Source organism: Eubalaena glacialis, chromosome 3, assembly GCF_028564815.1.
Source record: "Eubalaena glacialis isolate mEubGla1 chromosome 3, mEubGla1.1.hap2.+ XY, whole genome shotgun sequence".
Classification (NCBI taxonomy): domain Eukaryota; kingdom Metazoa; phylum Chordata; class Mammalia; order Artiodactyla; family Balaenidae; genus Eubalaena; species Eubalaena glacialis.
In genome coordinates this window covers 24,919,600-25,472,553 of record NC_083718.1, presented here as the reverse complement: position 1 = coordinate 25,472,553, position 552,954 = coordinate 24,919,600, and the positions used below count along the sequence as shown (strand labels likewise).

The window sequence follows — 552,954 nt, the reverse complement described above, 5'->3', positions numbered from 1 at the left end:
ATTGTGGAATTTCTTTTATTTGTTGTTAGTATCTTTGAAGTAAGTCCCAGCATCACACACTCTTCAGACGTGTGGAATATATCCACAATAGTATATTCTAAATAAAAGAATTATAATGGGAGGTAGAGGTAGGATTCTAGCAGGCCACGTTTTTTTTTAATCAGGAAAGTTTATTCTTTTCTGTTACCCTTTCCCGTATGTTTCTTGTCAAAGGCTGTCTTTTAGAAATGTAATATCCTTTTTTCCATAATTTTTGTTCCTTTATTGACAGCAACCTCTGAACGTGACATTTGTTTGCAAAAGGTACTGGGCTAAGTTGTGGTGGAGAAGGAGTTAAAAGAGGTTTTGGGGGACTTCCTTGGTGGTGCAGTGGTTAAGAATCCGCCTGCCAGTGCAGGAGACATGGGAAGATCCCACATGCCATGGAGCAACTAAGCCCGTGCACCACAACTGCTGAGCCTGCGCTCTAGAGCCCGCCAGCAACAACTACTGAGCCCACGTGCCACAACTACTGAAGCCCGCATGCCTAGAGCCCGTGCTCTGCAACAAGAGAAGCCACCGCAATGAGAAGCTCGTGCAGTGCAACTAAGAGTAGCTCCTGCTTGCCACAACTAGAGAAAGCCCACAAGCAGCAACAAAGACCCAACACAGCCAAAAATAAATAAATAAATTTATAAATTTATTTTTTTTTAAAATGGTTTTCGGTTGTTTGTCTTAATTATTTTAGACTTCTTCAAACAGAAACTACTCTGCATTCAGATGTGCTAATTCATGTCCTTGCTTTGCTCCCCATTCTACACTTCCTTTCCTTGGCACCATTTTATGCCCAATTCATGGGTGCTGTACTTCTTGGTAGTCTGAAGACCTGAGTTCTCAACTCAGATGTGCTGCTAATGAACTGTGTGACATTAGGAAAATCAAGTGACCTCTCTGGGCTTCGGTTATCAGATTTAGAGAGCAAGAATGGCTGGATTAGAGGTTCAATGGATTCGTTAGACAAATATTTGTTAACTTTGCTCTAAGAGCCCTGCCAGTTGTAAAATTCAAAAATCTGTCTCATCATACTTATTATCCAGATTAATTGACTTTCTAAAATGATCTTTCAGATTTTATTCTTTCTTTGCATAATTATGACAGAATGCTGGTATGGTTTCTGTATGATTGTCTATAATCTGGACCAACACTACCTGTCCTATTTTATTGCCTTATGTAGTTTCTGAGAATCTTTTCTTCACTTTCCTCCAAACGTGTTTCTCCCTTTCAGTATCTTCCACTGAAAATGGTGCAGCTCAAGTCTCTTTTCTCTCACAAATCTTCTCAAATTCAGATCATATTAATCACTAAGAACTGGCACAGAATATATGCTGTGCATATTATTTTATGTCTGTTTCCCCTTTTGCCTCAGATTCCCTCCATCCAACCAGCACCCCCATCTCCCAGCTACACTGAGAGCAGACTGTATCTTATACTTTTTTTTAATGCTTCCCTCATAACTGCTAGTTTTTTATTTCAATTGCTTTGTAAATCAAATTTCCACTTTAAAGCTCTCATTAATTCCTTTTTCCTCTTTTCAGTCATTTGAGCATATGCCAAATTTTTTTACTTTCCAGAGATGTTAATAACTGTTAAAATGAAAAAAAAAATCTGTGTTTGGTAATCAGATGAGTTTGGAGGAAAGGGGACTAAATAAAATTAAACATTTCTTTTATGTAATACTTCACTGTCTTTAATATGCTTGGCACTTCTCAAAGTTACTTGACCATGGCATGAATCCATTTATGCTTGTGGAACATTTTGCCTCATTAGTATTCCACAGGATGGACTGGTAAACATGGCTTCAAAGCCTTCCATTACTGGAGGAAATACTGCGTAGTGGAAAGAACATGGTTATTTGGAACCAAACAAACTAGGGTTTTAATCCATTTCACTACTTTCTAGCAACATGATTTTAATGGAATTACTTCAGTTTCTCAGCCTGTTTTCTCATCTAAAAAGAAAGGCTAATGTTACTTATTTTCCTTGCAGAGCTGTTGCAGAGATTAAAGGGAAGTAAGTGCCCAGTTCAGAACTTCATTCCCAAGATATCAGAACTTCATTCCCAAGATAGCCTCATCCACCAGAGGGCAGACAGCAGAAGCAAGAAGAACTACAGTTCTGCAGCCTGTGGAAGGAAAACCACATTCACAGAAAGATAGACAAAATGAAAAGGCAGAGGACTTAGTACCAGATGAAGGAACAAGATAAAACCCCAGAAAAACAATTAAATGAAGTGGAGATAGGCAACCTTCCAGAAAAAGAATTCAGAATAATGATAGTGAAGATGATCCAGGACCTCAGAAAAAGAATGGAGGTAAAGATTGAGGAGATGCAAGAAATGTTTAACACAGACCTAGAAGAATTAAAGAAAAAACACCTAGAAAAATTGAAGAACAAACAAACAGAGATGAGCAATACAATAACTGAAATGAAAAATATACTAGAAGTAATCAATAGCAGAATAACTGAGGCAGAAGAACGGATAAGTGACCTGGAAGACAGAACGGTGGAATTCACTGCTGCGGAACAGAAAAAAGAAAAAAGAATGAAAAGAAATGAAGACAGCCTACGAGACCTCTGGGACAACATTAAACGCAACAACATTTGCATTATAGGGGTCCCAGAAGGAGAAGAGAGAGAGAAAGGACCAGAGAAAATATTTGAAGAGATTATAGTCAAAAACTTCCCTAACATGGGAAAGGAAATAGCCACTCAAGTCCAGGAAGCGCAGCTAGTCCCATACAGGATAAACCCAAGGAGAAACACACCGAGACACATAGTAATCAAATTGGCAAAAAATTAAAGACGAAGAAAAATTATTGAAAGCAGCAAGGGAAAAATGACAAATAACATACCAGGGAACTCCCATAAGGTTAACAGCTGATTTCTCAGCAGAAACTCTACATACCAGAAAGGAGTGGTATGATATTTTAAAAGTGATGATAGGGAAGAACCTACAACCAAGATTACTCTACCCAGCAAGGATCTCATTCAGATTTGACGGAGAAATCAAAAGCTTTACAGACAAGCAAAAGCTAAGAGAATTCAGCACCACCAAACCAGCTCTACAAAAAATGCTAAAGGAACTTCTCTAAGTGGGAAACACAAGAGAAGAAAAGGACGTACAAAAATAAACCCATAACAATTAAGAAAATGGTCATAGGAACATACATATCGATAATTACCTTAAACATGAATGGATTAAATGCTCCAGCCAAAAGACACAGGCTTACTGAATGGATACAAAAACAAGACCCATATATATGTTGTCTACAACAGACTGACTTCAGAACTAGGGACACATACAGACTGAAAGTGAGGGGACGGAAAAAGATATTCCATGCAAATGGAAATCAAAAGAAAGCTGGAGTAGCAATACTCATATCAGATAAAATAGACTTTGAAATAAAGAACGTTACAAGAGACAAGGAAGGACACTACATAATGATCAAGGGATCAATCCAAGAAGAAGATATAACCATTATAAGTATTTATGCACCCAACATAGGAGCACCTCAATACCTAAGGCAAATGCTAATAACCATAAAAGGGGAAATCGACAGTAACAAAATAATAGTAGGGGACTTTAACACCCCACTTACACCAATGGACAGATCATCCAGACAGAAAATTAATAAGGAAACACAAGCTTAAAATGACACAACAGACCAGATAGATTTAATTGATATTTATAGGATACTCCATCCAAAAACAGCAGATTAACTTTATTCTCAAGTGCACACAGAACATTCTCCAGGATAGATCACATCCTGGGTCACAAATTAAGCCTCAGTAAATTTAAGAAAATTGAAATCATATCCAGCATCTTTTCTGACCACAATGCTATGAGATTAAAAATCAATTACAGGGAAAAAAACATAAAAAATACAAACACATGGAGACTAAACAGTATGCTACTAAATAACCAAGAGATCACTGAAGAAATCAAAGAGGAAATCAAAAATACCTAGAGACAAATTACAATGAAAACACGATGACCCAAAACCTATAGGATGCAGCAAAAACAGCTCTAAGAGGGAAGTTTATAGCTATACAAGCCTACCTCAAGAAATAAGAAGAATCTCAAATAAACAATCTAACCTTAAACCTAAAGGAACTAGAGAAAGAAGAACACACAAACCCAAAGTTAGCAGAAGGAAAGAAATCATAAGGATCAGAACAGAAATAAATGAAATAGAAACAAAGAAAACAATAGCAAAACTCAATAAAACTAAAAGCTGGTTCTTTGAGAAGATAAACCAAATTGATAAATCATTAGCCAGACTCATCAAGAAAAAGAGGGAGAGGACTCAAATCAATAAAATTAGAAATGAAAAAGGAGAAGTTACAACAGACACTGCAGAAATACAAAGCATCCTAAGAGACTACTACAAGCAACTCTATGCCAATAAAATGGACAACCTGGAAGAAACGGACAAATTCTTAGAAAAGTATAATCTTCCAAGACTGAACCAGGAAGAAATAGAAAATATGAACAGACCAATCCCAAGTAATGAAATTGAAACTGTGATTAAAAATCTTCCAACAAACAAAAGTCCAGGACCAGATGGCTTCACAGGTGAATTCTATCAAACATTTAGAGAAGAGCTAACACCCATCCTTCTCAAACTCTTCCAAAAAACTGCAGAGGAAGGAACACTCCCAAACTCATTCTATGAGGCCACCATCACCCTGATACCAAAACTAGACAAAGATACTACAAAAAAAGAAAAGTACAGACCAATATCACTGATGAATATAGATGCAAAAATCCTCAACAAAGTACTAGCAAACAGAATCCAACAACACATTAAAAGGATCACACACCATGATCAAGTGGGATTTATCCCAGGGATGCAAGGATTCTTCAGTATACGCAAATCAATCAGTGTGATACACCATATTAACAAACTGAAGAATAAAAACCATATGATCATCTCAATAGATGCAGAAAGAGCTTTTGACTAAATTCAACACCCATTTATGATAAAAACTCTCCAGAAAGTGGGCACAGAGGGAAACTACCTCAACCTAATAAAGGCCATATATGACAAACCCACAGCAAACATCATTCTCAATGGTGAAAAACTGAAAGCATTTCCTCTAAGATCAGGAACAAGACAAGGATGTCCTCTCTCACCGCTATTATTCAACATAGTTTTGGAAGTCCTAGCCTCGGCAATCAGAGAAGAAAAAGAAATAAAAGGAATAGAAACTGGAAAAGAAGAAGTAAAACTGTCACTGTTTGCAGATGACATGACACTATACATAGAGCATCCTAAAGTTGCTACCAGAAAACTACTAGAGCTAATCAATGAATATGGTAAAGTTGCAGGATACAAGATTAATGCACAGAAATCTCTTGCATTCCTATACACTAATGATGAAAAATCTGAAAGAGAAATTAAGGAAACACTCCCATTTACCATTGCAACGAAAAGAATAAAATACCTAAGAATAAACCTACCTAGGGAGACAAAAGACCTGTATGCAGAAAAGTATAAGACACTGATGAAAGAAATCAAAGACGGCACAAACAGATGGAGAGATATGTTCTTTAATTGGGAGAATCAATATTGTGAATATGACTATACTACACAAAGCAATCTACAGATTCAGTGCAATCCCTATCACATTACCAGTGGCATTTTTTACAGAACTAGGACAAAAAATCTGAAAATTTATATGGAGACACAAAAGACCCCGAATAGCCAAAGCAGTCTTGAAGGAAAAAAACGGAGCTGGAGGAATCAGACTCCTTGACTTCAGACTATACTACAAAGCTACAGTAATCAAGGCAATGTGGTACTGGCACAAAAACAGAAATAGAGATCAATGGAACAGGATAGAAAGTCCAGAGATAAACCCACATACCTATGGTCAACTAGTCTATGGCAAAGGAGGCAAGGAAATACAGTGGAGAAAAGACTGTCTCTTCAATAAGTGGTGCTGGGAAAACTGGACAGCTACATGTAAAAGAATGAAATTAGAACACTCCCTAACACAATACACAAAAATAAACTCAAAATGGATTAGAGACCTAAATGTAAGACCAGACACTATAAAACTCTTAGAGGAAAACATAGGAAAAACACTCTTTGACATAAATCACAGCAAGATCTTTTTGGACCCACTTCCTAGAGTAATGGAAATAAAACCAAAAATAAACAAATGGGACGTAATGAAACTTCAAAGCTTTGCAAAGCAAAGGAAACTACAAACAAGACGAAAAGACAACCCTCAGAATGGGAGAAAATATTTGCAAATGAATCAAAGGACAAAGGATTAATCTCCAAAATAAACAGCTCATGCAGCTCAACATTAAAAAAACAAACAATGCAATCAAAAAATGGGCAGATGACCTAAATAGACGTTTCTCCAAAGAAGACATACAGATGGCCAAGAAGCACATGAAAAGCTGCTCAACATCACTAATTTTTAGAGAAACTAATCAAAACTACAATGTGGTATCATCTCACACCAGTTAGAATGGGCATCACCAGAAAATCTACAAACAATAAATGCTGGAGAGGGTGTGGAGAAAAGGGAACCCTCTTGCACTGTTGGTAGGAATGTAAACTGATACAGCCACTATGGAGAACAATATGGAGGTTCCTTAAAAAACTAAAAATAGAATTACCATATGACCCAGCAATCCCACTACTTGGCATACACCCAGAGAAAACTGTAATTCAAAAAGGCACATGCACCCCAATGTTCATTGCAGCACTATTTACAATAGCCAGTCACGGAAGCAACCTAAATGCCCATCAACAGACAAACAGATAAAGAAGATGTGGTACATATATACAATGGAATATTACTCAGCCATTAAAAGGAATGAAATTGGGTCATTTGTAGAGACGTGGATGGATCTAGAGACTGTCATACAGAGTGAAGTAAGTCAGAAAGAGAAAAACAAATATCTTATATTAACGCATATATGTGGAACCTAGAAAAACGGTACAGATGAACCAGTTTGCAGGGCAGAAATTGAGACACAGATGTAGAGAACAAACGTATGGACACCAAGGGGGGAAAGCGGAGGGGGGCGGGGGTGGTGGTGGTGGGATGAATTGGGGGATTGGGATTGACATGTATACACAAATATGTATAAAATTGATAACTAATAAGAACCTGCTGTATAAAAAATAAATAAAATAAAATTCAAAAAACAAAAAAGAACTTCATTCCCTTTCTCCCTGTATGATCAGTCATTTGTTATTTTGGTAAAAGGCGTAGAAAATGATAACGACTAGTGTGGACCCTCATGCTTCCATTTAGAATGTTTTATTCAAGAGACGGTATTTCAGCACCAATCCAGCATCCTGAGAGCAACAGACAGCCATCTAATTTCGGAGAATTTAGAACCTCACTGGGGACTTCCCCAATGCAGGGGGCGCGGGTTTGATGCCTGGTTGGAGAACTAAATCCCACATGCTGTGCAGTGTGGCCAAACAAATATATAAATAAATGGGAAAAAAAGAAAACAAAAAGAAATGAGTGGCTTGAAAATCTTTAAAAAAAAAAAAAGAACCTCATTGAAGTGTTCTGAATTAGATCTTGTTTGTTTTGCAAAGTAATGGGGGAAAACCTTGATATTTTAGCAATAACAACAAAACGGAGCTTCTCTGTCTCAAATAGAAGCGGTGCCTCTGTCAACAGCTACGTTTTCGTCAATTTTGTGGAGATGATTTTTTATAGCAAGCAGTACCCCAACCTTGATTTCTCCAGTTGACAATAAACTTGGTGAGTGAAGAGTCATTTTTCATGTTCCCTACTACATTTCCAGTGATGGCATAGTGGCCAGCATATAAATAAGTGCTAAAATAATTTTTTAGTGAATGAGTATATATTTATTGATTTCACCATTCAAAAAGCAAAATATAGAATATTAGATTAAAAGGGACCCTAGAGATATTCTAGGTTAAACATCTCGTTCTATAGAGGGGGAAACAGATTGTCAAATGATTTGCCACAAATATTTTGGGACGGATTATACTTGTTTTGTTTAAAAAATAGACATTGAATCAAATCTAAAGTTTTTAAAGAAAAGCAATACAAATATTTTTCTGCCATTAAAACATAGTCTTTTATGCAGTTGAAAAATTGTTTTTCATGAATCGTACCCCAAAAATGCCACAGATTTTATTTCTTTCTCTGAACACTGGTAATATTTGTCATAGACATGGTACCACATTTTAATTTCTTCTTAAAAATTGTTCCCCTTTCTACCTCTCCCTTTCTTTCACATCTTCTTCTTTTCAAGTTACTTTAAAAATCTGTATGTTTTAACTAAAAATATCACGGTTATGGTTTCTCTGTTCCTTAACCCCAAAGAACACTGTCAATGATGGATCTTGAAATTCTGCTATGGGTAGCTACAGGTTATGTACTCACATATCATTGCATTTTTCATTTTTCAACCTTTAATTCCTCAAGACTCATGCTTGCCTTAGAGCATTGTTATGCCAAATTCCAGGGGGCACATAATAGTTTTTATGCTTCTTTTAGTCAATGGTGTTGCAAGTATTGTTCAGAAGTCACAAATCTCTCGCTTGAAGCATCCTGCCTCTAAGGAAACCTGGTGGGTAAGAAAAGTTGGCTCTGCAGCATTGGAAAGTGATGGAAATGAGAACAGTCAAGTCTGATATTCCATTGAGGGAATAGGTCACCCATTTTAACAATGCTTCCTGCCTAGTTTATTAGGTGGATTCTCAGTCTTATTTTTTCTTGTGAATTTAGTTTAATCCCATTGAGCTTGGCCGTCCTATATGAACTGTGATGTTTACATGGTGCTTCGTAAGTTTTCAAAGCATTTTAATTTGCTAGTCGAAACAATATCTCTACATGGTTTATATTATAGACTATCGGGATTTTTTTTCCTTTTGCCTTTTCTATCTTTACTCCTTCTTGGGTCCTCTGAATGGCATTTTAATAAATTTCAGGTAGACTTGTTAGATTTGATTGAAGAAAAGCATAGGAGACATGGTATCAATTTTTCACCATGAAATGCCTGAAAATTGAAACAAGATGTCAACTAGGATGCCCTAAGTCGAGAGCCAACAGTGGAATGCCCAGAATAAAGTTCAGCATGCCCTAGAGCAGCGGTCCCCAACCTTTTTTGGCACCAGGGACTGGTTTCGTGGAAGAAATTTTTCCACGGGGGGAAGGGTGGGATTGTTCAGGCAGTAATGCGAACGATGGGGAGTGGTAGATGAAGCTTCGCTCGCTCGCACCCCCCCTCACCTCCTGCTGTGTGGCCCGGTTCCTAACAGGCCTCGGACCGACCCAGGGTTTGGGGACCCCTGCCCTAGAGCATTCTTCTCTTGAAAATAAGTTTGAATGTCAAAGACCTTTAGGGTTTAGAAGTGAATTATTTATTAGCAGACCACATAATTCTTGTTTAGTGAAGAAAACAATACAGAACTTCAGTGAAACCGAAATTACATCCTTAAGATTCCAAACTGTATTTTTCAGAATAGTTTTATTTTGTTTCAGTTCCCTGTCATTCATTCATCTGTTAGTTCAGCCATCAAATATCTATTGAATGCTTTTGATGGGCTAGTCATTACTTAGGGCACTGGGGATACAAAGCTTGGCAAGACTAATATCTGTGTCTCTCAGCAATGCAATCAGGACAGCATAATTAAATAACAAATTACTTTTTGTTTGAAATATTTTTATAAAAATTCTTTAAAATCGAAGAGAGTTACAACTCTTTCTTAAGCATCTTATTGATAATTATAATGAACCCTCAGTTCAGTGTACTAGTTTGTCATAGGAATATTCTAGTTTCACATTCTGGTTTAGGTCAAGCCATTTATTCACTAGAATTCGTTGGATCACAAACTTATTTCCCATCAGTTGGACAAAAGGCACTTTTAAAGAAGGCTTGTCACTTTTATGTTTGGAGCGTTTTTGAACAACAGCTCTATAATCCCTCAGATTTCTTTTGTTCTTCTGATTCTGCATTCTCTTATTTTAAAGGGTCTAAATTTAAAGTTAGATAACTACCCTTTATTACCTTTGTCACAGATTACAGACATGAAAGTTTAGTACAGTTGGCAAATTTCAGATATTAACTATAATACAGTGTTTTGGTTAAAAGAGTGAATGACAAAACACACCCTTGTTACCCATGTTCCCCTAGCACTTATATTTTTGTATCTTAAGAAGGTTCTTACATTCTTTGGGTGATTGACACAGCAATCAATTATGTAATCTTTTAATCCTATCTCAGACAAACATATGTTGTCTCATCAATGGAGCAGCTTTTGGAAAACTAGTCACTTGGTAAACCTTTAGTAAATAAGGCTGAGGAGCTATCTCGTCAGCAGGGTAGACAGTGGAAACCAGAAGGGGGGACGGAGGGTAGCGAGGGACACACCAGAACCATTGTGTAAGAATTATTGTCTTATTGAGTTACAGTGTTCAGAGATTAGAAAAGGAGATCAAGAGTCTTTCAATTTGAAGATCATAAAGATTTCAAAGAGTAAAACGCAGTCCTACTAATACTATAAGACTTAGATGGAGTTGTGTTGCAGAAACATAAAAGGACAAAGTGATGTGTAAAAACCAACTTTGGCATATCTGAGAATAATTCCAGCTGATTTGGAAACCATTTGTAATGTAGATGAAATCTCAATAAACCATTCCATGACAGGTGGAGTCCTTAAAAACCAAGTGCTTTTTAAATTTTTATTTAATTAAAATCATTTCTTTCCTTTGCTAGTTTTGCTAGCACGTTTCAAACCTGCGTAATGTCAACCTCCTAGAGAAGAGGAGATCTGAGACAGTAGCTCCCAACTTTGTGTCAACCCTCAACTCTCCCCAGATCATCAGGGGCTCACGGGCCAGTATCAGCCTGAGTGAGCCGCATCCCATTCTGGACGAGCCTCAACATGAATGCACTGGGATCAACCCCTCCAGCATGTGGTTTAAAGCAGCAGTCTCCTGAGAATTTCTTTGAATATACGAAGCACTTCGGGAAGCAGCTTGTTGAAACATAAAAAGCACTAAATTCAGAGGGAGAAGATGTAAATGTGAATCCTGATCTCTGATGTGACCCTTTGCTATCTGTGCATCCACGGACAAAGACCTTAAACTATCCCAGCCTCAGTTTCCTCATCTGTTGTGAGGATTATGTGTAAAAATATGTAGCAAACTTTTAACTTCTACCAAATATTTGCTATTGCCAACACCTTGTTGGACATCAGATGACTTATTTAAGCTGTAACAATAAGAACAATATGTGACAGTATAGAACAGATTTCTCTGTCTTTTCGGATAAGTTGTTCTACAAAAATATCAGGCTACATTCCATCATTGTATTAAGATTTTTTCAAGTTGCTGGTCCTTGATTTTTTTAATGTTAATTTGCCTAATATATAATTTCATATATTATCAAATAATAATTTCATAGATTATCGGACTCAGAGGACCCTTAGAAGTTACCAAATCCAGCTTGTTTCAATAAGATTTTTGCTCAAAGTTGTGTGTAGTTTTGGCAAACCTAGATAGGCAACCCCCAGGTTGTCTCTCATTTGTCTCTGATCAAAGTCCCTGTCTCTCATTTTTTTCAACTAGAAGAAAATAAATTATCCTTTATGGCACAACTGCAAGCAATGTAAATAAAATCTATTCTCCTGCCCATGTTAAAACATCAACATGGGTAACTAGACAGGAAACAAAACACAGTTGAGATATGAAAGAGAAACAACATTTCCAGCTTAATGAACCAGAAAAAAAAATCTTACACCAAATTGCTGCTATTATCTGATGTGTTGGCAGCAAATTAATAGAAAGGGTACTCCAGACAAAGGAAGTTAATGAATGATGTTGCTCTCTGCACATAGTTGAGAAGCTTGCTGCTTTGAAATAAGAAAGGGTTCAAGGATCCATTGCAGTACCTATTACCCTGTATTCTGATTACTCTTTATAAGTTATCTTTCTGACTACACTGTGAGCTTTGTTAGGGCAGGGACAATGTCTTTGTCATCTTTTTTCCACAACACTCAGCAAGGTACCTAGCATCTAGTAGGTATTGACTTTTTTTTTTTTTTGAATAAATGAGTGAATACACTTTTTCTTCTATTGGTGGAGTTAGGAAAAGAAGACAAAAAAAAAGATAAAGAGGTATCTGTTAATAAAAACAAACATGGGAATCTCCCTTTAATATCAATTAAAAATAGATTCTGTGAGAGATGGGTTTTAATTTACAGCTCATATTGATCCATCTCCTAACCGGCAATCCAGACACTGTATTCAAGCAGAGGCAGATCCTCTGCTGGACCCTCTTCAAAGCAGCTCACAGTTCTCCCTGAGGAACTCCTTGGGTATGGTTTGTGCTGAGGAGCTTGACAGTTTCTGTTTGAAGACTTGTTTCAATTAGAGAAGTCCTCCTGTCTATTGCCATTTCAAATCTTTAGTGCCCTGAGATGTTTCAGACCACAAAAAAGTGACGGAAATCTAAAGCTTGCAGTAATTCTATAAATGTTGGTGTTTAAGCCTTTTTTTTTTTTTTTTTTTGCAGTTGATTGTCTTTCCTAAAAGAGTGAGCAATGAAAATGGAAAATGCTAAACCCTTCCACCTGTTGACAGTTGGGCCATCATCCTCATGTCACTGCCTTTTGACTCTCCTGATCCCCACTCCCCAGCCTAGGTTTTTTTCACATGGACACCCTGATCGCTTCCTGTTTTTTTCTGGATCCACCTGTCTCGACATGATAGAGTCCCTCATGTACGCTGTGAAATTTTCCTCTGGTCTCCCTACAACATGGTTTTTATCAATACTTTCATTCTCCTCCAAAGCTTGTTCTTTCCTTGTGTCACTTTTCTGAATTACGTGGTTCTTTTTTTTAAAATGTAGTTCCTATCATTTTCTCAGTTCTTATGCCATCTGATTCCTTACTCACTTTTAGCCTTCTGAAAAGTTTTCTTACCTCTTGGACCTTTATGTATTTCCTGGCATTTATACAGTCAACCACTGTGCTTGTTTTTTTTTTTTTTTATTAATTAATTAATTTATTTTTGGCTGTGTTGGGTCTTCGTTTCTGAGCGAGGGCTTTCTCTAGTTGTGGCAAGCGGGGGCCACTCTTCATCGCGGTGCGCGGGCCTCTCACTATCGCGGCCTCTCTTGTTGTGGGGCACAGGCTCCAGACGCGCAGGCTCAGTAATTGTGGCTCACGGGCCCAGTTGCTCCGCGGCGTGTGGGATCTTCCCAGACCAGGGCTCGAACCCGTGTCCCCTGCATTGGCAGGCAGACTCTCAACCACTGCGCCACCAGGGAAGCCCTCTGTGCTTGTTTTTGAAGTTGAAAAGAAGGGGGACGAGAGAGATGGCACCTGGCTGGCAGTCCCTGCACACCCTCTCAGGGTGACAGCACCATGAGCCTGGTTCTAGTCTTGGCCTTGGAGGTACAGAAACGTGGCCATGCCAGGACTCCTAGAGAGCTCCTCTGTCTCAAGGAGACTGACTTGTAGGAATCACACTCATAAGAAGTTCATATATAAACCCAAATTCTAATGTATTCATTTACAATACATTACAATACTATAGTGGATATTTTCTTGCTTTAACTAAGGTCCCTGTAACTCATATCCAGAGCACCCTCTTTTCTGATAGTGAGGTACCTGGGAAACAGAATAATCAAAAGATTACTTGGTGAACACGAAATCAAAGTTTAGAAGGGAGCATTGTTTTGAGTCAGATCTCATCCAGGCCTGGGAAGCCTGATGACTCATAATTGCCTCACAACAGAGGAGAGTCCGTGTTGGATAAACATGCCCAACTCCATGTCCCTGACTTCCTTTCCCACACTAGGTTCACCATCGCCAGTCTGAGTACAAGGTCAATCCAGACAAAGCCCAGTACAACAGATCAGGATTTTGCTGATGAAACAATCAGGCTGGTCTCCCTGAGATTGTTTCTAGGTCACTATGAGAAGTATATTGGGTGTTTCCACACCTCTCAACCAAACATTTATTCATACAATCTCTTAATTCATTCTCACTGTTGGTCAAGTCTATCCATGATACGTGTGGATTTCATTTGTTTGATTTTCAGAGGGCAATGTTATTTTCCTTATTTTCTTTATTTTTTTTTGATTGAAATATAGTTGATTCACAATATTATATTAGTTTCAGGCATACAGCATAGTGATTCAATATTTTTATAGATTATACTCTCTTTAAAGTTATTACAAAGTAATGGCTATATTTCCTTGTGCTGTACAATATATCCTTGTTGCTTATCTATTTTATACATAGTAGTGTGTATCTCTTAATCCCATACCCCTGTCTTGCCCTTCCCCTCCTTGCCTCTTCCCACTGGTATCCACTAATTTTCCATATCTGTGAGTCTTTTTTTGTTTTGTTATGTACATTCATTTGTTTTAATTTTCTATAGTCCAAATATAAGTGATCTGTGTGTGAAAACATACAGTATTTGTCTTTCTCTGTCTGACTTATTTCATAAGCATAATACTTTCTAGGTCCATCCATGTTGTTGCAAATGGCAGAATTTCATTTTTCTTTATGGTTGAGTAGTATTCCATTGTATATATATAACACATCCTCTTTATCCATTGATGGACATCTGGGTTGCTTCCATACCTTCGTTATTGTAAATAATGCTATTATGAACATTGGGGTGCATGTATCTTTTCAAATTAATGTTTTTTGTTTTCTTCAGATATATACCCAGCAGTGGAATTGCTGGATCATATGGTAGTTCTATTTTTAGTTTTTTTTTTTTTTAATATTTATTTATTTGGCTGCACTAGGTCTTAGTTGCTGCACGTGGGATCTTTGTTGCTGCGTGCAGGATCTTCGTTGAGGCATGCAGGATCTTTTTTTATTTGCGGCATGCAGGATCTTTAGTTGCGGCATGCAAGCTCTTAGCTGTGGTATGCATGTGGGATCTACTTCCCTGACTAGGGATCGAACCTGGGCTCCCTGCGTTGGGAGTGTGGAGTCTTAGCCACTAGACCACCAGGGAAGTCCCTATTTTTAGTTTGTTGAGGAACCTCCATACTGTTTTCCACAGTGGCTGCACCAATTTACATTCCCACCAACAGTGAACAAGGGTTCCCTTTTCTCCACACCCTCTCCAGCATTTGTTATTTGTAGACTTTTTGATGACAGCCATTCTGGTACATATGAGGTAATATCTCACTGTGATTTTGATTTGCATTTCTCTAATAATTAGTGATGCTGAGCATGTTTTCATGTGCCTGTTGGCCATCTGTATGTCTTCTTTGGAAAAATGTTTACTCAGGTCTTCTGCCCAGTTTTTAATCGGGTTGTTTGTTTATTATTTCCCTTATTCTAATTTCTTGGGCAATACCTTGTTCTCACCTCCATGAATTACTATGTACCAATTTCACTCTTGTATAATTCTAACAGAACATTTACAATAGCTATTGTTTTCCTCATATAACATATATACCGTGAAATTGTGGCAAGGAATAGGAGAGAGAAAGCACAAGGAAGAGAGTACACTCTGCAGAGTTGTTTGCATAGGCCAGTACCTCATTCCTTGAACACTGGGAAGACAGTGTGGTATTGGGAAAGAGCAGTCGACCTGGGTTGGAATCCTGTCCCTACCACCCATTACCTATGAGACCGTGAGTGATTTACTTGATCTGTCTAAGCCATTGCTACTCCAAGTGTGATCTTCAGACTGTCTGGACAAATCTTCAAGGAGATAAGGAACTAGTGCCAGAATATAGAATCATTTATGTCACTAAGCACACTGACTTTTTCTTTCAAAGAAAAACTTTCTCAATGAAGGAAGCTGTGCATTGATTTACAGTCTGACCCAGGCTACTTAGCAATAAAATTGGAAAATAATACCAACTTCATAGGGCTATTATTATAGGAATAAAATTAATGGTGATGCATGTAAAGTGCCTGGAATGCTAGGTGTACAATAAATAGTGGTTTGTTTTGTTATTTGTTGTTGTTATTGTTGCACAATTTGTCACTAACAGCAAACTTTTCCAGCAAGTATAACCCAGCAACAGGCTCACAGAGGAAAGAGAAGCAAGAAAGTGAGGGTTTTATATCCTGCCATTCACCTCAGTACTCTGAAGACTCCAAGCCTTACCTCTCTAAGCATCTATTTTCTCATCTGTAAATTGGGGTAATAGTAGTGCCTACTTCATAGAGTTGTTATGAGAACTAAATTACATGTGCTATGTAACACCGAGAACAGTGCCAAACACATAATAGGTATTCAACAAATATTAGTTTTCTTCCTTCATTTTCACCAGCTTAAAGGATACTTTCAAGAATACTGGCATAATATATAGGGAAACAGCAACCATACGCAAAAGTTTTCTAAAGGTAACAGCAGCTCCAGAACTCTAAAATAATTAAAGATGGGAGTAATGACATAGAAGGACCCTGCTGGTAAAAATGAAAATAAGAATACCATATTACCATATTTTCTTTAAATTAATTCTGAAAAAGCAGGAAAATTTGAACTCTGGCTCAATCCAGTCATCTTAGAAGTAGTGAGACTAATGTCTCCTAAGGAGCTCTCCCCTGAACCATGGGCTTTCCTTCCTGACTGAGCTGAATGCTCTTATTTTTACATGTTCCCCAAAGTGACGGATCCTTCTCAGCTCCTCAAAGGTCTCTCACCTCCCCTATGCCTTCTTGCTATTGAGTATGTGGTCAGTGGAACTTCTGATGTCTTTACCATATTGCATACAAATGGAAAAAATCAAATTACTACTCTATTATATAATATAACTATCAATTATATACCAACAATTGTGGGTCTGTTAATATAAATGTATAAAAGGTACATTTTATAACAGTTAAATGTATAGGGAATCTAAGCAGTTCAGCTTCAGAATTTATTGCTTAAGTAGTATTTCTTTATCTCACGCCATAAGAAGAGGTGGCATTTGTGTTTTATTTTTTAAGTGGCTAGGTTTCAGTTATTGGAAGCCAAATGAATGAATAAGCTGTTGACATAACTCAACGCGAAAGGTTCTTTGCATTAAGAGGAGAGTATGTCTCACTTCCTTTATCCAAACACCTCTTGCTTTTGCTTAATTTTATTATTTGTGATCTTTTAGGAGAAAGACAAAATTGATGTTTGAATATAACTAAGATGGACTCTTGAATGGTTTAAAAATAACCACTGAAGAGATTCAGATTTGCTACCCTTTGTGATTATGCATAATCCTTTAAAAATAATATTTCCAATCCAGAAACAGATCCAAGTTACAGGGATTTGCAAAGGTTACCAACATTTTGTTGCTCATAGGGCTCTGTCACATCCCAGTTGAGTAGCTTTGGGCAAGTTACTTAACCATGCCATGCCTCAGTTTCCTCACTTGCAAAATACAAAAAGACAATAGTTTTAACTTCTAGGGTTATTGCGAAAATTAAATGATTTAACATGCATAAAACACTTTAGGACAGAACTTGGCACCTAGCAAGCAGTAATACTCAAGAAGTATTAGTTATTCTTACGATCACTTTAAGAAGATTAAATAGATACCCCTAGTTTCTTCAAATCCACATTCTCCTTGTTTACTACCAATAAACATATAGTTAGTAATAAACCAAGAGCCTGACCTAATCATCCTCCTGTCACAAAATGTGTGCAATCTGTATTGTATGCAAAGTATTGTCATACAGTTGTCATCATACAAAGGTACTAAGACATCCTCAGCGTTTGTGCCCATTCAGTCTTCATATCAGTCACCCATGGCCTAGTCATTTGTTTTGGGAACAGTTGGCTGGACTCTTTTTTTTGGCTGCTCCACACAGCATGTGGGATCTTAGTTCCCCAACCAGGGATCGAACTCTGGCCCTGGGCAGTGAGAGCACGGAGTCCTAACCACTGGACCACCAGAGAATTCCCAAATTGGCTGGACTCTTGGTCTTTTTTATTTGTTGAATTCTGTCCTCCCTAAAAGATATGCTGAAATCCTAACCCCAGTACCTCAGAATGTGACCTTATTCGGAAATAGGGTCATTGCAGATATAATTAGTTATGTTTTCATTCTGGAGTAGGGTGGGTTCTTTAATCCAGTATGACTGGTGTCTTTATAAGAAGAGAAGAAACACAGAGACACAGAGACAAGATGCCCTTATGAAGATGGAGACAGAGATTGGAGTGATGCTGCCACAAGCCAAGGAACACCTGAGGCTACCAGAAGCTGGAAAAGACAAGGAAGGATCTTCCACTTGAGGCTTTGGAAGAAGTAGGGCCTGCTGACACCTTGATTTTGAACTCCTATCCTCCAGAGCTGTGATAATTACCCAGTTTGTGGTAATTTGTTACAGTAGCCCTAGGAAACGAATACAGGCTCCTAGACCAGAAGCTGGCACTGAGAGGCAAGTCTCAGGTCAACCACAGAGAAGCACTGCTCCTTGGCTACAAGGACCCAAGTTGTCTACAAAACTAGTTTCTCTATGAAGGATCCTCCATGTGGTGACTTTGGGGCCTGGTAAACCAGGTGCTTGCAAAGTTAGGTTAGCCCTTTGAGACTAGAAAGGACAGAGTGAGGTCCATGGGCCTCATCAGAGGGGATTTCCCTGATCAAACCACCTAAAGTGCACCTTTTCCTCCCTCACTCTTTATCCTCTTACCCTGCTTTTCTTCATAGCACCAGCTAACATATTTCGTCCTCATTTGTTTACTTACTCTCTAGGTTCCCAAGTACCACCTTCAGCACTAAAATGGAAACTCCATGAGAACAAGGACCACAGGTGATATTTTTCAGATTTTCTTTTCTGTCCCCTGTATTTTGCAAGTTGTTTTTGCCTTTTTGATAAGGCAAAGGGTATTAAAAACTACAAGCTTTCTCTAAAGTTTGTTCACTGCTTGTCTCCAGCATATACTAGATACTCAGTGAATAGTCATTGAATGAATGATTGAATAGGTGATGTTATGTTTCTTTTATTCTTTATGTTTAATTCACCTCCCCATCCACCCCCAACGGTATTCAGCAACTTCTTTCTGGAAATTATTGCCTTTCTCAGCCATGCTGAAGAAGACCTGGGAAAAGGACTTGACCATGCCTTGGCCATACTTTCGAAGGGGGACATCCCCACCACCATTCTCCAAGGGTTCTGTATAGCCAGCTTTTTTCACATTCCTGGAATCTCGGTTAAATACTGGGTTTGCTCTACTGTACTAAATGTTTCCTTATCATCATATGCTCAAACCTCAAGCCTCCTTTGGAGAGAGGCATGAGAGGACATTGGCAGACTACAATATATTTAAATGCGTTAATGGGGCATTGCTAGCTATTGTTTTATTCATTAAGTTCTGGAAGGTCATCAAAGATTGTAAATTTGGATCTAGATGCTGATTGTTTATTTTAAGAAAACCTATAGAATATCCTCAGTAATAAAAAACAAAGAAACCTAAAACTCAGGGTAAGTGTAACACATGGGACACGGCTAAGTCCCTAAGGAGGCCCAAAAGGACAGCCATTCAGTTTTTTTTGTTTTAATATTTATTTATTTATTTATTTGGTTGAACCGGGTCTTACTTGCGGCAGGTAGGCTCCTTAGTTGCGGCTCGCTGGCTCCTTAGTTGCGGCGTGCAAACTCTTAGTTGCAGCATGCATGTGGGGTCTAGTTCCCTGACCAGGGATTGAACCCGGGCCCCGTGCATTGGGAGAGTGGAGTCCCAACCACTGCACCACCAGGGAAGTCCCTGACCATTCAGTTTTATCATAAATCCTGAAGTCCTCCACTTTTGCCATCCATAGAACAACCGTTCCTGAATACAGGGGCACTGGCACATAAATGAACAAATGACTTCAATTTGTCCTCAGCTGGCCAGATCCACCTCGCCAATCAAGCCAACCCGATAGTAACAAAAGGAGCTTGTCCTGAATTTCCCTGAGAGCCAACAGCGCTAAGAACTGTTAAACCAGGAGAATAAAATCCCCAAGTGTTGGCATCTACTCGCCAACCACATTGCCCAGCAGCTTAGAGCCAAGGACAGTAACAGGCAATGCTTGTCAGCTGTTCCAGGGAAAGGCTCCAAAATGATCTCATTCACCTTTGCTTAAGTTCAACCCACATTGCTGAAGAAGATCCATCACCTTTCTAGCGGCATAAGATAGATCTCCAGACTGGCAAGCACCACTGCACCACGGTTGTTACACTGTCACACCATTACTACTTCAGCTCTCACAGGACTAACAAGAAAATCCATGTAACTGGGAGATGAGGAACAGAGATTAGGATAATACAAGATTCTGATTGTCTTATCTAATGTGCAGGATTTCGAAATTGGGCTTCTACATACGGAAACTATGTGTGTCTAGAGCCTTAAAATTCATGCAAATTCCTCTAAAATGATCACTGATGAGATCATCTGTAAAAATGTGGAATCTGGGTTAGATGACCCCTAAAGACCCTTCCAGCTCTAACCTCTGTGAGTCTCACAATCTCTGTGCTCTAACATTTTTTTTTTTTTTTTGCTTATTAAGTATTTAGAAAAATAATAACTGAGAAAGTCAAAATTAGCAAATATTATGTGATGAAATGCATATACATAATTTTATTTCATTAGAAGCAGAAGAAACTCTTTACACTCTAAACTCCAAAGTTGTCATTCTGCTCAGTACCACTAAGCTCTTCATTGAGGTTGCCAATCACCTATACAGAACAGGAATAATTTAATTTTAATCCAAATCCATTTTATTTTGTATAAAGGAGATTTTTTTTCAAGATTTGCTCCAGTCCTTTAAAAGGATAATCCCCTATATTTATATAGCACTGTTAACTTTCAAAGCCTATTCTATCATCTGTCTAGAGTGTGAGCTCCATGAGAGCACTGCTGTCCAGCACACAGTAGGTGTCCAATAAGTATCAGTTGAAATGAATGAATGTGATACTCACAACAACTCCGTGGGTGTTCAGGGATCTTATCACTAAGTGCATATCTGACAGACGTGGGTACTGAGGCACAGCAGCCAGGTCAGGAAACTCGCCAAAGTCACCAGGGGCCAAATGTTAACCTTGAGTGGATCCTGATTTGTTTTAAAAAAAGCTATAAAAGATGGTCATGAAGCAAATGGAGGATTTTTAATATAGAATAGATATTAGATAGCATTATGAGACTATTACTTTTCTTAGATGATAATGGTGTTGTGATTGTTTAGGATAATGTCCTTATTCTCAGGAGATACATATTGCAATAGCAATATGTTGAGGCACTATCGCGATATCTAAAATTAACTTTCTATTGGTTCAGCAAGAAAAAAAAGATAAAGCAAATATTGCAAAATGTTAATATTTACTAAACCTACGTGGAGAGCAAATGGATGTTCTCGGAACTACTCTTTCAAAATTTTCATGAAAAGTTGGGAGGGAAAGGCAATGAAAGAAACCTCGGTGCGGAGGTGGTGGGGGGGGGGACTTCCCTGGTGGCCCAGTGGCTAAGGCTCTGAGCTCCCAATGCAGGGGGCCCGGGTTCAATCCCTGGTCAGGGAACTAGATCCCACTTGCCCCAACTAAGAGTTCGCATGCTGCAACTAAATATCCCACGTGCCGCAACGAAGACCCAGCGCAGCCAAATAAATAAATAAATATTAAGGAAAAAAAAAAAAAAAAAAGAAACCACAGGGGGAAATGGTATACGTGACAACACGAAAACTTTAATCCTCTCTAATTATGGCTTATTTGGGTATTAGGACTGTACTGGACTATTTTCTTTTCATATTTTTCTAAGTTTTCCATATGAGCAGATATTATATTTATAATAAAATATATTAAAATTTAAGTCATGTAGCAACTAGGAGATGAATCTCCGATACCTTTCTAGAAGCACAGTGGGGCAGATTGTATCTTCCAAAGATGGCTCTACCTATACATTTATCCCATCCTACATGCTTGTCTTACAATGAGCCTGACACTTCTCCCAAAGAGAGGTGGTATCTCTGTTCCTTCCTTAGGAACCTGAACAGGGACCTGTGACTGCCTCAAGCACTGGAGTTTGGCAGAATGCCACTAAATATGTGACTTTGAAGCCTAGGCCACACGAAAGATACAATCTCCATCTCTTTCTCCTTGTCTCTTGGGATACTTGCCCTTAGAACTCAGCCATCATGTGTGAGGAAATCCAGCCCACATAGAGGGAGGGGTCCAGTGCGGATACCCTGGCTGACAGCTCCAGCCAGCCCCCAGCTGTGAGCAAGCATCAACCGCTGTCATACAGTACAAGTGGATGATCCTTCAGACGATTCCAGCCTGCAGCCTTAGAGTTTTCCAGTTGATGCCCCAGATATTGTGGATCAGAAACCATTCTATACCTGGTCTGAATTTCTGACCACAGAAAGAGTGAGAAATAATACATTATATAATGCATGATTATTGTGCTTCAAGGCACCATGTTTTGGGGTAACTTTTTGCAGTCATAGTAAAAGTGAAATCCTCTGACGTGGAAAGTGTGTTTGCTATTGATTTAGAAAACTGAGTGTCACTGGGGGAGAAGAATTGAAATGCATTGTAAGTTATCATTAATCTCCCCAGCCATCAGTTAATTAGAGATAGTCTCTCTTCAGAAAGAAGCATTTAAATTTTGAAAATGAACGTTACTGCAGAGAAGCTCCAGAGAGCATCTTTAGAACTTGGACTACTGAGATTGTCCCTTTTGCCTACAATGCGTCACATATCAGATTATATGTTTCACGAATGTGCTCTTTGAAAAAAACCAAACTGCATTAAAAAGCCCAGTTTTTAATAGTCTTAGTCTTTCTTCCATCAGAACACAAGTTAAACTTTCACGAAGAATCTATAATTGTTTGTTTTTCCTGTCACATTTCACACAGTTTGCCATGTCATTACTTAAGGAAACAATCATATTGCAATACTTCCTCTTTTCAAAGAAATTGTAAACATATCAGCAAAAAGGGAACCATACTTTTATCTGAAATACATATATTTAGAGAGTGAACAACAGGGCCACCCTAAAATTTCTCAGTGACCCAGATGCATTTTACTGTACTCAAGCAAGATGTTAGGATTGCTGTTTTGTAAAAGACATATATCTCCATATTTATGTCTATCTGCCTAACTAGATAGATTTTTTATGGTGAGCTGCTGCTTTCTACAGTGTTATTTGTCATATATGGAAAAGTAAAAACAAGTTGGTGCAGTAGCATAGAATATTACCCATGTTTTACATATATGTAAAAGCCCCAGAGAACAATTTCTTTCCATTCAGAGTGATCAGGCTATACAAGATCTGCTTGGCCATGCAGGACAAATTCTTTTCTTCATTTCTGTCCACTAATGCAGGTCAGTTCTCAATAGTTCAAGAAAGCGATCTAGCCTCCAAAGAACAGTACAAGTAGCTGCAAAAGCAAAGGATCTATGGCAATCTTTTGCACTCAAATGTTTTTATTTCACTTATCATTTTTAAAATGTTCATTGTGATGGTGAGCCTCCTGACTTGAGTCACTTATTAAAACTCATAGAAAAAAAAAAAAAGAAAACTCATAAGAGGGTAAATTTAATAACCAAGAAAAATTATCTATTTCAAAACCATGGGATAAAACTCTTACAAAGTATATACTTAACTCAGAATTGCCATCTTTAGCAGTATCATCCAAAAAGAAAGTATATACATGTCATTCTTCTAATTAGGAATAACACTTCATTAGAAGTCATATATGTGTTAAAATTCTCCTCCAACTGCACCAGCCTGTAATCTGTTTATTCCATTCATGTGGCAATCTTGTTTTATGTGCATGTAGGTACTGAATAACAGTCTTCTAAATGAATGAATGCAAATATTCTACCTTCGTATAGTGCGTGCCGTTAAATCCTAAGCCCCTTTATTCCATTCTCTATCACTTCCATTACATAAAATGTGGCGCCATTGCTGTATAAGCCGCTTGTGCTCAAGTGAGTTGCTTCAACAGCTTTCTCCAAATTCACAGGCAGGTTCTGCTTCTCTTTTCTGGACCCTCGGGGAATCTTTCCAGGATGCCTCCCATCTACCCTACTAAGTTGACTTATTCTCTCTTGCTAACTCTGCTTATGGTCTCTTTGCTTCACACTCAACATTCACCCATCAGCCTGATCCCTCTGAAAGTTGAAAGATGTTTCAGACTCTTTTCCTGGGTGCTCTCCCTGGACTCCTCATCCTGCAGCCTGCCTCACTTTTCCACCCAGCTCCAGCCTAGCAGGGAAGTTCAGACAGCTTGGACTTGGTGGTAAAGGTGATCTGACTACAGTGAACACTGACTCCAAGGATGACCAGCCTGGTCAGCCAAGTGTCTTCTTCACCACTCCCCTCACCACTCAATTAAAGAAAAAGATCTTCTCAGGAAGGCAAAGAATAAAGTAGCACCTCAGTGGCACATGAGCTTAGTTTAGTGTCTAGCACTGTATTTTGCACAAATACTCGTGGTCATGGCAGATTTTGGTAGTGACAATCCTTGCTGCCTGTACCTTTATAATCTTAGACAAATCTAAACTTCTCTTTAGGGAAACCCACACACAGCTTCCTTCTCCAGTTATTTCATAGGGCAGTCAAGGTGGGGCAAGAAGCCACAAAGCCCTGTCTAACAAATTAAAGCAATATTTATATTATAGCCTTGGTCTTTCATAATGGAAGGGAGGCTGCTGACTAATGGTGCTCAAGTCAGACTTCCTGCCACCAGCTGGGTGTCCACATATGGTGAATGCAGGTGAACGGCTTGGGCTTTGCACCCATCATCACTGGGCCCTGGTTGCCCAGGAAGATGACTGGTGAGTCTGTATAATTGCTTCACATCTGTGTTCAGTGAATGGCACCATCAAGCCTCAAGTTACCCAAGCTAGAAACCTGGTTGTCATCCTGAACTCTTGCTCTGTCTCACAACACACAACCAATTCATTTTACCAAATCCTGAAGATTTCACTTCCTAACTACCCTTCAAATCCACCCCCTTTCTGTGTTAATGTCTCTGGCTACTGACTTAATTCATGTCCTCATCATTCATCATCAGAGCTGTTGAAATTAGAAACAACTGGTCTCCTTGTGTTTGGCCTCGGCATCTCTAATCCAATGTCTTCTGGCAGGGTGATCTTTCTAAATTACTAATGTGATCAGGTTTCACAGCCCTCTCCACCAAGCTTAAAACATTTCAGTGACACCCCATTGCTTTAGGCTGAAGTTCAAACACCTTAGCATGGCAGACCATCCCCTGCCTCACCACAGGCCCTTCATTCTGGCTATGTCCCTCTAATTTCAGTTTCCTGATCATATCACACTCTTTCCCCGTTCAGTGCTTTTCCGTGCCCTTCCTTCAGCCCGAAATGGTTATCCTTCACTAGTTACCTCCCCTCCCACTGCTTCGGCATTCATCTATTCACGAACTGTTTACTGAGGCTTACTACGCGCCGGATACTAATTTAGGTGCTGAGCATCAGTGAATAATACAGACAAAACTTCCTGACCTACAGAATTTGTACTCTAGTGGTGGTGATGGTAGTGGCGGGAGGGGACAGACAAGGAGCAAAATAAATAAGTAAATTATATAACAGACTAGGAGGGGTAAGTGCTACGGAGAAAAATTAAGCAGGGAAGAAGGATGTGGGTGGGGTGCCAGAGCAGGTGTGGAGGTTATTGCAATTTCAAATGGAATGGTCAGGGAAGGCCTCACTGAGAAGGGACATTTGAGCAAAGACTTAAGGAAGTGAAGGAGCCAGCCAGGTGAGTATTCGGGGGAAAAGTATTAAGGGAAAAGTGAAGAGCCAGGGCAAAGATCCTGAGGCAGGGGCAGCCCTCAAACATGGGAGGAACTGGAAGGAGACCAGTGTGGTCTGGGGAGAGTGAGCAAGGGGGAGAGGAGTGAAGGTCAAAGTGAGAAAGGTAAGGGGAGACCTTGTAAACCATGGCAAAGTTTTATTCTGAGTGAGATGAGGAGCTTATTGGAGGGTCTGAACAGGGAAGTTACATATTAGAAGGATCCCTCTGGTTGCTGAGTTGAGAACAGGCTGTAGGCAGACAAGGGTGGAAGCAGGAGACCTGTTAGGAGATTGCTGCAGAAATCCAAGCAAGAACCGCTGGTGGCTTGGCCCGAGGTGGGGGCAGTGGAGGCCGTGAGACATGGTTGAATTCTGGATGTAGCTTAAAGGTAGGTCTGATGGAATTTGCCGATGGATTGGATGTGGGATATGAGAAAAAGAAAGGTGACAAGGATGTCATCAAAGCTTTTAGTCTGAGCAACTCTAAGGATGGAGTTGGCATTAACTGAGATAGGGCATACTTGGAGGAACAGGTTTGGGGGGAATATCAGGAGTTCTGATTTGGGTTTGAAAAGTCTGAGATACTTTAAAATTCAACTTGAGTGTTTTCTCCTGAAAGCCTTCTCAGTTCTCTCCCCTCACCTAGAATATGCACATTTCTAACTCTGTTTCTATTGCTCTCATAGCCCTTAGTGCACAAAGCAGCCCTTTTAACACAAATGTTTTCGATTAAGCATGTATTGACTCAGACTAAAAAACAAACCAATAAGTTCTGTTCTGGCAGTGAAGCAGTAATTGAAATGGAACTTGCCCTTCTGGCATAAACAACTAGAAAACTGGACAAAACCTATGAAACGACTGTATTCAGATATTGGGACAATAGGCAGCGAAGAATGTGCCCCCGGAGATAAGAGAAACAAATAAGGTGAGCCCTACGATGGCTCCAGCTTTCTGCCTGAAGGCAATTTTTAAACTGCTGTGCAGGGGTTAGGAACCCAGTTAAAACCCATGAGATCCTACTGAATTAAAGAGACAAAACTGGCGTTGTGTATATGGGGTGGAGGTGCAGGGGGGTGCCAAGGGAATTTGCGAGGCAGAGGATTAAAGAGGAAGACACTATACAAAGGAAGTGCTTCACAAACATCATATGACGTCACTGATATGCGGGATCTAAAAAAAATGATACAAATGAACTTATTTATAAAACAGAAACAGACTCACAGACAAAGAAAACAAACTTATGGTGACCAAAGGGGAAAGGTGAGGGGGGGGTAGGGGGGAGGGATAAATTGGGAATTTGGGATTGACATATACACACTACTACCTACTGTAGAGCACAGGGAACTCTGCTCCATATTCTGTAATAACCTAAATGAGAAAAGAATTTGAAAAAGAACAGACATATGTATATGTATAACTGAATCACTTTGCTGTACACCTGAAACTAACACAACATTATAAATCAACTACAGTCCAATATAAAATAAAAATTAAAAATTAAAAAAAAAAAGAAAGTGCTTCAGAAATCCACATGAGGATTCCCTTGAGACTCTGTGTGAATGCTAACCTGAGCACATGTTGGATGAAACCCCCAAGGCCTAGCAAAGAGCAACTGATGGGAATCTATAAGCTAAACAATTCCCAAAGCTGACACAGGGCTGGGAGACCTGAGTTCTTACTGTGCAGAGTGGAGAGCACTTGTTGAACCGTTGGGGTACAGAGTAAGGACCTCAGAAGTGTCGTGTCTTAGTAGAAGAGCTAAACTGGCCTATAGTAAAGGCCTCAAAATGAGGCTGTAATAATTCAAAAAGGTCAGCCTGATTTGCAAGTAACTCAACTGCCCAACAAAACAGACTTTAACTCTCTTTAAAGGAAGACAAGAAAAATCCCATCGCTCAACAACGTTTACAATGTCAGGAATTTAAAATAGCAACAAAACCATGAAATATTTATGAATATATCCTATGTGTGTTGGAACTGGCTCGCACGACAGGTGATTCTGTCATCTCTTCTGAACTCTACATTGGGTGACACCACGTTGAGAGCTTGAAGCTGGACATGGTGTGAGTATTTACACCACAAAAATTGGCAAACGGGACAAATTAGGACTTTATGACCTCCCACCTTGCCCCAAGATTTGGCTCACCAGCACATGGCTGTATAAACTTAACAAAATATGGGATGACCTCTAAGGCAAAACACTGCTGAGGGAAGTTAAAGGAGACCTAAATAAACAAAAAGATATCATTTGTCCTTGGATTAGAAGACTCAACATTAACATGTCAATTTGTCTAAATTACAGAGTCAATGGAATCCTAGTTAAAATCCCAACAGACAGGCTGATACTAAAATTTATGAGGAAAGGCAAAGTCTTAGAATTAACCAAAAGTTGAAAAAGACGTAAGTTGGAAGACTTATATTCCATGATTGTAATATTTACTATAAAGTTAAATTCATTAAGACAGTGTGGTATTGGTATATGATAAGATATACAGATCAATGAAACAGAATAGAGACTAGAAATTCACCTAGATATATATAGCTAATTGATTTCTTGGAGTTAGACATTCTATGACTACTTTACTGAGACTTCATAATGGTTGTTTTGGGCATTTGTTAATACTTCTGGAAAAAAAACTCTAAGCAAAAGTTATCATGAATATGTTTCATGGCATAGAGACTTGGACTTTAGTCACCCATTTGTCCTGTGCTGGAATAGACTCAGAACTGTTTTCTAAAGTGATTTATAAGTCCTTATCCCTAGTATATAACATGATGCCTGTCACATAGTAAGTGCTTAATAAATACTTATTGAGCTTAGTTCCTGAATGGTGGAAGGAGACCAGAGGAAACCAAATCTCTCCTCCAACTAGTGGGGAAGATATATTGTACTCAGTTTCTTGTGACCTCTTCAACACATCAAGCAGTTGTCAATAAATATATATGTTATAATCCAAAAAAAAACCAAAACTGTTTTCTAAAGTAAAATGTGCTTTACCTATGAACAGTCCTTTGGCCCTTCTTTGTACATTAGGCTTTTATTCAGTCAAGTGACCTACCTCTAATTAAAGTATGTTCTTTTTTTTTTTTTTTTGGCTGTGCCATGTGGCATGTAGAACTTCCCTGCCCAGGGATCGAACCCATGCACCCTGCACTGGAGGCGCAGAGTCCTAACCACTGGACCACCAGGGAGGTCCATAATTAAAGTATGCTCTTAATCAGCAACATAAGATGACTCTCATTCATTCAGACAATATTTATTGAACGACTACTATATGCCAGGCTCTTCAGATATGATTTGGGAGTATAACCTCCAAGACTACGTATCAAAAGTTTGGTTGCAAGAATAGTATCTATGAGGGATAGTCGGAAAAATACATAGTCAATTCATTTCCCTACTTCATCTAAAATCATTCTTTCATTTAAGCTAGACTTTCAAATTGATATACGCCTTTGCCCTTTCACAGAGACCCATGCACTAGCATTGTGCTTTATGGCCTAAAGCAAGTAGTGTTATAAAACATAATCATAGGTTAGTTAGGGTCATTGGATTCCATGGAGCATAGACCCACTGAAATTTCCTCAAAACTATATTAAAATAATATGGCTCTTTGGCTGACCCTGAGTTATTATGAGGTCAGGCTGTGGGCTAAAGTTCCCATCTTTATTTTCTTGGGCATGATGGCAATAAATCCTGAATACCTGAGTTTATCCACGTGAACATTTGTTATCTGCAACTCAGAAACCCTATATAACACATGTAGTTTTATAATAAAAATATTCCACAAAGCAAGCACCTACTATTCTGCCTGGATTAGATATTGTCATCAGCTCTGGGTCCCAGGATCTCTTCTTCCTAATAATCTCATCCAGTTCTAGGGCTCAACCATTTCTCCTTAGCTCTGAAATCCAACTCATATCAAACTACATGCTTGATATCTCCACTTGGTTACCTAATGGGCATATTAAAATGTAACGTGATCTGAAATGGAACTCTTGGTTCCCCTCGCTTAATTCACTCCTCAGGCCTTCTTATCTCTGTAAGTGACATCAGCATCCAATTCTTCCCCAAAGCCAGGTGTGTTCTTCATCCTCACATTCCCGCACACTCCACATCTGATTGACAGGTGAGTCCTGTCAGCTCTACATCTCCCATCTGCCACTTCTCTCCATCTCCAACACTCGACTTCCACCCACCACCATGTTTCATTTGAGCCGCTGCTAGAGCTTCTTCACTGGTCTTCTTGATTCAGGGGCAGAAGCCCCTGCCCTTCTCTACTCTGCTTTCTACACAGAGAGATGTTCTCAAAGGAGAAATCTCATCATACCAACTCCCACTTAAAACCAACCAGTGACTTCCCACTGCTCTTCAAATAAAACCCCTTTTCCTACCCTTTCTCTGTGTTGCAGCCAGAGAAATCTTTCCACCACAGACGGATCGTGTCTCTTTACCCCTCTCCCATGAGCGGAATACCCTCCAATGCTTCTTTTGCTTTAGGATGAAGACCAGATTCCCTAAAAAGCCGAGTCAGCCCCCTCTGGCCCTCTCCGTTCCTGCAGCCACGGTGCCACCAGACTTTGGTTTCTCTGCTTCAATCTCAGCGGCCCTGTTTTCATCCCAGATCCCCTTCTGCTGTAGGGCCTTTGTGTGAGAAGGCTCTGCTCGTCCCACTTTACACTTTCACTCAACTTCTCTTCCTCAGGGAAGACTTCCCCACCTCCTGACTGGGTTGGATCCTCTCACACAGACTTTCCTTCACAAGGTTTGTCTCGATCGTTACCCTACAAGCTACATGCGTGATTACTGGGTTAATACCTGTCTCTCCTGCGGGAGGGCCCAGTTTCTCTCTCCTGCCTGTCCTTCATCACTATCACTTGTCTGCCCAGGAAGCAGAAGGCAAGACACCTTAGACTCTAGGGCTTGGAGTGAGAGGGGAGAGAGATGAGGATGAAAGCAGGGCTGGGGAAGCAGAGCCTGAGTCAGGCTCATGATTTATTGAGGGGCTGTTTTCAGGAAAAACCTGTAAGGGAGAGAGAGAGGCAAAATAGGTAAGGGGAGGGCAAGCTTCAAGCAGGTAAGTTCTAAGTCAGCCGAAGGCTGTGGTCTCAGGCAAAGGCTAACAGAGGGGGACTCTGGAACATAACCTGCCCTGAGGCACGGGGGCAGCTTTTGTACCCCCATATCAGTCAGTCAGTGGCCGGAGCTGCCCCCTCCTCTTGGGGAAAAGGGTTCGTAACTTCCCAGCAGGCAGCTCTTGCCAGCCAAGGGCGTTTCTCCTGAGAAGCGGAGGAAAAGGAGCAGCTGTGACATGTTAGCCGCCAGCACTCAGTGGTTGGCATGGGGATCTGGGCAGGCATCACCGCATCCACTAGAGTGGCAGTTCAGATTTCTTCTTTATAAAATGTGTATGGAAGAATTCAGACGACAAAAGAAAAGTTAAGGAGTAAGTGGAGGTAGAGGGGAGTTCTACTGGAAATCTTTTCTGTCTCTTGTGTTTTGTTTTTTAGACTCAGCCTATCAGAAGCACTGCCCTAGAGTCAGACTTGAGAGTTAATGAAACAAAGAAGGGATCCTTCCTAGTTGTGACAAGATTACAGTCACGATCACCCCCAGTGTCACAGGTGTCAGGATGGTGGCGGTGGTGCCCACTGTCCAGTGTGGGCAGTGTCAGCGGTGCAAGCAGCAGTGGACTGGGGCTTTCTGTTCCTGTCTTCTCCAGGTCTGACTTTCCAGTCCTAGCGCCTCTCTGAGCTACCCAGTATCTTTTCAGGGTATTTGCCACTCTAACCTGCTAGAATTGGTTTCTGCTGCTTACAACCAAGATCCCTGAAGCACACCTTCTCTGGGCCGTGCTGCACAGCCCCCAACTCCCCCATCCTCATGACTACGGAGAGAATGGGCCTGATGCCAGCGGCCTGGCCCCTGACTCCTGTCACCAGGCCATGGCCACAGGGTGGGGGGGGGGGTTTCACAGCCTGCTGGAGCTCTGAGGGCAGGTAGGGGGCAAGGGAAGGTAGGGCTCTGCCTTTGGATCAGAGCATTTATGGACTCAGAACATGAGGAGACTTTGTGGAGCAAAGACGTTGTCTTGGTCGGACAGAGCAGGCTTCCAACACTACCCAGGGCCACCTGGGTGGAGACGGACACTGCCAACACATACCCTCTGAAGAGGGGGTGTGACTCCTAAGCCCTTCCCCATCCAGCTGCTCCGGACAAGCATGCCAAGAGCTTAGTGTCATCACCCGTGGCCCCAGCTCCCTATAAAGCAGGAGCCATCTCCCGGAGGACTCAGACTTTCACTCCACTTCAGAATTCTGTCCCCAGCACTGCCAAGTACCCACCACCTCTGCCATAGTCCCAGTTTATCTTGACCCGGCCCAGACTCTCACTGCTGAGAGTGAATGATTTCTCCAGCAGAGGACGGGGCCACCCCGTGCCTATCTTTCTCCAAATCTGGCAGGAGTAGGGGGTAGATATCCTTTTTAGAAAGGGACGTTTGTCTCAGTTGTCTGCTTGATGACATCCCACCTTGTGGCACCACTTCTGGCATTTGTGCTTGGGGTCATCTGAGGATCATTGCACATTCCCCAGTCCCAAATGTCCCTGGAATATGTGATCTCTGGGCTTCTTCTCCAACCTTCTGTGCTTATATACCCTTGGCTGGCTCATGCCTAATGGTAAGAGATACTGTCAGCAAGATAGTGCACTTAATTCTCTGGCTATCCTCATCGACTAGTGTCAACCTGTTTAGCCTCCAAGGACTCTGATGGCCAACATTTCAGGCACTCCCAGCCACCTCCTCTTTTGGCAGCTCCCATCCAAGCCTTTGCACTATTGCCCACCATCTGTAGTCGGCCAAATGGAAGTTATGAACCAGATGATAATGCGTCACAGTTCCTTGGTGGTAAGCAACAAAAACCAGCTTCAGCAAGTCAGACAAAAGGAGATGTTTGTTGAAACACTCTCGGGTAGCTCACAGAGTAGACAGGAGGCTGGACATCCAGTCTTGAAACGGGACAGGAACCAAAGGAAACCAGTCAACTGCTTTACCTGAGAGTTACCGAGGCGATAGGTGTGCTCCAAGTGTTCATTGCTGCTGATGCCTGTTTCTGTTCAAGAGTCACAGTCTCATGGGAATTCCCTGGCGGTCCAGTGGTTAGGACTCCGAGCTCTCACTGCCGAGGGCCCGGGTTCGATCCCTGGTTGGGGAACTGGGATCCCGCAAGCCGTGCAGGGCAGCCCTCCCCCACAAAATAGTTACAGTTTCAGGAGAGAGTCTGAGCAGCCTGGACCGCATCATGTGCCCACCCTTCGGCTGTGCGGGAAAGTCCCTTGATTTACTTTCCCACCAAGAGTGCACACAGGAGAGAGGCTTAACTCCACACACAAAAACTGGGGTGATATTTCCAATAACGGGGAAGTGAACGCTGGGCAATTAAAAAAACAAATGGCTGCCACACGTACCTCTGTTGCTGTATGTTCTACCAGCCACGTGACTAATCAACGCACCTCACCACTGCGGAGACCACATGGGGGAAACTCTCCCCGCCTCCTCCACCCAGCCTGCTTCATAATCAGATGGCTTCCGCCTCAGCAACTTTCACATCGGGCTCCGTGGACCTGAGTGCAGGACGGGCTGCCCAGAAGTGCCTCCAGGGTGCCCTCTGGGCGCCGAGGGCAGTGTAACTTCCTGGAGGACAAGAACGCAGTAAAGGTTACCGAATGAATTCAACCAGCCTGAGCCCCAGGTAATGACACCCAAGTGGGTGGCGATGACTCTCCTCATAGTGTATACGCAGCATCATTCTCTCTGACACCTGGAGAAAGTGCATGGGGACTTCACATACCTTGGAGGTCATCAGTCCAGTGGCCTTCTGACTTTAATGGTCTCTTGCTACTCCCTTTCCCTGCTCTCTGCTCCATTCACAGCCACCCTCTGTCGTTAGCCTTCCCACCCCGCCACCAATGATCCACCTTAAGGACCATCCACCCAGGACAGAGCAATGCTGAGCCTTCCAGAAAGGCTCAGAGGGAGGTGCCACCGTGGTTAGAGCATCCTACCAGGTGGCAGGGGAAATCCCGGCCCTGTTCTACTCCTGTGGTGGGGAGTATATGTCTGTATTCACTGAGCAAACCGAACTGTTCCCTTCTTCAATGTAAGAAGTCCACAGGCCCATTCAAATTCATTCCACAAATATTTATTCAGCATTTACTACATGCCAGGTACCATGCTAGGCGCTGGTGACACAATGTTGAGTTTTAGGCTTGTGGGGAAGGAGACACTAATCAACTGAATGTGCACATAGGAATTAAACTCTGATGTTTGCCGTGAGGAAAAAGCACACAATGTTTAGATTAGATTGCAGAGGGACCTGTTACCTGAAGAAGTGATGTCTGAGCTGCCATCTGAAGGGTGAATGGAATTAGGTAGATAGAGGGGGTTCATAAGGAAGACGGTGCTTGGCAGAAGGGACGGAGAAGCACAGTCCTGCAGGCAAGAGAGAGCTTGTCTAGTCTGGAGAACTGAAGGAAGATCTGTGTGCGGATGTGAGAGAGTCAGGAGGAGCGGGCACCAGATGAGGCAGCTGCCAGGCCACGCGGGGCCCTGGGTTGCAGTAGGGAGCTTGGTCTTTCTCCATTTAAGCAACCTGCTTAAATGGTTTAAGCAGGCTGCTATGGTTTGAGGGAAGTGCACTGATGGAAAGAAGGAGAATATTTAGGGAGGAAGCTAGGCAAAAGGGTGTTTTGACTCAGGAGAGAAAGAAGCAGAAGTGGAGAGAAGTGGATGGCATTTTGGCCGTGGAATCACGAGGACTTGATCGTGGATTGGGGGTAGAGAGGGTTCCCAGGATTCTGGCTTGCACACTTCTCTCTACAGCATTTACAACAAATTACCTAAACTGTATCTTTATCAAAGTCAGGGACCCTGTCTTATGCCTCCCACATCTGGATGCACAAAAAATACTTGGAGAATGAGTCAGCGTCTCTCTTCCTCGACCGGCAGTTCTGCAGTTTCTAAGTCTCCCGGAAGGTGGCACCACACGAAAACTAGCCGGTCACTGTTTCCGTGGCCTGAGCGTCGTTTCCTGCAGCCCGCGGATTTTGACTCCTTTTGGGAGTTTCCCACATTCCCAATTCCCAGAAAAGAGAGCTTTCCCCAGCCTTTCTGAGCTGCCTCAGTGGAGGGTGTGACTTAGCCGGGGAGCTTTTCATGTGGGGACCAAGGCCTGAATTTGCTCAGTGATTCTGTGGCCAGAGCGTCTTTATTTTCGGCTGCGGTGGTTTTGCACAGGCTTCTCTTGTCAGCATCCCCGCCTATCACAGAGCACTCACGCCAGGCTGATAGGGCCAAGGGGACCTTTCTTCTCCTTCCTGTTGCTCCAGGCTGGGCATCAAACACCTAAGCAAGCCCTTCTCAGTTATGTCCGGGGGAGGCGGGAAAAGCCCAGGCAGGGACCGTCTCACCCAGAGTCAGGTGGGTTTGATCCAGGAAGGGAGGCTAGAACGCGCGCGGCCAGAGGGGAAGAGCAGTTCTGAAAGGCCAGTGGGAACAGGTTCAAATTACCCCAATGACGTAAAAGGACTGATTGATCAAGTGAACATAACTCTCTGGGTTAGGAATGAGAAAGACAGGGGTTGAGTGGCAGGGGAGGAAGGGTGTGAAAAGTATAAAGAACAAAGACCCAGTGAGGGACACAGTAAGTTGAAAGTCAATTTAGGGGGGCACATTGCCAGGGGGAACACAAGTCAGAATCCAAAACCATCTCTCCCTGGGCCGGGGCTGGTTCCTGTACAGTAAAGGGTAAAGGTCTGCAGCCACATGCGACAGCACATTCAGGACTTCGTCTCCCATTGCTCAGGTTCTGAGGCACGGACAGAACAAGGTGTGAATGAAGGCTTTTACTCTGCAGGGTAAGTTGCCAGCATGCATCGCCGCCCCATTAGCACTCCCCTCTGCCAGATGCTCACCAGCCGACCCCTTTCAACCCCTTCTCTTCTGTGCCCACACTTTCTGCTTCTTGTCCTTACCCTTCTTTTTTTTAGACTTGTGAATGTAACCCTACTGCTGATTTTGACTTTCAGTTTATTTATTTATTTTCGGCTGCATTGGGTCTTTGTTGCTGCTCCCGGGCTTTCTCTAGTTGCGGCGAGTGGGGGCTGCTCTTTGTTGCGGTGCGCAGGCTTCTCATTGAGGTGCCTTCTCTTGTTGTGGAGCACGGGCTCTAGGCACACGGGCTTCAGTAGTTGTGGCTGGCAGTCTCTAGAGCACAGGCTCAGTAGTTGTGGCGCACAGGCTTAGTTGCTCCGCGGCATGTGGGATCTTCCCAGACCAGGGCTCAAACCCGTGTCCCCTGCATTGGCAGGCGGATTCTTAACCACTGCGCCACCAGGGAAGTCCCACCTTACCCTTCTGACTTCGTGATCTTTAGAGGGTAGAAAGAACTAGTGGTTCCCAATTTCAGGAAGCTTAGTCTCTCCTGACCTCATGCATATCTCCTTCATCCTCTGACTCATTTCCTGAAGTGTCATATTTCCTTTCATAGCTTTATTAATATTATTATATTTTAGTGTATATTATATATTTTATTATTATTATCAATATTTTTTATCTTAATGCTTTAGTGGTTGAGTTTAACAAATATGGGATGAGGAGCTACTTGGTAAATGGCCCAACCATCACTTAATTCAAACATACATACTCTGGGAGGACAACACATTTATCTGTCATCTGTCATTTGCTCTTTAATTTTGAATATTGGTGCTCATGAGTCGCCCCTAACTCACCTTATATAATAGTTCCATACTTTGGTAACCATGCCCAGGATTGCCCGATAGATTCTCCTCTGAGTCTACTGGTAAAAGTGCCCCAGGCTTGTCTCTGGTCATTCATATGTCATGTGCTTCAGCCACGTTGAATAGTCTGCTGTTCTCTGGTGCCTCATTCTATACCACATACCTGCATCTTTGCTTGTTGCCTCCACTGCCTGAGATACTCCTTGACCTGTTTTCATCTGGCCAATTCTTAGCCATTAATTAGGACTCAGGTTAGTTGTCATCTCCTCCAGGAAGCCTCCCTTGACCACTCGGACAGGCACTTAGTATGTCCGAAGCTCTGTACTAGATTCTGGAGATCCAAAGATAAATAAATCAGAGTCCAGAACCTAAAAGTGCTCACAGTCTAGGAGAGAGGGCAGTGTGGTGAGTGCTATGGGAAACATGGAAAGAGCACCCAGCCCAGGGAGGGTGGGAGGTTCCCAGAGAATGTAACATTTCAACAGAGTCAGGCAAGAGAGGAAGCTGGAGAGGGGAAGGATGTTCCAGATCAAGAATTCCTGGTGAGAGGCATTGTAACTGTAACACATCTGGGCAATGGCTAGTCATTCAAAATGAGCTCAGAAGACAAAGCCAGGAAGAGACAAGAAATTAGGCTTGAATCAGAGCATCATATGACCAGATCATAAGGGGCCACACTACAGAATATGTCATTCTAAGGACTTTGGGCTTTATCGTGAAGACATTGTGGAGCCCTGGAGGATTTGAAACAGAAGAAGATGGGCTCAAATCTGCACTTTAAAGAGATAACTGGCTGGAGTGAGAAGAATAAATCAGAGGGAACAAGGCAGGAGGCAGGGACTCTTCGTGGGCATTCAGATGTGAGATGAACTGAGATGGTAGTGTTGGGTCCAGGTGGGGAGAAGTGGGAAGATTCAGGAGATACTAGGGAGCTAGAATTGCTGAAACTGACAAGAAAGCCATCCAGGTCTCCAGCTTTGGCACTTGGAGGGATGGTGGTGGGGTTTGCCAAGGTAGGGAACACCACGGGGCATCAGGTTTGGGGGAAAAGATTTGTTTGGGGGCAAACTGAGTTCAAGGTTCTCTAAGATATTCAGACTGAGATGTCCAGTAGGCAGCTGGCTGTATAAGTCTAGAGTTGATAGAAGTCATTTGAATCTCACACCCGTTAAGATGGCTAATATCAAAACACCAGAAAATAACAAGTGTTGGTGAGGATGTAGAGAAATTGGGACCCTTATGCACTGTTGGTGGAAATGTAAAATGGTGCAGCTACTGTGGAAAACAGTATAGCAGTCCCTCAAAAAATTAAAAATAGAACTAGCATACGATCCAGTGATTCCACTTCTGGATATATATATCCCAAAGAGTTGAAAGCAGGGTCTCAAAGAGATGTTTGTACACCCATGTTCACAGCAGCATTATTCACAATAGCCAAGAGGTAGAAGCAACTCAAGTGTTCACTGATGGATGAATGGATGAACACAATGTAGTATATACATACAATGGAACATTATTCGGCTTTAAAAAGGGAGGAAATTCAGACACATGGTATATCATGGATAGACCTTGAGGACGTTTTGCAAGGTGAAATAAGGCAGTCACAAAAGGACAGATACTGTATGATTACACTGACATGGGTACCTAGAGTATTCAAACTCATAGAGACAGAAAGTAGAATGGTGGCTGTCAGTAGTTGGGGGAGTGAGGAATGGGAAGTTATTGTTTAATGACTGCCTCATTTGAGTTTTGCAAGATGAGACAGAGTTCTGGAGATGGGCAATGGTGATGGTTGTACAACAATGTGAAAGTACTTAATGCCACTGAGCCGTACGCTTAAAAATGGTTATGATAAAAAAGAATCCCGAAAATGGTTATGATGGTACGTTTATGTTATTTGTATTTTACCACAATTTTTTTTTTTTTTTTTAGAATGAGACTTTATTTATTTATTTATTTATTTTTGGCTGTGTTGGGTCTTCGTTTCTGTGCGAGGGCTTTCTCTAGTTGTGGCAAGCGGGGGCCACTCTTCATTGCGGTGTGCGGGCCTCTCACTATCGCGGCCTCTCTTGTTGCGGAGCACAGGCTCCAGTCACGCAGGCTCAGTAGTTGTGGCTCACGGGCCCAGTTGCTCCGCGGCATGTGGGATCTTCCCAGACGAGGGCTCGAACCTGTGTCCCCTGCATTGGCAGGCAGATTCTCAACCACTGCGCCACCAGGGAAGCCCACCACAATTTTTTAAAAAGCCATTTGAGCCGCAGACAACAATTTGGGAATCTTTAGACTGTATAGATGGCAACTGAAGCCATGATCTCACCTAGAGTAGGATAGAGAGGGAAACTATCAGTTGCAGGATTGGCGGAGAAAAAGGAAGACACCAAGGGGCCTGAGAAATAGCAGCCAGAAGCATCGGAGGGAAAATAGGAGGATACGTGCGGTAGGACGAGAGCAGGTCTCAGGGGCAGAAGCTGTAGAGACGCCAAGAACGAGAAGGACTAAAAAGAACCCTGTATTTAGCAACAAAGAGAGCGTTCGTGACCTAGGTGAAGGCAGCTTCAGGGGAGAAGTGGTAGAATCCAGATTATGGTGCGGTGGGGTGTATGTAGGCTGAGGAAGTAGAGAAAAGGGCTGCATCCTGGAAGCTTGGCTGCAAAAGGAGGGGGAGAGGAGCTGGTAGTGGAGACAGATCCGGGGCTGTCAGAAGTTGATGACAAGATCATTGGCTTTGCAACTTGCTCCAATTTCATGCTCACTCAGCATCCTTCTGCACATGTCCGGATTCCAGGACCCACACGAACATCTGGCCCACTAGACAGAGTCACTCTGACTTGAGAAATTGTTATTCTACTTGCTACGTCTTCTCAAGAATCTGGTTAGCTGAAGGAAGCTAACTGGACGCCAAACAGCTCTGACAAGATCAAGTTTTCGGAAGTGCACAGCCCAGGATATTGGACTGCTTGAAGGCCCCCATGAGCCCCTACTGCATTTCCCCTCTCTGTCTTTCTTAAGTTGTCCTCTCTGTCTGAAACGCCATCCCTCTGACACACACACCTTGGTTTTATTCCCATGCATCCTCCTTCGAGACTCAGCTTAGGCTTCACTCCAGAAAGCCTTCCCAGACCCCTCCCTCCCGCCCCAGGCTGGGTGACAGTCCCCTCCTCAGTGCACACTCCACAGGGATCCTGTGCTCGGGAACGAGTACTTGTCATATTGTCTGGTGGTTATTTGCTTGTTTCCCCCAGTGAGCTGTGAACAACCAGAGAGCTTCTTGTTTTTGTAGCCCCTGTTCCCAGCACATTGTAGGTGCTCGATAAATGTTTACAGAATTGATGAATGAATGGCAAAGAAAGATTAGGTTGAAATTGCCTGGTGAATAACAGGACAGGAAATTCATGCGTAGAAGGCGTTTTTGTTTGGCACACACCAGGTATGATGGGTATGCGAAAAGATCTGGACTCTATCCTTTAAGAGCATAGGCATGGGGAGCTCTTTTATCGTATCTTTCCTGTTTGAAAGAGGAATGGTAGTTATATTTGGCCTCTGTGTTCTCAAAATTATTTGTTCATACTTGAGGCTGGCACATCGTGCACAATAAATCTTTGTTGAATAGATCAATGAGCCTTTATTACAGAACTTATAATACGATTTCCTAGTTTTTATTTATGTATGATTTTCTCCTCTAGATTGTGAGCTCCTGGAAGTCAGGGACTGTGTCTCACTCCTCTTAACAGAATCTAGCACAGAGCTTTGCCCATAGTAAGTATCAAAAATGTTTATTGGCTGAAAGAATAAATTTCTGAGATGAGAGCGAGAAGTGCGCAGGCGCGGGCACACGGACGCGCGCACACACACACACACACACACACACACACAGAGTATGCTCTTTTTTTTTTTCTCCCCAGTATTATTTTTTCCATAGGAAACCAGGTGAAAAATTCATTTCTTGTTATTGGTTTTTAATGAGACTGAATGCTTCTGCAGGCTTCCTTGGCAGTTTGCTCTGGCAGCAGCCGACACGCTTCCATTGCACTGATAGAGGTTCTGAAGGCTCCGGGAAGAAGCACAACCGGCGTGTGTGTAGAAGTCGGGAGAGGGCAGGGGGGTGCACCTGGTCCTGACGAAGCCTGTGACTGTGACGGCACCTAGCATTTCTCGGGGAGGTGGGGGCCGGGAGGGGGACCCAGTGATAGAGACAGGGACATGCTGTCACCATGCAGCTGTGCACCTGGACAGGGGGTGCAGGAAGGTTAGCTGAGGCTGCCCAGCTGAGCTGCATGCTTAACATTATTAAATTCTCTAATGAGTATATTCAATTTACCAATAGGTGCACAAAAGGGAGGTACCCAGTGAGTTTCTAGCCTAAGTTTCCCCTCCTCTGGCCCTCTTGTACAGCCAAAAGAACTCCCCTGCCCCCCTCCATCGTTGTCCTGCCTGTAAGAGAAATGGGTTTGTCCAAGCAAGGATGAGATTCACAGGCGGGGTTAAGGGAGGAGGATGAGTATTTTAATATATCTTTTCCCTTTACTGACGGAATGAGGTTATCAAAGAACAAAAGCAGGGACTTCCCTGGTGGTGCAGTGGTTAAGAATCCGCCTGCCAATACAGAGGACATGGGTTCAAGCCCTGGTCCAGGAAGATCCCACACACCGCGGAGAAACTAAGCCCATGCACCACAGCTACTGAGATTGTGCTCTAGAGCCCGCGAGCCACAACTACTGAGGCCTCGTGCCTAGAGCCCGTGCTCTGCAACAAGAGAAGCCACCGCAATGAGAAGCCCGCGCGCTGCAGCAAAGAGTAGCCGCTGCTGGCCGCAACTAGAGAAAGCCCGCGGGCAGCAACGAAGACCCAAACAACACAGCCTAAAATAAATAAATAAATAAATGTATTTATTTAAAAAAGAACAAAAGCAGGTCCTCAGTGCCACAGGTGATTTCATTTTGGAGGTTCTAAATGTGCCATGGGGGCTGCTCTGGCGGCTGTGAAACTGGCTGGATCAGAGCAAAGATGACAGCCCCTCCTGCCTGCTCCTGGGCCAGCTCAGCGCCATGTGGCTTTGTCCTCTTTGGAGACGAACTCTACAGTCTAGATACATCCATTCTGTCCCCACCCTGGAACAAGCACTAGAGACTCATGAACCTTACTTACTTCAGCACTCGTTCTTACTGCTTACTGGCTTTGACAGGTGACACCAAGCAGCAGTCCAGGGTCAGCCCGGGAGGGAAATGCCCTTGGTGATGATTCTCTCTTCTAGGGCTTCTGGGTTTGGCTCCAGCTGTAGAAGCAGAGATGGGAAAGCCTTACACTTTAATGATCTATAGCCTGATTTCTCTTGGACTAGCCTGATTTCTTTCCTGCTCTCTTCAGGCGGTGGTTGTCCAAATCATGTTCTGTTTATTCCCAAGGAAAAGAGCTGGCTTCCTCTTCAGCTCTTTTTCTGCTCTACATTATTTGTAAATTCCAACTCTCCAGCCTCCAGCTAGGCAAATTTACAAGTTATTATTAGTAGCTATGTGGAAACCTCATAGCCAAAATGTTTTCTGATAAAAGAACGGGGATGTTCTTTGTTAAAAAATATTTCAGAAATACTTCGCCCCTTTCTTCCTGTTCTAACTGTCTCCTCTGTACCCACACCCTCTCCCAGCTCATGGCCACATGCAGTCATTTTACAGCTTTAAAACACTGCCTTCTCACGTGACACAAAACAGTACAGGTTTTAGTTAAAGTATTATTTAGACTTTTATGTAACGTTTATATTTATCAGAGAAAAAGAAAACCCCTGAAATCAATTGCTTTGTGCCCTCTTGCCCGAGGTTCTGTCGGTGGCTGGGTTGCTATCTCAGTTCCTGAGCTGCCAGCAAGGCCACACCGTTTCCTTTGAGCACAACGAGATCTCAGTGTTACAGGCCGGTGTTTCTCCCACCTAACAACCATGGCTTGCCAACCATTCTTGCTGGACCTGGAAGTGAACCACTGATCCCAAAGATTAAAAAACAAAATAAGGAGATGTAGTGTCCCTGGGGACCTCTCTGCTTGACTCTACCGTGGATTACTAGCCCTGTCCTGTGCTTTGTTCCGGTTCCCAGGGAGAGGAGGTGGGCAGACCCACTAAAGCCACCGAGGGCAGGGGAGTCTGGACCAAGATGACATGGTGCTTGACACTTGAAGGAGCTGAGGGTGCAGGATGAAACTGCTGATTCCAGAGCTACAGGTTTTAGCTAACTTGGTCGCAGCCTCGTTTGCCATCGGTTAACCAACAGACTGCATCCCTGTGTGTTCCTGCAGTGTCTTCATTTATACTCGTGGCTCTCCAGCTTATGTGGGCATCAGAATCAACAAGTTCCACAAGAGAACTTGTTAAACCACAGATTTCTGGACCTTATTCCCAGGGTTTCTGATTCAGTAGGATTGGTGTGGAGCCCAAGAATTTGCATTTCTAAGCAGTTCTGGGGCAATGCTGCTTTTTGGGGACAACACTTAGAGAACCATTGATTTAGACTGGTGGTTTTATCTCTGTGCTGGGGTGAAATCAAGGTCAGGAGAGGAAGAGATGTGGTGGTTTTGCACAGCTCAGTGCTTCTGGGTGTGTTTATAACAGCAGCACACCATTTCTACTGTTCTGTGCTCCAAACGTCGGGGAGGGATGCTGTTTGGGGAGGCGCACATCAATGTGGATCTCAACCAGGAAGGATTTTCTCTGGTCTTAATGCTGACCCCTGCCCACTTCCCAGACTGGAAGTCAACTTGCAGTTTGCGTTTTTAGGTTGCTGTAAATTTATTAATGATGTTTCTCAAAATTCCACACCATAAGGGGTGTTTGAAGCCATGTTCCAGGGTATCCTAATTCTACCTACCCCTCCTGCTTGCTGTTCCCATGGCATTTCAACCCTCACAAACTGGCCGAGTATCTGGTTGTTATCTGTCTAGGCCACCCACGGAGGATGCTGCTCTGGGGTTTCTGCAACCAGCCTTGATGCACTGTGGACCAGCTAGCTGCATCCCAGGAGTTCTTGAGGTTCTGTCTGTCTTCTGATGTGATTTCGAGTTGAGTTATTGGTGGCACTAATGGAACTGCTCAGGAAGTGGAAAAATCCCTGATATGTGTGTGCTGTGTGTTTGGAGAAAGAGAGGAGGGGGGAGGCGGGGAGGGGGGGAGGGGCAGTCTTTGTTTTCATGGTTCAGTAAATTTCCCCAAACAATCTCCACTTCCAACATTTAGCACTGAAGGAAAATCCCCAAATAGATTTAAAAAATCTAAAATCTTGACCAGCAAGAGCAGAGGGCAAAGGGTTGATAATATATTACTGTTTTCTTTATAGCAATTAAAACTTGATTTTTGCTGTGGGGCTTTATTTTTAGAGCAGTGGATAGTCTCTGCGTACGACTGTGGTTTAATTTTTTATCCTTCTCTGTGTAAGACAGTAATTCATTATGCACATACTGTATTGTGCAAGCCCTTCTGTTATTACTAAATTTTCATATATAGGAAAGTTTAACCAACATCTATCCTAAAATTATAGTTCTCTCTTACCTTGCACACTTTGGGAGTGTTTTAGAAATCTTGCTGTTCTCTCTGATGCTGACACAATCTCTTCTCAGGTAGGCAAATTAGAGACTTCATTACCTTCTCCTTAGCAGGAATCTTAGATCTGGAGCCATGTTTTATGAACTATGTCATTTGGTGACTTATCTGGAGAGACAGAGAGATACATTATAACTATTTACCAGTGGTCCTTGGACTAGGTTACATTTATGTTTTAATGCACCTCACCATTAGATGGTAGTATAGTAATAGGCATAATAATTTGGGGGCAGAGGGATAGTCTCTTCACCTGTTTAAACACGCTTGGTCTGGCTTGGTGTAGGAGAACTATCGGGTCCTTGTCAGCCCAACAGGGTAGATTTGGGCCTGGGACCTCTGTCCTAAGTAAGAATCCATGGAAAGTCAGACTGGTAACAGAACTTACTTTTGGTTGCAGGAAGCCCTGTTACCTTCAGATCAGGGATAATTATCATTGAAGCCTAAGAATGCTTGGATGGGGCTGGAGGTGTTGTTCTGAGACTCCTTAGCACAGCTTCTGGCTTCACTACTTTTCTAAATGTGGATGTTAAAATATATAACTATCATTACTCTCTGATAGAGCTGTCGTTTATCCACCATCGAATCAAATGCATTTCTTTACATTAGAATGTAATTTCCACTTCCTCATGTCTATATGCTCCTAAGTTGATATTTTCAAAAGGAGCAAGGCTAGTGTTTGGCAACTTTTCTCCCCCGTAACTTGTGACCTGTGGCAGAAAGAAACGGCTCTTCTCAGGTTCTGTCCCTCCTCGGTTTCCAGAGTCCGCTGCCCTTTGACACTGGTGTCCTCCGATCTTCCGCAGTGAGTCATAAGGTGTCAGTAGCCGGGATTCTGTGCCCAAGAGGACAAAAGAAAACCAGGTCAAGGGGACTTGCATGGAAATTTAAACATTTTTAAGAATGGCGAGTTAGGCTTAATTTCTAACATAATTGAAAGACTCTCTAATGGTATTAGAATGTTAATGGGGCTATCCATGGCCGGTAGAGAAAGAAAAAAATCCAATTAGACCTAGTTTCAGTGAAGGTAATGAGTCCAAGAAGAAAACAAACCTGGAGAAATAGAGAAAACAGAGTGGATTTGATTTGTAAAGGTTTTCTTAGCTTCGGAATCAAGGTGGTAGAGAGATTTTCAAATGGGCTTCAGGGGTTGTAGATTCTCAGAGGCAGTTCACCTGTGTGGGGTTCTGTTTCCTCACCCCCAGCACCTTAATGCTCCTTTAGGAACCTGGCACTGACAGTCACTCATTCATTGGGTCATTACCACAGGCTGTTTCACTGTTGAGTTACAGGCTTTCCTCTGATCGCCTACCGTCTCCAGGGAACATCGTAATTATCACAGCCAGGAGCTGGCCCTCCACACCCTGAGCCTGGATGATCACCAACCCTGCCCCCTCCTCCAAGTCTGGCTCATCCTCACACCATGGGGAAAGATGTCAAGCCAGATGACTGCATGCCTGCTGGGGGCAGACAGCCAAGGTCCTCCTGGCCTTGCCAGCTCCCAAAAAGGCTTCCACATCCCTGACGGCTGCTGAAGCCCCTCTGTTTCCTCCTCGTGTGAGTGGCCTTCGCTGTCCTCAATTCTGCTGCCTTCGAAGGCCAGAAGGTTAAGCACAGCTCGGGGGCCATGGCGGCCACACTGTTTGTGGGGCTGGAGTGCACCTTCCCTGCTCCTGGGCCCTGGGAAAGGCCTGCAAGAGCTGAGACTTCTCCAGGCCTGAAAATGGGGCAGCCCTGCCTGGTGGGCCACTCTCCAGCTGCCCCAGACTGCGTGCCCACTCTGAGGAACATAGACCCGCCTCTCTCTCCCATCTGTTCGTAAATTACTTTTCCTAGAAAACAGGTGCCTCCTCAGGCCCTGAGAACGCTGTTGTCCTTCCCTTTGGCACATCTTTGCTGGCCACTCCCAGGGATATTCCTACATGAAGTGAAGGCTTCACTCTCTTGCCCTCTTCTTTCTCATGGCTCAACTGGGAGCCATATCTTCCAGCCATGTCATGTGAGGGCTTCAGATATAAAAAAATACATAACGATAAGATTTATTGCATTTATAATTGCATGCAGTGGTGTGCTGGTAAATGTTTAGAAGCTACCTTAAGATGGGGAGAGGGGAGAAAGCTCTAACGTGTAGCATCTGCTCATTTCCATGGTGTAAATACTCTCACCATGGCCGATTTTGAGCTACTCTTACGATATCACAGAACATGGTGGTTGGGTTTCCAAAGGTGCTTTCAGAGCGGATATGAGTAGACTCTTGCACACCACTGATGGCATGCATTACCAGAACTTCCCGTCTGATCCTGTCCAAATCCTGACACTACTTCTGTGAGGTAAGGAGGGCAGATATTATTATTCCCAGTTTATAGATGACAACTCTTATGTGTCCCACACAGGTGGTTGGTTGAACAGTATATTCATTTGAGGCATGTGTGTTGTGACAGACCATATGCAGATTTTCAAAAGAAATATCTCAACACGGTTTTTTACAACCCTTAAGAAACCCCATCCATGAAGGAATATAGAAGGATCAAGAAAATGGAGAGAGGGGAATTTGTGAGGAAAGTTATGATTGGACTGCCCTCTGTAAGAGGGGTGGAGCTGGGGCGTGTTGCCTCCTTCATATCCAATTACAAGAGGAAAACCAGTCTGAGACCTACTTTGGGGAACTCCTGGGGAGGCTACAGCAGCCGTGGTTGTGGGAATAAATAGAGAGAGAGAAAACAGGGCTTCGTTTAAGAAAGAACTGCCCAAGAAACACAGACAAATAAATACAAAATAAATAAATAAATAAAAGATTTTTTAAAAAAAAGAAAGAACTGCCCTACCACAGACAGTAGGAACCAAGCAACATGGGCCTCACGATGGAGAGAGCAGGCCAGGAGACATTCTAAATTTGATCCGCGAGTTGGCCTGAGAAGGTGAGGGGGTGAGAGGATTATCAGATGGAGAGAGAATCTGTGTGGGAGGAGCAGCCGGCAGAAGGAGGAGGGCATCACGGTGCCTACATGAGACTGAAACAAAAATCAGACCCAGGAAAGAGAAGTCCCCTTCACCACCTGCCAGGGCCTCAGAGAGCCTGCTAAGAATTGTACTGTCCCCTGACCTCTGCCCCTACCAACAGGCTGGGCGGGGGAAGTGCTGTGAGGTCCCACCTTGGAATGAATATTACAATGTGATTATTCTGGATACTTGGCCCAGACACCTAATTTCTGAAATGAGACTGTGTTTTGTGATTTAAACATCTGTCCATAGAGTGATCCAATACCTCAAAGTGAGCAGAAAAATTCTGGAGCCCACGGGGTTTCATCTAACGGCAGGAAACAGTTCACGGAATACATTTTGAAGGAGCAGTGGGCGACAAAAAGTTGCTTTTGGATCACATCCCCTGAGTGGTGCTGGTCAGGTGTGGATTTGGTGGTTAGCGGTGAGCGGCAGGCCTCTGGGATCACTAATCTGCAGGGTTCTTTGGGGTGGGCCCTGTGATCACAGAGCCATCTGGGAGGAGTACGGGCCAGCCAAAGCCAACTCCATGGGAAGGGCTACTTGAAGAACTCTGAATCGTGGTAAAGGCCGAATTAAGAAATGCATCTGTTAATAAGATGATACATTTGCAGGCAGAGTTATTTCCTGAGTCAAAATTCCATGGGGCAGAGTCCCACTCCCATTTGTGGTCTCCCAGCCCCTTCCATGACTCACAAAGGGTGGGAATTTCATCCCCCCCACCCCCGCCCCTCCCGGTCTTCTTGAGAGGCCAATACTAAAATCTACCACATTAACCAAACTTGATCCTGTGCTGTTTCAGAGAGTCATAGCTGTGAGATATAGCTGTGCTTACAGGTGGATACTAGTTCCGGTTTGGAGAATTTCACCCCAGGGACACATGTCCAGGTCCTTAGGGAAAGATGTTAGTGGAAAGCTGAATTAACATGCAACATCCTTATACATTCTGCCAAGTATGCAGCTCCAGAAATCGTTGATTCTGTGCCTTGTCAGCAGCACAGTCCAGGAGCCAGAAGTTTTGCTCTCCAGGCTGCGCGATGTTTGCACTGCATATGTGTGTGTGTGTGTGTGTGTGTGTGTTTGTGTCTGTTCTGTGAGCTGCCACTGCGGCTGCCACCGCGGACTGCAGCTGGTGTTGATGGCGCAGAAGCGCTGAGTCACTGGCTGTTTAGTTGCCCTTACATCACGTTCCATTGTCCTTTCTTCCTTTCTAGGCTTTTAAGGGCTCTTTCAGTGGTTTGGTTTTGTTTTGTTTTTGCCTCCGGCCTATCCCTGTTAGGAAAAAGGGGTGTAAAAACCGAGAGGAGGCTGGGGCTTCTGAACAAAGCCATCCAGAGGGACAGCCAGTCCCTGCAGGCTGCAGAGAACACACAGCACCCAGATCTCCCTTGGAGGCACCCAGCAGGCAGGGGAGGCGGCCAGGGTGCTGGGCTGGGCCCCAGTGGGGCCAGGGTGCTGCTGTGCTGGTTTGTATTGGAGCTGATGAATTTAATAATCTCTTTATACATTCTGCATCCAACGTTCTTCATGCCCTGTTTTAGCACAAGTGTGACAGGTGGTGCTAATTATCTATGTGACATAAATTCTTGAAGAGCTGGCCTCTGGAGAGTGCTATAGAAATTTGTTTAAATGACCATTTTGACCCAACAAGCTTGTCACTTTATTAACATTTTTTTGGTTATAAAACTACCTATTTATCCTGGAAAAAATTGGGAGAAAACCCAGAAAAGTGTAATGAATGAAATAAAAATTATTCATAATCCATCACCCAGGAATGATCACATTTTGATGCACAATTTTCCAATATTTTTTCTATATATCAATTGATATGCACACACATTTTACATAATTGGGCCCACACTGCACATTTTATTTGAACTGAAAAATATTCTGTGAATATACTCTTATGTTCTTTAAACCATACTCTGGAAGAAGTACAAACTAGTGTAGTCTGATAAAAGAGATATGGCTATATCTTTATTTTGTTTACTGTCTTTCATTTTTATTTCTACAATTTTTCTCTTTCCAAGATAGCCTCATCCAGAGGTCCCATCCTTTTCTCCCACTTCTGCAAGGTCTTTAAAGCATTTTCTCAGATAACCATCTCACACCATCTCTTCTTCTTTTGCCTTCTGAGAACCCTTAACAGGCATCTATCTGGGTCAGAGGTTCTCAAACTTGAGGGCACATCAAAATCACCTGGAAGGCTCAAAAGAGAGCACTGGGCTTTGTCCCCAGAGTTTCAGATTAGTAGGGATGGCTTGGGGGGGGGTGCAAATTCGCAAAGACTGTGGCCTGTGTTGGTTCACTACTGAGCCGGATGATATAGGGGAAAGGGTAGACAATTTGATTACTCCAAGCCCTCCCCCACCATTCCTTGGCTCCTTGTCCTTTTCCCTTAGAGCACTCCTCCTGTTTCCAAAGCCTTGCTTTTAACCTGTGCTGTCTCCTCGTGGTGTCACCCATGCCTACAGAGGACAGAACTACTATCTTAATGGAGGATTGGAACCAAAGGCTTTGGAGAGGCCCCTCAGTACCTGAAAGGGGAAGACAGGGTGGTTTGTCCTTCACTCTCACCACATCACATTCTCCTAAACAGCTGGCTCAACAGGAAATGCACAGATGCCCAGGCTATTTGTTAAAGGAAATGACACATTATCCTCTTCCCAACATCTGGTAATTCCTAAAAGACAGTCAGGCCCTGATAATACTGTTGGCTCACTAGATGCCTAAGTCTTCTTTCCCGAGGGAAGGCGGGGCTGGGGGCAACCAAGGAGGACAGAGTCTATTTTCAGTGTCAGCCCAAGGGGACACCTTGAGGAGGGGGAGGAGGGTCAGCAGCAGGCCATGCTCTTCCCTGAGCTGGGAATGCAGGCTTCCCTCCTGCCCAGCCCTGAGCAACCGTCTCTTCCTGAAGTTTCAAATCTTGCATGGAGAGCTGAAAAGATTTAAACATGCCATGCCGGGCTGGCATGGCTGGACACAGGGCAGATGGACTGATTACACGGGCAGAGGAGATTGGCAGGACACTGGTTATTGAGGCTGCAGCAAAGGGGAGCAGAGCCGTGTCCAGTTCAGAGGCTGTGACAGTGCACAATGGTGGCTCAGAAGGACTCAGAAGCCTCGGCTAGGAAATGCACAAATTTTTTCAGCCCTAAGGCACCCTCTGGAAGCAAAATGCAACATGCAGAAGGAATAGGAGAGGTGTGAGTGGGCTGCCTAGTTTCCCCAGGTAATTGATTTCACACAGGTGAAAAAGAGGCACAAAGCTTTGAACTCAGTCCGAGGGGTGGTAGTCTCCAGCCTGACCCCTATTCAGCATCTAGACCAACGGAGCAACCTCAAGTCGAGGTCTGAGAGAAGCAAGTCTTGTTCTCATTAAAGTAGCACAAGACTGGGGAGGGGGTGGAGAGAGGTGGGGAGGGCACTTCTACCTCCGGATCTGAGGGCATTTGTTGTGCCAGGCCTTTGTTTTGTTCCAGCCGGGGCACTCTGGTGAAAGCATCCTGGGAATTCGGCCTGCAAACAGAAAGGGCATTTCCTTGTGTGGGTTTCCTGTTTAGGTCTGCGTAGAAACCCAAAGGATCGCTTGGCCTCATAAATCCTCTAGACATTACTGATGTAGATGCTCTGGCCAGCTGCCATGGGAAAATTGCACAAAAATAGACGAAGGGAGGAAAGCACATTCACTCTCAGGATTCTGGGTGGGTTTCAGACTTCATGTTTTTGGATCTGTAAATAGAGGGGGTTGGGTTAGAGGAGAGGATCATTAAGGTCCCTTCCAGCTTTGACGTTCTCAGATTCCGTTTCCCTCTCAAGGGTCACCTGGAGCTCGCGCTGTCCAGCTCGGTGACGGGGGTCTGACGATCAGCTCACCAAACAGAAGCAGGATGAAAGTCTCAGGCCCAAATCAGGAAGTTGTCCTAGAATATCTTTAGGCTCCTTCACAGAAAAAAGGTACTTTTGAACTCTGGTAATTCCCAGACTTTCCTAAACATTTAGTTTATTCCAAAAATGATAGACACCAGGATCAGGAATATTGAGGGAGTCTTGTGGCTGGGTTTCGGCACAAAGCAAGTACACAGAGCCGACCCCAAGGTGGTAAATAAGGTAAATAAGGTGTATGTTATGAGACAACACCCATTTCAGGATTCTTTTTTACTTCCTGTTCGCCTCAACTCCCGCAAATGTCAAATGGACATGCAAACTTGTTGTTTTAATGGAAGAAGCTATGTTTTCATACTTAACCTGTGGCTGAATCCACAGACTCCAAGTGACATTCTCCACTTGGAGTCTGTCCAGACATTAGGTTAGTTGGGGAAGTGATGGGGTAAGAACAGGATTTCTCACCGAAGTTTCTTTTGTCAACCGTGCTTTGTTCTGGTGAGGACATTGTCCTTGTCTTAAACTATATTCTTGTGGTCTTCTGTTTTCGCATTTGTCCTTGTTTGCATCATTAAGAAAAAAAATTTGTGATATGGAACTGTCCTTTTTAGGGGGGAGGTACTAAAATGATATTGGGCAACATGAAGTTAATCTCCTTAGTCTGGCAATGCAGTGTTGTAGTACGTTAATTGGATTTTCTACTTGAATGTGGATAAACTCATTTATGCAGCAACATTTCCCATGATAAAATTGCTCCTTTAGAATTCAGTGTTGCTCTGTTCTCAGTTCTCTCAGGTATGAATTTGATGTTTGTCTATAAACCTCATTCCCTAGAACAAGTTCTTACAGGTAAATAAATCGGCAAAGAAATTTTACTTCCAAGGTCCCATTCTGTTACTTCTTTTCCAAAGTTTGCTCTTATATATCTGAAATACATTCTCCATTTCCCTGACTGAACTGGTTCTTCAGTAATGAAGTGGGAGGGAGGTAAAACGACATGAAGATCTAAGCTTTCTGGGTCAGTACTCCTTAGAACCCTGGTCCTGAGAAATGTGTTTTCAAAGGGGAGTTCTATGGCCAAATATGTTTGGGAAATGCTGCTCTCTTTAAGAATCACACTGCACCCTAATGTGTTACAAGCTCTGAAAATTCATGCAATAAAGAAACCTGTTCAACTTTAACTCAGCATTTCCCAAACTTACCTGATTGAGAACATTTCTTTTTACATTATTTCTACAGCTGTTAACAAATGGAGGCATAGTGTTCTATGGAACACATTTTGAGAAATGCTTCTTTCAACCAAAAGACAGAGTTCACTATCCTACCTTTAGCAGCTGGAGATATGTGTATCTATCTATCTATCTATCTATCTATCTATCTATCTATCTATCTATCGATCAGTGTGTAATGGAAATGTTTCTGCTCTTTTCTGAATTTTAGCAAGCGATAGACTAGGATGATCGTAACTATGAAAACATTTTCATAGAAAAAATATTAGAAAGACACACCAAAACTTCAATTGTGGCTTCAATTGTGGCTATTGGTGGCTGGTAGAATGACAGGTAATTTTTTTCCTTCTTTCACATTCTCCCACAATGAACACGAATTATTTCTATATTTGGGGTGAAAAACAAAATATACTTCATTTTTTAAAAAGAATCAATATACAAAGTTCTTTTTTTGTCATTTTTTAAAAATGCATCTTTATTGGAGTATAATTGCTTCACAATGCTGTTAGTTTCTGTTGTACAACATAGTGAATCAGCCATATGCATACATATATCCCCATATCCCTTCCCTCTTGAGCCTACCTCCCACCCTCCCTATCCCACCCCTCTAGGTCATCGTAAAGCACTGAGCTGATCTCTCTGTGCTATGCAGCTGCTTCCCACTAGCTATCTATTTTACATTTGGTAGTGTATATATGTCGATTCTTCTCTCACTTCGCCCCACCTTCCCCCTCCCCTGCCCGTGTCCTCAAGTCCATTCTCTATGTTTGCATCTTTATTTCTGCCTTGCCACTAGGTTCATCAGTACCATTTTTTTTTTAGATTCCATATATATGCGTTAGTATATGGTATTTGTTTTTCTCTTTCTGACTTACTTCACTCTGTATGACAGACTCTAGGTCCATCCACCTCACTACAAATAACTCAATTTCGTTTCTTTTTATGGCTGAGTAATATTCCATTGTACATATGTGCCACATTTTCTTTATCCATTCATCTGTCAATGGACACTTAAGTTGCTTCCATGTCCTGGCTATTGTAAATAGTGCTGCAATGAACATTAGGGTACGTGACTCTCTTTATTTATTTATTTATCTATCTATTTTTGGCTGCATTGGGTCTTCATTGCTGCGCGCGGGCTTTCTCTAGTTGCAGCGAGCAGGGGCTACTCTTCGTTGCAGTGCGCAGGCTTCTCATTGCGGTGGCTTCTCTTGTTGTGGAGCATGGGCTCTAGGCATGCGGGCTTCAGTAGTTGTGGCACGCGGGCTCAGTAGTTGCGGCACACGGGCTTAGTTGCTCCATGGCATGTGGGATCTTCCCTTACCAGTGCTCGAACCTGTGTCCCCTGCATTGGCAGGCGGATTCTTAACCACTGCACCACCAGGGAAGCCTGATGTCTCTTTTTGAATTATGGTTTTCTCAGGGTATATGCCCAGTAGTGGGATTGCTGGGTCATATGGTAGTTCTATTTTTAGTTTTTTAAGGAACCTCCATAGTGGCTGTATCAATTTACATTCCCACCAACAGTGCAAGAGGGTTCCCTTTTCTCCACACCCTCTCCAACATTTATTTGTAGATTTTTTGTTGATGGCCATTCTGACTGGTGTGAGGTGATACCTCATTGTGGTTTTGATTTGCATTTCTCTAATAATTAGTGATGTTGAGCATCCTTTCATGTGTTTGTTGGCAGTCTGTATATCTTCTTTGGAGAAATGTCTATTTAGGTCTTCTGCCCATTTTTGGATTGGGTAGTTTGTGTTTTTGATATTGAACTGCATGAGCTGCTTGTATATTTTGGAGATTAATCCTTTGTCCGTTGTTTCATTTGCAAATATTTTCTCCCATTCTGAGGGTTGTCTTTTCGTCTTGTTTATGGTTTCCTTTGCTGTACAAAAGCTTTTAAGTTTCATTAGGTCCCATTTTTTTAATTTTTGTTTTTAATTCCATTACTCTAGGAGGTGGGTCAAAAAAGATCTTGCTGTGATTTATGTCAAAGAGTGTTCTTCCTATGTTTTCCTCTAAGAGTTGTATAGTGTCTGGTCTTACATTTAGGTCTTTAATCCATTTTGAGTTTATTTTTGTGTATGGTGTTAAGGTGGGTTCTAATTTCATTCTTTTACATGTAGCTGTCCAGTTTTCCCAGCACCACTTATTGAAGAGGCTGTCTTTTCTCCATTGTATGTTCTTGCCTCCTTTGTCGTAAATTAGGTGACCATATGTGCGTGGGTTTATCTCTGGGCTTTCTATCCTGTTCCATTGATCTATATTTCTGTTTTTGTGCCAGTACCATATTGTCTTGATTACTGTGGCTTTGTAGTATAGTTTGAAGTGGGGAGCCTGATTCCTCTGGCTCCATTTTTCTTTCTCAAGATTGCTTTGACTATTCAGGGTATTTGTGTTTACATAGGAATTGTAAAATTTTTTGTTCTAATTCTGTGAAGAATGCCATTGGTAGTTTGATAGGGATTGCATTGAATCTGTAGATTGCTTTGGGTAGTATAGTCATTTTCACAATATTGATTCTTCCAATCCAAGAACATGGTATAGTTTTCCATCTGTTTATGTCATCTTTGATTTCTTTCATCAGTGTTTTATAGTTTTCTGTGTACAATTCTTTTGCCTCCTTAGGTAGGTTTATTCCTAGGTATTTTATTCTTTTTGTTATGATGGTAAATGGGATTGTTTCCTTAATTTCTCTTTCTGATTTTTCATTGTTATTGTATAGGAATGCAAGAGGTTTCTGTGCATTAATTATGTATCCTGCAACCTTACCAAATTCATTGATTAGTTCTAGTAGTTTTCTGGTGGCATCTTTAGGGTTTTCTATGTAGAGTATCATGTCATCTGCAAACAGTGACAGTTTTACTTCTTCTTTTCCAATTTCTATTCCTTTTATTTCTTTTTCTTCTCTGATTGCTGTGGCTAGGACTTCCAAAACTATGTTGAATAAGAGTGGTGAGAGTGGACATCCTTGTCTTATTCCTGATCTTAGTGGAAATGCTTTTAATTTTTCACCATTGAGTAGGATGTTTGCTGTGGGTTTGTCATATATGGCCTTTATTATGTTGAGGTAGGTTCCCTCTATGCCTATTTTCTGGAGAGTTTTTATCACAAATTGGTGTTGAATTTTGTCAAAAGCTTTTTCTGCACCTATTGAGATGATCATATGGTTTTTATTCCTTAATTTGTTAATATGGTGTATCACATTGATTTGCATATATTGAAGAATCCTTGCATCTCTGGGATAAATCCCACTTGATCATGGTGTATGATCCTTTTAATGTGTTGTTGGATTCTGTTTGCTAGTATTTTGCTCAGGATTTTTGCATCTGTGTTCATCAGTGTTATTGGTCTATAATTTTCTTTTTTTGTGATATCTTTTTCTGATTTTGGTATCAGTGTGATGGTGGCTTCGTAGAACTAATTTGGGAGTGTCCCTCCCTCTGCAATTTTTTGGAAGAGTTTGAGAAGGATCAGTGTTAGCGCTTCTCTAAATGTTTGATAGAATTCGCCTATGAAGCCATCTGCTCCTGGGCTTTTGTTTGTTGGAAGATTTTTAATTAGTTCAATTTCATTACTTGTGATAGGTCTGTTTATATTTTCTAATTCTTCCTGGTTCAGTTTTGGAAAATTGTACCTTTCTAAGAATTTGTCCATTTCTTCATGGTTGTCCATTTTATTGTCATAGAGTTATTTGTAGTAGTCTCTTATAATCCTTTGTATTTCTGTGGTGTCAGTTGTGATTTCTCCTTTTTCATTTCTAATTTTATTGATTTGCGTCCTCTCCCTTTTTTTCTTGATGAGTCTGGCTAAGGGTTTATCAATTTTGTTTATCTTCTCAAAGAACCAGCTTTTAGTTTTATTGATCTTTGCTACTGTTTTCTTCGTTTCTATTTCATTTATTTCTGCTCTAATCTTTATGATTTCTTTCCTTCTGCTAACTTTGGGTTTTGTTTGTTCTTCTTTCTCTAGTTGCTTTAGGTGTAGGGTTAGATTGTTTATTTGAGACTTTTCTTGTTTCTTGAGGTGAGATTGAATTGCTATAAACTTCGCTCTTAGAGCTGCTTTTGCTGTGTCCCATAGGTTTTGAGTTTTGTTTTCGTTGTCATTTGTCTCTAGGTATTTTTTTATTTCTTCTTTGATTTATTCAGTGATCTCTTGGTTATTTAGTAGTGCACTGTTTAGCCTCCATGTATTTGTGGTTTTTACAGTTTTTTTCCTGTAATTGATTTCCAATCTTATAGCACTGTGGTCAGAAAAGATGCTTGATATGATTTCAATTTTCTTAAATTTTCCAAGGCTTGATTTATGACCCAACATGTGATCTGTCCTGGAGAATGTTCCGTGTGCACTTGAGAAGAAAGTGTCTTCTGCAACTTTCGGGTGGAATGTTGTATAAATATCAATTAAATCTATCTGGTCTATTGTGTCATTTAAAGCTTGTGTTTCCTTATTTATTTTCTGTTTGGATGATCTGTCCATTGGTGTAAGTGAGGTGTTAAAGTCCCCTACTATTATTGTGTTACTGTCGATTTCTCCTTTCATGGTTGTTAGCATTTGCCTTTTGTATTGAGGTGCTCCTATGTTGGGTGCATAAACATTTATAATTGTCATATCTTCTTCTCGGATTGATCCCTTGATCATTACATAGTGTCCTTCCTTATCTCTTGTAACAGTCTTTATTTTAAAGTCTATTTTACCTGATACAAGTATTGCTACTCCAGCTTTTTTTTGATTTCCATTTGCATGGAATATCTTTTTCCATCCCTTCACTTTCAGTCTGTAAGTGTCCCTAGGTCTGAAGTGGTCTCTTGTAGACAACATATACATGGAATCTCCATAACGTCTTGTTTTTGTGTCTATTCAGCCAATCTGTGTCTTTTGGTTGGGGCATTTAATCCATTTACATTCAAGGTTATTATCAATATGTATGTTCCTATTACCATTTTCTTAATTGTTTTGGGTTTGTTTGTTTGGGTATTTTTCTTCTCTTGTGTTTCCCGCCTAGAGAAGTTTCTGTAGCATTTGTTGTAAAGTTGTTTTGGTGGCGCTGAATTCTCTTAGCTTTTGCTTGTCTGAAAAGCTTTTGATTTCTCCGTCGAATCTGAATGAGATCCTTGCTGGGTAGTGTAATCTTGGTTGTAGGTTTTTCTCTTTCATCACTTTAAGTCTATCCTGCCACTCCCTTCTGGCCTGCAGAGTTTCTGCTGAAAAATCAGGTGATAACCTTATGGGGATTCCTTTGTATTATTTTTTGCTTTTCCATTGCTGCTTTCAATATTTTTTCTTTGAATTTAATTTTTGTTAGTTTGATTAATATGTGTCTTGGTATGTTTCTCCTAGGGTTTATCCTGTATGGGACACTCTGTGCTTCCTGGGCTTGGGAGACTATTTCCTTTCCCATGTTAGGGAAGTTTTTCATTATAATCTCTTCAAATATTTTCTCAGACACTTTCTTTTTCTCTTCTTTTTTTGGGACCCTTATAATTCGAATGTTGGTGCATTTAGTGTTGTCCCAGAGGGCTCTGAAATTGTCTTCAATTCTTTTCATTCTCTTTTCTTTATTCTGCTCCTCGACAGATATTTCCACTATTCTGTCTTCCAGCTCACTTATTTGTTCTTCTGCCTCAGTTATTCTCTTATTGATTCCTTCTAGTGTATTTTTCATTTCAGTTATTGTATTGTTCATCTCTGTTTGTTCTTTAGTTCTTCTAGATCTTTGTTAAATATTTCTTGTATTTTCTCAATCCATGCCTCCATTCTATTTCCAAGATTCTGGATCATCTTTACTATCATTACTCTGAATTCTTTTTCAGGTAGATTGCCTATCTCCTCTTCATGTATTTGGTCTTGTAGGTTTTTACCTTGCTCCTTCATCTGTGAGATATTTTTTTGCCATCTCTTTTTTTGTTGTTGTTTTAATGGGTGGGATTGTATTCCTGTCTTACTGGTTGTTTGGCCTGAGGTTTCCAACACTGGACTTTGTAAGCTGTTGGGTAGAGCTGGGTCTTGGTGCCGAGATGAGGACCTCCAGGAGACCTCACTCCAATGAATATTCCTGGTTCGCTTCGGTGTTCCTCCCACCTCCTTGGGCATTGAGGTCTCCCACCAGTATCCGGCAGGTACCCTAGTTGCGGGGAGACGTGAACTCCATGTCTTCCCATGCTGCCACCTTGACTTCACCTTTGTCATTTGTTCTTAAGTGACCACATCCACCTCCCTCAGAGAAGACATCAGATGATCCTCCCTCTTCTAGTCGTTTCTCCTAGTTTGCTTTGGGCTCTATGGCACTTGTCTTCTAAGGTTCCCTGTACCTGTCCTTGGAATACAAACAGCTACTTCTGACTTAAGAGGAAGCAAAGCAATTCACACATGATTGGAAGGTCAACCTGAGAGAAGGAAATGGCCCAATCAAGCCCGCCATGCTCAGTTGTTGTTGGATCACATGTCCACGTAGGAAAGATTGGCATACCAGTCAGAATTCATGGTTGCAACCAATGAAAATCTCTTCTAGTTGACTTGAGCGGAAGATGAATTTATTGAAAGAATATTGTGTGGCTCACAGAATCAGTGGGAAGGCTGGAGAATCAGGCAATGAAAATGAATAAAAGTCAAGGGAGGCAAGGCACAGCCGAGATCGTGCCACAGGGATAGTGTGCTTAAAATGCTGCCACTGAGGCTATCACTACTGGACACTTGTCACAGTGCTGCTGGGCTCTGCCACTAGCATTCATTGCCACACTGCTGGACACTCAAACCCACTACTGTCACTGCCAAAGGCTTCTGCTTCCCCACAGGCTGCATGTCCCAGATGGGGCCTTCGATCTGCAGAGCCCAGGCGATGTTCTAGTTTCCTCATTGCTGGGGTGAAGATAGAAACTCTCTGCCCTCTTTGCCTTCTAAAGTAGGAAGTGGAGTCCTGTCTTTCCTCTACTTTGGGGTTTTCCCCAAATGGGAAGGATATTAAAGGCCTGGTAGCCAGAATGACAAATAGGAATAGCATTTAGGTATTCTGTCAGAGGGCTGCTAGGATGTTGGAGAGGCAGAGGCAAATCGAGGCCAGTCACGTTCAGAAGAGAACTTACCTTCCCCCAACTGCAGAATGCACACTTTCCTTTCAGCCTGGGTTCCTAAGATGGGAAAGCTTCCACTAGATTTCTTGATCAGTTGGTAGAAAATCTGCCCCTCAGAATAACTGACCTCTCTTAGTAAAAATCACACTAAATAATAAAACAAGAATGACCATTTTTCAGAGGAACCCAGAGGCAAATGTAAAATGCCCATGTGACTGTGAGGGCTAGAGTTTGTTGCTTACTCTGTCTGTCAGCCACATGGATGTATGGCACTGACCAAGACAAATGAAGGAATAAAAGGCATTAGAAGGAATTTTTTTCTCTGAAGAACTTACAGTATACGGAAGCTGATTAAATAGATTGACATTACCTCAGAGAAAGGCCCTGTTATGTACAGGGAACAGGAAAGGAGTGGAAAGTGTAAACACAGGTCTTTTATTGACTTCCTTCCTTCTTTCTGTTTGCAAATATCCAAATGTTGGGGTTAAGTCCAGAGACCAAGAGATGAGGTCCAAGGACAGAATTGCTGCTGCTCTGACTGCTGTGAAATTCTTTTTTTTTTTTTTTTAATTAATTTATTTATTTTATTTATTTTTGGCTGTGTTGGGTCTTCGTTTCTGTGCGAGGGCTTTCTCTAGTTTTGGCAAGCGGGGGCCACTCTTCATCGTGGTGCGCGGGCCTCTCACTATCGCGGCCTCTCTTGTTGTGGGGCACAGGCTCCAGACGCGCAGGCTCAGTACTTGTGGCTCACGGGCCTAGTTGCTCTGTGGCATGTGGAATCTTCCCAGACCAGGGCTCGAACCCATGTCCCCTGCATTGGCAGGCAGATTCTCAACTACTGCGCCACCACGGAAGCCCCTGCTGTGAAATTCTTAGATGCCGGACACAGACCCCAAGCTGGACTGTGTAGAAGAAAACTGGTGGGATTGACCACTTCAGAGTTTGGAGTCTTAGGAGTGGAACTAGAAATCAGTGATTAAAAAATGAGAAAAACCCTTTGTTTTGGAACTGATATGGATATGCTTCCATATTATTATAGCTGGTCAGCTTGTGCCAGAACGAGGGTGACATCTTTAAACCTCAAAGCTTGTGTAGGACATCCAGGTAAACTTTCATTTAGATTAAACTCAAAAAATGCCACAGCCACTTACTTTGATGTGACTGAAATTCATCAAGCGTCTCTGTGGTGGAAATAATTAACTTACATCTATAATATTAACAGATCACTAGTGTTAAAATCTTATTAGTAGCAAATGCGTTGTTTCATTAAAGCCTTTTCTAATCAGCAGAGCAACAAGGTTAAAATGCAGCCATCTTGGGTCTTAATATTAAGATCCTTGAAAATGGAGTTCTCAAGTGGGGGGAAACATGGTTTCTTAAAGTATTTCTCACATGGAGGTCGCCAGGATTTGGGGAGAACTTGAGATTTTTTTAAATTTATGTTTTCATAGAATATAACTTTAGTTCCTTAATTCAGTTGTTTCTCCAACCAAGGTCTGTGAGAATTTTTTTCCTTTATGAGATTTCAGAGTAATAATGAAATTTGAGGAATGTTGATATAGTGGAAAGGACATGGGCTTTGAAATCAGACACATCCATGTTCAAATTCTGTCTCTACTTAGACAAGTTACTTGGCGTCTCTGAGCCTCACTTTTCTCATCTGTAAAATGGTGACAATAGCTACCCATAATCTTGTTGTAAAGAGTACATATAAATTATTTAACACATAGTAGGGGCTCCACAAAAATTATCTCCCATCTTTTTGTCCATTTTTCTTCTCCTGCAAAGAAAGAAGAGAGTGGTTATTCTGACTTTTTTAAAGGAAAGTAAAGAGAACCTCAACTGAGATAAATTTAACTGGTTTGTATTGGAGACCCAGGGATTCAGACAGTGATGGTGTGGTAGGCTGAATAATGTCCCCCTCCCCGACCTCAAGAAAAAAGATAGCCATGTCCCAGTCCCTGTAACCTGTGAATATTGCCTTATATGGCAAAAATGGACTTTACAGATCTTGAGATAGGGAGATTATCCTGATTATCCAAGTGGGTCCTAAATGCAATCATGAGCATCCTCATTAAAGGGAGGAAGAGGAAGATTTGACAGCAGTCAGAAAAGAAGGCAACGTGACCAGGGAAGCAGAGATTGGAGTGATGCTGCCACGAGTCAATGAATGCCAGCAGCCACCAGAACCTGGAAGAAGAGGCAAGGAATGGATTCTCCCCTAGAGCTTCAGGAGGGAGCACTGCCCTGTCAACACCTTGATTTCAGCCCAGCGAGACTGATTAAGACTTCCAGTCTTCAGAACTGCGAGAGAATAGATTTCTGTTGTTTTGAGCCACCAAGTTGGTGGTAATTTGTTACAGCAGCAATAAGAAACTAATACAGATGGTTGGTATGACCCTGTAGATTGAATACTATGGAGACGGGATGGAAATGGATTGTGCTCCCCAGCAGAAATGTAAAAGCTCCCAAGCAAACATTCCAATTCTTCTCCTAGTCCTTGACTTCAAGGCCAACAGTTATGTAGAAGAGAAAATTCTTTTTAAAATGTAGCATTTTCCACACTGAGCATTGAGACCTTAGTGGGCTGTGAACAGCATATTTTTAAAAAGTAAACTAGGATAAAATGAAAAGCCTGACAGCTAATGTTCTTGGCTCTGCAAACCACGTGCACTCCCACCTTCCCACGCACAGCCATCACACAAGGTCTTTCTTGCAGTCTCTTTCCTTCTCCTGCTGCTTGCGGTCAGGCACCCTCATATGTGTTCTCACTGTACCTCGTGCTTCCTTTGTTAATGTCCTCAACACCATGCAACACATACTGCTCATTCGTTCAGCAAGTCTGCTGCAAGTCCTACTGTGTGTCAGGCACTGTGCTGGGTGTTGGTCCTATCTGAGTGCTTGTCTGTCTCCCCACTGGACAGCCATTTCTCTGAGGAATAGTGTTTTAACTGTGTCTCCAGCACCTCATGCAGTGCCTGGCACACTAGAAGATAGTCAATATGGTTACACACTGTGACTCTAGATTTTAGAATTATTCTTTTAAACAAATTCAAATGGTGCTTGGGGGAAGGTCACCTAGTATGGTCTTTCTAGGCCTGGGAAAGATATTGCTCCGTGGGCATAGGCCTGATGGGCATAGGCTTTCTAGAAGCATGACCATAGAAATCCTCCAATTGAGCTTTCACCTTTTCGTAGCCCCTCAGTAGGATTGGACACATTTTCTCTCCTCTCCAAGTCACCCCTTGCCACAGTATCCTGACCCTTTCTAGAGGGGGAATCACATGACTGGTAAAGATGTGGAAGGAGTGCTTTGTGCACCTTGGAGGTGGTCCTAATTGCAGGACCAGGTGGAGAAGCTAGCCAAAAATAGATCTCGGTCATTCAGGAATTTTTAAAAGAAGAAGATGCCTAACCTTCCCAACTTAGACTCTTTTGCTAATTTATTGTAATATCATCATGTCCTTAAGACATCAAACATGAGCGCCAAATCATATTCATCAATGTCTTAGGCAACAACCACACATGTAAAATATAGATGATGATATCATGGTTGACTCAATATAATTACACTCTTGTGTGTAAACTTTCTTTCTAGGCATTCAAAGCACACAATAGACATTATCTGGTTGTTTTTCCCAACACTTTTGCCAGCTAGGTAGGGAGCAGGTATCTTACTCTCCTCGTCGCACAAATATGTCGATAGCTTTCCTGGGAATTATTTGTCCAAAACCCCATTGGTAATAAGAGCAACTGGAAAGAAAATGACTGGAGGCTTAATTTAAAAAACAGAACTTCCCGTTGAGGCAACTTCAGGTCACAATGCTGGGATATTTCTAATTTCAAGCATTCTTGAAGCAAGGGAGCATAAAGCATTAGTTATTTCTCTTTATTGTGGTTGTATAGGAGGGAATGGAGTAGCAGATAATTTAATTAAATCAATTCAACTGTTGGTATTTTGTGTTCAGCGTCTACAGGGAACTTCAGTATTTGTTTTCTTTCCATGATGGCAGTGTTATCACCAAGCATAGCTCAATAAAGTAGGACTAGCAACAAAATCTGGAACATAAATGTGATTCTATAGTAATTTTTTGCTATTAGAGGCAATTCTACTATAGTGATGAAAACATTTAGAGTTATAAAGGTCTGAGCTGGAGTACCAGCTCTGACATTAACTCGCTGAGTGATTTTGAGTAAGTCTCTTAATATATCTGACTCTCTCTCTCTCTTTTTATTTTTTTTTGTCTGCAAAATGGTCACAAAAATATTTACTTTAACCAATGGCTATGAGAATAAGAAAAGATCATATATGTAAAGTGCTTTATAAACACTAAAATGCTGTAGAAAAACAAGCTATTATGAAGCTAATGGACCACTAAAATTATGATGCCTAGGGCAGGTTATATTTTCTTCCAATGGGGTCTCTTTCCAATGGGTCAGTGGTGCAAGGAGCATGCCTTTAAATCTGTAAATTATTATCTTCCTGGAAAATCAGGAGAAAAGAAAATGAAGAGTGGAAAGGAGGCCTGGGGCTATAGGTATATCAAAATTTAAAGAATGTGTCAAATATGAACTGTAGTCTATGTGGTGGAATTCAAGTATCTATACACTGTAGGGGGCAGGAAGCTTGAAAATAAAGCTTTCCTATGCCTCTTGGAATGTGGACCCTTTGTTCAGGATCTACGAGGTAAAGCACTCCATAGGAAGTATTTGTTTAATTAATTGTAGCCAGAACTCAGCTGGGGGTAGGCCAGATTCCATCGTTTAATGCTATGGCGTGTGATGTTATTGCTTCTTCAACCAAGATACATGCACACTTTAAGCCAAGTGCAAACCCACAAGATTTGAACTCCTAACCTTTAAAATACAAGGCAGCTACTTTGGCCACCAGGCATCCCCGTTCTTGTTTACCAGGACTGGGAGTTCTCATCAGACAGAGCCCCATTTATTCCATGACCCTAACAGAATAACATTGAGAAACTCAAAGGAATATCCATTTTAAAATAGTGTCTGTGGCACCAAAAGGATTCTGAAGCTCTGAATCAGCCCCTTACCTCACGGCAAAATTTACAGGCTTGCAGAGTTAAATGAAAATCAGATTGGAATGTACGGGCTTCTGTTTTTCTGTAATGACACGTTGTGAGAAGGAAGGCAATTTTCTTGGACATTCCTCTAAAACCAGTGCACTTGCAGTGGTTGTTTTTGGTTTACAAAACCATCCAAAACAGACCCAGGGCCCGCGCTGTCCTCTCTGGGTGCAGGACTCTGGGCCACCTAAGCCACTTGTCCAGGGATTGTAATCAAAATCATTAATCGTGCCTCCCGTTGGACGTGTGTTAGCCTCTCCTCAAAGCACTCAGAAAGTGGACTTTAGTAACTCATTCTTTCTCCAAAGTCATTTAGTGATAATGTAAGAAAATCGATTCTCTAAAATACAATCTTAGACTTTGGCTCCACCCATGAGTTGAAAGAATTTTGTGAGGAAAGAAAGAAAAAAAGGAAAGAAATGTGCCTGTTTCTCATATCTGGTGATGAAAAATCCATATACTATAACCTGAAAAGGAAAAATAAACATAGTCCATGAAACTCTGTGGCAAAAAGGAATGAAAAGGTTCTTTAAAAAAACAAAAACAAAAAACGGAACTGTGTTCTCTGCAGGTTTAGCGGCAACCTTTGCCAAAATCTGCTTTCTGCAAACTTTCCTCTAGACCTGGCTCCCACCAACAGGCTTGGCTGCAGGAGAAAAGCTTGGATGACTGTGGTTTGGAATGTGTGAATGTTAAAATCAGACATTGTTCCCTTTCTTTATAACAACAACAAGCCTTTGGTTTTGGCTATATTCATGCTGTTTTCCGGTGCTGCCTTGTTTCTTTTCTTGCTACAGGTTAGAACTATTGACGTGCTCTTGATATTTTCAGTTCATTCTCTTTTTGACCACCACTTTCCCCTTTCTTGCAATGCCCTTGAGACGCTAGTAGACTCTATTTGCTTGCTGAAATAAAGAAATGACCGAATGAGTGTGAAATGATTCGTGGAAGCCACACAGCAAGTTGGAAGAAGATTCTGAATTAGAACTTAGAATTTCCTTGTCCTCTCAGGTCTGTAAACCTGGTCCACTGGGCTGAGTTTTTCTAAGACATTGAGGCCCACTGATGAATGCTGATCCACAGATGTAAAGTGAGGCTTCAAACTGGTAGTCAGCACTATGTAGAGTGACTAGATATGAAATACTTTAATACAATAATTATCACCTGCTTGGGCAAAGTTATAACTTAACATTGTTTTACCATGGATTATTCTAATTTACAACACATTATAATTCAGATAGAACAAGGCCAATATTCAACCTAATCCCATCTATGAAAAGATTTGCTTAACAAACAACAAATATAAAATATATTATAGGGACTATGTCTCATGTCATATATCATATGTCACATACTTAAGAATAAGACACAGGAGGGGCTTCCTTGGTAGTCCAGTGGTTAAGACTCCATGCTTCCACTGCAGGGGGTGCGGATTCGATCTCTGGTCAGGGGACTAAGATCCCCTATGCCACACGGCACAGCCAAAAAAAAAGACACAGGAAATAACAGAATCGATGATTAATGTATTGTGGGGAACTATGTTTTCAGGAAGCACCACTATACAATAATCATTGATCCTGTTATTTCTTGTGTCTTGTTCTTAACTACGTGACATATGATATATGAATGAGACATAGTAGTCATCTCATAGAAGAGACATAGGTAGTCTGTGTAACCTACCATATTACATAGCAGCTGTTGCAACCGAAAAAGCTGTTCCCAGGAAAAGGGCACATGCTGAAGTCATTTTCACTGGATCTTGGAAGTAAGCAGATCTCTTTATGTTTTGGTATTATGTAGAACCAGAATGTGCATAGCTAGAACTAGAGAACATGTTGAAGAATCTACGTAAAGGAGCAATGGTGGACTGAGAGACAGAGAATGCTCTGTAATCATGTAAAATGCTTCCTGATGCCAGGAAGATTTATTGATAGAGGAGGGCATGGGATGTGGGACAGTGTGGGACACAGAAAGGAATCTATAGATGAGCAAGAACCAGGGACAATGGAAGGATCTGGAAGGACCAGAGCATAGATATTTGCCTTGGCCATACCTGTCTAAAATGAAAACCAGAGCCACATCATATATTAGCTTATTGCATGCATACATTTGTCTAAGTTACCTGTTTATAGTTGTTTTGTAATGTTGGTGCTTTTTATGCTTTCTGCTGATTTCATAAAATCAGATTAAAACCATCTCTTCTTGTATTAATAAAGATTGATATTAAGCATTTTAGTTGAAGATGGCAGATTAAATGTATACATTAGCCTTCATTCCTTTCTAAACTGTTCTAAAGTATAAATAAAGGAATTGGGATGGGGAGAGGCATAAACCATAATGAAAGAGAGAATAAGACAAGAGAAAACAAAGACGAAATTTGGGGTACTGGAAAGCACCTGGTCAAGTGATAGCTACTTGGGAAATCTGAGAATGCCAAATTTTATAGCAGTGTTTGGGAAGCTGAAAAGCAACCCGGTTTACACTGAAGAACCCCACCACTGAAGTGGTGACTGGAGGTTCTTCTTTTTTTTTTTTTTTAAATTAATTTATTTTTGGCTGTGTTGGGTTTTCATTTCTGTGAGAGGGCTTTCTCTAGTTGAGGCAAGCGGGGGCCACTCTTCATCGCGGTGCGCGGGCCTCTCACTATCGCGGCCTCTCTTGTTGCGGAGCACAGGCTCCAGACCCGCAGGCTCAGTAGCTGTGGCTCACGGGCCTAGTTGCTCTGCGGCATGTGGGATCTTCCTAGACCAGGGCTCGAACCCGTGTTCCCTGCATTGGCAGGCAGATTCTCAACCACTGCACCACCAGGGAAGCCCTGGAGGTGCTTCTTGAAGTGAGGTTGAAGGTGAGCTACAATCAGCGGATTGGATAAAAGACTATTTAGAAAAGCAGTTAGATCAATGCATGGATATATAAAATGTGATATATCCATACAATGGAATATTATTCATCAAAGAAAGAGATGAAGTTCTGATTCAGTACACAACATGGGTGAATTTTGAAACATTATGCTAAGTGAAAGAAGCCAGATACAAAGGACCACATACTGTATGACTCTATTTATATGAAATGCCTACAATAGGCAAATCTATAGAAATAGAAAGTAGATTAATGTTTGTCTAGAGCTAGTGGAAGGTAAAATTGGAGAGTTTCTGCTAATGGAAATGAACTTTCTTTTGGAGGTAATAAAACATTCTAAGATTGTTTGTGGTGATGGACGCACAACTCAGTGAATATACTAAAAATCATTGAATTGTGCACTTTAAATGGGTGAAATTATATGGTATGTGAATTATATTTCAATAAAGCTGTTTTTAAAAAAAAAACAGACAATTAGATGTCCATATTATCTCTCCCACCCAGGAATATGTTTTCTGCACCAGAGAACACCAGACATAGTTCAGGATGGGGCTACCATATTAAAACTAGAGATATTAGGTGATATTTTACTCACTGATGTTGGTACATGTATTACCTCTTCCCTTAATCAGCTCCTGGTCTACTGGCAGCCAGGCTTAGGCCTTCCATCTAAGTAGAAAATTGGAAGTCTTCTCTGAAGAATCTGTCCAGCCCTTGAGAAAAGATCTAATGATACTGACATGGATGGGGCAGGGGGCGTCCTCTAATGAGGACTTTAGCCAGATCACTCTACAGTGATACCTGTAGCTAATAAGCCCCACTCATGTGTATGAAGATTTCAATCTGTTTCTTAGCATGCTTTTCTTAAATATAAGTGAACATCCAGAGGTCACCAGACATTTGAGGAAAGCTTCTAATATGAAAGATAGAAAACAAACAGGAAAAGCAACTTGGATGAAACAGAGATGATGAGAGGAAAAGAGTATTTCAAAAGAAAAGCTATAATTAATATGCTCAGAGTGCTAAGGGAAGATATTAAATACATGAAATAAGAACAGTATACTATTTAAAAAATAAAGAAGAAAGAAAGATTCAGGCAAGTTTCCCAGAACATAAGGGTATGAATTTCAAATAGGAAAGGCCCACTGAATATCTAACTCATTGAATGAAAATATCTTCACACCAAAGCCTGTCAACATGAAATTTCAGAAGACTGAAGACAAGGAAAATATTCTACAAGAGGAAAAAAACAGATACTATATAAAGAATCAGGAATCAGAATAGCATCCCACTTCTCAACAGTCTCACTGGAAGCCAGAATACAAGGGAACAATGTCTTCAAAATTCTGAAAGAAAATAATCTAAAATCTAGACTTTTATACCTAGACAAAATCTCAGGCACGTGTGAAGGTAGGTTAAAAATATTTTCAGACATGTAAGCACTCCCAAATTTTTCTTCACTAAAAAGGGGAGTAAACCAAAAAGAGGGAGACATGGGATCTGTGAAACAGAAGATCCAACCTGGAGGGAGTTCAGGGAATCCTCAGGAAGATGGTAAAGGGAGATCCCAAGAGGACAGTTTAGAGAGTAACCAATCCAGATTGAAGGGGATCAGAAGTTTCCAGGAAAGACTTCTTCAAGAAGATGAAATTAATAGAGTACTTAATGTGAGTAACTCTATTGAGAAGATATTTGCACAACTGGGGAAGAATTTGGAGATGACTCAGTCATAAGTATACTAAAAAGTAAACACATTTTAAAAACAAACAAGACTATGGAAAATAAAATGTTTGGGAAAGAAAAAAGTCAACATAGTATACCACATTGCTTAGCTGTTAATCATACCATATAGTCAAAATAGTATAAACACTGAATATCAAAATAAAATTAGGTTTCAACTGTATCGTAGAATGGGAGTTGAGGAGAGAGTGGATATGAGATACAGGGGGAGGACTGTGATGTTGAGAGAGCACTAAATCCTCACCTTCCAATGTGGGAAGTTAACAGATAATGTTGGAACTGAAAAATCAAAAAGTTGCAATATAAGCCTAGGTTTTAGAAATATGGAAATAATTGCTAGAAGAATCAGTTGAAAGGGTTGCCACTAAGGCATAGGAAACGAGGGTGGATTCAAGAAAATGCTGATTTTAATACTTACAGATTTCTTGATTTTTTTTCAAAATTATGTGCAAGCATCACTTGGATAAAAAGAAAAAAATTTTAAAATTAAAACTCAACAATAAGAACATGAACAACTGGATTAAAAAATGGGCCAAAAGGGCTTCCCTGGTGGCGCAGTGGTTAAGAGTCTGCCTGCCAATGCAGGGGACATGGGTTCGCGCCCTGGTCTGGGAAGATCCCACATGCCGCGGAGCAACTGGGCCCGTGAGCCACAACTACTGAGCCTGCGCGTCTGGAGCCTGTGCTCAGCAACGGGAGAGGCCGCGACAGTGAGAGGCCCGCGCACCGCGATGAAGAGTGGCCCCCGCTTGCCGCAACTGGGGAAAGCCCTCGCACAGAAAGGAAGACCCAACACAGCCAAAAAAAAAAAAAAAAAAAAAAAAAGGGCCAATGACCTTAACAGGCACTTTACCAAAGAAGATATGCAGATGTCAGATAAGCACATGAAAAAATGCTGCACATCAAATGCAAATTTGATGTGGAGCATCAAATTTAAAACATCGATGTTTTAAATTTAAAACAAATGGGAAATACAAATTTAAAATATCGATGACATACCACTACACATCTATTGAATGTCCAAGTCAGGAACACTGATAGCACCAAATGCTGGTGAGGATGTGGAGCAACAGGAACTCTCATTCATTGCTGGTAAGAATATGGAATGGTATGGCCACTTTGGAAGACAGTTTGGCAATTTCTTACAAAACTAAACATATTCTTACTAAAAAACCCAGCAATTACATTCCTTGGTGTTGATAACTTACATGCACACAAAAACCTGCACACAGATGTTTATAGCAGCTTTATTCATAATTGCTAAAACTTGGTTACAACCAAGATGTCCTTCAGTAGGTGAATGGATACATAAACAGTGGTACATCCAGACAATGGAATACTATTCAGCACTGAAAAGAAATCCTGTATGATTTCAATTATATGACAGTTCTGGAAAAGGCAAAACTATGGAGACAGGAAAAAGATCAGTGGTGGGCAGGGGTTGAGGGAAGGAAGGATGAATAGGCAGAACATAGGGGATTTTTAGTGCAGTGAACTATTTATTCTGTGTGATATTATAATTGGTGGGTGCATGTCATTATGCATTTATACATTTGTCAAAACCCAAAGAATGTACAACACCAAGAGTAAACCCTAATGTAATCTATGGACTTTGGGTGATTATGATGTGTCAGTTTAGGTTCATCAGTTGTAACAAATGTTCCACTCTGGCGGGGGATGTTGATAATGGTGTGTGTGTGGGCACAGGGGGTTTATGGAAAATCTCTGTACCTTCTGTTCGATTTTGCTATGAACCTGAAACTGCTCTGAAAAATAAAGCCCACTGAAAAATAAATAAATAAAAGAGAAAATAGAGATGGGTACAACCCCTGCCCTAATGAAATATAGTTGCTAGCATGTATTACATTTGAAAAGAAGAAAAAAAAAATCATAAGTACTTTTAAGACATTTTTTAAAAAGTTGATTCTAGAACTTGGTGTACTGGATGTGGAAAGACCAAACAGGCAGAATGGTGCCTGAACACAGCCTGTTCCTGCCTGGGTGCACCATACAGGGTCCTCATAGAGCAGGGCCCTTAATCCCCATATCAAATGAGAGTAGGGATGGCTTTGAGAGCATTAAAACTACGCAGAATAAAATAAAACCTTTGTACCAGATAGGTCTTAAAAGAAGTTAAGTACAAACACATTGTTTTACAAATGAAAATACGGTAGCTCAGGGAAATTAAGGGTAGAGTAAATTCGGTGGTGGAATGTGTTTTCAATGCATCATCTCACAGATACCCTAAGATGTATGGGATATTAGTGTCCCTGCTTTACAGATGAAGCAAATGAGAGGCTGAGAATTTTGATCAAGTTCCTACAGCAAGTTAAATGGCAGAAATCAAGTCTAATTCCAGAACATGTGGTCTAACCTCTATGCTAGACTCCCTTCTTCAGCACTTGTCTTCATAAAAATAAATCTGCTTGGTGGTGGATTACTTGTCATTTGTTTTGCATTTTAATCATACTCAGGGAAGTTCATTCATTTCCTTGGTTTGTTTTCTATGTTTTCTTTCCAGGATAAATTATTCCAACTTTATATTGCTATAGGAGTACTATCATCAAAGGAATTGTGAATTTTTTTCAGTCACAGCATTCTAAGAGCTTCAGTGGTGGCAGTCCAGTGGATAGGACCCTGTGCTTCCACTGCAGGGGGCATGGCTTCAATCCCTGGTCAGGGAACTAAGATTCCACATTCTGCATACTGCATGGCACAGCCAAAAAAAAAAGAAAAATTAGGAAAGCTTCAATGGCAACAGCCACTCCAATCACCTCTTTGTACATGTCCAAAAGGTATAACCTTAAAAGGTTTATCTGAAAATATGATCTTGTTTTCATTCATTTATTTATTACTTCTTTCAGCAAATATGCATTGAGTACTTTCTATGGGCTAGGCCTTGGGTATGTGATGAGCATAATAGACACGGTCCTTACATTCATGGAGCTTACAGTCTATTGGGGAAAGATAGACATGAAATAGACAAACAGCTCAATACTCAGAATTATGTATGTTAAGAATCTTAAACAACTTGTGGGGGGACTTCCCTGGTGGCACAGTGGTTAAGAATCCACCTGCCAATGCAGGGGACACTTCTTCGAGCCCTGGTCTGGGAAGAGCCCACATGCCGCAGAGCAACTAAGCCCACAAGCCACAACTACTGAGCCTGCGTTCTAGAGCTGGTGAGCCACAACTGCTGAGCCTGCATGCCACAACTACTGAAGCCTGCGCGCCTAGAGCCCGTGCTCTGCGACAAGAGAAGCCACTGCAATGAGAAGTCCACGCACCACAGCAAAGAGTAGCCCCCGCTCGCCACAACTAGAGAAAGCCCGTGCGCAGCAACGAAGACCCAACAGAGCCAAAATTAAATAAATAAATAAAAATTTATTTAAAAAAAACAACAACAACTTGTGGGACCAAAGTGTGGCAGTTGAGGAGGAGAGTGGTAGGAGATAAGGTTGGAGAATTAAACTGAAATCTGATCATGTAGGCCCTGTAGGCCATGTAAGGTTGTTTTATTTTCTATTAAATGCAATGGAAAACCAGTACAGGCTTTAAGGCATTTTAAACCATCTCTCTGCCCATTCTGGAGAGCACAGGAGGAAAGGGCAAGAGAAGAAGATGGCATAGTGCTTAAGAGTTCAGCTGCAGTAGTCCATTTGCAATGGTGAGAGCTTGGAGATGGAGAGATACAGACAGATTTGAGAAATATTTCGAAAGTGGTTTAAGTAGTATTTGGTAATGGGTTGGCTGTTATGAGCAAAGGGGAGGGAGCTTGCAGAGATGACTCCTAGGTTTGTGGTTTTAGCAGATGAACAGCTGGTAGTTTCATTTATTTAGATAAGGGAGATGGGAGGAGGAAGGTCAATAATTCAGTTTTGGGATAAGTTAAGTTGGAGTCGCCTCTGAGATATCTGAGTAGGCAGTTGGATATCAAGCCTGGAGCTCAGAAAAAAGGTCTGGGCTGGAGATAAAAATATGGGAGTTAACAGCATTTTGGTGATTTTTGAAGCTATGGGACTGGATGAGATCCCCCAGGGGGAAAATGTAGAGAGAAATGAGCAAAAAGCTCCAGAAGGAGTGCTGAGTGTCTCTAATAATATAGGAAGAGCTGGCAGTGAGACTTACATTAGCCCAAGCTTAGGAGAGAGGAGCGGACAGCACGGCCACCAGAAAAGCCGAGGAGAGAGTGTTTAAATAATGGTACAAGCAACTATGCTGAAGGCTGCTGAGAGGTCAAGTTGAGGTCTGGAAAGTATCTATTGGATTTGGCATTATCACAGTACTGTGTGGAAGCTGAGTCCTATCCGCCCAAAAAACCTATTATGGGCATTTCCTTCTAATTCTGTGTTTAGCGATGACACACTGATAGTCTGAAGTCAGCCGTGGTGGGAGTATTGACAACATGGAAGTTGACAAACTGTACATTTTTTTTTCCTGGAAAGCTAGTTGTTAAACATGTACCAGCATGACACTGGCAATGTGACTCCATTTATAGTAAAATGAAGGGGAAAACAGGCTTCTCTGCTCTCTCTGGTCCCATCAGAAAGTTTTCAGAACATTTTTCATGGAAATGAATTCTCTTCAAAGAAACAAGCTGAATGTCTGAACTTCCTTTGAAGTGGGCTTTTACCTTTGCCACAGGACTTTCTAAAGTCTCAGCCTTTTAGTCACTAACCTTCACAAATATGACGCAGACCAACAGGAAAAAAAATTCGGTGTGGTCATATGAAGAATTTCTTCCAACTCTGAGATGCTATTATCCTGAGTTGGCTGCAAGAAATTCCAGGAAGCATAGCAGTAAACCACATTTCATTTACTCCTGGGTTTATTTACTTGGTAAAAATAATCATTAGAAGATTCCAGAATTCAGGGGTTAAGAGATGACATTTTCCCCATCTTTCTTTTTCATTAAAAACAATTGCTTGTTATTCTATGAAAATGTAGATAAGAAAATTAACTGGAAGTTGGAAAGTGTGGTATTTTCAGTAACATGACAACTGAATTAGATCATTAGATAACCAAGTTAATTATTAGATAATCAGGTGTTAAGATAAAAGCATTTAAAGAACCATGCTTTTGACATTGTTTTAGTTATGACATGTAGCCACAGGCTAAATACTGTCCTCATCTAAGAGGGAACTAAAGATTGAACTGAATGCATTACAGAGTCTTTAGTTCACTGAAGAAGTCGGCACGCAAACCTAGTCCAAGCAGCTCTGAAAGTTTGTTCTTTGACACATCTTTACTCCAAACACATAGCAATGATAAATGAAATTTATCAAGCTTAAAAACTAAATAAACACTTCTGCGGCCCAGAATTGGGACAGAAATACAAAGCTCATGCTGAGCGGAAGCCACAAACTTACTGGGCTCTAGGTCTGGAAGCAGGCAATGTTAGCTGGAGTTTGGCTCCTCCAGGGTAAATTAAAATAAAAAAGTTCCATGCTGAGATGGGAGACTGAAGCCAGGTTCACTGCTTGAAGCCAGAGGCAGAGGCAGGCTCCTCCTATTCATGAAAGGAGGTTGAAAAAGAAGTTACTCCTGCCTGGGGCTACAGCTTTTAGCAAACTGTGGACTTAGAGGAAAGAGAGGACACAGATATAACCTTGTGACCAGGAAAGGGAGCAGTCCATTTCCTGGTTTGGTGCCTGGGTCTGTGCTGTCCTCAGTCACTGTGGGCTGGATCTCTGAAGCTCTGTTAGTAGATCTGGGTCTGAATTGGGGTCCACAGAGCCAAGTGCAGAATGAGGGCAATCACAAAACCACTAGACAGGAAGGAGAAAGTACACTGGGAGTTGAGGGAAGATGAGAAAGAGAGACAGAGGGAATGCAAGCCTAGTCTCAAAATGAACTCTTCAACCAAAACCCAATGCTAAGAAAGATAGCCAAAAGAACATGAATTTATTACTGTTGAAACTAATGTTATGGAACCATCTGAGAAAAGATTTAAATATGTTTAGAATGCTCAAAGAGATATGTGAAGGAATAACTCATTAAAAAAAAAGAGCAAGACATTGTGAGGAAAATGCCAGCATAAATGAAATCAGAATGGATGGATACTAAAAAGAACAACTAGAAATCTTGGAAATGAAAAATAGCATCATCAAAATAAAAATTCAGCAGATGAGATAAGCTCTAGACTGTAAATAGTTAAAGAGAATATGAATGAATTGAAGATGATGCTGAGGATTTCACCCAGGAAACAGGACAGAAAGACAAGAGACAAAAAAAATGTGAGAGAGCAGTTAAAAGACAGAGAGGACCAATTGATTGGCTTCAACATAATGTCTACAAGGAGTTCTAGAAAATGAGGATGAAAGGAATGGTGAGGAACCACTATTTGAAGAGGTAATAGCTAAGAATTTTCCACAGTTAAAGAAAGATCTGTGATCTCAGATTGACGAGCCATATAAAGTGCCAAGCAGGATAAACATAAATCCACACGTCTTAGTGAAACTGTGTAACATCAAAGATAAATATAGAACTTAAAAGCTGTTAGAGAGAAAAGACATATCACCTTAATAGAAATGAGAATTTGATTGATAGCTGACTTTTCATGTGTAGAAACCGATGCCAGAAGACAATGAAATAATATCTTTATAGTCCTGAGGGAAAATAGCTGAGAATATAAAAATCTTATATCTCTTTAAACTATTATTTAACAGTGAGGGTCAAAGACATTTTCAAAAAGACAGTGATTAAAATATTTCCACTGAGAGACCCTCATGAAAATAACTAGCAAGAATGTATTTCAACAGGGACTTCCCTGGTGGTCCAATGGCTAAGACTCCGTGCTCCCAATGAAGGGGACCTGGGTTCGATCCCTGGTCAGGGAACTAGATCCCACATACCGCAACTAAGAAGTTGGCATGCTGCAACAAAGATCCCCCACGTGGCACGGAGATCCCTTGTGCGGGCAACTAAGACCTGATGCAGCCAAATAAATAAATAAATAAATATTAAGAAACAAATGCATTTCAGCAAAAACAAAAGAGAACAGAGATTGATAATGATAAACAGAGAAATTGATAAATTCATAAATTTAATTTAATTTTCTTACAAAACTCACCATTTTTTGCCTTTATTTAAAGGATGAACTCTAGACAAAACTCTGAACAAAAGTGAAAAAACTAGAGGGGGTAAAGGATGGGAAAAGAGGATGAAAATTATTCAAGGGGAAGTTAATATAGGCTAAGATCAGTTTCATGTCAGGGAAAAGGATAAAAATACTGAATAACTTTAGATGTTCTCAGAAAATGGAATAGTTAAGTACGTATGTTAGTTTAAGGATGCCTACTAGAATAAATAAAATACCATGTCTGGCTCCTAAGCCAGCAGAAGAGGAAAAAGGGAATGCAGAAAATGTTTTCAATGCAAGAGAAGGCAGGAAAAGTGGGGAAAAAACAGCAAAAGATGGTAAAAATACAATGAAAAGAAAGAGAGTTAAAAATAAGTTCAAATATTATCATTAACCTCAGCAAACATAAATGTGTTTAAAACTGATTTAAAACAAAGATATTATCAGAATGCATAAAATACCAAAATCAGTTATATACTATACACAACAGACATATCTAAAACAGAATCGTTTGGAAAAATAAAAAAAATATAAGAATAGGAAATGATTCGCAGCAAAAAAATATTAACAAAAAGAAAGTTGGTATAGAAATCTTAATACCAGAAGCAATAGAATTTAAAAACACAGAAATTAATAAGGATAAAGAGGTACACTACATAATAACATGATATATGTGATATGTAACAGTCACAAACCTGTAGGTACCTCAAAATACATAAAGAAAAACCGACCATATTATAGAGAAATTTACCAGTCCAGTATCATGGTAAAGAATTTTAACACACATTTTTTTTTTTTAATTAATTAATTTTTATTTATTTATTTTTGGCTGTGTTGGGTCCTCGTTTCTGTGCGAGGGCTTTCTCTAGTTGTGGCGAGCGGGGGCCACTCTTCATCGTGGTGCGCAGGCCTCTCACTGTCGTGGCCTCTCTTGTTGCGGAGCACAGGCTCCAGACACGCAGGCTCAGTAGTTGTGGCTCACGGGCTTTGTTGCTCCACGGCATGTGGGATCTTCCCAGACCAGGGCGCGAACCCATGTCCCATGCATTGGCAGGCAGACTCTCAACCACTGCGCCACCAGGGAAGCCCTTAACACACCTTTGATAGATCAAACAGAATTTAAAAAATTAGCAACTCCTCAGAATATTTGAACACCAAATTTAAAAGTTTGATCTAATACATAAATCTAATGCATGTAATACTCTGAACAAAGCAAATAAAGAATATATACAGTATATTCTTTTTCAGTATCTATGGAACTTTTACAAAAGAAATGTATCACCTACTAGGTTAAAAATTAGTCTCAACAAATTAAAAAACAATCAATAGCAAACATAGTCTGACTATAATTCAATTAAATTGGAAATCAACACTAAAAATATTTAAATTTCTGCATGCTTCAAAACTTAAAAATTTACAAGCCAATAACTCAAGATTAAAAAGGAAATCACAATGAAAATTTAAAAAAATGAATCAGGCAGTATCTAGAGATAAACGTATATCCTATTTTTTATTAAGAAAAAGATTGAAAATAAACAAGGTAAGCATTCAAAATAGAAACTGGAAAAATGATAGAGTAATAAACTTAAAGAGTAGAGAAGGAAGGTACATTAGTTTCTTAGGGTTGTCATAACAAAGTACCACAGACTGGGTGGCTTAAAACAACAGAAATTTATTGGCTCACAGTTCTGGAGGCCAGAAGTCTGAAATCAAGATGTAGGCAGGGCCATGCTCCCTCTGAAGGGGAGGAATTATCCAGGCGTCTCTCCTAGCTTTTGGCACCTCAGGTGTTCTTTGGCATATAGATGCATCACTCTAATCCTATCTTCACATGGCATTCCTTCTGTGCATCTTCACATCGTCTTCCCTCTGCACCTGTGTCTGTGGCCAAATTCTCCTCCTCTTATAAGGACACCAGTCATGTTGAATTAGGGACCCATCCTACTGCAGTATGACCTCATGATAATTTAACTAATTTCATGTGCAATGGCCCTACTTCCAAATAAGGTCACATGGTGAGGTACCAGGGGTTAGGACTTCAACATCTTTTGGAGGAAGGGGGACACAATTTGATCCATAACAGAAAACATGAATAAAAGTAAGAGCAGAAAGGCTGAATAGAAAGCAAAGTCATAACAGAGTAAATAAATACAACCAAAAGTTAGTTCTTAGAAAAAAAATCTAATATGGATACACAGTCTTTAACAAGACTGAAAACAAGGCACAAATAAACAATACTAAGGAAAACAAGGCACAAATAAACAATACTAAGAATCATAAAGAGGGTACAACCATGCATGCAGAACAGAATCACAAAATCACAAATCACTGCACTATAAAAAAGAAAATAATATGAATAACTTTAGGCCAACCAATTTGAAAACTTAGATGACATAGGTAATTTTCTTTAAAATATACGTTAGTAATTCATTGCAGAAGTTGAAGGACCCATTTGACATGTGAGTTCTTATAGCAGTCTTTCACTTAAAATTGATCCTGACTAGATGTTAACTCTACCTTCTGGAGTTCATGTTTTAGAAAAAGAAAATAAAGCAAAAGGAAAAAAGAACATGCAGTTGAATTTGTCAAACAAAAGCTAATTCCATTCTCTTAATTATGGTACCTAACAATTAACTTTATCTGGTTAATTTCATACAGTAATGACGGTCATCTATAGCAATAGAAAAAGTGACATCATTCTGGATTTAAGGGCTCTTGAACAAATATAGGCATGGATTTCAGCCATATACATACAAAATTCACATTTATTTTATTTAAAAAATTTTAAAAAATATTTATCTAATTTTTGGCTGCATCGGGTCTTAGCTGCGGCACACGGGATCTTTCGTTGTGGCACGTGGGCTCTTCATTGCAGTTGGGCTCTTCATTGTAGTGCGTGGGCTTCTCTCTAGTTGTGGTGCACAGACTCATTAGTTATGGCATGCGGGCTCAGTAGTTGTGGCGTGCGGGCTTAGTTGCCCCGCGGCATGTGGGATCTTAGTTCCCTGACCAGGGATCAAGCTGGTGTCCCCTGCATTGCAAGATGGATTCTTAACCACTGGACCACCAGGGAAGTCCACACATTTATTTTTAAAGCAAATTCTATAAATCTTGGAGAGAGTAGCATTTCAATCTATTTTAAAAACTTGGATGGGTAGATGATTACATAATATCTCTATTTATAATAGCTATGTCTCTTCCCTGGGCTTATACTGGATCTTATTTTCAGGTTTTTAGTTGAAGAGTAAGGGACTGAGAAATGTGCCCTTAGCCAGTAGGGAGCTGTGGGGTTAGAAGAACAATTTCCAGGAACTTTAAATTTTAACCATCAAATAAATATTTCAGTATATTTGTACACACAGAGCATATATTTTTCCCTACTCTAATCTTTCTGTGTGGATATAAAAATATATGCACATGAAAATGATAATGGAACTACTGACAGATGCTTTGGTACAGCTGCAAAATGAAAATACTTCTCTCCATATATTCATAATCACTCTAGAGATAGAGATCTATAAACCTGCTGAGCTGGTATTTCACTTATGCACTATTTTCTGTCTGCTTCTTAAGAAGGGACTCCACATTCCACATATGACCCACATTTCATTTTAACTACCATGTTCTTGGCTTTGCTCTTTTCATGTCAGCTTTATCCTTTAGCAGCCTGTTCAATAGTGATTTCTCAGCTTCAGACTCTGACTTGCTTTTCTTCCCCCTCAGAAATGTCCTGTAATTTTGTTTCTTGCTTCCCAAAGTGTGGCTCTCACTCATATTTTCCATGAATAAAACCTTTTCCCAGAGGGGACCAAATTAATGGAGTCGTCCTCTAGCTCCACTTAAAAACCATATTTAAATACAAATACTATTGCTTCCATTTGTTTGGCTTTACTTCTCATATTTAATCTGAACTATTAAGACATAACCAAGTGAAACCACAAGAGACTCTGAATAGGCAAAGCAATCCTGGGAAAGAACAAGGCTGGAGGCATCACATGTCTTAATTTCAAACTATACTACAAAGCTGTAGTAATCAAAACAGTATGGTACTGGCATAAAAATAGATACATAGACCAATGGAACAGAATTGAGATCCCAGAAATAAATCCTTCACATATGGTCAACTAATATTTGAAAAGGGAGCCAAGAATACTCAGAGGGGAAAGAATGGTCTCTTCAATAAATGGCATTGAAAAACTGGATAACCACATGGAAAAGAATGAAATTGGACCCCTATCTTAAACCACTCACAAAAATTAACTCAAAATGGATTAAAGACTTAAACATAAGACCCAAAACTGTAAAACTCTTAGAAGAAAACATAGGGGAAAATCTCCTTCATATTGGTCTTGGAAATTATTTTTTGAATATGACACCAAAAGCACAAGCAACAAAAGCAAAAATTAATAAGTGGGACTACATCAAACTAAAAAGCTTCTGCAAAGCAAAAGAAACAAGCAAAAAAATGAAAAGGCAACCTATGGAATGGGAGAAGATTGTTGCAAATCATATATTTGATAAGCAGTTAATACCAATATATGTAAAGAACTCATACAACTCAATAGCAAAAATGTCAAACAGTCAGATTAAAACATGGGCAGAGATACCAAATAGACATTTCCCCAAAGAAGACATATAAGTGGCCAACAGGTACATGAAAAGGTATTCAACATCACAATTGTCAATGCAAATCAAAACCATGAGATACTGTCTTACATCTATTAGAATGGCTATCATCAAAACGACAAGGGACCCACATATTGGCGAGGCTGTGGAGAAAAGGGAACACAGTTGGTGGGAATATAAATTTATATAGTCACTACAGAAAACAGTATGGAGGTTCTTCAAAAATTACAAATAGAACTACCATATGATCCAGCAATCCCACTTCTGGATATATATACACAGGAAATGAAAACAGGATCTTGAAGAGATATCTGCACTCCCATGCTTATTGCAGCATTATTCAGAATAGCCAAGATATGGAAACAACCTAAGTGTCCATGAACAGATGAATGGATAAAGAAGATGTGAGATATATATATATATATATATATATTATTCCAATGGAATGTTATCCAGCCACGAGAAAGAAGAAAATCCTGCCATTTGCAACAACATGGATGGACCTTGAGGGCATTATGCTAAGTGAAATAAGTCAGACAGAGAAAGACAAACACTGTATCTCACTTATGTGTGGAATCTAAAACAGCTGAACTCCTGGAAGCAGAGAATAGAATGGTGTTTACCAGGGGCTAGGGAGTGGGGGAAATGGGGAAATGTTGGTCAAAAGGGACAAACTTTCAGTTATAAGATGAATAAGTTCTGGGGATCTAATGTACAGATGGTGATTATGGATAATAATAATGTACAATATACCAGAAAGTTGCTAAGAGAGTAGATCTTAAGTGTTCTCACCACAAAAAAAGAAGTGGTAATTATGTGATGTGATGGAGGTGTTAGCTAATGCTGTAATGGCAATCATTTTGCAATATATAAGTGTATCAAATCACCATATTGGACACCTTATAAATGTACACGATGTTGTATGTCAATAAGGTAGAGTGGGGGAGGCATTACCAAAATCTAGCTTTTGTTTTTGTGATGGTGGCTTTTTATTCTTGCAAACAAACATTTTTGGGTTGTCTTAGAGTTATGTAATGCCCAGGAACAAGGTTTAAGATAGTCGTATAGTGACTGCACCTCAGCATTAATTAGACTATTAGATTTCTTGTACACACAACCATCTGTCCCTGTGCCTTTGCTTGCATTGGACACGCCATCCAGAAATTTGGTTTCTCCTTTGCTACCCTTACTCAACCGATAAAGAAACTGAGGCCTGGAGCCTGACTTACCCAAAGTCACATAGTTAGTTAGGGCATAGCTGAGCCTAAAGATAATCTCTAGCCTCTTGGTTCCCAGGGATTATTTTCTACCACACCCACTGCCTTTTCAAGGTTCTGCTCAAATAATGCCTTATTTCAGAAGCCTTGTTGAAATCTTCAAATAGAAGTAATCCGCCCCTTCCTTGAACTCCTACATGTTTAATTTTATTCCCCTAAGGATACTTATCACTTTAAATTTTGTGTGACAGTTGTTTGTGCTCACATCTTTTTTCCCCCAGGTATTCAGCTCTTTGAGGACTGGAATCGACTTGATCCACTTTTATGTCTATCACATTCCCCAGCCTTGTATTAATAGGTGCTTAATGTCTATTTGTTTAAAATAATTAAACCTCTTTTGGATTTTGGAAACCTTGTGTCCACAGAAAGCATAAAGAAAGCAGCTGCAGCAATATGCTAATGGCCTGGGGAATCCTTTCAAGCTTCCTTCACACTTCGATGGTTCTAGACCTGCATTGTCCAAGAGAACTTTCTGTAATGTTGAGAATGTTTGATATTTGTACTGTCCAATATGGTACTACTAGCCACATATAGCCATTGAGCATTTGAATGTGGCTAGTGAGATTGAGGAAATGAAATGTTAATTTTATTTGATTTTAATTTATATTTAGATAGCTACATGTGTCTGGTGGCTACCATACTGGACAACACAGTTCTAGACTATCTTGGCACCACATTTTGATAAATCTACACATGTTGTCTCTTTGAACTTTGTCACACAATTGCCTGTTTAGTGAGAAATGGTATTGTTGTTCTCTAGGCTCCGAGCTCCGAGATTCCACACACTTGACCTTCCTCCTTCCCCACTTTCCTCCCCAGGAGAAAGATGAGATTCATAAAGCTTCTTAAGCACTCCAATCTTCACTAACCTCCCTTGCCTCAGATTATGACTGCATCTCTAAGTATTGATATAACACTTAGATGGTATATGTCATTTGCTGCTGTTTTGAATTTTAGTATTTCCTAAATAAATTATAAACTACTTGAGGGCAAAGACCATGCATTCCACATCTTCTGGATCCTCCCTGGTGCCTTTTATGGTGCCAGTTATATCGTAAATGTTCTATAAATATTGATCAGTTGCTTGATTGAAGGTAGTGAAAGGGAATCTGGTATGAGCAAGAAAGGACAGTACCTGAGACATAGGGAAGAGGGCATGTCGATATCGTAAGATTTACTTAGCACCCTAAAAACTAAAGGACTTTTAGAATTATTTCTCTTATTCTTATAACTGTTTTAGCAAATGCCCATTAGTATTATTTTCCAGTCATCTAAGGAGCTCAACTCAAAAAAACCAAAAAAATTAAAAAAAATTTTTTTCTGAGTACCCATGTGGCAAAAACTATGCTATCCATTTTGAATGTATTCCTTCCTAATAGGGTCTTCTATCAAAGGAACTTTCTAACTACATTTATGAGCTTCATTGTAGAGCATTTACTGGAAAATTGAGAGGTTGCTAGATGTCCAAAACAGCACATTTGGTGGAACCAAAATTAGAATTTGGCTGTCTGTTTGTTCAAAACCTCCCCTAGAAGGTAAGCTCTTGAATGTGTACAAGGCTGTGCTTCTTTGGTGGATGAGGAAATCAAGGCCAAGGCGTTAGTGTTGGTTCACCTTTCCCTCTTCCTTAAGCACCTAAATTATACATTGGCAAGATTGGGCTCCTACAGGAATCCAGATAATGGCAAAATTCCTGCTGACCACACCCTGTGTGAGACCACAGTGAGTCTTAAAGGGGCTTTGGCAAGAGGATGTAGGAAATTAATGATAGCTGCTAAGTGAGAAGGCCCAACCTTGGAATTCTCTCTCCTGTAGAGCCACACTGCCTGCCTGCCTGTGCTCCAACCACTAGCTCCCGGTACCCAAAATATGAGAAGAAAATAAGGAGCCAGGAGGGAGTTGTCCTTGTGGGACAAGAATTTCAGCTGGCAACTGTTAATCACATTTTTCCAGCTATTTTGACATGTGTTATATAAGGGAACCAATTCCAAGAAAAAACAGAAAACAAAATGCTCTGACTACAGAAGTGCAAATGTAGAGTACATTGGAGCTGACTTTTCCTTTTAACTTCTTATTTACGTAGGATGGATTTGTTTAAGCAAATTTTTTTTTACTTCCATGAAGTTACAAATCAAGTATTTTATTCCCCTTACTATCTATTGTTCATTTTTATTTCTGCTAATTTCCATACGTTTAAAATATGTTTTCAATTTGCTGAAAATACTTATGAATCATATGCACACATGCATATGCACAATAAGTTATTTTTATAGGATCAATCAAATCTGGCATCTTTTGTAGCTCACAGTAGTTCAAGAGTTCGAGGCCCTAGCCCTGTTTTGAGCTGCAACTTGATGCTCACAAAATAGGTGGGTCAAAGGTAAAAGTTCTGTTTAAAGTCCTTTGACAGATACATCTAGATTTAGTTGTAAGTAACATGGAGGAAATAACTTCTGTCTCATTCACATTCATGTCACGACTAATGAAGAAAATACATAAAGAAGAATTAAAAAAAAAAGAAAAAGAAAAAGAAAATACAGTTGGTAGTCTGTACCCACACTGCCCAGTGTCAAAATAACCAAGGTCACATTGACCTGGTGATTGTTGATGGTGTGCTTTTGATGTAAAGATTCCACCAGAATGCTGATGAATCCTAAATTATACTTCCATTTCTGACTACTCTCCTTAGCTCCAAGGTCAAACATACCATTTCTACTTAGTGTCAAATAATCTTCTCAAACATAGCGTGTCTGAAAAACAACTCTTGACTCCACATTCCTGAAACTTGCTTTTCCCCCAGTCATCCCCATTTCAGTTAACAGCATCATTATTCACCTGGTTGGTCATTCTGCAAGTTTTGACATATGTATATAATCCTGTAAACACTACCACAATTAAGATATAGAATAGTTTCAATGAAGAACATTTAGGTTGTTTCCAGATTTTCATGATTATAAATAGAGCTGCTATAAACATTCATATATGTGCTTTTGAACGAACATACATTTTCATTTCTTTCTGGATAAATATTCAGGAGTAGCATTGCTAAGTTGTATGGTAAGTATATATTTAACTTTGGAAGAAACTGCCAAACTATTTTCCAGAGTGGTTGTACCATTTTACACTCCCACCAGTGATTTATGAGAGATTTAGTTTCTCCCTGAGCTCACCAGCATTTGTATTGACATTATTTTTTATTTTAACTGGTCTAGTAGATGTGCAGTGATACCTATTGTGGGTTTTTTTTCCATTTTAATATTATTTAATTCTATGGAAAAAACAAGTTTTATTACATTCCTTTTTTAAAATGGGGGGAAAACTGTACAGGTAAGCATGATCAAACCTCTGTTAGAGCTGGTTAATACTGATCTTATTGCCTCGAAGTCTCTCTAGTAGTGTCCAAGAAATTATGTTTAAGGTCCATCTGAAGAAAAAAAGCACTGGAGAGGCAAGAAAGGACTTGGGTAAAAAGCTTCAGAGGGTTGTAGGGAGATGGAACTTGCTTCTTAAAAAAATTATGTTGAGCTCTGAAGCGTCTCCATTTCTTAACACACCTTCCAAACCATTCATTGGGATAGTTTTACCCATGTTTAAAGTCTCATATGCAGTTTGGGGGCTTTTATAAATTCAGAAATAAAGTAATATAAAGAGTAGAATATTGAAGCCTTCAGAGTAGGGCTATAAGAGACTCAATACTGCTAAATAAGTTCCCAAACAAAAATGTTCAGTCACCCCCACCCCCAAACCTATGTGTAATAGAAGAAAATGCACAGCAAGAAGCAGAGGAAAAGCATGTAGACTGGAATAGATCATACACTGAACAGTCTAGAACCAAAGAAAAAAAGCAAACAACATACATATACACAAAAGCCTAAGAAGCAGCTATTCTCCTCATGTTTTTAGGTGAGTACCTCTACCCAGTAGATTATAGTCATGAAAACAACTCAATTGTTTTTTTTTTAAAGTAAAAAACTGTTTCCCATCATGCTCCATTTTCTAGAATCTACCCTTTTTGATTGGTTGGTATAAACAAAAAGCAAAGCACATAAACATGCAAGCGTGCACGCGTGCGCACATACACGCACACACACACACTGTCCTAAAATGTGAAAAATGCAGATATATAACGCTGGTATTAGAAATCACTTCAACTTTATACTTAGGAACTTACAGACCCTTCATTTGCTCCCCCAAAATATTTTTCCTTGTCCTTATTCTTTAAATGCCCAACCACCAAAAGAAAAAGGAAAAAAATAAAAGGCTTTAAATGCACATGTTTCAAGTCTGTGTCTTGTTAACAAAAAAGGTAGCATTTTCTTCACTTTGGCCATTGTTAAAGATGCAGGCATAGATCAGGGAATGTTAAGACTCACATGTATTTTAAAAAAAAAGCAACATTAACAGCATATATCTTTCAAAAAAGGCTAAAATACTAACAAATACAAGTCAATGCACATATTTTTAACTAGTGCAATTTTATCTACAATGGAGTAAATGTTATTTTGTGTGCCAGGCATTGCAATACTGTTCATTTCCCTATTATCATGCAAACGTGCCAATTTTATCATTAAAAAAACCTTTATTGGGTCACATTCACGTTGCCCTCCCACCCAAATTAAGGGGGAAAAAGTCAGTAAAAGAGCCCCTCAAGATTTCATAACTATGAACATAAAGCTCCTAGATAATAGTGTATAGGCTGAATTTTCAGATTTGTATAAAAAAAATTATAACTTACGTAGATGTCTTCCTCACTGATTATAACACAATGTGAAGTTACACTACTCTGAAATTTGTACCAACTGTACAAAAACCATGAAAAAAATTATGTTCTTCATGGCCTGAGAGCCTACACATTTTTGAGTAATTTAAAAGGGTAACTATGAGAGCCTGACATTTTTCTGTATCTCACCTCTTCTGCCTCTCTATCTGCAGGATTTGTAAATCAAAGTCAGTAACATCTTAGTAGCAAACGTCTCGTCTATCTCCCCCTTCTTCTCTCCTAACTAATCCTGCTCAATTTTCTCTCATCTTCCTGAGCATTTTCCATGAACAGCATTGCAAGTTGGTTTAAAAAAAAAAAGAAAAAAAGGAAAAAGGAAAAAGAAAGTTTTACAAGGGTTTTGCTGGTTAATTATTTACTGGTGGAATCACTCCACCAGGAGTCTGATTTCATTGGCTAGCAGTTGGTTTCTGTTGAATAGGCCCCCTGGGAGCTTGGTGAGCAGCTCTCGCTCCGTGGTTTCAGGGTCGCTGTCAACAGAGCTGGAACTTGCGCTCATGTTGTTGACAGCAGTATTGGCTGGGGGACCCAACTCCGGCTCACTAGTGTCACTGGCCGTGGACACCACGGAGAGCAGGGAAATACGCCAGGTGAGCCGGTCAGAGGGCAGAAGGGAGGCGGCAGAGTCCGCTCCGATACCAACTACATCTAGATTACACGCCTTATCAAAGGCGATGAAACCTACATTTGCATTGGCCTCGCAGACACAGAAGGAGCAGTCGTCTTTCATCAACAGGTCAATGCCACACACATCCATTCCCAGGATGTTAGACACCTGGATAGCTAGCTGCTTCCCTTGTTCACTCAATGAACACATCATCCCGACACCACCTAGTGAGCAGTTGCTTTGCATCCTCCCATCTGTTGAACAGCGTAACACTGTGCCAACCACACGACATCCCATGACAGTGACACGTACATCCCTTCCATGAGACTCTTTAACATACTTCTGAAATAGGTATGGAGCTTCATGGCAAATAAGATGGCTTAGATTAGCCAAAGGGTGCTTATCGCGAGCCAAGAAAACTGCTTTGCCTCTATGACCCCGTGTATTCTTCACCACCTTTGGGAACTCCAGTTCTTCTGCTTCATCAATCATTTTAGCAAAATTTTCATGACCACCGTAAGAGAAAGTATCTGGCAGAGGAACACCATGACCTGCCAACTCTTGAAACGTCCAGAACTTATTAACACAGTTCAGGATGCCTTGAGGTCAGTTCATCAACCTGCTTCCCATCTTCTCTAGATGGCACAAAACAGTGATGTCACAATCACTTTGCACCCAAGGGGTTGGTACTCTCACTACCACCACCTGAGGATAGGCAGTAATTAGTTCTCCATTGATACAAAGGCCCAGGTTTCCTTGCTCGATTGTTAGCACCACCTCATCTATCACCACAGCCCTAAAGTCCAGTTCCTCCTCATAACATTTGGCCTTTAATGCTCGTAAGATCTCTTTTGGGGGATAGTCTTCCCTGATTCGACGATCTGTCAAAAACCACAACTTGGCAGCCACAGAGCTACATATCTTGATCTGCCTGTTCTTCATTTTCTGGGATTACTTCCTCCTGAATATAGACTCTTTCTAGCGAATCGAACTTGTATTCCCTTGTCGGCCTCCCAGCAAAGCCAATTTACTGACACCGGGATGCGGTGAGGGAAAGTACAGCGTTTACTGCAGGGCACCAAGGATGGAGAACAGGCAGCTCATCCTCAAAAGACCCGAACTCTCTATTGTGGTTTTAATTTGCATTTCCCTTATAAAGATGTTAAACGTCTTTTCATGTGCTTACTTGCCATCCGTATACCCTCTTTACTGAAGAGTCCAAATCTTTTGCTTTTTTTTTTTTTTTGTCTGCGCCACGCACGACTTGCAGGATCTTAATTCCCTCACCAGGGATCGAACTCAGGCCCTTGGCAGTGAAAGTGCAGAGTACTGTCCACTGGACTGCCAAGGAATTCCCTTGCTATTTTCTAATTAGATTGTTTTCTAACTGTTGAGTTCAGAAAGTTTTTAAAAATAGTCTGGATAGAAGTACTTTGTTGGAGTTTTTAGGGTTAGGATTTTTTAGGCTAGTTTTAGGTTCACAGCAAAATTGAGCAGAAGGTACAGAGATTTCCCGTATACTCCTAGCCCCTCCACATGCACAGCCTCTCCTATTATCAACATCCTCCACCAGAGTGGAACATTTGTTACAATTGATGAACCTACTCTGACACATCATAATCACCCAAAGTCCATAGTTTACACTAGGGTACACTCGGTGTTTTACATTCTATGGGTTTGGACAAACGTGTGATGACATGTATCCATCTTTATAGTATCATATAGAATAGTGCTAAAAATAGTGCTCTGCCTATTCATTCCTCTCCCCTAACCCTGGGCCACCACTGATCTTTTTACTGTCTCCATTTGCCTTTTCTAGAATTGTCATGTAGTTGGAATCATACAAGATATAGCCTTTTTTAATTGGCTTCTTTTACTTTGTAATACGCATTTAAGATTCTTTCATGTCTATTCATGGCTTGATAGCTCATTTCTTTTTAGTGCTGAATAATAATGCATTGAATGAATTTACCACTGTTTATCCATTCGCTCACTGAAGGACATCTTGGTTGCTTCCAAATTTTGACAATTTGAATAAAGCTACCATAAACATCCATGTGCAGGTTTTTGTGTGCCCATAAGTTTGTAAGAAACTGCCAAACTGTCTTCCAAAGTGGTTGTACCATTTTACATTCCCACCAGCAATGAATGAGAGTTCCTTTTGCTCCACATCCTCACCAGCATTTGGTGTTTTCAGTGTTCTAGATTTGGCTATTCTAATAGGTGTGTAGTGGTATGTCATTGTTGTTTTCACTTGCATTTCCCTGATGACATGTGATGCAAAACATCTTTTCATGTGCTTACTTGCCATCTGTTATATTCTTTGGTGAGTTATCTGTTAAGGTCTTTGGACTAATTTTTGAGTTGTTTGTTTTCTTATTGTTAAGTTTTAAGAGTTCTTTGTATATTTTGAATAACAGTCTTTTATCAGATGTGCCTTTTGCAAGTATTTTCTCCCAGTGTGTGGCTTGTCTTCTCTTTCTTTTGACATTGTCTTTGCAGAGCAGAAGTTTCTTAATGTTAATGAAGTCCAGCTTATCAATTTTTTCTTTCATAGATCATGCCTTTGGTGTTGTATGTTAAAAGTCATTGCCATATCCAAGGCTAGGTTTTCTCCTATGTTGTCTTCTAGGAGTTTTATGGTTTTGCATTTTACATTTAAGTCTGTGATCCTTTTAAAGTTATTTTTGTAAAGGGTGTAAGGTCTGTGTCCAGATTTATTTTTTGCAAGTGAATGGCCAGTTGTTCCAGCATCATTTGTTGAAAAGATTATTCTCCATTGCATTTCTTTTGCTCCTTTGTCAAAGATCAGTTGACTATGTCTATGTGGGTCTACTTCTGGGCTCTGTATTTTGTTCAATTGATCTATTTGTCTATTCTTTCATCAATACCACACTGTCTTGATTACTGCAGCTTTATAGTAAGTCTTAAAGTTGGGTAGTGTCGGTCCTCCACCTTTTCCTTCTTCAATATTGTGTTGGCTATTCTGGGCGTTTTGCCTTTCCATATAGACTTTAGAGTCAGTTTGTTGATATTCACACAACTTGCTGTGATTTTGATTGGGATTGCTTTGAATCTACAAATCAAGTTGGGAAGAACTGATATCTTGACAATATTGGGCCTTTCTGTCCATAAACATGGGATGTATCTCAGATTATTTGGTTTTTCTTTGATACCTTTCATCAGAGTTTTGCAGTTTTCTTTATATAGATCTTATACATAGTTTGTTAGATTTACACCTAAGTATCTAATTTGGGGGGGCGGAGCTAATGTAAATAATATTATGTTTTTAACTTTAAGTTCCATTCATTCATGACTGGTATATTAGGAAAGCAATCAACTGTTATGTATTAACCTCATATCCTACAACCTTGCTATAATTGCTTATTAGTTCCAGGAGTTTTTTGTCAATTCTTTTGGATTTTTTACGTACATAATCATGTCACCTGCAAACAAAGATAGTTTTATGTCTTCCTTCCCAATTGATACACCTTTTATTTTCTTTTCTTGTCCTATTGCATTAACTAAGACATATGGTATAATGTTGAAAAGGAGGGGTGAGAGGGGACATCTTTGCCTTGTTCCTGATCTTAATGGAAAAGCCTCAAGCTTTTCATTATTAAGTATGATGTTAACTGTAGGTTTTTTTGTTTTTATTTTGGGTTTTTTTGGTAGATATTCTTTATCAAGTTGAGGAAGTTTCCCTCTATTTCAAGTTTACTGAGAGTTTTTATCATGAATGGTTGCTGGATTTTGTCAAATACTTTTTCTGCATCTACTGATATGATCATGTGTTTTTTCTTCTTTAGCCTGTTGATGTGATGGATTACATTAATGGATTTTCAAATGTTGAACCAGTCTTGCATAACTAGGATAAATCACACTTGGTCATGGTATATCATTCTTTTTATGCAATGTTGAATTCAATGTGTTAATATTTTGTTGATGATTTTTGCCTCTATTTCATGAGAGATAATGGTTTGTAATTTTCTTTTCTTGTAGTTTTTATCTGGTTTTGGTATTCAGGAAATGCTGCCCTCATGGAATGAGTTAGGAAGTATTTCCTCTGCTTTTTTCTTCTGAAATAAACTGTAGTGAATTGGTATAATTTCTTCCTTACATGTTTAGCAGAATTCACCAGTGAATCCATCTGGGTCTCGCGCTTTCCGTTTTGGAAAGCTATTAATTATTGATTCAAGATCTTTGAAAGATACAGGTCTACTTGGATTGCTTATTTCTTCTTGTGTGAGTTTTGGCAGATTGTGTCCTTCAAGGAAATAATCCATTTCATCTAGATTATAAAATTTGCGGGCATAGAGTTGTTCATAGTATTCCTTTATTATCCTTTCAATATCCATGAGGTCTGCTTACTTTGAATTTAATTTCCTCTTTTTTTTCTAATTTTCTAACGTAGAAGCTTAGATTATGATTTTAGATCTTTCTTCTGTTCTAATATATGCATTCAGTGTATAAATTTCCCACTAAGCACTGCTTTCTACTGAGATATCTTCAAATTCAGAGATTTTTTTTTTCCTCAGCAGTGTCCAGTCTACTAATAAGCCCATCAAAGGCATTCTTCCTTTCTGTTACAGTGTTTATTTTAGTCTCTAACATTTCTTTTTGGTTCTTTCATAGAATTTCCATCTCTCTGCTTACTTCGCCCATCTCTTCTTATAGACTGTCAACTTTATCATTAGATTCCTTAGCATATTAATCATAGTTGCTATAATTGCTGGTCTAATAATTCCAACATCCCTGCCATATCTGAGTCTGGTTCTGATACTTGCTCTATCTCATCAAACTGTGTTTTTTGCCTCTTATTATGCCTTGTAATTTTTTTCTTGATAGCTGGACATGATGTACTAGGTAAAAGGAAGTACTCTAAATAGGCCTTTAGTAATGTGGTAAGGTGTGGGGGAGGGGAAGCGTTCTATAGTCCTATGATTAGGTCTCAGGCTTTTAGTGAACCTATGCTTCTGGACTGTGAATGTCACAAGTGCTTATTAATTCTTGAACTGCCCCCCACCTCCCGCTGCAACCCTGCCTTAGGTGGGACAGGATGGCTAGAGTGGGCTGGAATTAAGTATTTCCCTTCCCCAAGGTCAGTTAGGCTCTGATAAAACCTTAGCAGGGTAGGCTCTAGTTAAATAGTTTCTCCTGAGGACAGACCTTGTTAAGAAGAACAGAATGATCTGGTGTGTTTCAAAATGGTTCATTTTCTCCTCCCCAGGCCAGAAGCACAAGGGAATTTTTCTGCGATACACACTTGAGCACACAATTGAGTTCCTAGACACAAAACTCCCAAAAATGTGAAGGCCTCCCTATGATAGGGTCTTCCTGGAGCTTTTATCTCTCAGAGTTGTTCACACTGAGCCTATAATAATTTGTCAATTACAGTTCAGGTTTCTCTACCCCAGCACTGGTTCCCATGGAGGTTTTTGCTTGTGGGTTTCTGCTCTGGCAAGTTGTGATTCTCTGTATTTGCCTGTCTGTTTCTTCAATTTTGGGGTAGCAGCTTGCCTTGTGACCTCACTGCTCTTAGGGATCTAAGAAGAGTGGTTGATTTTTCAGTTTGTCAGCTGTCTACTTGTTATGATGGAGTAGCAACTTCCAAGCTCCTTACATACTGGACTAGTTGTGCCCTGTTTTTAATCCTCTAAACAGTGTTTCTCAGAGAGCAGAAATCCTTAATTTTAATGAAGTCCAATTTTTTAATATCTTCTTTCATGGATCAAGCTTTTGTGTGTTGTATCTAAGAAATATTTGCCTAACTCAAGGTCACAAAGATTTTCATCTAGTTTCTTCTAGTAATCTTTTTAAAGTGTAAATTAGATCACATCAGTCCCTTGCTAAAACTCTCCAAGCATTTTCCCTCATATTTAAAATAAAATCTAAACTCCTAAGTTTAGTCTACAAAGACCTGCACGATCTCGCCTTCGGCTTCTTCTTTGACCTCTACCTTCTACCCCTTTCTTACTCGTTCACTCTGCTCCAGCCACATTTGCTTTCTCACTGTTCCACATACCCTACTGGAGCCCTTGTACTTGCTGTTACCTCTGACTGGATTACTTTCCTCTTAGATCTTCATGTGGCTCACTTATCAACACTGAGGACTCTGCTCAAATACCACCTCCTTGGGGAGCTCCCTTAGACCAGTCTATTTAAATAAGGTCCCTCTTTCATTTGCAATCTTATTAACTCTATTTTTTTTCATTGCATTTATCTGGAATTTATTTATTTGATTACTTGTTTTTGCTTATTTGTGCCTCTAAAATGTAAGTTCTTTGAGGGTAATGAGTTCTGTTCTGTTTACTACTGTATTCTCTGAGTCAAGAACTATGTCTGGCACACAGCAGATGCTCATTAAATATATGCTGAAAAAATGAATTACACATTACTAAAAACTATACCTAATATCCTGGGAAACTCAAAATATGAATCTTGGGATAAGGGAGAGAGTAAGATTGGGACAGGGTGGGGCTTATTTTGAAGCAAAAGAAGAATGGACGGTTTCAGTGAGACCACCTGGAGAGAGGAAGCCTGCTGAGCAGGACAGCCAGTTCCCTAGAACGTTGACCCATGCATGATTCCCTCTCCTAAAAAGAGTCCAAGAATAGACCTTCAGCAGCTAAAGCTCATTGCTTTCCTCTAGGGCAAGAGTTATCTCAGGATCTTGAGCTTAGTGTAATTTTAGGGGCCCTTCTGAGCTTCAAACTATATTGCCTCCAACGTAATTATTGGCAGGGATGACGTCTTTCAAATTAAATTAAAGATTAAAAGTTTCGGCATGAGAATAGACATATAGCTCAATGGAATAAGATTGAGAGTCCACAAATAAGCCTTTACATTTATGGGCAGTTGATTTTCAAGAGTGCTGGGATGATTCAATGGGAAAAGAATAGTCTTTTTAACTAATGGTGGTGGGACAACTGGATATTCACATGCAATAAAATGAAGTTGGACCCCTGTCTCAAACCATTTACAAAAATTAACTCAAAATAGATCACAGACGTAAATGTAAGACCTAACACTATACAACTCTTAGAAGAAAACATAATGGTAAATCTTTATGGGTTAGGCAATAACTTCTTAGATATGGTACCAAAACATAAGTGACAAAAGAAAAAAATATATAAATTGGACTTGATCAAAATTAAAACCTTTGTGCTTCAAAGGATGCCATTAAGAAAGTGAAAAAGGCAACTATATTCCAGTAAAAAGAAAGTGAAAAAGATAACCCATAGAGTGGGAGAAAATTTTGGCAAATCATATAATTGATAAGAAACTTAGGTTAGAATATATAAAGAACACTTACATCTCAACAATAAAAAGACAAATAGCCTAATTTGGAAATGGGCAAAGGATTTGAATAGATATTTCTTCAAAGAGGATATGCAAATGGCTAAAAAAAAGCACAAGAAAAGGTGCTAAAAATTATTAGTTATTAGAGAAATGCAAAATGAGATATCACCTCATAACCACCAGGATGGCGATAATAAAAAAGATGGACAATACCAAGTGTCAGTGAGGATCTGAAGAAAATGGAACACTCGTTAATTGCTGGTTGGCATATAAAATAGTGCAACCGCTTTGGAAACATTTTGGCAGTTTCTTAAAAAGTTAAATATAGAGTTCCCATATGACCTAGCAATTCCACTTCTAAGTATATACTTAAGAGAAATGAAAACACAAAAGCCTGTACATGAATGTTAAAAACAATGTTATTCATAAATGGCCATCAACAAATGAATGGATAAACAAAATGTGGTATAGCCATACAGTGGACTATTACTCAGCCTGTAAAAAGGAATGAAATAGTGGTACATGCTACAACCTGAGTGAGTCTTGAAAAGGTTCTGCTAAGTGAAAGGAACCAGTCACAAAAGACCATATATTGTATGAATCCATTTATATGAAACATCAAGGCTAGGCAAATCTACATAGAAGGAAAGTAGATAAGTGGTTGCCTAGGACTGGGTCGGGGTACTGGGGGGTTGGGGAAGTGATAGCTAAAGGGTATGGGGTTTCTTTCTGGGGGAACAAAGAAGTTCTAAAATTAGATTTTTATGATTGTTTCACAACCCTGTGAACTTACTAAAAACCATGGAATTGTATATTTCACAAGGGTATGATGTGTGAATTCTATCTCAATAAAGCTGTTAAAAAATGTTTTTAATTAGAAATACCTGCTTTCAGTATCACATTCCTCCACCATTTACTGAGCAACCTCTATGTGCTACATGAGGCAGATGCCAAAGTAAATAAAACGTAATGCTGCCCTTGAGCACCTTAACTACAGTTAAGTAAAGACTCCAAACGCATCAACAGAGAAATTGAAACTCAAACAAAACAGTGCAGGATCCAGGAAGGCAGAACAAGCCATCATGCCCAATGTACTGGAGGAAATTTTTCAGAGGAGGTGATTTTTAAACTGAGATACAATGGACAAGTAGGACAATGAAAGAGGAAGCGGGGTTGGGGGGAATCCAGGCTCAGAGAATAGTGTACGTAAAGGCACAAAATCACTGGTGAGCCTGGGGTGTTTGGGAAATTGTAAATTCATTTGGCAAAGGGGTGCATTTCTGGGGGAGTGATGAGAGATTAGTCAGAATGACAAGGAAAGCTAGGCTGAAGGAACATTTATGCCATTTTTTTCTTTAAAAACAATTTTTTTTTGGCCGCGTTGGGTCTTCGTTGCTGCACGCAGGCTTTCTCTAGTTGTGGCGAGCAGGGGCTTCTCTTGTTGCAGAGCACGGGCTCTAGGCGTGTGGGCTTCAGTTGTTGTGGCACGTGGGCTCAGTAGTTGTGGCTCGCGGGCTCTAGAGCACAGGCTCAGTAGTTGTGGCACACGGGCTTAGTTGCTCCACGGCATGTGGGATCTTCCCGGACCAGGGCTCGAACCCGTGTCCCTTGCACTGACAGGAGGATTCTTAACCACTGCGCCACCAGGGAAGTCCCCATTTATGCCATTTTAAGAATTCCCAACGTTACGTTACAGGAAAGGGGAACCACACAAAAGAGACAATCAGTAACTCTGCAAACAGTGCAGGATGGAGCTGAGCAAGGAGAGGCCGGGGGCAGGGAAACCAGTTCAGAGGCTCTTTTCCAAGATGACCAGGGCGGTGACACCAGGAAAGGTGGCTTGGCTGTGCTCAAGAAACACTCCCGAGAGAGACTACCAGAATGTGTGGAGTAGATTTATTTGGATGAGGGTGAGGGAGGAATCTGAGATGACACTGGCGTGTCTAATGCCGGAGACACAATTCACTAGGATAGAGACGCAGATGAGAGCAGCTTTGGCCGGAGGATGACATGTTTGATTTGAACATGCTATGTATGCTTCAGGTGCCTGCAGGACATCCAGGTGGAGTGTCCAGATGGTTGGAAATATGTGTCTGGAGCTTGGGAGAGCTATCTGGGCTAAGACCCAGATTTGGGAGTCTTTAAGTCTGTAGGTGGAAACCGAAGCCTTAAAGTGGATGAATTGCCCAAGGGAAATATTCAATATACAGAGTCAAGGGGAGAGGGACCTCAGTATTGGGGCCCATTTTAGATGCAGGCAGATGAGAAGAGCTGGCGAGAGAGACAGAGGAAGAAGCATCTGAGAGTGGAGGGAAGGGGAATGTAGAAACCTGAAGTAGGGTTTGGAGCCATCCCTCAGGAAAGAAAGGAAGAAGAGAGTAAGGAGGCTGAAAACATACAGAAAAATGGGTATTGAACTGATCAAGATGGGGAGACTGGGAGCAGGAGGGCATTAACCACAGTGGGGCTGAGTAGTTGCCACTGTGGTATCAGAAGGGTAACCAGAGCAGGATGGGGAAGTCGGAGCACACTTGCTGTCTCTAGGACCTTGCCTAGTGTTGGTCTTCTTTAAATCGTGTTCTGAATTTTTTGCTGTATTATACAGATCTTCAATAATAAACAGGCAGTCACTTTGAATTGTTTGAGAATGCTGTCAGAAAAAATTGCCTTTGAAAATTTACAGAACCTCTCCTGCTTAAAGTTCATTTTGTTAGAATAAGGATTATAACATAGACATTGAAATATGTTAAAGAATCCTTTTTTCTGTTGTCAACATTCATCTAATTGTTTCTCTACTCCTTTTTCTGCTGTTTCCTGCAAATCCCTCTGCACTTGGGAGACTGGTTTTTATAACCTTTAATTAGGCACAGCCTGGAGGCAGATACTACTCATGGAAGTAGTCTGTCTCATGCAGCCACTCATGTGGGAATAAACCCACCAGATGACATGTGCCAGCACCGCTTCATGTGCTTCCTGAAGATCAGCATGGGGAGGAAGTAAAAAAAAAAAGAGAAAAAAAGTGGCTCCTTGTGGCCTAACCTAGGCTTAAACACAGATTTGCTGTGTGACCTTGGCCAAGTCATTGCAACTTTCTATCCTCAATCTCATCATCTACAAAATTAAGTGGTGGGCTTCCCTGGTGGTGCAGTGGTTAAGAATCTGCCTGCCAACGCAGGGGACACGGGTTCGAGCCCTGGTCCGGGAAGATCCCACATGCCGCGGAGCAACTAAGCCCGTGCGCCAGAACTACTGAGCCCGCGTGCCACAACTACTGAGCCTGCGCTCTCCTACCCCAGACCCAGGGGATCAGAGTCTCTGGGGGAGGAGATGGGGATGTTGTGGATATAACAAGTGTTCCCAGCTCTGTGGTCACATCTTTCTATGGTGCTGGTTTATATCAAGGCAGAAGCCTGAGTGAACTGGAAATTCTCCTGATGCCCCAGCCTGAGGATCACTGCTGGGAGGTTTGTTGGAGGTGATGGGTAGAAATATGGATAAGGGTGCCTTTTATATGCTGACCATTTATATGTATGTAGGGCACCTCGGCCTAAGGAAGAAGCAACAAAACAGTGGCTCCTTCATTTCTATCTTCCCTTCCTCTGCTCACTCCAGACATGTCCCTTTAGGGAAATGGGCACTGGGGCACAGAGCAAGAGACTTCCAAAGTAACGAGGAATGTTTTCTAAATGATGGTGTTGTGCTTTGAAAACACAGTGATGTCATTCAGTATTCTTCTTCCAGAGAGAGAGGCTGTTCTTTTGGTATTTCAGTTCATTTAGAATGGTGTCACTCATTAGGGTCTCCCAAAGGCTCCATTCAGAATAGCATCTTTAAGTACCCACTTAAGTGCCATGAAGCCATTAAAATAGGCATCATTTCCGCTTTGTCTAAGCTTTCCATCAGGATGGACAAATATGTCAAGGGGCAGACAAACACAGCTGTATAACATTGGGAAAAACATAAACAGAGACCCTATCCAGCAAATAAACATAATTTGAAATATTGACATTCTGAAAAGGGATTAGTACTTGTTCTTATGTTCTGGGTTAAGATGGTTGTAGCTAGTCTAGGGGTGCAGGATTCACTCCACTGTGCGAGCAGAGATTGTATTATTTCCTTCCTATCTATTCACCCTGTCTCCAAATTTTTTTTTTTTTTTTTTTTTTTTTTAATCTTTTGGCCATGCTGCACGGCATGTGGGATCTTAGTTCCCCGACCAGGGATTAAACCCGCAGCCCCTGCATTGGAAGCGTGGAGTCTTAACCACTGGACCTCCAGGGAAGTACCCCCAAATTTGGGGGTTTTAATTTATTCATAAACATTCATTAAATTCTTCCTATTTTCTAATTGTTACACATGGGGATACAAAATATACAAAATAAAAGACAATCTTGCTGTATTCTGGGGGCTTGGTAATGACAAAAGTTTGGAAAATATCAATAACAAGAGGAATTTTTCACTAAGAAATAATGGAGACCTTTCTTATGAATTTAAGAGAGCCAAACTTCAAATAAGCATGTAAATGTTTAGATCACTATTTAAAATCAACTCGGCCTCCAAGCTTTATCCAGGATTAGTTAAAAGCCCAAGCTAGCTTATTCCATGGGAATTGCTGTAATTGTCTTATTGTAAAGTAATTGGATTTTTTTTTTTTTTTTTTTTGTGGGTCAGATGAGTTGATCTCATTTTGACTGGAAGCTGTTTTTTTTCCTTCTCTTTCTATTTCCAGGAAGCAGCAGGCCTAAGTAGATCAGCACTGTGGCTTGTATACATATGGACAGCTGATTCTTTTTAAGACATTTTTAAATATGAAAGATTCTGGATGCTATTCTGTGAGCAGAGTCAAATGCAAACCTTCTTTAAGTCTGTGTTCAACTTTTTTTAGAGGTCATCTTTCAGAAACAGTGGAGTTTCCTGTACGTTGGTCCCTCTGAAGATCTGTTATGAAAATTGTTAACGAGCCAGGGGCAGAGAAAGTGGACCTGGAATCCTCAAAACATTGTGCAAGGACTTAATGAGTACCTCAAACTAAACCATCTTTGTACGCATCTAACTGTGCTCACAGCAAGAAACTGCCTGCTAAAGATTGGATGTGTTTGGTCAAAGACATGATATAAATTTTTTTATATGTTGGCTGAAGCTTTATGGGCCTATAGTTTGATTTTATGAAATGTAATTCGGTTTCACTTGCTGCCTTACTTCTACATTTACCTCCCAGCAAGCAATAAATTGGATCATACCCCAGCCTTATCCAAAAAGTCTTCCCTAATCCCTCCTAGCTGGTTAAGATACCTCTTCTCAGAGCTCTCAAAATACCCTTTGCATTTCACTTTTACTGATTTTTTCTTATTGTTTTATAGCCATAATTATCTTTATTTATCTGGCGACTAGATTATGAGCTTCTTGAAGGTAACAATATTTTGTTTATCTCTTCCTTGCTTGGCACATGGCAGATGTTTAACAAATGCATTTTAAATAAGTGATTAAATACATGAATATATGTATGTATGAATCAATGAATGAATTCTGCAAGGACAAACACATCATGAGACACAGAGGAATTTAGTGGTTCTGCAGTGGCACTAAAAATCCCCCTCTCTGGGGCTTCCCTGGTGGCGCAGTGGTTAGGAATCCGCCTGCCAATGCAGGGGACACAGGTTCGAGCCCTGGTCCAGGAAGATCCCACATGCCGCAGAGCAATGAAGCCTGTGTGCCACAACTACTGAGCCTGCACTCTGGAGCCCACGTGCCACAACTACTGAGCCCGCACGCCTAGAGCCCGTGCTCCACAACAAGAGAAGCCACCGCAATGAGAAGCCCGCGCACCGCAACAAAGAGTAGCCCCTGCTTGCCACAGCTAGAGAAAGCCTGCGCGCAGCATCGAAGACCCAAGGCAGCCATAAATTAAGTAATTAATTAATTAATTAATTTAAAAATCCATTAAAAAAAATCCCCCTCTTTAGGGGTAACCATTTATCAGCTGTGGGTGTTAAAAGTGACTTAGATCCCAGATTGCATGTGGTGCTCAATTTGAAAAAGTAGACATACCAGCTAAGTTGGTTATAAAGTGAGATTCTGTATCATGAACCCTATTTTGGGGAGATGAGTTCTGGAGGAGATAGAGTCAAGGGAAGACAGCTTAGAACACAGAGTCAAATAGAAGAGTGTCAGTCAGAGCAGGGAGGACATTAGGCCTTTGACCCAGTGGGGCTGAGGTCTGGTGAAGCCATATGAGAGAATAAGGGAGAGGGAAGGGGATCTAGGAGCTGGGGAGCCTTCTGAATGAGAGACTTGGTTCCCAGGCATTTGTCAGGTCATTGGAAAAGAAGCAAGTGATTAAGGGTTGGGACCTCTGGAACTGGTCTAGAAGCACTTGCACTGGTGCCAGTGGGGGCATCACAGCGGTAACCAGGTGGTCCTGAGCACCTGCCCCTCTGCAGCTCTTTCAGCCAGGAGGAGGAGAAGTGCCTGCCATCCCCTGTCACATTTTAGCATAGCAATTTCAATCCACTGAATGAAAAAGGAATTTTAAAATCCTGAAATCAAGAGTTTTCAGGCCATTACTAGGGATTTAATTCCCTGCTTTATTTATTTCCTAATGCTAAAATCTGGCAGACTTTTTCCTTTTGCCACAGGATGAGGAATACTTGTATTAAGAAAAGAATCTATTACACACACACACACCATACACAGTCCTTACTGTCTAGCTGGTTACAACTGAAACAATGGTTCTGACACTGAAAAAAGAACCTGATATGCAAAAAGCAGATATTTGACCCTGAACAAACTCTGCATATGTTATGGTCAAGTTAGAACAAGGAGAAGAAGAATGAGGTTTACTTCTTGAAAAGAAGGTGGTGCCAGCGAGTGAAAATAATTCTGCAGGGAGTCGCATGAAAATGGCAGGGATTTTATCCAAAAAGTAAATTATCAGGACAAGTTAAAGCAAAGTAGTAGACTTCTATGGGGCCTGCCTGTGCATGGTTTAGTTATAATTTAACACAGACCAACGTATGTTTTCCTGTTACACAGTATGTAGTTGTCTTTGCTTGATGATTATCTGCATTTCTGTTTTAGATTTAAAAAAAAAAAAAACTTGGGGAGCTTCGTTTGGCTGCTGCCCTCATCTGTTCTGATGCTGAGTGGGATTGTGGAAGGAGGTCAGATTTTATCCAGGGTGGCTGCTTGTCCTGATCGGTTGTTCTCAGACCCTGGTGACCTCAGATCTTGAATCATTCCTGCCACTTTTGCTAATAAATATCTGATCTGGTGTGTGTTTCCAGGCATCAGGCGGTCCAGCCTGTTCCACTTATTAAATGCTGCTCAGAAACCACACTGGGTTTGCTGCAGAGTGCCTTGGCTATGACGCAGAGAAAATGGTCTTATTTCCTTACATTTTTAATGCCAAGGCATGGGTTGGTTAAAAGAGGATTATGCCAAACCAATGTTGTTATTTCCTTTTGTGTTTCAGGGGCAGGATATATGGTGGTGGGTGAGTGGATGGCGGGTTAGAGGGAAGGAGCCCATATGAATGTGACTAAGGCAGTTGATTCTATGTCACATGATTTGCTAAGCCAGAGGCTGAGATACTATTAGCCTACTGAAAATTCCTAAACAGTAATTATCAGTGGCTCCTTATCAACTCAAGGACATCTTCAGAGGCTAGTTCTTTATCAGTAATTTAGATAAAGATATTGAAAGTAGTCACTAAATTTGAAGAGGGCACCCACTTGCAGGGAGGGGATGCTATCAACTTGAACATTAGGAATAGAATGCAACATGACTGAAAAATCAGAAAATTTGTGTACTGAAAACCAAGACTTGCTTTCAACCTCAGCAGAGACAAATGCATGTTAAAATCTTGAGGAGTCAGAAATACAGACTCAAAGAGGCTTAAGGCTAAAGAGTCACAAATGTAGTAGAAAGTGCTTCGCCAGAGTAGACCACGAACTAAATGAGTTAGCAGTGTAGTATTATAATTAAAACAATTTATTGTGACTCAAGTATAAATTAAAGGGAGTATGTCATACAAAGACAAGAAATCATCTCTCCATGGTGTTTAACATCATTACACCTGGAATCCATTTTTTATGATCCCATTTTTAAAAGAGAAAATGCTCTGGAGAAATTCCATAATGGTGATCCTAGGAATGACAAATAGAAGAAATAGGAAAGTAATGACTCAACATTTGAGGTGCTGCTGAGGCTCTGCTTTTAGTGTCCATTATGTGAGACAGCATAATTGGATCTTAAATATTATTTTGGGGTCTCTTCTGCAGGGTCAAATTTTACGACTTTGGAACTCAGTTTTACTGAATAATGAAAAAATAGGTAAGCTGATGGGCTAAAATTAGCCACTAATTATTTGCGAGGCACTCCTCTATCAGGTTCTCCTCGTGCTTGTCCTACTTTTCTTTGTCCCTAGCTATAGAGACCATTTATCTTTTTAAACAACTGCAGAATCACAGCAGCACTTTCTTGGCCTGAAACTCAGGCTTCTTTTGTATTGATTCTAGCCAATTACTGCTCTTCACTAAAATGCTAAACCGTAAATAAGGGAGGAAGCAAACCTGAGGTTCTAAGCCAATATTTCTGGCAATTAGGTCCTCCCAGAATTACTCAGCTTGGGAGCAAACTCAGCGGGGCAGCTGAGCTGGTCTGGGCGAGGGGTGCCTCTTCTGGCCTCCATAGTACCCTGTGCTTCCTTCCATTATACCATTTATTACCCTGTCATGCTGTGCTTTTTCTATTTGTAATTTTATGCTTTAGATCAGTGTTTCTCAAACTTCAGTGTGCATTCAAATCACTTGGGGATCTTGTCAAAATCCAGATTCAGGTTCAGTAGGTTTGGGGTGGGGCCTGAGAGTCTACTTTTCTGTCACTCTCCTAGAAGTCCATGCTGTTAGTCCTGTGGAATGCACTTTGAATAGCAAGATCAACCTCGTGAGAGCTGAGAAAATCTCTTGATCTTTAAAAAAAACAAAAAAGGAAAAAAAAAGCCTTTCTGTTGAAGAATAACATACATACAGAAATGTGCACAAATAACAACAGTTCAGTGTATTTCCGAAAAGTGAACACACCTGCATAACCAGTCCCCAGAGCAAAAGTTAAAACCTTGCCAGCACCCCAGGAGCCCCCCTGTGCTCCATGCAGTCACCACTTTACCCCAAAGGTAAATGGAATCTGCCCTCTTTCACTTTGGCTGTTACCTACAATATTCCAATGAACACACTTGTCTGTGTCCCTTTACTCACGCATGCATGGATTTCTCTAGGGTTGTACCTGGACCCATTCTGATTTTCATAGTAGGAGGATACTCCACAGAAACATGAGTGCCTTGCATCTATATTAGGACAGCTCGACTTGGTCTCTGGATGGCTTTTGTCTAGGGAATCAAGGACTTATGAATGATTGATAAATGCTACTAATAGCTTTAAGTTGTTTTGCATTGTTTTGAGCTAAAACAGAATAACTGTGATCAGTGCCACTCCATTGCCTGAAGTATGTTTGTTCTTTACATGAAGTCTCAGTTTAGAAACTATGACCCTATAATTTGTCAAAAAGAAATAGGCCTGGAGTTTTGAGGAAATATATGGTATACTAGTTTAAAACATGAGTATTTTTTGAAAATGGGACGGACAAACCTCTGTCTACATTCTGAGGGAAAATACCGCTACTATTCACAAGGATAATAGTTTGGCAAGGACTGGTGTTCATAAATCAGGGTAGCATCTAAATAATTCTGATGACAGAACTCTTCTGGGGCTTTTCCAATTGAGTAGCTGATCAGCCATTAGGATAGGGTTATAATGTAGGTCTCTATAATCTACAAAAGATGTACTCGCAGTTGTAGGATTGCACAGCTGAAGAAAGCAACTTGTCTGGTGAAAAATGATTTAGGTTTTGATAATTCCATTTACAAAAGATTTACAATGGACTCAGTGTCCCAGAATCTAATTTCACCATTATGTAACTGTAGATATCAAAATCTTCACTGGAATCTGTTATCATCTAGGTCTTTGAGGTAATAATTATAAAATATTCATATAAAAGGTTATGAATTTAATAAGTGTCTGCAGTTGATTTTTGCACAGGATATTATTTATTACTTTGCCAGGCTGCTTTTGAGGAATTCAGTTTTTATATGATTGCTGATGTGTTTTTATCAGTCTCTAATCGTGACTGAATAAGAGATGGATGATACTTTCTATTTTAATTCAGGTGATTTCCCTGGAGATATGACCCAATCTAAATTCTCTAAATAAGCAGGCTTGGCAGAACCATTACGAACTACGATGTCCAAGTGCTCTTAAATTAAGATGTTAGCTGGTGGATATTTAAAAATATATAATATTCAGAAGACTAGCATTTGTTTCCAGACATCTGAGGGATTAGCTTGCAGATTAGTAAAATGATACATAGGTACATTAAGACATACTCATTTAGTGCTGTCAGGAAGCTGGGTTAGGATTATGAAAATAGTTTCTTTTCATGTGCATGTGATCACTTAGAGAAGATGTTTCTGTTACTAAATGCACACAAAGCTCATTTACCCATTTAAAAAGGTCCACCAAGTACATGTTATACGTCAGGTGCCCTGGCAGGCACCGAGGACAGAGAGATGAATGTGAGTAGTTCCTTTCCTGGTGTGATCCACGGTCTACCTGGGGAAATAGACATATAAGCAAACATTGGCGATTAGGGTGAGAATTTTTTAAATGTTGTATCCTATTTGTATTAACAGCGATTAACCCAGAACCTAGCATAGTACATACTCAAATAAAGAAGGCATATCCTCTAATACGGGAATGTCCTTAAGAGGTGCAATGGTGAACCAAAAGGAATATTTATCAGCTCAGCCTGGGGTGGGGTGGGAGTGCCAGAATCAGGAAAGTCTTCACAGAGGAAAAAAATATATTGCTGGTGTGGTAGGCTGAATAATGTCCCCCCAGAGAGGCCCATGTGCTCATCTCCAGTACATGTGAGTATGTAAGTGACAAGAGGGACTTTGCAGATGTAAAGATTAACATCTTAAAAGTTAAAAATCTTGAGATGAGGGCGGGGAGGGTGGTGGATTATCCAGGGTAATCACAGGGCCCTTATGAGAGAGAAGCAGGAGTATCTGAGTCAGAAGAGGGAGATACGAGAGAGGCAGAGGTTGGAGTGATACAGTTGTGAGGAAGGCACTGTGGCCAAGGGATGCAGACAGCCCCTAGAGGCTGGAAGAGGCAAGGGGAAGGGCTCTGCCCTTGAGCCTCCAGAGAGAATCAGACTTGCTGACTCCTTGACTATAGATTAATGAGACTGATTTTAGACTTCTAACCTCTAAAACTGTAAGACAACAAATCTGTATTTTTCTAAGCCACTAAGTTTGTGGTGATTTGCTACAGTAGCAATAGGAAACTAATGCAGTGGTTCACTGTCTGCTCTCTTCAAGTTCTCAGACCTCTCAGTTCATTGATTTCTTTCTTTCAGTGATTTCTATCCTACTTCAGTCACTCAGTTGCTTGGTGATAGCCTAGATTTAATATTACTAATAATTGCAAGCCTTCTGTAACTTTCACTTTCAAGGATCTCACTCTGACCACCACTTGCTATTTCTTCAGCACTGTCTGTAGTGCTCTGATTCCAGTAATCCTTCAATCCCACTGGATCCCCCAATCCCCTGATGCTACCATCTGTTCACTGTCCTTCACCCCCTGATGTCCTGGTTTCCCTCCTAACCCGATTTAGATTTCCTGGGCAGTCGTTGTAAACATTCCCTTGCCCACATTCTAGGCTCCCTTGCCTCTCTCTCACTTTGACATATTTGCTTGCCAAAATTCCACCCCTTCTTATACCCAGTTTTCTGCCTACTCCTTGCCTGCATTTGGACAGCTGAAAGTGACCGAAGAAAAACACACAACCGTGGTGTTGGTTCTAAATTAAACTAACAACCACTAATCTCCTGTAGCCCTAGTGCTGCCTGGCCATCCTATCACACTTCCAGAGGCGACTTCTCCGCTCACACCTTCCCCTCCCTCATCCTCCTTCTCCTTCACGCCCACCTGGCTTCTGATTTCACTAAGAGGACAGGAGCAGCCGTGAGAGGGCTCACATGTCCTCCTCCCACCACTTCTGCCCACCTTTCTGCGTCTCTCTCCACACACGCTCTTTCACCCTTCTCTTGTGATTCTGGATGAACTGCCTGTGCTCTTGTCTCAAGCCAACTTCTCATTCATGTGCTAATTCCCACTCTCTTTCCCAAGCTCAACACTGCTCCTGATACGGTTTCCCTCATCTCCAACGTCATTATCTTTCCCCTCTGTTTTTGGATCATTCCCATGTGATAGCAAAACTCCTTGAAAGACTAGCCTATAGTTGCTAGCTCTATTTTCCTCCTCCCATTCTCTCTTTAATCTACTCCCATCAAGCTTTCTTTCCCACCATCTTACCGAAATAGATCTTTTCGAGGAGTCAGTAATGCCAGGGTGCTAAGCCCAATGGTCAGGCCCCATCCAACGTCGACTTTCAGACGCATTTGACACAAATGATCACATCTTCTTTCCTGAAATATTTTTTCTCTTAGCTTCTGGATCACTCTCCCTTGGTCTCCTCCTTCCAGGCTGATGACTTCTTTTCCACTTTTCTTCTCAATCTCTAAACACTTAGAGACCCCAGGGCTCAGTCCTTGGAATTTTCTTCTCTGTCTATACTCACTCCTCAGGGATCTCATCCAGATCTATGGTTTTAGGTAGGTGACTGCTCCCAAATTTATATCTCCAGACAGCCCATTTCTCTTTTCTGAACTCAGACTTTAACATCTAATTGCTGCCTCAACATCTCCACATGGATTTCTTATATGCATGTCAAAATCAACAAGTCTGAAGCTGAACTCCAGATTTCCACGTCTTCCCCCATTGCACACCATCAAACCTGCTCCCCCTGACAGGTTTCTCAAACTTGGTGAATGGCAACTCCATCCCTCTAGAGACTCAAGCCTCAACCTTGACTCTTCTCTTTGCAGATCCTATCAGCTATACCTTCACAATATGTTCAGGATCCAAGCACTTACCATCTCTACTGCTACAACTGTAGTCCAAACTCTCTCCTGGATTATTCTATTGGCCTCATTATTGACCTCCTTGTGTCTGCCCCACCTCCCTGCCCCAGCAAGAAGAGTCAACTCTCAATGTGGAAGCCATTTATTTAACAAATATTTATTAATTGAACATTTGCTCTGTCTGAAATGTGAGACCTCGTCAAGCGTCTGCTCCATGTCTCCAGAGTAAATGCCAAAGCCCTCACTGTGATCAAAAGGCTGAAATTTGCCTGCCCCCATCCCCACCTGCGCCTTTGCTAGGGGTTTCCTGGCAAACCCCTCCTGTGCATTGTGCTCCAGCCACACTGGCCTCCTTGCCGTCCCTCCACCTCTAGGACTTTGTATTTGGGGTTCACTTTGCCTGGAGTGTACAGCCCTTCCAAATCTTTACGTGGCTGGCTTTCTGCTTCTTTCAGGTCTTTGCTCAAATTTCACCTGATCAGCAAGAACTTCATAGAACAGCACTGCCTCACCTCCAGGCCCAGCACTCCCTTTCCCCTTACCTCACTTTATTCTTCTTCATGGCATTTATTTATGTTCTGACAATATTACTGTATATTTACTTGTGTGTTGTTTATGGCCAGGCTCCCTACACTGGCATGTAAACCACATGAGCGCAAGAATTTGAGTTACTTTTGTTCGGCACTATATTCCCAGTACTTAGAATAGTTTTTGGCATGTGGTAAATGTTCAGTAAATGTGTGAAGAATGAGTAGGTTTGCTAGATAAAGTACAGGATGCCTAGTTAAACTTGAATTTCACATCAACAACAAGTAATTTTTTTGTATAAGTATGTCCCATGGAATATATGGACAGACTTATACTAAAAAGCATTTGTTGTTTATTTGATATTCAAATAAACAAATGGGACCTAATTAAACTTAAAAGCTTTTGCACAGCAAAGAAAACCATAAACGGGACGAAAAGACAACCCTCAGAATGGGAGAAAATATTTGCAAACGAAGCAATGGACAAAGGATTAATCTCCAAAATATACAAACAGCTTATGCAACTCAATATCAAAAAAACAAACAATCCAATCAAAAAATGTGTGGAAGACCTAAATAGACATTTCTCCAAGGAGGACATACAGATGGCCAAGGGGCACATGAAGGGATGCTCAAATCTCTAATTATTAGAAAAATGCAAATCAAAACTACAATGAGGTATCACCTCACACCGGTCAGAATGGCCATCGTCAAAAAATCTACAAACAATAAGTGCTGGAGAGGGTGTGGAGAAAAGGGAACCCTCCTACACTGTTGTTGGGAATGTAAATTGATACAGCCACTGTGGAGAACAGTATGGATGTTCCTTAAAAAACTAAAAATAGAATTACCATAAGACCCAGCAATCCCACTACTGGGCATATACCCAGAGAAAACCATAATTCAAGAAGATACATGTACCCCATTGTTCATTGCAGCACTATTTACAATAGTCAGGACATGGAAGCAACCTAAATGTCTATCGACAGATGAATGGATAAAGAAGATGTGGTGCATATAGACAATGGAATATTACTCAGCCATAAAAAGCAACAAAATTGAGTCATTTGTAGTGATGGCGATGGACCTAGAGTCTGTCATACAGAGTGAAGTAAGTCAGAAAGAGAAAAACAAATACTGTGTATTAATGCATATATATGGAATCTAGAAAAACAGTGCTGATGAACCTGGTGGCAGGGCAGGAATAGAGACGCAGACGTAGAGAACGGACTTGTGGACATAGGAGGGGTAAGGGGAGGCTGGGACGAATTGAGAGAGTAGCACTGACATATGTACACTACCATGTGTAAAATAGATAGCTAGTGGCAAACTGCTGTATAGCACAGGGAGATCAGCTTGGTGCTTTGTGACGACCTAGAAGGGTGGGATGGGAAGGGTGGCAGGGAGGCTCAAGAGGGAGGGAATATATGTGTACATATAGCTGATTCACTTTGTTGTACAGCAGAAACTAACACAACATTGTAAAGGAATTATAATCCAATAAAGATGTTAAAAAATAATTTCACTGGACATCCTGTACTTTTATTTACTAAATCTGACAACCTTATGCATGAATAGAATTCTGGAGGAAGACACAGGGTAAGAAAGACATTCTGGCAGAAAGAGTGAATTTGCAAAAGTACACAGGTGTGAAAGCAATATCACTCATCCGGAGTAGAGCAGTTTAGAAAGGTTTTCCTATCCTCAACTCTGCCAGAATTGCTTTGTTGGGAAAAATATTTTAAAAGGGCTGGTTTCAGAACCTGGACAGACTTTAAGTCTCATCTTTATAGATGGGTGATGTTAAAAGTTTATAGAAAGTATAGAAGATAGGATCTTTGCTTCTCTTCCATGGCATTATTACAGGGAAGGATATTCAAAATATGAAAAGAACATCCTTGGGGTGAGAGAAGTTATATTTTTGCCTTTTTGACCTTGGGATTATATGAAGTCATCCACAGTTACCATGTTATTAATACTGTTGATGTTTTTAGGCCTGATTTATCTGGGCTAAGTCTCCTGCCTTATAATGGAGGAAGTTATAGGCTTATTAGTTCTCTTCATTTGAGAAAGAAGAATTGGGCTTATGTAGTGGATGTTATGACATGGGGCCCATAGGCCCCTTCAAGACTGAGGCGCCCAGGACTTCCCTGGTGGTCCAGTGGTTAAGAATCCACCTTCCAATGCAGGGGATGTGGGTTCGATCCCTGGTCGTGGAACTAAGATGCCACATGCCACGGGCAGCCCGCGCACCACAACTAGAGAGAAGCCTGCGCACTGCAAAGGAGAACCTGTGCACTACAGTGAAAGACCCCACATACCGCAACTATGATCCGGCATGCTGCAACTGAGACCTGACACAGCCAAATAAATAAATGACTAAATAAATAAATATTAAAAAAAAAATGACTGAGATGCTCATTCACCCAGCTGTCAAGAGTGTTGACATCTGACTGCTCTCCTTTGAATTATTTTTTGTGAATTTCCATTAGCCCAGGAGAGCCGCTTTGCCCAAGTCACCCTCTCCCTTGGGAGTGGCCCACATCCTAGCCCAGAACTGCCTATGGGATCACCTGAGGTCTTTGTTGTGACTGTAATGCAGTTCATCTCCTCCCTCTGCTCAGTCCTTCTTCCTTCATCTCCTGTTCATGGTGATCTGATGATGCTCCTCCCCTCATAAATTCACCGTATGCTAATCCTCATCTCAGAGTCTGCCTCTTGGGGAACCTGACCTAGGATAGTTGGTTCCAGGACTGGTCTGAGAAAGCTGACTCAGAAATGGATTTTGGAGCTGTATTGCCCGTGGTCATTGGCAATGACACCAACACTGTGGTAGGTGGAGCATGGATAGGCAAAATGACTATACTACCCAAGGCAATCTACAGATCCAATGCAATCCCTATCAAATTACCAATGGCATTTTTCACAGATTTAGAACAAAAAAATCTTAAAATTTGTATGGAGACACAAAAGACCCTGAATAGCCAAAGCCATCTTGAGAAAGAAAAACTGAGCTGGAGGAATCAGGCTCCCTGACTTCAGACTATACTACAAAGCTATAGTCATCTAAACAGTATGGTACTGGCACAAAAATAGAAATATAGATCAGTGGAATAGGATAGAAAGCCCAGATGCCCAGCAACTGTTAAGACTTTCCCTGGTGGTGAGCTGGGATGGGGTATTGGTGGGGGGGATCACAGGGGTAACATCTCAGGCATCTGAGAAGTTCAGGGGAAGTAGTAATTTTAAGAACTATGGAAATGGATGGCTGTTACTGTGGACATTTAATGTGTTGGAGAAAGACAATAAAAGCCTGAGGATGATTAATCAACAATCAGAAAGCCAGTTCTCTTTGGCATCATATATAGAGACTCTTATCTTACAGCTAGAACACAGGAAAAACTGAGCATCAGGCTCAGGACTTAATTACAAGCAAAAGAGAGCTCCAGGAGAGATTGAATTCATGTTTGTTACCTCTGTTGCAATGGTTCCTCTCCCTCAGCTCACATCTGGACCATGGAGGGTCCCTTATGACCAACTGACAGAGAGGAAAAAGGCCATGTTAAATTCATTGGGTCACCTTGGTGTGTGGACACAGGATGAAAATGAATTGTGCCTGCACTACAGCTCCATTGTAGCCCTGCAGTGGAAGACCCTGAAAGACAGTGAAGGAAATCCTACCAGTCGGCAAATTTCTGAGCAGTGCACTTAGTCATCTACTCTTGGTGATTAGCTTCACTGATGGCTCAGGAGGCTAGACTCAGAAAGATTGGAGGACTGGGGGCAAAGACATTTGGAGGAGAGGCATGTTGATGGACCTATGGGCATGACCCAAAGTGTGAAGGTTTTTGAATCCCATTGTTAATTAATGCTTATCAGAGAGCAATCCACCAGGGAAGGGATACTAGAATCAGACAGAATGCCTTAACTGGTAGTCATCAGCCATCCCAGTGTTGGCACAAAGGGTGCATGAACAGAGAGCCATGGGCGTCCAAGAGCATGGACTCCCACTCGCCAAGGCTGGTCTAGCTACTACAATTGCCAAACGTCCAACCTGCCAGAAACACAAACCAACCCCACATCCCCAATATGTTACCATCTCTCAAGGAGTCCCATTAACCATTTGGTGGCAAGTTAATTACACTGGAGCCTTTCTACCCTGGAAGGGGCAGCAATTAATCTTGACAGGAATCAATACCTATAGATGTGGGTGTGCCTTTTTTGCCTACAGGATCTCAGCCAGCACCACCTTCTGAGGGATTACAGTGTTTCACCCACAAACATGGAATCCCATATGACTCTGTATCAGTCCAGGGGAGTGTAAAAGTGGACACATGACCATAGTATCAACTGGACCATGCCAGCCTGCAAAAGGAATGGAATGGCCTTTGAAGGAGCCACTGAGGTCCAGGCTTGGAGATGATAACCTGTGAGAATGAGGCATCATCCTCCAGGTTGCAGGACACACCCTAAATCAGCTACCACTATGTGGTACTGTATCCCCAGCAGGAAGAACACATGGGTCTGAGAAAGGAGGTGAAGTAGGAGTGGCTGTGTTTGTCATCACTATCAGTGACTGTCGGGAATTTGTGCTTTCTGTCCGTACAACTCTGGACTCTGTGGGTTTAGAGATCTTGTATCCTAGAGGGAATCCACTTCCACCAGGGACAGAGTAATCTTTCCATTAACCAATAAGCTATAGCTGCTGTCCAATCACTTCAGACTCCTTGTTGTAAGAGACAAAAAAAAAAAGGAATCATCATTCTGGGGATGTCGTACTGGGCACACAGTAGGGGTAACTGACTCTGGTCACCAGGAGGAGGTGGGGCTGCTAAGGTACAGTGGCACTAAGGGAAAACGTGTTTGGCACTCAGGCCATCTCTAGGGGAGTCGCCTAGTAATCTTTTTCCCAATTTTGATAGTAAATGGACAAGTTGCCACAGTCAGAGCCTGAGAAGGGCATGGCAACCAGGGTCTCAGATCTGTCAGGGATGAGAGTCTAGGTCACCCCACCAGGTAAGGCACCAAGACCAACAGAGAGGCTAGCCAAGGGTGAGAGGATATAGAATTGGCAGCAGAAGAGGGAGACGGTTAGTTGGAGCCTCAGGCTCCGTTACTGCAGTGACAGAAGTTGTGTTTTTTTTCCTGCAAACTTTCCTCTTTTAAATTTCCCACAAGAAGAACCAACCAGAATCCTGGAAGAACTGTTTGTAGAACTTAATTTACAAAGAAAATAATCCAAGCAGCAGAAAGGGTGGGCTATAGTTAATACTATGATACACTGCCCAGATCTTCCCTTCAGAACTGAGGTATCATCTCCCCAGCTGTTGGGAGTGTTTGGTGGCTGAAGTCTCTCAGCTGAGTCACTCTCCAGGAAATGCTCTCAATCCCTCACCCAAGAACATACCCTCCCTGGGGCCAGTCCCCACCCAAAGACTGATGAATGCAGGATACAAACGTCTATCCTCTTTGCGTCAAGGTGGGACAAGACAGGCCATGCACAGCTCCCCATTGGCTGCAGCCTGGCTCTGTTGCAACCCAGCTCAGCTCCTCCCTCTGCCTTATCCTACTTCCTTCCCTCCCCATTGGTGCTGATCCTGAAGACACTCCCCAATAAACTTCCTACAAATCTCAAAGTGTATGTCTCAGGGGACACGACCTAAGAAACCTTTGTCACAAATTTATTACAGTTTATGACCAGGGACAGTTAAATAATATGAGAAACAACCTGAGGAAAGAGTCATAATCTGAAATTCACAAAGGATACTACACAGAGGAACTGGCTGAATACTGCTATTAGATAATAAGAGTGTTGTTGGGTTAAGCTTTACAGATGGGGAAAGACACCCTGTTGAGATTGTTTCCGGGAGAGAATCAGAGTGATGACAAACGAAATAGAAGGTTTGGGCAAAGAGAATAATACGAGGCAATGTTCTGGGAGAAGATGCATATCAGAGACATCTTGCATCTTGTCTTATAACATTTTGACCCATTTTTTTATTCTAGTCACTGAGGTGACTGGTGTTACGTGAGGTTAAGTGGGGCTGGCTTGCACCCTAATCAGTAAGAATTTCACCAACAATGTGCAGGTGTAATCTGAGAGCAACCCACCTCAGCTGTATCACATTTCTCTCTATTTCTCTCACTTTGTACCCTGTGGGATGCCTTGAGGAACCCATTCAGCCATTCTGACAAAATGGCTGTGCAAACCTGGCAGGGAGTTTCGTTTCCTGGGGCAGACATCCCCTTGACCCATGGGAGATACTCAGATGGACAATTCTGAGGCACATTTTACATGACCTCTTAGAAACTTCCCAGCCGGATCGAGCCCAATGATCAGCTTAATAATACACCTTTGGATTGTTTTTTCTCCTTTCCTGTTTTACTCTTTTTAGCTTCATTTCTGTTCCTTGGGATCACGTCCCAAAATGAATTACCTGCATGCAAACCCTTATGTTAGGCTCTGCTTTTTAGGGAAACCCAGGCTTAAGACAGTTGGAACCAGAAGTACCGTGGAGAGGAAACTTTTCAGAGAGGAGTCTGGCTCTTCCACCAGTCAAGGACCTCTGACTGGTGTTAAGGGAGGTGATAACAACCACCAGCTTGCGGCAGCATCATAATCATGAAGAATTTCACCAGTGATGGGCTGGCGTGAGATGCAGGCAAATGTTGGAACGTTGTCTTACACCATAGTAATGGCACCTGAATGGTATGGGAGTGACGTGTATCATACGGATGTGGTGTTGGCTGGGTCTTGTTAACAGCATCACAAGTCATGAAAAAGAAAATGACAGCCTCAGTTGAATCAAATATCAACTGAAGATATGCTGTGAAAGTCAGAAAACCTTCATGGCAGCTTTTAAAAAGGCTCTTGTCTTCCTTACCTCAGGCCCAGGATTTAATTATAAGGATGGCAGACCTACAACAAAGAGTGAACCTGCAGCCTTGAGAAGTCTGTGTCAAAACCAGAGCCCTGATAGGGAATGAGTGAGACCCTGGAACATGGGGTGGATGAGCTAGAGAATTTGAGCCCCCGAGATCTTGGTCCCTCTGAACTCTCCAGGTTGGCAGAAGTGGCTCACTTATCCCAATGCTAGAGGAAAAGAGCCCCTCCTCTCCTGGAGACCCTTCAAAACCCTCACCTGAAGCAGTCGCCTTGTGGATGAGTGTCCTCCTCTGGATCTGCTCCTGCCTCCCTTCATGGCCCCAAGATCTGGCTAATATGTACTGGCAGGAAATGGGAAGCTATATCCAGGGATGGATCTTGAGAGAGTTGGGCTAGGAAGGGCAGGATCTAAGGCTGTGTAGGTGAGAATTCATTGATATGAGAGTGTTCTAAGATTAGGAGTTTCATATCCTGGCAATGACATCGAAAATCAGTCCTAATACGGGCTGGGATTGCTCCATAAAAATTTAACATAATGTTGAGGTAGTTAATGAGGTAGAGATGCTGTAAATGAGGTAGAGATGCTGGAACTGTCTTGCAGAATATTGAGGAGGGGGTTAGAAATCTTGGGGAGAAGAAAATATAAGAATGGGTTTATTATGTAATAATAAAGAGAACCCATTCCTGAGCGTGTGGTCCAAAGAACATTCCTTCCATTGAAGTGCTAAGGATGCGCTATCGAGGAGGGCACCAGCATCTTTGAGAAGCCCAATCATGGTTATCCTCACTGGTAACTGTAGGAGATCCTGCCTTGGACTGGGCTCCCTAGTGTCAGGATGGGTGAGAGAATTCTGGGATAGCAGAGCCCAGGTGCTAGCACTTAACAGACAAGAGCAAGGTAAATATAGCAGAAATAGGCAACAAGTCAAAATCTCATACAGGGTGCTTTCTCTCACAAAGTTTTATTGCAACAGCTAATAAAAGACCACAGTGATCCTAGGGAGGCAAGATAAATGGGCAGTTAGCTAAGATATTACTTCACTTATATAATGAGAAAAACTATAGAGCTTAGTGAGCAGAAAGTTAACATCAACTGCAGAATTGGAAAATCATGACCCCCTCACCTAGTTTCCAGATCTGAGCCGGTTCTCACTCCCAGAGGCCATTTATTGAAGGAGAGGCTAGGTCCACTTGAGAAAGAACCCCACAATGCCACTATGGGAATATACAGTTATCATTTCCCCCATCCCTTTCCTAAAGGGATCTATGGTCATGTACTAGAATAAGTATATAGAGGGATAAGGGGAATGACCATGCCTTTTTAGGGCTATTGGATACAGGGGATTCAAAACACCAACACGATCCCCCAGTTACAGGTGAATCTTATGGAATCCAGGTGATAAATGGAATCCTGTCCAAATCCATCTGATGGTGGGTCTACTAAGTCTGCAGACCCAACTGTGGTTATACCCAGTCCCCAAGGGCATAACTGGGATACGTATACCTAACAGAAAGCAGAATCCTTACATTGGATACCTGATCTATGGAGTAAGAGCTATTATGGTAGAAAGACCCAAGTGGAGGTCCTTAAAACTGCCCTCCTCCAGCCAAGATAGTAAATCAGGAGCAATCTTGTATACCAACAATTGTGGAGCTAGGCAAAGGGAAGCAAGGATGGTGACCTCCATCACATCCCCATTCAGTTCACCTGCTTGGCCCTTGTGAAAACTAGATGGATCAAGGCAGGTGGCAACTGGGGCTACCCAGTTGCAGCTGTTGTACCAGATGTTGGATCTTTACTGGAATATATTCACAAAGTCTGTGGCACTTGGAGTGTAACTATTGATGTGGTGAATGTGATCAGTAAGGAAAATTAAAAACCCATTTGCTTTTACAAGGCAGCAAGATACAATCACCGTCTTGCCACAGGTCTGTGTTAACTTGTCTTCTTTCTATGACAACATAGCCCACAGAGACCTTGACTATCTTGATCATCTGTGGAAGCAGCACATCAGGCTGATCGATTGAATTAATGACATTATGCTCATTTTGATTCAGAAAGCAGGGACTGATGCAAACTTAGATGTCCTAGTGAAACACCACAAGGATTCATGGATGGAAGTAGACATAGTTGCAGACAAGCTCTGATGATTTACAGCAATTTTCCCCAGAGGTGATGAAGTTACCAGTGAGAATAGATCCTGATGGTATTGTAATTCACTCATAACAGACAATAAAAGGAAAAGGAAAAGCTTCTGAGAGAGGAGTCTACAATAACCTCTTGTGTGTTTACCGAGCCTCCTGGTTTTTAGGTATGACCATTTTGCTGCTGCAACTAAGGAACAAATGAGTGAGTGGCAACAGAAAAACTTTAGAAATAGAGATTTATTGTTGTTGTTGTTTTGTGATTATGTTCTAAGAGGAACCCGTCTTCTCGTTGGTGCTGCCAGGAAACCCAAATGACATGGGTTCCTTCAAAGTAAACAAACAGCCACTGCTATCCTTGGGAGAAATAAGGGGGGGGGGAAAGACGCAAAAAAAAAAAAAAAAAACCCTCCAAAACAATAGGAGTGTGCAATCAACTGTGAACTCTGGCACCATTGGTGGAAGAGAATGTTAGAGTCAGCACAGGGGTGGCTGGGGATCATAGGGAAGCAGCGATGCCTGAGTGGAGGAAAGGAGGGGGAAGCAGCAGTGCAAAGAAGGCTGAAGAATGGACCATAAGTGTGGATGAGATAAAACGCGTGGGAAAGAGGGAGAAGCAGAGTCGTGAAAAGCTGAAATGAAAGACTAGGGGGAAAAAAAGCAAGTCTGTGACATTTATAAGGACAGCAAAGCTGAGTGACACCAAGAGACTGATCTACCTCAAAAATATTATTAATGCCTTTCCCCAATACAAAATCAATTGTTCTCAGGAAAGAAAATCACAAAATTCTCCTTAAAATTTGTTTTCAAACGTAACTTTTATCACTTCTTTTTAGAAAAATTATGCTTGTTCATTTTAGACATTTTGTAAAAATATGAACTAGTGAAAAACCCATAATCCTACCACTCAGAAATTAATACCATTAATATTTTGATGTTTACTGTTCAAGGGTTTGTATGTCTGTATTCCATTTTAATAAAAATAGGATAATGCTGTGTAAGACAATTTCTTTTAAAAATGCATTATTTTCATCTGTGAGATGAACAATAGTGCTTGCCTCAAATCATATTCAATTTCTAAAAGGAACTCCACGGACAATAGGAAATCTCTTCTGGGATTATTTTTTTATTTGTATCCTCAACATCCTATTTTCTTCTTCTGGAATGTGCTATATCACTGTACCATGAAGCCAGGGCCAGGTCAGGCTCAGCCTGGCTTTTTTCCCTCTGCAGAACTCCACAGCCTCCCTCATGTGACATTATCAGTAGCTTGCTACAGCTGACCCACATACTTAATTTATTTTTCTGGAGACTTTTTCTGGAACAACAACAACAAAAAATGTTCTGGGATGTCTTCCACAAGAAATGAAAAGGAAGTGTTGTCAGTGTAGGAGAATGGCAAGGCAGATCATTGCTCCCCGCTCACCACAACTCTGCTGCACGGGGTCTGTGTCTTACTGCCTTTGCCTTCACTTTGGTCCTAAGACTGGAAAGTGAAGCTGAATAGAAGTTTAGGAAGCCAGGTAATAAGTGGGGTATATATAATGACTCAAAGTCATCTTGCCTTTTCATTACAATGAGATTTTGGACAAGTTACTTAAATTCTCTGAGCCTTGGTTTCCTTTCATCAGTTAATGGGAATAACATCTATGCCATAAAACAGTGACAAGAACGGAATAAGATTACATAGGTAAAGAACAGGCATTTCTGAAATAAGTGCAGAAACCACAAACCACTCATTCTGCAAACTTGCACACTAGAAGTAAGACGATTTATAGGAAAAACAGAGTTGGGGCAGGTTGCTCAAAATCTACGCAACTTTGTAACCAAAGCACTGACAATAACAATACCCATCCTAATAAAATACTATCACAGTTAAACTTCTCCTAAAAAAAAGAAATACTAAGTAAATATAAGACTTGCCTTTAAGAAAAGTTGATGGCTGCTTGATGAAAGAGAGTTTGAGTAAGGGTAGATGCTGCCAAGTTATGGAGATGAGGGCAAAATGTACCAAGATCCAGGAAAACTCCCAGTGAGCACTTCAAAGATAGAGCCAAGAGGAAGAAAGTGGGGTGAATGGGCACTGTGTTCTGTACTAGATTACTTCATGGCTTCCCGTGTTTTTTTAAACCTTAATAAATAGTGTGCATTGAACTGTAAAATATTAACATGTGTGCACTGAGCTGCAAAATATTCACATGCTGGGGAAAACTACTTATGAATCAAAGTAATCTTGATTGTACTGATATCTCCCTATTTACCATTCATGTATGAACTAATTTGCATTATATGCATAGACACTGGAGAAGAACCAACTGTACTTAATAGAGTGGCTGCCTCATAGTAAATGCTCTTTAAATGATTGTGAAGTCATCGTCAACATCATTGTCAACATACTGATTATCAAAACCATCATCATATATGTAATTTTCCCAGATCAGGCATTCAGAATAGAGAAGAAAGTTCATACACAGAGCCAGCATATAGGGACCATAAGGAAAAACCATCCTAAAGCAAGATTCTCATCTGAGCCAGAGACTTAGTGTATGTTCCTGCTAACATAAAAACTGGTTCTAGGGTGTTGGCAGTTTTGAGTTCCAGTTGAAAGTGACAAGTGAGAGTAGAACCAGATGACTTAGGGAATAGTCATACCGAGATCTGGAATTTCCTGCTTAATCTACTTACGGCAAAATAGTATGGATGGGCTTATTTAGTGTCCCAGATAGGGAACAGAATGAGGTTCTCTGATTTTGTTTTTATAACTTGTCTACTGAAATGAAATTGTGAGTAAGGAAAAACCGAGTCTATTCCCTCTGTTCTACACCACTTCAGATTTAACATTTAGCACAAAAGGTCATGGAAAAATAGAGAGCTCATGTATTACCATAAGAACCACTAATGTTTCCTTGCTTTTGTAACAGCTTCTGTCCTGCTTGTTTGACAGAAATTTGTGGGAGGAGTCAATAATGATTTTAAGAATTAAAAAACAATTACTTCATATAGAACCTAATGCATCTATATGGAATCTAAAAAAAAAAAAAGGTACTGATGAACCTAGTTGCAGGGCAGGAATAAAGAGGTAGACATAGAGAATGGACTTGAGGACATGGATGGGGAGGGAGGGCGAAGCTGGGGCGAAGTGAGATTAGCATCGACATATACACACTACCAAATGTAAAACAGTTGGCTAGTGGGAAGCAGAAGCATAGCACAGGGAGATGGACTCAGTGCTTTGCGATGACCTAGAGGGGTGGGATAGGGAGGACTGGAGGCAGGCACAAGAGGGAGGGGATATGGGGACATGTGTATGCATATGGCTGATTCCCTTTGTTTTGCAACAGAAACTAACACAGTATTGTGAAGCAATTATACTTCAATAAAGATCTATTAAAATAAAATATTAATAAGAACTTCAATATCAGAATTCACTAGTGCCACATTAGCTCAGCTCCGTTTTGGCTGACAGAAACACCTTGTCCCAGGCTGCCTTGGAGAGCCACAATGGCCTAATGGGTGAAAGGAAACATAAAGTTGAGAAGACAAAACCTAGAATGGTGCTTGTTTTTATGAAACTGTCCATAAATAGTGTAACACAACAGTCTTACGAATTTAGACATTCAAGAAGCTGGAAATTCCAGAGTTCAGATTCTTATGTTGATTCAGCTATAGAGCACATTTAATATGGCTTATAACATGCCCTAAAAATATAAACCATAATGTGTTATGCTATAGTGTACCATGCAAAGGGAAAAATGGGAAGACCAACTTATGGGTAAAGAGCTCAAATGAACATTGCTATGAAAATCTTTGGAATTCCTTATGCTTGGATAATGAACGTTCCTAATGCGTGTGCTTCATTACCACATTTTTTTCTGAGTTTAGGTAGAAGGTATATCAAAAGAAAAAGTAATCATTTTGCTAACGTCAAATCTCTAAGTTGTAATTTTTTTGAATTGGGAAGCCTTAAGTCAAAGTTCTTGCGAAAACCCGTAAAATGTTATATTTTGTGCTTGTTCTTAACTACTTTATTTAAATTTTCATGACTTTAGATTGGCTTGATTTTTTCTTTTCCTCCATTGGGAGTACATTCCTGCCAAGTTGGAAGTTTATAACAATCATTTTTGAATGACATAAATGCAAAAAAATCTCAATCGTCTGTCTGAAATAGGAAAAATTGTATTTCTTTCACCATTGTTTTACTGCAGGCTCATGAAGCTATTTTTATAAAACTCTTATTTTTTCATGGGGGGAGAAATTTCAGTACCAAAATGTTGACTTAAAATCCAAACAAAAATTTTCTAGGGAAGTCTTCAGTAAATGGGTAACTATATTGTAGTCTTAAATTTTATTATTTAAAGTTTTGGGGGTTTCAATTTTCACTGACTTGAGTGATTTGAGCAAGGTGACTAGTCTTTCTGAACTTCCTTTACCAAAGTAAGATTGACTATAGTTTATGTAATAGACTACGGTAACTATTGTTATTTGTTTGCCCAGCAAGATTTCCCAACGCCTTTCTTTGGTTAACATTTCCTGCCCTAAGAGTTCTTCCCTGGGATTTCTTGATTTGGAGTCTGAGGAGGAATAGCCCTGCCCCTGAGGTCAGGTGCTTGAGGCATATGAAGGCATGTGTAAGGGTGGGAGGGTAGAGAAGGTAGTCATCTTCCCATGAACAGAAGCCTGTCTGTAGTAGAGGATAAAATTAAGCAGAGACAGAAATGAGCAACATATGGGCGGAGGGTGGGGGGTGGAGCCAGTGAGAACACTATGAGCATGAACAAGGGTAAGACATTCCTTGCCTTCTTTCCAATACCAGAAGCCCAGCTCCTGTAGGTCCAGATCAATCCCTTTGATCGTGTGAAGTACCCCATTGTCACAAGCCTCACGAACTACGATATTCCCTTTTATGCTAAAGTTAAATTTATAGTTAGATTCCTGATATCTGCAACCCAAAGAATTATTTTTTTTTCTTTTTTTTTTTAAATTTATTTTCGGCTGCATTGGGTCTTTGCTGCTGCCCGTGGGCTTTCTCTAGTGGCGGCGAGCGAGGGCTACTCTTCCTTGTGGCACACATGCTTCTCATTGCAGTGGATTCTCTCGTTGCGGAGTATATGGGCTTTAGCCCCACGAGCTTCAGTAGTTGTGGCACGTGGGCTTCAGTAGTTGTGGCGTGCAGGCTCTAGAGCGCAGGCTCAGTAGTTGTGGCACACAGGCTTAGTTGCTCCGTGGCATGTGGGATCTTCCCAGACCAGGGCTCGAACCCATGTCCCCTGCATTAGCAGGCAGATTCTTTTTTTTTTTTTTTACATATTCAGATGTTTATTTTAGCGTTATTCACAATGGTAAAACACTGGAAATTTTTTTTTAAAGTTGATTAGGACGAGAATGGCTGAATGATTTATGACATATTCACACCATAGAATAATATAAAGACATTGACTTAAGGTAAATCATTTGATTTAAAATGATAACTGAGTGAGGAAAGTAAGATAAAGAAAATTGTACATATCACATTTTTTTTTATTTCACACGCACACACTGTATTTTATTTTTACAAGAGATAAATAGGCTGACACCAAGCATTGTAAATGGGTAATGGCAGGCAGATTCTTTTTTTTTATTTTTAATTTTTTTTTAAGATCTTTATTGGAGTATAATTGCTTTACAATGGTGTGTTAGTTTCTGCTTTATAACAAAGTGAATCAGTTATACATATACATATGTTCCCATTTCTCTTCCCTCTTGAATCTCCCTCCCTCCCACCCTCCCTATCCCACCCCTCTAGGTGGTCACAAACCACCGAGCTGATCTCCCTGTGCTATGCGGCTGCTTCCCACTAGCTATCTATTTTATGTTTGGTAGTGTATATATGTCCATGCCACTCTCTCTAAGAAAAAGAAAAAAAAAAGGTCATGAAGAACCTAGGGGTAAGACACGAATAAAGACACAGACCTACTAGAGAATGGACTTGAGGATATGGGGAGGGGGAAGGGTAAGCTGTGACAAGGTAAGCTGTGGCAGGCAGATTCTTAACCACTGTGCCACCAGGGTAGCTGTTCTTGTTAATTTTATCGCATGGGGGTGTATATAGGGCAGTGCAAACTTTAACATGCATCAAATCACCTGGAGGACTTGTTATAACACTGCTGGGCCCCATTCTTAGAATTTTCTTTGTTATTCAGTCAGTCTGGAGTGGAGGCCTGAGAATTTGTATTTCTAACAAATTTCCAGGTAATGTTAATGCTGCTGGTCCAGAGACCACATTTTCAGAAACACGGATTAAGGATTAACACAAGTCTTTATACAACCAGAGCTCTTGAGCAAGGAACAGCTCCTCATTAAGCAATGAACTCCCCATCATCGAAAATATTCAGGAAGCAGCCAGGTGAAGATTCTTCAGGGATGCTCGTAGAAGGGATTTTGCATTGTGTGGAAAATTATACTACACTTCTAGGTTCCCTTCTAATACTAAAATTTTTTGTTTCTTTTAAATTTCTTCTAGGTGGAGGGAAGCAAAAGAACAACAAAACACTCTGTCTGGTTCTTCCAAATAACAGAGCAACACAGGAAAACTGAATGTGTTCCTGCCACAAATTCAGGCTTGCTCAGTAAAGCAAGCACCACAGTGCATTTCCATATTGACTTTGGGAAAAATACACTGCCATTGTTTATGAAGTTCTGTAGTCAATCAGCAAACACAAATTTAGCCCATATTCAAGCTTGCTAATAAAGCATATTATTATGTCCTCACTCCCCAAACCCAATGTAGCAACTACAAATTACATACATGGATAACTATATCCAGAGTTTATTTTATAAAATATTAAAAATTCTAACTTGAGGAGGCAATCAATTTTACCAGCTCCAGAAGTTCAATTCTGTTACCATTACTAACAGTTAAATCTAACCGTCTACTAGAATTATCATGTGGGGAAAAAAGTCCTTTGTTTCCTCTTTAAATTTTTGAGAAAGAACAAATTGTATGGAGCAAGCATGATAGTGAAAATATTATAGTTTTACTGGGTATTATATTTTCATTGTGTTGTGACCACCTCTCAGGATTATTTTTTTTAAATTTCTAACACAAGGCATTGTCTATTTTTGAGTAATATACCCATGGTTACATGCAGCTGGTAGAACAAGAACAGACACACCAATTGTTGGGCAATGTCTATGATGTCCTGTTGTTTAATATGTTGAATATCACCTCTGAGTAATGATTTCTTAGAAATCATTCTTAAAGGCACAAGCCTCAGGAGGAATTCTTTGGTAAAAAAAGTGAGACACAAAACAACACTAGGTTATTTTAGTTGTGTTTGTTTGTTTGTTTGTTTGGTTGTTTTTTAGCCATGGTGCATGGCTTGCAGGATCTCAGTTCCCCAGCCAGGGACTGAACACAGGTCATGGCAGTGAAAGCCCTGAATCCTAACCACTAGGCCACCAGAAAACTCCCTTAGTTGTGTTTTGAGACTTCAAAAATTTAACCAGGCTATATTAGTCTTAAGATACTTTTATTATTATTTTTTTAAATAAATTTATTTATTTTGTTTATTTATTTTTGGCTGCGTTGTGTCTTCGCTGCTGCGTGCAGGCTTCCTCTGGTTGCAGTGAGCGGGGGCTACTCTTCGTTGTGGTGTGCAGGCTTCTCATTGCGGTGGCTTCTCTTGTTGCGGAGCATGGGCTCTAGGTGCGTGGACTTCAGTAGTTGTGGCACGTGGGCTCAGTAGTTGTGGCTTGCAGGCTCTTGAGCGCAGGCTCAGTAGTTGTGGTGCACGGGCTTAGTTGCTCCGCGGCATGTGGGATCTTCCCGGACCAGGGCTCGAACCTGTGTCCCCTGCATTGGCAGGCGGATTCTCAACCACTGTGCCATCAGGGAAGCCCCAGTCTTAAGATACTTTTAAAAAAGAATCTAATGAAAATGAAGTAATTATCAATATTTCATGCTTTTGAAACTATACACATACGGATCTGCCACTTACTAGTCTTGTCAATTTGGGCAAATTTCAAGATTACTCAAGCTCCCAAAAGCTCGGTTTTCTCATCTCTAAAATGCAGAGATTGGGCTGGATGTTCTTTATAGTCCTTTCAAAGCTAACATTCTGCATCCTCATGGGGGAGGGATAGCATAATGATTCACTAAGAGTTTTCTTTAAACAATCTCAGTTTATTGAAGTTCCTAGAGTTCAGGAGTTTGAATCCATTCCATATGTTTATTTAGGAAGTAGAGACACTGAGAATGAGCAGTATATAACTAAGCTTCATGGGAACTGGTTACTTCATAAAAGAAGAAAATGTGAAACTCTGGAACTGGGCAGAAACCTGTGTATCAGAATAGTGGGCTTGTGGAGAAGTGTTAGGAGGAAGACTGCTGCAACCCACTATTTATGGAGGTTCTTCTCTCTCCCAAAGCAGCATAGCACCATGGTGGTTTCTTAATGGAATTTCACAGTATAATCTATGGTAGCTAAATTATTAACTTTCCTATGTGGGGAGATGGAAATAAAAGAAGAAAGTAATTTTTCCAGGTTTATGCAATGAGGAAGTGTAAAATTCAGACTTAAAAGCTTGAAATTTAGGAGAAGACATAGTCATGTGAAGATACTGGAGAATTAATTTAAAATGTAGAAAGTCAATGTTGGCTGAGTTTCCTTTTCTATCAATATAAAAACTAAATAACTTTAAAGGAAATAATTGTGGAGGAACATTACATCATCACTATTTACAAAAGAAACCATTCAAAGTACTATGCTAACTCACTTTCAACTGCTGTTGAAAATCAAAAAACAAAATCAGAATCACAAATGAAATTTGGTATGGTTAAGTATAAATCGGCATAATTCGGGTGATCACAGTTAAAATGACAGATAAACTGTTGTTAATAAGTGCAAAATATTGAAGATTTTGTGCAAAGGAGAGTATATATATTAAGTCTGAGTCTCCTGGTTTGAAAGGGATTAACCAAACTCAATAGAAGTAAAGCCAAAGAAAACATACACTTCATCTGTGGAGAAAATAAAAAATGCTTACATCTCTCTCGATGACGGCATAAGGCTATAGGACAATTAGGTCCTTGCAAAGATCAGTTCTCACATATTCACTTAATAATATAAAACACACAGTCTTTACCACTCTATTGAGCCTGCTGGCATAATTCACAGCAGACAAAAGAAATATATCCTTTGGCAACTTTTGGCTCACTACCCAGAGAGTCTGATGTCTGATACATTTAATAAAACAGTGAAGCTTGATATTGTATTTCTACTGAGCAGAAATATCTCAAGAATGCCCAGAGAGAAAATAAATAAGAATGTGATTCTAGTAGAGGAGTTGAAACAAATGTGAAGACAGAGGAACATCAAAGTAGAAAAAAAAATTAGACTTAGTTTCACATGCTAAACATTTTTAAATTACTGGGGATTTATTATATGTTGGCATCAGTTTGGAAGATCATACATCTATAAATCTATAATATAAATAAGATTTTTTAATATCTTAAAATAGATTATTAAAATATGGTTGGCTATACCATATTATCATGTTTAAAAGCAAATTCAGACAATAACTGTGGTTATAATAAAACAGTTGCTATAGCCACAATAAACAAGGCTAGAGGAAAGGAAGAGGAACTGGAGTGGTGGAAGGAGGTTCAACAGACTATGCCTGCAGCATATTGGATGGTCAGTAAAATGGAACTTAGAATGAGGCTCTGTAGTAAAGCACTTATCTGGTATCTTTATACGTCTTCAGATGGCTGCCCAAAGAATATAGTTGCTTTAACTATTTTTTCTTACTTTCTGTATTATTGCTGCTCTGACATTTGGGGCCTTACAGATCTGGGGAACCACCCTCCCAGGGTTAACTAATTCCTAGAGAGGCAAACAACTTTCCTGCCAGCATACCTTTGATGTGCAAACAACACCCTCCACCAATTTCCTTTTCGCATACTTCTTCAGTTTGGGATATTATCTCCTGCCCTAATCACCACAGGACCAGGTATTGGACAACTGGGAACCATCCCTACAGTCCAGAGACTATCAAAATTATTCAGACTACCCAATCATAAGTTTGTACTTCTTGCTTACCTTGCTTCTCCCATTCCTTTCTCTGTAAACTGCAATAAAACTCCTGCCTACAGTTTGCCCCTCTCTCTGCTGGCTCATCTTGCTTTGGTGCTTCCCTCTGTGGCCCTGCATGGTGTGGTGAAGCATGGCATGCCTCCTATTTCTAGGGGATTGTGAGTAGAAGAAAAAAACTTCCTCCTTCATGGCAATCTTTTTTTTGTCTCTTTGTCTAACTTGCCTGCTCAAAACAAGGGCCAGGCACATTTTTAGAGCAATTGTGTTATGCAAATTTACTGAATTTCTCAGCTATCCAAATAGACTGTTCTAACTTAATACATTCTTCTGAGGTTGTCTGTTAGCCTATTACATATTACAGTCCCCAGGCCACCTTAACCTCACTGCGTGTCTTCACTCAGCACTTTAATGATACTGTGGCTATGATATTACAGTGGACTCTTTTGGATGACCCTGCAAACTTCCCTATTCTTTTGGAAAATGAGAAATGAGTCCCCTCTTCTCAAATTAGTCCTTTGTTTGGTGCCATGCTTTTCTCTGTCCAGTGGGTGAGCATGCAATCAAACTAGGTCAGCTAAACATTGTTTCCCTGAAATTTGGTTCTTACATCACATGATACAAGGATAAAAAATGTTGAAGCTGATTTATCCTATCATTGGCACCTGGAAGAAATGGCCATTAGTTCTTGCTGTCTAGATCCTAACAGCTGTCTTGGTGATTCTGGCTTTCCTTTGATTTTGTGAGCTATCTCATAAGCTTCCAGCAAATTCCTTAAGTTAGCATTGGTTTCTGTTGCTTGCAACCATAGAATCCCACCTGACATGTAAATAGAGACACTTTATGCACAATTGACTGTTAAAGTAAATTCACAGGGGTTTGCGAAAGTTCAGGATGTATTAAGAGAATTTGTGTGCACAAGTATTTTGTGAAATGGTAAGCAGCATATAGCATTGGCTTCTAGTCTTCCCTCTGTTCTTCTTCCTTACCCACCCCTTACTCTAAACCAAAAGCAAGGCTTTGGTATAGATATTCAGGTTTAAGCATAATTTATTGGCCACTCTATATCAGTGGATGGAATCACTGCACTGGGCTGAAATATTTGTTGTACAAGAATGGGTTCCCTTCTGGACTCCTCCCTCTAGGAAGTTAGACAAGTGAGATAAAGCCTAAGTGTCTTCCTTAAGAGTGTAGACTCACCCAGGGCTCTCTCATCCCTCACCAAAGGGTAAGGCAGCCAGTGGGATAAACTCTCACTGTCTTCTTCTCTTTAGATGCCTTTTTCCCCCCTTCCCATTCTGTGACTAATCTGAGAAGCCCTATGCTTCTGCCCTGATCTGAGAAGGCATGAGGTAGACAAGTTTAGGCTTTGAGGCAAACCATCTCTTTTGTGACTGTCCCTTTGGATATTTTGCTTCATATTTGGTGGATATGACCTTTCCAGGCAGAGGAGTGAAAAGATCTGAGAATCAAGTTCAGGCTTCCACTGGAAAAACACAAAGTAGGCCTTTGGGTCTACTTAAGTTTGAAGCTATTCAGATTTAACTTGAGTCCTTTGCTAGAAATTCAAAGCTCCAGCCAATGATAAGGTAACTTGTTATATCTTTTGAGCATATATTTGTCTTGCGTATCACATCCTTCAAGTCAATGAGTACACATTAATGTGGCTTTATCTATTGTTTATAGTTGTCATCCGTTCTGGAATGTTTAGTGTTCATTCCCTACTGGTTGTTCTTTTGACATTTTGAATATCATCTCTTATATCCTTAATATCATACCCAATACCTCCTAAATGCAATTTTTATGATATTTGTGGTACATGTCAAAAATGGTCACAATCGTTCATACTTCCATATATCTACACTCTTTGTAATGTGTCTTCTTCTGTTCAAAGGTGAAGTCCATTTTCCCATTCTCTGAATCTAGGCTGGATTTGTGACTTTGCTTTGGCCAATGCAGTGTGGCAGAAGTGATGGTGTGCCAATTCCAATCCTAGGCTTTTAGAGGCCTTGTGTGTTTCTCTTTGCACTGTTGGGACTCCTGCCTTTGCCATGTGAACAAGTCTAGGCTAGCCTGCTGGTGAATGTGAGACCATGCGGATCAGAGCAGAGTCAGCTCAGTTGTCCCAGCTGAGGCTCTAGACATGTGTGAGAGCCCACCCAAGAGTGACAAAATCGATCTGTAGCTGGCCACAGATGCATGAAGAAACCTAGCAGAAAAACTGCTAAGTGGAGCTTGAACTGCTGGCTCTAGTATCATGAACTTTATAAATGGTTGTGTTAAGCCACTAAATTTTGAAGTGGTTTGTTAGGCAACAACATCAAAAGTGCTAACTGGTGTAATATATTACTTATTATTCATAGTAAAAAGTATACTTATCCAGCAATAAAGACAACTTTGAAAAGCAATAAGATCCTTGTCACTGGGATCTCTAAGCATCTCTAAGTTAATAAAACATCTATTGAGCATGGACTCAAAAAAGCCAATTGGTCATGTAATGACAGTGTAATAGAAGTGACAGATTCTGAAACACAAGCATCAACTTCTAAGTCATGGTCATGTCTTTAATATCTTCCCACTGTTGCTACTACACTTCAGGTAAATTCATGTTTTTGAGTTTTAGTTGCATGATCAATAAAATAGACACAGTAATCTTTCTCCATCTTAAGCTAATCACATATTCCTTCTACACAACTGAGAACTCAAGTTAGATTAAATGTACATATGAAGCACTATCACATGAGAAGAATAAATCTCTTAAGGAGAATATCTTGACAAATATATCACCTAAGGTATGAATATCCCCAAATAAAAGTATCATTGAAGAAATAATCAGGCTAGAACATAAATGATCAAACTGAATTATTACAGTGAGCCCTCAGTATTCGTGGGTTCCACATCCACGCATTCAATCAACCATGGGTCGAAAATAATAAAAAATTTTTTTTCAGAAAGTTCCAACTAGCAATACTTGAATTATTTACATAGCAGTTACATTGTATTTATGACTATTAACATAGCATTTACATTGTATTAGTTATTATAAGTAAGCTAGAGATGATTTAAAGTATAAGGGAGGATTTGTGTGGGTTATATGCAGATACTGAGCATTTTATATAAGGGACTTGAGCATCCGTGGATTTTGGTATTCAAGGGGGGATCCTGGAACCAGTCCCTGTCAGATGCCAAGGGACAGCTGTAATTGTGAAATATTAAATACTGTAGAAAATTTAAACTTATATTTACATAGAAGGCTGAAGAGAAAAATGAGTTATTAAAACTTCCAGAAGGACAGAGGTAAGAGTGGCACTAACAGAATACTCAGCACAGTTAACAGCTAAGCATCAAGTTCCCAAACAGACTTGCTTAGTCATCCATCAGATTTTAATTTTTTTTCTGAAATGAAATGAATAACTTACTTGTCCATGCCAGGAACTTTCATGATGTATATTTCAAGATGATGTATATTTCATATACATAAATATTTACATCCTGATGATTTAAAATTTTTTAATTGTGAAAAACACACAAAACTTACCATCTTAACCATTTTTAAGTAGTCCAGTAGTGTTAAGTATATTCACATTACCTTCTGGTGATTTTTAAAGAATTAATGACAGACGAAATGTTGCAAAAGTGGGAGTATCAGAAATATATTTTAAAGCCTCTGCATACATGGGAGCTTAAGGCCTTGAACTGTTGTATTAAAAATGTGGCCCAGTTGTGACTCTTATTTTGTAGGAGAATTGTCCCTGGGAATGTTTACACAGAGGCTGCATGACTCCTGAACTGGGTACGATAATGATTTTTCCAGTTCAGAAACTTCAGTGCCTGCTGCTTTGAATCTTGTTCATGCGTTCCATAATCACTTATTCAGCTCCTAGTCTGTGCCAGCGCACTGTTAGGGACCACAGGTGCGAAGTTGAATGGGAGTAGTCCAGTGGAGCCACGAGTCCTCAGGATATCTTACTGTGGTTCCTTTTTATGACTTGGCTTTTTCTAACAGATAGAACTATCAAGCTCATTAAGTTTCTCTTTGTTTTGTCACCATGGACTTTGGTAACAGACAGATTGGGTCCCAGTTCCAGCTCCGCCACTTACTTTCTACACCTGTTTCCTCATCTGGAGATAATAATGCTGCCTAATTCGTAGGGGTGTTGTGAGGATCAAAGAAATGATGTGAGAAACATGTTCAGAACAGACCCCGCACTGAACATATGCTCAGAGTTTTCTGTTTCTCACTGCCCTCATGGAACGTCCCATGCATAGACTTTTCTTTCATCCCTCTACCTGCCACCAATTGTCAGGAATAATTATATGCCTTGCATGCTCTTCCTTCAGCCCTGTCTCTTCTAGGTAAGGTAGTTCATCTAAATTTATATGAATGTGTTAATAGGCGCTAACTTCATGTTATGTCCCTGGTAATGCACTTACCAGAAGCTTATTTATTGAGACAGGTTATCTCTAATAAATATTTACAAATGAATCTTAATTTATTTTTATGAGAAGTTAAGGGGAAAAAGTAGTTGGAAGGTAAGAAGGAAAAAGAAGGAAAGAGAAATGGGAGAAGACTAAAAAAGAGAAAGGACACATAAAGGGGGAAGGGAAGGTAGGCAGAGGAAAAGGGGGAAGAAGTAGATAAACAGAAATAGCTGCAGAAAGATACATTAGCAGAGACTGAGAGAGGTTAAGGTAACAACAGAGGGAGAGAGCAAGAGAGAGCTGGGGAGAGAATTGTTTGTATTCTCAAAGTCCACAGAGACTGGGAAGCATCCAGCACACTGTCTGGTACGGTCAGTATGCCTGAGAGACAGTGTCATAGAGGGACACTGTCACTATCTGATTGCTCTTTGAGCTGAGGACATTCTGCCTTCATTATTTTTTTCTAATGACTTTCCTTTACAAGGCTAACTTGCTTTTAAACCATGGTTCATAGCTCCACAATAGTTTATTATTTAACCTTCAGAGGTTCCACTCTGAATAGGACTGCCATAGCAGACAATTAAAGGAGAAATCATTATTTGAATTTTAGCTCCAGTGCATATAAGCTCTAGATTGTATCCAGCCTGTGAAAAATGTTCCCCACCTCGACCTTAACCCAAAGCAGTGTCAAGATTGTTGAAGGTGTTAGGCATCATGGTAGGGTATGGAGGGAGATAGTTTTAGGCAGGTGGCATCAGTCCGTGGCTGTTCTGGGTCTAATCAGATGCCAGCAATGATGACTCTCAGGCTCCACCCCATATAGGCCCTGAGTAGGGTAAGCCTGGCCTTATAGGGCACACTGACAACACTGACCATTAGGGAGCAAGATCTTGAAATAGGCCCTTGCTTGTACACCTTGGGTCTAGTGGTTCCAAAGTAACATTAGCTCCCAAACACCTCAGAGAGCTTCTACCTGACCCCTATTCTACTTGGTCAGCTTGTATGTCAGGCTTTGCATCTTGGTTTTGGGTTTCTGTTCCAATTCCCTGCTGAAATGAGTCCATCCCTTGTTGGCTGAGACCTGGAAACTCTCATGGGTTCCTGCCTTTGTATCCTCTTCCCACGTCTTTTAGTAACCAATGACACCCTAACCTAGAAGGACCACCATAATCCTAGCACCCACATGACAACTATCACTGCCTTTCTCAACCCTGTCCTCATGGAATTAGCCACTTGAATATTAAATCACCCACATAAGATTTCATTTAACCATGCCTGGATTTCATTGTACCTCTGTCCCTTCCTGGAGGGCCCTGATTCTTCTGTCCTGGCTTGTTTCCCACAGTGCTGAAGTTGGCTTTTCTTTTCTCCCTATTTGCAAGAATCCCCTCTGTCTGCTCTGTTCTATGAGTAATCCAAAGCTTACCAAAACATGTACTCTAATTCAACTGCTCAGGAAAATTTCTCTGCTTTATCACCTCCTACCAACCAATCTTTCTCTTCCAACTAAAAGGATATTAACAATATTGTGATACCTTTGCTTATAATTTATAAGTGTATCTTTGGGGATTTGTACAATGAAGGTTGAACATCATCCACCTATACTTTTTACTTTGTTCCTGATGCAGATTGGGGGCTTGGTGAATGACTTGGGGAATGAATGAATGAAACTAAAACAGTTGAATGATTTGAAAAAATTGGGATTGCTCTTGTACTTGTTAATGATTAGCTAATACTTTTATGAGATGGTTAATTCCATTTTTAGTATGAAGTACTAAGGATGACAAAGTTGTAGTTTTATCACTGCCTAGACAATTTATTTTTATTTAGAGAAAGTGTTTGTTCCACAGTGCTACCTTGTACTGTGGCTAGTTATTAAATAAATCATGCTCTTCTCACAAGGCAGGGTGAGTAAAAGGGTTCAGAGAAACTCAGCTCCATTGCTGAGAAAATAATCCACTAATGATCAACAGTTTATACAGGATAACATGTTATCATTATGAGAATCAGAGTTTCAAGGAACAGGAAAATCTAATGTTACAGTAAAGAAAAATACTTAATTTGTTTCTTCTAACATCGTTTCTTAATATTATTCTCTAGCTTCTTATCCTGACCTATGCCACCCTAGTATCTGAAGAAGTGGTTGGAACAAGTCCCAAGTTTTAATACTTACAAAGATTTTTACATTGTTTCTTATCTTCTGCATGGATTTCTGCTTGTACTTTGTAATGTTAGGAAACTTTCTTATTTGAGGAAAGCCCCTCTTGATATCTCAAATTTAATTTTCTTGAATTTTCATTTCCCTTATTCCCATGAATGCCTGGGGTGCTCCAGATACCATCCTATTTGTGGGTTTATGTCTTGATACTTATTATTATTATTATTGCTATGCTTTTTATCGTAAGGAACATTGCTGACAGTGTCTCATTTCATTTGGCTTGTAAGTGCTGATGCTGCTATGCTCTGGGTCAGAGAGAGGTTGCAGTCTGTTCTAAAACATAATTGCTGGCTCTACCATATGACTGTGGGTTTAATTAGTCCCCCGTACGGGCGCGGAAGCACTGAATCTTATTGCTGAAGGGAGCCTGGAGAGCACAGCTGTTCGGATCCCATCACCTTCTGGCAGGTGGATTCCAAACTATTCAAGAGAGATGGCAGTTGAAATCGAATTGAAACGATCATTTTAAAGATCCTCAGATATTACAACTCCACAATTTCTCTTGGTGTCTGATTTTGGGGTTTACCAACCTGACAATTAAGAGTTTCTCTTTTTGTCTACATGAAATAAGCCCTATTTCAATAAACTGTTCCCTCTGGTTTTGCTCTTCTTTATATGGAAAACAATTGACCAAACTCCTGCAAGAGAATGTCTTTTATGCTTCAAGGTTATAATGAAGTCATTTTCGTGTTCCCTTCTTTTTGTTAGACAAGAGGGCTTTGTCTAATTATTAATCAGTTAACTGATATTAGTTTTTTTAGCTTGTATTGGGGTAGGTTAACAAAGCATTTCAGCACACAGGCTTTAAAATGAATCTCACCTGGATTGAAAGCCTGACCTTACCACCTATCAACTTTATAACCATTGGAAAGTTACTTAAACTATCTAGTCCTTAGTTTTTCTATATGGAAGTTTTATGAACCGAATGTTTGTATCCCACCTAAAATTCATATGTTGAAATCCTAATTCTCAATGTGATGGTATTAAGAGGTGGGGCCTTTGGGAGGCAATTAAGGTCATGAGGGTGGTGCCCTCATGAACGGGATTAGTGACCTTATAAGAAGAGACATGAGAGAGCTTGTTTCCTCTCTCTCTGCTCTCCACCATGTGAAGGTACAATGAGAAGCCAGCCATCTGCAAACTAGGAAGAGTGCTCTTACCAGGAACCAGTTTGTCCAGCGCCTTGATCTTGGACTTTCAGCCTCCAACTGTGGAAATGAAAGTTTGCTGTTTAAGCCACTCAGTCTATGGTAATCTGCTATAGTAGCCTGAGTTGATTAAGACAGGAAATAATAATAGTTTCTGCCCTATAAGGTTGTTAAGAGGATTCAGTGAATGGAAAGTCCTTAGTTTGGTACTTGACATAGAAGGTACACAATTAATGTTAGCTGTTATTAGTGTTGCTTGATGGGCACTGTACAACAAAGGATATGGCTATCACATCTCGTTTTCCCAACCTCAATAACCCACATAAAGTGGTTATTCTGTTCCATTCTATTTGTTACATGTGCTTCACTAAGATTGGCCTAGATTCAAGGTGCAGACTCAACCTTCAATGAGAGAAGTGTTGAAGAATTTGTGACATGTGTTTTCAAACCATTATATATAGTATTTAAATCCTTAAGACTAATTGAGATCACCTAGGGAATAGGTGTAAATAGAAAAGAGAAAAGGTTTCCAAAGACTGAACCCTGAGGCACTCCAATTTTTAGAGATCAGGCACAGAAGGAGGACCTAGCAAAGAAGACTGAGGAGTGGCCAGTGAGGGAGGAGAAGATAAGGAGAGTGCAGAAGCCAGGTGAAGAAAAGTATTTCAATTGTGTGTGTGTGTGTGTGTGTGTGTGTGTGTGATTAGTGCTGTCAAAACTGCTAAAAGATCAAATGAAATGTAAAATGAGGATTGACCATTGGCTTTGGTAATGTGGACGTCACAGTAACCTTGGCAGAGAGATTTCCAGAGTGGGGTAAATGGATTCTTCAACTCATTTTTTCTGCTGCCAGCCCCTAGGTCCTGGCTGTGTCACCTCTAGCCCCACCTCGGGATTGAGAAGAACACATTGGCTTAACTGGCTTGGTTTCTGTCATCACCCATGGCATGGAGCCTTTTGCCAAATGTTTCCTGCTGATGGAATTTTAAGAGAATGGCACCTGTCTTCTTAATATCCAAATTTACTAAACTGCTGTAATAGGGGGGCAATATCTGTATTATAATGTTTGACCCTAAACATATTTTTGAAAATTCCATTTATAGTAGAGCTTGTTCATGTAGAGCTTTAATGAGAAATTTAAATGCAAGATTTAAAGATAGGGCAAGATAGGCAAGATCCACTGATAAACAAGTGGGAAATATTGGTCTGTGAACATGAGTAAACATGCCCTAGATGAGGAGAGTTTGTTTGGGTTTTTAGGGTTTTTTTTAAGAAATTAAAACAAAGCAAAATAAATATGAAAAGGGAGGAGTAAAAACTGCTCCTAGGTTAAAACCATGCCACTTTAAAATCCACTTAATTATTGTTCAAAGATAAGACGTTTGCTTTATTGCTTTTTTTTTTTTTAATAGTTTGGGTAAAACTGAAACTGTGTTGATTATATGTATGTAAATCCTTGGCCTGTTTGTCTTTACAGCCATCCCACATCCATCGCCGCCTGCTCTGCTCTGTATCTTTGGGCACAATGCATGCAGGCTCTCTTTCACAAGCTCTGTGTTAGCTGCAAATAGTGGGGGATTCGCGGTAAGGGGATTCTCCTTCCCTTCTCTCTGCCTAGGCAGCCTCCCTGGTAGCCCTTGTACCTCCTCTGGGCTCCAGCTCCCTCCAGGCTTGGTTTTAGCTTCCACCAGCCTTGGGGTAGTAGCAGGTGCTGCCACCAAACTGTGGGTCACCTCACTCTCCCCTGTTTGGTTCCTCAGCTCTTCCATCACCTGTGTACCCATTTCTCATAATTAAGGTTCCTCTGGTTTAAATACATGGGTGATTTCTCTTTTTCTGGTTGGATCCTGATCCATCATATGTGTTTCCCTCCTCTGCCCTGATGTCAATTTCTAATGTCCAAATACGTGAATTAACAACTATATCCCACTGCTTCCTGGTTACAACAGGAAGGAAGAGTTGGGTTTATGGAACTCTGCAGATCTTTCTGACCTCTCTTGTATAATGGTTAAAACCATGGGCTCAGGCCTGGTGTTGACTCCCAGCTCCTGTGTCACTTGCTAGCTGTGTGGTCATTCACAAGTTATCCAAGATATCTCTAAACCCGTTTCCTTATCTATGATATGGAAATGATACTTTGTCTACTCCATATGGTTATAATGATTGAATAGAATAATATCCTCAAAGTACTCAGGAGAGTATTTACACATTGTAAGTGTTCTGTAAAAGAGGTAATTATTAATTACAAAGTGTCCCTTTTTTATAACATAAGCCTTTGCAGCTGGTATTACTCATGTCAGGAGCCGGACATGAAGTGAGGACAAGCATTTGCTGGCGTTTTATCCTCAGAGGGCTCTAAACCAAGTCAGTCATTTGCAGGGTCAGGATGTGCTAGCTGGGCTGAAAGGTGATGTAGTAAAATATCTGTGTGTTACTATACATGAAGCCCTGCTGTGGCACTCACCTTGCTTTTGGCCCTGTTCTCCATCATTGAACCTATAGTTATTCTGGAGTAAGATACAGCAAGGTAAGAGTGGGGCTGGTTGTTATAAATTGGTAGATCAATTCTGTTCTTAGGCCAGAATTGGAGGATTTGTTGGACTAGGCTTAATGACTCCTGTCCTGTTTTATTCTTTTCACTCTCCTATCTCTCTGTCCTCTCCTGTCCTATTTCTTTTCTGAAAGGTCAGAATAATACCCAGCATCTTCATAAAACTTTTCCTGATGATTTCAAACAATTTGTGTTTGCAGTGGTATACATCTAATCTCCAGGCCCCCAAGCAAAATTTCACAAAGAAGACCTCCTCCAGGTTTTTTATCCAAAGAAAAAAGTGCTACCCTGCCATGCAGCCTGTAGCACTCATGTTTTGCAGGATCACTTCAAGCATTGTAGGGCTGCTGGAGCTGCACCTTTCTTTGGTTTCATTAACAAGAATGTTCACACTTCAGCCCAAACATTTAAAATAACACCCACACAATGTGTTTAGGGTCTAGTTAATGATTAAGTCTCTGAGCTTGAATTATTCAAGCAAAATTGATTGGGTTCAACCTTCTTCTTTCTTTTTGTGCTTTTTTAAAAAAATAAAAATAATAAGTTCTCCCCTTTACTCTCTCTAAATAATGTGGAAAAGGTTATTAAGTAACCACCAGTACCCTGGACTGTGGGTGGTACCCAAGTGCTAACAGAATAGGTAGAGAGAAAACTGGCAGCATGACTCTTTTGTTACAAAAACATATCTGTATCTCATATACTTCCACTGTTAATTAGCATTTATTGAGACAACGTGTTATAGGTTCTCTTTTAAACTCTTCTTTAGAGTTATTTACAAGTTGGATAAGTAGGTATCTTAGAGTCAGCTCTATGGTGTAAAAGCAGAAGAAATTGCTTCTTTCTTTGCTACTCCACCTCATGGTCAACTGAAAGTGTTAAAATGTCTTGGCTTCACCATTAAAAACCATGTTGCTTAAGAATATGTGTTGACCTGAGAACATGTTCATAATATATTGCTAAGTGAAAACAGGAGGCTATAAAACTGGCTTCTATTATGCATCATTTTATTAAAATACATAGGAAAGAGACTTGAAAAATAAACACCAAAATATTACTATCTGTGCTAGGATTAAACTTTTCTTTTTGCTTTTCTATTACTTTTAAAATTAGCCAATACACACACACATAAAGATGTCATGGCTATAAATGATCCATCTTTTGTCTGAATCTATGTAAGTATCACGTGTCAAGAGCTTACTGGAAATAATGTTGTCTCCTTATATAAGCCATGCAAGTGTAGATTTCACAAGAGTCACAATATTTTGTGAATGATAGAAACTTGAATAATTAACCTTAGCCTTTATTTTTAGACTTCATTTCTAGACCTTCATTTCTAGTTCTTCCTCAGCTTCCATATTAGTAAGATGTGAAAAATTGTGGCAATTGTAGGCATTAACATAGAAAACATAACTGCCTCACGGGTGTAGGAAGGGAATATAAAATAACTATTTTGGAGAAAGATTATAAATGAGATGGCAGTTTTGAGAGGAAATGACAGAAATGCAGTGACCCAGTTTAGTGGTACATTTAAATGTGGGATCTTCCATGAGAATTTTGTAGAGCGCTCTCCTAAAATCAAGATTCAAAAAAACCCCGGAAGGCCCTAAATGGCCTTACCTATCGAATGACTTGCCTTTGCTGCCCAGTTTCTGCATTGTGCCATTGGGCTACGTGTGTGCGCGAGCGCATGCGAGCGCGCCCAGGGGATGGAGTTTTGGTGAGAGTGGCGAACTGTCTTGACTCCCCTTCATTGGTTGAATCCCCTGTAGGTGGTAACCTAGGCTGGGGATAAAGGCAGCAGCTGGAATAGTTCCGGAGGAGAAAACTCTATGCTCTACGTAGGGAAACTTTTGGGAATAGACTTGGAGAGTTCTGTTCTTCTCGCACACACACTCAGGACTTGGAGGGTAGCGCGTACATGTCTGTCATTGTATTTGTCCCGGTAAATGACACAAGAAGTGGTGTAATTGGACACCCAGGAAAATACTTTGGAGTGGTTGAGAACTGAATTTGGGGGGCGGGTAGAGAGCAGGTAAGAGGCGGTGAGAAAAGCACTTTTACAGATCTGTTGGAAGCCTAAAGCCGTTTGCTTCTGGGCCCCCTTAGCAAACGTGCCAGTCGGGTGGTGCCTTCGAGGACCAGGAGGAAGCCCCGCTTTGCGATCCCTACGAGAAGCCTCGAGGAACCGGGAACAGCGGCGAGGAGGTGGCGCAGTTCCCAACCCCCGCCTGGGTCCTCCCGCCTCCATACCGTCCGCCACCACCGCCGCCGCCGCCGCCGCCGCCGCCGCCGCGGCCTCCCTCAGTCCTCCTGTATCCCTGCATTCCACGTTGCGGCAGTCGCAGCCTCTCCGGCCGAAGCGTCCCCACCCTCCCCTCCGGGTGGTGCAGCCGCCGCGCCCCCGGCCCCCACCCGCGCGCCCCCCAAGGCCTGGCTTCGGCTCTGCGGGGCCGCAGAACTGGACCTCGACGCGCCGGCTGGGTTCGGGCGGGGGCGGGGCGGGGGCGGGGAAGGGAGAAGGCGGGTGCGCGCGTGTCGGGGGGCGGGGGCCGCCATATTGGATCCGGACTCGTCGGTGAGCCTCCGCCTGCGTGCGGCGGGGCCTGGAGCAGCCTCGCGGAGCCCAGGGCGCGAGCGCGAGAGGACGGGGAAGGAGGGGGAGGGGTGGAGGGAAAGGAAGGGAGTGGCTGCGAGCCGGGCTGCGGCAGCCTCTGGTGTCCTCACCAGCGGCACCAACCCCTCCTCCTGTGCCTCGGCCGCTCCCCTCTTTGCGGGGGAAAGATGCCCTTAACCCAGGGGTGTGAAGAAGGGGGAGAACTAGCTGCCGGAGCTACCCGCGCCGTCGCCGCCGCAGTTGCTGCCGTCCGTGTCCTTTGAATCCAGAAAAGCACCCCCTCGCCAGGGCGTCGGGAGTGTGGGCGGGCGGGCGAGCGGGCAGGCGGCCGCGGTGCGGGTGTGGGGGAGACCGGGCTCTGCGCCCGGCGCGGCCCAGGCCGGCGGCCCAGCGACCACCGACATGGAGCGGGCTCGGGCGGCCGAGTAGCCGCCGCTCCCGTAGCCGGGGGCGAGTGCCGCCCGCAGCCAGTCAGGCCCCTGGGAGAAGAGGGGAGAAAAATGAAGAGTTTTCATCGGAATCCGTTGGAAATAGGACTAACTGCAAAGCCTTAAAAAGAAGGACCTCGGGAGGAGAAAGGGAAAGCCTCCTCCGGGGAAGGCTTGGCGTGCTCCGAGTCGAGGGGCTGCTTCAGGGACCTCGCCCCCTCCCTTTCCCTCCGGAGAAATTGCCGCTGATGCGTTATCCAAGTGGTGGTTGGGAGGATTTGCAGCAGAATTTTTGGTTTTCCCTCCCCCTTATATACATTCTGGTTTTTTCCTTCCTTTTCGATTTTCCTTCTGCTTGGGAAGTGAATTGCTGATGCAGATCGGACTTAATTCATTAATGATGCAACCGGATTCGTTTCAGGATTATGTTGCACGAGTTGAATTTTGAATGAAGGAGAAGAGTTGTTTTTTTGTTTTGTTTTTTTAAAGAAGTGTTGACTCTTTGGTTCTCAGTACTTTTTAATTATTTTATTTAAATATACGATTTAATTGTATTATTCTTTTAAAAATGTTTTAAATATATTTTATGGTAACTTTCCCTCAAGATATATGTATATGTGTGAAATAGAAGACGCTTCAGTTAAGTGAGGTTACTGGTGTGTTGGATGTTGAATTCAGCACCGGCATTGCATGACAGTTGTTTGAATAACAAGTGGTTTATTTTTAAAACCACACCTTTTAAAATTTAGGTTCAAATAATCATAGTCAAAATCGGTTTAGTAATTGAAAGAAAAACCAGCAGAAGTTGAAGCAAACATGTCTGGAGAAGTGCGTTTGAGGCAGTTGGAGCAGTTTATTTTGGATGGACCCGCTCAGACCAATGGGCAGTGCTTCAGTGTGGAAACGTTACTGGATATCCTCATCTGCCTTTATGATGAATGCAATAATTCTCCATTGAGAAGAGAGAAGAACATTCTTGAATACCTAGAATGGGGTAAGTTTGTATGTAAAATAAAAAACTCTTTAGCTAGCCATTATGGTTTAATTGTTATAGAGAGTTATCATGATAAACTCTCTGTAATGAGTATATAAATATATATTGTGTGTACACAATATATATTATGTATTTAAATACATTATACATAATGTATTTAAATATATATACAATAAAAGAGTAGACACCAATTATTCAAGGTTTTTTTTGTAGTTTTCAGTAAATGTTTTCCCAAGAGTAAAAGCATGCTACTCAGTTGTTGCCTAGATTTTTTTTTTTTTAACATCTTTATTGGAGTATAACTGCTTTACAATGGTGTTAGTTTCTGCTGTATAACAAAGTGAATCGGCTATATATATACATATATCCCCATATCTCTTCCCTCTTGCGTCTCCCTCCCTGCCACCCTCCCTATCCCACCCCTCTAGTGTTGCCTAGATTTAATGTGGAACTTATGAGGAAGAACTTATGTTTTTTGGTCAGCAGTAAGAGATTTTGAATAATTCTGTGATGGGCAAAAATGGATTATTGCTCGCTTTGCCGAGAGCGTGGTGGTATAACAGGCATTCAATTGAAAGATATTTATTAGTGGAAACATTCCTTCCCAGGCTTTGGAAATCACTCTGGAAATGGGAGGAGATATTAAAATATCTTAGGTCAACAGGAACTTGAAGGTGGTCATCAGTGGGTTTTATCACATCTCTATATAGTACAAGCAAAGGAAATTACTAAACACGGACTTGCCAAAAATTGTCATGTTTGTAAGATGACATAAATAGTTTAAGAATTTTGTGATAGTATTTGGTAGAGAATGTTTGGGAGCAGCTCCTGCCTGCCTGAGAGTTAGATTTGCTCTAAATTTAATTCAAACCTAAACTGGCTAAATTTTTGTCTTCATTCTCCTAAATATAGACGTGATTTAGAAGAGCTAGGTAGTGGAGTAGATCAGTGATGAGAGCAAATGCTCCATGTGACCTTCAAGCTTGAAGGCTTGGCTTAAGTTCTGTTTCCGATGTTACATGTGAGCAAGTTCCAACATCCACCAGTTCACTGTGGGAAGAGTACACATCATCACATATCATACTGTGTATAGTACATGTCAGTGTACCTATATTGGTACATTGACTTTTGAAGGATATTAGCTAAAGAAGTTATTTTGTACCTTTGGAATACCAATATTTGAGATTGTTGGAAAGTTTTTATACTAAAATGTCTTTGTTTCCAAGTAAATCTTTATTTTTCTGAAGTAAGAGTCAATTGGTGATTATTTCGTGTTTTTCACTTGAAATTTATTAAAAATTCGTTTGTCAGGTAAATCACTTATTCAAGATTGCCTACACATCATAACTTTAATTATTCAATTTGTCAGTATCAGAAGTTTTCTAGCAACTTCATGTCATAAGGGTTGAAAAAATATATATATATATATATGAAATGTGAATGGAATAATTTTTAAAAACAGATTACTAGACTCATACTGGGAATGTAAGAATTCTAAATGATCTTTCAAGAGACTGCTCTCTTAAGAATGAAACAGTTTTGACTTTGGTACTGGATTTGTGAATATATGTCCTTTATTTTTATGTGTAGAGTAAAATATTTTATAAAGCATGTGTAGTTTTTACACCTCATGTTTAATAAATTTAGAAAATTTTTAGTTTTTTTTTAAGATTTAAAGAAAAGATTTTGATACTTTTAGAGTTTCAGTTCTTGAATTATGGTTTCATAGCGATACTCTAGTCTATGATTATGATTGTCATTTTAATATCTATTATTTCTCATCTGCAAAATGATGGGAGAACTCTTCGTATGTACCAGTTGTAAATGTAATTTAAAAATATGATTAAAAACTATATCCTCAATTGCCTTTTGGTGATTAAGAATTTACATTTATGTTATGAGATATTTTTCTGTATTATCAGAATAATTTATATATAGTTTCCACTAAATATGTTTTCTTGGATCTTGCTTCTTATATCTGTATTAAAAAAAACCTTGTTTGTATATATTTAATTTAAGCCAAAGAAGCCAAAAGTCAAACTAGTGTTTGGCCAAATACATTTTATTTTTATTAGCAGATTTTAAATAATTTCAAGCAAGGGACTTTTCACAATTTTAAAGTAAATTAGGTTTTAGTAGTATCCTTCATATTTTGTCTTTGAGAAGTCTGGTGTGATGTAACAAAAATATACATTCTCTTAAGTGAACTCCTGTTGTGTTTCTCAGTAATAAAGAAGGAGAGACTAGAATTTTTAGGCAGTTATTTTGTAGGCTTTGGGACTAGGCAGTGTCTGTTAAGTCTTAGGCGTTTTTAAGTTGGAGTGTGAGGTCTTGAAAGTGGGAGTTACCAACCATAGAAGTTTGGGTAAGGAGGAAGAAAAGAAAGAATGGAAAAAGCTGTCAAGAAGTGCATCATGAGTAGTAGTATTTACTATCTTTAAGTTATATGAGAATTTAGGTTATTTAAGAATGCCAGTCTCCTCATTTAATTATTGAAATAGATCAGCTGTTCTCGTACGAATTGATTACTACATTTTGGGGAAATGTCTTATTGGATTCTCACTACCTAACATTATATAAAAAACAAGTTAGATTAAGGAAGTTTCCAGATAGTGAATTGACCTCAATTTAATATTTTAAATATTATTTTTTTGGTCTGTGATGGAAATTGAAAGGGATTATTTGTTGGGGTTAAATTTGGTAATTTAGATTTGCCTTAAATGATACAATTTTTAGTTTGAGTTTTAAAAGACCCAATATTTGCAACAGAAGAGCTGTAGTAGTTAAATACTAGTACAGGATGTATATTTGTTTGGCTGTCTATATGAATGGAAGTGTCATCTAGATATGCCTTATTTTTATGCTGATGATACTTTTAAAAATGGAGTTAGCAAGATTCTGACTTGCTTCATTTCCATCAATTTCACTTTATTCCTAGTTATAGCCCATTTCACTTTTATATTGATACAGTTAATGTTTCGCTCATTACAGTATCATGACAGTAAGAAAACTGACAATTCAAAGTTAGATTTTTTTTTTTTTTTGATAGCACTCCTTGCATTTGGTGCTAATGGCTTGAGGGAGGAAACAAGTAGAGCTCTAGAGAGGAAGAGGGGATTAAGTCACTGAGCAATAGAGCAAGGGGATAAAGAGTGCCTTAAGGCCATAGATCACTTTTAAATTTAATAAGATTATTATTTTTATTAAATTATTAAATATTATTATATTTTCCTGTTATATACAACAAGCTTTGAAAGATTATGTTTTGTCCTTGTTTTTTAAGTTGTTGAAATGGTTATGGTTTGTATGTTTTGTTTATAAAATAATAGTTTTGATATCAGTAGTGTGACTCTAGAGTTAAGTTACAGTAGAGCTGTAGAAGTAAAAATAACTTACATTATAAGCTAATCTGCTAGTAATGACTAAATGAATATGTTATTCATTGAATTGGTTATCTTCTACTTTGAAATGGAAAATCAGAATTTTAGGGAGTTCTTAACCAAGTTACTTAAAAAATAGGCATAAGATAATATTACTCAATACAAAAAAAGAAATGCAGAACTATCTGTATGTGGCCAACTGTATTTTGATGCTTTCTGAATCTTGGACTTTATAACATTTCATTTAAATTATCCTTAAACAACAGTAATTTTATAGTTTATTCAGTGTATACACACACACACAATAGTCTGAATGACTAATAAACTTGTTACTAGAGTACATCAGCAGGTACTGTGGTTTAAACTTTTCATTTTATTAGAGTAGTTTTAAAGCTTATTTATGCTTTTGATATGTGGGTCATTTAAGTGAGATGATTATGGCTTGATTAGAAGAATCTGAATCTTTTCTTTGTTCTTCACTTATGTTGTTCCTCGTTGTTAGCTTTTCCTGAGTAGAATTTATTAATCATACCAAATTACCAAAAAGTTCATTTAATACACATGATTAGGTTTATTTTTATTTAAGTCCTCAATTAAGATCATCATAAATGTCACCAGAAATGTAGGTTGGGCATTTGTTTCCTTTATACTAGTCACCTAATAATCTAGTCTCTTCTAAGAGTGATAGTAAGTACAATTATTTGATCTAACACAATGCTGGTATATGATAGAAGCATGCAATAAGTGATGGCTATTATTTTTCCATTTCCATTCTGTTTCTCTCTTTTTTAAAGGATGTACTGCTCCATGAGTGTGAACAGGGATGTCAGGAATAACACTAATAATTTTAGGAACTTATTTATTTCATATGGAAATGTAAGGCATACCTTAACATAGCACTGTAAAAACATGTAGCATAATGTGTTGGAAATTTTATGAAATGTTCCATAATTCCTGGGACTTGGTTAATATTAGATAGTAAGCCCAGGCTATTTTAGGGTAAAAGAACTGAACTAGTTACAGATTAATATTTTATTCTACTACTGGTAACACTGGTTGATGGCAACCAGTGTTCCATGGAACACCCTTCGGGAAATGCTCTTTCAGTATGAGGTCATGGTGTCCCTTGTGTCTTCAGGGTTAGAAAGAGATAATTTTGAGGGAAAGTTTGGAACACTGTGTGGTTTGGAGAGAAAATCCAAATCTGAGTAAGTTAGGTTTTACTTAGTGGTTGTGGACTTTCAATTGTCTCCTGTGTGATAGTCACAGATAAACTTAATCATGGTGGAGTAGCACATGTGTGAGGCTGGTGAACATTTGCGTCCAGGAAAAGCACCCTATAAAGTAGAATGAAATTAGGTATAATAATGAACCAGTGCTATTAGCCTCTAAAGTCCTTGAAATTACTGACAAGTCTCTGTTTATGACCTTTTCTTGCTCTAATTAAACTTGCTTTTCAAGTATAGGCATTCATAACAAATTCAGAAATTCTCACCTTATCTTTTGCAGCTTTAGTTACTATAATTGTAACATGTTGCAAAACTATTGTTTGTGAAATAATGTTATTCATTACTTTGTGATATTTCAGAGGAAAAGATCATGGACATGCAATTTTACAATTCATTATAGTGTTAAGTATTGTTTTTTCTAAGGTTACAATGTTTTTTGCTAAGCTGTTGGTTTCAGATTTTTGGATTAGTGTGGGAACTTTACTATTATTTGCATCTGTGAAACTATGAGTTTCAAATGTCAGCACCTATTTATGTAGAGCATAAAGAAACCAGAATATACAATACTTTTATTAAAGAGGAAACCATATATAATTGGTGCTGTTTCAACACTATGTGAGCAATTAGAACTCTGTGATTACCATAAACTTCTATTCTGAGTATTAAGGTGGCAGATAATAATACTAGAGGATAATTTGACTTGATTTTAAAGATAAATAGCTTATAGCATAAATTAATTAGTCTTTTTTCTCTCTCTTCTGACATACATTTATTGTTCTCTTTAATTCTTCCCCATCAACACTATTCCTCTCACCCCCAATCTAATTATGCTTGAAAATACTACTTATGTGGATGAAAACAATCTTTTAAAAATACCTGTGAATTAGTTCAGTCGTGCAATCATTTATTAAATTTTGGTTTTATTTCAGATTGCTTACACATCACTGTAGGCTTAATCTATGGAAAAAAAAAAAAACATGTTCTAGTCAGTTTGCTCTATTCATAGTGATAAAGCTTAATTAAATTTACTTAGAGTTTCCATGGTGAAGATCTACAAGTGGAATACCTCAACCTGAAATATTTCTGTTTTAAACCTATAATACTGGAAAAGAGTAGGGGCTTTGGGTTCAGACTGACTCCCTTGATCATTGGCTGCGTGATTTAAGCAAGTTACTTAACCTAAGTCTGTTTTAACATCAGTGAAAAATTGGCATAATAGTAATAGCTTATTTTTCCAAAAGGTTAAAAGTTGGTTTAGGATTTTCTTTTTCTGGTGATTTATAGTTGCATTTTGTTGGCTTTTTTCTCATTCTGGTTTTTTTTTTTTTTTTTTCCCCCAAAATGATAAGAAGGTTTATTCAGGGAGATACACACTCCATAGACAGAGTGTGGGCCATCTCAGAAGGCAAGAGGCTTCTCATTCTGTTTTTGAAGTTTCTTACTGGCCTTATGATAAAGGAAGATAAAATGCTATTTTTTGGTAAAGTTTAATTGAAATGTATAGTTGTACTAATACAGGGATGTAAATAACTTTATTTCACTGTTAACAAACATACTCATAGCTTGCTGATAATATTTTATTGAATTATATTGGCATCGGAGATGTCTTTCCCTGTGTGACTATGCAAACAGCATCTTATTCCTTCTTTCAGGATATTTTGCATTGGCACATTTTGTTGTTATTAACTGAACTGTTTTTTTAATTAATTTTTATTGGAGTATAGTTGCTTTACAGTGTTGTGTAGTTCTGAACTGTTTTTCAGTAAATATTAAGCCCATGCTTATTCTTTTCATCACCAACAGCAAATATTGTGAAATGGCTAGTTATGATTTATTTTTATACTTATATAGCTCCAACCTGCAAATCAGTGGTGGAATTCTAGACCTCAACTCAGAAGATTAAAATAATCATGAAAAATTATTGATATGTCATTCAGTTAGGAATTTTTGTGGACTAAAGATTATGTAGCACCCATAAATGCATGTTGTAGACTGACAGTAAATATGAAGAAAATCCACAGTATACCCTAGTGTTTCCTAAACTATGTTTCAATAGATATAAATGAAGATTTTGAAAATTAAGAGTTCAGTGTATATGTAAGATTGGGAAATAGTACTTATTGCATCCCTGTTTGTATATTACAAAGCACATTATCATAGTAACACTTTTTAAAAGTTCTGTGGTACAGAAACCTCTTTAACTTTGTTTTACGTAGAATTTGCCTAAGTCATTTGACTTTGGAACCCTTTTTATGAGGATAGCTGGCAGAGTTTGGGAAGTGCTGGCGTACGCTAAGAATCCATAGGCAGTGTCAGAGCTTTTAAATTATATTTCAGAAAGTGGTTACTGAATTCTTCTATCACATTGTATTTTGAATATTATCACAGTTCACATCCAACTCCAAAGGCAGAGGTTTGAATGACTTGCCTTTATCCTTTTCGTGTTTAATGTTTTTTTAGCACTTCTGTTTGCATCACCTAGAAGGCAGTTCGGCAGTATGTACTAGGTTAATGTGGAGTTCTGCATTGGGTAAGTATGTGTTTATAGACAAAGAACGATAAAACTTGGTACATGCCTTTGAGTTTATATTTATGTGTGTAGTTCGTGGTTTGCAAAGATGCTCCTGCTAACCTAGTGACTTTTTTGTTTTCAGTAGCAGTTGATCATTTTTTAAGCCAGTTATCTCTCTAACCGTTGTGCTGGTATAGAATTTGGGAGACAGACTGTCATGGCTGTGAAATAGAACAAAGCTAATTAATTTTATGAGAGGTTTTTTTTGTCAAAGCAATGTTGTCCTGCTGCAACCAGAATCCCATCCTTAAATACCTGGTTTACTGGAAGTGGCTAACGCCCCAAGTTGACTCAGATATTATTAAAAGTAGTCACGCACTTAACTTAGAAGTGTTCTGTTCTGAGATTTAAAAAAATATTTGTTTGAAAAGATTAGGAAAAACCCACAGTGGCTAGAGCCCCAGTTTATGATTGTATTGCTAGCTAATTATGGCCTTACCTCGACCAAAAATCATAACTAAGGAACATTTAAAAACAGACCAAAAGCTCAGGTATGTGGTGCAGCTGACATATTGATATGATATCATAAAGCTTCTCCATCTTCTGTACTTATAAAGATTTTCCTAGAGTTTATGGTTAAAACCATAATAATATTTCCAAGTCTAGTGTGATTTCCATTTCTGCCTTTTTCCTGCATGCCTTTGTAATGTGTCACCCCATTTCTGACTGATGCGTGCTAAGTTGACAGTTTTTTCCAGGCGTTCCTTGCTGTGTTAGATTGCCGTAAATTGTGATTAAGTGTGATCATACTTGTTTCTTTTACCTGTGTTCCTGTGGTAACCCCAATTAATTACAGCAGCTCTTGAGTTATCCTGGTACTGTTCAACCTCCGTGTGCATCTGCTCAGTTGACTTGTCTATGTTAAATGTATCTAAATGGATTACATTCCTGGGTCTTATTGACCTTATTAATCATGCTTTTTGTTTCTCCTTTAAATGCTAAGTAACTTATAATCTCAGTATTACGTGTGCACCTAACCTGAAAATATTGGGAATCCTACATATTCAAGGGCCTTTGTTTAGTAGAACTTTTAAAAAATGGTTACAACTTTGATCGTGTCAACATCTTGCTTAATATCCTACAATGACTACTGATAGCTTTCAGGATGACATTGAAACTCCTTAGCATGGCATATGGATATGGTCCTTGTCTATTTTTCTAATCATTTTATTATTTTAAAAAAATAATTAAAAAAAATTTGAAACAATCTGAAATGTACAGAAAAATTGCAAGTACAGTACAATATTTTCCCCTCTGAACCATTGGAGAGTAAATTGCCGACTTGATACCCTAATCCCCAAATATGTTCGTGTGTATTTTGTAACATTCTTTTGCATAACCACAATGCAACTATTAAAATTAAGAAATTAACACTGATACATTAGTACCATCTAATGCTTAGACCTCATTCAAATTTTGTTAGTTGTCCTGATAATACCTCTATAGCAAAAGGATTCAGTTTAGAATCACATGTTGCATTTGGATGTCATGCCTTCTAGTGTCAGTCAGTCTGGACTAGGGCTTCAGATTTTCCTCAGTTTTCATGACTGACACTTTTGAAGATTGCCAGCTGGTTATTTTGCAGCATGAATTATTTTGCAGCATTTGAAGTAAACCCTAAATTTGGGTTTGTTTCCTCATGATAATACATCTTTGGCAAGAATATCCCAGAAGTGATGCAATGCAGCTCTTTTATGTGGATATCCTTTTCATTCAGCTCAGCCTTCAACACCCTACTCTGATCCACGATGCCTTCTGTTCCCCCATTCCTAATTTGATCTATTCCTCCTAATAGCATATATATGGTATATGTGTATGTATATATATGCATATATGTATATATATATATATAATTTTGTTTATATTTATTTCCCATTCTCACCTTAAAGGATTTTTTAAAGTTATTCAAAAATTGTATATATATAGTACAGCAGAAACTAACACGGCATTGTAAATGAACTGTACTTCATTAAAAAAATTTATATATAGTAAAGTTCATTCGTTTTGGTATATATCCTATGAGTTTTGACAAATGTAGACCAGTACTATAGTCAAGATACAAAGCAGTTCCATTATCCCCCAGATTCTCTTGTGCTGCCCTTTTGTACCACACTCACCTTTTTCCTCCAGCTATAATGAAGTGTTGACTCTTCTACTAATCACATCTTTTACTTGATTATTCTTTAACTGTTCCATGGATTTCTTTCTTCATTGATGTATCCTGCTTTATTTCAGAAGGGGTTTCTTATAAGTAGTGGTTCATAGTCCCCTCCCTTAGCAGTTGATAATCTATAAATAAGTATTTTATGGGGTGAAGGTAAGGAGAAGAGGGTGCTACTGTTTAAAGGAATAAGATAAAATGCAAATAATCTCCAATTTTTAAAGGTAAAATTTTCTTACATTAAGTCTGTGTTTAACCTTATTTGCAACAATGTCCAGCATAGTCTGGTGATGATGAATTGAACACACAAATTAGTTTCATTCTCTTCTGCAGCCCCACTAAAACTATGGTAAAGGAATTTTTAAGAAGTCATAAATCTTCAAGGATGAGAAAAACACGGGAGGATACTGTGAAATTTTGGAAGCTGAAAAAGCAGGTAGATGGGTGATAACTGCTGACTTAGCAGATCTGAGAAAGTCAAGTCTTAAGTCAGTAATAGTGTAAGCTAGGACCTATCCCCTTTACTTGGCAGAATGCTCAAAAGTCTTAGAAATTGGTATTGTCAGGAATCTGTGAAAGTTGAGGTACAGGTGGAGCTAAAATGTGGAGGACTGATTGAATTGTTGTATAAGCAGTAGGAGCTCTAGAGCCCTTCCCCTACTACATGCCAGCTGGCTCCTGTCTTCCCTCCCCAAACAAAGGCTGAATGTCTATTTTCAGTAAGACAGAGGTTCTCTGTGTTGAGTGACGTTAGGCATAGTTTAGGATGGGCATTTCATACTGAAAACAGGAGAGTAAATAAATGTTTATATACTTTTGCTTGGCTCCCAGAATGTTGGCAACTAGGCCTTTATCACGAAGATAGGAGATTAGAAAAGTCTTCTCTGGAGAATCTGACCAGCCCAAGAAGAAAGATACAGATACATCAGAGATTCCTCAGTAAAGGGCTCAGGTAATCACACTTCAGTGCAGTTCATTATCAGTGGGCTTCACCCAAAGGTTCAGAGCTTCAGAGCATCTTTCCATTTTCTCATTCCAAATATAAAACCAGGGATTGTCAGATATCTGAAGAAAGCCTGTAATAAATAAGATACAGCTTCAAACAAACAAAAAACAGAGAAAAAAAAGCACCTTACATGAAACAGACTCTGCAGAGAAAGCATGACTTCAGAAACAAAAAACTATCATTAATATTCTCACAGATAAGAGAAGAACCATGAAGTAAGTCAGGATGTCATAAAAAGGAACAGTGAAAAAAATGAAAATGAAAGAATGAAAAAAATAAAAAATGTGATAGCTAAAATTAAAACCTCAGTACACGAACTGGAAGGTAAAACAAAGAATTTCTCAGAAAATACAGCAGAAACCACAAAGGGATAGAAGAGAGGAGATAAAAAGAAGAACATTGGAGGACCAATTTAAGAGGTCTGAATAATAATCTGAATAATAGGAATTCCAACAGGGAGAACAGAGGGGAGGAACCCAATGAAATCATTCAAGAAAATATTCTATAATTGAAGGACACGAGTTTCTAGATAAAGAGTCCCCACCAAATACCAGCACAAGGGGTGGAAATAGATTCATACCAAGATTTACAACCAATTCATTGTGGAATTTGCAGATCTCTGGGGACAAAGAACAGACTGAAAAAGTTTCCAAAGAGAAAATACAAAGGATCAGGAATCAGAAAGGCTTTGGACTTCTCAGCAGCAACACTGGAAGCTAGAAGACAATGTTAGTATTTTGAAGGAAAATGATTTCCGAATTGGAATTCTATAACCATCCAGATTCTCAGTCAAGTGTGAAGGTGGGATAAGGACAGTTTAAGACCTGCAAGTCTTCAAAAAATTTTTACCTTCTGCAACCTCTGGACTCCCAGTAGGGTAACCCACCATCCAGGTTTACCTGGGACTAGGGAATTTCTTAGTATATAGACTTGTGCTGAAACCAGGAGAGCCATAGGCAAACTGTGATAAGTTGGATGCTCTAGCCCCAACTAAACAAGAGAGTAAATTAAGATAAGGTAATATAAGATATCTCCTAGTAGGAGATCCAGTACAGGGGAGAGAAGAAAGGATTTCCTAAGATGATGGTGAAGAGAGAATACAGAATGATTGCTTTGCACCAAACATAAAGGTCAATCAGCCCAGATAAGAGGCAGCGCAGAAATCTCCCCTAGAGACTTCTTTAATATCTGATGCGAATGAACATCTTGAGAGGAGATTTAGAAATTTGGGGAGAGTCTGGGTTTGCTTGGAAAGTGAAGCAAATGAGAAAGCAGTGATTACGAAAAATAAAAATTTGTGTAGGAAAGGAAAATAATAATTTACATGGTTACAGTAGTGGAACCAGTGAATATTGAGTTAACTAAAATTATGCTATAACTATATTGGGAGGATGGTATAGGAAGGAAGAGGTTTTTGGTGAGGGTGATGGTACTTAACTGGGGCCTGGTGTTTTTCTTGAACCTTAATTGGCAATTGAATCTGTGTTTATGAATAATAAACATTAAACTTAAAAAATAGTATTAGTTTTTGAAGAATTATGAAGTCCCTATTCCTTTAATCCTTCCTCATTGATCTCATTTTCAAACTTTTTTCCAAGTCTTTAAATGAGGAGCTGAAAACTGGATACAGTAAATAGAAGATTTAAAATTTATCAGTTAAAATTTATCTTTGAGCAGATCAGTGTTTTTTTCTTCTTTAGTGATTGCTCTGTTCTTATAGATGGCAATTTATAAATAGTCTTTATTTATCATAGGAAAAGGTAGTTTATTCTTGAAAAAGCTATGTAGGGTCAATTCTATGTAATTACATTAATAATAAACAGATCCTTCTAAAGTTACATAAGGCACACACATAATACTCAATGTTTATGGAATTGAACACACGACAAAGAACTCTAACAGAGCAATAAAGACAAACTAAATTACATAAATGTTATGAATGATGGATGAAATTATCACTTCTATAAACTAGTAAGCGACCAGGTACTGTGAGAGCAGACATCAGAACACTTGTCAGATACACAGCTGCAGGGTAGCTCTGTTTAACAGTACTCAGCCGCTCTTGAGTCTTCTGAAATCCATGTTGGACCTTGTAAATGCAAGGAAATGCCTCATATTAAATGAGATTCTTCTTGTAATTTTAATATCTCACAGAAAATTTTTTGAAGCCTAAATAATTGAGTTGTCCTTTTCATTTCTGTTTTAGGGCTGAGTTAAGAGAAGCTTGTTTCAGGGAGTTGCTGAGCAGTAGGACTAAGTGGAAAACTGGTCAGCTTTCTAACTACTCCTGGTCAGGTTTTCAGGGAATGATTTCATTATTTAATTTGAACGTTAGGATACATATTGAAAAACACACCCTAAAACAAATTATTATTGAATTGCTGCTGTGGTCTGAATGTTAGTGTCCCTCCAAAATTCATATGTTAAAATCTGAACCCCCCAAAGATGATGGCATTAGGAGGTGAGGCCTTTGGCAGGTGCTTAGGTCATGAGGATGGAACCTTCATGAACGGGATTATTAGTGCCTTTATAAAAGAGGCCCCAGAGAGCTTGTGAGCCATTCCACCATGTGAGGACACAGAAAGCAACCGTGCTGGCACCTTGCTGTTGGAGTTCTGACTTCCAGAATTGTAAGAAATAAATTTCTGTTGTTATAAGCCACCCAATCTGTGGTATTTTATTATAGCAGCCCAAACGACTAAACGATTTTGCAATACTTTGTTTCCTTGCATTAGAGATTATTCTCCTGAGTTTTTTGCTGACTGCACTACTGTTGTTCAAGGTCATTTTTATTTTATTTTCCAGATTGTTGGTAACTTATTTTGTTGGTGATTGTATACTTAAAAAATTCTGTTAGTGTTGCATTTCATCTAAAAGAGAAAAATAAAACATTAAAAATAGTAAAGCCATAAATTAAAATTTATATCTTAAATTGATGATCATTTTTCAGTTTCTAGATTTAATGCCTTTACTTAGAATCAAAAGAATTTAAAGTAGATATAACTAGAGTTCCTAGAGAGCAACTTCCATAGTTTAAAATAGCTACTTAGGGTTAGAATGAAATATTTATGATAATCTAGTATGTTTTGTTTTCAATTAGGTATGCTACTAAAAAATACAACTTTAACCATCCCATTTAAAAAAAAGAAAGAGGTAAAAGGAAATGATGTAATATAGCTAGTATTTGAAAATGATAAAGGAATTTTCCCCCTAGCAGTAGTAATATTTCCTTTACAGCAGTATCTAATTTACATTTCAATTCTGAAATATACAAAGATAATTTTTGTAAGACTATATAGTATTTTTTAAAGAAATTTTATTTATTTATTTATTTATTTATGGCTGTGTTGGGTCTTCATTGCTGTGCGCGGGCTTTCTCTAGTTGTGGCGAGCTGGGGCTACTCTTCGTTGCGGTGCGCAGGCTTCTCATTGCGGTGGTTTCTCTTGTTGTGGAGCACGGGCTGTAGGTGTGCGGGCTCAGTAGTTGTGGCACGTGGGCTCCGGAGTGCAGGCTCAGTAGTTGTGGCACATGGGCTTAGTTGCTCCGCGGCATGTGGGATCTTCCCGGACCAGGGCTCAAACCCGTGTCCCCTGCATTGGCTGGTGGATTCTCAACCACTGCGCCACCAGGGAAGCCCCAGGACTATATAGTTTTTGAAATAGAAATTATTTAGATTTTAAAAAGCCCCAATTGTTTAGTGTTTATTAACACTAAGAATTTTCAGGTAAAGTTGTTTTAATTAATTTTTTTTTCTAAAATTCTCTGCATGTGACTCAAATTGTATTGGAGTCTGAATTTCTTGTTTTGAAAATTTGGAATGCTTTATGGAGAAATACCAAGAAAATGTTTAGTTGTTTACTACGGTCCTTTCACAGAAGGACTTTCACTATATTTGTTTCACTTGATTTATATTTCTTTTACTTTAAAGGTGGTCCATTTGTAGAAGATACTAGCCTCCAGAATATAAAGAGTTGTACATATTTGATTCTCTTCTATCATATTGGATATGGAGTTTTATAGATAACCAATGTGTTTAGCTCGGCTTAGTTTTGACTAATTTTCCTTTGAGTTTTTAGGCTAGAGCAGAAATGGCTATACAAATGCCATTATCTAGTTTATTCACGTGTTTAGACAAATTATTTAAACAAGTACTATTTTCTTTAGGTTGTTACTACAAAAAAATAATACAAGATGAGTGAACACAATTATAGTGGTTGAATTTCTGGTGCTATTTGGTCATAATTTAACTTATGGTTATTTTGTGTTTGTGTATATGTGTTGGATGTGCTCTAAATACTCCTTGTTACCAGTGCCTTGGAAATATATATGAGTTTGGAATCATGGTACAACTCTGGGGAGGGAAGGACCCTTGAAAATTGCAGCTGCCTGAAATTCTTACTTACTACACATGAGTGTGTGTGTGTGTGTGTGTGTGTGTATTTGTGTGTGTGTTTGTCCTGAGATGGATGGAAAACAGTAATCCCTCTGGTTTCCCCCATTTCCCTGTCTCCGTTCTTATTATTTAAGGTGTTGTTTTTTTTTTTTTTGTGGCAAAACATATATAACAAAATTTGCCATTTTAACAATTTTTAAGTATTTAATTCAGTGACATTAATTATGTTTACAGTGTTTTGCAACCACCACTACTGTCTATTTTTAAAACTTTTTCATCGCCCCAAACAGAAATTCTGTACCATAAAGCAATAACTTTCCATTCTCTTCTCCCCTCAGCTCCTGGTAACCTGCAGTCTATTCTTTCTCTGTGAATTTGCCTATTCTAGATATTTCATGAAAGTGTAATCATATAATTTTTACCCTTTTGTATCTGGCTTATTTTACTTAACATAATGTTTTTAAGATTCATCCTTTTTGTAGCCTATAGCAGAGTTTCATTTATCTTTAAGACCGAATAATATACCATTGTATGTATATATACCACATTGTTTATCCATCCATCTTTTGGCAAACATTTGGGTCATTTCCACATTTTGGCTATTATGAATAATACTGCATCAAACATTGGTGTACAGGTATCTGTTTGATTCTTTGGGGTGTGTACCCATTAGTGGAATTTCTGGGTCATACAGTAATTCTGTGTTTAACTTTCTTGAGGAACTGCCAAACCATTTTCCAAAGCAGCTGTACCATTGTACGGTCCTACCAGCAATGTACTAAGGTTCCAGTTTCTCTGTATTTTTGTCAACACTTGGCATTTTACGTTTTTTCATTGTATCTATCCTATTATGTGTGAAATGGTAGCTCACTGTAGTTTTAATTTGCATTTCCCTAAAGATTAGCAGTGTTGAGTATCTTTTCATGTGCTTATTGGCCATTTGCATATCTTCTTTGGGTAAATGTCTATTCAAGTGGTTTGTCCATTTTTTAAAATCGGGTTGTTTGTTTTTTTGTTGTTGAGTTGTAAGAGTTCTTTATGTATTCTGGATATTAATCTCTTATCAGATATATGATTTGCAAACATTTTCTCCCATTCTGTGGGTTGCCTTTTTACTCTGTTGATAATTGTCTTTTTTTTTTTTTTTTTTTTTAATTTTTATTTATTTATTTATTTATGGCTGTGTTGGGTCTTCGTTTCTGTGCTAGGGCTTCCTCTAGTTGCGGCAAGTGGGGGCCACTCTTCATCGCGGTGCGCGGGCCTCTCATTATCGCGGCCTCTCTTGTTGCAGAGCACAGGCTCCAGACGCGCAGGCTCAGTAATTGTGGCTCACGGGCCTAGTTGCTCCGCGGCATGTGGGATCTTCCCAGACCAGGGTTCGAACCCATGTCCCCTGCATCGGCAGGCAGATTCTCAACCACTGCGCCACCAGGGAAGCCCGATAATTGTCTTTTGATGGACAAATTTTTTTTTGTTTTCAGAAAGTCCAGTTTGTTTATTTTTTCTTTTGTTTCCTGTGCCTGTGGTGCCATATCTAAGAAGTCATTGCCAAGTCCAGTATCATTTACATGTAGGATGGATAAACAACAATGCTCTACTGTATAGCACAGGGAACTATATATAGTCTCCTGGGATAAACCATAATGGAAAAGAATATAAAAAAAAGAATGAAAAAAAAAAGATTTTGCTGTACGTTACCTTCTAAGAGTTTTATGGTTCAGCTCTTATGTTTAAGTTGTTGATCCATTTGGAGTTAATTTTTGTATATGGTTTGAAATAGAGGTCTAACTTCATTTTTTTGCATGTGGAAATCCAATTGTCCCAGCATAATTCGTTGAAGAGGTTATTCTTTCTCCACTGAATGGACTTACCACCCTATTCAAAAATCAATTGACCATAAATATATGGGTTTATTTCTGGACTTTCAGTTCTATTCCAGTGATCTTTATGTCTGTTCTTAGGCCAGTACCACACAGCTTGATTACTGTAGCTTTGTAGTAAGTTTTGAAATTGGGACGTGTGAGTCCTCCAACTTTGTTCTTCTTTTTCAAGATTATTTTGACTAGTCTGGGCCCCTTGCATTTCCATATGAATTTGAGGATTGGCTTTTCCATTTCTATAAAAAATGGGAAAAAATGTTGGAGTTTTGATACAGCCCCCCTTTTTTTAAAGTTTTTTTGATGTGGACCATTTTTAAATTTATTTATTTATTTATTTATGGCTGTGTTGGGTCTTCGTTTCTGTGCGAGGGCTTTCTCTAGTTGTGGCAAGTGGGGGCCACTCTTCATCGTGGTCGCGGGCCTCTCACTATCGCGGCCTCTCTTGTTGCGGAGCACAGGCTCCAGACGCGCAGGCTCAATAATTGTGGCTCACAGGCCCAGTTGCTCCGCGGCATGTGGGGTCTTCCCAGACCAGGGCTCGAACCCGTGTTCCCTGCATTGGCAGGCAGATTCTCAACCACTGCACCACCAGGGAAGCCCACGGCCCCCCTTTTGTATTAACAAAATTCAGTTGACCTTATTTTCTAGTTTTCTTTGCAGTTAGGTGTGGACACGTGACTAGTTTCGGTCATTAGATGTAAGTGGAAGGTGATATGTTTTATCAGAAGCTTCATTAAAAGGTGAGCTTTCCCCACTTATTCCCTTCTGCTACACAGAACACATATCATGTGATGTCTTCAGAGGTTGGACCTTAAGGATTGGGGGCATGAGGGCCATGCTCCAAGGATGGCATAGTGGTGAGCTGAAAACATCCTGGATCCTTTGACAACTTTATCAGACTGCCTTATCAGCCTTGGACTGTTTACCTTCAGACTTCTTTTGTTTGTAAAAGAAATACGTTTTTATTTTGTTTAAGCTGAGAATTTGAGTTTTTTGTTAGATAGAACTGAACTTAATCTTTTTTTTAAAAATAAATTTATGTATTTTTATTTATTTATTTTTGGCTGCGTTGGGTCATGATTACTGTGCGTGGGCTTTCTCTAGTTGTGGCGAGTGGGGGCTATTCTTCGTTGTGGTGCGTGGGCTTCTCATTGCAGTGGCCTCTCTTGTTGCGGAGCATGGGCTCTAGGCGCACGGGCTTCGGTAGTTGTGGCATGTGGGCTCAGTAGTTGTGGCTCATGGGCTCCAGAGCACAGGCTCAGTAGTTGTGGCGCACGGGCTTAGTTGCTTCACGGCATGTGGGATCTTCCCGGACCAGGGCTCAAACCCGTGTCCCCTGCACTGGCAGACAGATTCCCAACCACTGTGCCACCAGGGAAGCCCCTGAACTTAATCTTAATTGATATACTTTTCCAATTATTAATTTGGTTATCTCTTCTTTGTGTGCAGTGTGTGAAGAGAGTGAGGAATAGAATACATTGAAGAGAATATATTGCTAGAATTGCTGGAACTGTACTTAATTAAAAAATTTTGTATCTATATATATACAGAATTTGTATGTATGTTTTGTGAATTTCACTATAAAATTAGTTTTTCTTAATATATAATATTATGTTCTTAAATGGCCTCTACAATTTTTTAAAAAGTAGAAAAAAATTTTGCCACTATAACATGGTAGCTTTTCTCATTTTTATACCTTCCTATTGAGTATTTTTTTTTAATGTATACATTAGTTTTCTACATAGGAACACTTTTGGTATATTTATACTCTGCTTTTTTCACTAACATGGTAAGTGATAGTGCATATTAATGAACCTCTTTGTTCCTCAGTTTCTTCATCTCTAAAAATGGGGATATGGATGGACCTAGAGTCTGTCATACAGAGTGAAGTAAGTCAGAAAGAGAAAAACAAATACCATATGCTAACACATATATATGGAATCTAAAAAAAAAATGGTTATGAAGAACCTAGGGGCAGGACAGGAATAAAGACACACGTAGAGAATGGATTTAAGGACACGGGGAGGGGGAAGGGTAAGCTGGGACGAAGTGAGAGAGTGGCATGGACTTATATATACTACCAATGGTAAAATAGATAGCTAGTGGGAAGCAGCTGCATAGCACAGGGAGATCAGCTCAGTGCTTTGTGACCACCTAGGGGGTGGGATAGGGAGGGTTGGAGGGAGACGCAAGAGGGAGGAGATATAGGGATATATGTATATGTATAGCTGATTCACTTTGTTATAAAGCAGAAACTAACCATTGTAAAGCAATTACACTCCAATAAAGATGTTAAAAAAATATAAAAATGGGGATAGTTATTATACATACCTCACAGGGTTGTGAGGATTAAATAAAATACTGCTCATGAGGTGCTAGACCAGTGCCTGGCACATAGTAAGCCCTCAATAAGTATTAGTTATCTTTATTATTAATATTGTATTAACCTCTTTTTCTGTATTATTGTATATAGAATGTATTCTATATTATTTCTATATTATTGTGTTTTTATAATGATCATTTTCAAAGTCAACTAAATAGATATACCATTATTTATTGGACATTGAAATGTATTTCCAATATTTGTCACTTCCAATTTTTTTGCTATTATAAATAATGCTGTTATAAACTGATCTATGTTTAAATGTGATTTTATTACAAGCTAGAGCCTTTTTTTTTTTTATTCAAGCAAAGTCAAAAAAATTATAATCATCCTCATCAGTTCACTCAGTCCCATGTAATTAATTTTTTTTCATCTTGATCTTTTGTTAGCACTTTTATGAATTCTTCAGTTTTCCATTAGAGTTCTGAAAATGCTTATTCATTCAGTTCAGCAGTATAGTCAATTACCAGAAACCTGTACTTGTCAGAGTCTTTTCCATGAATTCCTTGAAGATGAAACCCTTTTATAGGAACATTTTTGCAAAAGCATCAGAGTACACCCAAAACTGTCTGTAAATGACAAAAGACTTAAAAATGACCATGGTTAAAGATTTGATGAAAGTTCATAATAATGCAATTGACAAGGAAATTTAGTTATTTCTGAGATATACATTTTAAAGTAATAACTAGAATTATGACTTATAACATTATACCAGAACATATAAGATTTTTAGGAATATCATGTAATGTCTGAAACATTTACATTAACATATTTCCATACAAATAACCCAAAGAAAGTTTAGTATTAGTTTTTTTTTTAATTTTTTAATTTTATTTTCTTTATTTTTTTATACAGCAGGTTCTTATTAGTCATCAGTTTTATACACATCAGTGTATACATGTCAATCCCAATCGCCCAATTCAGCATACCACCATCCCCAGCCCCCCCTGCGGCTTTCCCCCCTTGGTGTCCATACATTTGTTCTCTACATCTCTCAACTTCTGCCCTGCAAACCGGTTCATCTGTACCATTTTTCTAGGTTCCACATACATGTGTTAATATATGATATTTGTTTTTCTCTTTCTGACTTACTTCACTCTGTGTGACAGTCTCTAGATCCATCCACGTCTCAACAAATGACTCAATTTCGTTCCTTTTTATGGCTGAGTAATATTCCATTGTATATATGTACCACAACTTCTTTATCCATTCGTCTGTCGATGGACATTTAGGTTGCTTCCATGATCTGGCTATTGTAAATAGTGCTGCAATGAACATTGAGGTGCATGTGTCTTTTTGAATTATGGTTTTCTCTGGGTATATGCCCAGTAGTGGGATTGCTGGATCATATGGTAATCCTATTTTTAGCTTTTTAAGGAACCTCCATACTGTTCTCCATAGTGGCTGTATCAATTTACATTCCCACCAACAGTGCACGAGGGTTCCCTTTTCTCCACACCCTCTCCAGCATTTGTTGTTTGTAGATTTTCTGATGATGCCCATTCTAACTGGTGTGAGGTGATACCTCATTGTAGTTTGGATTTGCATTTCTCTAATAATTAGTGATGTTGAGCATCTTTTCATGTGCTTCTTGACCATCTGTATGTCTTCTTTGGAGAAATGTCTATTTAGGTCTTCGGCCCATGTTTGGATTGGGTTGTTTGTTTCTTGAATATTGAGCTGCATGAACTGTTTATATATTTTGGAGATTAATCCTTTGTCCGTTGATTCGTTTGCAAATATTTTCCCCCATTCTGAGGGTTGTCTTTTCGTCTTGTTTATGGTTTCCTTTGCTGTGCAAAAGCTTTGAAGTTTCATTAGGTGCCATTTGTTTATTTTTGTTTTTATTTCCATTATTCTAGGAGGTGGATCAAGAAAGATCTTGCTGTGATTTATGTCAAAGAGTGTTCTTCCTATGTTTTCCTCTGAGAGTTTTATAGTGTCCGGTCTTACATTTAGGTCTCGAATCCATTTTGCATTTATTTTTGTGTATGGTGTTAGGGAGTGTTCTAATTTCATTCTTTTACATGTAGCTGTCCAGTTTTCCCAGCACCACTTATTGAAGAGACTGTCTTTTTTCCATTGTATATCCTTGCCTCCTTTGTCATAGATTAGTTGACCATAGGTGCGTGGGTTTATCTCTGGGCTTTCTATCTTGTTCCATTGATCTATGTTTCTGTTTTAGTGCCAGTACCATATTGTCTTGATTACTGTAGCTTTGTAGTATAGTCTGAAATCAGGGAGTCTGATTCCTCCAGCTCCGTTTTTTCCCCTCAAGACTGCTTTGACTATTCAGGGTCTTTTGTGTCTCCATACAAATTTTAAGATTTTTTGTTCTAGTTCCGTAAAAAATGTCATTGGTAATTTGATAGGGATTGCATTGAATCTGTAGATTGCTTTGGGTAGTATAGTCTCTTTCACAATATTGATTCTTGCAATCCAAGAACATGGTATATCTCTGCATTTGTTGGTATCATCTTTAATTTCTTTCATCAGTGTCTTATAGTTTTCTGCATACAGGTCTTCTGTCTCCCTAGGTAGGTTTATTCCTAGGTATTTTATTCTTTTTGTTGCAATGGTAAATGGGAGTGTTACCTTAATTTCTCTTTCAGATTTTTCATCATTAGTGTATAGGAATGCAAGAGATTTCTGTGCATTAATTTTGTATCCTGCAACTGTACCAAATTCATTGATTAGCTCTAGTAGTTTTCTGGTGGCATTTTTAGGATTCTCTATGTATAGTATCATGTCATCTGCAAACAGTGACAGTTTTACTTCTCCTTTTCCAATTTGTATTCCTTTTATTTCTTTTTCTTCTCTGATTGCCGTGGCTAGGACTTTCAAAACTATGTTGAAAAATAATGGTGAGAGTGGACATCCTTGTCTTGTTCCTGATCTTAGAGGAAATGCTTTCAGTTTTTCACCGTTGAGAATGATGTTTGCTGTGGGTTTGTCGTATATGGCCTTTATTATGTTGAGGTAGGTTCCCTCTATGCCCACTTTCTGTGGAGTTTTTATCATAAATGGGTGTTGAATTTTGTCAAAAGCTTTTTCTGCATCTATTGAGATGATCATATGGTTTTTATTCTTCAGTTTGTTAATATGGTGTATCACATTGATTGATTTGCATATATTGAAGAATCCTTGCATCTCTGGGATAAATCCCACTTGATCATGGTGTATGATCCTTTTAATGTGTTGTTGGATTCTGTTTGTTAGTATATTGTTGAGGGTTTTTACATCTATATTCATCAGTGATACTGGTCTGTAATTTTCTTCTTTTGTAGTATCCTTGTCTGATTATGGTATCAGGGTGATGGTGGCCTCATAGAATGAGTTTGGGAGTGTTCCTTCCTCTGCAATTTTTTGGAAGAGTTTGAGAAGGCTGGGTGTTAGCTCTTCTCTAAATGTTTGATAGAATTCACCTGTGAAGCCATCTGGTCCTGGACTTTTGTTTGTTGGAAGATTTTTAATCACAGTTTCAATTTCTTTACTTTTGATTGCTCTGTTCATGTTTTCTATTTCTTCCTGGTTCAGTCTTGGATGGTTATAAGTTTCTAAGAATTTGTCCATTTCTTCCAGGTTGTCCATTTTATTGGCATAGAGTTGCTTGTAGTAGTCTCTTAGGATGCTTTGTATTTCTGCAGTGTCTGTTGTAACTTCTCCTTTTTCATTTCTGATTTTATTGATTTGAGTCCTCTCCCTCTTTTTCTTGATTAGTCTGGCTAATGGTTTATCAGTTTTGTTTATCTTCTCAAAGAAGCAGCTTTTATTTTTATTCATCTTGCTATTGTTTTCTTTGTTTCTATTTCATTTATTTCTGCTCTAATCTTTATGATTTCTTTCATTCTGCTAACTTTAGGTTTTGTTTGTTTTTCTTTCCCTAGTTGCTTTAGGTGTAAGGTTAGATTGTTTATTTGAGAGTTTGCATGTTTCCTGAGGTAGGCTTGTATAGGTATAAACTTCCCTCTTAGAACTGCTTTTGCTGCATCCCATAAGTTTCGGATTGTTGTGTTTTCATTGTCATTTGTCTCTAGGTATTTTTTGATTTCCTCTTTGATTTCTTCAGTGATCTCTTGGTTATTTAGTAACGTATTGTTTAGCCTCCATGTGTTTGTGTTTTTTACGTTTTTTTCCCTGTAATTCAATTCTAATCTCATAGCACTGTGGTCAGAAAAGATGCTTGATATGATTTCAATTTTCTTAAATTTACTGAGGCTTGATTTGTGACCCAAGATGTGATCTATCCTGGAGAATGTTCCGTGCGCAGTTGAGAAGAAAGTGTAATCTGCTGTTTTTGGATGGAATGTCCTATAAATATCAATTAAATCTATCTGGTCTATTGTGTCATTTAAAGCTTCTGTTTCCTTATTTATTTTCATTTTGGATGATCTGCCCATTGGTGTAAGTGAGATGTTAAAGTCCCCCACTATTATTGTGTTACTGTCAATTTCCTCTTTTATAGCTGTTAGCAGTTGCCTTATGTGTTGTGGTGCTCCTATGTTGGGTGCATATATATTTATAATTGTTATATCTTCCTCTTGGATTGATCCTTTGATCATTATGTAGTGTCTTTCCTTGTCTCTTGTAACAGTGTTTATTTTAAAGTCTATTTCATCTGATATGAGTATTGCTTCTCCAGCTTTCTTTTGATTTCCATTTGCATGGAATATCTTTTTCCATCCCCTCACTTTCAGTCTGAATGTGTCCCTAAGTCTGAAGTGGGTCTCTTGTAGACAGCATATATATGGGTCTTGTTTTTGTATCCATTCAGCAAGCCTGTGTCTTTTCGTTGGAGCATTTAATCCATTCACGTTTAAGGTAATAATCGATATGTATGTTCCTATGACCATTTTCTTAATCGTTTTGGGTTTGTTTTTGTAGGTCCTTTTCTTCTCTTGTGTTTCCCACTTGGGGAAGTTCCTTTAGCATTTGTTGTAGAGCTGGTTTGGTGGTGCTGAATTCTCTTAGCTTGCTTGTCTGTAAAGCTTTTGATTTCTCCATCGAACCTGAATGAGATCCTTGCCAGGTAGAGTAATCTTGGTTGTAGGTTCTTCCCTTTCATCACTTTAAGTATATCATGCCACTCCCTTCTGGCTTGTAGAGTTTCTGCTGAGAAATCAGCTGTTAACGTTATGGGAGTTCCCTTGTAAGTTATTTGTCGTTTTTCCCTTGCTGCTTTCAATAATTTTTCTTTGTCTTTAATTTTTTGCTAATTTGATTACTGTGTGTCTCGGTGTGTTTCTCCTTGGGTTTATCCTGTATGGGACTCGCTGCGCTTCCTGGACTTGGGTGGCTATTTCCTTTCCCATGTTTTGGAAGTTTTCGACTATAATCTCTTAAAGTGTTTTCTCTGGTCCTTTCTCTCTCTCTTGTCCTTCTGGGACCCCCAGAATGCGAATGTTGTTGTGTTTAATGTTGTCCCAGAGGTCTCTTAGGCTGTCTTCATTTCATTTCATTCTTTTTTCTCTATTCTGTTCTGCAGAAGTGAATTCCACCATTCTGTCTTCCAGGTCACTTATCCGTTCTTCTGCCTCATTTATTCTGCTATTGATTCCTTCTAGTGTAGTTTTCATTTCAGTTATTGTATTGTTTATCTTTGTTTGTTTGTTCTTTAATTCTTCTAGGTCTTTGTTAAACATTGCTTGCATCTTCTCGATCTTTGCCTCCATTCTTTTTCCGAGGTCCTGGATCATCTTCACTATCATTATTCTGAGTTCTTTTTCTGGAAGGTTGCCTATCTCCACTTCATTTAGTTGTTTTTCTGGGGTTTATCTTGTTCCTTCATCTGGTACATAGCCCTCTGCCTTTTCATCTTGTCTATCTTTCTGTGAATGTGGTTTTTGTTCCACAGGCTGCAGGATTGTAGTTCTTCTTGCTTCTGTTGTCTGCCCTCTGGTGGATGAGGCTATCTAAGAGGCTTGTGTAAGTTTCCTCACGGGAGGGACTGGTGGTGGGTAGAGCTGGGTGTTGCTCTGGTGGGCAGAGCCCAGTAAAACTTTGCTTGTCTGCTGATGGGTGGGGTGGCCTGAGGCGACCCAGCACTGGAGGCTACAGGCTCTTTGCTGGGGCTAATGGTGGACTCCAGGAGGACTCATGCCAAGGAGCATTTCCCAGAGCTTCTGCTGTCAGTGTCCTTGTCCCTGCTATGAGCCACAGCCACCCCCAGCCTCTCCAGGAGACCCTCCAACACTAGCAGGTAAGTCTGGTTCAGTCTCCCCTGGGGTCACTGCTCCTTCCCCTGGGTCCCGATGCACACACTGCTTTGTGTGTGCCCTCCAAGAGTGGAGTCTCTGTTTCCCCCAGTCCTGTCGAAGTCCTGCAGTCAAATCCCACTAGCCTTCAAAGTCTGATTCTCTAGGAATTCCTCCTCCCATTGCCAGACCCGCAGGTTGGGAAGCCTGACGTGGGGCTCAGAACCTTTACTCCAGTGGGTGGACTTCTGTAGTATAAGTGTTTTCCAATCTGTGAGTCACCCACCCAGCAGTTATGGGATTTGATTTTACTGTGATTGCGCCCCTCCTACCATCTCACTGTGGCTTCTCCTTTGTCTTTGGATGTGGGGTATCTTTTTTGGTTAGTTCCAGTGTTTTCCTGTCGATGATTGTCCAGCAGCTAGTTGTGATTCTGGTGTCTCACAGGAGGGAGTAAGAGCACATCCTTCTACTCCTTAGGGCCATTTTTAAAATCAACATTTGACCCTGATTTTATAAGGAAATAGTGAAAAAAATATGAAGTAGATTTTTAAAAAAAAATTTCTTTGTCATAATAGCCTTGTATATCAGTCTCATGGCCATAGGGGATACAGCTGTCTTTCACAATAAATGACATTAGTTTTTGATTGTGAAGCCAGTTCTGATAGCACATTTGTTGTAAGTTCTGTGAACTGGTAGATTGTTTGAATTCCTTTTTTGTGATAATTTTTAGAAATTGTAAACAATTAAGGATGAAAAGGTGATTATAAATATAGTGTAGTCACTATCTTGCAGCACATATAAGTATTTATTTGATAAATGAAAAAAATGGTGAATGAACAATGGAATAAATAGGCAATAAAATTAAAATTATTTTAATACAGTTAAATCTCAACATTGAGTCAAGTGTTTTGATGAAGAAAACACTTCCAAAACCTCTACTTAAAAGCAATTCTATAGAAATTAGGAAAGAAAGAGAATATGACAAGGAGGGCAATTTAAATATCAAAATGTTTTAATCCCCTTTCAGGTAAAGTTTTAACAAATTCAGAATTTTGATTAGTGGAAAGTAATAAGATTATGACCAGATTATCTTAATACTTGTTGAATTTTCACTACATCTTCTAGGTAATAGAGAAAGAGTTATTTCATTTTATTTAATTTTATATTTTGGCCTCCCGCAGGGCATGCGGGATCTTACTAGTTCCCCGGCCAGGGATCGAACCCGTGCCCTCTGCTTGGAAGCGCTGAGTCTTAATCACTGGACTTCCAGGGAAGTCCTGAGAAAGAGTATTTTAATTCAGTGAACTTTATTGATGACTCATTTGTTAATAAAAATATTTTCAAAAATACTTGTTTTACTGCCATTCTGTCTAAAAATAATTGGAACAAGATCTTTTTCATAATAATTATATCTTTTATCTCTCAGGATAAAATATGGAAATGCTTGTGTCTCTAAATAGAGATATATATAATTAGTGAAATGTAGGTTTCACTTGAGATTTTAAAAATTACCTTAAACTTTATATTTCTTCTTTTAAACAGTGATACTTTAAAAATTATTATTCAATATAATAGATTTGTTGTAGACCGTAGGCCTGTTTATTATTTTCAAACTTTTTCTTTAAACTTGAATTTTGTGAATATTTATACTTTATTTCTTGAATTCATGATTCTGTAGCAGAAACAGGTAAGATTTCTGATGGTACAAGTTCTTCAGTGGTTGGGAAGAAAACCAAAATGATAGTACAGTAACAAGAAAAGATTGTTGATTACACATTAAAAATGGAGGGTTGATAGTGTGCTTTTGGCTATAAGTAACTGAAAATCTAATGCAAATTGGTTTAAATAATAAGGAAAGTTTTACTTGCTAACCTATCAAGAGCAAAGGCAGGGTAAGATTTTGGTTTGGTGGCTCAACAGTGCTATCAAACATCCATGTTCTTCCAGCCTCACTGCTGCTGTAGTGTAGGCTTCTCTTAACACTTTTCCCTCAAGACTGTAGAATGGCACTGGAGCAACTTGATTCCTTGTTTAAGTGGGAGGAGAGAGATACAGACAGAGAGAACTGGCTTTCTGTAGCCCTCTCAAGAGGAACAAGACTGCCTTTCATAGAAACACCCCAAAATCTCCCCTCCATTTAGTAGCCAGAATGAGGTTTCATGCCTATTCTTGAACTAGTCATTATGTTGGTGAGATCATTCAGGGTACATGGGCTATGTGAAGGAAGTGTAGATAACTTAACAATATTAGGATTCTATTTAGGAAGAGGGAATGGATTCCGGGTAAATCACAAACAGTCTCTACTACATTTGGCATTGTGGTTTTACAATTTATTTATAGCATTTTCGTTAGGAATTATTAGTGCTACAGTAAAGTTTTATGGTGTCCTTTACCTTTTCCCTGACCACCTCTAAGTAATGCCTTCTCTAATGTGTGGGTTTGATTTAAGGATTCTGAGCCAGCGCTGCTGTATAGAAGGGAGAAAAGGATGCATTGTAGATATGTACAATTAAATTTTAATTTAAAAATTGCAGACGATCAAAAAAAAATTGCAGATGGTCATTACAATGATACTTTTCTCAGCCATGCCTTCCTTTGTTGGCTTATCCCTCTCTGAATGCCTATAAAATTTGTTTATGGTGCTTGTTTGGCAACCAATATGAATAATCTTAGATTATTAATTATCTTTTTATATATGTCACACCAAAGATCAGCTCTCATTGTATCTCTAACAAAAATAAATTCCAGTGTATCTTTATTGTTAGTGATATCTGCAGAAGGTGTGGTTAGGAGAAGGTCTGTTTAAAGTTAATTCATAAATATTTATTGTGCACAATAAACATTATGTATATAATGGAGTGTGGGAACAATAAAGATGAATAGCATGTGGTTCCTGCCCTGAAGGAATTAAACAATGTAAATATATTAAAGGAGGCATGGGAGAGATTACTTTTGATTAGGAGAGTAGGGAGTGGAAAAGGATCAATTATGGAGGTGACATTTGAGTTGATCCTTAAGAAGATAGCATTTTGTGAATTTGAGATAGGAGGAGGGCATTTTAGATGGAAGGGAACAGTGGAACTAGAGTATGGAGGTGGGAAAGCTCAAAGGCGTGTGCTTTGGAGCAGAGTGAGGGAATAATGGGAAATATATGATAGTTGGAATGGTGAGTTGGAGCCATTTGAGAAAGCTTACTACATAATTTGAATTTGACTCTAGACAGTAGGAAGCCATTAAATATGTATTAGTTTTTAAAGCCAGGAGTCTTGGAAATTGCTTTCTACCAAAGCATAAGTAGCCTTAAGATTTGTAGTCTTTTGTTATGATAGAATGATTTTGGAGTTCACCCATTAATTCATTTTAACAAATATTTATTGCATATCCAGTATGTGGTAGGTATAAGTTTCTACAGATCCAGCAGTGACCAAGGCAGGCAGGGTCTCTGCTATCATGGAACATATATCATAATTTGGGGGGGGGAATTCAGGAAATAAACTTGTAAATAAATAGGATTACTTTAGATATTGTTAAGAGCTCTAAAGAAAATAAAAGAGTTAGACATGGCAGAGAGTGTTTTGGGTGGTAATTTAGATTGTTAGTCATGGGATGACCCATGTTTTTGCCCTGGGCAACCAGATGAATAACAATAGCTAATATTGTTATTTACTGTGTGCCAGGTACTATCTAAGCAGTTTTCGTGGATTATCTAATAATAATCATCATAACCTTATGAAGAATAGAAGGTAGAATTATTCTTACTTTATGTATGAGTAGACTGAGGTACAGGTCTCAATAGCTAACAAGTGGTGGTGTCAAGATCCAAACCATTTAATCTGATTTTAGAGCACACACTCTTAATCACAACTACTCATTTCTACTACTGTAACTGAGATAGAATTATATGATGAGAGGACTGAATCAAGAATTCTGTTTTGGCCACATTTGGGATAGTAAGCAGTTGATATGTTAGTATGGAGGTATATAGTTATTTGGGAGGTTAGAACTGGAGATATAAACTTCAGATTCATCAGCTTATAGGTGAAGCAGTAGGACTAGGTGAGAGTCCTTAACATGTGTAGATAAGAAAGAGGAAAAGACTAAGGGCTGACTCTTGAGGCATCCAAAATTTAGAGCTTGAACAGTAGAGGAGCCAGAAATGGAGAGTGGCTGGTGAGGTAGAAGAAGCCAGGAGAACGTGTTGTCAGGAAGCCAAAAGAAAAGTTTCAGAAGAAAGGAATATCACATGTGGTGAATGTGGCTAAGATGCAGGCAAAAGTCTAAGTCAAGTCAGATGAAAAGAAAATGGGAGCAAAGTGGAAGCCATGTATATATATAGAGAGACAGTTTTTTACAGAGGTTTCACTGTGGTGGGGAGCAAAGAATTTTGGTGATAGTTAGAGGGGGACATGGGATTAGGGAGTGTTTTTAAGCATGGGGGAAAACTATGGTTGATAAAAGTGATCCAGTGAAGAGAAAGAAATTTATGATATAAGAAAGAGGGAACATAAATATAGAGATTGGTCTTTGATTGAAGCAGGGCACTTTTGTGGTTTTTTTATAGTAGAGAGGCAGAGGACAAGGGTACAGATACAGGGTTGTGGGAAGATAAAGGAGTTCACTTCTGATTGCTCCTATTATTTCATTAATATTTAAGACAAAGTAATCAGCTGAGAATGTTGGGAGGTAATGGGATTATTGGAAATTTAATGAGAGAGGAGATGTGTGTGTCAGGGTCCCCAAGACTACCCCCAAGTTAGGCGCTTCACTAGCAGTACTCACAGAACTCAGCATGTAGTCATACTCATGGTTAGTAGTTATTATTACGAAAAGCTACAAAGCAAAATCAGCAAAGGGAAAGAGCTCTTGGGGCAAAGGCAGAGGAAACCAAACAGAAGCTTCCAAGAATCCTCTCCCATTGGTCACACAAGATGCGTTTAATCCCTTCAGCACTGAATTGTGACATCACGTGTGAAGTGTTGTCTACCAGTGAAGCTCATTAAAAACTTAATGCCCAAGATTTTCGCTGGAGCCTGGTCACATAGGCTCCCTCTGCCTAGCACAGATCAAAATTCCAGACACCCAGAACAGCAAGCATTCAGCATAAGCCGTGTTGTTTACACAGTTTAGGTACACTGAGCCACTTAATCCTATCAGGATTGAGGGGACACTTCTCAAGTCTGAGTTCCCAGACTCCAGGCAAGGACCAACCTTGCAAGCAGGTCTTTCTAAGAATAGCAGCCTTAGGCCTGCGATGCCATCTTTTTTCTGCACAATATGAAATAGTGATTTTGGAGGGTAGGAGAGTGATCATCATAAGGAGAGGTATTGAAATTGTCAGGAATGTTATGTTCACATGACATGTGTGGTGATGAGTTTATCAGCTAGTAGGATTGTGATTTTTTTCCCCTGAAGCTACGTCCAGCTGCTCAGAAGCAGGCCGTGTTGTAGTTTTAACTAAGGTGTGCCAAAATAATTTGACTTGTGCAAAAATGGCATTGCTCCTTTTTCACATCAGTCTGAGACAGAGACAAAGGTGGAGCTTCTTGGATTTTATTCTCAATTGATAATTCCATAGTAAATCCTAAATAAATGATCCTCTCCCTAGTGACAGGAGCTTGTAGGACTCACAGAAGATAGAATTTGTAAGGAATAACCTGGCTACCTTCAGGAAAAGAAGAGCACCAGATCCTGAAAATCCTTCATTGTGACTTTTTATGGGGTCCCTTTACCTGGTTTCGTTTTGGGCCAGTTATTTCAGGGTTAGCTGGATGGAGTTTGGATCTGTTATTTCAGGGGCAGATAGATGGAACCAAGAGTGTAAATTTTGGTTTGTTTTTCATAGGTCTGTGTGGCTATTGAACAACTACTTAAGATGTAAAGTCCTCAAAAGAAGTGGTTCTTAACTTAGGGTATACATCCAAATAACTTGTGTGGCTTTTTCAGAATATGTATGATTTTAACTCACTTCCAGAGATTATGATTCAGTTAACTCAGGATGCAGGAAATGGTTTGTGAATTTTTAAAATGCTTCCCTGTTGATTCTAATGTGCACTTCTGATTAAGAATCACAGCTCCAGACTAGAGAATGTCAGCTTAATGTTTATAAAGTTTGGATCCTCCATTAATACTGTGGAGGCGGGCTTCCCTGGTGGCGCAGTGGTTGCTAATGCAGGGGACACGGGTTCGAGCCCTGGTCTGGGAAGATCACACATGCCGTGGAGCAACTGGGCCCGTGAGCCACAATTACTGAGCCTGCGCGTCTGGAGCCTGTGCTCCGCAACAAGAGAGGCCGCGATAGTGAGAGGCCCCCGCCTGCCGCAACTAGAGAAAGCCCTCGTACAGAAACGAAGACCCAACACGGCCAAAAATAAAAATAAATAAATAAATAAATTAATACTGTGGAGGCAGTTTGTTTTGCTCTCTGATTTATGCAAGAAACCAGAAGAATTTTGTCATGTTGGGCCATGTGCCTGGCTGGATAGACTGGAGAGCATTGATTGTTTGGACCATGTTTCTCCACCTGGAGGTGCATGCCAGGGAATTGAATCCTTTGGTCAGCCTGCCTAGAACTAAGTGGATTTCTAATAGTTGGGGGAACTTTGGATTCTAGCAAGAGAGAAACTCAACCAAATGTTGCCCTGAAGTCTAGGATCAGGGACCAATTTAGTATTTCTTTAGGAATCATAGATTGAGAAAATAAGTACACTATCTTCAGTGCTATTAAATTCAGGCACGCTCCTGAAAGTGATGGTGAGTGAAAGAATTGATAATTACTTGTTTGACCTTAGGTTTACACTTACAGATTTAAGTGGGCTGGAAAACTAACCAGTATTTGTAACACTTTTAATGAGATATTGTATTCTAAATTTCAAATTAATTATTTGGAAATAAATATCTGGATTATGACTAGTTCATAACTTGTAAACTGCTTGAACGTCAGTTTTTCATTTTGAAAATAAAATGTAGAAAAGTAAATAAATCATTAATTTTTTAAGGAAATAATCCTTATAACATTTTTAGTTATAAAATATTAAGATATACTGTTAAATACCTATCAAACCACACCATTGTATCTGATATGGCAAGAGAAAGCATTAATTACTGTATATTAATTTCCTGTTAAGAAGAAAGAGTTTATGGACTGTTCATTAGTTACTTAAAATAAGCTAGTAAAGCACTTTGAAAGTAAATGTACTACAAACATTTTCATCAGACATAGATCTTCCTTTTTGGTTCTTAGATACATTTGCTATTATTTTTTAATGCAGAAAGACTGGCAAGTAAGACAAACTTTGTATTAGCTATTAGTAGATATTATAGTAAAGTATTTTTACAATGGCATATGAAACCTCTCATTTTTCTGGTGGGTTAAATACCTTTTACTCATTTATATTTCTCTTGTTTATGTGTATTTAGAAAGCCTATATAAAAATTTCTATATCATTTAATATCAACAGATTTATAAATGCTTGCAAAAATATATATGAGACATATGTAACTTTTCAGGACATTGCTGTTGCATCAATATCTGGATTTTAAGCCATGCTCCTTAGAGCACTGATATTCTGCCACTAAAATAGAATAATGGAAAATTTATTTGGTTGCAGGAAAGATTAAGTCAATGGGTAGAAGTTTCTCAATTTAAAGTTTTTCCTTCCATGAATTAAAAAAAATCTTTATTTTAAAAATTGTGGTAAAATATACATAACATAAAATTTACCTTTTAAACCATTTTTAAGTGTACAGTTCAGTGGCATCAGGTACATTGACATTGTTGTGCAACCAACACTACCATCCATTAACAGAGCTTTTTTCATCTTCCCAAACTGTACTCATTAAAAATAACTCCATATTTAACTCCCTCCCCCTGACCGCTGACCTCTATCATTCTACTTTCTGTCTGTGAATTTGACTGTTCTAAGTACCTCATATGAGTGGAATCATACAGTATTTGTCCTTTTTTGACTGGCTTATTTCAATGGCTATACACTTGAGTAAATGTAAGAACCACTAGCAAAAAGTGAGGTAGAGCTGTACCTTTCTGTTGTTTGCTTTTTACCTGCTCTTAAGCAAGTAGTATTACTGTTTTAAATAGTTTAAAAAAATAATTTATCATCTGTGTTTTAAAAAAACTATAATATATTAAGCAAGATCCTAGATGCCTGCAGGTAATAACAGAGAGCCCATTGCTGCTGCAGTATTGTGCTAGAGAAATTCTATTGCCTTTTTCACTCAGCTGCCATCAAACTTCTTATATCACATATGTGTAATATATATATGTAAACACTGGACATGATCCTGGTATTTTCTATACAGATATTTTAGGGTGTTATGTAAACAACTGTTTAATTTTAGTTTAAACTCATTGGAAGTACTGCTTAGGAGCCATAAAAGTAATTTTCAGAAAATTGCTGTTCTCACCTTAAGAATATTAATATTGCACTCTTAGGCAATATTTACTCATTCACTCTAAATTTTTCTTTTCCTTTTAGTTCTTATAACTCTTTTTTAATTTTCCTGACTGACTGCTCTGGTTTTACCCAGAACCAGGTGGGTTTTCACTCTCTCCTTTTTTTTTTTTTTTTTAGTATTAGGTTTCTTTTTTTTTAATTTTTGAATTTTATTTATTTTTTTATACAGCAGGTTCTTATTAGTCATCAGTTTTATACACATCAGTGTATACATGTCAATCCCAATCGCCCAATTCAGCACACCACCATCCCCACCCCCCTGCGGCTTTCCCCCCTTGGTGTCCTTACATTTGTTCCCTACATCTGTGTCTCAACTTCTGCCCTGCAGACCGGTTCATCTGTACCATTTTCTAGGTTCCACATACATGCGTTAATATATGATATTTGTTTTTCTCTTTCTGACTTACTTCACTCTGTATGACAGTTTCTAGATCCATCCATGTGTCAACAAATGACCCAATTTCGTTCCTTTTTATGGCTGAGTAATATTCCATTGTATATATGTACCACAACTTCTTTATCCATTCATCTGTCGATGGACATATAGGTTGCTTCCATGACCTGGCTATTGTAAATAGTGCTGCAATGAACATTGGGGTGCATGTGTCTTTTTTGAATTATGGTTTTCTCTGGGTATATGCCCAGTAGTGGGATTGCTGGATCATATGGTAATTCTATTTTTAGCTTTTTAAGGAACCTCCATACTGTTCTCCATACTGGCTGTATCAATTTACATTCCCACCAACAGTGCAAGAGGGTTCCCTTTTCTCCACACCCTCTCCAGCATTTGTTGTTTGTAGATTTTCTGATGATGCCCATTCTAATCGGTGTGAGGTGATAGATACCTCATTGTAGTTTTGATTTGCATTTCTCTAATAATTAGTGATGTTGAGCATCTTTTCATGTGCTTCTTGGCCATCTGTATGTCTTCTTTGGAGAAATGTCTATTTAGGTCTTTGGCCCACTTTTGGATTGGGTTGTTTGTTTCTTTAATATTGAGCTGCTTGAGCTGTTTATATATTTTGGAGATTAATCCTTTGTCCATTGATTCATTTGCAAATATTTTCTCCCATTCTGAGGGTTGTCTTTTCGTCTTGTTTATGGTTTCCTTTGCTGTGCAAAAGCTTTTAAGTTTCATTAGGTCCCATTTGTTTATTTTTGTTTTTATTTCTATTACTCTAGGAGGTGGATCAAGAAAGATCTTGCTGTGATTTATGTCAAAGAGTTTTCTTCCTATGTTTTCCTCTAAGAGTTTTATAGTGTCCGGTCTTACATTTAGGTCTCTAATCCATTTTGTGTTTATTTTTGTGTATGGTGTTAGGGAGTGTTCTAATTTCATTCTTTTACATGTAGCTGTCCAGTTTTCCCAGCACCACTTATTGAAGAGACTGTCTTTTCTCCATTGTATATCCTTGCCTCCTTTGTGATAGATTAGTTGACCGTAGGTGCGTAGGTTTCTCTCTGGGCTTTCTATCTTGTTCCATTGATCTATGTTTCTGTTTTTGTGCCAGTACCATATTGTTTTGATTACTATAGCTTTGTAGTATAGTCTGAAGTCAGGGAGTCTGATTCCTCCTGCTCCGCTTTTTTTCCCTCAAGACTGCTTTGGCTATTTTGGGTCTTTTGTGTCTCCATACAAATTTTAAGATTTTTTGTTCTAGTTCCGTAAAAAATGTCATTGGTAATTTAATAGGGATTGCATTGAATCTGTAGATTGCTTTGGGTAGTATAGTCTCTTTCACAATATTGATTCTTGCAATCCAAGAACATGGTATATCTCTCCATCTGTTGGTATCATCTTTAATTTCTTTCATCAGTGTCTTATAGTTTTCTGCATACAGGTCTTTTGTCTCCCTAGGTAGGTTTATTCCTAGGTATTTTATTCTTTTTGTTGCAATGGTAAATGGGAGTGTTACCTTAATTTCTCTTTCAGATTTTTCATCATTAGTGTATAGGAATGCAAGAGATTTCTGTGCATTAATTTTGTATCCTGCAACTGTACCAAATTCATTGATTAGCTCTAGTAGTTTTCTGGTGGCATTTTTAGGATTCTCTATGTATAGTATCATGTCATCTGCAAACAGTGACAGTTTTACTTCTCCTTTTCCAATTTGTATTCCTTTTATTTCTTTTTCTTCTCTGATTGCCTTGGCTAGGACTTCCAAAACTATGTTGAAAAATAATGGTGAGAGTGGACATCCTTGTCTTGTTCCTGATCTTAGAGGAAATGCTTTCAGTTTTTCACCGTTGAGAATGATGTTTGCTGTGGGTTTGTCGTATATGGCCTTTATTATGTTGAGGTAGGTTCCCTCTGTGCCCACTTTCTGTAGAGTTTTTATCATAAATGGGTGTTGAATTTTGTCAAAAGCTTTTTCTGCATCTATTGAGATGATCATATGGTTTTTATTCTTCAGTTTGTTAATATGGTGTATCACATTGATTGATTTGCATATATTGAAGAATCCTTGCATCCCTGGGATAAATACCACTTGATTGTGGTGTATGATCCTGTTAATGTGTTGTTGGATTCTGTTTGCTAGTATTTTGTTGAGGATTTTTGCATCTACATTCATCAGTGATACTGGTCTGTAATTTTCTTTTTTTGTTGTATCTTTGTCTGGTTTTGGTATCAGGGTGATGGTGGCCTCATAGAATGAGTTTGGGAGTATTCCTTCCTCTGCAATTTTTTGGAAGAGTTTGAGAAGGCTGGGTGTTAGCTCTTCTCTAAATGTTTGATAGAATTCATCTGTGAAGCCATCTGGTCCTGGACTTTTGTTTGTTGGAAGATTTTTAATCACAGTTTCAACTTCATTACTTGTGATTGGTCTGTTCATATTTTCTATTTCTTCCTGATTCAGTCTTGGAAGGTTATACCTTTCTAAGAATTTGTCCATTTCTTCCAGGTTGTCCATTTTATTGGCATAGAGTTGCTTGTAGTAGTCTCTTAGGGTGCTTTGTATTTCTGCGGTGTCTGTTGTAACTTCTCTTTTTCATTTCTCATTTTATTGATTTGAATCCTCTCCCTCTTTTTCTTGATTAGTCTGACTAATGGTTTATCAATTTTGTTTATCTTCTCAAAGAACCAGCTTTTAGTTTTATTGATTTTTGCTGTTGTTTTCTTTGTTTCTATTTCATTTATTTCTGCTCTGATCTTTATGATTTCTTTCATTCTGCTAACTTTAGGTTTTGTTTGTTTTTCTTTCCCTAGTTGCTTTAGGTGTAAGGTTAGATTGTTTATTTGAGATTTTGCATGTTTCTTGAGGTAGGCTTGTATAGCTATAAACTTCCCTCTTAGAACTGCTTTTGCTGCATTCCATAGGTTTTGGATTGTCGTGTTTTCATTGTTATTTGTCTCTAGGTATTTTTTGATTTCCTCTTTGATTTTTTCAGTGATCTCTTGGTTATTTAGTAGCGTATTGTTTAGCCTCCATGTGTTTGTGTTTTTTACGTTTTTTTCCCTGTAATTCATTTCTAATCTCATAGCGTTGTGGTCAGAAAAGATGCTTGATATGATTTCAATTTTCTTAAATTTACTGAGGCTTGATTTGTGACCCAAGATGTGATCTATCCTGGAGAATGTTCTGTGAGCACTTGAGAAGAAAGTGTAATCTGCTGTTTTTGGATGGAATGTCCTATAAATATCAGTTAAATCTATCTGGTCTATTGTGTCATTTAAAGCTTCTGTTTCCTTGTTTATTTTCATTTTGGATGATCTGTCCATTGGTGTAAGTGAGATGTTAAAGTCCCCCACTATTATTGTGTTATTGTCGATTTCCTCTTTTATAGCTGTTAGCAGTTGCCTTTTGTGTTGTGGTGCTCCTGTGTTGGGTGCATATATATTTATAATTGTTATATCTTCTTCTTGGATTGATCCTTTGATCATTATGTAGTGTCCTTCCTTGTCTCTTGTAACAGTGTTTATTTTAAAGTCTATTTCATCTGATATGAGTATTGCTACTCCAGCTTTCTTTTGATTTCCATTTGCATGGAATATCTTTTTCCATCCCCTCACTTTCAGTCTGTATGTGTCCCTAGGTCTGAAGTGGGTCTCTTGTAGACAGCATATATATGGGTCTTGTTTTTGTATCCATTCAGCAAGCCTGTGTCTTTTCGTTGGAGCATTTAATCCATTCACGTTTAAGGTAATATCGATATGTGCGTTCCTATGACCATTTTCTTAATCGTTTTGGGTTTGTTTTTGTAGGTCCTTTTCTTCTCTTGTGTTTCCCACTTGGGGAAGTTCCTTTAGCATTTGTTGTAGAGCTGGTTTGGTGGTGCTGAATTCTCTCAGCTTTTGCTTGTCTGTAAAGCTTTTGATTTCTCCATTGAATCTGAATGAGATCCTTGCCGGGCAGAGTAATCTTGGTTGTAGGTTCTTCCCTTTCATCACTTTAAGTATATCATGCCACTCCCTTCTGGCTTGTAGAGTTTCTGCTGAGAAATCAGCTGTTAGCGTTATGGGAGTTCCCTTGTAAGTTATTTGTCATTTTCCCCTTGCTGCTTTCAATAATTTTTCTCTGTCTTTAATTTTTTGCCAATTTGATTACTGTGTGTCTTGGCGTGTTTCTCCTTGGGTTTATCCTGTATGGGACTCGCTGCGCTTCCTGGACTTGGGTGGCTATTTCCTTTCCCATGTTTTGGAAGTTTTTGACTATAATCTCTTGAAGTATTTTCTCTGGTCCTTTCTCTCTCTCTTGTCCTTCTGGGACCCCTATAATGTGAATGTCGTTGCGTTTAATGTTGTCCTAGAGGTCTCTTAGACTGTCTTCATTTCTTTTCATTCTTTTTTCTTTATTCTGTTCCACAGCAGTGAATTCCACCATTCTGTCTTCCAGGTCACTTATCCATTCTTCTGCCTCAGTTATTCTGCTATTGATTCCTTCTAGTGTAGTTTTCATTTCAGTTGTTGTATTGGTCATGTCTGTTTGTTTGTTCTTTAATTCTTCTAGGTCTTTGTTAAACATTTCTTGCATCTTCTCGATCTTTGCCTCCATTCTTTTTCTGAGGTCCTGGATCATCTTCACTATCATTATTCTGAATTCTTTTTCTGGAAGGTTGCCAATCTCCACTTTATTTATTTGTTTTTCTGGGGTTTTATCTTGTTTCTTCATCTGGTACATAGCCCTCTGCCTTTTCATCTTGTCTGTCTTTTTTAAAAATTTTTATTTATTTATTTATTTATGTATTTAGTTTTGGCTCTGGTGGGTCTTCATTTCTGTGCGAGGGCTTTCTCTAGTTGCGGCGAGCAGGGGCCACTCTTCATCGCGATGTGCGGGCCTCTCACTGTCGCGGCCTCTCTTGTTGCGGAGCACAGGCTCCATACGCGCAGGCTCAGTAATTGTGGCTCATGGGCCTAGTTGCTCCGCGGCATGTGGGATCTTCCCAGACCAGGGCTCGAACCCGTGTTCCCTGCATTGGCAGGCAGACTCCCAACCACTGCGCCACCAGGGAAGCCCTTGTCTGTCTTTTTGTGAATGTTGTTTTTGTTCCACAGGCTGCAGGGTTGTAGTTCTTCTTGCTCTCTCTCTCCTTTTATAGTAAGGGATGTGTCCTGCCCAGGATGACTTGTGAGGTCCTGGCATGTCCAGAGCAGAAGTTCAGGTTTTCTGAGTCTCGGTAGTACTCTGTCCCACTCCTCTTCCTTGCCTCAGGCTTTGTCATCAAACTCTCAATTGTAGGAGTTGGGAGCAGTTGTAAAGCTGTAACTCTGGGTGGGGGGTGCTCAGAGACATACTGCTGCTTGGTGCTCAGGGCAGGTCCTCCACGTCCCACTACGTCTGCTTCAGGGCAGGCATGGAGTATCTGCCACAGTAAGCTCACCAGCTACAGGTGGGCAAGCCTGTGTGCTCTGGGCTGCTTTTAGGAGCCCTGGGATAGCTGCTTCTGAGGGCTTCATGTCTAGTGGGCTGTGGGATCCAAGACAGGACCCTGGCTTAGAATTGCCCTTGCTGGGATGAGGTTGGTGGCCCTTTGCTGGCTGACTGCCTCTGTCCCACAGCTTGGGAAGCTCAGCCTGCTGATACCCTTAAGAGCTGTGTTCTGAGAAGCCTTGGAATTCCCCAGCCATGTCTGGGGTGTCAGACGTAGGGACAGAAAAAAAAGGCTGAGGGTCTAGGGCTCTGAACCTACATACCCCAATGTGGTTTTGGGTAAAACCAGAGCAGCCAATCAGGAAAAAGAGTTCCAATAATGAAAAGAACTTTTAAATGTGTATAATGGTTATTAACTTGAGAGAATGTGGGAGTAATTCTCCCCCCTGTTGTCAACTCCAGAATGAGGGAAAGAATTTGATGGCTATCACCCTTTTAATGTGATAGAAAAATTAAGAAATGTAATGTTAAAATTTTTGGAATTACAGGGAACCATATTCTCTGTGATTTCAAGTATGTCAAAATAGAAACATGGAAAAAATAAACATGTTTGCTCAGAAACAAAAACAAACAAACAAAAAATTAAATGAAAAAATTTTTTCTTTTAATTGCAGCATTAGAGAGGTTTTAATAGGGCACCAGACTGACTTTCTTAGTTTGGTTTGGGCCTAGATTCTCATATGACTCAGTATTTTCTCTGCTCACACATGGCATAGTATTTGGGAGTCTGGAGGACTGGAATTTGGGAGAATGTGGTGAGGGGGGAGGCAACAGGCCTGGCACTGTATCTGGACTATGGAACAGGCACTAGACAGTTGCTGTTGGAGTGTTGGCCACCAGTAGCAGCAGTTGTGTCCCAGGGCACCTCAGAGGCAGTTTTGGCCCTGAGAAAGGGTTCTGACACCCTGAACTGCTGTACTGGGATCCCTGGCTGGCAAGCTTACCTTAGAGTGAGGAGGAGAGGGAGAGGGCTAAGAAAATGATTCCTATCAGTAGCCAAAACAACCCTCCTCACATACTGCAGATGATCCCTGTTAGAAAACAAAGCCTCCAGCATGGAGTCCTTTTTAAAGATACCGTCATTCACTTACACCTGAGAGTCAATTAAAATCAGATTAAAACATTTTGTTAAAATACAAACTGTCAATTTCACTTAAAATTATCTATTAAAGCTCAGGATTATGATACTCTAGTATAGTAGTCTTCAAACTGAGGTAGCTGTACCATTGGTGCATGAAGGCACCCCAAGGGTATGGGGGTACATATAGTTTAATGGGAGTCAAATCCAGATCCTCAACTTCCCTAAGTATTCTTTTCTAAAATCCATCTGTTTGAGAACACTATGAAGTCTGTTTTCTTTTTCCACTCCCATTTTATAACTGCTCATCTCCCGCTTTATAAGATAAAGGCATACTTCTTGTTTCAAATCTATGGTTCGTGCTTTAGCTTGTGAAAATCTCTTGGGTGCAAAACAAAAGGGACTATTTGAGAATGCATAGCTCCCAAGGGAGGGCAAAACAAAAAGCTCTATAAAAAGTATTGAGGCAGGTGTTTTATTTCACTAGCTTACAAACTAGTGACGAAGCTCTAGCTCTATCAGTCATCCATAATCTTTCTGAAAACTCTGAAGCAAAATGGCTGATATTGGGCTATGTAATAACACACTCATTTGAGTTAAAAATTAAAGTCAGACCTTTTCTAACAAAATAAGTCTTATTTTATAGATTGGTTTGATAGTGAGGCTTGGCTTTGCCAATTAGATTATATGGTGGACATTTCCCATAAATTTTCATAAATTCCAGGTTTTAATAGAATTCTATTTAAAGCATATATGCAGTATGAAATGTACTGGAAATTACATCATTTACAACTGTTAAACCTATAATTATTTGAGCTATAATTTAAAACTGTTGAAAGGAGTATGTTGTTTTTCAAAACCTTTGTAGAGATAGTATGTGAACAAAAATAATTTCATGACCACTGCTGGGGTGTTGTGGGAAAATTCTGGGTTTTAGAGTCATTCTGAGTACCCTAGCTTTGAATCTTGTCCTTGGCAATATGCCTTTAGAAGTTGACTTAAAAACTGCTTAAGAGTTTTATCCAATGTATCTATTCCTAATTTTCTAAAAGGTTTTAAGTTTTTTGTTATTTTAATATAGATTGGTATTGCATTTTATTATTTTTTTGTGTTTGTTGAGATAATCGTTTGATTTTTCATCTTTATTCCATTGATGTGGTGACAAACATTAAGTTTGAATATTGAATCAATCTGGCATTCCTTCATTAAACCCGACTTAGTTGTGATTTATAACATATATTTTTGGATTTGATTTACTAGTGCTTTGATTATCTTTTTTTGCATTGTGTACACAAGAGGGATTCTTATGATGTCTGTGTAAAGTTTTGGCATCAACATTATGCTGACCTCACAAAACACGTTGAAAAGTACTCCTTCATGTAATGCTGGTGTCATTACTACCTTAGATATTTGGAAGTTTGGAAGAATTCAATGACAAATCTATCTCATCCTGGAATTTTCTTTCCAGAGAGATTTTAAAGTAGGGATTCAGTTTCTTTATTAGATATAGGATTATTCAAGTTTCCTATTATTTCTTGTGTCATTTGACAAGTTGAATTTTTTAGGAATTTGCCCACTTAATGTTAATTTTAAAATTTATTGGCATAAACTTGTTCGAAATGATGATTTTCTGGTTACTCTCTTAAGATCAGTAATTGTGTACATTTTTTTCATTGTAATATTGCTTATTTACGTCTTCTCTTTCCTTGGTCTCTTTTTAGAGATCTTGTGAAAAGATCTTGTCAGTCTTGTGAAAGAACCAATTTTTTGTAATGTTGATTTTCTCTATTTTCTATTAATCTGTACTCTCATCTGTATTATTTTCTTTCATTTACTATTGTTATTTTCCCCATCTTTTAAAGTTCTTTGATTAGCCTATTAATTCTCAGCATTCTTCTTTTCTAATATAAATTTTAAGGCTTTAGATTTCCAAGTACCACTGTAGGTACATCCCACACATTTTGATATGTTGTCTTTTTATTATTGTTCCATGTTAAATGCTTTCTAATTTCCTATTTCTGTTTTCTTCTTTGAACTATGAGTTGTTTAGAGGTGTGTTTTAATTTCCAAATGCTTTTAAAAAAAGTTATTATTTTTAAAAATTTCCAACTTATTTCCATCATGGCCTAGTATTTGTTCCACGTATATAAATGTTGCACATGTTTTTCAAAATAATGTTTCTCCTGCAGTTGTTGTATGTGTCCAGTAGACCCAGCTTGTTATTTAGATTTTCAGATTTTTTTCTGCTTCACCTATAAATTATTGTGTATTAAAGTTATCTATCTTGATGGGGTATTTTCCAATTTTTCCATGTAACTCTCTCAGTTTTTGCTGATGATATACTTTGAGTAATACTAGATTAATTAAGTGATGAAATGTAGAATTACTTTATTTTCATGATGATTTGCACCTTTTATGTAATGACAATCATTATCTTTAGTTAGGATTTTTGCCCTACAGTTCCTCTTTTTTTCCCTTATTATAAATAATATGGCTTTATTTTGGTTGTTTATGTGGTTTGTTTTTCCATCCTTTTATTTTCATTCTCTCTGTATTTTTGTGTTTTGATGTTTTTTTGGAAAAGCATCTGACTGGATTTTTCTCTCTCAGTGTGAAATCTTTGTATTTTGACTGTAACAGGCCATTTACATTTACTGTAAATATAGAATTATTTGGATTTATTTCTACCATTTTTTTCCTTTTTAAAAAAACTTTTAAAATATTTATTTTTTCATATGTTCTCACTATCTTTTGGATTAATTCAGTTTATTTTCCTGAATCAATTTTCCCCTCTACTTGTTTGACTGACAAACATTCCATTTCTTTTCCTTTAGAGGTTACCCAATTGAAACTTAACACATGTAAGTTATCAAACTGTGAAGTTAATCACTGTCTTTTATGCTTCTCCCAAGGATGCTCTCCTGTGATTCCTAGTCTCTATTTCTTTTAATTGAGAGAGAGAGAGAATCTAATTGAGATAGCTTGGATCAGGTGTCTCCTTCTGGAGCATAGCCATTTTAAGGAGTTGGGGAGGGGGAGGGTTTAGTAGAGATATGGCCACTAGGTTCTTCTCTTTTACCCCTTACCACCCCTCCTTTCCCTTCCCTGTACCATATGTTACTGTTTCTTATCTGCCATTCAGGAGATATCTACTACAGAATTGCTGCAAATCCAAATATATCTAATTCTATATACTTTCTGTAAGACTTTTTTTTTTCCTCACTAATTCACAGTTTGGGGAAGTGTGGGGAAATCTCTTCTTCCTCCTCCTCTTCCTCCTTCTCCCCCTTCTCTTTCCCCTCCTTATCCTTTCCCTTCTCTCCCTTCTCCCTACTTCCCCTTCCTTTTGTTTTTGGTATATGTGAATATTTGAAACCTATCAAAGTCAGTCCCCCCCCACCCCACCCCAATTGATCATCTCTCCATGGTTGTGCTGTTTCAGAAGGCTTGGGTCATTTATGTCTTTTTCCTTGGTCTGTCCCTTCTTTTCCATTAGTGCTTATCTGCTTGAGAATTCCTAGGAAACTTTGAATGTGACATAGGTGTTCCTATACAAATAAATGACACCTGTGTGTCTCACACTCAAAGATTTTAGCAGGCAAAGACGTTCTTCTGAAGTCTCCACTGGCTATCATTCTTTTCATTTTAACTTGAGCTCCTTACCATTTTTATCAATCATCTTATAGCCACGTCTTGCCTTTTTGATGTTTTCATCTTATCTGTTTATAAAATACTTACCTTACCTTGCCAGTACCTTTGGGTTAATAAATAGTCTCCATAAAGAAACTGAGAATTAGGTTAAGAAACTAATCCAGTATTACATAGCTATTCAATTACAGTCAGGTTTGGAACTCAGGATCCAAACTGTGAAGACAGAGCTCTTAATTATTTGATATATTTGATTTAAGGCTTTTTAAATGTATGTTTTAAAATCAAGTTATTAAGAAAAAATTACCTACTGTTTGCCCCATTTTCTATTGTAAAGTTCTTTTTCTCTAACTACATTGCAAGAGCTCTTTGAATTTTAGGAATAGCAACCCTTTGACCTTCACAGTTTACAGGTATTTTCCCTGTTTGTAATATAATTTTCTTTTAAATTTATTCAGAGAATTAAAAAATCCATAACTTTTAGATAAGCAACAAGGATATATTGTATAGCACAGGGAATTATAGCCATTATCTTGTAATAACTTATAATGGAGTATAATATGCAAAAATACTGAATCACTATGCTGTACACCTGAAACTAATACAATATTGTAAATCAACTATACTTCAATTAAAAATGTAACTTTAAAATTTTGTTAAATCTTTCTATCTTTTCCTTTAGAGTTTTTGCTTTTGGCATATGATTAGAAAAGTTCTTCCTCATCCCAAGAACATAAAAATGTCCTATTTTAATACATTTATGATATACATAGGTTGTTTTTTAGATAATCTACCTATATTTAGACTGATACTTTTTTTTAAAATAAATTTATTTTATTTATTTATTTTTGGCTTCGTTGGGTCTTCGTTGCTGCGCGCGGGCTTTCTCTAGTTGCAACGAGTGGGGGCTCCTCTTCATTGCGTTGCACGGGCTTCTCATTGCGGTGGCTTCTCTTGCTGCGGAGCACGGGCTCTAAGCAGGCTTCAGTAGTTGTAGCACGTGGGCTCAGTAGTTGCAGCTCACAGGCTCCAGAGCGCAGGCTCAGCAGCTATGGCGCATGGGCCCAGCTCCTCCAAGGCATGTGGGATCTTCCTGGACCAGGGCTCTAACCCACGTCCCCTGCATTGGCAGGCGGACTCCCAACCACTATGCCACCAGGGAAGCCCCTAAACTGATACTTTTTAAATACATTTTTAATAGCTGGTAAAGCAAGACCCTTCATATTTCTTTTTAAATGTTTTAAAAACATGTAAAAAATATAAACAAAGTGGCCAAACTATTTGTTTTTTTTACTTTTGTCATATTTTAAACATATGGAATAATTTAAAAACACCATTTTATAATAGTGTTCTCACCAGCTGAGTGGAAATAAATTTATATAATGTCTATATTTATTTTCTCTTTTTTGGGATTTACTTCCCATAAGACTGTTATATAAAATTTCCTGTGAACCTATTATTTATTTATGCATTATTAATAGTGGTGATAACTGAAGATATTTGAAAGAAGTATGTGATGAGAGTAAATTGTTACTATGGGAAGACTAAGTAACTAGTCATTTCTAGCACAGTGGCTGGTACTGAACAGGAACTCAATAAAGAATTAAATGTAGAATTAAATGATTAATGAAGACATTTTGTTGGTGGATTTATGAGACTCAACCTTATAGAATTGATCAAATTAGGGATGCTAATATATTTGCTAGTCTTACTTATAGGAAGCAAAGTAGGTGAATTTAGAATGCTAGTTTAGTGATTTACAATAAAGGATATATCTATCGAGCATTGGAGTTAGTTGTGTCAGTCCCACTGGTGCTTTTTTTTTCTTGCAGAAAATATTTTATTAGAAGTTTGCCTGAAGAATGGAGTTGGAATAAGGATAGTTACTCTAATGGATTCAAGTTCTGATAGCCCGTGGCAGGAATGACATGTCAAGTGGATTAATATTTTGTTCATTTGTCAGCATCCCCATCTACTGTGCATGAAAGACTACTACTTAGGTTTCTCACTCACAGATATTCTCTCCTGATCAGTATCGTCCTCCTGGACACATTCTTTCTTTAGTTATATGATTGTTTTACCATCAGATTGTGCTCTTAGGAGCAATTATTTTAAAAAATTTACATGTTATATTGGGTTGGCCAAAAAGTTTGTTTGGGTTTTTCCATAATCCCGAACTAACTTTTTGCCCAACCCAATACATGAACACAGGTTTATTTAAACCATTCAAACAATATATAAGTATAATTAGCATTTATTGAGCCTTTATATACATGAAATATCATGTTAAGTATTTTATTTTTTATTTAATTGTGAAACAACACAACAACAGCATGGAAGTACTGTATACCAATGTTCCCAGCAGCATTATTCACAATAACCCAAGTGTTCATTAACTGATGAATGGATAAAAGAATGTCACACACACACACACACACACACACACACACAATGGAGTATGATTCAGCCCTGAAAAAGAATGAAGTTATGATACGTGCTACAACGTGGATGACCCTTGAAAACATTATGCTAAGTGAAATAAGCCACATATTGTATGGTTCCACTTACATGAGGTACCTAGAACAGGCAAATCAGAGAGAAATAAAGTAGATTGTAGAGTTTACCAGGGACTGGGGCAAAAGGGGAATGGGGAACAATTGCTTAATAGTTGCAGAGTTTCTGTTTGGGGTGATGAAAAAGTTTTGGAAGTAGAAAGCAGTGATGGTTGTACAACATTGTGAATGTAATTAATGCCAGTGATGTACCCTCAAAAGTAGTTAAAATGACATATTTTACGTTATATATATTTACCACAAAATAAAACTGAAAAAACAACCAACCTGTTGACTTAGGTTCTATTATTTCCATTTTGCAATGAGGTTCAGAAAAGATAGGTAACTAGTATGAGATCGTATAGCTAATAAGTGACACACCCTAACCTTGAACTCAGGTCTGTCTGACCTCAGAGTCCATATTTTTAACCAAATGTTTCTCTGCTTTAAGTAGTAAAGGTGAAAGTCCCTCCTTTTCTGTGCCCTATGTCTATTCTCTTTCACAGAAGTTCTCTGTATTAATTGTTTGGCCTATATCCTTTTAGACTCTTTTCCTATGCATTCATTTAGGTATATGTGTGCAAATAACTGAACCTATTTCTGTTTCATTGTTTTGTTGGTCCAGGGTTCAGGAAGCTGTGACACCATTGGACAAATCTGGTTCACCACCTGTTTTTATTTTAAAGAAATATTTTGTAAGGAAAGAAAGATTTTGTAAAGAAAGATGTTTTTAAATCTGTGCAATAAGTTCACCCTGTCTAGTTCCTAGTTCCTTCTAGTGTGTCATAGGAAGTAGAATTCATTGATGCTGGGAATGTGGAAAATGACATTCTCAGGCTATCGTATGGCTTAAAAGGCTGATTTTTTTTAATCAGGTGATATTTTCTGTGATGACATGTAATTTGGTTTAATATGTCTACATACTTAATATCTTTTAGAACATGATTTCTTTTTTTAAATTTATTTTTTTGTATTTATATTTTCTTTTTTCTTAGGTGGGAGAATTTTATTTTTTTGTGTGTGTGTTTTTTTTTTTAACATCTTTATTGGAATATAATTGCTTTACAATGGTGGGTTAGTTTCTGCTTTATAGCAAAGTGAATCAGCTATACATATATTTAAATATCCCCATATCTCCTCCCTCTTGTGTCTCCCTCCCACCCTCCCTATCCCACCCCTCTAGGTGGTCACAAAGCACTGAGCTGATCTCCCTGTGCTATGCGGCTGCTTCCTACTAGCTATCTATTTTACATTTGGTAGTATATATAAGTCCATGCCACTCTCTCACTTCGTCCCAGCTTACCCTTCCCCCTCCCCGTGTCCTCAAGTCCATTCTCTACGTCTGCGTCTTTATTCCTGTCCTGCCCCTAGGTTCTTCATAACCATTTTTTTTTTTTTTTTAGATTCCATATATATGTGTTAGCACATGGTATTTGTTTTTCTCTTTCTGACTTACTTCACTCTGTATGACAGACTCTAGGTCCATCCACCTCACTACAAATAACCCAATTTCGTTTCTTTTTATGGCTGAGTAATATTCCATTGTATGTATGTGCCACATCTTCTTTATCCATTCATCTGTCGGTGGACACTACGTTGCTTTTGTGTCCTGGCTATTGTAAATAGAGCTGCAATGAACATTGTAGTACATGACTCTTTTTGAATTATGGTTTTCTCAGGGTATATGCCCAGTAGTGGGATTGCTGGGTCATATGGTAGTTCTATTCTTTTATTTTAAATTAATTTTTATTGGAGTATAGTTGCTTTACAATGTTGTGCTAGCTTCTACTGCACAGCAAAATGAATCAGCCATACATATACATATATCCCCTCCCTTTTGGGTTTCCCTCCCATTTAGGACACCACAGTGCATTAAGTAGAGTTCCCTGTGCTATACAGTAGGTTATCATTATTTATCTATTTTATACATAGTACAGTATATATGTCAATCCCAATCTCCCGATTCCTCCCACCCCACCCCTTTCCCCCTTGGTATCCATACATTTGTAGAACATCATTTCTTAATCTAGGATTATGAAGTATCTAGTAATCTTTCTGTATGATATATAAAATTTGAGGTATATGTGCTTTTTTGGGGGGAGGAGTTCATAGCCTTATACCATATTCTTGAAGTAGTCTGTGATCTCTCTGTAAACTCCCCCTTTTTTTGAGTTATTGATTCAGAGGTTTTTTGTTTTTTTTTAAAAATAAGGTTTGAGTAGTTAAAAACAGTATATAGAGAAGTAAATTGGTGATTTAAATTCATTATTTTATCATATATGCACATGTTACTATTTAAAATAACATTAAATTTCAATGACTATACCTTTAATTTCTTGACATTTTTTTGGTAGATTTTCATATCTGTTTGTTTTATCATTTATATTCTATCTCTTAGTCATCATTACCCACTTATTTTATGGTGTTTTTTAGATTGTACTATTCTCTTGAGTTCTTGGGGGTACTAATGTTCCTGTTTGTTTCGATTGCCTACTTTACACTATGGTGGACTATTTCCTCATGTGGTTTAAATTTTTAGATTGTGAGCTCACTTTTGACTGGGGTACATTTTTCTGGGTTGAGTTCTATTCTCTCTGAGTGCTTTGCTCTGTGGGGTTGGGACTAGATTTAATACTAATTTCTTGGCTGAGGATTCCTTTGCCACATGAGCAGTATAAATTCAGACTCCAAACTGTCACATGCTCCCCCATTACATTACCCCCCACTCCATCCTGGGCTGCTCACCTAAACCAAGAGTCAGAATTTTTGTTATTCCCTTATGTGGAGAAAGGGTCCTGGGTCCTGATTTTAATCAGGAGTATTGATTCCATTCTTCTCCCCCTCTTAGGTCACCAGCAATACCCGCATGTTTCCTGTGGATCTGTTAGCGACTGTGCCCAGGACCAATATTATGCTTTCTGCAGCATCTGCTCCTGTGTTTTGATTGGACTTCTTTCTTTATTTCTGGCTCTTGGGAATTTCCCCATGTCTCTCCCTCTCTCTGTTTTTTGAGTTTGAATGTATATTTAAAATTTCTCATGGGTGTGTCTTATTCAGCATTTCTGTGGGTTTGTTGCATGGTTTTATGTGTGTGGATCCCTGTTACCTTTGCCTATTAAGGTGCCAAAACCATAAACACATATGGACTATCTGGAAACTTCTTTCAGTAATCAATTATTTAAAAAATTAAAAAATACTCTGTCAAAGATACTATTTTATGGGCTTAAAAATGCATAACAGTGCTACACTTGTCCTCCTGTCATTGCTAAAAATCTCAGACACATACCACTTGTAATTTTATTCTTTGTACAGGTGATTAGTATATAGTTGCAGTATATTTCATAATCTACTATATATTAATTTAAAAGTACACTGTATATTTTATTTGTAAAATATAGACATAAAACCTGATAAAATTGATAAAAGTTTAATGTGACTTCAGTAACTATTCTTTTGTCATTGCTCCCTCATATTTCTCTTCCTCCCTCCCTTCTGCATGGATTTTCTCCCTGCCTTAGTTTTGGTCCCTGATTCTTATGTTCCTCCACTGCAGATTAGTATCAGCATCCATAGTGGAAGGACATGCAGTAGAAAGGATAAAGGGGAGGACAAATGGAAGGATGGACACCCACTGGAGAAACCCGAGAGGAAAGGGAGGAAGCAGAATCATGGGTGAAGGGAAGGTTAAAATCTCTTGCTCCAGTACTCACTGTTGTCTTCTAGGCCTCTTTATGCCTTCAGGCTCTGTCTTTGTTTTTATTCTTCATCTTCTCACTTTCCACTTTCTTTTTCTATTGGAACCACTAACTAGGTTCCTTTCTCAAGCCATGGCAGCTAATATTACCAGTGGTTTGAAACCAGCAGGCTGTTCCCATGAGGCCTCAACAGTAGCTGTTGGGAGGAGGCAGGCTGGAGGAGAGGACTGAAGGAGACTCCATGTTTAGATCTTGGGCTACATTCAGCAGGGAAAAGGGTATGCCTTGCAAGGTACACCTGGCATTTCATATTGAAACTTTGAATTCTTTTTACTTTAGAATCATTCATTCATTTATCCATTCATTTATCAGTGTACAGTGAACCAGGCAGTGTGTGAGTGGCTCAGATAGAAATATGCTTTCTTTCCAGTTTCAAAGAGATTTTTTTTTAACTTAGAATTATTTCATATTTGATTTCTTAAATTCCAGTATCTGTGTTAATTTCAAAACTTTTGGGAAGAAAGAGGCATGTTATATTGGAAAGGCTTTGGAGCCTGACAGATCAGAGCTTCAATCCTATTAGTGCCACTTATTAATAATCTTCAGAATTTATTTTACCTTTCTGAACCTGTTTTCTTTTCTGTAAAATGGGAATAATAATACTTGTCATTCATCTCTGCTTCTCTTCATGCATGTGCTTTGTATCTTTCTGCAGAACTAATTTTCTCCCCAGCTTTTAGCCTTGTGGTAGAATGCTTACCCCAATAACTACTGAGTTTTTATGTTAATTCTTATAACCACCTGCAGAGACTAAGTCTTTCTGAGTTCAGTTGTAAATTATTTGTTCCACAGCTTTGGTCAGTTTTCTACGCTGCATCACTTTACTCTGACCTGTGAAGTGTGGCCCCACAATATATACTTAACTTTCCCCTGAGATTCTAGGGGAGATTTTCAGAGAAAGGAGAGCGAGGTGGCGTGGCACAGACTTCAGAAAATATGTGCCACAAGTGAAAGCACTGAACTGGACAGCACTAAAGAAAGTCAACGTATTGTTATTATTAGATGGTGTAGTACTTTGTGAAAGGTCACTGAATATAGTATTTATTCAGTATAGACATAGCCATTGTTTAGCAGTACAACAGACTGGATTGGGCCCTTATATAGCCTTGATTTTTGTCAAGGGCAGTAGTGTAGTGATTATTAATTCTTTGAAAATTATTGTAATGAATACAGAGTTTTTGCAACTAGTCTTATATATCCAAAATTATTTAAATGACACTGAGTGCCTGAAATGGCCTTTTGGTAGATAGAATTCATGATTTTTTTCTTAACATATCTTTGTATAAAGCATTTTTGGGGACTTCCCTGGTGGTGCAGTGGTTAAGAACCCGCCTGCCAATGCAGGGGACATGGGTTTGAGCCCTGGTCCGGGAAGATCCCACATGCCGCAGAGCAACTAAGCCCGTGCACCACAACCACTGAGCCTGTGAGCCACAACTACTGAGCCCGCGTGCCACAACTACTGAAGCCCATGTGCCTAGAGCCCGTGCTCTGCAACAAAGAGAAGCCCCCCACTCGCCGCAACTAGAGAAAGCCTGCGCACAGCAACGAAGACCCAACGCAGCCATAAATAAATAAATAAATAAATAAATAAATAAAGCATTTTTGTTAGATAGTGCTAATGAACTTTTGGCAGTAAGTTGAGTGTATAATCAATTTTTTCAAATGCAATATAGAAATAAATGTTCCAGTAGTTGAAATTGTGAATCATCTCGTTCTATTTCATGATTTCATTTAATATCTTACCCTCAGCTCTAATAATGTGTTAGGGCATCTTTTCAACTGTCTCAGACATTGTGAATGGAGTGCTCAGTAATAAACTGTATAGCTTTTAACTTTGTTTTGGTTCATTTTCTTTGTACTATTCGAGTATCGTAATATGACAAGATACCTATATACCCCTCTATAGATTTAATAGTTATTGTTGCTTATTTGTACCACAGATTATAATAATAGGTATAATATACCTTAAGTGTTAGCTCTGCAGCAACTTTGTTTTTGGACTTCTGCTTTATCCTTGGGAGGAACTTGAAGTATGTATTAATAATACCTTTGTTTTGTGATCCTGAGATATAGTAGAAATCAAAGCTCCTTTTAAGTATTGGAGATTGATGTTATAATTTATTTGAACTATAGTTATTCTCCCATTTTCAGTTCTAATAAGGCCTTTATGTATCAACCCATTGCTGGATTGTCTCTATGGACCCCCACTTGGCCCCAGTCTGGTCAAAGCCCCCTGCCTCAGTGGGGGTGCGGTGGGGGGAGATTCTTTTCCCGTGAGGATTTACACAGCCAATAACCAAACCAATGCTGAGACTGAAACAGCACAAGCTTTATTCAATGGCCAGAGAATGGAGAAGCAGGAACTTAGTTCGCAAATCAGCTTCTTTTAGGGGGAACAGTCAAGGCAAGATTTTTAAACGTAGGGTTAATGAGGGGGAGGCACATGCATTGGTTTTATTGGAATAAGCAGGGTTCTTCTTGGAACTCGGATGCCACCTCCTTTTCTTCCTTCTATGGTCCAGTACTTCCTGTCATGGCTGTTGGTGGGTGTGTCATTTAGCATGCTAATGTATTACAATGAATATATAATGAGGCTCAGGGTCTACTGGAGGTCAGGTCTCCCACCATCTTGGGTTTCACCAGTTCTAACCAAGTCTGGTGGCCACTTGTTTTTCTCTTCTGGTGGTTTCCTGTAAGACGAAGATAACACTTCCCCCCAGCTTAGATTCTCTCAAGGAAGGGGGAGAGTTAGAGTCTGGGAGTAACAGCCATGGTAAGAAACCCATCTTGTCAAACTGTGTGTGTGTGTGTATGTGTGTGTGTATATGTGTGTTAAGGTTTCTTCCTTAAAAAGCTTTATTGAGATATAATTCACAAAGTAAACAATTCACTCATTTGAAGTATGCAATTCAGTGGTATTATCTTACTGTTTTATCTTATTAATTTAAAAAAGTTGTGGTAAAGTACAGTTGACAATGTGGAGATTAAGGGCGCTGACCCCTGCACAGTGGAAAATCCACCTATAACTTTATAGTGGGCCATCTGCATCTGCGATTCTGCATCAGAGGTTCAGAACCAACTGCAGATAGTGTAGTACTGCAGTATGTATTTATTGAAAAAAATCCGCTTGGAAGTGGCCCCTTGCAGTTCAAACCTGTGTTGTTCAAGGGCCAACTGTATGTAATACAAAATTGCCATTTTAACCGTACAGTTTATTGGCATTAATTACATTCACAATGTTGTGCAACCATCACCACGGTCTATTTCTAACACTTTCATCACCCCAAAGAGAAATTCTATAACCATTATGCAATGACTCCCCATTTTCCACCCTCCCTTCAGCACCTGGTAACCTTTAATCTATTTTCTATCTCTATGAATTTGCCTGTTCTAGATATTTCATATAAGGTGAGTCAAACAAGAATTGCCTTTTTATGTCTGGCTTATTTCTTTTAGCATAATGTTTTCAAGATTCATCCATGTATCAGAATTTTATTTCTTTTTTAGGTTGAACTATTGTATGTATATACCACATTTTGTTTATCCATTCATCTGTTGATGGACCTTTGGCTATTGTGAATAATGCTGTAATAAACATTGGTGTACAGGGATCTATTGGAATCCCTTTTTTCAATTTCTTTGGATATATATCTAAAAATAGAACTGCTGGGTCATAAGGTAAATCTATGTTTAGTTTTTTGAGGAACTGCCAAACTTTTCCAAAATAGCTTTTTACATTCATACATAAAAAGTATTTTACATTCCCACCAGTAATGTATGAGTTTCTCTAAATCCTTGTCAACACTTGTTATTTTCTGTTTTGTAAAATTTACTTATTAATTTATTATTATTATTGTTATTATTATTTATAGCTATCCTAGAGGGTGTGAAGTGATATCTCATTGTGGTTTTGGTTTGCATTTCCCTAATTATTGGTGTTTAGATGTTTAGTAACTTTTCATGTGCTTTTTGGCTATTTGTATATCTTTGGAGAAATATTTAATCAAACCTTTGCCCATTTTTTAATAGGGCTGTTTTTTAATTGTTGAGTTGTAGGAGTTCTTTATATGTTCTAGTATTAATTCTTTTTCAAATATATGATTTGCAAATATTTTTCACCATTCTGTAGGTTTTTAAATTTCTCTCAATACTAACCTTTGATGTACAAAAGTTTTAAATTTTGATGAATCCAGTTTATCTATTTTTTTCTTTTATTGCCTGTGCTTTTTGTGTCATATCCAAGAAATTGTTGCCATATCCAATGCCATGAAGATTTTCCCCTATGTTTTCTTCTACAAGTATTTATAGTTTTAACTTTTAATTGAGATCTTTGATGCACTTTGAGTTAATTTTTGTATTTGGTATAAAATAAGGATCTATGTTCATTCTTATGTATATAGATATCTTGACTCCTTACCTGTACATACTTCGACATCTGTTTTCTCAGAAATGAAAGCATTCTCTTAGATATCTCCACAGTACAATTATTAATTTAGCAAATTTAACCCTGATACAATATTATATAATACACATTTAATACTGAAATTTCACCAGTTGTCCCAATAATATCCTTTATAGCAATGTTTATTTTTTATTTTTGGCTACGAGTTCCAATCCATTATTACACGTTGCATTTAGTTTTTATTTTATTTTATTTATTTATTTTTTGGCCATGCTGTGTGGCTTGCGAGATCTTAGTTCTCCAACCAGGGGTCGAACCCGCACCCTTGGCAGTGAAAGGGTGGAGTCCTAACCACTGGATCGCCAGGGAATTCTGCATTTAGTTTTAATGTCTCTTTAGAATCTTTTAATCTGGAGCAGTTCTTTAGACATTTTTTTATCTTTCAGTGTCCTTGTTGTGTCTTGAAACTTGTCATACCACAGGCCAGTTATTTTATAGATTGTTCCTCAATTTAAGTTTGTCTGATTATTGTGTTTAGAGTCAAGTTATCTGTCTTTGGCAGATGTGTAGTTGTAAGTGATATTAATTAGTTAAATTTTTTTCCTCCTTATATTTTTGTTTTCTTCCTTCTACTTTGATTTTATTCTCTTGGTCTGACCATAACATATTTGACACCTTAATTTTCAGCCTTCCTTCTTTCCCAGTATAAATATTGAGGGCTTCCCCCCCCAGTTATATTCTAGAAGTTTTGATATGTAATATTTTTATTATTAAGTAGTTCTGAATATTTTCTAATTACCTTATTAATTTCTTCTTCAAAATTATTGTCAGATTTCAGAGCTTATGGGATTTCCTCTGGTCTTTCTGTTCTTGGTTTCTAATTGTATTAATTGCATAGTACTCACAGAATTTTATTTTTGTGTTCCCAATGCTTTGAATTTTGTTGGAGGTAGTTTTATGTCTTGCATATTATAAAAATTTGTAGAGATTCAGTGTGTGTTTGAAAATTAATTCTTCAACTCTTAGGTGGAGTGTTACATGTATGCCACTCAATACACTAAAAAAATTGTTTGTTTTTTGGTCTGCTTGAGCTATGAGTTACTGAGAGAGAGAGTAAAATCTCCCTTTAGGAAGGTGAGTTTGTTTCTTCTTCTGTGTCTGTCAATTTGGCCTTACACATTTGGAGGTTATGTTGTTGGGTGTATACATGTTTAGACTTATTATGTCCTGGTTAATTTCAGCTGGGTTTTTTTTTTTTTTTTAATCATTATGTATGACTCCTTTTGATTCCTATTCCACTAATGCCTCCCCACCCAATACCTCTTTCATCTAGTATCAATATGGCTATATTGATTTTTTGCGGGGTGAGAGCTGAGGGTTAATATTAGCCTGTATTTACTTTTTTTGAAATTTTATGTAAATTCAGGTAAGAATCTACTAAAACAGAAGAGAAAACTCCACAGAATTTTAGAAAGGATAAACAAATCTAAATAATATATATTTGGAAAAATAGTTGTAAAATATGCAAACTTTCCAGCGATATTAGTAAAGAAAAATAATGAAAATAGACCTAAATATATAATATTAGTAACTAAAAAGGGATCAAACCTATTCATATAGTAGAGTTTTATAAAGAAAAGAATATTATGTCACCCTATTCCAATAAATTTGAAAATTTCAATGCAATGTATAATTTCTTAGAAAAATATAATTAGTACAGTTGTCACAGGTAGAAATAGAAAAATGAAAATGACAGTGTGAAAGAAGTGAAATATTAAAAATCCAACAAAATGACACGTGTAAGATGTTTCACTAGCAAGTTTTAGCAGCCCTTATAGTCATAGTCTCCTTTATTGTCTTCTAAAAGGTTTGTAGTTTTGTTTTTCACATTGAGATCTTTAAAAAACCTGGAATTATTTTATTTTAGAGAAAAGAAAAGGAGAGGAAGCTACTCAACATAGTTAATGAGGTTGGTTTATTATTGGTACCAAACCAGATGAAGATAGTACAGAAAAAATATAATTGTAAACCAGAATTGTTTATAAACACAAATGTAAGATTCCTAAGTAAAATCAAAGCAAAGCAATTTCATCTATATATTAAAAAATTACGTTATAACCAAGTAACGTTTATCTCAAGGTATACAAAGATGTATCAGCTTCTAAAATCTTTTTAAGTAAAATGTCATGTTAAGAGAATGAAAAAGAAAACCAAATCTTGTCCACAGAGGTTGTAACTAACAGTCCTACCAGTTATGTATGAGAATACCTGTTATTCGTACTCCGGCAAACACTTGGTGGTTTCAGGTTTTTTATTTTTGGCATATTTGGTTGTTAAATAATAGAATATTACCAGTAAGTTTATTTGCATTTCTCTCATTTCTTGTAACGTGAGCATAATTTTCTGCGTATAAGTCTGTTTTAAACACACTGAAAATTTAAAATGGGAGAGTGACACTTATTGCATAATTTGTTTACTTGAGGACAGGGACTATTTTATTTATCTTTGTACTTCTAACATCTTATAAAATGCTTGGCATATAGCGGGTATTTAAAGATACTTTTTGAGTGAATTGAATAAATAATTAGTAAACTATGAGCCTTCTGAAGAAATTTGTGACTTAACTCATTTTTGAATGTCTGAAAATAGAATAATTTTGCTATGTCAAAGAAATGGGATTTTTACTAGCAGGTTCCAGGAAGTAAAGAATGGACAGGATTATTCTTTTAGTTTATGTTAATACTACAGGCTCCCATAAAGTGTGGATAGCTGATAAAATCCTTAATCCTAATTATGCATGGTTTAACAGTATTCATTTGCTTGGTGCTTTCAGGGTGTATACTATTGCATGGAAAGATAATATCATTTATTTTTTGACATATTGTTATCCTTTGTACCTTACTAAAAGATTGTTTCAACAATCATTTGCTTACCTGAATTGTATTTCAGTTACTCTAGTTTTAAAAAACAGTTTCTTTTCCTGCTTTACGGTGGTGTTTTAGAGGATTGAAATACCTGGATTTCTAACCTTTTAGATAAGTAGGATGTTACCCAGAGGAAGGTATACACAGAATTATTCTTTAAGAATAAACATAGTTGTCTGTGCTGAAATGCTGTTTGGATTTAGGGTCAGAATGAGACAAAGATATAGAACATACCCTCTATTTGGATTAAGGTATTTGGAAATCTTGAGGGGGTCAGGGTAATAAAAAGTGAAGTAAAAGAAATAAAGAACTGTTAAGTGTAATGTTGTAGGCTGCTTTGTGATATTTTCCAGCTCTAGCTAGCAACTAGACTAGCACTCTTCTCACACTGGCTGGCTCCACATCTTTATTTTTAATTTACACATTCTATGTGTACTATTCTTAACCAAGTATTTGTGATATGCTTGTGTAGAAGCTGGGAAAGGGAGGGACACTAGTCTCAAGATGATTTCACTATTCCTTGCCATTCCCTTATAACCCACCTATACCTTTGTAAATAGTCTATTTGTAAATAAGCCTTCCTCAGATTGGGATAATTTATTTCCTGTTAGGACCCTGACTGATTCCCAGTTGCCACAGTCTCACCGTTTGTCCAGTCCAGTTTGTTCAAAACCAAGATGTCTTGGTCATTTTATCAAAATGTTCACTTCCTGGCTGCCATGGTTTTACATCTTCTCTCTCTTACAGTATGAGATCCTTTATACCTTTATTCAAATTTGATCTGTTTCTTTGATCATCTTTTCTGTTGTGTGAATTCCAAATAGAGATTCAATCTCTATTTCCTTTCCTTATAATCTAAAACACCAATGCAGAAATCTCTAGTAGACTGGGTTTTGCAATGTGGAATACCCCTCTTTTCTAAAGTATCAGTAGTTAGGGCTAAATACCTTTAGACCAAAGCAAGTGGTAAGGCCTGCTGTGTCTCTTTCCCTTTCTAATGCTCAAATACATACCTTTGATCTTCCACACTCTCGTTCATGGTAGGAAGGAGAAGAGAGCTGTACCCATATACAGTGACCATTTAATTGTATTAACTCCTTTTTGTGTGAGAATAAGGAGGGACATGAGGGGAGGAAAGGAGACAGGTCTAAATTTCTCTTAGAGGCAGCAGAACATGTAATTGGTTTTATAATTTTTTAAAAAATGTCAATATGTTCCCTATAATTAATAGAATAATGTCTAAGTTCCTTGCATGGCATCCAAGGCCATTTACATTTTCCATTTTCTAGCCCTGATTTCTTTGTATTTCTTCTTATAATTCTATAACAACAATGGATTATTTACCATTATCACCCAAGTTCACTTTCTTGCCTCTCTTCATTTGCTTATATTGCTCCCTCTGTTGGGAATATTTATAGTACATTGCAAACAGGCAAATTAGCAAAAGTCTACTTAGTCCTCAAGGTCCAGATCCAATGTTAGTTCCTCTGTGAAACATTAGTGTTCTTACAAGAGAATTAGGGTTCCATTTTCACTGATCCTGAAGCGCTTTGTATTTATCTCTATTAGAAACTTTTATCACATTAGTATGTTATATGTGTGTGCATACTGTATCTATTTCTGAAGACTGAGAAGTTCTTGAATGAAGGTACCATATTGTAATTATATTTGTTTTAAACTCCAGTAATTGCCACCGTACTTTGTATAATGTCAACTCTTGCTAAAGGTATGTTAAAATGATCAATAAATGAATGAGTGTGACAAATATTAATTTACTTGGTGGGGATTGCTGAATCTCTCTCTGGTGCCAAGAAATTTGCTTTTACTTCTTGGACCTTTGTGCTAAAATATGTGTCTAGCATTGAGTTAGAATACACGGAATGTTTAAAATGAGAATAAATTGGTCTCATTTGTACACCACTAGTACTTTGCATTATTTGGTGTTTAAAAATATGTTTCTCACCAAAAATATAATTCATACATAAGAAATAAACATCATATGAAAATTAAATCTATTTCTTCTCAATATAGTTTGATGAGACTATTAAATACTTTGGCTTAATCCTTAATCCTTATTTTCATTTTTATTGTTTAAGTAAGAAATATCATTATTTATATCTAATTTGTATCACAGTTCATTAAGTAATTGATGTTGCCTTTTTGTTTCAGCTAAACCATTTACTTCTAAAGTGAAACAGATGCGATTACATAGAGAAGACTTTGAAATATTAAAGGTGATTGGTCGAGGGGCTTTTGGAGAGGTAAGAGATAAAGATTTTATAGAAGATCTGATAATTGTTTTGCAAGCTATTTTATACAGTCTGTGAGAGAATTTAACTGAAATATTATTTACTTGGTGTTGTAATTGATATCATTGATCAGAAATCATTAAACTTCTGAATGAAGTCTTTCTACATGGAATTTTTTTCCAAGATATTTCTATTTTTCATATGTCATTGAAGTTTGAGTATGTTTCTGTACACTCTTCTGTTCCATTGGTCTGTTTGTCTCTCACTGCCTTAAATTACTTTAGTTTAAGAAGTCTTGATATCTGGTAGTGTGTATACTCTAACTTCCTCCCTCTTCTCCTCTGTTCTTGGCCCTTTATATTTTCATATAATTTTAGAATAAGTGTTTCAGTTTTTACTTACTCTTAAAAATCCACATCCACACCCAGCACCCACACATCTGCTGGAATTTTGATTAGGATTGCACTGAAACTAGAGATTACTTTGTAGATAATTGACATCTTAACAATATTGAGTCAGCCAATCCATGAACATGGTATATTCCTCCATTTATTTAGGGCTTTATAAATTTAACCCACTAATTATTTGTAGTTTCCATTCAGTAGAGTGGATTTATACATCTTTCAGCAGATTTATTCCTAGGTATGTGATATTCTTTATGTTATTTTAATTAGAATTATTGGTTAAGTTTCATTTTCTAATTGTTTTTGCTAGTAGTTAGACACAATTGAATTCTGTTTATTGACCTCATGCCCAGCAACCTCACTAATTTTACTTTTAAAATCATGAATTGTGTTGGATTTTAATAAAATGCTTTATCAGCATCTTTTGAGACACTCACGGCTTTTCTCCTTTACTCTGTTAGTGTGTTGAGTTACACTGGTTTATTTTCAATGTGAAACTAACCTTGCATTTCTAAAATAAGCCAACTTTGTTGGGATGTATTATCCTTTTAATTTACCTTTGGACTCAGTTTGCTATTTGTGTGTGTTGTGTGTGTTTTGGATCTTTGAGAGAAATTGGCCTGTAATTTTCCTACTTATCACATCCTGATCAGATTTTGGTATCTTGGTTATTCTGGCCTCATAAAAAGAGGGAGGTATTTCCTTTTTTACTGTTCTTTAGAGGAGTTTGAGAAGATTGTTATTATTTCTTTCTTATATGCTTAGAAGATTTCACTGGTGAAGCCATTTGAGCCTGGAGGTTCCTAGAGAGAGAGTTTTAAATTATATATTTAATTTTTTAAATTGAAATTGAACTATTTGGATATTTTGTATAGATGTATCAGTTTTGCTAGGTTCATCCATGTCATCTGATTTTTCATATTTATTACTATATTGGTCGTTTGCACTTCTCATTTTTTTCATTTGTTACGCTTAGCGGTTTATCAATTCTGTTATTTTTTCAATGAATTAACTTTTGCCTTTTGTATTTTGCTATGATAGATTTGTTTTCTGTTTCATTAATTTCTGCTTTTATATTTTAATGTTCTTTTCTCCCTTTGGTTTCAACTTGCTATTCTTTTTCTAACTTTTTGAGTTAGATGCTTAGAGCATTGATTTCTAGATCTTTTCAAATGTGCTATACTTTTTCCTCTAAGCAGCTTTAGCTATAGCAAAATTTTGATATGTCATATTTTCATTATAGATTTCCTCAAAATACAATGTGACTTCCGATGTGATTTTAAATTTCTGTCATGGTTTTTCTTGATCTATGATTTTAGAAGTTTATCGCTCCATCTCTAAGTATTTGGAAGGTTTTTAGTTATATTTCTGTTTTTGAGTTATAATGTAATTCCAGAGCAGTCAGAGAATATACACTGTGTGATTTCAAGTCTTTGAAATTTGCTGTGCAGTGTTCTGTAAATATCATTTAGGTAAAAGACATTAATCTTATTTAAATCTTCCATATCCTTAACTGTTTTCTCCGCGTGGTATTTCATTTCCTGAGAGAGGATTTGCTTCTTTCTTTCTTTTTTTATTTTTTTCAGTTTTCACTGATAACAAATATCAAGTTATTATATCGCCCTAGTGATTAACTCTTTTATCATGATGTAATGATCCTTGTTATCTCTAAGTAATGCTTTTTGAGTTAAACTTTACTTAATCTGATGTTAGTAGAATGATTCTAGCTCTTTTTATTAGTCTTCTGCATTAAATATCTTGCTCCACCCTTTTAGTTTCAGCTATTACTTTATATGTTTAGTGTTAAATAGAATATAGTTTTTATTTTTTGATCTAGTCTGATAACGTCTTATCTTTAATTGGAGTGTAGTCAGTTGACATTTAATGTAATTATATTACATACTACTATTTGTTTTCTGTTTGTCTTTCCATTCTGTATTATGTTTCTCTCAATTCTTGGATTAACTGAGTATTTTAAATTATTCTTTCCCCCTTCTATTCATTTCTGAGTTGTACCTTCTTTTATTGGTTTCCCTAGAGATTGCCACTTGTATTCTTGGTAAATTTGTATTTTGCCAGTTCCCATTTACCCAAATTTACCTTTCATTGTCATTAGCTCTACATATATTTGAAACCCCAAAAGATACGATTATAGTGTCCCTATTCATTGTAGATTTACCCATGTATTTACATTTTTTCTTACTCTTCACATTCACATGCTTATTTATATTCATATACTTGTCTTTGATATAATTTTCCTTTTGACTTAAAAATTCCCTTTAGTATTTTGCCAAGTCTGCTGAGATAAATTATCTGCGTTTTTTGTCTGAAAATACATTTATTTTGAGGTCTTAACAAAATTGTGTTATATACACACATAGCTTAAAGGATTTGTACATTTGCATGAACTTCTGTAACTATTATGCAGATCAAGGTAGGCTCCCATTGCCCCCTCTGTGTGGATAACCACCTTCTCATTAACCGTCTATTCTGACTTCTATAATTATAGATTTATTGTGCCTGTTTTTGAATGCTATATTAGTGGATTATATAATATATATTCTTTTGTTTCTACCTTCTTTTGCTCAGTATTATGCTTGTGTGATTCATTTTTGTTTTTTATTGGTTCACAGTGTTGCTCTATATGAATATACCACAAGTATTTTATCCATACTAGTGTTGGTAGGTATTCAAGTTTATAGTTTTTGGCCACTGTTAATAATGTTGTTATGAACATTCATGTACATGTCTTTTGGGAGATAGAAGCACTCATCTGTGTTTGATATAACCCTAGTGGAATTTCTGGGTTGCATGTTAAGCATATTTAAAGCACTCATCTGTGTTTGATATAACCCTAGTGGAATTTCTGGGTTGCATGTTAAGCATATTTAGTTTTAGTTGGTAGTGCCAAATAATATCCCAATTGGTTGTCAATTTGTACTCTGACCAACAGTGTATTAAGGTCCCAGTTGCTTCACAACCTCACCAACACTTGGGTCATTTTTTAAACTTTGGACATTTTTTGGTGGATGAGTAGTGGTATTGGATTGTGATTTCATTTTGCATTTCCTAATAACTCTTAAAGTTGAGCCCATTTTCATATTACTTCATATAACTTGGATATCCTTTTTCATAAGTGCACATTTTGGGATTGGGGGAGTGGGAGCAGGTGGGTAGGTTGTCTGACTTACTGGTATATTCTGGATACAAGTCCTTTGTTGGAAGTGTGTGTGTGTGTGTGTGTGTGTGTGTGTATTAAACAAAATGTCTTCCTGTCTGTGGCTTGGCTTTTCCCTCTCTGTATAGATCTTTTATTGAAGAGAAGATCTTAGTTTTGATGAAGTACATTTAATTAAGCTTTTCTTTATGATTAGTGCTTTTTTGTGTTCGTTAAAAAAGTTATTTTCTACCCTGAAGGTCATGAAGATATTTTCCTCTGAAAAATCTTTTTCATTTAGGTCTATGATCCGTCTGGTATTATTTTGTGTTTTGTGAGGTATAGATCAAGGTTCATTTTATTCTTTGTGGGTTTCTCAGCATTTATTTAAAGACTACTTTTTCTACATTTGATTGCAAAGGAACTTCCACTGTGAATCAGGTGACCCTATATGTGTTACTTTTATTAATTTTTAATAGTTTTTAATGTAGAATTCTTGTTCATGTTTCATTAAATTTATTAATCAGTCTTTGATGTTTGTTGATGAGCCTGTAAATGATATTTTTAGATTTCATTTTGTAACTATGTTGCTAGACTAGAAATACAATTAATTTTTGTGTATTGATCTCGTATTTAAGCATCTTGATATATTAACTTACTAATTCTAGTTTATAAATTTAAAAAATTTTTCATGTACACAATCATACCATTTCCAAATAATGACAGCTTTTTTTCTTTCTTTTGTTATACTTGTTATTTCTTTTTCCTATATTATTACAGTAGAGAGTTTCTTCCTTAAAATATTAAATTCAGTTGTTGAAAATCAATTTTTTTCTGGTTTATGATTTCAGGGGTAAGTATGAAGTTTGCAACAGCTTTTTAAAAAAAAATTGTTACTCTTTTTTTAGGTTAAGGAAGTTACTCTTTTTTAGGTAAAGGAAGTTTTCCCTTTAGTCCTAGTCTGTTGAGAGCTTTTATCATGCATTAGAGTTAACTTTTATCAAAAGCTTTTTTATATCTATTTTGATGATATGATTTGATCTCTGTATTTAGTTAATGTGGAAATAATATTGATTAATTTTTAAATATACAAATATTGGATTACTATGTAAATCCAGTTGTTCCTTGTGTATTCTTTTAGTATATTGTTGGTTTTGATTTGCTAATATTTTGTTTACCATTTTTTTTTGTTATGTGCATGAAAAAGATTGACCTTTATTTTACCTATCTTTTAATTTCCTTATATTTTTAAAATGTTATGCTTAGCTCATAAGACAATTTGGGAAGTATTCGTGCTTTCTCAATTTTCTGAGTTTGAGAATATTATTATTTCCTTATATGTTTGGAAAAATTCTCTATTTGGTTGTTTGTTTACATCTTTTGAGGTAAATTGTATATATGTTGAAATACACCAATTGTATATGTACAATTCCATGAGTTTTGACAAATGGATTCACCCTTATCAAGATACAGAACATTTCCATCACCCTAAGAAGTTCCCTTTCCTGTTACTTCCCCATAACTTCCATCAAGTGGCAACCACTGTTCTAAATTTTAACTATGGATTAGTTTTGGCCGTTTGAAAATTTCATATAAATGGAAATCATACCATATGTACTCTTTTGTGTCTGGCTTCCTTTGCTCAGAATAATGTCTGTGAGATCCATTCTTGTGATCAAATGTAGTAATACTTTTTATTGCTGATTAGTAAACTATATACCACTATCCTTCTATTGATGAACATTTGGATTGTTTCTGATTTTTGGCTGTTAGAATTAAAACTGATGTGAATATTCTTGTACAAGTTTTTATGGAAATATGTTTTCATTTTCCTTGGATAAATACCTAGGAGTGGAACTGCTATGTTAAGTGGTAGGTGCATATTTAAATTTAAAAGAAACTGGCACATTTTTTCCAGTGGGGTTGTACCATTTTATATTCCCACCAGTTCCATGTTCTCACCAATATTTTTTTGTTAGTCTTTTAAATTTCAGTCATTCTAATGGGTGTGTAATAGTATCTCATGGTCTTAAATTGCGTTGTTATGTGGATTTGTGGTATATATCAACATAATGATGAGTTTTTGTGTGCTTATTCACCATTCTTATATCTTCCTTTGTGAAGTATACGTTCAGATATTTTGCTCATTAAAAAAAATGAGGTATTTGTGTCATCATTGAGTTGTAAGAATTCTTTATATTTTATATTTATAAATGTCTTTTGTCAGATGTATGTTTTGTCAATATTTTCTCAAAGGCTGCATAGCTTGACTGTTAATTTTCTTAAAAATGTCTTCTGATGAGCAGAAGTTTTAAATTTTGATGGTTTAATTTTATCAATTTTTTCTCTTATGGTTATTATTTTCCGTGTTCTTTGTAAGAAATTCTTATTTATATCTAGGTCACAGATATTTACCTATGTTTTTTTCCTAAAACCTTTATAGTTTTAACTCTTATGTTTAGATTGGTGATTCATTTCAAATTCATGTATGACGTGAGATAGGGATCGAGGTTCATTTTTTTCCATATGGATATCCAGTTGTTTCAGCACAATTTGTTGAAAAGGCTGTTTCTTCTCTATTGAATTACTTCAGTACCTTTGTCAAAAAAATCAGTTGACCATATAAATGTTGATCTACTTCTGCTCTTTCTATTCTATTTCACTGATATCTTTGTCTGTTCTCATCTCAGGACCACACAATCTTGATTCTGTAGCTTTATACTGTAGAGTTGAGAGTGTGTAATGAAGTCTGAGTGTAAGTCCTCCTTTGTTCTTTTGCAAAATTGTCTTAACTATTTGAAGACTTTTGCATTATTATATAAATTTTAGAATCACTGTGTCAGTTTCCATAAAAGCCTAGTGGTACTGAAATTGAGTTTGCATTCAGTTTATAGATCAATTTTGTGAGGACTGACATCTTAACAATCTTGAGTCTACTAGTTAGTCCATGAACAAGACATTTTTCTTTGTCTTTTAAGATCTATTTTAATTTTTCTCAAAAATTTTTTGTAATTTTAGTGTACAGGTCTTGTTCATAATTTGTTAAATTTATTGCTAAATTTTTAATGTTTCTTGATGCTATGGTAAATGATATTTAAAATTTTATATTTCAAATAGTATGCTGTTAGTATGTAGATACACCACTCTTTTTTTTTAACATCTTTATTGGAGTATAACTGCTTTACAATGGTTTGTTAGTTTCTGCTGTATAACAAAGTAAATCAGCTATACGTGTACATATGTCCCCATATCCCCTCCCTCTTGCATCTCCCTCCCACCATCCCTATCCCACCCCTCTAGGTGGTCACAAAGCACTGAGCTGATCTCCCTGTGCTATGTACATCACTCATTTTTGAATCTGACTTTATTTTCTAAATTCGTTTATTATTTTTTAAATAGTTTTTTGTTGTTTTGGTTGCTACTTTCTTAGTTGTTCTGTGTAAACAATCGTATTGTCTGAGAATAGGACAATCATATTGTCCTTTTCACTTTCCAGACTTTATACGTTCTATTTCTTTATGTTGACTTATTATACTAATTTGGACCTCTAATACATTGTTGAATAGGTGTCATGAGGGTATATATCCTTACTTTATTCCTGAATTCAGGGAGAAAGGATTTAGTGTTTGACTAGTAAGTATGATGTTAATTGTAGGTGTTTTTGAGGGAACCCTTTATCTGATTGAAGAAGTTGTCTTCTTTTTTTTTTTTAATTTTTAAAAATCTAATCAAAATTTAATTCAAAGAAAAAATCAAAACCACAGTTTATACCAGGAATTTCAGAAAAGAGCAATACCTATTATGCTTCATACAAAAACATGCTACCAAAACTGCATATTTCATTGATTCATTACATTACAAAAAGAATGAAAATAAGTTATTGAAGGCAGTTAATTCAAAATGAAAAAAAAAATCACAACATGGTTTGCTGAGAATTTAATAATCATATGGATTTGCTCTTTTATTCTGTAAATTCGGTGGACTACTTTGATTGACTTTTTTAATAGGCTTTGTTTTTTAGAGCAGTTTTATGTCCACAGCAAAACTGAGTGCAAAGTACACAGAGTTCCTATGTACCCGTTGACCTTGCACATGTGCAGCCTCTCCCACTATCAACCTACCACACAAGGGTGATATATTTGTTACAACTGATGGATCTACATTGACACATCATCAGCTAAAGTCTATAGTTTACATTAGGGTTCACTGTTGGTGTTGTATTATATATTGTATGGGTTTGGACAAATGTATAGTTACACCTATCCACCATTTTAGTATTATACATAATAGTTTCACTGCCTTAAAAATCCTCTGTGCTTTGCCAATCCATCCCTTCCTTCCCCTAACCTCTGGCCACCACTGATCGTTTTTCCTGTCTCCATAGTTTTGCCTTTTCCTGAATGTCATAGAGTTGAAATCATACAGTAATGTAGCCTTTTCAGATTGGCTTATTCCACGTGGTAATGGGCATTTTGTTTCCTTCATGTCTTTTTATTGCTTTTACCACTGAATAATATTTCATTGTTTGAATGTACCACTGCTTATTTACCCATTCACCTACTGAAGGACATCTTTGTTTTCTTCCAAGTTTTGGCAGTTATGAATAAAGCTGCTGTAAACATTCATGTGCAGGTTGATGTGATGTGTGGACATCAATTTTCAATTCATTTGCATAAATACCAAGGAGCAGAATTGCTGGATCGTATGGTAAGAGCATTATTTAAGTTTTGTAAGAAACCAACAAACTCTCTTCCAAAGTGGCTGTACCATTTTGCATTCCCACCAGCAGTGAATGAGAGTTCCTGTTGCTCCACATCCTCACCAGCATGTAGGAGTTGTCAGTATTTTGAATTTTGGCCATTCTATTAGGCGTGTAGTGATATCTCATGGTTGTTTTAACTTGCAGTTCCCTAGATGATGTTGAGCATCTTTTCATATGCTTATTTGCCATCTGTATATCTTCTTTGGTAAGGTGTATATTAGATCTTTAACTCATGTTTTAATGGAATGGTTTGTTTCCTTATTGTTGAATTTTAAGGGTTTTTTTTTTCGTATATTTTAGATAACAGTCCTTTGTCAGATATGTCTTTATCAGATATGTCAATTATTTCTTTCATGAATTATGCCTTTGGTGTTATATAGATTGATTTTCAAATATTAGACTAATCCCTGGGATAAACTCCATTTGGTCATGACTTACTATCCTTTTGAGATACGGCTCTATTCAATTCCTTAATATTTTAACTGTTTTCATATCTATATTCATAGGGAATGTTGACCTATAAATTTCTTTTTTTTATCATGTCTGTGTCAAATATTGACATCAGGGTTGTGCTGGACTTATAAAATGAATTGGGGAGTGTTTACTCTTTTTCAGAAAAAAAGATTGTGTATATTTATTTTTATTTATTTATTTATTTCCTTAAATGCTTGATAAAATTTAGCAGTGATGCCATCTGGACTTGGGTTTTTCTTTGTGGGGCATTTAATCCTACTAATTTAACTTCTTGGTGGTTATAGAGCTATTAAGATTTTCTATTTCATCTTTTGTCAGCTTCAGTAAGTTTTGTGTTTCATGGAATTTGTGTATTTCATTTAAGTTTTCAAATGTATAAGGTTGTTCATAATATCTCTGTTATTTTTTTGATGTCTGTGTAATACAAGGTGATATATTCTTTCATTGTGGATATTTATAATTTATGTTTTATTTCTCTTGATCAGTCACGTAGAGGTTTTTCAGTGTTGTTAATTATTGAACAAAGCTACTTTGGCTTTGTGAATTGTCTATATTTTTGTCTTCTTTTTACTTAAAATTTTTTTTAAAAAGTTAAGCAGTTTTAAAATCTTTGTTATTTCCTTCCTTCTATCAATACTTCCTCGGATTTAATTTATTCATGTTCTTCTAGCTTCTCAAGGTAGAAACTTAGATCTTTGAGACAACTGGGTAGCCAATTGGAAAAGTCCATTTGTGGATCCAATTAAAATTCATACCATATATTAGGAGAAAGTACAAATGTATCAAATGTTCAAGTATAAAAAATAAAATAGGGACTTCCCTGGTGGTCCAGTGAGTAAGACTGCATGCTCCGAATGCAGGGGGCCCGGGTTCGATCCCTGGTCGGGGAACTAGATCCTGCATGCTGCAACTAAGATCCTGTGTGCCGCATCTAAGACCCAGTGCAGCCAAAATAAAAAATAAATAAATAAATAAAATAGATATTAAAAAAAAAAATAAATGCAACACAAGTACCCATCAATGGATTGACTAAGTTATGGTCTATGTAATGCTGTGTAGCTGCAATAAAGAAAAAGTTCACTGTACTTCTGTGGAGAAATCTCCAGGATACATTGTAAAGTGAAAAAATCAGATGCAGGGGAATATATTGGGTTGGCCAAAAAGTTTGTTGGGGTTTTTCTGTAACATCCGCAATGAACTTTTTGGCCAACCTGATATATAGTACGCTATCTTTTGTTAAAAAGAGGTAGAAATATTATGATTCTTACTTGTATTTTCATAAAGTAACATTTTAAAGGGACAAGAGGGAATGGGGTACATGTAGAGTGTGAGTGACACTTCTAAGTGGAAACCTTTTTATTTTGTTTTGACTTCTGAAACATGTAAGTGTATCATCTATTTTAAAAATCATTAAAAAATTCTTCCAGGTTGGGATGTATTAATTTGCATGTTCTGTGAATCATTTAAGGAAGAAGCAATTCTAAGTTTAAACTTCCTCAGATAATAGAAAAAGAGGGACCACTGCCCAACTCATTTTATGAGGCTAGAATAATCTTGTTTCTAAAATCTAACTGTATGTTGAGTGAAGGAGGCAACATAAGGAAAAAATGCATATGATTTGATTTTATCACAAAAGTCAGGGTAATGGTTATCTCTAGCGGGAAGGTGGAAGTTGTGGTCAGGTGGGGCAAACGGGGGGTTTTAGCGTTGCTCCAATGTTCTATTTCTTGATCTCAGTTTTAGTTCTATTTTGTTCAGTTTATAATTGTGTTTAACTCTACCTTTGTTTTATTTTCTTTGTCTATGTCCTAATCAATTACAAGTGTTATAAATTAATGAAAGAAGCTATAGTAATCGTGGAATACATGTTCATCTAACAAATTAGCTTTAAAATATATAAAGTAACAACTGATAGAATGTGCATAGGGGAATACAAGAACTTTCAACAGTTGAAGATAGAGCTTTTAACTCTCCTCAGAAATTGGCAAGTTAAGCAGATGAAAAAAATCGAGACTTAGAAGTGTTTATTTTTTGAAGGTGGAACTTTTTAATGGCATAATTATTCCATTCTGTGTTAAAACATTTGGTAGAGCAGTGATTTTAAAAATTGATAAAAACTGGTTTCTCCCAAACTAGTTTCACCAAGGGAATTAGAGGTCAGTTAAATCTGTACCTAGTGGGGACCACCTAGTTTTGTTTTAAGCTATTTCTATTGGGATTTATACTCTGCAACTAGCACAGCAGTTCTAGCCAGTGTTAGAATTGTTCATACTATGATCAGCCCAGGTTCATTGCAAATAAAGCTTCTGGTAAAAAAAAAAAAAAAAATCATGCTACAGAAAAGAACAGAGAGGGTATGCAACACTGGAAATTCAACAGATTTAGGGACCACAGGAAAAAGTGGCTTTCTTCATTTAAAGGGCTGTCTACCATTTCTCCTCTTAACTTTTTCCAAACCTAAAAAATAACTACTTGGGAAGATGTGGTGAATATATGTGGGAATTTAAATCCTTGTTAGGAATTCAGTTTTTCCTTTAAACCCTTCACGTTCTCACTCAGTTTTGCTCCCTGGAAATGTTGGTTGGGGAAGGTTTGGAGGTTGGTTGTAGCAGCCTTTGGAGCAGCAGACACTATGTAGAACTAGTCTCTGTGAAAGTTCTTATTAAGAAATTTAAAGGGCGCTCTGCCTTGTCAGCAGTAAGGATCAGTCCACTGATGAGGCTGAGATGTAGCCAGGGTTTGGAGTTATTTTCTGTGTAAGAGAGCTCTTTTTAACCCAGAAAGGATCAATTCAAATCGTATACACAGGTTTGGCCTAGTCTAGTCTTGTCATAGCCACCGTCTAAGCTCTTCAGTCCTATCTGAACTGAAAAAATAAAAGGAATTTCCACCCTCATATCCAACTTAACCCAACCTGCCATATTAAAAGCAAAAACAAAAACAGTTTGTGCAGGGCTGGCTGGATAAGCCGCAGTAGGCTTAACTTTTTTTCTGGTATTGATCAGTACATGAGATTCTGTCCACTATCTCTGATTTGATTCCACCGTAGTCCTTTTCTTAGAGAATTTGAAGAAGAAATTGTCACTCTGCTCAGTTTTCTAGAGTTGACAGCCAGCCATTAGGGGGTGGCATTCTCTACTCTCCAGTCCAGGATGCAGATGGTGTGGCCTTCCTTCATTTCATTTGTGACATGCAGGAAGTTGGCATACACAGGGAAGGTTCCCTCTCCTGAGCCATTCTTGTAAACATCAGCTGTGATCTTCAGAGACATTGTAGAAACTGCAGCTGTAGTGCTTGTTATCTTTGTAGGAAGGAGTATAGCCAGACTCACAGGTCTTGCTGCACTTGGGAGTGTCTCTTCACCTCCATCACCTGGTAGCTGAGAGCCATTGAAATTGTGCTCACATTGTGGGATGGAATAGGGCCTACAGCCTACATGGGTGTCATAGAGGCCACCAGAGACCTTTCTTGGTCCAGAAATTCCAGGCTTTAGAGGGAAAGCCCCCATACAGCCATCCCCATACTTCGCAGTAGATGAGCAGGTTTTCAGCAGGCATCTCTGTGGGGGCATTCCTATTGGTGTCAATACAGATCTGATCAGAAATGGTTTTTATGGCCCCAAATGCCCAGGAAGAAACACAGGACTGTTGGTAATGTCTTTTTTAATGTTTAGACAGTTTAGCCACTATTCCTCGGTAGCAAAATGTTTTTGGCGTATCCATTTTCTTAGCAAACTGTACTCTCTGAGGCAGCTTGGATCTATCCAGGAAATGCTTAAAAAGCCCATTCAGTTCATATCCCCATTATGGAGGCTGAACAGTTCATCTGCAGGGGTTCAAAATAGGGTCTGCTTGGGATACTAGGCAGCACCATCAGGCAGAAAAGGATGGCTAGGGCCCACCACACTTTGGCATCTGGATCCTGGATTTACTGAAGTTGTGGAGACCCTAAGCCTGCAGTTGCCACGTCTAATCTCAATCTGGTGTCTGGAACCCGAGTCCACCATGTTGCTACTTGGACAAGATATAAAATATTTTAATGACATGATTGTCATGCTGAACCTAATAGATATATATAGAATTCTCCATCTAGCAGAGAATTACACATTTTTTTCTAGCACGTACAGATCCTTCTTAAAATTTACATGTTCTAGGCCACAAAGGGTGCTTCAGTAGCTTCCAAAAAATCATCATTATGCAGACCATAATCTCTGGCCTTAATAAAATACAATAAATATCAGATAGCTAAAAATGACCCAAATGTTTGCATACTTACAAGCATAGATCATAAGAGAAATTATAAAATTATTGGATATTAATGGAAATGCTGCACTTCAAAGTTTGTGAGATAATTAAAGTGAGATTTATAACTTATAATATATTTACCAGGAAGTAAGAAACTTTGGTAATTGCTATGGGCTGAACTGTGTCTCCTTCCCCACCCCTTCAAAAAAAATGGATATACTGAAGTCCTATCCTCCAGTACTTCAAACTGTGACAGTAATTTGGAAATAGTGTCTTTACAGAGTTAAGTTAAAATGAGGTCAGTAGGGTAGGCCCTAATCTAATATAATTGGTGTCTTTATAAGAAGGGGAAATTTGGACATAGGCATGGACAGAGGGAAGGTGACATAAAGACATAGGGGAGAAGTTGTCCATCTCCAGCCAGAGAGAGAGGCCTGGAACAGATCCTTCCTTCACGACTCTCAGAAGGAACCAACCCTGCTGATACCTTGATCTTGGACTTCTAGTCTACTGAACTGTGAGAACAAATAAATTTCTGTTGTTTGAGCCACCCAGTCGGCGATACTTCAGTACAGCAGCCCTAGCAAACTAATACAGTAACTAATGAGACAAATATTAATTGAGAAGTTGGAAAAAGAACTATAGAGTAAACAAAAAGGAAGGAAATAATAAGGCCAGAAATCTGTTAGAGAGTAGATATTATCAAAACCCAAAATTAGTTCTTTAAAAAAGTTAATATATTTAAAAATTGTTGGGTACATGATTTGTGCATTTTCAGAAAAAGCATAAATTTAATATACATCTATTAAGAAATAATAAAAGAGAATGTCTTTAATTTGATGAAGGATATGTGCCAAAAACCTAAAGCAGACATTAATGGAAAAACTTTACATGCATTCCATTTAAGATCAGGAATAAGACAAAGATGGTTAACAGTGTTTTTTATGTTACTGGAGTTCCTGGCCAGTGCCTTAAGAAAATAAATAGAAATGAATTAATGGGATTGGAAGAGAAGAGATAAATCTGTAAGTGTTTATAGATCACCTATATAAAAATCTGTAGGGGAAATAGACAAACTGTGTGTATTAATAAGATAATTTAGTATTTCTTAAATAAAAGATTGTTTTCTAAAAATCAGAATTCCTTTGTACTCAAAATAATTAGCTAGAAGAGATGATATAAGATACCATTCAGAATAATAAAAGAAAAATCAAGTTTCTAGAATTTAATCTGACAAGTAATGCACAAGATCTACATGGAGAAAATTCTAAAACTCTTATTAAAATGTATGATAAAAAGACCTGAAAAACAGATATACCATGTTCAAATATGGAACAAAATATTTCTGAAGATGTCAATTCTCCCTAAATTAATCTATAAGTTTTGTGGAATGCCAGTCAAAATTCAGTGGAATATTTTGAGAAATTTGACATATTAAATAATTTGCATAGAACTTCTGATTCTAACACACTTGTTTATTTCATACCAAATCTTCTGAAAACAACTAGAAAACCTTGATTAAAATATAAACTCATCTATTTGAAGGCATAAGAGCTATGAAATCATTAAGGACTCAAGGGGCTAAGAGTCACAGAAATAGGTTTTTTGAGAGGTGAACCCCCAACATTCAGCTTTACCTTTCTCTTAGAGGCAGTTGTCTAGAGGGCAGAGAAGTTAAAGACAACTTTCAGAAATCTCACAGGTAAGGGAAACAAAAATTGGAGTTCAGTTCTCAATAAAGAGGAGGGCTCTGTTAAATATCTCAGGTAGTTAATTGGAACCCCTGAAAGGCTACACCATTTGGTGTAAGGACAAATGGAAACAGGCCAGCCCTCACAAAACTCAACTCAGTTCTAATCAAATCAATCCCAGATTGGATTAAGGTAATCAGTGTAGTAGAAATGAAACATACAGTGATTTAAATTAAAACTTGATAGTTTTCACAGCAAAATGAAGAGAAGATTGGTGAACTGGAAAATAGGTCAGTAGGAAATACCTAGGCTGAAGCATGGAGAGGAAAAAAAATGGAAGGAAAGTTTAAAAATAAGTTAGGATTCATATTAGGCATAGTAAAAAAAATTAACATGTATGTATTTATATTTCCACAAGGAGATAAAAGAGAGAAAATGGGACAAAAACAACATTTGAAGAGAATGATGGCCGAGAATTTTTCAGAGCTAACTAAAAACATAAATCCATACATAGATTCAAGAATTCTGTTGACTCCATGACAGGATAAATACATCTAGGCACATAATACATCCAGCCATGTAATTGTAAAACTTCTGAAAACCATAGATAAAGATACAATTTTAATAGTAGTTAGAGGAAAGGGACATGTAACTTCCAATAAACAATGAGAAGACAATTAACCTTTTAACAGAAATGATGGAAGTTGAAGATAATAGAAAATGGCATCTTAAAAGTGCTGAAAGAAGGAAACTTGTCATCTATGATTCTATACCCAGCAAATATTTTTTAAAAATGAAGGCAAAAGAATGAAGTTGGATGTACCTCACACCATATAAAAAATTAACTCAAAACAGATCATAGACTTAAATGTAAGAGCTAAACCTGTGATACTCCTAGAAGGAAACATAGATGTAAACTTTTTTGACCTTGGTTTGGGCAGTAGTTTCTTAAATATATCACAATCACCAAATTACAAGCACCAAAGAAAAAAGAGACAAATTAGGTTTCATCAAAATTAAAAACTTCTGTGCTTCCAAATAACACTGTCAAGAAATTGAAGAGACATTTCACAGAATGGGAGAAAATATTTGCAAGTTGTATATCTGATAAGGGTCTATTGTCCCAAAATATATAAAGAATATTTATAACTCAACAATAAGAACACAAATAACCTAACTAAAAAATTGACAACTGATTTCAATAGAAATTTCTCCAAAGAAGATATATAAATAACCAATAAGCACATGAAAAGGTGCTCAACATCATTAGTCATTAGGGAAATACAAGTCAAAACGACAATGAGATACCACTTCTCACCCACTAAGGTGAATATAATTAAAAGACAGTAATAAGTGTTTGCAAGAATGTAGAAAGATTGGAACTCTTGTGCATTGCTGGTGGGAATGTAAAATGGTACAACTGCTTTGACAAACAACCATTCAGTTCAGCAATTCTATTCCTAGATACATGCCCAAGAGAATTGAAAACACATGTAAATGCAAAACCTTGTACATGAACTTTCGTAGTAGCCTTAGTCATATTAGCGAAGGAAACAGTCCAAATGCCCATCAGGTGATGAATGGATAAACAATTGTGGTATGTCCTTATAATGAGATATTATTCAGCCACACAGGGAATCAAGTACTGATATATGCTACAACATGGATGAACCTTGAAAGCATGCTAAGTGAAATTAATCAGACGTAAAAGGACATGTATGACTCAATTTATATGAAATATCCAGAATAGGCAAATCTAAAAAGACAAAGTAGATTAGTGGTTGTCAGGAGGTGGTGGGAGGGGGGAGTGAGGCATGCTTACTTCTGGGTGTGGGGGTTCTTTTTGGGGTGATAGATATATTCTGGCATTAGAGGTGGTGACTGTACAACTTTGTGAACATACTGAAAACCAGTGATTTATACACTTTAAAGGGTGAATTTTTATGGTATTTGAGTTATGTCTCAATAAAATTCTTTTAAATGAAGGTAAAATGAAGACAAAGAAAAATTGAGAATCTGTTTTTAGACAAAGAAAAAACTGAGAATCTGTCATCAGAAGACTTAAACTAAAGAAAATCCTAAAGGAAATCTTAACAGGAAGAAAGAAAATACTCCCAGATGAAGCACAGAAATGTAGGAAGGAACACAGAGCTTTGGAAAGGATAAATGTCTTTTGATGACTATATAAAACAATAACAATAATGTCTTGTAGGATATGTTAAGTATGTAGGCTTAGATTACATAACAACAATAGTACAATGAGTAGGAAATTGGGAAATTAATGTGTTCTAAATCTAATCATTGTCTGGAGGTGGTAAGAATACTAATTTAATACATTGATATTATAAGATGTAATCTTTAGGACAACCATTTAAAGAAAAGTAGTATAGTGTATAATTAATAAGCTATAGAGGTAGAAAAATCAAGTGATGGAAAATAAAAAAGAATATTGAGCAGATAGGATAAATAAGAAACATTAATACACCTAAACATTTAAGCAATTATACAAAATATAAATGGAGTAAATAATCGAAGTAAAAGAAAAAGATTGTTCACTTAGATGAAGAAGTAAAACTCAGGAATATCTGTTTAGAAGAGATACATCTTTAATATAAGAATATAGAAAAGGTACAAATTTTTAAAAGTTACAAATGAAAACAAAGTGATGTGGCTACTCCAAAATCAGACAAAGTAGACTTTAAGTCAAGAAGTATTTCTCCATCTAACCACATATAAAGAAAGAAATGCCGTATGTTAACAGATTCATGTGTCAGGAAAATATACATATACCCACTGAACTGTTTTACTCACAACACTGAAAACAAATGTGTGGTTTTTCTTTTTCTCATACCAACCAGTTCTCCAACTCTGGACACCATCTGGGCATCCGACGGTTCAGTTGAATTCTGATATTATCTGCCTGGGGTTAGCATAAGATCCGACAAGACTGCCCCTACTTCAGAAGCCATTTGCAAGTCCCAGGCCACCCGTACTTCTGACCAACCAGCTATAAATTAAGGGCTCCTATAACTCTTTCCTCAAGTTCAGTAATTTGCTAGGAGGACTCATAGAACTCAGGAAATATACTTAATATATTTTTTATTAATATATAAGTTTCAGGTGTACAACATTATAGCTTGACATCTGTATACGCTACAGAGTAATTACCCCCCAAAAGTCTCATTACCGTCTGTCACCATACAATTGACCCCTTCACCACTTTTGCCTACCCCACCAACCCCCTTTGCCTCTGGTAACCACTGATCTTTGCTCTGTATTGATGTTTGTTTTTCTTTTGTTTGTTTTGTTTTTTTAGATTCCACGTATGAGTGAAATCATACAGTATTTGTCTTTTTCCTTCTGACTTATTTCACTTAGCATAGTACCCTCTAGAGTCATCCGTGTTGTTGCACATAGCAAGATTTTATTCTTTTCTTATGGCTGAGTAGTATTCCATTGTATATATATACCCCATCTTTATCTATTCATCCATTGATGTACACTTAAGTTGTCCATATCTTGGATATTGTAAATAATGTTGCAGTGAGCATTGGGGTGCATAGATCTTTTTGATTTAGCGGTTTTATATTCTTTGGCTAAATACCCAGAAGTGGAATAGCTGGATCACATGGTAGTTCTATCCTTAACTTTTCGAAGAGTCTTCACACTGTTTTCCATAGTGGCTGCACCAGTTGGTTTTTCTTTTTCTCATACCAACCAGTGGTATGACACAGTGTTGGGAAAACTGGACAGCCATGTGCAAAAGAATAAAATGAGACCACCAAATTTACAATCCCACCAACAGTGTGCGAGTGTTCTCTTTTCTCCACATTCTTTCCAACACTTTCTATTTTTGTCTTTTTTTTTTTTTTTTTTTAAAGAGCACAACTGGAAGCAACCTTTATTATTTTATTTTTATTTTTTATTAATTTATTTTTATTTTTGGCTGTGTTGGGTCTTTGTTTCTGTGCGAGGGCTTTCTCTAGTTGTGGCAAGCGGGGGCCACTCTTCATTGCGGTGCGCGGGCCTTTCACTATCGCGGCCTCTCCTGTTGCGGAGCACAGGCTCCAGACGCGCAGGCTCAGTAATTGTGGCTCACGGGCCCAGTTGCTCCACGGCATGTGGGATCTTCCCAGACCAGGGCTCGAACCCGTGTCCCCTGCATTGGCAGGCAGATTCTCAACCACTGCGCCACCAGGGAAGCCCTTTTGTCTTTTTTATGATAGCCGTTATGATAGGTGTGAAGTAATATCTCATTGCAGTTTTGACTTGCATTTCCTTGATAATTAGTGATGTTGAACATCTTTTCATGTGTCTGTTGGCCATCTGTATGTCTTCTTTGGAAAAATGTCTATTCAGCTTCTCTGCTCATTTTTAAAATGGGTTCTTTGGGCTTTTGTTGTTGTGATTGAGTTATATGAGTTCTTTATATATTTTAGATATTACCTCCTTATCAGACACAAAAGATTTGCAAATATACTCTCCCACTCAGTAGGTTGCCTTTTCGATTTGGTGATGGTTCCCTTTGCTGTGCAGAAACTTTTTAGTTTGATGTACTCCCATTTGGTTATTTTTGCTATTGTTTCCCTTGCCTTGAAGTCAGATCCACAAAAACGTTGCTAAGGCTGATTTCAGTGAGGTTACTGCCTATGTTTTCTTCTAGGAATTTTATGGTTTCAAGTCTTACATTCAATTCTTTAATCTATTTTGAGTTAGTTTTTGTGTATGATGTAAGATGGTGGTCTAATTTTATTCTTTTGCACACAGCTATCCAGTTTTCCCAACACCATTTATTGAAGAGGTTGTCCTTTCTCCATTGTATGTTCTTTGCTCCTTTGTTGTGAATTAATTACCCATATATGTGTGGGTTTATTTCTGGAATCTCAGTTCTTTTCCATTGAGCTCTGTGTCTGTTTTTGTGTCAACACCATACTGTTTTGATAACTATAGCTTTGTAGTATAGTTTGAAACCAGGAAGCATGATACCTCCAGCTTTTTTTTTTTTTTAACATCTTTATTGGAGTATAATTACTTTACAATGGTGTGTTAGTTTCTGCTTTATAACAAAGTGAATCAGTTGTACATATACATATATCCCCATATCTCTTCCCTCTTGCATGTCCCTCCCTCCCACCCTCCCTATCCCACCCCTCTAGGTGGTCACAAAGCACCGAGCTGATCTCCCTGTGCTATGTGGCTGCTTCCCACTAGCTATCTATTTTACATTTGGTAGTGTATATATGTCCATGCCACTCTCTCACTTTGTCCCAGCTTACCCTTCCCCCTCCCCATATCCTCAAGTCCATTCTCTAGTAGGTCTGCGTCTTTATTCCCATCTTGCCCCTAGGTTCTTCTTGACCATTTTTGTGTGTGCTTTTTAGATTCCATATATATGTGTTAGCATACTGTATTTGTTTTTCTCTTTCTGACTTACTTCACTCTGTATGACAGACTCGATGTCCATCCACCTCACTACAAATAACTGAATTTCGTTTCTTTTTATGGCTGAGTAATATTCCATTGTATATATGTGCCACATCTTCTTTATCCATTCATCCGATGATGGACACTTAGGTTGCTTCCATGTCCTGGCTATTGTAAATAGAGCTGCAATGAACATTTTGGTACATGACTCTTTTTGAATTATGGTTTTCTCAGGGTATATGCCCAGTAGTGGGATTGCTGGGTCGTATGGTAGTTCTATTTTTAGTTTTTTAAGGAACCTCCATACTGTTCTCCATAGTGGCTGTATCAATTTACATTCCCACCAACAGTGCAACAGGGTTCCCTTTTCTCCACACCCTCTCCAGCATTTATTGTTTGTAGATTTTTTGATGATGGCCATTCTGACCGGTGTGAGATGATACCTCATTGTAGTTTTGATTTGCATTTCTCTAATGATTAATGATGTTGAGCATTCTTTCATGTGTCTGTTGGCAATCTGTATCTCTTCTTTGGAGAAATGTCTATTTAGGTCTTCTGCCCATTTTTGGATTGGGTTGTTTGTTTTTTTGTTATTGAGCTGCATGAGCTGCTTGTAAATCTTGGAGATTAATCCTTTGTCAGTTGCTTCATTTGCAAATATTTTCTCCCATTCTGAGGGTTGTCTTTTGGTCTTGTTTATGGTTTCCTTTGCTGTGCAAAAGCTTTTAAGTTTCATTAGGTCCCATTTGTTTATTTGTGTTTTTATTTCCATTTCTCTAGGAGCTGGGTCAAAAAGGATCTTGCTGTGATTTATGTCATAGAGTGTTCTGCCTATGTTTTCCTCTAAGAGTTTGATAGTGTCTGGCCTTACACTTAGGTCTTTAATCCATTTTGAGTTTATTTTTGTGTATGGTGTCAGGGAGTGTTCTAATTTCATACTTTTACATGTACCTGTCCAATTTTCCCAGCACCACTTATTGAAGAGGCTGTCTTTTCTCCACTGTATATGCTTGCCTCCTTTATCAAAGATAAGGTGACCATATGTGCGTGGGTTTATCTCTGGGCTTTCTATCCTGTTCGATTGATCTATATTTCTGTTTTTGTGCCAGTACCAAACTGTCTTGATTACTGTAGCTTTGTAATATAGTCTGAAGTCAGGGAGCCTGATTCCTCCAGCTCTATTTTTCGTTCTCAAGATTGCTTTGGCTATTCGGTGTCTTTTGTGTCTCCATACAAATTGTGAAATTTTTTGTTCTAGTTCTGTGAAAAATGCCAGTGGTAGTTTGATAGGGATTGCATTGAATCTGTAGATTGCTTTGGGTAGTAGAGTCATTTTCACAATGTTGATTCTTCCAATCCAAGAACATGGTATATCTCTCCATCTATTTGTATCATCTTTAATTTCTTTCATCAGTGTATTATAATTTTCTGCATACAGGTCTTTTGTCTCCTTAGGTAGGTTTATTCCTAGATATTTTATTCTTTTTGTTGCAATGGTAAACGGGAGTGTTTTCTTAATTTCACTTTCAGATTTTTCATCATTAGTATATAGGAATGCAAGAGATTTCTGTGCATTAATTTTGTATCCTGCTACTTTACCAAATTTATTGATTAGCTCTAATAGTTTTCTGGTAGCATCTATAGGATTCTCTATGTATAGTATCATGTCATCTGCAAACAGTGACAGCTTTACTTCTTCTTTTCCGATTTGGATTCCTTTTATTTCTTTTTCTTCTCTGATTGCTGTGGCTAAAACTTCCAAAACTATGTTGAATAATAGTGGTGAGAGTGGGCAACCTTGTCTTGTTCCTGATCTTAGTGGAAATGGTTTCAGTTTTTCACCATTGAGGACAATGTTGGCTGTGGGTTTGTCATATATGGCCTTTATTATGTTGAGGAAAGTTCCCTCTATGCCTACTTTCTGCAGGGCTTTTATCATAAATGGGTGTTGAATTTTGTCGAAAGCTTTCTCTGCATCTATTGAGATGATCATATTGTTTTTCTCCTTCAGTTTGTTAATATGATGTATCACGTTGATTGATTTGCGTATATTGAAGAATCCTTGCATTCCTGGAATAAACCCCACTTGATCATGGTGTATAATCCTTTTAATGTGCTGTTGGATTCTGTTTGCTAGTATTTTGTTGAGGATTTTTGCATCTATGTTCATCAGTGATATTGGCCTGTAGTTTTCTTTCCTTGTGACATCTTTGTCTGGTTTTGGTATCAGGGTGATGGTGGCCTCGTAGAATGAGTTTGGGAGTGTTCCTCCCTCTGCTATATTTTGGAAGAGTTTGAGAAGGATAGGTGTTAGCTCTTCTCTAAATGTTTGATAGAATTCACCTGTGAAGCCATCTGGTCCTGGGCTTTTGTTTGTTGGAAGATTTTTTTTTTTTTTTTTTAATAAATCTGTGTTTTTTTGTTTTTTTGTTTTTTAAAGGCAAATCCTCAAGTGACTTGTTTCTTTGTTTTTTGTTTTTTGTTTTTTTTTTAATTTATTTATGGCTGTGTTGGGTCTTCGTTTCTGTGCAAGGGCTTTCTCTAGTTATGGCAAGCGGGGGCCACTCTTCATCGCGGTGCGCGGGCCTCTCACTATCGTGGCCTCTCTTGTTGCGGAGCACAGGCTCCAGACGCGCAGGCTCAGCAATTGTGGCTCACGGGCCCAGTTGCTCCATGGCATGTGGGATCTTCCCAGACCAGTGCTCGAACCCGTGTCCCCTGCATTGGCAGGCAGATTCTCAACCACTGCGCCACCAGGGAAGCCCTGTTGGAAGATTTTTAATCACAGTTTCAATTTCAGTGCTTGTGATTGGTCTGTTCAAATTTTCTATTTCTTCCTGGTTCAGTCTCAGCAGGTTGTGCATTATTAAGAATCTGTCCATTTCTTCCAGGTTGTCCATTTTATTGGCATAGAGTTGCTTGTAGTAATCTCTCATGATCGTTTGTATTTCTGCAGTGTCAGTGGTTACTTCTCCTTTTTCATTTCTAATTCTATTGATTTGAGTCTTCTCCCTTTTTCTCTTGATGAGTCTGGCTAATGGTTTATCAATTTTGTTTATCTTCTCGAAGAACCAGCTTTTAGTTTCATTGATTTTTGCTATTGTTTCCTTCATTTCTTTTTCATTTATTTCTGATCTGATCTTTATGATTTCTTTCCTTCTGCTAGCTTTGGGGTTTTTTTGCTCTTCTTTCTCTAATTGCTTTAGGTGCAAGGTTAGGTTGTTTATTCGAGATGTTTCCTGTTTCTTGATGTAGGCTTGTATTGCTATAAACTTCCCTCTTAGAACTGCTTTTGCTGCATCCCATAGGTTTTGGGTCGTCGTGTCTCCATTGTCATTTGTTTCTAGGTATTTTTTGATTTCCCCTTTGATTTCCTCAGTGATCACTTCGTTATTAAGTAGTGTATTGCATAGCCTCCATGTGTTTGTATTTTTTACAGATCTTTTCCTGTAATTGATATCTAGTCTCATAGCATTGTGGTCGGAAGAGATACTTGATACGATTTCAATTTTCTTAAATTTACCAAGGCTTGATTTGTGACCCAAGATATGATCTATCCTGGAGAATGTTCCATGAGCACTTGAGAAAAATGTGTATTCTGTTGTTTTTGGGTGGAATGTCCTATAAATATCAATTAAGTCCATCTTGTTTAATGTATCATTTTAAGCTTGTGTTTCCTTATTAATTTTCTGTCTGGATGATCTGTCCATTGGTGTAAGTGGGGTGTTAAAGTCCCCTACTATGATTGTGTTACTGTCGATTTCCCCTTTTATGGCTGTTAGTATTTGCCTTATGTATTGAGGTGCTCCTATGTTGGGTGCATAAATATTTACAATTGTTATACCTTCCTCTTGGATCGATCCCTTGATCATTATGTAGTGTCCTTCTTTGTCTCTTGTAATAGTCTTTATTTTAAAGTCTATTTTGTCTGATATGAGAATTGCTACTCCAGCTTTCTTTTGATTTCCATTTGCATGGAATATCTTTTTCCATCCCCTCACTTTCAGTCTGTATGTGTCTCTAGGTCTGAAGTGGGTCTCTTGTAAACAGCATATATATGGGTCTTGTTTTTGTATCCATTCAGCCAGTCTGTGTCTTTTGGTGGGAGCATTTAATCCATTTACATTTAAGGTAATTATCAATATGTATGTTCCTATTCCCATTTTCTTAAATATTTTGGGTTTGTTATTGTAGGTGTTTTCCTTCTCTTGTGTTTCTTGCCTAGAGAAGTTCCTTTAGCATTTGTTGTAAAGCTGGTTTGGTGGTGCTGAACTCTCTCAGCTTTTGCTTGTCTGTAAAGATTTTAATTTCTCCATCAAATCTGAATGAGGTCCTTGCTGGGTAGAGTAACCTTGGTTGTAGGTTTTTCTCCTTCATCACTTTAAGTATATCCTGCCACTCCCTTCTGGCTTGCAGAGTTTCTGCTGAAAGATCAGCTGTTAACCTTATGGGGATTCCCTTGTGGGTTATTTGTTGTTTTTCTCTTGCTGCTTTTAATGTGTTTTCTTTATATTTAATTTTTGATAGTTTGATTAATATGTGTCTTGGCATGTTTCTCCTTGGATTTATCCTGTATGGGACTCTCTGTGCTTCCAGGACTTGATTAACTATTTCCTTTCCCATATTAGGGAAGTTTTCAACTATAATCTCTTCAAATATTTTCTCAGTCCCTTTCTTTTTCTCTTCTTCTTCTGGGACCCCTATAATTCGAATGTTGGTGCGTTTAATGTTGTCCCAGAGGTCTCTGAGACTGTCCTCAGTTCTTTTCATTCTTTTTTCTTTATTCTGCTCTGCAGTAGTTATTTCCACTATTTTATCTTCCAGGTCACTTATCCGTTCTTCTGCCTCAGTTATTCTGCTATTAATCCCGTTTCGAGTATTTTTAATTTCATTTATTGTGCTTTTCATCGTTGCTTGGTTCCTCTTTAGTTCTTCTACGTCCTTGTTAAATGTTTCTTGCATTTTGTCTATTCTATTTCCAAGATTTTGGATCATGTTTACTATCATTATTCTGAATTCTTTTTCAGGTAGACTGCCTATTTCCTCTTCATTTGTTAGGTCTGGTGTGTTTTGACCCTGCTCCTTCACCTGCTGTGAGTTTTTTTGTCTTCTCATTTTGCTTATCTTACTGTGTTTGGGGTCTCCTTTTCACAGGCTGCAGGTTCGTAGTTCCCGTTGTTTTTGGTATCTGTCCCCAGTGGCTAAGGTTGGTTCAGTGGGTTGTGTAGGCTTCCTGGTGGAGGGGACTAGTGCCTGTGTTCTGGTGGATGAGGTTGGATCTTGTCTTTCTGGTGGGCACGTCCATGTCTGGTGGTGTGTTTTGGGGTGTCTGTGGCCTTATTATGATTTTAGGCAGCCTCTCTGCTAATGGATGGGGCTGTGTTCCTGTCTTGCTAGTTGTTTGGCATAGGGTGTCCAGCACTGTAGCTTGCTGGTCGTTGAGTGAAGCTGGGTCTTGATGTTGAGATGGAGATCTCTGAGAGATTTTCGCCGTTTGGTATTACGTGGAGCTGGGAGGTCTCTTGTGGACCAGTGTCCTGAAGTTGGCCCTCCCACCTCAGAGGCACAGCCCTGATGCCTGGCTGGAGCACCAAGAGCCTTTCATCCACACGGCTTGCCTCTTTATTGGCTTCCGAGCAGCGAGCAGTCGGATTCCCACTTTCGGTAATCGGGATTGTTTTCTTAATTTCTCTTTCGTATAGTTCTCTTTTAGTGTATAGAAATGCCATGGATTTCTGTGTATTGATTTTGTATCCTGCAACTTAGCTTAATTCATTTGTTAGTTTTTTGATGGAGTCTGTAGGGTTTTCTATATATAGGGTTTTCTATATATATATTTGCACTTCTGCAAATAGTGCCAGTTTCACTTCTTTCCAACTTTGAGTCCTTTTATTTCTTTTTCTTGTCTGATTGCTGTGGCTAGGATTTCCAATGCTGTGTTGAATAGAAATGGTGAGAGTGGGCATCCTTGTCTTGTTCCTGTTAGAGGAAAAGCTTTCAGCTTTTCACCGTTGAATTGTATGATGTGGGTTTGTCATATGTTGCCTTTATTATGTTGAGGTACATTCCCTCTGTGCATACTTGTTGAGAGTTTTTATCATAAACAAATGTTGAATAATATCAAATGCTTTTTCTGCATTTATTGAGATGATTATATGATTTTTGTCCTTTATTTTGTTAATGTGGTGTGTCACATTGTTTGATTTGCAGATGTTGAACCATCCTTGCATCCCTGGGATAAATCCCACTTGTTCATGGTGTATGATCCTTTTAATGTATTGTTGAATTCAGTTTGCTAATATTTTATTGAGAATTTTACATCTGTGTTAATCATGGATATTGGCCTATAATTTTTTCTTTCCTTCCTCCCTCCCTCCCTCCCTTTCTTTCTTTCTCTCTCTCTCCCTCCCTTCCTCACTCCCTCCCAACCTCCCTCCCTCCTTCCATCCCTTCCTTTCTTCCTTCCTGTCCTTGTCTGGTTCTGTATCAGGGTAATGCTGGCTTCATTAAAAGTGTTTGGAAGCATTCCCTCCTCTTCAGTTTTTTGGAAGAGTTTTAGAAAAATAGGCATTAACTGTTCTTTGAACATTTGGAATAATTCACCAGTCAATTGGTTTAGTTCTGGATTTTTGTTTATTGGGAGTTTTTTGATTATTGATTCAATTTTGTTACTAGTAATCGGTCTAGTCAGATTTTCTTTTTTTAAAATTTTCAGTCTTGGTAGATTGTATATTTCTGGAAATTTATCTCTTTTTTCTAGGTTTTCCAGTTTGTTGGTGTATATGTGTTGCTAATGTTCTCTTATGATCCTTTGTATTTCTGTGGTATCAGTTTTAACTTACCTCTTTCATTTCTGATTTTATGTTTTTGAGCCCTCTTTTTTCCTTGTTTAGTCTAGCTAGAGGCTTATTGATTTTTTTTTTTTTTTTTTTTTTTGTCTTCTCAAAGAACCAGCTCTTGGTTTCATTGAGCTCTTCTATTGTTTTTTTAATCTCAGTTTTATTTATTCATTTTCTTATATTTAGTATTTCCTTCCTTCTACTAACTTTGGGCTTTGTTTGTTCTGTTTTTTTTTTCCCGCTAGTTCCTTTAGGTGTAAAATTAGATTGTTTATTTGAGATTTTTTTTTATCTCTTTGAGACAGGCCTGTATTGCTATGAACTTCCCTCTTATGACTGCTTTTGCTTCATCCCATAGATTTTGGTACATTTTATTTGTGTTTTCATTTGTCCCTAGGTATTTTTTGATTTCTCCTTTGATTTCTTCAATGACCCATTGGCTGTTCAGTAGCATTTTGTTTAATCTCCATGTTTTTGTGGGTTTTTTTTTTTCAATTTTCTTCTTGTAATTGATGTCTAGTTTCATACCATTGTGGTCAGAAAAGACACTTGATATGATTTCAGTTTTTTTTTGAATTTATTGAGACTTGTTTTGTGGCTTAACATGTGATCTATGCATGTGGGAGAGAATGTTACATGTACACTTGAGGAGAATGTGTATTCTGCTGCTTTTGGATGCTGTATTCTCTATATATCTGTTAACTCTATCTGGTATAATGTGTCATTTAAGACCAGTGTTTCCTCACTGAATTTTCTGTCTAGATGATATGTCCATTGCTGTAAGTGGGGTGTTAAAGTCCCCTACTATTATTGTATTGCTTTCACTTTTTCCCCCTTAGGTCCGTTAATATTTGCTTTATATATTTTTCATGCTCCTATGTTGGGTGCATGTATATCTATAAATGTTATGTCTTCTTGGTGGATTGAACCCTTTATCATTATGTAGTGCCCTTGTCTTTTATAAGTCTTTGTTTTAAAGTCTATTTTGTCTGATATGAATATAGCTACACCACCTCTTTCCATTTCCATTTGCATGGAATATATTTTTCTATCCCTTCACATACAGTCTGTGTGTATTCTTACTTTTGAATTGAGTCTCTTGTAAGCAGCATGTAGATGGGTCTTCTTTTTATCCATTCAGCCACTGTGTATGATTTTTGATTTGTGAATTTAGTCCATTTGCATTTAAATTAATTATTGATTGGTATTTACTTATTGCCATTTTGTTAGTGGTTTTCTGGCTGTTTTTGTAGCTCCTCTCTGTTCTTTCTTCTTCTCTTTCTCTCTTGTTTGCTGGCTTTTTCTGGGGTTATATTTAGATTCCTTTCTCATTTTCTTTTGTATGTTTACTATAAGTTTGTGTGTGTGTGTGTGTGTGGTTACTATGAGGTTCACATACAGCATCTTAAGTATACAGTAATCTTTTTTAAGTTGATAGTAACTTTTTTGAAAGTTTTAAATGATTACTCCTCTGTCATCTTTTATATTTTTGATAACACCTTTTCCATGTTTTAATATTATGCTTTCCTTAACTAATCATTGTATTTTTAATTTTACTATTTTGTCTTTTAACCTTCATACTTGCTTTGTAAGTGATTTATCCACTACCTTTACTATATATTTACCTTTTCCCTTTTGTATGTTTTTTATTATTAATTAGTGTCTTTTTTTTTCAGCTTAAAGAAGTCACTTTAGCATTTCTTGTATGGCTGATGTAGTGGTAATGAACTCCACTCTTGCTGAGTTCTGAATGATAACCTTGATGGCTAGAGAATTCTTGATTGGAATTTTTTTTTTTTTCTTTTAACACTTGAATAAGTCATGCTACTCCCTGTGGCCTGTAAAATTTCTGCTGAAAAATCTGCTTATAGCTTCATGGGGTTTCCCTTGTATGTAATAGGTTGTTTTTTTCTTTATGCTTTTAAGATTCTCTCTTTACCCTTAACTTTTATCATTTTAATTATAATGTGTGTCACTGTGGTTCTCTTTGGTTTCATCTTATTTGGAACTCTCTGGGCTTCCTCAACTTGTATGTCTGCTTCCTTCCCCAGATAGAGTTTTCAGCCATTATTTCTTTTCTTTTTTTTAAAAATTTATTTATTGTATTTATTTATTTTTTGGCTGTGTTGGGTCTTCGTTGCTGTGTGCAGGCTTTCTCTAGTTGCATCGAGTGGGGGCTACTCTTTGTTGTGGTGCTCGGGCTTCTCATTGAGGTGGCTTCTCTTGTTGTGGAGCACGGGCTCTAGGCGCGTGGGCTTCAGTAGTTGTGGCACACAGGCTCAGTAGTTGTGGCTTGCGGGCTCTAGAGCACAGGCTCAGTAGTTGTGGTGCACGGGCTTAGTTGCTCCGCGGCATGTGGGATCTTCCTGGACCAGGGATCGAACCCATGTCCCCTGCATTAGCAGGCGGATTCTTAACCACTACACCACCACGGAAGCCCCAGCCATTATTTCTTAAAATAATTGTTCTGGCCCTTTCTTTCTCTCTTCTCCTTCTGGGACCCCTATAATGCAAATGTTATTCACCTTGATGTTGTTCCAGAGGTCCCTTAAGGTATCTTCAATTTTTAAATTCTTTTTTCATTTTGCTGCTCTGTCTGGGTCATTTCCATTGCTTTGTCTCAGCTCACTGATTCATTCTTCTACTTCATCCAGTCTGATTTTGAGCCCCTCAAGTATTTTTTCAGTTTAGTTATAACTTCTGTTTGGTACTTTCTTATATTTTCTATCTCTTTGTTTTTAGTTTTTGTTTTGGTTTTGGTTTTTTTTGGCTGCACGGTTTGTGGGATTTTAGTTCCCTGAGCAGGGATTGAACCCGGGCCCTGGCAGTAAAAGTACCAAGTCCTAACCACTGGACTGCCAGGGAATTCCCTCTATCTCTTTGTTGATGTCCTCACTGTGTTCTTTCTTCTCCCGGGTTCAGTGAGCCATCTTTACAGCATTACTTCTAACTGTTGTGTAAATTGCTTATCTCTGTTTCATTAAGGCCTTTCTCTGGAGATTTGTCTTGTTCTTTAGTTTGGAGCATATTTTTATGCCTCATTTGCCTATGTTTGTCTTCATGTATTGGGCGAAACAGCTACTCTTCCAATTTCAAAAGAGTGGTCTTGTGTAGGAGATGACCCATGAGGCCCAGAAGTGCCATTTCACCTGGCTATCAGTGCTAGGCACTCAAGGGATGGCACTCGTGTGGGGTGCATGCACTTGATGGCTGTGGCAGAGCTGTGGCTGCTCTGCAGGGAGGGCAGGGTGTGTTGCACTTGCCTGGCTCAGCTGCTGCATAGGGTGGGCTGGGTGCAGGGTGCTCATCCAGCCCCGCTGTAGTGTGGCTGGTGTGTGTGGTAAGTGGGGGTTCAGGGTGCTCACCTGACCAGGTTGTGGCATGACATAGGTAGAGCATCCCTCCTGGTGCTAACAGGCTAGAGGGAGGACACCAAAAATGGCATTCATCAGCTCCGTCATAAGCAAGTTAGAATGTTATTGCAAAGCTTGCCAGTGCTTCTGTCCCCAGAGAATGTTCCAACTGGCTCATGTCTCTCTGGCAGTTACTTTAAGATTAGTAAGTGGGTCTCCCTTGCTTATGGTGTAGGTGCTTTCCAAACCATTCCTTTTGCACTGGATCTCAGGGTGAGTGGGTCTGTATGTGACCCCTTTAATAGTGGGTTCTCCCTTCCCTTTGGTTCTGTGGTTCTCCTGGATTTAATTCCCATTTATTTGCTAAATCAGATGTTTTGGGGGGGGGCACCTTTCCTGTGCCAGACCCAAGGGTTGGGGTACCTCATGTAGTGCTCAATACCTTCACTCCTTGAGGAAGAGTTCTGTATTTTTGGAATCCCTGCTAACTGTGGGTAACTGCTCCTGGGCTGGTGTCCCAAGTAAAACCATGTCTCTGCCTCTCCTGCCCCTCTCCATGTGTCTCTTTTATCTTTTGTTGCCAAGGTGTTGTTCATCTAGTTCTCAGGTCCTTTTCAGAGGAAAACGTCTCCTTATGTAGCTGCACATTTGTTGTGTTAATGGGAGGAGGTGAGTTCAGGGTCTTCCTATGCCTCCATCTTTATCTTCTCCCAGAAGTTTACTTGATATTACTGGTTTATTGTAACAGATACGACTCAGGAACAGCCAAATGGAAGAGATGTATAGGGTAAGGTATGGAAGGAGAGGTATGGAGCTTCCATGCCCTTTCTGAGTGTGTCACTGTTCCAGCACCTTGATGTGTTCAGCAACCTGGAAGCTCCCAGAAGCCCTTCAATTAGGGGTTTTTATGGAGATTTCATTACATAGGCATTATTGATGAAATTGTTGGCCATTAACAACTCAGTCTCTAGCCTCTCTCCCCTTCTCTGCATGTTGGGGGTGGGGCTGAAAGTCACAAGATTCTAATAATGGAGTAGTCTTTCTGGCAACCATCCCCCCACACTGAACTATCTAGGGCCACTACTCATCTCCTTAACATACAAAAGAATATTATAACTCCACAAATTCAAAGGGTTTTAGGAACTGTGTGCCAGGATCTAGGGACAAAGGCAAAATATTTATTTTTATTATACTACATCCATTATAACTTTGTATTGTCTAATTGACAGTTTTTATGTATATAGAGCAAAAATGGACAGAACTAAAAGGATAGACATATCAATTTCATAGTAGGAAGTTTTAACAGTTTTCATAGCTGATAGAAGTAGACAAAAATCAGTAAGGAATAAAAGATGTGAACAACAATTAACAGACAACTTAATTGATATAGTACACTATGCTCAACAGCTGACGAACACATGGAACATTTACCATTTATTAGTATGTCAAGATGCAGTAGATTTTTTTGTATATGGACCTTGTATCCTGTGACCATTTTAAATCCATTTATTAGTCTTAGGAGATATTTTTTACATGTATGGCTTCCTGTTAGATTATCTATGTTGTGTGCTGTCTGGTCTTTATTTCCTGTTCCTACCTGCTTTACAGTTACCAACATGAAATTCATGTTGTAATTCAAATTACCAACATGAAAATTCAATCTCCAGAGTTTGGCAGACACCTTCATGGTGAAAGCCAGCTATGCTTGCTTGTTTTTTAGTATTCTTAGATGCACTTAGTTTTGATGCTATACCAGTTTCTTTCATCCTAGTTCTGAAATATGTTTAAAATGTGATTTTAATAGTTTTTCATATTTACTATCTTTAGAAAGCTCATTCAAAGTATCTAATCTTATATACCACCAAAAATAGAAGTGTTTATTTTTCTATATGAATTTTAGATGCAACTTGTCTACTTAAAAAAAGTGTTATTTTCATTGGGATAATGTTAAATTTACAGATTAATTAAAGGAGAATTGATACCCAGTCTTCTTTGGGATTACAATGTGATTTATAATTTTTGAGAAGAAAGATGGGCAGTTTTCCTAAACTTTTGGCTCATTTACTAGGTATTTTTTCTTCTGTTGCTGTTGTTGGGATAGTTTACTACCATTATATTCTGATTTTTTTTCTTGGAAAATATGAAAGCTATTATTTTATATATACTAGTTCTTTAATATTACTTTGGTTACCAGCTGCCTTACCAAAGTACCTTGTGGTTTCTGATAGTTTCCTTTTCATTTATTATTTTATTCCTTTTAAAGTATACAATTATATCTTCTGGCACAAATGCAAACATTTGGAATATACACTGACAGTTTCTTTATGTGCTCTCTTTAGTCTTTGAGTTTATTAATTTTGAGCTTTAACTCCCTATGTCATTGCTCTTACCTGTGCCTTAATTTTCTTCTGTAACGTAATTTGGACTATGGTTTCTCCATTCTTGTCTCTATCTAATCCCATTTTATTCATCCTAGATTTCAGGAATTCTTTAAAATATCTGATTCGTTGATGTTATTCTTCTTATTTTCCAGTGTTGTAATTTTATTCCTTTGAACAATATATATTTTCTGTAATTTCATGAGATTGAGAGTGAGAGAGAAGTAAATGAGTGTCCCTCGTTTACCATCTCAAAACCGTCTTTAAATACTAACAAAAAGAAAACATCAACAAAAGTCAGTGTACCTGGCTCTTGTGCTTCAGTAATTGAATATTTCTTGACTGGTCTGCACAGCTGAGGTTCTTTATACTACTTAAGTGTTTCCATCCGTTGAGAATCCCAATCTTCCCTGTTCTGCGTCTACATACCTTTCATAAATGTCTCTAGTCCCTGTACTCTTGAATCCTGGATGTTTTTGATACTCTTTATTTCTGGGCTGTAAGACGTTGCATCCATGTAAGGACATAAGGTTCCAGTTACTCTGTTCTCTTTGCCTCTGGGTTTTAACTGGTATGTTGTAGCCAGATCAGGTTCAGTGTTACCAGGATCCGCTGTTAAAAAAGATTAAGGAACTTGGAGCCAAGCTGGAGACTTCCCACTACCTTCCCTCAAATGTAAACCTTTGTTCCCCACTTTGGATCTCAAAATAGACAAAAATTATGTATATCCAGCTAGCTGAATTGAGGTTTCCAGTCAGCCTTAGAAACTCATTTGCTAGTGGAACAGAGTCATATTAAGATACGGGCTTCTAGGCTGATTGCTAGAGGACAAGTCTTGAGTCTTAATCCACTTGTTAATCGTGGACAGAAGTGAAGGAGAATTACTCCTTTGTTTTTCAACACTTGTCTCTTGAGTCTAATAGAGAGGGTAGAACCTTTCTCGCTTTAAATATAGACTATTTTTATTCACTCCAAATTTGAACTCTAGGAATAAAAAAGCAGCAGGATAAGTTTTACAGAAATGGGAAGTAGAGCAGAGTGAATTTGCCCAGGCACTCACCTTTTATTGATACAGTTCCTGCAGATACTTTGAAATGACTCATGCATTATATTTAAGGCCAATATTAATGGATATTGTGTTTTCAGAGAAAGTGGAGGTCATCTCGGCCTAACAAAATATATTTTGTTATTACTGTTGCTTCTTTAAAATCATTACATATTTGCAAATGAGTGAAAGAATTGATGGCAGAATGCGATCAGTGAAAGAATTGAATGGGAAAATGAAATCAGTAGATTAATGAGTTTATAAAAATGGGAGTGAAGATGTAAGATACTTTTATCTTTCTAATGGGGAAGGTGAGAACCTTGTACAACTTCTTCCTAGCACTTATACTTTTAACTTTTAAATTCCTTATTTCTGTGTTTAATGTTTGTCTCCACCAATAGACTCTTAGTGAAGGCAAGGACTGAATTTCTTTATTCATTATACTCAGTACTTAGCACAATACTTTTAAATATAATAATTTTCCTTATTGGAGATTAAAAACAGAAAAATGAAGTTCTTTTTTTCTTTCATGCTTCTCTATTTTGACTAATGAAAAAAATACTTATTAATTATATACTATAATCCAAACATGTTCCATACCCTTGATTAGGATCACAGTCTAATCTACAAGAGGGAAAGGTACACAGCATTGAGATCTACTTCTGTAATTTTGGGGGCATTTCTTTCCAATTTTATTTCTATTCATAGATAATAAAATTGGGATAGTTTTATAAACATTGATATCTAACCAGCTTTTCTAACCAAATATTTTAAGTCTTTTCCCCATATGTCGAAACATTTCTTTTAAACCTGATTTCTAATGGCTCCATAGAAGTCCATTATGTGGAAGCTCTGTAATTTATTTAACAATAATGTTAAGCTGCAATGTATGCTCCATGAATATAGGAATTTTTTCCCTGTCAGTTCACTGCAATTCCCCAGCACCTACAACAGTGTCTAGTACATAGCAGGTGCTTAATACATAAAAAATGAATGAAATATTTAGGTTGTTCTATTTTTTCTATATTAGAAATAATGCTATCCAAAGCATTTTTGTACAAAATGCTTTCACTGTATTTCAGATGCTTTTCTAAATAATTACTTCTAGAAGAAACTTCTAGAAGAGGACCTTGCTGGTTGAAATGATATGGACAAACATATGATTTCAGAGTCATTTTCTCTATGAAATAATGTTATCTGTGGCTTTCTTTTTTTTTTTTCACATTTCAGTTTTATAAATTTTCTATAATAATTATATTCTAAAAGAATCAAAATAGTTATTTTTTTCTTTTAAGTGCATTTCTTTTATTCAGGGAGCAGTTAGTGATCTTGTGCCTGGAATATAGGGTTTTTTGTTGTTGGTAGTGAAAGAAGAGGATTGAAAGTTTTCTTGGGCAGATGCAGTGAATGATTTGGTATGCTATTCTAAGGAACGTTATTTCACAGGAATGGGAGTCCTATCAAATGTTAATAAGCAGAGTAGTGATAGAATCAGAATGATAAGAAAGATAATACTGATAGTGTAGAGGAAGGATTTGGTAGAGAAGAGACCAGAGGGAGGGAGATCCTGGATTTCTCACTCTCTAGCCTCCACATCATTCAATTAATCATTGATTTTTTTATCCTAAGTATTTCTTGAATTTCTTCCTCTCTTCCTTAGTTAGGTCCTCAATATCTTGCACCTCAGCTACTGCTGTAACCTTCTCATTTCTTTCCCTGCCTCAGAACCATTCTCCACAGAGCTATTAAAGTTATGTAGCTACAACCAAATATGAAGAATGGTTCCCTATTATCTACATTTTAAGGTTCTAGTTGATTAGCGTGGCATACAAACTCTTCCATTATTTGGATCCTTCACTTTCATTTCTAGCTATTCCCTGCTGTGACGAAAACCTTTCCTAAGAAAGAAAACTGCTTATTATCCCTGATTGTCTTCACCCCTCTCCCCAGCACAGATAGCACTTGCTTCTGTGCCTTGCTCATGCTGCCCCCATTTCCCAAAATATTCCCTCTCTCCAGTCAGACCCCCCTTGGTCCCCTTTTTCTGGGGCTCACTGTGTAAGACTCATATGTCAATAACCTCTTCCGAGTAGTGTTAACATATATATTCATGGATTACATACCTCCCTCCTTTCTCCTGCCTTTTGGCTTAGGAATCTCTCTTCTGTGCTTTTTATAGGACTTTGTTTTTACCTTTCCTTTCATGTTGTACTATAATTATCTGTTTAGTTATGTTTCCCACACTGGACTGTGAGATTTTTGAGAGCAAGAGCTCTTTTATTTCTTTGTATTCTCAGCAGTTAGCATAATGTCTGACATATAGTAAGGTGGTCAAAAAGGAACCTATTGTCATTTTTCAGATGAAATAATGAGGACTTGAACTAGGCCAGTGGGCAAGAAGGATGGGTGGGATAGACAGATTGTTAAAGAAGTCACTTTGGATGTCAGTGAAGGTAGAAAGGTAGAAATCATGGATGATTGAGGTATGCAACGTGAGTAAATGAGTTTAACGTGCAGGTTTTTGACTTGTTAAATTTGAAATATTTGCTGAACATTCTAGAGAGATGACTAATAGGTAACTAGAAGTATGGGTCTACCTATTAGGAGATAAGGATTTAGGAGTCATCAGCATAGAGGTATTAATTAGGGCATATGGAATAGATAATACAGGTCAGGAAGGAGAGGAGATATAAAAAATGTGGAGTAGGGATCCTTGGGGAAAATCATTTAATAGGTTACAGAAAAAAGAATAAGTAGGGAAGTATATTGATTGTCAGTGATGTCCAATAACGAAGAGAGGTTGAAACAGATGAGAGTTGAGAACAATATATTTTATTTGGAATTTGGAAGGTCATTATTGATCTTTGAGAGAGTAATTTCAGTCCAGTAGAGGGAAATAGCAACTAGATTGAACTAGGTGATTGAAAGAGGCTGAGAAACGAATGATGAACAAGTGGAAAAAGCAAGCATATAGTACTCTTTACAAATGTGCTTTATGGAGAAATGATACCTTGTGGAAAAAGGGATGTGATATCACTTTCTTGAGGGGAAGGTAGGATGGCAATAAAGTTTTTGTTTTATGTTTTGTTTTTGGATGGGAGATGGTCATGGAAAAGTTTATCAATTGGTGTTCAGGAGCCATAAGAAAGAAGACTTGAAGTCCAGAAATAAATCTTTAATGGAACAAGGGAAAGAAGAAAAGGAAGGGGAGAGTCTGGCGTTAAGATCTCAGATGATACTGTTATCCTTGCAAGTGGTGGGGACACTTCTTCCTTGGGCCCAAAAGGAAAAGAAGTAGGGAGAAGTAGAAATATAGAAACATTTAAAGGTGGTATGAGGGAATGTGAAGGATCTATTTTCTGTGAAGTAGGCTACCAGGTCATTAATTGCAGGGTAAGGTTTGGATAGGTCAGGGATAGGATAGATGGTGGTGGCAGGGTGGCACAGGTTATTTTAGAAGATTGGTAAAGGACAAAGGATTAATGGTGAGGCTGCAGATAGATTTAGGGCTCAGTTGAGATTGAACTATGGAAAAAATAAAGCAATAATATAAATACTTAAATAATATGTATATTTGTTTATATATTTTTTTCCATAAAAGGGACTGAAGAAAAGGACAGGGCCCTGGAGAATTGCTTATAGTTACTCATTAGGATTAAGTGAGGCAGATAGTTAAGGACAGTGATATTTGCTCTATAGTCCTAATGCTTGGAAGAATTGAAGAATGGGTGCAGGGTCGGGAGTGGGCTGCTGCAGACAGCAGTCTGGCTGTCAGTGGACTGAGAATAAGTCCTGCCTGGTCGTAGGCCAGTGTGATCCAGAGTCAATTCAGAGTATTTAATGCATGGCTGATAATATTTGAGATTTAGTATGAGAAGGTGCCTTCCTTCCTTTTCTTTTCTTTTCTCTTCTCCTTTCTTCCTTCCTTCCTTTCTCTCTCTCTTCCTTTCTTCCTTCCTTCCTTCCTTCCTTCCTTCCTTCCTTTCTTTCTTTCTTTCTTTTCTTTCTTTCTTTCCTTCTTTCTTCCTTCCTTCCTTCCTTCCTTTTTTTCTTTCTTTCCTCCCTCCCTCCCTTCCCTCCTTCTCTCCTCCCTCCCTTCCCTCCTCCCTCCTTCCCTCCCTCCCTCCCTTCCTTCCTTCCTTTCTCCCTCTCTCCTTGCTCTGTATGTATATCAATTAAAGTATGTAAAATAAAAGCAACAAATAGATTGTAGATAATTTACTCTATTTTAAGACAGTGAATTTTGTACAGAAAAGTAGTATTGGCTGGATTATGAGCTCTTACTGCTTAGTTATTCATTCCTGGTTAAAATATCTCTGGTGGCCTTACATACCCTGTAGTAGTTATCAACTAATAGATTTCAAAATGCAAAGACAGCCCTAAAGAGATAATTTTTTTTTCTCCAAAGTATTTTGTCTTCTATCAGGAATTTGTCATTAGGTATTATATAGACCCAGTGGATAGGTTCATCTCTGGCATGGATATCTGACAGAAACAGCATTTCTCTCAATTATGCTTTTTCGTTAAAAAAAAACAAACAGAACGACTCTGAAAATGAAAGCATAATTTATGTACCTCCTATAAGAAATGCGTAAATTATGGGAAATAATAAAGGAGCAAGATATAATTGAAAATCAACAGCTCTACGAGTTAAGAACCTTCTCTCTACGACTCAATTGTTGTCAGTTACTGCTTAACTTAACGCTGGGTTTTCCTTTTTGCTTTCAGGAAAACCTTTAACTTACGCCCTGGGTGTTGCCTGTCCACAGTTTCCTGGTGGCTCACCGCTTCTGCCTGCTCCAGCCTTGCTCCGGCAGCTTCAAGGCTTCTGGGCTTCAGAGCTTGTTGTGAAAGCTTGCTGCTTTGGCCTGCTACCCCTGCTTCAGGTGTCAAAAGCTTTTAATTAGCTTGCTTCCTCTAATTACCATAACTAGGCCCTAATGTGTCTGCATAACCTAGTCTTAGGGTCTGAAAGGAGAATTATTTTTAGCCATTCATTCTTCCTTAAAAACTCTGTACCCTGGCTCTCCTGGGATTCAAGGGAGAGTGAAAGAAGTTTGAAGTTATATTGCATGATTCACCTTTGATAGCCTCTGTATATGGGCTAGTCTTCAGTCCATAGGGGCACACTGGCATGGGCATACTATATTTTTATAGCCAGTGTCTGCTCTAATTGGTCAATGCCCATGCTGTACCAATTTCTAAATATTTTGACTATCACTACCATATATATAAATTGCAACTCCATAGAGAGGATACCTCTAGCTGGTTTAGTGAACTCTTTGTAGTGTTTTTAGTTTGCTTGTTAAAGAGACTCAGTATTTTTTTAATTAAATATTTTGAATACAGACTGATCACTAACAGAACAGTTTATAAAAAACAAATACAGTGATTTCCATACAGATTAACAATGATCACCATTAACATGGCAATAGGAATCAAGACTATAGGCATGATGAATGGGAAGATCTCTTCAAGAACCTGTAGAACTGTTCAGTACTCATAGCAGTAAATAACTCTAGCTCTGTAATCAGGTAGTGAGGACTGTAGAACCTACTTCAGAGTGGTGTAGGAATTGATTTTGGCAGTATATGTATTGTGCTCAGCCCAGTGCCAGTCACAGTAAGCTTTCTATAAATGAGTGTTTTTGTTTATTATTATTAATAATAAGTGATGGTAGACATTATACAGCAGAGATGAAAAGGAGACAAAGACACGGAGCAATAAATAGTGAACAGTAACAATACACAAAAGATAATAAAAGCTAAGTTGTGAAGTTGAGACTTTAAAAGCCATACATAATTGTTAAGAGAGCAACATGAGCTGGAATAATCTGGTACACACTTAAACCTTAGGATACAGAATTGTATCTCTTTTATCATAATGCCTTATTTTTATTTGAGTTTCAGTATCAATTTAGTAGTGTACTTGAAGCTGAGTGTATAGATGCCTTTCAACTTTCTATGTATATACACTCATATAGATTACAAATCACTCGTGATTTATTCAGTAAATATTTATTGCGTACCTATTGATTCCCAAGCACTGGGCACATACTAGTGAACAAATGAGAAAAAAATAATACCTACCCACATAGAGCTTATGTTCTAGTGAGTGAGGCAAACAGTAAGCAAAATACATAAATAGAATATACAGTTTGTTAAGTAAAAAGAGCTAAGGGGAAAAGGAAGCAAAGACATGGGATAGAAAGTGTGAAAGGGCAGAATGACATTTTAGAGAGGGAGTGAGAGAGCAAACCATGTAGCTATAGGGGGGAAAGACCATTTGAGACCTACAGAATAATAAGTGCAAAAACACTAAGTTGAGATTGAACAAGGTGATGAGTATGTTTGGAGAGAGTGATCTAAGAGGAGAGTAATATGAGATCTGGGAGACCACGATATGTTGGACCACGCTACTTAGAAGTTATAGCAAGGACTTTGACTTTTACATGGAGAGAGATCAGAAACTGAAGTTTTGGAGCAGAGTGTCATGATCTGAGCTAGTTTAAACAGAATCACTGTGGCTGATGTTTTGAGAACAGATTTTGGGCTGTGAGAGCAGAAGTAGAGAGGCTAGGTAGGATAGTCCAGGCAAGACATCATGGTAGATGGGAATGGTATGGACTAGAGGAGGAGGTATGGCAAATTCTGGATATATTGAATGTAGACTAGATTTGTAGGACTGCATGCCAGCTGCTTCTTGGATATTGAAATTCTGTTTAATATAGTATGATCATTCCTAAGTTATACATTGTATCTATAAGTGATGATTCTTAAATCATGTTTAAGAACTCATTCATTTACATTTGTCACCTACTGATTTTTCTGTAGCATTTGCAGTTTTTCTAACATCATAGTGCTTTTAATATGCTGTCTTTAAAGACAGCTCTATATTTGGTGTTTTTAAAAACATGTCTTTGTTCTGTATTAAGTTTATCATCTTCCCGTCCATACTAAGTGTACTCTTCATTTTGATCAAATTATATAAGAAAGGACATTTTAACGCACTACCCTCATATGTCAGTTAGCTGTGGTTCTTGAAAATCTAGAACCTGAAGTTAGATTTCTAGGAGAATCTTCTTCTCCTTCTTCTTCTTCTTCTCCTCCTCCTCCCCCTCCTCCTCCTCCCCCTCCTCCTCCTCCCCCTCCTCCTCCTCCCCCTCCTCCTCCTCCCCCTCCTCCTCCTCCCCCTCCTCCTCCTCCCCCTCCTCCTCCTCCCCCTCCTCCTCCTCCTCCTTCTTCTTTGTGAAATGAACATGAAAATGATCTGTAGTGTTAAAGGAGAAAAGCAAGATCAGTTTTATTTTATCACTTCATCAACTTCATATTCTTGTCTCATCATGTCATCAATTTGATAATTTAAGAATATTTTCTGAACTGACTTTTAAAAAAATTGAAGTATAGCTGATTTACAATGTTGTGTTGGTTTCTGGTGTACAGCAAAGTGATACAGACACATATTTTTCATATTCTTTTCCATTACAGTTTATTACAAGATATTGAATGTAGTTCCCTGTGCTATGCAGTAGGACCTTGTTGTTTATTTTATATATAGTAGTTTGTATCTGCTAATCCCAAACTCCTAATTTATCCCTCCCTCACCCCGTTTCCCCTTTGGTAACCGTAAGTTTGTTTTCTATGTGAACTGACATTTTTATTTCACCACATCCCACCTCATTCCAGAAGAGTTTTTAAGCAGCTCATGAAACTGTTGTAAGATAGCTTTGAGAATGTTTTTCACCCTGCAGCAGCATGGCATTCCTGATTATCACATAGATGTGTAGTATGGGTCTCATTTTGGCCATTATCAGCCACACTATAAATACCTCAGTAATTAGTGGTCATTTCATGATCAGGATGAGGTATGGTATTCCATACTATCCCACCCCATGCTTCAAATTTTATATGTTCTGCACATAAAATGTAGAAAGGGGAATAGAAATCATATCCCCTAGAAATACCTGATTTTTAAAATGTTTTGATGCCTGTCTTTCTCAGAATAAATATGGCATAGAAATGTATAGCTATATACTTTATGTTTATATATAAAAAAATTAATTTTAGTGTACAAACTTTAATAAACTTCTTTTAAACAATATATTGTGAACTTTTCCCTATTAAATAGTATTCTCTAACAACATTTTCAAGAATATTAATAATTTTCTATTGCTTGTGATATATTCAGTCAGTTTCACCTTTCAGAATATTTAAGTTATTTACAATATTTCACTGTTGGAAACCATGCGTAAATATTGTGGCTTAGTTTTTATTTGTACATATATATGTTCATTTGAGGATATTTCTAACTATATTTCTATGTTGATGTATGTGTCTTGGGTATAAATTTATAAAGTTGGAAGTTGAAGAGATCAAAGCTTCTTATTTCCTAGTTAGAGAAATTGAAGAAATTAGGATGTATAACGTCTACCACATATTAGTGATAGAGTAAACAGCACTTGAGAGATTGGGTTATAATGTGCTTAGTGCAATGCTTGACACATAATAATAGCTATTGCTTATTGAACACCTATTAAGTGCCAGACCCTGTTTTAAATATTTTATACTTGTGTATAACCCGAGTCTGGCTGTAGAGTCTACACTATCACCACTACCCTGAACAGCCACAATAAGTGCTAGCTCAGTGTTTGAGTGTTCAGTAAGTGCTAGCTTATTTCTACTGCACAGCTCTATAATCCAGAGGTGGTTTTGGTTCCAATATTATTTGGATTTTAGAAAGATAATTTAATACATATACTCTATTTTATATAACAGTCCTATTGGGGTTTTGAGCACAACCTCATAAGCAAATGCATTGGTGTTTCTGCAATGAAGCATGTTTATCTTTACACTGAGATTAAAAAGAAAACAAAACTCCCCCAAAACTATGCTTAGCCTGATGTCAGTATATGTTGCCAAATGAATTATGAAAACCCTTTGGCTTTTAGAATTGCAGGTAAGGGATTGTGGACCTTCATAAAACTCTTAGAAGAGTAACTGGCATTTAGAACACACTCAATATGTGTTGGTGAATACTGCTGCTACTATACTGGTTATCATCAGATACTTATATACTCATGCATAGAAAATTCGTGAATCACACAGTGCTGGGAGGAGTTCTTTTCACACCACATGACCTGAGAAGGGCAAATCTAAGTGTTGGAGTCTTTCAGCCATTCTTCCCTAAATCAGAATAAGAGAGGGCTTAAGTGATGGCCGTCCTTATCTCTTCCCTGTCTCAAGTGCAGGCATGTCTGGCTCTATGCTCCTGTCCCTCCGTCTGTCTGTGCTCCCAGTTGTGCAGCATATGATTTGAGTCTACAGAATAGTGAAACTTGCGTTTTCCGACTTTCAGAGATCCTAGTGAAAAAATGTTTCAAGTTTTTCCTCGCTCTTTATCACAGCACTCCCCCCCACCCCGCCTTTTTTGTGGTGAGAACATTTAGATCTACTTTCTAGCAACTTCCAAGTATATAATACAATACTGTTAACTGTAGTCACCATACTGTACATTAGACCCCCAGAACTTACTCATCTCTCATCTTATAACTGGAAATTTGTACCCTTTGACCAACATCTCCCCGTTTCCCTCAACTCCCAGCCCCTTTCACCACCTTTCTAGAATTAGAATTCTAGAAATAGAATTTTCTGTTTCTATGAGTTCACCTTTTTCAGATTTCCCATAGGAGTGAGATGATACAGTTTTTGTCTTTCTGTTTCTGGCTTATTTCACTTAGCATAATGTCCTCTAGGTTCACCCATGTTGTCACAAAAGCAAGATTTCCTTCTTTTTTATGGCTGAATAACATTCCATTTTCTTTATCCATTCACCTGTCATTGGGTATTTAGGTTGTTTCTGTATCTTGTACAGCCCCTTTTCTTTAAACATGAACCAACTGATCCGTCATTTCTGCAGATATGACCAGGTATGACTAAAGACTAAAGTGACTGCATATGAATTTGAGATATTTCTTCTTCCTTCCCACCATTTTAATTGATGAGAAACTGTAATCACAGTCATTAGTATAACCATTTATGACAATTACCAAGATGTATTCTAGTTTAGATAATATTATAGTATTATACACTGATTTTAATTATATAGTCATATTATTGTTATTGCACTCTGATCCAAAAATAAATTTATTAAATGCCCCTGATATGTACATTTGCTATTAAGATTTAAAAAATTTTGGACTTGAGTTTAAACCTATTCTCTATGCTTAGAACTATCCTTTTGAACTGTTTGAAGATATGTTGTATATAGTTTGTTTTCTCCTTCTGTACATTAGAGTAGTATTTGTCTTCTCCCTACTCCACCCGCCCCCAGTAACTGGAAACAGCCTTTGTCTCCTCTTCTGTAGTTCAGTCTCTGCTCTATAGCATCCCAAGTAAGCTGCAAGGGCCCTTTGAGATTATCTAGTCAAACTGAGGGAGAGAAGTAGAAACAGAAACGTAATCAGTTTGTTGAGAGTGAAAATAGGGGATTACTTATTTGTATTTGACAGTTTTTTGATCCATAACTAAAATACAAAATACAGAAGTATCTGCTCCTTTTTTTGTTGGAAAGGTATGTGTGAAGTCTACAATTTGTAGAGATGTTAGCCTTAATTGATCTTTAGGTTTTGTGTGTGTGTGTGTGTGTGTGTGTGTGCACACGTTGGGGGTTGTGGTATAGTGTGTAAGAATATGTGGCGTGTCAGTTTATGTCATACTGTTTGATACCCATGAAACATGTTTGTTTTGGCAGCTGGCTTTCCCTGTAGCATCGTGTTGGAACTTGGCATGCAGTGTTTAAGCTCTAGTTATTTCATTTGGTACATTTTGGTCAATTTCTTAGTGCTAGTAGATACTGAGTTTAAATTCCAGAGCAGAAAACTTGAAAACAAGAATATAATATACAATCACCAACCGACACCATGTTCAAAAACACAGTTGTTTGTTTGGCACATGTTCACTAATGTAACTTTTTCAACTGACAATATTATTTGATTTAGGATCTTAGAATTTGAACTGCATGGAAATCTGATAATTTTGGTATTTATTTTTTTTTTACAGAGAGGAAAAAGGAAAATGGATGACTGAAAAAAGTATTATTTGTCACATTTTAAAAGTTGTATTTCCTTTCCTAGGTTGCTGTAGTGAAACTAAAAAATGCAGATAAAGTATTTGCCATGAAAATATTGAATAAATGGGAAATGCTGAAAAGAGCTGAGGTAAGATTCTAATTATTGGAATATTTAAATAATATTTTAGAAATATTTTTAGAGAAAAATAAAATTATAGAGAGCCAATAGGTCTTTAAGTATCATTTAGTAACCTTTTATCTACGATGGCATTATTTTTTAAGGCCTAAGAGACAAATTCAATAATTCACAATTATGATATAGTTATGATGAATGTTACATTTGTGATGCTATTTTAATATTATCTGAAAACCAAATGGAAACCCTTAGAATGTCAGGCTTAGACACTTATGTTAAAAGGATGTGTGGAAACCAGTTTCTTTTATAGGAAGAAATTTTGTAGTGATTGATATCCAATTTGATATAACTTGTTTATATTATTTATCTTTATTCTGCTATAAGCAAATTCAGCAGGAATTTTGAATATGGCCTGTAAGAATTCTGTTTATTGCTGACTATGCAGTTAAATTTATGTTTTGTTTTATATTATTAAAAATGGGAGTAAAATCTGCTGTTGCAAGAGTTGTCAGCATTTTAATCTTGGTGCTAGATTTGAGGGAAAGACTGACTGGAATGATGTTGAAAATATCTAATAGCCGATATGTATGTCAAACCTGACATTACACGTAAATTTGGGGAGTGGTTCTGGAGGTCTCCTGCTGTTCTGGGTTATAGTGAGTTGCTCAGTGAGGTAGGGCATTCACAGGCCTCAGGGAAGCAGAACTTACCAGTGTGGAAGTATTTTAATATTTTAACTTACAGAAGGATTATACTGCTGAGTAGGCTGAGTGTTAGCTCTAGAGGGTAGTAAGATTCATAAGAGGATAATGATAAATTTGCCCTTAGAAATCTTTCTGTATATACCAGTACTTGTAGCAACCTGAAAAACAGCAAATACATAGGGAAAAGCAAAAATGGTTCCCATGATGATAGATACATACTGTGGTAGTGAAAGTAAATATTTCAATATTTCTTTCTTTTAGAAAATTTGAAGAAATAACAAAACACAAAGAAGAAACTAATAATCACTTGTATTCCATCACTTAGAATTAATAACATTTTGGGCAAGTTTTGCTTTCAGTCTTTTTTTTCTATTTGCCTACTGAAAAAAACTGCACACATGAAATTACAGATATATTCTTTGTAAAACAAATAATAGCACATTACAGGTAAAGCTAAAGTACTCTTTAACTATACCCTGCCCAAGTCCAGCCCCTCTTTACCTCCCAGAGGTAATTACAGAGGTAATAAAATCGTGTTTAAAAGAGTATCTGGAAAGTTTTATGTCACTCTCTGACATATGTGCCAGTGCCCGTTATATTCAATAACTTCAATATTTACTTTTGTATTTCCCTAAAACTGAATTGCCTTACTGTCACTGGTCATATTTTCCAGGTAATAAACACTGAGATTGAGTTTAGTATGCAGTCTATTTATTAGGGGGTGCTTTTGAAATTGTCATTGACAGACGGGAAAGGAGGTGAAATATGATTTGTCAGGGAGAAGTCAAGCTGCCCCTTCAGCCTCTGTTGTTCCAACAGGGATCCGTGGAGCAGAAATGGTCCTTCAGAGTTGTCCTGCCTTGGGCCAAATGGTTGACCTTTATGCACTTGCCTCAGTTAGTCACTGGATACGGGCTGCCTCCAGAAGGACATGGCCTTGGACTAGTAGGCTTTCGTTGGCTGAGACAAAGCCTGGAGGGGCTGACAGCATTGCCAGCAGTTGGAACAATAAGTCTTATTATTAAAAATTAGTAAAGAATTATGTTCTAATTGTTTCGCAGAACTCATAATTGTAGTGGTTTAGTGTTCCAGGGTTAGAACTTTTAAAAAATTTAATTGAAGTTTGTACTTACTTTTTATGATGTTGGATATGTTGGGGAAGAATTTTTTTTTTTTTTAACATCTTTATTGGAGTATAATTGCTTTACAATGGTGTATTAGTTTCTGTTTTATAACAAAGTGAATCAGTTATACATATACATATGTCCCCATATCTCTTCCCTCTTGCATCTCCCTCCCTCCCACCCTCCCTATCCCACCCCTCTACGTGGTCACAAAGCACCGAGCTGATCTCCCTGTGCTATGCAGCTGCTTCCCACTAGCTATCTATTTTACGTTTGGTAGTGTATGTATGTTGGGGAAGAATTTTGAAAAGAAAGGGTAACTGGTTTAACTTTCATTACTCACTGGAGGAAGTGGCAAAATTGAAGATAAAACAGGAATAATTAAAAATTATTTTGTTGAATTAAAAATCATTAATATGTTCTGTTTCTGGGGCAAGATGGAATAGATGTGCTTCTTCCTATCTTTCCCATTAAGTACAGGTAAAGACCATGGACATTACATATAAAACAGATATACAAAGACTCTGAAAGGCAGAGAGAATGTGGAACAGCTAGGGGCCTTGGGACCCAAGGAATGTCACTCATTCCTTGAGGTCAGTATTATTCTGATGGAATAACCAACCAGATAAGGACCATACAAAGAAAGTTAAAGATCAATATGCCTCATGAACATAGATGCAAATATTAGCAAATAGAGTTCAGCAATATATAAAACAAATCATACACCATGACCAAGTGGGGTTTATTTGAGGGATACAAGGCTGGTTCAGTATTTGAAAGGAACTTGCCCCAAACTATTTGAAACTTTCATTTTTTAGGAAGAAATTCTACATTGAAACTTTTAAAGAGGAATTCATTTTAAAGTAGGATGGAATTATATTTCTGTGCTTGAATTGTCAAATCCTTTTTTAAAAAAACATTAAAAAGAAACCCATTCTGATCATTACTTATCTAATTTTGGAAAACTGGTCCTACCAGTGATGCTTAATGAATTACAAATGAGCAGCAAAATTTCTTACTTTTTAAATCTGTGTATTGTGATACTTTAGAACACTATTCAGAGATTTACCTCCAACCTGTTTGTCATATTTATTTCTATTTAGGGTATGTAACAGATATATAATTAGTGGGACATGGATTATTTGAAGATACTAGGAAATTTGTCTCTTTCTATACCTGGCAGATAGATAATTAGTAAATAATCTTTTAGTTACAAAGATTAATATCTCTAAAGATTCATCATTTACAAACTTTGTTAGTGTGTCAACAATCACTTAAGTTAACTTCTCCTAATCTATTCTGTGAATTTTACTTTCACTTCAAATTTATTCAACTCTTATTGATTTCACTCATATAGGAGATGTCTTACTCATTTCGTTGGAAGATGCAGTATAGTTTACAGAAATGCTCTCCATCTCAAGAGTCAAACCTTTCCAAGGCTCAGTTATCTTATTTATTAAATAAATATAATTGTCTCTATACCATAAGTGGAGGAATAATATATCTTAGTTTAACTGTGATAGTACTGGTTTATGCCTATTGTCTTATTTTTGTTATTGTTGTTAGCCCTGTTTTATTATTTTTATACATGTATGTGCCAGTAGTAGTAGTAGTAGTAGCAGCAGTAGTTAATAGTAGTAATGAATTGAGGTCATTAGATTGGAACTGCCTCTACTTCCTGATCTGCTACGTATAGTAAAAAAAGAAAATGCAAGCACTCTAGAAAATAACAAGTAAAAAAATGAAAGCTTTTTTCCCCCTCCCTCAGATGTCCAGTCTTTCTGTTCAAAGTAAATCATTATTAAGAGTTTCTTATTTATCCTTAATAGAAAATTTTACTATATTGGAATCATATTAAAAGACTGATTTTTTCACAGTGCTTTTATCACTTAATAATATATATTGGATTTTTCCATTTCCATATTTATACATTTACCTAATTCTTTTTTTTTTTAAATAAAGTATTTATTTATTTTTTATTTTATTTTTGGCTGTGTTGGGTTCTTGTTGCTGCGTGCGGACTTTTCTCTGGTTGTGGTGAGCAGGGGTTACTCTTCGTTGCAATGCGCAGGCTTCTCATTGCAGTGACTTCTCTTGTTGTGGAGCACGGGCTCTAGGCACGCGGGCTTCAGTAGTTGTGGCTCACAGGCTCTAGAGCGCAGGCTCAGTAGTTGTGGCTCACGGGCATAGTTGCTCCGTGGCATGTGGGATCTTCCCGGACCAGGGCTCGAACCCGTGTCGCCTGCATTGGCAGGCGGATTCTTAACCACTGCGCCACCAGGGAAGCCCTACCTGATTCTTTTTAATAGTTTCATTATACTGAATGGATATATTGTTTAGTAGGATGATTTTTTTTTTTTTAAACATTGATGGGCATTTAGATTATTTCCACCTTTTTACTATTTTTATTTGGTTATTTCACCAAATCTAACTATGTGTGTTTAGCAAAGAGAAATTTCAAAACAAGAGAGAAAATAGTGCATCAGAACTAGTCACGCCACCTAAGAAGTATATGCAATGTAACATAGAAATAGAAAGGACGTGAAATACTGTTAATCAGAGATATTGCTGTTGGCTACCCTGAGGTACTCCAGGTTGTGTATGCTGAGGTTGAAGGGATTTTAAGGATAATTTTTACGCTAAGGGATTTTCACGTCCTGCTGACTCTAGAATTTATCCACTCCCCAGATTAAACTCCTCAGTAGTGGAACTCCTGGGTTGTGTGGGGTGGGTATACCTTTAAACTTCGATAGCTATTGCCAAATTGTCTTCTAAAAAAAGTTGGATCAGTATATCTTTGCACTCATAGTATGTAAACATGTCTGTTTTCTCACACATTTGCCAATTGTGGATGTTATCAAATGATTTATGTGACGTATCTCATGTTTGATTTGGTCACCAAATATATATTAATAAGGAGATTTAAAAGTAAATTGATGCTTTGGTGTGTAAGAGCTGATATTTGAAGTTCTTGCATTTTGCAATTTAAAATTCCACTTGTTTATCTATTTTTTAAAAATAAAAAAAACTTGACTTTTTTCCCCTCAAATATTAGCTTAGAGAGAATGATTCAATTATTATTTGAAAGTCTTTTTTTGTGGTAATACTTCATGGGTGAGATAACTCTTTATTACTTATAAATTAGAAGCCAAAGTAGATATATCATGAATGGATTTTCTCATTTTAACATGTGATTTCCAAGTATTTGGGCAATTTGGATATTCTGTATAAGAATGTTGATCTGATGATCAAGGCTCAGTTATCTTATTTATTAAATAAAGATACTTGTCTCTATACCATAAGTGGAGGAATAATATATCTTAGTTTAACTGTGATAGTACTGGTTTGTGTATATTTAGGGTGTGACTAGTCAGGGTGTGACTCAGGGAGACTTTGGATCTAGGGAAGAGAATCATGTGACAGTTTTGCAGAATTATTATCATTTATATATGGTCTGTATTAACTTCTGTTTCAGCATAGGTATTCCTTTTCTTCTTTCTTTTTAACCAATAACCCATTAAGGATAAAATTTAAACAGTATATAACTGAATATTAACAATGTAAAACTGCACAACACTCAAAACCATCACTGTGCAAGTAGAATGTTTGATTGAATAGAAACTGAGTGACAGAATCTGAAGAAGCTATATGGTCTCCAGTAACCTCTCCTTTGTGATTATTGCATTCTTAGAGACTCAAATATTCTTTTTTTTAAGGGAGGATTTTAAAAGAATCTTACTTAGTTTTTTCAAAAATGTAATTGAAATGGACATTATTAAATGTCTTTATATTGAATCCTTGGTATACATGCATCATGGTTGGGTTAATATTGATCTAGAACAGGGTGTTTCAGCAGTGGCACTTACGACATTTGAGGCCAGATAATTCCATCTGGGGGCTGTCCTATGCATTGTAGGATGTGAAGCAGCATCCCTGGCCTCTTCCCACTAGATGCTGGTAGCATTACCCCTCACCCCTCCTCAGCTGTGACAACCAACTGAGGACAGTGTGATATACTGAAGCAAAAAAGGAGACTGTGCTTCACATCTAAACTAAGTATCTGAGGCATTAATAGGAATAGTCTATAATACCTAAGTATGTATGGATAAAATCATATGATGTCTGAGATTTGCTTCAAAAAAATCCTCTGTATATATACATATGTGTGAGTGTTCGCATGTATGTGCGTGGAGGAAGGGTGGTGGTAAGTGGGTGAGAGTGTAGATGAAATAAGATTGAACAATAAAATAATTGTTGAAATTGGTTGATGGGTACATTGGGGGCAGGGGATTATTTTACTGCTTTCTCTTGTATATGTTTAAAATTCTATATTATAGTTTATATTTTATGTTTTTAAAAATTAATTTATTTTTTCACTACATAGTTTAGAATAGATTAGAATCTACTAAAGTTAATCTGTTCTGTTGACAGGTAGTCTTTGGAGCTTTATTTAGTTTGGAGTTATTATTTAGTTTGGAGTCATCAGTCAGTCACATTTCCAGATTCTAGCTGGAAATGTCTTTAAAATTTCAGATAGCTGTCCTGGTAAGATAAAGCCAGGAGAAAGGAGTCTCCTAGGCTTGACAGACTTCACCACCTCTCTAAAATGTTAGCAGCAAACCATAATTTCAGGTCAGTTAAAGTCTAAAACAGAAGTTAGTTGTATGTCAAGTGATTCTATTTTTCCCCCTAAAGTGAACGAAAGCATAATATTGTAGATTTTAATAGTTGAATTGACAGGTAAAACTGCCCATTCATTTGGTTTAAGCTTTATTTGTTTTTAAAATTTTCCTTGGTGATGCTGTTTAATAAATGGCTTTGGAAATTCTATTGCATCAAATAAAATTTATGGAAATATGTGGAAAAAAATTAAGGTACGTAATTAGGGTAAATTAAGTAATGCTAATTGTTTTGTATATCATGGCTGTTGAATTTATCTTGTGGGAAATAAATTATTAGGCACCTGCTATGTGTAGAATACTGTATGATGGTTTTTCAGTGTGTATGGAATGTGGTACAGCCATTAAGAAAAATTAGGTCTCTATGTACTGGTGTGGAAAGCTGTTCAGATATATTATTACTTGAAAAAAACGACTTACAGAGCACTGTGATCTCATTTGTGTAAAGGAAGAAAAGATAGGGGAGATGGGATGCCATATGAATATAGTGTGTGTGTGTGTGTGTGTGTATATGCTTATGTGTATATAGAAATTTTCTGAGAAGAAATTCAGCTGAGTTATTGGTAGTAACCTCTGGACATAACAGCTGGACAGTGAAACTATCAGGGTGTGACTCAGGGAGACTTTTAATTTCTGCTGTACCTTTCAGTTCTTTTTGGCATAGCAGCTTTTTAATTAAAAATTTAAAGATATATTATAGAATTATAAAGTATCATGTAAATTATTTTTTATTTTTAGCCACACATTTCTAAGGTTCTCCAGGATATATCTTTATAATAGTGGAAATATAGCCTCAGAATAAATTAAAACTTTTATAAATCAGTAAGAAAAAGACAGTTCATTAGAGAAAATGGGCAAAGGGAGTTTTTCAAAGAGAAAACTCAGATGTCCAATAAGCATATGTAAAATTATTTATTTACAGGGACCTCTACTCAATGCTCTGTGGTGACCTAAATGGGAAGGAAATCCAAAAAAGAGGGGATATATGTATACGTATAGCTGATTCACTTTGCTGTACAGTAGAAACTAACACAACATTGTAAAGCAACTATACTCCAATAAAAATTAATTAAAAAATATGAGTGCAACAAAAAAAGATTTATTTACACCTGTAATTAGGAATATGTTAATTAAAAGAATGATGAGATATTATTTCACACCCATCATATTGACACACACTTAAAAGTTTAACAATGCCAAGTGTAGTTGAGGATGTGGGGAAAAGGGGAGATTTCATACACTGGGGTGAGGGTAGTAACTGGTATACCACTTAGGAAAGAAAATTGGCTGAATCTGGTAAAGCTGAAAACGCTTAAAACTAGTATTTCTGTTTCCAAGTGTATACTCTAGGGAAACTCTTGCAAGTCCCCTACAACGAACGAGTTCCGTTCCCTAGAGCGCGTTCGTAAGTCCAACTTGTTTGTAAGTCCAACAAAGTTAGCCTAGGTGTCCAACTAACACAGTCGGCTATATAGTACTGTACTGTAATAGGTATATAATACTTTTCACACAAATATTACATAAAAAACAAACACAAAAAATAAAACATTTTTAATCTTACAGTACAGTACCTTGAAAAGTACAGTAGTACAGTACGACAGCTGGCATACAGGGGCTGGCATCAAGTGAACAGGCAAGAAGAGTTACTGACTGGAGGAGGGAAAGGAGGGGGGAGATGGTAGAGCTGAAGGATCATCAGCAATAGGAGACGGAGGGCAAGCTGCAATTTCACTCACGCCTGACACTGATGGCAAAGGTTCTGGTTCCTTGCTGGATTCAATTCTATCTACCCTCTTGAAAAAACGATCCAGTGATGTCTGGGTAGTACTGTACCAGCTACATCACCGCTGCTTTTACACTTGCTTCCAGACATCCTGGGCTTGAAATAAAAATACTGTACTGCTGTACTCTATACAGTGCTGTACAGTAAAGTATACGCAAAAGCACAACCACTTGTAGAGGATGCATGCATGTGGCAACATATGCCAGACAGGTGAACTAACTTACGTGATTGGACATGCCAACACACGTTCGCATCTTTGAAAGTTCACAATTTGAAGGTTCGTATGTAGGGGACTTACTGTACATTTGTACAAATATATTCATTGCAGCATTGAAATAACGCAAAATTGGGTGATTTTCATGATTGGGGGGTTACATAAATAAATTCTGCTGTATTCCTACAATGGAATACCATAGCAATTAAAAGGTAAACAGCCATTATTGAGTAAAAAGGGATCTCGTTGCAAAGGGATAGATGAAATTACACTATTCATGGAAGTTTTCAAAACACAAAACAATTCTATTGTTTTTGGACACATACATGTGTAATAAAGCATGTGATGGGAAGAATATATACTAACTTCAGATTATTCATTTTCTCAGAGGGAGAAGGGACAGGAATGCTCTAGGAATAAGAAGGCTACAACTTGTATCATATTTTCTTAATAACAAAAAGATCAGAAGTAAATGTGACAAAATGTTGACATTTATATTATCTAGATGGTAGATTGGACCGTGGTTGTTAAATAATTCTGTGTATTTTTCTGATTTTTTTGAGCTACAACAGTATTTTTAAATATAAAATACTTTTAAGTGTACTGTTCCAGTTGTTCAATTTCTGAGGGTTCTTTGAAACTTGACTTATTGGAAAGTCATATAATATTAGATGTAGTCCCTTTTCAGAACAGAAAGTGTAATAAATATTTTAAGCAATTGTTTGCATAATATATTTCCTAGTTTTACATGAAGTATTCTTTATCTAAAAAAATGTTTTTTTCCTTTTCAGACAGCATGTTTTCGTGAAGAAAGGGATGTGTTAGTGAATGGAGACAATAAATGGATTACAACTTTGCATTATGCTTTCCAAGATGACAATAACTTAGTAAGAATCTTTTTATATGTCTCTATATCCTTATTAATTTTTTATTGGCAGAATTTAGCATTATTTTCTCTTAAGCATTATTTAAATGTAAATGTTATTTAGAAAACCACTGAATTTTGGAGTGTAAGTTGTTTATTTTGATATGTGATTTCTTTCCCTGGGTAATTCAATACCTTTCCATTGGAATTTTTTATGTTTTTTAATAAATACGTCAAAACTAAATCCAAACAGATTTACATTCTATAAAAGGTGGTCAGGATTTTTTTCCATGATTTTCTCAAGGTATCTTATTTGTAGTATTCTATTACTATTTAGAATTTTACATATTTTTCAAAGTTGTCATGTGTTACTTTAAGTAGAGCCATATTTAAAATCTAGGCTGTCTTAATTTTATATTAACATCATGAACCACTTGACAAAAGAAGTTAGGAAAGAGCTTGGAGGAAAATCAAACTGTTAGAAGCACTACCAATTGAAGATTGAAGAGATGAACAAGTAAATAGGAAAACAGGTGATATCTGTCACAGTAGCGTGTACAACTCCTTGGCCTGTTATTCAAAGCTCTTCATTTTCTGACCCCAGTTTTTATTTCAAGGTTTATTTTTTAGCATACATGTGTTGAGTTCCTGCTTTGTGCCAGCTACTACTACTATGTACTGAGATGTAAAAATTAATAAGACATTTTTCATTAAGTTGATAGATATTTATTGGACATGTGCTGTGTGCTAGGCATTGTTCTTTAGATTATAGAGACTCAGTAGTGAATAAGACAGACAAAGGATCTCTTTTCTTATTCTTACATTCTTGTGAGGGGAACCAGACAAGGAATTCACAGTCAAGTAAATAATATTTTCACATTGTTTCATATAAGAAAAATATAACATTTATTCAAAGGTATGAAGTCAATAAGGGCTCTTCTAAGACAAATGTCCATTGGCTAAACCAAGAAGGGAGAAGAGGCGGAGATGGCTTGGTGAGCATGGAGATTTGAAGCCACCTGTTATGTTCCTTTTGATGAAGGATAGAAAAAGAGGCTTGGGGATGAGGGAGGAGAGATGAGAGAGTCACATAATATATAGCACCTTATACGTTATGGTAAGGAAATTAGACTTTTACAGTCATGAGTTTCAAAAACAAATTTTTTTTTTTTTTAGAAACAAATATTTTTTTGATCATGGAACTCTAGTGTGTGTGTTTTGTAAAATGACATTATATCTGAAAGCCTATACAATGAAGCATATAGAAACGCAACTGCCCTGACTGATCTCTTAGCTTCCTCCTTCCGCTTTCCTTCATGCTTTCTCCGGGTTCTTTCACAGAGCAAGTTTGGAAGCTGCTGTTTTAGGACTGTAGAAGGGTTTGTGGCAGGAAAGGACTGAGGTTGTTTGAGGGATGAGAGGAAGGCTAGTGTGATTATGATAAGGAGGGGAGAGAGGTATAAAATGAGGCTTCCAGAGTGTAGGCCATGCAGAAGAGTTCAACTTTTATTCTAATTTCCAGGAGGGTTTTAAGGATAGTGTGATAATCAGTTTTATATTTTATATAGAACATCCTAGCAGCAGTGTTAAGGATGGATTTCAGGGGGCAAAACTAGAGAGACTAGTTAGGAGACAATATTCAGGTGACAGATAATGAGAGATTGAATAAAGGTGACAGTGGGAGGTGATGGTTTCAGGTACCATTTAAGAAGTAAAATAATTAGAACTTGTGTTTGAGTGAGTGTCAGTGGAGGAGAGAGGAGTCAGAATGATTCCCAGTTTTCTGGTGTCTGACTTGTGGGATTCAGTGGTTGGTAGGTGATGAATTGAGTTGGGGAATATAGGAGGAAGAGAAAATTTAAAGTAGGTGGGAAGATGATTAGTTTAATTTGATATATGTTGGGTTTGAATTGTCATGTGAGCCATTTAATGTGTTAGATATGTAAGTCTGGTGTTTCTGAGGGTGTCTTGGATTTCTTATAGATCAGATTTTGGCAAATTGTGGCCTGCAGCTCAAATCTGGCTCACCACCTATTTTCGTACAGCCTGCAAGCTAAGAATTGTTTTTACATTTTTAAGTAGTTGGAAAAAATCAAAAGAAGAATATTTTATGACATGTGAATATTATATAAAGTTCAAATTTCAGTGTTTATAAAGTTTTATTGACACACAGCCATGCCCATTGATTTATGTATTATCTATGGCTGCTTTGTGGCAGAGTTGACTAGTTGTGATGGAGATTGGCACTGTGACAGAGGGTAACACACTATATGTGTTACTTATTGCTTTGCACTGAGTCAGACTGCAAAGTCCAGTGACAGTTATAACTTGATAGCATTTCAATTTATAACTTGATAGCATTTCAAGTGCTATATCATGACATTTTATTATTTTTAAAATTAACAGTGCATATGCCTCATGTCAAAATAAGAAAAGTAGACTTTTCAGTATCATGCTTTTAAGGCACAGTAGAGTGTGGATTATTTTGTTAATGAATTAAATTACAGCATAGTGTTTATTGCACAACTACACTTCACTTGTATTAATAGAATACAATAAATGTCTACATTGCCAAACTGAGCACTCATCACAACATTCCTAACTCACAGGAAAGCAGCAGTCAGAAAAGTTAGAAAATTTAAAACAATATCTTATCACAGCAGAATTTTTTCACAAAATAAAAAATGAAAATGAGGCTGCAACTGTAGTGAGTTCCTGAGTGGCTCATTTACTAGCCAAGCAAGGAAAGCCATTTACCAATCTTGAGTTAATTAAATCATGTTTGATTTCAGCAGCCAAAGAAATGTGTCCACAGAAAATAAACTTGTCTAAGACTATTAGCCTTTTGGTGAGAACAGTTGCTTCAAGAATCGAGGACAATGGGAGCAGCATCAATGGTGGATTTTAAAACCAGGGAAATAATCATTTCCTGTCACACTGAGAGGGTTTCTTTGACTCTTGAGTTGAAAGATGGTGCTGATTCTGCTCAGTCCTTGTTACTTGAGGAGTCAGTGTTTGAGTTTGAAATAGCTGAGGAATTAGCCTCTGTGAATATCTTGTGTGGAATCATTACAGTCATATTATTTTCAAAGAAGTTGAGAAAACACTGATTTGATACAACCTGAATTGGAATCTGCTAAAACATATTACAATTGAGAGTGGTAAAAATATGTATGAGCAGGAAAAGGCTTATTTGGGCAGATTTACAAATCATATGAAAATATTAGTTGCTTAAAGCATGTAGATGTTCATTGTCTTATTAATCAGCAGGTAGTTTGCAGCAAATATTTGAATCTATCGTGTGTTGAACCAGTAGTATCAACGTTGCGCTTCATTCAGTTTTTTGGAAACAGCTATTATCATTTCCATGGATTTTTATCAGAAACCAAAGCTAAACATTCTTGCTGTACCATACAGCCATTCACTGGTTTTGCAGTGGTAACATTTTATTGCGATATTTTGAACAAAGGACCGATTGAAATATTTCTGAACAAAAAACCCCACCCTCAACCATTATTACGGTTGTATTATAATGACGTATTGAAAAGGCTTGGAAATTAGCTTTTCCTGTAGACTTGATATGTTTTAAAAATAAATTTAAAATAAAATTACAAGGCAAAACAACACTTATGTGCAAAACTATGCTATGGTGAAGTCATTTTGACAACTGACATTGTTTGAATCACAAGTAATGTCAAGCTGCTGTATCTACTTCCCATGCTGTCAAAAGTAAAAAGGAGTGAGATCTCCATTTCCACATAGATTTGCAGCTGATAGATCTTTTGAGCTCAAACTACAGTTCTAGCAGCAATTTTTGGAACTTGATGCAAGTGCAAAGGAAATGTTTGTAGTTCAACATCCATTTAACTGGGCAGTTGAGAACTTCCACCTAAATTTCAGTTAGAAGTGGTTAATCTGCAGTAATGACATACTTATACACAAGAATCAGGAGAAAATTTTAATAGCATTCTATAAATGCATTTCAAGTAGAGGAATATGCTCAATCAAAATTATATACTCATTAAATGATACAAGTATTTGGCAGTACCTATCTTTGTGAATAGCGTTTCACAGATGAAATACGTAGAATCTCAATACAGATCAGCATTTGCAGATTTACATTTGCAGTAGGTTTTTGATGATAGGGAATACTAACTTTGAGCCCCAGTTAAGCAAACTGTTCTATTCCCCTCTCCCCACAAAAGAATTACATTTTCTCATTAGTAGTCCATGTTACAAAAATTGTATTCAATTATCATTATTATATTTTGCATTTTGCTAATGAAATGTGTGGAAATTTGTTTTCTCTCTTATTATATATGTACCTATATAATATCCTTGATTTTGCCTCTTGGCCTGCCAAGCCTAAAGTATTTACTCTCTGGTCCTTTACAGGAAAACTTGGCCAACGCCTTTTGTAGAAAACAGTGAATACAAGGAGTAAATGAGAATCACTGAGCAGTGCTTGTAAAATGAGAAAACAAGTTTGCCTAGAGAAGTCGGAGATAGGGCACCCCAAGAAGTAGAAAACTAGTGGAAATGGTCAGAGCAAGAAAGAGAATCAAAATACTGCACCATGGAAACTGAAAGGAGAGTTGGTAGAGAAAACCATTAATTGTGTTAAATATAGTATAGTGGTAAATAAAAAGATATGACTGGAAATATTGTGCCTGCCCAAATTCTCTGTTTCAGCCTCAGTGGAGGGAATACCCTCCATTCTTGAGCATTCTCTGTACTCTTTTACTTTTTGTCTTTGTTTTTATTGTCCATGATATCTTTCATACTAGTGCCACTCCTTCCTCTTCCTGCCACTAGTCCTGTTGAAGTCTAGCTAATACTTTAGAATTGTACTGAAATTCTACATCTTAACAGTATTTCCAGAATTCCCAATTTGAATTGATCTTTCTTATTTCATTTTAGCTTTACATTTTTTAGTACTGCTATTATATGATTAACCTACGTATGTATACATCTTGGATTTTTTTGGTACAACTTAAAAAATTTTTAAATAGATGACATGAACCCTGCTATCTTTAGCTAAAATATAATTAGAGGTTAATGTGACTTAATAGCCGTGAAGTTTATCTGATTTCAGGCCAGGTTCAGGTGTTCAAACAGGGTCATTACTTGTCTTTGTATCTCGTACATGCTTCCAGAGTATAAAAGTGTTTTTCAAACTTCAAATTGTGAGTCATAAAATCAATTTAGTAGGTTACACCAGCATTTAAAAAATTAAATAGACTAGAAAAATGACAGTTCAAATAGTAAGAGTAAATATTGTTTCATGACATTTCTTTTATAATGGTTACTGAATAATCATATAAACCATATTATTTTTGTGGGTTATTGTCAGAATTGTTTAAAAGTCATAACATAGAGCTTTGCACATCTTAGTTGCTCAGCTGTTAAATTGAATGGAATATTTGACTTGAATTTACCATACTTATATGAAATTTTAGGGATGAATGTATCAGTACAAATATAATCTGCATAGATTTGTCAGCAAAATTAAGAGTAAATTGAACACATGCCAATTATTTGCTTAGCAAAATTGTAACAATTTATCATGATGACTTTTCAAAAGTTTTTGGATAAGGACTAAAATCCACTATGACAATGAATTCTATGGTAGATAGATATAACACTGTATATTTATGGATTGCTTAAAAATCTACATTTTGCTATAAGTATAGAAATATATATAGATACAGAAATAAAATGTCCAAATGCCAAATTTTATATAGCAAAATTTTGCCTAATTTTCAATGAATAAAAGCCTGACTTATCATTCTCTCTCCTCTGAGTTATTTAGTCTTATCTGTGCTCTTTGCATTTGAGATTAGGATTAATATTTCTTTTTCAAAGACATTTCTAAGAAATTGTGTGTATATATCAGCCATTAATTATATTAGAATTAAAATTCCACAATAACTGGAGGAGGACTGAAATACTCTAGTAGTCAGCTCTCCTGTAAACTGCCAGTTTTTCTTTAGTTTAGGGAAACCTTCATGGTATATTAGTCTCAAGAGTCAGAAGTCCTAAATTGTCTTGTTATCATCAAAGATTTTCTTTTGAATATTCATGAAATATAAGAAAATAAAATCATTTAAAAATGTTGACAAACCTTGTTTTAGATACCCACAAAGAAATTTTATTATACATAGTTATTTTCCAAAATAACTTTTAACCCTAGTAGCCCTAAAGCAGTCAAATAAGTAACATGATTTACAGAGCTATACAATTCAAGGAAGCTGTGGTAAATAATTTGACTTTCATTTGTAATATGCTCAAATATCACTATAGCCAGTTTATGAAAAAATATATGGTCATAGCATATGTGCATTTTATTTGTTTAGGAAGAACTTGCATAATTTAATGAATGATATTAAGATGTGATTAGAACATTTTTTCCTTAAGAAAAACTCATTAAATACAAACCTACTTAGTTGCATCTATATGGACACATAAACTTCTTATCACTTAGATATCATTTAGAATATTACAAATCAATGAAAATTTCTTTTTTCCTCACATTTTCTTATTCACTGTTTCCTATTATTTTATGTTTGAGGAAGAAAAAAACAGATAGGAAAATATTTAAAGCAAAAATTTTGCTTTTTGAATTAGCATTTGTAAACTGATTAGAGGATGAAAGATATTTAAATATTAAATTGTAATTAGTCATATGAACTTTACATTCTTTACAGGAATCCAGTTTGTGCTGGAGATAGAAATTATTAGAAAGGTATTTTTGTAAGAGTGAAAAAAAAGGGCTAGGAGGGATAAATAAAAGGTGGGGCTCTAAGGATTGACTATTAATCTCTTCATGTGACAGCAAGATGACTAAAGGAGTTTGGTATTCTCTCTAAAAGCATATCTGTTCTGTGAAATGTTTTTTCTCTGGACACAATCTATTTATTGTATGTTTTCACATGCTTTAGCATTCTTTCCTTGGAATGTAGTTCCTTAAAAAGCACAAGCTTTGAATTAGAGATTTTTTAGAAATTCAGAGTTGGAAATCTTCTGATGTGTATACCTACACCTAGAGATCTGTGTATTTTGGAGGGATACAAGATTTCTGAGGACTCAGCCTGTATCCTTAATTTCTTATTTGTTATTCTGGTGCTTAGCACATACTCTTTTATGTCATGGATATTGTCAGCTTTTTTACTGAACACTGACTTTCTTTAATTTGAGTAAGAAGGAAACTGATCAAAGATCAAGAACTCTGAGTTCTGGCTTTCCTACTCTTTAATGTTTGGGCAAATCATTTATCTTTATTGTCTCTTATTACATAGCCATAAAGCAGGAATAACAGTTATGATCCCTATCTCCAGTATAGGGACATTATACAAATATTCCTGCACCCTCATTCTATAACTCCTACTTCCTGGAGAAAATGAAAGCCATTGGTTACTCAAGCATGAACTTTCTTAACTTTCTGTGCTCTGACCTCAGCATTTCCTTTCATGCTTCCCCCGTATACAAATTTATCCATATTTGGGCCTGTTCTTATCTTTTTTCTCAATGTGGATGAGGTATATCTTTATATTTAGGATTATTCTTATCAACCGTTCCCTTTGACTCCATCACCTTTGGCCTTTTGCAGAACTTTACTCCATTGGTCAACTTCGATTTGACTAGATCTTTTCCTCTCTACAATACAGAGATCTATATACATTAAAAAGTTAATAGTCCTTACCTTCATCTTTCATTTCACCCTCTTGAGGTAACTAATGTTAACTTTGCTGTATCCTTTCATTTTTTACGCTTTGTATAATTGTATGTTTGTGTGTGTATGTATATTTTCTTCCTTTTTATAAAATGGGATTACAAAGTATGTATTACTCTGCAGCTTGCTGTTGTTACTTAAAATATCTCATGGGCATATATATTTAATTTTTCTCTTGGGCAACAGTATCATATTTCATAGAATGGATATGTTGAATGGATCCATTTAACAGTTTTTTTTGCTGATCTCTATTCATATTTTCTTATTTGTTCCAGTTATCAACAGTGCTGTCCAGTAAACATACTTGCCCATATGCCTTACACATTGGAGCTTTTATTTTAATTGACTATATTCCTAAGAGTGGAAATGCTAGATCAAGGGGTATGCACCTTTTAAAATTCAGTAGATACTGTGAAATTACTTTCCCAAATAGTTGTAGTTTATCACCTTCCAAAAAAGGAGTGTTGTTTTAAGTCACTTTCTCCAAAACAGTAATGATCATTTTGCTAATCTAATTGGTGAAAGATATCTCTTTGTTGCTTTGGTTTTGACTGTGTATTGGGTTGGCCGACAAGTTCATTCAGTTTTAAGTAAAAATAAAAGACATTTTTCACTTTCACGAAGAACTTTATGGAACAACGTATTCACTAACCGAACGAATTTGTTGGCCAGCCCAATATTAATTGGCTAATTGTGTTTCCTCTTATGTGAGGAAATAGCCTGTTAATAGCCTCAACCTAGTTTTGTTGGATTGCTTGCCCTCTTCTTAACAACTGGTAGGACCTCTTTATGTTAGGATTATTATCTCCTTGACATGTCTTATGAATATTGCCTCTCAGTCTATGGTTTTCTTAAACTTGTTTAAAGACACTTTTGCCATATTGAGTAATATTTTAAAGGTAGTCTATAAGTAAGAACTTGTCCTACTGGATATTAAATTTTACTAATTAGTCAATGAGAACAATATGATATTGATATAGAAATAGACAACTGTAGCAGAATAGAGTGCCCAGGAGCAGATCCAAGTGTATTAGCGTCTTAAAATACAATGAGGGGGCATTTCAATTAAACTGGGGGAAAGAATGGAATATTTAACTACTTGTTTTAGATAATTGACTCTCTGTATATAAGAAAATAGTCTTCATACCTTGTATAAAAATAAATTTCAGACAAATGAATGAATGAACCTGATTAAAAGGTTGGGTTCTTTTCCTTTAAGAGCCTGCAACAATACCCTCTTCTTATCCCTGTCAAAGATTTATATTACACTGAAATTGCCCATTAATTTGTGTTTTCTTCTTCATTAGATTGTAAATACCATGAATGCAAGAATTATGTCTAATTTATTGTAGTATCTCCATTGCATAAGTATATTGTTAGCAATAGTAGGTTCTTATATATAAATATCTGTGGAATTAGTAAATGAATTTATTTGTCCCTTTCTTGTTCTGGATTCTATTTTCCATTCCCAAGAAAATTATCTACAGAATAAAATATATGAAATATAAATAATAAAATATATTAAGACTTTGGTCTTAAACTTGTAGTAGTAATATAGTCGAGAGGCCAGGAGCCTGGGTTAGGATTGTTGGTAGTGGGTAGGGATAGAAGTAGATGGACTTCACAGAGATTTAGTAGGGAGTAGACTCAACAAGACCTTGATGATTTAGTTGAATGTTGTAGTGAACAAAGGAAAAAACATAAAAGAATGACTTAGAGACATTCATTGAGATATGTTATAGAGGAAGAGGGGCTTTTTTCCTATGTGAGGTTATTACTTGTTTGCCTTTCTGGATGCATTTTTGTCTCCCTAACACTAAAATCCTATTGCAAGTATAGTTCATTTTCAACTCATTGCTTTTCTCTTGAGAATCTTCTTTTGTGTTTTCTGCTTCTTGCTTCTCCCAGTTGCTGAATTCTGTCTTAACTACAGCTACTTTACCTCTGAGGACAAGGTGGGGAAAGAATGTGAGTAGGCAAAGCCAGAGCATTGTTTAGCAGGCAGCAGGAAAGGAAAACTAGGAATATTTATGTATTCATAGTTTTTTATTCTATCTCAAGGACGTTTGTTTACTGTAGAAGAGGTTCAGTAAGGCACACTGAAAGGTTGGAAGTGAAGGGATCCATGGGTTTATTAAGGGAAGCACATAGCAGTATGTGGATGAAAGTAGAAGATAGATGATGACTCAAGGAGCCTAAGTTTTAAATGGTGACCGTGGGTGGCAAAAATGTTGAGATGATTATTTTTTTAGCAGTTTATTGATAGATGGTGTACTCAGACCTTAGGAGTCTGGTATGGCAAGAATAGAGTACACTTTCAAGAGAGGAAAGCCTTTGATGTAGAAGCCTTTGATCTCTTTATCCTCTGTTTGGTACCAAAAAAAATCCTGATTGGGACCTAGTAAATGTTTATTGAAGAAATGAGTTATGTTATATGACTTTCTATATATAAATATTAGATTCCAATTTTAATAGTAGACTTGTTTTTTTGTTTGAAAACTTTCTGTGTTTGCTACTATACTCAAAGTACTTCTTTTTAAAGTAAGAGCTGTGGATTTCTTCTCTACATCCATTGCCAATTCTAGCAACATGTTTATGTTAACAAAATTTTATTACATTAAATTATTTTGTTCTAATCTTCTTGACAGAGACTGTTAAACATTAGGCCTAGTAAATATAGCAAGTAAACCATAGACCAGGATTTGAAATACATTGTTGCCCTAACTTTCAAGGATTTAAAACATGAAATAAGTTTCTTTTATTTACAAAATTGCCCATGCTTGTAGTTCTAATGTATAGTAATAAGAATGTGAATTTTCTCAAGACTCTTTAACTCTTTTTTTTAAAAAATTATTTAATTATTTAATTATTTATTTATGGCTGTGTTGGGTCTTCGTTTCGTGCGAGGGCTTTCTCTAGTTGCGGCAAGTGGGGGCCACTCTTCATCGTGGTGCACGGGCTTCTCATTATCGCGGCCTCTCTTGTTGCAGAGCACAGGCTCCAGACACGCAGGCTCAGTAATTGTGGCTCACGGGCCTAGTTGCTCCGCGGCATGTGGGATCTTCCCAGACCAGGGCTCGAACCCGTGTCCCCTGCATTGGCAGGCAGATTCTCAACCACTGCGCCACCAGGGAAGCCCAAGACTCTTTAACTCTTAATGTCAATAAGATATTACTTGGTAATATCCTTGAAATAATAATTCCATTCTATAATAAAATCACCTGAACTTTAAGACATTATAACTGACATTCTAAATATATTCTATTTACTAACCATCATGCTAAGTGCTATACTCTGAAGAAGGTATCATTATTGTAGTTATATAGATGAGAAAGTAAAGTACCAAAGAAATTAAGTAATTTTTCAAAAGCCACTTATGACCCATAGTCAGAATTTGAATACAGGTCTCTCTGACGACAAAGTCCATCTTTCCACTATGTCTAGTTTTCACGCACTGTATGACATGACATGACATGACATAACATAATATACACATGTATATGTAATACATGTTTATAAAGCAATCCAGAAAATAACAAAAAGCTATGACATAGTCTGTAATCTAACAACCCAGAGATAATCGCTGTCAATATTTTGGTGTATACTCCTTGTTTTTTCTTTTTTGGTATACACACACTGTAAAGGAACACTCTGTTGTTTTTATTTACACTACACACAGTACCCTCTGCACAGTACTTCACTTCTGACATTAGATGTGTGGGTTTTCCACACATCAAGCAATTCTCCCACACTAGCTGGGTGTCCTATAATTTAACTCAATTCTGATACTATCTAACTGGAGATAGCATCAGATCTCACAGGTTGAGGGTTCAGTCCTGCAAGATGGCCCCCCATACTTCCCAGTCCAAAGTCCATGTTGTTACTTGTGCTTCTGACCTACAGGCTATAGATCAGAGATTTCCACCACCCCCTCCTCTGATTCAGTTGCTTTTCTAGAGCAGCTCACAGAACTCAGGAACAGCCCAATGAAAGAGATGTGTAGGGCAGGTATGAGGAAAGGGGCACGGAGCTTCATGCCCTCTCCAAGAATGTACCACTCTCCCAGCACCTCCACTTGTTTGCCAACCTGGGCACTATCTAAACCCCATGCTGGTTTTTTATGAAGGCTTCGTTACTTAAGCATGATTGATTAAATAATTGGCCATTGATTTTTTTGTTTTAATTGAAGTATAGTTGATTTACAATGTTGTGTTAGTTTCTGGTGTACAGGAAAGTGATTCAGTTATACATATATATATACATTCTTTTCTATTATGATTTATTATAGAATATTGAGTATAGTTCTCTGTGCTGTACAGTAAGACCTTGTTGTTTATCTATTTTATGTATAGTAGTTTGTATCTGCTAATCCCAAACTCATAAGTTATCCTTCTCCCACCCCCTTTCCCCTTTGGTAACTATAAGTTTGTTTTCTATGTCTGTGAGTCTGTTTCTGTTTTGAACATAAGTTCATTTGTGTTGCATTTTAGATTCTACATATAAGTGATATCTTGTGGTATTTGTCTTTCTCTTTCTGACTTACTTCACTTAGTATGATGAACTCTTATTCTGAGTTTTAAAAATTTATTTGGAAAATTTAAATGTTTATTCTTCTTTGAAATGTTGGTAAAACTGTGGTCTGTTGTTGTAGTTGATGATGATGTTACTTTTCCATATTTTTACTTTGCAAAAAACAACAACAAAGCAATGTTAATCCTATATTGTTTCCTGCCCCAGTTTTTAGAAGATTTATTAACTGCTTTATGAAATTTTCAAGACTTATAAGTGACTGCTGCTGATCATCTTACCCAGCTCCTTGTTAATTAACAACAAAAGTATTTGATCCAGTGCTATTTGACCTTGGTTTACATTAGATACATTGTTTTTTCACCCTTATTTATTGAGTACATTTTATTTTTCATTCTCAGTACCTGGTTATGGATTATTATGTTGGTGGGGATTTGCTTACTCTACTAAGCAAATTTGAAGATAGATTGCCTGAAGATATGGCTCGATTTTACTTGGCTGAGATGGTGATAGCAATTGATTCAGTTCATCAACTGCATTATGTACACAGGTGAGTAAGATGCAGTGAAGGAGCGGATTGTATAAATGTCAAAAGAGATGTTTCTGTAAGAAAGTGGTGATTTTGATGGCCATGGAATAATTTCTTCTTTGTAAACTGTTTGACAGGTATAACGATGTATTTAAAAAATTTCCTACAAATGTGTTATTTTGTATACCGTTTAAGATGGAATGAAGAAAAAGCAGGCCATCTACAAAATGATTTTTGTGTAGGTTTGTTCTTATGCCTGTTGACACATATTAAAAATCTCTGTCTATGTAAACATCTCATAATAATTTATGTGTAGTAAAAAATGTTAAAACTTATTGGATGGTTTAAAAGGCAGTCTCACATTTTAAAAAGAAAGAAAGTAGGAAATCCTCACAAAGTTATTGGTGAATTAATCATTCAAACGAGAAAATCTTTGGGTTGTGCAAAATGTGAGAAAGAGTAAAGAGACGCTAAGGAGAAGCAGGGAAAGGGAAGGGATCCTGGCATGTTGGAAAGAAACAACCATTTTCTAAGACCATAGTTTGCATGCATCAGAATCATATGGAGGGCTGTTAAAACGCCAGAGTTTCTGATTGAGTAGGTTGGATGGGTCTGGGGACTTGGCATCTCTAACACCTTCCCAGGTGATGCTGCTGCTGCGGGTCCTGCCCCTGCTGGTCTAGTGACCTCACTTGTGATAACTTAGGCTCGAAGACAGCAATGGCTGTTTCTTTTTGAGTTGTGGGTAATGAGAGTAATCTCTGTGAAGAGCAAGAATGTTGGAAGAAGAAAAATTTTCTGTTTCAGAGTTTGTGTTTTTTAAGATTTGGGTATCTTATGCCGATTGATTTAATTAGTAGTGAAGTTTTAGGACATTATTAAAAGAAGAATATTTTGGTTAAAAAATTTTGTATTTTTCAGATCTCAGTTTGACTTTTCCTCTTCACATGCTTTTCTCTGTTGATATCTGATAGTCACAAATTTTCTTGAAAGCAAAAACATGAACATACTTTGAAAACTGTAAAGCACAATGCAGTTTTTAAGATGGTATTGTTGTCTCAAGAGTGAATTATTTGGATGATAAACCAACGTGCTGTTTTGTTGCTTAAGCAGTAAGCCAAGATCCTAGCTGAGGACTGTCATTTAAAAATACTTTAAAAAATCACTTCATTGAACATTTAAAGAATGCTAGTCTTAGACTCGTGGAGTTTAGAGAAACCTTACTCAGTTCACGTCTAAATTCGCAACAAGGACTGATTATTTCTGAAAATAATTCATCTAGATTAGAGATAGTAAATATGAGGTATTTCTGTTACCCTCCCTTCTGCCAGGCTGTGACAAATATTCTTAACTGATCACAGGACTCCTTCCCACTGACTATATATGCAGTCTTATAATTCTTCTCAAGACAACATTCTGGGTAACAACTATCTTTCCGATATTGAAATGTGGATTGTAATCCATTTCAGCCCTGAGTGCTGCTTGAGTACCTCTGATTTTACAAGGTACTTAATGTTAGATGAATCCTATTTATTCCATCGTTGGACAGCTCCAATGTTATAGAATTTTACTTTATGTTAAGCTGAATTTCTTTTTCTCTTAATCATTGGTCTACTTTTGCCTTCAGAGCCACATATAATAATCTAGTTTATCTTATAGTCATCATGCCTTCTGAAGTCATCTCTTCTTTAGGTTAAACATCTATACATTTATAGTGTCTCTTATCAAAATTGACATACACAGTTTCTCTCCCACTGTCTCACACACGTGTACACACACACACACATACACACACACACACACTCTTAGCCTGTGACCACTCCCACACCTCTTCTCCCTCCCTTCTTGTCTTTCCTTTTGCCTGTCAGTGGACATGTTCTGATGCATCGATGCGCTTCTTAAAATGTGATTCCCATTTTCTGGATAGAATATTTTCAGCAAATGCTTTACTGAGGAAATATTTATTGAGTCCTCTTTTATAAATAGCATTGTGCTAAACTATGTGAAATTTTAAGTAAGTATAGCATACAGTCCTGACACTGAAGATGCTTCCAGTCTGTGTGGGGACACAAAACACAAGACATAAATAAAAATTTTGTTTAGAGTAGTGAAGATTTTTTAAAAGATAAAAACAAGCTTATTTTAAAGTGTATATGGAAAGGCAACAACTAAAGTAGCTAAAATGATTTTGAAAAAGGAGAATAAATTAGGAAGAATCACTCTACCTGATATTAAGACTTACTATATCACTATCTTAAGCTTAAGCAAGACTCTGGTAATGGTGGAGGAATAAACGCATAGATCACTAGACAGAACAGAGGACCCAGACAGAGACTAACACAAATAACTCCCAATTGATTTTGACAAAGTTGCAAAAGCAGTTCAGTGGAGGAAACATAGTCTTCAACAATCGGGCTAGAATAATAGGCAAAAAAACCAAACTTCCCTAAACCTCACACAAATACAAAAAAATAATTCAAAATGGATCATTGGTTTAAATTTACGGTGTAAAAGTATAAAAGTTTTAGAAGAAAACGTTGGAGAACATCTTCTGGACTTGGGGTTTGGTAAGGAGTTTTTAGATATGACACCAAAAACATGGTCCCTAAAACAAAAACTAGTGAAGTGGACTTCATCAAAATTAAAAACGTGTTCTACATAAGATTCTGGTAAGAAGATAAAAAGGCAAGCTATAGAAGGGGAGAAAATATTTGCAAACCACCTATCTGATGAAGGCCTTATATGTAGAATATGTTAAAAAAAACCTCTCAAAACAGAATTTAAAAATCTTGAACAATCCAATTATAAAATGGACAAAAGACATGAACGGACATTTCACCCAAAGGGAGATAGGGATGTCAACTAAGCACATGAAAAGATGTTCAACATCATTAGCCATTAGAAAAATGCAGATTAAAACTACAGTGGGATATCAAAGAGAAGGTATTAGAATAGCTAAAATAAAAAGTAGTGATAATACTAAATGCTGATATGCAGAGAAAGTAGATCTCTCACACATTGCTGATAAGAATGTGTACAGCTGCTCTGGAAAACAGTTTGAAAATTTTAAAAAAATTAAACATATACTTACTATGTGACCCAGCAATTACATTTTAAGGTATTTATCCCAGAAAAATTAAAACTTATATTCACAGAAGAACCTGTACATGAATGTTCATAGCAGCTTTATTTGTAATAGCAAAATGCTGGAAACAGCCTAGATGCCCTTCAGTGGGTGATGGTTGAACAAACTCTGGTATATCCATGTAATGGATTATTACTCAACAATAAAAAGGAATGAATTACTGATGCATGCAGCAACCTGGATGGACCTTAAGGGCATTATGCTTAGTGAAAAGAACTAAAACTCAAAATGTTACGTATTGTATGATTCCATTTATGTAACATTCTTGAAATACCAAAACTACAGAGATAGAGGACAGATTAATGGTTTCCAGGGGAGAGGGGCAGGGAAGAGTGTAGGGAGTGAGAGGGAATATAAAAAGGCAGCATGAGGGAATTCCCTAGTGGTCCAGTGGTTAAGACACCATGCTTCCACTACAGGGGGCAGGGGTTCGATCCCTGGTCAAGGAACTAAGATCCCACATGCTGCGCTGCGTGGCCAAAAAGGCAGCAAGAGGGAGTTCATTTTTGTGGTGATGGAACAGTTGTGTATCTTGATTGTGGTAGTAGTTACACAAATCTGTAAGTGGGAAAAAATTGCATGGAACTACATACACATACACGAAGGTTGAAACAAAGGATGGAAACTGACTAAGGTCTATAATCTAACATTAATGTACAGGTGTCGGTTTCCTCATTTTACTATTGTGCTACAGCTATAATATGTTATAGGGAGTAAGGGGGGGAGCTGGGTAGAAGGGTACATGGGACTCATTGTACTGTTTTTGCAATTTGCTTTGAGTCTGCAATAATTTCAAAATAATAAGATTTTAAGGAAAAAAGGAATTTGATTACTTGCTCTTCTGAAGTCTGGAAACGAAACCCAAGAAATTCTTTATGTTACATATGCAATTCTTATAAACTTTGGTGAATTCCTCAAGATTGACAGATTTGCTTAGGCTCCTGGCCTGCCAGGAAGTGATTTTTCTTATCGCCTGTAAGGCTGGTACCTGTAATTCAAGTATGTGGGTGCCATTAACATATAGATGATACGCAAATCATGGGATAAGCTGAGTTCAGTCTGTGAAACAGAGTCAGTATTGAAGAGGATCCAGGACTGAGCCCTGAAGAGCTCCAGTTTTTGGAGACTGGGTGGAGTAGGAGTAGTCAAGGAAGCAAACTAAGAAGGAACAGCCAGAGGTTAGGAGGAAAACAATGAGAGTGTAGATAAGGTGGCTCATGGGAAATAAAAGTAAATCATCTTTCCCTTTATATTTAATTACATTAATGTCCTAGGTGACACATTTCAAGCAAACATTTAATAATCTCTTTTTCCTGTGGATATTTCTGTCCCGGGTGTTGGAGGTGGCAGCGGGGGCAGCTGTAAGATATCCCTTGCTTTTATGTTAAGTAATATAATATGCTCTTTACTTTCAATTTATTGTCTTTTGAAAGAAGATGTTTAACAAAATACTTATGCTTCATAGTTGTGCCCAAGTTGGACAAATTTTTAATTTTGTAAATTCGTTCATCATGAAAGTTTTGTTCAATCTGTACTGTTTTCCCAGTGTTCTAGCTACTTTCTTGGGTGAGACAACAGAAATGAAAGAAATACCCCTCATTTTGAGAAGTTACGTGGATAAATTTAACTGTAATAATAGAGAGCAATTAAAGATGACAAAACCAGGTTAAGAAAAGTAGTAAAGTTGTATACTAAACATTGTGGAGATGTAAAATAAAAGAATAAATAAGTTAGGTGAACAAGTGAATCAGGCAGACCTTTTTGAAAAAGCCATGTGTATGATAGGAAGAAGACATTTCAAGAGATTGAATTAGCTTAGTTAAGGAAGGAGAACTAAAGTAAACACGATACACAGAGAATGACCATTAAGGTTCAGAAGTAATATATTATCATTATTTTAATGTTAAAGATAGCACTTGAATACTTAGAAAAATACAACACAGGTTACTCTTGAACAATGTGGGAGTTAGGGTGCCGACACTCATGCAGTTGAAAATCCACCTATAACTTTATAGTCTGCCCTCTGTATCCTTAGTTCCACCCTTATCCTTGGTTCCGCCATATTTGAGGTTCCTCCATCTGTAATATTTACTATTTTAAAAAGGTCATGTGTAAGTAGACCCACCCAGTTCAAACCAAATGTTGTTCAAGGATCAACTGTATCAAAAAATATCAGCATTATAAAAGCATGTCCGGTTTTCCCTATGCTTTTAACAAAATGGTTTTTTCCCCCCTGCATTTATTGAAATGCTATTTTGGCAGTCATAAAATATCTTCTTTTCAGTCATCTCTCAATTCAGATTTTAGACTTTGCCATAGGTGCACTTTAATTTTCACCTTAAAGTTTGAAATGCCAGCATTTCCATTTTTTATTTGCTGAATAAGCAGTTTGCATTTTCAGGGTATGTCCTCTCTTTTCAATCATTTATTTGCTTATATGCAAAATTTGTGAATAGAGGTTATTTCTAACAACAACACAGCATCATTGGGTGTATCTGACTCAGGTTGATTAAAGTGTGTGCCAAATACTGGGTTATGGTAAAGTAAGCCCTAATTATAGGTTGAAAAAAAACCCAACTTATTTCTAAATAAATATACTAAAACTAAGCTCAGCAGTAGACTTTGTGTTCAAGTTGTCAGCTACAACTTCAAAAATGCTAATAATGAAAGACACACAATCCCACTAGAACAACAATCTAATTGATTGATCTAATTACAAATATTGTGTTTGATTTTCTTGCGGTTTAGTTTCAGATGACAAAAATGGAAAGATGAGGACTCTTGTGGTGTTTTTCAGTACCATATAGATACTCTACATAGATAATCAAAATGTCACCTGCTGATACCCTGTGTCCTTCAGGGACTAAGCTCTTACCTTGATTTCTGTTTCTAGTGTAGTTTTCTATAACACCATTTTAAGAGTACTGCACATTTTGCCTCCAAACTAGAAGTACCTTGCTAGAAACTACTTTGATTGAGAAGGGAAGGTCTTTGATGGTTGGCAGATTGTTCTGTTACAAACATCAATGATATTATAAAGTATACAACACTTTAAGGTTGTATACTTCTAGAGAGAATTAGATATGTGTACATAATCTGCAGAGATAATTTCCTTTATTATGGAGCACTTATCATTTTGCAAAAGGAAAAAAAATTTTTTAAGTTCTTAGTGAAAATAGGTATCCATATAGTCAGATCATGGTAGACTAAACTTTTAAAGCAGTTTAAAAAAATGGAGAATTCCCTCTCCATTTTAAACCCTTCAAAGGCAATTTAAAAAAATGATATAAAAATCACAAACTTTTGTTGGCTCTACTCATAATTGCACTAGATATTATCTTTGATAATTAACATTTGAAATCATTGTTGTATTGCTGCTTCATATGATTTTTTTCCCAAACTTTTTTCACCCTTAGGAAAGAATGATCTCTGTTTTTTTGTATAACTTGCCAGTGGTATTCAGGGGATCTTTGTAAAAATTGCTGTGAGATTAAATTATAAATAATCTTCTTTAACAGCTTTATTGAGATATAAATCACATATCATACTAGTCAGTCTTTTCAAGTATACAGTGGTTTTTACTGTATTCACAGGTAAGTGCAACTATCACCTCAGTCCATTTTTATATTTAAAAATTTCTTTAATTGAAGTGTAGTTGATTTACAGTATTATATTAGTTTCATGTGTACAAAATAGTGATTCAAAGTTTTTATAGATTATACTCTATTTGTGGTTATTATAAAATATTGGCTGTAGTCCCTGTGCTGTACAATATATCCTTGTAGTTTATTTATTTTATACATAGTAGTTTGTATCTCTTAATCCCCTACCCCTATCTTACCCCCCACCTCCACTGGTAACTACTAGTTTGTTCTCTATATCTGTGAGTCTGTTTCTTTTTTGTTATATTCATTCATTTATTTTTTAGATTCCACATATAAGTGATAACATACAGTATCTGTCTTTCTCTGTCTGACTTATTTCACTAAGCATGATACACTCCAGGTCCATCCATGTTGTTGCAAATGGCAAAATTTCACTCTTTTTAATGGCTGAATAGTATTCCATTGTGTGTGTGTGTGTGTGTGTGTGTGTGTGTGTATACCACATCTTTATCCATTCATCTGTTGATAGACAATTAGGTTGTGTCCGTATTTTGGCTATTGTAAATAATGCTGCTGTGAACATTGGGGTGCATGTATCTTTTCAAATTAGTGTTTTTGTTTTCTTCAGATACATACCCAGGCATGGACTTGCTGGATTATAGGATAATTCTATTTTTAGCTTTTTGAGGAACATCCACACTGTTTTCCACAGTGGCTGTAACAGTTTACATTCCCGCCAACAGTGTATGAGGGTTCCCTTTTCTCCACATCCTTGCCAACATGTGTTATTTGTGGTCATTTTGATGTTATCCATCCTGACAGGTGTGAGGTGATTATTTCATTGTGGTTTTAATTTGCATTTCTCTGCTGATTAATGATGTTGAGCATCTCTTTTGTGCCTGTTGGCCATCTGTATGTCTTCTTTGGAAAAATGTGTATTTGGGTCTTATGCCCCCTTTTAAATTGGGTTATTTGTTTTCTTGATATTGAGTTGCATGAGCTGTTTATATATTTTGGATATTAACCCCTTATTGTTCATATCAGTTTTGGTGAAATATTTTCTCCCATTCAGTAGGTTGTCTTTTCATTCTGTCAAATTTCCTTTGCTGTGCAAATGCTTTTAAATCTAATTAGATCCCATTTGTTTATTTTTGCTTTTATTGCCTTTGCCTTTTGTGTTTCCATACAAATTTTAAGTTTTTCTAGTTCTGTGAAAAATGCCATGGGTACGTTGATAGTGATTGCATTGAATCTGTAGATTGGCTTGCATAGTATGGTCATTTTTACGATATTCTTCCACTCCATGAATACAGTATATCTTTCCATCTGTTTGTGTTGTCTTCAGTTTCTTTCATCAATATCTTATAGTTTTCTGAGTACAGGTCTTTTACTGCCTTAGTTAGGTTTATTCCCAGGTATTTTATTCTTCTGATGCAATTGTAAATGGGATTGTTTCCTTAATTTCTCTTTCTGACAGTTTGTTGTTAGTGTATGGAAATGCAACAGATTTCTGTAAATTAATTTTGTATCCTGCAACTTTACCAGATTCATTGATGAGCTCTAGTAGTTTCTTGGTGGTGTCTTTAGGATTTTCTATGTACAGTATCATGTCATCTGCAAAAAGTGACAGTTTTACTTCTTCCCTTCCAATTCAAATCCTTTTTATTTCTTTTTCTTGTCTGATTGCTGTGGCTAGGACTTCTAATATTATATTGAGCAAAAATGGCAAGAGTGGGCATCCTTGTCATGTTCGTGATCTTATGGGAAATGCTTTCAGCTTTTCACCACTGAGTATGATGTTAGCTGTGGACCTATCATATATGGCCTTTATTACGTTGAGGCATATTCCCTCTATGCCCTCTTTGTGGAGAGTTTTTATTATAAATCGGTGTTGAATTTTGTCAAAAGCTTTTTCTGCATCTATTGAGCTGATCATATGATTTTTGTTCTTCAATTTGTTAATGTGGTATATCACTTTGATTTGCAGATATTGGACCATCCTTGCATCCCTGGGATAAAACCCACTTGACCATGGTATATGATCCTTTTAATGTGTTGCTGGATATGATTAACTAATATTTTGTTGGGAATTTTTATGTCTATGTTCATCAGTGACATTGGCCTGTAGTTTTCTTTTTTTGTGATATTGTTGTCTGGTTTTAGTATCAGGGTGATGCTGGGCCTGTAGGATGTAGAGGAAGTGTTCCTTCCTCTTCAGTGTTTTGGAATAATTTGAGAAGTGCAGTTGTTAACTCTTCTTTAAATGTTTGGTAGAATTCACGTGTGAAGACATCTGGTCCTGGACTTTTGTGTGTTGGGAATAAAGAGTTCATTTTGTTTGTTGAGAGAAAGAGTTCATCCTTGAACTCTTTCTTGGGAAGGTTGCCTGTCTACACTTTGCTTAATTCTTCTGGCGTTTTATCTTGTTTCTTCATTTGGAACATGTTCCTCTGTCACCTCAATTTGCCTAATTTGCTGTCTTTGTTTCTATGTATCTGGAAGGTTAGTTATATTTCCCAACCTTGGAGAAGTGGCCTTCTGTAGGAGATGTCCTATGTGACTCCCCTTTGGTCACCAGAGCTATATGCTGTAGGGGTGCCCCTATGTGGGCTGTGTGGATCCTTCTGTTGTGGTGGGCTGAATACTGTGGATGGTCTTGTAGGCATGGTTGGTGGGGTCAGGTCACAAGGCAGCTGGTTGTAGAACTCCAGGGGGCCCCAGGGCTAGTGCTGGCTCGTTGGGTGGGGTCTGGATCTAGGCAATTCCAGAGCTGTTGCTCACCCACTGGTAGGTGGAGCCAGGTCCTGGGGTTAATGCTGGCCCACTGGTGGGCCGAGCTGGGTCCTGGGGTCTGGCAGCAGGGCTAGAGGTCCCAGAGCTGGTGTCGGACTGCTGTGGATGGGGCTGGCTCCTGACACAGCTGGCTGTGGGGTACAGGGTGTCCCAAAGCTTGTGTCAGCCTGCTAGTGAGTAGGACTGGATCCTGGGGCTAATAAGCTAGAGGGAGGATTCCAAAATGGTGCTTGCCAGCACTAGTGTCCACGTGGTAGAATGGAGCTCCCCAAATTGGCTGCTGCCAGTGTCTAAGTCCCCAGAGTGAAGTTTCAGTCACTTCCTGCCTCTCCAGGAGACTCTCCAAGATCAGCAGGTAGGTCTGACCCAGGCTCCTTTCAGATTACTGCTTCTGCCCTGGGTCCTGGAGAATGTGAGATTTTGTGTGTGCCCTTTAAGAATAGAATCTGTATTTCCCACAGCCCTGTGGTCTCCCAAAAGTAAGACCCACTGGCCTTCAAGGCTAAACATTCTGGGGGCTCCTCTTCCCAATGTGGGACTCCTGGGCTCAGGAGCCCAATGAGGGGCTCAGACCCCTCGCTCCTTGGGGAGAACCTCTGCAATTGTAATTACCCTCCCGTTTGTGTGTCAGCCACCCTGAGATACGGGTCTTTGCTATACCATGACTCTGCCTCTCCTACCCGACTCATTGTGGTCCCTTCTTTGTATCTTTAGTTGTAGTGATCTTTTCTGGTAGGTTCCAGTTTTGCATCAATAGTTGTTCTATAAATAGTTGTAATTTTCGTGTGCCCATGAGAGGAGGTGAGCTCAGGGTCTTCCTACTCCACCATCTTGGGAACTCTGTCCACCTCAGCCCACTTTAAACCATTTTCATCACTTGAAAAAGAAACCCCAGGGGCTTCCCTGGTGGCACAGTGGTTAAGAATCCACCTGCCAATGCAGGGGACACGGGTTTGAGCCCTGGTCCGGGAAGATCCCACATGCCGTGGAGCAACTAAGCCTGTGCACCACAACTACTGAGCCTGCGCTCTAGAGCCCGTGAGCCACAGCTACTGAAGCCCGCATGCCTAGAGCCCGTGCTCTGCAACAGCAGAAGCCACAGCAATGAGAAGCCTGCTCACTGCAACGAAGAGTAGCTCCTGCTCACCACAACTAGAGAAAGCCTGTGCGCAGCAATGAAGACCCAACACAGCCAAAAAATAAATAAATAAGTAAATAAATAAATAAATTCTTTAAAAAAAAAAAAAAGAAACCCCATACCTTTAAGTTCTCACCTCCCTATTCCCCTATTTCCCCAGCCCTAAGCAACCATTAATCTACTTTCTATCTGTATAGATTTGCCTGTTCTGGACATTTAATATAAATGAAATCATATAACATGTCTTGTTTGACTGCCTTATTTCACTTAGCTTATTAGTATTTTTGAGGTTCAGTTGTGTTGTCTCAACCAGGTTGACTTTCTCTTAAAACTAAAACGCTAACATTTTCCAGAGATTTTTGATAGAACGCAGAGCGTACATGACATAACATCACGGTGCACACGATACAACCCCAAATTACTCAATCTATCAGGAAATTATGATTCAGTCTCAAGAGAAAAAATAGTTGACTTATCCACCTGAAGAGTCATTAGGACTAAGAATTATCAGACAAAACCTTTAAAGAAGGACTTACTTTAAATATACTCCACAAAGTAAAGGAAAACACGTTTGAAATGAATGAATGATGGAAAATCTCTGCAATGAAATAGATAATATAAAAGAACCAATGGGACTTACAGAGCAGAAAAATACAGTATCTCTAATAAAAATTCACTGAGTGGTTTCAATATCAAAAGGAGGTTTATAGGAAAAAGTCAGTGAAATTGAATATAGATCAGTGGAAGTATCCTATGAAGAACAGAGATGAAAAGATTGAAAAAATAAAGGTGAATAAAAAGATCTATCATATATATAATTGGAGTCCTGGAAAGAGAGCAGGGAGGGAACAGAAGTTTAGGAACAGCCCTAAACTTCTCAACTTTGGAGAAATACAGGAATTTATAGAATCAACAATTGCAGCACCAAAACAATATAAATTCAAAGAAAATCACACTTAGCACCTTATAATCAATTAATAGAAAGGATAATGAAGTAGTCTTGAAAGCATCTATAGAGCTAAAAGACATGAGTTTTCATATCTAAAGGGTCCACTATACTCAACCCAATTATGGGATATAGACTCACTCAAGGCACATCACATTCCTGAGGATGGTACAGATGAACTAATGTAAACAAATATATATATGCAAATGAACTAATATAAAGAATATGTGTAATGAATGATCACTTTGTAATTTGTTACAAGCTTTGTTAAGGTATAGGATAGTGTACATTATCAAATTATTTATTTTTATATTTGCCTCATTTTTCCACTAGTTTTTAAGCTTCTGGAGGCAGAGACTGTGATGTTTTCGTCTAATGTATTCAGTGGATATATTTTATTATGTATCTCTGGAGGTTTTCTTCCTCTAGACAGGGAACCTTGTGTTTTTTCAAGGTCTTCTTACTGGGTTATGGGTTAATAGGTTGCTGCAACATAGCATTCCCATTGTCAAGTCATATTTTAGGAATAGTTACTGTTGCATCTATTATTTAGACTTACACATAAGCTTAAAAAAGAGTTACATCAGTTATTGTGTAGTGCCCACTGGATTGTATTTCCTCATAGTGTAGTTATGTATCTAGTCATTTAATTTATTCCTTTCTTTCTTACCTCATTCCATAATGGATTTAGGTAGTTTAAAATGCATACAGTAAAACACTGGCAAAATATAGGTACGAGTAAAGAATCATGAGATAGAACTTGCAATTAAAAGTAAGGAACCTAAACCAGGAAAAAATAACTAATGAGCAGAAGTTGTCATTATGTTTTCATATTTTTCATGCTTACCTTTACTTGTTTTACTTGGTATAGCTTATTCATGTTAAAATGCTCACATTTCAGATCAGACAAGGATCCTAAGGTCTCAGGCACCCTAACTTTTTGTTGGATAGAGTCTGTCTCTGAAGGCAAATTAGGTCGGTTTTGTGGAACGTAATGGAGTATGTGTGCTTTGCTGTGTTTGTTTTAAACATTAAGTACTGGCTTAAATAAATTCTTAGGATGGAAAGTATTTTTTTTGAAGTATTCTCTCCTTACCCTAGTTCAAAAATAAAAGGCAAAAAATAATTCACTTGTTATTCATGGATTTCCTCATAACTCGTACTTTTTCCTCATGGAATTTATTCAATATTCAAGATTTATGATTACAGTTTTTATTAACCTCATCTACTTAATGTTAGTACTGTTTTATATAATATGGTTAACTCTTGGGTGAAGTGTACTGATGCATTGCAGGAAATGGATCAAACCTATTTTAATAGAAGTTGTTGAGGGAAATAACACAGAATTCAATTCTAAAGAGTTTTTTATCCCTTATCCCATAAGATTTTATGAAGGATAGGTATGTGCTCAGCCTCCACAAGGGCTTCAGGCAGATTGCGTCTCTTTAAGCTTGGATTTGTGGTATGATTTGTCTGTTATTCTCTTGGTATATGTAAAATCATTACACTTTTACAATGAGATAGAAAAACTTCGAAGCCTGACGCTAAGATAAAACTCCCTTCAGTCCCCCACAGTCCTGAGTCTCATTTGAAAACTAGAATTTTTTTTTTTTAATTTTATTTATTTATTTATTTATTTATTTTTGGCTGTGTTGGGTCTTCGTTTCTGTGCGAGGGCTTTCTCTAGTTGCGGCGAGCGGGGGCTACTCTTCATCGCGGTGCGCGGGCCTCTCACTGTCGCGGCCCCTCTTGTTGCGGAGCACAGGCTCCAGACGCGCAGGCTCAGTAGTTGTGGCTCACGGGCCTAGTTGCTCCGCGGCATGTGGGATCCTCCCAGACCAGGGCTCGAACCCGTGTCCCCTGCATTGGCAGGCGGATTCTCAACCACTGCGCCACCAGGGAAGCCCTGAAAACTAGAATTTTTGATGCTGCTAATGGAGGAGGTGTTTGTATAATATCTTGAAATTAGTAAAGAATAGATAATTTTATAGTTAGAAATTGTCAAACTAGAGTTGTAGGTGAAGTTGGGATGTGCTCCATTACAGGAATCATTTTATATAAAGATAGTCATCATATTACAGTGCATTTGGCATTTCAGTAACTGCAAGGAATTTGGGCCAACTTCACAGTTAAAAGGAACAGTCTCAAAAGACTACCCTTACTTCTGGCACCAATTACAGGTTCGGGGCGTCCCCAAAACCACTTTTAGTTTTAATAATTTGCGAGAAGGACTCAACAGGACTCACTGAAAGCTGTTCTACTTACAGTTACAGTTTATTACATGGAAAGGGTACAGATTAAAATCAGCTAAGAGAAGATGTGCACAAGGCAGATTTCAGGAGAAGTGCGAAACCCAGAGCTCCTCTCCTGTTCTCCTTGTGAAATTAGGGCAGCATTACTTTCCCGGCATCCATGAGACAGTACGAATGGAGTATTGCCAACCGAGGAAACTCACCTGAGCGTTTGGTTTCCAGAGTTTTGGGGGTTGCTCAGTCACATACTGCCTGCAGGACTGATCTTTAGTCTCCAGCCCTTCCCTGAGGTTGGGATGATCCCTTTAGTTTCCAGTCCCTTTCGGAGATAAAACTGATACTACATGGCCCAAATAAATTATATCCATCATAAATAACATTGTTAATCTGTTTGGTGGCTGAAGGCCCCAGACAAAGATACTCCTATTAGGCATGATATTCCAAGAACCTAGAGATCACCTCCCAGTAGCTGCAGCAAAGGCCAGACCTCTCATTGGGTAAGATTAGTTCTTCACTGTACAGGCCACTTCCTGGCCTTTAGCCAAGGCTCTCTTACAACAAAATGATGAATTTTTTTTGGTATTACATTTAGTGTAACATTTATAGGATGGACACAGCAATAGTATCATAGTGAATATGTCTGTCATTTGGAGGAGTCCAGTGTTGGGTAGGGATAAATTTAAAGAAACCACTAATTCATCTTATAAGGCCATTACATACATTCTCATATTTTTGTACTACTATTTTAATTGCTTGTTTTTCCCCTTTGATCTATTGTTATTTGTACCATATGATAAACTTGTGCAGAACTGTTTAGCACAGAAACTAGCTGATGGTTAACGAAATCTAGTTCTTCCTCCGGCTGATCATTTTATTAGATCCTGAGGAGGCTTTAACTAAATCTCCCAATACATTTTAATTATTAATATCACTATTGTCAAAAGGCCTGTTTACATAATGTGGTTGAATCTTATCAGCAAGGCCAGTGTTAACACCATATGGCAGTGTGGTGAGTCAGAAGATGCTGGCATGTTACCCGTGTCCCACCAACTCATCAGCCATCTAGTCCATCATCATTTCATATGACTAAATTGTCTCCCAGAGTGATGCCACTCAGGTGCGCAGAATTCCACTTGATCATGCCGGGTTCCGAAAGCAGGAAGCTGTTTCAGCAACATACGGCTTCACCCATTCTGGTATTTGGTGTAATTGAGCTAAGGGACAATATCATATCTTTTTTGAATTTTATTTTATTTATTTTTTTATACAGCAAGTTCTTATTAGTTATCCATTTTATACATATTAGTGTATATATGTCAATCCCAATCTCCCAAGACAATATCATCTCTTGCTCTGAGCCTCTCACAGAGCATCAATATAATAATACTGGATTTCCCTTATTGCATAACCCATTTATTCATTCTTTTATCCTTAACTGTTACTTTTCCTTCTCTCTATTTGTCACTTAGTTTTGCCCAAACTTTTGGTCCTTTGGAAAGAATGTTAGGTTTGACCACTGTGCTGGTCCAAATTGACAGCAGCAATACTAGTCTAGCAAGTGCCTCCATCTCAATGCACTGATGCAGTGTAGGGTTGCATAGATACAGAAATAGTGGGCTATCTCAACCACCAGGCAATCCAGCAGTATTCCCTGCCAGCCTTGGTTTTACTAGATGGAATGATGGCACGACTCACCCTATCAGGCCCTTAGGAGTACTGACATTAAGGTTTAAAGGCTAGAATTTCTTCTTAGGAATTATCCTTGCTTCTGGCACCTACAGTTGGAGCCCTGGTTCTGGGACTCTGCATCTGGTAGGGAGGTGAGGCAAGAAGGGAAGAACTATATAGTCATAATGGCATCCTCCCTCACTTCCTTTTTCCTTAGGGAAGTGAAGTATTACAAATTTACTTGATATATATTACTGGTGAAATAATTTTCTTTTAGTCATGATTTAGAGATCCTTCTCATCACTAAGGGTGCTTTTCTTTTTTGCCTTGAAATTTACTTTGCATGTAAAATACAAGTATACCAGGCTTTAGTAGCCATATGCCTGTGAATTTCTTTCATCTTGTTTTTATTCTTTTCATTTTGAGCATCTCTTTAGTATGTGCAATTAGTTGTTTTACTTGCTGATCCAGAAAAATCTGTGACTCATTAATGATTATGTGCTTTAATTACTTGTTTCAAGAGATGTGTTAACTTTTACAATATGGTATTGTATTTATCAAAAAAGTCAAGTGAATAAGTATAAATTTTGAAACAAATAAATTCCAATGAAGACAGAAGTGCCTACATAACATAACAGTATATAAATACATTTTAAAGTAATTTCATATTGTTATGGTAGTACCATCTGTTTGAGAATTATTTGAAGAATCTTCAGAAGAATCCAAAATATGTCTAATCATTTTCTTGCAAGTTGGTGGCTGATTTCATTATGAAACAGAACATGCTGGGTTTTGGTTCAAATGGTCTCACTTCTGCTTCATGGTATCTAAAACCAATGCAGAGTTCTGATAGGTGTTAAATGAACTTTGTGGAACACCATGAAATGTTGAAGGAACCATTATGTTATCAATAAATATGACTGTATTGTGTATATATAATATAAAAATCACAGTATCAAGTCATGTATTTATTGAAAAGAAAAATCTATTAAACTATTCATGATTATGAGCGCGTGCACGAGCGCTCTCTCCCTCTCCCTCTCCCTCTCCCTCTCCCTCTCCCTCTCTCTCTCTCTCTCCCCCTCCTTCTCTCTCTCCTTCTCTCTCTCCCTCTCTCTCTCTCTCTCTCTCTCTGTGAACACACCAAGGAAAGGCCATGTGAAGACACAACTAGAGGGCAGACATCTGCAAGCCAGGAAAATAGTCCTAACTACATGCCAAAACCTGCTGGACCTTGATCTTGGACTTCCCAGCCTCTAGCACTGTGAGAAAATTAATTTCTGTTGTTTAAGCCACCCAGTTTATGGTATTTGTCATGGTAGCCCAGGCTGACTTAGACATTACCTTGGGAAAGAGAGGCAGTTTTTATAGAGCTTTAGCAAGATAGGTCTGGTGGAGGGAATATAGGGATCGACACCTTGTTTTATTGTGCTTTGCTTTATTACACATCAAAGATACTGAGCTCTTTACAAATTGAAGGTTATGGCAACCTTGCATTGTAAGATAATGGTTAGCATTTTTAAGTAATAAAGCATTTTTAAATTCAGGTATGTGCATTGTTTTTTTTAGATGTAATGCTATTGCACACTCACTAGACTTTTATATGCACTGGGAAACCAGAAAAATTCATGTGACTTCCTTTATTGTGATATCAGCTTTATTGAAGTGGTCCGGAACCTAACCTGCAGTATTTCTGAGGTGTGCCTGTAGTGTCAAAGGCGGTTCTCAGAAGAGAAGGCAATTATTCTTGCAGTTTAGGCCAACTGGGATTTATGCAGAGGAGCGGAGGCAAAGATCATGGGCAAAAGGGAATGTGAGAAACGACTGGGCTGACAAGGGCAAGGTCATAGGCGGTCCACTGATGAAAATCAGATACTATTGACTGGTACACAGTTTTAGAAGGTTTTTCTCTTTAGTGATATATTGTTTAAATAAATATAAATATGTGTTAAACAGATTATGTTAATGTATAACAAGACAATGAAGAGCATAAGATAATAAGCCCATAAATTTTCTCAAGGTAATTTTTGGGGGCGGGCTTTAAAAAAAAGAAACTTTTTATTTTGAAATCATTTTAAATTCACAGGAAACTGCAGACAGTACAAAAAGATCTCATGTACCCTTTACCCAGTTTCCCCCATTGTTACATCTTACCCCACTCGTAATAGGACTTTTTCTTTCAGTGACAGTGGGTAGTAGTTTAGTCTACATTTTATCATCCCTGGACTCCCTCCTCTTTTCTTCTTTTTCCCATAGTCTCTTTCCCAGGTCTTCCTTTCCACATGCACTCTAGAGTTTAATCTGCTGGATTTGAATATTTATTTCTATAATTAGAAATGATTTTAATTTTGTGGTAGACTTTCTTTGAGTTACACTGTAGGTGTGGGTTGTCAGTTTTACTTGTTTCCTCTTGTGGATTGTATCTAGATGGTTTTTTGAAGGATATGTAAAAGATCAGGATTTGGGCAGCCACTGTTGGGAAAGATAAGTTTGAGAAAAGTTTATTGACAGAACGTTATGAATAACTTTTTTTAATTGTAAGATGAGCTTCAAATTAATGTTCCTATTAAAAATTCAAATGTATGACTAACAAAAAGGCAGTTTGTGACATAATTTTACCAGTGTGGGTTTTCTCTTCTTTATTACTGATATAATATGTATTTGACAAAATTAAGATACACTTTTAATAAACATTTTAGTTGTAATATTGTAATACTATGTGCTGATTTTCTTCTGTATGGGTATATAAAGAGGAGGAGTAGGAAGACCAGAAAATAAAAGCATTCTATTGTGAGAGCCTACTTCCCCAACCTGTATAAATGATGAAAAGGAACCAAATCGGAGACATTGACATGAGGTTGACGGAAGGAGAGATACGTGTCCTAAATTAGTATTCTCAGTAACCAATCCCTATGCAGTATTCTGATTTGTGGTGTCTGGACTGGGGCCGAGGTACATATAATTAAATAACCTCTATAGTTGATTTTGTGGTCCAGCCAGAGTTGAAAACTACTGCTTTGAAGGTTAACTAATGTTATTATATCCACATTTTACTATTATAGGAATAATAGTTATAATAATCATGCTCTGGTACTGATATTCTACTGAAGTATTAAAGTAAAAATGACCTATAGAATATTGCCCTTTCAGTGTGGTCATTGTTTTGGGATGCTTTTTTATTCTTAATGTTATAAATAAAAATATGTATCATTATAAATATTAATTTTGACTTAAGAGTTTTAAATAATGTTGTTCCTTTTAAGTCAAATGTTTTAAGTCAGATGTTCCTTTTAAGTCAAATAATACTTTTCCTTGGGGACAAGGAAAACTGCAGATTACAGAAACTTTAATTCATGATAAGTGGTACAATTCATATTCAAATTAGGAAGAAACTTGAATAATACTTTTTTACAGTGATAATGTAGAGATTTTTATCTCTTCTAAACATTTCTATCTCTTTCTTAGTTTTCATGGATTGTCAAGGTTGGAACTAATGTTTTGCCCGAATTTCCCTTTCACTTCCTTTATTGACAATACTGGGTATCTGGTTGGCTGGCTGCCACCTTATTTGCAAGATGTCACTGACTCAGAGTGGTTCTGAATACCAGATGTTATTTTGCTTCTTATGTCAGAAAATGGAATTTGCCAGCCCATTGTTCCATTTATCCATTGCCATACAACACATTGTATTTTCCAGAAACAGGGACTGAGACAGAATGTATGTATAATGCAAGATGTACTAAGGATTAACACCTTTGGCGGGGGGAGCTGGAGGAAGCAGGGTTAGGCAGAGGGAGAAGTCAGTTTGCACTGCAGGCCAAAGCAGGGTTAGGCAGAGGGAGAAGTCAGTTTGCACTGCAGGCCAAAGCCTCAGCCAGCCCCACTAGTAGTTCTGGAAAGTCTATAGCCCATCAGAATTGTTACCCATTTAGTTAAATTGGCTGAGTCTTTATAGTTCCCTGTAAATTATTCAGTGGATATAGGTTGCCCAAGAAAGACAGGCCTTTTGGGGAAGAGGCTCTCTGTAACTTTAAAGCAACTGAGAACTGAGTCTTAGGGAAGGACAGCATTAGGGGAATGGGAAGTATGCCTTTGGAAAAAGAGGAATCAGGAAAGAAGACTGAGAAGAATTGGTCTTAGTTAAGAAAATAGAGGAGAAAATGGTATAGTTGGGAGAATAATCAGCATTGTCAGATGTCACAGAGAAATCATCATAGGATTCAAACTGAAAAGATTCTACTGGATTTGGCAGTTAAAAGGTTATTTGTCATCTTAAAGAGAATATTTTGTGCATATGAATGGGAATGGGAAAGCCAAAAAAATTTTTAAGAACTTCTTTTAAGCACTCAATTTCTTTTAAAAATTTGATGATACATTTCAGTGGTAATGTAAGAATAAAGACTTGCATTTTCTTGGGCAGATATAATGATAGGTAACTTTATAGCTATGACTTTACTTGAAAAGGTTTTGTTACATACAGATTGTTAAACCTTTTCTTCTGTATGTAGCCTTCAAGATGCCAAAATCATGGTTCAATTATCAAATTATTTGTAGAGAGAATAGATAGGTGTTCACCTGCTTTTCTTTGATCCTGGCTCTTCTAGATGACAGAAAAGAACCTCTTGGGTTTGAGGGTACTGTCAGTTATGTAAGTGTAACCATCTTTCTTTCATTTTACACTTGGGATCTCTTTCCATTCCTCTACTCCGGTGAGAACATTCTTATGAAGTAGTTAAGAGCATTTGTGACTCATATGATGGATATTGGTCAGCAGATGTATCCACACCTCCCCTGACATTTGTGGGGATTTGAATCTGCAGCTTCTGTTTCGCTTCGCCCACACTTCAAAAACCTAAAGTGCAAAAAGAACCAGGCCTATTCCTGTATATGTTAGGCCCAATTCAGATCATATTTTGTATACTTTCTCCCAGACATTTTTAGATTAGATTTAGATGAAAATGGTAGACAATCTTAAAGGAGAAAGGAAACCACAGAAGATCAAGCTGTAGTCTTTGGTTGAAAAAGGAGGAAGGGACATGTTTTCCTTTGTTTGAGGTGGTTAAGTGTGTGGACTTACATACGTTTTAGGCCTTCCTTGTGCCCGGTAATTTAGGTCATACTTAATAGCAGCTAGATAGAAAAGTCATTATTTCTTTCTTATGAATCCTTTAAGTTCTACCTCATATCTGCATTATACTTTGTCTCCCCCCCCAAAAAATAAAACATAAATATTTTCAAACTTAACAGATGATTAGGGAATAGTTCATAGTTCATATACTCCTGAGGTTTTGTTAATTCAGAAGATTAGGAGAGTTTCCATCAAATCAAATAGACCATTTTAGGAACAGAGAGACTTCTTTTTCAGCCATGGAATAAATTAGGTATGTGGAATGAATCATTAGGCAACGTATTACATGAAATGTGTAATTGTATTCCCTGTTGGACAAGCAGAGACCAATTTGTATTATCTTTATAACATTATCATATTTATCTATGATCTTGATACCCACTAATTGTTTTCACTGAAGAATATTGCTGACTGCAGATGATCATAGTGGCTTAGTCAAAACGTTTTCATATTCTTGAATTAAATGACTCAGACATTATATACATGTATTTTGGGGTTTTTTAAAGATTTTTTTTGAGGTGGACCATTTATAAATTTTAGACATATAATATATGCATTTTGGAATTTTTTTTGTTTTTTTAAATCAAGAAGAGTTGTTGAATTTAGTAAATACTTTTTTTAAATAAAATAAGAATAGGTAGATGCTTCCTTAACATGCTGTATGTGCATGTATCTTATACCTCAAAAGTCAGCATCATGCTAAATAGGTAACTTACTAAAGTCAAAACAAGACAAAGATGTTCATTGTCACCAATATTATTTTACATTGTAGTGGAAATACTAGCCAGTAAGGCAAAAGAAAAAATTAGAAGTGTAAGAATAGTGACATTTATAGATGATATTCATAGATGATATTATTTTATACCTGGAAAATCAAAGAGAATTAACCTAAAAACTACAAATGGCAAGAAAGTTCAAGAAGGATATCAAGAGCTTTTGTTGTCTAATTAATTGAGTAAATATTTATTGCATACTACTATGTGTCAGGCTCTTTTCCACGTGCTGGGAATCTCGTAGAGAACAAAATTCCTATCTTTGTGGAATTTATAATGTAGCAAGGAACAATAATTACAAAGAGATATAGTAGAAGAAGAGACTCTAGGTATGGTATCTAAAAATATGGAATACTTAGGGATATATTTATTAAGAAATATATAGCATATTAACATAAATATACAGTGAGGAAGACAATCCCTACCAGATATTAAAATATCAGTATTTAATAATTAAAAGTATATTACCACTGTGTGTAAAGACAGACTAATGGAACCGAATTGAAAGTCTTATAGTAGATCCAAATACTTACAAGTGTTAACATCTGATGAAGGTTGCGTCTTAAATAAGAGGTTCAATGAATGGTGTGTGGGAAAAATAAAATTGGATCATACCTTCCAAGGTGTACCAGGAAGAATTCCAAATGGATTAAACATTGAATCATATGCAGTAATGATCATAGCAAAGAGTATGGTTTCTGGAGCCAGACTGCCTGAGTTTAAATCCTGATTCCAATCACTGTGTGACCTTGAGCATTAACTGTGTGGCTTAGCTTCCTCATCTCTAAAGGGGGAAAATAATTGTACCTACCTTGCAGTGTTGTTGTGAACATTAAATAAGTAAAGCACGTAAAGTATTTAGAACACTGCATGGAAATTAGAAATACTAAATAAGCATTAGTTGTTATTTTTTATCAAGATATAAGAAAAGATACAAAGAAATAATATTAGGAATATAACTATATATTGTAGATTAAACAAATAATAATAGAATACAGTGAACAACTGTATTCCAATAAATTTGAAAATGTGTATGAAATGTATATTAGAAAATATAAATGACTATAACTTACTCAAGAAGAAATAGAAATTATCTCAGTAAACTAAGAACGTTTTAAAAAACTGAATCTGTAATGGAAAGTTCTCCCTCCACAAGACTGCAGTCTCATATTTTTTAAAGGTACTTCTTGTCTTCACCCCTTTTATTTTTATAAATTGAAATACATATGATAAAGTCCACAAGTGTTAAATGTGCAGTGATGATTTTTGACAATGTATATACCTGTGTAACCACCATCCCAAATCAAGATGTAGAATGTTTCCATCACTCTAAAAGTTTCCTTGTGCACTTTTCCAGTTAGCATCTTGTATCCCTCCATCACCAGTTGTTTTGGTTTCTATCACCATAGCTTAGTTTTACCTGTTCTAGAACTTCTTATAAACGGAATCATACGTCATATATTTTTTTTGTCTGATGTCTTTTGATCAACATAAAGTTTTTGAGATTCATCCAATTTGATGTAGTATCAACAGATCTTTCCTTATTGCTGAGTAGTCCTCCACTGTGTAAATATGTGACAGTTTATCCACCCACCTGCTGATGGTCATTTGAGTTTTTTCCAGTTTTGAGCTGTTACGAATATAGCTGCTATGAACAGTCTTTTACCCACATGGCTTTATAGATGAGTTCTCTTTTATTTTTAAGAAAGGAATAATTGGGGACTTCCCTGGTGGTCCAGTGGTTAAGAATCCGTGCTTCCACTGCAGAGGGCATGGGTTTGATCCCTGGCCAGGGAACTAAGATCCCGCATGCCGCGTGGTGCGGCCAAAAAAAAGAAAGGAATAATTGAATTCTGTATAAATTTCTTTTGAAATTTTGATAAGCCATTTATCTCACTTTATGAAGATAGTAAAACCTTAACAACAAAACTTGACAAGGGTAGTACAAGAAGAGAATGTTATATAGCACAATATCACTTATGAATATAAAAATTAGTTTTTTTTTAAACTTTTAATTAATTAATTATTTTAGGCTGCATATGGTCTTAGTTGCGGCACATGGGATCTTCATTGCAGCATGCGGGATCTTTCGTTGTGGCGCGTGGGCTTCTCTCTAGTTGTGGCATGCGGGTTTTTCTCTCTCTAGTTGTGGTGCTCATGCTTCAGAGCGTGTGGGCTTTGTAGTTTGCAACACACGGGCTCTCTAGTTGAGGTGCGTGGGTTCAGTAGTTGTGGCACGTGGGCTTAGTTGCCCCGTGGCATGTGGGATCTTAGTTCTCCAACCAGAGATCGAACCCACATCCCCTGCATTGGAAGGCGGATTCTTTACCACTGGACCACCAGGGAAGTCCCTAAAAATAAAAGTTTTAAAAAATCAAATTCAGCAGTGTATATATTATATATTATGAGTGCTAAGACAAACGTATTTTTCAATTTAATTTCTCTGAAATTTTTAAATAAATGGCTTCTAAAATTATAGTAGTCAATTTATTCTCTCTTTTAGTGGCACATGCCATAATGGTGCATCTTTACAATCAGTGGAGTTTTGGATTCAGTGATAGATGGCACATTAAAAAAAAAAGTATGGCCATGTAGGTTTTATTCCAGGATGCAAGGGAGTTTCAACATTAGAAAATCTATTAGCGTAATACACGGTATTAATAGGTTAAAAGAGAAAAATTAACTCAATACGAAAAATGACAACAAAATTGAATATCCACTCCTGATACTTTTAGCAATTTGGGAGGAGGAGGTAATTCTCCTAATATTGAGTTTCTACTGGAAATCTAAACCAAAGATCACACTTAATGGTGAAATATGAGAAACATTCCCATGAAAATTGGAAGCAAAATGAGAATGCTTCTATGAAGAAAATCCTATTCACAATAGCAACAAAACTGTAAGGTATCCAAGACTATCAATAGCAAAAGATGTGTAAGCTCTCTGTGGAAAAATATTCAATATTACTGAAGGACATAAAAGAAGACTCATAACTAATATATAAGGTATTTATATACATTCATTAAGATATGTCTATAATGTTAATTAACTTGATACATGGATGGGAAGAGTCATATTGCAAAGATATAATTTCTCTTCAGATTAATCTGTAAAGTCATTGTGATTCCCATCAAAATCTCAGTATGTTTTATGGAACATATTAAGCTAATTCTAGCATTTATCTGGAAGAGCCATGGCAATTTAAAAACATGGTCTACTGGTATAGAGAGGTCATTATAGCGCTCTCATAATTAAGACAGTAGTCTAGGTATAGGTATATAGATAGGGTGACCATACCTCTGTTTGCCTGTGACAGTTCCAGTTCATGCCTATTGTCCTGGGTTCCACGAAAGGCTCCCTTTCGTTCTAAAGATTTTTGATTAAAATTGCATGGGAAGTCCTGAAACAGATCCACTTGATTTATGACCGAGGTGCTATTAGAAATCAGTAGTGAAAGGATGTCATTCAATAAATGGTATTGGGATAGAAAGAAATATAGTGTGGTCTTTATCTTACACTACACACAAAAATTAATTCCAGGGAGATTAAAGACTTGAAATGAAAAGTAAAACTTTAAAACTTTTAGAAGAAAATATAGGACACTATCCTTATGAGCCCTGGAAGGAGAGGATAAGGGAGATTTCTTAGGACAAAAAATGCAAATTTTGAGAGTAGAATGATGGTTGACAGGAGCTGGGGGTACGGGAAATAGGGAGAAGTTGGTCAAAGGGTACAAACTTTAGGTTATAAGATGAATAAGGTCTGAGGAGCTAATGTATAGCATGGTGATTATAGTTGATAATATTGTATTGCTAAGAGAGTAGAATGGAAGTGTTGGCACCAAAAAAAAAAAAAAAAGTAAACATGTGAGATGAGATGATGGATATATTAACTCAGTGGTGGGGATCCTTTCACAATGTGATGTATATCAGATTAATCATCATGTTGTACTTTAAATATATTACAATTTTATTTGTCAATTACACCTCATTAAAGCTGAAAAAAGTAAAAAAAGACAAAAAATACAAATTATAAATTATAAGACTACATTAGCATTAAGCAATGTTTTTACGAGTAAGAAAGACACTATAAACAATGTGGAAAAACAAGCCCACATGCTGAGAGAAGAGATTTGTAACACATGTACTTAAATCTGAGGAAACGAAATTCCTGAAGATTAACCAAAAACAAACAGCACACACACAGTATAAAAAAATGTCACGGGATTTTAACTGGAATTTTACAGAAGAGGAATCTAAGATGACCATTGATAATGTAAAAAAGAGTCTTAACCTTAGTAGTAATCCTGCTAGTAAAGTTGAAGATGTACATGTCTTTTATCATAGCAATTCCACTTGTAGACAGCCTAGGGAAATGTTCCCATATGAGTACAAGGAGGTATTTGTAAAAATATTCATTTTGGAATTTTGTGTACTAGCAAAATAAAAATCTAAAACAATCTAAAATTGTTGGAAACAATCTAAATTCCATAATCAGGAGCATTGATAGATAAATTGGATCTGTGAACATATTCCATATAGCATTTAAATTAATGAACTAGAACAATATGTATCAACATGGATAAATTTTAGAAACATAACATTAGAATAAAACCAAGTTGCAAAAGGCTACACACAGTTTGGTATCAATTATAAAGTTTAAAGACATTCAGAAAAATATATAGTCTTATGGTTGCATGTATATGTACTAATAATATAAAATATGCATGATATAGTAAACACCAAATTCAGGATTGTGGTTGCTAACCTCTGGGGAGTGGAGGAAGGGGGTGGTATCAGGAAGGGTAATGAGATACTTGGGGAGTGGCAGTACTATCTATAATGTCTTGTTAAATATTTTACATTTTATTAATTATTTGTTACAAGTGTATAAATGCAATTTATTTCTCTTATTAAGTTTTAATATTTCCTGTTTTTCACATAGCCAAAAATATTATTGATGTTTATAAATCCTGTCTTTGTAATTCCTTTAGTTTCCTTTAAAATCTGAGAATTCTACAAGTAGCAGTTATGTATAATAACTATACAGTTTAATATTTTTAAAAATAAAGAATAAAATACAGTTTTCCCCTCATCTAAAAATGGTCTAGGTAATTTCTAAGGTTCCTTCCAGCACTAAAGTGTACTTCTTTGACGTTTCTGAACAAGAGAAAAATCTTTTCTTAATATAGCATTTCTGAGAGTTGAGATTAAAAATCCAAATATGGAGGACTATGAAGACAGTTTCCTATGCAGGCTGTTGTTTTCAGTCTATCTATCTGCCTGTCTGTATAAGCAATCATCTATCATCTATAACAGGGGTCAGCAAACTTTTTCTATAAAGGGCCAGATAGGAAATATTTTAGGCTTTGAAGGCTATAGTCTGTCAGAACTATTCAACTCTGCCTTTTTAGTGGGTTAGCTGCCACAAAGGTTTGCAACACTTTTTATTATTCAAATGTAAAAATAAACACAAAAACTGGCATGATTTAGTTTGTTATTAGTTAGATTTGGATATCTTACAAGCCTTTGACTTAACATCTGTAAATAGCTTTATATAATATAGATCACTATTAGGTAGTTTTTCAATTGTTTTCCGAATAAGCTTTGTGAAGCAATTCTTTTTGTGTTGTCATGACCTGCAGTAATTGAAAATTTATTTATTTACATTTATGTTCAGGGTCTAGGAAGTATATTTTTCCCTGTTCAGTTTCATGGGCTAGAAGGTAGTATGTTTTGTGGGTATCAAGTAATTACGGCTCTTCTCTGTATGCAGAAAGTAGGCCTACTATGGCCACATTAGAATCTGTGCAAATCTAAAGGAAGAATGGTAAGATTTAACCTGAATGAAAATTACTGCAGTACTTTTTATCTCCAGAACACTGAAATTGCATGTGTTTAAAAAAGTTTTAATATGAATCAGAGCTAGGATTTGAACCCATAAAGAAATAGTCTAAAGAAATATATGTTCTTAGAGTATTAATTTTAAAAGAAGTTGAGATTTTCAGACAAAATGGTTATCTTACCAAGTAACTGATTATGTTTATTTTTCCCAACTAAAAATTGAATGCATCTGTTTTTTTCAGGGACATCAAACCTGACAATATATTGATGGATATGAATGGACATATTCGGTTAGCAGATTTTGGTTCATGTCTGAAGCTGATGGAAGATGGAACGGTAAATAAAGATAAATCTGAAACTATTTTACCCACAGACATCTCCCTTACTACTTGTCTTCTTTATCTGTTTTAGAAGCCATCTATTTATATTATCTATGAAACATCCTTCCATCCATTTGTCTTTCTATGCTCTACTTCCCTCCACTTAGGCATACTTACTCATAATAGGGCTTGTCTATAAAGTCATATACCATTTTCAACTGCTTATATTAATGATCTTAAGATTTATACACTATACCTTTTATGAGACTCTTGTTTGTTCCTTTTTTAGCTGAACTGTTTATTATTGTACTTGAGATATTTACATAGTTCCGGAGGAGTGAAGAAAATAAATCCACATGGAAAAAGAAAATGTGACTTCTTCATTTTCATTTCTTTTCTCTTTCTTTACTAGTTGTCTGGTTTTCCTGAGGGACAGTGTTCAACAAGTGAATGCTTTTATCAGAAAGTCCTCTAGGCTGATTCAGTTTTATGTTACCATTTACTTTAGTTCTGCTAACCCTAGGCCCCTCCGTTATATTCTCTCACTTACTTAAAAGTTTACATGCCCCAATTGTATTCCCTGTTTGTTATTGTAGTTGTTATTGTTGTAGTATTTACCTCAATTTCCTGGTTGTATAGCATACATCCAAATATATATCATTTTAATTGGCAGAAACTTTTTGGAGAGTAATTTAGTATAATACATTGCAAAAGCCATGAAAATGTCACATTATTCTGGACCAGTAATTTGACTTCCGAAAATTTATCCTAAGGAGATAACTTTTTTTAAAAGGATTATATGACTTCTGCCTCTGGCCATGATGGAGGGAGTAATTGATACCAAATTGTTCTTTCACTGTAAATAACTGTAAAACTGGATTTGAAACAACTGTTTTTAGGCAGTGGACAACAGGCAACACAAGACTGTTATCTCTGAGAGAAGTTAATTCACGAGGTATGCCTCACCATTTCCCAGGATGGGGACAGTTTGCTGACGCTGATGCAGAAAGCTAGAGTTAAAGCAGAGTTTAACCGTCTTACAGAGCTGAGGAGGAGGAGATCAGAGTTGGGTTAGCTGAGGCAGCTGGAATCTGCAGGGCTTACCATTGGAAAGGAGGGAGTTGTGCATAGAGAGGGCCTAAAATATCCATATGGGGCTATCTCATGATGGTTGGTCTGTACATATGTCGTACAGTTGTCCCTTGGTATCTGTGGGGGATTGGTTCCAGGACTCCCCCCCACCACACCTTGGATAGTAAAATCTGCAGATGCTCAAGTCCCTTATATAAAATGATGTAGTATTTTCACATAACCTATGCACATCCTCCTGTATACTTTGTATCATCTCTAGATTACTTATAATACCTAATACAATGTAAATGCTATATAAATAGTTGTAAATACAATGTAAATGCTATGTAAATAGTTGCCCGCGTGTGACAGATTCAAGTTTTGCTTTTTGGAACTTTCTGGAAAATTTTTTAAAAAATATTTTTGATCCATGATTGGTTGAATCTGCAAATGTGGAACCAGCAGATATGGAGGGACAACTGTATAAGAACATATGAGAATTACCAAAGAGTAGATGCTATCCATTTGAAAATCGAGCAGATTGCTCGAAATCAAGCAGCACTGGAGGAGACACAGTGCTAGGGGACATTGGAATATTGGCTAGTTAAGATGTTTGTAACATGTAAGACTTACTCTAAGCCTATCTAACAGCCTAAAACCAAGTCCTGATAAGATCAACGGAGTTTGAAAGTGGTCCTCCAAATAAAGGGGTTGAGATGAATCTTAGGTTTTCTATAAATTGCCTTTAAAGGGTATAACTGTAAGCCAGCCCATGTTCAAGGAGATCAGTTAGTGTTTTTTTATCTGCTTAAAGGAGAATTTAATATTCTTCAGAGGAAGATAATAGAATTCATACTGTCCACAATGCTTTATTGACAGTGGCCAGCATTCAGTCAAAAATCACTAGACCAAACAAAAATAGAGGGTAGGGTAAGTGATTGTGATACAGAATTTAAAAATAAAAGTAGTCAGTAAAAACCTGGCTAGCACAGACGTTGGAGTTGCCAGACAGAGACTTAATGAAACTATCATATATATGTTTAAAGAATCAAAGGAAGATAATAGTCTTAAAGATTACAGATAAGGAATCTCTCCAGAAAAATATATCAAATGGATCTTTTAGAACTTGAAAATTATAGTAATAGAAATAAAAAATTCACAGGAGCAGGTTAACAGTAGATTAGAAATGAGAGAAGAAAGAGCCAATGAATTTGAAGACAGATTAATAGAGATTAAACAGCCTGAAGAGCAGAGAGAAAAAGATTGAAACAAAATCAATATAGGCTCAGATATCCATACAGTTAGAATCGTAGTAAAAGTGTGATAGTAACAGAAAACATTTGTAAGAATTGATGGCTCAAACTTTACCAAATGTGATGAAAAACACAGATATAAAATCCTAGCGTATCTCAAGGTAATAAAAGGAACCACACCTGGCTACATCACAATTAAACTGCTGAAAATTAAAGATAAAGAAAAAAAATTGAAAGCAGCCAGAAGAAAAAACACTTTACATACTGTGGAAAAAGGGTAAAAATAACCACTGAACTCTCATCAGAAATCATGGAATGATATCTTTAAAGTGCTGAAAGAAAAAAAAAAAAAAGTCTGTAAATCAAGAATTCTATATCAAACAAAAATATTCTTCAAAAATGAAGGTGAATTAAAGACATTTTCAGGTAAATGAAAGAGGCCTAGATGCTAAAGAATGTCCTTCACACCAAAGGAAATGACACCATTTGGATACTTAGCTATATGATAAAGAATATCAGATATGATAAATAAGATTTACAGGATAAAGGAAAAAGATTATATTAATCTTTTTTTAAATTTACATAAAAGGTATCTGACTATTAAAAGCGAAAATAATACTGTAATGTGGGGCTTGTGACATAGGTAGAAGTAATAGATATGACAGTAGTCACACAAACAATGTAAGACCGGTGTATGTAATTATTCTGCTCTAAGATAAGTGCATGTGTTTGAAGTATATAGTGGGAAGTGGATAGTGCCAGGTATGACATGAGAGGGAGAGAAATAGCATGGTGGTCTAAGTTGAGAAAACACAGATTAAAGTCAGGTAGGCTGTGGTATCAGAAAGTTGTGGTCCACAATTCCAGAAAAGAGAGAGCTACACTGAGAAAGAATTCCAGGGGAAGAGGTAGTGTTTCCTCAGTCCTGCATGTTATAAGCCCCTTAAAGCTGGGGCTTCTCCTATGGAGTCTGGTGTTCAGTCCTCCAAGTCCCTGGGCATTCCAGAATGCATTGAGTACTGTTTCTGTCTATATGAGTTGCCCCTGATCAGATTTATTCCTAAAATTCTAGTGTGTCTTCCTAGTCATTCATTTTTTATTAATGATCTCAAATAATTTTCCTGGACATAATAGCATGTTGGTCCTCCATTTAGAAAATTATAATGAAGAAACCTTCTTTTTTCTTTATTTTTTATGTGATGTATACATATTTTAGGAAGACATCAGAAAAGACAGCATTCCTTTGTCCTGGTTCTTTCCCACCTCCAACTGTCTTTTTCTGCAGGCAGACACATAAAAATCTTTTAGCTCTTTCTTCCGTCGTTTCTTCTACTTATGTATTTTTTATTGTTTTATTCATGCTACTGCCTCTTGTTATTTAGTCTTAGATATTATCTATTAATTTCCTACCATGGAAGATGAGGATACAGGTCTTTTATACCCGTCTCAACCAACCCTTACACTTCCTCTTTATCTTCCCAGTGTTGTAATTATCACATAATCTTTCATTAAATCCTGTTCAGTTTTTTAATAATTATATAAATATTATTCATAGCTGTGCCATATTATTTATTTTAATTACCTTTCTTTTCTTGGACAGCTCTTTGTTCTCCCTGAAGTAAGTGACCCCTTTACTTTGCTTAGTTTTTCTGTATAATTCTCACTAGTTTATCCCCAGACTCTCTACCACACATTAAGAAATTGAGCAATTCCTTTCTCTCTTAGATACAGTAAATAACTTAGTGGCTCCTTTGTCTGGAGGCGTGCATACTCTCATTCTAGTCTAGACTGTCCTATAGGCCTACTGGAGATAGGCCTATCTCCTATCTCCAGTTCTCTGATGAGAACTGTCATCCTAGACATACCTTTCCTTATCATCATGGAATTTATGTGTCGCTCTCTAGTATTGGATCCTCTGTTTCCCGGATCCATGTCTGTCTTTCTTCTCATTTGGTGGTAGCTGCCTGAGAAAGGTTCCAGGGGAAGTAAATATTTCATAATCTTGCATGTCTGAAAAATGCCTTCATTTCTTCTCTCATACTTGATTGATAATTTATCTAGACTGGACATGGTATGATGGATTTCAACTTATTTTTCTCTTAGAATTTAGAAGACATTGCATTGTCTTCTAATTTACTGTTGTGACATCTGATGCCATCCTAATTCTCAGTACTTCTGTTATAACCTTCATCCCTTATTTGGAAGCTTTTAGGATGTTCTGTTTATTTCCGGTGTTCTGAAATGTTGTGATTATATAACTTTGTGTGGATCATTATTTATTATCTGGGCAGTTGCTTCAATTTTAACCTTTCCCAAAGTTTGTGACTTTCCAAATTAAGTTTCAACTTGCTTTTTGGGTCTCACGTCTGAGTTAAAATTATACCATCTTAATCACTATACCTTTGTAAGAAGTCAGTTTCTGTGAGGGGGTGTCCTGCTGTCATTCCTTTTCTGTCTCTAAAATTGTTTTGGCTATTCTTGGCCATTTGTTTTTCCATATGATTGTTAGGATTATATTATTAGTTTATATACATACAGACAGACATATACAAACACCCTTTCACATATACAAGCTTGTAGACCTGCACTGAATTTAGAGATTAATTTTGGGAAATTTTTTGTCTATAACATGAAGTCTTCCCATCTGTGAATATGGTATCTCCATTGTTTTAGGTTTTCTCTTATGTCTGTTAATGAAGTTTTATAATAACGTTCAGGTAAATGTAAATCCATTACCCTTATTTGTTAGATTTGTTCCTAGGCAGTTCATGGATTTTTTTTTTTTTTGGCTATTATAAATGGATAACTTTTAAAAATTTGCATTTTAATAGCTTGTTGGTCTTCTTTAGGACCACAGTTGATTTTTGCATATTCATCTTGAAACTAGCAAGCTCACTAAATTTTTTTATTAGTTCAAAATAATTTGTAGATTCTATGTGTATATGTATATTTTTCTATATAGACAATCTTATAATCAGCAAATAATGACACAGCCTTGTGTTTTGTCCTTTCCAGGCCTTACACTGTTATTTTGCTATATTTTTTTCTCATCATACAGTCAGTGACCTTAAACACAATATTAAATAGGTGTAGTAATTGGGAGCTTCTTTGCCTTGTTCCTGACTTTATTGGTGTTTTTTCTGTAGTTTCAAATTAAGTATGATGTTTGCTGTAAGCTTTTGGTATATATTCTTCATCAGATTAAGGAAATTTCTATTTCTGATTACCAAGAGTTTGTTATGGTTTTTAATACTGTGTAATCAAGTGATTTTTCTGCATCCATTGAGATAATACCAGGGTGTTTTTCCTTCAGTCTGTTAATACGATGAATGACATAGATTGTCCAATGTTAAATCATCCATTCTTTGGATATAAACATAACTTTATCATCAAGTTGTATTGATATAGTTGAACAAACTGCTAGATTGACCATGCTAAAATTCTATATTGAATTGTTACCTGAGATTCATACCTGACATTGACCATATCTGAGATTGCAGTATAATTTTCCTTCTCAAATTTTTCTTATCTGTCTTGTTTTGTATTTAGGTTATTTTAGCCTTATAAAATAAACAGGGGAGCCATATCCCCTGCCCTTACCCATTTTGGGTCTAGAACAGTTATATAATACTGGGGTTATCTGTTTCTTATATAATTGGTAGAACTCACTTTTAAATCACCTTTGCTTTGGTGAGGTTTTGTTTTCTTCTGTTTTATTTTGTTTGTTTTCCAGGTAGATTTTATACTATTGATTCAAATTTTTTAATGGTTATAGGTCTCTTTGGTTTTCTATTTCTTCCTGAGTCAGTTTTGGTAAGTTATATTTTTTTCTATGAAAATTATCTATTTTCTCTGAGTTTTCAATTTTATTGGTATAAAGTTGTTCAGATTGCACTCTTTCTAGTTTTAAAATCTCTGTTACATGTGTAGTTTTGCCCTTTTTTCATTCCTAATGTTGTTTATTTGTGCTTTACTTTTCTTCATAAGTTTTGACATAGAGTATTTTACTAAATATTTTCCAGCTTTAGTTAGAACTCTTCTGTGGACCATTAATTATTTAGACGTGTGCCTTTTAGTATTCATAGTGTTATGTTTACTTATTTGGTTGTTTATAGAAAGTTTTCTTTTACTGGAGAGTGGATCTATTTGTTATCAGTTTTTTAGCATTTGTCAAGATTGCTTTTAATTTTGTAACAGGCCAATTGTTGTAACTGTTACATGTTTGTTTGAAAATAATACATTTTTTTCTAACTTTTGGGTGCAGGTTTCTATATATGTCTGTAAGATTAAAGTTGTTAACTTTGTTGTTCAAAATTTTAATATTCTTACCAGTTTTATTTCTTTCTGATCTATTATTTATTATTTAAAAGTCCTTATTATGATGTTGAGTTTATTAATTTTCCCTTGAACTTATCAATGTTTTCACAACTCTTTTGTAGCTATGTTGTTAGTTACATATTATTCAGAATTGCTCTTCCAGGGTATTTTCTAATTATGTTAATAAATCTTTAAAAATCATAATAATCATCTTGGCATTAGAATCTAATTTGACTGATATTAATACAGCTACCTTAACCTTCTTTTGTTTAACATATGCCTGGTATATCTTTTCCATCCTTTTATTTTTAACCTTTCTTTGTCTTTATGTTTAGGTGCATTAAGCAGATTATTGCTGATTTTTAAAAAATTTGTTCATTTTGGTTTTATTTGTCATCTAGTGTGATGACTCTGTCTTTTGATAGGTGAATTTAATCCATTTATGAATTTCATTATTAATATGTTTGTATTTATTTCTAGTATATTGTCTTGTACTATTTGCTATAGGTTTTGCTTGTTTGTTTGCATGCATGCTTCTCCCCCACACCCCATTTCTTCTCTGCCTTCTATTGGCCGGGTCAAATTTATTTTTATTTCTTTTTTTCTTTACTTCTTCAAAAGTTATACATTCTAGTTCAAATATTTTAATGTTTATCTTAAAAACTTTAGCATTTATCCTTTATGTAAAGTCTAGAGTCAATCAGTTTCTCCACCATATTCCTAATCAAAGAAAAAAACTTAATTTGTCTTATACCATATACAAAAATTAACTCAAAATAGATCAAAAACCTAAATGTAAGAGCTAAAACTATAAAACTCTTGGAAGAAAACATAGTGGGCAGGGGGAGAAGTTTTATGACTTTTATTTGACAATGATTTCTTGGATGTGACACCAAACAATAGGCAACAAAAGAAAAAATAGACAAATTGGACTACATCATCATTAAAAATTTCTGTGCATCAAAGGACACAGTTATCTTAGTGAGAAGGTAGCTTATGGAATGGGAGAAAATAGTTGTAAATCTATGTCTGATAAGAGGTTGCTATCCAGAATATATAAAGAACTCCTACAACTCAATAACAAACTAACAACCCAATTCAAAATAAGCAAAGGACTTGAAATGACATTTCTTCTAAGAAGATATACTAATGGCCAGCAAGCACATGACAAGATGCTCAGCATCACTAGTCATTAGGGAAACGCACATCTAAACCATAATGAGATACTACCTCACACCTATTAGGATGGTTACTATAAAAAAAAAAAAAGTTTTGGCAAAGATGTGGGAAAATTGGAATCCTTGTGTACTGTTGATGGAGATGTAAAAAGCTGTAGCCACTGTGGAAAACAGTGTGGCAATTCTTCAAAAAACTAAAAATAGAATTACCATATGATCCAGCAGTTCCGCTTCTGGGTACATGCTCCACAGAATTTAAAGCAGGGTCTCAAAGAGATATTTGTTCAACCATGTTCATTGCACGATTATTCACAAAAGTCAAGGGATGTAAGCAACTCAGGTGTCCATCGTTGGATGAATGGATAAAAAAATGTGGTATATACATACATTGGAATATTATTCAGCCTTAAAATTCTGATACATGCTACAACATGGATAGACCTTCTTAAAAACATGCCAAGTGGTATAAGCCAGACACAAAAGAACAAATATTGTACGATTTCACTAACATGAAGTACCTAGAGTAGTCAAATTCATGGAAAGTATAGTGGTGGTTGCCAGGGCCTGGGAGGAGGAGGGAATAGGGGAATTATTATTTAATAGATTTTCAGTTTTGCAAGATGAAAAGAGTTTTAGAGATGGTGGTGATGGTTGCACAACAATGTAAATGTACTTAATGCCACTGAACTGTACACTTAGAAATGGTTATAATGGTAAATTTTATATTATGGGTGTTTTACCACAATTAAAAATAATAATTAAAAAGTAAATAAAAATTAGAAAACCAATAAACTTAGAACATTGTAATCCTAATTGCTCCCTCAGTAACATGTTGTTTTCTAGTATTTTAGTTCCATCTTATTTTTCAACCTTCAAGTAGTTGTTCCTTCCTCCTCCTCATCTTACTCTTTGTTGTCCTATTTCTCCTTCTCTCTGTCATTATTTTATCCAATTAATAACCATTTAGAGGTATGTTAAAGTTTACTAATATCTTTGTTCTTAATTGCTTCTACTGTCACATTCTTCCATCTGGGTTATATTTCTTGATTCTGAAGTATATATCCTTTAGTACTTTTGTTCAACTGAAAGAGCTGCAAGTGGTAGTTCATTCAATCTTTGTATGAAAATATCTTTATTTAACCCTCATTCCTGTATTATAATTTAGGTAGGTAGGGAATATAATATTGACAATTATTTTGTCTCATCACTTTGAAAATACAATTCCATTTTCTTCTGACTGCTGTGTTAGTATTAATAATTCAGCTGTCAGTCTAATTGTCATTCCTTGGTAGAAAAATCTCTCATTATTCTCTAATGTTTTTAAGATCTCTGGCCTTTGGTGCTCTGCAGTTGTAACTACAGTGTGTATAGTAGTGGATCCGATTTCATTTATTTTTTCATATCTTTTGTTTCAATGACTGCTTTTTTCCATTTCTAGGACCTCTCTTTAATTTTTTTCATCTTTTTCTTATGTTTTTGATTTTTTAATATGTCTGATAATTTTAAACATACTTATTTCAAGTGTAACTGATAATTGTTAGAGGTCTAATTGTTTGTTTGGATTTCTGACTTTTGCTTGTAATAGAATATTTCCTCATTTTGTTATATTATTGGATTGTGAGCTCATCTTCAATGGCCTTTTATGTGTGAGAATTATATGTGGCCAAGTTTGAACATGTGTCCTCCAGGGTAGTTTTGAATTTGTTATGCCAGGCTTTCTAGGGGCACCTAACCTGGTGCCAGTATTTTTGCCAGTTTCTTGGCTTGAGACCTGAACCACAGAAACCCTGTGAATTAGAATTCCAAATGGTGGGACTATGTGACCTAAAGTTATGAATTTCTAAAGGAGGAAATTTTTTTCACATATCAGTCACAGTCAAGATAGACAAAATGTCTTAATCTTTCTCTGCTGAGTGGCAGACTTTTATAATTCACCTTTTCCTTACAATATACCTTTTAGGGTAAAGGTTATATGGGGCAGCCTCTCACTTCAAACCTCCTATAAGTTCACGGTCTTTCCTTTTGTCCTTATGTATATGTTAAAAGCCAAGTACCTAGAAAATGAAAACCAATATTTCTCCAACTGCACTCCTGCTTTAATGTTTATCGCCCTGGTTCTCAATCATTTCTTGATTACTGGGCGCCTAAGACTGTCTGTTTGTTTAAAGGCTCATTTATGTATTTATAAAAATGATTGTTATATTTTATCTAGTACTTTTAAGAGTTTATAGTAGAAGAGTTTTCAAGTTACTTAATCTCAGTATTGCCAAGGAGGAAGGCTATTCTAATGATTATTAAGAATGGTAATTTAGTCTAGAAAACTCGGAGTATTAACCATTATTTTATCTCGAGAATGTTCATTTCTTGATATGTTCTCTTAAAACATATAAAGAACCAATTTTCTTTTACTTTGGAATACCTTACAAGACATGTGCCCAGGATCTTTTTTAGCTGTTGTTTTCTAATTTACATCCAACTTGCCATAATTGTATGCCCAGCTCTTTTTCTCTGTTGGGACTTTATTGTTTGAAGGATATTTTTTTTTCCCTTTTATAACTTTTTTAAATAGATAAGTAGTTTGCGAGACACTGTTAACATTTATTTCCTTAGGTTTTCATTAAGGTGTTTTAAAATAATCTCCAGTCTGCTCATAGTATTAGCCAGACTTTTTTGTTTTTCCCCCTAATTAATTGTAAAATTTTCACAGTTCCATTTTTCATATGTAAGTGTTGGATGGATAATATCAATAATAAGAATGTTCTAAAATATATATTCAATTTGTGGTTAGTGGCTGTGGTGTTCAAATCATATTGTTACCCTAAATGTAGTCAATTAAGTAACAGCTATAATAAACATTCTATAGTGTTAAAAAATCTGGAGAACTTGTTGGTGTGGTGCTTATATAAATTTTAACTTATATGGACAAGGAGCCTAAATTCAGATAATGACAAAGTTGTAGTTGTTATGAAATAATGCTACTGTGTTTTTAAGTAAATGTAAACATTTCTAATTTAAAATTATTATTTGTTTCTAATATATTATGGTAGATTACTAAAAATGTGAACTTCTTCAGGTACAGTCCTCAGTGGCTGTTGGAACTCCAGATTATATCTCTCCTGAAATCCTTCAAGCCATGGAAGATGGAAAAGGCAGATATGGACCTGAGTGTGACTGGTGGTCCTTGGGGGTCTGTATGTATGAAATGCTTTATGGAGAAACACCATTTTATGCAGAATCTCTGGTGGAAACATATGGAAAAATCATGAATCACAAAGTTAGTATATTTTACTAATTTTCAAATTAATGTGGTAAATAATACATATAATATTTAATAAAATTAAAATGTGATATTTAAAAAGAAAATGATTTTCCAAAAACAATAAACAGTCTAATTTCTATGCTAATAAGGGACATGACAAACAAGAGTAATCAAGATCCATAAATTATGCATAAAATTATTAGTTTTCACCTTCTCCTGTATTTCTTTAGAGGTGCTAATAAGTAGAAAATTAAATGTTCTCTTCAGTAGAATAACAAAGATCATAAGCAGATAATTTATATCATTACTACTATAGTATAAGTATAATCATGACTAGAATGCATTTAAAATTCTCAATCTTAATAGTAACAAGTAAAATGCAAATTAAAATAAGAATGGCATCCTTTTCTTCCCCCTGTCAAATTGGCAAAGATGAAAAGAAAAATAGTACTTGTTACTGTAAATAATCCAGTGAGGTGGACATTGTTAGACATTGTTGATAGGAATGTGAATTGATATAATCTTTCTGTCAAGAAGTTTATAAGTATGCATCGACAGCCTTAAAAAAAAAATGGTTAAAACATTTGGTTGAGTAACTTCAGTTCTAGGAATCTACCCTAAGGAAAATATTCGTAGAACAAGGATATATGTACAAGGATACCTATCCTAGTATTATTTATGATCACCAAGCATTGGAAACAGTCCAGATGCAGAGCAGGAAAGAATGAATAAACTTTAATCCATTTAGTACCAAGTGAAATAGATTGTACAAGAAGAGGAAGAGTCTGATTATCAATCTCAGAAGATTGTGAGCAATTGCAAAAACCTAGAATATGAATAGGAATATCCCATAAAGGGAGTGACAGTCTGTTCTTTTTAATTTGTTCTGGTGATACAATTATGATTAATTGCTACACATATATATAAATCAGTCTTGTAGAGTCGATGCTTTTCTACCTGGCTGCAAAGATAATCTGCTAAATAATTATGAAGAGTTGAAAGACAAGAAATAGCTACAAAGTTGTAAATAGCATGTAAAGCATTTCAGATAGAAATCATTGTACTATAACATGGTTGTTAAGAGCACAGATTCTGGAATCAGACAGTTTCAGTTCAAATCAGTTTATTACCATTTATTAGTTGTGTGACCTCAAGCAAATTGCTTGAACTGTTTCTTTGTTTCCTCTTCTATAAAATTAGAGTAATAGGAGTATCTACCTTATACAGTTGCTCTGAGGATTAAATGAGCTAAAGGAGTAACGCACTTCCAGTAGTGTAAAGTACGTATTACATTCTTTAAAAATGTTCCATACTATTCATCATTAGTGTGACTTATATGAACATTATCAATCATATACACTATTGAAATATTGAGTCACATTCTACTACATTTAATGAATTCATTTTGACAGCATTTAAGGTGTTTAAGCATTTAACTTATTCTTTCTGTAGTGCATCTATGACTAAGTCACATATGAAATGAAAAGTTCTTTTAGGAAAATTATCCTTTTTAATTTATTCCTGCATCTCTTTTAGTATCAGTACTTTGTACCATATATTCTTATTATTTAAAAAAAATTTTTATTGGAGTATGCTTGCTTTACAGTGTTGTGTTAGTTTCTGCTGTAGGACAATGTACCATATATATTTATTAGATATTTTTAAAAGAAAATATATTTTTAAAAAAGTAAATGCTAACATCAACCTACTTAGTAAATTGAATAGTGATTTATATTTTGTTTCTGTTATTCTCTGTTTAGGAGAGGTTTCAGTTTGCAGCTCAAGTGGCTGATGTCTCTGAAAATGCTAAGGATCTTATTCGAAGGCTCATTTGTAGCAGAGAACATCGACTTGGTCAAAATGGAATAGAAGACTTTAAGAAACACCCATTTTTCAGTGGAATTGATTGGGATAATATTCGAAACTGTGAAGCACCTTACATTCCAGAAGTTAGTAGCCCAACAGATACATCAAATTTTGATGTGGATGATGATTGTTTAAAGAATTCCGTGAGTATGACATTGTAAAGAAGTTCTGTCCTTCTGCTTTTTTTTTTCTTTTTTTTGTAAATCTGGTTATCAAAGTAATTTTATAGACCACCTTACCAATTATCAAACAGTTATCGTGGCTTCCAGTATTTACTCTCTCTAAATCAAGAAATTAGGAGAGTTTACTGAGGTGAACATAGTTATTCATGACTAGGAGCTAAATTAAAGTTCAAAGATTTACTTCTTAGATTAGTTATGCCATTAGGTTTCTTAAGAAGAGGACAAATTAGATGCTTTAAAAAGTGGACTTCATGATGGCAGAGTGAAGACATTGGCAAATCTCTCCTTAAAAACCACCATGAAACTGGGCAAAATTGTCAAAAACAACCATTTCAGGGCTTAATAAATCAACCCAAGGTAAATAAATTGAGAAGCATTTATTCATGAAATACTGTTGAACTTTGGTTAAAAACAGTCCTCCCAACTTTTCCCTCAGCTTAATTGGGACAGTAGAACTGCTGGCATGAAGCTGCTTGTAAAAACCAGCAGCTTTGCTGACAGAGGGAGCTGACTTGATTGTAAAGCTAAATACCTATGCCCAGTGGTGTTGCCACTAAAAATAGCAAACTTGGTAGGAAATGAATGGGGAGAGAACATCTATAACCTTATTAGCCTAAAGTTATAGCTCTGTTTGCGGCAGGTGGCTGACCAGTGGATTAGCCAAATAGTCTTCCATTTTTACCAAAGCAGGCCAGCATAGTTTGTCAACCTCTGCTCTAAACCATTAGGTTATATTAAATTAAAATTGAGGGAAATAACAATTTTTTTTGTTTTTTGTCTTTTTAGCCTTCTGAATTTTTTAAAAATTTTTATTGGAGTACAGTTGATTTACAAGGTTGTGTTAGTTTCTGCTATATAGCAAAGTGAATCAGTTATACAAATACATATATCCACTCTTTTTTAGATTCTTTTCCCATATAGGTCATTACAGAGTATTGAGAAGTGTTCCCTCTGCTATACAGTAGGTCCTTAGCCTTCTTATTTTGAACTTTCATTTTTATTCAGTTATTTTATTTCTTATGGGTTTAATTCTGCACTAAGAATTTACTTTTCACTGTTCAGTAAGTACCATATTCAAGACAGATAAGAACTTCTCTTATACTTTCCTTACTGAACCTCACAAGAAAGAATTAAATGGAGTTTCCTCATCAGTTTTTTTATTACAAGAATTACATTTACTGTTAACAGGAATTGTGAGTCATTCCAAATTAAATACACAGTAAAGTTGATTCTGACTATTTGCTGTAGTTATGTTCAGTAAAGGTGCTGCAAATACTGTATTAGTGAATCCTGAACCATTGCTCCTAGGGGAAATACACAGTCAGGTTCCTGTGAGCCTCTGGTCACAATGTTCTCATCAACCAATCAGTACAGTACATCAGCCAAACAGTACCTTGTTTGATGTGTGTTTCTATTTAAAGACACCTTATTTAACATATATTGTCAATTCATTGATGTCAAACTCATGGCCAACAGCACTGTGACTCATGCTGGAATGAAACGTGTCTAACACACACATTTTTTTTGTAAGGCACATTACAGCCTTCTTGTTGGGGCACAATAGATGGCATCTCAGCACTACTCTTGGAGGCCATTTTAGATAGCAAAATCACCTGTAAAAACCACAAAAATGAGAAAAATGTGGCACAGGTAGACATTGAAAAAGACCACTTGTTTACAGTATGAGAGCTGAAACAAGAAGGCAGATGTCTCCTTGTTCAACTCCAGCTGGGAACATGTGCGTAGGGCAACACAAATTTTTCTTTGCTCTGCAAGTGTCTGCAAATGACTACAAAAGTATTTGTGAATATTAATTTTGGGCTACAAATAAATTTTAGCGACTAGGCAAATTTGCAGATATGGAATACGTGAATAATGATTGTACTCTCAATATCCGTCAGACTTTAAATCTTTCTTTTCATTTTATTAGAATTTTACAATAGCAATATTTATGGTCTAAATTTTTTATCCCTAAATGTCTGTACCAAACTTAGCAGTGTTTCTAAATTGATCAGTCACCTATTTACTATTGACAGGTAATATTTATAGCCCAGTCTGCAGTTTATAGTTATTCATTTCTTACCAGATGTTTTTTCCTCCTTTAGGAAACGATGCCCCCACCAACACATACTGCATTTTCTGGTCACCATCTGCCATTTGTTGGTTTTACATATACTAGTAGCTGGTAAGTTTGAAAAGTTAACATGATTTGGATGATTTAAATCAAATTAAAAATGAATTGAGTTTCATTAGGTCCCATTTGTTTATTTGTGTTTTTATTTCCATTTCTCTAGGACCTGGGTCAAAAAGGATCTTGCTGTGACTTATGTCATACAGTGTTCTGCCTATGTTTTCCTCTAAGAGTTTGATAGTGTCTGGCCTTACACTTAGGTCTTTAATCCATTTTGAGTTTATTTTTGTGTATGGTGTTAGGGAGTGTTCTAATTTCATACTTTTACATGTACCTGTCCAATTTTCCCAGCACCACTTATTGAAGAGGCTGTCTTTTCTCCACTGTATATGCTTGCCTCCTTTATCAAAGATAAGGTGACCATATGTGCGTGGGCTTATCTCTGGGCTTTCTATCCTGTTCCATTGATCTATATTTCTGTTTTTGTGCCAGTACCAAACTGTCTTGATTACTGTAGCTTTGTAATATAGTCTGAAGTCAGGGAGCCTGATTCGTCCAGCTCCATTTTTCGTTCTCAAGATTGCTTTGGCTATTCGGGGTCTTTTGTGTTTCCATACAAATTGTGAAATTTTTTGTTCTAGTTCTGTGAAAAATGCCAGTGGTAGTTTGATAGGGATTGCATTGAATCTGTAGATTGCTTTGGGTAGCAGAGTCATTTTCACAATGTTGATTCTTCCAATCCAAGAACATGGTATATCTCTCCACCTAATGAAACTTAAAAGCTTTTGCACAGCAAAGGAAACCATAAACAAGACCAAAAGACAACCCTCAGAATGGGAGAAAATATTTGCAAATGAAGCAACGGACAAAGGATTAATCTCCAAGATTTACAAGCAGCTCATGCAGCTCAATAACAAAAAAACAAACAACCCAATCCAAAAATGGGCAGAAGACCTAAATAGACATTTCTCCAAAGAAGAGATACAGATTGCCAACAGACACATGAAAGAATGCTCAACATCATTAATCATTAGAGAAATGCAAATCAAAACTACAATGAGGTATCATCTCACACCGGTCAGAATGGCCATCATCAAAAAATCTAGAAACAATAAATGCTGGAGAGGGTGTGGAGAAAAGGGAACACTCTTGCACTGTTGGTGGGAATGTAAATTGATACAGCCACTATGGAGAACAGTATGGAGGTTCCTTAAAAAACTAAAAATAGAACTACCATATGACCCAGCAATCCCACTACTGGGCATATACCCTGAGAAAACCATAATTCAGAAAGAGTCATGTACCAAAATATTCATTGCAGCTCTGTTTACAATAGCCAGGACATGGAAGCAACCTAGGTGTCCAACATCGGATGAATGGATAAAGAAGATGTGGCACATATATACAATGGAATATTACTCAGCCATAAAAAGAAATGAAATGGAGGTGTTTGTAATGAGGTGGATGGAGTTAGAGTCTGTCATACAGAGTGAAGTAAGTCAGAAAGAGAAAAACAAATACAGTATGCTAACACATATATATGGAATCTAAGGGAAAAAAAAAAAAAAAAAGAGGTCATGAAGAACCTAGTGGCAAGATGGGAATAAAGACACAGACCTACTAGAGAATGGACTTGAGGATATGGGGAGGGGGAGGGGTGAGATGTGACAGGGTGAGAGAGTGTCATGGACATATATACACTACCAAATGTAAAATAGATAACTAGTGGGAAGCAGCCGCATAGCACAGGGAGATCAGCTCAGTGCTTTGTGACCACCTAGAGGGGTGGGATAGGGAGGGTGGGAGGGAGGGAGATGCAAGAGGGAAGAGATATGGCAACATATGTATATGTGTAACTGATTCACTTTGTTGTAAAGCAGAAGCTAGCACACCATTGTAAAGCAATTATACTTCAATAAAGATGTTTAAAAAAAAAATAAAATGAATTGAGGTTTTAAAAAGTATAATGCATAAGAGAGCCTTGTAAAAATTTTTTTAGAAAAAGGGTGAAGCTACTGCGGGAAAAAGTTAGACATTACAAAGTGAATAGAACATATAAGAATCTTAACTCATTTTGGAGGACAAATAGAGAGCTCAGAATCTAACTTTTAGCAATGGGGCAGGAATTAGAAGAGTCCCATGCTATTGAATAAATATTTTCTAGGTGTCAAGCATCAGAACTTTCAACCCATTGATCTTAACATTCTTTTCACTGACCCTCATTCCACTCATATCTTCTCTTTCCTCCTTACCTTTCCTTAAATATCATTGAGAATGACTATAGTCACTCCTTGGGTGCCCCCTCAATTCCTTGACTGTCTGTCATTCTGTAACACTGGTTTTGCTAGTTAACATTCATTATTACAGTTCCATTTTCTGCCTATACCTGTGCAGTTCAAAGTGTCTAGAGAAAAATATCCGTCCATTCTTACTGGTCTCACTTTGAGTTCATGATTACCAACCTCAGGTGCCACTTACTGCTGCCTGGCAAATATACTGTGTTACCCTAGTGTATTCACTCTTCCACTCTCCTAGGTAACTATTTCATACTTTATACTTTTCCAATAAAACCCCTGTCATACTTAGTCTCACCTGATGATCTCGCTTCCTCTTTCACAGAGAGGTTGAAGCGATCAGCAGACAACTTCCCCAAGTTCCCATCACCACATTTACCACCTTCATACCGCTGGACCCATATAGTCTTCTTTTTATGGATGACGGTGTGATCTCCCTAGCTAAGGCGCATCCCTTCTGTCCCCTCTTACCTACTCTAGTGCATTGCTGTTACATCATAAATTTTTCCCTTTCTGTGTCATTTGCATAACAGATGATTTCCATTGGCTCACAAACATGCAGTTTTTTCTCCCATCTTAAAGCAAAATATAAAAACTGTTAATCTAACTTTCTTTACCTGCTACCAACCATTTTTCTGCTCTTCATTGTAGGAGAGTTACTTCAAATTCTTGTCTGTACTTTGTCCATTTTTCTCATACTCTTCTTTCTTGGCACCACTCCAGTCAGGTTTGTGCTCCCATCACTTCATGCAAACTGCTTTTATCCATGTCACCACTGACCTCCATGTTGCTAAATTTAGCAATCATTTCTCGGTCCTAGTTTGACTTATTTGCCTAGTCTCATCTCATTTGTCCTGGCTCCTTCCCATTAAAACACTTTCTCCTTTTAGCTTCCAGAGCACTTGCCTCGTTTCTCCTTACCTTTTTGGCCACCCCTTCTCATTCTCCACATTCCTCCTAACCTCCCTGTGTCCTATTGCTTCATCTTTGGATCTTTTTTTGTTTATACTCTGGTGCTCTGGTATTATTTGCTGATGACTCCTAAATGTGTATTTTCAGCTGAGGCCTCTCTCCTCACTTCTACTTAAAATCTCTCTTAATCACCTATTTCAGATGTTCGTAACATCATTTCTTTTATTTCTCTGAACCTATCTGAGTGATCTGCTAAAAGATAAGTCAAGAGTATGTCACTCCCCTGTTCAGGACCAGTTCTCACTGCCCCCAGCTCCAGTGGCTTCATATCTTAACTCCGAAGTTCTTATAGGGCCCTACAAGACTGGCTGACTTTATCTTTCTGATTCTATTTCCTACTACTCTTCCCCTTGCTCACTTCACAGCCACACAGGTCTCCTTTCTGGCCTGTGAACATGCCAGACATACTTTTGTCTCAGGGCTTTTGCACTTCTTTTTTATTTGTTTTTTAAATTTATTTTATTGAATTATAGTTGATAGGGCTTTCGTACTTGTATTTCATCTGCCGGGAATGCTCTTTCCTCTCCTATTTCCTTGGCAGGTCCCCTTATTCCTTCTGGACTTATTCACAGTTACTTTCTGAGTGATGACTTTCCTGACCACTTTATCTACATTTTTTATTTACTCCGCTTTAGTACTTCATTTCCCCCTTTCCTGCTTTATGTTTTCTCCTTAGCATATAACACTGTCTAATGTATTGAATATTTTACTTGTTTGTTTATTTTTGTCTCTGTCACTGGAATATAAAACCTGCTCCATGGGCAAGTGTTGTGCATTTTGCTCACTGCTGAATGTCCAGCACTTCAAATGTTTTTAATTAAATTGTATTGAATTAAAGAAAGCATTTCACTTAAAAGTTTTTTTAATTGACGTGTATAGTTTATGTACAATATAATGTAAGTTACAGGTGTACAATATAGTGATTCACAATTTTTAAAGGTTATACTCCATTTAGCGTTATTATAAGATATTGGCTATATTCTTTGTGTTGAACAGTATATCCTTGCAGCTTATGAAGGCATTTCACTTTTGAATTCCAAAGTGGACCATGGTTGGTGCTTTTGACTACTGTTTCACTTAGGTGGTCGCATTGTTTTAAGCTACCAATAACCCTTCAGCAGACTTCATTTTATAATTTGTGGTTATTAAAATAAATTCAAGACAATTTGGGCTATTTAAGTTTTCATTTTCAAAAATGCTTCTAAAAGGTTGTTTTTGGTGATTTTGCAAAAAATTATGTTTTGTAATCACTCCAGATGGCTAGCTATAACTAGATGTTCAAATGATGTTTTAAATGAACAATTTCAAAAGGTTATCTTTCTCTCTTCAAACTTATTGTTTCAGTGTAAACCCACGTTTTTTCCCCTTTTTTTCAGTGTTCTGTCTGATCGGAGCTGTTTAAGAGTTACAGCTGGTCCCGCTCCACTGGATCTCGATGTTAATGTTCAGAGGACTCTAGATAACAACTTAGCAACCGAAGCTTATGAAAGAAGAATTAAACGCCTTGAACAGGAAAAACTTGAACTTAGTAGAAAGCTTCAAGGTAAATGTATTTTAAAGATAATATTTTCCCTTTTTGTATTGGACTCACAGTGTAGATACTATTTTATTATAAGTGGTTGTTTTATCTTGAAAAGAAATTTTTTATTAAATGGAAAAAAGCAAGTTGTAGAAATTTATACAGAATACAGTATAATGCCATTTATGTAAACTTACACAATTAACAGTAAACAGCAAAATAACATTTGTTTCCCACAGGTATATATGTATGTATATAAAAGTGTGGGAATAAATACCTCTGGGAGAGGAAAATAGAACTACTAAGAAAAATGGAACCCTTCTTATCCTACTGCACTTTATATGATTCCCTGCCATATTTTCTCAATTCTCACCTGTATTATTGCAATAGCTTCCTAACTGATTTCCCTGCCTTACCTCGTCCCACCCCCCACCCCTTCCCCCTTTCCTGCTTTATTTTCTCCAAAAAATGTTATATACAATGGTTGCAATAATGTTTATACGTTATATACAATGTATACATTCCTTTAGTGAATGAAGGAATGTATCTATAATCACGGAACTTGTAACTCTTATTTTTAAAATTAATTAATTAATTAATTATTTTGGCTGCATTGGTTCTTCGTTGCTGCACGCGGGCTTTCTCTAGTTGCGGCAAGCGGGGGCTACTCTTCGTTGCGGTGTGTGGGCTTCTCATTGCAGTGGCTTCTCTTGTTGCGGAGCACGGGCTCTAGGCGTGTGGGCTTCAGTAGCTGTGGCAAGTGGGCTCAGTAGTGGTGGCTTGCGGGCTCTAGAGCGCAGGCTCAGTAGTTGTGGCGCACAGGCTTAGTTGTTCCGTGGCATGTGAGATCTTCCCGGACCAGGGCTCGAACCCGTGTCCCCTGCATTGGCAGGTGGATTCTTAACCACTGCGCCACCAGGGAAGCCCTGTATAATCCTTTAAATGTGTTCTTTAATTTGGTTTGCTAATATTTTGCTGAAAATTTTTACATCTATATTCATCAGGGATATTGGTTAATGCTGACCCTTGAACAACACAGGGGTTGGAGGCACAAGCCTCGTGCAGTCAAAAATCTGCATATAACTTTACAGTCATTCCTCTGAAACCATGGTTTTGCATCTGCAGACTCAACCACTGGGGATCATGTAGTATTGTAATACACATTTACTGAAAAAAATTCGTGTATAAATGGACCTGTGCAGTTCAAAAACGTGTCGTTCAAGGGTCAACTGTAATTTTCTTGTGGTCTCCTTATCTGGTTTTGGTATCAAGGTAATGGTGGCCTCATAGAATGAGTTTAGAAGTGTTCTCTTCTCCTCAATATTTTGGAAAGGTTTGAGGAGGATTGGTGTTAATTATTCTTTAAATGATTGGTAGAATTCACCAGTGAAGCCATCTGGTCCTGGGGTTTTCTTTGTTGGGAGGTTTCTGATTATTGACTCAATCTCTTTACTCATTATTGGTCTGTTCAGATTTTCTAATTCCTCCTGATTCAATCTTGATAGGTTGTGTTTCTCAAAATGTGTTAGTTTCTTCTAGGTTATGTAATTTCTTGGCATACAGTTGTCCATAGTAGTCTCTTATGAGCATCTATATTTCTACAGCATCACTTGTAATGTCTCCCCTTTCATTTCTAATTTTATTTATTTGAGTCTTCTCTCTTTGTTTCTTAGTCTAGATATTTTGTCACTTTTGTTTGTCTTTTCAAAAGAACAGCTTAGTTTTGTTGATCCTTTCTGTAGTTTTTCTTGTCTCTATTTCATTCATTTCTGCCCTGAACTTTGTTATTTCCTTCCTTCTGCTAACTTTGGGCTTAATTTGTTCTTCTTTTTTTATTCCTTGAAGTGTAAGGTTAGGTTATTTGAGATATTTCTAATTTCTTAATATATGCATTTATTGCTGTAAACTTCCCTCTCAGAACTGCTTTTGCTGCATCCCACAAATTTGATATGTCATATTTCCATTTTAATTTGAGATAATTTTTTCTCTTTTGATTTCTTCTTTCACCCATTGGTTGTTCAGAAGTATGTTGTTTAGCTTCCACATATTTGTAGATCTTCTCACTTTCCTCTCTTTACTGATTTCTACTTTCATACCATTGTGGCCAGAAAAGATAGTTGGTATGATTTCAATATTATGTTTGTAAAGATATGTTTTGTGTCCTGTCATATGATCTATCCTGGGGAATGTTCTGTGTGCACTTGAGCAGAATGTGTATTCTGCTGCTGCTGGAAGGAATGTTCTGTATATGTCTGTTAAATCTATTTGTTCTAAAGATGGTTCAATTCCAACACTTCCTTATTGATTTTCTGGCTGTACAATTTATCCATTGCTGTTAGTTGCATATTGATGTCCCCTACTATTATTCTGTTGTTGTCTATTTCTCTCTTAGTGTTTCTTAGTATTTGCTTAATATATTTCGGTGCTCGGGTGTTTGGAGCATATATATTAACAATTGTTATATCTTCTTGATTTATTGACCCCTTTATCATTATATATAATGACATTCTTTGTCTCTTGTTACTGTTTTTGGCTTGAGTATATTTTGTCTGATATAAGTATAGCCACCCCCACTTTGTTTTGGTTTCTGCTTGGAATATCATCTTCCATCCCTTCACTTTGAGCTTACTTGTCTTTAGAGCTGAAATGAGTCTCCTGTAGGCAGCATATAGTTGGAACTTGATTTTTTTTTTTTTCATCCACTCTGTGCCTTTTGATTGGTGAATTCAATCCATTTACATTTAGGGTGGTTATTGGTATGTAAGGACTTACTGTTGCCATTGGTCTTTTGCCTTCTGGTTATTTTGTATCTCCATTGGTTTTATTTTTTTTTTTCCTTCTTTTTGTTGTCTACCTTTGTAAGTTGATGATTTTCCATGGTGATTTGCTCATTGTCCCCTTTTTTATGTCTCATGTCTCTCCTTTAGAATTTTGCTTTGTCTTTACCATGAGGTTTACATAAAATATCTAATTGATAAAATAGTCCTTTTTCTGCCTATAGCAACTTATCTTCATTCACCTATAAAGGTTTCATCCTTTTACATCTCCTTTTAGATTTTTGATGTCACAGATGATCACTTTTTATGCTGTGAATTTGCTACCAAATTGTAGTACAGTAATTTTTAATGCTTTTTCTTTAACATTTATGCTATAATTGTTTAACACACTATTGTAAAATAGTTAAAATTTTCTAACTCTGACTGTCTATTTATCACCTTAATCAGAGTTTTGTGTACTTTCAGCTTTTTGTTTCAGCTTGAAGAGCTCCTTTCAGCATTTCTTGTAAGACAGGTCTAGTGGTGGTGAACTCCCTCAGCTTTTATTTATCTGGAAAAACCTTTATTTCTCCTTCATATCTGAAGAATAACTTTGCCAGATAGAGTATTCTTGGCTGGCAACTTTTATCTTTCAATACTTTGAGTATGTTATTCCGCTCTCTCCTGGCCTATAGAGTTTCTGCTGAGAAATCTGCTTATCGCCTAATGGGGATCCCTTTGTAGGATACTTTCTTTTCTTCCCTGGTTGCCTTTAAAATTCTTTCTTTAGCATTGACTTTTTTTTTTAATTGGAGTATAGTTGCTTTACAATGTTGTGTTAGTTTCCGCTGTACTTTTGACAGTTTCATTATAATGTGTGCTGGAAAAGGTTTTTTTTGCTTTGAAATAGCAAGGTGTTCTATTAGCTTCATAGATTTGTATGTCCGGTTTTTTCCCCAGGCTTGGGAAGTTCTCAGCTATTATTTCATTAAATAAACTCTCTGCCCCTTTCTCCCTCTCTTCTCCTTCTGGTATACCCATTATTCTTATTTTGGCTTTTTAAATGGAGTCTGATAGCTCTTGTAGGGTTTCTTCACTTAAAAAAAAAAAAAGAAAACATAGTTCTCTCTCCTCTTCCACCTGAATCATTTCTAAATTCCTTTCCTCCATATGGCTTGTTCTTTCTTCCATCTGATCTGTTCTATTTCCAGTGCTTTCTAATGCACTATTCATATCACTTATTGAATTTTTCAGCTTCAGAATTTTTGTTTTTTTTTTTTTTTATAATTTCAATCTCTTTGGTAAAGTGCTCTTTCTGTTCATTAATTTTATTCCTGAGTTCATTGAGTTGCCTTTCTGAGTTTTCTTGTAGCTTGTTGAATTTCTTCATAACAACTATCTTGAATTCTTTATCAGTTAGATTGCAGTATTCTGTGTCTTTGAGTTGGTTGCCTAGAGAATTGTCATTTTTTTTGGATACTGTGTTACCATGATTTTTCATAGTGTTTCATGAACTGTGCCTCTGCCATCACATTCGAAGTAGCAAACACCTTTCTTATTTAGGTAAGGCTTTACTTTGATTCTAAGTTCAGCAGCTTGGCAATCAGAAGCCTTTCTTTTGTTTTCCAGAAGGTGGCGCTATAGCACAAATTTTGGGTTTCTCTTACCAGCGATGACCCTCCACTAAAGTTTGGAGTGTGTGCATGGTAAAAGCGGTTGGCAGAGTCTAGGAGGTGTATGCTTAGTACCTGGGGCTTTTTAGTGGAGGAGTCCAGAAATCTGTGGACAGACAGCAGGAAATGCATTCCTTCATTTCTCTTTGTCTGCCTTCTTTCCTTCCTACCCTTGCCCCACCCCCCCTCAGAAATCCAGGTATTGCTGAAAAGCAACAGGGTCCCTCCAGCTGCAGCCCTCACAGCCTTCACAGCCCAGCACTTTCACTCATCGCTTTCACTTTCTACCTCCTCTGCTAGAGAGGTCACTGTTGCCGTTACCTTGGATCTGCAGCCTCCTCTGAGGTCCAGTCTACCCACTTTTGGATACACATATGGATGTATCTGGTGTCCTGGTGTGCTGTGCAGAAGCAATTTTGTTCAGTTATGGTTGTCCAATTAGTTGTAAATCTAAGGGAGAGGAAAAAGGAATGACCCATAGGGGCATGATACTGATGTCACTCAGTTTTGATTTTTAAATGGTGATATGCATACGGTAAAGTGTGCAAGTACTCTACTTTAAATTGTAAGCCCCGTAAATGTTTATATTAGTGTACTTTTATGTAACCTGCACCCCAATCAGTATATAGAACATTTCTAGCATAGGATAAGGTTCCATCATGCTCCTTCCCAGTTTGTAGCTTACAACTCTGAAGTAAACACTATCCTAAATTTTTTCAGCATTAATTAATTTTACCTTTGAACTTCATATAAATGGTTTCATACAGTATGTTCTCATTTGTATCTGTTTTTTTAATAACATGGTTTTCCATGTGTAAATATCAATATTTCCTTTTTTTTTAACTGCTGTTTAGTGTTACATTGTATACAAATACTAAAAAAATTTATCCAATGTCTGAGTTTGTTCTGACTTTTATTTAAAAAAATACAACAGATTGGGTGGCTTGTAAACAACAGAAATTTATTTCTCCCAGTTCTGGAGGCTGGAAGTCCAAGATCAAAGTGCCAACATGGTCAAGTGAGGATTCATAGCCAGCGCCTTCTTGCTGTGTCCTCAACTGGTGGAAGGGGCTAGGGATCCCTGTGGGTTCTCTTTTATAAGGCATTAATCCCATTCACGAGGGCTTCGCCCTTATAACTGTAACTAAACATCTCCCAAGACCTCACCTCCTAATAACATCATCTTTGGGGTTAGAATTTCAACATATGAATTTGGTGGGGGACACAGGTATTCAGACCGTATCATCTAAGCTGTTGTTGTTGAACATTTATTTCCAGATATAGACTATTATAAACATAGCTTCTGTGAATATTGTTATATATTTCTCTTGATGGTCATATCTACTTATTTCTCTTGGATATCTACCTAGGAGTAGGATTTATGGGTCATGGGATAGCGTATTTTCAGCTTTAGAAAATACTGCCAAAGAGTTTTCAAAAGTGATTGCATCAATAGTTTCACTAATAATATATGGGTTTCACTTGCTATATATTCCCATCAGAACTTGATATTGTCAGCTTTTTAAATTTTAGCCATTCTGGTATCTGTATCGTGGAGTTTTGCTATGATTTTAAATTTATATTTCTCTAATAAGTAATATTTACTGTTCATTTGGATATTCAGTCTTGTGTAGGTTCTTGCCCTTTTTTCCCATTAGGTCTTCACATGTCTTTTAAATAATTTTTATTTTTCCACTTCACAAACAATATAAGACCCTTATAACAGCCCTTTAGGTTGTTGTTGTTTTATAGTTTACCTCTATCTGTGTTGTAAACCTTTCAATACATTTATTTTATTCTTGCTTTAAATATTTATTACTCATTAATTTTTAAAATATCTATTTACCCACATATTTACTCTTTTTGTGCTCTTTATTTCTTTCTAGTGATCGATGTATCCATCCAGAATCATTTTTCTTTAGTCTGCAAAACTTCCTTTAGTGTTTCTTATGATTGTGTGTGTTATAACTAAATCTCTCCATTTTTGTTTGCCTGAGATGTCTTTATTTTGCCTTCATTTTTGAAGAATATTTGCTGGGTTAGAATTCTAGCTTGGCAGTTTTTTCTTTCAATGCTCTATAGATATTATTTCATTGTTTTCTGACTTCCATTATATTTGAGAAACCAGCCAGCTATTAATCTTGGTCCTTGAATGTATCTTTTCTTCCTCCCCTCTGGTTGCTTTTAAATATTTCTCCTTAACTTCACTTTCAAACAGTTTGGCTATGATCTACCTGGGTGTAGTTTTCTTTGTATTAATGTAAAATCCTGTTGGGGATTTACTGAGCTTCTGAAATCTTGATTGATATCTTTAATCAATTTTGGAAAGTTCTAAGCATAATCTCTGTAGATATTTCTTTTGCCCCATTCACTATCTCTTCTTCTTCTGGGACTCCAATTACATATGTCTTAGACTGTGTCCCACATTCATTGTATGTTCAGTCCTGTTTCTTCCATTCTTAGGTTTTTTTGTGCTTAATTTGGATATTCTGTACTCACTTGCCTTCAGGTTCATTTGTCTTGTTGTCTGCTGCATCTGTTCTGATGTTAAGCCCATTCAATGAGTCTTAATTTCAAATATTGTCTCTTTTAGTTCAGGAATAATCATTTGATTCATTCTTATAGTTTTCAGTTCTGCATTGAAATTTCCCACTGTTTTGTCTTTTTTCCCCTATGTTTTCTTTAACATATTGATAATATTTATATTAAAGTCTTGTCGGCTAATTGTAACACCTGAACCATCTGCATGTGTCTCTATTTCTGTTTTTTCTTCTGATTATTGATCACACCTTCCTGCTTTTCTAAATGTCTCAATTTTTGTTGTATGACAAATATCATGAATAAAAATAACATAGAGAATGATGTTATTATGTTATTTTCACTCCACAGAGGGTTTTCCCTTTTTTTTTGTCCAATCAGGAATTGAACTAGGACAAGGCTGGGTTGCAGTTTTAATTAGATTCAACCTACTTCTGGTTTCAAATGTCATGAAGGAAAACTAGCTGGAACCTAGTTTGGACTTACTCTATCAACTGTGAGAGATTTATTCTGACCTTCAGACTCTTACCCCATGCCACTTTCAAATTTGGCAAATGTTTAGATGGGCCATGTGTTTGAAATAGGCTCTTTTCCTCAAGCAAGACTTTGTCTCTGAAATACTCCAATACTGTAGGAGATTTTGGTCTGACTTTTAGAAGCTCCTTAACTTCCCATGCAGTCTCCAGATACAGCAAATATACCATGAGGAAAATACCACCGCATATTTAGGGATCCTGAAGTTTCCCAATTGTTGCACCAGCCCACCCATTCTCCAGAATTTGTCATTTTTTTTCCAGCGTACTATCCCTCAATTCATGTGCTCACAGAATTGGATAAGATTCTGAGGTAAGAGGCAGCTGTTATGGCCTTTTCACCTCAGAATGGCTCATCCCTCTCTGGTTTATTTTACTTAGTTCTCTTTGCTTTCCCAGATACATGATGTTTGTAAAAATAAGTTTTTTTCAAATTATATAGTGTATTTTTACTTTTTGCAACAGGGGTGATAGAGCAATGACCTGTTACGTCTTACTCCATCCTATTCTGAATGAGAAGTTCCTATGTCCCATGTTTTTTTGATGTTTTAAATTCTTTAATCTGTTCTTAGAGAGTGTCATTGCATACAGTTGGGGTCATTTGCCCAAAACAAACCCAGAAAATATTAGATCGTTGCCTTTTGGTACTAACACCTGTTTCATTTCATACAATGGCATAGGTTAACATTTAAGCTGATTCATCTATTTGTTAGCTACTTGTTGAGCGCCAGTTAGGCAGGAATTGTTGTGCACATGACTGGGGATATAATAATGAACAGAAAAAGAAAACAATACCTGCCCTCTCAATGCTCACATTCCACTTTGAGGAAACAGATGATAAATCAAATACAAAGCAGGGTCATCAGCTGAGAATAAGGAAAGTAGAGAATGTATTAGTTTTTGGGGATTTTTTTTTTTTTTCTATTAGATTTCTGACAAGAAAAAGAGAAGATGTGAAATGGTAAGTTTAGAGAAGAGAGAAGAGTGAATGGACTAGGGAAATATTTTAGGCTTGCCAGTGTTGATTGAAAAAAAATGCACAATGTGTGAGTTGTGAGTCAAGTTTTACTTGGGGTAAAATGAGGACTATAGCCCAGGAGACAGCATTTCAGATAGCTCTGAGAATCTGCTCCGAAGAGGTAGGGGGGAAGGTATTATATATGATTTTAGTGAAGGGGGCTACGTGCAGTGAAGCACACATTTTGGCAGAGGCTTGCTGCTAGTCACAAGGAGCAGATGCGATGGTTAATGATTTTAGTGCTTTTCTAGATGTGAGAAGATGCAAGAATTGGGCTCATAAAATTTTGTCCTGAAAATTATCTGAAGACCTGCTCTGCCAGTTTTTCCCAGAGCACAGAGTGCCTCATTCTTGATCTCCACCCTGATCTCCTTTCAGGGGGTGTTGAAGGTCAGCGGCTGCTAGAGGCAGATGGCAAGTGCCAATTTTTAGTTGGCATCAGGCATCGCCAAACTATTTAGACATGGATTTTGAATAGTTGGACTTTCTTCCGTCACTTTCAGCTATTAAGGTGAAAGCACAGAGTAGAAGGAGAGTAGGATTTAGGTAAGACTGGGGCCTTCTAGGCTAAGTACAGTGGAGGAGAGAAGAGCAAAGAAATCCAAGGTGTGTATGCAAAGCAGTAGTAGTGATGGACCAAGGAATCTAACCTGGATAAATAAGGAAGAAAAGAGAAAAGGAAATAGTGTTAGGAACGGTGGATTGGCGCTCTTGGTGGGAATGAAAAATTACTGAAGTGGTCCCTAGAGTAAGTTAAACTGTAAATATAAGAGATAGAGAGTATTTACTTGAAATCAAGATGTTGGAGGCTACATAGTTATTAATAATGACAGCATGTACAGTAGCATTTCTCAGTAGGTTAACTGCAAGCATTTGGGACAGGGTAATTCTTTGATGTGAGAGACTGTTTCACATTCTGTAAGATACTGAGCTTACTTGGTCCCCAGACAGTAAAAGTCCGTAGCAATCTCCTAGGAGCCCACCCCAACCTCCATTCCCCACCTCCCCACCCCTGCACACATACACATTTCTAAGTAAGGTCAGAGCCACAGGTCTAGGGCATGACCAGTAGATTTGGTGGTTGTGCTGGAGAGACGTCTACCAGCTAGGTTGTTTTAGGTGGCAAGTAATCGAATTCTTAAATAATACAGACTTCTTATCTCACTTAAGAAATCAGAAGTACACAGTTTCCGTGCTCTTACCAGGGTTAGGTTCTCTGTGATTTTCTTGGCTTTTCCCTCATGATTCCACATTACTGTCAAAGTTCCAGACTCCATGACTTCACACATCCAAAGACCAAAAAAAAAAAAAAAAAAAAAGGAAGTTTCATTTCCTTTCATACATGTCTCACTTAATGGGACCTCTCAAGGTACCATTCATTCTAACTACGTCACGTACCTAATTCTTAACCAGTCCTGGCAATGTAGAATGAGATCGGCATGGCCGATGGAAGCCGTCTTCCTTTTGGCTGAGCCTACCTTGCCTAAGCACACCGTAGCCTGATACCTGAATTTGGTGCACAAGCAGGAAGAGAGGGGTAGCTGCTGGGTAAACAGCCTCAACAGGGTCTGCATAGGGGGTTTGTGTGCCTGTGAAGCCAGTTGGATAGATCGTCTCTTTTGTTGTTAAAGTCACTAAGAATAATAATAAAAAGACTTGTAATGGAAGGAAGGGCAGTGGATAACTGTAATAAACAGGTAATGGGTTATACGGTAGGTCCCTGTTGGTTATCCATTTTAAATATAGCAGTGGGTACATATCCATCCCAAACTGTATTACACGGGGAACTCTGCCTCATATTCTGTAGAAAAGAATTTGAAAAAGAATAGATACATGTATATGTATAACTGAATCACTTTGTCGTACACCTGAAACTAACACAACGTTGTTAATGAACTATACTCCAATATAAAATAAAAAGTTTAAAAAAAAAAAAACCAAGTAATGGGCATTTTAACAGACCTGAGATTTATAGGGAGGACAGAGGTGACAAAGAGGAGCAAGGATACCTATCCCACCTCCATACCCTGCAGTGTGTGGGGTGTAGAAGGAAAAAAGCTACTAATGTCCAGTGGGTATTTTTATTCTCCCCATTTTCTACTCCCAACTTAGATGTCTCTAAAAAAAAAGAAGGATATTCTTTTAAAAATAATAAATACAGAAAGTACCAGTTTTCAACATGTTTTGAACCCAAAGAAAAAGAAAATGTGTAAGAAATACTTATTGGATGTAGAAGATCATGACTGAATGCACAATATGGTATATCTTACATCTTTAATTCAAATTAACAAATATTTATTGACCACCATGCATATGAATATCATGATACTGTTCTCTGTACAGATGATGAAGATAAATTAGAAAATCTCCATCTTCTGAAGGCCGCAGTCCCTTGGAGTTTTAAATATATATATATAAATAATATAAATATATAAGTAATATAAGTTATGTAAAGCAATATATAAATAATATTAGTAATCTAAAGCAGTCAGTAATGATTTGTACTAACAAAAAATTATGGTGAGGTAGAGATTTACTATTTGGGGTCCCTCTGTAAGCTAGCAGAGTAACTGTTTTAGGACCATTTCTTTTTTTTCCACGTCTTTTAATGGTATCTGGGAATGAGCTTCACTAGATTTAATGTTTCTTTAGTACCTTGCATCTTCTAATTAGAACCACAAGTTAAATGAATAATCCCTATTTTAACTAAGTTGATGAGCCAAGTCATCAATAGGTGGGCCTCAATGTTCATATATAAAATTTGGAAGGCCAGCACTTATACATATTCTGTATTAACATCTCTAAACCTCTCTTCATCCACCAGACTGTTTTTCATACATCATCTGACATACGTTTTTGGGTTATCACATGATGGCATTTTATGCTAGGATGGAATGGGGCTGAATAGTTGACTCACTGGCAGAATGTACCAACAGTATTTAAAACTGAAAACCTCACATATTAGAAGGTAGACTGTTTCCTACATATAATTTTAACAACATGCAGTGGAGTTTTGTGGTTTAATTTTAATGTGTTTACATGCTTTTTGTCAGTAGGTATATGCTTCGATCAGTACAATTAAATAAGGATTTCTCTAGAAAGAAATATATTGCTCTTAGTTTTTAAAATTTAGAGTATGAGCATATTTTTCATTCTTTCTCTTATTCTTTTTTTTTTTTAAAGAGTCAACACAGACTGTCCAGGCTCTGCAGTATTCAACTGCTGATGGTCCACTAACAGCAAGTAAAGATTTAGAAATAAAAAACTTAAAAGAAGAAATTGAAAAACTAAGGAAACAACTAAGAGGTAAATTTCTGTGATTCATTACTAATTCTGTTTAGTAGATATTTTAAAATGTTTTATTCACGCACGAAACATTTATTGAGTACCTGTTATGTGTTACATGATGTGAGCTATGTGCCAGTGAGGGAAAAGCAAATAAGAATGGTTCTGCTCTCAAGGAGCTCATGTTTTGGTCTTGGAAAAAGATAAACAAATAGTTTTTTGCAGTACATGTGAAAAGGCCAGAAGAAAAATAAACATAGGTACATAGAGAGTACACAGGAGGAGCACTTAACCCAGAATTAAGTGGAAAAAGGTGACTTTTTGGAGGACCTATTCATTTGGGATATTTGTCTGGCAAAGCATTTATATGAGTGGTTCATTTCTCAGTGTAGGTTAATTAAAATTAATTTTGACAATTGTTGATATGCCTATTATATCCATTCATTCATTTATTCCATTCATTCAACAAATATTTATTGAGTAGCTACTATGTACTAGGTGTTGTTTTATGCTCTTGGGATGCAGTACTAAACAAAATGATAAAAATCTTTGTCCTTGCTGGGGTGGAGGGCAAACAACAGATATTAAACAATAACTATGTAACTTTGTAAATGATACAGTATGTTAGAAGGTGATAAGTGCTTAAAAATAGAACAGAATAAGGAGAATGGGTCAAAAGTGTAAGATGAGGTGTTTTATAATTTTAAATAGGGTGATCCATGTGAGAAAAATATTGAAGGAGTTAAGGGGCCTAGCCATGCAGTTAAATGGGAAACACATATTACAAGCAGACGGATCAGCCAGTGCAAAGGCCCTACTGTCAAAATGTGCCTCGTGAGTTCAAATAAAACATAAAAGGACAGCAAGGCTAGAGCAGAATGAGCAAGCAGGTGGAATGGATGGACATGAGGGTAGAGAAATAAACAGGTGGAGAGGGCTCATTGCCTGCTCAGTGGAGTCTTACTGACTGTTAGGTCTTTGGTTTGTTCTGTGAGTGAAATGGGAGCCTTCTGCAGGGTTTAGAGGCATCACATGATCTCAGTAAGTGTAAGGGGAGAGAGAGAGAGAAGGTACTATTTTAGCTAGAATAGTCAGACCTCTCTAGAAAAGTAGTTTTAGGCCAAAATAAGTGAAGAAAAGAAGGATCTGACCCAGTGTCTTTTACAAAAAGGATTATTTAAAATGCAATATTAAGACACATGGAGATTTTAAATTTGAGCATAATTTATGCTGTTCTATTTTTTTAAGTGGCTGTCCTCCTAATAAACATCTCTTTGTCAAATTTCTGTAGCTTTATCTTTTTAAAACTAAGTTAGATTAGGAATATGATAAGTAGAATCATTTACTTTGCTTTGATATCAACACTAAAACATTATTAGTGGCACTGAATGTATTTGAGTTTTTTGGCACTAAAAAAGCAGTGAGACAAGACACAGCTAGGATGTTTAGTGATCCTTATCACTTCACAGAGGTGATATGGATTTGGAAAAACCTATTTACATAAGTCTATCTCACTTATATGTTCTAGGAGGGATTTTTGGTTTTTTGTTTTGTTTGTTTGTTTGTTTTTAAGATTCCTTGGGATTTTCTGTGCTGACCATCATGCATCTGCAAATAGGAACAATTTTCTTTTGCCCTTTCTGATCTGGATGTTTTGGGTTTTTTTTTACTTATTTCACTGGCTAGAACTTGCAGCACTTGGTTGAAGAAGAGTGTTGAGAACAGACATCCTGGTTTTCTTTCCTATCTTAGGGGGAAAGTATTAAGTCTTTCACCTTTAATTGTAATATTAGCTGTAGGCCTTTTATAGATACTCTTATCAATTTAAAAGCTCTCCTCTATTTCTGTTTCTAAGGGTTTTATCATGAATGGGTTTGAATTTTGTCAAATTTTTTTTCTGCACTGATTGATATGAACATGTGTTTTTTTTTTTTTTCTTTAGTTAACCTGTTAATATGGTGGATTAAATTGGTTGATTTTGAAATATTGAATCATTGGAATATGCACATCCCTGGTCATGGTGTATAATTACTTTTATATATTAATTCTATTTCCATTGTTTTGTTCAGGAATTTTTAATCTGTATACATGAGAGATACTGGTCTTTGTTGTATTTTTCTTTTTTTTTTTTTGTACTGCCTTTGTCTGGGTTTTTAGTTTTCTTCTTTTGTTTTTTGGTTTTTTAATGAGATATGATTGACATGTAACATTATCTTAGTTTCAGGTGTACAACGTAATGATTCAATATTTGTATATATTGTGAAATAGTCACCTTAGTAAGATTAGTTAACTTCCATCACCACATATAGTCATAAATTCTTTTTTCTTGTGATGAGGACTTGTAAGATCTATTCTCTTAGCAACTTTCAAATATACAATACAGTATTATTAACTGTAATAATAGCAACACGTTGTACATTACGTCCCCAGTATTTATTTATTATATAACTGGAAGTTTGTACCTTTTGACCATCTTTCCTCCTTTAACCCACCCTGCACCCCCGTCTCTTGCAACCACCAATCTGCTCTATATCTGTGAGTTCAGTTTGTTGTTATTGTTGTTTTTGTTTTAGATTCCACGTGTGAGATCTTACTGTATTTGTCTTTCTCTGTCTGATTTATTTCACTTAGCACAGTGCTCTCAAGGTCCAACCCATATTGTCACATATGGCAAGATTTATTTTTGTGGCTGAAAAGTACTCTATTGTATATATACAATTCCAGAAGTGGAATTGCTGGATCATATGGTAGTTCTATTTTTATTTTTTGAGGACTCTCCATACTGTTTTCCATAGTAGCTGCACCAATTTACATTCTCACTAATAGTACACAAGGGTTCCCTTTTTACCACATCTTTGCCAACACTTTTTATTTCTTATCTTTTGGATGAAAACCATTTTAACAGGTGCAAGATAATGTTTCATTGTGGTTTTTTTTTTTTTTTTTTTTAAAACATCTTTATTGAAGTATAATTGCTTTACAATGGTGTGCTAGCTTCTGCTTTACAACAAAGTGAATCAGTTACACATATACATATGTTGCCATATCTCTTCCCTCTTGCATCTCCCTCCCTCCCACCCTCCCTATCCCACCCCTCTAGGTGGTCACAAAGCACCGAGCTGATCTCCCTGTGCTATGCGGCTGCTTCCCACTAGTTATCTATTTTACATTTGGTAGTGTATATATGTCCATGACACTCTCTCACCCTGTCACATCTCACCCCTCCCCCTCCCCATATCCTCAAGTCCATTCTCTAGTAGGTCTGTGTCTTTATTCCCATCTTGCCACTAGGTTCTTCATGACCTCTTTTTTTTTTTCTTTTTTCTTTTTCCCTTAGATTCCATATATATGTGTTAGCATACTGTATTTGTTTTTCTCTTTCTGACTTACTTCACTCTGTATGACAGACTCTAACTCCATCCACCTCATTACAAACACCTCCATTTCATTTCTTTTTATGGCTGAGTAATATTCCATTGTATATATGTGCCACATCTTCTTTATCCATTCATCCGATGATGGACACCTAGGTTGCTTCCATGTCCTGGCTATTGTAAACAGAGCTGCAATGAATATTTTGGTACATGACTCTTTCTGAATTATGGTTTTCTCAGGGTATATGCCCAGTAGTGGGATTGCTGGGTCATATGGTAGTTCTATTTTTAGTTTTTTAAGGAACCTCCATACTGTTCTCCATAGTGGCTGTATCAATTTACATTCCCACCAACAGTGCAAGAGTGTTCCCTTTTCTCCACACCCTCTCCAGCATTTATTGTTTCTAGATTTTTTGATGATGGCCATTCTGACCGGTGTGAGATGATACCTCATTGTAGTTTTGATTTGCATTTCTCTAATGATTAATGATGTTGAGCATTCTTTCATGTGTCTGTTGGCAATCTGTATCTCTTCTTTGGAGAAATGTCTATTTAGGTCTTCTGCCCATTTTTGGATTGGGTTGTTTGTTTTTTTGTTATTGAGCTGCATGAGCTGCTTGTAAATCTTGGAGATTAATCCTTTGTCCGTTGCTTCATTTGCAAATATTTTCTCCCATTCTGAGGGTTGTCTTTTGGTCTTGTTTATGGTTTCCTTTGCTGTGCAAAAGCTTTTAAGTTTCATTAGGTCCCATTTGTTTATTTGTGTTTTTATTTCCATTTCTCTAGGACCTGGGTCAAAAAGGATCTTGCTGTGACTTATGTCATAGAGTGTTCTGCCTATGTTTTCCTCTAAGAGTTTGATAGTGTCTGGCCTTACACTTAGGTCTTTAATCCATTTTGAGTTTATTTTTGTGTATGGTGTTAGGGAGTGTTCTAATTTCATACTTTTACATGTACCTGTCCAATTTTCCCAGCACCACTTATTGAAGAGGCTGTCTTTTCTCCACTGTATATGCTTGCCTCCTTTATCAAAGATAAGGTGACCATATGTGCGTGGGCTTATCTCTGGGCTTTCTATCCTGTTCCATTGATCTATATTTCTGTTTTTGTGCCAGTACCAAACTGTCTTGATTACTGTAGCTTTGTAATATAGTCTGAAGTCAGGGAGCCTGATTCCTCCAGCTCCATTTTTCGTTCTCAAGATTGCTTTGGCTATTCGGGGTCTTTTGTGTTTCCATACAAATTGTGAAATTTTTTGTTCTAGTTCTGTGAAAAATGCCAGTGGTAGTTTGATAGGGATTGCATTGAATCTGTAGATTGCTTTGGGTAGCAGAGTCATTTTCACAATGTTGATTCTTCCAATCCAAGAACATGGTATATCTCTCCATCTATTTGTATCATCTTTAATTTCTTTCATCAGTGTCCTATAATTTTCTGCATACAGGTCTTTTGTCTCCTTAGGTAGGTTTATTCCTAGGTATTTTATTCTTTTTGTTGCAATGGTAAACGGGAGTGTTTTCTTAATTTCACTTTCAGATTTTTCATCATTAGTATACAGGAATGCAAGAGATTTCTGTGCATTAATTTTGTATCCTGCTACTTTACCAAATTCATTGATTAGCTCTAGTAGTTTTCTGGTAGCATCTTTTGGATTCTCTATGTATAGTATCATGTCATCTGCAAACAGTGACAGCTTTACTTCTTCTTTTCCGATTTGGATTCCTTTTATTTCTTTTTCGTCTCTGATTGCTGTGGCTAACACTTCCAAAACTATGTTGAATAATAGTGGTGAGAGTGGGCAACCTTGTCTTGTTCCTGATCTTAGTGGAAATGGTTTCAGTTTTTCACCATTGAGGACAATGTTGGCTGTGGGTTTGTCATATACGGCCTTTATTATGTTGAGGAAAGTTGCCTCTATGCCTACTTTCTGCAGGACTTTTATCATAAATGGGTGTTGAATTTTGTCGAAAGCTTTCTCTGCATCTATTGAGATGATCATATGGTTTTTCTCCTTCAATTTGTTAATATGATGTATCACGTTGATTGATTTGCGTATATTGAAGAATCCTTGCATTCCTGGAATAAACCCCACTTGATCATGGTGTATGATCCTTTTAATGTGCTGTTGGATTCTGTTTGCTAGTATTTTGTTGAGGATTTTTGCATCTATGTTCATCAGTGATATTGGCCTGTAGTTTTCTTTCTTTGTGACATCTTTGCCTGGTTTTGGTATCAGGGTGATGGTGGCCTCGTAGAATGAGTTGGGGAGTGTTCCTCCCTCTGCAATATTTTGGAAGAGTTTGAGAAGGATAGGTGTTAGCTCTTCTCTAAATGTTTGATAGAATTCGCCTGTGAAGCCATCTGGTCCTGGGCTTTTGTGTGTTGGAAGATTTTTAATCACAGTTTCAATTTCAGTGCTTGTGATTGGTCTGTTCATATTTTCTATTTCTTCCTGGTTCAGTCTCGGCAGGTTGTGCATTTCTAAGAATCTGTCCATTTCTTCCAGGTTGTCCATTTTATTAGCATAGAGTTGCTTGTAGTAATCTCTTATGATCGTTTGTATTTCTGCAGTGTCAGTGGTTACTTCTCCTTTTTCATTTCTAATTCTATTAATTTGAGTCTTCTCCTTTTTTCTCTTGATGAGTCTGGCTAATGGTTTATCAATTTTGTTTATCTTCTCAAAGAACCAGCTTTTAGTTTCATTGATTTTTGCTATTGTTTCCTTCATTTCTTTTTCATTTATTTCTGATCTGATCTTTATGATTTCTTTCCTTCTGCTAGCTTTGGGGTTTTTTTGTTCTTCTTTCTCTAATTGCTTTAGGTGCAAGGTTAGGTTGTTTATTCGAGATGTTTCCTGTTTCTTGATGTAGGCTTGTATTGCTATAAACTTCCCTCTTAGAACTGCTTTTGCTGCATCCCATAGGTTTTGGATCGTCGTGTCTCCATTGTCATTTGTTTCTAGGTATTTTTTGATTTCCCCTTTGATTTCTTCAGTGATCACTTCGTTATTAAGTAGTGTATTGTGTAGCCTCCATGTGTTTGTATTTTTTACAGATCTTTTCCTGTAATTGATATCTAGTCTCATAGCGTTGTGGTCGGAAAAGATACTTGATACGATTTCAATTTTTTTAAATTTACCAAGGCTTGATTTGTGACCCAAGATATGATCTATCCTGGAGAATGTTCCATGAGCACTTGAGAAAAATGTGTATTCTGTTGTTTTTGGGTGGAATGTCCTATAAATATCAATTAAGTCCATCTTGTTTAATGTATCATTTAAAGCTTGTGTTTCCTTATTTATTTTCATTTTGGATGATCTGTCCATTGGTGAAAGTGGGGTGTTAAAGTCCCCTACTATGATTGTGTTACTGTCGATTTCCCCTTTTATGGCTGTTAGTATTTGCCTTATGTATTGAGGTGCTCCTATGTTGGGTGCATAAATATTTACAATTGTTATACCTTCCTCTTGGATCGATCCCTTGATCATTATATAGTGTCCGTCTTTGTCTCTTGTAATTGTCTTTATTTTAAAGTCTATTTTGTCTGATATGAGAATTGCTACCCCAGCTTTCTTTTGATTTCCATTTGCATGGAATATCTTTTTCCATCCCCTCACTTTCAGTCTGTATGTGTCTCTAGGTCTGAAGTGGGTCTCTTGTAGACAGCATATATATGGGTCTTGTTTTTGTATCCATTCAGCCAGTCTGTGTCTTTTGGTGGGAGCATTTAATCCATTTACATTTAAGGTAATTATCGATATGTATGTTCCTATTCCCATTTTCTTAAATGTTTTGGGTTTGTTATTGTAGGTGTTTTCCTTCTCTTGTGTTTCTTGCCTAGAGAAGTTCCTTTAGCATTTGTTGTAAAGCTGGTTTGGTGGTGCTGAACTCTCTCAGCTTTTGCTTGTCTGTAAAGGTTTTAATTTGTCCATCAAATCTGAATGAGATCCTTGCTGGGTAGATTAATCTTGGTTGTAGGTTTTTCTCCTTCATCACTTTAAGTATATCCTGCCACTCCCTTCTGGCTTGCAGCGTTTCTGCTGAAAGATCAGCTGTTAACCTTATGGGGATGCCCTTGTGTGTTATCTGTTGTTTTTCCCTTGCTGCTTTTAATATGTTTTCTTTATATTTAATTTTTGATAGTTTGATTAATATGTGCCTTGGTGTGTTTCTCCTTGGATTTATCCTGTATGGGACTCTCTGTGCTTCCAGGACTTGATTAACTGTTTCCTTTCCCATATTAGGGAAGTTTTCAACTATAATCTCTTCAAATATTTTCTCAGTCCCTTTCTTTTTCTCTTCTTCTTCTGGGACCCCTATAATTCGAATGTTGGTGCGTTTAATGTTGTCCCAGAGGTCTCTGAGACTGTCCTCAGTTCTTTTCATTCTTTTTTCTTTATTCTGGTCTGCAGTAGTTATTTCCACCATTTTATCTTCCAGGTCACTTATCCGTTCTTCTGCCTCAGTTATTCTGCTATTGATCCCATCTAGAGTATTTTTAATTTCATTTATTGTGCTTGTCATCGTTTCTTGGTTCCTCTTTAGTTCTTCTACGTCCTTGTTAAATGTTTCTTGCATTTTGTCTATTCTATTTCCAAGACTTTGGATCATCCTTACTATCATTATTCTGAATTCTTTTTCAGGTAGACTACCTATTTCCTCTTCATTTGTTAGGTCTGGTGTGTTTTGACCCTGCTCCTTCATCTGCTGTGTGTTTTTCTGTCTTCTCATTTTGCTTATCTTACTGTGTTTGGGGTCTCCTTTTCACAGGCTGCAGGTTCGTAGTTCCCGTTGTTTTTGGTATCTGTCCCCAGTGGCTAAGGTTGGTTCAGTGGGTTGTGTAGGTTTCCTGGTGGAGGGAACTAGTGCCTCTGTTCTGGTGGATGAGGCTGGATGTTGTCTTTCTGGTGGGTTCGTCCACGTCTGGTGGTGTGTTTTGGGGTGTCTGTGGCCTTATTATGATTTTAGGCAGCCTCTCTGTTAATGGATGGGGCTGTGTTCCTCTCTTGCTAGTTGTTCGGCATAGGGTGTCCAGCACTGTAGCTTGCTGGTCGTTGAGTGAAGCTGGGTCTTGATGTTGAGATGGAATTCTGTGAGAGATTTTCACCGTTTGGTATTACGTGGAGCTGGGAGGTCTCTTGTGGACCAGTGTCCTGAAGTTGGCTCTCCCACCTCAGAGGCACAGCCCTGATGCCTGGCTGGAGCACCAAGAGCCTTTCATCCACACGGCTCAGAATATAAGGGAGAAAAAATGGAAAGAAAGAAAAAAAGAGGATAAAATAAAATAAAATAAAACAATTATAATAAAAAATAAGAAAAAAATTATTAAGAGTAAATTTATTAAGAAAAAAAATTTTTTTTAATTTTTAAAAATAGATTTATTAATTTTTTATACTAAAAATAAGAAAAAAATTATTTAGAAAAAATTTATTAAGAAAAAAAATTTAATTTTTTAAAATAAAAAATATGAAAAAACTTATTAAAAATTTTTTTAAAAATAGAAAATAAGGAAAAAATTATTAAGAAAACATTTATTAGGGAAAAAAAAAATTTTTAAGCCAAAAAAAAAAAAAAAAAAACGGACGGACCTAACCCTAGGACTAACGGTGAGAGCAAAGCTATACAGACAAAATCTCACCCAGAAGCATACACATCTACACTCACAAAAAAAAGGAAAAGGGGAAAAGTTAATATATCCTGCTCCCAAAGTCCATCTCCTAAATTTGGGATGATTCGTTGTCTATTCAGGTATTCAACAGATGCAGGCACATCAAGTTGTTTGTGGAGCTTTAATCCGCTGCTTCTGAGGCTGCTGGGAGAGATTTCCCTTTCTCTTCTTTGTTCGTACAGCTCCCGGGGTTCAGCTTTGGATTTGGACCCGCCTCTGCATGTAGGTCCCCTGAGGGCATCTGTTCCCCGCCCAGACAGAACGGGGTTAAAGGAGCAGCTGCTTCGGGGGCTCTGGCTCAGTCAGGCCGGGGGGAGGGAGCGGTACGGAGGAGGCGGGGCGAGCCTGCGGCGGCAGAAGCCGGCGTGACGTTGCAGCAGCCTGAGGCGCGCCGTGCGCTCTCCCGGGGAAGTTGTCCCCGGATTACGGGAGCCTGGCCGTGGCGGGCTGCACAGGCTCCCGGGAGGGGCGGTGTGGAGAATGACCTGTGCTCGCCCACAGGCTGTTTGGTGGCGGCAGCAGCAGCCTTAGCGTCTCATGCCCGTCTCTGGGGTCCGCGCTGATAGCCGCGGCTCGCGCCCGTCTCTGGAGTTCGTTTAAGTGGCGCTCTGAATCCCCTCTCCTTGCACGCCGCGAAACAAAGAGGCAAGAAAAAGTCTCCTGCCTCTTCGGCAGCTGCAGACTTTTTCTCGTGCACCCTCCCGGCTAGTTGTGGTGCGCTAGCCCCTTCAGGCTGTGTTCACGCAGCCAACCCCAGTCCTCTCCCTGGGATCCGACCGAGGCCCGAGCCTCAGCTCCCAGCCCCCGCCCGCCCCGGCGGGTGAGCAGACAAGCCTCTCGGGCTGGTGAGTGCTGCTCGGCGCCGAGCCTCTGTGCGGGAATCTCTCCGTTTTTCCCTCTGCGTCCCTGTTGCTGTGGGATCCGCGCTGATAGCCGCGGCTCGCGCCCGTCTCTGGAGCTCGTTTAGGCGGCGCTCTGAATCCCCTCTCCTTGCGCGCCGCGAAACAAAGAGGCAAGAAAAATTCTCTTGCCTCTTTGGCAGCTGCAGTCTTTTTCCCGGACTCCCTCCCGGCTAGCACCGAAGCCCGAGCCCCAGCTCCCAGGCCCCGCCCGACCCGGCGGCTGAGCAGACAAGCCTCTCGGGCTGGTGAGTGCTGGTCGGCACCGCTCCTCTGTGCGGGAATCTCCGCTTTGCCCTCCGCACCAATGTGGGTGCGCTCTCCTCCGTGGCTCCGAAGCTTCCCCCCTCTGCTACCCGCAGTCTCTGCCCACGAAGGGGCTTCCTAGTGTGTGGAAACCTTTCCTCCTTCACAGCTCCCTCCCACTGGTGCAGGTCCCGTCCCTATTCTTTTGTCTCTGTTATTTCTTTTTTCTTTTGCCCTACCCAAGTACGTGGGGATTTTCTTGCCTTTTGGGAGGTCTGACGTCTTCTGCCAGCGTTCAGTGGGTGTTCTGTAGGAGCAGTTCCACGTGTAGATGTATTTCTCATGTATCTGTGGGGAGGAAGGTGATCTCCGCGTCTTACTCTTCCGCCATCTTGCCCCCTCTACCTCATTGTGGTTTTGATTTACATTTCCTTGATAATTAGTGATGTTGAACACCTTTTCATGTTGGCCATTTATATGTCTTGTTTAGAAAAATGTCTATTCAGCTCCTCTGCCCATTTTTTGATAGGATTGTTTGTTTCTTTGCCATTGAGTTTATGAGTTCTTTGTATATTTTCTCTATCAACTTGTTGACCTTAAAAGTAAAAGTCAGTTATTTTACCAGAAAAAATGGGTTTATTTGAGAATTGCAGTTTGGGACGAGCAAGCCATGGCAAAAATCATAGGCAAGTTTAACAAGCAAAGTGAGGAACATTTTATAGAGAAAAATGAGGAAGTTGGGAAAGGTTGTTTTGAATGAAAGTCCTTTGGAGAAAAGTGAGCGTTCAGGGTGAAGATGGTTTCTCATTGGCTTAGTTCCTGGGGTAGTTGATTTCTTATAGGAGATGTGATGTACTGTCTTTCCTGTTGGGGCCTGTAATTGATGATTCCGTTCTTGGTGTCTGTAATTGACAGTTCTTCCTGTAATTGATGAAGGGAGATACTGTGTGAGAGTTCCCCCTTCTGGCCTCCCAACTCCATTTTAGTGAGACTTCCCTTTATTAACTTTCACAAACACCTTGTCAAATATTTGATTTGCAAACGTTTTCTCCCTTTGCATATGTTGCTTTTTAATTTTGTTTATGGTTTCCTCTGCTGTGCAGAAGCTTTTTAGTTTGATGTAGTCCCATTTGTTGATTTTTGCTTTTGGCTGTGGTATCAGTGTAATGCTGGCCTCATAAAATGAGTTTGAGAGTATTCCCTTTTTTATTTTTTGAAAGAGTTTGAGAAGGATTGATATAAATATTCTTATTCTTTTTTTAGTTGCTTGAAGTGTAAAGTTAGGTGTCTGAGGTTGTTTCTCTTTGTTTGTTTTGTTTTTTTACCATAGGTGTTTATTGCCATGAACTTCCTTCTTAGAACTGCTTTTGCTGCATTCCAAAAGTTTGGGTATATTTTTTCCATTTTCATTTGTTTCAAGATTTTTTGAAATTTCCCTTTTATTTTCTTTTTGACCCGCTGGTTACTAATGTGTTAATTTCCACATTTCTGTGAATTTTTCCAGTCTTTCCCTTTATTGGTTTCTAGTGTTATACCTTTGTGGTTGGAAAAGATCCTTGGTATGATTTCATTCTTTCTAAATTTGTTAAGACTTGTTTTGTAACCTAACTTGATGTATCCTGAAGAATGTTCCATGTGTGTTTGAGAAGAATGTATATTGTGCTGCTGTTGGATGGAATGTTTTGTATATATCTGTTAGATCCATCTGGTCTAAAGTATAGGTTATGTCCAATGTTTCCTTATCAATTTTCTGTCTAGATAATGTATCCATTGTTGAAAGTAGAATATTGAAGTCCCTTACTATTATTGTGTTGTTGTCTATTTCTCCCTTCAGATATGTTGTATTTGCTTAATATATTTAGGCACTACAGTGTTGGGGTCATAAAAATTTTTAACTGTTATATCCTCTTGATGAATTGACCCCTTTATTATTATATAATAAACTTTTTTTGTCTCTTGTTATTATTTTTGACTTAACCTCTCTTTTATCTGATAAAAGTGTAGCTACCCTTATTCTGTTTTGGTTTCCATTTGTATGGAATATCTTTTTCCATCCCTTAATTTTGAGCCTATGTGTGTCCTTAAAGCTGAAGTGAGTCTCATAGGCAGCATGTAATTGGGTATTGTTTTTTTAATCCATTCAGCCACTTGAGGTCTTTATTGGAAAATTTAATCCATTTATATTTAAAATAATTATTGAGTAGGTACGAATTTACTAATATCATCTTATTAATTGTTTTCTGGCTGTTTTACAGTTCCTTTGTTCCTTTCTTCCTCTCTTACTGACTTCATTTGTGAATTGATGATTTTCCATAGTGGTGCTTTGATTTCCTTCTCTTTCGTGTATCTACTGAAGGTTTTTGCTTTGTGGTTACGGTGAGGCATACATAAAATATCTTATAACAGTCTATTTTATGTTGATGACAATTGTTTATTCTTCCTGTTTATTATATAATTGTTTCAATTATTTCCTCTTCAGATGTTTTAGAAGCACATCAGACAAGGTTATAGTGTTTCCTTAAACCATGAAGTATAATTTAGAAAGCTTAAGGGGGGAAAAAAATCTATTGTATTTATCCATATTTTTACATGATGCTCTTTCTTCCTTCCTGATATTACTGAGTTCCTTGTTTTGTTGTTTGCTTTGTGTTTAGAGAACTTACTTTAGCCATTTTTAAAAGGTAGGTCTGCTACCAACAAATTCTCTGCATTTTTTTTTCATCTGAGAATGTCCTGATTTTCCCTTTATTCCTAAAGAATATTTTTGCTGGGCATAGGAGCCTGGATTGATAGTTCTTTTGTTTTAGCGTCTGAAAAATACTGTGCTGCTTCCTTTAAGTCTTCATGTTTTCTGAGGTGAAATTCACTGCTATTCTGAGTATTTTTTCCCTTATGCAAGAAGTTGTTTTTCTCTGGCTGCTTGCAAGTTTTTTCTTTAGTATTCTGATGTTTAATGATGTGTTTTGGCATGGATTTCTTTGGGTTTATTCTGTTTGGTGTTTGTTCATCTTCTTGAATCTGTAGGTCTATGTGTCTTGCCATATTTCGGAATTTTTTTAGACCCTATTTTTCTAAGTACTTTTACAGACCTGCCTACTTTCTCTTCTCCTTCTGGGACTCTGATGATGCGAGTGTAAGATCTTTTGTAAATCATCACACAAGTCCCTGAGGCTCTGTTCATTTTTGTTTCCATTCTGTTTTTTCTTTCCTGTTATTCAGATTGGTTAATTTCTATTGCTATACCTTCCAGTTCACAGATCCCTCTGATCCCTCCTTTGTGCTGCTGAATCTATCTACCAATATTTTTATTTTATTAATTTATAAAATTCCCATTTTCTTCTTCGTTAATCTTCCATTTCTTTGCTGAGACTTTCTGTATCTTTGCTCAGGTCTTCTATTTATTCATTTGTTTCAAATATGTTTATAATTGCTCATTGAAGCATTTTTATTATAGCTGTGTTAATATCTTGTCAGATTATTCTGACATCTCTGTTACTTTGGTATCAGCATCTATTGATTTTCTTTTCTCATTCAAGTTGAGATTTTTCTAGTTCTTGGTAGGACGAGTGATTTTTGATGAATGACTCTGGATCTTATTTAAACCTTCCATTTTAGCTGGCTTTTCCTGACACCATTCCAGCAGTGGGAAGGGGATTGCCATCTCCTTACTGCCAGGTTGGGGTAGAAATCCAGTTTCCCCACTTGACCTTCCTTGACACCCAAGGAAGGGCTCCTTGTTATTCTTGGAAGGGAATGGGAGTTCCAGCCCCCTGACTGGTTTCCACTGACACTGTGGTAGGGGTGGCCTTATTACTGCTGGGCAATGGTGAAAGTTCTTACTCTTTTCTGATACCACCCCAATGGGGAGAAGGGGGAGATCCTCATTAATGGGTGGAGATGGAAGTCCTGGTTCCCCATGTGGTCTCCACTGACACTGTGTGTGGGAAGGGGCTTGTTACCAGCCAAGGGGGTTGAAAATCCTGGCCCCCCTTCTCTAATTACCCTTGTGGTGTGTTTGGGCACTTCATTAAAACCTCATGTGGTTGGAAATCTAGTTCCTCACTTGTCTTTCACTGACACAGATGGTCATTGGGCCACAGTGTTTTCTGTGGTGTTTAACTTGAGCAGAATGGTTATTTTCTAAAACTTTTCTGTCTTGCTAGTTTGCCCCCTTCTTGGTTCTTTGGCTAGAAAGAGTAGCCTTTTGTTCAGGCTTTTGTTTTCTGCTTCTGTTGGCATTTCTGGGTTGCTGGCTTCTTCAGCTCTAAGTCTGTGAAATAAGAACCAAAAAGAAAACCCAGGGAACTTAACACTGTGTAGTTTCAATGTTCCTGACACACTGTGTCAGGTTCCATTGTCCCTGGCCAGTCATCCTTTTTCTCCCCAATTTCAGACTTCTTAGTTTATTTTACATATAATGTCCAGCTTTTAAAATATAAATCTGATCACATCACAGCTTCAACATACATACTTAAATGTTTTCAGAGGATCCCCGTTGCCTCTGGGATAGAATTAAAATTTCTCAATTCTGATTACAGGGTCCTTCATTGTCTTGCATGTATTTTCCTCTCTAGGTTTGTCTTTTGTTATTACTCCCTCACCCACTGATCCCAGCCATGGTGAACTACTTTTAGTTTCACCTAATCACCTCCAGGTTTTTCACATATTTGGTTGTTGTTTTTTTACATAGTCTTCTTTTTCTTCACCCCCATTTCATTCATTTTTTTCATCCATCCATCTGTCCATCCATCCATCCATCTATTCATCCATCTTATCTATCCATCCATCCGTCTAAACATCTATTTGTTTCTTACTTTCTTTTTGCTTGTTTGTTTGCTGGAAACACTCTTCACCTGGTAAATTTCTACTCCTCTATAAAACTTTTCACTACTGACACATTTTTAAAATTGCTTTACTTCCCTCGCCTTACCACTAGACTATAAGCTCCTTGAAAACAGGGACTTCGAGTATTTTATTCATTGATATATCGAAGTGCCTATAATGATGCTTGGCACATAAAAACCCCTAAATCAATATGTGTTGATGAATGAGTGAATGAACGACTAAATGAAACCTCACTCTTGGAAATCTCTGACCACTTCCTAATGTATCTTCCTACATTGTGTCTTTACAGGCAAGTCCCAACACGCTCACATCCCTTACATACAAATAAATGGTCCCTGGCATCACCCTAATTGGGGAAATTGATTACCATTAAATTACTGGTTGAAATGCCCTTCCTTTACTTTATTCCTACCTTCTCCTTAAAGTCAGTGCTTATAGGATTACTCTACTCATTATTTTTTATCACTTCCCAGAGGTGGAATAGAATCAGTGAAAATAATGTTGTATGTAAGGCTGTGTCCCTCTTTTTAGTATTCTTCCTTCCCAAGCACTGTTTTCTTGATCATGTGTTAGTCCCAGTGATACTCTAGATTTTATTCCATCTCCTCAATATCATTCATTAATTCATTTTTTAATCTTTTCTACTGTGGTAAAAAATACATAGTATAAAAATGATCATTTTAACCATTTTTAAATGTACAGTTCAGTGACATTAAGCACATTCACAGTGCTGTGCAGCCATCTCCACCATCCATCTCCCCTTTACCCATTAAACAATAACTCCTATTCCTCCCACCCACTAGCCCCTGGCATCCACCATTCTACTTTCTGTTTCTTAGAATTTGACTACTCTAGGAACCTCATATAAATGGAATCATAAAATATTTGTCCTTTTGTGACTGACTTATTTCGCTTAGCGTAGTGTATTCAAGGTTCATCCATGTGTCAGAATTTCCTACCTTAATACAATATTCCTCAGTATGTATATACCATATTTTGTTTATCCATTTATTTATAAATGGACTCTTGGGTTGCTTCCACCTTTTGTTTATTGTGAATAATACTGCTATGAACATGACTGTACAAATATCTGTTCAAGTCCCTGCTTTCTCTTCTTTTGGGTATATAATAAGAAGTGGAATTCCTGAATTATATGGTAATTCTGTGTTTAATTTTTTAGGAATTGCCATACAGTGCCTCAAGGGTTATGGTTTGCACCTCTGTGTACTGTCTGTGTCTCTCCAACTCTACACTGAAGCCACCCTTTCTCTGTCTCCCTCTGTCCCCTTTCTCTCTCTTTCTGTCTCTGTCTCTTTCTCTCTCACACACACAATACTGTCCTACAGTATGTAAGTAAAGGAGAAAAATAGTGAATGGAGGGGAAGATAATAGGGGAATCTGTTTTCCTTCATCATGGTTAGAAGTAAAATCTCTTCACATCAGAAGAGTTATGGATTATTTGAGAAATAAGACCATAATGGAAAAGCTGTGACACTGCTCTTGTGTATCAGAGAGAGAGGTGCGTTGATTGTTCTGTCAGCCTCCTTCTGACTCCAGCCTCAGTCCCTCTGCAGTTTATCAGTGTTCTGCTGTGAGTGCCACTTTAGTCATGCCCTTCTCTTAATTCCTATATCATCCATATAACCTGCCACACAATTTGTATTTGATTTTCTGCTTTATGATTTAAAGAATGTTACTCTTGTCTTCCTATCTCCTTCAAGACAGAGACCGTATTTTATATTTCTCTTATATACCACACAGTGCAAAGAAAATTCCTGTGTATTGTGCCCTCATTAAATCCTTATTACTAACAGATTGAGTTTCAGGATTCTACTAGCAGCAGTGAGTTAAGAACCATTTTGTTGCTATGAGCTAACCTCACTTCCCTAGTACTGCTTTTCTATTTAATCACTAAAATAGTTTTTAATAACATCATCTAAATGTTTTGGCTAGTCATGTTGCCATATATTTAATAGATATTTTTGATAGTCTTTGAGGATTTCTTTCAAAATTTTAATCGAATTTACTATTTGTTGTAGTGCAAGTGAAGGCTCTTCTGCCTGAGCCATTTTATAGTAGTTGGCCAAAGTTCAATACATTCCGAATTTTTCTTGATTTGGGGTTTTTATCTTTGGGGGATACAAAATTCTGTGTATTCTAAATTACAAGTGCTATACTTTTTTCCATATTAGAGGGTTTTATAAGTAATTGGCTGGGTTTGTCTTCTCCAACTTCTTTATCCAGTACATTTCCTCATGTACTTCTCATAATTTACCTGTTGTTGTTGTTTAAATGAATATTTTGAGTTTTTTAGGCATTTTTAAAGTGTCTGAAATATGAGTCATGAAAATCTGACATGTATTTTGTATTATCTACTTAACAACTCCATGGCAAAGCTGCCAACATGAAATGGCTGGGATAAAACTAAAATTTAACCTATATTGAAATAAAACAATAAAAAAATCCTTAAAGACTGTTGAAGCTATCACATTTAATACATTTTGCTGTAAACTTTATATGATGCAGACATTTTATGAAATATTGATACCTTTTTTGTTTCTAACAGAGCAGTTTAGATAAATGGATGACTCAATAATTTGCAAAAAATTTTAACATGCTAGGGAAGAACTTTTCAAAGTAGAAGAAAGGAAAGTGAGCATTCTCAGAAGGCATTACTAAATGTACCATGTTACTACTCTAGATTGATATACCTTAGCCATAAAATTTGATTAAAATGACCCCAGAAATGACAGAAATCAGCTGTGTCACATACTAAATTTTGACTCCAAGTTATTAGAAATAACAAACTAAATTATACCTACTTTACAAATCATTGAAATCGTAAAAATGCTGAAAAGTTAAAATAACAAAAAAAATTTAAAGATGTTTAAAAGAAATTAGTATAAACAGAAAAATTCCCACATGAAATGCTGAAATTTGAGAAAATGATAAAATGTAATTTTCTGAATATAAGACTAAATACCCTGTGATCCTTAAGATTAAACATCCATTGATATGTTTTTTTGTTCTTCAAGGAAAACACTTAATACATACTATTAAGACAAAATGAAAACTAATCAAATGCAACTTTGCAGATATTTTCAAAATTGCTAAAAACTAATACCTAAGATAAATAAGCTTTTAATAAATCTGTAAGTTTAGGGCACTGAATATTAGTAAATTATTTTATTTAAGGAATCTAGAACTAGTTAGTGTGTAATACATGGATACATTTAAGTTACTTCTTGACTACAGGACTTGTCTATACAAATGAAATGCTCTTTTCAATAGAACTAACGTATTATAAACACTTCTTCATTTATTGAAAGCATCAAACTCAACAGTGTGCAATGCTCTGTGCATTTGTTCCCAGCCTTTTATTTGCAAATGAGCCACCTGAGGATCTTGTTAAAAAATAGATTCTGATTCATTAGGTCTGGGGTGGGGCCTGAGATTCTGCATTTCTGACAAGCTCCCAGAGGATGCTAATGCTACTTCTCTGTTACTCAGAGTAACAAGGCTGTAAGGAATAGAAAATATCCAGAACAAAATTAACAATGAATGTGTTTAGATTTCTCTGTTTTCACTGGCTTCAATTCTTTAATTTGCTAATTTACTTTTGATGCCAGGGATATTTCATATCAATTTATTAAATTTTATTTAAGCATATGTTAAGATTAATAATTTTATTTTATTTTATAATAACTCTTCTGAACTTATAATGTTAAACATCATTTAATTACATTACTTTTTAAGTTGGAGAGGTTGATGTAAGACTGGTGGGCTGTAGTTAGCTCTGATACTCATTTAGCAATGTGACCTTAGGCAAGTTACTCAACTCCCTGAGCCTGTTTCAAATATTTGCTTTTAGAAATCAGAGTTTATTCTTCAAATCACCACTAGTGAAACCAGGCGGGGTGATCTGGAACCACAACGTTAGAAGCAAAACCATCATACAATAATTTGAGTAATAATCAGCAGAAGAATGCTAACTAACAGTAGAGGAAGACTTATCTATTTTGTTTGATTGGTCGTGTTCTTTTTTGTTAGTTTTAAGTTTTTAATTGGTTCTGAAGATACTGTTTTTGGAATTATGGTCTTTCTTTTCTAATAGATATGAAGGCATTTTTGCACAAAAATTCTGTGCAAAACCTTTGCACTTAAGATTTGTTCTTCATCCTGGCATTACCTATTCACCATCTTTACAGTGAACTGATAAGCACTTAATTTTTATGAGTCAGTGGCATATGGTGTTGATAAGCTGAATACCAATTTCAAAATACTTTATTTTTTAAAATTTAGTTGCTTTAAACCTTGGTTTTGAGTATTTATTTTTATGCAAATAGTAAAAGAAACATTGTTTCCTTTTTTAGAATCAAGTCACTTGGAACAGCAACTTGAAGAAGCTAATTCTGTGAGGCGAGAACTAGATGATGCTTTTAGACAAATCAAGGCTTATGAAAAACAAATCAAAACATTACAACAAGAAAGGGAAGAATTAAATAAGGTAAAAATACATAGATAGATTGTTAAAGCCTTTTCTGAATTCTTAATCTTGTTTAATGTGTATATTGAAAGCATTCATAAGGAATTACAATAATATATAGTATACTTTGTCTGTAAAAAGATGGTTTAAAAATTTAAGAATTATTTTGGTGTATGACATTTGATGAATGGCTAGTTATGAAGAAACTTCTAAATTTTCGAGGCTTCAAAGTTCAGAATCTTTTGTTCTTTTGGAGAGTTAATAATCAAAGGACTTGATTGAAAGTAAATGTTATTGAAAAAGAAATATTATGAAGAAGTGAGAGAATAGTAAAAATCTGTTTAGTGTCTATGGAAAAATGAAAAATACAGTCATATTTTCATTGTGACTTGCTAATATGAACATTCTTTAAAGATTATGATAGAAAATTTCTTTAATTCTGTAATCTTTTTTTAGATGTCAGTTTATCTTTCAAAGCATGGATGAATAAGCTGAAGTTACTTTCATAAGAACTTTGTGAACATGTAAATATTACTATAAACATTAACAAAATTAATTAATAGCTAGGACACAGTAACACGGTCCAATAGGATATATAATATTCGAGCACTAGAGAAAAATACTTTACTTAAATGATATGCTGCGTGTACTTTGCCTTTCATTAACAAATTTTAGAATGTTGGAATTAATACTAGCCAATGCAAAAAAGAAATGAGTGGTTTATGGCATAGTATAAATTGTATTCAATGATGTTGTATATAATTCATTGATAAAACAGTTGAAGTCCTTCTGGGGAAGACTTATAAGTCTTGCTGCCCATAAAGAAATGGAGGTAATTAAAAATAAAACAAATAACCATTTGCTGATGAAGCTAATCAAAAAGATTAACAGAGAAAGCTATGAAGGTCAAAGTGAATTAGATTAGTATATTTTTACTTTTTTCTTGATGCGCTTTCAAGCAGTGTTTTGTATAGATTCATTTATGTTCATGGTCAATTTAATAATATTTGGAATTTATAACAGAGGTCCTATTTGTTTTAATAATATTATATTAATGGTTACTGTTATGTACTTAAAGGTAGGATTACTCAACCAAACTTGGTGAACATAATAAGGATGAGCATCTGATATCTAGATTTATAGTAACAGGTACTTGGCCAATTTTTAATAAGTTTTAATATTAAAAATCCTTTCAGTATATTTTGAGAAGAGGGTAGTGCTGAAATGAAACACATCATATTGATAAAGAATTTTAAATGATTTGCCTGATATCCTACAGGCAGCAGATATTCTTTTTAAGATTTTTTTCATTTGATGCATATAAAAAATAAATGTAACATTATATAAGTTTTGACGCAAATAATAAAATGAACCTAACATCCAACTTAAATAGAGCATTACCTGTTTTGTGACATAGCCCTGGGTAGTCATTTCCTATTCCTTTCTCATCACTTCCCTGACAATGGTAATCACTGTTCTGAATTTTATGTTAATCATTCCCTTACTTAAAAAAATTTTATCACATATTAGTATATCTCTAAACAGTATATTAGTGTTGGCTTTTTTTGAGCTTTGTAAAATGGTATATGCAATCTTTTGCAATTTGCTTTTTTCACTCAACGTTGTTTCTAAGATTCGTCTATATAGCTGTTGCTCATTCGTTTACTTGCTATAAAATACACCATTATGTCAACACCCACAATTTACTTATCTAATTTTTTGTTTGCAGACATTTAGGTTGCTTATAATTAATAGCTACTATAAATGATGCTGCTGTGATCATTCTTGAACATATATCCAGTCACACACACACACACACGAATAGAATAATTGGGTCATATGCAATGGAAATATTGTATTTTTTATGATGATGTCAAATCATTTTCCACTGCTTGTACCAATTTATACTCCTACCGGTAGTGTACAGGAGTTTTTATATTCAACAGTACTTCATATTACTAGATATATTATTTTTGGCCAACCTAATCTAAGTTGACATTTTAGGTCTAAAATGATGTTTTAGTATGGTCTCAATCTGCATTCTCTAATTACTAATGAGGCTGAGTATCCTCACACATGTCCATTTATTATTTATATTTCTTCTTTTGTGAAATGCTTCTTAATATACTTTATACATTTTTCTGTTGGGTTGTTTGTCTTTTCCTTATTGGTTTGTAAGAATTTTCTGGACATGTTAATCTTTTATTGATTATGTATGTTACAGATATCTCCCAGCTAGTGGCTTGTCTTTTCATTTTGTTTATGGGCGCTTTTGACTAACAAAAGTTTTTAGTCTTAATGTAGTCAAATTCATCAATCTTCATTTTTATGATTATTGCATTTGCTGGCTTATGTAAGAAATCTGAGGTAAAAAACAATTCTCCTAAATTTTTATCTTGAAGTTTTTAAGTTTGGTTTTCATATTTAAATTTTTAATGCATGAGAAATTTATTTTTAGGTATCATATGAGATAAGGATCCAATTTCACTTTTTCCCATATGGCTAGCCAGTTGTTCATTTACTAAATAGGCCCTCCTTCCCTTAGTGATGTGCAGCGTCACCTCTGTCATCTATTAAATTTCCATTTATGCATGGGTCTATACCTCAACTCTCTAGTCCTTGAAAACTGTGATGGGATTTTGATTAAAATTGCATTAAATCCATAGAGCAATTTCAGGAGACTTGACATCATTATAACATTGAGTCTTTACGTTCTTATCCATGTTTATTAATATCATTCTAAATGCACACAAGATTTCAAGAGCAAGGAAAGATTATTACGATTTACATTCAGAAAAGCCAAACAAAACAAAAACCACGTGGCTTTCCTGTATGCCCCTTCTTACCCTTTAGGGCAACACAATGAGAGCTGGTTGGATAAAACCCTACACATATGGAGACTGTATGGTAGAGAAGGAGCCCTGAAATAGTGAATCAGGGTGTTTACATAGAGGAGAGAGGCAGATGCTTCCTGCTTCCCCTCTATCTCTACCCACCTTTCTGTGGGTCTCCTTGGAAACCTAAAGAGAAGGATCTAGGACCCTTTGGAATATAAATAAGTCACTCCAGTGGAAAGATGTGTCCAAGTCTCCAGCTCTGTAAAGAGATTATCTCCTTGGTACAGGCTCTTATCTCTCTCTCCAACCCTCCTTGAAATGTAAACACATAAGTCCAGGAGCTAAATCTCTTTGGAGTTTTCTCACTACGTATCTAAATTAGTCATAAATTACTTTACAAGGCTTGCTTTTAACCCATGTTGCAAGTTTCAGTAAAATTTGCTTAGAAAGGCCTAACTGTACAAAAACATAAAATTATTTTCTCTGCAGTCCCACAGTCTTTTTATCCACAAACATGGTATATCTCTCTGTATCTTGAAAGTATTTAAAAATTTTTCTCCATAAAATTCTATACAGGTCTTGTTTGCCTTTCCTTAAATTTATGATTGTAAGGTTTCATATTTTAAATGGTATCTTTAAAATTATACTTTCTTACTGATTCTGTTCTAGCAACATTGCTAAACTCTTATTAATTGTAATAATATATTTGAGATTCTTTAAGGTTTTATGAAATGATGACAGTTTTTTTTCTTTGTCTTTTGATTTTTTTTTTTTTTTTTTACTTTTCTTTCTTTCCTTGTCTTACTGTATAAGCTAGGACCTCAAATACAACATTCACTAGAAGTGATGATAGCAGGCATCCCTATCTTATTCCTGATTTCTAAGAAAATAATAATGTTTTCTGTAAGTTTTTGGTAAATACTTTTTATCAGGTTAAGAAAATTATCTTCTATTCCTATTTTGCTAATCATTTTTATCAAAAATGGGTATTGACTTTATTAAATGTGCTTTTTTTGCACAGTATTGCAAGAAATTTCTAGAAATTTGTTAATATCTCTTGATGGAATTATATGATTGTTCTCCTTTAATAAATTGGTTTGGGGCTTCTGTGGTGGCACAGTGGTTAAGAATCTGCCTGCCAATGCAAGGGACACGGGTTCGAGCCCTGGCCCGGGAAGATCCCACGTGCCGCGGAGCAACTAAGCCTGTGCGCCACAACTGCTGAGCCTGTGCTCTAGAGCCCGTGAGCCACAACTACTGAAGCCCGCGCGCCTAGAGCCCGTGCTCCGCAACAAGAGAAGCCACCGCAATGAGAAGCCCGTGCACCGCAACGGAGAGTAGCCCCCGCTTGCCTCAACTAGAGAAAGCCCACGCCCAGCAACAAAGACCCAACTCAGCCAAAAATAAATAAAAATAAATTGGTTTGATGACTTACATTTATAAACTTTTTCTAACGTTAAACCATTTTTACTTTTCTGGGTTAAAACTGAGATGCCCATGTATTGTCTCCTAAATATTAATATGATAATATAGGTAACAGTTATGTTGCATCTGTTCTAATAGTACTGTTTTAAGTGCTTTACATTTATTAGCTCATTTAATCTTTTAAAGAACCCTGTGATTTAAGTACTAGTAGTAGCAGCAGCAGCAGCAGTACTAGTAGTGTTTTTATTTTATAAATGGTGAGATCCCACACAGAGAAGTTAGGTACATTTGCTCAAGATCATAGGGCTAGAAAGTGGGGGAACTGGAATTTCAACACAGGGAGTTAAGTTCCAGAGTTCATGTTTACCCACTTCATATATCATTGACCTGATTTGCTAATGTCTTTGGGTTTTTTAGGATTTTTTATTTGTTTTCTTCAATGAGATAGGCTTTTTTTTTTTTCTCTTTCTGGACTTTTTCTTTCTCTCTCTCTCTTTTTTTTCCTTTGGTATCAAGATTATACTGGTCTTGTAGAGTTAGCTGAGTAGCACTGCCTCTTTTTCTGTTATCTAGAAAAGTTTGTATAAGAAGAATGTTTTGTTCCTTGAAACACATTGGAGGAATCATCTATAAAACCATCTGAGTCTGGAGATTTTTTCCCACTGGGGGGATGGGGAATTTTTGTTAGCTATTGGTTTAGTTACTTTAATTGTTATAGGACTATTCGGGCATTCTATTTCTTCTTGAAACAGTTTTGCTTAATTTATTTTTATAGGAATTTGTTCATTTCTTAAGTTGAAAAATTTATTGGCATAAAATTTTTCATTGCATCCTTTTACCTTTTTTGATTTCGCCTAGATTTGTAGTTATAACCTCTCCTTCTTTCTTCATATTATTTCTTTGTGCATTTATTCTTGTTGCCTTGTTTGACCTCACCAGATATTTAGTGAGATCAAAGAACAAGCTTTTGGCTTTGTTGATCTTCATTATTCTCATGTTTCCTTTTCATTAATTTATGTTCTTTATTATCATCTTATATTGGGGGAAGCAGTTAATGCGTTGTTCTCTCTAACTTTTTATGTGGAATTTCAGTGAATTTCAACTTTTTTTTAGTTTCAGTGTAAGTATTTCAGCCTATAAATTTCCCCCTATATACATACAGTACCTTTTACTGCATCCCCAAGTTTTAGTCTTTACTAAACATTTTTATTGTGTTCTGTATTTAAAATTTTTTTAGTTCTAAATATTTTAATACCCTTTACGATTTTTCTCCTTGATCTGTGAGTTATTATGGAATTTAGCCTTGTTATTTTTTATTTCTATTTTAATGGTAATACTCTTAAAGATCTTGATCTGTATGACATCTGTTCTTTGAAATCTACTGAGAATTACTGCATGATCTAGACCTTTTCATTTTTAAATATTCAATATATGCTTAAAAAGAATGTGTTTCCCAATGTTGGATGCAAGCTTCTAAATATACATGAAGGTTATTAATTGAGCTTTTCAAATCTTCTTTATATTCACTATTTTTTTAACTGCTTGGTTTGTCTATTAATGATTGAGAAATTGGATTTTCTCATGATGATGTATTCTCCAGTTTTTCTGTGAAGTTCTAGCAAATTTTTTTCTAATATATTTTGAGTCTATCTTATGGAATACACAAAAATTTAGAGTGGAATTTCTTTCTAGTGAATAGAATTTTATCATTGCTATAATAATGCTTTTTCTATTTAAGTCTAGATTTTGTTTCATAATTTGGTATAACAAACTGCATTTAACTGGTGAACTTATTCCTTTTATACTTATTTTGATTACTAATCTATATGGACATGTTTCTACCACTTTTTGTTTTCTGCTTGTCATGCATTTTCTATGCTTATCTTTACCTCCTTTCTCACTTTTTTTTTTTAATTGGAGTATAGTTGATTTACAATGTTGTATTACTTAGTGCTGTACAGCAAAGTGAATCAGTTATACGTATACACATATCCACTCTTTTTTAGATTCTTTTCCCATATAGATCATTAGAGAGTATTGACCAGAGTTCCCTGTGCTATACAGTAGGTCCTTATTAGTTTTCTATTTTATATATAGTAGTGTGTGTATGTCAATCCCAGCCTCCCACTTATCCCTCCCCACTTCCCCGCTGGTAACCATAAGATTGTTTTCTACATCTGTAACTCTGTTTCTGTTTTGTAAATAAGTGCATTTGTACCATTTTTTTAGATTTCACATATAAGCAATATCATATGACATATGTCCTTCTCTGTCTGACTTACTTCGCTTAGTATGACAGTCTCTGGGTCCACCCATGTTGCTACAAATGGCATTATTTCATTCTTTTTATGGCTGAGTTCACTCTTTTTTTAAATTGTGGCAAAATATATATAACATAAAATTTACTATCCTAATCATTTTTACGTGTATAATTGAGTAGTGTAAGGTACATCACATTGTTGTGAAACCAATCTCCAGAATTCTTTTCATCTTGAAAATTTTTTTCTTGATTTTTAATTGAGGTTTTTGTTTTCTTGTTCTCATTTTGCTCACTACTCATTCTAGCAGTTTCTAGTAGTATTGAATTTTATCGTGCATATTTAACAAAGTCTAAATTTAATATCTTTTTTTAAAATTTAATATTGGGTTGGCCAAGAAGTGCCTTCGGTTTTTAAGTAAAAATAAAAGACTTATTTTTCATTTGCACCAAGAACTTTATTGAACAACGTATTCACCCTTTTGTCCCACTACCTTTTGCCATTTTTCAGGCAACTTCATAATTCCATCTTCCCAAAACTTTTTATCTTTTTGAGCAAAGAACTGTTCTGGGTGCCTTTTACAGTCTTCCAGGGAACTGAAATTTTTTCCATTAAGAGAATTTTGTGAAGACTGAAATAAATGGAAATCTGAAGGTGCAATGTCTGGTGAATACGGCAGATGAATTAGATTTCCCAGCCAAGCTGTAACAGTTTTTGCCTGGTCATCAAAGAAACATGCAGTCTTGTGTTACCTTGATGGAAGGTTATGTTATTTCTGTTGACTAATTCCGGATGCTTTTCGTTGAGTGCTGCTTTCAGTTGGTCTAATGGGAGCAAGTACTTGTTGGAATTAATTGTTGGGTTTTCCGGAAGGAGCTCATAATAGAGGACTCCCTTCCAATCCCACCATATACACAACATCATCTTCTTTGGATGAAGCCCATCCTTTGGTGTGTTTGGTGGTGGTTCATTTCACTTGCCCCATGATCTCTTCTTTTCTGCATTGTTGTACAGTATCCACTTTTCATCGCCCATCACAATTTGCTTTAAAAATGGAATGTTTTCATTACGTTTAAGTAGAGAATCACATGCAGAAATACGGTCAAGAAGGGTTTTTTTGCTTAACTTATGTGGAACCCAAACATCAAAGCAATTCACATAACCAAGCTGGTGCAAATGATTTTCAACGCTTAATTTGGATATTTTGAGTATGTCGGCTATCTCCTGCGTGGTATAACATTGATTGTTCTCAATTAATGTCTCGATTTGATCACTATCAACTTCAACTGGTCTACCTGACTGTGGAGCATCGTCCAGCAAGAAATCTCCAGCATGAAACCTCTCAAACCACTTTTGACACGTTCAGTCAATCACAGCACCTTCTCCATACACTGCACAAATCTTTCTTTTGTGTTCATACTGTTATGACAGGTGTCACAAGAAAATCTAACAAAATTGTTTCGAATGAAGTTAAAGACAACTAAGCACTACTAGAGCCATCTTACAGGAAAAACTGAATGAACCTTTTGACCAACCTGGTATCTTAAACTGTTGCTCCCAAACACTTTGAGGACCTTTAACTCTATTGCTTCTTCCCAACTACTGTGCTGTTTTGGACCAATATGTTAGTTATGTCCTTTTTGTTTACTTTACAAATGAGACAATAATACAATCTTATATACAAGTCTGCTTACATTCATATTTGTGTTTACCAATTTCTTAGCCTTCCACTTCTCTTTCATTAGATCTTCCTTCTAAAATCATTTATCATTTTCCTGAAATAAATATTTAGAGGTTCCTTTAAATTCAGATCTGGTTGTGGTAAGCTCTGTCAATTTGTGTTTGTATGAATCTCATTATTTTTTAGCCTCATACTTCAAAAGTAATTTTTCTGTGTGTACAATTTTAATTATTATCTCTTTAAAAATATGTCCTCCTGTTACTATTGTTACTTCTTAGATGTCTGCTCTAATTATCTTTTTTTTTCCTTTTTGAGGATGGGGAATAGGTGATTTGTATTTTTTCCCTCTGATTTCTTTTTTTTTAATTTTTATTTAATGTTATATATTTTATTTTTTAAAGTTTCTGGGTTTGAGTTTCTTCTTATTTTTCTTCATAAAGGTAGAGCTTTCTATATTGGTGGATTCATGTTTTTAATGTTAATACTTACGTTTTTTCATTTCTAAATGCACTATACAATGTTTTATAAACAGTTTTTCTTAGTCTTTTTGCCTCATCATTCTAAATAGTCTTTTGTCATTTTCCTATTTTTATGATTTCCTTTTATTTCTTCAAACATTTCATGTATAGCAATCTTATCAGCATCTGATAGTTCTAATATCCAAATACCATTGGGGTTTATTTTTATTGTTTGTAATGTTTGCTTGTGGTTGTTTGTCCTTTGGGTGTTTGGGAAATCTATGGTTGTGAGCTCATATTTGTATGCTCTTTAAAAAAAACAAAACATAGATATCATTGAGACTCTTTTCCTCAAAGAAGGTTTGCATTTCCTTTTGCTGGGAGGCAGGTGGTTCTACTGACCCAAGTCTACTTCAGCTCTTTCTAAGTTTCTCACTTTAATTAGCTTTTCTCTTTGCTGCTGGCCCAAGAGTTAGTCTCCACATCAAATACAACCCTTGTTTTTATAATTGATAATCATTTGATATAATTTTTAAAAATCTCACGGATATCCATTAAATTTCACAAAATCTTTATCTTTACCATTGTATCTTGTATTCCTATACCTTTATTTATTTATTTATTTATTTATTGAAACTAAGGTACTGGAAGGTTAAATCAGTTGTCCCTTTGCAGTTAGCATGTTAGCATAAGGAATTGAGAATATGAACAGAGCACCATGCTCCTAGTATCTGTTCAAAAGTAGTTCATTTCTTTTAATTTTGTTCTGAGGTGAATAATTTTGGCTCTTCTTGACTTCATGATAAATATTTTGATGGCCAAATTTGGTCCCTAGGTTGCAGAATTGGTAACTTATATTCTTTTTACAAAACTGTAGGAACTAGTCCAGGCTAGTGAGCGATTAAAAAACCAATCCAAAGAACTGAAAGACGCACACTGTCAGAGGAAACTGGCCATGCAGGAATTCATGGAGATCAATGAGCGGCTAACAGAATTGCACACCCAAAAACAGAAACTTGCTCGCCATGTCCGAGATAAGGAAGAAGAGGTGGACCTGGTGATGCAAAAAGTTGAAAGCTTAAGGCAAGAACTGCGCAGAACAGAAAGAGCCAAAAAAGAGGTTAGTAGTCAGGCAAATTTGTAGTGCCCATGGGGTAGTGATTAAAGCTGCTTTTTCAGACTAGTGAAATAATATATATTTCATTCTTTAATTTTTGAAAAGAGTTTTTTTTTTTTAGTTTGGTAATATTATTTAATATGAATTTCAACATTTGAGTTATCTATCTATTGCAAGGTAAATTCCCATGGGGAAACATTTTATTGGAGAAACGATTATAACCATGAAATCTGCTTTCTTCATTTTATTTTAAAGCTGGAAGTTCGTACAGAAGCTGTAGCTGCTGAAGCATCTAAAGACAGGAAATTGCGCGAACAGAGCGAGCACTATTCTAAGCAACTGGAAAATGAATTAGAGGGACTGAAGGTATCGTTTGATTTCATATTTATGAAGTTGAATTAATTTTCTCCTCTTTCTGCTTAACAGGACTATGTTATGTTCTCTTTTTGGTGTAGAGTAAAAACTAGCTATCCTTCAAACATAGTATTCTTAATTCTCATTCTTATCAATAGGAAGCTGGTGTAGACTTCTTAATCATGCTGTAAGGAAAGGGAAGGCTGTATTTAGTGGAGAGAAGAAATCTTTCAGGGAGGAGTTAAAATATTTATGAAGGGCTGCATACCTTGACAAGATATATTGGTAATCTCATGGGAGGCATGGTTAGATGTCCAGATCCTCTGTCTTGTTAAGTGACTTAGGAGAGGCTCAGAGGTAGCTTTGCAGATACTTCTGTTAAGTGGGATGAGATGATAATTGGCCTGGATTTAAACATCTTGGCAGAAGTGCTTAGCAAGGGAAATCTTTGTGCCAGCTCTAGAGTTGGACTATCTGGTTTTAAAGCCTAGCCTCATCAGTTACCAGCTATGTAATGCTGGACAAAACATTTAATCTCTTTGGACCTTAATTTCTCATTTGTAAAACCCTATCTCATTGGTTTCATGTAAAGAGTACATGTACATGTATGTAAGCTGCCATATCATAAGTGGTCAGTAACTATTAGCTATAATAATAATATTATATATGTCAAAGTGAGAGAATTAGGATTAATTGACGTCGTATTTCTATAATACTAAATTATAATCTGAATATGATGTCTGCCTTTTCTTGACTCTACCCTTTGCATATCCTGATTCCTCTGCATTGTCTGCCAGCCACCACCTCCACACGCTCCTTGCGTGCCTAGTCTAGTATCTTATTCATCCTGCAAATATAAGAATGAAGTCGAATGTCATCTCAGGAAGTCTAAATATTCCTTATTCTCTGCTGCTATAGAATTTCATTAATAACTTTACAATAGCTCTTATTATAATTATTTATTCACAAAATGTCTCCCCACCTAAACTGTGACTTAGCTTATTGAAAACATAGACTGGTATATTATTTGTTTTGTTTTCATTAATCATGATTGCACAGTCTTGGTTAGCTTTCCAAAAGAGAGATGTTTCTTCTATAAATAATCTATGCTTCTAGAGCAGGATTAGTGTATAGAAGTCATTACATTACCGTCTCAAATAACTTTCAGTCAGGGACTACTTTGTTTCCAGCACTGTCTTAGGTGATTTTGGTAAACACAAGAATCACAAAGTGCAAACGGGAGGAAATCTTAGAGATTATTTGCATTTGAGGAAAGCAAAACTCAGATGAGTTTAGGATTTTATAGTCTTAAATGATAGAGTACAATTTAAACCCAGGTTTTCTAATTCTCAGTACCATTCTGTCCACTAGTTTGATTTTTATTTTTTTCTGTAACAAACACTGCTCATTGAAAACTTTGAGTCACTTGTGTTTACCTACATATCAGGCACTCATAATCTCTTGTATCATTTACAGATTTGGGAAATTTGGGATAATAATAAAACTGCCCAGTAAATTAGTTAATGCATTTAAAATGCTTAGCCCATGGCCTGGCACAAAGTAAAGGCTCAATAACTGTTAGCTATTATTATTATCGTACTATCATTTCTTTAGGATATTTTCTAAAAGTGGAATTTCTTGATTTAAAGGTATACACTTGTAAATTTTGAAACTTATTTTGACCCCTTTAAAAGGTTGTAGGAATCTTTACTTCCTTAAGAATACTCTTCAATAGAATTGAAGAGAAAAAAAGTTCTTGAATAAAAGTTAGAAACTTTAATACCCCACTTCCAAAAATGGATAGAACATATAGACAGAAGATAAATAAGCATATAGATGTCTTGATCAACAATATAACCAACTAGAACTAACAGATACATATATAGAACCCTCCACCCAACAACAGCAGAATACATATTCTTCTCAAGTGCAATTGATACATTCTCCAGGATAGACCAGATGTTAAGCCACAAAATAAATCTCAATAAATGTAAAAAGATTGAGATCACACAAAGTATCTACTTCAATCACAATGGAATGAAGCTAGAAATCAATAGCACAAGGAAAACTGGAATGTTAAAAAAATATGTGGAAATGAAATAAGACACTCTTAACCGACCAGTGGGTCAATGAAGAAATCACAAGGGAAATTAGAAAATACCTATAGATTAATCAAATGAAAATACTACATGGGATGCAACGGAGGCAGTGCTCAGAGGCAAATTTATAGCTGTAAATGCCTATATTAAAAAGGAAGAAAGATCTCAAATCAGTAACCTAACTTTATATCTTACAGAACTAGAAAAAGAAGAGCAAAGGAAACAAAGCTAGCAGATGGAAGGAAATCATAAGGATTAGAGCAGTGTTCAATAAGATGAGAACAGAATAATAATAATAAAGGGAATGAAACCAAAGTTGATTCTTTGAGAGATCAACAAAATTGACAAACCTTTAGCTAGACTGACAGAGAGAGGGAGGAAGGGAGGAAACAAATAACTAACATCAGAAATGAAAGTGGATATTAATACCTATCATCAGAAAGCAAAAGGATTATAAGAGAATACTATAAACAACTCTATGCCAACAAAATAAATAATCTAGATGAAATGGACAGATCAGGAAGCACACAAATTACCTAAATGCAAGACAAAATAGAAAGTCTCAACAGACCTACAACAGGCAAAGAGATTGAATTGGTAATAAGAAACCTCCTGACAAAGAAAAGCCCAGGACCGGATGGCTTCACTAGTGAACTGAACCAAACTTTTAAGGAAGAATTAACACCAATTCCTCTTAAACTCTTCCACAGAATACAAGAATAGGGAACACTTCCTAACTCATTCCATAAGGCCAGCATTGCCATAATACCAAAGCCATATGAATAATATCACAAGAAAAGGAAATTACAGACCAGTATTCCTAACGAATATAGACGTATGAATTCTCAACAAAACACCAGCAAACCAAATCCAAAGCCATATTAAAAGGATTATAAACCATGGCAAAGTGGGGTTTATCCCAGGAATGCAAGGGTGGTTGAATGTAAGAAAATAAATCAATGTAATACATCACATTAACAGAACCAAAGGGAGGGGGTAACCACATGATCATCTTAATTGATACACATAAGTCATTTCACAAAATTCAACATCCTTTCATGATAAAAACTCTCAGAAAACTAGTAATAGAAGGGAATATACTCAACATGATCAAAGGCATTTATGAAAAACCCATAGCTAACATCATACTCAATGGTGAATGACTGAAAATTTTTTTCCTGAGTTTAGGAATGAGACAAGGATGCCCATTTTCACCACTGCAATTAACATTATGCTGGCAGTTCTAGCCAGAGGAATTAGATAAGAAAAAGAAATAGAAGGCATCCAAACTGGAAAAGAAGAAGTAAAACTATCTCTATTTGCAGATCACAGGATCCTATATTTAAACACTCCAAAGAATACTACCAGTTTCCAATCCAGTATATATAAGAACTTCAGAAGTCACCACTTCATTCTAACAACAAGTAAAAAGCTGAACAAATTGAAAAATCAACAACTCTTCTTAGATCTGTAAGGGAAGTAATATCACAGAACCAACTGCTATCCTCCAGACTGGAGAGAGTGACAGGCAAATAGAGAGAATCACAACTTATGAGATCAGGAACCCTTGTAGAAAATCAGTACCAGTGTAGGGAGACCTGAACTGTTATTGAAAAGTTGCTAGAGGCTCAGTGTGGACAAGTTTGAGAGATAAAAACTCCAGGGGAGCCTTGTCATTGGGGAGCCCTGACAGTTTCATCAGTTTTACATCCTGGAGCTCTACCATGTTTTCACAGTGAATATCAGAGAAAAATCCCCTTGTACTAACAATAGGAGTAACAATTTTGAATTCTTCAATTTTGATTCTTAAACCAGAATCTAACTTGCTGGGGTTTTATCAGACCTAATTGACTTGAGGGAAGGGAAATATTCAGCCCCAGCCCACTCTAGTCACCCTGTCAAAACAGGTAAGTGGGGGGAGAAAAACTGACAAGGTTGTCTTAAGTTCACAGTCCAGAAGCACAGGCTCAGTAACATACTGATATCCAATCTTAGGACTATAGAACGCTTCCCCTCCCCCCACAGCTTGCAACCACATTACTAATAGCCTATTTACAGCAGTTCCTTTTACCCAGTACATCATGTTCACCTATCAACAAAAAATTACAAGACATACTGAAAGGCAAAAAAACACAGAATAGAGCAAACATCACAACCAGACTCAGGGATGTTGAAATTATCAGGCCAGGAATTGAAAACAGCTGTGATTGATATGCTAAGGACTTTAATGAAAAAGTAGAAAGCATGGAAAAATAAATGGGCAATGTAAGCAGAGAGATGTAAATTCTAAGAAAGAACCAAAAAGAAACGCTAGACATGAAAAATATTGTAACAGAATGAAGAATGCCCTTTATGAGCTTATTAGTACACTGGACACAGCTGAAGAAAGAATCTCTGAGCTTGAGGATATCAAAATAGGACTGCCAGAACTGAAAAGCAAAGAGAAAAAAGTGAAAAAACAGAAAAGAATATCCAAGTATTGTGGAACTTTTACAAAAGTTGTACCGTATGTATAATGGGAACACTAAAAGGTGAACAGAGAAAGGAACAGAAGAACCATTTGAAACAATAATGACTGACAATTTCCCCCAAATTAATGTCAGACACTAAACCACAGATCCAGGAAGCTCAAAGAACACCAAACAGGATAAATACCCAAAAAATTACACCTAGACATGCCATTTTCAAACTATAGATAAAGATAAAAATCCTGAAAGCAGTCAGAGGTAAAAAAATACCTTACCTGTAGAAAATATAAAGTTAGAATTACATTTGACTTTTCCTCAGACCCATGCAAACAAGAAGAGAGTGGAGTGAAATATTTAAAGTGTTGAGAAAAAAAACCTACCCACCTAGAATTTTGTACTTTGAGAAATTATCTTTCAAAAGTGAAGGAGAAATAAAGACTTTCTGAGACAAAGATTTGAGGGAATTTGTTGCCAGTAAACCTGCCATGCAAGAAATGTTAAAAGAAGTTCTCCAGAGAGAAGGAAAATGATATAGGTCAGAAACTCAGATCTACATAAAGAAAGAGCATCAGAGAAGGAATACATGAAGGTAAAATAAATAAAAGCTTTTATTTTTCTTATTCTTAATCTAATAGATGAAATGTTCAAAATAATAGCAATAATGTATTCAATTATATATTCTTATATATATGCTTATGTCTGATTACATGTATATATAAATATGCTTATGTATGCTTATGTGTAACTGAAATGAATGACAGCAATTATACAAGGGATAGGAGACAGGAATTAGGATTATTTCATTTTATGGTACTTGCACTATCCATGAAGTGGTAGAGTGTTATTTGAAACTGGACTTGGATTGGTGATAAATGGATATTGCAAACTGTAGAATGGCCACTTAAAAAAGGAGTTCAACTGATGTGCTCAGAATGGGGAGAAAATTGAATCATAAAATGCTTAATTAAAACCACAAAAGACAGGGACTTCCCTGGCAGTTCTGTGGTTGAGACTCTGTGCTTCAAATGCAGGGGGCACAGGTCCAATCCCTGGTCAGGGACTGAGATCCCGCATGCTGCACGGCGTGGCCAAAAACAAGGGGGAAAAAAAAAAACCGCAAAGGACAGAAAAGGTATGGAAGACAAAAATAGATACAAAGAAAGGAGCAATAAATAGAAAGCAGTAGCAAATGTAATAGATATTAATCAAAAAACATCAACAATCATTTAGAATGTCAGTGGTCTAAGTATACCAATTACAAAACAGATTATGTCAGATTGGATCAAAAAACAGTATCTAACTATATGTTGTCTAAAAAGCCCACTTTAGGTATAGAGGCACATATAGTTGTTCCTCAGTATCCATGGGGTGTTGGTTCCATGCCCCCTCCGCACCCCATGGATACCAAAATCTGCACACGCTCAATTCCCTTATATAAAATGGTGTAGTACAGTCAGTCCTCCATATCCATGGACGCAGAATTCGTGGATACAGAGGCCAAATGTCTAGATTAAGAGTACAGGCATACCTTGTTTTATTGTGCTTTGCTATATTGTACTTTGCAGATATTACAAATTGAAGGTTTGTGTCAACCTGCATCGAGCAAGTCGGTCAGCACCATTTTTCCAATAGCTTTTGCTCACTTCATGATTTTATGTCACATTTTGGTAATTCTCACAGTATTTCAAATTTCTTCATTATTATATTTATTGTGGTGATCTGTGATTATTGATCTTTGATGTTACTATTGCAAGAAGATTGCAACTCGCTAAAGGCTCAGATGATGGTTAGCATTTTTAGCAATAAAAGGTTTTTAAAATTAAGGTGTGTACATTGTTTTAGACATAACGCTATTGCACACTTAATAAACTAGAGTATAGTGTGCATACAACTTTTATATGCACTGGGAAATCAAAAAATTCATGTGATGCACTTTATTGCAATATTCGCCTTTTTGCAGTAGTCTGGAACTGACCCCACAATATCCCCAAGGTATGCCTGTAAGTGGATGGAGAAAGATATACCATGATAACACTAATCAAAAGAAAGTGGAAGTAGCTATATTAATTTCAGACAGGGTGGAATTTGGAGTAAGGAAAGTTTTTGGAAATAAAGAAGGGCATTGCTGTTCACCAAGAAGATGTAGCATACTTAATGTGTATGCGTGTAACAACATAGCATCAAAATGCATGAGGCAAAAACTGACAGAAGTGCAGAGAAAAAGACCTGAATTCACTGTCATAGTTGGGAACTTCAGCACCTCTCTATCAGAAATGGACAGATCAGCAGGCAAAAAAATCAGTAAGGACATAGTTGAACTCAACATCCATCATCAATCAAACGGATGTAAGGACATCTATATACTGCTTCACCCAACAACAGCAGAATACACATTCTTCTCAGGCTTACATGGAACATCCACCAAGATAGACCACATTCTGGGCCATAAAAGAAACCTTAAGAAATCCTTAACAAATTTAAAAGAACAGGAATCATACATTGTCTGCTATCAGACCACAATGGAATTAGACTAGATGTCAGTAACAAAAAGATAGCTGGAAAATTCCAAACTACTTGGAATTAAGGCACCACCCTTATAAAAAACACATGAGCCAAAGAAAATATCTCATGAGAAACTTAAAAATATTTTGAACTAAATGAAAATGAAAACACAAATTATCAAAATTTGTCAGATACAGTGAAAGCAGTGCTTAGAGGGAAACTTGTGGCATTGAATGCATATATTAGAAAAGAAGAAAGATCTAAGATTAATCGTCTTAGCTTCCACCTTAGGATACTAGAAAGAGAAGAGCAAATTAAATCTAAAGTAAACAGAAGAAAAATAATAAAAATTTGAGCAGAAATCCATCAAATTGAAAACAGGAAACCAACAGAGAAAAATCATTGAAACCAAAGCTTATTCTTTAAAAAAGATCAATGAAATCGATAAGCCTCTATCCAGGCTAATTAAGAAAAAAAGGGGTCCCTTTATCAATTTTTGAGAGAAATCATATTAACAAGTTTTCTAGCATGAAACTATTCTTACATTCTGGGAATCAGTTGTTCATATAATAACTGAATTTCAATACAGCAATGGATTTCAAATGTTAACATTTTATTAACAATTTTTGCTGTTAAATGTATCAATATATTGAGATGAGTATGGTTTTATTATTTGGTGTTTTGATCAGGTTTTGTTTCAGGGTTATCTTAATTTTATATAAAGTAAAGTAAAGCTTTCTTTTTTTCTCTGTGCTCATAGAAATAAACTCTTCCTTGAAATCTGAAAAAATTCTCTTGTAACACATTCTTTGTTATTACACAGTAGCTTCTCAGTGCTTTATTTTATTGTTGATTTGAGACAATTTGGTCACTTATATTTTTCCAGTAAAAATGTCTTTCAAACAGATTTTCAAACTTACAAGTTTGAATACCTTATACAAATTTAATAATTCCTTGGAAACTTGAAAAGAAGGGGAATTACCTATCAATATAGTTTATATTATTTCATATATTTATAATTACCTTCACACTATAATTATTTTAAAATTTTTCTTCTCTTTTCTGTGGTAAATATTTTTGCACAGAATATGCTTAATCTGTGTTTTGCCTGCTGTACTCTCTGCTATATCTTTAAACCTTTGATTGTAAAATAAAACACAAATACAAAGAAAAAAAGAAAAGAGAGACAGGACACTACTAATATCAGAAATGAAAGACAGGACATCAATATGCAACCCATGTACATGAAAAGGCTAATAAAGGAATATATGAACAATTAATTCTTTGCCTACAAATTTGATAACCTAGATGAAATGGACCAATTCCTTGAAAGACACAAGCTCCCATAATTAACCAAGGAGAAATAAATAATTGGAAATGGCTCTGTCTGTTAAAGAAATTGAATCAATAATTAATAATCTTGCAGAACAGAAAGCACCAGGCCCAGATGTATTCACTGGTGAATTCTACCAGACATTTAAGGAAGAATTCATGCCAATTCTCTACAGTTGCTTTCAGAAGATAGAAATAGAGGAAATACTTCTTAACTCATTCTATGATGCAAGAATTATGCTAATACCAAAACCAGACAAAGACATTACAAGAAAAGAATGCTACAGACCAATGTAGAAAGCCTCATAGACATAGGTGCAAAAGTCCTCAAAAAATATTAACCAATTGAATCCAACAATATATAAAAAGAATTATACACCACAAACAAATGGGATTTCATCCCATGTACACAAGGCTGGTTCAGCATTTGAAAGTCAATTAATGTAATGCATCATTGATGTGATAAAAATCACATGATTATATCAGTAGGTACAGAAAAAGCATCTGACAAACTCTAATACTCATTCATGATAAAAACTCAGTAAACTAGGAATAGAGGGGAACTTCCTCAACTTGATAAAGAATACCTATCAAAAAACCTAAAGTAACATCATACTTAATGGTGAGAATCTTGAAGCTTTTTCATTAAGATCAAGAACAAAGCAAGGGTTTTTCCTCTTACTACTTCTTTTCAACATCATGCTGTATGTCTTAGCTAATGCAATAAGACAAGAAAACAGAAGTATACAGATTGGGAAAGATGACATAAAACTGTCTTGGTTAGCAGATGATATGATTGTCTATGTAGAGAATCAAAAAAATTAACAAAAAAACTCCTGGAACTAGTAAGGCATTTATAGCAAGGTTGCAGGTACAAGATTAATACACAAAAGTCGGTCACTTTCTTATATACCAACCATGAATAAGTGGAATTTGAAATTTAATACTCAGTACTATTAACATTAGCACTCACAAAAATGAAATATTGAAGTATAAATATACCAAAATATGCATAAGATCTGTATGGGGGAAACTATAAAACTCTGATGAAAAAAATCAAAGAAGAACTGAATAAATGGAGAGATATTCCATGTTCATGGATAGGAAGACTCCATATTAGGTGTCTTATAAGATGTCAGTTCTTCCCATCTTCAACTACAGATTTAATGCAGTACAAGTCAGAATTGCAGCAACTTCTTTGTGGATATCAACAAACTAAACCTAAAGTTTATATGGAGAGGCAAAGACCCAGAATAGCCAACACAATAGTGAAGGAAAAAACATAGCTGGAATACTGACTTCAAGACGTATATAAAACTGCAATAATCAAGACAGTATGGTATTGGCAAGAGACTATACAAATAAATCATCTTTGACAAAAAAGCAAAGGCAATACAATGGAGCAAAGATGTACTTTTTAACAAATTGTGTTAGAAGAACTAGACATCAATGCAAAAAAAAAAGAAAATTGAATCTAGACACAGAACTTACACCCTTCACAAAAATTAACTCAAAATGGATCACAGACCTAGATGTAAAACACAAAACTATTAACACTCCTAGACGATAACGTAGGAGAAACCTAGATAATCTTTGGTATGGTGATGACTTTTTACTTTCAGCACCAAAGGCACAATCCATGAAATAAAGAATTACTATGCTAGATTTCACTGAAATTGAAATTTTCTGGACTATGAAAGTCACAGCCAAGAATGAAAAGACGAGGCACAGACTGCAGGAAAATGCACACATATCTGATACAAAACTGGTATCCAAATATTCAAAGTATTCTTAAAACTCAATAAGAAAACAAACAACCGCAGGGTTGCATGATCAACATACAGTAATTAGTTGTGTTCCTTATGTCAGCAATGAACAATCCACAATGAAATTAAGAAAGCAGTTATAGTTACAATAGCATCTAAAAGAATGCCTTGGAATAAAATTAACCAAGAATGTTGTGCACTGAAAATTATAAAACATTGCTGAAAGAAATTAAAGGATACCTAAAATAAAGAAAAGATATCCCATGTTTATGAATAGGAAGACTTAGTATTGTTCAGATGTCAGTTTTACCAAAAGTGATGTACAGGTTCAATGTGATCCCTATTATCAACAGCCCCTTTTGCAGAAATGGAAAATATGAGCCTCAAATTCATATGGAATTGCCACAAATAGCCAAAAAACTTGAAAAAGAAGGCCAAAGTTAGAAGACCCACACTTCCCAATTTCAAAACTTACTACAAAATCGCAGTAATAGGGCTTCCCTGGTGGCGCAGTGGTTGGGAGTCCGCCTGCCAATGCAGGGGACACGGGTTCGAGCCCTGGTCTGGGAGGATCCCACATGCCGCGGAGCCGCTAGGCCCGTGAGCCACAACTGCTGAGCCTGCGCGTCTGGAGCCTGTGCTCCGCAACGGGAGAGGCCGCGACGGTGAGAGGGCCGCGCACCGCGATGAAGAGTGGCCCCTGCTCGCCGCAGCCGGAGGAGGCCCTCGCACAGAAACGAAGACCCAACACAGCCATAAATAAATAAATAAATAAATTTATTAAAAAAAAAAAAAACTGGTTTTTAAAAAAAAAAAAAAAAATCACAGTAATAAAAAGAATATGACACTGGCATAAGAATATAGACCACTGGAATAGAATTAAGAGTCCAGAAATAAACCCATGTATCTATGGCCACAACTGATTTTTGACGTAGGTACACATAGGTGCTATATCTGTTCAGTATGGAAAGAATAGTTCCTTCAACTCATGTGCCAGACAGCTGGATTTCTGCATGCAAACAAATGAATTTGGACCCCTACCTTACACCATATTAAAAAATTAACTCAAAATGGATCAACAACTTACATATAAGAGCTACAACCATAAAACTCTTAGAAGAAAACATTGGGGTAAATCTTCATGACTTTGGGTTTGGAAGTAGATTCTTAAGTCACAGAAAGCATAAGCAACAAAACAAAAAATGGATAAATTAGACTTCATCAAAATAAAAACTTATTTGTATTGCATCAAAGGACATTTTTAAGAAAATGAAAAGATAACCTAAAGAATGGAAGAAATCATTTGTAAATCAAATATCTGATAAGGGTTTGATATCCAGCATTTATAACAAACTCCTACAACTTAACAGAAAGATAAACTGCCCAATCAAAAAAGGGCAATAACTTGCATAGACATTTCTCCAAAGAAGATATATTAGTAGCCAATAAGCACATGAAAAGATGCTCAACATCATTAATTATTAGAGAAAAGAAGTTAAAACCACAAGATACCACTTCATACCTACTAAGATGGCTAAAATTAAAAACAAAAGCAAAATAAGTGCTCGCAAGAATATGAAAGCAGTTGGTGATTCCTCAATAAAAGTAAGCGTAGAATTACCATATGACCGAGTAATTCAACTCCTAGTTATATACCCAAAAGAATTGTAAGCAGGGACTTCAAACAGACTCCTGTACACCAGTGTTCATTAAAACATTAGTAAAATAGCCAAAAAGGTATAAACAACCCACGTGTTCATCAACAGATAAAGAAACAAAATGTGGCAAGTACATATAATGGAATATTATTCAACCATAAATGGGGTGAAGTTCTGATACATCCTGCAACATGGATGAATATTGAGAACATTATGCTAAGTGAACGAAGCTAGACAAAAGGGGACAAATATTATATGATTCTACTTATATGAAATATCTAGAATAGGCAAATTCATTGAGATAGAAAGTGGAATAGAGATTACCAGGGGCAGGGTGTTTATTCCTTAATGGTTACAGAATTCTCTTTGAGAAGATGAAAAAGTTTTAGAAATTATAGTGTTGATGGTTGCACAACATTGTGAATGTAATACCACTGAATTGTACATTTAAAATGGTTAAAATGGCAATTTTTTTGTTATATATGTTTTACCACTTTAAAATAATTAATGTAGTATACCAAAAACTATTGAATTGTTCACTTTAAATGGGTCAATAGTATGGTATATGAATTATATTAGTAAAGCTGTTTTTTGGTTAATATTTTGTTTTTTAAACATTAATGCAGTTATCATTTCTTGTCTGGATAAATATGTAATGTTCTGTCTGGTTTTCCTGGGTTTTTTTTCCCCCTAGTTGAAAAAAAATTTGTTCTTCAATTTGTAGTCAGAATAGTAGTTTTAAAGTCTTTTAGTTTTGTGCTTAAAATCCTTTCATGGTACCACTTTGCTTTTCAGAAGAGGCTCAAAGTTTGTAACATAGCTTTTACCTTATGAGGTCCTTGCTGTTCGAGATTTTAACTTACTATTTGGGTTTCCCTGCTCATACATCAGGTTTTCTCTAGTATCTAGACTTTTGTACATGTTGCCAGCAATATTCTACTCTCAGGTCTCAATTTAGATATAACTTCCTCTGGGTATCTTTCCTTCTATGGTTCTTCCTTCCACTGGGCCCTCTCCTCCCTGTTAGATATACCTCCCCTCTCCCTTATTGACTTTACTTGAGAAAGGCTGTTTTTAAAAAAAAGTACTTTCCAATTGTTACGATCATATACCACAGGAGTTTTTTTACCCCGTTGTATTAGTTTGCTAGGGCAGTTGTTACAAATACCCACAAACTGGGTGGCTTAAAAAACAGGAATTTATTATCTCAATTATGGCAGTAGAAATCTGAAATCAAGGTGTTTGCAGAGTTGGCTTCTGATGGTTTGCTGGCAGTGTTTAGCGTTCCTTGGTTTGTAGATGTATCACCCTGATTTCTGCTTTAATCTTCATATGATGTACTCAATGTGTGCGTGATTCTGAGTCTAAATTTCTTCTATTTATAAGGATACAGTAATATTGGATTAGGGCCTACACTGGTGACCTCATTTTAAGTTGATTACCTCTGTGAAGTCCCTATTTTTATTTTCTTTTTTTTCCAGGCTTTTTGAAGTACAAATGACAATTTAAAATTGTATGTATTTAAGGTGTAAAACCTGATATTTAGTTATATGTATACATCGTGAAATGTTTACCACAATCAAGCTAATTAACGTGTCTATCACCTCAGTTACCTCCTTCCTTCCACCTTCCCTCTTTCCCTCCCTCCCACCTTCCCTCCCTCCCTTCCTTCCTTCCTTCCTTTTTTTTTTTTGGCTAAGAATATTTAAGATCCACTCTCTTAGCAGATTTCCAGTATGCAGTACAGTATTGTTAACTGTAGTTATCCTGCTTTACATTAGATCTCTAGAATTTATTTATCCTACATATCTGAAATTTGTGCCTTTTGACCAACATTTCCCCATTTCCCCTACCCCCTCAGCCCTTCGCAACCACTGTTCTACTCTTTGCTTCTAAGAGTTTGACTTTTTTAGATTCCACACGTTAAGTCAGATCATGCAGTATTTAAAGCCCTGGTTCTAAATATGGTCACATTCTGAGGTACTGGTGTTTAGTGCTTCAACATATGAATTTTGGAGGGACACAATTCAACCCTTAACCCTTATTTTTCACTTGAGAGTGTGATATAAGCTCTTTCTCTGTTTCATTATTATGTAATTGTCACAAACATAATTTTAATGATTATAGAAGAATATCCACTTAGCCAGTTTCTTACTGTTAAATACACTTGGCCCTTCATATCCACAGTTTCCACGTCTGCAGATACAGAGAGCCCATTGTTTGGGGTGGTGTGGGGGAGAAAATTCCAGAAGGCAAAATTTGAACTTGCCATGCCCTGGCAACTTTTACATAGCATTTGTAGATGATTTTAAGTATTTGAGAGTACGTTATATGCAAATACTACTCCATTTTATATATGGGACTTGAGCGACCGTAGATTTTGGTAATGGAGGGTGGACAGACCTGGAACCAATCCCCCAAGCTGACTGTATTTTTTTTTCACTTTTGCAGTATAATAATTACCATGGACCCTTTTATGCACTTCTTTTAGAACAGATACCTGGAAATGAAGTGGTCAGATCATTTTTAAGGCACTTGATACATGCCACAAATTTTTGCAAGTATGAGAGGCATTTCTTGCTTTATTAGTAGACCATTTATTAATCATATTTTCTCTTTGTGAATTATCTCTTTAAGTCATTTGCCCATTTAATTTTGTAGTCTTAATGTTTTTCTTATCAATTCTTATAAACTCTTTGCATAGTAAAAATTGTACTGTTTATCTTCTCTGCAACTGTTTTACCAATTGATCATTTGCCCTTTAATTTTGGTCTTGTTTCTTTTTCAAATTATAGATGATTTGTTTTTATTTTCCTCAATAGTTCTTCTATTGCTTCGAAGCTTGGCTTGTCCTTCTTTTTTCAGAGTTTGCTAAATATGTAATTCTGCTTTTTCCTGGATGTTTCTATTGGGTTTAAAGATATTTAGTTCTAATCCATTTGGAGTTTTGTTTTGCTAAATGGTATGATGTGAGAATCATTTTTTTCTTTAATTGCTAGCTTGTGGCTTCAATTCCATTAATTAATCACTGCTTTCCTCAGTGATTGACAGTATCTCACATATTGAATTAAATTATTTTGGGGTGGAGATCTATTACACTGATACTTTATTAAAGATTTATAGTAGGGACTTCCCTGGTGGCACAGTGGTTAAGAATCTGCCTGCCAGCGCAGGGAACATGGGTTTGATCCCTGGTCTGGGAAGATCCCACATGCCGTGGAGCAACTAAGCCTGTGCACCACAACTACTGAGCCTGCGCTCTAGAGCTCGTGAGCCACAACTACCGAGCCCACGTGCCACAACTAGTGAAGCCCATGTGCCTAGAGCCTGTGCTCCACAACAAGAGAAGCCACTGCATTGAGAAGCACGCGCACCGCAATGAAGAGTAACCCCTGCTCGCTGCAACTAGAGAAAGCCTGCATGCAGCAGCGAAGACCCAAGGCAGCCAAAAATAAATAAATTTATAAAAGAAAAAAAGTCTGCCTGCCAATGCAGGGGACACGGGTTTGATCCTTGGTCTGGGAAGATCCCACATGCTGTGGAGCAACTAAGCCCGTGCGCCACAACTACTGAGCCCATGCGCCACAACTACTGAAGCCCACGTGCTCTAGGGCCCACGTGCTGCAACTTCTGAGCCTGTGTGCTGCAACTACTGAAGCCCGCACGCCTGGAGCCTGTGCTCTGCAACAAGAGAAGCCATTGCAATGAGAAGCCTGCGCACCACAATGAAGAGTAGCCCCCAACTCCCTGCAACTAGAGAAAGCCCATGCGCAGCAGCAAAGACCCAATGCAGACAAAAAACTAAAAAAAAAAAATTTTTTTTAAATTTATAGTATATGTTAACATCTGAAAAGAACATTACCCTCTCTCCTTCTTTACTCTTTGTGCTTTTTCAGGATTTTCTTTGGTATTTTTACCAGTTTATTTTTGCCTGTGTGCTAGAACATTTGTCTCCATCTCTCACCCAGTATTACCTCCCACATTGAAAATTTTTAAATTAAATTTACAGGGAAGATAATTTAAGAAACATTGAATATATGTACATTCAATCTTCCCTTTCAAGTACTTGGTATTTTTCTATATTGTCTTCTTTAAATCTTTTATAAAGACTTATAGTTTTTTCATATAATTCAAACAAATTATTCACTGTTTTTATTACTTGTGTGTGTATTAGTTGCTGGTGATTTTTGTTGGATCTATTAAAAACAAATGAAAATTTTTTATTATTAACAATGAAAATTTTTACTATTATTGCTTATTCTACTGTCTAGAAGTACTGTTTGATTTATATTTATCTAATATGCAGTTGTTTTACTCAGCTTTATCAATTCCAACACTTTTCAGTGGATTTATTTGCATTTTCTGAGCGAACAGTTATATTAAGTGGAAATGATCATGATTTTAAACTATTCATGTTTTGTAACTATTTCACATGTTACTTAGAATATCTAAAATCTAATATTAAATAAGAGAGATAATGGTAGACATCCTTTTTGTTGTTATTATTCCTGGATGTATCTGGTGTTTCACTAGAAAGTATTATTTTGTCTGATAGCTTGAAAGTGGTTATTTCTTAAGAGAATTACTGAACTCTTTTTTTTGTGGGACTTGGGGTAGTATTTTGGAATTGGTATTAGATTTTATCAAATACTTTTGGGCAGGGGTACTTACAAAGATTATCACATGGAGTTAATTTAATTTTTGCACAGTTATTAATGTTTGCTAATATTAAATTACCTTCAATACCTGTAATAAAACTTATTCTTTTGCAGTAGATTGTTCTTTTTTACCTATGGTTTAATTTTCTCAGCATTTTATTTGGCTTTTTTACGTTCTTATCAATTAGTGACATGAGTCTATAACTTTTTTTGGTGGTATCTTTGTGAGGTTTTGATTTCAAGGTAATTTTTACTTGAAACTTCTAGTACATCTACTGCTATCCCAACAGCCAAACTATACTAAAGTGAGCAGCAAACTAAAAGTGTTCTTTAGGTGATTAGAAAAATGAGAGAGTAGTATGATAAGTGGTTAGTGCTGCAGATGTTGATTTAGGCACCATTTTCATGGAGTTGCATAAGAGCAAGAACATTACTTGACAAGGCTCTTCCCAGTTTCCGCCGAGCTTTGCATGTCAGGCTGACTCAGAAACCACTGGAAAATCTGGGTCCTGCATATGGTAGGCACTTGATAAGCAGTTTTGAGTAAATGGTTAACATTACAGTGACTATCCCAGAAACATTTCTCAGGCCCACGTTGATGCCTTTTTTTTTTTTTTTTTTTTAATTATAGACCTCAAATGTGAAGAAGCTAGCATAGTTTTCTTTGGACTTTAAATCAAGGACTGTTACCAGTTTTCCTGCCCTTAATACTGACTTCAAAAAAAGGATACAGTGTCCTCCAGATCTTGATTCTTTGTTGTCACTAAACATAAGCTTATAGGTTCTTTGGGTTTTAAAAGTTTTATTGTGGATCACCTGGGAAAATAGCATGTAACAAAGTAATAGAAAAGTTACTCAGGAAAAAGCTCAGGAAATCTTATAGTCATAACCTCTGTCTGTATGCTTCTGTTTACCTTAGCTACTACCTGGAAGAACCTTTGGACATTACATTTTCCTTTCTCACTGATACCAAGAGTATATTTCAACCTCATTTCTAAAAAGATGTCTTTCAACCAAATTTCCCCTTCTTAAAGCCCTACCTAAATGTGAAGAGCTGTATCATTTTTTTCTAGAATAGATACAAAGATGTTAGATTAGACCTTTGTCATTTCTCCCCGGACCACTGCAGAAGCCTTCTTTCTCCCTTTTCTTTTTGTGCGTTCTAGCTCTACCACTCCTCCCCCAATTTAATCTTTTAATGATACAAATGTATTTATAACCTTTTATTAGTTCCACATCAGAAATAGGATGCAGTTAGATTTTTCCTTCACTCCATATACCAACAATATTATATATAAATTAGACATTTAAATGTAAAACAAATAATTATATAAGTACCAGCAGAAAATACAGATAAATATTTAATCTTGGTGTGAAGAAGACTGTAAAATACAGCAATAAAGGAGTACACACTTAGAAAAATATTGGCAACATATGTCAGGCAAAAGGTTAATAGCCTGAATAAAGAAAGTATTATTTTTATGTAATAATATACAAAAATAATATTCAGTTATATGAACAGTTCTTTATATTGTAGAAAGAGTTATTAGTTGATATTTTATTATTCTTACAGATTAACTAATCTTTTATTATTACTTCTATAGCAAAAACAAATTAGTTACTCACCAGGAGTATGCAGCATAGAACATCAGCAAGAAATAACCAAACTAAAGACTGATTTGGAAAAGAAAAGTATCTTTTATGAAGAAGAATTGTCCAAGAGAGAAGGAATACATGCAAATGAAATTAAAAATCTGAAGAAAGAACTACATGATTCAGAAGGCCAGCAACTTGCTCTCAACAAAGAAGTTATGATTTTGAAAGACAAATTGGAAAAAAACAGGAGAGAGAGGTAAGAATCAAGTTATTTACTCCTTAATAATTATTTATTGAATACCTGTTCAGTGTCAAGGACTGGAGATACATGGCAATAAACATATTCCAGTCCTCAAGAAGACCAAAGTCAAGATTGGTAAACAGAAAATTATATTACAGCATCATAGGAAAGCAAATGGGATAAGTATAGGAACGCCCGTAGAAGAGGCACAAAAGATAACTTTGGTGTGTCTAGGTTTTTTGGACAAAATTATTTCTGAGTTAAGACCAAAGATATACGAAATATATAGCTGTGGAAGAGTGTCCAGGCAAAGGTTAGCAGAATTTGCCAAGATCTAGAGGAAAAGGGTAGCGTGGCACATTCAGAAAATGAAAGCTGTTCATTATGGTGGAAGCATAAAAAGAAAGATGAGTGGTGAGAAATGAGACTAGAAAGGAAAATAGTCGTAAGACCACTGAAGGAAAATTACATGATTATATCAATATTTATATTTTTGAAAGACCACTTTTGCTACTGTTTAGAGAATGGATTGGAAGGAGCAGACTGCAGATAGTAATCTAGCCGTGAGAGATGAGGTGGCTGGACCTTAGATACGATAGTGAAGATTGGAGAGAAGTTTATGGATTCAGAAGGTCTACCGAGAAGACAGAACCTGGATGACATGATAACCAGATATGAGAAATTAGAAGCAGGAGAAATTATCAGTGATACTCAAGTTTCTAGGCTTTAGGTAACTGAATGTATGTTATTGTCATTCTCAACTTATATTGGAAGCCTAAGTTTAATTCAGTTTGGTCTGTTCGTTCAGCAAAAATTTTTAGAACCTGCTATGTGAAAGCACTGCTGTAGGCCCTGGAGGCATAACAGTGAACAGATAAAAATTCTCTCTCCTTATGGAGCTTTCCTTTAATTATGGTGAAAGACTATAAGCAAAATGTAAATGAAATAAGTAAAATACAGAATATATAGGTAATGATATAGGATAGGTAATATATAGGTAATGATAAATTCTAAGAACAAAAAATAAGGCAGTGGATGGGGGCTATGAAGCATTAAGGGGGAAAATTAAATTTTATATATATATATATGAATGAAATAACCAGGGAAAATTATACTGAGAAGGTGATTTCTCAGTAAGGACTGAAGAAAGTGGGGGAGATATCTATACAGATGTATGAGAAGAACATTTTACATGAGGAACAAGAAGTCTGTTAAAAAAAATAATGGGGGCTTCCCTGGTGGCGCAGTGGTTGAGAATCTGCCTGCCAATGCAGGGGACACGGGTTCGGGCCCTGGTCTGGGAAGATCCCACATGCCGCTGAGCAGCTGGGCCCGTGAGCCACAATTACTGAGCCTGCGCGTCTGGAGCCTGTGCTCCGCAACAAGAGAGGCCGCGATAGTGAGAGGCCCGTGCATCGCGATGAAGAGTGGCCCCCGCTCGCCACAACTAGAGAAAGCCCTCGCACAGAAACAAAGACCCAACACAGCCATAAATAAATAAATAAATAAAATTTAAAAAAAAACAAAAACACATCCTCCATAGACCAGAATGTTTTAAAAAATAAATAAATAAATAATGGGAAGACAAAACTATGGAGATAGTAAAAAGATCAGTGGTTGCAAGGATTGGGAGGAGGATGGGATGAATAGGCAGGGTATAGAGGATTTCTAGGGCAGTGAAACTACTCTGTATGAAACTGTAATAGGGGATATATGTCATTATACAACCTAATGTAAATTGTGACGTTTTAGTGATAATGATGTGTCAAATGTAGGTTCATCAATAGTAACAAACGCACCACTCTGAGTATATGGGCAATCTCTGTATTTTCCTCTCAGTATTGCTATGAACCTAAAACCTTTCTAAAAAATAAAGTCTATTAAAATAATAATACTAAAAAAGAGGCCAATGTGGATGAAGCAGATTTAAGGGGAGGGAATAGTGAGAGGTACGTATGAGAGGTAATGGGGGCCAGATCATGTAAGGCTTTGTAAGTCATGTTCAGTGACTTACAGTTTTTTACTCTCAGTAAAACCATGGCAGGGAAGCATTGCAGGATTTTGAGTGGAAAACGGACAAATACTGACTTGTGTTTTAACAGGATTATTCTGACTACTAGATTAAGAAAAGTCTGAACTAGATAAGAGAAAAAGCAGTGAAACCATTTAGAAGGCTATTGCAATCATCCAGGCAAAAGATAGTGGTGGATTGGTCCTAGGGTGGTGGCAGAATTGGCTGTGAAAAATGTTCGAATTCCAATTTCTTTAAAAGGTAAAAATAATGATATTTGCTGATAGACTAGATATGGGGTAAGAAAGAGGACAAATCAAGGATGATGCTACAGTTTTTGGCCTTAGCAATTAGGAGAATATAGTTACCATTTAGAGAGGAAAACTGCAGAAGAAGCATTTTGGGGATGGGAATATCAGGAGCTCATTTTAAACAAATTATGTTTGAGGTGCTTTTTAGGCATCCAGGTGGAAATGTCAAGTAGGTCATCATACAGACTAGTCTGGATTTCAGGGCTAGAGATAAAATCCTGGGAGTATTTATCATTCACATGATATTTAAAGGGGTGAGACTATATGAGATCACTTAGTGAATGAATATAGATGGAAAAGAAGTCCTAGGACTGCAACCTGGAGCACTCCAATCTTTAGAAGTTTGGAAATGAGGAAGAAACAGCAAAGTGGAGAGAGAAAGAGCGGTAAGAATGATAGGAAGATGACTAGGCAAATTTGGTGTGCAAATTTGGTGTCCAAATTTGGTGTTATGATGAATGCATATCAAATCTGTCTACATGTTAAAGTAGATGAGGTCTAAATCAAATAAGATGAGGACCATATAATTGATAGTTGAGTTTAACAATATGAATGTCATTGGTGACTTTGATAAGAACAATTTCAGTGGAACAGTAGTGGGCAGAAACCCCATAATGGATCCAAAGACTTGAAGGAGAGCAATTGTAAGAGCAAGCAGATAATAAAAGCAACGAGATAATAACTGGAGGAGAAATTTATCTCAAAAATAACACCATGCTTGTAATCTGATAGAAAGTACCAGTAGATGATTCAGGACAGAGAGGAGAAAAGTGTACTTGAGCAGGCGCATAAGCAAAGAGCAACCTTAGCTACGTTTTTCTCCTGTAGTAAGAGAAGAATAAGTAGAGTGTATGATCACAGGGGAAGGTACGTGGGGCGTTGGGAATTTGTTTTTCTGTTGTTAGGGTCGGGCATGTTGAATTTGAGGTGCTTGGGAGACAGCTTTGGGGAGATATCAAGTCAGCAATTTGAAGCCCAGAAAAGCTTCAGATGTAGATTCAGAGTTTGTCAGCATAATGGATGATAATCGAAATAGGTGGTATAATGGATGAGATAGCTCAGGGAAAATGTGTTAAAAAAAAAAAAGTTGAGCACCTGTGACAGAATACCTGGGAGCATTGGCATTTACGCAGAGGAAAGAGGGGGTGGGGGGCTCACAAAGACAGCTGAAAAGTCTAAATGCAGGCTGAAAATCAAGAAAGTGGGTATCACTGAAGCCAAGGGAGGACAACATTTCAAGAGGGAGGGAATGGACAACATTGTCAAAGGTAGCCAGTAGATTGGATATAATAACAGTTGGGACAATAATGAGTTTTGGGACAACAGTTTTTTTGAGGTGGTGGCAGCATAAGTCAAATTTTGGCACAGGGAGGAAAATTCAGGCAGTGAGGAAGTGGATACGGCAAACTCTCAAGATTTCAAGGTGGTTGCCAGTGAACGGGAAGACAAGGAAAGTGGAAAATGAAGTGTGACGTAGAGTTTAGGGGAGAATTTGTTTATTTTGTTTCAGTATGAGAGAGACTTAAGTTTTGTTTAATGCTAATAGGAAAAAACAAAAATGGTTGTATATAGAAATTTTACTCAATTTATTCATATACTTATTTTTCTGAAAGGATGCTTCTTTGTAATTTTTTGTATTTTTTTCATTGTTGTTTGTTGTTTGGAGTTGCTTCTGAATCAAGAAAGATTCCTAAACATAACTAAATTTCACATTTTGATTATAGATAAGAAGGAAAGGGACACATTTGTTTGGACACAGGATGGTTATTTTCCTACAAGTTATCATTTAAATTATAATTTAATTTATATTCAATAATTTAGTGAGGAAGGGATTTTTAAGATTACATTTTTAAAATCAGCCATTACTTATGTCGTTTATTGACTTGGAAGCAATCATAAAATTACCCAGAACTGCTTCACATTGGAATTCATTTGCGGCTAACTAACATCCTCCATCAAACTGCTGTAGAGATAAGCCTCTTTATTTGCACTTCAACTCAGTATTCAAAAACTGATTCCCCTTTCTCCCTTAGGAGGTTTTTGTTGTTGTTTCTTTTTTTTTTTTTTTTTTTTTTTGTCTTTTTGTCTTTTAAGGCAGTTTTTTATTTTCTCAATGATATAAGGTGCTTTACAAGTATGAACAATAACCTGCTACACTTTAATGTTTTGTATCCTTTCCATTGATTTCTTTAAATCTGGAATGTAATTCCCTGTGTGGCATCTGTTTTCTAAGGTAGAAAAAATAACTTATCAAGCACTAAATTCTACTCTAAGGATACTAAATTTATAAATTTATTCCACTTTTGAAATGATAGCCCCAAATCCACCTGATTGATGCTCATTTGGCACGTTCTTCTCAATTCTGGTCGCTAAACTACATCCTGAGTTAGGATGAAAATAATGCAGCTTTCAGGCTTTGAAATGACTACACTGAAATTGCCAAAAGGGTCGTGAGGTTGTCTGCGCAGGACAATGTTTTCCATCACTTACAGAGTTACATTTGGCATGTCAAGAAGAGAGGACATAATCCCACAGCAGCAGACATTTAAAATAAAAGAAGACAGCCACAAGGATTCGTGCAGAATATTTTAAATATTCCCGTTGAGCAAAATGATTTAACTGATTTTTCTTCAAGGGCAATGCTCCTATATGCATCCTCTGAAAAATTAAAGATCCTAGAATAGCGTCTTCCATGTGGGACATCTTGAAAGATAATATTTTGGTTTCAGTGAGTTACACACCAGTTCTTGGTAATTTAGCGGGTCTGTTTACAGAGTGTGGTGGTTTCGTTCTTTAGATTTGCAGAGTTTATAGAGAAAGAAAATTACAGCCTGCACACCCAAGACAAGGACAATTTCTCCAATGAAACTGGCTGCATCAGAGGTAGACTTCCGCGCAGGTTGTGAAGTCGGAGTTAAAGTGGTATCAGTTGTACCTGATGTAGTAGCTGTGGTGGAAGCTGTAGAAGAGGAAGGCAGAGTTGTGGTTTTAGCTGTAGAATTGGTTGGCAATGGTGTGGCAGTGGACGCAGGACAGAATTCTGTGCTGTTCACCACCTTGCAATCACGAACTGTTGAATTATCTGAACAGTAGCCTTTACCTTTGCATTTTATCCAAAAGCAGGTAGTGTTAGCAGCATTAGCATCAAAACAGGAAACCCCGTTGCTGCGGCTTTCACAGATTTCTGGTGCTGGAGTGGTGCCCGGCGGAGCGGCGGCGGCACCGGGGCTGTCCTGGTGGTACTCGGTAAAGCCGAGGGTGTAGTCACGTTCGGGGCCAGCGTGGTGTTCTGAGCCGCGCTCGTCACGCAGAGCGCGGCCAGGCAGCCCGTGGCCAAGAGCAGCGGGCGGGGCAGCGCCAGTATCGCGACCTCCGCGCTGGCCTTCAGAGCGTGTCCGTCCCTCTGTCCCCTGCGGCGCCGCCTCCCAGACTCCTCCCTTTGGAGGTTTTTAAAAAGTTCGTTAGAACTGTGTTTACCCCTAAGGGTGAATCACTTCTGTCCGTTAGAACTATCATTTTAAATAAGTTTTATAATATTGTATGTATGTATGTATGTGTAGATAGGTAGGTACGTAGGGAAGAAGGAAGGCAGGAGTAATGGAAGGATGGGCTGAGTGTGTTGAGAGAACTGTTGGAAATGTAAGTTGAATTTTCTGTGCAATCTAGAGCTGAGTGTAAGCAATTGTATTGTGGTCCCTATACCCTCCTTCTTCCCTAGCTTCCTCATTTTCCCATGCTTTCTAGCATATATACAACTGAATAAGGTGAGTATAATCAGGATGTCTTCCTCAGATTTTCAAATGAAGAACAAAATAGATATTATTAAGCAGACAAATCTATTTATTAATTAAAAGGAAATGATTGTGACTGCCTAATTTTAAGGGAAATGTTTGGGATTTGGAGCAATTGAGATATAAGTGGCTTTTCAGAATAAGGCATATGATACAATAGCCAATCTGGGATACCATTATTTTACCTTTAATTCAATTCCTTTCTTTCCTTTTATATTTTGCATTGTATTAGTCAAAGTGAAAGGGAAGAATTTGAAAATGAGTTCAAACAACAGTATGAACGAGAAAAAGTGTTATTAATGGAAGAAAATAAAAAACTGACAAGTGAGCTTGATAAGGTGAGTGATTTAATCTCATTGATATTCATTGATACATGCTAGATGTTCAGCACTATCATAGAAATTATAGATATAATTTTATATTTGGTGTACATTTTTTTATTTAATATTCCTCCTAAACGCAAGGATTGCTTCTGTGTACAGGCAATTTTTCATTTTACCAATCTGTACAGGAGTCTTCTTGGAGAGAGGACTTGGCTTACCTCGTCTTATTCTTTGTCCCATTTATTTTTTGAGCCCCTGTTCTTTATTTCACTTTCCATCTCTCTTTTACTATTAATCACTTACTTTGTCATGGCTAAGTTAAGGCCTGTCTTTGGCAAGAACAGGAACAATTAAGCCAAACTAGAGAAATTTTGACAGTTCTGATGTCATATTCATGATGGAGAACTGATAATAGCTAGAAGTAATACCACTGGTAGTTAAGAAGCCAAAGAAACCAACTCTGCCTATAAACTCTACAGCTTGAATAAAGAGCTGAACCATAGGTTAAACCTAGATTAAAACAGCTAGATTTATGAACAAAATTTTAAATACTTAAAGGAATCTTTTTCCATTTAGTATCTCAGATTTCTTGAACTGACATCATTCTGCATTTCTTGTCCCAGTTGTTAACAGCTGTAAAAATCCTAATATTAATCAGCAGTTTTAATAGTTTTACTTACTTTTAAATAATAAGGTTTGGATAATTGTGCTTTGTAATGAGTTCAAGGATTTTCCTGCAGTAAAAGTATTATGTTCAATTAATAGTCATTTCAATAACACATTGAAAGACAATGGCTAAATAGTCATAAAAGAGAGACTTTTCATTCATTCTATCTCAATTTTCCATTGTGTTCCATATTTCTTTTTATTTCTGTCACTATTTTCCCAATGATTATTCAGTTTTCTAAGCATTTAAAAATGACTTTGGTTGTTTGGTTGCAAAATACTTGAGAAAGAACTCTATTAGTTTATTTTGTAATTACAAAGCAGATGCACACAAACACTGTGGAAAGTGGCCAAATAGTAAGTAGTATAAATTATTTTTTAAACTATGAACACTGTATGAACATTATTGTATAACTCTTAGTTATTTCCACTAAAATAAAACTAACAGTATTTAAACTTTATCCAAATAGGTCACATAATTGTTATTTAATGGGCTTAAACAATATGACTACAAAATTAAACATCATTTCTGTCTACCAGACAGAATTTTAAGATTCTGTTAAGAGTTACCTTGAGGTAAGAAATATGATTAAACTCTAGAAAGCCACTTCATGTAGAGTTTATAAGCAAATTACCTAGTAAAAGATGGTATTATAGTTTAAGAAAAATTGAATTGTGATATAATCAAATCAAATGTAGATCAAATCTTGTATTCACCCCTTGGTTTCATTTCATTATTAACCATAAAGTTCTGGCAAGTTTACCAGAAATACATCTTTAGAAATAATTTTTAAACAATACTCTTTTGATTTTGATGAGATCTGAAGGATCAAAATAAAAGCCTATCTCCTAATTTTATAAAAAATAGAATATTACCTTGTCTTGCTAAATTGAAAGATGTGGTAAAGGATGTGAACAGAACTTTGAGAACAAATCATATGGTTGGCAAGTATTCAGTGACAAATAATAACAAGGAAATGTTTATTTCTGGAGAAGTAGGGGAGGGTCTGGGTCTTCTTCCATTTGAACCTCTTCTCTATGTTTGCTCCTTTTATTCAGCTTTACTTCTCTGTCAGTCCACCTAACTGCACATCTTCACTGTTTCTTTCCATTTATTCATTTTTTGGTTTGGTTGAATTGGGTATTTTCCCCAAGAGGGATAACCAAAGAATACCTTTGCCATTGCTACAGCAACTGTTCCATTGGGAACCTGCTTGAAGAGAACTGAATTCCTTCTCAACAGAACTTCAGATATAGAAACCAAAAAGCAATTAGTATGTTAATTTTGAAACTTATATAACTAATAGATTCTCATAGTCAGATTTTTTAACTTCAAAAATAAAAATTAAAAAGGAAATAGAAAAAAGTTTGTTGATATTTTCAGAAGTCTGTATTCAGAGTTTCTATTAAAGGTAACTTATTGCAAGTAAAATTAGCCATATATGCCAAGGAGTGGGAGTAAATGGTTTCCAGTAAGAAAATATTATCATTTGTATCTTGTTTTTAAATAATTATTTTACATAAAAGCAAAATTACACAAAATGTGGAAAATATACAACATAAAAGTTACCTATGATTTCATCAACATGAAACAACTATTTTACTTTTATATGTTCCTTTCCAGGTTTTGTTGTATATGTATTATTACATAATTTCAGTCATATATACATTATATTTTCTAATCTGCTGTTTCATTTAAAACATGAGCATTTTTCCATATTCCTGTGTAGTCTTATAATTATCATAAGCCAGATATGTCAATTTACAAACAGTAAAGCCTTCTCATTCCCAAACATGCAAAATGAAGTAATACTTAGGTAGAATTTACTTTGTGCAGGCCCTCTCCTGAGTTACTTTATGTAAACCATATAATTCTCACAATAACTCTGTGAGGTATACCCTATTGTTCCTACCATTTTACAGATAAGGAAATTGAGGCAAAGGGAGATTAAGCTACTCTCGTAATCTCAAAACTAGGGAGTGGCAGGATGGGATTGGAACACAGGTAGTCTGGCTCCAGAGCCCTGTGCTTTTATTCAGTAAGAATGAAAAGATTAACTTTTCCTGACAAATACTAAACACATCTATTTAAGACTCCTTTTAACCACTGTAACATGACAGTGCAAAAATCTGTATTTCCTCCTCTTCTTGCAAATCTCCAGCTGAAACCCCAATCACAGATTAATTGGAAGTCAAAAGCAATGGTGATCGGAAAAGGATGTGTTGTAGGAATTAGTGAAGACACTGCATCTGCAAAAAACATTCTCCAAAATAGCTGGTAGACTTCTGGCTATGCTAACATGAAGAGATTGATGAATCCGCTCAAGAAAAAAAAAGTTTCAAAGTGGACACAGTTGTTGAAAACAGTCATTTCAGAGCTCCCAGAGTTAACCAAAGGAAGACAACTACAAAACATTACTGAGATAAATTAAGGAATATCTAAACAAATGGAGAGATATACTGCCTATTGTTAGGACTGCAGTTCTCTCCTAATAGATCTATGGATTTGGGGAAATCACTATCAAAATTTTGGTAGGCTTTTTTGTTAGAATTGGCAAGCCTGTACTTAAATTTATATGGGAATACAGAAGATCTACAATAGCAAGAATATTTGGCGGGGGTGGGGAGGCAAGGGGTACAAAAGTTGGAGGATTTACACTACAGAATTTTGAAACTTACTGTAAATCTTTAGTAATCAAAAGATGGTAACATTGGCATAATGGAACAGAGTAGAGAGTCCAAAAGTAAGACATCATATTTATGGTTGATTGATTTTCAGCAAAAGTGCCAAGGCAATTCAGTGGGAAAAAGACAATCTTTTCAACAAATGGTGCTGGAATAATTGGATATCTATGTGTAAAAAATTAACTTAGATCCTTACCTCATAACATATACAATTAATTCAAAGTGGATCATAAACTGAAATATAAGAGGTAAGCATAGGAGAAAATCTTTGTGATTTGGGGTTAGTCAAAGATTTTGTAGATATGACACAAAGCACAACCCTTGATAGAAAAATAATTATAAATTGGACCTCATCAAAATTTAAAGACAACATTAAGAAAATGAAAAGACATACATAGATGAAGAGAAAAGATTTTCAAATAATTTACCTGATAAAAGACTTATATTTGGAATGTATAAAGAACTCTTAAAACTCAGTAATAAGAAATAATACAAACAACCCAATGGAAAAAAATGGGGAAAAAATTGAAAAGACATTTCATGAAAGAAGATATATGAATAACAAATAAGCACGTGAAAAGATGTTCACTATCCTTAGTCATTAGGAACAATGCAAGTTAAACCATAGTAACATACTGTTGTACAGGCTCAAGAGTTAATTAATCAATCAGTGACCATACCAGCTGTTGGCAAGGATATGGAGGAACTGAAACTCCTACACTGCTTGTAGAAGTGCAAGATGGTATAACTACTTCAGAAAACAGTTTTGAAATTTCTCAAAAAGTTAAGCATACACTTACCCTATAACTCAGAAATTCTCCTAGATATTTATCCAGAAGAATTAAAAACATAGTCCCTTTAGAAACTTGTATATGAATGTTCATAGCATCATTATTCATAATAGCAAATAACCGGAAACAATACAAATGTTCATCAAGTAGTGAACGGATAAATAAAGTATACTAATATCCATGTAATAGAATACTACCCAGCTATAAAAAGGAGTTAGTTTCTGATATGTGCAACACTGTGGTTGAACCTCAATAATACGATAAGTGAAAAAAGCTTGATACAAAAAACTATATATTGTATGATTTCATTGATATTACGTTTCTAGAAAAGGCAAAACTATAGACACAGAAAATAGATCAGTGATGCCTAGAACTCATGGTGGAAGCCAGGATTGACTGCAAACCAGCTTGAGGGAAATTTCTCAGGTATTGGAAGTGTTCCCAAACCAGATAGTGGTGATTATTGCACAAATGTTTAAATTTACTAAAAATCATCAAACCATAAGTGTTATAATGAGTGAATTTTATAGTATGTAAATTATACCTTAATAAACCTATAAAAAGAAAATAGCTGGTAAAATACATTTTTAGAGGTAAATAGCACACCCTGGAGTACAAAACGTAAATTCCTTGTTCTCAATAGGCAGATAACGATGTGCGTTGGTAGTGACAGGTTCTCTGACCCTTTTTCTTTCTAAGAAGACCATGAGGATAGGATTAAATGGGGAATGCACAAAGTAATTTGTCTTTTGGCAGAGGGGAAGAAATGAAACTTTGCATTGTGACTTTTGCTAAAACTGCCTATCTCCCATGGAAGTACAGGTTAAAAACACACACCAGAAAAACCCTGGGTCATTAGGAGAATTCCAGATGAACTTAGATTAGGGAGTTGGCAAAACTTGTACATTTCTTCTAGTTTGTCCAATTTATTGGCAGAGAAAATTACAGGCCAATATCTTTGATAAATATAGATGCAAAAATCCTCAACAAAATATTAGGAAACCGAATCCAACAACCATAAAAAGGATCATACACCATGATCAAGCTGGATTCATCCCAGGGTTACATGGATGGTTCAACATATGCAAATCAGTCAGTGTGATAAACCACATCAACATAAGAAAAGACAAAAACTACATGATCATCTCAATAGATGCAGAAAAAGCATTTGATAAAACTCAACATCCATTCATGATAAAAACTCTTTCCAAAGTGGGTATAGAGGGAACATATCTCAGCATATAAAAGCTATTTATGGCAAACCCATAGCCAACATAATACTCAAAGGTGAAAAGCTGAAAGCCTTTCTGCTAAAATCTGGAACAAGACAAGGATGCCCACTCTTACCACTTCTGTTCAACATAGTATTAGAAATCCTAGCCACAGCAGTCAGACAAGAAAAAGAAATAAAAGGTATCCAAATTGGAAGGGAAGAGGTAAAGTTGTCATTGTATGCAGATGACATGATACCATATATAGGAAACCCTAAAGACTCCACACAGAAACTACTAGAACGGGTAAACGAATTCAGCAAGGTAGCAGGATACAAGATTAACATACAGAAATCAGTTGCATTTCTTTACACTAACAATGAAATCTCAGAAAGGGAAAGTGAAAAGACAATCCCTTTTAAAATCGCACCAATAAACAAACAAACAAACACACTTAGGAATAAACCTGACCAAGGAGGTGAGAGACTTATATGCTAAGAACTATAAAACATTGATAAAGGAAATTGAAAATGATTCAAAGAAATGGAAAGATATTCCATGCTCTTGGATTGGAAGAATTAATATTGTTAAAATGGCCATACTACCCAAAACAGTCTACAGATTTAATGTGATCTCTGTCAAATTACCCATGTCATTTTTTACAGAACTAGAACAAATATTCCTAAAATTTATATGGAACCACAACAAAAAACAAAAAACAGAATTGCCAAAGCAATCCTGAGGAAAAAGAACAAAGCTGGAGACATAATCCTCTCAGACTTCAGACAATACTACAAAGCTACAGTAATCAAAACAGCTTGGTATTGGCTGACAAAAATAGACATATGGATCAGTGGAACAGAATAGAGAGCCCAGAAATAAACCCACACACCTATGGTCAATTAATCTTTGACAAGGGAGGCAAGAATATACAATGGAGAAAAGACAGTCTCTTCAGCAAGTAGTGTTGGGAGAGCTGGACAGCTGCATATAAAACAATGAAGTTAAAACACTCCCTCACACCATACACAAAAATAAACTCAGAATGGCTTGAAGACTTAAATATTAAGACATGATACCATAAATCTCCTAGAAGAGAACATAGGCAAAACATTCTCAAAATCATAGCAATAGTTTCTTATGTCAGACCCAGGAAGAGCCACTGTTTCAGTAAGAGACCAAGGACAGAATCCAATGTCCCAGCTTGAAAGCAAGTCAGGCAGGAGGAGTTCCCTCTTACTAGGGTCTGCCTTTTTTTCTATTCAGGCTTTCAACTGATTGAGTGGGAACCATCCACATTAGGAAGGTAATCTGCTTTATTCAGTCAATCAATTGAAATGTTAATCTCACCCAGAGACACCGTCAAAGACACAACCAGAATGTTTGACCAAATGTCTAGGTACCCTATGACCCCATCAAGCTGACTCATAAATTTAACCGTCACATGGCCCCTCATCTTCACAAACCTATAAATAATTCTTGTAGGAAAAATTCATCTCCTTCAAGCTGAGTAATCAAAAAGAAAACTGACACAGTATCTCTACAAATATATCAGAAAGGAAGAAAGGAATAGTAATAACTAATAGCAGATTGAGACCATTTATCAGAAAAATGTAGCCATGAAATAAAAATTGTATGCAAATATTTTATCATGAACTTTTAAAAACTAAATAAACAAGAATTTTTGCTTCTGTGACAGATTAGCTTACATCATACCTACCACCTCACCAAGAAGAGCTATAAAGCTGGACTTTAAAAAAATGTTTTTAATACTGTAGCAATACTGCCTGGAAGTATTCATCTGCAGGAAGGCACTGGAGAGATAAGAAGGCAGCCGAGACTTTACTGACCCAGATCCTTTAGAAAGGAGTAGTACAGAGAGATGAGCCCAGCATTCAGTGCCAGTTTTCCTCTTGAGGCATTTGCTGATATGAAAGCTGTAGCAGAGAATCCAGGAAGTTGAGCGCAATATTCCACAGTATCACAAGTTTAGAGAGAAAAACTGAATATCAGTGCCCACCAAGGTGCAGGATCCTTGGTAATCAATTCAAGCTTTCAATTGAACTCATCGAAAAGGCTACATTTTAGAAATAAGGGTGAACCAGAGAGCGATGAGCCTTCTCAGTGACTGAAACCCAGCCTCTAAGTAATTGAATCCCTGATCTGTCTAATTGCCTACCAGAAGTAAAAGTAAACAGTCTCTGGAGGAAGATATTATATAGAGCCTCAAATTATCTCTAAAATTTTCATACACTATATGTGGCATGCAGTAAGAAATTACAATGCATACCAAGAGATACAACCAAAGAAAACCAAGACATAAAAGTATAACAGCAAAAACAAAGTAAGAAAAGAATAAATGAGAAGAAAACCAGACAGTCAGTATAAACAGACCCACACAATTCTGAGTATTGGAATTTTCTTAATTGAACTTTAAAATAACTGTATGATATATTCAAGAAAATAAACATGATGAAGAATTTCAGCAGACAACTGGAATCTACACAAAACAGTCAAATAAATCTTTAGAAGTGAAAAATAAAATAAATGAAAAATCCAACAGAAAATTTTAACAGAAGATTGGAAAGAACCAAAGAAAGGAAGGGGTAAATAAAAAACTTTCTGTACTGAAGTCTGGATATAGATGTAAAAGGACAGAAATACAGGGACTTCCCTGGTGGTCCAGTGGTAAAGAATCCGCCTTACAATGCAGGGGATGCTGGTTCGATCCCTAGTCAGGGAACTAAGATCCCATGTGCCGCGGGGCAACTAAACCTGCATGCCACAACTACTGAGCTTGCATGCCTCAACTAGAGCCCATGTGCCGCAAACTACAGAGCCCACGCACCACAGGTACACAGCCCATGTGCCCTGGAGCCTGCGCGCCACAACTAGAGAGCCTGTGCACCACAACAAAGATCCCGCGTACCGCGACTAAGACCAGACACAGCGAAAACTAAATTAAATAAATAAATAAATAAATAATAAATTTTAAAAGATATATTAAGAAAAAAGGACAGAAGTATATAAAAGAGGATGTTAGACATAGGGGACATGATGAAAAGATCTGACATACAAATATTTGCTTTCCCAGAAGGAGAGGAGAAAGACTGTGGTAGAAGCAATATTTGCAGAGTTAATGGCCCATAATTTTCTAAAACCTATGAGAAATATTTAGCCACAAATTCAGGATGTGCCACAAACCCTAAAGGTGATAAATAGAAATTCAATCCCTTAGGCACATTATAGAAAAATTGCTAAAAACCAACAACAAAAGAAAATCCTAGAAGCAGCCAGAGAAGAAAGACACATTGTATTCAAAGGAGCAAAAGCTAAACTTAAAGCTGTCTTTCCAACAGAAAAAATGGAACCCAGAATAAAAAGGAATGACATCTTTTAAAGTGCTGAAGGAAAATAACTGCCAATCTAGAAAATTATATACAGCAAAAAGTGTCTTTCAAAAATGAAGGCAAAAATTCAGACTGTAGAGAACTCTGCAGGACAAACAACATACTTTCTTCAACAAATAAATTACAAGAAAAATTAAAGTGTTGGAGGGGAACTGCTATGTACTAGATGTTTGTGTCCCTCCAAAATTCAGATGTTGACACCTAGTACTATTTGGAGGTGTAGCCTTTGAAAGATGATTAGGTCATGAAGGTAGAGCCTTCATGAATAGGATTAGTGCTCTTATAAAAGAGACCCCACAGAGCTCCCTCCTCCCACGACCATCTATAAACCAGGAAGTGGGCCCTTGCCAGACACTGAATCTGCTGGTGCCTTGATCTTGGACTTCCCAGCATCCAGAACTGTCAGAAATAAATGTTTCTTGTTTAAGCCACTCAGACTGTGATATTCCACTACAGCAGCCCAAATGGAGTAATCTGGAGCCTATAAGTAAAAAAGACTTAAAAGATAGAGCAACCATTAAGTTAACGTTTACTTGTTGGTATGATTCAATTTAACAGACTGTTAAGTCTTTTGATGTTTTGAGACAACTGGAAATTTGAACAATTACTAGCTATGTGATAATGTAAGGAAACCTGTTAAATTTGTTTAAATATGATAATGATATTGTGGTTATATGTAAAAAGAGAGCCTTATTTTCTAGAGATATACACAGAAATATATATGGATAAAATTATATGATGTCTGGTATTTGCTGCAGAATAATACCGGAGGAAAGGGTAAGAAGACAGGAGTACAAATGAAATAAGATTGACATTGAGGTGATAATTGTTGAAGTTAGTGATGATGGGCTCATGGGAATTCACTTATACTCTTCTGTTCATTTTTGTATATGCTTGAAATTATAAGTTTTTTTTAAAAGAGGATGACATAGAGATATTTTCAGACAAAAAAATGAGAGATGTTGTTACCAACAGAACTGGGGAGTTCTTCAGGCAAATGGAGAATGTTCACAGATGGAACCAATTCAACATGGGGAGTATGGGAAAAGCAAAGGCAGAAGGAGAATTCAGAGTACTTGATGTTTCCAAATTCAGAGACCAGAGGGTGCATAATAATAGGAAATCAGAAAGACAGGCATTTTTGAGTTATCAGATTTAACAAGAGGTATCTGAGCACCTTGAATTCCTGTTCCTAAAAGTCACACGTCTTTAAGTACCTTAAAACTGCCTTTCAGCTTACCACTTTGTATGAGAACTTAAGTACATGCAACCAGCAGTTAGAAGAAGAGGTAAAAGATCTAGCAGACAAGAAGGAATCAGTTGCACACTGGGAAGCTCAAATCACAGAAATAATTCAGTGGTGAGTACTCTCTTAAATCTGTTTTTGTGGGTAATTTTTGGCCATATAGTCAAGTTGGTATGAATTCCAGGAGGAATATTTATTACTGGTCTGTGCTTCTTCTATGTTGTCTGTTATTTTCCTCTTTTCTCTAACTCCATCAAATATTCCATATCAGCTTTTACACAGTTTCATTGGAAGCTGATATTTCTTTCTAAGAAAAGAAAATGTTATTGTCTCCTAAGACAGTTGGTCCTTAAAGAACTGAAGAAACTCATTCACTAGCTATGGATGTTCCTTTCTAAGATCAAAATTGCTGTATTTGTGATTACTTTAAGAAACAGAAAGCCTGGAGAATATTTTACAAGCTGAAGATGTGCTTTCACCTTTTTCATAATTATAACAGACTAATTCACACACGGCATTTTTAAAACATTAAATGGTTACAGTTTAGTTTTATCAACTGTTCTTTAAGCCCCTAGGATTTAATTTGGGATAATTGCCTTAGTAACTTTCATATTAATTAACTCAAATGATTGTTCTGGTATTTGTAAAAATTTGTATATTTTTATAATACTTGAAGAAAGTAGAATCCAACAGGGACTTTATTTTCTAATGCAAATAGCCTAACTTTTTATATTTACTTTTTTAACTTTCTGACTCTTTTTTAACATGTTATTGATGTTTTATTTATATAAACAACTACTGGTTTCTTCAGATATCTATAGACCAATAATTTGGTGAGAATGTTAGTTTATCATGCTCTTATTTTTGTTCTCTAAGCATTTTTTCCTACTTATACTAGCTTAATACCCTCCTTCTTAAATGAAATCATAAGTGAATAAACACTGCCTTTTTAAGTAATCTTACCCAAATGACTCAAGTATTTTGATATTGACTTAACTATAGAGCTCTTATGTTAACTCAGCTTTAGCTTATGAATGTGACTGTTGAGTGCATATCTGAAGGAAAATGCCCAAATTGTGGAAATATGGTTGTGTTCCAAATAGTACAGTTAATGGTTCATTAATATTTAATTGCTATCCTTGTCATAAACTCTACATTTCCGAAGCAAAATCATTTTAATCTTTAGCCGTGCTTATAATATCAAACATTATGACTTTTCATTTGTAACTTCATTATTATGTAATCAAATTTGTAATAAGATGTTAAAGAAAATGACTTCACAGAAGACAAAACTGATTTGGCCAAAGCCTGAGATCCTAGACCACTGATCGTTTCAAGTGATTGCATGATGGGTTCAGATGGAATGGGAAGTGGTTCTAGTAAAGAAGCTTTAAATATGGACTATCTGGAAAGGCTTAGTAGAAAGGATGAAGATGAAAATTTTTGTGTGATACTACAAAGCACTCTTTTTACACATTTCACATTCAAGTGAAATATGCAGAAGAAATCAGGAATACAATGAATTCACTTTGCATTAAAGCTATTATTTAGAAATGGACTAATATATTAGATAATAAATTATTAAATACCTAATAGGCTAAAAGTAAAAGATATACTCACTGTTCTCAGAGTTCTCACGTATTTGAAAGTTATATCTCTGAGATATTCTGTGCAAGCTTATAAAGGTCAGAAGTCTCAGGCTATTCCTGGTTTTTTAATCTGGTATATTAAAAAATGAAGTAATGCCAAAACAAGGTTTTGGAAGCTTGTGATATGCAGTGTTTTAAATGTTTCCATTGGCCAAATTAACAGTTTTAAAATAAAACAAAAACTGCTGTATATAAGACTTCATTTGAATGCATTTCTAATGGCCTTGTTACTCTGCTCCCTCTGCCTTTTCCTATGAAATACCTCTTTCATGTGAAAGAAAACCTTTTAGGTCAAGGAGACCTTGTTGCTCACACTGTATTGGAACAGGGACCTTTCTTCTCACCATTGACTCATCAGAAGACTTCACTCTTTCTCTTTGAAATGGTACTACAAAAAGAGGTTGAAGTAATAGGCTGGTCCATAAGATTCATTTTTTAGATGTATCTCCTCACATATAATGCATTCTTCTGGTATAATAGGAGATAGAAAGGTCTGTAAAGTAGAGTACTTTGCCTTCAAGTACTAGCTTATAGTGTAACATTTAAAAGTTTAAAAACTAATGTGATCAGAGCTGGATATAAGTAACAAGACTTAAACTGTCTTATGTATTGTACAAATACTGATTTTTCTATATGAGTATAGAGGAGAATTACTTCAGACTGGGTGTTAAAGAAAGTTGGGGGTAATTAGTGGAACTATAATGCATTTTCCGAAAACACTGAGTTCAATAAAGGGTGCTACTATTCCTATAAAAGAATAGTAGGAAATAAGACCAATAAAGTTATTGCAGCACAATTAACATGAATACTGGGTAAGAATCAGAACTTCATTTATTTATAAGAAGAAGGAGAAGGCTTTTCTGCAAAGGATTATGGAATTGATTGAGGTGATGCATTAGGAAGGTAACTCTTCATAGTGGTGTTCAGCATGAAATAGAAGGAAATTTGGGGGAAGCTGAACAAATGGAGAAGACATTATGGAAGAAGGATCTATAGGACTTAATTAATTATAAATGAAGGGCAAGAGATGAGGAGGAATTAGTATTTCTGAAACTCTGTGTTGGAGAGATGAAGAAAATGGTGATATCATTGAAGTAAGAAAAGTCAGGAGAAGGAACCAGCTTTGGGGAGGATGATATAATCAATTTTAGTTGTTCTTTTGTTTGTTGGTGAGTCTGAGATCATTCTGAGATATCTGAGTGGAGATTTCCAATATGCTTTAGAAAAGATGACTTAAAGGTTAGGATTAGAAATATAAATTTGGGAATTTAATTTCTAGTAAATAAGGCCATTGAAGTTGTTGGGTTTTATAATAGAAAGAAGGATAATGGTGAGGGTGTTAATAGTAGAAGATAGAGGAAACAGCTGTGTAAGACAACCAGGAAAATGTTTTAATAATCAGGAAAGGGTTTCAATAGTGAAACTTTTATTTTCCTTTGTTTAAATTCATTCACATTATTTGAAACACTCCTCATTCATTAATTTTCATTCCTGTGTAGTAATAGTTTACAGTGATTAAAAAATAGTATGTTGTAGGCATTAGGCTGAAAATTCACATGTTTTCTCATTTAGTTATCACAACAGTCCTATGAGGTAGGTGTTATTATTATTCCCATCTTGTAACTGAGATAACAGAGAGTTAGAGGGGGTAAATACTTATCCAAAGACACACAACTGCTAAACAGTGAGCTAGGATTTGAACCTAGTTCTGTATGACTCAAGAATCAAGTTCTTAATCACTCTACTGTATGTGTCCTGACTCCCAAACTTTTTTTTTAATTTTCATTTTATGTTGCAGTATAGTTGATTAACAATGTTGTGTTAGTCTCAAGTGTACAGCAAAGTGATTCAGTTATACATATATATGTATCTATTCTTTTTCAAATTCTTTTCCCATTTAGGTTATTACAGAATGTTGAGCAGAGTTCCCTGTGCTATACAGTAGGTCCTTGTTGGTTATCTATTTTAATTATAGCAGTGTCCCAAACTCCCAATCTATCCCTCCCCCGACCCTTCTCCCGTGGTAACCATAAGTTCGCTAAGTCTGTGCTGACTCCCACACTTTTTAAGGACCATGTCTTATATGTCTTCTTCAGTCTTCCTACTATGCCTACATAATAATCAGTATTTAGTAAATATTTCTTGATTATTTTGACTTAGCCAAAGAAAAGATGAGAGACTTGCCTCTAAAACTGTTTTTTTTTTTAAACGTCTTTATTGGAGTATAATTGCTTTACAATGGTGTGTTAGTTTCTGCTTTATAACAAAGTGAATCAGTTATACATTTACATATGTCCCCATATCTCTTCCCTCTTGCGTCTCCCTCCCTTCCACCCTCCCTATCCCACCCCTCTAGATGGACACAAAGCACCGAGCTGATCTCCCTGTGCTATGCGGCTGCTTCCCACTAGCTATCTATTTAACGTTTGGTAGTGTATATATGTCCATGCCACTCTCTAACTTTCTCCCAGCTTACCCTTCCCCCTCCCGTATCCTCAACTCCATTCTCTAGTAGGTCTGTGCCCTTATTCCCATCTTGCCCCTAGGTTCTTCATGACCTTTTTTTTTTTTTTTTACATTCCATATATATGTGTTAGCATACGGTATTTGTTTTTCTCTGTCTGACTTACTTCACTCCATATGACAGACTCTAGGTCCATCCACCTCACTACAAATAACTCAATTTCGTTTCTTTTTATGGCTGAGTAATATTCCATTGTATATATGTGCCACATCTTCTTTATCCATTCATCTGTTGATGGACACTTAGGTTGCTTCCATGTCCTGGCTATTGTAAATAGAGCTGCGATGAACATTTTGGTACATGGCTCTTTTTTTTTTTAATTTTTTTTTTTTAATTTTATTTATTTATTTATTTATTTATTTATGGCTGTGTTGGGTCTTCGTTTCTGTGCCAGGGCTTTCTCTAGTTGTGGCAAGCGGGGGCCACTCCTCATCGTGGTGCGCGGGCCTCTCACTATCGCGGCCTCTCCTGTTGCGGAGCACAGGCTCCAGACGCGCAGGCTCAGCACATGGCTCTTTTTGAATTATGGTTTTCTCAGGGTATATGCCCAGTAGTGGGATTGCTGGGTCGTATGGTAGTTCTATTTTTAGTTTTATAAGGAACCTCCATACTGTTCTCCATAGTGGCTGTATCAATTTACATTCCCACCAACAGTGCAAGAGGGTTCCCTTTTCTCCACACCCTCTCCAGCATTTATTGTTTGTAGATTTTTTGATGATGGCCATTCTGACCGGTGTGAGATGATATCGCATTGTAGTTTTGAGTTGCATTTCTCTAATGATTAATGATGTTGAGCATTCTTTCATGTGTTTGTTGGCAATCTGTGTAGTTTCTTTGGAGAAACGTCTATTTAAGTCTTCTGCCCATTTTTGGATTGGGTGGTTTTCTTGATATTGAGCTGCATGAGCTGCTTGTAAATTTTGGAGATTAATCCTTTGTCAGTTGCTTCATTTGCAAATATTTTCTTCCATTCTGAGGGTTGTCTTTTTGTCTTGTTTATGGTTTCCTTTGCTGTGCAAAAGCTTTTAAGTTTCATTAGGTCCCATTTGTTTATTTTTGTTTTTATTTCCATTTCTCTAGGAGCTGGGTCCAAAAGGATCTTGCTGTGATTTATGGCATAGAGTGTTCTGCCTATGTTTTCCTCTAAGAGTTTGATAGTGTCTGGCCTTACATTTAGGTCTTTAATCCATTTTGAGTGTATTTTTATGTATGGTGTTAGGGAGTGTTCTAATTTCATTCTTTTACATGTAGCTGTCCAGTTTTCCCAGCACCACTTACTGAAGAGGCTGTCTTTTCTCCACTGTATATTCTTGCCTCCTTTATCAAAGATAAGGTGACCATATGTGTGTGGGTTTATCTCTGGGCTTTCTATCCTGTTCCATTGATCTATATTTCTGTTTTTGTGCCAGTACCACACTGTCTTGATTACTGTAGCTTTGTAATATAGTCTGGAGTCAGGGCGCCTGATTCCTCCAGCTCCGTTTTTCTTTCTCAAGATTGCTTTGGCTATTCGGGGTCTTTTGTGTCTCCATACAAATTGTGAAATTTTTTGTTCTAGTTCTGTGAAAAATGCCAGTGGTAGTTTGATAGGGATTGCATTGGATCTGTAGATTGCTTTGGGTAGTATAGTCATTTTCACAATGTTGATTCTTCCAATCCAAGAACATGGTATATCTCTCCATCTATTTGTATCATCTTTAATTTCTTTCATCAGTGTCTTATAATTTTCTGCATACAGGTCTTTTGTCTCCTTAGGTAGGTTTATTCCTAGGTATTTTATTCTTTTTGTTGCAATCGTAAATGGGAGTGTTTCCTTAATTTCTCTTTCAGATTTTTCATCATCTGTGCATTAATTTTGTATCCTGCTACTTTACCAAATTCATTGATTAGCTCTAGTAGTTTTCTGGTAGCATCTTTAGGATTCTCAATGTATAGTATCATGTCATCTGCAAACAGTGGCAGCTTTACTTGTTTTCCGATTTGGATTCCTTTTATTTCTTTTTCTTCTCTGATTGCTGTGGCTAAAACTTCCAAAACTATGTTGAATAATAGTGGTGAGAGTGGGCAACCTTGTCTTGTTCCTGATCTTAGAGGAAATGGTTTCAGTTTTTCACCATTGAGGATGATGTTGGCTGTGGGTTTGTCATATATGGCCTTTATTATGTTGAGGAAAGTTCCCTCTATGCCTACTTTCTGGAGGGTTTTTATCATAAATGTTTGTTGAATTTTGTCGAAAGCTTTCTCTGCATCTATTGAGATGATCATATTGTTTTTCTCCTTCAGTTTGTTAATATGGTGTAGCACATTGATTGATTTGCGTATATTGAAGAATCCTTGCATTCCTGGGATAAACCCCACTTGATCATGGTGTATGATCCTTTTAATGTGCTGTTGGATTCTGTTTGCTAGTATTTTGTTGAGGATTTTTGCATCTATGTTCATCAGTGATATTGGCCTGTAGTTTTCTTTCTTTGTGACATCTTTGTCTGGTTTTGGTATCAGGGTGATGGTGGCCTCGTAGAATGAGTTTGGGAGTGTTCCTCCCTCTGCTATATTTTGGAAGAGTTTGAGAAGGATCAGTGTTAGCTCTTCTCTAAATGTTTGGTAGAACTCGCCTGTGAAGCCATCTGGTCCTGGGCTTTTGTTCGTTGGAAGGTTTTTAATCACAGTTTCAATTTCAGTGCTTGTGATTAGTCTGTTTATATTTTCTATTTCTTCCTGGTTCAGTCTCCGAAGGTTGTGCATTTCTAAGAATGTGTCCATTTCTTCCAGGTTCTCCATTTTATTGACATATAGTCACTTGTAGTAATCTCTCATGATCCTTTGTATTTCTGCAGTGTCAGTTGTTACTTCTCCTTTTTCATTTCTAATTCTATTCATTTGAGTCTTCTCCCTTTTTTTCTTGATGAGTCTGGCTGATGGTTTATCAATTTTGTTTATCTGATCGAAGAACCAGCTTTTAGTTTTATTGATCTTTGCTATTGTTTCCTTCATTTCTTTTTCATTTATTTCTGATCTGATCTTTATGATTTCTTTCCTTCTGCTAACTTTGGGGGTTTTTTTGTTCTTCTTTCTCTAATTGCTTTAGGTGTAAGGTTAGGATATTTGTTTGAGGTGTTTCTTGTTTCTTAAGGTAGGATTGTATTTCTATAAACTTCCCTCTTAGAACTGCTTTTGCTGCATCCCATAGGTTTTGTGTCATTGTGTTTTCATTGTCATTTGTTTTTAGGTATTTTTTGATTTCCTCTTTGATTTCTTCAGTGATCTCTTGGTTAATAAGTAGTGTATTGTTTAGCCTCCATGTGTTTGTATTTTTTACAGATTTTTTTTCCTGTAATTGATATCTAGTCTCATAGCGTTGTGGTTGGAAAAGATACTTGATATGATTTCAATTTTCTTAAATTTACCAAGGCTTGGTTTGTGACCCAAGATATGATCTATCCTGGAGAATGTTCCATGAGCACTTGAGAAGAATGTGTATTCTGTTGGTTTTGGATGGAATGTCCTATAAATATCAATTAAGTCCATCTTGTTTAATGTATCATTTAAAGCTTGTGTTTCCTTATTTATTTTCATTTTGGATGATCTGTCCATTGGTGAAAGTGGGGTGTTAAAGTCCCCTACTATGCTTGTGTTACTGTCGAGTTCCCCTTTTATGGCTGTTAGTATTTGCATTATGTATTGAGGTGCTGCTATGTTGGGTGCATAAATATTTACAATTGTTATATCTTCTTCTTGGATTGATCCCTCGATCATTATGTAGTGTCCTTCTTTGTCTCTTGTAATAGTCTTTGTTTTAAAGTCTATTTTGTCTGATGTGAGAATTGCTACTCCAGCTTTCTTTTGATTTCCATTTGCATGGAATATCTTTTTCCATCCCTTCACTTTCAGTCTGTATGTGTCCCTAGGTCTGAAGTGGGTCTCTTGTAGACAGCATATATACGGGTCTTGTTTTTGTATCCATTCAGCCAGTCTGTGTCTTTTGGTTGGAGCATTTAATCCATTTACATTTAAGGTAATTATTGATATGTATGTTCCTATTACCATTTTCCTAATTGTTATGGGTTTGTTTTTGTAGGTCTTTTCCTTCTCTTCTGTTTCCTGCCTAGAGAAGTTCCTTTAGCATTTGCTGGAAAGCTGGTTTGGTGGTGCTGAATTCTCTTAGCTTTTGCTTGTCTGTAAAGCTTTTAATTTCTCTGTCAAATCTGAATGAGATCCTTGCTGCGTAGAGTAATCTGGGTTGTAGGTTTTTCTCCTTCATCACTTTAAATATGTCCTGCCACTCCCTTATGGCTTGCAGAGTTTCTGCTGAAAGATCAGCTGTTAACCTTATGGGGATTCCCTTGTGTGTTATTTGTTGTTTTTCCCTTGCTGCTTTTAATATTTTTTCTGTGTATTTAATTTTTGATAGTTTGATTAATATGTGTCTTGGAGTGTTTCTCCTTGCATTTACCCTGTATGGGACTCTCTGTGCTTTCTGGACTTGATTAACTATTTCCTTTCCCATATTAGGGACGTTTTCAACTATAATCTCTTCAAATATTTTCTCAGTCCCTTTTTTTTTCTCTTCTTCTTCTGTGACCCCTATAATTCGAATGTTGGTGCGTTTAATGTTGTCCCAGAGGTCTCTGAGACTGTCCTCAGTTCTTTTCATTCTTTTTTCTTTATTCTGCTCTGCAGTAGTTATTTCCACTATTTTATCTTCCAGGTCACTTATCCGTTCTTCTGCCTCAGTTATTCTGCTATTGATCCCTTGTAGAGAATTTTTAATTTCATTTATTGTGTTGTTCATCACTGTTTTTTTGTTCTTTAGTTCTTCTAGGTCCTTGTTAAACGTTTCTTGTATTTTCTTCATTCTATTTCCAAGATTTTGGATCATCTTTACTATCATTATTCTGAATTCTTTTTCAGGTAGACTGCCTATTTCCTCTTCATTTGTTAGGTCTGGTGGGTTTTTGCCTTGCTCCTTCATCTGCTGTGTGTTTCTCTGTCTTTTCATTTTGCTTAGCTTACTGTGTTTGGGGTCTCCTTTTTGCAGGCTGCAGGTTCGTAGTTCCCCTTGTTTTTGGTGTCTGTCTCCAGTGGCTAAGGTTGGTTCAGTGGGTTGTGTAGGCTTCCTGGTGGAGGGGACTAGTGCTTGTGTTCTGGTGGATGAGGCTGGATCTTGTGTTTCTGGTGGGCAGGTCCACATCTGGTGGTGTGTTTTGGGGTGTCTGTGGCCTTATTATGATTTTAGGCAGCCTCTCTGCTAATGGATGGGGTTGTGTTCCTGTCTTGCTAGTTGTTTGGCATGGGGTGTCCAGCACTGTAGCTTGCTGGTCGTTGAGTAGAGCTGGGTCTTGGCGTTGAGATGGGGATCTCTGGGAGATTTTCGCCATTTGATATTACGTGGAGCAGGGAGGTCTCTTGTGGACCAATGTCCTGAACTTGGCTCTCCCACCTCAGAGGCACAGCCCTGATGCCTGGCTGGAGCACCAAGAGCCTGTCTTCCACATGGCTCAGAGTAAAAGGGAGAAAAGAAAGAAAGAAAGAAGAAGATAAAATAAAATAAAATAGAGTAAAATAAAATAAAATAAAGTTATTAAAATAAAAAATAAAAATAATTATTAAAAAAAATTTTTTAAGGTAGTAAAAAAAAGAAAGAAAGAAGAGAGCAACCAAACCAAAAAGCAAATCCACCAATGATAACAAGTGCTAAACACTATGCTAAAAAAAAAAAAAAAAAAAAAAACGACAGACAGAACCCTAGGACAAATGATAAAAGCAAAGCTATACAGAAAAAATCACACACAGAAGCATACACATATACATTCACAAAAAGAGAAAAAGGGAAAAAATATATATATATCGTTGCTCCCAAAGTCCACCTCTTCAATATGGGATGATTCGTTGTCTATTCAGGTATTCCACAGATGCAGGGTACATCAAGTTGATTGTGGAGATTTAATCCGCTGCTCCTGAGGCTGCTGGGAGAGATTTCCCTTTCTCTTCTTTGTTCGCACAGCTCCTGGGGTTCAGCTTTGGATTGGACCCGCCTCTGCGTGTAGGTCGCCTGAGGGCATCTGTTCTTCGCTCAGACAGGACGGGGTTAAAGGAGCAGCTGATGCGGGGGATCTGCCTCACTCAGGCCAGGGGGAGGGAGGGGTACGGATGCGGGGTGAGCCTGCGCGGCAGAGGCCGGCATGACGTTGCACCAACCTGAGGCGCGCCGTGCGTTTTCCCGGGGAAGTTGTCCCTGGATCACGGGACTCTGGCAGTGGTGGGCTGCACAGGGTTCCGGGAGGAGAGGTGTGGATAGTGACCTGTGCTTGCACACAGGCTTCTTGGTGGCTGCAGAAGCAGCCTTAGCGTCTCATGCCTGTCTCTGGGGTCCGTGCTGACAGCCGTGGCTCACGCCCGTCTCTGGAGCTCATTTAAGCAGCGCTCTTAATCCCCTCTCCTCACGCACCAGGAAACAAAGAGGCAAGAAAAAGTCTCTTGCCTGTTTGGCAGCTCCCGACCTTTTCCCGGACTCCCTCCCAGCTAGCCATGGCGCACTAGCCCCTTCAGGCTGTGTTCACGCAGCCGACCCCAGTCCCCTCCCTGGGATCCGACCTCTGAAGCCCGAGCCTCAGCTGCCAGCCACCGCACGTCCCAGCGGGTGAGCAGACAAGCCTCTCGGGCTGGTGAGTGCTGGTCGGCACCGATCCTCTGTGCGGGAATCTCTCCGCTTTGCCCTCCGCACCCCTGTGGCTGCGCTCTCCTCCGCAGCGCCGAAGCTTCCCCCCTCTGCCACCCGCAGTCTCCGCCCGCGAAGTGGCTTCCTAGTGTGTGGAAACCTTTCCTCCTTCACAGCTCCCTCCCACTGGTGCAGGTCCCGTCCCTATTCTTTTGTCTCTGTTTTTTCATTTTTCTTTTGCCCTACCCAGGTACGTGGGGAGTTTCTTGCCTTTTGGGAGGTCTGAGGTCTTCTGCTAGCGTTCTGTAGGAGTTGTTTCACGTGTAGATGTATTTCTGATATATCTGTGGGGAGGAAGGTGATCTCCACGTCTTACTCTTCCGCCATCTTGAAGCTCCTCCTAAAACTGTTTAAAAAAAAAAAAAGTTAAGAGAATGAGTAGTGTAAGCTTAACCAGATGGCCTAGAAGGAAGGGGCAAGAGATGGTGTTGGGGCTGGGGAAAGTGCAATGTTTTTAAGATTTAGGTTGGAAGTAGACAATGATTATGAAAAGGAATTGTTGTGGAAGACCTAGGGCCTAGTGGAACTTAAATGGCATGAGCGTGTAGTTGACCGAGTCTTTTTTTTCTTTTTTCATCACCCTTCCCATCAATAATTTTTTGTAGCCAAGAAAATAGACATAGGTTTAATCAAAAGTTGAGAATTAGTGGAAGACCGCAGTGGTAAGGGAATGTGAATGTATTCAAGATGTAAATAAAAACCAAAGTTAGAAGGTATTGTTTTTTATATAATATTTCAAACAACATTATAGCAATTTACGTGAAGTTATTTGATTTCCAAAGTGAATAAAACACACTGGATTTCATAGGTTCCTGGAAATGTGCATAAGCCAAGATCTCTGAGCTATGATAGATACTAAACCAGCACTGGCTGAGGCCTATTAGCCTGGTTAAATGGTAGTATAGTTTTCTTAATTGCTACTCTGTGAGTGTCTTTAGAGGAAAATAAAAAATGTCTTTGGAGGAAAAACAATCTTCCCCCATCTATATTTATTCTTTATGTTATAGATTAGGTGATTAAATTAAAAGATTGTGGTCACTTGTGGTGTCCAAAGTTAAAGAATTTTAGAAGCAAACAGCATCCCAGTACACAAACTTTCTTAATATTTTCTTAAGCCACTTTAAAAGGCTATAAACATATATACATGTATGTAGAGCCTACAAATATGTAACTATCACTAGAGTGGGCAACTTCTTAACAGTGATTTTATTTGCTCCTTTATTCTTTTAATTGTCCTCCAAAGCACTTTCCCATCTGAGAGAAGAAGGGATCAAACCCCTTTTAAAGGGCCTCTTTAAGATGTAGATATGGAGTGATATGTAGGTAGACAGATGAATTTAACTCCTCAGGAGTTTAAGTTGTAACAGATGCTGAATCAAGCCTCAAGATTTAAACTTGTCTGCTGTATGCATCACAGATACATATTGATTTACCTGAAATATACTTTCCTCATGGCTATTCAATGACCTGAATTTTATTGAATATAATTTGAAAACATTTCTCTCTAAAATCATATAATTACATCAGCAAGATAGCCTTAAAATAGTAAATAGAAACTGAGTTTCGGGAATTCCCTGGCTGTCCAGTGTTTAGGACTCCACGCTTCCACTGCTTCCACTGCTGGGGGCCCTGGTTTGATCCCTGGTCCGGGAACTAAGATCCCACGTGCCTTGGGGCGCTGCCGGGGCAGGGCGGGGGGGGGGGGTGTAGAAACTGAGTTTCATTAGACTTTAATCTTTTCTCTTTGTTATATCATTGACCATTTTAGAAAACAAAAGAGCTTTATTACAACACAGAATTTTTTTTTTTTTACAGAATATTATACTTTAAACTTTCTAAATTTAGTGTACTTCAGTTTTAAGAAGGGTGTGTTGTGTTTTCATAAGATAAAAAATGGAATCTAATTAATAAGAAATCTTAATATTCTTTAGAAGTCACGTGAGTGTATGTGTGTGTGTGTGTATGTTTAATGTTAGATTAAAAGAGTATTAATTCCGTGGCTCAAGGGTGAAGTTTTACTGATTTATCAGATATGTATAATTTGGACCTTCCTAAACGTGACCACCTTTATCTGTAAATAACTGAACAGTTCAGTAAACCATTTCCCACTTGTTGACAGATAGTAGTACTGTGGTAGACCTTTAAAAGAAGATATTAAGACCATCTTTAAATTTCTGTCACTTTTCACTTATTTCTTTATGATGCTTTAAAATCATATATATCTCACTGAAGTTTTCTGTTTTACTTTGGTACTTGATCTCTGTCTTTATTTGCATATATTCTAGGGTCAGTGATGAAAAGGATGCACGAGGATATCTTCAGGCCTTAGCTTCTAAAATGACTGAAGAATTGGAAGCTTTAAGAAACTCCAGCTTGGGTACCCGAGCAACAGTAAGCTCTGCCATTTAGCAAGCAGGCTTATTATATTAGTCGGTGGGAAGGCTCAGAAAACACTGTAATAAATCTGAGTACTTACATCAGTTTGTCTAGGCTTTGCCTACTGTAAAGATTTTCATGAGAAATCATTCAGTGTTTTTCCAGTTTAGGAAATTATAATACATAGCTGCTTAACTATAATTTGTGTGGCTAGCCATTAATGGTAATAACCATAAAAAATAAATGCATTTGTAATGCGAGTCTACAGTTATTTCTGAATTTAATGAAAAATAATATATTTTCACAAGTAATAGTTCTCTTTAATTCTTTAATTAGGGAAAGATAGTTCTTTTAAGTAGTTTCCAAATTCACTTATATTACTAAACTTAAATGTTAAAAATAAAATCGAATGGAGCTAAAAACGCAGTCATATTATTTCATAGGATATGCCCTGGAAAATGCGTCGTTTTGCAAAACTGGATATGTCAGCTAGACTGGAGTTGCAGTCAGCTCTGGATGCAGAAATAAGAGCTAAGCAGGCCATCCAAGAAGAGCTGAATAAAGTTAAAGCGTCTAACATCATAACAGAATGGTAAGACTGAATAATATAGTCCCACTAGAGTGATTTCTAATTTGGTCCAAAAGTATCTGGAGAGAAGTTACATGTTTAGTCCTACCTATCCCTTTTTTTTTTTAAGTGATGACCAGAAAAAAGCTATGAATATTTGAAAATGAATTGATGATTTTAGGCCTTGTGTGCAGTGATGCAATTTTAATACAGCTTTGTTTCTATCTGACATGTCCTTAAAGTGGAATTAATAGTACTAATTAATATTCTGATATTTACTTTTCCCCTTATTTGTAAAATTCATTCTCAAATTTTATTCTATTAAATCCAAAATAATCTTTTGTTCAAGAATATCACATTAGTCTAAAATTGCAGCATAGAGTCAGAACAAAATATAGTCATCTGAAAATTCTGGCCTCTACCATAGATTTTTTTACACATGAAGTTTCAAGTGATGGTAAATTTCATAAAGGTAGAATATACTTAAATTACCCTTTCTTTCATGTTATGTATTAAAAAAAGTGTATCGCCCACAGGTCCAGGACAGTTAGCTAATGAACACATTCCCTCCATTCTTATCACAACAGTAGAATAAATCATACTCGGAATAAATAAATGATAAAAGGAAACTCGTAATTGGATTGGTTCAAGAATAGGTCATAGAGGAATAAGGTGATATAGAGGAACAGTAGAAAGTTCATGTTACAACTCAAAATATAAATAGAAAAATCCATTTGGTGCTCAGAATACCAAATGTTGCAAAGGCGTTCAGTCATGAAAAGAAATATACTCCCATAAATTCGGTTTTTAATGGTATGAAGCACCCCAGTTGAATTATAAATTCTTGCTATGAATTATCCAATCATAAATTAAGTATGCTTTACTGAAATGTGCTAGTGTAACATTGAAAATGGAAAAAAACTGTTTTTGGAGAATATGAATTGATCCCAACATAAAGAACTGCTAAATGTCATTCTCTGTATTGTAATTTGGAATAAGTGTGATCTTTCTGCTTATGCTTAGGACATATAAATTTACATATTTGTTCATAAATCAGGAATGTGAGTCAAACTGAAAATTATAAATTTATTCACTTTCATGGTTCTCTATGAAAGAAGTCTAACAGAATTCTAAAATTAACCTTTGATTTTATGACATTTTTTAATTTAATAATGTAGCTCAGAGCCAGCGGCTTTTCTATAAAAGGAAAGATAATAAATACTTTAGGGCTTGAAAGCCATATAGTTTCTGTCTGCTCAACTCTGCTGTTGAGTACAAAAGCAGCCACAGACAGCATATAAATGAATGAGCCTGACTGTGTTCCAGTAAATCTTTATTTACGCAAGAGTAGATGACAGGCTAGATTTGTCCTTCCTGCAGTAGTTTTCAGTTCCCTACATTATCATGACTGACATTTAAACCAATTAAGTTCAACTACATACGTGATGGCTCACTAACCAACAATATAAATAATGACATTTTTCCTTTTTTTCCCTTAAGTAAACTAAAAGATTCAGAGAAGAAGAACTTGGAACTACTATCAGAAATTGAACAACTGATAAAGGACACTGAAGAGCTTAGATCTGAAAAGGGTATGGGAATGTGTTTTGCATCAACCAGGACTTAATGTTCTGTTATGAATACATTTTATTATACAAGAATCAGCCTATTGTGTAGGCAGGAGAATTGTTCACATACACAATTCTGGCACTCATTTATAGATGTATGTGTATATGGCGCGCACACACACACACACATATTTGGTAGACAAGTCTCCTGAGTCATTTTGTTTTACTTGATACGCGTTGTTTAAAGATTTCTTAACAGAAAACTCATTTTGCCATAAATTTGACTGTTTTTTCAGGACCATGGACTATATCATGAACAATATTTTTGTGATTGGAAAAACTTGTTTTTATCATATACTTTATACTATTCTCACATGTTATAGGGGATTCACTTTCAGGGTAGTTGACGAAATAATGTATGAAATAACTAAAGATTAACCTAATCTAGTATTAGAAAGGCAATTCAATGACAAAGAATTATTTGGGCATTTCGGTATCTTCTTCCATGTTTGATACTCAAATTGCTTGCCCTGTGGGATTTTCCAGGATTTATTCCCATTTTCTTGAAAACATTACTTGAGCATTTTTTCATTAATGTAAAAAGTAACTCGGAGTGCTTGGTAGCTTTATTACATGAACTTCAACGTTCTTTCCATAACATGGGCATTAAGAATGTGAAGACTTAATTTTTTAAAATTCAGAATGTTATTATCTTAATGAAAGGATCTCTTATATATAGCTGTTAGAAATTCATTTTCCTGACAGTATTCCTGACTGAATACTGAACTAGTTAATTGTCTCTGTGTTGTACTTATGTGCTGCCTTATCATTTCCCAGTCCTATGACACACAGTGACGTAAAGCTGGTTGGGTCTCCGCATCTGCTTTTAAAATTGTGGAGGAAAGAGGGTAATCGCACAAAGGAGTTAACATGAAAAAGCCATTAAAAGTAGTAGATGTTCAATAAATTTTTGTTGATTGAATTTCCTAGTGAACAAGAAGGAAGGAAGGAACCCAGAAAAAGTGAATTAGGAACTCAGATTAGGAGTACAAAGCATCATGCTAAAATGAGAATCAAGCTTAATTTTCACGTATGAAGAGTGGAAGGAGCTGCATTATTTAGTGAGCAGAGGAAAAAGAATATATAAGACATGGAGGACCTGTGGTCCTAAAGGCAATTTATATAGAAAAGAGACCAGTGAAGAGTATGACTTACTATAACACACCAGTTGACATTGATTGCATCATTTTAAAGTAGATCTAAACTTGCGAAAGAAGAAATCGTTTCTCACATTGCAGGCTAACCTATGGGTATGGCTTTTTATTTGGATTGTGAACGTTGCAGAATAATAAAATTTCACTATATGTTGTAAGATAATAGTCTACTTAAATAATACAATGTAATGTTTATATAATGAGGACAAGGATTTTGTTTTTCTGCTTTATTTACTATTATATATCCAGTATCTAAACAGGGTTTGGCAAATAAAAGGCTTTCAATAAATATTCATTGATGGAATGAATTTCTGAACATACTGCCTTATCTGGCAACTATGGTATACTATTAGAGAGTAATTCAAAAAGCACATAATTTGTTATCAGTTGATATCAGTTCCTTAAAAGATATGGAGATCAAAAATGTGTTTTGGTTGTTTCTCCTTTTCCTCCCTAGTATTTATCATTATGTGTATTTTAAGAATTAATTTGGAAATCATGTATTTAAAGTTAATGCCATAGCCAAGAGGTATGCGTGAAATTTTTTTAATTTGTCTGAGAAAAGCTAGGGTTTGGAGTCCTCATTCTCCAACCCTAGTTTTTCCCAGATAAAATTTTTTAATTTCATGTAATTTTTGTCAATAAATCAGTAAATGAAATCAGATTGAGGCCTTAGCAAAAGTTTTTTCATAATTAAATAAGTTTGTTATATCACTGCATTTTTTAATAAAAGATTATTTATATTAATATATACTATACGCTTGATGAGAGTATTTCAAAAAGGAAACCTTGTTTGGTGATAAATTACCTTAGAAAAATCAGGCATAACGAGGGTCCTATTTTTAAAATTTTCTCAAGAGTACCAAAACATTTAATGTGCTTCTTACAGTGTACTGTATAGGAAAAGAAATTCAGGAACTCAAGTAAGTCAAGAAACAAGTATTTCATGGAGTCTGATGTAATTTAACTATTGAGTGATATTCCAAGAAACACTAGTGTATTTTAGTTTTTTAAGTATGTGGAGTTAATGATATTAATTGGTTTTAAAATACAGTAGTTTGCGAGCAGCTTTTTAATAGATTCAGACAGGAAAGGTTATCCATGAAAATTAGTCTTAATTGTTCTAGTTTTAAAAAAAGTTGCTGCTGTCTTCTAGGTATAGAGCACCAAGACTCACAGCATTCTTTCTTGGCATTTTTGAATACGCCTACCGATGCTCTGGATCAATTTGAAGTAAGTATTAAACTTTTCATATATCCTCTGCAGTCAATTTAAAATTTACTTTGTGATTTAAAATTTATTTGCAATGAAACTTTTATTGCATCCCATATAAGAGGACCTAGAATCTTATATAAACAAAAACGTATTAGGAAAGGAATATGTTCTGCAATGTTATGGAAACTTTAATCATAAACTTTTCTTGTGTTTAAGAAAAATCTAAGAAAGATCTAAATAAGAGGGTCGTTGATAAGATTTAAAAGAAATTTCATCTCTTTCCCTGAGGAACAGTAAGTGCAGAACAAATCCTAACTTTAAATAATTTTGACACTTTTCTTTTTTCTCCAAAGCACAGAGCCACAGTAAAAAACAAGTGAAAATGTCAGAGCTCACAATAGGGCAATGCTGGTTCTAGTTCCAAATCAATTCAGTTTTTTAGAAGTATACCAAAAGAATGCTTTTTGTTAAAAGTATTACATAGAGTTTATTTGGCACACTCCATTATAATGAAATAGTGATTATATGACTCTGTCATTCTTTGGTACTTAAATTCTTTGCTAGAAAAAAAAATTAAGATATGAAGTATATTTTTTATGTCGGAAAATTTAAGTTAGTGATTATAACTTAATCAACAAATAATCATATGTCTCTGTGCAAGGCACTGTTCTAGGTGCTGGAGATACAGTAGTGACCAAATTGACAAAGTCCTGCCCCTCAAGAAGCTTACATTCTAGCAGGAACGATTAGAGGCAGAGATTCTGTTGCTTACTTTTAGTTGTTGCCTTCTGGAGTGCTTCCATTTAATTTGATTATTAATGAGCTTCAGCTTAATACATTTTGAGCACAGTATATGAATTGTATTTCATTCTTTTGGGAAAGGAAAAAAGAATCACTCTTTAAAAAGTAATTAATGAATTTCTAAGTTTCTTGAGAAACAATGACAGTGACTACTTTTCTCATTTATTTATTTGAATTAATGTCATTTGCCTTTCAATTGTTTTACAAAATTTTTGATTTATTATTTGTTCTTATTAAATTGCTTCATCCATATTTTCTATTTTTTTATTGCTGTATTCGTTAAATAGGATTCCTTTTCTTCTTCCTCATCTTCACTGATTGATTTTTTGGATGACGTAAGTCTTTGATTTTCAAACCAATGCATCCTTCAGTAAAAGAGATCAGTGAATTGATATGAAGAATTTACCTAGTAATGCAGTCAGTTTTAGAAATATCACACTTGATAATTTGTGAGCCAAAATGTGCTTCTTTCTTACTTTAAATACAGTGAAGAGTTATCATTATTAAATATAATAAAGTAAAAGTGTACTTTTAAAAATGTGCTGTCCATCAGAGAATCTCTGTAGTTCCATTCTTTGCAACAATTCTGAAGACTGGAATGCTTATTTGATTATTGTCACTATAGATATATAGACATAAATAATTGCTCATTTTTGTTTTTCATGGCAATTTCTATTTCACATTCCCCTTTTCTTTTCAGCACTTTACTATTTAGTTTATATGTTAGTTAAAAGTAAACCTCTGGTGGTATAATCAGAACAAGTGACACGTTTTATTAACTCTTCCAGTAGATTTTATCATAACACAATAATTGAGTACAGATCAATTTTTAATGCTGACAGAATTTCTCTTCTAATGTAAAAAATGATTTTAGTTAATATATGCACTATATTCACTATAAATTGACTGCATTATCATTTCCTCTCTTAAATTGATTGTATAGATTTAATAATTTAGAAGTTCCTAATGTATAGTGTTCCTCTCTTTACAGAAATACCTGACATATACATTCTCTCTAATCCACATTAAATGGCACAATAATTCTTGTTGTAAAGCATTGTATTATCCTGTTGAACACTCTATCTTTACAGAAATTTGGAAATAAAATGGGTTCAAATGCAAATATTGTGCATATAACTGTTTTTAAACCAGGGGAAATTCTTTAAATGTTTTATTTTTTGTGTTTTGTTAAATATAATTCTTATATTGAGGAGAGTATTAAGCATAATTTTCTACTAAAGAAAACTCCTGATTTTTAAGTGATTTTTTTATTTCTTTGAAATATTTATACCAAAGTGTGCACCTTTCCATTCTAAATGGAAACTATTTTATTATTCTTGAGACAAATAATTAAACTAGCTAATTCTGCAGCGTGATAAAAAGAGAACTCTTGATGTACAATAATATTTGATGTTATAATCTGATGTATATTTTACTATTCTAAAATACTCAGTGTGGTATTTCCATACAGATAACATTCACCTTAAAAAGAATGGGAAGGAAGTTTGAACAAATATTTTAATTGTCCTTTCTCCTAGAAGACCATTTACATTTTTCTTTCTAATAAACTCTTCTCTACATCCCTTTTTCCCCCACAAAAATCTTTGAATGTACAACACAGGAGTAGTATGTATTTTGGTAGATAGGTTAGCTCTTCTCAGCAGAAGCACATCTCAGCCCACTCCTATCTCATCTCTGCTCTCATATGCTGTCTTCTGCCACCACCCAGCTGTAGTGTCTGTTTCCCACTTTTACTTTTCCTCCAGACGTACCCTTTCTTACCCTTCACCCACTATTACCCAGCATAGATACAGTTCAGACATACATGTAAATTGTAAAGTAGTACAAAGGAACTCCTATTATAAAGTAAACCGGAACTAAGTTCACAAAGGCTGCTGAATCTTTATGATTCAGGCTCCGGCTCTTCAAGGGCGTGGTTTTTCTCTCATTTGCTTCCTAAGCGCTTTCCTCTCAATTTATTGCTTAAGCACTTAAGTTGATTCAAATCCTGCCTCTGCCACTTTCTAGGTATACAATTTGGAGCAAGTTATCTAACCTTTCTATGCACTGGTTTGCTCATCAGACAAACAAGGATAATAATAGTACTAATCTCATAAGGTTGTTTGAGAATTTAAAGAAACAACATATGTAATACCCTCAATAATATTGGTTATTATTTCCTTACTCTTAATAGACCAGTTCGCCTCCATTGCTGTGTTCTATTTAGCTTCCTTTCTTGTCCACAAGTTCAATTTCACTTAAGTACTTTCTTAGCTCTTCACCACTCAGCCTTCCACTTACCACCAATGTGCATCACTATACTTTTCTTCTGTTGAATCACATTACCACTGGAAATGATTTTTACGTGTCAGGGCAAAGGCCAGCAGTAACCTCCCATTTAAAAAAAATATTTTGTATTCTTAATTCATATTTTATGGCATAAACCTCTTATTTCTCTTCATACTTTGTAACTGTGACCACCCTTCCCAGCATTATCATCCGTTTCACCCTCAAAGTCATAATAGAATGTTGTTTTGAATAATGGTATTCAATCTTTGGCATGCTTGGGTTCAGCATCCAAGATATTTAGTATAAAACTCAAGTTCTATAGCTTCCTTTCTCTTAGGCATGTGGATTCTTAAGGATTAAAATAAATCTTGATTGTTCTTTGTGCCCAAACTAGTTACGTTGTTGTGCATGAGGTTTAAAATATGCGACTGCACTCTATACTAAGTAGACTCTGTCTCTTAATTAATCCATAGGACACATCCTCTGCTCATTCTTTTCTTTTTTCTATCTCATTGGTATAGAAAAGAAAAAGATTATGTTGAATTGCAGTGGAATTTGTAGGTATAGGAGGGAATTGAATTGCAGTGGAATTGAATTGCAGTGGAATTTGTAGGTATAGGAGGGAATAAGGTTAGTTTTAAGCAAAATTGCACAAATGAAGTTTTCTTTTGTGTCCACACATCATTGACCTTCTCCATCTGCCCCCAGTAACCTAGTGCCCTCATACTGCCCTCCAATTCTTCAGAGCTTTATCACCAGTGCCGCCCCTCCCCCAAAATTACCTTCTAGTTTTTTCCTTAACCCTCCCACACAGGCCTATTAAAACTATAATTCTTTTACTTAAACAGTACACCTAATCACTCTCCTACCTCTAATTTTTCCTCAGTATGTTTTACCTGTTATTCAAAATTCAGATGAATGCTAGGATTTGGGGCAATACGGGAAGACATTTGGAACAAGATGCTTTCCTTTTAAGTTACACTGTTTAGACAGCTCTTGACAGAAGAGAAAGAGTATGTGTAACACCAGTCCCTCCTTCCCTCTGACTCAGGCACAGCGAATACATTCTCAGCATTCTGTTTCTGTAACTCAGCGTTTGGAGTTTTCTACCTGTAGGATAATAGACTTTTCAAGGAGAAGAGAACCTTAGAAGATCTTTAGTCCAGTGGTTTCAGTAATTATTTACCACAGCACTCCCACTAGTAGATAGGTTACTCTCCCATTAGTGAGAGTGACTTTTTAGGATTCTCAGTCTTTGGAGTAATAGGGAAGTGTTGACAAAAGGGTTACATGGCATTCTTTAAGGCAAATAAAAGCGGGGGGGGGGGGTGAGTTAATTTTGAAAGAAACTGAGACCATTTTGATTAGTGGTCCCTTGGGTAAGGCACTCCCATATGAGTTATTGAGATAGCAGTCGAACAGATACCAGGATCCCTTCTGCTGTGGAAATTATTTCCTCTTTTACCCTCATCTTTCTTAACCCCACATGCCCAATCCTAGACTGCCTGTGATACTGCATATTAGGCCCAGCGTCATCCTGCAGGTTACAGGTGGGGAGAGGAAATGGAGCTCAGCAGCTTAGGTTTTCCCCCATCTGTTCCCTTCATTCCCATGGTAGCAGATCCAGGGATCATCAGACTAAGCTTACAGGAACTTCCCATTCTGTTCAGTTCATTTTCTCCTTCTCAAGTGAACCCCCAAAATGCTTGACTTGACTATATTCAAGGAATACTAGTTATAGTTACATAAATGAAGAGTTGCTGTTTATAGTTGATAAACATATTGTTATATATATGAAACATATACTAGGTAAGTTTTGAGTTTTATTAAATTACAGTTCTGTGCTCTGTTCATTTAGCCTAAGTTCACAAAAATGGAATTTGCCCATTTATCTGGCAAATGCGAATGTATCAGCTTGCTTTTTGGAGGTTGTCTTACTCTAGTGTACTGAGGAAAAGAGTAAATCAAGGAATTAAAGCTTTAGAATATAAAGGTCAGACATAAAGGAATAGAGATAATACCTTTAGTCCAACTGTCCAGTACTCCTAATATCGTGTTCTTTTCTTGCATTCTGGCATATTAAGAGAAGAGTAGCCTGGGAGCATTGGCAAGCTGAGTTCTACTCTTGGTTTTGGCCTCATATAGAAGCTTACTAAGATGTCCCAAAATATTTAATTTCAGTCCTGGCTCCTAGGTTCCTTCATTTATGTCTTGCCTTTAACATTGTTCTCCCTCCTAGGTTCTTTCATATTCTGTCATAACCAATCACAGAAATCTGGGCTTGGCAGCATAGGTTTAGCTGTATCTGGGAAAAGTTGATCACACGTGAGAATCAATGGAAGACAAATTTCTAAAACATGCGTTGTAAAGAGTTTTTAATCCTACGACCAAAGCTAGGCCTAGATCCTTCTGAGAAATTATGACATTTCTATAATTTCCTCCTTTAATACTTGTTTTTTAAAACTTCAACATGTTAAGCACAACCTGACTTGAAACTCTCACATTTCAGAAGATTGGCATATGCAATTTTTCTCTAATTTAGGTAGTATGTTATATTGTATATTATATGTCATATATTATATCAATAATATATTTGGGTAACTAGAGGAAAGAACCATGACTACATAGTCTTTTACCTCTTTGGTATTTTATTAAATAAGACCTCTGGCATTCATTAACTGAACCTTAAAATCTATTAGCCAAATTCTGTGTCCACAAGATAAATTACTTCTTTTGGTTTCTGCTTACCGTGCTTACCTTCCATAATCAGCCTTAAAGTTCTGGTGGCAATTTATAGACCTAGATATAAAAAGGTATATGATTGCATATTAAGAAAATGTACTGGTTTCCAATGCTTGCTATGAAATCAGTTTCAGTGTTTATAGAAAACCGTGGTATGTGTAGGTATGTATAAGAGTGTGTGTGTTTTCCTCTAATTACACCATCAGGAAAGTGTAATTTGCTCTTTTCTATTGAAATTATAAAAATGGTCTGACTTCTAGGTAGCCACCTGGAGAAGAACATTATTACAATGGTGATTTAGTATCGCTGTTAGCTTAGTGATACTAAATGCCAGCTTAGAAATCTTGTCCTTCATATGCAAAGATAGTTTTGAGAGACATTCTGACTTGTTTTTGGTATAGTGGTAATATAGTTTATTTTGAGCTATTCATGCTCTTTCTCATGGTTTTAAATACTCTAGACTTTAGGAGTATGGATAGCCAAAAACTAAGGGCTTCTCTATGTTAAATATTTTACCACTTTTTACATGTGTGGTACTCTGCTGTGCACAGTGGTAGATGCTAAGATAAATCAGACTTAGAAGTAGACCTCAAAATGCTTATCTTATTATTAGAAAAAAATACACAGTTAATGTATTATGTGAAGTAGAAAATGATAAATGCCATAAGAAATATTTAGGTTAAATATTGTAGAATTTCAGAAGGATTCATTCAATATTTACGAAGAATTTTAAAATTTACAAGCTTTATGCTAAGCATAATACAGTATTTCTGGCCCTTAAGGATCTGAGTCTGATGGAAAAGACAAACATCTAAATAATTATAACACCAATGGGAGCAGTACAATAATAAAAGATATGGACTGCATATCATGGGAATATAAAGGAGATATTATGGAGCTTAGATTTAATCAGTCCTATATGTAATAATTATTAAAAGGCTTAACAGAGGAGAAAGGTGACCAGTTTCCTTTTGGACAAGTTAAGTTTGAGGTGCCTGAGGGACATCCATGTGGAAATGTCCAGCAGATAGTTTTCTAGATGAGTCAGAAGGTTAAGGAAAAGGAGTGAACTAGCAGTAGAAATTTGGGAATGATCAACGTAGTTGAAAGTAGATTGAGATCTCCCAGGGAGAGACCGTAGCAAGAGAAAAGCAGTAAGTCAGAACAGAAACCTGGGATCTCTCACATTGAGAAGGGTGTGGGGGAATAGGACTCCAGGTAAGAGAAGGAGGAGCCGTGGTCACAGGGGATGACTCAGGAAAGTGTCGTGTCACGAAAACTAAGGGAGTACAGAGTTTTAAGAGGGAATGGTCAGCAGCCTCAGGTACAGCCAGAGATATCTGGTACCGTAGGACAAACAGGAGATACTGATCTTACCAGCATTTCATTAGGGTGATCAAAGCAGAAGCCAAATTGTACAGTATTGAGAAGTGAATTGAGAGGCTAGGAAGTAGAGACAAGTGATAGTATACCATTTTGAGAAATCTGACTGAGAAGGTTTGAATCCTAACTCTACCACTTAATCAGTTTTGTGACCTGTTGCAAGTTAATCTGTTTTCTTCATGTTTAAAATTGGGATCATAATACCTACCTTATATTAATCCTTCTATGAGGATTTAAAAAGTTAATATACGTAAAGTACTTTGAAAAGTACGTGTATATATTTTACACATGATAAAAGTTAGCTATTACCATTATTAAGGAAGAGAAGGGAGAGATTAAATGTTAGAGGAAGGGTTGAGGGTTGAGTTATTTAATGTTGGTTGTTTGATTTGGGGAAGTGTGGAGGGAGACAGATAACTTCCTGTTAATCACTGAAGGAATATAACCAGGTTTGAACCTGAGACTTCAGCCTCCACCGTAATGGAAGACTGACTGGACTAAGAAGAACCTGTTGAGAAATCTGCAGACTTTCTAATCCTGGTTTGCTATTAACTCTTTGGGACACAGTGTTTAAGTCACCTTCCATCCCAATTTCCTACAGGAAGAAATAATAGTTCCTGTGTACCAATCTGTCAGAGCTGTTGTACAAGTAAAACTGATCATCTTCAGTGATGTTTCTTATCCTTGAGGTTTTCTCTGAAATCTTCTGTAACTCCTATAGACTCAGTTTATAAATTCCCTCCTCTAGGTCCCCATAAAAATCTTGTACATCCCTCTTCCAGGTTCCCATACAAACTTCGTACATGTCCTTATTACAGCATTTGTCACATTGTTGATGGCATGATGTCTCCCCCACCAGTCTGTGAACTGCCATACCCTCTTTATCTTTTAAGTACCTGACATATTGTAAACACTCAGTAAATGTCAGGTTGAATTGAATATAGGAAATTGCCTGAGTAGAGATGGTATATATTTGTGAAACTCTATTACTTGAGCATCCCAAATTTCAAAAACTTGAAAAATATTTCTATATAATTATCTACTTATTGTTACTTTTTCTGAATTACTTAATTCTTTAATGTCAGAAAGGTGAAGGTCCCTCTTTTGATTAAGCCTAATGTCTAGTCAGGATGGACAATATTGTTGAAGTAACTTTTTGTTTTAATTCAACATCAGTAGTTCTGAAGGCCTAATTTAGCTCTTATCATTGAAAAGAGTCATCTTTGAAAAGAGCAAGAATTTGGTAGATAAATGTCCGAAGCAAGACTAGTTAATTAAATATTTTGTTAAATGCTTACTAGCACTAAATCAGAGTTATTTAGACCTTTTTTGTGCTCCCATTTCAAGTTGCCACTACCGACCTTTCCAGAAAAGAAATTGGCCATAGCTTGATGGAGCATTCTTTGGTGGGTGACTGTTTGTGCAAGGTCCAGTGAAAAACTTTATTACCACTCTTAGACCTAGCCTGAGGAACTGTTTCTTTACTTTCCTGTCTTCCAGTTTTTCCTGAAAATACATGTACTTTCAACCTATCAAAAATGTGTCTTTATATGTATGTTTATATACTTTGTCTGTTAATACAGTATCAGTCATTGACAGTCATGTGTGTAAATATTTGTAACATAGTATTCTCCTTTCTTTGTTGAAGCGCTCTCCATCCTGTACTCCAGCTAGCAAAGGCAGACGTGTAAGAGACTATTGCACTTGCGTGCCCGTCCGATGCCCTCTCCCCCTATCTCTTATCCTTTTTGCCTGTGGTTGCAGTACATGCTACTGTTTTCGTGCTGTATTATTACATTTATTGCATGCTTTGTGCTGCTGCTCCTGCTGTTGCTACTCTGCTTTTCTGTACTTTCTTTTTTTTTTTTTTTTTTTCTTTTTTGGCTTTGGCCGCAAAGCTTTAGGAATGTTCATATAAATTTCTGTAACCAAACTACTAAAATTATAAGGTATCTTTTTTATTTTGATTGGGTAAAAGAGTGATCCGAAAGTATGCTTTCTAAGTTGGTCACATACAAAGTAAATGAGTTTCTCAATAATCTGATGTAAGCAATTATGTGGAGATTCTTAGAAATTTTAATGACGTAGAAAGAAAGCTTGATAATTCATATTATGCAAAATTCAAAAAAGATTTGGGATAAGGTATAGATCTTACTGATGATAATTTTATGTAAATCAGTTCTGGAGAAACCTTTGATAGATTTTTTAATGTAGTTCTAAGTTATATTCCCAAATATCTTGTATCTAGAGTTTCAAGGCAATGATGTTGATAATAAATCATTTATATTCTAAGATATTTCCAAGATTTAAAAAAAATTTTAGCATTCCTTATACATGTATTGATAACAAGCTATAAACATCTTCCTATGTTAAGGCTAGTTCAGTGTTTCTCAATCTGAAATGGGCCACACACTACCTCTCTACCTCTATCCTGCAAGACTCTGATGTGCCCAGAGTGGGGAATCTGTTTGTGAAAAGGTCTCAAATTTTTCTAAAGCAGCCTCCACCCGAACACCAATATACACACATTCAAACTCACTAGTTGAGAAGCTAGCTGACACTGCTTGCTCTGGTTTTCATATACAATGTAAATAACAACATTAAAAAGGAAAATCTGTGATAGATACAAATTTAAAATTTCTGCTTGTTGGCTTCATGATCATTGGTATTGATCGACACCTTAAATCCAGAATTTCAGACTGGGAAAGTTCTAAATCAGGGAATTATCTGGTTTATGGAAGGCATGGTAAGCAATAGAGTGACCCACTGCTTCCTGTACTCTTATCTTTCTGGTGTGATGGAGGGTTGATTGTAAAATGAACACGATTAATCCTAATATAGCGCATGTTTTCAAACTACTGTTTAACAATGAATAAGCAGTTTCAGATACCAGTGGTATGGCCAGTAGAACTTCAACTGCAACTGATATCTCATTAATTAATGAAGTTTATGAAAAGATTGCTGGTCAACTGACTTATTGATTATTTTGACATTTGTACAGAGTTAAAACCATTGGGTATTTGGATTTATCCAATCTGAATATATGTTCATTGGTATCATAAAACCTCTAGAAGGGAAGACCAAGATGTTGTGTGCCCCGTTATATTAGGTTCAAATCATTAGCCTGTGGATTGACTACATTTTTATCTGTTTGATTTTCAACAAATTTATCATTCAGAGAGGTTTTGTTTTTCTGGTTAAATTTATCATAGATTAGTTATGTCTCTTACCTTGTAGACTTCTGGGTGCTTTGACCACCCAGAACATTTCTGTGAGTCTTTAAATAGGAAAAAATTTTGAGGGAAATAGCTGTTATAAGACCCCTGCTATTTAGTCTACATTTTTATTCTATAGGATATAAATAAGTCACACTTAACCAGAGCCTAATGACTTATAATTACATATGATTTTTTTAAATGCAGATGTGATAGGCTTGGTAATTTGCTTTCCAGGCTTCCTTTAATTTTTCCTGTATTGAGTATTTGACAGATAAGAAGTCAGCCACTTAAAAGTGGTAATGTCTGTGAGGGAGATGACTGAAGAATTACCAATTATTCAACAGTTAAATAGAAACATAGAATAGTGAGGAACCTTAATAGTCCCTGGGAACATCCATGAAAACAGTAGGGCACAAATAGTTACCATTCCTAACAGTGGCCTTGAATCTAACAGTGGCATACAATTTTATGTTATTACATACTGTGTTTTTAGACAAGAAATGTACAATACTTTCATAAATTTAAAATTCTCTGAATGAAATATCATATAAATGAGGTATATATTTGTATTTCCCATGTACTCTAAAGCCTCATTTACAATTTAAATAATGTTCTTTTTAAGTGGCGTTATTTAATTAATCATAGTGTAAGAAAGATTTGTTATTAATGTCATTATTAATGTCTGAATACAGATGGTTATGGAAAGGTTCATAGTGTTTTCATTAATAGTGAGAAACACTGAGTATCTATTAGATTATTCCTTCAGAATTTAAAGCAGAAATTGTAAATAGCCAACATGTGGCTGGACTTTCTTTTGTGTTTTCTTAGAACATGTGTAAATTCTCCAGAGTAGATATTCAAATCAATAAATTGAAAATAACTTAAGGAGAAATTTTCATAAAGAGAAACAAGTTATATTATTTGTAACTAGTAAGATTACATTTACTAGTCATAACCTTCAGTAATTTATTATTTGTTTTAGAATGATAAAATATATTTACTGTTGTCCAAATGACATAGACAATGTCCAATACTGTTTTTTAATCATAAGAACAATTAACAGAAATAACTATATCACTAAAAGCTTGAGTTATAAAGTGTTTCTGAATATTAAAAAATTGGATTACCTGCCACTTTGTTTCTAAAATACTCCCAGCTACAGGATAAAGAAAATTGATGAAAACTGGATTTTTTCTTTTAACTTAGAGTTTTTTATTTACCAGTACAAAACAACACGTTAGATGTAAGCTATTTTTTAATCTATATCAAATTCGTATCAAGTGTTGGTATCTTTTTACTTTAAAACCAGGTTTCTTATATGAATGTTTTTCTATTTGTACTTGTTCAAATCTATAATTATTTTTGGAGTAGAAAAGACCTGTTGATACATGTTCAAGATAAGTAGTTTTTGATCCTTTTGTTATTTATAAGAAGGCCATATTGCATAATTTGAGAAATTCTTGATTAGTGGGTCATCTGAAAATCAGATGTGAGCCAAGGTGGAAAAAAACTTTTCTATTTTATAATACCATACTGCTGTAAAAATACATTTTATGCTTTATTCATTAGAGAAGTCCTAATAGATTCAGGAAACATTATGGACTTTTTACATGACAGTGTTATGCATTATGGACAATACACTGAGATTCAGTTTTTCTGCTTTTTTTTTTCCCAAGCAGTAGAGCAGTAAGTAAAACTGACATTAGAGTAGATGTTTCTAATACCTATTCATCGGAATAGCTCCTTAAAGTATGTTTACTTAGAAAAAGAATCAGTTAATCAAAAAACAGAAAAAAAATCACATTTACATGAAGAGGTTTCTTATTCTTCTCAGTAGATGGCAGCTTATAAATATTGAGTGAATTGCTTATACTATTCAGTTAAGATTTGTTTCCAAGATCTTCCTTTGGATTATATCAAAATATACTGTCCAATTAATATTAGCTATTGTTCCTTATTATTTTCCCTATTTTATTATTCTTTCTATAATCATAAACCCAATTATGAATTGATATCTCTGCTATTGATGTATATCATATTTATTAGCTTTTCCTGCATTATTAATTCAAGTCATTGCTTACATTTAATGCTGTAATTTTTAAAATAATACAAAGAATTTTTAACTTCCTTGGCTTTAATATACTATTAGTGATTATATTTGTTTCAAAGGTAAAAGTAACTAATATGCTATTAATCAATTGCTTTGCTGTCATTTTTATATCTGAATCATTGCCAATTAATTATTAAAATTAATTTTAGGCTATCTGTAAATCCTGGCATATAGTCATTGAGTATTCTGAAAGTTTAGTAAAATTAATTGCTTTTTAGTAACTAGAATTACAAATTAATTATAAACGCATTGGTAAGCATGTAATTATAGATAAAATTAATAACATCTTGAAAACCATAGTTGTTTTGGGGTTAACACTTTGATGAAGAGAATATGTAAGTGATATTGTATTTTTCTTGTTACTGGTAACCTCTTTTGAGATATTGTTTACACTGGTAGTAATCCAGAAAGGAAATGAAATATTAAAATCTATTAATCTAATTAGCTATTAGCTTCTACTAGAGTCTTTTAAAAGACCTGGGAAGTTTTTTTAAAGTTTGATATTCAAGACTTTTTTGCCATGAGTTTATTCATCTTTACCAAACTTTTGTGTCCTTGTCTTTATGAGAAACACACTTGGAAAATAAAGTGGTAATTTTTAAACTTCATTTATACTTGCATGGTTTTTTTAAAATCACAGCATCATTGTAAATGGCATTGTTCAACTCTTTAATAAGGTCAGTTAATGCCATCTCAAAATATTATTTCAATATTTCTTACTTTGAATTTTGTTAAACAAAACTGTCTTGATTTTGTTTAATCTCTGGAATTTATTTTTACTTTAAGAGCATAAAGCTCCAAAAAGCTAGTGTGGAAATTTTCATTATTCTATTTTACTATAATTAGGATGGGTTATTTTTAAAATTTAAATGTTTTCCACTTCTGAAAAGCCAGTTTTAACCTCCTTCAGCTAAGAAAATCATTTTAAAATCTGCTCTCATTTCTATTGTTTTCTTTCATTTTATTGATGAGTTAAAATTTTTTAGGAGAAAAAGATTTATAATGCCAGTAATTCTTCAGAAGGGCCAAGAGGTATGTGCTAAAAGCCTCAGTCATTCCTTAAGAGTCACTGATTTGTGTAATCACAGATTAAACTGATAGTGTTTTTTTTCTTGGCCAATATCAAACTGTCATAATGTCACATTTTCATAGGGTCATGAAACATGCTAGTAAATGTTTTAATGATCAACTTGATTTTTAGGTTTGACAATTTTCATGATGTGAACCCCCCCTTTAGAGCACATATTGGCAAAATGGCTTAAAGTGGTATATTCTAATTTCAGCACAGGAAAGTGTATAAAACAGTGTGTTCAACTTCTGTCAGTATGTGTCCATATGGCACAAAGAGCAAGCCTGCTTTAAAATTTCAGCCAGTACTGTTGGGAACAGCAATGTCTTGCCTTTCTCATTTTTGAAGAATTTTTAAAGTAATTGGACCCAGAGGTACAAAGCCACTATATTAGCTATATTAAATTTGCTCCTCCCAGAAAATTGAGAATCACTGTCTTATTTTAAAATCTGCTTCAAGTAAAATGGAACCAAATTGTTTCTGAATTCTCTTTATCACCTTTTTTAAACACAGCACTATCCTTCACACAGGAACTTCTGATTTTATGTCTTTTAATTAATCTATGGGCTAAAGGCTTTTGTGTGACAGGTCAGAAGGTTAAATTTTCTTAAAATAATCCAATTTTTTTTACAAGTAACAAATCCTCTATTTGGACACTTCTTTAAAACTTTATGAGATCATTAACTCTTGATTATTTGAGTCAGTTTTAAAATTCTTATTAGTGTAAAATGTATCAGTATTGCTTATCAATTCCATTTTAATCGAACCTACTCCCCCATGGACTTTTTATTCAACTTGCAATTTATATAAACTTAGGGAAACCAGAAGTAGATTTTTAGAAAATAAAAGACATTTTGCCTTATTCACAACTTAGGGTCATATTTCAGATTAACAGTTTGAACTGATAACCTTCTCCATGGCTGTCCCTCAGTAAAATTGTGAACTAGGTAAAATTTGTCTGGAATCCCATTTTCTTCTTTCTTTTACTCTCCTGTTCCTGAGCAAAGTTCATTGTCAGTCTCCATGGTCACTAAATTGCTTTGACTATCTCTACTGTGGAGTTGCCTTGGTACAACCAAAAGAGTACTGAATTTGGAGTCAAGAGATGAGATTCAGGCCTGGCTCTCCCACCTCATAAGGCATACTAGTTTTATGAAATTATCCACATCACACACACACAGCTGACATACAGCTGGGATGCATCTGTTCAATGGTTCAGTTTTTAAAATCTGAAATACTCTCCTAGCTGTTAGTACATAGCTGTTACTCTAGGTCCCCTAGATGCCCTTACTGAGATCCTTCCTGTCCCGGATTCTCCTGAATCCAGTAGCTAAAGGTTTAAGGCCCGGCTGCCAGCCATCTTAGTCCATCCCACCAAAGTCCTGCCTTGCAGTTTGCCAGAATACCTGCCCATGCCCACCACCAAGGGAGGCCACAGGTGGGCACCAGCAGAGGGCTACTCCAGTATTTGCCAGCCCACTAGCCAGTCCCTAAAATAGTAACCATAATAATAATAGAGAAAAAAATTTTTTAAAAACCTTTTTAGTACGTTTAAAATCCTTAAGCTGATTACTCTTTTTATTGATTTGTAAATCAGTAAATGCTGATTTACAATAAATGCTGACCTAAGCATTGTTCTTGCTGCACAACATATTTGAAACAAATTCCCTAACCTTCCCAAGTTGTCTTCATTGCCTTTCATTTAAAAAACCCAATCCTGGTAATTTTGAAAATTGCCGAACTGAATATATATCATTGATCGGTGTGTTCCATAGAATATTTTATGCTAAATTTTAACCCAAAGCATCTTCAGTTTCTAAAGATACTTGGTTAGAAGGGTGCCACTGAGTATAAGTGCCAGTATTTCTACTGCTGCAAAATAAGAGAATTTAATTTAGTGACAAAGCTGATAGGTTTGTTTCTTTTACTTTCAACTAATGCCTTGTAGAGGACCCAATTTCATTCTTATCAAGGACAAACTTATTTGTAATCTGCAGTACATATTTCTATTAAGTACTCTGCATTTATTTCACATGTATGATTTATTTTGTGGAATACAAGTAAGGAACATACAGTAGCTCGAAGTAAGAGATCAGTGGTGAAGATTGGAGCATTTTGTTAACTATTGTTATCTTGACCTTTGTTTAAAGCTAGTGGTTATGCTTGTGTATAATGACACATCCCTAATGTGAATATTCAAACTAAAGTTTGTTATTCTCCTTTCTCAAGAATGTTATCGTGATCATGCCTTACAGAAATTTACTAAGAGCTGCACACTGTTTAAAAGTGATTTCTTGGGTTTTTGTTTTTCCTGACTTATTTTCCTAGACTGATCCCGTTGAGAACACATATGTACGGAATCCGAACGTCAAGTTTTACATCCAGTCAAGGTCCACATCTCCTTCCACATCTAGTGAAGCTGAGCCAGTTAAGGTGCCTCACTGGAGCAGTCTTGCTCCCCAACTTTTCACTTGTGTCAGGAAAGAGGGACTTGCAAAAACAAGTGAAATCTGACTCTCTTCTTTTAATCAAATGTATTGTGTAATAACTCACAGTATATTGAAGACCATTACATTTGACTGATAATATAGATAGGATTATAAAACTGAAGTAAAAACTGGTCCCCCCAAATTCAACCCAAAATAGACAGAAATTTTATTTAATTTTAAAGTAGTCTTTATCTTAAGTAGAGAGCTATATAGAACAGAGGACAGAGTTGTGTGAATTTTGGAATTATCAGATAAAAACTCTGTGGACACATGGCAGTGTCAGGTGCCATTCTCATATTTTAATTCTTCTAATCAATCTAATAAGATATGACATAACTGTTACTTCATAAGTAGAGCTTAAAATTGCCACTGCTGGCAACTGAATAGTTTATTCTAACTGTTAATCAGCAATAGGCATCCAACCTTTTAATATTTAAATCATGCCTTTTAATAGTGCAAAAACAGTGTTGTGTTTGCACCTTATGTAAGTAAATGGTTTTAAACAGCCAACTGGCCAACTTTCTCAACAAGTCAGAAGGATGTATTATTCCTCAGTTTAATGCTATCCTGCCTCAGATGCAGTTCTGGTTATTTACTCAAGCTTTACAATTCTGACATGGCTCCCTTGTTTCCCATTTGGTCATCAGACAGAGCTGTGTCTAGTTTTCCAATAGAAGCAGATAGTCCCATTTTGAAAGCTGTCTGAAGTGAAGTTTGAGTTGTAGTCAGATTCTGACTTGGTTTTTTCCAACCCTGTGATAGACTGCTTGGTTAAGTCGATGATACCCTCTGATTTTAGATTTTCATTGTTTTAATATTTTGAGTGTATGCATTTTTATTTTAATGTTAAAATATTTAAAGCATACAGAAAATAATATTATAAACACCCACATAACCACCATCCACAGATTTAACATATGTGAACATTTTGCCCCAAAATTTGTATTAAAAAGAAAGAAAATATTCCAGACAGTTGAAATAACCTTCCCTATACCATTCCCCCTCTCCTTTCCCAGACATATCTAAATACCCTGAAATTGGCATACTCTCTTTCTTCCTTACTTCTACATGTTTATTTCATTTGTATCCATAAACAATACATAATAGTGTTTGTTGTATATTTAAATTTTACACAAAGGTTATCTGCATTTTATACAGATACATGTCTACTTAGTTCATTCATTATAACTGTTGCATAATATTTCATTGTATGAATATACCACAACTATTTATCCATTCTCCTGTTGTTGGATATTTAGGTTGTTTCCAGTTTTTTGTTATTACAGTCGTTGCTGAAGTGAACATCCTAATAGCTATCTGCTTTTGCAAATGTGCAGAGTTTGTTTAGCATATATACCTAGAAGTGGAATTATTGGGTTGTGTGGAATATGCATTTTCAGCTTTAACTAGATCTTGTCAAATTATTTTCCACAGTGGTTGGACCCGTTTTCACTCCCACCAGCAGTGTGTGTGTGAGTGAATTCCCTATTTCCCCACATCCTTCCAACCCTTGGTACTGTCAGACATTAACTTTTGTCTATTTGATGGGTATAGAGTGGCATTTTTGTTTTAATTTGCATTTCTCTGATTTCAAGTGTTATTCAACATCTTTTTATATGTTTATTGACCATTGACGATTTGCCTGTTCATGTCTTTTTGTCTGTTGTTCTATTGAATTATTTTTCCACTTGTTTTGTAATTGTTCTTTATATATTCTGGATACTAATTCCTAGCTGGCTATATGCATTGCAAATATTTTCTTCCAGTCTGTGGCTTATTTTAAAATTTTATTTGTTGTATCTTTTTGTCTTGCAACAGTTTTTATTTTAAAGTAGTCATATTTGTCAGTCTTTTATGACTTCTGCTTTTTATGTCTTTTTAAAACAGTTCTTCTCTATGCAGCAGTTATAAAGATTTTCTTCCGTATTTTCTTCTAAAAGTTTTCAAATTTTGCTTTTACATGTTTAGGACTTTAATCAAACTAAAATTTGTTGTTATGTATTATGAGAAATGGAGTTCTAATCTAATGTTTTTCTTGTATGAACCACCAACTCTCCTATATTTCCCCCATTGATGTGTAAATCTATCTCTGCTTTATATAAATGGGTCTGTTTGGGGATTCTCTATTCTCTTTCATTGTTCTTTTTGTCTGGGATTCTCTATTCTCTTTCATTGTTCTTTTTGTCTATTCCTGTACCAACATCACATTGTCTTAATTATTGTAGCCTTAAAATAATTCCTGATACCTGGTATGATCAGCCACTCCCACATACCTTGTTCTTCTTCCTTTACTTCTTGACCCTTTAGTTTTTACATATGATTTTTAGGTTCAGCTTGTAGGTTCCATGTAAAGCTTTTGATTGGATTTGAATTTATAGATTATCTGAGGAGAACTGATCACTTTGTGATATTGGGCCTTTCCATCTATGAACATTATTTAGATATTTTTTTATATCCTTCAATAAAGTTTCATTATTTTCTTCCCGAATGTACTCCAAATTGCTTGTTAGATTTATTCCTAGGAACCTTAAATTTTTATTGCTATGATGAATGGGATCTCTTTAAAATATGTTTTCTAAATTAGGCATTGCTGGTCTTTATGAATTGTGATGATCTTGGATTCAGCACCCCTACTTCACCCCTTTTAATTCTAAAAACTTCTCTTGGGCTTTCTATGTAAATTCTAGTGACAATTTTGTTTCCTATGAATTGTTCTTTATTAACTTTCATAAAGGTTTTGTATTCATCTCTTTTATTTCATTTTTTTTAATGTTAAATTATAAATAGGGTTTAATACTTTTTTCAAGCTATTTAAAAGTAAATTAAGTTTAAATTAGAACTAAACTCACAGTTAAGTTGAAAACTCTGAGAAGCCCATCTAAATTCCATTTTAAGGCTATCATGTGTATAAAATATTTGGCTTTTGGAGGTTATATAGTAACAAAGGCAAAGAGGGACCATCCATTTTTCTCTTAATATTTTAGAATATTCTGTAACTTTACACAAAGCTAGCTTTTTCCTCTTGCTTGCTTGCTTGCTTAGCATCCTAAAAGGAAGTCATTCTTCGTGTATTTTTTTTACACTTTGCTAATAAAGTGATGTCTCTTTTTTTCCACAATAACATCCAGTAAAATCACTGGTTCCTTTCATTCAAAGAAATATCTTACAGTAATATGCCATAAAATAAAGATATGGCAAGTAATTAAATTTCTGTCAGTTCTAAATTCCAGTAATATTAAATAATCTAACTCCCTTCTTAGAAATTACTTTCTTCACAAAAATCCCACTAATCAATCAATCCATCAATCAGTCAATCTCTATATCTCGCATGCGCTCTCTCGCTCTTTCTCTCTACACACATACACACAAATCCACAGAATTGTATTCCATATATGTAATATGCATTCTGTATATAGAAGTCAAAGGAGTTAAAAGAATCTTCTAAATATTTTGATTATCAATCTTGCTTAAAAACTCTTTGAGATACTTTATACAATTAGTATGGCATTTTCAGTTGAACTTGAAAATTAATATCCTCATTTTTATGTAGGCTACATGCTATGACTTTCTTGTGTTCTTCTGTAGGTTCTCTTTTACAAGTTATTTATTTTTAAATTTCCAGACTGAAATAATTTTTATAAATTGAACAAATATTTTATTTGTAGATATTGCAGGCAGAAATTTAAATTATCAACACTAAGAATTTTAGCTTCATTGAGATAATTTTTCCTTATTGCTGTTTTGTTTGGCTGTATTTACTTTTATTTTTAGTGATATCTGAAATATATGGAGTGTTTTATGACATTTATTTCCTCTTTTCCCCTGGATTCAGACTGTAGACTATACTCCACTTCCAGTTCACACACCAACCTTAAGGAAAAAGGGATGCCCTGGCTCAACTGGCTTTCCACCTAAGGTATTCAATCTAGTTATAAGCATTGTATGTTGTGAGAAAAAAAAAAAGGAAAGAAAGAGAATGGATTTCTTCTGCTTTTTGTATGTGCCATGATTTTTACTATTAGATTCCTCAAAATTATAAACATAAAAGCTGGGAAAGAGAATAAATTCTGTATGAATGGAAATAATCACCACTAAGAAAGGTAGGACAAACATGCAAAGTTTGTTTTGTTTTACTTCCATCTTCTTAAATTCAGTGTTTTGAAGTCTGTTACAGCAAGGAGTAGTGCTTCGAGTATGTACTGTAAGGAAGGCATTAAGTTGAGGCCACTTGTGGAAGAATCTAAAATTCAGCTTAATAAGCCACTTAGAGAAATGTTTAGAGAAAAATTCAGATCTTTTTTTTTTTTTATTCCATTCAACATGACCATGTCCAAAGTATTGTATATGGTAGAACATGAAGATTTAGTTGCTTATCTCAAACTCCTACAAAGGAATTCTAGAAATTGGAACTCTCCATCCCCCGAACATAAACTTCGGGTAAACCCCAGAATGAGAGACAGATTGATGGATCTGAAAAACTAATAAAATATACCAAAGTATAACTGGTATAAAAGAAAGCAACAAACTGAATAATCTATGCTAGATAAAATTTTGAGGCTAGACAGAGCATGAATTTAAAATAAGCATAATAAATATGTTCAAAGAGGTAAGAAAGGAAGTAAGTTGGCAACATGGGTCAGGATAAGGTACTTATAAAGAAAAATAATTTCCAGGTGCTTGACATGAAAATATAACTGCTAAAATAAAGAACTCAAGTAACTGGCTTTAATAGCAGAATGAGCAAACTGGATGTAGCAGAAAAACAAGTTGTGAGATGGAAGATGAGGCGGAAAATATGAAAGTTAAGCTGTGAGACAGAAATAGTGTCTATCTATATAGTAGGACTTTCAAAAGAAAAGAAAAAATAGAGAGATGGAAATACTTAAAGAAATAATGACCTAATATTTCCCAGAAATAAAGATGGAAATCCTCATACTGAAATACATTATTATGTGCTAAAAAGAGTAGGTAAGAAAACATTCACACTTGGACACATTATAGCAAAATTTAAGGATATCATAGATCAAGAGAAAATTCTAAAAACTTTCAAAGAGAAAGCAGATTATCTAAACAAAAGTCAAATTGATATTGGTCTTCTCAACAGCAACGAGATGCAAGAAGACAAGAAGTATGTTCAAAGTGCTGAAAAAAAAGAACTCTGAACCCTAAAATTCGTTCTGCTGATAGAAGTAAATAGCTAACAGGGTTAAAGGAAATTGCCCCTAGGAAGGACGACTTGGGGCAAAGGGGTACTTCTGTTTTTGTTATAAGGATTGTGATACTATTTACTCTTAAAACTATATACATGTATTAATTTGATTTTAAAAATTAAACATAGGAGAGAATGTAGAATTGCTTTGTGACTAGGTAATGAAAATAAGATCTCAAATCACAATCATAAGGTGAAAATATTGATGGACTTTACTACATTAAAATTAAAGATCTTTGTACATTGAAAACATTGTTAATAGGTGGTTAATAAGTGATGACAGACTAGTAGAGGATATTTGCAGTGTTTAACACCAGTAAGGGATTCATTTCTAGAACACAGTATATAAGAAACTCCTGTAACTGCATGTGAAATAGATTAGAAATCCAGTTGAAAATCTGGCAAATAATATAAGTAATTCCCATAAAAGGAAATCCTAATGGTCAGCAAGCATGTGAAGAAATGTCAAACCTTATTTATAATTGGTGAAATTAAAAATTAAAATAATTTAATAATTTTAAAATTAATACTACTTTATACTCACCAGATTGTCAAAAATTAAGGTAGCATCAAGGATGTGAAGAAACACACAGCTTCACACACAGCTAGTGGAATTTTAAACAGGCACAACCATTCTGGAGAACAACCTGGCTACTGGAGTAGACATATACCACATAACCCAGCAATCTCATTCCTTCAGAAAAATTTTTATGCAGATCCATTAGGCAACATGACAGACATGCTTACTGCTGCATATGGTAACAGGGAGTTGGAAATAGAAGAAAGATAGGTAAAATATGGTTGATGTGTAACAAAATCACATTTATATAAATTAGCAACACTCAAAAATATCTAATTCATAAGGCTGTGTACATATCCAAGGACCTGTGTAGATCACATTAGATTGGGTGACAGATTTCATGGGGAAGGATGGGGAGTAGATCATCAAGGATGAATTAAAAATAAAATAAGGCCAAATACGAGACCAATGTCAAGGATCTTAGTCCTTATGCTCTTTTCTAGGAGTTTTATGGACTCAGGTCCATGTTCAATCCTTACTCCATTTTGAGTTGATTTTTATGAGTGGTTTAAGATAGGGGTCCAGTTTAATAAATAAATAAATAAATAAATAAATAAGGTCAAACAAAATTAGAGGGGCCTCCACGAAGCTCTGGTGATAATATTTCATGGACTGAATATTAACTCAATTTTCTACACCTATTGTTCCTCCCCCAAAAATAAAATAAAATTTACTTCATGTTTTTTAAAAGATGAAGGATTGAATCTATAATTATCTCAAAGTAAAAGTGTTTAAAAGGGAAAAAGGTTATTTAAAAAAAACTTTTAATAAAGGTTTGCTTGAGATAAAGACTCCTTTACTTGTCATTTATAGTGTAGAATCCTAATTATGTACAACTACTAATTTGTAAGTTTTCAAAAAGGGTTGGTTCTACTTTGTTCTCACATCTTTTATTAAAAGTATTTTACCTTCTCCACTGAGTAGCTTGAAGTCTGCAACACTGACAAAATTGGAATAGAAAAGAACCCTTCTTTCTCTCCACTTCTTTAAATTTCGAGGTTATAGTTAATTCTCATTTTACTCCAAATTATCACATAATCTAAAATTAATTTGAGCTCATGCTTTAGGTTTAATGCCTCTTTTACTAGACATTTTTTTCTCCTCCTCCAACTACCTTTTGTGGAATTATTAGAAATCAGGTATTGACCAGGAGACAAGAAAGGGGATCTTAGAAAGATCCAGAAGCCAAGTGGTCTAGACCCTAGGGCTGAATTCACCTATCTTTTTGTTACTATTCATCTTCCCCCACCCCGCACCAGAAAGAAATAAAACCAAAAGCCTATTGTGTGTTGCCTAAAGTTTGATGCTCTCAGAATCATGTTATTTATGTTATATATTATACTGTTCTTAGTTGGGATTAGTAAAACATGGACCATTTAATCTTCAGTAGTGAATCACGCCCACCTCCTAGAATTTAACCAGCACCTGCCAGTTGGTCATTTAAAATCAATGCTTTGGTAAAACATTGTTTATCTTTCCTGCTATTGCATACTTAGTTAAAATTATGACATCCTGAGCAGATCTCTGGGGAAAAAGTATATAATAAATATGTTTTATAAGCAATTTTTAGATATTGTGATGTAATACTATTAAATTTGTCATGGGCATGGTTATTTTATTACTGTCATTTCAGACATGTCTTCTTATCTTTTAGAAGAAGAAAAAAAGAACGGTTACTTACCTCAAGCCATTGACTAATTCTTTCATTGTAATAGAAGCCTTTAGAACCAATCAGTAACAAATTTTGCATTATTGCATTAATGTATTTTGAACAATTGAAAAAGTTAGCACTAGAAAATTTACTCTCATAGTTCCTGAAAGTTAAAAAAACTAAGAGTAAAAATTAGTATACAGGAGAAATGTTGAGCAAAATTTTATGTGATGTTAACAAATCAGGTATTTTTATCACAGGCATGGAGGCCTCTAGTCTTGACCTAACTGTGTCTTATGCAGTCTGGTGTTTTGTTTTTTTTTTTTTGGATCATATTTTTCAGTTACGTGTTTTTAAATTATCAAACTCTGAAAGATGGCAGAATCAGATCCAGGCTTGAATTTTAACTCTACCAATAACTGTCTATTCATGACTAATTTATTTAATCTCTCTGAGTTTCAGTTTCTTCATCTATATAAAGAAATAATACCTATCTTCCCAGAGGCATTGTCTCCATTAAATGAGATGATTGAGAATTACTGGCACAATGTCTGCACCTTGGTTGTTGCTCAGTCCACATACAGCAATTATAGAGCCAGTAGAAAGATAGTCTGTCCCCCACTTAGAATAAAGTCAGCCCAGTGCTGCTTTGAAACTGACCAAAGGTCCTGAGGAACTTCTAGAATAGAATGGTTTGAGGTTGGACTAGAGCTCATGACTGCTCGAAATTTGAGAATCTCATTCCATTCCAGGACCCTAATATAAAAAGTTGATCTACTTTTCTATGCTTGATTTTTTTAAAATTTCTTTTGTGGTATGTAAATATATCCCAGTTGAGAAGAGCGAAATTTATTTTTAACTTAAATTTTAAAGCTTTGAATATTCTCTTTAGTTTTTTGTTAATATGGTAAACTTCAACTGAAATAATACTACTTTAAAACTGTTTTCCATCAGTATTCACATGTTGCCAGAATACAGGATAAAGTTTTTACTAGTTTAAATCAATCACACATATAAAAAAGAAATAATTAGCCAAATTTGTTTTCGGAAGATGTTTTATAAATATGTTTATATTTATTACATACATATGTAAATATGTTTTGAATGCTTACTCTGTGCCAGCACTGTTCAAAAGGCTTTGTTTATATTAATGCTCATTTAACCACCCCATGAAGTAGATATTATTACTGATTCTATTTTATAGAATAAAGAAAGTGAGACACAGAGGAGTTAAGTAATTTGTTCCTAAGTTCACACAGCAGAGTGATAGAACAGTGGCTATAATTCATTTATTATTAAAACATGCTAAGAGTTCATTTGGAGAGGAAAGAAGTGTTCTAGAGAGCTGAAATCTACATTGGCGTACCACCATACAGATCAGCAAAGACTTTGAGAAGAACTTTAACTGCTGGGTGTTCAGTCTGTCTCTGGAATAATATATGTGTATTTATATCTGCTCAAGTGTAATACTGCCTGCTTCCAAGGGAGCAAACATATTTGTTAAGCATGTTACTTGTTCGTGGTCCCAGAAAATCAAATACATGATTTTTAGTAGGGACAAGAATTTTAAATTACTGTTTGTTCTTCGTAAGAAGGTATAAAAGCATATTAAATTTCTTTATTTGTATAGGTATAAATACGCAAAATTTCACCTAATGCATTGCCAAAGAATTTACAAAAATCCAGAATTCAAAATTCATGAGCAAAAATATGCTAGTTTATTTTATAACTTTTCAAACGGCATTCAAGAGCAATTGATTATCATTTAACTTCTTATACTATTTTTAGCATAATCCAGCTCAATATTGCCTAATAAAAATATATAAAGAGCATTAATTATAGAAAGATGTGGTGAGAAATGAAAAGAATTCATTCTACACCTAATTAGAAAACATTCTAGCAGCTGGTGTGGTTCACAGACATTCATATTATGGAAATCCTTTAAATGAACAATGTGTATGTTTTTATCAATTTGTTTTGCAGCGCAAGACTCATCAGTTTTTTGTCAAATCTTTTACTACTCCTACCAAATGTCATCAGTGTACCTCCTTGATGGTGGGCTTGATAAGACAAGGCTGTTCCTGTGAAGGTAAGAATTAAATGGTAAGAAAATGTGACTAATTTAGAGTCCTGACATTTACTCCCTGAATTGTAATCAAATAGCTTTATTCTCTTTAAAAAGTATATAAATGTTTATTTATTTAACTTAATCATTTGCTTTTCTTTGGATAATAAACTGAACACCTTGCTAAAGTCTGTTGAATATTGGAAACTAGACAGATGGTCCCTAGAAACATTTTCCAGGGGAGCTATATTTAAATATGTTTCCTTCATCTTTGTTTCATCATTCAGGAGAATTTGTGGTCCCCAAAACCCATTAACCTGTATGACAAAATATGTGAAAGTTATTCTTGAATCTATTCATTTAATTTTACTCTTGTTTAATTTATTAGAGAAATTATTAATAAGTAGACAATGAAGTATCTTTTCACAAATATTAAATGTCGGCTACTATGCCTCAAAAGATATTTTATTCCTAGTGTTAGTAGCAGAGGTTTTTCCCTACCATTCATTGATCCATCCATCACGTGCTCGCAGAATGCCTGCTCTGTGCTTCTAGGCGCTGGGGGTCAGTGTTCTAATGTTTGGCTAGTTCTCACAACCCAAGTGGAAGATCCTGATTGCATTATCTTAACTAGTCTCTTAGATGCATGGGTTTAGAGCAAAAGGAAATGGGCAGGCTTTAAAAGTAGAGATTTGAGAGTTATGAATGTGTGAAGTGATGAATATGAATGATGTTTTCCAGGAAACACATGTAGAGTAAAAAGAGAACAAGTATGAGGACAGAGCCTTGGGAAACATAGTTAAGGGGAGGTTAAAGGTAAAGATAACAAAGTAATCTGAGAAGGAATAGCCTCTATCATTGACTAGGGAGGTGTGTCTGAACCCAACGGAGAGAATTTGCCTTGTCTCATTGTGAAACTTAGCCAGTACTTATAAATGTGATTTTTTAATCTGTTTATCAGAAAGAATCCTGGCAGCTACTTGGCTTTAGGTCCCTTGTCATTTTTTATGAACCAGAATCATTTGCAGTTCCATAGTAAGAATTTTTGAGATCTTCCCAATTCTCTTCCCTTCTAAGGGTCTCCTGCCATGAAATTGGGCCTGTCTTTTCTTCAGACTGACTCTTTGCAGCCTACAAGCCTACCCTATAAAGCTGTGGGGACACATTGAACTATGCTCAGGCTTTCATAAATGTTGTATAATGTGGTTATAACCTCTAAAGATTCCTGTCATTTTAATTCTTCTTGGTTGAAATTAGATCCAGTATAGGACAATTATCTTATTGTTTCCATTGCCCGTTGGAAGAGAGATTTTTGCTTATTAAAGCAAATTGTAACTTGTTAGACACTCCACTTAGAAGTGAATGAGTTGTCTTACAGAAGATGAATCGTTTTTGACAGTCAGTAGTAGTCCCTCTTGCCTCTCTGCTGGTTTTATATCCATTTGTGATATACAATCCATTTTCCCATGTGTATGTGTTCCCATGATGGTATTCCTTCAGTTCCTCTTTTATTCCTTCCCAGATATTCTCCAGGATCCCCCTGAGAGTAGGAATTGTCTAAATAGATATTTTTAGTCTGTAACCCCTCCCAACAAGCTTGTTTGTTTTAAATATTTTAACCTTTAATTCTCAACCAACCAAGTCTCAATGGAAGAGAGTTTATTTTTATTTATCATTTTTGTCTTAGAATCTCAAGTTCATCATTTAAGTATCACGAGGTATCATGGCAATACTGTTGGTAGTTACGTATGCAGGCTCTGAGCAAGACTGCCTGGGTTTGAATTCCAGCAATGCCACTTACGAGTTCTGTGACCCAGGGCCAGTCATATGTAAATGGGGATAATCTTACCTCTCTTAGATTATTACAGAAAAAATTAAAAACACTCAATAAAGTTAACTACTATTATTATCTTAGTAGTAATTTAAGTATATACAATAATATCAGTAACTCCTAAAATTTAAGTTATACCTTCTTAATCATTGAACAATTTAAATTTCAAAAAGAGGGATTGGTAAAATTTGCCAGATATTGAAAAGATGTCAGGTAATTTAACATCCATCAGTGACTCTTGCAAGAGAGATTTCAGGTCAGATACCAAATTGCAGTGAGATGAAGAGTTAAAGAAAACTCCAGAAGCTACTCTTTTAAGAATTCAGTTTAAAACAGTTGTTTTATTTGCAAGGTTAGATTTTTTTTTCCATCTATTTGCTTCTCATTTTGATCACTAGTGTTAACACAGAACAGTAATATTACATATTACAGTAATAAAAAGTATTTACTATTTCTCATTGAAATTCTTATTGGTGAGCAAATGAATCAGCTCCCCAAATGACAAAAATATTGTCAAGTTGTTTAAAATAAAATCAGAGGTAAGCATTCATTTAACATGGCACTTTGCATGTAATGAGTGCTCAGTGAATTTTCTCTTTGTAAAAACAAATTTTTATTGAACACTGTTTCTTTTTTCCCCTCCAAAAGTGTGTGGATTTTCATGTCACATAACTTGTGTAAACAAAGCTCCAACTGCTTGTCCAGTTCCTCCTGAACAGACAAAAGGTCCCCTGGGTATAGATCCACAGAAAGGAATAGGAACAGCATATGAAGGGCATGTCAGGGTAAGTATGATTAGGTTGGGTTTAGATTAATCTTTTAAGGCTAATTAATGAATTAAAGAAAATCACCTTACAAACACAGTCCTTGACAGAAAATTAGGTGAATAAAATTCATCTAACAGTTTTACTTCATTCAGAGTAATGATCTGAAAACAAAAACCTAGCTTTTGCTCAGAATAAATTCCAAAATGTCTCAAAATTTTCTGTACTCTCCCTGTATTGTAATGAACAGATGTTGCAGTCTCCATAAAGGGGTCTTTGGCTCTTCATCTTGCTGGAGGGGTGGCATATGCTTATGAAGCATGAGATATCGTCAAGACATAATCTTACTTGTAATCTTGAATAATATTTAAAGTGTAAGCTGCTTTTCATCCTACTACCAAATTTGGCTTTTATGCTACTTAGAAATCCATGAATGTTATTGTAATGAATTACTAGAGAAAATTAAAATAGTACCATTAAAGTTTTTTTCAGAATATAATGTCAATCAGTGTTTGAAGAATGTGTTATCACACTTTCTCATGTTATTAATGATATATGTGTACCATCTGCTACTTTACCAAACACAGTGGCAGACTTACAACACGTGTACACTGTCTTTAGGTTTTCATCATGCAGTTACATATGTAATTAAAGGGGCTCTGACTGACATTTCAGTTTTGGTTGTTTTGTCTGTTTGTTTGCCTGTCTAAGATCCCTAAGCCAGCTGGAGTGAAGAAAGGATGGCAAAGAGCACTGGCTGTAGTTTGTGATTTCAAACTCTTTCTGTACGATATTGCTGAAGGAAAAGCCTCTCAGCCCAGTGTTGTAGTCAGTCAGGTGATTGACATGAGGTAAGTTTGCGAAGGTGAAAATATTTGTATCTTTGCAACATAGGAATGAAAAGCATGTGATTTTTCTTCTAATTGCATTGCCATGTTTTTATTTAAATCTAATTTCATGTTAATTTTCTCATTTACTAATATTGCAATCATAACATAATTAAAAATATGAAATAAGGTGTAGTTATAGAACAGGTTGATGTGTGTTGGGTCAGGGAGAAGAAGCTAATGTTTGAAACCAAAAGACCAGTTTAAAGGTTGCTGGGGTACTGGAGTCTCATGTGTGTAATGTTCATATCATCACCTAAAGTAAAGGCTTAGGTACAATTCCAATGTGAGGAAAGGAAATAAAAATCTCAAAATCGGACAGGCTCTTGGAATATAAAATGAATCAGTGAACATTTAAGTAAGTATATCTCTTGAATGTTTCTAGTTTCATTTTTCAGACTCTTCCCCTGCCCCTTGGGGTGCTTTGCTTACCCTCTTCTCGTGACTCTCTTAACGCTCTCCCTCAGTGATCTTATTGACTGCCATAGCTTCAGCCATCACCTCTGTGTTGACGACTCCCAGACATATGTCTCCAGTCCAGGTCTTTCTCCAGTGCTCAAAACTAGAATTTCTAGCTCTGGCTCACATTGGCATTTCATACCAGCATTTCAAACACATTATCTTCCCCACAAATATAGAATATAAAGGAACAGATGCAAGAAATACTAGAATATCAGCAAGGAAAATTTGACAGAACCTCCTAAGGGACCAATTACAGAAAGATAGGGAGAAGAATCAAAGATAAGCCTAAGATGTCAAGTCTTCAAGACCAAGAGAATGATGGTACCAATAACCAAATTAAGGAGGTCACAAGGAATAAATTATTGTGGAGGAAATCTGTCTTAGGTGTTGAAGGAACAGTAAAATGTCAGATGAGCTGTGTTGAAGGCACTTGAGATGTATTATGAGAGGAAAGAGGGTGCAGTCTGCTGGAGACCCTGGAGACCTACCAGGGTTCGAATCCATGCGTACTTACTGGCCTTTTGACTCCAAGTAAGCCAGAAATGATTTCTAACTCTTGTATAATGTGGCACTGTTAAATTACACTTGATAAATTACTTTTGGCACTATCAATTACAAAGGGAGAAAATTCAAAACTTTTAAAAATTTAATTTGGATGTTTTGTGCAATTAAATTTTAAGGATTGCTTCATATGTGTTATTTGGATACATGCCTAAAACCACACACACATACCCACATACACTGACTTTTACTGTTTCCATTGACTTTTAACTTTTCCTTCAGGGATGAAGAATTTTCTGTGAGTTCAGTCTTGGCTTCTGATGTTATTCATGCAAGTCGAAAAGACATACCCTGTATATTTAGAGTAAGTATGTGTGCTGTAATTTGATCACTGAATTATTTGCTTTTTATGAGTATACGTTTTGCCTTTCTATATAGATCACAAACTTATTTGGAATAGAACCAAATCTTATAGACAATTTGTGCTACGTAAATATTTAATTAGTAAAAGACCAATAGAAAGCATGAATAGGGCTTCCCTGGTGGCGCAGCAGTTAAGAATCCTCCTGCCAATGCAGGGGACATGGGTTCGAGCCCTGGTCCGGGAAGATCCTACATGCCACGTAGCAACAAAGCCTGTGTGCCACAACTACTGAGCCTGCGCTCTAGAGCCCGTGAGCCACAACTACTGAGCCCACGTGCCACAACTACTGAAGTCCGCGCGCCTAGAGCCTGTGCTCCACAACAAGAGAAGCCACTGCAATGAGAAGCCCACGCACCGCAATGAAGAGTAACCCCGGCTCGCTGCAACTAGAGAAAGCCTGCGCACAGCAATGAAGACCCAACACAGCCAAAAATAAAATAAATTTTAAAAAAAAGAAAGAAAGCATGAATATATGGCTTCTAAAATAGATTTCCTCTTGGATAATATTTTTGAGTCACAATTCAATTTTCAGATAAGCACTACAACATGAAAAAATGAATAAGCATGAGATTTCTCAATTTTTTAAAAAATAGAAGTTTCTTTAAGATCTCATTTTAAAAGTTAGTATGTTTCAGTTCTATTGCTTTGTAATAACCACTCCAAAACTTAGTGGCTTAAGCCAACAGTGATTTATTTTTCACCATTCTGTGGGTCAGTTCTTCAGGTGTACAGTTCTGGTGTCAACTGGGGTCACTCATGTGACTGCATTCAGCTCATTTGGAGCAGGAATATCCAAAATGACACTCTCACATCTGGGGCCTTGGTGCTGGCTGTTCGCCTTGGTACTTGGCTGTTCCCTGGGCCATCTCAGTTCTCTGTATGAACTCTCTCCACGTGGTCTCTAATCATCCACTAGTCTGGCTGAGCTCTCCGTGACCGACTTCCAAGAGAGCAGAGGAAGCTGCCAGGCCTTTTAAGGACTAGGCTCAAAACAGGCATAATAACCCCTCTCTGTTCTGTTGGCCAAAGCAAGTCATGAGGTCAGCCCGGATTTAAGAGAAGGGGAAATAGACTGCATTCCTTGATAAGAAGAGTGGGATTCCATAGAAGAATTGTTGGTAGCCATCTTTGGAGGCTATCTAATACAGGGCCATCTCCAATTGGTGAATTAAGGTAATAGAGGTTAATAAAAAGGACTGTTGCCTTAATGGTATGCCTATATGCTTTGTATTTGTCTATGAATCTTGTATATGAGGAAGGTCAGACAAAGACCATACTTAGTCTTTCAGTTCCTAGACCAACAACTATTCTCTCACCAGTACCAAGGGAGCCTACAGAGGCCCACTTATCTTAACTGATTCTAATTGTGGGATTTTATTGTCACTGCTGCTTAAATTACTTTTAATAAAGGATCCATATATACATAATTTAATTCTGTTCTGATTATAGTGTCATTGTATAATTATAAACCTTCATTTAAATACTAGCTCAAGTGATCTGGTCTTCCCTGAGATGAGTTATTGTTATGAAGTAACAGAGAATCTTAAGTACTTCTGAGTATTTTTGACTTTTTTAAAACAAGTTGAAAATCAGTATAGTGTAGTGCTTACAAGCGTGGACACAGGATTCCAGTCTAGTTGTGTGTCCTTGGAGAAATTAATTTCTCTGCATCACAGTTTTTTTCATATATAAAATCAGAATATAATAACAATACCTACCTTGTAAAGATGTTGATAGAGTTAAATGAGTTAATACTTACAAAGTGCTTTGATCAGTGCCCAGTGCCCAGTAATTACTCAATAAATGTCAGTTGCTGTTGTTATATGACTGTGTGTAATGGATTTTTTAGTGATAATATTCTGGCACTTTGCAGCAAAGAAAATACAAATGACACTAGCATTTAGAACGGTATCTACTACCTTTGTCATGAATTCTAACGCTAAAACTATTCTTCTGATTATGAATAGCTAAACTCTGTTAAAGGTATCACTTAATGAATGCTCATTTTGTTGGCTAGTGCTAAGCAAACTAGCATCCGTATAAAACTGGCTTAAACGGTATCTGTTTGCTGATATCATGAATTTTGATTAAATCGTTCTAGGTCACAGCTTCCCAGCTCTCAGCGTCTAATAACAAATGTTCAATCCTGATGCTAGCAGATAGTGAGAATGAGAAGAGTAAATGGGTGGGAGTGCTGAGCGAATTGCACAAGATTTTGAAGAAAAACAAGTTCAGAGACCGCTCAGTGTATGTTCCCAAAGAGGCTTATGACAGCACTCTTCCCCTCATTAAAACGACCCAGGCAGCTGCAATCATAGGTATGAATTCATAACATTTATCTTGTTATAATTGTTTACTAATATACCTTGTCAGCAGGGACTGGTTTTCATCTAGGAATCCCAGTGTCTAACATGGTATTTGTTATATCACAGATGCTCAGTAAATGTTTATTGAATGAATGAGACCATATTAGAACTTTATTTTTCAGTAAACAAGAATAAATATACTTTTCAAATGTGTTTTCTTCTGAAAAAGCAACAATGCTAAAGATTAACCTATTAACAAATCGATTTTCCGCTTGTGTGACTTAGAAAAAGTTGTTTAAAGCATAAGCTGTTTCATAAAGCATAAGTTTCCTATGTAAAATGTAGGTACTAATTACCTTGCAGAGGTTACTGTGAAGTTTAAATAAGATGGAATGTGTAACACAGAGTGCTCCATATATAATATGCCCTCAAAAATGGCAGCTTTTCTGTCTGGAGGTTTAAATTTTCACCATATTCTTACGTACACTGCCCACTCTTTTGTTACTTTCTAGTAAATAATGAAAAGTTTGATGAGTAGGGTTCAAATGCCTTTCACAATTTTTCCCTTCCCAAACAAGAAATGGAACTGGACACAGGGTGCTAACAAACTAGGGGTTTTTTTCTTTCACCTTTTATTGAATAAACATTTATATCTTTTTATAAGCATTGATATAAATTATTTTCTAATGATTGTTCTATTAAAAAAAGACACGAGGTAATTTTACCACAGTAATCTGAAAGGAAATTTAATAGTGCAAATTGTTATTGCTATTTTTTAATTACTTATTTATTTGGTTTTTTGTACCAAATTTCTTTTGTTATCTGTTTTATTATATGAATTTACATAGTTTCTACCTAATAAAAATACTTCATATTTATGTCTTATATAGATCATGAAAGAATAGCTTTGGGGAATGAAGAAGGGTTATTTGTTGTGCATGTCACCAAAGATGGTAAGAGAAAATTATTTTGGAGAACATATTATTGATAGAGTATTCTAACCTACAGATTCTGAATTCTAAAAAGAGCAGGATTTGCTCTTATTTATTCTATAATTGAAATTTTCCAGGCCTAATTGGATACGTTTATAAGTCAAAAGATAATTTTTTTAATTTTTATAATCCATCTGAGTTCTAAAACTTCCATGTGTATTATCTTTCTTGTGTCATTTTATTTACAGTTCTGCTGTATGAACTCAGATTGCATTTCTAAAGATGGTACATGAAAGAAAAATGCAACTTGATTTTTTTCATAGTTCTAATAGTACTAGAAGCGGTAACAGTCATTAAAATGTGTTTGTTGTTGGGGTCTTTTATCCCACAGTTCAACACAACAGATTTCTTTTTAGGGAGAGATTAAATACTGGGTGAAATAAAAAGGAACCCATTTAACTTAGCATTCTTGAATACAGTGTTCTAAGTTCTGTCTTTATATCAAGTTAGATCATGGGAGAACAATGCATTTAAACTTCATTAATTTGTTACCCAAAGAAATACCTTTAGTGAAACATGAGTTACTCAGTTTTTAAAAATAATAACCCCATGGTAAACTTCCCTAGGATTTGGTGAGAGTAAAGAGGTTTTTCTTAAAGATCTGGCATGCTTTATCACATAGGAACTCTTTGCCATGGCTGCCAGAAATCTCAGTGCTAAATTTAATACCTTACTATAGATAGGTTAAATTATCTTATAATGAGTGTAATTATCTTCACCTTTCTCCATATGATTTCTGATCTCTCATTTTTTCTGTGTGTGTATCTATGTCTTTATTATAAGTTGACATATTCTTTTGAGTATAATTGGGATATAATTAATAGGTAAACAAAACATTTTGCAGTTGATTTATTATTGTTTCTTTGCATAGAAATTATTAGAGTTGGTGACAATAAGAAGATTCATCAGATTGAACTCATTCCAAATGATCAACTTGTTGCTGTGATCTCAGGACGAAATCGTCATGTACGACTTTTTCCTATGTCAGCTTTGGATGGGCGAGAGACTGATTTTTATAAATTGGCAGAAACTAAAGGGTGTCAAACCATAACTTCTGGAAAAGTACGTCATGGAGCTCTTACATGCCTGTGTGTGGCTATGAAAAGGCAGGTCCTCTGTTATGAACTATTTCAGAGCAAGACCCGTCACAGAAAATTTAAGGAAATTCAAGTCCCATATAATGTCCAGTGGATGGCAATCTTCAGTGAACAACTCTGTGTGGGATTCCAGTCTGGATTTCTAAGATACCCCCTGAGTGGAGAAGGAAGCCCATACAGTATGCTCCATTCAAATGACCATACACTCTCATTTATTGCACATCAACCAATGGATGCCACCTGTGCAGTTGAAATCTCCAGTAAAGAATATCTGCTGTGTTTTAACAGCATTGGGATATATACTGACTGTCAGGGCCGAAGATCTAGACAACAGGAATTGATGTGGCCAGCAAATCCTTCCTCTTGTTGTAAGATTCTCTTACTTTTCGCTGTCTTATCTTGCTGTTTCTTTCTTTTTCCTTCTACTTCATCTCCTTTATGTATTCATTGTTAATAACAGGTTGTTTTTTAAGTCATCTTTGAGGTTTTTCCTAAGCATCAAGTACGTTTTATGTAAAGTAACTAACCATATGTAATTAAGACCTAGGCCAACAGGGTCAACATTAACAGGAACATAATTAAAGCTAATCTTCCTATGCAATATTTTACTTGGATAGATTTTTAACACATATTATTGTATTTTGAAATAACCCTAAGGAGGTATCTTCATGGTCCCCCCAAATATAGTGCTTGTGAGCACTAATAGCTCATAGGACTTATTCTAGAGAAGTGGTTACCTAATGAATTATTTAATCAGTTATGTGAAGGTATAATGTAGCATTTGAAAAGTGTTATTCACTTTTACATTTTTATCTAGGTAGGTAGATATTTTCAAGAAACATTAAGATATTAATAAATTATTGAATACTTATTATGTGTCATTTTACTGTAAGAGATATAACATTGAGCAAAATAGACAGTCTCACCCTCACAGAGCATGAATGCAGTAGAATGGATTCCGACAAAACAAGTTGCAGTAGAATATAAGTGCTCTGATAGCAGAAGTACAGAGTTCCGTAGAGGCATGTAGGAGGAATATCTAATCCAACACATTTTGTTTTTAGTGGAAGATACTTTGAGCATGTTTAAATGCCGAAGGGAAATAGTCACTAGGGAGCCAGGGAAAGGTTGATGACTATATGGTAAATACAGGAAATAGAGTAAGATCCCCAAGAGGCCAAAAAGAATGGAAGTCAGAATATAGGGGAAAGGATTTGGAACAGGAGGAGTAAAACCTCTTCCACTGCAACAAGATAGGAGGAATGGTGGGTATGAGTATAGTCAAGTTTAAAAGTTCAATATAAGAAAGTTTAGGAGAGCCATATATACTTATTACAGAAAAATTAGAAAATCTAGATAAAAAGAACAAAAGAAAAATACTTCTACCTACCCAGACTTAACTATTCTTGATGTTTTGTTTCTTCTGAAATTTATACTCTTATCTATGACATCATATTTAGAATGAATACTAGTCAGAAAATAATTCAAAGTATTATGTGAATTGTACAGTGTTAATTGGAATTAGAATAAGAATTAGAATATCTGGCTTTTATGAATAGCTCTGCCAAAAATTTAATTCATGACCTTAGCTTAGGTAAATCATTTAATCTTTCTTTGCTTGTGTCACCATTTATTGATGTTCATTCTTTCAGTAAGTATATATTGAGCATCTCCTGTGCCAGATGCTTTATCATACTTTCATAAATGTGACCATAACTCTTACCTGAAGATTTCTCTACTTCGTAAGTTGTTTCACTGTCAAGAGCTTAACTACTTTAGGAATCAGTTATTTAAAGTGTAATGAAATTCCTTTATAGAACTAGTATGGGGCAAGGGAATAATATACCCTTGGTGTTAACAGGTTCCTTCTGTGTTATAATGGCCTTAAAACCTCTTCATTTATGATTTACGGGTTTTTTAACTTCAAAAATGTATTGATGTGGCTACTATATGCTAACAATAGGATTTTGGTGGGATTCCACTCTACAGTTCTTTAGCATAGATCTTTCAAAATGTTTTGGGTTTAGCAGTTAAAAGTAACCAGCCAGCTGTTCTCTCCTTCCCATCTCCCAGGTTACAATGCACCGTATCTCTCAGTGTATAGTGAAAATGCAGTTGATATCTTTGATGTGAACTCCATGGAATGGATTCAGACTCTCCCACTCAAAAAGGTAATTTAACATTAAAAAATGGGCTAAGTGAACAAATGATTATGAGTGAAACACTAATATGACTATTTAGATATTTTTCACTAGTTTAGCATTTTCTGTCACATGTAATAACATAATTGGTAATCTGGGACTTAGCTAAGAGTAGAAAAAAAAGAAAAATCAAGCTGGTTAATTTTACAGGTAGCTCAGCACCATATTATTTTTATTACATTTTGTTTCACTATATAACGTATGATTATTATAATAATGAACAACTAGAATATATTCTGCAACTTAAAAGGTCAGTGTTATCTTCCACTTTAGTTTAAGGAGCTCTGAAGGAGTATATTATTTGTAATTTTACTGTTTTTCACATAATGGTATGCAATTTTAATCCTGTGAGGACAAATTTCATGGGCTAGAAAAGTGATTAAAATTAGAACCAATGCTCTGTATAAGCATCTCATGATTTAAAAATAAGGGTTTCACACATTCCTAATAAAATATAATATTTTCCTTTAACATTTCCCTATGATAACATAAAGAGAATTTTTACCAGTATAGAATGGCTGTTTTGCAAAAATGAAGAATAATATTTTCATGTAAGTATATGCAGCGTGTGTCATTAGTTGCAGGGCAGGGTTTAGAGGAATAGGTAAAAGAAAGTAACCAAGATCTTATTTCAAAATCTGACCCAATTTTAAACCATAACAGCAGTGGGAAAAGCTCTTGTGAATACTGCCACATTTTATAAAACAACTAAATATGGTTCTCGAGTTTATAAATTCGGGCTGGTTACAATTAGTTTTCCCTTTTATGTTTATCATGTGAATTTTGAAGTATATATAAAAGAATATATGATCTTTATGAAGCATAATAATAAACTGATCACTTATGAACTCACCTCCTAACTTAAGAGCCAGAACATTACCAATTTTACTGAATCTACTTGTGTATTTTTCCCTTATCCTGATTATTGTGTTTATCATTCCCTTGCTTTTCTTAAAATACAGAATTTTTTGTATATTTAAATATTTCTAAACAATATATTGTTCAGTTTTGCTTGTGTTTGAGATAATAAAATTTTATGTTGTATATCATCTTCTGCCTTGCTATCTTCATGTATTTACTGTCTCTAAGATTCATCCATGTTACATGTACTATATATATATATGTACACACACATATATATATTTCATTGCTTTTCACTACTGTAAAATATTCTGTTGGGAGAATAGATCACAATTTATTTGTCTGATTAGCAGACATGTGAATTATTTCCCAGCTTTCTGCTATTATGAACGTTGCTGTAGAAGTCATATATGTCTTCAGGTGCGTATGTGTAGGAGTTTCTTTTAAGTCATATGGCTAGGAACGAAATTGATGGGACATGGAGAATGCATGTGTTCAACTTTACAAGATAGTGTCAAATTATTTTCCAAAGTAATTGTACCAGTTGACACTCCCATCATCAGTATATAAGAGTTCTTAATGACCCATACCGTTGTCAGAATTCATAGTTTTATAACCATTTATTTATGGTTATAAAGTGATATCTCATTGAAGTGTTCATTTGCATGTCCCCAATTAACAGTGTTGCTGATAATCTTTCGTATGTTTATTCATCGTTCATATTTCCTCTTCTGTGAAATACCTGGTCATGTTTTTTGCTCATTTTCCTGTTTGATTGGTCATCTTTTGATTTATTGAAATTATTCTTATATTGTAGATACTGGTTTAGTGATGGGTGTGGTGAATCTTGTCCCTGTTTGTGACCTATCTGTTAATTTTTATAGTGTATTTTGTGAACATTTGTTGTTACTGCTTGAAAATTCATTGTTATAAATTTTAATGTAATATCATTCTTATCCTTTTTACATTTATCTTTCTTTTCTTAAGAAGCTCTTTCCTACCTCAAGGTCATAAGGATAGGATCTTTATTTTCTTTCAAAAGTTTGAAAGTTTTGCCTACTGTGTTTATGTCTCTATTCCATTTAGAATTGATTTTTTTGTGTATGGTGTGAAGTAGGGATTCAGTTTCATTTGTTCCATATAGATACCCAGTTGCTCCATCACCATTTATTGACAGTCTCTCCTTTCCCCAGTGATGTACAATTTCATCTCTGTCATGTGTGTACATTTAGTTCAAATAAGATTCATAAGGTATCTGTATGAATATCTTAGTATCATCGTCTGGTACTAATGGCTTTAAAAAGTCAAATTTAAGGTTTAAATGTATTTCTGCTTTTCTTTTTTTGCCCAGAATATTCTTCCTTTAAAATGTTATCATTATAACTGTGTTTGTTCAAGTTAGATAATTTTATACCTTTCTAGTTAGAATTGTTGATTTCCTTCCTGAAGAGGAAGGATAAATTAAAGGTCTTAATAGTGTGTGCTTTATAAATATCTCAAAAATTTTATGATTTAACTTTTGAATTTTGTTGAAATACTAATTTTATTTTTTATTATTTTAGGTTCGACCCTTAAACAGTGAAGGATCATTAAATCTTTTAGGGTTGGAGACGATTAGATTAATATATTTCAAAAATAAGATGGCAGGTAAGAAAATACATATTAGTAGGAGAGCTTCATAGAAGTATTCTCGCTAATCTGACTGCTGAAGATAATAAGTGGCAGAGCCACTTAAACTCAGGTGTATCTTACTCCAAAGTCTGTGAAGTTGACCACTATCAACTTCAATACAACTTCAATACATACTATCAATATATTGAGATAAACTACTAGACAAAAAGTCGTTCTGTTCAGGCTCACATAGCTGTATAGGCAAAATATTTGATTCTGACCTACCTGGTTATTTTTCTGTGGAGTACTGAGGTAAATAGAAAAAGTATAACTGAATATATCTTCTGTACTTTTAATACTGTAGAACCTAGCCAAAATTTGTAGCACTAAAATTATGAAAACTCATCCAGAGTTCCGTTTTGGGACTATTAGAATACATCTTCTGCCAATGCATAGGGCTTAGAACTTTTGAAGTGCTAATGACAACATGGGCAACAGAAGCAGGGACAAGAGGAAAGTCACCAGAGGGCCCAGAGTCAGGAGAGGGAATGGGAACCTGGGTGCTACGGACAGGACAAGGGCAGCATCCAAAGTAGTGAAGTGAGTCCTGGCCAGGGAGACTGCACACATCTAATTAGGTTGATTGCCAGAGAGTGCCTGTGAACAGTTAAAATCTCACTTTTAACAGATATTATTATAATGATATAAGTTATTCTCAAGTCTTAGCAACAAATTTCTCCGTAACAGAGGTATTCATAAATTTATGATCTTTTCTGGTGGATCTAGTTAATGAAGATGTAATTATGGTACATTATGTATTTAGAATAATAATTTGACTAAATGTGAGTAAAAACATTGGCATTAAGAAAACACATTAAAATGTTTATAATAGTTATCTCTGGGTAGTGGGATTATTATATTCCTTAATGCTTTTCTTTTTTCCCCCATATTCTTCCAATAAATTTGTATAGTCTATCAAAAAAAAATACCGTCAAAAGTTTGTCATTTTTGTTTTGTTTGTTTTTAAGTACTAAGATACACACAAATTTCTTGGCTTCAGATGTGATGCTCTGGTATATCCTCTTGGCACTGGAGGCTTCTTGGTATACAGACTGGTGACTGTAGGAAAAGTCCTATGCTAAGAGGATATTGCAATATGACTTGAGAAAGGATATTCAGGTATTAGACAAGATTAAATCCACCCTCTTCTCACTGTATGTAACGATTGTAGAATGTGTCCATAACCCAATTTGTCTCTATAGGATAAAACCTATTCCAACTCATCTTTTTTCATGCTCTCATCTTTCTACTCTAGGCTAGGAGTAAAGGTGGAGCTTGGAGAAGGAAGACCTGACAAAATTTCAACATAGTTGTCTTATCCTTTGAAAAGGAAAGGAAATCCTATTTCCTGGAGATTCTATTTCTCTGTCTTGTCTGTTTCTCTTTCATCTCTCAGGAGCCCAAAGTGCTCTTGCAGTCATCTGGCTGTCCAAAATCTCCCGTTGCCACTGCAACTCACCAAGATCTGCTTCACCCTCATAATTCTCAAATTCCAACTCTCAAATTCTCATCTACTTTTAAAATTTTATCCTTTTAACATTTGCTGTTAGGAAAGCAATCTGATAAAGCTATTATTATGATACAAGGAGAATGTTGCTTTTTTTTTTACTAATCATCTTGCTTTGGCTTGCCTTACAGGCTCCTTTGGCTTCTTCCTACTACATTTTTCTCACTTTAACTTTTTGGGTGTTATAAACTTCTAAAGATTGGCTTTTCTCTTTTTCCTTTCCTTATTTAGAGAATGGAATTCATCATGTTGTATGGATACAGTTGTCTGTTTTAGAGGATGTTCACCATATCCCAGCATGTTTTGGGAGCCCATGGCTAAGAGTTTTGTTTACTTCTAGGTATTAAAATTGAGATAGGTGGGCATTAGGTGACTAGGTGTACATAATTAAGTATCCCCTGAAGATTAGAAGAGTAGAAATAGCAATAAGATTCTTACTTTTAGTAAAGGAAGCCAGAGTAAACACAATTCCTTTCCTGTACTCCACATCTTGCAAATTGGATCTGCAAAGGACATGTTTTAATATATAAAAAAAATTTTAACTGTTATCATTTTCATGGATAATTTACCATTTATGCCTGATTACTGTGCAGGTCAACAATAAGAGCTTTTTAACACCCTAAGCCATTGAAACCAATACTGGGAAGGAGGGAGAAGATGGTGTAGAGATATTGGGGGTGGGGTGGCCAAAGTGATAGGACACCAAGGCAACTACATTTTCCTTTTTTTCTTCTAGTAAAATTGTACCATTTTATGTTTATAATCAAATAAAAGTGAAAATATACTCTGTAAGCTATATTTAATTTCAGCATATATTTGTTTACATATATTTCATTGAAAATTATTACTTATTTACTGTGATTTATCAACACAACTTTAAAAAATCAGAATTGCATATACTTGTATAATTGATTGATGTTTGTACTGTCTTGAAGATTAATGGATGAAAAGCATTTTAGCACTTTAAAGAACATCGTTGTTCTTTGTTTTTTTTTGTTTTTTTTTAACAGAAGGGGATGAACTGGTAGTTCCTGAAACATCAGATAATAGTCGGAAACAAATGGTTAGAAATATTAACAATAAGAGGCGTTATTCCTTCAGAGTTCCAGAAGAGGAAAGGATGCAACAAAGGAGGTAGATATTTAATTCATACTCATCTAAAGATGCTTATAGCATCAGAAGGGCTATTTGGTAATAATACTGTATTTGATTTGGAAGGAAAATTTGATCTCTGAAAGTCTGTCATCATCATCTATGGTGTTAAAAACTGCAATAATGAATGTATTTCTCAGTGTAATTTTAACTAATACTTTCCAAATTGTGAGTGTGTACTAGATTAAAGTACCATATTTTGATTCATTTCTCTATGTATATGGAATAGTTACAATTTTTAGAATGTGGGCTTTTATAAACATAGAACATACCTGCGCAGATTAACTATTCTCATGACCAAACAGAAATAGGCTTGTAGTATTTCCAGTTACATATAAAAACATTTCTAATATATTAGCAATTATTTAAGAAGATGTACATAAAATGTTCAGAATTATCTGTAAAATAGAGTAGAGCTTCTTTGATATTTAAACACTAAAATAACCCTCTCTGTTTTCCCACCAAAAATCATAAGATCTTTTTTAAAATTTAAAACAAAATCTTCTAAGTAAATGTTTAACTTAGTATATTCTATTATTTTAATTCTATCCTTATTAACATGATTTCACAGTTTATTTTTATGAAACTTAATTTTTCTCTAAAATTGTCTAGATTGGTCATGGAATAAAAGTGTTTAAACAGGTGTTTTCTCTTACAGGGAGATGCTGCGAGATCCAGAAATGAGAAATAAATTAATTTCCAACCCAACTAATTTTAACCACATAGCACACATGGGTCCAGGAGATGGAATACAGATTCTAAAAGACCTGCCCATGGTAAGAGAAATGAAGAGTGAATGTAAATATAAATGGGGTTAAGACTAAGTTGGAGGGGGGAGGGGGTGGATACATATGAATGTGTGTGTGTGTGCACTTAAATACATATAAGACTTAAAAAGACATTAGTATAATGAGGAAATGTTTATCTCAGTATATCACAATATATGTAAGATGCATAATGACATAGCTGATGAGAAAAACATAAAATATAGATGTGTATCAAAAACCAAACATACCAAGTTCTTATTTAGTTGAATACCCTATATACTTCTCCCATACCTAGATTTACTATTGTTGGAGAAATAAACCACCAGATTTGGAGACATTCTATACCAAGATTCAGAACTTTGTTACCAAATTACTAAAATTTCACCAAGTTTTAGCAATTCAACACAGATATTTGCCCCCCAAAGAACATTAGCTTGATCATTAACGGTCACACCTCTCATCTGATTATGAAATAAATCTTTTTCCTCTGCCCATTACAGACGTGTTGCCTAGTCAGTCTTATATTTTAAAAAAAGTACAACATAGGAAAACTGTTGTGTGGTTTGTTTTTTTTTTAACAACATGAAGATTGGATTCTTGAACCTAATATATTGCGATTAAGAACATTAGTGGAATTAGCTAATTATCCAAGCTCTGTAACATTTCAGTATCATGGTACTCTCAACAAACTATTGAAACTTTAACATGACTCTTTTGATAGGTGGTGATAGCATCTAGATTTTGCACAGAATTTTAGGCATGATTTAAATGCTATGACAGTTTGGGAGGTGATGTGTAAATCTCGACCCAAAGCTCTTTCTGAGGCAGTCTGTGTTAATTACCCACATTACTTAACTCTACTGTGATAGAAGATATAGACATGTATCACTGACAGAAAAAATAATAGGTAATACAGTTTGTACAGTCAAGTTTTTTTAATAAAAATGTTAAGCTCTTAAAGGTAGTTTTTGCATTTCTTTCATAGGAGGAATCAAAAAAATCTGCACTAATTTGAGCCTGAGTTCCACATTATAAATATCTCAGTTGACCAGTTGCCCTGTTTAGGAATGGATGTGATGTTCTTACTGTCATTGTTTTTTCATCATCATCAAGACATTATTATACGATTATAGTACCATTACTTCCTTTCAAATCATTCACAATAGTCAGTTAACCTTTTGAAATGGGGATTTTTATTAGCCGTGCTAGGTAGATATAAATAAAGTATGCAAAAAGATTACAGCCAATCTTGATATAGTAATTAAAATGAAGTAAGAAATTTAAGGCTGAGCATAAATATTAAGCTGAAAATATTGAGAGTAAATAAAGGCTGAGTTTACATAGTTAACTGTTACACTTATCTATCATATCTAAAAGCTATATACTACTTTTTCAGCTTTTGCCTGGGAATGAGAGTTCAGATTTTTCTCCGTTCTTTTCCCGTTCTGAACATTTACTTAAGTCCTCAGTCTGGTTTTCCTTTATTCTCAGAAGTAAATGGAGCAGAACCACGCAGTCCAAAAGCTTCTGTCATTTTTCCTTACAGAAGCTACAAGGTCAAGTACAAAGTACCTTAGGAGAGAGAATTTTTTAATGGTGATAAACAGTTGAAATGTGAATATATGTATAGCTTATATTTGATAGATCAATGTGAAAATTTTTGAAATTTAGTTAGTAAATAGTTTTACAACATCTGCTATGTAGGTAGCATTATGGAGGGATAGAGGCATACAAATTTCAAATACATCCATATGTTGCAAAGCAACATATCAGCAAATACAAAATTATTTCAGTAGTGAACAAGGTTTTAATGGGTATTATCCTTTTAAAATTAAACTTTCTCTCACACTTGCTTCATTCTGGTGTACAAAAAAAGAATAGTATGGTTTCCCTCTCATGTATTCCAATAACATAGCAAGAAGAATTATGGAAAATTTTTCTATAAATTCTGTTGTATCCCACAGTATGTTCCTTAAGGAGAAATAGTTTCAGGATTTAATAAAATGTTCCTCTGCTTGACCAGGTGAAAAATCAGTTTGCTAATGTTCCAGAATTTTTTTCAGACCTTCATTCACAGTAAGACTTGGTCTTTCTATACCCTGAATAAGCACACTGAAGCAAAATGTGAAATTTCAAGCATTGTAAGAACTTTCGTATCCCAGCATCCCTCCTTTTTCTCCCTTCACCCTCCCACCACTTAAAGTAAACGAAATCTCTGTTTTGTCGTTGTTGTTGTTCAGAATAAGGTCCATTCTTAATTACTGGGCAAAACAAGTTCAGATAGCATTTCCCAAAGATTCAACATCGATCTGACCCCATGACACGGGGCCTCCTGTGCTGGCTCCTTATTCCCATTAGACCTCTTGATTTTTAGTATTAGTGTCACTGATTTTGTTATCCCATGACTGCCTTGCTGGTTCTTTTTGTAATTAACACAAGTGACTTTTTACCCTAGAGGTGCAATCCAGTTTTTAATGTTCCTTTCATTCCTTTCATGTTTTCTTATCACATAAGCACTTTTGAATGCCCAGGACAAGAAGTTGGTGTAAATTTTTGAAACCTGTTCACCTCTACATGTCGTATTGTAGCAAAGATGTTATGTGTCTGAACTCCTGTTCTTTATTTTCACCTGACTTTCTTCCTTTCACTAGCAAAGAACATAAAAGCTGGGGTTTTTCATAGGCATCCATTTAATCACTTAACAAATATTTTTTGATATACTGTCATGCCAGAACTGTACCTACCTTGGAGTAGATACTGGTAAACAACACAATAATATGCATGTCTGAAAAGAAAATAATACACACGTCTGTACCTCTGTGTGTGTGTGTATATGTGTGTGTGTGTATACATGTATTAAAAAGCTTGTGATATTTTAATATAGTCTCAGATTTTAGTATGTTCTTTCCACTGTAATTTTCTATATTTAATGAACTATTTCCAAAAATAAAGATGAATTTAATTCATCTAACGTTAACATGTATAAGAAGCACTTTCAAATACCAAAGCCATGATGTTGTCATTCGTGCAAAGAGCATGTACCCCAGAAATTTTTATGTTTTACTTATTCAAATGAGTATTGCCTTTCTCTGAAATACTTACAAGCTTAGAGAGTTTATTGAATGTCTTTGGAAGCTTATTCTGTTTCCTTTGTACCAAAATGATGCTGAAAAGGGTTGTTTGCCTCATGAATGTGGAAAAGATAGTAAGGGTAAGGAGTCATTTTTTTCTTTTATCTCCTATATCAGATGTGATATAGGAAATCTTTCATATGTGTCTTAGTGAGCCAAGAGAATATAAGCAATTAATATAAAACAGCATATGTGTCTTACAAGTACATACTGTAGTAGTTTCCTTGAATCCTTTTTGTCATTTACCTTTTTTCATAAGTGGATACTTGTAATAAAGAATAGATTTGTCTCTAGTAGAATGCAAGAGTAATATTTTACCTCTAAAAGATTTATTTTTTTTAGCACATAAAATTTCTCCTAGCCTTTTACCGATTCCTAAAATTGTTAACAAATAAAATTTCAAGCTCGGTGACCTTTTAGACTTTTATGAAGTAATTTTACTTCTTAAAGTTACATTTATATCAATAGTTTTATCTTTTTGAAAAGAACCTTAGAAAGTACTGGTTTCACTCACATCTCTACCTTTCTTTTAAGCTTCCCTAATTTACCAGATTTTTGTTTTTTAACAAAGAAAGCTCATCTCAACTCATGAGAATATCAGTCAGCGCGTCTCCGGGAAGTCATTCAGCCTGTCTCTAATGAAGAGATGGTAGGATGTTTTCCTGAAACACACTTGTTCTCAGAAACTGAACTTTGAAAGTTCCCATTAGAGAAGGTGACTGGGTGCTGAGTGACAGTTCCCAAATGTTCACAAGTTATTTTAACATGAAAAACTAGAGCCCTTGTTTTCAAAAATTTTCTTCTCTGTCTTTAGTATTACATTATTTCATTTTTTAAAAATACACCTGAACATTGAAGAGAAGGTTGTTCTCTTGTTAAAAACAAACATGTTCTTTGGGTGTCTAAGTGGAGATAAGCTTGGGCTACTTAAAGGTAAACCAATAATTGGTATATTCCACAGTTACTATTTCTGTTACCGGAAGATAAAATCAGTAAAAGCAAACACATATCAAGTCTATAAATACCAGGAAATGGTTTTAGTTTCTAAAGGAACAGTTTCATAACGCTTTTGGTGAGAGGCTGGTTGTAGGTTCACTTGTTCTTTTCTTTAATTATTTATCGGTTTTTCTACCCCTAATGTTTTTGGTAGATTTTTGCCATGTTTTGATTCTATCACATAGGAAAATACTGAACTAAATTTTGAAAATCTACTTGTATCTCTGAAAGTCCAGTTTCTACTCAGCTTGATAGTAATAAGAGAGAATAAGTTTATGAGGCAAATGATTTTTTGCAAATCAGCTCTTTAGGTAACTGGCAAGAGGATTACAAAATTTAACTTTCTAAGGCCTAAAAGTATTTCATTATGGATTCAATTCTTGATGTGAGATACTTACTTCATTTTTTCTACATGCATGTTGTCTGAAATGTCACATATATCCAGTGAATCCATTTTCATTACCTCATTACCTTTTTCTTCTTTCTGTTGTTTTTGATAGCCGGGTTTCCCTTATCCATCCCCTCATCATCACTCCGGTCTGATCTCCTCTCCGATCAACTTTGAGCACATCTATCACATGACTGTTAATTCTGCTGAAAAATTTCTCTCTCCTGATTCCATAAACCCTGAATATTCCCCGTCTCTACGCTCTGTCCCCGGTACACCAAGCTTTATGACTCTGAGGGTATGAACAGCTGAGTTAGGTGTTAACTTGTACTAACCATGTGCGGATCTCTGCCTGGCTTCATAAGTAACACCGCCAAGGGGGTACATTCTGTGAACGTTTCCCTTTGGCCTGTTTCTCTGTTGCCAAACTTCTATTCTTCCTCTTCCTCCTCTTCTGTCTTGGAGTTCTACTTTTTTCTTCTTTTGAGGAAAAAGATGAGGATTTGGGAAGATTTCAGTTTTATTTCTAAAACAGTATTGGAGGTTTTTCTATGTCTAATAAAACATCATCCCATCATGATATTTTTCATTACGGATACCATAAGAAATAGCCCCTGAGTAAGTCTTTATTCTATTAAAAACAAACAAAAAAGGGATCTAGAATTTCTGAATTCTGTATTGCTCGTTACCCTAAAACCAGTTCAGTTCAGAGAAATTTTTTATATTTAGTGAAGTTAAAGTCTACAGAAGGGCCTGTCCAAAGGCCTTTTATCTACAATAAACCCCTTCTTGAAAAGCTCACAATTCTCAAAATTATAAACTATAATATTACCAGTGAATAACAGGAAAAATTACCAAAAGAAAGTAGTCTTTCTAATCTTTGAGTTGCTGATGCACCTTTAATTGCAGCCAGGATCCAAGATAAGAGAAGTAAATCAACAAGAGAAAAAAACACAGAGTGTGCAGCATTCTGAAGGACCATGGTACCTGCCACTGGGTCCTTCCACGCAGCCTTGCATCTTTGTAACTAGTGTCTCTGCAGTGGGATGGAGAGCAAGTGGCTATTCAAGCTGAATATCCATACATCTGTCAAGAAATATGTACTGACTTCAAGGGAGCATTTTCTCAAGTTTGTTTTGCAGATAATAAAATATTTAGATTGTATCATGCAAACGCATTTCCTCTGGCTTAGAAAATAGTAGCATCCATTTTTTTATTTGTGTATTAGTAAAGTAATTTTCCAATAAGAAAACTACCTGTAGGGTGAGAAGTTTATTTTTGTATTTTTGTTTGCATTCTAAATTGTGATGTTTTAAATGTCATTGTTATTGACATTAAACTATAATGTCATTTAAGTGTCTTATTTCACAAGATAAGATTACTTACGATAAACTAAGCTTCAATTTGCTTGGTAACAGATTTCAGGGAGTGGATTCTAGGGGAAGTTGTATAAACTAATCAGTCAAGAATTTTTGATATAAAAGATGGTGGAAATGTTGCTTAAGTTAGTCTTCTATAAATAGAAACACTACGGTTGGTGGAAGTTTTACCCTAATCTTAAGCATATTTGTGCAGGAAAAGGACCATCAGCTTAGGTTTCACATTACTTCATAATGAAGTTGAACTTCAGCTGAATGAATGATAAACTGTTGGGTTTGGGTTTTGTGTGGTTTTTTTTTCCCCCCCAGAACATATCTTCTGTGTGTCATTCTTTTATTACCTCAACATTCAGTGTTACTAAACCACTGGTATTTTTATAGGCTTAATTTTTGCCATTTTTTTCTAGGGTAGGTTTGTTTTATAGAAAAGGACGACACAAAGGTACCTTAAGGTTAATAGCAAAAACAATAAAAATTTAAAGGTTTAAACTGATATCCCCATCTCTCTTGAACTTGACTCTGCTGCATTGTATGCATGTCATCGGCATCTCTCAGGGTTGCTCCTATGAGTGGCTGTTGAAATGCTAGCACTGTTTTCTGTTTTAAATTTTTTTATTTTCTTAGAGAAAAAAAGGTAAAGTGTTTGCTTTGAACAAATAACACAGTAAGAATTACATGGACTTTGCAAATTTGATATATGAACCAAAATGGCAATAGTTGAATTTAGAGCCAGCCAGTCAGCCAAATCTCAGTATGTGTGATTCTTTAAAATGTATGATTTGGAGTTTTTCAAGATATATTAGTGCATGTTTTCCAAGAGATGTTAGTGGATGTTTGCTAGCTTTGGCCCTGCATTAGTTGTGTTGCCATAACCTTCTCTCAGGTACCAGCCCTGACACCCCTTCTGGTCTGAAAAAGTTAGGGCCATCGAGGAGACCGTGTTCAGACAGCTGGTCCTACGCACCACCTCTGTAGGTGTGTGTGACTTTCAGAGCACTCTATGGCTCATTTTCCTCCCTTGGACACCAAAATTATTCAATATTAGATGGGAAACTTCTCACACCAACACTCCCAAGTTAAATGACTTCACCCAGGCTGTGATTGTTAACAAGCGTCATATTTATGACTCGTGGTGCCGCCCTTTGTGAGGCAGGAAGGCTGCCTGGTGACTGGGATGGGAACATGCAAATGGCACTTTCCGTATCAGGACAGTAGAAGGTGTACTTGAGAAAAATGTAGTTTTAAGTGACTTTCTTCTAAATGGGCTTATTCAGCTTTTGAATTATCCTAAGAAAATAAAAATCTCATATGTAGCAAAAGCTTTGTTTCAGTTATCTGCAGAGGTCCATGTAATTCTACATTTCACTGTCACTTCTAACCATGTAACTTTCACTTACTGCACTCACAACAACAAGAACAAAATTGTTATCTGTTGGTAAGTATTTCAGTAAGTATAAAGATAAGCACTTATCCTTGGTTGGGGTGAGGGTTACCTCTGTTAGGGCTTTAGCACTTTTGTGGGTGGGAGGGATTATATAATCTGTTTCTTGTTCTGTATCACTCTGGTCAAGACAACTTTATTTCTTGAAATTAGGGTGAAAAATAGACATCTCTGTAGAAAATCAGTTTCACTCTGGATGAAGAATTTTTCTTTCTCTTTTGATTTTAGAACCCTCGGCCTCAGGAAAGTCGGACAGCATTCAGTGGCTCGGTCAGTATTCCATCTATCACCAAATCCCGCCCTGAACCTGGTCGCTCCATGAGTGCCAGCAGTGGCCTGTCAGCAAGTAAGTGGCCCCGGCTGCAGGAAGCATTTCCATAGCAAGGTAGCAGCCGTGCGTCATCGGTGGCCAGTGTCTCAGGCCTGGCTGGGTAACGCCTAGCAGGCACAAGTGCAGCTGTTACGAAAACAGTCATAGAATCCTTTTAGAAGGTACAGTCCATGTGGGAGACAGACAAACAGCACTACAAATTGTGATGATAAATGCCCCGAAGGAAATAAACAGGGGGCAGAAATAGAGAGTAACAGGCAGTAGCTGTTGAGGATGAATTCACACCTAGAATAATCAGCAAGGTCACGTGCCCCCCCCGGGGTGAAGTCACATTGACTCATGTTTGAGTAACTGAAAGGAGGCACAGTGGCTACCTGGTAGTGGGCAGGGAGTGACAAAGAGTAAAGCTCAAGAGGTAGGCAAGGGTCAGATCAAGCAGGGACTTGGGGACCAACGTAAGACATTTTTTATTTTTTTAAAAACACAGTGGGAAACCTCCAAAGAGTTTTCAGTAGGCAAGGACCATTATCCAAGGGCAAGACTGTTCTTGGCCAACAGCTGCTTTTCTGTCACTTTCTCAGAAGTAACCTGGTACTGGCTTCGATCAGAGAGAGCGGGGCGAGTGCGCCCGAGCAAACGCAGGCCCAGGGTGGACCCGGGGTAACGCTAACGAAGCCTCCCTCACCTCCCTGCAGCTGAGCTCTGAGAAGAACAGACGGTAGTAACGCAGCTCACAGTTCAGAGTCACTCAGGCAGAAGCGTATTCGTTGCCTTGTATTCTTGAATGTGAGACCTTCGAGTCAGGCCTCCCAGTGCAGACTGAGTGTCCTCCTGCACGCACTGTTCATGCTGAGGACGCCGGTGTCAGCACCCGCCTTGTGCCCAGCTCTTGGTTTTAGGCTCTGGCAACACAGAAGTGAAGGGTGCTGGAATACCATTTGTTCTCTTGCTGTGGAACAAATTACCCCAAAATTTAGAAGCGTAAAAGAGCAAACGTCTATTATCTCTCACAGTTTCTGAGGGTCAGGGATCTGGGAGCTTAGCTGGACGGTCCTGGCTCAGGGCCTCTCGGGAGGCTGCAGTCAAGCTGTCTGCCGGGGCTGCCATCAACTCCGAGCTCCACTGGGACTAGAGAAGCCACTTCCCAGCTCACTCACATGGTTGTTGGCAGGCCTCTGTTCCTCACCACCGTGGGCCCGAGTGCCCTGGTGACATGGCCGCTGGCTTCCCACAGAGCAAGTGACCTGAGACAGAGAGACCGAGCAGCGGTCTCAGAAGGGACATGCCACCGCTCTGCAGTCTGCTGGTGATCACACAGACCACCCCTGGGACCCTGGGAGGACCCCGCCCCGGGCCTGCAAACCAAGGACAGGCGCCCGCTGCAGAGACTGGCTGCAGACGTACAGAGCACGTTCAAGGAGTTTTCAGTCGACAGGCAGAAGTTGAAGTGTCCATCTTGTGACTTTCTTGTTGTCATCTCCCAAAGTCATCTCTAAGCAGTGTGTAGCCTTGATTACAATGAAAATATCTAGCCAATTGGAAAGATGGCAACCATTCTATGAATTATCTTTTTACTAATGGTAGCTCGATAAGATAATAGATTTAATATAACTAACCAGAAGCTATCAACACTTGAGATGCAAAGAAAGTATCACAATATTAATAGTTAAGTTCATAATCCCTTACCCAAAACTCTTGGGGCTAGATACCTGTTTTCAGAATTCAGAATTTTTTTTTTTATTTTAGAAGGGAATCTACCATATATTATATTACATTCCCAGCAAGATCTAAGACAGCACCTACAAACATATTAATATTTATACAGCAAAATTTATGACTAGTCATACTATGAATATATAAATAAATGTACTCTTTTTAAGTGAAGTCTGTAATCAGCCTCCAGTCAGTTCAGATTAAGTCTGCCACCACATGAACTTACATCAAACGTATGAAAAAGGTTTTGGTTTTCAGGGCTTTTGGATTTGTGGAATTGCAGGTAAGGATAGGACCTGTAATACAGAGATTTAAAGGGCTGAGTGGCCATCTCCTTAGGAGCGCTGAAGTGAGGGTCCACTGTCATTGTTGACAATATGCAAGCTACAGACTGGAGCCAGCTCCAAATCCCTGTCAAGGCCTTTAATGCAATAATCAGGCGTGGCCTTCTTGAGATTCTTGGTACCAAGCTGTTTGTATAGAGGTTAAGAGGAAGACCAGCCCAGGAATTCCAAGGGGCATCTGCTATTTAGAGTGCTTCTTGCTGGCTTCAAGAGTAGCCCAGCTCACGTAAAGAATTTCCAGAAGGACAGCCTGCCAAGAGAGACACAAGAAGAAACGGGGTTCCATGTTGTCAACCTCCAGAACCAGAAGCACAGGCTCTTCCAGGGCCAGACTTGCGATGGCTTCCTGACTGAAGTCAGATTAACACAGAGCTTTCCACTGTGACTCTACCGGCTCCTGTCAGTGACAGGCTCACTGGGGAGCCTGCAGACTCTCCTAGAGGTCATGTAGAGTTAGACACCGTCACCCCAAGAGATCTGGGCCCCAACCCCCTGAATCACCATCTAGAACTCTTTGGAAGAGACCCTGCCTGAGTTGGGACCACAGTTTTCAGATTGTCCCCCTTTGCTGTTCAATCAAAACAGCCCATCTCAATTTTTTAAGATTAGGGTGGTTGAGTGTAATTTTTCTCTGAAAGGAACATTCCCAAAGTTAAAAAAAAAAAAAAAAAAGAAAAGGAAAAAGTGTAAATCACAGAGGTGGATTAAGTTCTGTATTCTATAAACTATCACTAGGACGGAGGAAAAGAGCCCAGTAAGTGCGTACTAAGCTCTGGGCAGCCCCGTCACACACCTTCCGTCTTACGTTTCATTCTCCGTGTATTGAGTCCTCAGTTCCCACAAAAATCCCGTAAGGTAGAATTTATTTTCTTACTTACAAATGAAGAAAACTGACACTTAGATAAAATAACTTGCTGAAGGTCACACAGGTTAGTAAGCAGAGCAGCAGAGCTCTCTGGCAGTTTGGGGTTTTTATTCAGAGCAACAAAATCTTAAAAATAGTAACTTACATTACAGCTTTTGTTAAATTGAGCACTAAACTAGGCATGGAACGGAAAGAGAAATCATAAAAAGTGAGTTATGCCTTCAATTAGGTTGTAATCTAAGGAGACATAAGATCCACAGCAAAAAAGTAAAGAGTACATAGCCAAAGAAACACATCAACAAATGAAAATCAGTATATGTGTCTGGTGACAGACGCCTTAGAAACTGGATGGAGTGTTGGAAGTAAGATTAAGTCAGTGGTTCTCAGCCTGAGATGCATTCTAGAATCATCAGAAGGGCTTTTAAAAGTTAAGTCAGAAATTCTGTTATTATTGGTCTGGGATGGGGCCCAGGCACTGGTATTTTTAAAGCTCCATAATATAATATGCAGCATACAACCAGTGTTGGTAACCTCTGCAATAAGTAAATTATGGTGACACAGCTGAGGGGCTCAGGAAACAAACCGAAACTAGAAGGAAGCTGGGGGAGATCACCAAGGACAGGGCTTCACAGTCTATACCTCGTAGCTGTGCTAAAACCTCAACGCGGTCTCACAGTCTTTTTTGACCAGTGATCCTAATATTGCAGCTCAGCAAGATTAAAACATTTTTCAGTAAAAACTGAAGAATAGTAGGGAATGCTAAGAGTTTTAAACAGGTACTCACAATACCCCAATATTTCTAAGATTTTTTTGGTCATCCTTTTTCTTCCTCTGAATGGTGCCTGTCCTCCTTTGATGTACCCCAACTCTAAGATCAAAATAGAGTGTGATTTTAAAGAAACTCACCTCATTTTTGTATCTCAGGCTTTTTGCCCTGTGGAATGAAAATGCTTCTCTTTTGTTCCTTTGTGTTTTTTATGAAAATTCTCTACAAGTTAAGTGACAGTTATGCATCATCAGGTGGCATCGTCTTCACTTCTGGGAACTGTTCTATTCTGCTTCGTTTAGCACGTGTGTTTTGAGCACCTGCTGCATACCCGGTCCTGCACCGGGTCTTGCAGAGGCAAAGACCGTCCTTCTGTTCAAAGAATGGCAGGCACATAATTACAACATAAGATCCAAATGCTCTGAAAGAGGTGATAAGAAGTGCTGTAGGAGCTCCAGGGAGTGGGAAAGAAAACTCACGTGCAGTAGCACGTGGGTGGAGACTGGAAGGATTGATTCTGTGGAATTGTCTAGCAAGCAGGGCAGCCTGGGCACGGCCAGTGAGAGCAGGGGCCAGCGGCCCGGTGAGTGCTGCCCGCTCACCCAGCAGCCCTGGCGGCTGGGCTCCGAGGTGGGCTTGGGTGTCAGGGTAACGCAGCTGGACTCACGGTCCATCAGTGAAGGGCTCTAAGCGGGAGGATGACCCCAGGGCAGCGGGAAGGATGGCTCGTCACCTCAGCAGTCTGCGCTTTCTAGAGGATCGTCCCCTTCTGCACGTATAAAGTTTCACCTGAACAATGTGCTGTAGGGTCATCCGCACAGAACGGCAGTGCATTAAAGAGAGAATTCTCTGGAGGAAGCTACAGTGCAAAGCGGCAGCCCATGCCCTCCCCGTCAGAGGGCTCGCTGTCCTCGGGAGGCCTGGACCAGGGAAGTGACGCCCCGGCGAGGGACTACGACGCAGAGGTGAGTACCGCGTGGGCAGCACCTCTGTCTGGGGACAGGGGTTTGGAGAAGTCCTGAACGAGAACAGGCGAGTGTGTTTCCCAAAGCCGGTCCACCGCTTTGAGCCTGGCCTCCGCTGCTGCAGGGATCAGCCACTCACCGCAGCAGGGTGGCGGAGCCAGTCACTTGGGTTGCAAACTGCAGTCTCCCTGGAGGTGTTCAGACCTCATAGCTTTTGTATGAAAACGGCCTACATTTCTAAAGACCTGCAGAAGGGACTGTGAGCGTTTGTTATATTCTGTGCCTCTTACTCAGCTCAGAAACGGGGCTTTCTACTGGCAGGAGAAAAGTCACGTCAGTTCATTGGCCAGGGTGGCTGGAGGGGACCCGTGGTGGCCTGAGCCCCTCCCGCCCCTCTGCCGCTCCCTGACGTCTTCCTCTGGGCCTCACAGGACTCTGATTCTCCAAGGCATTCCACGGCTTCCAACAGTTCCAACCTGAGCAGCCCTCCCAGCCCGGTGTCGCCCCGGAAGACCAAGAGCCTCTCCCTGGAGAGCACCGACCGCGGGAGCTGGGACCCGTGAGTGGCCTCCGCTCTCAGACCAGACGCCGGCAGCGGCCGCTCTGGGCTCCCCTCCGCTCACTCACCCTGTGCTCTCACTGTCATACCCGCCCCCCACCCCTGCCTGGAAGCGCCAGGGCCGCAGCAGTAGCAGGCGGGGACTCAGGAATTCTGCCTCTGGGACTCGCGTCCACGCCCCCTCGACTGAACAGCGACAGCCGTAAAGGCAGACTTTCATTGAGCAGCTCAGATTAATAACGATTTCATTTCATACACTTAGCGTTGCTTTCCAGAATATTTCACCCCTCCCCTGAAAGGTAGCTTAAGTAGGCAGATTACACAAATGTAAGCGATAAGAGTAAGATTAGACAGCCATTGTTTTCACAGTAGAGTCTCGTTGTAGCCCTGAGACAGCACGTGGGGCTCGCCAGCGGGCCCCGGGCACGCCAAGGCCCTTCAGCACCACAGTGAATGTCGACCTGATCGTTGCCAGTAAATCCCTGTTCACTAAAACGATGCATATTTTACTACAAAATAGAGTTTAACTAAATACACAAATGTAGAGGTTAAATACTGACTGTATATAATAAAAAGAAGCATCTTGTATTCAACAAAAGATGGATGCATATATGAGACAGAGATCATTTAATTTAAAGAAATGTGCTGTTTCTTGTCTGTTTTCCACCTAAGATATTAAAGGGTAGAAAGGCCTCCAGCTGACGTTCACAGAGGGAGAGGGAGAGGCGTGAGAATTCCCCTTAGAGAATTCCCCTTAGAATTCCTCACACTGGCCGCAGTCACCTGGGAGCTTCAGGGAACGTTCCAAGGCTTTGGTTTCATCGGTTTGGAGTGTGACCTGGAAACCAGACTTTTAACATTTGAAGCCTCTTCAGCAGCATCATTAAAAGGCATATTTACTTCTATCCAAGACATTTCTTTTTCTAGCAGTAGAATTTGAACCACACTTCTCATTTATTACTATATTTTGGTGTCTTCTGCTGATGAATGTAGAAATGCATTTTGTCACCTTCTGGATCCCTTCCACCTGAAAGGACACAAGGAATGTCGTAGTTTCTGAAGGTCCATAAAAGGGTTCATGAAAGTGCTTTTTCTCCTTGGCTAATCCCCTTACTCCCTGAGTGGCAACGAGGCCTCTGGGCCCCGGCTGCGGCGGCTTCTCCGGTGGGGGGGGGGGGGGGGTTTGAGGGGGTGTGGGCTTCCTCAGATAAGCCTGGGAAAGGGGTTTAGTTACCAAATAAGGTAAAACCTCAGACGCAACGACTTGACCAGCCTTAACCAAATACTCTTTCCCGCACCCAGTGGGAAATGGACGCGCTCAGCCCGGGCGCAGGCAGGAAGTCAGCCCGCGTGGCCATCTTGGCTGCTTAAGCTTTTCCTCCCTCAGTTGCTGTATTGTGTTGTTAGTCACATTTCCATTTGGATTCCCACTGTTTTAATTACCACAAGGAAATGAGATGCAGGACCAGGACTTCATGTCTCCAGAGTCATTTCACCAGTTAAGCACATGAGTAGAGAAAGAGATAAAAATAAAAATATTTCATGGAAGTAAAGAGAATCTGCCTCTCTTTTACTTTTTAATCTAAATTTCTCTGAGAAATAGAAACAGATTTTCTGCTCTCTTCTTTAAAATTCAGCTGAAATGGAAGGATTTTCCTGCCGTTGCTTGTCTGAATTGCAGTGTTTGAGCACTGTCGTTTCACCCCGGCCCCGATTTTACATCTTTCTCCTCAGCAGTAGCTGTGCCGGCCTTCCCACCACAAGTCACAGGGAGCTATACCATTTCCACTGATGCCACTCTCTGGGGCAGGTTACTGAGGTTCAGTGAGGGAAGAAAGGATCCTGTTTGGGGATTATATTATAAAATGTTACAATAGAGAATTTTAAAATAATAACAGCTTTGACATTTGAACTTGGTGCTTGCTCAGATTTGATTGTGTTTTACTTTGGATGGGCGTAAATTACTGCACAATTCTAACCTTCTAAATCCTTTGCTTTTGGGAAAGAAGTGTCATGTAAAAATATTTTTGTGCAATCAGATAGCAAGAGTCAGACCTTGAGTCTGGCTATTGCCAGGACTCCGGTAGCTCCTTAAGCTTGACACTTCTCGGGAGAGGAGGGAACCGGCCAGCCAGGTGCCAAGTGCACGTGGCCTGCTCTCCTCCAGACCCTCCCTCCCCCTGCTTTCCTTTCCCCTCGCCTCTTCCTGCCTCCCTTTTCTCCCCTGAGGAGGCAGACCAGGCTGAGATTCACGGGACTCCACACTAAGCCATTAGTTTATAGCTTTGACAACTAAGTTTCTGCTGCCTGTAGGTGCTTATTTTTAAAAGATGCTTTTAGGATCAAAATATAACCGTACCTGAAGTCTGGGCTCCACTACGTTGAGTCATACCCTGCAGCTCCCCACCAGGGCAGGTAAGAGAAGGGCTTGTCTTGGCCGCTGGGCTCACTGGGAGGTGTAATATTAACCCAGTGGATTATACTCCAGTAATCTGAAATGGTCTTACCAGTAGTGAGAGAGCAGTCCCAAATATGATTAGCTTCCAATAGTAGAACTTTGGGGGAGAAACACTGCCAAGGGTAGTAGTTTGGGAGGTATTTTCCCAAGATAATGATCATTCTGCTGGGCCTATCCCCATTCTTAAATATGAAGCAGTTACCTTCAGAAGCTTCTTGAGAATAGTTTGGAAAGATGGGGAATGGGTTCTAGAGAAACAGAAAACGTAATGATCATCGAAAGGGATCATTGAAAGATCATGGAACAGATGTGATGTTGCTGTCTGAAGTTATCCTTTGTTTGTTTTCGTGCAGGACATTCAAAGAATGTATATGGCAGCAGGAACTCATTTCTCTTCTCAGTAGAAAGTAAAAATAAGTGAAGAGGCATTTCTGGCATAGTCTAGATGTGTTGGTATTTGGTGCTATCTTTGTTCAGCCAATTTGTTGTCTACTCTTGAATTCTGACTACTTTAATCTGCTCGTGCTTTGGGTGTATAAAATTACATATATGCATATATATATATATATTTCTTTTTGCCAAAAACAAAAGCCTTCCTCCTTGTCAAATGATTGCTAAAGCAGATTTCACTTCTTTAGTTATGTGTGTACACACACACACACACACCCCCCCATACCTACACTGAGTGATTTATCTTCTTTCCCAGGGAGCACAGTTTTAAGGCTATGAAATACAATTAAAAAGGGTCCATCTACTGAGTTCTCCAAGCAATTCTTGTACCCAGGTTTCAGGGAAGAATCTGAAATTCCTGTTATGTTTACAGCCACAATCTGTCATTCCCCAGCTGGCTCTCAGCCTCTCTCTCTCTGCCTTCCATATGGTTAGAATCATGTCATTTTGCTACTCAGTGGCCGCATCTACTTCTGTGAAAGACCAGTTGCATTTATATGGACTCTCAGGTATCATTAAAGAAAAGCCAGAGGAGGGGTGAGTGGACATCCCTAACCCCCAGGTACAGCAGGACCGTTTGCTGGCCTTTGGCCACGAACACTGTAGTCTCCCAGCTGAACAGAGCTTTGTAAAGCTCAGCATCCACTCTCTGGACAGAGGGGCATTCTCGGCAGCAGCCAGCCTTCGCCACTGCCCCAGTCCGCTGGGCTAAACAGGGAAGTAACTGGGCGCCTCGCTCCCCACCTCTCGGTGGCCCAGTCCCTGCATTCGTTAGAGAAGCCACATGGCATTTCGTTGGGCCCATCTTAAAACCTCTTTCCTTGTGATGACTTCATTCTGCAAGTCCAGCGTTCTCTGCAGAGTCCTGCTCCGTAAGAGGGCCTCGCTTCAGCTGGTCTCTTGTTTCAGCGCTGGCCGTGAGGCGTGTACACACAGAAACCATTGCATTTATGGGGGGAAATTGATGAAAACAAGTCAACCTTGAAATTTCATGAAAACAAAATGACCTGCCTTTTTATTTGATAGTGTAATACCATTTGTTTTATAAATTTTTTAGGGTTTTTTTTCTCATTGTAATATTATTGTACAGTTTTGCATGGCCTGGGTGTAATCATTTTTTTGTTTAGAATATAATGCTGACAAATAAGTGTGTACGGAAGGGGAAAAGATACTGCTTTGGCCTCTTATCACTCCTTATTTCATTTTGTTTGGTTTTATCCCCTCATTGTCTTAGGGAACTTTATGAGATTCTCTGCTACCAAACAATGGTGTGGATTCTTTTGCACAGAAATATTTAAGGTGGGACAGTCAAAATGTAACAGAAGACGCCTCGCCGATATTTTACGTTGGTATCACTTAATATTAACCAGACTCTGATGTATTGCAATAAAACAGGGAACTGTTCAAATTATTTTGTCTTCTTTTCCCTGATTAAAAAGTCTGAGGAATGGAGAAAAGGTGACTCTTTTCGTCTCGTTTGACCCCAGTTTCTGCCAGCCCCTCTCCTCATCCAGCTTCCTCGTTACACTAGAAGGACGTGGGGTTAGTTTAATCTAGGACTTCCTTAGTTCCTTCCATAGCTCAGGTGGCATGGTGTTCCATTCTCTTCAAGCTTTCAACTCCCCTCTTCTGGTCAAAACTTCCCTGGTATTGGCTCAGTGTGCAAGGCCAGGCTGTGCCCTTGTTTGTGGGCGGCGCTGCTGTATGCCGTTGCCCACAGGGAGCCCACTGCACTGAGGGCCCGCCCCCAGCCACACTTCCCTGCCGGTGCCACCGCTGACTGTAAACGGGGCAGCCGTTTGATCTTCCGTCTTCCTCCTGCAGAGAAGCAGCGGACACTTCCCACGACTTGTGCTGCAGCTCTTGAGTTAGAATGACACAGCTGAGGAGATGCAGGCAAGGCCTTTCTTAACAAAGGAAATCTTAAATTGGCTTCAGCTAAATAATTGTCCTGAGACCACCCCCCCACCCCGTTCCATTTCACGTAGCACAAGCGCCACCTTGGACAGTACCGAGAAAACGTCACTTAACGAAAACAGGCAGTGGTTTGGCCCAGGGGCCATAGTTTGCTAGCCTTTGGCTTGGACTAAAGTGAGCATGGACGTCCGGCCAGCTCACCATAACCTCTGAGCCTCAGTTTCCTCATCTATAAAAATGCCCACTTTGAGCGTCCCACGAGTTAATGCGTAACTAGAATACGTACAGTCTTTCTTTAAAAGGGCTGTGGAAGCTCTGACCGCAGATGGGCGCGTGGTGCTGGGCTCAGGGCTAAACCTCAAGGGCCCCCCAGCGGCTGTCATGGTGACCACCTCGGCCTCTGCATCCTGTCCCGGAGTCCAGCGTGTCTGTTCCCATCAATCCCAAACCGCAGAAAGGAATTTTCCTTTAAGAACCCAAAACTCTGAGGACGCATCTGGGACCGCTGCCATCTCTCCGCGTTATTTCACCAGCTAACGCACCTTTCAAGGTGTTCGCAGTCCGTTAGAAGGGCCCCCCGCCTGAACGTTCAAAATGCCCCCGTGACCGAGGAATGAAGTTTGCCCCGGGAAAGTGCTCCTCAGCCGCGCCTGAACCCTGAAGTGGGTGTCACTGCCGCTCAAGCCAGGCCCTCGCCCTGCGGGCTGGTGTCCACCTTTTCCCACGGTTGCCGGCACCACGTCATACAGCCTCTGGCGCAGCTGTGGCTTCTCCGCCTCTGCGCCGTGGGGCCTGGGAAGCTGCTGCGGCAGGGACCTGGCAGCTGTGCTGTCCCCTCCCCGCACCCTTTCTCCGACGAGGAATATGGGCTGAGCCTTCCGGGTTCAGGTACCAAGAGCCTCACGCTGGGAACAGGGGCAAACCTTGCAGAAGCGTCTGGAGGCGGGAAAGGGTGTGACGCTGACCTCGGGCCCCTCACTCACCATCAGCTCAGAATCCTTTACAAGTGAAAGAATTAATGCACAGTGCTAGGATTTTTTTTTTTTTTTAATTGAAACAAGTAAATCAGACAATTACAAGAATTGTACAGAGGTTAACAGCCTGAAACGACCCCTTGGGTCCAAGCAGGTGACACGTGCACGTCATCTTCCACAAAAGGCCCAGGCGCCGGAGCGGGAAGAAGGGCCCACACACACCCAGAGAGCATGTGGCTTTCTCTCCCCTTCTGCGGCTCCTGCCTCCCCACAGGAGGCAGCAGTTCTCTGGAAACCTCTGCTTGTCAAGAAAAGCCTCTAGGAACCAGCCAGAAGCAGGTGTGGGTGGGCCTCGCTTGGTGAAGTAGTGCTTGTTGGCACTGCTCAGATCAGCACTTCTCCCACGTGCAGATCCAAGCCGGAGAGGAAAAGGCAGAAAACACAAATCTCATTCTAGAAACACACACACACAAACCTTGTATTACACACTCCATAAAATCCAAAAAGGCTTTTCTGTTTCGTTTTTGGGTTTTTTTTGGTGGCAGGGAGTCAAAGGGAGAACTCTCATCTTCTGGTTACCATTCACATTAGCAAAAAGCCCTGTTACAAAAAGGAAAAGGAAATAAAATCGTCTTTTTATCGAGAGTCATTTCACAGGATGAATAAACATAAGCAGATTCTGCCAGACAGCAGTGGGGCTGCATTTCCGTGCTGGCGCCTCTCACCCCACACCCACTCGGCGATGAGAACCGTGTATAAGTGCTGGCCACGGGCTCTGAGCAGCGCGGCCCCCTCTCACTGGGTGAAGTTTAAACGGAGCGTGGGTACCACCGGCTTCCTACTAGTTTTAGCGGCAGGAGGACGGAGGGTCCCGCCTAGCGGCCGGGCCCGCGGCTACTGCTGCTCGGCCTGCCTCCTGCGGTAGTTGCTGTAGGCCTCCTCGAACATGGCCTTGCAGGGGAACCGGGCCTTCAGCTTGGAGCAGATGAGGAAGGAGCCCCCCATCTTCCTGTGCAGCGAGTAGGTCTCCTCGGGCGGCGGGACAAGCCGGTGCTTCAGCATGATGGGGATCAGGCTGTGGATCTTCTCGGTGGTGCTCTGGGTGCCAAAGTCAAAGGGCTCCTCCGAGGCAAAGGCCTCCCCCAGGGTAAGGATGGCATCCAAGTGGGCATCTTCCATGGCCTGGAGGGAGGCGAATGGAGGTGAGATCGAAGAACCCTCACCAGCCCAGGGCTCCATCACGGGGCCTGGGCTGAGTGCTTCCCGAGGAGTGGGCCAGGTAGGTGAGTGTTTCAACCAGACTGAAGAACGGGGCCAGGAGAACATCATTAATGTGTGAACTGGGCTCGGTGTAAGAAGAAAGGAAGTGGCGGGGTCTGCGGCCGAATGCAGGGTGTGACCCTGCCTGGGGGCACTCGAATTCAAAGTTTTTACAAAACACCTGTCATTCCAAAAAGAACAGTCTGTAGGCCTGAGCTGACCTGAGCCTCTGCACTCCTTGTAGGTGGCAGACCTGAGACCACCTGTGTGTCTGCAACCCTTCCCCACTGTCATCAGGAGAGGAAGGTGCTGCTTTCTGAGTGGGTTCTGGGTGACAGGAACACAGATGCTCGCCCCTTCATGTAGAGGGCTGCTACGATTACTTCCAGCGCTCCCCTCACCCTTTCCCCGCTGAGGCCTGAGCGAGTGAGGGCTGCGCTTTGCCATCCCATTTGCCCACCCGGGCCCCGAGCGCCAACACGATGAGCCCAGTGACTGGGATCTCGAATAGGCTGCAGTGGGGCGTAAAACAAGAGCTCGGTGACCAGTCCCCCAGCATTCTGAGGCCCTCAGCCCAGGGGCTGGGGCGGGGCCGGCCCAGGGGCCCTGTGGAGACCCTGGAGAGCAGCTGTCACTTCTGATCTCATGCATTTGTAAACTGAGATTCCCTTCAGGTTTCAAGGGAAAAGCAGTCCATGGCTCACCCTCCCCACACACACTGAAGTCGGCCTGGGGCTGAGTCTGGCTCAGCAGGCCGTGTGACTCTCCAGAGTCACGGGGGGCTCACCTTGACCTCGTAGCCGGTGAGGAACTTCATCTCGATGGACTTCTTCAGCACGGCCTCCCTGTCCCGGTTAGCAGCAGCCCTGATGATCTGCGCGGAGGTGCAGAGGGGACCGTGGACAGCACACAGAGGGGGAGCTCCTGAGGGTCCAGGGAGCCAGCACCTGCCCCTCCCCACACAGGCCAGCTGCCGGCCCACCCACCTTTCCCCTTTACTCCCCTGAGCCCGAGGCAGCTGCGGCCTCATCCACGGGCACCAAACGCTGCGGACAGGCAGGGACATGAGGACGGAAGCCCGCCCGCCCGTCCCCGAGTCCCAAGCATCCCATCTGAGCCTCAGGAGAGCACAGGCCAAGGCCAAGCCCTGCCTCCACCCCTACCTGGATGTAGAGGTCCGTGAAGGCTCTGTCATATTCCCGAGTTGCCCCGAAGTCCAGAAGAGCCACCTGGGAACGGGCGATACCGGGGAGGGTTTGCCCCAGTGGAACACGGGTTGGGAGGACAGGGCGGCGGGGGGCTGAGACCCCCAGATCTCGGACCCTGCTCCAGCGGAGCTCAGGCTCCCTGTGGGAGCCCCACTGGGCGCTCACCTTGTGCTGCTGCGGGTCATAAAAGAAGTTGGACCAGTTGGGGTCTGTCTGCATGAAGTGGAACTCGAACAGCTCCCTCAGGCACAGGACCAGGATGCTGTAGCAGATCTGGGGGCCGGGTGGGTCCTCGTCACCAGCGCCAGACCGCCCGGTGGCCCCTGGATCTGGGCCGGGGAAGCCTGACTCCCATTTCCCTCCCCATCTTCCACCCCATCCTGCCTCACGCCCAGAGCTGACTTTGAGGCCAAGCGTACCACCAGGTGGGGAAACGCAGCAGCCCTCCTGCCCGCTCTGCCCCACAGGGGGGCCTCGGGGCTCCAGCGCCACCCTGTGACCCACCTCATTCCGGATCTCCTGGCTCAGCCCCTCGGCCTGGTCCAGGGGAAAGCCGGACACCAGCTCCGTGGTCAGCACATGGGGGCTGCAGAGCTCGTCCACAATCTCGGGCACGTAGAAGAAGGGGTGGTCCTTCAGCAGCTCCCTGGCAGGGGTGGGCGGGAGGTGACACCCGGGCCTCCTTGATCCCCCCCCACCCGCCGACCAACGCCCTGGGGCGACACACAGGACAGCAAGGGGCTGAGCCCCCCAGGCAGAGGGCCCTGCCCCGAGCTGGGCAGGACACGGCGCTGGCCTCAGGCCCCAACCCCAGCCATCGCCCCTCAGAGCCGGGGGCGCCTTCAGCCCAAGACAGGCTGCCCGAAGCCGCCCCTTCTGTCTCCCCAGCGGGAGCAACAGGCAAGGGCCCGAGGCTGGAGCCGCACCTGAACCTGCGGGCACAGGCGGCCTCTCGCTGGTAGTCACACTCGAGGGCCAGCTCCCGCCTCAGCACGTCGATCAAGTGCTCAGGGAACAGGCCTGGGCCAGGGAGGAGGGTGTCAGGGGGGCTGGGGGCTCCCCGGGAGGCTCCCCGGGGTCCCCAGAGCCCGCCCACAGGCCTGCCCTTGCCCAGCGGCAGCCTCAGACCTTCTGGAAGCATGTTGCTCATGTTCAGCACGGCCATGAGGTTGTTGACGTCACTGCTGATGCTCTGGGCCACGCCGGGGTACTGCGGGGGACAGAGGGGGGTCAGGCAGACAGACACAGCAGGGCCCCGCGGGGCCCCCGCCCTCCTGCCACCCACCAGCTGCCCAGCTGTGTCCCTCCCGGACCCCGCACCTCTGCGAGGCAGAGCCAAGACCCCCCAGTGCTGCCGTGACCCCCGGGCCCACCACGACCCTGTTCTCCACGGCCAACCGCTCCCTCCCCCATCCCCATCCCTGCAGCTCAGGCCCCAAACAGACAGTCACTTGTCCCCAGGCCCTGTCCCCCCCAAACCAAGCATGCTGGGAGGCTGTCCTCCCTCCTACAGTCACTCACTTAGCAAATACTTCTCAGAACCCACCACTGACCAGGTGCCGGGACAGAAGTGAAGAGACACAGGCCCTGCCCTGGGCACGGGGACACACAGGGGACGTGGGGTGCAGAGGCCCCTCACTGCAGGGCCCGGCTCTGCCCTGTGAGCCTCTGAGGGCACCGAGCCCACACCCCGGGTGCCCACCTGGATCTTCATGGCCACCTCGCGGCCGCCCTTCATGCGGGCCAGGTGCACCTGCCCGATGGAGGCGGCTGCAAAGGGCCTCTCCTCAAAGTACTCCAGCTTGTCCCGCCAGTTGGGGCCCAGGTCGCTGTTGAGAGTTTTCTGGAGGGAGAGGCCAGGGAGGGGCCGTGAGCACAGCCGGGGACACCCTGAGGGGCCCTACCCCACCCCCCCGCAGGGCTGCCAGCACCCGGACCCTGAGCCGCACTGGCCTCACCATCATCTGCTTCAGCGGCATGAAGTCTGCACTCTGCCTGACCCGCTCGAAGATCTTGGCCAGATGGGGGTTGATGAAGGCGTCGTCTGGAAGGCAGCAGAGCATTCAGAGAGTGGAAGGCTGACCCCTCAGAAAGAGGGCGCACAGGCCACCTCGATCACGCCTGCCCAGCGAAGTCTCCTGGGAGGAGGCCGAGGTGCCGCTCTGCCCTTCAAACGCTGAACCCCAGGTTCAGAGAAGATGAGGCACAGGCCCAACGCCACACAGCAGGCCCAGCCTCGGATTCTCCCTGCTCCCGCGGAGCGTTTCCCCACTGGCACACAGACCCCTGATACTGCGGACCAAGGCTCCAGAGGGGACGCAGGGACACTGACCCGTGCACACTCCTGGCCCACCTCGGCCAACAACCAAATCCGAGACCCCCGCAGCCCGGCCCACGGCACCCCTCCCCACCCGGGCGCTGGGTGCATCTGTGCAGCCCGGACCCTGCCAATGGCGTGCGAGGCAGCGTGTGCCGGGGCCTCTGAACTCACCCAGGGACCTGAGGAGGTGGATTCCTTAGAAAGAGCAGGCATAGCTTTTTATGATTATAAAAGAAACACATTTAGGGAATAAAGTGTATTAAATGTTTAAAATACCCATAATGTACCTACAAAGAACTACTGTTCTCTTTTTTCGTTTTGACCCTTTCCTATGCGTTTTTCCCTGACTGCAGTCACGCTGCCTGGAGACGCTCTGGCCAACTCCCCTCCTGAAGCCGTTTCTCACGAGCACTTCCCACGTCGCTGAATAGCTTTCTGAAATACTCTGTAACGCACACAGAAGCTTCAACACGCAGCTCACTAGCCGGACGGCGGCTGACTTCAGTTTGTTTATTTGAGACCAGAAAGAATCCTTCGATGAAGCCGGTCCTGCAGAGCCCTGACCGCATCTCTGAGGCTCTCCGTCCTAGAGGCGGGGCTCACGCACGGAAGGGCTTCCGAGGGGCACGTGCCGCTCGGGAGTCCGCACCGGCACAGGCAGTGCCCGCGCCCACCTGCCTGGGTGGTTATTCCTGTCCTGCACCTGGCCAGTTCAGTGAGTCCATCTGACTGCTTGTGGGGGGGACTGGCTGTGCTCCCACTCAGGACACCAGCCCCTCGGGTGCTCCTCCCTGGGAGGCACCATCAGAAGCCCCGAGGGCCCCCCGAACCCCAGCTCTGCTCTGGGGCCTGCAATGAGCCAGCCTCCGGCTCAGCCGCTGCCTCCTCCCCCCGCCTTCCTTCCTCGGGGCCACACAGCTCATGCCCCGGCATCACGCCACCGCAGGCCCGTGAGCTCCCCCAACAGCACCCTCGGACCACCACGCAGGGGCGCCGGAGGGCATCAGCCAGACTCTCCCCAACTTTTGAGATGCCAAGACCTCTCTGGACATGTCAAAACGCTCAGAAAGAAGCCAGAAAAACAATCGTGGGCTCCTATTTAAGCCGCTGTTTTTAAACATCCCAGGTGGGTTAACAGCCAGGCTTCAAGCAAGAGAAGCCCGTGGGCAGGAAACCTCCCACCCCTTCCCAGTGGGGCCTAGTGCGGCGCCCCCCACTGCTCGCCCCCCAGCTCCCCTCCCTACGCTGCCTCACCGCCGCCAGCCCGCGCAGCCGCACTCACCCTGGATGCTCAGCATCTGGCCCAGCTTGAGCGCCGCCCCGCGCACCTTGCACAGCGTCCGCACGATGCGCTCCGCGTTGGCCTCTGACAGGAAGGGGCTGGAATCCAGCACGGCCTTCTTCCCTGCAGAGGAGCAAAGTCACCATGGCCTCCCTCAGGCGGGGCTGCTGGGCCTGGGATCCCCCAGAGGCCCCTCCGCCCGCCCCTGGTTGTGGGTCTCGGCAAACCACTGGTTCTCCCAGTAAAAACAGGGACAATAACAAGACGTCAGGGTTTCACACGTTTTAAGTGAGATGCAGTAAAGTCCCAGCACAGAGCTTGACACAAAGGGTTCAGTCAACGTTTTTCCTCCCGGGGGTCCACAAAACCGGCAATGCAACTTTAACCCACATTTCACACCCACCTCCCAGATGCCGAAGAAGGCCCTCCGGGGCCACCCAGGTCTCCCCGGGCCCACCTGAACACCCTCCCAACACACACACACACACAGGCTCGCCCACGGGGCCTCTCCCTCCGCATCAGCCCCTGCCAAGTCCCTGTCCCTCGCCCCTCAGTGTCCTGGACAAAGGTCACCAGCACCCCTGGAGTCTCTGCACAGTCACCTGCGGCCACTGGCTGCAGTGACAGCGCAGTCCTCGAGGGAGGGGAGCTCAGGGTCAAGGACAGCCTCACTGGGCTGGTGCCAGCTGGCCCCGGGAGAACGCATAGGGACCTCAGGTGTGCAGATGACCTCCATTCAGCATAGTCAGGGGTGGGAGGGTGCAGGGTGGTGACTCAAGGTGATGAGGAGCGGGTGACCCGGTGACAGTCGGTGCTTTTCCTGCCCTCTGTCCTGTGAGCCCAGTTAGATCAGGAACCCCCGAGGGCTGCCTCCCACAGAGCCTGGCACTTTCCTCAGCCTGCATCACCACGGGCCTGGCCCAGCGCTCGGAGTGGGTCTGAGCTGGGTCCCCAAGGGGGGAACGCGGGAGGTGGCCGTCATGCCACTGCCCTCCGTCCGGGGCCGTGTCCAGCTTGGCCTCTGATATACCAGGGTGGGTGGGCTGCAGGGGAATGTGAGACTGAAGGCCCACATCTGAGGGCAGCTGTTAGGCCTGCGTGGGGTTAGGCTCACCCCAGGGTCCCAGACAGCAGGACAGGGTCCCAGGAAGGGGAGAGATCTCAGCTCCACAGGAAGAAGCCCAGCTGCCGGGCGTCAAGAAAGCTGTAGCCCCTGGGCAGGGCCACTCCAGGGTGTCTAGGCCAAGAAGGGTGCCCAGATCACCCCTCGCCTCGGGCAGCAGCAGGGACAGGTGGCCCTCTATGTCCGCTCTGCCCTCCCCAGCCCCTGGGCCCTGTGGGCCGGGACCTGGGCCTGTGTCCCTGAGGAGAGGTGGGCGGGGCGGAGACGCTGGAAGAGAAGGCCACGGCCCAGGCAGGAGGAGGGAGATCTTCTCCCCTAGGGACACGGCAGACCCGGGAGACAGCAGCGCCCCTGAGATTCAGGGACGGCGCCCGGCCCTCTTGAGCTTTCCAGGCAGCCGCTCCTCACGGCTGGCCAGTCTCCACAGGCTGGAGTCTGGGCCCCTGCCCGGGCAAGGCTGGTTCTGAAAACAACCCGGGGGGAGCCAGGGGTGCCCAAGGGCGTGGTGGGCGTGCCCCCCTCAGGAGAGGCTCCCTGGGGAGGCCTGGGCCAGGCTGGTCAGTGCCCTCCAGGCCCAGGGGTTCCCGGGCCTGCTCAGGAAGCTAGAGCACGTCCCTCTGGGCCTGAGCCCCACGTCCTGCTCTTGGGCCAGTGGCACTAGGCCCCTTGACCCCCAACAAGGGCCACCGCCTCCCTGACAAAGGACACCAGCTGTAACCTTGGGGCCAGTATAGCTTCTTCCCTGCTTGGACGGGACAGGACGGAGGGCAGCCAGTTTTGGGGGGAACGATGGGAGAGGTTGTGCCTGGGGAACGCTGGCTTCTCACTTCCCAGAGTCTCAGCACCAACACTAAAAATACCCTCCCTAATCCTCTCTGTTCTCCGGTCCCTTCCAAGGACACACACATACTCAGGGGCCTGGAGGACAGGCTAGCGCCTTCTCCGCGGAGGCCCCTCATCCCCTCGAGAGGGTCCTGCAGGTGAAGCGGGGCCATCCAGGTGGCTGGCAGGCCCCACTTCGGGGCCCCCAGGCTGTAGCTAGGGCCTCAGGGACCACAGCACAGCAGGACAGTGGGGATCACTCAGGGTCCCCAGGGAAGGGGGGAGGAGGTGTCAAGTACTGGAATGAACTGATGTCCCCTGAATGGGCCAGGGGCAGGGGGCACTCAGCCCAGAACTTCAAGTAAACTTTGAGAAATCCACCAAGCAGATGGCTCTAGCAGGGCTGCTCTCAACAGCCCCCAGGACCCCGCTGAAGGGAAAGCGCCCTGCACCTGCCTAGCCGCCTCCCCCCAACACCTGGACAAGCCTGGGGGAGGGGACCAGGTAGGAGGAGGTGGGTGGAGCCTCCAGCTGCCCCCTGACCCATCATCAGAGCATCACAAACACCCCAGGTTTCAGAGCAGCCAGTCTGCAGAATGTTCTCCATGGAGTACTGCCCACAGCTGGCCACCCAGACAAGGGGGAACTGAGCGTTCTGACCTGACCCCGGGCTGACCCTGGGAGGAAGGGGACAGAGGAGTCATGATCTTCACCTCAGAGACAAAGCTTCGGAAGCTGGAGAGGTAATGGCCACCCCAGGTCACGAGATGGGGAAATGGGGGGCCCCATGGGGTCTGTTCCAGCAGCTCCCATGCCCCTTGACCACAGCCAAACGGGGAGCCCTGGGCACCTGACCTGGCCAGACCTGGGGTCCCAGCAGCTCTGCAGAGCAGGGGCAGAGGCAGGGCCAAACCTGAGGCTCCTATCAGAAGAGGGAAGGTGTGCGGGCCCGGAGGAACCAAGACGGCTGGGTGAGCCAACGTGGGCCGGGACAGGAACAGAAGAGCCTTCAGGCCTCAAACTCCAGGGCTGCCATTCACACGGAACACAAGATGAAAGGTGCCCCTGGAGGCCAACCCTCGGGGAATGCAGGTGGGAGCTGGGAGCTGACAGGCCCAACTCTCAGGGCACACCCTGCCCTCCCCATCAAGGGCCCAGCTCACCTGAGGGGTCCTCAGGGCGGAGGCTCTTCTTGGCGACCTCAGCCAGGGCCCCGAAGCCCAGACCCACGGCCAGACCTGCAAGGAGGAGGTTGCGGGCTCTGGGCATTCTCTCGGGGGCTGCCCACTGCCCTCCACCCACGAGGTCCGGAGCAGCCCCACACAGACACCTGCCTCGCTCCCCTGGGGAGTGCCCCCTGCTCCTGGGGACCTTCGCTGACACTCCAGACATCTTGAAAAGGGAGGGGATAAAAAGGTAGGAGATACACAGCTGTTGTTTTCAGAGAAGACCTGGCTCAAGGTTGGTGCTTTCGGTGGAAAAGCCTCCTCCACCGCCACCTCCATCACCTTCGCTACAGGCTCACGCGACAAACACACACACCCCAAAACAACGTACGACGGGGAAACACATTGGGGGGACGCAGCACAAATGGAATGTGGACCAGGAATGGTTGCAGGCCAAGGACATCCTGACAACACTGGGCATCCCCCTGGGATGCAGCCGCCCACTTCACAGTCTGTGTGAAGAGCCTCCAATACTCTAGAATTCTCTAATCCAGTTCACTGAAGCTGCAAGGAGAGGCATTACCACTGCAATATAAAGCAGTCATTGGTGGGAACTGGAACATTTTGCAAAAGCCATGGGGACTCCCAGGAGCTCAGGCTACAGCCCTCACTTGCGGGGAAGGCCCCACAGGCACTGACAGTGGTCTAAGGACAATGGGGTACCAGGCCCCCCTTTGAAATCAAGGTTTATTAACATCTCATTGGTCCAGAGGTTGGAAGTGGATGATCCCTACTGTCTAGGAGAGGCCTGAGGAGCCCAGCAGGTGCCACTAAGTGCACACAGAAAGCCCAGGAGCCTGGCTCAGGGCCTATTTCCTCTACTTTAAATACAGTTCCAGCTGGCTTGGGGGCGGGAGCACCCTAGCCGAGAGAGTGGAGAACACTTGGAGGAGCACGCTGACCACAGCAGGAGGAACAGCAAAGACCCAGGGAAGATACCAAAGATGCCCTGAGACCAGCAGGCCTTGGCGAGCACAGCCCTGGGGGACTGGGAGTCTCACCCCGGGCAAGGAAACCTGCACATGCTTCTACATTGTCCAAATTTTCTACAATGATTACGTATTACTTTTATGAAAATTATTATTGAATCTACTGAAAAAGTTATTTAATGAAAAATAAATTTTAAAAATTGTAAGAGGATAACCCAATTTTTAAAAATGTTTTTGCAGTACATTTTACCCACCATTAGACAACCGTGCACCCTCTGCTTTGCCGGCTGTAACGGTAGCTCCTGCCTCATGGGTCAGTGTGAGGATTAAACAGCTGAATAAGAGTGAAGCACCCCCAGTAGGGCTGGGCATAAGGCTACACTATTCAGGTGTTTGCTATTACTGTCCTTTCTCCTATTCAAAGGGCTAGACCAGTGCTGCCCAAAAAATATAATGCCAGCCACATATATAATTTTAAATTTTCTAAGGGCTATGTTAAAAAAGGCAAAAAGAAGCATGTGAAAGGAATTTTGATCATATATTTTACTTAGCCCAGTGTATCCAAAATATTATCAATTCAACAAGTACTCAATATACACATCGTTAGAGAGATGTTGCTTTTTTTTTTTTTGTACTAAGTCTTCAAGATCCAGTGTGCGTTTCATCCTCGAAGCACGTCTCAGCTTGGACCAGCCACGTTTCAAGTGCTCAGCACCCCATGTTGCTGGTGGGTCAGCATAAGGGCAGCATAAGGCAAGTTCTGGTGACCAGAGCAGAGGCCACGGTCATCTGGAAATGCCCCCTAGGACACCCTGGTACGTTGGGATGGAGCTGCCACGGCCTGTTTCCCTCTGACACCCCAACCCAGCCCTGGAGGACACTGAGCACAGAGCTGCGTCCCAGGTCAAACGGTGACTCCCCTCCGCTCACCCCCCTCCACCCCGCTCAGCACACTGTCCGACTCAGCAAACTAATGGCAACAGCAACGCTAACCTTCAAACTGCAGCGACCTTCACCAATGTCTCTCTGCCTCTAGATTTTTCTCTGCCTACATCACGTCCAAAGACAAGCCTACAAAAGAGGCAGACGTGTCAAAGGTTACCCAGGTGGGCCACTGCGAGCAGACGCCGAGCGCCCTTCTCTGCAGGGCCCCCAGCTGGGCCCCCTCACACGCTCTGCCAACCTCTTCTCTGGCCCATTCTGGGCTGCTGGGCAGAGCCAAAGCTCTCCAAGGCCAAAGACCTGTCACTGAACACCGAATCACGGAGGGAACATTCCACAAAGCAGGCCGCAGGCTCCTTCGGTGGCCCTGCGAGCTCCCTCAGGACCCGCCCGGTGCCAGGCCCGAGGAGGTGCCAACTGACAGGCTCCCCACCGTGGCCCCGGAGGCGAGAGCAGCCCCGCCAGCCCGCCAGCCCTGACCTCAGGAGCTCCTGGCCCTCCCGCCATCCCCAACCTGGCTGACCTGAAAGGATTCTCAGGACCTTGCAGAGAGAGAAGGGCAGAGCCCAGCCAGGCTCTTCCTTCTCCCGGAGCTGGGTGGCACCTGCAGGCAGCTCCGGGAAGATCAGCGCCTCTGCCTCGGATTCCCCGCGTTGGTGAGGACAGCCCGAGCCCGTGCTCGCTCACTCTCCGGTGTCACCTGAGGCCGTCCACTCCAGCTCAGCCCCCCAGCCCTGAGGACCGCGCCTGTCCAAGTTCTGATCCACAGGCAGGCCCGGCCCGGCCCGCACGGATGTCCCAGAGGAGACCAGCCGCAGAACCGGCTCCACGGCCCCATGGCCCCCCTCAGCAGCCTGGCCGCCATCCTAGCCTGTGAGAAGGCGCCAGCCCTTTCCAAGAAAGTTCCTGACATTTCTCTCACAAACGGAGATTTTGCAGGCAAGAAACGCAGTGGGAGTGCGGAGCAGCAAGGAGCAGGGTCTCCCCAAGGGGGTGGGAGCGCTTTGGGCCGCTTCCCAGGCTGTGGGACTGATCAGGGAGCCCAGGCCCCTGGCCCAGCTCCTTCCTCCCTGAAGTCCCTCTGCGGGTCCTCAGAGCCAAATGAGTGCCCCGTGAGCAGCACTGGCCTTCTGCCCACACAGACACAGAGGTTAAGAAAAAAAGTAAATAAAAACCTTCTAACAAGCAGCACCGTCTGTGAGGAGGCTTAGTGAGGGGTGCCTAACCTGCCAGAACCCCCAGGCATGTTTACAGAGCAAGGCTGGACGGAGGTCCTCTGCAGCAGCAAGGGCCAAATCTGAGGGTAAAACAGCTTCACTCACACAGTACCACCCACATGCCAGGCACTGTTCTCAGGCCTCCCTGTTTCAACACGTCCAACAATCCTTCTGATCTGATAAGACAAAGTCCACACAGAAAAGGCAGCGGACAAGGATATTTCCTTCTCTTCAAGGTGTTCCCGAACCCTTAGTAATTCCACCTTCTCTTCCATCACCTGCGTCCTCCACGCTGTGCCAGCACCAGGCGCCGGGAAGAAGAGGGGGCCTGGGAGGGGGCTGCAACCCACAGCATTGCAGGAAGGCGAATAGGAAGGAGCGGCGGAGGAAGTTCCCTGTAGAGTGTTCTCCTCGGTTCTCAGAACTAGGCCAGAGCAGGGCGGGGGGAAAGACCTGACAGCCCCTCTGCTGGTTCAGGGGAGATGGGACGAATTCAGGGGCGACAGGCTCAGACTGCCATCTGTATGATACAGGCCTCCTCAGCCCTGGTCCCAGGACTGTCACAAATGCACGTATGGGCCTGGGTGACTGGCAACTGTGGTTCAGCTTCCTCATCTGTAACTGGGGATTATAACTGCCCTAATCTCCTTCACAGAGGCTCTAAGCGACAAAAAATAGACAAAAGAGTCCCTTTTAAAGTATACTCCTGGAAAAAGTAGAAACCATGCTCCCTCACCCCTGCCAAGGGCACAAACTGCTCTTGGACCTACAGGGCATCTGTCTTGCTGCCTCAGAGAGCACCAGAGGAGCGCTGGCTGCTTAGTGCGACAGCAAGTGTGCAGCGTGTACCCTCAGGAAGTCAGGCATGTAGTGCTCAACTCCTTTTGGTAAGTTTTCTCTAGTGCCTACTTTATCTGTTGGTCTCATTTCTATAATCGTCCAGTTCTCCCTCATTTCATAGGTGCAGAGGAGATGATAAGACATCTCCTCTGAACCTATATTACTGAAGCACAAATGAAAAATATAGAAGAGAGTAGAGGAGACACACAGGACAGAAAGGAAAAATCTGACATATGTGTAACTGGAATCCCAGAAGGAGAGGAGAAAGAGAACAGGGCAGAAACAATAATTGAAGAAATGACCAGAATTTTCCAAAATTGATGAAAGACATCAAGCACAGATTTAAGAAGCTCTGTAATCCCAAGCAGGATAAAAACAAAGTAAATCATACCCAAGCATGTCACAGTCACACTGCTGGAAAACAAAAGCAAAAGGAAAATTTTAAAAGCAGAGGACAAAATACAAATTACTTACAAAGGAGCAGCAATAAAACGAATAGCTAAGTTTTCAACAGAAACAACGGAAGTTAAGAAGACAACTGAGGGACTTCTCTGGTGGTCCAGTGGTTAAGACTTTGCGCTTCCATTGCAGTGGGCGCGGGTTCAATCCCTGGTCAGGGAACTAAGATCCCACATGCCACATGGTGCGGCCAAAAAACAAAAACAAAACAAAACAAAAAAAAGAAGACAATGGAATAATATTGCTAAAGTGTCCAAAAGAATTAATTTTGAACATGGAGTATTATACCCAGCCAAAATACCTTCTAAAACTAAAGTGTAATAAAGACGTTTACACACAAATAAAAACAGAGAATTAATGATTACCACTCTGCACTACAAAAAAGAGAAAAGGTAGTTCTTCAGAGAAGAGGAAAATTACCCCAAAAGTAATTCTAATATAAAAATGAAGGGAGAAAGAAACACAAAAAGGGTAAATATGTGGCTAATCTAAACTCATATGGGCTATACAAAGAAATAACATCTTGTGAGGTTTAACATATCTTAATAATTTAGTATATAATATAAAACATGTAGAAACAAAATACATATCCACATTAACATACACACACACACACACACAAAGAAGGGATTTAAACTGTTCTCAAGTGCTAGCATTACTGGGTAAGTAGTAAAAATAATCACTTCATTACATTGTACTAAGTCAAGAATGTATGCTGTAATCTCAACTGAAACCACTAAAAGTATAGTAGAATAATAACACACAAACTAATAAAGAGAAAACATGTACAATAAAAAATTTGATTAATTCAAAAGAAGGCAAGGCAAGTGGGGAGAGGGAAGGGGGAAGGGGAAGAAAGGGGTAGGGAATTAAGAGGTACAAACTACTATGTATAAAATAAATAAGCTACAAGGATATATAGTACAGCACAGGGAATATAGCCAATACTTTATAATAGCTACAAATGGAATCTAACCTTTAAAAATTGTGAATCCCTATGTTGTACACTTGAAACTTACATAGTATTATACATCAACTATACCTCAATTTAAAAAAAGGTAAAAATTTTTAAAAAGAAGGTAAGACAGAAGGGAAAAAAGGGAACAGAATGGATGGGTCAAACAGTAAACAAAGACTAAGACAGTAAGTATAAACCACAATACATCAGCAACTCTATTAAATGTAAATGAACCTAATACTCACATTATAAGACTAAGATTAATGTCTGTACCTAAATCACAGGAAAAGAAAATATATATATGCTGCTTACAAAAGACATACCTTAAATATAAGGATACAAAAGGTTGAAAGGAGAAGGAAGGAAAAAGATATACGATGCAAACATTGACCACCCCCCCGCCAAAAAAAAGCTGGAAAACAGCTATACTAATATCAGACAATGTAGACTTTCATAGAGATAAGAGAGGTAAGACATAATAATAAAGGAGTCAATCCCCAGGAGGATATAAGAATTCTAAATCTGTAAGCAACCAATAACACAGCTTCAAAACATTAAAGCAAAAATTGACAGAACTAAGCGGTAGGTAAATCCATGATCATAGCATAAGACTTATAAATGTCTCTTTTGACAGCTGATAGAATAAACATACCATCTAGAAAAATGGTACAGATGATCTTATTTGCAAAGCAGAAATAGAGACACAGACGTAGAGAACAAATGTATGGATGCCAAGGGGGAAGAGGTGGGGTGGGAGGAATCGGGAGACTGGGAGTGACACCTATACTTTATTGTTACTATGTGTAAAATAGACAACTGATGGGAACATACTATAGCACAGGGAAATCTACCTAATGCACTGTGGTAACCTAAATGGGAGGGAAGTCCAAAACGGAGGGGATATCTGTATGTGTATGGCTGATTCATTTTGTTGTGCAGTGGAGGCTAACACAACATTGTAAAGCAACCATACTCCAACAAAAATTAATTTTAAAAAGAATTTTAAAAAGAATTTTAAAAAAAGAACAAAAGAATAAACATACCAAAAAAATCATTAAAAGATCTGATTAATATGAGTAACAAACTAGACTAGACAGATAGATAAACTGCACCTGACAATGCCAGAATTCTTTTCAGATACACATGGAACATTTACCAAAATATTCCCATTGGAGTCAATGGCAAGACCCCTATTTCACAGAAAGGCAAACCAAGGCAAGACCCAAGGTCATAGGAAGCAGGGCCGGAATTATAACCCAAATCTTATGATGACCTAAAGCCCAGTTCTGACCCCAAATCCAATATCTGATGCTATCTTTCATTTCATTCTCCAACAAAATCTAATATTCACAATCACCATGCCCATAGCATCAGAGCCATAATGTCCCACAGCCAAATTAGACCTGGAGTTCCTGCGCCATCTCAGCATCAGAATGAGCCACCCAAATGGAAAGCCCCTGCCTTCTGCCTCTATATAGCTGAATACCTGCTGCTGACCTTCCCAAATACAATCCTACCCCCCTGAGATCTATACACTCATACCTGCAGTGTAACAACTTCCTAAAGTCTGTTAGTCTACACCTCAAAAACATCTCACCCTCATGAGGGGAAGAAAGGCCAGAAGTATTTTCTAGGAGAAGAAAGTAGAGCAGTGTTACTTCCAACTGTTTAGATAAAGACCCACCAGTAAGCCATATACTTCACAATGCAATGAAGAACATACATCAATAGTATATTTAGATCTCTGAAACAAATATTTTTGCAACATGTGCAGTTCTAAGGATCTATGATACTAATTCTGATCCTTTTCTATTCAATTCCATTCTATTTAATTTGTTTTTTAAATGCTGGTCCTGACCCACTAAACTGATTTCACACTCACTAAAGGGTCATAAACCCCAGTTTGAAAACCTCTGGATAGGGTAGAAGGCCCAGAATTCACCTCTGGGGCCAGAATTGCACGTTCTTTCCAGACCTGGCTCCTCTATGCTCCCATCCTGCCACCTCTAATCCTGAAACATGAGCTGCCAACTGCTTGGGCAACAATGTGTGCAGCTCCGAATCACAGCTGTGAGCAAATCTCCAGCACAGACTCTGAAGGGCGGCTCCAGGCATCAGGCAGCTGTCAGCAAGGGCTCAAGAGGCTCCTGATGGTGCAAAGCCCCTACAAAGACCAGGGTCTCTCCTCACCCCAACCCCAGCTCCCTCTGGCAGCCCACATCCCCCACGCCCTGAGGGGAGCCCTGTACCCTGGTTTTAATGAAGTTGACTTTTTGTCCTACACACCTTCCTATACAACCGCTTTCACTTCAGTCTGCTTTCTTTAACCCACCACCCAAAAAGGCCTGACTCTTGCCTGCTCCACCAGGACTTCCATCAAATACTAATTGGCCATCACGACCTTCATCCTGACCACTTTTCCCAAACAGGTCCTCCACTACCCCACCCCGGCAAAGACTCACGAGAGAGGCTTACACCCATTCTAAAATACATCAGTCAAACTAAGCCTTACCGGGACAGAGCTCTGTGGTGAGCCCTGGTCTGCAGTGAGGGGAGGAGGATTACAGGTTACAGAGAAAGACTAACTACAAAGTAAGAAGAGAACAGTTCCTGCCCTCAAACTAATGGGGGAGAGAACAGAATCTCCATCTAATACTTTAAGAATAATAAATGTCCCAAATAATAGCCACTGAGCAAAGCAGGGAAAGTGCCATGTCTTCTGGGGAATAAGGACCACTGGAAGCCACCAGAGCAGCAACCCAAACCCATTCTGGTAGTGGCACCCCAGGGAGTTACAATGTTCTATGAGGAACTGCTTAAAACGCTAACCCATTAAAATGAAATGAAGCAATAATTTTGTGCTAAAACTCAGATGACACTGTATGCTAGATTCCTGAAAAGCTAAGTAGCAGCAGATGCCACATTTTAAGATAACAATTATGGAAGAAAACCTCAGAGTTGAGAAAATTCTATCCAATTAACCTAGTTTGCTCTGCACCTAAGGAAGACAGCCAGCCTTCCTTCAATGTTAGAACCCACACATCAGGCCAGCTTCCAGAGGACCAGGTTATCAGGGAGCACAGAGCCACTCCTGAACAAGGAGTAAGATGGGGTTTCCAGAAGAGAAGAGGCAGCCAGGGAGAGCAGCATGCCTGATGTACGGTCTGTGGGAGGGGAGACGTACAAACCAGCAAAGCAAAAGGCAGGCAGGTAAAGGCTCAGACACATGAGAGTGGGCTCTCATGACTAGTCAGCACTGGCATCAACGTGAACCAGTCAACGAGACCACTGTTACACAGAGCCTCGCAAATAAGCACTGGTCCCAGGTGGGTACATGAATCAAGTTGCCAGGGCTGTTACTTTCATTAGCTGTATTGTCTGGAGAACCTACTGAGGATAAGCGGACTTTAGAGAAGTCACTCCATCTTCAAGTAGAACCATAGCAAAGGATGGCACTTTCAATAGGAACATCTTGGTCGGATATGACAATACAATGTCATAAAAGCAGAGACAACTGCTGTAAACCTTCACTATAAAATGATCCTCCAACTTGGACGAAGAGAGCACAGGGGTACTGGACACAATGGCTATGCAAACCCCTAAAGAAAAGAACAAACTCACAACTCCTCAGCACACTAAAATGGACGACAGCAGCTCAGGGCCACGGCACCTCGTTATCATTCCACTGATGCCCGCAGGCCTGTGGGAATCCAGCAAACGGGTCCCCAAATGGTTGGGCAAAAACCACTGGGTCCAGGAGCCAAAGAGCCCCACTGTCCCACCTCCTCCCTGCAGGGGCCTCCAAAGGCCTGAGTGAAAAGCTGATGCTGCAGACGCTGCCCCCCCGAGAAGCAAAGCCGCAGCTCACAGCGTGCAATCAGCCACGCACCGACCCCCAGGGGTGAGCTGAGGCAGAGACTGAATCGCCCACCCATGGAAAACATCCCGGAACGGCTAACACAGGAACTACCACCCTCCCCAGGGCACCCCTGGGTCCCCAGCCTCCCCGCCGCACACAGGCCCCCACGGTGGCCCCCGCCCCACTCACCGGGACTGGCACCTCACCTCCAAAGTTGGCCAACCGCCCAATCCGCGTGACTGGCACCTTCCGCTCGCGAGCCCGCTCGCTGAGCTAGAGGGCGAAAAGAAAGAGACCTCAGGGGATCAGTGAACAGGGACAGGACCAACCTTCAGGGGTTCACACCGCCCCCCGCACGCCCTCTCCACCCGCAAAGGCAGCAGCTCCGCCCAGCAGCACACCCCTCCCAGAAGGGGCCCCCGTGAGCCTGACATTCCAGGCCACGGCACCCGAAGAACGTCCCCGAAGAAGGGGCCTGCCACCAGCAGCACTGAGCGAAGCACCCCAGCCCCACTCTGGGGGCCTCCTGCATGCACCGTCTGCTTGTGGGGCTTGCTCTCGGGGCGAGCCTTGGCCTGCCGGGCCTTCTCAATGTCCTCAGCCGTCAGGCCCCCCACAGGGGACTGGTCCTGGTGGTAGAACCTTCGCTGCAGGCCCGTGGCAGAGGATGGGTCTCTGGGGTCTGCAAAGAGCCTCCCGTTCACCCTGCCCGTAGGGGAGGCGGCCTGGCCCCGGAGCCCGCCTTCCCTAAAGGGTCCGCTGGCAACATAGGCAGGAGCTGGGCCCTGGCTGCAGGCGTGATCCCAGGGCGGAGGAGACTGATCGGGGGAGGAGGCCGCAGACAACTCCTCGGAGGCGCCCTCGGCCCTCGGCCCTGAGAAGTGGAATTCTGCTTGCAGGTCGTCAAAGCTCTGGGAATAAGACTCTTCATGCTTCTCCTGACCCTGCAGGGAACAAACACCAACGTGAGAGAAGCAAGAGGCCAGCCAGGAGCCCCTCCCTGTGTGCATCCCCTTCTGGCCAGGACAGCACACCGGCGCGTCCCACCCTCTGACCCTCTGGAGGGCCCTACCATGTCACCCCCGTGGCCCGTGGCCAGTTCCGGAGGTGAGCAGCAGCCCAGGAGCCAGGAGGCCCGGACTCCAGCCCTGCTCCTGCCAGGGCTCTGCCGCGTGGGCCCAGGCAAGCCGGCCGCCCGTGGTCCCTGAGCACCCGCTGGGTGCCCGGCCCAGACCAGGTGAGCGACGACCACTCTCCCGGCGGCAAGCTCCTCACCTGTAAATCCAGGCTAAAGAGAGGCTACCAGGGCTTTGGGGAAGGTGAACCAGGGCAAAAGATGGGGAAAGCTTTGAGAAGTAAGAGGACAGCCGAAGACCAGAGTAGGCGAGTGCAGCACACAGGTAGGGCCGCCCTGCCTCTCCAGGCCAGCGCCTTGCTGCAGACACGGTTCCCGCCAGTCAGCCTTGGGCGCCCCCCGAGGGGCTCTCACCAGAGGGCTTGTCACATCCAGGACCTGGCCTGGCTCTTCCAGGAGCAGGGGGGACAGGACAGGAGAGGAGGGGGAGAAAACACCATGTTTTCCCTGTAACAGTCGCCGAGACCTGAGCTTCAGGCCCAGGTTCTTTCCACTTTTGAACCCCTAGCGACCTGGAGAGAGTTCCTGACCCCTCTCTGCCACTTCCTCATCCGAAAAGAGGGCTCCCCGCAGTCACAGAGTTACGCGGGGCACAGACGGGGCCAGGGGAACAGGGCCCAGAAGGCTATAATTAGAACAGCACTGGCTCCTGAAGGGAGGTCAGGGACCTGGATTCCCCGATTCCACTGAAATGGACTCAATGCATGGAGTGCTGCCTGTAGGTTCTGCAGAAACAGCAGGGGACCCCCAAAGCCTTCTCACTCTCAGCTTTATAAGACACTGTGGGATCTAAGCAGATAAGACTTGCCCTCCAGAGGAAAGAAAGAGACAGGCTGTTGCTCTCATTTCGTAAGTGGCAAACGGAGGCCGAGAGAGCTGAAATAATCTGGTAAAGGCCCACCAGGCAGCCAACGGCGGAGCAGGTATCCCAAGCCAAGGCCTGCCCCGCGGGCCGCCCCGAGGCCGCCTGACAGCACCTGCCTCGGAGCAGAAATGAACTGTATTTGGAATCAAGGGGCACCTGTCAAGATGGCCAGGGAAGCCCTGGAATGAAGGAGTCTGGGACAGGGTCCGAGAGCCACGTAACTCCTGTAGCTCCCACGCTGGCTGCGGGCTCACCACTCCTTCTGCCCCACTACTCCAGCGCTGGCCGCCGGCCCTGCGTTACCATAAGCTGTTTTATGTGGCAGCCAAGGGGCCTCAGTGTCTCAATGGGACCAGACGCAGTAAGTGTCTGCTGAATGAATAAGCGAACAAATCCCTTGAGAAGCTAGAGAGAGAGAGGTTTCTGGAGCACCTGGCCCTCGGTCCCCTCACAGACAGGGGAGGAACCCACCTCTGAGCATGCAGGGAGAGAATGGGAGCGCACCGGAGACCCTCACCCTGCTCGGCGCCTCCTTCGCAGTGGGGGACCGCCACTCCCTCCCACCTCCGAGGTGCTGTCCCAGGGCGTGGCCCTGCCTCTTCCAAGGACCGGGGCCAGGCCTGCCCGAGGGGAGCAGAGGGGTGAGCAGGGGGCCTGGGCTCCCTCTCACCCTTCAGGGAGGCCTGCCCAGGTCTAGCGTGCTCCTCTCTCCTGGGTGGCCCAAGGGTGCTGGGCAACCTCACTTCCTGGATGCTCCACAAGCAAACAGCCAACAGGAAGGCGATGGCTCCTCACTAGCGAAGGCACCAAATGAGGCTGCCAGGGCACAGCCCAGCCTCAGCAGAGAGAGGGCGGGTGGGGAGTCTGAGACTGGGAAGAGGACACAGGATTCCGGTCCTGTCAATCAGTAATCGCATCAAACTGCTTAGTCTCAGTTTCCCCATCTGAGAAAGGGGGGCAAGCATTTGGGTCTGCACCCCTCCCAGGACAGCGGTGAGGCTTGTAAGAGATCACAGGTGTGAACACCTCTGCAAGTTGAAGGTATCTGTGTAGAGAGAGAGACACAGTATCGCCACTGGACCCTTAGAGAGCATGAGGGGAGAGCTGGGAATCCTAACTCTGAGAATGACCAGAGGCCGGCGGGCTGGGATGCCCCACAGCCTGAAGGAGCGTGCGTGTCCTTGTCCAGAAGGTCAGAGCAGAAATGGGAGGAGTGCAGCAGCAGGGCACCCTTGCAGCACAGCTCCCAACATACACATGCCCAGGCACACACATGCGTGCACACGCGCACGCGCACACACACGCCCCCTCCCCATGCCCTCAGACTGTCAGGAACAGGGGTGGGACCATGCAGGTGATGCCACGGTGGATGGCACTCTGCTGCAGCAGGCCGTGTTGACAACCACGGCTCCAGCACTCGTTTTTGCTTAAAACCCTCCCCTTGGATGCTGAAACGTCAAGGCCCCCTCCCGCTGGCACCCACCCCCCCACTGCCAACTGGCCTCCTTACCTGCACCTGCCCCAAGACCATGCCGATCTGCTCTGCGGCCGTGGACTGCAGGGCCCTGGCCGCCATAATGAGCTCCCTGCCGAGGCCCAGGTGCTGCAGGTGGGTCTCCACGGCCGCCTGGGTCAGCTTGGCAAGGCCTTTGACCACCATGATGGTGTCCCCCAACATGGCAGCCATCCTTCAGGGCTGGAAGAGAGTGGGCCAAGTCAGGGTTGGGGCTCCACGCCTCACACAGGGTCGCACTCACACGGGCCACCGCTACCCCAAACTCTGACTGTTTGGTTTTTCCACTGACCTCCCCTTCTGATCCAGGTTGACTGAGAGAAAAGAAAGGAAGGGCCCAGGGCTCAAGGTAAACTGAGTGACTCCCCACACTGCAGGGCGCCGAGCAGAAAGAGAGAGTCCGTGGAGTCAGGGCTGTGTGCCCGACCATGTTTCCTCACCTGGGCCTCACAGCCACCCCGTGGCACAGACAAGTAAAGGGATTTGCCCAAAGTCTCTCAGCCACCAAGTGGCAGAACCAGGACTTGAATCTGGGTGTCCTGATTTAGTCCAGAGCTCTTCCCTCTGGACCAAAACCGTAGGTTGGGGAAGGAATGACACACGAGGGAAGGGGGCAAGGCACAACCTCTGAAAGAATGACATAGCCCAAGGACATGACATAAACTGATTAGGACCAAATGGTCCAAGATGGTGGAGAAGTCAACTTCCACTACACCTTGAGCCTCAGCATACGCTCACTGTAACACATCAGCAAGCTAAATGACACACCCACAGGCGCCACGGCAGTTCCAAGACCGACCATAAGGATGAAAGAGTGGGTCGTGGCCCAATTCCTGGAAATCCGCGCCCCTTCCCAAAATAGCTGGAATACTCCTCCCACTCGTTAGCCTATGAAATTACCCACCCCTATAAAAACTGACAACCCCATACCCTCGTGCCTTTCTCACCTTCCGAGATGGCCCACACTCTGTCTGTGGAGTGTGTTTCTCTCTAAATAAATCCACTTCTTACCTATCACTTTGTCTCTCCCTGAATTCTTCCTGCGATGAGACAGCACGAACCTGAGCTTCGGAGCCTAAACCAAGATGGACTAGAAGGAAGTGCTCTCACTCCTTCTTGCGAGAACACCAAAATCACAACTAGCTGCTGGACAATCATCGACAGGAAGACACTGGAACTCACCAAAAAAGATACCCCACATCCAAAGACAAAGGAGAAGCCACAATGAGACGGTAGGAGGGGTGCAATCACAGTAAAATCAAATCCCATAACTGGTGGGTGGGTGACTCACAGACTGGAGAACAATTATACCACAGAAGTCCACCCACTGGAGTGAAGGGTCTGAGCCCCACGTCAGGCTTCCCAACCTGGGGGTCCAGAAACGGGAGGAGGAATTCCTAAAGAATCAGGCTTTGAAGCCTAGTGGGATTTGATGCAGGACTTCAACAGGACTGGGGGAAACAGAGACTCCACTCTTGGAGGGCGCACACAAAGTAGTGTGCTCGTCGGGACCCAGGGGAAGGAGCAGTGACCCCGGGGGAGACTGAACCAGACCTGCCTGCTAGTGCTGGGGGTTCTCCTGCAGAGGCGGGGGGTGGCTGTGGCTCACCGTGGGGACAAGGACACTGGCAGCAGAAGTTCTGGGAAGTACTCCTTGGCCTGAGTCCTCTCAGAGTCTGCCATTAGCTCCACCAAAGAGCCCAGGTAGGCTCCAGTGTTGGGTTGACTCAGGCCAAACAACCAACAGGGAGGGAACCCAGGCCCACCCATCAGCAGTCAAGCGGATTAAAGTTTTACTGAGCTCTGCCCACCAGAGCAACAGTCAGCTCTACCCACCACCAGTCCCTCCCATCAGGAAACTTGCATAAGCCGCTTAGATAGCCTCATCCACCAGAGGGGAGACAGCAGAAGCAAGAAGAACTACAATCCTGCAGCCTGTGGAACAAAAACCACATTCACAGAAAGAGAGACAAGATGAAAAGGCAGAGGGCTATGTACCAGATGAAGGAACAAGATAAAACCCCAGAAAAACAACTAAATGAAGTGGAGATAGGCAACCTTCCAGAAAAAGAATTCAGAATAATGATAGTAAAGATGATCCAGGACCTCGGAAAAAGAATGGAGGCAAAGATCCAGAAGATGCAAGAAATGTTTAACAAAGACCTAGAAGAATTAAAGAACAAACAAACAGAGATGAACAATACAATAACTGAAATGAAAACTACACTAGAAGGAATCAATAGAATAACTGAGGCAGAAGAACGGATAAGTGCCGTGGAAGACAGAATGGTGGAATTCACTGCTGTGGAACAGAATAAAGAAAAAAGAATGAAAAGAAATGAAGACAGCCTAAGAGACCTCTGGGACAACATTAAATGCAACAACATTCGCATTATAGGCGTCCCAGAAGGAGAAGAGAGAGAGAAAGGACCAGAGAAAATATTTGAAGAGATTATAGTCAAAAACTTCCCTAACATGGGAAAGGAAACAGCCACCCAAGTCCAGGAAGCGCAGCAAGTCCCATACAGGATAAACCCAAGGAGAAACACGCTGAGACACATAGTAATCAAATTGGCAAAAATTAAAGACAAAGAAAAATTTCTGAAAGCAGCTAGGGAAAAACGACAAATAACATACAAGGGAACTCCCATAAGGTTAACAGCTGATTTCTCAGCAGAAACTCTACAAGCCAGAAGGGAGTGGCATGATATACTTAAAGTGATGAAAGGGAAGAACCTACAACCAAGATTACTCTACCCCGCAAGGATCTCATTCAGATTCGATGGAGAAATCAAAAGCTTTACAGACAAGCAAAAGCTAAGAGAATTAAGCACCACCAAACCAGCTCTACAACAAATGCTAAAGGAACTTCTCTAAGTGGGAAACACAAGAGAAGAAAAGGACCTACAAAAACAAACCCAAAACAATTAAGAAAATGGTCAGAGGAACATACATATCGATAATTACCTTAAACGTGAATGGATTAAATGCTCCAACGAAAAGACACAGGCTTGCTGAATGGATACAAAAACAAGATCCATATATATGCTGTCTACAAGAGACCCACTTTAGACCTAGGGACACATACAGACTGAAAGTGAGGGGATGGAAAAAGATATTCCATGCAAATGGATATCAAAAGAAAGCTGGAGTAGCAATACTCATATCAGATAAAATAGACTTTAAAATAAAGAATGTTACAAGACACAAGGAAGGACACTACATAATGATCAAGGGATCAATCCAAGAAGAAGATATAACAATTATAAATATATATGCACCCAACATAGGAACACCTCAATACATAAGGCAACTGCTAACAGCTGTAAAACAGGAAATTGACAGTAACACAATAATAGTGGGGGACTTTAACACCTCACTTACACCAATGGACAGATCATCCAAAATGAAAATAAATAAGGAAACAGAAGCTTTAAATGACACAATAGACCAGATAGATTTAATTGATATTTATAGGACATTCCATCCAAAAACAGCAGATTACACTTTCTTCTCAAGTGCGCACGGAACATGCTCCAGGATACATCACATCTTGGGTCACAAATCAAGCCTCAGTAAATTTAAGAAAACTGAAATCATATCAAGCATCTTTTCTGACCACAACGCTATGAGATTAGAAATGATTTACAAAGGGAAAAACATAAAAAACACAAACACATGGAGGCTAAACACTACATTACTAAATAACCAAGAGATCACCGAAGAAATCAAAGAGGAAATCAAAAAATACCTAGAGGCAAATGACAATGAAAACACGACAATCCAAAACCTATGGGATGCAGCAAAAGCAGTTCTAAGAGGGAAGTTTATAGCTATACAAGCCTACCTCAAGAAACAAGCAAAATCTCAAATAAATAATCTAACCTTACACCTAAAGGAACTAGAGAAAGAAGAACAAACAAAACCTCAAGTTAGCAGAAGGAAAGAAATCATAAAGATCAGAGCAGAAATAAATGAAATAGAAACAAAGAAAACAATAGCAAAGATCAATAAAACTAAAAGCTGGTTCTTTGAGGAGATAAACAAAATTGATAAACCATTAGCCAGACTCATCAAGAAAAAAGAGGGAGAGGACTCAAATCAATAAAATAAGAAATGAAAAAGGAGAAGTTACAACAGACACCGCGCAGAAATACAAAGCATCTTAAGAGACAACTACAAGCAACTCTATGCCAATAAAATGGACAACCTGGAAGAAATGGACAAATTCTTAGAAAGGTATAACCTTCCAAGACTGAACCAGGAAGAAATAGAAAATATGAACAGACCAATCACAAGTAATGAAATTGAAACTGTGATTAAAAATCTTCCAACAAACAAAAGTCCAGGACCAGATGGCTTCACAGGTGAATTCTATCAAACATTTAGAGAAGAGCTAACACCCATCCTTCTCAAACTCTTCCAAAAAATTGCGGAGGAAGGAACACTCTCAAATTCATTCTATGAGGCCACCATCACCCTGATACCAAAACCAGACAAAGATACTACAAAAAAAGAAAATTACAGACCAATATCACTGATGAATATAGATGCAAAAATCCTCAACAAGATACTGGCAAACAGAATCCAACAACACATTAAAAGGATCATACACCATGATCAAGTGGGGTTTATCCCAGGGATGCAAGGATTCTTCAATATACGCAGATCAATCAATGTGATACACCATATTAACAAACTGAAGAATAAAAATCATATGATCATCTCAATAGACGCTTTTGACAAAAAGCTTTTGAAAAAGCTTTTGACAAAATTCAACACCCATTTATGATAAAAACTCTCCAGAAAGTGGGCACAGAGGGAAACTACCTCAACATAATAAAGGCCATATATGACAAACCCACTGCAAACATCATTCTCAATGGTGAAAAACTGAAAGCATTTCCTCTAAGATCAGGAACAAGACAAGGATGTCCACTCTCACCGCTATTATTCAACATAGTTTTGGAAGTCCTAGCCTCGGCAATCAGAGAAGAAAAAGAAATAAAAGGAATACAAATTGGAAAAGAAGAAGTAAAACTGTCACTGTTTGCAGATGACATGACACTATACATAGAGAATCCTAAAGATGCCACCAGAAAACTACTAGAGCTAATCAATGAATTTGGTAAAGTTGCAGGATACAAAATTAATGCACAGAAATCTCTTGCATTCCTATACACTAATGATGAAAAATCTGAGAGAGAAATTAAGGAAACACTCCCATTTATCATTGCAACAGAAAGAATAAAATACCTACGAATAAACCTACCTAGGGAGACAAAAGACCTGTATGCAGAAAACTATAAGACACTGATGAATGAAATTAAAGATGATACCAACAGATGGAGAGATATACCATGTTCTTGGATTGGAAGAATCAATATTGTGAAAATGACTATACTACCCAAAGCAATCTACAGATTCAATACAATCCCTATCAAATTACCAATGGCATTTTTTACAGAACTAGAACAAAAAATCTTAAAATTTGTATGGAGGGCTTCCCTGGTGGCGCAGTGGTTGAGAATCTGCCTGCTAATGCAGGGGACACGGGTTCGAGCCCTGGTCTGGGAAGATCCCATATGCCGCCGAGCAACTAGTCCCCTGAGCCACAATTACTGAGCCTGCGCATCTGGAGCCTGTGCTCCGCAACAAGAGAGGCCGCGATAGTGAGAGGCCCGCGCACCACGATGAAGAGTGGCCCCCACTTGCCGCAACTAGAGAAAGCCCTCGCACAGAAACGAAGACCCAACACAGCCATAAATAATAAATTAATTAATTAATTTTTTAAAAAAAGACAAAACTGTAGTTCCCAGAGGCTCTCATTATTAAAAAAAAAAAAATTTGTATGGAGACACAAAAGACCCCAAATAGCCAAAGCAGTCTTGAGGGAAAAAAACGGAGCTGGAGGAATCAGACTCCCTGACTTCAGACTATACTACAAAGCTATAGTAATCAAGACAATATGATACCGGCACAAAAACAGAAACATAGATCAATGGAACAAGATAGAAAGCCCAGAGATAAACCCACACACCTATGGTCAACTAATCTATGACAAAGGAGGCAAGGATATACAATGGAGAAAAGACAGTCTCTTCAATAAGTGGTGCTGGGAAAACTGGACAGCTACATGTAAAAGAATGAAATTAGAACACTCCCTAACACCATACACAAAAATAAACTCAAAATGGATTAGAGAGCTAAATGTAAGACTGGACACTATAAAACTCTTAGAGGAAAACATAGGAAGAACACTCTTTGACATAAATCACAGCAAGATCTTTTTTGACCCACCTCCTAGAGTAATGGAAATAAAAACAAAAATAAACAAATGGGACCTAATGAAACTTCAAAGCTTTTGCACAGCAAAGGAAACCATAAACAAGACGAAAAGACAACCCTCAGAATGGGAGAAAATATTTGCAAACCAATCAATGGACAAAGGATTAATCTCCAAAATATATAAACAGCTCATGCAGCTCAATAACAAAACAACAAACAACCCAATCCAAAGATGGGCAGAAGACCTAAATAGACATTTCTCCAAAGAAGACATACAGATGGCCACGAAGCACATGAAAAGATGCTCAACATCACTAATTATTAGAGAAATGTAAATCAAAACTACAATGAGGTATCACCTCACACCAGTTAGAATGGGTTTCATCCGAAAATCTACAAACAACAAATGTTGGAGAGGGTGTGGAGAAAAGGGAACCCTCTTGCACTGTTGGTGGGAATGTAAATTGATACAGCCACTATGGAGAACAGTATGGAGGTTCCTTAAAAAACTAAAAATAGAATTACCATATGATCCAGCAATCCCACTACTGGGCATATACCCAGAGAAAACCATAATTCAAAAAGACACATGCACCCCAATGTTCATTGCAGCACTATTTACAATAGCCATGTCATGGAAGCAACCTAAATGCCCATTGACAGATGAACGGATAAAGAAGATGTGGTACATATATACAATGGAATATTACTCAGCCATAAAAAGGAACGAAATTGGGTCATTTGTAGAGACGTGGATGGACCTAGAGACTGTCATACAGAGTGAAGTAAGTCAGAAAGAGAAATACAAATATCGTATATTAACGCATATATGTGGAACCTAGAAAAATGGTACAGATGAACAGGTTTGCAGGGCAGAAATTGAGACATAGATGTAGAGGACAAAGGTATGGACACCAAGGGGGGAAAGCAGCGGGGGGTGGGGGTGGTGGTGGGATGAATTGGGCGATTGGGATTGACAGGTATACACTGATGTGTATAAAATCGATGACTAATAAGAACCTGCTGTATAAAAAAAAAAAGAAAAAAAGATTTCCCCCTGAAAACCAACAGGGAGATCGTTCAGTATATAAAAGGATTTAAAGGGAAAAAATAAAATAAAATAAAATAAAATAGGTAAACAACAACAAAAAGAACCTGAGCTTCATTAAGTCCTGAAACCAGGTGCGTGATCTCAGTTGGAAGACTGTGGGTTTTGGCTGGGTTCAAGTCCCGGCCGCATGCGTTCAAGTCCCAATCAGGGTTTTGACCAGGTTCGAGTCCTGGCACCTGGGTTCAAGTTCCAATCTGAAGTGCACGGTTTCAGGAACACCTGCTCCGGAAGCAGTTCCCTGCAGGGACCCAGGGGCCCCAAGCCCAACTCCTCAGGGGCTGCCTGTCCCTGCCCAGCCACTCTTGCTCTGCCCAATGAAGCTTCTGACAGACACCCACCAAGGGACCACCAGAGCCCCTCCCCACCCTCAGACTCAACTCTTCCCCAAGCCAGTGTTTTCAAACTGCAGTCCAGACCACAGGGCAATGCACTTGGAAAATCCTAACCAGCATTAAAAACAACACCAACATGATGTCGGACAGGGAAGCATCAGGGCACACTGAGGGCAGGACTGGGGCTGAAACCTGGTTCCCCTCCACGTGCGCATGCGCTGCTCTCTTCTTTCTCCTGGGCCACAGTGTAAAACGTGTTTATGTCAGGGTCAAAGAAGTGGAAAGCCAGAGTACACAGGGTGCCTCACAGGGTTGGGTGTGTGCTGGCAATCTCCCAAGCATTTCTCAAGACCTACCTGGAGCTGTGTGCTGGGAGGGATAAGATAAGGTAAAATAAGGTGGCTGAACAAAAAAACAAAAAGGAAAGGAGCAGGAGAACCCAGAGTGGGGAGGGAGCACTCTGGCCAGGGGGCAGGGAGGAGCTGGGATCTGCCAGGAGTCTCAGAGATAAGATAAGAGGAGCAGGTGTGGAGGGCACAGCAGGCAGGAGACCTGCACGAACAAACCTGTGTGCAAACGCATGGAGGCTGACTTGAGAAGGGCCCGAATTAACAGAAGCACAGACAGGAAGGTCAGGCAAGAGCACTGACAAGGATCTGAACCAGAACTCTCGTGCCTTCCAAAGACCTCAGGCTCGCTCGCACCTGCCCTTCATGGGGAACCAGCCCCAGTCAGTCCAAAGACTCCTGCCCAGATCCGCTCCGCTCCTGAGCATGGGACACAGCTACTTTTATTTAAAAGAAGAGCTGTAGTGATAGCCAGAGAAACCCACGAATGCGCAGGAGCCTAGAAAGTTAAGATGCCCCACCATAACCTGCCCTCAAAAGAATCCTTCACCTTCATAGGAAAGCAGCTCCCAGGCACTGGGCTGGGGTGCTTTCCATACTTCATCTCCTTTGAATCTTTATAAACAACCTAAATGACATGGATGTTATTGCCCCCATTTCACAAAGGAGAAAACCAAAGTCAGAGAGGTTAACTAACTGGCTGAGGTCATTCAGCTCCTGAACGGTGGCCCTGGGGTCTGATACCTGCCCTCCGCTGCTCTGTGCCCACCGCACCACACTGCTTCCCCAAACGCTCGGTCCACCAACTCCAAGGCACCCCCACAGGGACAGGGTACTGATTAGACACAAGTGGACCTCCTGTACCCTAATCAAAGCCAAGGAGCTTTTTGGAAGGTGACCACACTCTTGAAGGAGACAGGAGAGAGAAGGGGGAGCTAGCCCTGCCCATCACCTGGTGCTATTTCACACCCTGGGCTCCACTCTGGGCTCCTGCACCTTATGGCAGTAAACAAGTGTGAGCCCCATAGACCAAATGTCTAGAACTGGGAAAACAGCATGTAATCAGAGCTCAAATGCAGCTGGGGCCAGCTCTCAACCGCTCCCCTGCCCCCTGGCCCTGGACACACACAGACACATTTCACTCTTGAGGAAAGAGGTTTTTGAAAGAGACATCAGGGACATGCAATGGCAGAGGCCAGGGCCCCAGCTCCACCTGTTCAGAAAGACCCTTGCTGGTGGACCATCCACCATACCCCACTGCCCCAGGGGTCCCCAGAAACAGGCTTTCCCCTTGCTCACCTCTAAATCCAATCCAGATAACCAAGGCCACAGTCTCCCATAAGCCACAAGCCTGGATAATTTCAAAACCTCCCCTTGTCTGGTAACTGATATAAGACCTATTTAACTCAGACTTTGTTTTCAGGCTTAAAACTAATCTGCCTAAATTTCTCACCCAAGTTATCATACCCACAAACTAAAGTTTCACTAGCGCAAAGCTGATACGTGATTTTTTTGGCCAGTTTCCCCTGCCCTAGCTCTGCAGTTCAATGTGAAATACCCATTTCTGGTCCTGCACTCTGCAGATGCAGGTCTGGAACCCACCAGAGTCCAGTCCTAACTTTTCTGGTCTCTAAGTATGACAGCTCTGAGCATAGTTCTGTGATGGGCCAGGATTACACCTACTTTATGACGATGATTTTTTAAAAATTCCAAAGAGGAAACAATGTTAAATAAACTGACCAAGTGTTTTATTAAATTCCTGCATTTGAGACGTATGAGTAATAATGGTCTCCTGCAGTATTTTCCTAAAACTTTTTTAGTTCACATATCCCACTTTCAAAGTGGAAAATAAATACGTCATCTTTAAAAAGTACACATTAAAAATTAATTAGCTATGCCGTTCTTCCTGCCTGAACGGTTGTGTCCTCATACCGGAGAACTTTCCATGGGTTCCCGTCTCACCCGGCACAGCGAGCGCCGTCGTGGAGGAGGAGGACGAGAGCCAGCTCCCTGGGAAGGCAGGCTCCATCCACATGGAAATGACATCACGGAAAGCTACCATCCCGCCACTATGGGGCAGTCCCTCCCCTTCTCACATTAACAGATGCTGCTAATAAACAGTCTGTCGTTGTGAGCAGATTCACAGGTGGATGCACATTTCAAAACCGCAGCCCGTGCCAGCCCCCTTAAGGATTATTTATCTCATGTTCAAGGGACGCTGTCCCCAAACCTCCCCACATGCTGCTCTGCTGGGTACAAAGTGACCTTAGTCAATACCAGGTATTTTTTTTGCAAAGGAGTGCCTACCCTCAAGGAGCAGGGGTGGGAAGGCAAACAACTGCCAGAGGAAATACCTTTCCAGAACTTTGTTCACCTCCTGGTTTTCAAAAATTGGCTCTCATAAACCCTACTTCTAATGCACCAGAATCCCAACGTGACTCAGAATTCAGCTGTCCTAAATGGTGGGGCAAACCCCCCAAAAGGAATGCACAAGAGCCAGGCACTCAGCTACACCGGCGGGCATTTTCGTCAGGACCTTAAGTAAATGAAATCAAAAGCCCCCAAAATACATTAACCACAAGTTTAAAGTCTTATCCTCACCACGATTTCATCTACAAGTATTAGAGGCCTCACCCACCCCGCTTCACCCTGCTGGTCCCTGAATGGGTTTCCGGGACCTCACGGAGGAGCAATACAGGGATGGGGGGCGCATTCAGGCTCTTCGCCCACTTGCCCTAGAAGGCCTGGGCGCCGCCCGGTCTCCTCTGAGCCAGCACCAGTGGATACAGCAGTGAGGGTGGAGGCCGGGCACTCACATTTGGGAGTGCCCACTAGGTACCAGCACCAAAATAGTCATTCGGTCAATTCTTTGAACACACGTTCACTGACGTCTCCCCCCCAGTGCTCTGGGTTAGTCTGTGCAGGTTCTGGGATGAACCTGCCCTTGGCCCCGGGGTGCTCACAGCTGCAGGAGCATGCAGGCACATCTATAACGGGCACAGACACCACGGAGACGGCCAGAGGCCAACTGAGGCTGACACACGGGGATCAGGCGCAGAGGAGGCAGCTGAGCAGCGGCAACGCCTGGGAGGCTGGACGGCTCAGCCACTGCCGCCACGTGTGCTGCCTGCCTCTTCACCCTCCGCAGCAAGGGGGGGCTTCAGGTGGCTCACCAGGCCCCTTTTCCAGTCCTAACATGCTAAAGCGCTATAAAGGAAGTGAGCAAAGTTGTTGTCTAGAGAGAGAAAGAACTGGAATAAATACAGCTCACCACTCCCCAGGGACAGAGACTGAGAAAGCAGCACAGCCAGTGTCCCCTGACATGAGTCCTCAAGCTCCAAGAGGAAATTTTCCTGCTGAACCCTCACTCTCTGACCTTCCCAAAGAGCTTTCTGAGATACCATTTCATTCATGTTGAAACACAGACTCAGAGACTCCATTAGCTGGAAATTACCTGGGGTATGAGGACCTTCAAATCTAGTCTCCAAAACTAAAAAAAAAAACAAAACCAAAAACAAACAAACAAAAAAACCACCAAGTGATGCCTACCTGGCCAGATGCAATAAGATATATCAGCAGCAATGAGTTGTGTTCTTTTTAAAAATATATGGGAATTCCCTGGTGGTCCAGTGGTTAGGACTTAGCACTTTCACTGCAGTGGCCCAGGTTCAAGCCCTGGTCGGGGAACTAAGATCCTGCAAGCCGTGTGGCACGGCCAAAAATAAATAAATAATTACATACATACATACATACATAAAACAGGCAATCCTGACAAGCATTAAGCAAATGAAGGCATCATAAACCTTTCCACCAGGACCCACATGGGGGAATTTTATTTGGGGGGAGGGTTCCCGTATGCACCCCCAAGCCCCCCCCTTCACAGCCAGAACTCACCATCTGTCGCTTGTCTCTTCTCATGAGGTGACAATAAGCCAGGGACAGTGCATGAATTTACTAAGCCACTGTTCAACCCCCTTCGTAAGTATAAAGTGTGACAAGGCAGACCAGCTCCCATCCAAGCAAAGCCAGAGTGTCTATACCTCCAAAAGCCAGCACACCCTCCTCTTGTCCCTTCCCATCCTGAGCTGCCCCGGAAGCCATGGGATGACTGGTGTAAGGACCCAAAAGCAAGCTGCACAGCAAGCCCTTTGTCTTGGGGAGGGTGTGTGAAGCTCACTGAAAAGCCTTCTCCTGAGCAGCCTTCATCCCGCAGCTGCTGCATGCACATCACCCAATGGCTCACAGGCATCAAGCTCGGCATGTCCAGAACTGACCTCACCCCCCTTACCCCGCCCACCCCATGCTCCCCGTCCTGAGCACTGCGACCACCCCCCACTTCTCTCCAACCCTTCCCACCTCCCCTAGTCCCCCAGGCTGCTCCCAGCTGGGCAACCGCAGCAGCCCCTAACTGGCCTCTCTGGCCCCCACCTTGCACAGGAATGCATGTCTTTCCTCCTCACCAGATCTCAACTCAAACAGCACCTCTTCTGGGATGCCCTCCCCAACATGTCCCATCCCTAAAGCCCATCCATGTCCCCCCACGGCTCCCTGTTCTTTCCCCAAGGTAGCAGTGACCATGCTCTAAACCTGCCTATGTACCTGTCTTTCCGCCACACTGGGCTGTCAGCCAGAGGAGGACACAGACCACATCTGTTGTCCCCTCTCTGTATCTCCAGCAACTAGCACCGTGCTTGACACAGAGCAGACAGAAATGAACTCAGCTGGTCCCCCCAAGGTTTAAGAAAGCCTGCCATTTCTGGAACTGACTCACACCTGCTTGCATTTTTTAATCTACATATGGAATCAAAGGTCTCTTAGGAGGCTAGTCTGAGGCAGGGTTCTCAGGTTTTAGTGGGCATCAGAATCACTCGGGAGACTTGCTAAAACACAGACTGCTGTACCGCCGCCCCGGGTTTCTGATTCTATAGGTCTAAGATGGGGCCTGGAAAACTATATTTCTAACAAATTCCCACCTGCTGCTGGTGGTGGTCCTAGAAACGTACCTTAAGAACCCTGTTCTGGAGGAAGAGGGGAAAAGGGAACAGAGGTGGGCCAAGCCCAAGGTCAGGCAGGAAGTCTAAACAGAGATCCTTTCCTAAAAGTTTCTCCCTGCTACTCCCTCCCCAAAAGTCTGGCTTTGTCCTTAAGTGGAAACCTTCCACCTGCCCCTTCCTTTCCCACTATTCCCTCAAGAAACTGAAAAAGAACATCGGAAATGAATGGGCTTAAAGACAATGACCCACAGAACCAGCCACCAAAGGAATCTCAAGATTGTCACTTTAGTACTCCCGGGAAAGAACTGTTTAATGATATCCGGGAGGCCCCAGGGCGGGGGCTCACAGGTGGCCCTCTGCCCCCTCCCAGCCAAGGACAATCTTTTTACTTTGGGCATGAACAGTCTGTGTGGACACTGGAAAGTTCCTTTACATTCTTGAAATTTTTCTTTTTTTCTTTTCCTCTTAGAAAAAGGAAATACAGTCAACTGTTTCCTCCAAGGACTCAGAAGAGTATATGCGTTAGGGGAAAGACTTAGACTTCTGAACCAAAAATCCATGAATTTCTTTAGATGTGCCCTTCGCCTCGGCCTTTAAAATCACACCCCAGGGCCCATCACTCAAATATCTCAGGCACTCCAGGCTTCTACATAGTGAGGTCTGGCTTCAGGGTCCGTCTGGCAGCAGGTTCAGAAATATCCTAATACATATCAATTTTCAAAGGCAACTAAAAACATGAAGAAGAACCCAGGGGACGATATAGAGAAAAAGAGCCTCTGTCCCCCCTCAAACCCCACCTCATACCCTCCCCCTCCCCTGTCAGTCAGCCCCAGCCAGGCCTGGTGAGTCAACCTTCTACGGTGAGAGACAGGCCACTAGGGTCATTCATTCCCCACAGCTGCAAGTCACCTCTGGAATGCCCCAAACCTGCATGTCTACCACTAAAGTCCCCTTTCCCTGTCTCCTTCCCAGGCCATCCTGCCTGATAGTTCTCTAAGCATCCAGCCAAATTCTGTCAAACTGCATTTCCTTAACAGTGGATGTGTGATAATGTAGCCACAAGAATGTAAATCACAACATTGTCTAAGACTGGCTACATAAATAGTGGTACACCCATTAGATGGACTGCTACGCAGCCATCTAAAATGACACTCTGAAAGGTATTTATTGACAAATAAGAAAGTTTACTATATATTCCCATGTAGGAAAAACGCAGGTTACAAAACAGTATCATCCTTTATTTTAGAGGGAGGGAGGGAGGGAGGAAGGAAGGAAGGAAAGAAGGGAGGGAGGGAGATGGATGATAGAAACAGAGCATGCAAAACAGGAACACTGGTTTTCTCTGGGTGGTAGAGTGATAGATTCTTATTACTTAATTTCCTAAAATTTTCTACAAAGAACATGTACCACTTTTATAACAGAAAATAAGTTATATAAAAATAATCTTAAATATCTGTTGTTAAAATAAAAAAATAAAAGCAAGCACACAAAGGTGTGATTTAAAGAAACTATCCCACATCCCTGAAGCGTTTGTCCTGGGCGGGATGGGCAGAGGGTTAGATAGCAAATCAGAATGCTATAAATACTACCTCTCTACACCCTTTAGCCACTGTCCTTCATCAGCAAACAACTGCCCTTGACAGGCCACCAGGAAGGTGGAACACGGCCGCCCCACTTTTGGGAAAGAGGCTCAACTGCGCTTCTCAGAAAGTGGTGAGAAAACCACCTGACAGAGGCAGGTCTAATGCTGGCCCCTGTGTTAAAAGATAGAAATAATTAACGGTACTTTCCCCCAAACAGGATCCTAGTTTAGAATAATGTAGTAAGTGCAGTGATCACATTTTTCTGAACCAAAAGTTAAGACATGTATGGGTTGGCAAAAAATTTGTTTGGGTTTTTCTGTAACATGACCGGTGCCCTTTTAGATCAGGGGTCAGCAAACCATGGGGCCAAATGCAGCCCTGTTGTCTGTTTTTGTAAATAAGCATTTACTGGAACACAGCCTTGCTCGTTCATTTAGGTACTGGCAACAGCTCATTCATTTACATATGCATTATCTATGGCTGTTTGGGGTTTTTGGGTTTGGTTGGGTTTGGTTTGAAGCTATAACAGCACGGCTGAGCAGTTGCAAGTGAGAACTATGGCCCACAAAGCCTAAAATATTTCCTATCCAGCTCTTTTGTTTTTTTTTTCTATCTGGCTCTTCAAGGAAAATTTGTTGACCCTTATTCTAGGGCAACAGAGTAAAATGTAACCACAACTGTCCCAGGAAATCTGGAAAGGTCACTAGAGTTATATCAGAGCAGCCCAACAAGGCTGGTGTTGGGGTGAGGACCCCCCCCATTACAGCTCTGCTCCTGACCCCAGAAGATGGGTACCTCACCAGGCACAGAGCTGCCCACCATCCAGAGGCCCCAGGGACAAAGCGAGGGCTCTGTGGTGACCACCTTTTACTGGGTCACCCAGAACAGGGCAGCCGAGTTCTGGTGGGGGGGGGGTGGCGGGCCGGTAGGAGGGGAGACACAGGCAGACACGATGCCCACTACTGTGGGGCGGGATGGCCTCCTGCCCTGATCCAGGCAGCTCACCACAGACCCCGCGCGGGTCTGAAGCCACAGCCCTTGGGTGGCACAGCGGAATTGTGCCCCGTAAGGAAAGGAGTTCGTTTCTGGGCCTCAAGTTGTCTCCTGGGCTAAGGACTTCATGTTCCTCCAAAAGCCATTTCTGGACTATTGGGATTTTTCTTGGAACCATTTAAAAAGTATACACTCTTATGCCAACACACTCAAGAGCTTGTTGAATAGCAGGCACTCTGACATTCTCCTCCAATGAATTTCACCAGTTCCCCAAACATTTTTATCCTGTGAGAAGCAGAAAACCAGCACAATGTGATGATAACTATATTTAGCTATTATTTACTGGGAGTTTATTATATGCCAGGCTGTGTGCTAAGTGTTCTATGTGTATTACCTCACTCATTTTTAACAGGTAAGTACTATTATTTTGCCCATTTTACAGATGAAGGAACTAAGGCACAGAGAGGTTAAGTAAACTTGCCCAAAGTACCACAACAAATAACAAGTAGAGCTAGAACTCGAATCTATCATGGCTCAGCAGCCAGGCAACCATTTAACAGATAAAAGGAGAAAACAAATAAGACTGCGTTTTGATGTCCTAGACTGCAAGCCTCCATTCTCCACCCAATGGGTGATTAAGAAGACATTCTTAGGGGCTTCCCTGGTGGCGCAGTGGTTAAGAATCCGCCTGCTAATGCAGGGGACACGGGTTCGAGCCCTGGTCCGGGAAGACTCCACATGCTGCGGAGCAACTAAGCCCGTGCGCCACAACTACTGAGCCCACGCGCCTCTAGAGCCCGTGCTCTGCATCAAGAGAAGCCACCACAATGAGAAGCCTGCGCACCGCAACGAAGAGTAGCCCCCCGCTCGTCGCAACTAGAGAAAGCCCGTGCACAGCAACAAAGACCCAACTCAGCCAAAAATAGATAAATAAATAAATAGATTAAAAAAAAAAAAGAAGAAGAAGACATTCTTAGGATTCCCTGGTGTGTTGCTCCAAGGTGGGCACTGGGCTGGGGCCAGGGAGGGGGAGATAAAAAAGCAGCAGAAGGGGCTTCCCTGGTGGCACAGTGGTTGAGAATCTGCCTGCCGGTGCAGGGGACACGGGTTCGAGCCCTGGTCTGAGAAGATCCCACATGCCGTGGAGCAACTAGGCCCGTGAGCCACAATTACTAAGCCTGCGCGTCTGGAGCCTGTGCTCCGCAACAAGAGAGGCCGCGGTGGTGAGAGGCCCGCGCACCGCGATGATGAGTGGCCCCCACTTGCCGCAACTAGAGAAAGCCCTCGCACAGAGACGAAGACCCAACACAGCCAAAAATAAATAAATAAATAAATAAAATTTTAAAAACAACAACAAAAAAAACACAAATAACTCAATTTAAAAAAAAAAAAAAAAAGCAGCAGAAGACGTTCCAGCCTCTAATGATAATCCAGAGAGAAACCCAACGCTGTGTATGAACCTGCACAGGCCCGGGACTCCAAAGCACAGGTGAGTAGCACAGAGGGCCCCAAGTGGTCTTTCCTCCCACTGGGGAGCAAACGTAACTGATTACAAATACCAACCTGCCAAGCACGAGGGTACGTAACTGATTACAAATACCAACCTGCCAAGCACGGGGTCCTGAGGGTAATTTCATTTTCTGACCAAAAACCCACCAAAGTTTTCTGCTTAAAACATTAAAAAAGATTTCGTTCAGGAAGTGATACTGATGAAGCAGTCAAGATGCTCTGGAGTTGGGCGCCCCAGGTTCAAATCCTGACTCTGCTGCTGACCTAAGTAGTCATTTAAGCTCATCTTTGCAACTCAGTTTCCCTCATCTGTTCTCAAGAGGAGTGGGTTAGATAATCCATATAACAGTACTTAGGACCCCAAGTGCCTGGCACACAGTCAGTGCTCAACACCGTTAGCCGACATGATCATTATTAAGACCACACGGACACTCTGGAAGGACTCACCAAGTCACTCAGACTTGGTGAGACCAGAGGGAGCACAAATGAGACCAGTGTGGACAACTCTCTTACTGATTTATACCCCAGCACCCGGGCTGGGTACAGTACCAGATCTGACTCGGGGAGGGCAGACTCGCCCTCTCTCGTGTGAGGCATCATTCAGGAGAGGTGGTCTGGTGTGCTGGCGGCCTGCTTGGAGTGCCTAGGACAACCAGGACATAAATACCGCTGGTAATCCTCACCACGGTCAGTACCACTCTCAGAGGAGATAATAGCACAGGAGGCTTTCGCCAGGTAAGCACAGGCTTTCGACAGTGCTGGGGAACCCCTCTGACCCCCACTAGTTCCCTGTCTCCAAGCTACAGCCCATCTGCTGCCAGATTAACCTTCTCCAAATCCCTTTTCATCATGTTAACCCCTGGCTCAAATGGCTCGTAGTTTTCTACAGGATAAGCTCCAAACTCCTGAGCCTGAGGTTGGAGGCCGAAGTCAGGACCCAGGCCTCCCGTCCAGCCTCCACTTACACCTGTGCCATGTAAGCGCTGCTCCAATTCCTCCCCTCTCACACCTACCCCTTCATCCCTGCACTTCTAAAACTGAATGAGGCCAGCCTCCGGGCCTGTGCATCAGCTCTGCTCGGCCCTGCCAGGCCACTCCAGGCCTGTCCCTGAACCTGTTTCCTATAATCTGTTTCCTCACCTGGATATTACGACAGCATAAGTTCTTATTATGTCCAATCTAAATAAGAGAGGCAGAAGTACTTTGAAATGTATGAACATGTCATACATATTCAAGGACACATTTCTAATCAGGCCCTAATTTACTCTTGGCTCTTATGATTTTGTCTTCCCATCAGCTGAGGTAAATTTTCCAGTGCTGGTCAGATTCTGCCCCGTTTTGTAAGTTATCTTTGGCACACAGAAGTCTTTCCAATAATAAGCCCCTTGTGGGGAGGCTCACATCTCGCACACCTCTGACTCTTTCCCCACCTACCTCCACACACAGACGGACCCTGACCACACAAATACAAGTGTCATCTGCACTGTCACACAGGTAGGAGAATAAGAACCCTGGTGGGGAACCCTGGGGCTGTAGTTGAGGAGTTTATCTTAAACTAAAATCAGATATTTAAGGGGTTGTGTTTAAATCTGGCCAAAATACTGTGGGTGGCTTTGGGAGGCTGACTGATGGCCCCCCAGAGATGTTCACACCCTCATCCCCAGAACCTGTGACTATGTTCTCTTATGTGGCAAAAGGGACTGCTGAAAGTGTGATTACGTTACAGATCTTGAGATGGGGGGATTATCCACCTGGGCCCAATGTAATCAAGGGTCTTTATGAGAGAGAGAGAGGCAGGAGGATCTGAGTCAGAAGAGGGAGATGTGAGAAAGGCAGAGGCTGGAGTGATGCAGTTGTGAGGAAGGAACCACGGCCAAGGGATGCAAGCAGCCCCGAGAGGCTGGAAAGGCAAGGGGAGGGGCTCTGCCCTTGAGCCTCTAGAGAGAATCTGCCCTGCTGACTCCTTGATTTTAGCCAGGTGATACCCATTTCAGACTTCTGACTTCCAGAACTGTAAAATAATAAATTTGTGGTGTTTTAAGTCATTGAATTTGTGGTAATTTGTTATAGCAGCAATAGGAAACTAATGCAGTGGCTATTTTTAAAAGATACATCATTGTGTTGGGAAGAGGGGTGATATTCTAGAATAATTTCCAGATCATTCATCTAAAATACCTTAGTTTAGTCACTCCACACGTGGTACTAAGTGCAGCTAAGTGCCAGGTGCTGTGGTAGGTTCTGGCATATCCCATGGGCAGCTCAAGACACATTCTTGTTCTGATGACAGAGTCCTGCCTGCTTTCAGTATAAGCATGCCCCATTCGTCTACCAGCCTCTTTCCCAGCCTCGGTTCAACACTGAAACGATTATGGAGCACTTACATTACATGCCAGGCACTGTGCACAGCCTGGGGTACTGCAACGTCCAAGTAAGAGCCCGCACCCCTCAAAATGCTCCTTATCAGTTCTTACATTCTTAATCTTTCAAAACACTTTCACTTCAGATTAAATATTTCAGTGAAATAGTATTAATAACAAGAACAGCTACCAGTTATTACTCCCCTTCTGTGTGTATCACTTTTTATTACTCCTAATCCTACAGCAACCCTGTGAGGTATTACTGTCCCCATCTGCTGATGAGACACAGCTCCGCAAGGTAAAGAAATGTCCTCTAGGTCCCAACGCTGTCAGGGGCTGGCCTATCCATGCCTGTCTGACTCCAGGCTCAAGTCCTTTCCTCCTGCAGCCTAGGAAGTGAGCAGATAAGAAACCTGCCCCCAGGTCAGTAACATGTTTTTAAATCAATAGTCACTCTCCTGGGGGCTTCCCTGGTGGCACAGTGGTTGAGAATCTGCCTGCCAATGCAGGGGACACGGGTACGAGCCCTGGTCCGGGAAGATCCCACATGCCGCGGAGCAACTAGGCCCGTGAGCCACAACTACTGAGCCTGCGTGCCACAACTACTGAAGTCTGTGCGCCTAGAGCCCGTGCTCCGCAATAAGAGAAGCCCGCACACCGCAACGAAGACCCAACACAGCCAAAAATAAATAAATAAAATAAATTAATTAAAAAAAAGAAATGCCTTAAAAAAAAGAAAAAACTCACTCTCCTGGAAACACGGCAAGGTTCATGCCCTGGTTGCAGAAAATTATAAGTCATAAAAATCCAGGAGCTGGCTGGGCTCTCAAAGGCCACCTGGCCAAACTCCCTTTCTGGAAAGCTCCTCAGCTACCAGGTTGAGAGTGTTAGGCTTCTCAGCACTAGCGATCACACGCCGGTTCTGTCTCAGACGTAAGTGGGAGAAAGAGGCAGGAGCCCCAAGCTGAGTCCACTCTGGGCGTGCACCTCTGGAAGGAGCTGTTGGGTACGCGGCCCCCAGTCCTGCCACGCTGACTCCCGGAACCATGCTCCATCAGCAGCACCCCCAAACACCACACACAGGCCAGGCACGGACACCTGTGCACGTCACTGGTGCAGACATTAAATTAACAGGTCCTGCCACCGAGGGCCCGTGCAACCCTCTGGCACTACAAGCGTACACAAAACCCCAATAGCTTTTAAGACCAGTGAGTTAACCCTACGAGGGACGACCCTAGACAGACAACAATACTCAGGAAGAGAAATGAGAAGAGGATGGACAGAGGAAGAGGCGACTGTCTCCTCGCTGACCTCCACTCTCCTTTGCCGGCAGAACTAAGGCCGCGGGCCCAGGCCTGGCCTTCAAGGCCCTTCACTGTGGACCCCAAGACATCTTTCCAGCTTTTATTTCCTACTATCTCCACCCCACACCAGCGCTTCAGCCAGAATGGCTCATGCCCCAACACACACACACACACACACACACCCACTTTCCTACTTCCACGTGCTGCTCCCACCTCCTCCCCCGGGACACCCTTTCCTCTGCCAAAATCCTACCTATCCTGATGGAATGTTAGACGCTCCATAGCGTCTGCCCCCCATCCTAAAGTCACCTCTTGTCCTCTAAAGTCCCTCATCTCATAATGGCCTAAGGTCGCCTTGCCATGCCCTATATAACTCTTTGTGTACCTGTCCTGTCTCCCAGGCTGCATGGTGCGCTCCTGGAGGGGGGATCTCTTACCCAGACCTATACTCCCCTTGAGGGTCGGTGCTGTACCATGTCCATACCAGGAGTTTAATACCCACGGGCGCCCAGGGGCTCCCCAACTTCTCAAGCTCCCTCTTCTAGAACCCAGAACCCAAGAGACACCAGGGATGCTAAGCATCTGGGAAACGCTCTTTCTGTCATCAATCACCCCGAAACCGCCACCAGCCAGAGCCATGGACACAGCGGCAGCGGCACCCTGTGTTAAATGGGGTGACGGCAGAAGAGGGAGAATGGAGGAAGAGCGACGGCCCACAGGGGCCCGGAGCCTGCTCACATGCGCACACAGACACTGGGAGGGAGGGGTGGCGGCCCACCCAGGATGCGGCCCCTCTACTGCGTCCTCTGCTCGGTCCCACTCCTTGCTTAGAAGAAGAGTGAGAGGGTAGAGGGACAAAAGACAGCAGGCCTGGCTGACAGTGAGCTCACGCGGGCTGTACCAGGGGCACAGCAGGCCTGACCTGTACGTGGTGCCCAGCCCTTGCTTTACCAAATGCTGGCTGTAAACACATTAGGGGGCAAGAGCCACAAACTGCTTTTTCGATCTCAGACAGATGAGGAGATGTTTGCTCCAGCACCTGTCAAACAGTAACCACCTGCAGGTCACAGGGCAACCTATTCTTACCTTCACCCTCCCCTGAGACAGGACCCGGGCCAAACGCAGAGAAAACGTGCCAGGCAGAAAGCAAACACCGGCTTGACCCCAGGATCTGGATTTAATGTAACAGTTCCGGGTGTGTGAACAGACCCCAGGACCTCCCATCCCGCCCGGCAGACGGCAGAATCACTGCCGTCAGGCCCTCCGGTTCCCAGACAACAAGGGTACTATGATGAGGTTGATGGAGGAGGGTGGCCAGCCAGGCCCAGGTTCCAGGCCCACCCTGGGCACCAGCCACATGTGACCCTGGGCACACCCGCTCTCCCTTGGGCCTGAGTTTCCTCGTTTCCTCATGTGTAAAACAAGGCGATTGACCTAGATGATTTCCAGTTCCCAGAGATTAGGACACGGCCGTTTACCCTGAGCATAGAAGGTTGACACAGGGCTGTGCTGAAAATTGGGATTTAACAGGTTCTTGAAAGCATCATACACAAAAGAATTTGAGTACTAACCCTTCCAGACGTTCTATGAAAATAGCAAGTGGGGAGGGGCAGACCTGCTTCTCGGGGGTGGTGAGGTGGGGACCACGCGGCCTCTCTCAGCAAACACCTCTGGGAAAATCCAGTGGGCAGGGCAGGGAGTGCGCCCCTTCTCAGACGGCCAGGAAACCCACCCTGCCCCGTTAAACACACACACACACACACACACACACACACACACCCTCCTCAGAGGCTGGCAGGAGCCCCGGTCCCCTTCAAGCGCCACCCCCAGCCCAGCCTCCCCCTCTCACATCAAGCAGAGGGCCTCACTCACCGCAACTGACCTCTTGTTTCCTCAAAACAGAGGCAATCAGATGTGCTCACCCTCAACCCTCGGTCGGGGTCTCAGCCCTCCCGCCGCCTCTCCTCCCATCCTATCTCCTCCCCGCACTGGCCGTTCTCCTCCTCCCTCTCCCTCCTCCTCTAGGACTTTGCCCCTGACCTATTTTTAATTTTGCCTTCAATGTCTCCTTCTACAAAAGCTTTCCCCCTTAAGCCCACAAACGCCGCTCTCGGCTTTCACGCACCAAATATTGAAAAACCTCTCGTTGACTCTGCTTCTCCCTCAGCCTCATCCCAGCCAACCCTGCCATCCCTTCTCCCTCAGCACAGGCTGCCTGGCCCTGACCCCGAGCTCTCCCTCTGTGGCACTCACAACGGCCACCTGCTGGCTCCATCCACCTGAGTCAGCACCACCCTCCTCAGCCTTTCCCGCTGGTCCCACCCGCTCCCCTGAAATCCCCTCCTGGGTTCCCATGACTCACCCGGCCCCTCATCTCAACCTCCCTCACCAGTTCCTCTTCCCCCTCCACCTCCACAGGAGTCCCCAGGCCTGGTCCCCAGCCCCATCCTCCCTGCTCTCTACGCTGTCCCCTGGGCTGCTTCAGCCTCCCCACGGGCTGGCGGCTCCCCCAGGACCATGCATCCCATTCCCAGGCCGGGCAGGCCATCTCAACCACTGGCCCAATTCTAGAACAAATCCAGTTATACACACACCAGGTCTCCCCCTCCAAGTCCCACGGGCACCGATGAAGGGGCACAGGGAACCCAGGGGGCAGGGAGGACGGAACCGTTCTGGACCTTGACTGTGGTAATGGTTACATGACTATATGCATTTGTCAAACTGCACAACCGCGCACTAGAAAGTGTGAATTTACTGTATGCAAATTGTACCTTAATAAAAAAGGATAGGAAAAAAGTCCCGCACCTCAACCCCTTCCCGTCTAAAACTAATATCACCATCTTCCTGCCGCCAGCCCAGCTCTGCCCCCTGTTTTCAGCAGTGACACCACCATCCACCCCAAACAGTCCCCACCCCTCCCGCCACTAGAAATCTCAGTCCAGTGGCCAAGCAGTAACTTAGTCTAGAGATTCCACCTGCACAGATTTATAATCTCTTGAATCTACGCCTTCATTCCACCTCCCCACTACCCGCCACCTGGGACTCAGGCCGCCCTCACTTCTCACAGGCCGCCTCACGGGTCTCCCTCACCATCCACCCTGACCCCCCAAAGTGACCCATTCCAAGACCCATTCTGCACAGCCTGCCTGCCTGAGCGCCCTCCCCTCTCCTCCCCACAGCAGCGCCCACCTTCGCCCCTCCCTGCTCAGGCGTCAGCTTCGGATCCTTCTCTCCCATGGAAACCTGTTCATCCTTCAGGCCCTAGCTCCTAGACCTCCCAGCACAGGAAGGCAGTTTCCCGGCCCTTCTCCAGCAGAACCAGCACCGCTGCGCCCTGGGTTCCCACAGCAGAGGACTGCACCCGCCCTAGGTCCTGCACAGTCTGCCAGTACCCACAGGTACCCACGTCCACCGTGCGCATGCCAGGGCAGGGAGCCGCCTCGCTCTCTGTCAGAGCCCCCTAGGCTGCAGCTGAGTTGTGGGCGCCCAGGGAACCCTTTCTGGCCTGAACTGAACTGTCAGCTGAAAACCACCAGGAGCCCTACGCCAAAGTCCCCCTGGCCCCCCGACCCTATGGAAGCACAAGTGGCAGCAATGCTGCTCAGACTATCCTAAACTCCTAAGGGCAGATCACACAAGCTGCTTCAACAGGAAGTGGGGTGGGGGACTCACCCCAATCTGCCCCTAGCCCAGCCTCCCACTGCTCCCCTCCCACTCCCCACCCTCCGGCCAGACTGCACTCACCCCTACCAGGCACTCACCCACCCAATGCCTCTGCTCAAAGGGCCCATTGCCTGGACCAATGCTACTCAAAGAATGGTCCTTGGACTCATATTGTCATCCTCGATGAGATAACAGGAGTAAGCGCTCAGAAACCTTCACAGCAATTTAGCACTGTCAGGACATGTTTACTGTGTTTTGCAAAAGCACTGGTCTGCAACAAACTAGGAAAAAATAAAACCTGGCCTTCAGCACAGAGCGTCTGGGAAGCACTGGCCCCTCACCCCTCCAAACTCCCGCCTCCTGCTGACATCCTGCTCATTCTCAGAGTCCCAGCTAACATGCCTTCTCCTCCAAGCGCCTTGCCGTTTCCACCAGCCAGAAGTGGTCTGATCTAGACCCCGAGTCCAAACCACACTGAGGGTGTTTAGGTGGTATCTGCACACCCCTTATTACAACTCCCTGAGGTCCGGGAACCAAGGAATTGTTCACTTTTATATTTCCAATGCCACGCTCAAGGCAGACAATCAATCAATATTTGTTCAAGGAGTGAATAACCCACAATTCCAGAGCGGGCTTTTCTTCAGGGCAGGATGTGGAGAAGCACCAACCCTTAGAGCACACAGGGATTTTCCAGGTTTCTACCAAGTGCAGCCCCTCTCCCTCAGCCCAGATGGAAATGGGATATTTTAAAAAGCAAGTCGAGGACTCCGTCACTATTCACTACAACAGAACCTACAATACCCTGAAAGGGCAAGGTGAGTGAAAAACACTCAGCTTTCTCATGAATCCTTCTCTACATGCACAGAGTAAAAATAAAGCACACCCAAGTATGAAGAATAAAAAGAGATTTTTCAGAGTCATTTCCAATGTTAGATATTCCGTGGGCCCCTGACCTCAAAGCAAAAGGTAAAGGGCTCAGGAGCCTGTAACCCCACAACAAACATGCTTGTGGACAGACCACTGGATACCCACTTGGGTTTGAAAAGTGTGGGGAGCAGCCCACCCAGACACATCAGGGTCTGCCTCAGAGTCAGCAGACCCCATCCCCCCAATAGGTGCAACTCCTCAAGGAGCAGGGCCCTCGCACTCCCCCTCTCCCACTGGCTCTTCTTTCTACTGGCTCTCCCAGGTTCCTGGCTGTTGTTTAGCAAGAATGCTGGAACTATTTCCAGATGCCACTGTCAGATCAAGACAACTCTCTAAATATTCCTGTCTAATTTTGCACACAGCTCTTGTTTCAACTAACAAAGATAATGACTCAGTGCCCATGGCTCTTGATGGAAAATTATCGTGCCAAGTTTGGAGCTTCCCAATAATACACTCCTCTAAACTTCTTTCTGAGAAAAGAGAAGTGACCTCCCTGTCCAGATTCTTTTCTATAGGCAAGAAAGGGCACCCAAAAGACACCCTAACTAACCAAGGAATGTTATGGGAAAATCCTGATACATCCCCATAGGATCAATTAACAACAAGAAAAACAAATTCATGGTAGGGGTTTCAGATGTTTTTCCTTGCCCTGTACAATAATCACCATTCTTCACTTTTCTGCGTCCCCACCAGTTTGGGACTTTGAGGTTTGGGGCATAAATTCTGGGTTACAGTGAAGGCAAAATCTAGACTCAGAAGTAGTGTCTTTCCCTGCACAAAAAGAAATGGCTCACTGTCTCTGATGCTTCAATCAACTGTAAAAGAACTGTACAAATTGTACACGTGTCCATTCTGCACTCCTGGGTAGTCTCTCTCTTGGAGGAGTACATGGCACATGTACATACCCCCACATATATGTCTGAAATGCAGCCACACACTTACTCTCTGCAAACACAGGCCTGGCACCCTCCCACATCATAAGACATGTCTCAGCAAATCAGTAAGGATGAGCAAAGCATCACCTTGGAAAAGCCACTTATGGATAACTGAATTGGCCTTTCTGCCAGCATTCAGACAGCGTAAACTTGTTTGCTCACTATTTAAAAACTGCCCCATGGTTATTTCATATGTATATCTCCCACAGTCTTGCAAAGTCCCCAAAGACAGAAACCACAAGTCTCCCACTTCTTTTGTACTCTGGACCCAGCCAGTCACTGCCATGCACCCAGCAGGCACAGCAAATGACCATGGGTTTCTACCTCCTATCTCACTCCTATCCTCCCAGGTGCAGAGTGGGGGACTCCATTAAAGCCCAACCTACAGGGCTTCTATCATTGGTTTAGGACAGAGATGCTACCCTTTAAATAAACCTCTCAGCCAGTCATGGATAGGTCCTAGGGGGCCTCTGGCAGCATGGGAAGACTCTTTTTACAGTTTTACCTCAGTGGTTCTCAACCAAGGTTGCTTTTGTCCTCTAGGAGACATGTGGCAATGTCTGGAGACATTTTTGGTTGTCACAAGTAGTGTGTGTGTGTGCGTGTGTGTGTGTGTGTGTGTCGGGGGGGGGGGAATGCTACTAGCATCTAATGGATAAAGGCCAGGGATGTTGCTGAAGGTTGAGAACCCCTGTCTTATGTGACACACACGTAAGTGCTCAAAGCACCTTAGTTCACTTTTCCTTTCAGTTGCCCAAGGTCAGGCCCAAAATCCTAACCCTGCCTTGTCTGCATTATTTGCAAAGTTGAAAATGCCCAAAGTCACCACCAGTCTTAAAGATGCTGCTCCTGAGAACCACCAGCCCCCCCTTTGTTTCTTCTCCGGAGAAGGGCCCTCCTGCCAGCATGACCCACCCATGCACAGCATGACAACTGGCAGGCTGGCATCAGGCATGCTCAAATCCTTTGGCAACAAGTTAGACCTGGCAGGCCCAGCTCTTCAGTCTTCTGTCACGCACACCCAAGGCGCAAGTGAGCATGGACAAGTTTTCCAATGGGATGCAGGCCCTACCCTGGATGAGAGGCTTCACATAAGTCTCTCACCCTTCAGAGGACTGGCACCTGTCATCCAAATGGAGAGCTCCAGCATCCAGGCCTGCCCCCGCAGCATTTTCCATCCCACAAGGCACATGGGAGAACTGGCCTGGGTTTGGCAGAGGGGCAGAGACTGGGCAAAGGCAAGAGTTTAGGCAATTAAGCCCAAACCATTCACAAGACCACCAGCGTTTGGAAAAGTAGGAGGAGGGGCCAAAGAAAAGCCAACGGAGGAAAGGACCAAGAAGGGTCCTCTTTCCCAAGTTCACCCAAAACCCCCAACTGTGGAACCCAACAGCTGGCTCGGGTCAAGGGAGTCAAAGTCCTGACACAAACCTGGGGCCAGGGGCAGTTAGCGCCCCTGAGACAGTGCAAAGGGGTCTAGGCGTGAAGACAAATATTATCATGAGAAAGAGAGGCAGGAAAGCAGTACTGGCGACCAAGAGACAAGGCATCAGGTGACCGGGGCTGCTCGGCGCGTTCCGGGGACCCATGGCTCCAGCACGCGGCCCTCGGCCCCTCTCCGAGACACGTATGGGCTAAGGTGGGCACGGGGGTAGGAGACAGCCGCAGGGCGCCCAACGCGCCGCGGCCCGGAGCTTGGGGCAAATGAAACTCGCAAAGGGGAAGCCGCGCTGTTACTTGAGGATACAAGAAGGGCCCAAGCGGGTGGTGAGCGCAGCTCTGGCCGCAGGCAGACGGCGCCCAGGGCACGCGGTGGGCGGCAGCCTTACCCGGCTGCAGGAAGCTGGGATCCGCAGTCACCTTCGCGCAGCCCCCGCGCGCTCGCCGTAGCGTTGGCACCCGGCACGCGCTCCGGATCTGTTTACCAGTTCGCCCTAGCCCAGAGACCCAGCGCCGGGAGCCCCGCCCCGCAGGCCGCTCCCATTGGCTGCGCCGCCACCCACCCCCAGTCCAACGACGCGCGGCGCGGGGCAGCGTGCACGGCCCGTGCGCTCGACCCGCGGCCAATCGGGACGGAGGGCAGAGAGAGAGGAGCCAATGGGAGGCCGCCCCAGGGCACGGGCCCCTCCCGTTCTTCCCTACCGGCGGCCCTTTCCTCTAGTTGGGAAGGCTGGGTAAAGGCCGGGTTGCGAGGGTGGGTGCTCGGTGCGGGTGCACCCCGAGAACTAGCCTTTCGGCAGATGAGGCGGCGGGCGCAGCCGCGGTGGCCAGCGGCTGGATGTCACGCCCCGGCCGGTGCTCGCCGGGCCTCCGAGCGGGACTGGAGGGGAGGCGGTGGAAGGAGCTGAAGTGACTGCAGCGGGCCGGCCCGTGCTCTCCTTTATGTAACGAGGGCCCCCTCCCAGTTCCCACAAAAGGCTCCCACAGAAGTCGGAAGCGCTGTGGGCCGCTGAGTGCGGGCCCGCCTCCGGCGCCCGGCCCCGCCCACATGTCGCGTTTCTCTTCTGGCTACCAGTGTTGGCCCTGTGGGCGCGTCCCAGGCTGGGTCGCCGGAGCAGTGGCCCCGGTGCGTGCGGGGTCGTATACCCCTGTCGGCAAGGCTCTTCGCGGAGGCCGGCCCTCCTCCGAGTAGCGGGCACAGGCCAGCACGTGGAAGGAGCGGAAGCGGGCCCTGCGGCGGGCGGCCGGCTCGATAAGAAGCGGAAGACAGGGAGCTGCCCCCTGAGGAAGTGCCTCCTTCCAAGTGGAGTGGCCCCAAGTCTCCTCGTCAGCCCGAGATATCAGACCTGAGCCCCGGTTGTCTTGACCGTTTCCACTCCCTGGTCTGCAACTCCGTCCAGGGATGTCGGTGGAGAAAAGGGAAATCAGAACAATTTAGTGGCTCTTTCACAAAACTAAATATTCAAGCCAAAGGATTGTCCTTTATTCCGAGATGATTTTGAGGAATTAACATTTAACATTTTGGAAACTTGTTTACTATTACTACTTAGGAAAATTGACCATTGTATGCTGATGCCTGCAATGAGGGTAGAGGGTTGTGATTAAAATCCAGACGTGAACCGAGCTTCACCGTTCCTCAGGGACGCTGGAGCCCGGCGTCCAGGCCGTCCCGGCCGTGGGACCTGACTTGAGGCAGCGTGTCCCCCGCAGCGCAGAAGCGGAGCGTGCGGGACCGGGGTGGCACAGCTGTGAGCTTCTCTGGCCGGGTCCTCTGCGCTGCTGGGTCTCCTCTGCAGGAACGTTCACATACTCTTACCAGTCCAAATTCTGCACACACACCCCACCCCCAATCATCTCCACATTAAGTACAACGTATATTTTGAGAGAGAATTAAGGAGGTTTTGACAAGTTTCAAGGAACTGCCCCAAGCAGGGTGGGGCTAAGAACTGGGAACTTGCCTTGAGTAGGCAACTGGCTCCCTTTTACCACACAGGAGAGAAAGTTCCAGGCCCCTGGGTTAGGTCTTCAAGGGGTGTCCATTGCTCCCTCCTAAGCTAACTGTTCCCTTAACTGCCTGTGTTCCTCCAACCCCTGCCAGCTTAGTGACCTCTACCACTGCCCATAGGATAATGGAGTCCCCGGTTCATCCCTTCCCGTAATGTACAAACTCTACCTGGTGAGACTTCACTGGGAAGAGGGTGTGATTTTCATCAGCTCCAGCTTCTGCTCAAGGGGAGAGAGGATGTGGTGCTTTAGTGAGGAGGGAATTGGGTACTTCCATGCCAGTTCAGTCTCACTCCACCAGCAATGCCAGGGTTAGCTTTTCTCTAAAGTACCTGAAGACCAGCATTACCCAGTACCATAAACATTAGTTTTACTTCAGAGACCACCAGTCTAGTTTACGGGAGAAATACCCCCCAACTAGTTTATGCAAAGAAGGAATCTTCATCAGATTAATATGATTTTGATCTTACTCCTTGTGAAATTATGACCTCAGCTTTATTGTGCTAAAAACACCCTTCTTTCCTGACCTGATTTTTTTATTGCAAAGATTTCCCCCATTAACCCTCCAACACTGTTGGTGGGTATATAAATTGGTACAACTATTATGGAGACCAGTATGGAGGTTCCTTAAAAAACTAGAAATAGCACTACCACATGATCCAGCAATCCCACTCCTGGTCATATGTCTGGAGAAAACCGTAATTCAAAAAGATACATGCACCCCAATGTTCATTGCAGTACTATTTACAATAGCCCGGACGTGGAAGCAACCTAAATGTCCATCGTCAGTGGAATGGATAAAGAAGATGTGGTACATATATACAATGGAATATTACTCCGCCATTAAAAAAAGAACAAAATAATGCCATTTGCAGCAACATGGATGGACCTAGAGATTGTCATCCTGAGTGAAGTAAGTCAGAGAAAGACAAATATATCGCTTATATGTGGAATTAAAAAAACTGTACAAGTGAACTTATTTACAAAACAGAAAAAGAGTCACAGATGTAAAAAACAAACTTATGGTTACCAGGGGGAAAGCAGGGGGAGGGATAAATTGGGAGATTGGGATTGACATACACACACTCCTATATATAAAATAAATAGCTAATAAAGACCTACTGTATAGCACAGGGAACTCTACTCAATACTCTGTAATAATCTATATGGGAAAAGAATCTAAAAAAGAGTGGATATATGTGTAAATGACTCACTTTGCTGTACAGCAGAAATTAACACAACATTGTAAATCAACTACACTCCAATAAAAATTTTTTTTAAAAAAGATTCCCCCATTACTTCAAGTTAAAGATTCCTTCAAATTATTTTTTGGTTATGATAATGGCATTGTAGTTAGGTTTTCTTTTAAAGAGTCCTTATGTTTTAGATATACACACTGAATTATTTCCAGATGAAATAATAAAATGCATCGGATTAGTTTCAAAATGCTACAGGGCTGGAGGGAAGAATGGGTCACGAGTTAACTGAGGAAGGAGAATGATGGATATATTGGGGTTCATATTCTGTCTCTTTATGTTTGTTTGAAATTCTCCATAATAAAGTTAAAATAAAAAAGAAATCTGGACCAAAACAACCCAGTTGGAAGATAATACTAATAATGAAGGCAGAGTGAATGACAAGAAAACAACGAATAACAATCGTTACTACTCTTCTAGGTATAAACTCACTACAAAGTAAGAGCAAGGATGAATCTAACTGTAGCTGATAAAAAGACAGCCAGAAAATTCAAAATTAGCAAGAAGATATTTGAAGCATGGATTTATTCACTATGTACCTCACTCTGAGTGTCTGAGTGCCTGAGGTATTATTGATTATATGATACGTCATCTTAATTATCGACTTTTTAAAAAATTTATCTTAAACTTCTAAAAATTTACATTTTTGTGTATCTTTTCTAATGGGCATAATATATTAATACAGTATTATTCAAAACACACACAAATCTATGTATATATACATGCACATGTACGTATATACATATTCACCCAATAATCAAAGATGCCAATGCCTGGGACGTTTGGGTGAGAAGCATGATGCTGCAGCAATTCCCCTCTGATCTCAAAATTTCTCCCGTAATAGCAGAGACAGAGAGGGCAATTATCAATTTTTCCCACTCCACTCAATTATTCCTATCAGCATACAAACCTTTTAACTGTCTCTCACTCTTCATCCCATCTCCATTTCTCTGCTCCCATTTTCAGCAAACTCATGGAAGAATTGCCTATATTCATTTTCTCCTCCTCCTTTTCTTCCATTCTACTTGAATCAATCTAGTCAGCTTTACCCCCCATCATTCCCATAAACTGCTCACCAGTGATCTCCATGTTGCCAAATCAAGTAGTCAATCCTCAGATCTCATCTTAAACTATCAGCAGCATTTGACACAGTTGATCACTCCCTTCTTTTTTCTTAGTGGTTGCCCTGGGGTATAATTAACATAACATTCTAGTTCAAATTAATACTAACTTAATTTCAATAATATACAAAAACTTTGCTCCTATATGGCTCCGTTCTCCCCCCTCTTTTGTACTGTTATTATTATACAAGTTATATCTCTGTTCATTTTATGCCCATCCCCACAGATTTATCATTGTTGCTTTATGCAGTTATTTTTTTAATTAGGCAAAAAAGTAAAAGTTACCAACAAAAATATACCTATGCTGCCGTTTATATTTACCTATATAGTTTCTTTTCCATTTTCTTTATTTCGCCATGTGGATTCGAGTTATTGTCCTTTCATCTCAGCCTGAAGGACACACTTTCTTTCTTAACAGAGTGTATGTTCTAGTGATGAATGCCCTTGGTTTTGTTTATTTAGGAACGTCTTAATTTCTCCTTCATTTTTAAAGAATAGTTTTGCTAGATATAGAATGTTTCATTGACAGGGGTTTTTTTTCTTCAGTACTTTATATCATGCCACAGATTTCTGCCTTCCATGTTTCTGATGAGAAATCAGATGTCAATCCTATTAAGGATCTTCGTGCATGATGAGTTGCTTCTTTCTTGCTGTTTTCAAGACTCTCTCTGTCTTTGTCTTTTGACAGTTTGATTTTCATGTGTCTAGTTGTTTCTCCTATCTGAGTTTATTCTATGTAGACTTCAGTGTGCTTCTTAGACATATAGATTAATGTTTTTTATCAAAATTGGGAAGTTTTCTGCCATTACTTCTTCAAATATTCTTTATGTCTTTTTTTCCCCTCTCTCTTCTCCTTCTAGAACTCCCATTATAGGTATGTTGCTATATTTGATGATATCCCACAGATTTCTGAGGTTGCGTTCATTTTTCTTCATTTTTTTCCTTTCTTTTCTTCAGACTGGATCATCTGAATTGGTTCCTATCTTCGATTTCATTGATTCTTTCTCTGGCCTGCTCAAATCCACTGTTGAGCTCCTCTAGTGAATTTTTCATTTTACTTATTGTATTTTTCAACTCTAGAACTTCTATTTGACTATTTTTTAATAATTTCTATCTTTTTATTGATATTCCTTATTTGGTGAGACATCATTCGTGTATAAACCCAGGGTTTGTTGTTACTGCTGCTTATTGTACTATTATTCTTTGTTTGCTTAGTGACTTTTCTGAACTAATTCTATAAAGTCTGATTTTGTTGTATGTGGCCACTGAAGTCTCTACTCGGTTAGCTTAGTGGTGAGCTAATGATAGACAGAGATTTCCTTAAATGCCTGGAACTAATAAATCATCCAGTCTTTGCTGAGGGACTCTGTGTGCACGCTGGGGCATGATTTCAACACTCAGCCAGGCGGTTGACGACTCTTCCTCAACCTAACTTCCTGCTTGTGCAGAGCCTCACAGTCAGAGGTGAGGTCTCAGTGCCTTCCCTGAGCATATGCCCAGCCCTGCCATGTGTGTGGCCTTCTAGAGTCCCAAGAATATGTTAGACTTTCAAAGACCCTGTGGATGTCTCATTCCCCAGCTCTCCTTAAGCTTTCTGGTTAGTCTATTGTTTGTCTCAACTGTGATCCACTGCCTCAGACAGCTGCAAAGTTAAAACACATGTCTGTAAATTTTTTTTTTTTTTTTTGACAGATGCTTCTTAGGAAAAATGGTTTTCACACTGGGTAAGCTTGAGTCAGGTCACATACAGACAGCCTTGCAAGTGGAGTCTTCCAGAGAACCACCAGACAGGTAAAATAATGACAATGCTCTGAGAATTTGGCTTTGAAAAAGTTCCAGTTCCATTATGCTCCCTTGGCCAGGCTGAACCAGGAATGTGGACTGTTATTTTTCAAGCTACCACATAGTTGGAGGTGGGGGGGGGTGGAGGCAGGGCACAGGTGAGACTAAAGCAAGTTACACCACCACAAAGCTCATTTTTCTTACTGAGATTCAGCCATTTTTCTTCACTCCCCAGGTTACTGCAAGCCTTTGGTTAGTTTTCAGAGTTCTGAAAAAAAACGTTGATTCTGAATATTTTTGCCAGTTTTTTCACTATTTTTGTGGAGGACAGAATTTTCAAATGCCCTTCCTTTGCCATTTTCTCTAATATCACCCCACTCCCTCCTTCTTGAAACAGTTTTTTAAATTTAGCCCCTGGAACATTATACTCTCCTAGTTATCCTTCTGAGAACCAGCCTTTTCTCCTCAATTTCACTTGCTGGGTCTTCCTCATCTTCCTGACTTCTAAATGTTGGAGGGCCTCAGGACCCAGTCCTTGTATCCCTTCTCTGTCTGCACCCACTCTCTTAGTGATCTCATCCACTTCCCATAACCTGACAACTTCCAAAGTTTTACCTCCGGCACGAACCTCTCCTGTGAATTCCAGACTCACAAATCCAACAGCCTATAAGGATCTTCACTACAAAGTCCACTAGATATCAAACTCAAAATGTCCAAGACTGAACCCTTGATTTACCACCCATCCCTGCTCCTCCTCTAAGGAGGCTCCCTGCCTCAAATAAGTGGCTCCCTAAGGAGCTCCCTGCCTCAAATAAGTGGCCTTCATTCACTGCTCAGACCAAAGACCTTGGCATTCCCCTTGACTACTCTGTTTCTTTCGTACTTCACATCAAATCCATGAGCAAATTCTTCCACTCTATCTGAAAAATACACCTTGAATCAGCCAATTTTTGCCTCAGTATCACTGCCACCCTAATTCAAACCAACATCTTCTTTCACCTGAATTATTCTAAATAGCCAATGAACTGGTCTTCTGTTTCCACACATCATCTTACAGTGATCCTTTTTTGTTTGTTTCTTTGCTTGAAAACAAAAGTCAGATCATGTTATTTCTAAACTCAAACCCCTCTGATGGCTTCTCATCCCACTCAGAATGAAATCCAACATTATTACATTGCTCTGTAAGACCCAGCATAATCTTACCCCCAGGTATCTTTCAGATGTTATTTTCAATTGCCCTCTCCCTCTCTAATTTTATTCCAACCAAAAAAGGCCTCCTTTCAGTATTCGCCTAACATGCCAAGAACGGTCCCATGTCAGACTTTGCACTTACCCTTCCTTCTGCCTGGAACACTCATCCCTCAGACATCCTCATGGCTCACTCCCATGCTTTATGTGGTCCTGTGACAAAATGTCACCTTATTAGGGAATCCTTTCCTGATCATCCTACCAAAACATGACCTATCCTGTTCCTTAACTTGTCTTAAGAGGACTCTTTATTCCCTTATCTTGCATTATTTTTCTTCCTTGTACTTTTTATCACCTAACATATTTCTATTTGTTTACTTGTTTGTTTAATCATCTGTATCCCCCAACTGGAATGTAAGTTTTATGAGAGCAAAATCTTTGTTTCTTTAGTTCACCATTGTATTCCCAGAACCTAGAACAGTTCCTGGCAAATAGTAAGTTTATGGTTAAGAACATGGACCTTGGACCCAGAATGTCTGGATTAGAAACCCAGCTCTGCTACTTACTAACTGTGTGACCCTGAGGTAGTTACTTAACTTTTCTGTGCCTCAGTTTCCTCCTTTGTAAAATGAGGATAATACTAGTATCTATATGTAATAGGGTTGTTAAGGATTAAATGAATTAATATATGTAAAGTACTTAAGATGGTGCCTATCGCATGTATACTTTATATAATTCTAGTTATTATTTTTGCTTAATAAATGAATAAGCCCAACATTGTAACATGTATCATGTGTTCAGCAAGATACTATATTAATATCCATTTTTCACTAAATTGTTACCATACATACACCTGAAAATGACTTCTAGATTTTGACATGAAAAAAATTAAATTAAAAAGGACCACATTTTCTGCAATTTCGTCTAATTTATTAGCTATGGTGTTTCAAGTACTTTTAGACCATCTTGATATTACTAACCCATAGTAAAAATCAACTAGTTTACTTAATAATTGCATCTTTCATTTCTAAGTCAAAGCTTACTCTTTATTGATAATACTTAGAAAATGTATATACTGGTTGCAATATTTTCTCTTTAACACTAGGTTCTGAAGTAGAAAAGCTTAATTTTATGGCTAAGAGGTTGATAAATCATAACTTTCAGACCTGGAGACAAAATTCTGAGGCACTTTTGTAGATTTATGATTTTCGTTCTCCACATTACCTAGTAGTGTTCGACATCAGTATTCTTTTTGATTCTGTTAAAGAAAAAAAATTCATGGCACTTGTTAAAGATGGTAAAGCAGACATTATTCAGGCCCATTGTTATAAGTACAGGGACCACTGCAGTAGGAATTTGCAGGCGGGAGAGAGATTGGGCTCAACTCTGACTGCAACATAGGCAAGTGGGAATTTACAGCCAAGGAGCAGGGTGAGAGGTGAGTGTATGGAAAATAACTAAGATGAAACATTAGGGGTAAAGGGGATTCTAGCTAAACTAACCTAAAACGATTCTTGCTGAAGACAGGCCAGGGTGATCAGACAACACCTGGGGGATGGTGGAGGATGAGGAGCCTGATCAGATACCGAGCGATCAGATGTGGAGGATGCGGGTTCTTGCTAAACCGACTTAGCTGGGTTCTCGATAAAGCTGGATCTTACAGGGAAATGCACAGATGGGCCTAGGAGAAGGTTCAGGAGCCTGTCCAAAGTTTGGTCAAACAAAGAAGCTTGACAGTCAAGCAAAGAATCTTTGTCAATTCCTGGACCATTTGGCGTATATATTAAACAACATGTGGCTAAGAATAAAAACAACTCATAACTGTGTGATAGTCAAAACCACCAGTTCAGGAGGAGTTGTTTCAAAGTGGGAAGATGCCTGAGCAACTGGGTCAGAGCCTGCAGGCCTCCTCTCCACAGGCTGCCCAGTGTGTGCGCCCCACACCACCAGGGCTCTGTTACAGGAAAACAGGTGTTTAATATCTATTTTATTCCTTAAATGTAAGAAAGTAGGAATGAAAACAAATTCCACTACTTTTTTTTTTTTTCAATTTTTATTTATTTATTTATTTATTTTTGGCTGCGTTGGGTCTTCGTTGCTGTGCACGGGCTTTCTCTAGTTGCGGCGAGTGGGGGCTACTCTTCGCTGCGGTGCGTGGGCTTCTCATTGCGGTGGCTTCTCTTGTTGCAGAGCACGGGCTCTAGGTGTGCGGGCTCAGTAGTTGTGGCACGCGGGCTCAGTAGTTGTGGCACGCGGGCTCAGTAGTTGTGGCGCACGGGCTTAGTCGCTCCACAGCATGTGGGATCTTCCCGGACCAGGGCTCGAACCCGTGTCCCCTGCATTGGCAGGTGGATTCTTAACCACTGCACCACCAGGGAAGCCCTCCACTACTGTTTTAAGTACATGAATTTCCCATGACACCTTCACAAACCACTGTGTGGGAACGCTGGATGGGGTGAGCCCCCTTTCCCTAAAACTTTTTCCTACTTTTAAAAAATTTTGAACGTTTTAATAGATTTCAATCTTCCATTAGGTAATACATTCACATGATTTTTCAACAACTATTCTGAAAAGGTTTGCAGTGAAAATTCTCCCCCTACTCCATGTCTCTCCCACCCACTTCCCAACCCCAATGCCCCCCACACCCCTACACCCTCCCACTCAAATGCAACCACTGTTCTTAAGTTTTTTGTCTCTTTTCAAAGTTTCTTCATACATATGTAAGCAAATACAAACATACAGCCCTATATTTTATCCTGACACTCATACTGCACACTATGTTCTGTTTTTTGATTTAAGATTACGTATAGCTTGAAGCTCTTTCCAAATTAGTATGTAGATAAGTGTCTTCATTCTTTTTTCAGTATTATGTTATGTGCGTGAACCATAATTTATTTAACCAGTCTCCTGTTGATGGTCATGCAGACTGTTTCAATTCTTTTGCTATTTCAAACAAAAGCAACAGGAATAATCCTGTTTTCAAAATGTGATTGATTTGGATTTAAGCAAGCCTGGGTTGGTGCACCAAGAAAGCAGAGCCAGTGCAGAGCCCACAAGTGCCCCCCACTGTGCTCTGAGACCTGACACCCATGACTCACTGGTTCCAAGATTAGTCACGTATGACCAAACACCCCATGGTGAAAACAGCTCATTTCTGGAGCACCAGGAATGCACCACCACAGGCCGCAATCTGAGGAGGTTGCTGGACTCAGAAAAGTCCAACCAAATCAGCTAAGGGAATGACTTCAAGGGATTCCCAAGCCTGTTCAACTAAGGCAAGCCTAACGACTGTAATTAGCTGACTGCACAATTAGAAGTGATTAAGCACATTACAGAAGAGGCTCAGCTCCCCACAACTGGAAGCATCCCAGCTCAGCCCACTAGCAATGTCGGCTGCTTTCCTCTCCGTTTTCTTAGCCTTTGCAGCACACGTCTGCCTTCACCGTAGGGTTATGATTTTTCTTTTCCAGATTAACTTCTTTTCAACACACTGTAGCATATGGACATTAGCCAAGTATGCCTAATCATTGGTTTAATTTTTCCACTTTAAAATTGAAATATAGGGAATTCCCTGGCGGTCCAGTGGTTAGGACTCCATGGCGCTCTCACTGCCGGAGGCCTGGGTTCAATCCCTGGTGGGGGAAGAAGATTCCTGCAAGCCACGAGGTGCGGCCAAAAACATAAAATAAAATAAAATTGAAATATAACTTATATGCAGTAAAATGCACAGATCTTAAGTCTACAGTTCATAAGTTTTTACACATGAATATATCATGTAACCAACACCCCAATTAAAATGTAGAACAAATTTCTTCCCTCCAAAAAGTCCTTCATGCCCTTCTTTCCAATCACCCCCTACCTCACTCCAGGCAACTGTTCTGATTCTAAGTTAATGCTGTTAAGGAGAAATAACTGATTATATGACACGGATTGGGAAAGAGCACCCTCTGAACTGAAAAAGAATATGTAATTCATTCTCTTGTCCTTAAATTCTCAAGCATGTGTGGGCAGCCATTCTAACTGCTGAATATGTTTTTTACTTTGTTCTCCCTCAGTCACTGGATACTTTTAAAACTTTTTTAAAAATTCACTTAAATTTAGGAGTAGTTTCCAGATTTGGGCCCCAAGTTTGTAGACTAGAGCAGCAACAAACATACTGGAAGCTGAGAATCAGGAGCAGAGCTTAATTGTATGTCAATCTCTTGCACCGTGTCCTTCTGAGCTATCCAGAGCCAGGGTTTAAGAGAGCGAGGCTGTGAAGGGGAGTTTAGAAAAGAGAGGAGAGGTGTGCCCCAAACAGAAAGAGCTCCTGCTGCCAGGAACCTCAATCAAGGCAAGTAGGAGGGCTGCAAGGAAAAACACTTCAGCCTAAAGGTGAGGACAGACCAAGGGCCCACACAAGGCTCCATTTTGCCAATGATCAAGGAGGTCGAAAGTCAATGTGAACTTTCAGTACGAGTGCAGGAGTGCCTGGTTCCCTCGAGTGAAATAAACAATCTCTGGAAGAGACTAGGAGGCGTGAACCTACAAGTCTGGGTAGGGCAGCTTGTCTTACAGGTAATTAAACTCTGGGTTCTATTTTCTTTCTCTGAGCCAATGAGAGAGGTGTCAGCCAGTCACCCTGGTCATGGTAAAGCATCTCACATAGTTGTCCCCACCCTAAGAACCCCAGGAGTGTGTGTGTGTGTGTGTGGTGGGGAAAGGCATGCAGGGAGGGAGTCATAGAAGGGAGGGAAGATAGCTGTATTGTTACAGGGCAAGTGTAGCTGAGAAGGAAAAACTCCCGCCTCCTGGTGCCGTGGATCCCAGGGAAGGATAGAGGACAGGCATTCTGCATCCATGAGGAGACCCCAAACTACCTCTTACCCAGAGTCCCTGGGCAGCTGGTGCCTGGGTGGATGGGGGAGCTGTGAATTTAACTGAGAAGCAGAGCTCTGAGATCATGGTCCTGGACCACCGGTGAGGAACACTGTTCGCCAAGCTCAAAGTGACAGGAGTGGAATTGTCTTTCCTGAGGAGCCACAGAGACCTGGGGACTCATATGGCCACTAGACAGACCAGAGACCAGTGGTCCCTGCTTGCATGTGAAAGTCAGACCAACCCTACCCCCTACTTTGAACTGTGTAAGCCTTTGGGTTTGGGGACAATTAAGGAATGAAGGAGCCCCACGGAGGAGATACTGAACTTCCTGCTAACCAGGCAAATGGGGAATTAAGCCGGTTTTCTTTATGGGAGAAAATAAAAGACAGGCTCACCTTGCACCCTAACTTTGTGGGGCAGTTCATCCTACTTACTCAGGTATCATCTGAACCCCCAGATCTCTTTGTACTGGGGTAACAGGTCCTGCCTAAGCAGTAACTTCTAGAACTTGTGCTCCAACTATTGCCCTTGCCTCCAGTGTCCTCCCTTCCTACCTGTAATCATTAAAATGCTACTCATTCTTTAAGACCTAATTCCAGTGTTACTTGCTACAACCCCTCTGATCACCTCAACCAGAAACAGTCTGTCTCTCTTCTTTACTTTTAGAGTACTTTGTTTTAGCATTTGCACGCCTCGTTCAACTTTTCTTTTTATACCTTATAAATTATAAACTGCATATCTTAATACCTCCCACAGTGTCTTGTACCTAGAAAGTAGCCCTTAAATTAAAAAAAAAAAAAATTAAAATTGCTACCAAGGTGTGGTAGACATTGGGAGTATCTTTCCAACACCTCTTGTCCTCCTCTCCATTGTGTAGTCACCATAATGTGAGTGGCATTGACCTCCCCCAATTCCAGGGGTGGTCCCCTATGGTGTAGGCCAATCCCAACGCACCTGCCAAAGTGATAGGTCTTTTTGAGCCTGAGCCAGTCAGCGCATAGCACACCCACAGTGATTGGTCCTGGGGGTGGTCCAATCAGAATGAAGCTAGGACTTATCCTCAGTGGTTAAGGGAAGCAATAGTCCTTTTCTCCCCAGATTAGTTGTCAAGACATTTCAACTGAGTTGGTCAGTTCTAACTGAGCTGCTGTTCACAGGCATCTTGTAACCACAAAGAAAGCCAGCCTAAAAAGGAATCTGGCACACAAATGTGGACAGGGCAGAGAGAATCAGAGGCATGGAGCTAGAGCCCCAATTAAACCATATTAGAAGGCTTCCCTAACTTAACTTTTCAGCCATGTGAACCAATAAATTCTCTTCATGGTTTCTCTTACTTGCACCCCAAAGCATCTGAGCCAGTGCATTCGGAAAGCAGCATTACAGTGAACATTGTGGGTTCACATGTGTTGTGTGCACACAGTGTGCACACGCACCCCTTACCCCAGCGCCCAGCCCGAATCTTTCCAGCGAGAGGGAAAACACACACACACACACACACATACACAAAAGTGAACACTTTAAAGCTTTTGCTAACAATCACCAAGACATGGAACTGATGTCTTTTGAAAAGTTTTAACTGATTTCTGTATTAAAAATGATCTGCAATTTTAACCTGAATTCTTAAGGATATCTCAGACTCTAGCAACTGGTAATAAATTGTGTAAATTTTTTTCCTTAAAAAAAAAAAATCATATATTGTTTGGGACCCTGTAATAGTACTTAAAGTAATAAAATCAGCCTTTACCTTTATGTGAAGTTTGTATTTTCAACATTTTTCTTCGAAGGTGAAATGGGGTTCAAATAATTGAAAGGCGATATTGACTTTTTCTTGACTGGTTCCATGTCTTGACCTGATTTACAACTTAAGATTTTCCAACAAGTCTGCTTGTTTACTTGCTTTCTTGGCAAGCATCTCTGAGTCTCCTCTCTAGGGGCCTAACTCCTTGTGAGCTGGGACCACATCTTGTGCCTCTTTCATAACCTGTGTCCTCCTCATGCCATGAGGAGTTCCACAGCTTCCCAAGAGCTGGTGCACAGCCCATGGAAATTTCCACAGCAGCTGCCCAGCTCCAGCCCCCCAGCCTGGGCCCTGGCCTGCAAGCCCTACCAGCCCAAGTACACTGAGCCTGGCTCCGGGTCAGGTCTGCAGTCTATTTATGACTTCTTATCTCAGGATTTGTGCCTTGGCACTTTGCACTCAAGAAACTTCCACCCCTCCTCACCAGTCAACACATGTCCTTATCTAGAGAAGAGAAGAGTGGGGCGATAAACAAACTCTCTTCCTCCATGGCTGCTTAGATGGCCCCAATGTCTCCCTACCTTTGGTTCATTCTTCTTGTTTTGGGGCCCAAATCCTTTGATGGGAACAAAGAAAACCTTCTGACATTCAGATGAAATATCGTTATGACCACTGATGAGCTTATTAATGAATTTGTTTCTCACATGCTTCCCCTTACTAGGGAAAATTTGTCTCCCAAGTGGAAGGAACCTCTTCCTCACTCCTACCGGGCATAATCCTGAGCTTAGCTCATGGGCAGAACGAGTCATTGATTGACCCCAAGGTCCCTGTGGGAGCCACACAGGGAAGAGCTGAGCTCAGGAGGGACCAGGAGCACACGGTGCCCGAGGAGCTACCCTGCTTGCAGCCCTGCAGCATCGTTCTGTCCTCCTGGGCATGGAGTGAGAACAAGGGACCAGGAGCGAGAGAACCTGAGAAGAGAGCAGAGCTCTACCGTCACACCAGGTCCCTCAGGTACGTTACATAACCTCTCTGGGCTTCAGTCTTCTAAGGTGCCAAATACCTGACCTACCTACTTAATTCTTAATTTAATCTTAAGGTATTATTACTATTATTTCCTTTTATTTTATGTGACTCAGATGTCAGCTGAAGCCTCCCTAGATAAGACTGATTCAAACGACCATTCCATATCCTGCGGAAGCGTAAAGTCCTGCCCCTCATATTTTGGCCAATTCTGGGAGGCCAGGGTGGAAGGTGGGAGAAGGCTTCTGTGCACAGTCACCTCTGGCCCTGAGCCCCTGCAAGTGCGGAGTTCTATCCATTTGTGGACGGTCTTGCCATCTGTGTGCTGTCCCTGTCCAGAGCTGTCCCTACTCCTTTGGGGAATGAAACATGAGACACCTCTGTCCTCGGAAGTTCTTTAGCTATCCCATCCTATGAGGATTTTTATCAGCTGATCTCACTCATAGAGTGGTCCAGCTTAGTGGTTTTTTTCCTCTCCTCACCTTCCCATCTCTCCCACTTATCCCTTCCCTTTTAGACTGCCTCCAGAACTCCGAATTCTCACTGTATTCTGTAGAGTCATTGATTTCTCTGCCATTTCTTCTGCCAAACTCAGCCATTCAAACTCATCAAGGTGTAAAGTAGGCCCTTCCAGACAGCAAGATCAACCTTCCTTCTGTACCAGGCAATTGTGGCTGTACATGTTTTTTTCTCACTCTGTTAAAATCGTGATATGGCTTCTGCTAAATTCTTCTGCCGAAATGACAATTCCATTTCTTAGAAAGCAGAGAAAATAAAGAGGAGCAGCATTTTGGATCTAATTCTGCACAACCAGGGAAATTTGCTCGTCAGGTGAAAGTGAGAGAAAGCTCACTGTCACCCAGGAGTCTGGGACAGCTGGGAAGGGCCTGCTAGACGGTCCAGTGTGTGCCAACACTCAGGAAGAAGACTCCGGAAGTATTTGGAGAAAAGTTAGGTGTGATTGGTCTTGTGATCCAAGAATAAAGGAAAGACAGCTCAAGCAGGACCAAGTGAAGTTGTAAATTACAAATGATCCCACAGGGGGAAAAGAGAGAAACAGTTTCCACAGTCAAATACACCTGTAGGTAGGTGAATGGGTCAGCAGGGTGTTCCTTTCTACACTGGCTGACAAGAGCCCTGGCATCTTCATCACGTGACTTCCAAGGTTGCCCTGGGAGTCTTCTCCATTCGGTGTGGGAGATTAGTGGGCCCGGCCTGGCAGTGGCACACATACTTCTGTTCACGCTCCCTCCTGGAACTCAATCACACGGCCACACCCACCTGCAGGGGAATCTGGGAATGGAGTCTAGGTGTGTGCTCAGAAGGGAGGGAAGAGCACGATTTTGTCCAGCAGCTAGCAGCCTCTGCCACATACTCTTTCAATTTTCCTTACTAAGTGTGGAAAGTTGAGGAACAACATCAGTAAGAAGATTTGAAGGTCCAAGTATGGAAGGAGGTAGAAGGACAGCACCTTGATGCCCCAGAAGAGCTCAGGTCTTCTGACCTGGATGAATTATACCCAGGGGTACTGAGGGGGCTCGCAGACAAGCTAACTTATCTTTGGGGAACTGTAAAAAACAGAACTGCTACTAGAAGGCTGAAGAGGCAGGCACTGTCATCCTGATTTTCATAAAGACTAAGAAATTGGAATCTAAAAAGTATACAAGGGTGAACTTGACATTAATATGGGATGAGTGGCTCAAAGAGGTAATCAGATGGATGGTCTCGAACTCTGAGAAGGAAAGCATTGACCACTAATAGCCAGCATGTGGTCCAGGCTAACCTCATTTTCTCTTTTGAAAGAATTATCTTTAACAATGTTCATATCCTTAGACTTAATAATACTCCTTCAGGAAGTTTGTGCTATGGAATCAATGCAAATTATGGGCAAAGTTATTTTGCACAAAAAGATGTCACCATTTTATTTATAATAGCAAAAAATTAGATACAATCTAAAAGTACAGCAATAGGGGAATGGTTATGTAAATTATTAATCATTAATACAATGAACTATTATACAGCCTTTAAAACTGTTTTTGAAGAATGTATAATGATATGAGAAAATACATATGAAATACTGTCAATGAAAATATCAGGATGCAAATACCAGAGAATATATGCTCTCAGTGATGTGAAAAATATCAGCACAGAAATGTGATGAAGGAAATATACTAAAATGTTAACAGTAGTTATCTCAGATAGTAGAATTATTAGTCACTGTTAATTTCCTCTACATACTTTCCTATATTTTGCCACAGTGGGCATGTATTACTTCTACAAAAAGGGGGAAAAACCTATTTTCTGAAAAAAAAAAAAAATCACCAAGCTGGTAGAGCAGGTCAACCACACATATAAATAGGACATCATGGGACTTCCCTGGTGGCACAGTGGTTAAGAATCTGCCTGCCAATGCAGGTGACACGGGTTCGGTCCCTGGTCTGGGAAGATCTCACATGCCACAGAGCAACTAAGCCTGTGAGCCACAACTACTGAGCCCGCCTGCTGCAACTACTGAAGCCTGTGCACCTAGAGCCCGTGCTCCGCAGCAAGAGAAGCCACCAGGGTGAGAAGCCTGTGCACCGCAACGAAGAGTAGCCCCCACTCGCCGCAACTAGAGAAAGCCCACGCGCAGCAATGAAGACACAACGAAGTCAAAAAAAAAAAAAAAAAAAGGACATCATGATTTCACAAGGCATTTGACAATGTCCTTCAACACTACTCACTTCACTGATAGATAAGATTGTGACTCAATATGAATATAGGTGGTTGATAATCACAGAATGACCATACCCCATCCAGAATTAGGTTTCCTGTTCAATATTTTTACCCTTGTCTCAGGTAAACATCTGCACTATCCAATATGTTATCCACTAGCCATGTGTGAATAATTGGTTTTAAATTAATTAAAATTAAATACAATTTAAAATTCAGTTCCTCAGTTGCACTAGCCTTATTTTAAGTGTTCAATAGGCACATGTGGCTAGTGATCATTGTATTGTACAGCTTAGATATAGAGCATTTCCATCACTATAGAACATTCTGTTGGAAAGTGCTGATCTATGGGTAATGATTATCAGTTTCACAGAGGACACAGGCTGAAGGAGAGTCAGCTTCCCAGGTGATCACCACGGGCTGGCACAACGAGCCAGGTCTAGACAGATGAACTTGAACAGTTCTAAGCATAACATCCTCCATGGGGGCTCCAAAATATGACTGCAGATGTATAGCAGAATGGAGGGGGGTTAATTTTTGTTGAAGAAAAGCTCCATAGGTATCTGTGGGGTATTGCAGCTAACCAAAATAATGAGCTCTTGAGTTGAACTAATGAAGTATAAGGTTCAGAACAAGAAAGTGATAGTTCCAAGCTACGTTGGTGAAACTACACTGAGAATGCAAGTGTTTTTCCTTCAGTGGTGTTTCAGAACTAGAATTGGCCAGAATGAAACTGATGAAATAGAAAAAATATTTTGCATCACTGGAGACCGTTGTTGGTTATGAGCAGATCTCAATTGGGAATTAGCACAGAGCATGGGAGGGAAAAAACTGTTAGGAAGAGTCCAGCTACTAGGTTTTAACAGGTTTGTGCCTTGTTTACTAAACCATGAGATAAAAAGTCAAAGTTGTGAGACTGGCAAGAAACTGTTAACATGGTGCTGCTGTATGTGGGGTGGGAAGGGAGAGAGAGAGAGGGAAAGGGTAGCGGGGAGAGAGAGAAACTGAGACTATTACCCTTGAGCAAATCCCAGAGGTGATCAAGTGATATTTAAGGTTTTATAGCAATCCTACCAGAACTATGAAAACAGCTTTGTTATCAAATTGTTTGCAAGAAAATTAATTTTGTTATTGTACATCTAAAACTTTCTATTCCCTAACCCTGATTTAAAGAAAACAGTTCTTACGTTAGTTTAGAACTCCTCTTTAAAAAGTTGTTTTTTGATAATGTGTGATTTCCCCAAAATGCAACTATCATATTATAGTAGAGTAGAAAGAATTGTATTCAGTTTTGGGTATTTCAGTCCAAAAGGGATGCTGGAGTACTTGAGCAAGTCAAGAGAAAAAGGAGCAAAGTGGATAAATTTCTAGAAACAATGGCTACAGAAGATATTTAGAACAGAAACTGCTTTGTGTACACCTGGGAGAAAGGGGAGTGATGGGAACTGGATCTCAGCTCAACGCAAGGAAAGGCCTTCCAACAGTCAGAGATGATGGAGTGGCTGTAGGAAGTAGTACCGGGGTGAGAAAGGCCGAGTAAGAGGCCAACCTGAGTTGCATTCTGGAACTTTCTAGCCATGTGACCTTGGGCAAGTTACTTAGCTCTTCTAAGCCTCAGTTTCTTCACCTGTAAAAGGAGATAATAACTCTTAGTGTTACTATAAGAATTAAATAGGGACTTCCCTGGTGGCACAGTGGTTTAGAATCCGCTTGCCAATGCAGGGGACACGGGTTCGAGCCCTCGTCCGGGAAGATCCCACATGTCGCGGAGCAACAAAGCCTGTGCGCCACAACTACTGATCCTGCGTGCTGCAACTACTGAAGCCCATGCGCCTAGAGCCCCTGCAATGAGAAGCCCACGCACCCCAATGAAGGGTAGCCCCCGCTTGCCGCAACTAGAGAAAGCCCGCGCGAAGCAGCGAAGACCCAACGCAGCCATAAATAAATAAATAAATTTATTTTAAAAAAAGAATTAAATAAGCTAATGCATCTCTAGTGCTTATCATAGTGCCTGGTACATGGCAAACCCTTCATCAGCGTTACCTATTGGCCATTATGATTGTTCGTGGTGATTAAGCTCCTTGTCTCTGGATGTTCCAACAGAGTCTGCTCGATTACTGATTGGAATCATAGGACAGATTTCTGCATTGGTAGATGGTTAGGATGTGCTGTGCCAATACTAGCAACCTGGAACTTAAGAGGTGATGTATGAAAAGGATTCTGTGGTCAAATCAGTTGACAAATGTTGGAAAATGCTGTCAAAATTCAACAGGTTTCTTTACTCTGTGACTTCTCTGAGCCTTTAATACACTACCCTGAGTTTTAAATCCCCATCATACTTGGCCACAGAACCCTTTTTCTTAGAACATTTGAGGGAAGAGAGTGTTTTGAACACATTTTAGGAAATACTGAATTAGATGATTTCTGAGATTCTTTCTGACCCTGACATCTGAAAAAGTTGTGAATTTCAAATGCAGTGAAGTTTACAGCTACTGTTTATTGAGCACTTACTATGAGCCACACACTGATTTGAGCACTTTAGATACCTGTCACCTGATTCTCACAGTAACCCTATGACATTTCATCACCCCCTTTTTACAGTTGAGAAAATTGAGACTCAGAGGTTAAGCAACTTCCCCAAGTTCACACAGCTAACACATGGTGGAACCAGGAATACAACTTTGCCTGCTCTGCAAAGCCCTGCTCTTAACGGCTAGGCCATGCTTCAGCAGAAACTGCTGATTTTTTGTGCATCAGTGGGTTGACTAAATATGATGATGACTATTTAGGGAAAAAAAAAAACAATGTGGGGTTGGCATAATAGTAAAAGGGAGAAAACACAGTCCAGAAGCCAAGAGACTTGGGACTTGAAGGCTTGTCTTACAAATTTAGATCTTATGCCCTTTCTACTGACCAATGTTCAAGCCAGCTATTCATGCCACGTTGCTTTAAGGTTGTTGGGAAGAGGTCATTAGCTAACAGAAAGTGAGAGGATTGTCTGTGTTAAATGACCACAGGCTCTCTTTTTCCTTTGCTAGAGTTTTCCACGGCTGTTGAAAAATGAGGCCCTTCACATATGCCCTTTACCTCTACCTTCATCCAAGATGCGATAAAAGGAGAGAAGAATTCCTTTGCTCCCTCTCTCGCCTTACTTACCCCTTTACTGTGTTAACTACACGCTACTTAACAGGAAGGAGAGCAGGATCCTCCTTCCTTGCGGGCAGTGCTGATGAGAAGGGAGCACGTCCAGGTTAAAGCTGAGAACCTGGAAAATGGGCTTCTCAGCTCAGCTCGACATCGAGGTAATGTTCATTCCCAAACATGTCAACCTCTGCCGTGTGGTCAGTGTCTGGCCTGGGCCTGGATCAAACCTAGTCCTCTCCTGGCTCCTCGGCTCACCGGGAGGGAGCACAGGGGTGCTGCACCTTCTACAGGCAAGGACTTGGGTTTATCACCTTTGCTTCCCCGGCACCACTGGCCAGACACCCAGCAGGAACTCAGTGCTGCAGGCTGAACCCTGAACACTGGGGCTTGAGGGCCTCACGGTGGCTTCTGGCAGAATCTGCTGCCCTCATGTGGCCATCCTGGCTCAGAGATAGCAGAAGAGGAGATTCAAACCCTTGAGAGGCTGGGAAGGACAGTTGAACTGATAGCCACCAGGTGAAAGTAGCAGCCTTGTGTGTGGGGGGGGAGGGGAGGCAGTGGTCCTCCAACTTTTTGGTCCCAGTACCCCTTTACACTCATAAAAATTATTGAGGACCCCAAAGACCTTTTGTTTTTGTTTGTTTGTTTGTTTTGTTTTTTATAAATTTATTTATTTTATTTATCTTTGGCTGCATTGGGTCTTCGTTGCTGCGCACGGGCTTTCTCTAGTTGCGGCGAGCGGGGGCTACTCTTCGTTGCGGTGCATGGGCTTCTCATTGTGGCAGCTTCTCTTGTTGTGGAGCACAGGCTCTAGGCACGCAGGCTTCAGTAGTTGTGGCACGCGGGCTCAGTAGTTGTGGCTCGCGGGCTCTAGAGCACAGGCTCAGTAGTTGTGGCGCATGGGCTTAGTTGCTCCGCGGCATGTGGGATCTTCCTGGACCAGGGCTCGAACCCGTATCCCCTGAATTGGCAGGCGGATTCTTAACCACTGCGCCACCAGGGAAGCCCCCCAAAGACCTTTTGTTATGTGATTGATTTTCTCCTAGAAATTACAACTGAGAATAATTTTAAAATATTGATGTGTCAGTTCTTTTAGAAGTAACAAACATTTCATGTTAACATAAATAACATAGTTATCAAAAGAGGTGTATTTTGCAAAACAAAAGGAAACTTTAATAAAACAAGTGGCATTTATTTACATTTTTGCAATTCTCTTAAATAGAATACAGTAGTTCAACAGAAGACAGCTGGACTCTCATTTCTTTTGCATTCAGTCCCTTGCAGTATAGTGTCATGAAACTTCTAGAAAACTCTAGCACACATTCGTGAGAGAAGGAGAATGAAATAGGCAAAGAATATCTTAGTATTATTATGAAATAGTCTTGACTTTACGGGGCCCTGGAACCACATTCTGAGACTAGTCCTGACTCAGGGTCCTCCTCTATCAGCTCAAGAGCCCAAGGCCAGGGAAGCCAGGAAGGGAAGCACCCTAGGTGGCCTCTCCTCCAAGAGGAAACTTCCACAGAAATAGATAGGAAAGCCTTCTAATTTTTTTTTTCTTTTACATTTAAAAGAGCTGGACTGATGTGAGACAGAAAAATTGGGAAAGAGTCAGTGTTTCTCCATCAGAGACAAGATTTTTAAATTCTCTCCAGGCTGATGGAGAGAAGAGTGTGCAAGAGGAGATGAACAGAAAGAGGTTCCGGCAGAGTCTGTGGGAAGAGCCCAGGCCCCGTGGCCCCCCCTTCTCCCTCATTAGGCTTCTCTCTAAAGGAGGTGGCTGAACCCCAGATAACAGAGGGGACCTGCCCCCTCCTGCCCAGGACCCTGGGGACCACAGGTGCTCAGAGGTCCTTGTCCTACCTGGCATATGGACACTCAAGGGAAGAGGTGGCCACACGGAGGTACAGGCAGAAGGACCCAAGATTCCTCGGGTTTTCTGTGGTCCCAGAGAGCAGCACCCTTCCTGTGCCCGGAGAAGGGTACGGAAGCCAGCAGAGGGGCAGGGAGGGAGAAACTGAGAGGGTCCCCTAGTTGGGACAAGGGAGTGTGGTATGCATCCTAAGGCCAGAGATCATCTCAGTCACAACCAAAGTAGACTAACCATGAACAATCCAAAAAGGAAATTAAGAAAACAATCCAATTTATAACAGCATCAAAAATAATAAAATATTTAGGAACAAACTTAATCCAGGAGGCAAAACTACAAAACATTGCTGAAAGAAATTAAAGAAGACACAGATAAATGGAAAGACATCCATGTTCATGGACTGGAAGACTTAATATTGTTAAGATGTCAGTACTACCCAGAGTGATCCACAGATTCAATGCAATCCCTACCAAAACCCCAATGACATTTTTTGCAGCAATAGGAAAAAGCATCCTGAAGTTCATGTGGTATTTCAAAGGACCCCAAATAGCCAAAACAATCTTGAAAAAGGACAAAGTTGGAGGCCTCATACTTCCTGATTTCAAAACTTACTAAAAACCTATAGTAATCAAAACAGGGTTGTATGGCATAAAGACAGATCAATGAACAGAATAGAGAACCCAGAAATAAACCCTTGTGTATATGGTCAAATGATCTATGAGAAGGGTGCCAAGACCACTCAATGGGAAAAGGACGGTCTCTTCAACAAATGGTGTTGGGAAAGCTGGACATCCATATGCAAAAGAATGAGGTTGAACCCTAACCTTACATCATACACAAAAATTAACTCAAAATGGATTACATAAGACGCCCAAACTATAAAACCCCTAGAAGAAAACATAGGAGAAAAGCTTCATGCCATTGGACTTGACAATGATTTCTTGGATATGACCCAAATGTACAGGCATCGAAAGCAAAAAGAAACAAATGGGACTTCATCACACTTAAAAACTTCTGTGCATCAAAGGAAACAATCAACAAAGTGTGAAGGCAACCTAAAGAATGGGAGAAAATATATGTAAATCATATATCTGATAAGCAGTTTAATAACCAGAATATGAAAAGAACACCTACAACTCAACAACAAAAAAACCAAATAATCTGATTGAAAAATGGGCAAAGAAATAAAATAGACACTTCTCCTAAGAAGATATACAAATGGCTTACAAACACATGAAAAGATGTTCAACACTGTTAATCATTAGGGAAATGCAAATCGAAACCACAAATAGGTATCACCTCACATCCATTAGGATGGCTGCTATCAAAACAAAACAAAACAAAACAGAAAATAACAAGCATTGGTGAGGATGTGGAGAAATTGAAACTCTTGTGCAGTGTTGGTGGGAATGTAAAATAGTGTAGCCGCTATGGAAAATAGTATGCTGTTTCCTCAAAAAACTAAATAGAATTACCATATGATCCAGCAATCCCACTTCTGGGTATATATATCCCAAAGAATTGAAAGCAAGATCTCAAAGAGATATTTGCACAGCTATGTGCATTGCAGCATTATCCACAATGGCCAAGAGGTAGAAGCAATCCAAATGCTCATTGACAGCTGAATAGATAAAGAAAATGTGGAATGTACATACAATGGAATATTATTTAACATAAAAAGGAATGAAATCTGTCACATGCTGCAACATGGATGAACTTGAAGGACTTTATGCTAAGAGAAATAAGCCAACCACAAAAAGAGAAATACTGTATGAATTCTACTTAGATGAGTTATCTAGAGCAATCAAAATCATAGAGAAAGTAGAGCGATGGTTGCCAGGGGGTGGCGGGGAGAGAAAAATGAGGAGTCATTCAATGGGTACAGAGTTTCAGGGTTGAAGATGAAAGCATTCTGGAGATTTAATCCACAACAATGTGAATATGCTTGACACTACTGAACTCTGCACTTGAAAATGATTAAGATGGTAAATTTTATGTTATGTTTTTTACCACAATTAAAAATAAAAAGAGGGCTTCCCTGGTGGCGCAGTGGTTAGGAATCCGCCTGCCAATGCAGGGGACATGGGTTCGAGCCCCGGTCTGGGAAGATCCCACATGCCGCGGAGCAACTAGGCCCCTGAGCCACAATTACTGAGCCTGCGCGTCTGGAGCCTGTGCTCCGCAACAAGAGAGGCCGCGGTGGTGAGAGGCCCGCGCACCGCGATGAAGAGTGGCCCCCCACTCGCCGCAATTGGAGGGAGCCCTCGCACAGAAACGAAGACCCAACACAGCCATAAATAAATAAATAAAAATAAATAAATTTATAAAAAAATAAATAAATAAATAAAAAATAAAAAGAAATCAAAGCATATAGGTGCCAATCAAGGACTCCATGTGCTTCCCCCATCCCTTCACACTTAGGTGCTACTCCAAGAAGAAGGGAGAAGATGACAATTCATAAAACTGAGTTTATCAGTTTTATTTTCTAGCAATAGGCACAATGGGACTTAAGTTACAGAAAAAGTAAGAAAGTTATTGTGGCAAACACTGTTAGTTGTCTATCTAGAAACTCCCCTGCTCCTCTGCCATTTCTTCCTTAACTAACAGAACTCCAATTTTATTCAGATATCCACCCCTCCCTCGTGAGACTCAGGGTTCAGTTCTGATTGGTCTAGGCTGGCCATGGCAATCCCACACTAAACCAGAGATTGGTTTAGGTGTCGGGATGTGACACAATTCTGGCCAATGAGATTTAGGGGGAAATCTGCCCAGGGGGCTTCTAAGAATGATTTGCATTGACCTTAAAAAATGACACAGGAATATTCATTCTCTCTCCCCCTCCCCTCTTCTCTCTCTCTGCATCTGGCTCTGCACAGGTGAGAATGCCAGAGAAGAAAATGGAAAGAATGAAACAATAATCAATGATGATTTCATTGAACTGCTGAATAAACCAAACCCAGAACCACCATATTCTACTTCTTGTCATGTGAGATAACAAACTCCTGACTGTTTAAGTCCACTGGAGCCTAAATTAAGACAAGACCTACCCCAATTTAAACAAATTAATTTAATTTAAACAATTAAAAAAAAAAAGTCCCCTACTAAGGCCTTCAGATACTTGTAGCCACAGCATCCTGGTGGTTTTCTGTATTTTTTCACATCTGGAAACATGGTGTAAAATAAGTCCCCCTCATTCTGCACCATAGCCATCTGGAATCAGGGAGGGTCACCTTTCCCTCAGGGATCTCAGTTTCCTCTCTGAGGTTCCGGCACCCATACCTCTGACCAGCTCTGCTTTGCTGTCTGTTTTGCCACTGCAGCCCTCCTGGGTTTGACTTGTGCTTCTGGAAACTAAAAATTCTTTTAGTGGCCAGACTCCAAGCCCCTTGAGACCTGAATCTTTTCATTTCTATATCTCCATGCTGCCTGGAATACAGCAAGGAGGTAGCAAGTTCTCTGGTAGGAATAAATTAATTTCCTCCTGAACCAGGGCAGACCATGCCCAGAAAAGTCTCCTTCTATGGTGACAACTGACAACTCTGCCTGTACCAGCCCCTCCAACTACTCTCAATGCACAGGGCCCGGACCAATAGGGATGAGCCTGGGACAATTAACCAAGTCCCAGACCAGGGGCTGAAGGGCAGGCAGAGTTCCCCTCGTGCCAAAGGTCCCACTTTCCTCCCTCCCAAGAGCCCTGTGTCATCCCGCCCCGACCATGTTTAATTCTGGTCTACCAGACTAGCTGTGGTTATTAGCTAATAGTTCGAGTGGCCTTGCCGTAGCTTTTTAAAAACTGTTAAAATACCATTTGGATCACTTTTACTACTCTTCAAATCACTAGTTTGGGAATCACTAATGTGTTTTAAACCCTTCACTTTATAAATGTGAGAAACTGGGGTCCAGAGAGGTAAATTGGCCAGCTGGTCATGGCTGTGGGTAGCTGACTATAAATCGACTTTCTAGGCCCCAAACAGCCATACATTTTATTGTATTACACTCTTCTTTTGTCAGGAAACTGTGACTATAGGAGAATCCCATGTGTATTTGCTTTAGGAAGATACAATTTCTTAGCCTAATGAGAAGGTAGAGGGAGACATTGGTTATGCTGGGGCAGGTCTTGTCTTAATCTGGTTCCCTCAGCAGCCAGCCTGAGACGAGGATTGAGAGCAGGCAGCTCCTGTGCACTGTGGGGGATGTTCCAGTATGGGGGGGAGGGGGAGGGGGGAGGGGGGGAGGGGAGGGGAGAGGGAGGGGGAGGGGGTGGGTGGGGTGGGGAAGGAGGGGGAGGGGGAGGGGGAGGGGTGGGGTGGGGAAGGAGCGGGGGCAGCAGCGGTTCAAGGTGCGTCATCAGGCTTCTGGCGGGGAGGCCAGTGGGGGGCAAGGAGTGTTGACTGAACAATTCCCCAACCCACCCCGATTCCTACATCTGCAAAGGAAAGTCACTCCCCGATCCTATTCTAGTCCTTCATCCCTAAATATGAGCCATCAAGCAGGGATCATTGGCCATTTTAGAACAGGTATAAAAAAGAAAAGGATGAGCAGATGAAGAAAAAGATAACCCCCAAGAAAACTGGGAGGATTCAGAGAGTAGAAAACTTTTAAAACTGATTAATTTTTCCAGAGAGATCTGAGATGATATTTTCTATGTCAAAACATTAACAGGTCAGCTGTGAGAAAGGAACAAGTAGAGGTGAACACATCTGGGAAATTTTTAAAAATATGATGCCATTCATCACACACACACACACAATTCTGTTAACTGTGTGTGGTGATGGATGTTAAGTAGGCTTATTGTGGTGATCATTTCACAATATATACTCTTAAAAAAGAGACAATAGGCCCAAAATAGAGTCACTTGTGCTAAGCCCACGTCACCAAACTGAGACTTAATGTCTAACCTAATTGCAGTCAGCCTGTCCAGAACTGTAATCTTAACCAGTCTGTCTGGAATTTCCTGGTCAGCACTACTGAGGTCATCTGCCAGCTAGACCCCTGCCATCCCCCAAAGGCAGGTGACCTTCCCGGAAACAATCCACTCTCTGCTTATAACTTCCTTGTCCTACCTCCTTCTGCCTATAGAAGTCTTCCATTTTGTACCGCAGTTCAGACCTCCTTTCTATCCGCTAGATGGAATGCTGCCTGATTCAAAAATCATTGAGTAAAGCCAATTAGATCTTTACATGTACTCAGTTAAATTTTGTTTTTTTAACAATACAAATATCAAATCATTATGTTGTACATCTGAAACTAATATAATATTATATGTCACTTAATTTTTAAAAATGTGATTGCCAAAAAATAAAGTGTTGGAAGGCTGAAAGATAAATTAGAATATAGGCAGGAGGAGAGACAAAGAGAGAGCACAAGTGAATAGTTTAGAGACAATAAGGAACAGTTTGAAAGATCTAACAGCAGTCTCAAAAAAGCAAACAAACAAAAACCTAAAAGAGAGAATAGAGGAAATATGAGAACATTTCTGAGATCTAAACAAAGACACAACTATTCATACTGAAAGGACACAAGGCATACTGAGCAGGATGGAGGAGAGAAGATCAAATTCACATCCCTGGCTTCTGTAAGTCATCTGCACATACACTATTTCAGGGTTGGGCTGACGTGATCAAAGGTTTGGGGGGTTCTGGGGTGAGGTAACATCACAGAGTGTGGCCATGGGCCTCCCACTGGCTCTTTTTCTTCCCTCATCAAGTAGATGCCAAACTCTCCTCCAGGAATTATTATTCTACCTCCTAGTGTATGAGGATTAAAGGCATTAAGACATGAACTCATTTAGCAAACTCTGGGTAAAGCGTTGCTGTTGTCACCATCACTCTCCAGAAAGTCCACACGCACTGCCTCGAGGTCCTTCCAGAGGTGCTCCACGCTCGCCCTCCTCCACCCACGGGTCTCCTGTCTGTCCCCAGGAAGCTCCTCCAAGTTCCTCAAAGCCCTCTGGCCACTTGCTCAGACCCTTCCTACCTAGCATCATTCAAAGCTGTCCGGAAATCCCATGTCCTGCACACTACCTTTCCCGAACAGCTGGAAGAAAGGTGGTGACTTACAGGGCCCTTCCTTCTCAGCAGATGACCCCAGGACCCGCCTCCCCATTCAACTAATATAAATAATCCCACATCACTGAATCACAGACCCCCGGAGCATTTCTGCATCGGGTAGTTTGGTCAGCTTGCAGTGCCTGCAGGCTGTGTGGTGAGGCAGGGAAATGCCCCCTAGCAGGGGCCATAGATTTGCACCACATCCTTCATAAGTGTAAGCTGCTGGCAGGCACTCTGTAACGCAGTGGATAGCAGGAGGGGTCTCCTAGATCATGGGTCTCCATCACTCTCTCTCCTGCCTGTTTTAACTCCAGGATGACTGTCTACCGTAATCCTTGGCTGTCGTCTGTCATCTCCCAGGGCCCATTTCTACCTTCTTCGAAGACACCAACTTGTGGTCCACACTATCCCTCATGACCTCGTTTTCTCATACTGTTTTGGTAACTTCAAGGTCTATGTTGGTGAATCAGAAGACACACCATAACCGCATACTTCCTTCTCTTCTTTAGATGGATATATGGTCATTTGAAATAAAGATATTTCTCAGTCTCCCTTGTAGCCATGTGAATAATGGCCAACTGAATATAAGCAGGAGTGCTGTGGGCGACTTTAAGAGGAGGAAGTGCATCCTTTTCTTATCCTCCTTTCATGTCAGATGGAGTGTGGATGGCTAGAGCCCGGCAGCCAATTTGGACCATGAGGTGAAAGCCATATACTGAGGACATCAAACAAGAAGATAGAAGACTGACCCCTGAGACCACAAGCTATCATGAGCTCTCTGAGCTGCCTGTTTGTGGGAGAACTATAGCCATATTGTTTAAATCACTGCTATTTTTGTTATATACAGTTTAACTTAATCCTGTTCTCAGGAAGTTTGAGAGACTTCCCTCAGGTCACACGGTAAGTAACTGGCAGAGGCAAAATTTGAATGTTGGCAGTTTTACTCCATAGCCCATAAGGACACTCATGAAAGTAGGGTTTGCCCCATCTCGAGGGCCTTACAGAGGGGGCACAGCACAAGGGACTGCAGTCATGAGCTCCAGGGGGCAACAAGAAGCTGAGAGTGTGTGATGGAGGAAGAAAAGGGAGCAAGAGGAACACAGAGCAAAGGGAGTGGATAAGCCTTCCCGTACACTCTGCATCCTCCTTCCCATGGCACTGAGGAAGGAGACAGAGGGAGAGGAAAGCTGGCACTTGGGCTGAACTAGTTACACCAGGTTTCATTCCAGGACTGTCTTTTTATCCAGTGAATACAGATGTTGATTCCTACAGCAACTCGACACTGGTATAATGTAGTTTTGTACTACTTTTGGAGATATGGTGTAATCAGATTTACATACCCTCTGCCTCTAGAATCCCAGGAATGGAAGCTCCCAGAAAGAGCTCCATCTTTTCTTTTCACCACTGGACTTCTCTGCTTAGAATCACTTGGTGAGGTATTGGCGTGGGAGAGTGCACGTACCAGTGGAACAGAACAGATGGCCCAGAAGCCATTTATGGAAACTTGGTGAATATCTGGATAGTTCTATAAGCTCATGGGGAAAGCAGAAACTGTTCAATAAATAGTGCTGGGACAACTGCTCAGATGCAGAAAAACAAAATTGGGCCCCTGCTAAATAAAATACACAAAAATAAATTTCAGATGAATTAAAAATCTTAATACGAAAATTAAAATTTTAAGCTTTTAGAAAAACTTGAGGGTAGGGAAGGATCTCTTAAAGATTCAAAGGCATAAGCCATAGAGGTGAAAGACTGCTACATTTAACAACACTAGCATTTAAAAATTACTTTGGCATCACAGAAGACTCCAAAGGGAGGATAGGGAAGACAAGCCACAGCCTAGGAAAGATACTTGAAATGCATATAATTGACCAAAGATTAGCATCTCTCCAGAATATATATCTCAAGAGGCCTAACTATCTGTAAGTAAAAGGCTAAGCAGCCAAATAAAAACTGGGCAAAGGATATGGACAAAAAACAAGGGAATCCGGGGAATTCTCTGGCAGTCCAGTGGTTAGGACTCCGAGCTCTCACTGCCAAGGGCCCAGG

General features: G+C 38.8%; 3 protein-coding genes, 1 non-coding gene and 2 pseudogenes across 10 annotated transcripts; 1 reads left to right on the top strand and 5 right to left on the bottom strand.

Moving 5' to 3' along the window:
• Positions 1-87,138: 87,138 nt before the first annotated feature.
• LOC133087765 (beta-citrylglutamate synthase B-like) lies at positions 87,139-88,340 on the bottom strand. Its single transcript, XM_061185374.1, is given in 1 exon segment — positions 87,139-88,340. A coding segment is annotated over 1 exon segment (1,182 nt). The 5' UTR covers positions 88,321-88,340.
• Positions 88,341-141,412: 53,072 nt separating this feature from the next.
• CDC42BPA (CDC42 binding protein kinase alpha) lies at positions 141,413-467,782 on the top strand. Of its 4 annotated transcripts, XM_061187368.1 has the most exons (37): positions 141,413-141,725; positions 201,800-201,891; positions 246,782-246,865; positions 256,149-256,244; positions 268,883-269,031; positions 296,544-296,637; positions 307,514-307,714; positions 309,460-309,708; positions 311,853-311,932; positions 316,521-316,687; positions 328,365-328,487; positions 347,871-348,004; positions 357,520-357,762; positions 358,015-358,125; positions 376,201-376,448; positions 382,779-382,884; positions 392,868-392,992; positions 406,055-406,160; positions 406,589-406,737; positions 408,214-408,305; positions 410,652-410,728; positions 426,651-426,755; positions 430,644-430,727; positions 436,235-436,340; positions 438,796-438,932; positions 439,623-439,762; positions 441,044-441,125; positions 443,287-443,503; positions 444,382-444,444; positions 445,355-445,948; positions 447,654-447,751; positions 450,205-450,289; positions 452,831-452,954; positions 453,631-453,748; positions 461,303-461,420; positions 465,901-466,058; positions 466,490-467,782. In XM_061187368.1, exons 1-37 carry the CDS (start codon positions 141,548-141,550, stop codon positions 466,619-466,621), a joined length of 5,265 nt encoding a protein of 1,754 aa, XP_061043351.1. In that variant the 5' UTR covers positions 141,413-141,547; the 3' UTR covers positions 466,622-467,782. The 4 variants fall into 4 exon arrangements, with proteins under 4 accessions (XP_061043351.1, XP_061043353.1, XP_061043352.1 ...); XM_061187370.1 differs by lacking the exon at positions 357,520-357,762; XM_061187369.1 differs by lacking the exon at positions 426,651-426,755.
• Positions 213,656-234,698, bottom strand: LOC133088371 (cathepsin B-like; annotated as a pseudogene).
• TRNAK-UUU (transfer RNA lysine (anticodon UUU)) lies at positions 231,668-231,739 on the bottom strand. Its single transcript has one exon. It is a non-coding gene; the product is annotated as a tRNA-Lys (tRNA).
• Positions 380,907-382,770, bottom strand: LOC133088335 (sialomucin core protein 24-like; annotated as a pseudogene).
• A 4,689-nt stretch (positions 467,783-472,471) lies between the features above and the next one.
• Positions 472,472-522,650, bottom strand: COQ8A (coenzyme Q8A). Of its 4 annotated transcripts, none has more exons than XM_061187364.1 (15): positions 522,547-522,650; positions 494,372-494,557; positions 491,398-491,805; positions 491,068-491,134; positions 481,595-481,669; positions 478,487-478,609; positions 476,843-476,928; positions 476,587-476,727; positions 476,013-476,094; positions 475,811-475,904; positions 475,389-475,530; positions 475,050-475,157; positions 474,840-474,905; positions 474,464-474,550; positions 472,472-473,598 (listed from the first exon to the last, which is right to left on the bottom strand). In XM_061187364.1, exons 2-15 carry the CDS (start codon positions 494,546-494,548, stop codon positions 473,311-473,313), a joined length of 1,944 nt encoding a protein of 647 aa, XP_061043347.1. In that variant the 5' UTR covers positions 494,549-494,557; positions 522,547-522,650; the 3' UTR covers positions 472,472-473,310. The 4 variants fall into 4 exon arrangements, with proteins under 4 accessions (XP_061043347.1, XP_061043350.1, XP_061043349.1 ...); XM_061187367.1 differs by having other exon boundaries at positions 522,578-522,598; XM_061187366.1 differs by lacking the exon at positions 522,547-522,650 and adding an exon at positions 518,954-518,974.
• Positions 522,651-552,954: the final 30,304 nt, after the last annotated feature.

Excerpts from the sequence above, each read along its gene's own strand:
- COQ8A (XM_061187364.1), bottom strand. The coding sequence starts at position 494,548 with ATGGCTGCCATGTTGGGGGACACCATCATGGTGGTCAAAGGCCTTGCC. Across the intron at positions 475,158-475,388 it reads GCCAGGAGATCCGGAATGAG|ATCTGCTACAGCATCCTGGT; the intron begins GTGGGTCACAGG and ends CCCGGCCCCCAG. Across the intron at positions 474,551-474,839 it reads TCACGGACCTCTACATCCAG|ATCATCAGGGCTGCTGCTAA; the intron begins GTAGGGGTGGAG and ends ACCTCCGCGCAG.
- CDC42BPA (XM_061187368.1), top strand. The coding sequence starts at position 141,548 with ATGTCTGGAGAAGTGCGTTTGAGGCAGTTGGAGCAGTTTATTTTGGAT. Across the intron at positions 358,126-376,200 it reads ATGAATTAGAGGGACTGAAG|CAAAAACAAATTAGTTACTC; the intron begins GTATCGTTTGAT and ends TTACTTCTATAG. Across the intron at positions 406,161-406,588 it reads GCTTGGGTACCCGAGCAACA|GATATGCCCTGGAAAATGCG; the intron begins GTAAGCTCTGCC and ends ATTATTTCATAG.